At 34.2% G+C, this 551746-nt stretch overlaps 19 protein-coding genes, 3 long non-coding RNA genes, 342 other non-coding genes and 4 pseudogenes across 367 annotated transcripts in view; 353 read left to right on the top strand and 15 right to left on the bottom strand.

Moving 5' to 3' along the window:
• Positions 1 to 3733, top strand: part of LOC120342445 (beta-galactosidase-1-like protein 2) — a 17873-nt gene extending 14140 nt beyond the window's left edge. Inside the window, exons 10-13 of the mRNA XM_039411277.2 lie at positions 33 to 201; positions 805 to 1050; positions 1580 to 1755; positions 2131 to 3733. Of these exons, the coding sequence (XP_039267211.2) occupies positions 33 to 201; positions 805 to 1050; positions 1580 to 1755; positions 2131 to 2550 (1011 nt within the window). The 3' untranslated portion in view covers positions 2551 to 3733. The remainder of the gene's footprint in view (positions 1 to 32; positions 202 to 804; positions 1051 to 1579; positions 1756 to 2130) is intronic.
• An 11944-nt stretch (positions 3734 to 15677) lies between these two features.
• LOC120348243 (uncharacterized) lies at positions 15678 to 19565 on the bottom strand. Its single transcript, XR_005570198.2, has 3 exons — positions 19296 to 19565; positions 16039 to 16256; positions 15678 to 15739 (listed from the first exon to the last, which is right to left on the bottom strand). It is a non-coding gene; the product is annotated as an uncharacterized LOC120348243 (long non-coding RNA).
• Positions 19566 to 19800: 235 nt separating this feature from the next.
• Positions 19801 to 33135, top strand: LOC120348242 (solute carrier family 15 member 1-like). Its single transcript, XM_039418349.2, has 20 exons — positions 19801 to 20091; positions 20816 to 20891; positions 21128 to 21269; positions 21547 to 21639; positions 21945 to 22044; positions 22777 to 22867; positions 22956 to 23036; positions 25220 to 25302; positions 25432 to 25515; positions 25670 to 25807; positions 26691 to 26809; positions 26918 to 26999; positions 28189 to 28344; positions 28669 to 28848; positions 29421 to 29467; positions 30155 to 30262; positions 30703 to 30811; positions 31224 to 31364; positions 31735 to 31842; positions 32134 to 33135. The coding sequence occupies exons 1-20, from the start codon at positions 19957 to 19959 to the stop codon at positions 32386 to 32388; spliced, it is 2328 nt and encodes a 775-aa protein (XP_039274283.2). The 5' UTR covers positions 19801 to 19956; the 3' UTR covers positions 32389 to 33135.
• Positions 33136 to 38950: 5815 nt separating this feature from the next.
• Positions 38951 to 49991, top strand: LOC120348667 (solute carrier family 15 member 2-like). The gene is made up of 17 exons (XM_039418865.2): positions 38951 to 39057; positions 39706 to 39773; positions 40064 to 40148; positions 40493 to 40635; positions 40709 to 40800; positions 40983 to 41082; positions 41911 to 42100; positions 43920 to 44080; positions 44207 to 44341; positions 44695 to 44898; positions 45277 to 45399; positions 45844 to 46017; positions 46801 to 46964; positions 47562 to 47673; positions 48044 to 48160; positions 48410 to 48588; positions 48954 to 49991. Exons 1-17 carry the CDS (start codon positions 38994 to 38996, stop codon positions 49162 to 49164), a joined length of 2322 nt encoding a protein of 773 aa, XP_039274799.2. The 5' UTR covers positions 38951 to 38993; the 3' UTR covers positions 49165 to 49991.
• A 28083-nt stretch (positions 49992 to 78074) lies between these two features.
• Positions 78075 to 85320, bottom strand: LOC120348332 (crystal protein-like). Its single transcript, XM_039418450.2, has 11 exons — positions 85191 to 85320; positions 84823 to 84934; positions 84322 to 84418; positions 83528 to 83738; positions 82986 to 83116; positions 82441 to 82682; positions 82127 to 82205; positions 81303 to 81476; positions 80536 to 80699; positions 80303 to 80458; positions 78075 to 79607 (listed from the first exon to the last, which is right to left on the bottom strand). The coding sequence occupies exons 1-11, from the start codon at positions 85318 to 85320 to the stop codon at positions 79256 to 79258; spliced, it is 1848 nt and encodes a 615-aa protein (XP_039274384.2). The 3' UTR covers positions 78075 to 79255.
• Positions 85321 to 89080: 3760 nt separating this feature from the next.
• LOC120345120 (methyltransferase-like protein 27) lies at positions 89081 to 90225 on the top strand. The gene has a single exon (XM_039414521.2). The coding sequence runs from the start codon at positions 89093 to 89095 to the stop codon at positions 89822 to 89824; it is 732 nt and encodes a 243-aa protein (XP_039270455.2). The 5' UTR covers positions 89081 to 89092; the 3' UTR covers positions 89825 to 90225.
• A 12455-nt stretch (positions 90226 to 102680) lies between these two features.
• On the top strand, positions 102681 to 106910 carry LOC120345099 (neuronal pentraxin-1-like). 3 transcript variants are annotated; one of them, XM_039414495.2, is made up of 4 exons: positions 102681 to 102812; positions 103741 to 103855; positions 104150 to 104191; positions 105723 to 106910. In XM_039414495.2, exons 1-4 carry the CDS (start codon positions 102735 to 102737, stop codon positions 106364 to 106366), a joined length of 879 nt encoding a protein of 292 aa, XP_039270429.2. In that variant the 5' UTR covers positions 102681 to 102734; the 3' UTR covers positions 106367 to 106910. The 3 variants fall into 3 exon arrangements, with proteins under 3 accessions (XP_039270429.2, XP_039270445.2, XP_039270438.2); XM_039414511.2 differs by lacking the exon at positions 102681 to 102812 and adding an exon at positions 103129 to 103266; XM_039414504.2 differs by lacking the exon at positions 102681 to 102812 and adding an exon at positions 103144 to 103276.
• A 2505-nt stretch (positions 106911 to 109415) lies between these two features.
• On the bottom strand, positions 109416 to 120055 carry LOC120348593 (uncharacterized). The gene is made up of 15 exons (XM_039418755.2): positions 119884 to 120055; positions 119459 to 119586; positions 118326 to 118451; positions 117874 to 118003; positions 117245 to 117411; positions 117010 to 117112; positions 116080 to 116218; positions 115152 to 115208; positions 114715 to 114822; positions 113781 to 113923; positions 113223 to 113321; positions 112712 to 112855; positions 112057 to 112169; positions 111402 to 111536; positions 109416 to 111248 (listed from the first exon to the last, which is right to left on the bottom strand). The coding sequence occupies exons 1-15, from the start codon at positions 119960 to 119962 to the stop codon at positions 111111 to 111113; spliced, it is 1809 nt and encodes a 602-aa protein (XP_039274689.2). The 5' UTR covers positions 119963 to 120055; the 3' UTR covers positions 109416 to 111110.
• Positions 120056 to 135746: 15691 nt separating this feature from the next.
• Positions 135747 to 143208, bottom strand: LOC144421436 (uncharacterized). Its single transcript, XM_078111363.1, has 9 exons — positions 142336 to 143208; positions 141406 to 141462; positions 140933 to 141040; positions 139998 to 140140; positions 139438 to 139536; positions 138910 to 139053; positions 137767 to 137879; positions 137133 to 137267; positions 135747 to 136963 (listed from the first exon to the last, which is right to left on the bottom strand). Exons 1-9 carry the CDS (start codon positions 142491 to 142493, stop codon positions 136826 to 136828), a joined length of 1095 nt encoding a protein of 364 aa, XP_077967489.1. The 5' UTR covers positions 142494 to 143208; the 3' UTR covers positions 135747 to 136825.
• A 16-nt stretch (positions 143209 to 143224) lies between these two features.
• On the bottom strand, positions 143225 to 147512 carry LOC144421451 (uncharacterized). The gene is made up of 6 exons (XM_078111364.1): positions 147346 to 147512; positions 146916 to 147046; positions 145788 to 145913; positions 145328 to 145457; positions 143470 to 143636; positions 143225 to 143327 (listed from the first exon to the last, which is right to left on the bottom strand). Exons 1-5 carry the CDS (start codon positions 147422 to 147424, stop codon positions 143491 to 143493), a joined length of 612 nt encoding a protein of 203 aa, XP_077967490.1. The 5' UTR covers positions 147425 to 147512; the 3' UTR covers positions 143225 to 143327; positions 143470 to 143490.
• Positions 147513 to 152477: 4965 nt separating this feature from the next.
• LOC120337257 (uncharacterized) lies at positions 152478 to 161674 on the bottom strand. The gene is made up of 15 exons (XM_078116266.1): positions 161549 to 161674; positions 161130 to 161257; positions 160905 to 161030; positions 160446 to 160575; positions 159136 to 159302; positions 158891 to 158993; positions 158001 to 158139; positions 156995 to 157051; positions 156522 to 156629; positions 155586 to 155728; positions 155028 to 155126; positions 154499 to 154642; positions 153380 to 153492; positions 152759 to 152893; positions 152478 to 152591 (listed from the first exon to the last, which is right to left on the bottom strand). Exons 1-15 carry the CDS (start codon positions 161625 to 161627, stop codon positions 152478 to 152480), a joined length of 1785 nt encoding a protein of 594 aa, XP_077972392.1. The 5' UTR covers positions 161628 to 161674.
• Positions 161675 to 164713: 3039 nt separating this feature from the next.
• On the bottom strand, positions 164714 to 176492 carry LOC120347139 (uncharacterized). Its single transcript, XM_039417006.2, has 15 exons — positions 176342 to 176492; positions 175908 to 176038; positions 174783 to 174908; positions 174321 to 174450; positions 172568 to 172734; positions 172323 to 172425; positions 171428 to 171566; positions 170508 to 170564; positions 170035 to 170142; positions 169100 to 169242; positions 168542 to 168640; positions 167999 to 168142; positions 166881 to 166993; positions 166247 to 166381; positions 164714 to 166077 (listed from the first exon to the last, which is right to left on the bottom strand). The coding sequence occupies exons 1-15, from the start codon at positions 176418 to 176420 to the stop codon at positions 165940 to 165942; spliced, it is 1812 nt and encodes a 603-aa protein (XP_039272940.2). The 5' UTR covers positions 176421 to 176492; the 3' UTR covers positions 164714 to 165939.
• Positions 176493 to 181340: 4848 nt separating this feature from the next.
• On the top strand, positions 181341 to 184655 carry LOC120348318 (cysteine-rich protein 1-like). The gene is made up of 4 exons (XM_039418435.2): positions 181341 to 181498; positions 181941 to 182035; positions 184117 to 184174; positions 184303 to 184655. The coding sequence occupies exons 1-4, from the start codon at positions 181459 to 181461 to the stop codon at positions 184335 to 184337; spliced, it is 228 nt and encodes a 75-aa protein (XP_039274369.1). The 5' UTR covers positions 181341 to 181458; the 3' UTR covers positions 184338 to 184655.
• Positions 184656 to 185783: 1128 nt separating this feature from the next.
• On the top strand, positions 185784 to 185890 carry LOC120325551 (U6 spliceosomal RNA). The gene has a single exon (XR_005567350.2). It is a non-coding gene; the product is annotated as a U6 spliceosomal RNA (small nuclear RNA).
• Positions 185891 to 186223: 333 nt separating this feature from the next.
• On the top strand, positions 186224 to 186330 carry LOC120325549 (U6 spliceosomal RNA). The gene has a single exon (XR_005567348.2). It is a non-coding gene; the product is annotated as a U6 spliceosomal RNA (small nuclear RNA).
• Positions 186331 to 186663: 333 nt separating this feature from the next.
• LOC120325550 (U6 spliceosomal RNA) lies at positions 186664 to 186770 on the top strand. Its single transcript, XR_005567349.2, has one exon. It is a non-coding gene; the product is annotated as a U6 spliceosomal RNA (small nuclear RNA).
• Positions 186771 to 187103: 333 nt separating this feature from the next.
• On the top strand, positions 187104 to 187210 carry LOC120325556 (U6 spliceosomal RNA). The gene has a single exon (XR_005567355.2). It is a non-coding gene; the product is annotated as a U6 spliceosomal RNA (small nuclear RNA).
• Positions 187211 to 187541: 331 nt separating this feature from the next.
• LOC144430376 (U6 spliceosomal RNA) lies at positions 187542 to 187656 on the top strand (annotated as a pseudogene).
• Positions 187657 to 187989: 333 nt separating this feature from the next.
• Positions 187990 to 188096, top strand: LOC144429879 (U6 spliceosomal RNA). Its single transcript, XR_013479137.1, has one exon. It is a non-coding gene; the product is annotated as a U6 spliceosomal RNA (small nuclear RNA).
• Positions 188097 to 188486: 390 nt separating this feature from the next.
• On the top strand, positions 188487 to 188593 carry LOC144429908 (U6 spliceosomal RNA). The gene has a single exon (XR_013479162.1). It is a non-coding gene; the product is annotated as a U6 spliceosomal RNA (small nuclear RNA).
• Positions 188594 to 188926: 333 nt separating this feature from the next.
• On the top strand, positions 188927 to 189033 carry LOC144429595 (U6 spliceosomal RNA). The gene has a single exon (XR_013478892.1). It is a non-coding gene; the product is annotated as a U6 spliceosomal RNA (small nuclear RNA).
• A 333-nt stretch (positions 189034 to 189366) lies between these two features.
• LOC144429823 (U6 spliceosomal RNA) lies at positions 189367 to 189473 on the top strand. Its single transcript, XR_013479093.1, has one exon. It is a non-coding gene; the product is annotated as a U6 spliceosomal RNA (small nuclear RNA).
• A 338-nt stretch (positions 189474 to 189811) lies between these two features.
• LOC144429608 (U6 spliceosomal RNA) lies at positions 189812 to 189918 on the top strand. The gene has a single exon (XR_013478903.1). It is a non-coding gene; the product is annotated as a U6 spliceosomal RNA (small nuclear RNA).
• A 335-nt stretch (positions 189919 to 190253) lies between these two features.
• On the top strand, positions 190254 to 190360 carry LOC144430363 (U6 spliceosomal RNA). Its single transcript, XR_013479492.1, has one exon. It is a non-coding gene; the product is annotated as a U6 spliceosomal RNA (small nuclear RNA).
• A 333-nt stretch (positions 190361 to 190693) lies between these two features.
• On the top strand, positions 190694 to 190800 carry LOC144429957 (U6 spliceosomal RNA). The gene has a single exon (XR_013479201.1). It is a non-coding gene; the product is annotated as a U6 spliceosomal RNA (small nuclear RNA).
• A 329-nt stretch (positions 190801 to 191129) lies between these two features.
• Positions 191130 to 191236, top strand: LOC144430401 (U6 spliceosomal RNA). Its single transcript, XR_013479523.1, has one exon. It is a non-coding gene; the product is annotated as a U6 spliceosomal RNA (small nuclear RNA).
• Positions 191237 to 191571: 335 nt separating this feature from the next.
• On the top strand, positions 191572 to 191678 carry LOC144429765 (U6 spliceosomal RNA). The gene has a single exon (XR_013479065.1). It is a non-coding gene; the product is annotated as a U6 spliceosomal RNA (small nuclear RNA).
• Positions 191679 to 192011: 333 nt separating this feature from the next.
• Positions 192012 to 192118, top strand: LOC144430366 (U6 spliceosomal RNA). The gene has a single exon (XR_013479493.1). It is a non-coding gene; the product is annotated as a U6 spliceosomal RNA (small nuclear RNA).
• A 335-nt stretch (positions 192119 to 192453) lies between these two features.
• LOC144430450 (U6 spliceosomal RNA) lies at positions 192454 to 192560 on the top strand. Its single transcript, XR_013479546.1, has one exon. It is a non-coding gene; the product is annotated as a U6 spliceosomal RNA (small nuclear RNA).
• A 329-nt stretch (positions 192561 to 192889) lies between these two features.
• On the top strand, positions 192890 to 192996 carry LOC144430438 (U6 spliceosomal RNA). Its single transcript, XR_013479541.1, has one exon. It is a non-coding gene; the product is annotated as a U6 spliceosomal RNA (small nuclear RNA).
• Positions 192997 to 193331: 335 nt separating this feature from the next.
• Positions 193332 to 193438, top strand: LOC144429689 (U6 spliceosomal RNA). Its single transcript, XR_013478981.1, has one exon. It is a non-coding gene; the product is annotated as a U6 spliceosomal RNA (small nuclear RNA).
• A 332-nt stretch (positions 193439 to 193770) lies between these two features.
• LOC144429554 (U6 spliceosomal RNA) lies at positions 193771 to 193877 on the top strand. The gene has a single exon (XR_013478844.1). It is a non-coding gene; the product is annotated as a U6 spliceosomal RNA (small nuclear RNA).
• A 335-nt stretch (positions 193878 to 194212) lies between these two features.
• Positions 194213 to 194319, top strand: LOC144430361 (U6 spliceosomal RNA). The gene has a single exon (XR_013479489.1). It is a non-coding gene; the product is annotated as a U6 spliceosomal RNA (small nuclear RNA).
• Positions 194320 to 194650: 331 nt separating this feature from the next.
• Positions 194651 to 194757, top strand: LOC144429626 (U6 spliceosomal RNA). Its single transcript, XR_013478923.1, has one exon. It is a non-coding gene; the product is annotated as a U6 spliceosomal RNA (small nuclear RNA).
• Positions 194758 to 195090: 333 nt separating this feature from the next.
• Positions 195091 to 195197, top strand: LOC144430428 (U6 spliceosomal RNA). Its single transcript, XR_013479537.1, has one exon. It is a non-coding gene; the product is annotated as a U6 spliceosomal RNA (small nuclear RNA).
• Positions 195198 to 195532: 335 nt separating this feature from the next.
• On the top strand, positions 195533 to 195640 carry LOC144429870 (U6 spliceosomal RNA). The gene has a single exon (XR_013479130.1). It is a non-coding gene; the product is annotated as a U6 spliceosomal RNA (small nuclear RNA).
• Positions 195641 to 195973: 333 nt separating this feature from the next.
• LOC144429553 (U6 spliceosomal RNA) lies at positions 195974 to 196080 on the top strand. The gene has a single exon (XR_013478842.1). It is a non-coding gene; the product is annotated as a U6 spliceosomal RNA (small nuclear RNA).
• Positions 196081 to 196415: 335 nt separating this feature from the next.
• Positions 196416 to 196522, top strand: LOC144430424 (U6 spliceosomal RNA). Its single transcript, XR_013479534.1, has one exon. It is a non-coding gene; the product is annotated as a U6 spliceosomal RNA (small nuclear RNA).
• A 333-nt stretch (positions 196523 to 196855) lies between these two features.
• On the top strand, positions 196856 to 196962 carry LOC144430456 (U6 spliceosomal RNA). Its single transcript, XR_013479548.1, has one exon. It is a non-coding gene; the product is annotated as a U6 spliceosomal RNA (small nuclear RNA).
• Positions 196963 to 197297: 335 nt separating this feature from the next.
• LOC144429657 (U6 spliceosomal RNA) lies at positions 197298 to 197404 on the top strand. The gene has a single exon (XR_013478956.1). It is a non-coding gene; the product is annotated as a U6 spliceosomal RNA (small nuclear RNA).
• A 331-nt stretch (positions 197405 to 197735) lies between these two features.
• LOC144429901 (U6 spliceosomal RNA) lies at positions 197736 to 197844 on the top strand. Its single transcript, XR_013479157.1, has one exon. It is a non-coding gene; the product is annotated as a U6 spliceosomal RNA (small nuclear RNA).
• Positions 197845 to 198179: 335 nt separating this feature from the next.
• Positions 198180 to 198286, top strand: LOC144430422 (U6 spliceosomal RNA). Its single transcript, XR_013479531.1, has one exon. It is a non-coding gene; the product is annotated as a U6 spliceosomal RNA (small nuclear RNA).
• Positions 198287 to 198619: 333 nt separating this feature from the next.
• Positions 198620 to 198726, top strand: LOC144430453 (U6 spliceosomal RNA). The gene has a single exon (XR_013479547.1). It is a non-coding gene; the product is annotated as a U6 spliceosomal RNA (small nuclear RNA).
• Positions 198727 to 199061: 335 nt separating this feature from the next.
• On the top strand, positions 199062 to 199168 carry LOC144429865 (U6 spliceosomal RNA). The gene has a single exon (XR_013479123.1). It is a non-coding gene; the product is annotated as a U6 spliceosomal RNA (small nuclear RNA).
• A 332-nt stretch (positions 199169 to 199500) lies between these two features.
• LOC144429963 (U6 spliceosomal RNA) lies at positions 199501 to 199609 on the top strand. The gene has a single exon (XR_013479204.1). It is a non-coding gene; the product is annotated as a U6 spliceosomal RNA (small nuclear RNA).
• A 333-nt stretch (positions 199610 to 199942) lies between these two features.
• On the top strand, positions 199943 to 200049 carry LOC144429929 (U6 spliceosomal RNA). The gene has a single exon (XR_013479180.1). It is a non-coding gene; the product is annotated as a U6 spliceosomal RNA (small nuclear RNA).
• Positions 200050 to 200383: 334 nt separating this feature from the next.
• On the top strand, positions 200384 to 200490 carry LOC144429883 (U6 spliceosomal RNA). The gene has a single exon (XR_013479141.1). It is a non-coding gene; the product is annotated as a U6 spliceosomal RNA (small nuclear RNA).
• A 333-nt stretch (positions 200491 to 200823) lies between these two features.
• On the top strand, positions 200824 to 200930 carry LOC144429548 (U6 spliceosomal RNA). Its single transcript, XR_013478840.1, has one exon. It is a non-coding gene; the product is annotated as a U6 spliceosomal RNA (small nuclear RNA).
• A 335-nt stretch (positions 200931 to 201265) lies between these two features.
• On the top strand, positions 201266 to 201372 carry LOC144430356 (U6 spliceosomal RNA). Its single transcript, XR_013479485.1, has one exon. It is a non-coding gene; the product is annotated as a U6 spliceosomal RNA (small nuclear RNA).
• A 333-nt stretch (positions 201373 to 201705) lies between these two features.
• Positions 201706 to 201812, top strand: LOC144429802 (U6 spliceosomal RNA). The gene has a single exon (XR_013479083.1). It is a non-coding gene; the product is annotated as a U6 spliceosomal RNA (small nuclear RNA).
• Positions 201813 to 202141: 329 nt separating this feature from the next.
• Positions 202142 to 202248, top strand: LOC144430396 (U6 spliceosomal RNA). The gene has a single exon (XR_013479521.1). It is a non-coding gene; the product is annotated as a U6 spliceosomal RNA (small nuclear RNA).
• Positions 202249 to 202583: 335 nt separating this feature from the next.
• On the top strand, positions 202584 to 202690 carry LOC144429687 (U6 spliceosomal RNA). Its single transcript, XR_013478979.1, has one exon. It is a non-coding gene; the product is annotated as a U6 spliceosomal RNA (small nuclear RNA).
• Positions 202691 to 202947: 257 nt separating this feature from the next.
• Positions 202948 to 203054, top strand: LOC144430354 (U6 spliceosomal RNA). The gene has a single exon (XR_013479482.1). It is a non-coding gene; the product is annotated as a U6 spliceosomal RNA (small nuclear RNA).
• Positions 203055 to 203389: 335 nt separating this feature from the next.
• LOC144430427 (U6 spliceosomal RNA) lies at positions 203390 to 203496 on the top strand. The gene has a single exon (XR_013479535.1). It is a non-coding gene; the product is annotated as a U6 spliceosomal RNA (small nuclear RNA).
• Positions 203497 to 203829: 333 nt separating this feature from the next.
• On the top strand, positions 203830 to 203936 carry LOC144429798 (U6 spliceosomal RNA). Its single transcript, XR_013479080.1, has one exon. It is a non-coding gene; the product is annotated as a U6 spliceosomal RNA (small nuclear RNA).
• A 329-nt stretch (positions 203937 to 204265) lies between these two features.
• On the top strand, positions 204266 to 204372 carry LOC144430391 (U6 spliceosomal RNA). Its single transcript, XR_013479520.1, has one exon. It is a non-coding gene; the product is annotated as a U6 spliceosomal RNA (small nuclear RNA).
• A 335-nt stretch (positions 204373 to 204707) lies between these two features.
• LOC144429686 (U6 spliceosomal RNA) lies at positions 204708 to 204814 on the top strand. The gene has a single exon (XR_013478978.1). It is a non-coding gene; the product is annotated as a U6 spliceosomal RNA (small nuclear RNA).
• Positions 204815 to 205071: 257 nt separating this feature from the next.
• Positions 205072 to 205178, top strand: LOC144430350 (U6 spliceosomal RNA). Its single transcript, XR_013479480.1, has one exon. It is a non-coding gene; the product is annotated as a U6 spliceosomal RNA (small nuclear RNA).
• Positions 205179 to 205513: 335 nt separating this feature from the next.
• LOC144430447 (U6 spliceosomal RNA) lies at positions 205514 to 205620 on the top strand. Its single transcript, XR_013479545.1, has one exon. It is a non-coding gene; the product is annotated as a U6 spliceosomal RNA (small nuclear RNA).
• Positions 205621 to 205953: 333 nt separating this feature from the next.
• On the top strand, positions 205954 to 206060 carry LOC144429952 (U6 spliceosomal RNA). Its single transcript, XR_013479196.1, has one exon. It is a non-coding gene; the product is annotated as a U6 spliceosomal RNA (small nuclear RNA).
• Positions 206061 to 206389: 329 nt separating this feature from the next.
• Positions 206390 to 206496, top strand: LOC144430388 (U6 spliceosomal RNA). The gene has a single exon (XR_013479517.1). It is a non-coding gene; the product is annotated as a U6 spliceosomal RNA (small nuclear RNA).
• A 335-nt stretch (positions 206497 to 206831) lies between these two features.
• LOC144429685 (U6 spliceosomal RNA) lies at positions 206832 to 206938 on the top strand. The gene has a single exon (XR_013478977.1). It is a non-coding gene; the product is annotated as a U6 spliceosomal RNA (small nuclear RNA).
• Positions 206939 to 207271: 333 nt separating this feature from the next.
• Positions 207272 to 207378, top strand: LOC144430459 (U6 spliceosomal RNA). Its single transcript, XR_013479549.1, has one exon. It is a non-coding gene; the product is annotated as a U6 spliceosomal RNA (small nuclear RNA).
• Positions 207379 to 207713: 335 nt separating this feature from the next.
• On the top strand, positions 207714 to 207820 carry LOC144430444 (U6 spliceosomal RNA). The gene has a single exon (XR_013479543.1). It is a non-coding gene; the product is annotated as a U6 spliceosomal RNA (small nuclear RNA).
• A 333-nt stretch (positions 207821 to 208153) lies between these two features.
• LOC144429951 (U6 spliceosomal RNA) lies at positions 208154 to 208260 on the top strand. The gene has a single exon (XR_013479195.1). It is a non-coding gene; the product is annotated as a U6 spliceosomal RNA (small nuclear RNA).
• A 329-nt stretch (positions 208261 to 208589) lies between these two features.
• LOC144430434 (U6 spliceosomal RNA) lies at positions 208590 to 208696 on the top strand. The gene has a single exon (XR_013479540.1). It is a non-coding gene; the product is annotated as a U6 spliceosomal RNA (small nuclear RNA).
• Positions 208697 to 209031: 335 nt separating this feature from the next.
• On the top strand, positions 209032 to 209133 carry LOC144430491 (U6 spliceosomal RNA). Its single transcript, XR_013479566.1, has one exon. It is a non-coding gene; the product is annotated as a U6 spliceosomal RNA (small nuclear RNA).
• Positions 209134 to 209467: 334 nt separating this feature from the next.
• Positions 209468 to 209574, top strand: LOC144429673 (U6 spliceosomal RNA). Its single transcript, XR_013478970.1, has one exon. It is a non-coding gene; the product is annotated as a U6 spliceosomal RNA (small nuclear RNA).
• A 335-nt stretch (positions 209575 to 209909) lies between these two features.
• On the top strand, positions 209910 to 210016 carry LOC144430372 (U6 spliceosomal RNA). Its single transcript, XR_013479498.1, has one exon. It is a non-coding gene; the product is annotated as a U6 spliceosomal RNA (small nuclear RNA).
• Positions 210017 to 210349: 333 nt separating this feature from the next.
• Positions 210350 to 210456, top strand: LOC144430504 (U6 spliceosomal RNA). The gene has a single exon (XR_013479577.1). It is a non-coding gene; the product is annotated as a U6 spliceosomal RNA (small nuclear RNA).
• Positions 210457 to 210791: 335 nt separating this feature from the next.
• On the top strand, positions 210792 to 210898 carry LOC144429672 (U6 spliceosomal RNA). Its single transcript, XR_013478968.1, has one exon. It is a non-coding gene; the product is annotated as a U6 spliceosomal RNA (small nuclear RNA).
• Positions 210899 to 211231: 333 nt separating this feature from the next.
• On the top strand, positions 211232 to 211338 carry LOC144429567 (U6 spliceosomal RNA). The gene has a single exon (XR_013478862.1). It is a non-coding gene; the product is annotated as a U6 spliceosomal RNA (small nuclear RNA).
• A 333-nt stretch (positions 211339 to 211671) lies between these two features.
• LOC144430415 (U6 spliceosomal RNA) lies at positions 211672 to 211778 on the top strand. Its single transcript, XR_013479529.1, has one exon. It is a non-coding gene; the product is annotated as a U6 spliceosomal RNA (small nuclear RNA).
• A 335-nt stretch (positions 211779 to 212113) lies between these two features.
• Positions 212114 to 212220, top strand: LOC144429518 (U6 spliceosomal RNA). The gene has a single exon (XR_013478820.1). It is a non-coding gene; the product is annotated as a U6 spliceosomal RNA (small nuclear RNA).
• Positions 212221 to 212553: 333 nt separating this feature from the next.
• Positions 212554 to 212660, top strand: LOC144429851 (U6 spliceosomal RNA). Its single transcript, XR_013479106.1, has one exon. It is a non-coding gene; the product is annotated as a U6 spliceosomal RNA (small nuclear RNA).
• A 335-nt stretch (positions 212661 to 212995) lies between these two features.
• LOC144429544 (U6 spliceosomal RNA) lies at positions 212996 to 213102 on the top strand. Its single transcript, XR_013478838.1, has one exon. It is a non-coding gene; the product is annotated as a U6 spliceosomal RNA (small nuclear RNA).
• Positions 213103 to 213437: 335 nt separating this feature from the next.
• LOC144430374 (U6 spliceosomal RNA) lies at positions 213438 to 213544 on the top strand. The gene has a single exon (XR_013479500.1). It is a non-coding gene; the product is annotated as a U6 spliceosomal RNA (small nuclear RNA).
• A 333-nt stretch (positions 213545 to 213877) lies between these two features.
• On the top strand, positions 213878 to 213984 carry LOC144430506 (U6 spliceosomal RNA). Its single transcript, XR_013479578.1, has one exon. It is a non-coding gene; the product is annotated as a U6 spliceosomal RNA (small nuclear RNA).
• A 335-nt stretch (positions 213985 to 214319) lies between these two features.
• LOC144429655 (U6 spliceosomal RNA) lies at positions 214320 to 214426 on the top strand. Its single transcript, XR_013478954.1, has one exon. It is a non-coding gene; the product is annotated as a U6 spliceosomal RNA (small nuclear RNA).
• Positions 214427 to 214759: 333 nt separating this feature from the next.
• LOC144429624 (U6 spliceosomal RNA) lies at positions 214760 to 214866 on the top strand. Its single transcript, XR_013478921.1, has one exon. It is a non-coding gene; the product is annotated as a U6 spliceosomal RNA (small nuclear RNA).
• Positions 214867 to 215199: 333 nt separating this feature from the next.
• LOC144430407 (U6 spliceosomal RNA) lies at positions 215200 to 215306 on the top strand. The gene has a single exon (XR_013479525.1). It is a non-coding gene; the product is annotated as a U6 spliceosomal RNA (small nuclear RNA).
• Positions 215307 to 215641: 335 nt separating this feature from the next.
• On the top strand, positions 215642 to 215748 carry LOC144429517 (U6 spliceosomal RNA). The gene has a single exon (XR_013478819.1). It is a non-coding gene; the product is annotated as a U6 spliceosomal RNA (small nuclear RNA).
• A 333-nt stretch (positions 215749 to 216081) lies between these two features.
• On the top strand, positions 216082 to 216188 carry LOC144430403 (U6 spliceosomal RNA). Its single transcript, XR_013479524.1, has one exon. It is a non-coding gene; the product is annotated as a U6 spliceosomal RNA (small nuclear RNA).
• Positions 216189 to 216523: 335 nt separating this feature from the next.
• Positions 216524 to 216630, top strand: LOC144430105 (U6 spliceosomal RNA). Its single transcript, XR_013479344.1, has one exon. It is a non-coding gene; the product is annotated as a U6 spliceosomal RNA (small nuclear RNA).
• Positions 216631 to 216963: 333 nt separating this feature from the next.
• LOC144430490 (U6 spliceosomal RNA) lies at positions 216964 to 217069 on the top strand. The gene has a single exon (XR_013479565.1). It is a non-coding gene; the product is annotated as a U6 spliceosomal RNA (small nuclear RNA).
• Positions 217070 to 217402: 333 nt separating this feature from the next.
• Positions 217403 to 217509, top strand: LOC144429805 (U6 spliceosomal RNA). Its single transcript, XR_013479085.1, has one exon. It is a non-coding gene; the product is annotated as a U6 spliceosomal RNA (small nuclear RNA).
• Positions 217510 to 217842: 333 nt separating this feature from the next.
• On the top strand, positions 217843 to 217949 carry LOC144429635 (U6 spliceosomal RNA). The gene has a single exon (XR_013478934.1). It is a non-coding gene; the product is annotated as a U6 spliceosomal RNA (small nuclear RNA).
• A 332-nt stretch (positions 217950 to 218281) lies between these two features.
• On the top strand, positions 218282 to 218388 carry LOC144429582 (U6 spliceosomal RNA). Its single transcript, XR_013478880.1, has one exon. It is a non-coding gene; the product is annotated as a U6 spliceosomal RNA (small nuclear RNA).
• Positions 218389 to 218723: 335 nt separating this feature from the next.
• LOC144430138 (U6 spliceosomal RNA) lies at positions 218724 to 218830 on the top strand. Its single transcript, XR_013479351.1, has one exon. It is a non-coding gene; the product is annotated as a U6 spliceosomal RNA (small nuclear RNA).
• Positions 218831 to 219161: 331 nt separating this feature from the next.
• On the top strand, positions 219162 to 219270 carry LOC144429839 (U6 spliceosomal RNA). The gene has a single exon (XR_013479098.1). It is a non-coding gene; the product is annotated as a U6 spliceosomal RNA (small nuclear RNA).
• Positions 219271 to 219603: 333 nt separating this feature from the next.
• LOC144429835 (U6 spliceosomal RNA) lies at positions 219604 to 219710 on the top strand. Its single transcript, XR_013479096.1, has one exon. It is a non-coding gene; the product is annotated as a U6 spliceosomal RNA (small nuclear RNA).
• Positions 219711 to 220043: 333 nt separating this feature from the next.
• On the top strand, positions 220044 to 220150 carry LOC144429767 (U6 spliceosomal RNA). The gene has a single exon (XR_013479068.1). It is a non-coding gene; the product is annotated as a U6 spliceosomal RNA (small nuclear RNA).
• Positions 220151 to 220483: 333 nt separating this feature from the next.
• LOC144430509 (U6 spliceosomal RNA) lies at positions 220484 to 220590 on the top strand. Its single transcript, XR_013479580.1, has one exon. It is a non-coding gene; the product is annotated as a U6 spliceosomal RNA (small nuclear RNA).
• A 331-nt stretch (positions 220591 to 220921) lies between these two features.
• Positions 220922 to 221030, top strand: LOC144430471 (U6 spliceosomal RNA). Its single transcript, XR_013479553.1, has one exon. It is a non-coding gene; the product is annotated as a U6 spliceosomal RNA (small nuclear RNA).
• Positions 221031 to 221363: 333 nt separating this feature from the next.
• Positions 221364 to 221470, top strand: LOC144430346 (U6 spliceosomal RNA). The gene has a single exon (XR_013479476.1). It is a non-coding gene; the product is annotated as a U6 spliceosomal RNA (small nuclear RNA).
• Positions 221471 to 235218: 13748 nt separating this feature from the next.
• On the top strand, positions 235219 to 235326 carry LOC144429646 (U6 spliceosomal RNA). The gene has a single exon (XR_013478946.1). It is a non-coding gene; the product is annotated as a U6 spliceosomal RNA (small nuclear RNA).
• A 333-nt stretch (positions 235327 to 235659) lies between these two features.
• LOC144430479 (U6 spliceosomal RNA) lies at positions 235660 to 235766 on the top strand. The gene has a single exon (XR_013479556.1). It is a non-coding gene; the product is annotated as a U6 spliceosomal RNA (small nuclear RNA).
• A 333-nt stretch (positions 235767 to 236099) lies between these two features.
• Positions 236100 to 236206, top strand: LOC144430495 (U6 spliceosomal RNA). Its single transcript, XR_013479569.1, has one exon. It is a non-coding gene; the product is annotated as a U6 spliceosomal RNA (small nuclear RNA).
• A 333-nt stretch (positions 236207 to 236539) lies between these two features.
• LOC144430339 (U6 spliceosomal RNA) lies at positions 236540 to 236646 on the top strand. The gene has a single exon (XR_013479468.1). It is a non-coding gene; the product is annotated as a U6 spliceosomal RNA (small nuclear RNA).
• Positions 236647 to 236980: 334 nt separating this feature from the next.
• On the top strand, positions 236981 to 237087 carry LOC144430473 (U6 spliceosomal RNA). Its single transcript, XR_013479554.1, has one exon. It is a non-coding gene; the product is annotated as a U6 spliceosomal RNA (small nuclear RNA).
• A 348-nt stretch (positions 237088 to 237435) lies between these two features.
• LOC144429832 (U6 spliceosomal RNA) lies at positions 237436 to 237534 on the top strand (annotated as a pseudogene).
• A 333-nt stretch (positions 237535 to 237867) lies between these two features.
• LOC144429594 (U6 spliceosomal RNA) lies at positions 237868 to 237974 on the top strand. The gene has a single exon (XR_013478891.1). It is a non-coding gene; the product is annotated as a U6 spliceosomal RNA (small nuclear RNA).
• Positions 237975 to 238307: 333 nt separating this feature from the next.
• Positions 238308 to 238414, top strand: LOC144430050 (U6 spliceosomal RNA). The gene has a single exon (XR_013479301.1). It is a non-coding gene; the product is annotated as a U6 spliceosomal RNA (small nuclear RNA).
• A 334-nt stretch (positions 238415 to 238748) lies between these two features.
• LOC144430440 (U6 spliceosomal RNA) lies at positions 238749 to 238855 on the top strand. Its single transcript, XR_013479542.1, has one exon. It is a non-coding gene; the product is annotated as a U6 spliceosomal RNA (small nuclear RNA).
• A 335-nt stretch (positions 238856 to 239190) lies between these two features.
• On the top strand, positions 239191 to 239297 carry LOC144429740 (U6 spliceosomal RNA). Its single transcript, XR_013479053.1, has one exon. It is a non-coding gene; the product is annotated as a U6 spliceosomal RNA (small nuclear RNA).
• Positions 239298 to 239630: 333 nt separating this feature from the next.
• LOC144429574 (U6 spliceosomal RNA) lies at positions 239631 to 239737 on the top strand. The gene has a single exon (XR_013478872.1). It is a non-coding gene; the product is annotated as a U6 spliceosomal RNA (small nuclear RNA).
• Positions 239738 to 240070: 333 nt separating this feature from the next.
• On the top strand, positions 240071 to 240176 carry LOC144430183 (U6 spliceosomal RNA). Its single transcript, XR_013479358.1, has one exon. It is a non-coding gene; the product is annotated as a U6 spliceosomal RNA (small nuclear RNA).
• Positions 240177 to 240509: 333 nt separating this feature from the next.
• Positions 240510 to 240616, top strand: LOC144429529 (U6 spliceosomal RNA). The gene has a single exon (XR_013478830.1). It is a non-coding gene; the product is annotated as a U6 spliceosomal RNA (small nuclear RNA).
• Positions 240617 to 240949: 333 nt separating this feature from the next.
• LOC144429613 (U6 spliceosomal RNA) lies at positions 240950 to 241056 on the top strand. Its single transcript, XR_013478908.1, has one exon. It is a non-coding gene; the product is annotated as a U6 spliceosomal RNA (small nuclear RNA).
• Positions 241057 to 241404: 348 nt separating this feature from the next.
• LOC144429831 (U6 spliceosomal RNA) lies at positions 241405 to 241503 on the top strand (annotated as a pseudogene).
• Positions 241504 to 241836: 333 nt separating this feature from the next.
• On the top strand, positions 241837 to 241943 carry LOC144429593 (U6 spliceosomal RNA). The gene has a single exon (XR_013478890.1). It is a non-coding gene; the product is annotated as a U6 spliceosomal RNA (small nuclear RNA).
• Positions 241944 to 242276: 333 nt separating this feature from the next.
• Positions 242277 to 242383, top strand: LOC144430039 (U6 spliceosomal RNA). Its single transcript, XR_013479290.1, has one exon. It is a non-coding gene; the product is annotated as a U6 spliceosomal RNA (small nuclear RNA).
• A 334-nt stretch (positions 242384 to 242717) lies between these two features.
• On the top strand, positions 242718 to 242824 carry LOC144430409 (U6 spliceosomal RNA). Its single transcript, XR_013479526.1, has one exon. It is a non-coding gene; the product is annotated as a U6 spliceosomal RNA (small nuclear RNA).
• Positions 242825 to 243159: 335 nt separating this feature from the next.
• LOC144429739 (U6 spliceosomal RNA) lies at positions 243160 to 243266 on the top strand. Its single transcript, XR_013479052.1, has one exon. It is a non-coding gene; the product is annotated as a U6 spliceosomal RNA (small nuclear RNA).
• A 333-nt stretch (positions 243267 to 243599) lies between these two features.
• On the top strand, positions 243600 to 243706 carry LOC144429573 (U6 spliceosomal RNA). The gene has a single exon (XR_013478871.1). It is a non-coding gene; the product is annotated as a U6 spliceosomal RNA (small nuclear RNA).
• A 333-nt stretch (positions 243707 to 244039) lies between these two features.
• On the top strand, positions 244040 to 244145 carry LOC144430172 (U6 spliceosomal RNA). Its single transcript, XR_013479356.1, has one exon. It is a non-coding gene; the product is annotated as a U6 spliceosomal RNA (small nuclear RNA).
• Positions 244146 to 244478: 333 nt separating this feature from the next.
• Positions 244479 to 244585, top strand: LOC144429909 (U6 spliceosomal RNA). Its single transcript, XR_013479163.1, has one exon. It is a non-coding gene; the product is annotated as a U6 spliceosomal RNA (small nuclear RNA).
• Positions 244586 to 244918: 333 nt separating this feature from the next.
• LOC144429796 (U6 spliceosomal RNA) lies at positions 244919 to 245025 on the top strand. Its single transcript, XR_013479079.1, has one exon. It is a non-coding gene; the product is annotated as a U6 spliceosomal RNA (small nuclear RNA).
• A 333-nt stretch (positions 245026 to 245358) lies between these two features.
• Positions 245359 to 245465, top strand: LOC144429516 (U6 spliceosomal RNA). Its single transcript, XR_013478818.1, has one exon. It is a non-coding gene; the product is annotated as a U6 spliceosomal RNA (small nuclear RNA).
• A 333-nt stretch (positions 245466 to 245798) lies between these two features.
• LOC144430629 (U6 spliceosomal RNA) lies at positions 245799 to 245905 on the top strand. Its single transcript, XR_013479633.1, has one exon. It is a non-coding gene; the product is annotated as a U6 spliceosomal RNA (small nuclear RNA).
• Positions 245906 to 246241: 336 nt separating this feature from the next.
• On the top strand, positions 246242 to 246345 carry LOC144429785 (U6 spliceosomal RNA). Its single transcript, XR_013479076.1, has one exon. It is a non-coding gene; the product is annotated as a U6 spliceosomal RNA (small nuclear RNA).
• Positions 246346 to 246679: 334 nt separating this feature from the next.
• LOC144430382 (U6 spliceosomal RNA) lies at positions 246680 to 246786 on the top strand. Its single transcript, XR_013479508.1, has one exon. It is a non-coding gene; the product is annotated as a U6 spliceosomal RNA (small nuclear RNA).
• Positions 246787 to 247121: 335 nt separating this feature from the next.
• LOC144429737 (U6 spliceosomal RNA) lies at positions 247122 to 247228 on the top strand. Its single transcript, XR_013479050.1, has one exon. It is a non-coding gene; the product is annotated as a U6 spliceosomal RNA (small nuclear RNA).
• A 333-nt stretch (positions 247229 to 247561) lies between these two features.
• On the top strand, positions 247562 to 247668 carry LOC144429570 (U6 spliceosomal RNA). Its single transcript, XR_013478868.1, has one exon. It is a non-coding gene; the product is annotated as a U6 spliceosomal RNA (small nuclear RNA).
• A 333-nt stretch (positions 247669 to 248001) lies between these two features.
• On the top strand, positions 248002 to 248107 carry LOC144430150 (U6 spliceosomal RNA). Its single transcript, XR_013479353.1, has one exon. It is a non-coding gene; the product is annotated as a U6 spliceosomal RNA (small nuclear RNA).
• Positions 248108 to 248440: 333 nt separating this feature from the next.
• LOC144430083 (U6 spliceosomal RNA) lies at positions 248441 to 248547 on the top strand. The gene has a single exon (XR_013479334.1). It is a non-coding gene; the product is annotated as a U6 spliceosomal RNA (small nuclear RNA).
• Positions 248548 to 248880: 333 nt separating this feature from the next.
• Positions 248881 to 248987, top strand: LOC144429791 (U6 spliceosomal RNA). Its single transcript, XR_013479078.1, has one exon. It is a non-coding gene; the product is annotated as a U6 spliceosomal RNA (small nuclear RNA).
• A 333-nt stretch (positions 248988 to 249320) lies between these two features.
• LOC144430624 (U6 spliceosomal RNA) lies at positions 249321 to 249427 on the top strand. The gene has a single exon (XR_013479628.1). It is a non-coding gene; the product is annotated as a U6 spliceosomal RNA (small nuclear RNA).
• A 333-nt stretch (positions 249428 to 249760) lies between these two features.
• LOC144430622 (U6 spliceosomal RNA) lies at positions 249761 to 249867 on the top strand. Its single transcript, XR_013479627.1, has one exon. It is a non-coding gene; the product is annotated as a U6 spliceosomal RNA (small nuclear RNA).
• A 336-nt stretch (positions 249868 to 250203) lies between these two features.
• On the top strand, positions 250204 to 250307 carry LOC144429782 (U6 spliceosomal RNA). Its single transcript, XR_013479075.1, has one exon. It is a non-coding gene; the product is annotated as a U6 spliceosomal RNA (small nuclear RNA).
• Positions 250308 to 250639: 332 nt separating this feature from the next.
• LOC144429609 (U6 spliceosomal RNA) lies at positions 250640 to 250748 on the top strand. Its single transcript, XR_013478904.1, has one exon. It is a non-coding gene; the product is annotated as a U6 spliceosomal RNA (small nuclear RNA).
• Positions 250749 to 251081: 333 nt separating this feature from the next.
• On the top strand, positions 251082 to 251189 carry LOC144429763 (U6 spliceosomal RNA). Its single transcript, XR_013479064.1, has one exon. It is a non-coding gene; the product is annotated as a U6 spliceosomal RNA (small nuclear RNA).
• Positions 251190 to 251522: 333 nt separating this feature from the next.
• On the top strand, positions 251523 to 251629 carry LOC144429592 (U6 spliceosomal RNA). The gene has a single exon (XR_013478889.1). It is a non-coding gene; the product is annotated as a U6 spliceosomal RNA (small nuclear RNA).
• Positions 251630 to 251962: 333 nt separating this feature from the next.
• Positions 251963 to 252069, top strand: LOC144430498 (U6 spliceosomal RNA). The gene has a single exon (XR_013479572.1). It is a non-coding gene; the product is annotated as a U6 spliceosomal RNA (small nuclear RNA).
• Positions 252070 to 252402: 333 nt separating this feature from the next.
• LOC144429643 (U6 spliceosomal RNA) lies at positions 252403 to 252509 on the top strand. The gene has a single exon (XR_013478943.1). It is a non-coding gene; the product is annotated as a U6 spliceosomal RNA (small nuclear RNA).
• Positions 252510 to 252842: 333 nt separating this feature from the next.
• LOC144430116 (U6 spliceosomal RNA) lies at positions 252843 to 252949 on the top strand. Its single transcript, XR_013479347.1, has one exon. It is a non-coding gene; the product is annotated as a U6 spliceosomal RNA (small nuclear RNA).
• Positions 252950 to 253282: 333 nt separating this feature from the next.
• Positions 253283 to 253389, top strand: LOC144429788 (U6 spliceosomal RNA). The gene has a single exon (XR_013479077.1). It is a non-coding gene; the product is annotated as a U6 spliceosomal RNA (small nuclear RNA).
• Positions 253390 to 253722: 333 nt separating this feature from the next.
• LOC144429564 (U6 spliceosomal RNA) lies at positions 253723 to 253829 on the top strand. The gene has a single exon (XR_013478852.1). It is a non-coding gene; the product is annotated as a U6 spliceosomal RNA (small nuclear RNA).
• Positions 253830 to 254162: 333 nt separating this feature from the next.
• On the top strand, positions 254163 to 254269 carry LOC144430617 (U6 spliceosomal RNA). The gene has a single exon (XR_013479626.1). It is a non-coding gene; the product is annotated as a U6 spliceosomal RNA (small nuclear RNA).
• Positions 254270 to 254605: 336 nt separating this feature from the next.
• Positions 254606 to 254709, top strand: LOC144429780 (U6 spliceosomal RNA). The gene has a single exon (XR_013479074.1). It is a non-coding gene; the product is annotated as a U6 spliceosomal RNA (small nuclear RNA).
• A 332-nt stretch (positions 254710 to 255041) lies between these two features.
• Positions 255042 to 255150, top strand: LOC144429602 (U6 spliceosomal RNA). The gene has a single exon (XR_013478898.1). It is a non-coding gene; the product is annotated as a U6 spliceosomal RNA (small nuclear RNA).
• A 328-nt stretch (positions 255151 to 255478) lies between these two features.
• On the top strand, positions 255479 to 255578 carry LOC144429683 (U6 spliceosomal RNA; annotated as a pseudogene).
• A 333-nt stretch (positions 255579 to 255911) lies between these two features.
• LOC144430508 (U6 spliceosomal RNA) lies at positions 255912 to 256018 on the top strand. The gene has a single exon (XR_013479579.1). It is a non-coding gene; the product is annotated as a U6 spliceosomal RNA (small nuclear RNA).
• Positions 256019 to 256351: 333 nt separating this feature from the next.
• LOC144429642 (U6 spliceosomal RNA) lies at positions 256352 to 256458 on the top strand. The gene has a single exon (XR_013478941.1). It is a non-coding gene; the product is annotated as a U6 spliceosomal RNA (small nuclear RNA).
• A 333-nt stretch (positions 256459 to 256791) lies between these two features.
• Positions 256792 to 256898, top strand: LOC144429945 (U6 spliceosomal RNA). Its single transcript, XR_013479193.1, has one exon. It is a non-coding gene; the product is annotated as a U6 spliceosomal RNA (small nuclear RNA).
• Positions 256899 to 257231: 333 nt separating this feature from the next.
• On the top strand, positions 257232 to 257338 carry LOC144429629 (U6 spliceosomal RNA). Its single transcript, XR_013478927.1, has one exon. It is a non-coding gene; the product is annotated as a U6 spliceosomal RNA (small nuclear RNA).
• A 333-nt stretch (positions 257339 to 257671) lies between these two features.
• LOC144429899 (U6 spliceosomal RNA) lies at positions 257672 to 257778 on the top strand. Its single transcript, XR_013479150.1, has one exon. It is a non-coding gene; the product is annotated as a U6 spliceosomal RNA (small nuclear RNA).
• Positions 257779 to 258111: 333 nt separating this feature from the next.
• Positions 258112 to 258218, top strand: LOC144429854 (U6 spliceosomal RNA). The gene has a single exon (XR_013479107.1). It is a non-coding gene; the product is annotated as a U6 spliceosomal RNA (small nuclear RNA).
• Positions 258219 to 258550: 332 nt separating this feature from the next.
• Positions 258551 to 258659, top strand: LOC144429612 (U6 spliceosomal RNA). The gene has a single exon (XR_013478907.1). It is a non-coding gene; the product is annotated as a U6 spliceosomal RNA (small nuclear RNA).
• A 333-nt stretch (positions 258660 to 258992) lies between these two features.
• On the top strand, positions 258993 to 259099 carry LOC144429735 (U6 spliceosomal RNA). The gene has a single exon (XR_013479049.1). It is a non-coding gene; the product is annotated as a U6 spliceosomal RNA (small nuclear RNA).
• A 333-nt stretch (positions 259100 to 259432) lies between these two features.
• Positions 259433 to 259539, top strand: LOC144430610 (U6 spliceosomal RNA). The gene has a single exon (XR_013479625.1). It is a non-coding gene; the product is annotated as a U6 spliceosomal RNA (small nuclear RNA).
• A 333-nt stretch (positions 259540 to 259872) lies between these two features.
• LOC144429589 (U6 spliceosomal RNA) lies at positions 259873 to 259979 on the top strand. Its single transcript, XR_013478886.1, has one exon. It is a non-coding gene; the product is annotated as a U6 spliceosomal RNA (small nuclear RNA).
• Positions 259980 to 260312: 333 nt separating this feature from the next.
• Positions 260313 to 260419, top strand: LOC144430497 (U6 spliceosomal RNA). The gene has a single exon (XR_013479571.1). It is a non-coding gene; the product is annotated as a U6 spliceosomal RNA (small nuclear RNA).
• A 333-nt stretch (positions 260420 to 260752) lies between these two features.
• Positions 260753 to 260859, top strand: LOC144429640 (U6 spliceosomal RNA). The gene has a single exon (XR_013478939.1). It is a non-coding gene; the product is annotated as a U6 spliceosomal RNA (small nuclear RNA).
• Positions 260860 to 261192: 333 nt separating this feature from the next.
• LOC144429942 (U6 spliceosomal RNA) lies at positions 261193 to 261299 on the top strand. Its single transcript, XR_013479191.1, has one exon. It is a non-coding gene; the product is annotated as a U6 spliceosomal RNA (small nuclear RNA).
• A 333-nt stretch (positions 261300 to 261632) lies between these two features.
• LOC144429695 (U6 spliceosomal RNA) lies at positions 261633 to 261739 on the top strand. The gene has a single exon (XR_013478995.1). It is a non-coding gene; the product is annotated as a U6 spliceosomal RNA (small nuclear RNA).
• Positions 261740 to 262072: 333 nt separating this feature from the next.
• On the top strand, positions 262073 to 262179 carry LOC144429850 (U6 spliceosomal RNA). The gene has a single exon (XR_013479105.1). It is a non-coding gene; the product is annotated as a U6 spliceosomal RNA (small nuclear RNA).
• A 333-nt stretch (positions 262180 to 262512) lies between these two features.
• LOC144429587 (U6 spliceosomal RNA) lies at positions 262513 to 262619 on the top strand. Its single transcript, XR_013478884.1, has one exon. It is a non-coding gene; the product is annotated as a U6 spliceosomal RNA (small nuclear RNA).
• A 333-nt stretch (positions 262620 to 262952) lies between these two features.
• LOC144429628 (U6 spliceosomal RNA) lies at positions 262953 to 263059 on the top strand. Its single transcript, XR_013478925.1, has one exon. It is a non-coding gene; the product is annotated as a U6 spliceosomal RNA (small nuclear RNA).
• Positions 263060 to 263392: 333 nt separating this feature from the next.
• Positions 263393 to 263499, top strand: LOC144430501 (U6 spliceosomal RNA). The gene has a single exon (XR_013479576.1). It is a non-coding gene; the product is annotated as a U6 spliceosomal RNA (small nuclear RNA).
• A 333-nt stretch (positions 263500 to 263832) lies between these two features.
• LOC144429638 (U6 spliceosomal RNA) lies at positions 263833 to 263939 on the top strand. Its single transcript, XR_013478937.1, has one exon. It is a non-coding gene; the product is annotated as a U6 spliceosomal RNA (small nuclear RNA).
• A 333-nt stretch (positions 263940 to 264272) lies between these two features.
• LOC144429986 (U6 spliceosomal RNA) lies at positions 264273 to 264379 on the top strand. The gene has a single exon (XR_013479233.1). It is a non-coding gene; the product is annotated as a U6 spliceosomal RNA (small nuclear RNA).
• Positions 264380 to 264712: 333 nt separating this feature from the next.
• LOC144430604 (U6 spliceosomal RNA) lies at positions 264713 to 264819 on the top strand. Its single transcript, XR_013479622.1, has one exon. It is a non-coding gene; the product is annotated as a U6 spliceosomal RNA (small nuclear RNA).
• Positions 264820 to 265152: 333 nt separating this feature from the next.
• On the top strand, positions 265153 to 265259 carry LOC144430499 (U6 spliceosomal RNA). The gene has a single exon (XR_013479573.1). It is a non-coding gene; the product is annotated as a U6 spliceosomal RNA (small nuclear RNA).
• A 333-nt stretch (positions 265260 to 265592) lies between these two features.
• Positions 265593 to 265699, top strand: LOC144429759 (U6 spliceosomal RNA). The gene has a single exon (XR_013479063.1). It is a non-coding gene; the product is annotated as a U6 spliceosomal RNA (small nuclear RNA).
• Positions 265700 to 266032: 333 nt separating this feature from the next.
• On the top strand, positions 266033 to 266139 carry LOC144429743 (U6 spliceosomal RNA). The gene has a single exon (XR_013479056.1). It is a non-coding gene; the product is annotated as a U6 spliceosomal RNA (small nuclear RNA).
• Positions 266140 to 266472: 333 nt separating this feature from the next.
• Positions 266473 to 266579, top strand: LOC144430475 (U6 spliceosomal RNA). The gene has a single exon (XR_013479555.1). It is a non-coding gene; the product is annotated as a U6 spliceosomal RNA (small nuclear RNA).
• Positions 266580 to 266901: 322 nt separating this feature from the next.
• Positions 266902 to 267012, top strand: LOC144429867 (U6 spliceosomal RNA). Its single transcript, XR_013479126.1, has one exon. It is a non-coding gene; the product is annotated as a U6 spliceosomal RNA (small nuclear RNA).
• A 333-nt stretch (positions 267013 to 267345) lies between these two features.
• On the top strand, positions 267346 to 267452 carry LOC144430216 (U6 spliceosomal RNA). The gene has a single exon (XR_013479377.1). It is a non-coding gene; the product is annotated as a U6 spliceosomal RNA (small nuclear RNA).
• A 338-nt stretch (positions 267453 to 267790) lies between these two features.
• Positions 267791 to 267897, top strand: LOC144429747 (U6 spliceosomal RNA). The gene has a single exon (XR_013479059.1). It is a non-coding gene; the product is annotated as a U6 spliceosomal RNA (small nuclear RNA).
• Positions 267898 to 268230: 333 nt separating this feature from the next.
• On the top strand, positions 268231 to 268337 carry LOC144429734 (U6 spliceosomal RNA). The gene has a single exon (XR_013479048.1). It is a non-coding gene; the product is annotated as a U6 spliceosomal RNA (small nuclear RNA).
• Positions 268338 to 268670: 333 nt separating this feature from the next.
• On the top strand, positions 268671 to 268777 carry LOC144430386 (U6 spliceosomal RNA). The gene has a single exon (XR_013479514.1). It is a non-coding gene; the product is annotated as a U6 spliceosomal RNA (small nuclear RNA).
• A 334-nt stretch (positions 268778 to 269111) lies between these two features.
• On the top strand, positions 269112 to 269218 carry LOC144429984 (U6 spliceosomal RNA). The gene has a single exon (XR_013479229.1). It is a non-coding gene; the product is annotated as a U6 spliceosomal RNA (small nuclear RNA).
• Positions 269219 to 269551: 333 nt separating this feature from the next.
• On the top strand, positions 269552 to 269658 carry LOC144430596 (U6 spliceosomal RNA). Its single transcript, XR_013479621.1, has one exon. It is a non-coding gene; the product is annotated as a U6 spliceosomal RNA (small nuclear RNA).
• A 333-nt stretch (positions 269659 to 269991) lies between these two features.
• LOC144430489 (U6 spliceosomal RNA) lies at positions 269992 to 270098 on the top strand. Its single transcript, XR_013479564.1, has one exon. It is a non-coding gene; the product is annotated as a U6 spliceosomal RNA (small nuclear RNA).
• Positions 270099 to 270431: 333 nt separating this feature from the next.
• LOC144429627 (U6 spliceosomal RNA) lies at positions 270432 to 270538 on the top strand. Its single transcript, XR_013478924.1, has one exon. It is a non-coding gene; the product is annotated as a U6 spliceosomal RNA (small nuclear RNA).
• A 333-nt stretch (positions 270539 to 270871) lies between these two features.
• LOC144429974 (U6 spliceosomal RNA) lies at positions 270872 to 270978 on the top strand. Its single transcript, XR_013479214.1, has one exon. It is a non-coding gene; the product is annotated as a U6 spliceosomal RNA (small nuclear RNA).
• A 333-nt stretch (positions 270979 to 271311) lies between these two features.
• Positions 271312 to 271418, top strand: LOC144429652 (U6 spliceosomal RNA). Its single transcript, XR_013478953.1, has one exon. It is a non-coding gene; the product is annotated as a U6 spliceosomal RNA (small nuclear RNA).
• A 333-nt stretch (positions 271419 to 271751) lies between these two features.
• LOC144429732 (U6 spliceosomal RNA) lies at positions 271752 to 271858 on the top strand. The gene has a single exon (XR_013479047.1). It is a non-coding gene; the product is annotated as a U6 spliceosomal RNA (small nuclear RNA).
• A 333-nt stretch (positions 271859 to 272191) lies between these two features.
• On the top strand, positions 272192 to 272298 carry LOC144430385 (U6 spliceosomal RNA). Its single transcript, XR_013479511.1, has one exon. It is a non-coding gene; the product is annotated as a U6 spliceosomal RNA (small nuclear RNA).
• A 333-nt stretch (positions 272299 to 272631) lies between these two features.
• LOC144429892 (U6 spliceosomal RNA) lies at positions 272632 to 272738 on the top strand. The gene has a single exon (XR_013479145.1). It is a non-coding gene; the product is annotated as a U6 spliceosomal RNA (small nuclear RNA).
• Positions 272739 to 273071: 333 nt separating this feature from the next.
• LOC144429848 (U6 spliceosomal RNA) lies at positions 273072 to 273178 on the top strand. The gene has a single exon (XR_013479104.1). It is a non-coding gene; the product is annotated as a U6 spliceosomal RNA (small nuclear RNA).
• Positions 273179 to 273511: 333 nt separating this feature from the next.
• On the top strand, positions 273512 to 273618 carry LOC144430205 (U6 spliceosomal RNA). Its single transcript, XR_013479366.1, has one exon. It is a non-coding gene; the product is annotated as a U6 spliceosomal RNA (small nuclear RNA).
• Positions 273619 to 273952: 334 nt separating this feature from the next.
• LOC144429745 (U6 spliceosomal RNA) lies at positions 273953 to 274059 on the top strand. Its single transcript, XR_013479057.1, has one exon. It is a non-coding gene; the product is annotated as a U6 spliceosomal RNA (small nuclear RNA).
• A 333-nt stretch (positions 274060 to 274392) lies between these two features.
• Positions 274393 to 274499, top strand: LOC144429728 (U6 spliceosomal RNA). The gene has a single exon (XR_013479046.1). It is a non-coding gene; the product is annotated as a U6 spliceosomal RNA (small nuclear RNA).
• Positions 274500 to 274832: 333 nt separating this feature from the next.
• Positions 274833 to 274939, top strand: LOC144430383 (U6 spliceosomal RNA). The gene has a single exon (XR_013479510.1). It is a non-coding gene; the product is annotated as a U6 spliceosomal RNA (small nuclear RNA).
• A 333-nt stretch (positions 274940 to 275272) lies between these two features.
• On the top strand, positions 275273 to 275379 carry LOC144429890 (U6 spliceosomal RNA). The gene has a single exon (XR_013479144.1). It is a non-coding gene; the product is annotated as a U6 spliceosomal RNA (small nuclear RNA).
• A 333-nt stretch (positions 275380 to 275712) lies between these two features.
• Positions 275713 to 275819, top strand: LOC144430591 (U6 spliceosomal RNA). Its single transcript, XR_013479620.1, has one exon. It is a non-coding gene; the product is annotated as a U6 spliceosomal RNA (small nuclear RNA).
• A 333-nt stretch (positions 275820 to 276152) lies between these two features.
• LOC144429725 (U6 spliceosomal RNA) lies at positions 276153 to 276259 on the top strand. Its single transcript, XR_013479043.1, has one exon. It is a non-coding gene; the product is annotated as a U6 spliceosomal RNA (small nuclear RNA).
• Positions 276260 to 276592: 333 nt separating this feature from the next.
• On the top strand, positions 276593 to 276699 carry LOC144430380 (U6 spliceosomal RNA). The gene has a single exon (XR_013479507.1). It is a non-coding gene; the product is annotated as a U6 spliceosomal RNA (small nuclear RNA).
• A 333-nt stretch (positions 276700 to 277032) lies between these two features.
• On the top strand, positions 277033 to 277139 carry LOC144429887 (U6 spliceosomal RNA). Its single transcript, XR_013479143.1, has one exon. It is a non-coding gene; the product is annotated as a U6 spliceosomal RNA (small nuclear RNA).
• Positions 277140 to 277472: 333 nt separating this feature from the next.
• On the top strand, positions 277473 to 277579 carry LOC144430587 (U6 spliceosomal RNA). Its single transcript, XR_013479619.1, has one exon. It is a non-coding gene; the product is annotated as a U6 spliceosomal RNA (small nuclear RNA).
• A 333-nt stretch (positions 277580 to 277912) lies between these two features.
• LOC144430486 (U6 spliceosomal RNA) lies at positions 277913 to 278019 on the top strand. Its single transcript, XR_013479560.1, has one exon. It is a non-coding gene; the product is annotated as a U6 spliceosomal RNA (small nuclear RNA).
• A 333-nt stretch (positions 278020 to 278352) lies between these two features.
• LOC144429614 (U6 spliceosomal RNA) lies at positions 278353 to 278459 on the top strand. The gene has a single exon (XR_013478909.1). It is a non-coding gene; the product is annotated as a U6 spliceosomal RNA (small nuclear RNA).
• Positions 278460 to 278792: 333 nt separating this feature from the next.
• LOC144429972 (U6 spliceosomal RNA) lies at positions 278793 to 278899 on the top strand. Its single transcript, XR_013479213.1, has one exon. It is a non-coding gene; the product is annotated as a U6 spliceosomal RNA (small nuclear RNA).
• A 333-nt stretch (positions 278900 to 279232) lies between these two features.
• Positions 279233 to 279339, top strand: LOC144429651 (U6 spliceosomal RNA). Its single transcript, XR_013478950.1, has one exon. It is a non-coding gene; the product is annotated as a U6 spliceosomal RNA (small nuclear RNA).
• Positions 279340 to 279653: 314 nt separating this feature from the next.
• Positions 279654 to 279760, top strand: LOC144430485 (U6 spliceosomal RNA). Its single transcript, XR_013479559.1, has one exon. It is a non-coding gene; the product is annotated as a U6 spliceosomal RNA (small nuclear RNA).
• A 333-nt stretch (positions 279761 to 280093) lies between these two features.
• Positions 280094 to 280200, top strand: LOC144429576 (U6 spliceosomal RNA). Its single transcript, XR_013478875.1, has one exon. It is a non-coding gene; the product is annotated as a U6 spliceosomal RNA (small nuclear RNA).
• A 333-nt stretch (positions 280201 to 280533) lies between these two features.
• On the top strand, positions 280534 to 280640 carry LOC144429650 (U6 spliceosomal RNA). The gene has a single exon (XR_013478949.1). It is a non-coding gene; the product is annotated as a U6 spliceosomal RNA (small nuclear RNA).
• A 333-nt stretch (positions 280641 to 280973) lies between these two features.
• Positions 280974 to 281080, top strand: LOC144429847 (U6 spliceosomal RNA). The gene has a single exon (XR_013479103.1). It is a non-coding gene; the product is annotated as a U6 spliceosomal RNA (small nuclear RNA).
• Positions 281081 to 281413: 333 nt separating this feature from the next.
• Positions 281414 to 281520, top strand: LOC144429904 (U6 spliceosomal RNA). The gene has a single exon (XR_013479160.1). It is a non-coding gene; the product is annotated as a U6 spliceosomal RNA (small nuclear RNA).
• A 333-nt stretch (positions 281521 to 281853) lies between these two features.
• On the top strand, positions 281854 to 281960 carry LOC144430483 (U6 spliceosomal RNA). The gene has a single exon (XR_013479558.1). It is a non-coding gene; the product is annotated as a U6 spliceosomal RNA (small nuclear RNA).
• A 333-nt stretch (positions 281961 to 282293) lies between these two features.
• On the top strand, positions 282294 to 282400 carry LOC144429611 (U6 spliceosomal RNA). Its single transcript, XR_013478906.1, has one exon. It is a non-coding gene; the product is annotated as a U6 spliceosomal RNA (small nuclear RNA).
• A 333-nt stretch (positions 282401 to 282733) lies between these two features.
• LOC144429845 (U6 spliceosomal RNA) lies at positions 282734 to 282840 on the top strand. Its single transcript, XR_013479102.1, has one exon. It is a non-coding gene; the product is annotated as a U6 spliceosomal RNA (small nuclear RNA).
• A 333-nt stretch (positions 282841 to 283173) lies between these two features.
• LOC144429647 (U6 spliceosomal RNA) lies at positions 283174 to 283280 on the top strand. Its single transcript, XR_013478947.1, has one exon. It is a non-coding gene; the product is annotated as a U6 spliceosomal RNA (small nuclear RNA).
• Positions 283281 to 283613: 333 nt separating this feature from the next.
• Positions 283614 to 283720, top strand: LOC144429844 (U6 spliceosomal RNA). The gene has a single exon (XR_013479101.1). It is a non-coding gene; the product is annotated as a U6 spliceosomal RNA (small nuclear RNA).
• A 333-nt stretch (positions 283721 to 284053) lies between these two features.
• LOC144429528 (U6 spliceosomal RNA) lies at positions 284054 to 284160 on the top strand. The gene has a single exon (XR_013478828.1). It is a non-coding gene; the product is annotated as a U6 spliceosomal RNA (small nuclear RNA).
• A 333-nt stretch (positions 284161 to 284493) lies between these two features.
• Positions 284494 to 284600, top strand: LOC144429948 (U6 spliceosomal RNA). Its single transcript, XR_013479194.1, has one exon. It is a non-coding gene; the product is annotated as a U6 spliceosomal RNA (small nuclear RNA).
• A 333-nt stretch (positions 284601 to 284933) lies between these two features.
• Positions 284934 to 285040, top strand: LOC144429526 (U6 spliceosomal RNA). The gene has a single exon (XR_013478826.1). It is a non-coding gene; the product is annotated as a U6 spliceosomal RNA (small nuclear RNA).
• A 333-nt stretch (positions 285041 to 285373) lies between these two features.
• On the top strand, positions 285374 to 285480 carry LOC144430061 (U6 spliceosomal RNA). The gene has a single exon (XR_013479312.1). It is a non-coding gene; the product is annotated as a U6 spliceosomal RNA (small nuclear RNA).
• A 332-nt stretch (positions 285481 to 285812) lies between these two features.
• LOC144429858 (U6 spliceosomal RNA) lies at positions 285813 to 285918 on the top strand. Its single transcript, XR_013479114.1, has one exon. It is a non-coding gene; the product is annotated as a U6 spliceosomal RNA (small nuclear RNA).
• A 333-nt stretch (positions 285919 to 286251) lies between these two features.
• Positions 286252 to 286358, top strand: LOC144430127 (U6 spliceosomal RNA). The gene has a single exon (XR_013479349.1). It is a non-coding gene; the product is annotated as a U6 spliceosomal RNA (small nuclear RNA).
• A 334-nt stretch (positions 286359 to 286692) lies between these two features.
• LOC144429906 (U6 spliceosomal RNA) lies at positions 286693 to 286799 on the top strand. The gene has a single exon (XR_013479161.1). It is a non-coding gene; the product is annotated as a U6 spliceosomal RNA (small nuclear RNA).
• A 334-nt stretch (positions 286800 to 287133) lies between these two features.
• LOC144430419 (U6 spliceosomal RNA) lies at positions 287134 to 287240 on the top strand. Its single transcript, XR_013479530.1, has one exon. It is a non-coding gene; the product is annotated as a U6 spliceosomal RNA (small nuclear RNA).
• A 334-nt stretch (positions 287241 to 287574) lies between these two features.
• LOC144430007 (U6 spliceosomal RNA) lies at positions 287575 to 287681 on the top strand. The gene has a single exon (XR_013479258.1). It is a non-coding gene; the product is annotated as a U6 spliceosomal RNA (small nuclear RNA).
• A 333-nt stretch (positions 287682 to 288014) lies between these two features.
• Positions 288015 to 288121, top strand: LOC144429636 (U6 spliceosomal RNA). The gene has a single exon (XR_013478935.1). It is a non-coding gene; the product is annotated as a U6 spliceosomal RNA (small nuclear RNA).
• Positions 288122 to 288453: 332 nt separating this feature from the next.
• LOC144429663 (U6 spliceosomal RNA) lies at positions 288454 to 288560 on the top strand. The gene has a single exon (XR_013478961.1). It is a non-coding gene; the product is annotated as a U6 spliceosomal RNA (small nuclear RNA).
• A 333-nt stretch (positions 288561 to 288893) lies between these two features.
• On the top strand, positions 288894 to 289000 carry LOC144429996 (U6 spliceosomal RNA). Its single transcript, XR_013479247.1, has one exon. It is a non-coding gene; the product is annotated as a U6 spliceosomal RNA (small nuclear RNA).
• Positions 289001 to 289337: 337 nt separating this feature from the next.
• Positions 289338 to 289444, top strand: LOC144430359 (U6 spliceosomal RNA). Its single transcript, XR_013479486.1, has one exon. It is a non-coding gene; the product is annotated as a U6 spliceosomal RNA (small nuclear RNA).
• Positions 289445 to 289886: 442 nt separating this feature from the next.
• LOC144429825 (U6 spliceosomal RNA) lies at positions 289887 to 289993 on the top strand. The gene has a single exon (XR_013479094.1). It is a non-coding gene; the product is annotated as a U6 spliceosomal RNA (small nuclear RNA).
• Positions 289994 to 290344: 351 nt separating this feature from the next.
• On the top strand, positions 290345 to 290451 carry LOC144430562 (U6 spliceosomal RNA). Its single transcript, XR_013479610.1, has one exon. It is a non-coding gene; the product is annotated as a U6 spliceosomal RNA (small nuclear RNA).
• A 171-nt stretch (positions 290452 to 290622) lies between these two features.
• LOC144430432 (U6 spliceosomal RNA) lies at positions 290623 to 290734 on the top strand. Its single transcript, XR_013479539.1, has one exon. It is a non-coding gene; the product is annotated as a U6 spliceosomal RNA (small nuclear RNA).
• A 333-nt stretch (positions 290735 to 291067) lies between these two features.
• Positions 291068 to 291174, top strand: LOC144430227 (U6 spliceosomal RNA). The gene has a single exon (XR_013479388.1). It is a non-coding gene; the product is annotated as a U6 spliceosomal RNA (small nuclear RNA).
• A 333-nt stretch (positions 291175 to 291507) lies between these two features.
• Positions 291508 to 291614, top strand: LOC144429670 (U6 spliceosomal RNA). Its single transcript, XR_013478967.1, has one exon. It is a non-coding gene; the product is annotated as a U6 spliceosomal RNA (small nuclear RNA).
• Positions 291615 to 291947: 333 nt separating this feature from the next.
• LOC144429722 (U6 spliceosomal RNA) lies at positions 291948 to 292054 on the top strand. The gene has a single exon (XR_013479037.1). It is a non-coding gene; the product is annotated as a U6 spliceosomal RNA (small nuclear RNA).
• A 751-nt stretch (positions 292055 to 292805) lies between these two features.
• Positions 292806 to 292912, top strand: LOC144429661 (U6 spliceosomal RNA). Its single transcript, XR_013478960.1, has one exon. It is a non-coding gene; the product is annotated as a U6 spliceosomal RNA (small nuclear RNA).
• Positions 292913 to 293245: 333 nt separating this feature from the next.
• LOC144429885 (U6 spliceosomal RNA) lies at positions 293246 to 293352 on the top strand. Its single transcript, XR_013479142.1, has one exon. It is a non-coding gene; the product is annotated as a U6 spliceosomal RNA (small nuclear RNA).
• A 333-nt stretch (positions 293353 to 293685) lies between these two features.
• LOC144429720 (U6 spliceosomal RNA) lies at positions 293686 to 293792 on the top strand. The gene has a single exon (XR_013479035.1). It is a non-coding gene; the product is annotated as a U6 spliceosomal RNA (small nuclear RNA).
• Positions 293793 to 294544: 752 nt separating this feature from the next.
• LOC144429601 (U6 spliceosomal RNA) lies at positions 294545 to 294651 on the top strand. The gene has a single exon (XR_013478897.1). It is a non-coding gene; the product is annotated as a U6 spliceosomal RNA (small nuclear RNA).
• A 332-nt stretch (positions 294652 to 294983) lies between these two features.
• LOC144430265 (U6 spliceosomal RNA) lies at positions 294984 to 295090 on the top strand. The gene has a single exon (XR_013479425.1). It is a non-coding gene; the product is annotated as a U6 spliceosomal RNA (small nuclear RNA).
• A 333-nt stretch (positions 295091 to 295423) lies between these two features.
• LOC144429719 (U6 spliceosomal RNA) lies at positions 295424 to 295530 on the top strand. The gene has a single exon (XR_013479033.1). It is a non-coding gene; the product is annotated as a U6 spliceosomal RNA (small nuclear RNA).
• A 350-nt stretch (positions 295531 to 295880) lies between these two features.
• On the top strand, positions 295881 to 295987 carry LOC144429558 (U6 spliceosomal RNA). Its single transcript, XR_013478848.1, has one exon. It is a non-coding gene; the product is annotated as a U6 spliceosomal RNA (small nuclear RNA).
• Positions 295988 to 296320: 333 nt separating this feature from the next.
• Positions 296321 to 296427, top strand: LOC144429717 (U6 spliceosomal RNA). The gene has a single exon (XR_013479031.1). It is a non-coding gene; the product is annotated as a U6 spliceosomal RNA (small nuclear RNA).
• Positions 296428 to 297178: 751 nt separating this feature from the next.
• On the top strand, positions 297179 to 297285 carry LOC144429531 (U6 spliceosomal RNA). The gene has a single exon (XR_013478831.1). It is a non-coding gene; the product is annotated as a U6 spliceosomal RNA (small nuclear RNA).
• A 734-nt stretch (positions 297286 to 298019) lies between these two features.
• LOC144429600 (U6 spliceosomal RNA) lies at positions 298020 to 298126 on the top strand. Its single transcript, XR_013478896.1, has one exon. It is a non-coding gene; the product is annotated as a U6 spliceosomal RNA (small nuclear RNA).
• A 332-nt stretch (positions 298127 to 298458) lies between these two features.
• Positions 298459 to 298565, top strand: LOC144430254 (U6 spliceosomal RNA). Its single transcript, XR_013479414.1, has one exon. It is a non-coding gene; the product is annotated as a U6 spliceosomal RNA (small nuclear RNA).
• Positions 298566 to 298898: 333 nt separating this feature from the next.
• On the top strand, positions 298899 to 299005 carry LOC144429715 (U6 spliceosomal RNA). The gene has a single exon (XR_013479030.1). It is a non-coding gene; the product is annotated as a U6 spliceosomal RNA (small nuclear RNA).
• Positions 299006 to 299356: 351 nt separating this feature from the next.
• Positions 299357 to 299463, top strand: LOC144429556 (U6 spliceosomal RNA). Its single transcript, XR_013478846.1, has one exon. It is a non-coding gene; the product is annotated as a U6 spliceosomal RNA (small nuclear RNA).
• Positions 299464 to 299795: 332 nt separating this feature from the next.
• LOC144429979 (U6 spliceosomal RNA) lies at positions 299796 to 299902 on the top strand. The gene has a single exon (XR_013479217.1). It is a non-coding gene; the product is annotated as a U6 spliceosomal RNA (small nuclear RNA).
• A 333-nt stretch (positions 299903 to 300235) lies between these two features.
• On the top strand, positions 300236 to 300342 carry LOC144429713 (U6 spliceosomal RNA). The gene has a single exon (XR_013479027.1). It is a non-coding gene; the product is annotated as a U6 spliceosomal RNA (small nuclear RNA).
• Positions 300343 to 300693: 351 nt separating this feature from the next.
• On the top strand, positions 300694 to 300800 carry LOC144429838 (U6 spliceosomal RNA). Its single transcript, XR_013479097.1, has one exon. It is a non-coding gene; the product is annotated as a U6 spliceosomal RNA (small nuclear RNA).
• A 333-nt stretch (positions 300801 to 301133) lies between these two features.
• On the top strand, positions 301134 to 301240 carry LOC144429916 (U6 spliceosomal RNA). Its single transcript, XR_013479171.1, has one exon. It is a non-coding gene; the product is annotated as a U6 spliceosomal RNA (small nuclear RNA).
• A 751-nt stretch (positions 301241 to 301991) lies between these two features.
• On the top strand, positions 301992 to 302098 carry LOC144429855 (U6 spliceosomal RNA). Its single transcript, XR_013479108.1, has one exon. It is a non-coding gene; the product is annotated as a U6 spliceosomal RNA (small nuclear RNA).
• A 333-nt stretch (positions 302099 to 302431) lies between these two features.
• LOC144430378 (U6 spliceosomal RNA) lies at positions 302432 to 302537 on the top strand. The gene has a single exon (XR_013479502.1). It is a non-coding gene; the product is annotated as a U6 spliceosomal RNA (small nuclear RNA).
• Positions 302538 to 302870: 333 nt separating this feature from the next.
• LOC144429894 (U6 spliceosomal RNA) lies at positions 302871 to 302976 on the top strand. Its single transcript, XR_013479146.1, has one exon. It is a non-coding gene; the product is annotated as a U6 spliceosomal RNA (small nuclear RNA).
• A 442-nt stretch (positions 302977 to 303418) lies between these two features.
• LOC144429634 (U6 spliceosomal RNA) lies at positions 303419 to 303525 on the top strand. Its single transcript, XR_013478933.1, has one exon. It is a non-coding gene; the product is annotated as a U6 spliceosomal RNA (small nuclear RNA).
• A 326-nt stretch (positions 303526 to 303851) lies between these two features.
• Positions 303852 to 303958, top strand: LOC144430238 (U6 spliceosomal RNA). Its single transcript, XR_013479398.1, has one exon. It is a non-coding gene; the product is annotated as a U6 spliceosomal RNA (small nuclear RNA).
• A 332-nt stretch (positions 303959 to 304290) lies between these two features.
• LOC144429692 (U6 spliceosomal RNA) lies at positions 304291 to 304398 on the top strand. The gene has a single exon (XR_013478985.1). It is a non-coding gene; the product is annotated as a U6 spliceosomal RNA (small nuclear RNA).
• A 333-nt stretch (positions 304399 to 304731) lies between these two features.
• LOC144429863 (U6 spliceosomal RNA) lies at positions 304732 to 304838 on the top strand. The gene has a single exon (XR_013479121.1). It is a non-coding gene; the product is annotated as a U6 spliceosomal RNA (small nuclear RNA).
• A 333-nt stretch (positions 304839 to 305171) lies between these two features.
• On the top strand, positions 305172 to 305278 carry LOC144429749 (U6 spliceosomal RNA). The gene has a single exon (XR_013479060.1). It is a non-coding gene; the product is annotated as a U6 spliceosomal RNA (small nuclear RNA).
• A 334-nt stretch (positions 305279 to 305612) lies between these two features.
• LOC144430309 (U6 spliceosomal RNA) lies at positions 305613 to 305719 on the top strand. The gene has a single exon (XR_013479445.1). It is a non-coding gene; the product is annotated as a U6 spliceosomal RNA (small nuclear RNA).
• Positions 305720 to 306052: 333 nt separating this feature from the next.
• LOC144429710 (U6 spliceosomal RNA) lies at positions 306053 to 306159 on the top strand. Its single transcript, XR_013479023.1, has one exon. It is a non-coding gene; the product is annotated as a U6 spliceosomal RNA (small nuclear RNA).
• Positions 306160 to 306510: 351 nt separating this feature from the next.
• On the top strand, positions 306511 to 306617 carry LOC144430551 (U6 spliceosomal RNA). The gene has a single exon (XR_013479605.1). It is a non-coding gene; the product is annotated as a U6 spliceosomal RNA (small nuclear RNA).
• A 333-nt stretch (positions 306618 to 306950) lies between these two features.
• LOC144429682 (U6 spliceosomal RNA) lies at positions 306951 to 307057 on the top strand. Its single transcript, XR_013478975.1, has one exon. It is a non-coding gene; the product is annotated as a U6 spliceosomal RNA (small nuclear RNA).
• Positions 307058 to 307390: 333 nt separating this feature from the next.
• LOC144429709 (U6 spliceosomal RNA) lies at positions 307391 to 307497 on the top strand. The gene has a single exon (XR_013479022.1). It is a non-coding gene; the product is annotated as a U6 spliceosomal RNA (small nuclear RNA).
• Positions 307498 to 307848: 351 nt separating this feature from the next.
• LOC144430549 (U6 spliceosomal RNA) lies at positions 307849 to 307955 on the top strand. The gene has a single exon (XR_013479603.1). It is a non-coding gene; the product is annotated as a U6 spliceosomal RNA (small nuclear RNA).
• A 329-nt stretch (positions 307956 to 308284) lies between these two features.
• LOC144430500 (U6 spliceosomal RNA) lies at positions 308285 to 308391 on the top strand. Its single transcript, XR_013479574.1, has one exon. It is a non-coding gene; the product is annotated as a U6 spliceosomal RNA (small nuclear RNA).
• Positions 308392 to 308724: 333 nt separating this feature from the next.
• On the top strand, positions 308725 to 308831 carry LOC144430246 (U6 spliceosomal RNA). Its single transcript, XR_013479403.1, has one exon. It is a non-coding gene; the product is annotated as a U6 spliceosomal RNA (small nuclear RNA).
• Positions 308832 to 309164: 333 nt separating this feature from the next.
• On the top strand, positions 309165 to 309271 carry LOC144429988 (U6 spliceosomal RNA). Its single transcript, XR_013479236.1, has one exon. It is a non-coding gene; the product is annotated as a U6 spliceosomal RNA (small nuclear RNA).
• A 333-nt stretch (positions 309272 to 309604) lies between these two features.
• On the top strand, positions 309605 to 309711 carry LOC144429708 (U6 spliceosomal RNA). The gene has a single exon (XR_013479018.1). It is a non-coding gene; the product is annotated as a U6 spliceosomal RNA (small nuclear RNA).
• Positions 309712 to 310062: 351 nt separating this feature from the next.
• On the top strand, positions 310063 to 310169 carry LOC144429569 (U6 spliceosomal RNA). The gene has a single exon (XR_013478865.1). It is a non-coding gene; the product is annotated as a U6 spliceosomal RNA (small nuclear RNA).
• A 329-nt stretch (positions 310170 to 310498) lies between these two features.
• On the top strand, positions 310499 to 310605 carry LOC144430464 (U6 spliceosomal RNA). Its single transcript, XR_013479551.1, has one exon. It is a non-coding gene; the product is annotated as a U6 spliceosomal RNA (small nuclear RNA).
• A 333-nt stretch (positions 310606 to 310938) lies between these two features.
• Positions 310939 to 311045, top strand: LOC144430462 (U6 spliceosomal RNA). Its single transcript, XR_013479550.1, has one exon. It is a non-coding gene; the product is annotated as a U6 spliceosomal RNA (small nuclear RNA).
• Positions 311046 to 311378: 333 nt separating this feature from the next.
• On the top strand, positions 311379 to 311485 carry LOC144429706 (U6 spliceosomal RNA). The gene has a single exon (XR_013479017.1). It is a non-coding gene; the product is annotated as a U6 spliceosomal RNA (small nuclear RNA).
• A 333-nt stretch (positions 311486 to 311818) lies between these two features.
• On the top strand, positions 311819 to 311925 carry LOC144429820 (U6 spliceosomal RNA). The gene has a single exon (XR_013479090.1). It is a non-coding gene; the product is annotated as a U6 spliceosomal RNA (small nuclear RNA).
• Positions 311926 to 312061: 136 nt separating this feature from the next.
• On the top strand, positions 312062 to 312168 carry LOC144429818 (U6 spliceosomal RNA). The gene has a single exon (XR_013479089.1). It is a non-coding gene; the product is annotated as a U6 spliceosomal RNA (small nuclear RNA).
• A 351-nt stretch (positions 312169 to 312519) lies between these two features.
• LOC144430276 (U6 spliceosomal RNA) lies at positions 312520 to 312627 on the top strand. Its single transcript, XR_013479435.1, has one exon. It is a non-coding gene; the product is annotated as a U6 spliceosomal RNA (small nuclear RNA).
• Positions 312628 to 312947: 320 nt separating this feature from the next.
• LOC144430534 (U6 spliceosomal RNA) lies at positions 312948 to 313054 on the top strand. Its single transcript, XR_013479596.1, has one exon. It is a non-coding gene; the product is annotated as a U6 spliceosomal RNA (small nuclear RNA).
• Positions 313055 to 313496: 442 nt separating this feature from the next.
• On the top strand, positions 313497 to 313603 carry LOC144429522 (U6 spliceosomal RNA). Its single transcript, XR_013478822.1, has one exon. It is a non-coding gene; the product is annotated as a U6 spliceosomal RNA (small nuclear RNA).
• Positions 313604 to 313932: 329 nt separating this feature from the next.
• Positions 313933 to 314039, top strand: LOC144430493 (U6 spliceosomal RNA). Its single transcript, XR_013479567.1, has one exon. It is a non-coding gene; the product is annotated as a U6 spliceosomal RNA (small nuclear RNA).
• Positions 314040 to 314372: 333 nt separating this feature from the next.
• Positions 314373 to 314480, top strand: LOC144429690 (U6 spliceosomal RNA). Its single transcript, XR_013478982.1, has one exon. It is a non-coding gene; the product is annotated as a U6 spliceosomal RNA (small nuclear RNA).
• Positions 314481 to 314813: 333 nt separating this feature from the next.
• Positions 314814 to 314921, top strand: LOC144429775 (U6 spliceosomal RNA). The gene has a single exon (XR_013479073.1). It is a non-coding gene; the product is annotated as a U6 spliceosomal RNA (small nuclear RNA).
• A 333-nt stretch (positions 314922 to 315254) lies between these two features.
• On the top strand, positions 315255 to 315361 carry LOC144429912 (U6 spliceosomal RNA). The gene has a single exon (XR_013479164.1). It is a non-coding gene; the product is annotated as a U6 spliceosomal RNA (small nuclear RNA).
• Positions 315362 to 315497: 136 nt separating this feature from the next.
• On the top strand, positions 315498 to 315604 carry LOC144429817 (U6 spliceosomal RNA). The gene has a single exon (XR_013479088.1). It is a non-coding gene; the product is annotated as a U6 spliceosomal RNA (small nuclear RNA).
• A 329-nt stretch (positions 315605 to 315933) lies between these two features.
• On the top strand, positions 315934 to 316040 carry LOC144430494 (U6 spliceosomal RNA). The gene has a single exon (XR_013479568.1). It is a non-coding gene; the product is annotated as a U6 spliceosomal RNA (small nuclear RNA).
• A 333-nt stretch (positions 316041 to 316373) lies between these two features.
• LOC144429843 (U6 spliceosomal RNA) lies at positions 316374 to 316481 on the top strand. The gene has a single exon (XR_013479100.1). It is a non-coding gene; the product is annotated as a U6 spliceosomal RNA (small nuclear RNA).
• Positions 316482 to 316814: 333 nt separating this feature from the next.
• Positions 316815 to 316922, top strand: LOC144429770 (U6 spliceosomal RNA). Its single transcript, XR_013479071.1, has one exon. It is a non-coding gene; the product is annotated as a U6 spliceosomal RNA (small nuclear RNA).
• A 333-nt stretch (positions 316923 to 317255) lies between these two features.
• LOC144429704 (U6 spliceosomal RNA) lies at positions 317256 to 317362 on the top strand. Its single transcript, XR_013479016.1, has one exon. It is a non-coding gene; the product is annotated as a U6 spliceosomal RNA (small nuclear RNA).
• Positions 317363 to 317698: 336 nt separating this feature from the next.
• LOC144429920 (U6 spliceosomal RNA) lies at positions 317699 to 317802 on the top strand. The gene has a single exon (XR_013479173.1). It is a non-coding gene; the product is annotated as a U6 spliceosomal RNA (small nuclear RNA).
• A 351-nt stretch (positions 317803 to 318153) lies between these two features.
• On the top strand, positions 318154 to 318260 carry LOC144430512 (U6 spliceosomal RNA). Its single transcript, XR_013479583.1, has one exon. It is a non-coding gene; the product is annotated as a U6 spliceosomal RNA (small nuclear RNA).
• Positions 318261 to 318593: 333 nt separating this feature from the next.
• Positions 318594 to 318700, top strand: LOC144429914 (U6 spliceosomal RNA). Its single transcript, XR_013479167.1, has one exon. It is a non-coding gene; the product is annotated as a U6 spliceosomal RNA (small nuclear RNA).
• A 351-nt stretch (positions 318701 to 319051) lies between these two features.
• LOC144429542 (U6 spliceosomal RNA) lies at positions 319052 to 319158 on the top strand. The gene has a single exon (XR_013478837.1). It is a non-coding gene; the product is annotated as a U6 spliceosomal RNA (small nuclear RNA).
• A 442-nt stretch (positions 319159 to 319600) lies between these two features.
• Positions 319601 to 319707, top strand: LOC144429520 (U6 spliceosomal RNA). The gene has a single exon (XR_013478821.1). It is a non-coding gene; the product is annotated as a U6 spliceosomal RNA (small nuclear RNA).
• A 329-nt stretch (positions 319708 to 320036) lies between these two features.
• Positions 320037 to 320143, top strand: LOC144430510 (U6 spliceosomal RNA). The gene has a single exon (XR_013479581.1). It is a non-coding gene; the product is annotated as a U6 spliceosomal RNA (small nuclear RNA).
• Positions 320144 to 320476: 333 nt separating this feature from the next.
• Positions 320477 to 320584, top strand: LOC144429876 (U6 spliceosomal RNA). The gene has a single exon (XR_013479136.1). It is a non-coding gene; the product is annotated as a U6 spliceosomal RNA (small nuclear RNA).
• A 336-nt stretch (positions 320585 to 320920) lies between these two features.
• Positions 320921 to 321024, top strand: LOC144429960 (U6 spliceosomal RNA). The gene has a single exon (XR_013479202.1). It is a non-coding gene; the product is annotated as a U6 spliceosomal RNA (small nuclear RNA).
• Positions 321025 to 321357: 333 nt separating this feature from the next.
• LOC144429962 (U6 spliceosomal RNA) lies at positions 321358 to 321464 on the top strand. Its single transcript, XR_013479203.1, has one exon. It is a non-coding gene; the product is annotated as a U6 spliceosomal RNA (small nuclear RNA).
• A 333-nt stretch (positions 321465 to 321797) lies between these two features.
• LOC144429632 (U6 spliceosomal RNA) lies at positions 321798 to 321904 on the top strand. Its single transcript, XR_013478930.1, has one exon. It is a non-coding gene; the product is annotated as a U6 spliceosomal RNA (small nuclear RNA).
• Positions 321905 to 322255: 351 nt separating this feature from the next.
• LOC144429598 (U6 spliceosomal RNA) lies at positions 322256 to 322362 on the top strand. The gene has a single exon (XR_013478894.1). It is a non-coding gene; the product is annotated as a U6 spliceosomal RNA (small nuclear RNA).
• A 333-nt stretch (positions 322363 to 322695) lies between these two features.
• LOC144429856 (U6 spliceosomal RNA) lies at positions 322696 to 322802 on the top strand. Its single transcript, XR_013479109.1, has one exon. It is a non-coding gene; the product is annotated as a U6 spliceosomal RNA (small nuclear RNA).
• Positions 322803 to 323140: 338 nt separating this feature from the next.
• Positions 323141 to 323248, top strand: LOC144429873 (U6 spliceosomal RNA). Its single transcript, XR_013479133.1, has one exon. It is a non-coding gene; the product is annotated as a U6 spliceosomal RNA (small nuclear RNA).
• A 333-nt stretch (positions 323249 to 323581) lies between these two features.
• Positions 323582 to 323688, top strand: LOC144429813 (U6 spliceosomal RNA). Its single transcript, XR_013479087.1, has one exon. It is a non-coding gene; the product is annotated as a U6 spliceosomal RNA (small nuclear RNA).
• A 333-nt stretch (positions 323689 to 324021) lies between these two features.
• On the top strand, positions 324022 to 324128 carry LOC144429702 (U6 spliceosomal RNA). Its single transcript, XR_013479008.1, has one exon. It is a non-coding gene; the product is annotated as a U6 spliceosomal RNA (small nuclear RNA).
• A 351-nt stretch (positions 324129 to 324479) lies between these two features.
• On the top strand, positions 324480 to 324586 carry LOC144429603 (U6 spliceosomal RNA). The gene has a single exon (XR_013478899.1). It is a non-coding gene; the product is annotated as a U6 spliceosomal RNA (small nuclear RNA).
• A 333-nt stretch (positions 324587 to 324919) lies between these two features.
• Positions 324920 to 325026, top strand: LOC144430194 (U6 spliceosomal RNA). The gene has a single exon (XR_013479361.1). It is a non-coding gene; the product is annotated as a U6 spliceosomal RNA (small nuclear RNA).
• A 341-nt stretch (positions 325027 to 325367) lies between these two features.
• On the top strand, positions 325368 to 325471 carry LOC144430343 (U6 spliceosomal RNA). Its single transcript, XR_013479474.1, has one exon. It is a non-coding gene; the product is annotated as a U6 spliceosomal RNA (small nuclear RNA).
• A 333-nt stretch (positions 325472 to 325804) lies between these two features.
• Positions 325805 to 325911, top strand: LOC144429701 (U6 spliceosomal RNA). Its single transcript, XR_013479007.1, has one exon. It is a non-coding gene; the product is annotated as a U6 spliceosomal RNA (small nuclear RNA).
• A 351-nt stretch (positions 325912 to 326262) lies between these two features.
• LOC144429596 (U6 spliceosomal RNA) lies at positions 326263 to 326369 on the top strand. The gene has a single exon (XR_013478893.1). It is a non-coding gene; the product is annotated as a U6 spliceosomal RNA (small nuclear RNA).
• Positions 326370 to 326702: 333 nt separating this feature from the next.
• On the top strand, positions 326703 to 326809 carry LOC144429926 (U6 spliceosomal RNA). Its single transcript, XR_013479178.1, has one exon. It is a non-coding gene; the product is annotated as a U6 spliceosomal RNA (small nuclear RNA).
• Positions 326810 to 327160: 351 nt separating this feature from the next.
• Positions 327161 to 327267, top strand: LOC144430320 (U6 spliceosomal RNA). The gene has a single exon (XR_013479452.1). It is a non-coding gene; the product is annotated as a U6 spliceosomal RNA (small nuclear RNA).
• Positions 327268 to 327601: 334 nt separating this feature from the next.
• On the top strand, positions 327602 to 327708 carry LOC144429625 (U6 spliceosomal RNA). The gene has a single exon (XR_013478922.1). It is a non-coding gene; the product is annotated as a U6 spliceosomal RNA (small nuclear RNA).
• A 351-nt stretch (positions 327709 to 328059) lies between these two features.
• Positions 328060 to 328166, top strand: LOC144429664 (U6 spliceosomal RNA). Its single transcript, XR_013478963.1, has one exon. It is a non-coding gene; the product is annotated as a U6 spliceosomal RNA (small nuclear RNA).
• Positions 328167 to 328516: 350 nt separating this feature from the next.
• On the top strand, positions 328517 to 328622 carry LOC144429681 (U6 spliceosomal RNA). The gene has a single exon (XR_013478974.1). It is a non-coding gene; the product is annotated as a U6 spliceosomal RNA (small nuclear RNA).
• Positions 328623 to 328955: 333 nt separating this feature from the next.
• LOC144430072 (U6 spliceosomal RNA) lies at positions 328956 to 329062 on the top strand. The gene has a single exon (XR_013479323.1). It is a non-coding gene; the product is annotated as a U6 spliceosomal RNA (small nuclear RNA).
• Positions 329063 to 329403: 341 nt separating this feature from the next.
• On the top strand, positions 329404 to 329507 carry LOC144430368 (U6 spliceosomal RNA). Its single transcript, XR_013479494.1, has one exon. It is a non-coding gene; the product is annotated as a U6 spliceosomal RNA (small nuclear RNA).
• Positions 329508 to 329840: 333 nt separating this feature from the next.
• Positions 329841 to 329947, top strand: LOC144429700 (U6 spliceosomal RNA). Its single transcript, XR_013479006.1, has one exon. It is a non-coding gene; the product is annotated as a U6 spliceosomal RNA (small nuclear RNA).
• Positions 329948 to 330298: 351 nt separating this feature from the next.
• On the top strand, positions 330299 to 330405 carry LOC144429585 (U6 spliceosomal RNA). The gene has a single exon (XR_013478882.1). It is a non-coding gene; the product is annotated as a U6 spliceosomal RNA (small nuclear RNA).
• A 333-nt stretch (positions 330406 to 330738) lies between these two features.
• LOC144429921 (U6 spliceosomal RNA) lies at positions 330739 to 330845 on the top strand. The gene has a single exon (XR_013479175.1). It is a non-coding gene; the product is annotated as a U6 spliceosomal RNA (small nuclear RNA).
• Positions 330846 to 331196: 351 nt separating this feature from the next.
• Positions 331197 to 331303, top strand: LOC144430298 (U6 spliceosomal RNA). Its single transcript, XR_013479439.1, has one exon. It is a non-coding gene; the product is annotated as a U6 spliceosomal RNA (small nuclear RNA).
• Positions 331304 to 331637: 334 nt separating this feature from the next.
• On the top strand, positions 331638 to 331744 carry LOC144429981 (U6 spliceosomal RNA). Its single transcript, XR_013479218.1, has one exon. It is a non-coding gene; the product is annotated as a U6 spliceosomal RNA (small nuclear RNA).
• A 337-nt stretch (positions 331745 to 332081) lies between these two features.
• LOC144430337 (U6 spliceosomal RNA) lies at positions 332082 to 332188 on the top strand. The gene has a single exon (XR_013479465.1). It is a non-coding gene; the product is annotated as a U6 spliceosomal RNA (small nuclear RNA).
• Positions 332189 to 332539: 351 nt separating this feature from the next.
• LOC144429622 (U6 spliceosomal RNA) lies at positions 332540 to 332646 on the top strand. Its single transcript, XR_013478919.1, has one exon. It is a non-coding gene; the product is annotated as a U6 spliceosomal RNA (small nuclear RNA).
• Positions 332647 to 332996: 350 nt separating this feature from the next.
• On the top strand, positions 332997 to 333103 carry LOC144429562 (U6 spliceosomal RNA). The gene has a single exon (XR_013478849.1). It is a non-coding gene; the product is annotated as a U6 spliceosomal RNA (small nuclear RNA).
• Positions 333104 to 333436: 333 nt separating this feature from the next.
• LOC144429954 (U6 spliceosomal RNA) lies at positions 333437 to 333543 on the top strand. The gene has a single exon (XR_013479198.1). It is a non-coding gene; the product is annotated as a U6 spliceosomal RNA (small nuclear RNA).
• A 337-nt stretch (positions 333544 to 333880) lies between these two features.
• Positions 333881 to 333987, top strand: LOC144429897 (U6 spliceosomal RNA). Its single transcript, XR_013479149.1, has one exon. It is a non-coding gene; the product is annotated as a U6 spliceosomal RNA (small nuclear RNA).
• Positions 333988 to 334320: 333 nt separating this feature from the next.
• LOC144429903 (U6 spliceosomal RNA) lies at positions 334321 to 334427 on the top strand. The gene has a single exon (XR_013479159.1). It is a non-coding gene; the product is annotated as a U6 spliceosomal RNA (small nuclear RNA).
• Positions 334428 to 334778: 351 nt separating this feature from the next.
• On the top strand, positions 334779 to 334885 carry LOC144429620 (U6 spliceosomal RNA). Its single transcript, XR_013478916.1, has one exon. It is a non-coding gene; the product is annotated as a U6 spliceosomal RNA (small nuclear RNA).
• Positions 334886 to 335235: 350 nt separating this feature from the next.
• On the top strand, positions 335236 to 335342 carry LOC144429584 (U6 spliceosomal RNA). Its single transcript, XR_013478881.1, has one exon. It is a non-coding gene; the product is annotated as a U6 spliceosomal RNA (small nuclear RNA).
• A 333-nt stretch (positions 335343 to 335675) lies between these two features.
• On the top strand, positions 335676 to 335782 carry LOC144429923 (U6 spliceosomal RNA). Its single transcript, XR_013479177.1, has one exon. It is a non-coding gene; the product is annotated as a U6 spliceosomal RNA (small nuclear RNA).
• Positions 335783 to 336119: 337 nt separating this feature from the next.
• LOC144429895 (U6 spliceosomal RNA) lies at positions 336120 to 336226 on the top strand. The gene has a single exon (XR_013479147.1). It is a non-coding gene; the product is annotated as a U6 spliceosomal RNA (small nuclear RNA).
• A 333-nt stretch (positions 336227 to 336559) lies between these two features.
• LOC144430018 (U6 spliceosomal RNA) lies at positions 336560 to 336666 on the top strand. Its single transcript, XR_013479269.1, has one exon. It is a non-coding gene; the product is annotated as a U6 spliceosomal RNA (small nuclear RNA).
• Positions 336667 to 337017: 351 nt separating this feature from the next.
• LOC144429618 (U6 spliceosomal RNA) lies at positions 337018 to 337124 on the top strand. Its single transcript, XR_013478915.1, has one exon. It is a non-coding gene; the product is annotated as a U6 spliceosomal RNA (small nuclear RNA).
• Positions 337125 to 337459: 335 nt separating this feature from the next.
• Positions 337460 to 337566, top strand: LOC144430331 (U6 spliceosomal RNA). The gene has a single exon (XR_013479463.1). It is a non-coding gene; the product is annotated as a U6 spliceosomal RNA (small nuclear RNA).
• Positions 337567 to 337917: 351 nt separating this feature from the next.
• LOC144429617 (U6 spliceosomal RNA) lies at positions 337918 to 338024 on the top strand. Its single transcript, XR_013478911.1, has one exon. It is a non-coding gene; the product is annotated as a U6 spliceosomal RNA (small nuclear RNA).
• Positions 338025 to 338374: 350 nt separating this feature from the next.
• On the top strand, positions 338375 to 338481 carry LOC144429809 (U6 spliceosomal RNA). The gene has a single exon (XR_013479086.1). It is a non-coding gene; the product is annotated as a U6 spliceosomal RNA (small nuclear RNA).
• A 333-nt stretch (positions 338482 to 338814) lies between these two features.
• LOC144429579 (U6 spliceosomal RNA) lies at positions 338815 to 338921 on the top strand. The gene has a single exon (XR_013478878.1). It is a non-coding gene; the product is annotated as a U6 spliceosomal RNA (small nuclear RNA).
• A 337-nt stretch (positions 338922 to 339258) lies between these two features.
• LOC144430161 (U6 spliceosomal RNA) lies at positions 339259 to 339365 on the top strand. The gene has a single exon (XR_013479354.1). It is a non-coding gene; the product is annotated as a U6 spliceosomal RNA (small nuclear RNA).
• Positions 339366 to 339716: 351 nt separating this feature from the next.
• On the top strand, positions 339717 to 339823 carry LOC144429575 (U6 spliceosomal RNA). The gene has a single exon (XR_013478873.1). It is a non-coding gene; the product is annotated as a U6 spliceosomal RNA (small nuclear RNA).
• A 333-nt stretch (positions 339824 to 340156) lies between these two features.
• On the top strand, positions 340157 to 340263 carry LOC144429902 (U6 spliceosomal RNA). The gene has a single exon (XR_013479158.1). It is a non-coding gene; the product is annotated as a U6 spliceosomal RNA (small nuclear RNA).
• Positions 340264 to 340600: 337 nt separating this feature from the next.
• LOC144429977 (U6 spliceosomal RNA) lies at positions 340601 to 340707 on the top strand. Its single transcript, XR_013479215.1, has one exon. It is a non-coding gene; the product is annotated as a U6 spliceosomal RNA (small nuclear RNA).
• A 351-nt stretch (positions 340708 to 341058) lies between these two features.
• LOC144429631 (U6 spliceosomal RNA) lies at positions 341059 to 341165 on the top strand. The gene has a single exon (XR_013478929.1). It is a non-coding gene; the product is annotated as a U6 spliceosomal RNA (small nuclear RNA).
• Positions 341166 to 341469: 304 nt separating this feature from the next.
• LOC144429537 (U6 spliceosomal RNA) lies at positions 341470 to 341576 on the top strand. Its single transcript, XR_013478835.1, has one exon. It is a non-coding gene; the product is annotated as a U6 spliceosomal RNA (small nuclear RNA).
• Positions 341577 to 341913: 337 nt separating this feature from the next.
• Positions 341914 to 342020, top strand: LOC144429934 (U6 spliceosomal RNA). Its single transcript, XR_013479184.1, has one exon. It is a non-coding gene; the product is annotated as a U6 spliceosomal RNA (small nuclear RNA).
• Positions 342021 to 342353: 333 nt separating this feature from the next.
• Positions 342354 to 342460, top strand: LOC144429969 (U6 spliceosomal RNA). The gene has a single exon (XR_013479210.1). It is a non-coding gene; the product is annotated as a U6 spliceosomal RNA (small nuclear RNA).
• A 351-nt stretch (positions 342461 to 342811) lies between these two features.
• LOC144429630 (U6 spliceosomal RNA) lies at positions 342812 to 342918 on the top strand. Its single transcript, XR_013478928.1, has one exon. It is a non-coding gene; the product is annotated as a U6 spliceosomal RNA (small nuclear RNA).
• Positions 342919 to 343222: 304 nt separating this feature from the next.
• LOC144429534 (U6 spliceosomal RNA) lies at positions 343223 to 343329 on the top strand. Its single transcript, XR_013478833.1, has one exon. It is a non-coding gene; the product is annotated as a U6 spliceosomal RNA (small nuclear RNA).
• Positions 343330 to 343666: 337 nt separating this feature from the next.
• LOC144429932 (U6 spliceosomal RNA) lies at positions 343667 to 343773 on the top strand. The gene has a single exon (XR_013479182.1). It is a non-coding gene; the product is annotated as a U6 spliceosomal RNA (small nuclear RNA).
• A 333-nt stretch (positions 343774 to 344106) lies between these two features.
• Positions 344107 to 344213, top strand: LOC144429966 (U6 spliceosomal RNA). The gene has a single exon (XR_013479209.1). It is a non-coding gene; the product is annotated as a U6 spliceosomal RNA (small nuclear RNA).
• A 351-nt stretch (positions 344214 to 344564) lies between these two features.
• On the top strand, positions 344565 to 344671 carry LOC144429538 (U6 spliceosomal RNA). The gene has a single exon (XR_013478836.1). It is a non-coding gene; the product is annotated as a U6 spliceosomal RNA (small nuclear RNA).
• A 434-nt stretch (positions 344672 to 345105) lies between these two features.
• LOC144429881 (U6 spliceosomal RNA) lies at positions 345106 to 345212 on the top strand. Its single transcript, XR_013479138.1, has one exon. It is a non-coding gene; the product is annotated as a U6 spliceosomal RNA (small nuclear RNA).
• Positions 345213 to 345545: 333 nt separating this feature from the next.
• LOC144429804 (U6 spliceosomal RNA) lies at positions 345546 to 345652 on the top strand. The gene has a single exon (XR_013479084.1). It is a non-coding gene; the product is annotated as a U6 spliceosomal RNA (small nuclear RNA).
• A 332-nt stretch (positions 345653 to 345984) lies between these two features.
• Positions 345985 to 346091, top strand: LOC144430341 (U6 spliceosomal RNA). The gene has a single exon (XR_013479470.1). It is a non-coding gene; the product is annotated as a U6 spliceosomal RNA (small nuclear RNA).
• A 334-nt stretch (positions 346092 to 346425) lies between these two features.
• On the top strand, positions 346426 to 346532 carry LOC144430370 (U6 spliceosomal RNA). The gene has a single exon (XR_013479497.1). It is a non-coding gene; the product is annotated as a U6 spliceosomal RNA (small nuclear RNA).
• A 333-nt stretch (positions 346533 to 346865) lies between these two features.
• Positions 346866 to 346972, top strand: LOC144430094 (U6 spliceosomal RNA). The gene has a single exon (XR_013479342.1). It is a non-coding gene; the product is annotated as a U6 spliceosomal RNA (small nuclear RNA).
• A 329-nt stretch (positions 346973 to 347301) lies between these two features.
• LOC144430430 (U6 spliceosomal RNA) lies at positions 347302 to 347408 on the top strand. Its single transcript, XR_013479538.1, has one exon. It is a non-coding gene; the product is annotated as a U6 spliceosomal RNA (small nuclear RNA).
• Positions 347409 to 347741: 333 nt separating this feature from the next.
• LOC144429667 (U6 spliceosomal RNA) lies at positions 347742 to 347848 on the top strand. The gene has a single exon (XR_013478964.1). It is a non-coding gene; the product is annotated as a U6 spliceosomal RNA (small nuclear RNA).
• A 331-nt stretch (positions 347849 to 348179) lies between these two features.
• LOC144430287 (U6 spliceosomal RNA) lies at positions 348180 to 348288 on the top strand. Its single transcript, XR_013479437.1, has one exon. It is a non-coding gene; the product is annotated as a U6 spliceosomal RNA (small nuclear RNA).
• Positions 348289 to 348621: 333 nt separating this feature from the next.
• Positions 348622 to 348728, top strand: LOC144429566 (U6 spliceosomal RNA). Its single transcript, XR_013478856.1, has one exon. It is a non-coding gene; the product is annotated as a U6 spliceosomal RNA (small nuclear RNA).
• Positions 348729 to 349061: 333 nt separating this feature from the next.
• Positions 349062 to 349168, top strand: LOC144429936 (U6 spliceosomal RNA). Its single transcript, XR_013479187.1, has one exon. It is a non-coding gene; the product is annotated as a U6 spliceosomal RNA (small nuclear RNA).
• Positions 349169 to 349501: 333 nt separating this feature from the next.
• LOC144429753 (U6 spliceosomal RNA) lies at positions 349502 to 349608 on the top strand. Its single transcript, XR_013479061.1, has one exon. It is a non-coding gene; the product is annotated as a U6 spliceosomal RNA (small nuclear RNA).
• A 333-nt stretch (positions 349609 to 349941) lies between these two features.
• Positions 349942 to 350048, top strand: LOC144429694 (U6 spliceosomal RNA). The gene has a single exon (XR_013478991.1). It is a non-coding gene; the product is annotated as a U6 spliceosomal RNA (small nuclear RNA).
• Positions 350049 to 350381: 333 nt separating this feature from the next.
• Positions 350382 to 350488, top strand: LOC144429834 (U6 spliceosomal RNA). Its single transcript, XR_013479095.1, has one exon. It is a non-coding gene; the product is annotated as a U6 spliceosomal RNA (small nuclear RNA).
• Positions 350489 to 350823: 335 nt separating this feature from the next.
• Positions 350824 to 350930, top strand: LOC144429637 (U6 spliceosomal RNA). Its single transcript, XR_013478936.1, has one exon. It is a non-coding gene; the product is annotated as a U6 spliceosomal RNA (small nuclear RNA).
• Positions 350931 to 351224: 294 nt separating this feature from the next.
• Positions 351225 to 351331, top strand: LOC144430466 (U6 spliceosomal RNA). The gene has a single exon (XR_013479552.1). It is a non-coding gene; the product is annotated as a U6 spliceosomal RNA (small nuclear RNA).
• A 1301-nt stretch (positions 351332 to 352632) lies between these two features.
• LOC144429861 (U6 spliceosomal RNA) lies at positions 352633 to 352739 on the top strand. The gene has a single exon (XR_013479119.1). It is a non-coding gene; the product is annotated as a U6 spliceosomal RNA (small nuclear RNA).
• A 333-nt stretch (positions 352740 to 353072) lies between these two features.
• LOC144429860 (U6 spliceosomal RNA) lies at positions 353073 to 353179 on the top strand. The gene has a single exon (XR_013479118.1). It is a non-coding gene; the product is annotated as a U6 spliceosomal RNA (small nuclear RNA).
• A 333-nt stretch (positions 353180 to 353512) lies between these two features.
• On the top strand, positions 353513 to 353619 carry LOC144429755 (U6 spliceosomal RNA). Its single transcript, XR_013479062.1, has one exon. It is a non-coding gene; the product is annotated as a U6 spliceosomal RNA (small nuclear RNA).
• Positions 353620 to 353953: 334 nt separating this feature from the next.
• Positions 353954 to 354060, top strand: LOC144429677 (U6 spliceosomal RNA). Its single transcript, XR_013478972.1, has one exon. It is a non-coding gene; the product is annotated as a U6 spliceosomal RNA (small nuclear RNA).
• Positions 354061 to 354353: 293 nt separating this feature from the next.
• On the top strand, positions 354354 to 354460 carry LOC144430387 (U6 spliceosomal RNA). Its single transcript, XR_013479516.1, has one exon. It is a non-coding gene; the product is annotated as a U6 spliceosomal RNA (small nuclear RNA).
• Positions 354461 to 386207: 31747 nt separating this feature from the next.
• Positions 386208 to 407462, bottom strand: LOC120348362 (thrombospondin-type laminin G domain and EAR repeat-containing protein-like). Its single transcript, XM_039418481.2, has 13 exons — positions 407170 to 407462; positions 401880 to 401979; positions 401261 to 401411; positions 400421 to 400617; positions 394634 to 394724; positions 394152 to 394269; positions 393936 to 394076; positions 393407 to 393642; positions 392603 to 392789; positions 391467 to 391708; positions 390838 to 391022; positions 390369 to 390470; positions 386208 to 389781 (listed from the first exon to the last, which is right to left on the bottom strand). Exons 1-13 carry the CDS (start codon positions 407237 to 407239, stop codon positions 389628 to 389630), a joined length of 1974 nt encoding a protein of 657 aa, XP_039274415.2. The 5' UTR covers positions 407240 to 407462; the 3' UTR covers positions 386208 to 389627.
• Positions 407463 to 417465: 10003 nt separating this feature from the next.
• On the bottom strand, positions 417466 to 423771 carry LOC120348473 (uncharacterized). The gene is made up of 9 exons (XM_039418597.2): positions 423639 to 423771; positions 421714 to 421924; positions 421302 to 421409; positions 420275 to 420480; positions 419834 to 419945; positions 419468 to 419639; positions 419267 to 419393; positions 418826 to 418960; positions 417466 to 418207 (listed from the first exon to the last, which is right to left on the bottom strand). The coding sequence occupies exons 1-9, from the start codon at positions 423690 to 423692 to the stop codon at positions 418061 to 418063; spliced, it is 1272 nt and encodes a 423-aa protein (XP_039274531.2). The 5' UTR covers positions 423693 to 423771; the 3' UTR covers positions 417466 to 418060.
• Positions 423772 to 429625: 5854 nt separating this feature from the next.
• On the bottom strand, positions 429626 to 441412 carry LOC120347101 (monocarboxylate transporter 2-like). Its single transcript, XM_039416945.2, has 15 exons — positions 441195 to 441412; positions 437354 to 437423; positions 436596 to 436799; positions 436063 to 436252; positions 435343 to 435479; positions 435043 to 435162; positions 434680 to 434716; positions 434160 to 434234; positions 433708 to 433823; positions 433050 to 433246; positions 432494 to 432651; positions 432208 to 432333; positions 431754 to 431938; positions 431203 to 431251; positions 429626 to 430509 (listed from the first exon to the last, which is right to left on the bottom strand). Exons 1-15 carry the CDS (start codon positions 441230 to 441232, stop codon positions 430319 to 430321), a joined length of 1893 nt encoding a protein of 630 aa, XP_039272879.2. The 5' UTR covers positions 441233 to 441412; the 3' UTR covers positions 429626 to 430318.
• A 667-nt stretch (positions 441413 to 442079) lies between these two features.
• Positions 442080 to 446684, bottom strand: LOC120348324 (uncharacterized). The gene is made up of 2 exons (XM_039418444.2): positions 446559 to 446684; positions 442080 to 443593 (listed from the first exon to the last, which is right to left on the bottom strand). Exons 1-2 carry the CDS (start codon positions 446601 to 446603, stop codon positions 443159 to 443161), a joined length of 480 nt encoding a protein of 159 aa, XP_039274378.2. The 5' UTR covers positions 446604 to 446684; the 3' UTR covers positions 442080 to 443158.
• Positions 446685 to 454447: 7763 nt separating this feature from the next.
• On the bottom strand, positions 454448 to 493983 carry LOC120337426 (adenylate cyclase type 6-like). Of its 2 annotated transcripts, none has more exons than XM_039405193.2 (27): positions 493740 to 493983; positions 480894 to 481040; positions 476817 to 476918; positions 475881 to 476289; positions 474975 to 475132; positions 471152 to 471243; positions 470157 to 470272; positions 469746 to 469908; positions 467493 to 467642; positions 467273 to 467394; positions 466804 to 466915; positions 466358 to 466485; positions 465963 to 466124; positions 465535 to 465679; positions 464903 to 465012; positions 464260 to 464428; positions 463519 to 463616; positions 462878 to 462959; positions 462443 to 462565; positions 461886 to 462050; positions 461282 to 461457; positions 460953 to 461085; positions 460231 to 460337; positions 459386 to 459542; positions 458785 to 458989; positions 457993 to 458117; positions 454448 to 457589 (listed from the first exon to the last, which is right to left on the bottom strand). In XM_039405193.2, exons 1-27 carry the CDS (start codon positions 493810 to 493812, stop codon positions 457449 to 457451), a joined length of 3870 nt encoding a protein of 1289 aa, XP_039261127.2. In that variant the 5' UTR covers positions 493813 to 493983; the 3' UTR covers positions 454448 to 457448. The 2 variants fall into 2 exon arrangements, with proteins under 2 accessions (XP_039261127.2, XP_039261121.2); XM_039405187.2 differs by lacking the exon at positions 493740 to 493983 and adding an exon at positions 489894 to 490923.
• An 11813-nt stretch (positions 493984 to 505796) lies between these two features.
• LOC144421349 (uncharacterized) lies at positions 505797 to 508977 on the bottom strand. The gene is made up of 5 exons (XR_013474997.1): positions 508854 to 508977; positions 508164 to 508257; positions 507180 to 507402; positions 506569 to 506672; positions 505797 to 506089 (listed from the first exon to the last, which is right to left on the bottom strand). It is a non-coding gene; the product is annotated as an uncharacterized LOC144421349 (long non-coding RNA).
• Positions 508978 to 526459: 17482 nt separating this feature from the next.
• Positions 526460 to 543420, top strand: LOC120348627 (serine/threonine-protein kinase BRSK2-like). The gene is made up of 17 exons (XM_039418796.2): positions 526460 to 526722; positions 527140 to 527234; positions 527320 to 527405; positions 527951 to 528091; positions 528902 to 529052; positions 530205 to 530273; positions 532033 to 532179; positions 532589 to 532797; positions 534845 to 534945; positions 535528 to 535696; positions 536217 to 536280; positions 536743 to 536932; positions 537894 to 537939; positions 539090 to 539234; positions 540452 to 540656; positions 541213 to 541296; positions 541962 to 543420. The coding sequence occupies exons 1-17, from the start codon at positions 526650 to 526652 to the stop codon at positions 541979 to 541981; spliced, it is 1995 nt and encodes a 664-aa protein (XP_039274730.2). The 5' UTR covers positions 526460 to 526649; the 3' UTR covers positions 541982 to 543420.
• A 557-nt stretch (positions 543421 to 543977) lies between these two features.
• On the bottom strand, positions 543978 to 547322 carry LOC120348626 (ubiquitin carboxyl-terminal hydrolase 19-like). The gene has a single exon (XM_039418795.2). It carries the CDS (start codon positions 547194 to 547196, stop codon positions 544728 to 544730), a length of 2469 nt encoding a protein of 822 aa, XP_039274729.2. The 5' UTR covers positions 547197 to 547322; the 3' UTR covers positions 543978 to 544727.
• Positions 547323 to 550597: 3275 nt separating this feature from the next.
• Positions 550598 to 551513, bottom strand: LOC144428073 (uncharacterized). Its single transcript, XR_013478045.1, has 3 exons — positions 551368 to 551513; positions 551256 to 551275; positions 550598 to 550913 (listed from the first exon to the last, which is right to left on the bottom strand). It is a non-coding gene; the product is annotated as an uncharacterized LOC144428073 (long non-coding RNA).
• Positions 551514 to 551746: the final 233 nt, after the last annotated feature.

Raw genomic sequence — 551746 nt, 5'->3', positions numbered from 1 at the left:
GTCCTGTCATATACCATTTCCTATTTATTTAGCATGGTGATATAACGTCTGCAGATATAACAAGTTACGATTACAATGCACCTGTGACAGAAGAAGGAAAAGTAACAGATAAATATTATGTTACAAGAAAATTATTACAAAATCTCTCTCCTGATAGAAAATTCATAAATCCTCCTCCAGAACCAGAGCTTGAAGAATATGGTGATTTTTTAGGTTTCTTGATGTAGGCATAGTCAAAGAATTAAAATCAAGTAAAAATGTAAAGGTTTTCGTTTCAATGCCGAACACATTTTGCATTGTTTTCAACTTTTCAGCGAAATTTGATTCAAGCATTGAATTGGTTGATTGACATGTCTTTTGATGGCTCAGATCAGGGGCATAGCCAAGACCAAGAGTTTTCAAAGGGGGGCTTCTGAAATTTCGAATTGGCAAGTTAGACCGCAACATGTGGAGGTCCATAAAATGTGGGTTTCAAGAGTCTTCTTGAGGGTGTAAAAAGCATTTCAGGCTACGAAAAATTGCTATGTTTGACACAGAAAAATGATTTTTTTCACATTTCAAAAGATTTTTATATTCAACCCAACCCCCTGGCTATGACCCTGACTGGGATGAAAAAATTATGGAGAACCAAACTGCAAGCTAGTATTTATTGGATCCATTAATGTCATAAAGATTACCTTTTAAGCTGTTACAGAAAATTAGTAGACGAAAAAGTGGCAAAAACCAAATATTTGATAAATGTTTGAAATTCATTCACTCTAATTTTTACTTACAAACATGCTTAGAAATATTTATATCTTCCAGCTTCTATAAAAATTGACAGCTATGTTACACTTAACAACTTGTTGGAAGCTATGAATAATTGGATGTTCAAATCCAAAAGTCCTATTTCAATGGAGAGTTTTCCGATGAAAGTAGACAGGAAGGAAGGCCAAGCTTATGGATATGCTTTTTATGAATGTACTTTAACCGGAAAATACCAGTTCAAACTGGATATTGCTGGAAATATCAGAGACCGTGCTCTGTTGTTTCTGGATAATGTTTATCAAGGTCAGTAAAATGAATGCAGAGCAATATTTATGTTTGGAGTATGTATGTATTGTTCAATTTGTTAAGACGCAATATTTACGGTTGCTAGTTTCGACTAAGACTTCTGAAAGAGATTTTTCCCAAGCCAAATCGGAGATCTCACCAACTTATTTTGGTACTCCCGTAGTATGTGCAACAAGATGGCGAACACCGGAATGTAGCAAGTGTATCAGGTTAGGGTTTGGCCCTAATTTCAGTTACAAATACTACGGGAGTCACTTGGCTAGTGCCTGAACTGTAATAGAACTAAAATAAGGAAAATTGGAATAAAATTATGGCCTAACCCTAACTTAGTACACATATTATGTTCAGGGGTCCGCCATCTTGTTACACATACTATGTGAGCACCGTTCTTTTTTCTCACATTTTTCGAAGCAATTAGCAGTTATCAAACTTTAATTACACAGAACAACACCATAACCAGATTGATTATGTTTATAAAAACTTCATTATATCGGTGAGAACTATATATCGATATGTTATATTTCAGAAACGATTACTCCTGTGATGGATGATGTAACAATAAGATCAAAAAGTGATACAAAACACACTGTGAGTTTTATGGTGGAAAATCAAGGAAGAGTCAATTGGGTTTCAAGGGATATGCCCGGTATTATGGAAAAACAAAAAAAGGGAATAATTGGTGACATAAAATGTAATGATGAGGTATGAGGATATTGCCTATTGTGAAGGTCCCAACTTTTTTCACAGATTTATTTTATGGTATAAATCTTTGTTTTGGGGCGGTCTGAATCAACTAAATGCAATTTCTTTAAAGAAAAAACTGTACTTGAGAGCTAAGTTGCAATGGATCACTCTTATTTGTGTAGTTATCAACTTTATATTCGATAGATTATTTATGAGTAAATGGTGGTGTACCAGGGTGAATTAAATTGGGTAGGCAATTCTGTCCTGAAAATAGTCCCAATTCTTTCAAAATTAGCAGCCAGTTACGTATTAGTCGATGTTTGCATACATATGTGTTCAGAATTAGGGTATGAAAATGCTTCTCACACATTGAAATTGATTCATTTATTTTAGGTTTTGGAAAACTGGAAAATTTGGCCCCTCGAATTCGATGCACAATTTCTCCGAAAACTTGATCAATTATCACGAGATGGTTCTTTGTTATGGCATAAGATGAATTCCGATTCGAACCAACAACTCACAGTCCCTGCTCTTCTAATGACAACCCTCAAATTGGGAAAACCCACCCCAAAGGACACTTTTCTTGAGCTTGAAGGCTTTGAAAAGGGACTGGTAATTGTAAATGGAATCAATATAGGCCGATACTGGAACTCTGCTGGCCCACAAAAACGGTTATATCTTCCTGGTGTATGGCTGCATGCAGGAGATAATGATATTTTAATTTTTGAAGAGGCAAAGATAGGAAATTCTATATCTTTTCATAAAAGTTGTGGAATGGCACCAAGTCGGCTTAAAAATAAAAAAGCCAAGTAAAATGAATGTGCAATATAGTTAAAACTTATAGTTCACCAATATTCATTGCTTTACAATGCTGCTAATGGTATTTGCATATGTGTAATTATGGTAATTATATTGGTATATTTTTGGTAGTACATGAACAGTATGACAGTGCAATCTCAATTTTTATAAACTCTCCAAGTGACTCCAACTACTAATTGACAACTAAAGTTTTGATTGGAGTGGTACAAATTTTATATCGGAGGTTTTCCAGAACGGATCATATATATAAATTACTTCATATTCATTATTTTAAAATCATTTCGGAATAATTTACAACAGTCCCATTCATTCCAATTTGCTTCTGAGCAATTGAAAGGTAAAACGTATTTTGATTCTGATGGAGTGATGTCTGTGAAAAATTCATGAAATCACTGTTAATCTTAACTTTCCTTTTCTGGATTTATAACTATTGTATATATTTTGACTCACATGCTTTTTGTTGATATTTCGTATCAAATACTATAATTTATAATTTGAGTGAAATATTATTTTAGAATGTACTTAGAATTGTCGATCATTTATTTTAAAAAACCTTTAGGCTTCAAGCCGCAACTCATGATTCTGGCATCCAATTTGGTCTAAACTTTCTAGACTGAACTCGTACTGTATTGCTTTGCTACTTTGTCTCTATATAAAAAATTAACGGTTTAAAACCAAAGCTATAGTACATCCAAATTCTAGCTACCACGTAATGTCAGTTATTTTTTCTTGTAGAATGAATTTCTCATTTTAACTATTTATAAATTTTAAAAATAATTTTTAGTAATTATGCTTATTACTGAGGCAAGCCTGTTTCAAAAAGAGGCTCGTGATGCTCTATAGCTTTGTGCTATCATCACTGCGCATGGGGGGCTTTTTGGTTTTGGCACTTGTTCGAGCATTAATTAATTAACGCAACCACTTTATGCGCTACCTATTATCAATGTTATTTTGGTGGGTTTGAGGTGACTTTGATTAGTGGCACGATTCATTCATGAAGGAATTTTTTTTTTGACTTTAGTCATAGAAAAAGATTTATTAAAAGTCATTCATGGGGGTAGTTTGATTTCTGACTAATTATAAGCGCTGGTCCAAATAAGAGCGAACACGTACTACTTTTTTTAACAATAGCTTTCCATCTAACATCTGTATGCTTCAAACCTTACTTGAAGTTTTGTTTGCTCTCCCGATTCTATAGTCAGTTTTATTTATTTTGCTATTATCAATTATTTCATCTTCAGTTATGCTGATTATGGAGTCGAAATAAAAGGCTAAAGTTAGAAAAGCTGTATTCCTCAACTTAAGATTTGATCTTTTATGCTCCTTGATTTGGCGAAACCATTGCTTGGAACAATTAAAAAGGAACTTGACACTGTTATTTTGTAAGTGGGCTGTGTGATATTGATGACTTAGTTTTAAGTTTGCTTTTCACTAACGAGCCTCATCCTAACATGTGATTATATTAATTCAATGCAGTATGTTACCGGTACTTTTATTTGTTATGATGCAGCATGAAAAAGAATCATTGCCCAAATATATTTGTATTTTTAATTATTTTGCTCCATCATTATAAAATATAAATGAATTATAGACTGATGACTTATATATTTCTCTTTGAAATTAAAACTGGAATATTATAATTATTTATAATCCTTACTTTATTCTGGAATAGTAAAAAAATATGTCCATTCTGGTGTGTCTTTTATGTTCCTGTTGTACTGATAGACAGAATACTGTTATACAAGATAAATTTATACGCAATTGCACAATGTGCCTCTTCTGGAATAAGGTGGCTGCACCCTTTCTTAGTTTGGCATACGATTCTTCTTCCTTAGCGAGTTGGTCCATTTGTTAAACGATGTGCGGCGCGGCGATGTGTCTCATCGTGCTAAGCGTTAGGAATACGCTCGCCACCGCACGCCCCTCTGATTAATCTGTGTGGGTTCGTTCGCAGGTTCGAATCCCATGCAGGGATAGTTGTGTGCGAGAGGATTGCTGGACTCCTCGCCGCCGTAGAGTGGTTCACGTAACCGCTGGTGGGTTACGGCTTCCTCTGCCATCAAGCCCATACTTCCAAAAACAAATAACTAGCAATCCCATACCCGACATGGAATGGTAACCGGATGAGAGGCTGTGGTTCGCCATATGGGTGAGCCGTCTTATCGGCTTTCCTCTCCCCCCCGGGATAAATATGTAAATCCTATACTAACTGAACTAGTCCGGCAGAATCGGGCATTAACATTGTTTTGGGACATAAAGTTTTTTTTATTGTTTAGATATAATGTTGATGACATAAAGGAGTATATAATGTTGAGCAATTTTTTTTAAATGGATTTCAAGTATTCGTATCAAGATGACGCACAACCTGAATCCTAACCTGGTACACATGCAATGTTCAGGTTGTGCGCCATCTTGGACGAATACTTCGGCAGCACCTTTTCGTTAAAAACAATTATTTCATAACTACATGGGTTAGTTTTGAATACATAGTAACATTGCATCTCCTTACAATGTCAGAAATTCATTTTTAGTAGATTAATGGTAGTTTATTTCACTAATATAAGCCAAGATCTATCGACAGCATCTAGCCACTTTCTTTTGCGCTCGTCAAACTACATTTGTGTTGCTGCGGGCATTTCGTTTTCCTGCTTAAAGCTTAGGGACTAAGAAATATTTTATTAGTTGAAATGGATTGGAATATTCGACCTCGTCTTTCACTCCGAACAAGGTCATGCAAAACCATCCACTGGTATCTAACGATGTGTAACGTGTTTTCTTTTGGAAGAACCGGAACCTTTCAGGTGCAGCGTTGACTTTGGCCAAATTAATATATCCTTGTGGAGATAGAAGGTATGCGTATGCGAAACCAATATGTGCACCTGTTATGCCAACATAGATAAGTCAAACATTTTGATCACTAGTACATCACACACATTTTCCTGCGTGCTTCGGTTGTACGTAGTAACGCGCACATTTTTGCGAACATGCATCAAATTCCACTTGTTTATTGAGCTATAGGTTTTTGACGAGCTTTTGTGTAGGATTTGATTCCATAGAATTTGTATGCTGTTTTAAAGAATACTATTTTCAGCTTTTTTAATCATTCAAACCGCGTGTTGGAAGTAAGTTTTGTAATACCGCGTGTTGGTTTTCAAATGGTTTATTTATATCCATTACTTGACATCCTTAAATCGGTGATGCCAGTAAATCTTTAATACAAAAAATCAGTATCATCTGCAATAAAAACAGCAGTACTTACTCAAATGACAGCTGGGGGATGGATACTCATATTATCTGCTCCATCGCGTGCCTCTTACCAGTTTACATGAGTGCCAATTGGTATCTAAGCTCAGCCAGAGACAAAAAGTTTCGGATTGCGGTTGGCGTGACGAATTGTTTTTAAATATATATTCCACAATAAGATTATTTGATGCATATTACTGAAAGTTACGCCTTTTTTGTCTTTTCCCATTGCACTATTCCTTTACTGATATTCAATAATATGACGCTCATCTGACATAGTTTTCAAGTGTGTAGAAAGGTATAATCTTTTCCACGCTGTTCAGATGGGAATGCGCGAATATATCTGAGAATCGCCAATATTGGTTTGCAATGCGATGAAATCCCATCTTGGCCTTTCTGCCTCTCGCAATTGCTGCGTATATTTATCGGAGAATTTCTGTGGCGTGGTTATCAAATGAAGAACACGTGGGAGTATTTTTTCCACTTCTTTACTACTCTCAAACCTTGACATTTTGCCAAACCTTTTTTCCATTCAACCTTTTTTTTGAAACATCCCCAACAACCACAATTAATTCTGTCATTAAACTTCCGAAACAAACAGATAAAATCATCAACAGATGCATATCACCAAATCCTAAGTAGATATTATATTGCTAAATTGATCTTTATTTTACCATTTTTCATGTAATGCTTTTTGGTAAACCTGGTATCTATCGTAAATACAGCACATTTGGCTATGTTGTAGTGTAACTTTTTTGGCCTAACATTTTTGATATTTGTATTCAGAACTAGGCTTGCACGTAATTGACAAAAATCAATTCCGTAATTACGGCAAAATCAATTACGTAATGACCCCGTAATTGCGATATTTTTTCACGCATTTAAACCTATCATAACAACCAATTGAATCCACTTCTTTTCCGAATGGGACATTGAAGTTGGGTTTTCATATTCTTGGCAGTACTACACACCGTCGGCAGACGTTAAAGACAAATATCAAGGAGTGAATTCAAATTAATTTTATTCTGATTTTTATCTTTTGTGTTAGCTTTGGTTTTCCTTTATCACCTTCGCAAATTAACCGTCCCATTTTTATGCGATCAATTTTATTTTATCATTACCGACACTGGTATACGGATATTTATGGAAACGATAGTTTTTTAAAACCACCTTAGTGCTGAATAAAAATTTTACTAAGGACGAGCGTATTCTCTCGTTTGATTATACTTGCGATTTCCTCGCGACGAAGACTTGTTTTTGCAGCGTCTTCTGCATTATCCGACATAACTGCCTTGTTAGCATTTTATATTAATAATTATTGATGTCGACTTATTGACGATATTCCGATTACCATGCTTCATTTTACATTTAATTATTTCGCGGACTGAATGTTTATAACATTATTTGCGATAAATTTAGATCAAATATTATTTATTTGAGTATAATTTAAATATGGAACTTATATGATATGCCTTCTCCGAAAACACAAAGTTATATCGCAAATTAATGCATTTTGTGACATTTATTTTACACTCACGACATTTATTTGCTAACTCAAGTCGGCGATCCTATCGGCCAAGATTGACACAAGTTTGGTCGAGTGCCGGTGGTATTCAAGTCGACGATAAATCAAAATAAGTTGCCGCATTTGGTAAGACAGTTAATCATTTCATATATGGCCGAAATTGTGAAAAACATCATGAGCAAGGCCAAGTCCGGACTGATATATAACGATAAAACCGTTAACAGAACATCAAGATTATGTAATAGATAATAATAATTTTGCTGTTTCTCTGCCGTCTCAATCGCTTTACCGATGCCGAGAAGACGAAGTTGCGTTGGTTCATTACGCAATCTCTCTTTTGTCGTCATATTGCTATTTGATAAGCGCGACATTAATTATCACGGCGAGGTATTGGCGCGAGTGACCAATCGCTCTTTTCGCTTATTTGGTTCCAATTCGTCGCGAAAGCTCTTCGTTAAATTTCACAAGATCGTTGTGTTGAAAGGTTATGGATATTTTCCTGTTTATACCCCAAGTCTGAAATAAAACAGCCAAAAACAGTATGATATTCCATGTTCATATATCAAGTGTTGATATAAACAATAAAGAATGGTTAAGCATTGCTAATCCACACTTTGTGGGGAATTCCCACTATTTAAACGCGTGACTATAAAATAGAATAAAATAGAAACGGAACATATATATTATATACCATAAGTAACGGAAAACTGGAACAAGTAAATCATATATAAAAGTAAAATGGATACAAATGTTTAATAGACCATGTTTGAAAGATTGATCTCCTGCGTTCATTAGTCATTTCACCCGAAGAAGTTGAAACCGGGCGTGTTAGCGTCCATCGGTCTTAACACAATTCTTCCCCCTATCTACGGTTATTATGTACATTGGCCACGGCCATGCTAGATAAGGAGCGAGAGAAGTTGAAACCAGGTGTGTTGTCGCCAATCGGTCTCAACGCAATTCTATCCCTCATCTACGGTTAAGTTACGGGAGAAGTTAAAACCAGGCGTGTTGGCGTCAAACGGCCCTACTCAGTTCTTCCCCCCTAACTACGTTAATAATTTAAATTGGCCATGCCAGAGAAGTTGATAATAGGTTAGTAAATGGCAACGCGTCATGCCTTCCTTCACCTACGTAACAAGAGAAAGAAAAGAAAGAAAAACGGCTGCGAATACCGGAACTCTCTTCTACTTGTTGAGCTTTCATTTTTCGCAATCGACGAAATTGACTACTTTGAAGAAAGCTCGTTTCAATGCAATAATTACGACTTTACGTAATTCGTAACTTCCCTTCCGTAACTCCAAATAATTACGTAATTCCGTAAATCCGTAAATTACGTGCAAGCCTATTCAGAACTCTTGGCCTTGGGGCTCTGTCAAGCAAAGTTACATATAAAATATTGGTTGTAAGTTGCAAAACATGATCATGTTGTTGGAATAACTCGGCATTTTATCACCCGCATATATATCATTCATTGTCGAGAATGATAATGAAATCATAAAATCTAAAACCCGTTTTCGTGAATTTTTTGTTGTAGCTGAATTTGAGGGACAGCATGACAACAGGCAAGAGAAGCACGGTAGCCTCTTATAGTTCATGACAGGGTTTCCCAAAAGGGGACCCCGGCCCCCTTGGAGGCCATTGATCAGTTATCTGGGAGCACAAACAAACAGATGGAAATGCGAATATATAATAACAATGTATTTTTATAGAAGAGAAGAAGCAAAAGTGTTGAAAGTCTTTGGTAGTTTGAAAAGCATTGGCATGGAACCTAAGAATGAACTACATTCTTTCCCAGGGATATATATACTATAAAATGTAGCAATTATCTCATTCTTGTTCTCGTGATAGCATTATCTTTCACTGCATCGTCGTGATCATCCCGCTGCATAACAATACTCGCTAACAAATAATTGACTGTTCTCCACCGAGTGTATATCCACTTGAACCACTGCCGGCTTTATTAGCAGGCTTGTATTGTTAATTGCAACAAGAGCGGGTATTTTGAAATAGTACTCTTTATTTTACGCGTATGTTACAACAGTATTTCCATATATATGGGTCGCGACCCAAAGCTGGGTTCAAAAAATACCTAAAAGTTATTGATTTTTATTTCATAGTAAATTTGGTGCTTCCGTTGTTTGTGCACCAAGATGGCGCACAACCTGAACATAGTATTGTAACAGGTTAGGTTTCAGGTTGTGCGTCATTATGGTGCACAGATTTAATGAAAAACACTAATACAAATATCGGGCCGTAAAAAAAATTGCTCAAGGCTGCAAACTCCACACCCATGTAGAAATGATGGGCAATAAGCCCAAGATGAATAATCACAAATAAAAAAAACTTTATGTCTGAAAACAAGGTTGGACCCAAAAAGGCCCCTTATCTGCCGGACTAAACTGAGAAACTACGGTACCGATTAACTCATTCCGACGTCCGGTACGGTAACTGGACAATTGGGTCTGCATGATCAGATTCGAAGTTTGGCGCAGCGTGATGTGCTTGCCATGGCACTGCTAATGGGTTGGCTCGTTAAAATCCTGGGTACTCTTTTGTGAGAGCTGTGCTAGAATAAGCACGAGACGGTTTATCGTATGTAACTGCTGGTTCCCAGCTTCCCGGTATAAATGTGAAATCCCAACCTTTATAAAATGAAGTTGTATATTCAGTCTTGGCATCTACTAAAGTAAAAATTTCATATGGTTTTATAAGAAAAACAGTCAAAGTAAACTTAGAATCATATAATCGGTGACCGTACATTTGAACCCATGTGTATATCCGCGGGTTCAATCTATATGCGGGTGCTAAAACCTATGGGTTAGGGTGAGTATGGGTCCAAATATCCGTAGACCAAAAAAATTTCCATAGGTGCAATAGTATGCAGGTGCAATTGTCGTGGGTTCAGATGTACGTGGTTCAAATGTACGTGGGTTCAAATGTACACGGTTCACACGGTGTACAAGTTCAGTGAAGTCGCTGTTGCCTACAATTGCCACTGTATTGCCATCGCTCTCTTGGTGGGGCTAGATGTGCGGTTCACATGAAATGTTTGCCACGGACTAGCAGTCGGATTTGCTTTGCAAACTTGTTGCGACTTCTAACGAAAATCTTTTAGACGAGGGCATCTATTTTATTGCTAGATCTGATCTTGTTTGGTGATTTAATGCACACCTGCAGAATTTGATTTATTGTATGGGACGTAACCAGTAGTGGGATTCAGCCGGTTCGCGCCGGTTCTATAGAACCGTCTCACGAAATTTAATGAGATCAGCGAACCGGTTAGCATTACATGACTTTTTGTAACATAACCGCCTGAAAAATATGACATTTATGTGATGGAACCGACTGACAAAAAATTTGAATCCCACCACTGGACGTAACCTATGACGAATTTACCTTGATGTATAACTGTGTGTATTCTGTGGAAATCCTTTTTTCTCACAACGCGAACAAAACCCTGTCAAGCCAATTTAACCCTTTTCTTATGTAGAAATATTTGCATTTCCTATTAATCAGAAGAAATACAGCAGTAAATCATATTTAATATCTAATATTAACCACACTGTTGATTCAAGATGAGTTCTTCGAAGAGGTATGGACATGTGATACTCAGTCGATGAATTTATAATATTTTAACATGCAGTCTTTTGTGATCAAACATAGTGTAATAATAATAAAACTAATATTTGCTCATGTGACAAATTGTCAAGTCACAAGAAAAATGATTTACTTCCCAAGCTGCTGAATCATTTAGGTTTATAAAGCGATTGTCTGAAATTAAATAAAATAGTCCAACTTGTACGATGTACGACGAAGTAGCCTATTTTCAACAAACATATACATAATGATTGAAAAATGCATAATCTCACGAGGGTGCTTCATTTAGATAAGATATAATATGTACACAAATGTTTAAGTCGTGGTTCATACAAACCATCCTCCGGCAGAGTGTAAATGATAATGGCAACATGCAATTTACAGTATACTATTCCTAAATAAAGTTATGGCCAGCAGAACAAAGGATTATTGTTTTAGCTCCACTAAACTAAAACATATTGCTGAATGCAAAAATTAGGGTATCTTTTTTTTACCAATTTTCTGTAAAAAGGCTGGTTTGATTGAAACTATTTTCTTTGATCACATATAGATTACGATTCTGAATAAATCGATGCGCTTTTTTCAGAGCAGAAGCATAATATTTAAATTCATTTTCCATTATTTGTTAGTTGAAGTTGGAGACAATGGGATTCTTGTAAATATTTTCTATTTTGCCCAAACGTCTGTAAGTTTATCGCCACTACGGGATAAACATATTGACAATTCGGAGAACACCTCTTTCAGACTGCTATATTTATTGCACATGCAAACAAACGTTATTTATAAATGTAATGATTGTGTGATTTTTTAGTGTGAAATTACCGTAATTCTTATAAGTTAACAATTATAAATCATGGCCTATTAGTCAGATACTTGAACTACTGTAGACAGGCCATGTTTCAACAAATTCATAGTGGTCGTTTGACAGAATATACACGATGATTACAATGAAATTCTAGTCAAAACTTCATGGACTTTTATTGTGACGAACATAACGATGACTAAGCACTATATACATGTCACAGTTTAAAAAGTAACGCCGTTTCAAGAGTATTTTACAAGAATAAGAACATGTACGAGCATACATGTTGTTGACGCGATGACCTGAGGATCAAAGGTTAAACTAAATTCTGTTTGTGCCGCAGAGCATACCTGATTCATGGGTTAGGCTCATTGAGAATTTTTTAGAATGGATCCCGTTAAATTGTAACGATCAGATGAAGTGATTATTTCTGTTACTCCGTGTATGGTATATCAGATTCAATATTAGCGGGATACCGTCGCAAAACCCCGCGAAAATTAGCGCTATTTTATTTATAAATACGTGTTTGTCGCTTGGTTGATACAAAAAGCATCATTGACCAAGTGTGAAACCATACAAATTCCAATTGCCTGCTGCTAACTGCTACTATTTTCCAGGTTTAAAATCCAAAAGTATCAGTTGTGACATCGGTTTTTATGAGAAATCCAGTCTTATAATAGAACGCCAAATGGGTTTGTATTGTGAAATAATGAAATTGTAAAATGGCATATCTTCAACCTTACCAATATATACTATATATACAGTATTCACTATATATACAGATTAGAAATATACTTAAATAATCACCTTCTCCAATCCTTCACATCCCGTGCCATTATATATCTTACTAATTGGATAGCAAAACCTCGCAGGCTAGCTACTACAGCGAGACACACAGAAGCAAAGCCCCTACTGGTGCAATTATTTCAATCGGTATTCAACCGAATATCAAAAAACAATATTTAATTGAAACAGGTCTATTATGAATAGAGCGTGTTGTCCTATTTGGTTGTGTGACATGACTTCCCCGAAGATCAGGAAACTATTCCAAACAGTCATCAAATCACCAGCCGTTGCCAATTGGGTTGGCTAATAAAATCAAAGCATATAATTGAATAATATTTCGGGGAGCTTCAAAAAAGTTGACTATAGTAGAAGACACACAAATTTGATGAATGCAAAAATATCTACAAAGTTTAGTATTTTTAATTTCGTATCGTGTCATATCGTGGAATTCTAGGATCAGGGACCTTTCCGGCAACTATCTTTACGCATATGTTTTGAGCACAAAACAAGAACAATACACGACCTATGCAGAGAAAGCAGTTTTTTGTCCAAATGGAATAAATAAAAATATGTTTATGAAAGTATGACACATTTATTGCAACAAATAATATTTGCTCAGATCTTATTAATTCTCCGATGAGTTATCCAAAAATAAATATTTCAAATAGCTCATATAGGTATTTCAAAGCAATGATAAATATAACTGGCGCCAACGCGTAATCCTATTTTCTCATCAGAGTGAATTTGTCGAATTTATGAGCAATCATGGTGAATTTGGTCGGATTCCTTCACATAATTCCAGGTATAACCGAATAAAAACATCAATTTATGTCAGATGACAAATGACATCCAGTCAGTTTAGAGTAAGTCGCAATAATTTTGTTGAATTGAGGACAAAACTGAGAACAACTCTAATTGCGTTCTGCTGATCGTCTTTCAGGGCAACACCCTGTCACTTTAAATAATAAATTTGTCAAATGGTTTGTAAATGTCTAAAATTTTTTTTAGGTAATAGATCCAGATTTAAATATGTGGCGGAAATGGCCCAAAAATATATGTGCGTACCTGCTACCTGTACCGTCAGAGCGTGTATTCATTACGACAGGGAAAATTGTAAATTCAAAGCGTTCGTCAATACTTTTCGAAAATGTCGATGTGCTAATATTCCAGGGACAGAATGCACACTTATTGAATGAAATTGAATAGACGCTCTTGCTATAAAATCGTGAAAATTATATTCTGACCGGAAACTGATTCTGACCTTGTCATCGTCAAGTTTTCATAATCAGCAATATTATTACTCCAATTATTTCTTATATTTTCTTAGTGCTTACCAATCGAGTTCGTGATATTCGTTTGGATTAAACGCCACGTGAGATAAATTTGCAATGAACTAATCATCTTTTGAAAAAAATGTACATTATAAATGTGATAATTACCTGAAATGTAGGTTAACGGTCAAAATAAATTGTAACCGTTAACCATCCAAAATCGGCCAATCGCTTAACCACCATTCCCAGCCCTACAAAGCATATATCAACGAGAAAGCATATATCGTATTTTAATAATTCTTTACTTTTGGTACTAAAATTTTCATAATATTTTTATTCAAACTCTTTTCAATATTCACACTTGAACAAAGAGACGCACAGACGTTTATATCAAGAACAAAATAATTTTTGATAAATTGGCATATATAAATGATTTTCATAAAAAACATCAGACTCTTGAAAAAATCTAATTTATATATCACGCGTGCAGGAAATTTATCACAAAAGCCCTTGACGCACTTTCATAGATGTTTTCAAAAACATAATTAGTGTGTTTGTAGTATGCGTTTGATGTTCATGAAGCAATATCGAGGTTGTCACATGATACTGAAAATTAATAGGACTGCCAAGGCCAATATCAACTTTAAATTGATTTTAAAAACTCTGAAATTAAATTCCGTGTTCGGAAAATGAGTCGGAATGTCTCAAATTGTCAGTGGATACGTATAACAAACCTGTATACGTGCTGTGGCTTATAATTATAGACTAGAATATTTTGAAGAAGCCTTCCCATAAAAACGAAAAAAAGGTAGATTGTTGAGTAGAATTTGAATATTATCCCAACTATTTTTATTGGAAAGGAATGCATGTGAATTGAAATACGCATAGACCTATATTTCTTTATAACTGTGGTAGAAAATTAGATGATGTAGATTTAACAAAGATCATTGTAGTTACAGTCATCCAATAAATTAATAATTTGTGAGACATAGATAAGAATGACTCTCTTTATTTGTCGATGAAATAATAAAATTACTGCCCAGACGTGGTCACTGGACTGATAAAGGTAAAACGTGGTTCAATTATTGTTTATGTTGCAAATAATTGAAGATAGTCGTGGCAAACACAGTTTATATAAATATTCTCACTTGCTCACTGCTGTTTATTAATAGCCCTGCAATCACTGGTGCGTAATTGCGTTTTTCATTTGGATTGTAGTCTTCAACATCATATATGTTGGGCTTTTTTATTTTCAGCAGATAAGATGAATAATCAGTATTTGCAGGATTAACAGAATATTTGTAAAAATAATTACTCGCAATAATACGAATTAAACTCATTTAATGCATTTTATGGCTACTAAATTGTTATTTTTCGAATACTTTAATAAATAATAATATTTTTTGGTATATATCAAACTAGATGTTTTATTACTGGAGATTTATGAATAAAGCAAAAATTTTGTTTTGAAATATTTCTGAAAAAATTTTGTTTTCAACATCAAAGCGGGAATAAAGTAATTTTGATAATAAATAATAATTTCGTTTATTATGCATTAATGTCATAGAATTACTGAAATAAAAAAAAAATTGAATTCTCAAATTAGAATTAAAGGAAAAAATATCTTTTGTTTTATGTTCATATTTGCGATAGAGAGAATAAAAGCATATAAATTTGATTTCTTCATTTAGGAGTAAAAAATTGTGATTCACATTATTTATGAATACGATTATGTATAGAAAGAATATAAGCTCTGGATTTATCAGACCTATGATCGAGAATACCTTCTAGGTGTAGCGAATGTGAAATGTTTACTTTGAAGTTTAATGTTACCTCTTTGTGTTATTAGCATGTTCAATGCCATGGAACTTGGAACATGGTTATTCTCGCTTTTTTGGTGATTTGGATCTCAATTGTATAACTTGTATTTGGATCATTCCAATTTGATCGTACAGCCTGCAATATACGAACATTTGGCATCACATAATTGTGTGTTTATGGGACCTCTGAAAGAGTCAGTTGGTGTTACTCCGCTAAAGTACGTTAAATAGTACTGGAGGGGAACATCCAGATATATCGGGCCCATCTTCCTTTATACAGGAAGGCACTTTCAATGAAATATTACTTGAGGGTGCCAATTAGAACTGTGTTTTTGGTTCACACGAGTGACGATTATAATCATTATTTTGTTACTGCATTACTGCAAGCATGGAATAAAAGTGACAGAAAATATGGTAAATTTAATTTTATATTACCACATTCAGTTATTGACTGTTCGATTTTATGTATTCCAGGATTATTATTCGGCTTGTTGGTTAGCCGAGTATACACGGGCTCTTTCTTATATATATATTGGAACGCATAAGTAAGTTTGTTGTCTCGATGAATAAATGTGAAATGCTGTCTTATCCAATCTTGATAAAATAGTCCACGTCAGAAATCCTAGTTGACACGAGTCTTTACCAAACTCAATCTATAAAAAATATAAAGAAAATATTCTGTTCACATTTCACAGAGTTGCGTAGCATTTCTTAATCCATTATTCCTGATTTTTGAGACTTTTTCATACAAACGTGAGGGTTTTCAGAGAAGCAAAAGAATATGGGCAAGAAAGGGAACGAAAGCGAAGGTATAACCATAAATCTACTTTCTCTACATTTTCGTATATTTACTAACAATTCTATTGACTGTGACTGTCCAAGTAAAATTCAAATCAGTCACGAAGAGGTGGAAGACACAATAGTAGTATATATATAATATATCATACATGTGTATAACTGTTAGACGTTTATCATGGAAATTATTTTTGACAATATATATGTTAAACGAATGTAATTCAAAAAACTGTGCATTGTTTTTATAATGTTATTTTTCTGTGTTTACAGATAGTTCAATATCTGAAATGGAGCAAGTCAAAACCACGGTGAGTCAAGATTTATTCATGTATATATTATCGATATATTTTAATTATTAAATTTTATTAAATGTAATTAAAGATTTATTGCCATAACTTTTTTCGGCATTTTGTCGCTTATCGCTTAAATTCATTCATTCAGAACATATTTTGTAATTAATTCCCTTTTCTATAGTATTTGAAACCGGCACAGTAATAGTGGCCCAGTAATATATGCACCTCCACAACTTTAAAATTGGTGTATATTTCTAGTTCTTCCGAAATAAACCTATATAAATGGGTGCCGGAAATTTCTTCTTAATAGATTTCCATATCGCTCCGATTGGTAAATAATTAAGTTTATAAGAGTGGAGAGGAAATATACAATACGGTGGAAAACTGCTGCAGTAACATGATATTTTAGAATGAACTTGAACAAATTTCTGCATGCGATTCTAGATGTCACTCGTGTTTTTCTACTGCCAAGTCTCATATTCCCGGTTTTGAAATTGCAAAAGTGGATAAATATTAACATGAATAAATATTCTTTTAACAGTATCATTTATGAATACTCGGATTCGAGCTTTATACCAAACAAATACCCAGGCTTGTCCGTGGGAATGGGTTGGGACAGAAAAATTGGTTCTACGGACAAGCCTGCTCGCCAGTTGCTGTCGTTATTTAGCTTTCAATGCCTAAGTACAAAGTCCCATAATTCAACAACTATATCTTTTACGATAAAAGCAAATAAAGTACATGATAATGACGATAGTAGTTCCAATAATATCTCACTTAAAGTGCCGATAAAATAGGTGAACGAACAAACAGTTTGTGTCGGGTCGAAAGTCATGACATATCAAAATATGTCGACACGGTTAGATAGAATGCTGGTGGTGTGACCAAGTCCGACCATAATGTGAATACTTCCAACTTAACTTAGTGAATTTCATGAAAGGCCTAGTATAATACTCGATAGGGTTGAGAATGTTGAGTACATCATAAAAACAGTTGTGACATGGTTGGGGTTTGGTTGTTCCGTCCTTGATGGAACACTCCACGAATGTCTGTTTCTCTTGCTCTAGGTAAACAGAGGGTAATTTAACTTTGTGTGATTGTGCGATATTTGATAAACAGTAATGATTAATGCGTATGACAGCAAATTCTACGACCTTCAATTCTCGTCAAACGTCCTCTGTCCCTGTAGCAACTCGAAAAACAATGGTACCATATAAGACACAATTGCTACGAAAATATTGACAAATTATGTGGAGGTACGCGTGATCTCATCATGACGTATGTATTGAAGATATCAAAGAGTCCAAGAATACGGGACAACAGCGTCGACCGATAGTGAACATTGACAAGATTTTAGTGCATGTTACACGAATGTATAGCACATGCTTTATAAATGATGAACTATAACAAATACAACAAAAACGCAAACGAAACCTACTATCTATCATGACCAATTTATTTTAGCTACGCTGGTAGCACCTAACTTGCTGTTCGAAACCTGTCACAATGTTGTTGATTGTTTCTATGAGAGTTACAATTCTTGATAAACCGACATCCTTTCTAGTGATTGCAAATTTCTTCAGATATTTCTGGAATGCCCATTTTTTTTAATACTTTTCCTACGCAAAAGAAATCGATCGCCGACTAGCGCCATATAGGTGGCGCCACTGTGCTATACCATAACATGTATCCCTCAGACAGCATTTTTGCTCCATTTGTAAATTTGAAACGTATATATTATGACCTTATCAGACCATTAGTCACATAGGAATCGTTTTTCGAATCGAAATGAACCTAGTTTACTATTTTGTAATATGTGAAGGAAATAAGTAAATATAAATGAGGGATAACAGGTCATTTTTGACTTATTTCAACGACACATTTTGTAAAAGCTCCTACTTATCCAAGCGACATTTGTAATATTTCTATCCTCTTAATAACAATTTTGTGCTCACGCATGACATTTTCACGTTTTTAAAATCTATGTCATTAAGATTTTATATAGTTCAGGAATTTTTTAAGTAGTGCCGTAGCTATGTTGTTGTATTTCCTACATCTATATATTTTTGTTTTTCTCTTTGTCATATGTTTCATTTGCTTCAACTAACATGTGAGCTATGCATGAAATGAACGCAGAATACGTTAACGCATGCCTTTCGTTTAGCACGAGTTAGCAGAAATTAATCTGTTGAAAACGTGATGGCGCAATTGATTTGTCAAATCCTACCATTTGGGCAGCCCAAGGAGTTCAGAGGGAATTTGAAGAAACATTAAAATAAAAGCATCCAGAGAGATAGAGATAATCTACAATCAGTCATGTAGTTAAAGAGCAAGGCAATTTCATCTCAACAATAGCAAAAGCAAGAACACCACTACCAGCAACAATTTAGATATTCCGTCACATAAATAATTCTCATAAAGTATACAAGCATTAAGACGAGACGTTCACCACTTTCTTTAGGTTCATACGGCCGCGGACCGACAAGTATGCCTCTATCAATGGCAATTTTGTTTCCGACATTTGTGAATGACTCATGCTGCTTATTATTCATTTCATTATTTTTGTTAAACCTCACTTCAATTTCACTATAAACTATACTTTACCTTACGATTGAATCTGGACTAAGTGAATATTTCAGATGAGGCCTTGATTTGGGAATGATTCGAAATAACTTTTAGTCGCCTAAACGTTATTGTCGTTGTATTCACTTCCATCAGTTACCGCTATTATTGAATTTTATTAGCCAACATTATACAGTACAGGTATTTTGTCCTATTGATCACTTGCCATCTTGATAATACATTAACTAACTACGCAAGATTCCAGTTCCTGTCGCTTCGAAGTTAGATTTGCCTTTGTGCTGCGGATTTCAAATGTCTATATGCCGGAGGCGTAAATAAAAATTTCTGCCATAAAGTATAGGAATTTTTACTTCTGTATCGCTGTGAAGTATCTTTAATAAAGTACTAAGGATAAGCGTGGTGCGCACACGCTTTAGCAGTTTCATGACTATCATAAAGGGAAACATCATTTCCGGCAGATGCAGGCTGTCTGAAAGCTGATCTGCATACGGAACGCGAGATGCCTGATTGTGTTGTTTTTAGATCGCTAAATATGACCATATGATATAGGCTGTGTAGACTATAGTGTGGCGTAGTATTTTGTCTCAGACGTAGTATTGCTTCACGATATATACGCCTATTGCTAACGCGAGGCATGTTGACGAGGCTAGCAGATAAATCAGCTGCAGATTGACAGGTCGCAATGCCGACTCGCCGAGGGCTCGTTAAAGCCACAGATAGGACACCTTTAACTATTGGAAGTGACGTTGAAACGGATGAGGACGAAAAAACTCCCAAATCCGAATCTGAGGGATATAGTTGTATACCGTGGTTTGAGGTGCGTAAATTTGAGTAAAATTTGAGGTAAATGCCATGTCCCAATGCCACAGTGCCCGACGGTGTGCAATAAATGTAGTTTAACTTAATACGAGCATAAAGGAAAAGGTATGGAAAGTTCTGACTATACGAAACATATTCGAATATAGTACGAACACGTGGCAGCTGTTGATCACCATGTGTATTCTTTGACTAATATCACGTTTAGTTCATTCAAAATAGATATACTATCATCCTAATATAGTACACCACTCTTTCTATCTCTTCAAATATCCACTTACGGGAGGTCGAGCAGGCAATAGTGATACACTCTGAATCTATGAATACTAACTACCATACATTGAATTGATATTGGATTCACCGCCTTGTTACTTCACAGATCGTGGCCCATAAATGGGCTATTATGACGTATTTTCAAACGACATACGAATAGATAGCGGTAGTTCGATAAAATTCTGTGGAAATATTGTGATATAATTCAAGCATCAAACAATAGTCACCATACTCGTGTGTTTGAGTAGTCAACGTTTGTATAGGCGGGTGTGAACAATGATGAAACTGGTCGAAACGAAGTTAACCTACTTTTAATATGCCTAAGATATTCACCATCGATTTCATTGTTATTCGTCTAGTCAAAAACTACATAGCGTAACTAGCTTGCATCAGTATTCGAATGGACTGGAATATTATGTGGATAATTTGTATGCTATTTTTTTATTTTTCAGAAACCATATCCAAAGCATGTCTTCTTTATTCTGGGAAACGAATTCTGTGAACGATATTCTTACTATGGAATGCGAAGTAAGTGGTTTGTTATTCCCATCTGATTAAATCTGGTTGGGAGCGAATTTTATTTTTCGGAAATATGTTCGTCTTTTATATTTTCTTTTGGATTTTGAGAAAATACGAAATTAAGAAATGTTGTTTAGAAGTTTGTCAATATTCCCTAATTCTACAAATTTCTCCTACTTTTCATTAGCTGCCCCCAAGAAAGTGCTATGAGCATTCGATAAGTTTTTGAATACTGTTATTTTCAGCAATTTTGGTATTATATCTCAAATACTACTTGACAATGGATGATGACACTTCGACTGCTGTCTACCATGCATTCACAGTGCTTGCTTATCTTTTCCCATTATTGGGTGCCTTCATCGCTGACAGTTGGTGGGGAAAATACAAGTAAGCTCTCGACTGCCAAATTTCGTCAAACTTAAAATGTTAAGTAATACGCTTAATACACAACCACGGTGCTTTGATGTTCATTTTCTATCGATACTTATTATAGAACTATATTCCGCAGCTACTGAAACTCTTTAAACCAATTGGCGGTTATGAACAACTAATTGTTTAAATGTTCAACACACAATATCGAATCACACTTTAATTAACCAATACTAATTAATTGGGTGATGGAATTTCTTTGCAAATATTTATTGTTTTTATCTTCTTTTACTAGAACCATTTTATACCTCTCTATCGTGTACGCCATTGGTATGCTTTTGATCACAATGGGGGCGTGTCCTCCAATCGGATTAGACACAATGCATCTGTGAGTATTTTTATCCTTAATTACAGAAAATTTATTGATTAACGTATGTGGAAAGTTTATATATATATATATATACTCACACAAGGCTTCTTCTTTAAAAACAATTTATAGTAATGAGATGGGTAATAAGAAACGAGTCGTACTCCTACTATTAAAAAGACAACTCACCACCGAAAGTTATCCCAAGTGTGTTCTTGCTAGTACATATAATTATACGGAGCAATAGTGAAACAACGGTGAGCGGTGAAAAAACCCTTAAAATGTATGTCTGATTATACGCAAAATTAATAAAAATGTTTTTACAGTGTTTTGTCGATGATTGGATTGTTCGTTATTGCCATTGGAACGGGAGGTATCAAACCGTGCGTTTCCTCATTTGGAGGTGATCAGTTTGATCCAGAACAAGTAAATGCTATTTTATTGAAACCCCCTGTTTTTTTTGTACACGAAGTGGACATATAGATCGTTTTGTTATTATGTTGTTGTGCTTGCTTATCATTCTTTTCTTCTTGTTGTTATGAAGAAAAAACGCTTTTTTCTTTAATTACTTGACCAATTGCCGAATTGAAATTTTCAGGGGTTAAAGAATATTTATTTCGCTAGAGGGCTATTATTTTATTTATTTTAAAAATTTCTATGGGCTCAATTGGATTCTTACTTTTGTATGTGGTGACGTCATCAAAATTAAAAATTGCGCACCTTGAGGCGGTTCCGGCGTCGTGGCTATCGGGTGGTCAGGCGAAGTCGTGAAGACTGCGGTACTGGTAGTCTACTCTGGAAGAGTACATACCCGTACTACTCTATATTTCCCACCGTGTCCATATATATGAGCATTGCTGTTTTGCATTGTGAAATCATGCATTTGTGAAATCCCTTTAACCTCCAACGGATTCAAAATGGCAAATTAAGTCAGGGGAACACGGAATATTTAATTACTAAAAAAATGAAATAGTGAATTGTTCGCATATTTTGCCAAACAAGGCTGTGGTCAAGTCGCCACATTTTTTATTTGGATCCGACCGAAATGATGAAACCCGTGGACTTTTAATGTGTCAAACCGGTGAAAAACTTAGACCCACCTTCGCGACCATGATAATCATGTTTTTACTTTATTCCAGCGTTTTTTATTTATTTTAGGAACAATACAGAAGAAGCTTCTTTTCCCTGTTTTATTTTGCCATTAATGCCGGAAGTTTGGTGTCGACGATTGTTTCCCCAATTATTCGAGGTGACGTTTGTTTTCATTTTCAAAATTAGTTGATTTTGATTTATGCGTAAAATTGTGAAAAATAATCATCACAATTGGTTATGTACAGATGATGTCCACTGTTTTGGCCGAGATGACTGTTATGCTCTTGCGTTTGGAATTCCAGCAGCACTGATGGTTGTAGCTATAAGTGAGTTGTATTTTGTTTAGAAACATTCAGAAAGTTTTCTAATATTTCCAGATAATTTATTTTATGAAGTCACATTTTATTTATCAGGGTATGAGAACCAAAAGAGTTATAAGCCTCTTTCAATCGTTTTTGTGACTTTAATTTCACTATGGTAACAAGATATGATTGCATTTCATAGAATGAGTTGAAGGTTGAAGATTGGCAACGGGAATAAATTCTAGTTTGCTCCTATTTCAGTTTATTCGATTGTGAATCTTATTGCATAAAACGAAATCGCGTGATGTGTCGCCTGCCGCGCTGAGAATGCTGGTGATAAATTTAACATCGGAAATGAAGATCGAAAAATATACAGCTTCTAGACAGAAGTCGCCAGAAAATATCCGACTAATATATAAAGAAAACATTGCACGCATTAGCTATACGTGGTACTGTTTGTTTCTGTCATTACTAATTTATGCATTAATTTCCCCTATTTCTCACTCATTTAAATTCACTTGAGAATCGTTTCAAAGAACCTCCTTATATATATAAAAGGGTTATGTTTAGAATTTTCAGTCAAAGTGTGTTATATAAAAGTCAATTTAGGAAAAATCAATTTAGGAAAAATTACAAAAAGCTGAAAAACGATATCAGAAACTTTGTATCCTTTATTTAAAGACAATTGAATTTAAAAAGGGATCATTTTACTAATATAAGAGTATCTCGGCAATACTTGATCGTGGAAAATTTCATGGTCGTAGATAAGTGTGAAGAGACGAGAAAGGGAACTGAGCGACTAACATTTCAGTTGGTGTAATTAGGATTGATGTCCATAATGTCACCATAATTACACTCTGAATCAATATTCTATAAATAATAAATGAAGCCATTAGTTACAAGAAATTATCTCTGTCAGATATCGATTTCAAATCATGCTACACACAAAACACAAAACAGACATATTTAATGGCAATGATGATAAGATCACAACCCTATTTTTTATGAGTAAAGCAGCGGTTCTCGACTTTTTCATCGTGCGCCCTATTTTCCGCCCTAAAAGACATCTTAGGCCCGCGAATAAAATAATAAAAATTCTGAGTATCATAAAAATGTTTGAGTCTTTTCTGCGTTTTTCAAAGTTTTGTATAATTCCAAAAAAAATTGAATGATAAAATTCTTGAATGTCGAAGTGATCGAATGGGATGTCGTGATATTTGTACCCTACCCTTAACTCACTTTTGTATTCGATTTCAGAGATTGTGTGATCTTAGTATTAACCTAATCCTATTTCAACGGTTAGGGGTATGAATCGGATTCTATGAGAATGCCTTTATAAGATTGAGATCACGTTAAGTGGGTGAAATCACGTACCAAAAGTAGGGCTGGGCATTTCGAATCGAATATTCGAATCGAATCGAATGGTAAATTATTCGAATCGGTTCAGAGCTAAATTTCGAATCGCCGCCATCTTGTTTTTGCCTTTCCGCTGATGGTCGAGGGGAATTCCCCAACTTTATTTTCATTGGAGTCATATTTTTTCAACGAAATTCTAACATATGACTATTTTCTGTATTGAGTTATCGATAAAACGTGTTTGTTATTCTGTGTGAGCGCTCAGTAATCTATCTGGGTGATTTATTCTATGTCTTAGGTAATTCATTTGTTGAGAGGACCAATTACTATAATAAAATCGCTTACAATTATATATTGTCAAGTATTCGAGATTCGATTCGATTCGAAAAATATTATTCGATTCGATTCTGAAATCACAAGGTATTCGAAAATGCCAAGCCCTAACCAAAAGTAGTTTTATGATGCTGAGATCGCGTATATATAAAGTGGCACACAGTAATCATTGCTATTTTGAGTTTAGAGTTATAGTTTTTCCAATCTATTTTCTTCTCTGACGACCTATTTGAACCTATATATCATGTTCTTGCGCTATATATCATGGCAATATCCAATGAATCAGATATTTATGAAAAATAAATTAATTATTATCAATAATTGATACAAATTGTCTCTAACAAAACAGAAGAATTACAACGTGCGTTGTGTGCAAAATAATCAAGTTATTAACTTTAATTTTTTTTATGAGAGCTTCTGTTGAAATGGTGAAATGTTGTTAACTTGTTGTTTTGTGGTATATAAAGGGGTTAAAAGCACTGCATTTCTAAGTACTTTCGTTTGATGATCTTTTCCAGTAACTTTTATCGGTGGAACCTCATTTTACACCATCAAAGAGCCAGAAGGAAACGTTTTTGCGGAAGTGTTCAAAGGAATGGGGGTTCGATTTTTAACATTTTTGACATTATCTTGGCTATCAGAAACAATGAAACTCTAAAAATTAAAATAAAGTCAAAACGTTTGGAAATTCAATCCAATTGAATGGATAATATTGTTTTATATGTAACAGTCTGCGATTAAGCATCGATGGAACACTCCACGAAGCGAAAGAAACAAAGACCACTGGATGGACTACGCTCTTGTTGATACCAGCGTAAGTTGAACTAACAATTCAAGTTTTTTTGTTCTCATCAATGACAATTCTTTTTGCTCATTCCGTACTTTTTTTTATACTTTTTTTGTATCTATTTTTACTGTTATTGTGTTTTTCATCCATTACTCTTCTAATTCACATTTTTGTAATTTAGTACAAGATGGTCAGAGACACCAAGTATGTGCTGCGTGTGCTCATTTTGTACATCCCATTACCTCTGTTCTGGACATTATTTGATCAACAAGGATCGCGATGGACATTGCAAGCCACAAGAATGAACGGATATGTCGGAGTATGTAGAATAAAATTTTTGCGATATCGTGGGCTTTTTACATTGAGACAAGTCGGTACCACCGTAGTATATGTACCATGTTAGAGTTAGGCCATAATTTTATTCCGATTATCCTTATTTTAGTTCTATTACGAGTTCGGGGACTGTCTGTGTTAACCAAGTGAATATACCCTCCGCTCATAAGCTTCCGTTTCTTTACACAACTTGATGTAAAGTAGGCGAACAAAATTAGTTCCTTCCATATTGGTACACACACTTCTGGAGCGCCTCCAAGTCTGTGCGCTAATTTTGCGGATTTCGAAAGCTCGAACTTGCGGTGTAAAGCACGATTTTAACAAAAATAGTTTTGTACACAAAGATAAAATCAAACTAGTTATTTTATTTTTGTCTGTTTTATCGATTATGTATACAAAATCAAGATTCAATTCAATTAAAATCAAGACGCGGAGCTACCGCGTAGTTATCGGTACGGTAAGATCTGAGAGCACCGGATTTACTAAATGAACGGGCAGGCAGACCAGATGGAGGAGGTCAAGCATTACAAAATAAACAAAATCTCTGTTTTCATTAAAGCAAAACAGCAACATTTTGGATGAAATATCGTGTCCCACAAGAATAAGAGTAAATATGATATAAAAAAAAGTAACAGCCTCCTAGCGGCTTCATCCATCTTTGACTATTCAAAATTTGCTTGATTAATGCGTTCAAAAATTGCGAAAATTTGTTTTTCATGACAAAATCCTCAACAACAAAAATTCAAATGATTCGCATGTATACATTTTGGGTCCAGTAACAATGTCAAAAGTAAAGTTGTGCGATCTAGTTGGCATGAATGACATAGCAAGGCAATAGCTATTTTCAACTATTTCACCCCTCGTTACAGGCTATTCAAGTGAAGCCGGATCAAATGCAAGTATTCAACCCACTGCTTATTGTAACTATGATTCCACTGTTCGAAGCGACATTATATCCATGTTTGAGAAAATACAACATTAATTTCAGGTACACAAATGAATTATAAAATATTAAAAAACGAGTTCAAATTTAGACATGACTTGAATACGTAGTTTTAGATATATGATCGATTTTTTGTCTTTTGTGTCATAACAGCCCGCTTCGAAGAATGACATTGGGAATGATATTGGCCGGAATCTCTTTTATTTTGGCAGCAGGAGTTCAAATGGAGATGGACGTAAGTACTTTCCAATCGTTTATTTGCAATGAAGCGCTCAGGGAACATGTGTTTGCGGAAAAACTTTTTCCCTATCTTGAGGTTTTTTAGCCATGCTGACATACACAAGAATAAAACTTCGAGTTGAATGATTAGAATAACCGTATTATGTGGAAGTGATATGGTTAGCCCGGCAATCGAACGAAGACAATGTTCTTTATTAGTCCCTAGTTACCTCAGAATGAAAACATTGTGAGCCTGCCCCGCACTGAGGTCTCCATGGTTACACTTAGACTGTGGTGCTTCATGGACTGTGATGCTTTGAGTCGACTTCATTTTATTGAAATGGCGACTGCTTGGCATATACTAAAACCAAAGCCGCATGCAGCTAATCAGAAATATGTGAGAGCCGCATAATTTTTGAAATTAGGAATATTAGAACTCATTTAGTCATTTTGCATTGTAACTGTTACATTGATATATACTAATCTGGGAGATGCGCATTTGTGTAGTGCGACGCGAAACCGGCGTTTGGGCTATTGACTGCGCCAACATCAGCAATATTTTTTTCGTATTGGTGTTTAGCACGAGCAATATTCCATGATATAACAAAACTAGCTTCAATTGATGCATCGGATTCCTTGTCAAATATTATCATAAATTCCCGCTGTCTTTTTATTAGTTTAAATATGAACGAAGTTCAACTCGTTTCCCGATGCCAACATTGCTGACTTTATTATGACTTAGCAGCCTATGAGAGATTAATCACGAAGGTTTATTTTCTTGAATAATGAAAACGTATTCTTCTTCCCAATGACTTGACAACTCTGTTCTCATCTTTGTATTTTCGCTTCTTACTTGAGGACATATAGCACTGTCTCTGAGACTAACCCCAATCAAGCTACAATTCCGCTAACGCGTCAACATACATCTAACTATTGTGACGTAAGATTTATCGCTTGATTGATTCAAAATTCCACGCCATAACGATTTTCATACTAAAACATACTTTGTTTTAATCATTGGTGTAAACTTCTTCTACCGCTTAATCAATTAAAAAAAAAATGTTATACAGTACTACAGTTTCTTTTAAGTTAAACTTGGATAATAATTAATGCTAGCCAGAAGAGCCGCATGCGGCTCGCGGGCCGCGGTTTACCCACAGTTGCTATACACTGTAAGTATCAAATTTTTATTTATTTATAAACAGAAAACGTTGACAGTAATACCAGAAGCTGGTAACCAAGCCAGTTTCCGTGTCATTAACGGTGGAAACTGCAAAGCTCAAATCTGGACTGATATTTATCCTAATTGGAGTGAGACTGGGAGTGAAGGGGGCGATGGTTTACTACTCAACCCTGGAGCGGTATGTAACATTCAGTTTGTTTTAGTTTTGAAGCTTTGCAAAACGCAATTTTGTGGCAAAATTATAGGTGCAATGTGTTTTTTTGAGTGTATGACAAAGAACAAGTATAATTGCGAATAGAAAATCTTTTTTTAGTTAATAATATGAATAATAGAAATTGAAAATCTATTATTTTGAGTATTTCAATAAAAAGCCATGATTGAGTTGTTTTTGCAATGCAAAATTTTAGATTTATATAAGGTTATTTACTGTTGGAGTTTGCGAAACTGGTAGCAGGTCCAAAAATTTTTTCACCAGTACTGAAACGCCCGTTTATCTATTCAGCAATCAAACACACTAGAGAGATTTGTCAATCCCAGCATGATTGAAACGTTGGAACCATTGGAGGTTAAGTTTCACTGCGTTGGGGAAGCTGGCTTCGGAAGAGCATATGTAACCATTCCTAAACAATCCACTGTGAATTTGGTTATTGATAAAGATGGCGACGGTTGGAGATCCAAAGTGGTGAGTTTTCTGTGTTTACATTTTAACCAATAGTTTTCAGCAGTGACATTTGACCCGTAAAAACATACTTTTGTACCTGGCGCCTTTGCTGCATTTTTGTTGTTTATTTTATTTTTGTTTGTGATACCAGGATCTTGCCTCAATACAAAATTGTCAAGCAATATATATGCACAGGTTCAGATAGTTTATCTTAGCTTTACGAAATTATTTTATTACTGCAGCAACCGTATGATTACTCCAAAGACCAAAGAACAACTGATTTATTTGATTTGTACTCAAATTATGTGAACAAAACTTACAAAAATGTTCAAATGAGTTTGAAAACAGAGAAATAGGCAGGCCTATACCTACAGGGGTAAAAAAACCTGTCATAATAGAATTAATACATACACGGTTGACTGAATTTTCGATTGTCAAAGTCAATGTCATTCTGCGTATCTTATTACCTTTCAATATTATTCGTGTCATCAAATAAATTCAATATTGGTTATTTCTTTCAAGCAATTCCAATCTTAAGATATATCTAAATAATGCCATTTATTAAATTTATCTGTTATTCTAAATTTTAACAGTTCAATGGAATATTCGAAAAATCTGAAAGTGGAGCAGCCATTGTAAGGTAATTAGTAATATTCGAAGCAATATCGTTAAAGACATATTACAGGGGTGGGCAATTTTTTTAGTATAAGAGCCGCATGCATCAAATCAGAAATATGTGAGCGCCGCATAATTTCTAAAATTTAGAATATTAGAACTCATTTAATCATTTTGCATTGTAACTGTTACATTGATATATACTAATTTGGGAGATGCGCATTTGAGTAGAGCGACGCGAAACCGGCGTTTGACTACTGACTATTGACTGCGCCAACATCAGCAATATTTTTTTCGTATTGGTGTTTAGCACGAGCAATATTCCATGATATAACAAAACTAGCTTCAATTGATACATCGGATGCCTTGCCAAATGATATAATAAATTCCCGCTGTCTTTTTATTAATTTAAATATGAAGTTTAATTCGTTTCCTGATGCCAACATTGCTGACTTTATTGTGACTTAGCAGCCTATGAGAGATTAATCACAAAGGTTTATTTTCTTGTCTAATGAAAACGTATTCTTCTTCCCAATGACTTGACAATTCTGTTCTCATCTTCGTATTCATCTTCATCACCGTTGACATATTAGTACATGTTTTGCATTTTATTACAAAATATTGTTATCCTCGCCTGTTTCAAACCAGAGTTTGCAAAATCTTCATTTATTTATTTGTCAAATTATTTATTCCTCCTTAATTTGTATTTCAGAGTCTTCAATGCATTAGATTACAACGCAACAATAACCGGACTTGGAAACCATAATTTACTTGTTACAACTAATAACATCAGTGAAAAAGTGGACATTGATAGAAAGACGTAAGTACACAAGACATCACTGTTGACGTCATCATTAAATCATGATGTCATCAAATTTATGAATGTCGAATAGGATTTCACACTAAGGAAAGGTAACAAACAGTAAGAAAAACTTCATAAAATAATAGCGTGCTTGGATGATTTGAATTGCATTTTCAGTATAAACTTGATCAATATTTAAGAAAATGTCCTAATAAGTGCATGATGAAATTAAATCACGTGGTAACTTTATATATTTATTCTGGAACAATGGCGCAACCAATGATTATTGGATTCAAGCAACAGATCTGAGAAGATTGCAATAAAACTGTTCGTAAATCTACTATATTGACAATAACATCTATAAAAATGTTTTATATATTTCAACTAGCTGATCGATAGAAAACACTAAATAACTTGGATCTTTTTATATTAAAACTATCACTTTATTTTTGCCGCAGCTACACTATGATGGTTTATAAGGACGGTACAAACATCAAAAACAGCTCTTACTACGTCGATACTGGTGGTGATTACACCATACTTGTATGGAATAACGGTACAACTGAGGTAAACAATATTATTGTCGAGATTGTTATATTTGACCACTTTCATTCAGAAACGTATATTTTTCATGATTTAAAATTTCAAAATTGTAAATTAGCATTTTACATCAATATGTATATCGCTTAATGATCTTCAGTATTTTATCCTAGAAAAAGTTGAGTACAAATCGTTCTGGATTGGCTTTAACAGGGAACTTTCTAAACGTAGTAAGAATAAACATATGAAATATCATTGGACTTAAAATTTGATGGTTCACTATACCTTTCCGCACCAACGTTTTTGGCACACTTTCCTAAACTTCATGAGTGGTGATATTCAGAAGAAAAAATATAACTGTGGACAAAATTAGCAACAAGCAATTCATTCAATTATAAATCATTAACGATTTTTTAATTTTTATTTGCTTATATTTAAGAATGAAGTCGTTGCTTCTGTAATGTACACTGATGTCTACCCCAACACCGTCAATTTATTTTGGATGATCCCGCAATACTTTGTCATCACTTTGGGAGAAGTTTTCTTGTCTGTTACAGGTCTTGAATTCTCGTACAGTCAGGTAAATGAATATTCTGCTGTATTGAATTGAATTGAACTATATATTTATTGCGTTGGTTTTTATTGAAAAATAGGGTAATGCAAAACTCAAAAGTTCACCCATTAGACATCTTTGATAAAATGTAACTCTAGTCCGAAGGGAGTCATAACAACCTTTTGTAACATTTGAATTCATGCTCATATGAAATTGTATGAGAATTGTCTCGTTTTTTGCATTTGTTACTGACTTGTTCAATCAATTAATTAATTCATTTCGAGGAGTAATAGTTAATATAAATCGCAATTTTTTAGAAATACAAATTTAATGAAAGCACGTATATACAATATACTTGTATAGTATATACCATATTCGTTAAATTCTATTTTTTTAGGCACCGACAAGCATGAAATCCGTTCTTGCCAGTTTTTGGCTGTTGACAGTATCTCTTGGAAATATTATTGTGCTTATTATCGCTGAAGCTAAATTTGTACCAAACCAGGTAATATGAATCATGAGTGCTAAAAGTCTTCGGAAGGGGACCTTGAGCCATATAAGGTTGGAAACCACTGCTCTATATTTTCACTGAACAATGATTGTCGATTTCTCAAATGTATTCGGGATACGGATTCATTTTTCCCCCAACCTCTTACTTTCCCAACCTGTACGACTTTTTCTCACGTCATCGAGACCCATAGTACATTGCAGCTTCCATACCATGACAAGTACGTGATTCATCGGGTCTGATGTTTTTCTTCTGGTGAATTTTTCTAAACTACATTATTATTTTTAGGCTGATGAATATTTTCTTTTTGCTGGACTGATTGGTGTCGCCGCCATTATTTTTATTATTCTCGCAATTCGATACGAATATGTGGACGAATCTGAATTCTACGAAACTCAGGATGATCCTCTGGATAAAAAAGAAGAATCCACGTTCGCAGAAGACGAATACCATGGAATCAGTGCTGACGCGAAAAAGAAGGCGGCCGAAGTAAATGGGGAACCAAATAAAGGATTTGAGGATGACTACAACACTGCTTTTTAAATATATGGTGGAGCCTGCTAATGGAAAAATCTCGTCCGTTCGTTATTTTGAATTAATGTTTTTTTACCATTTCATCTACCTACCTTACGTGACTTTCTGTGATATTTGATGTTTTTGAAATCACGAGGTCACCATTTATCTCTGGAAGTAGTCTGTAATATGTATGATATCCGTATAACGCCACTCCACAAGTGAAGTTTTGAATCACTGATGTAGCCAAACATGCTTGGTATGACTTGACCATAGATAAATTTTAATCTTTTCTTTTTGTTTCTCCCACAATTTGTTTTAAATCACTGTATGGCTTTAATTTAAACAAGATTCTAATATTATTTCTTCTTCAATCAAGATAAAATAAATATATATTTGTTGTATATGCACCGTGCTATAGTAAAACATAACAATAATTACTTGCGTTTTGGAAATATACTTAGTCCAATTGCCATTTCAGGAATAACAATACGACTCTATGGGGGATTCTTTCTGGGGGTAATTAGCTAATTGGGTTATATAATGATTTCGTAAAAGTGTGAAAACAAGTTTCATCTAGATATAAAAACCGGAATATTCATGGGCTTTTAAAATGCATTTTTTGAATAAGAGTAGACTATAGTGTTATAAATGTTTCGTTTTTTTTCGTTCTTAAACATTTCAAAAAGATTGTTTTTATTAAAAAGCAATAGCTGTTTTGTCAATCTACAATAATTTTGACATTGTTCGACGAATTAAATACATATCGAACTGATATTTTACGGCTGTTATTTTCCCTGTCACAAATTTTCTCAATGGAGTCTTCCTAGCGTATATTATAAACGTTTTTATTACGAATATTGGGCATTCGTTTCCAGAACTAAACAAGTTTCGTTCAAATTTAGAACCAAAATCGTTCTTCCTATGATGAAAAAAATAAACGAATGCGAGTGAAATCAATTATTTAGAGAATTTGTTCCAAGTGATATATCATTGTTCCTAGGCACGCATTCATGAGTATGAAACTTTTACAGCAAAAAAAAAAGAAAAAAAAATAGTGGTAACCAATTCATAATTGAACAGAAGAATATCCTTTAGCAAATATTTATTTCTACCTGGTTTTAAGAAAATCAAGTTCCGTTGGCAGGAAATCAAAACATTTCCGAATAAGAGAAATTTTGTGGAAAATTTCCTAGAGTAGGGTTTTTTGCAACTTCTTTTAACGTGAGGAAAAGTGATCGCTTCTACCGTTTTTACTGCATTTGTTTGTGTGTCGCTTTCGATCATGAAATTTTGTTTTGAATTTTCAATGGCCTTTTTAAAAAATAACCGCGAGGGGATTTACTCCATCAGTAAAACACGTAAGCAACAAATATTACGCTGTTTCATCTCACTTCTAAATGTCAAAATATTTACTCACATTGTTCATGTTGGATGTTTAATATTTGTAATATTCATGATTCTGACTACCGTCGCGTGAGAAACGTGCCGTTTGATCATAGGTTGGAATTCCGCAGGGTCATGCATTATCATATTTTTCGCATGGTTTAAATTTTAACTAAGTTTAACCATACTGCATGCATTATAGTCAATATGGTGAAAACATGCTATTTCAACATCGTATTTGAGGTGATAATGGATAAATCAACGATGAACTAGATATGATCATCGTACATCGGATTACAACTCGTTTTATAATACAAAAATATCTAGTATTCACGTCGTTACTGATCCGAGCGTGGTACTTTTAAATCGTTCCATTTTACCTTGATTCATGATTGGTTAGTATTTGATAATTTCAAAGCTCATCAAATATTGACTCCGGAAAAGAATAGCTAACTGTGTGTTACATGCAATATAAATTCTTATTTGATTTGATCACAAGCGGGGCAAGTCTACGCGAGCTCGGAATGTTTGCTAAGTAGGTTCTAATGACGAACGACCGCCGCTGCTGGGTAATGTAAATATGCACAAGTGAACATTTGCAGAATAGTCAAACTTTGCTAGAATTTCTATCTGTTTTAACAATACAACATCTACTCACATTAAAATACCAAAAAATGGAAGCAATGGAAGAACAAATATATTTTCATAAAAATCACAGATTATAAGTCGTCCATGCGCCGCAATTGGCTACATATATATACCATTACCATATTACCATCTTTAGTGACTTTACTGTTTGCAATATCGTTTTAGTCTAATACATGATATTGACTCCCGCGAATATATTTATGCCTAATTGACTGGCCCCGAAGTACAATTAATATATACTTTGCCATCATTCAAACAGGTGATTTTTGTATAATTATTTCTGTACGAACATACGAGTTTAATGTTTTTCATTAATTTTTCACAGTCCAAGTTTAATTGAGGTTATGGTTCCGCCCAGTAGTGAGATCCAACGGGTTCGTAGTGGTTTGCGTACACGTTCATGTAATGTCGTGATTATCACAGTGTTTGGTTTTTGTTCTGTACGTTAGCCCAGCGCAGAAAATGGGTAACGTGCACCGCAGCTGACGGACTAGTTTTAAAAGTTATATGTCATATTTATGGTAAAGCGTGTCATGTTAACGTATCGTTTGTGGTGACATACACACCTAAAAATTTTAATTTCATAACCGTTTGCGTCCCAAAAGAAATATTGTTGTTATTTCTTATAGAAACATTTGAACAAGCAAAATTATCGCGATCTATTACACATACCAGTAACTAGTCTATACGTATGGAGACTGAGTGCAGAATCTGCAATTGTAGACAGCACAATCGTCCTGGAAAGCATATACATCAGTGATTCTCAACCGCCGCACGTAGAAACGCATGCGGCTCTCAACTATTCCTCCGGCGGATCTCATTACTGTTTAAAATGGAGTCATTTTCAGTGAAAATATTTCATTAAAAATTACTCAATGACTTGAATTGAAAGACTAAGGGTGCAGTAGTTGGATTGATGTTATAGTAGCTGTTAGGTCGTTTTGAATGCAACATTTTATTATGATGTCATAATGTTTTTCCTCCAGAATGTTTCAATGCCTACCTTTCAGAATACTGATTTAAATGTTTCCAGTCATCACAAGCAGGCTAACCTGTACACTGTGCAAAGTTTAGATAGTTTTGAACAAAATATTTATTTGTTAGTTTGTCAAGGCAAAATAAAATGTCTAGCACGCCTTCAAAAAAGCTCGCACTCTTTATATATGTAATCAGGCGTTCCAATGTGATTGGAAAGAGAATTATTTTGAAATATATATCAGTATGAAAATATGAAACTAGCTATTGTTATATATACTGCTGGAGAATGAATCCATCATGATTGCGGCTCACTTTTTTGACTTCGGAATTCAAATTCAAAGCCAATGTCAGGTTCAGCGTTAACTTGATTTTCAGTCTTGTTGATGGTATTATTTTAAAATACATACTTGAATTTTGTTTTGTTGCTATTTTAATTTGCGTTTTTTTTTTTTTATGCGGCTTACAACTTTAAGGTTTAGAATTTGACTCTAACACAAGAAAGGTTGAGAACCACGGATGTACATAGTTTGATGGAGACGGAGTATCAAAACCGAATCAGGAATATGAATATTTTTGTAAAACCTGAATTGCAATCGTTCAAAGAATGATTGCTTTGTTGTTCAAAATGTCAAATTTGGCAAACATTGACATTATATTTTTTGAATAATATTCAAAATAATGTTAAAAGTGAATTACAAATACGGTAAGCCAACTCTATCTACGAAACCAGAATAGATAGATTTATTAAAGTGAAAACAGACTTTAAATTTAGTACTTTGAAATACACAAATGAATAATCAGATTACAATACACAACCCTGAATAACATTACTTGGAGATTCTATGAAATTCATACATCATGAATTCGATGTTTAAGACAACAAAATCTACTATAATTGAAAAAGTTCCAACAATTTTTGTCCAAAACTAGAACAAAGCAAATATCAACTGTTACAAAGGCCGTCGAGATTGTATTCAAATATCATCATCTCGTGTTAAAGATCATCGAAATTAAAACGAATTTCCTAACTTGTTTTTTTGAGTTATCTATTATCAGTTTGTGTACTAAATTTATTATGGACGACACTATTTGCCCAAAACACATTTGTAGTTATCTCACAATTTAAAAAAAACAGAACATTTACACAAATAGAGGTTAATATTAGTTTAACTACGTTTGTTCGGTATATGTTCGTGGAATTGATCCCAATTCAAATGTTTGACGAATGGCAATTTTAAGTGATGTAATAACAAATGAGACATGCGGTTTACGTATATATTAAGAATATAGAATTGATGATTATTTCAAGTTTGGCCATATTTAATGGTAAAACTTGTTATTTCAATTTGCAAAGTACAGTGACCTCGATTTTTTGACGTAAGTTTGTTCCGCCAAACCCACAAAATTCAATGGCCAAATGAAAAGAAACGTAAAATGATTAAAATTCTGCTGTAATGTGTAGATCGGTCATCATCAAAATATGCGTTAAACGGAAAAAATATACGTAAGAGGTAACACCGAGACCTGAAGACATTACCAAAATACGATTTTGAGACATACAAGAGTAAGGGATCAGCTACCATTTTAGTAAATTTGTTACATGCAATGTTTTTTAATTTGCAATTTTTTTAAACTGCACATAAAATTACGACAACAAACTTTTTTTACTTGTGTACACTGCATTTACATTGTTCCTCATAAAAAGAAAAATAGCATAGAAGTTTCATTTGTTCGAAAAGTCCGCGTCGGGAGCATTAGCATGCATTTGATATTTAGATGCCTCAGACGTTTTCGCGGTATTTTGACATCTTCTACGTAGCATCTTCAATTTAAATAGAAATCAATTGTATTTTTTTTTCAACATTTATACAAGGCTTTGCAGAGATACAATATTGAAAAAAAAAGATCTTTTCATATATTTTAACTCTACCCTTTTAATTTTAATTTAAAAATGAACGAAATATTAAATAATTGTCGAAATATACTTTATAGTTATTTAGAGACATCTTGAAATATTCGAGAACTGGATAAAAATTGAAAAGATGTGAGAGGATATCGAATTACGTATGAAATACCAACGGCGGCATCGACAGTGCTCTTATTTGTTATTCGTATATTTTCAGGAACGTTGTTTTAGACATATTATTTGAATATAATATTAAATAATTCTTGAAATAGCAAATCGCAATTACTGGTAAAATTAACAGTAAACTGGGGTTTGAGTTGAATTAATTAATCGAATTTTTTTCTCTAAAAACATTTTCATTTTCGACAAAAATTGTTTCCACTATTAGATTTATTTGAATTTTCCCACTATTATTCTTATTTCTTATCTTTAAATAAAATGATTTTAGTTGCGCGTTCGGCAAATCCCGATCTGTGACAAAAAAAGAAAAGATATTTAATCAGAAATCTATAATTACTTGTCTCTTTGTATTTAAATTATAGCATTTGTCTAAATATTTTGTAGTCAAGTGACTTCTAACACCATTCAACAAAGATTTTTCTCGTATCTTCGGTACTATTGATGAGCAAGGTGTCAAATCTTCTCACCTCTACCACAACATCAAATTTTATTCTAGGATATTGGCGCGTTATGGTTGCCGACGCGACGACCTATTTTTATTTATCTCGGTTTTATTTTGCGTCCAGCGGACATAATTTGCTATCGGTTTTGGTAGAGTTCACATTTGTCTCTACGCGCTAAAAATATGATAGCATTACGACGCAAATTTCTCTAGGATGTGATAGTGGGGTGTTGTGTGTATGACTGTCCAGTCTTTCTCGAATCAATCCAACCCCTCCCGCAATTTGTGGTAGGCATAAGATCAAGGTGGAAATCGACTTTTTCTGTAACTAAAAACCTTGGAAAAAATTTTTTTGTAATAATATTTACTACAGCTGAACTCAATTCCAAAATTATTTTTCTTATTTTTTGTGAATTATTTCCAAAAGATTCATTGAACTTTCTAAAACTCACTCCGCCGTTTAACGAACACCACAAAATATATAACAAGAGTAGCAGCGGTCTGGCATTTGTCAAGTTAAATTACATTCAGGCTTACGTCTCCTGTTTGAAGTCAACTTTATAAGGAATCGATGGCATATTATTTAGTTTCACTTTGGCTAGTCTGTTTTTCATGTCAAAACAAAACATCATTTGTTCTACATTCTGCAAAAGAAAAATAACATAACTCAGAAAAGAAAAAACACTATTCTAGTGTATTTTGATATGTAGCAAGTGCGAACAACTTGAAGGCAGTTACAAGATCAACATTTTTTTTTTCGCGTTTTTGCTGATATTTTTAAATCTAAGTGATCGGGTATAACGTTAGTGTGATGCCTAGTTGGCGAAAAGTAGTTGGCGTATAGTATTGCCATCTTCTCGTAGAAAAGAAATCGTCTGACGACCATGATACATATGCGTTCCACTGACAACTGTATGCTCGTGTTAGAAAAGCAAAACGTTGTATTTGGATTATATTGTGTTTGTATATATAGTGAAGCCTTATTTTTTAAAATAATTTTTCTTCTTGTCATCTCTTTTTTACATATTCAATATTTCTAAATATGAATTAGAACGGCATATATACTACAAAGAGAAATATAGAAAGCTGTACATCATGGGGGATGTAGGCGACCTCAAAGAGGAAGAAATGAAAAAGAAAGACAGTAGAAAGTCGAGTGGTAAGTAAATAAAATTTTGTGAGATTATCAAAATAATCAGACTCCTAAATATTGCATCATTATATGAAAACGATATTATGCATACTACGCAAATGCAATCAATATTTGCACATTATTTTTAGCTTGTTTGAGATCTAATCATGTATGTGTGTATTTTTCGTTATTACCTAAAGTTTTAATGCTTAATATAACCAACACTAACTATATCTCGTCCGTAACAACTGTTGTTCTGCAATATTCATCCTGTAGCATCTTATATCCGAACCATAATCGTTTTTTCTCTCGACGATATATAGAGCAAACAGTACGTAAATCAACGAACTTCGTGGAAATTCAAATACCTATAATCGGGTGTTAAATACGTTGTTCGCTGCCGGACAATTATTATGCCGTCCTCGTAAAACGAGTCTGCACACGCATAATATACGTAAATCAACGGATGATAAACATGTCGTCTACTAGACAAAGATTCTGCTAGCGTCAGTGTTTTGAGTAATAATAGATTCTAATTACCCATTTCAAAGTAGATATTAATTATTTTTTCACTTTCAACTCACAGTGTTTTACATTGATGAAAGATAGATCGTTTGCGTATTAAGCCAAAAGATGGTTTTTCAAAATTTTCAACTTGTTTTCTCTGTTTTACAGCAACAAGCTCGAACTCTGACATTGACGTTTATCATTATGCAGACGAAGAAGAAAAATTATCCTGTGGGGTATCTATATTTATTCCAAATATTCAAAATATAAAATCTTATTTTAAACAAGGATATCGCATGGGAAATGCATTGACGTAAATAATTTTTGATATCAGGTCTCATGTTCATCCCATAAAAGAAGGAGCCCTCACCCTCAAGTGAACTCTTGTATAGGAAGTTTTAACGACTCAATTATAAGCGGTGAAAACTCGTGTTGAAAGATGCAGATTCGAATCACGTGTATGTGCTAACGTGAAATATAAAAAATCCTCTGTTACTGGACCTACATATTTCTTTTTAACATTTAGGAACAGTGGCGTCGTTACCCGAAACATGTTTTATTCATTGTTGGAATGGAATTTTGTGAAAGATTTTCATATTATGGAATGAGATGTAAGTTACACATTTTCGCCTAACTATAATAAACTGGTCAATATAAGAGTTTACTGACTAAAGACAATTATTTTGGACATTTTGTGTTATTAGCATAATATTACCAGGCGTAATAATCATCAATCGTATTCTTTTTTATCTGATTACTTGTTAGCCCGGGCAGTCAGCAGCCCACGTAGGAACAATGCCATCTTTTTGAATCAATTGCCCTCAGAGGGTTAACGTGTGGTTGATAAACCTTAAATTTACACAAATTTCACATAGTTTTATTCCTTTTATAATTGCTAGACAAGATATTATAATTTATATTTTAAAAGCATACATTTTCCCAATTTATTTTCAAGCTGTTTTACTTCTGTACTTGAGAAATTATTTGAAATTTGACGACGATACGGCAACTGCTGTTTATCACGCATTCACGGTACTTGCATACTTTACTCCGGTTATTGGGGCTATCATTGCTGATTCGTACTGGGGAAAGTATAAAGTAAGTGAAATTTTAATTTGATTTTCATTTTCTAATTTCATGTTCACTTATACCAATTTTTCTTTTTTTTCAGACGATTATACTTCTGTCCATTGTCTACATATTTGGTCACATCATTAAAACAATTGGATCCATACCATTCATTCCTTCTGCGACCGCCCATGTGTAAGCAATTTATATAAGAATTTCAATGCATTCAGATATTCACGTTTTTAACCTTATTTTGCTTCGACTGTTCTAATATACACATTCTAAAAAATATTTGTTACATACTTCATAAAAAAAGTATATCTTACATTTATATTATTTTTAATTCAGTTAAAAAAAATTAAATAATTTCACTCTAGTGTACTATCCATGCTTGGATTATTCTTCATTGCATGTGGAACTGGTGGGATAAAACCGTGTGTATCGTCCTTCGGTGGTGACCAATTCAAACCAGAACAGGTGATTGTTAAATTATTCCAGTCTGTGACCATCAGAAAAATTAGATTTGAGACCAATTGCGTTAAGTCAGTTTCTTCCATTGTTTCTTCTATAAACTAAATCGTTGTATTCCAGTTAGATCTCAGTTTTGGAAACAATTTATAGTGTTCGTGAGATATTTGTGTTGTTGTTTTTGAACTGAAAAATATAAATTTTCAATTAAAAAAGAAGTTATAAGGTTTAATTTTGTTGAATTTTACATTTTCAAACATTGTGTAACACAGGGACCCATGTCCTTTGTGTCGTATATTTATCACACATCACAATGAACAATCGTACCTCGTGTCACTACATGTTTGTATTGGTGTTACCAAATGAATTGTGGTTGTAATTCATGAAAATGTTTTAAATTCCTATAAATCGTGAAATGAATGTGCTTATTAATTTGAGTTGGGTTGCGCGAGACTAACTTCCTATCTTTTCTCTATGCCTTTATGCTAGTGGATCCGTATGCGTATACTGTAAGTATATTGTAGCTTGAATAAACATGACTATTCTATCCAATTGATTGTTGTAAACTGCTTATCTGAGGAAGTCTGACTCTGTTCGTACCAAACGTTACAGAAATACATTTGTGTTAGTGTACATCTGGACTCTTTAATTGGATAGAATAGTGCTTATTAATGTTGTGTATTTCATTTCATTTATGACAAAACTTAATAGTAGTTTATACATGCTTTTAGACAATATAAACTTTTTGAATATTGTGTTCATATCTTCACAACATTTAAAAAGTACAATTATTTTTAATGAATCGAAAGTAATCTAAATTTTTTTCTCTCGCTGCAGACCGTCGTGCGAAAACAGTTTTTCTCGCTGTTTTACTTCGCAATCAACGCTGGAAGTTTGATATCGACATTTGTGACTCCTATACTAAGGGCTGATGTTGATTGTTATCCCAATCAGACAGATCCAATATTCGACGAATGCTACGCACTTGCCTTTGGAGTTCCAGCAGCACTCATGTGTGTCGCCCTCAGTAAGTAACACAAATAGATATTAGGGATGGGACGAGTCCGGCATTACAGAGATTCGACGAATCCGAGTAATGGACCTTTTCCCGATCTTTGACCCCTGGAATATTCTTCCTATACTTTACCATTGCAAAACTTTCGGGGCTATTTTTAGAGTGCTTTTGCGAGTTGGCGCCTGTAAAATAGGGTATGTGTTTCAAACCATCATTATGATTCATCGCATACAACAATCTGTTTTTTGAAAGTACCGGTAAAGAATTTTAGCCTAGTCTATCACAGCTATTTCTACACTAATTTTTTATTACGGCAAATTAAATTAAAACTCCTAGGAAGACAAAGTGATCATCGAATTATTTGATTTATATTTAAGTTTCCGAAACACGTCTGAAAACTAACGAATAGAGTTCAAAAACGTGAAAACGAGGTAATGTTTACGACCACGCTTGAAAATCTGTCTGAGGGAGAAAAGTGTCTGAGCGGATGCGAAATGGGAGCACTGTTACGTCACTCTTTGTATCTTGCTGATTGACCAATGTCACCAAGTAAACAAGGAAGTCGATGCTCGGGGAAAGGACCATAGGCCAAGGACTCGAATCGAATCTGCCGAGTCCGTGACGTCATCATGAAAAAATAGAAAACCATGCTACAGCCACGTGCGCTCACAAACATACGTCGTAGTTCGTATTTTTTGCCTAATGGTTCCACAGGTAGCTGTTGAATCATTTCAAAAATAAATTTTTCCTTTTTTTTTGGCGATCATAATACAAACGTAAACGTGTGTCAATGTGAACCTTGATTGTGAACTGCATTCCCAGCCCACCACCTACCGTTAATTCTAGGTTGCTATTGTGAAATTCTTACAAAGCTTTTGACTACAAGGCTTATACATAATTCCATGTACTTCTTACTATGACTCGTGCGCAAATGGTAGATGTGGTACATCTGCTTGCAATTTAGTAGTACATGTAGACATTCTCAATGCTTTCCATTGCTCCCTTTTTTGGGAAAAGATTGCACGTTATAAACTAGATTTAGAAGAGGTATTATAGAATCCCTCATGGTTTGATTCAGAGCATGTTTCAATTACACGCGAATCGAAGACTCGAAAATATTGCGCTAACACATATTTTATTGTTCATGTGTATACCGAAAAGGATATATAGTTTTCGAATGCGACTGGCGGCGACATCATTGTTATAAGCGATTAATATTTTTTAAAATGCGTTTTAATCAGTTAGGGCATGGGTGGGCAAGGTTTTTTGACCAGGGGCCAAAATTTCGCCCATCTAGGCTGGCGGGTCATGTAAATGTGACGTAAAAATTCACATTTTATGCCCAATATTTAAAGTGTTACAAAAACAAGAGTGGAAACCATAAGCCTCGTGCCAAAACTAATTTTTATCACGATCTCAACAAATTCCTTGAGCTATTTTTTTAGCTGAAGCATCTAAATTTGCTTTTAGTTTGATTGTGGCAGCATCAGGATGGTCAGATTGAATAACCCAACGGGCCGTAGTTCGCCCACCCCTGAGTTAGGATATGTACTGAGATTTATAGAGAGAAAAGTACAAACATAGGCGTAAATTAGTAAAAACACGGTGAAAATGACGTGGACTTGAAATCGAATTCGAGTCCAAAAAATGCGTGGATTCGACTCGAATCCGAGTCTGGATCCGAATCTCGGCCCATCCCTAATAGATATATATAATTATAATCACACTCTCAATAGCTTCTTCAATATTCACCTATTGCTATTTTCAGTTTTCGAGCTAATTTATCTCCTAATCCGTTTGCGTTTTTCACTTTGTTTGTTGTTTCTCTCAGTTCTCTTCGTTGCCGGTTCAAAATGGTACACAAAAAATCCACCAGAAGGAAGCGTATTCTGGAGATTTTGTCATTGCATTGGATCAGGTATAAAACACTGGTACAAAACTCCGAAAAAAGAAAGGACCAAGGAACACTGGCTTGATAATGCAAAGGCAGACGTGAGTGAACGCTTCAATACAATTAAATAAGTTTTTACCTCAATCTATATCAAATGGTTACAATGGTTCAGTGGTGTGTGTTTTCATTTAAGATAACAGAGTTAAAACAAAAACCTATAATTTCAGGAGAAAATGATCAGAGACACAAAATACGTTCTTCGAGTTTTCATTCTCTTCATTCCTCTTCCGTTTTTCTGGGCGTTATTCGACCAACAAGGTTCACGTTGGACACTCCAGTGCATTGAATTAGACGGGCATTTGGTAATTGATAAATATATCACAAACATATTCGATGAACACACAAAAAGCATATTATGTCTATAACTTTTGCCAATTTTTCACTGAATTTAGTTTTACTATTTTTAAGTCACCTCTACTTTTTATGTCTTGAAACTTCTAATTTGAATACAAGAATTCTTTTGGTTTTCATCAACATATTTGCATTAAATGACTATGTGCTAATATAATTCTACGTTTTGCCGTAGTATATATTTATGGAAAGTTTCGTTATAAGAGAAGTATGCTACACAAGGATGTATGAAGAACTGTTTCAAGCAGTATTAGTCAGACTTCCATAACTTAATACTTCAACAACACTGCTTTCTCTCCTGCAGGGTAACATACATCTAAAGCCAGATCAAATTGAAACCCTCAACCCAATCTTCATCGTGACGTTGATTCCTTTATTCGAAGTTACTTTGTATCCTTTCCTAAGATATTTAAAACTCGACTTCACTCCTCTGAAGAGAATGACACTCGGATTATTTCTTGCTGGAGTTTCTTTTATTCTTGCCGCTATACTGCAAATTGAAATTGAGGTAACGAGAAACAAAAGTGGTTTAGATATCACGCTTTGTTCATTGATCAGAAATATGATTGATTATCCCAGTTCAATCGAGTAATTTTGTTTGAAGAAAATGCATTTCTATCGTTAAAAGTGGATTTCCATTCCTAATTATTTGTCTTAATATGATTATACGGTTTAGTTTAGACCAATTTCTATTTGAATTGCATTTCAAATTAGAGTCATCATAGAATTTGATCGTATAGGTAAGAATCATTGACTTACGTCATATGTAAGGGCATTAAAGGTATAGAAAACGTAATGGGTTGTCAGTCTTGTAATCCATCCAAATCTACATTTGCACGTTTTTCAAATTTCTTCTTTTTTTTCACGATTATTCTTCATTTTTCAGAAACGAATTACGCCGTTGCCAGGGCGGGGAGAATATGCTATTCGCATATTAAATGAAGCTAATTGCGACCTGCAAATTGGAACAAATGACTCGGAACTTACTTTTAATGTTAATAGTGGCAATGTAAGTTTAATGTTATATCATGAATTCTCCGTTTTCGCCTCTTTGTCACACTATAGATAATATGAGTAGAATTCAATTGAATACCGCATTCATTTATGTTCAAATTAATACAATCTATATTTCTAGTGCCATATAGTATATAAAAGAAATTTTATATTTGAATGGTGCCAATAGTTCTTTTGTTGTAAAGTTTTTCGTGATTTACAATAGAAAAAAAAAGAATTTGCAAAGATCCAAATAAAATGCAATGTGGTCTTATGTTTGGATTTAGGCCAGTGGGGAAAATATACTTCAAATAAGAAATGTCCTTCCTAATTTTGGATCGTGACAAAAAGGAATACACTGCTTGATCAAACTGTCATTCTTTACGAACCGAACAAACATGAGTGTTTTTCTATATTATCTGTCATTCAAATATGCATAACTGACAAATTACTATTGCAGATCAGTGATTCGCAGAATTTCCAATTCATCAATGTAAATCAATTTCCTGAGATAACATTGACGTATGAATCTTGTACGGGAAACGAGAAAACAAAAAATATAAAACCTACTGCAGAAACCGTGTATGATGTATTATTTCGCGGAGATGCAGATGAAGACGATTACGTTACCTCCGTAAGATTCTGTTTTATAATAGATGAGAACACATCCGATGTTATTATGTTAAAGTACCATTGTAACATTGTTCTATCCAGGATTGTTGTCTATACATGGATATCACATTTAGATATTACTGCAAAAACAAAGACTTTTCTACTTTATTCGCTACTACGATACAAAGTAGACTCGTAGTAATATAACATTACATGTTCGAGAAAAGTCGTACTTGTAAACGACTAACACCTCCAGAGAGCTCTAAAGGAATAATCGACGAGTTCTTATTTCATTTTCCAATACTGAATTGCTCTTCATTTATTGGACACAAAATGGAGCTCGGTGCTGTAGTGTCATTCTGCGCAACTACTAGAATATTGGATTTCGAATTTTAAACGCTTAAAAATGGGAGAAGCCGGCGAAAGGCCGATACTTTTATTTTCTACCAGTGAACGATATTTTTCTTCAAATGTTGATGTTAGTTTATGTTTAGTTCGTAGGTACACCTGCACAAGACATTCGTCGCAATTCAATAAACGTTTGGCGGGAATTTTGCTGATATTGTGATAGTTTATTGTCGCCGCCATGTAAATATATTTAAGTGCTCTTGTGTTATGTTATAACATGTGAATTGACCTATATAAAATAAATGGAATATACTTATGTTCAGTTCCACCATATTGTTCATGCATTATGTCATCAATTGAGACAAGTATGTTTACGCCATTTTGCGGAAATGCTAATACGTAAAGGAAAAATGCTTGAAATAAAAAGCTTTTAACAAGGCTACGTTCTTACATATAGGAAGAAATGATAATTGACAAATCTGAAGATGGTGGCGGTAAATTTTCGTTTGTAAATGCCCGGATTGGTCAAAATCTAACGGTTCATATTACTCATGGAGATCCCAAAGTAGTTCACATGGAGGGAGGAGAAAAATCAGAGGAAATTTTAGTGGATATTGGAACGTAAGATATAACATTCTTCTCTTTATTGAACTTTTTTACCAAAGGTTATCCTAACTGAAAAATGACTGTTTTCATTGGGAAATTAAACATCAAGGCATGTTTAGCGCGATATAGTACGAGGAATAAGAAAAACTGAAAGAATATTTATTTATCATTATTATCGAATTGTATCGCTTCTTGGTTGTAAATAGATTGATTTAACCATATACTATTGCTCTTATTGACTAAAGATTTCATGCTAATAGATAATCCTGGTAATTATACAATTGGTATTCTGCCAAATAAGCTCTCCTGCAGCGAAATATTTTTCATGCTACCATTACATGAAACGATAATATGCTGTAAAACTTCGAATGTTTTTAAAAAAAAAAAATAGGAATATAGATGCATATACATTCCTATGTACTATTCGAATGGTCCCTAGGCAAATAGGCATGATTTTTGAGGCAGCTTCATTGAAATTTTATTTTATGCAAACTATAGGGAAATATGCTAGCAGTTTTATTTTGTAATTTGCCATTGCGAACAGCAATCGGCATTCCCTGATCCATGCTCCTGAGTCGATTCAATGTATTCAAAAATCAAGTGATTTTACAGTACGAACTTTGAAGTGCAAGATTCAGATAAAAATAGCCTTTTTAGCGGTTCGATCGATGTCGAAGTTGGAGCTGTTTATACTATTGTGTTAAACGACACTTCTTATTATACGGTAAATATGTGTTTTCCTAATATTGGACACCAATTACAAAATTGTTGTTGTTGTCCTTTTTAGAGTTGTGTTTATTGGTATGAGAAAATTGCTTTCTCTACAACTATTGGATCGTTCGATTTCAACTATTCAATACTTAAAGACGGAGGAAAACGTTAAAAAACTATACTTCAAAGTCATACGAGGCCAACATTACCAATATTCATTTCCATATATTTGAGCATTGGTCTGAATTTCTTATATATCACAATTTACGTATAGACTTATATAAAAATATATAAACATACTGTACGGAATAGCAACTTAAATTGAAGAACTAATAAAGTTTGTTAGCTAACTATGAAGTGATCTCATTTATGTTGTCTTTTAGAGATTAGATTTGAATCCAAGTTCCCTCAGCGTCGCCTGGATATTTCCACAGTTTTTCATCATAACAGTTGGTGAAGTTTTTCTTTCTGTTACTGGACTGGAATTCTCGTATACTCAGGTATGAATCGCATCGTGGGAGTTTAGAAAATCATTGTATACATATTAGTATAGAAAGATTTGAATCTATTCAAAATAAATGATTTCATTAACAGTCCCACAAATCCATAGCACGAGCTCTATATAATTTGCGTTGTAGACTTGTAGCTGAACAAAGCTAAGCTAGCCTTAACGAAATATTGCAATTATAATGACAAGTTAACATTTTTACTGTTCAAGTTTTTCCTACGTCAACATATTTGTATTATAGGCACCACCCAGCATGAAATCTGTGGTAACGAGTATTTGGTTGCTGACTGTATCATTTGGGAACATTATCGTTCTTATTATTACCGGAGTACAAGGAATAGAATCCCAAGTTGGCGAATTTTTACTTTTTGCGGGACTTATTTTTGTAGCCATGATTGTGTTCATTATATTGGCTTATTTGTGAGTATAAATAACTTGACTTCAGTATAACGTTAATAAAACTTTCGTACTGTACCGATCAATTGCAGTCAATGCTTTACTGGAGACGTGAAATTATTTTCGTTGTTGTTCTATCGCATGTGCTTATGTAACGCCACCATCTTACGTACCCTCAGGACGTACCTAATAGATGTGCTTCTTCCTACTTATTTAGGTATGGCCTATGGATAATTCAGTTCCCATCTTTTCACGACACAGGGGAGTTATCAATTTTTTTGGCGCAGCCATTAATTTGAAATATTCTTATTGAATATTCAATACTATAACGCAAAGATAAAACTTGGACACATCAGTTTTATATTAAATTCGAACTTTTATATTCCTAGTTACGTTCCAGTTGATGAAGATGAATTTGAAGAGGAAATGATGGAGGAGCATCGGAGAAAAGCCCGTCTTGAAGCCGGTGATCCACCCGATGAAAAATCACTGGCATCTTTAGATTCGAAGGGAAAAACTGAAAATGTGTACGAGAATATTGCTTTCAGCCCTGGAAATGATGACTTTGCAAATGATAACCACTATGTTACTGAGCTTTAGATAGGATAAATTTAGAGATAAAAGTGTTAACATACTGGGAAAGTGTTAAAATAAAAATAAAACGATGTTTTAAGGTTATTCATTGCCTTTTATAATAACTTAATGATGAGTACATAGAAACAATGACCTTATTTTAAAGCATCGTACTATTCTGAATTATGTGCAACAAATAATTTTTGGGTTTCGATATTCTTCGAAAAATCAATCAATTTAAACTTATAAATAAAAATATCCAAATTATCTTAACAATACATTTAAACGCTTTAGTTGGAATATTCGGAGAAGCCTAAACAGAAAAGTTTTTATACCTATATCATAAAATTCTAGAATAAACACACTTACTCGTTAACTCATTTAGCGGGAATTATTTGCATATGACATATTAACCTAAAAATGTATTATTCAATATAATCTTGACATAAGACAGATAACGGTAGATGTACCAAACACTCTTGAAACAAGTCATTTGATCCCAATATCGTTTTTACATTCAACAAATAATAAACTTAAGAAGAATCACAATCTCGACTAATCGGTCGAGTTTCTGCTTGGTCTTAAAATTCGCCAGTAATTCATGCGGACAAGCGTTTTAGTTATTTTATGAATCGACCCACTGCTGATATATCTTGTTTATCATCGGGGCGGTTTATCATCATCGAATTTCCCACTTAACTGTGTATATTATTCTCAACATTTTCAGCTTCTATATTTAGTTTTAATTCTAATAATTTTTCTAAGTGCATTCTTATCATCTTTTGAATTGAAATTATGTGATATATCAGTGATTTTGAAATACATACTTGAATTAAAACAATTCTTGTAGGCCACGCCAAGACTGTTTTAGCATGTGAGTGGAATTATAAGGCAATCTGGGGAATTGAAACGCAGACCCTTCAGCCACATGTCTTGACAGAAATTTCAGAGCATTGCTACCAATCGTTGCGGTTGTATTAACGACTGCCTTTGAATCCAGCAAACGAAAACATGAAAATAATAGATTATTCACATTTTTATGTATAGAATATTATGTAATTTATCTATGATTCATAAATTAAAATCCATGCGAAATGATTTTTCTTATATAGAACTCAAATTTGCATATATTCAAGATATGCAATTAGAAATAAATGTTTGCGGACATAGTGTTTGACTTGTACAGTATATAGTCCGGCAGATAAGGGGACATTTTTGGCCCAAGTTTGATTTCAGACATAAAGTTTTTTTTATTAGTGATTATTCATCCTGTGGTCATTGCCCATCATTTCTACATGGGTGTGGAGTTTGCTCTGCAGCCTTGAGCAATTTTTTTACGGCTCGATATTTGTATTAGTGTTTTTCGTCAAACCTGTGCATCATAATGACGTCAACCTGAACCATAACCTGTTACAATGATATGTTTAGGTTGTGCGCAATCTTGGTGCACAAACTACGCAAGCACCAAATTTACTAGGAAATAAAATCAATAACTTTTAGGTATTTATTGAGATATTTGTATAGTGTTTTTCGTCAAACATGTGCATCATAATGACGCACAACCTGAACCATAACCTGTTACAGTACTATGTTCAGGTTGTGCGCAATCTTGGTGCACAAACTATGCAAGCACCAAATTTACTAGGAAATAAAATCAATAACTTTTAGATGTTTGTTGAGCCCAGCTTTGGGTCGCGACCCATATACAGTATATGGAAATACTGTCGAAACATACGCGTAAAATAAAGGGTACTATTTCAAAATACCCGTTTTGGTTGAAATTAACAATACAAGTCTGCTAATGCAGTCGCCAGTGGTTCAAGTGGATATACGCCCGGTGGAGAACAATTATTTGTTAGCGAGAATTGTTATGCAGCGGGATGATCACGACGACGCAGTGAAAAATAATGATATCACGGGAACAAGAATGAGAAAATTACTACATTTTATAGTATATCCCTGAGAAAGAATGTAATGCTTTTCAAACTACCAAAGACTTTCAACACTTTTGCTTCTTCTCTTCTATAAAAATACATTGTAATTATATAATATATATTTGCATTTCCATCTGTTTGTTCGTGCTCCCAGATAACCGATCGGCGGCCTCCAAGGATGAAAGAGGCGATCGTGCTTCTCTTGCCTGTTGTCATGCTGTCCCTGGAATTCAGCTACAACAAAAATTTCACGAAAACGGATTTTTAAATTTTATGATTTTATTAATATTCTCAACAATGAATGATATACGGGTGGTAAAATGCCAAGATATTCCAACAACATGATCATGTTTTGCAATTTACAACCAATATTTTGTATGTACCTTTGTTTGACAGAGCCCCAAGATTTCAAACTACAAATATCAAAAATGTGAGGCCAAAATAGTCACACTACAGCATTGTCAAATGTGCTGTATTTACGATAGATAACAGGTTTACCAAAAAGAATTACATGAAAAATGGTAAAATAAAGATCAATTCAGCAATATCGCAATACTTGGTGATATGCATCTGTTGATGATTTTGTGTGTTTGTTTCGGAAGTTTAATAACAGAATTAATTGTGGTTGTTAGGGATGTTTTAAAAAAGGTTGCATGGAAAAAAGTTTTCACAAAATGTCAAGGTTTGATGGTAGTAGAGAAGTAGAAAAAATACTCCCATGTTTTTTTTTTCATTTGATAACCACGCCGCAGAACTTCCCCGATAAGTATACACAGCGATTGCGAGAGGCAGAAATGCCAAGATGGGATTTCATCGCATTGCAAACCAATATTAGCAATTCTTATATATATTCGCGCATTCCCATCTGAACAGCGTGGAAAAGATTATACCCATCTACACACTTTAAGAACTATGTCAGATGAGCGTCATATTATCGAATATCAGTAAAGGAATAGTGCAATGGGAAAAGACATATAAGGCGAAACTTTCAGTAGTATGCAATCAAATAATCTTATTGTTGAATATATATTTAAAAACATTTCGTCACGCCAACTGCAGTCCGAAACTTTTTGTCTCTGGCTGAGCTTAGATACTGATTGACACGCATGTAAACTGGTAAGACTGTAAGAGGCACGCGATGGAGCAGATACTAAGAGTATCCATCCCCCAGCTGTCATTTGAGTGGATACTGCTGTTTTATTGCAGATGTTACTGATCTTTTTGTATTAAAGATTTACTGGCATCACCGATTTAAGGATGTTGGAAACCAACACGCAATATTACAAAACTCACTTTCAACAGGCGGTTTAAGAGAATGAAAAAGCTGAAACTAGTATTCTTTAGAACAGCATACAAATTCTATGGAATTAAATCATACACAAAAGCTCGTCAAGAACCTATAGCTCAATAATCAAGTGGAATTTGATGCATGTGCGCAAAAATGTGCGCGTTACTACGTACAACCGAAGCACGCAGAAAAATGCGTGTGATGTATTAGTATTCAAAACGTTTGACTCAACTATGTTGGCATAACAGGTGCACATCTCGGTTTCGCATACGCATACCTTCTATCTTCACAAGGATACTGTATATTAATTTTGCCAAAGTCAATGCAGCAGTGAAAGGTTGCGGTTCTTCCGAAAGAAAACACGTTACACATCTTTAGATACCAGTGGACGGTTTTACATGGCCTTGTTCGGAGTGAAAGACGAGGTCAAATATTCCAATCCAATTCAACTAATAAAATATTTCCCAAGTCCCTAAGCTTAAACTAGGAAAACGAAATGCGCGCGGCAACGCAAATGTAGTTTGGAGAGCGCAATAGAAAGTGGCTGGATCAGGGGTCACCAACGCGTTGCCCGCGGGCACCAAGTCGCCCGCGAAGACCATATGAGTCGCCCGCCGGTCTGTTCCAAACTAAGCTTAATAACGGCTCTTATAAGTAAGATACATCAATTATATTTTGTCCTGCTATTTTAGTATAAATCACACTTATATGGAACTGAGAATAACACTATATTGATTATTGTAACCATAAACCTTATTTTTATTTGACCTCAGTAATGTGACGGGTAATTAACACTCTTCCAATTATGACATCACACTGAGATCACTTTCCACGAACCCGCGCTTTTTCTTGTCTGTTGGTTAGCGGAGCAGTAATAATACAATTATTGATTCCAAAGAAAAATCCATCATTTTCACGATGAATGGTAGGTGGATATATTTATACCACCATAAAAACAGCCTGCGTGTGTCTCATTAGTTGGGCGATTTTAGCGACGACAAAGCGGAGAGATATTTCACATCTTGTCACGTAATCTTCCGCGCTAACTACCCACTGGTCAGCACAGTACGGACAGAAAAAGCTCGCGATTCAAATCATACAGCAATCCTATTTTACGAGACCATCGTTTGTTTCAACCTATCCTTTCGAATCAACATTTTTGACATAAATTCAGGATAGGAGATTTACATATTTATCCCGGGGGAGAAGATAGCCGATAGGACGGCTTAACCATATGACAAACCACGGCTTCTCGCCGGTTACCATTCGATGTCGGTTATGGAATTAGTTAGTTATTTGTTTCCGGTAGCCTGGACTTGATGGCGAAGGAAGCCTTAACCGACCAGCGGTTACGTGAACCACCCAACGGCGGCGAGGAGTCTAGCAATCCTTTCGCACATAACTATCCCCGCATGGGATTCTAACCTGCGAACCTAACGCTTAACACGATGGGCCATAGCGCCGCGACTCACTCCACCAGGAACAAACATGGAACACGCCTCACTGATGAAAATCTGCAAGACTCGCTCAGAGTTACAGTGTCGGAGTATAATACTATGCAACATTTGATAGTACAACTGTTAAGTCCATTTTATCTTAGACTTGTGAAGAGTGTTTGTAAATAATTCAAGTACATTGTTGTTTCCTATGAAAATCAATTTAACATTCAGTTTTGAAATACAAGTGTTATTGATAGAAATTTATTTACAACGTTGTGATAATCGTTTGATTTCCTGAAGAATCCTAAGGTTTATTAGTGTCTATACTTCACTAAATACACTAAAGCTTAATCGAGCAACTGATTTTTTTTAGAAGTGTACATTGAACTGGTAGCCCGCAGCTTAATCTGTACCCTAAAAGTAGCCCTCGGCTTCGAAAAGGTTGGTGACCCCTGGGCTAGATGCTGTCGATGGATCTTGGCTTGTGAGATAAACTACCATTTATTGTACTAAAATTGAATTTCTGACATTGTAAGGAGATTCAATGTTACTATGTATGCAAAACTAAAGCATGTAGTTATGAAATAATAGTTTTTAACAAAAAGGCGCTCCTGAAGTATTCGTACCAAGATGGCGCACAACCTGAACATTGTATGTTTACCAGGTTGGGGTTCAGTATGTGCGTCATCTTGGACCGAATACTTTAAATCCACTTAAAAAAAATTGCTCAACATTATATACTCCACACCCACCTGGGTATCATTATATATGTCATATACATTATATCTAAACAATAAAAAAAACTTTATGTCCCAAAACAATGTTAAGGCCCTATTCTGCCGGACTAATAGTACTTGAAATCAAATTGGACGAACAATCGTTCCTTAACTTAACAATCAGAAAGATAAAGTTTCACATCATTCCACCCATTTCCGATATCTATGATTTTATTCCGAGCTTCAACGATGTCTTTACAGTAGGGTGGCGGTATGGAGCTCCTGCCCAAATGATTTTCTCTTCTCCATCACAAATCAATACGATCAGATAAGTTTCGTAATCTGTGAACGGAAAACGGCTTTGTAGCTCACGAATTTTTGATGCTGAATTTTTGGTGACTTTAACAGTTTCCTTACTCCTGGCAGCAACTTTGCTTAAGTATTGAATATACTAGTTAACATTCAGTGGGACGAATCCGCCGTCTTCAACGCGCTGCCAGTGACCCATTGGAGCGCGAGAAGAGTCTAATGTATTGTCTACCCTCATATCAAATCCATTTGTCGTCTTCTTAAAATCGCTGAGAATAAGACAGGGTGTCGAAATATCTGCAGCTATTCTTGCGTTCAAAGTTTCATACCAAATACTGCTATTCAACTTCGCCCAGTCAATTTCTTGGACTTGCGCAGGAGCTGAGCATTGTGTACAAAAACCATAACCTAAAAATGTAGCCATTAAAACTACCGCAGTGCTATTCATTGCGTACATCGCTTTGAACCGTTTCTATTAAACATATGAGGAGATACATTGAAGCTTGCATGCCGTTCGTTGTATATATTGATCATAAAGAAAGACGTGATGTTTACGGATGCATTCGTCAGACGATAAACAACAGCTTAGAGTCTTACAGTCATGCACCTATACAACAACGCTGTAGGAAATCTGTCACTCAGCATAGTTAAACCTTAGCCGAGATGTTTGATTTTTCAAGACGCGTAGAATTTTAGCCACGATCTAATGGCAGATTCGTATCCACAGTACAACACGCCCATTTGTATTCTTCTCTGTCAAAGAGTTTCTAGTAAAACACAAGCCTAGAGAAGTGATAGAAAAGTATATATGGATAAAGTTTTATAAACATCATCCATTCAATATATATATGCTGTCCGCGCTCCATTTGTTTAGTTAGAAATTTATCGCATCATCAAAATTACGATGATAAAGTCGGCTTCTAATCTGGTGTATACTTTCTAGTAATAAACTTACTCGTCCAACTGCTGGTTTCGAATTCAGTTGTGCTGGAGCTATAAGTTAGCAGCTGAAATTATCGTAAAAATATACCATAAAGCTCTATATTAGACTCTATTTGAGATCACGAATAGTTGTGTATGGACAGAAGAAGTTATTGAAATGACCGAATTCAGAAAGTTACAAAATCAGTTTTCATTCAGCATTTTTGTCACATACTCTGAAAATATAAAATATTAGCAAGGTGTTTTCATCACTTCTATAATTTATTGAAATTAGAACAACTTACTGATTGAACTCAATATTGACCAGATCAATATGGATAGCGTTTTAATAAACTATATTAATAGAAATAGTTCTGAAATGGTATTATAGTACACCCTCGACCCCATCAAAGCGTCAATCAAGTTGGTGCAAATTAATCTTCATTTTACGACAAGGCACATCCGTTCCATATTGCAGGTCTTCGCTTTATGTAAACTGAATAAAAAACATTCTACCTATACATGATCTAATGATCCAGTGATATTCCTCATCATCCTGATTGGTTGTACTGGGCTGCTAAGAACAACTGATCCTGCCATAATATTGTTACAAACCACGCTGTGATTCCGAGCAAAAGTAAGGAATATGTTGGCACAATGAACAGATATCGGTCAATGAGAGATGAACTAAGCATGAAAATTATATTAAACACGAAAGTAATCTAGACTCAGAAGTTATTTTGGAGCAGCAGTAGCAGCTGAAATACCCATCGAACAGTGTATAGCAGGGGTCGGGAACATTTTTGGTCAAGAGAGACTTAAGTTAAAAGGTACATATTTTCGATTGTATTTCCGTGCGATCCATATAGCATTTCTTCACTTAATCAATCCTGAAATTTTTACTCAAAAGTTACACATACAATGTCAATATACATTCAGGGGCGTGCAACTGTTTAACGCAATGGGCCACAAACTACAAGTATAGTGATACCAGGGGCCAGGCCATCGAACAACTCATAATTTTTTATGAATAATTTATTCAATGGAAGAGCACGTACAATCAATTTATTCATTGGGTAGGTGATTGATGAGATAATCAACTTTTCTTACTGGTAAACATTTGAACTTTGTTAAGCTTTTTCGTATAACAACCTGCAACCATAAAGTAAGATCACGTACCACTGTCAGAACACGGTGGTTTTCATACAATGCACATTATGCTGCAACAATGGGGGTCGTCACAGTACTGTAGACAGAATTAAATCGCAGTGTGATGTAGTCTTATGAACCTTTTCCCGACCTTTGACCCCCGGAAAATTCTTCCTATACTTAACCATTGAAAAATTTTCGCGACTTATTTCAAGAGGTGGGTATATGTTTCAAACCATCATTGTGATTTATCGCATACAATAATCTGTTTTTTAAACATACTGGTAAAGAATTTTAGCCTAATCTATTACAGATAATTCTACACTAAATTTAAGAAGACAAAGTCATCATTAAATTATCTGATTGCTGGAACACAACTGAAAACTAACAAATATAGTTCAAAAACCCAAAAACGAGGTAATGTTTACGACCATATCTGAAAATCTGTCTGAGTGAGAAAAGTGTCTGAGCGGATACGAAAATAGTTAGGGCACTTTTTGCATCTTGCTGTCTGGCCAATGTCACGAATAAACGAGGAAGTCGATGCTCGGGGAAAGGTCCATGGACTTATACTGCAGTCAAAAATGCCAATGATGCCGGTATAATTCAGAAAAAGTTTTTAAATTTATAGGCTACGAAGTATGAAGTCTGTAGCGGGCCACGTAAATAGGTACCGCGGGCCGTGCTGTGGCCCGCGGGCCGTATGTTGCACGCCTCTGATATACATTTAATGTGACTTCTGATGCTGCATGTTGCTGCTGAGGGCTTGAACGGCGTACATACAGCACAAGTTGAATTCCACGATACTCACCACCCTTCTTTCGTTTATGCATATCCGTACTATTTTAAAAACTAGCTTTGATAGTCAGATCCAAATATGACAAGTATTGTAACCACCACGTACAAATGGACGAAAAGCTTTTCTCTATTGCTTCGCGACTCTATCGCTTTGTGATGTCGCAAAATATGTTCCAGAATCCCCTAGTTTTGTCACAATGCCTGTCTGGTAATTCTCTTCGCGTTCTCAAAGTTATTGGCAAATTTGGCTATAATAGAGTTTGAAATCTCGTAGATTCTGGGAGCCGTATGCCGTCACCAAAAGAGCCATATATGGCTCGCGAGCCATGGGTTCCCGACCACTGGTGTATAGTAATGATAAAAAACGTAATCATTTAAAAAATTTCTGCCTATTTCGATTCTTTATTAGCATGTGGTAGAGTAGACTCTGCTACAGCCCATATTCGACCTCTGATACATTTATTGGATAATTCACATCACAATGGAAGGTAAAGGGGGTTTTATAAAAAAGAGTTCAGTTTACTTTAAGCCATATTCATCTTACCATAAAATTAATTTGTTATTGGTATATATGTCTTAAAAAGACGACTGTTTGATGTAACGAAATACTGTATGTTATACAATATATATAAAGGAAACATTAAAAATTCCAAAGTAAGTGTTCTGATTTTTCCATAACAACATCTAGAAAAAAATACGAATAAGATGATCAACAAAAACAACATACTAATATTAACAATAGAGCTATGCTCAAATATTTGGACACGGAGGGCAAAACTGAATGTTTATAAATAATTTCCGAAAATCAGATGCGGTAACTTGCCAGCAGCTGTATCTGGAGGCGAACAACTCGACTAACTGAGGTACTGGTAACGATGCGGGGAATGTCATAGCTTTTCCAGGTCCTGTGACAATGATCCATTCTTCATGATTCAGTTTCAACGTGAATTGAATACCAACTTCTGTATTACTAGATCAGGTACCGCAGTCTACCGTTCGTCATAAAAAAATTCCCACTCTCAAGAACAATATCCGCCGACGATTTGACGTCTTCTGTACGGTACGGTCAAAAACTTCCGACTTTCGCGTAGCACGAGAGAGGACCCACGACCGCTACAAATAATTTTTATTAATTTTGAGAAGTTATCACACAAAATTGAAAAACAAATCACATAGAGCCCATAGAAAGTAAAGAGCCAACTAGCAAAAAACACAATCTTTACCCACGGATATTTCTAAAGCAATTCGTCCAGTAGTTGATGAAAGAAGCGATTTTTACATTCGTACCATTCCAATCATTGAATGTGAAGGACCAGAGTTTACTAGACAGTCAAATTATTGGGACAGGGAAGATACTTTCAAAAAATGTGCTCTTTACGCCCAGTTACATGACTTCAGATTTTAAAAATTAACTTCAACTGTAGCTACGATACATACAAACGTACAAAAACGACGACTCAGGGGGACCTTGGACAAACCACGTTTACAAAATATTCTGAGTATAGTACTTTGCATAATTTTAATTTCATACAATTACCTCACGATGGTGTTTGTCAAATAATTTTAGTCATAGATACAAACCTGAATTTACGAATATCTTTAATTACAATGAATCCCGTAATGTTCCCGGAAATAAATATTACCAGTTAGTTGTAACCGGCACAGCGAAGATTCTTGCACCATGGCCAGAATTAATCACTACTGTTTGCCTCATTGCTTTGAATCGTGCAGGCAGTTTATTGACTTACTGTGTTCTTGTAGTAGCCTATCCGATATTTATGGCTAAGATTCGAAAAAATTTCCAAATGCCAATATTACAATTCTTTGATTTGTTTAACAGATACAGTCGTATGTTCTATTTCCGACAAATCTTTCAACAGTCATAACGAACCTCGATATAAACGAGACATGAAATATTTTTGCATCAACGATTTTCGAGAGAAGGCTCATTCAATCTTCACCAGCTAGTCTTCTACAATAGCACCCAATATGGAAAACTTTGATGCATTATGTGATGATTTTGTGAAGACCTGAAAATTAAGAAAAAACCATGGTTAAGCAAGGGTATACGAGTGTCCATCAAAAATAAAAATAAAATGCGCAATAAGTACTATTTGAAAGGTAACATGTCACAGCAGCATTTATACAAGAGGTATTGCAACAAACTGAAACGAATAATAAACAAACCTAAACAACTTCATTATCATAATACGCTTAAGCAAAACCGAAACAATATAAAGCAAACATGGAGGACAATAAAAGAAATAGTAAACGTTAAAAATGACAAACAGATTACAGAATACTATTACAGAAATTATGTTACAAAATAAAACTATTCCCTCTGACAAATTGCTGATAGCAAATGAGTTCAACACCTATTTCACTAAAATCGGTCCAAAATTAGCCAGTCAATTTAATGATGTCTCGGATTACAAAAAATATTTCCATTTGAAGATCTCGCAAACCATATTTCTTCAGCCTGTTTTACTCTCAGAAATAATATGTGGTATTTTAAGCCTAAAAAAGGGCAAAGCTATTGGTCCTGATAACATTCCATCATGTTTCCTTCAGCACATTGTAGACATAATATCGCAGGTCCTTATGATTTTGTTCACTTCGTCAGCACAGCTGGGTATGTACCCTTCAGTATTCAAAATTGCTCGAGTAACGCCAATTTTAAAATCTGGTGATAATAAAATAATATCTAACTACAGACCGCACAAAAATATTTAAAACAAATTAATGTCTTACAAAACCGAATTGCTAGATCTCTTTGCAATACAGCACCTAGAACTAAGATTAATCAGCTTTATTCGACACTCAACATTCTGAAATTAAAAGTGGCTGGAGTCGCCTCCGATCTCGATATATGCGCTTAAGGCCTAACCACGACCTTGGGCCAAATTTTATTTTCTTTCTCAAAAGTTTCATGTTGCTGCTTGTACATGGAGTATATATTGTGCCTTAGAATTCGTACATGGAGGTTGCTAATGCTGCAGGCGTGGATCTTATGGATGCAAAGACCAACTACTAGTAAATAAGGTGATTTTAGAAAATTGCAAAAATTATCAAAAACACATGAGTACAGCATGGATTAATTACAGAAAAGCGTTTGGCAGTGTACCTAATTCTAATCATGCGGAATTTTTCAGGGAGACTCGTTTTCTCTTCCTGCGGTCTGGCCTTGCCTTGGCCCCGACTAGCACTTTGCTGAAAAAATCAAGTTGTGGGTACGAAATTTTGAAACAAAAAATATCTCATTACTTTATATGGATGACTTGAAGCTGTATTCAAAAAATGATAGCCAAATTGAAATATTATTGAAAACTGTGAAATCATTCAGTGATGACATCAAAATGACATTACCTAATCGTTCGAATTTCTGCTCGTTTCTGAACTACTTCGCCAGTAATCCATGCGGAGAAGCGTTTTAGTTAATATATATGAACTGACTTACTGCTGTTATATCTTGTGAATCATTTAAATTTACCATTTATCTGTTGTATATTATCCTCAACAATTTCAGTTTCTATATTTAGTTTTAATTCTAATAATTTTTCTAAGTGCATTCTTATTATTTTTTGAATTGAAATTATGTGATATATCAGTGATTTTGAAATACGTACTTGAATTAAAATATTTCTTGTAGGCAATGTCAGGACAGTTTCAGCATGTGAGTGGAATTATAAGGCAATGTGGGGGACCGAAACGCAGACTTCAGCATTGCTGTTGTATTGAAACTATTGCTGTTTTATTAACGACTGTCCTTGAACCCAACCAACGAAAATGGAAAAAATATTAGATCATTCACATTTTTATGTTTGGAATAGTATGTAATTTATCGTTGATCCATAAAATGAAATCAATCCAACACGGTTTTTCTTATATAGAACCCAAAATATTCAAGATATGCAATTAGAAATAAATGATGCCGGATATAGTGTTTGACTAATATTTACATCTTGTATATTTAAAATCAAATTGGACGAACAATCATTCTTTTAGCTTAACAGGCTGAAAGATAAAGTTTCACATCATTCCAACCATATCCGATATCTATGATTTTATTCCGAGCTTCAATGATGTCTTTAGCAGTAGGGTGGGGCTGTGGGGATCCTGCCCAAATGATTTTTTCTTCTCCATCACAAATCAATAAGATTAGGTAAGTTTCATAATCTGTGAATGGAAAACGACTTTGTAGTTCACGAATTTTTGATGCTGAATCTTCGATGACTTTAACAGTTTCTTTACTCCTGGCAGCAACTTCGCTTGAGTATTGAATATACTCGTTAACATTCAAGGGGACGAATCCACCGTCTCCAGCGCGCTGCCAGTGAACCATTGGAGCGCGAGAAGAGTCTAATGTATTGTCTATCCTCATATCAAATCCGTTTGTCGTCTTCTTAAAATCGCTGAGAAAAAGGCAGGGTGTTGAAATATCTGCAGCTATTCTTGCGTTCAAAGTTTCATACCAAACACTGCTATTCAACTTTGCCCAGTTAATTTCTTGGAGTTGCGCAGGAGCTGAGCAGTGTGTACAAAAACCATAACCTAAAAATGTAGCCATTAGAACTACCGCAGTGCAATTCATTGCGTACATCGCTTTCAACCGTTTCTATGGAACATATGAAGAGAGGTTTTCGAAGCTTGCATGCTGTTCGTTGTATATATTGATCATGAGGAAAGACGTGATGTTTACGGATGCATTCGTCAGACGATAAACAACAGCTTAGAGTCTTACAATCATGCACCTATACAACGACGCTGTATGAAATCTGTCACTCAGCACAGTTAAACCTTAGTCGATATGTTATATAGATAAATATATGAATGAAGTTTTATAAACATCATCCATGAAATATATATATATATGCTGTCCGCGCGCCATTTCTTTTGTTGGAAATTTATTGCATCATCAAAATTACGATGATGAAGTCGGCTTCTAATCTGGTGTATACTTTCTAGTAATGAACTTACACGTCCAAACTGCTTGTTTCGAATTCAGTTGTGCTGGATCTATAAGATAAGCAGCTGAAAATATTGTAAAAATATACCCTAAAGCTCTATGTTAGACTTTATTTGAGATCACGAATAGTTGTGTATGTACAGAAGAAGTTATTGAAATGACCAAATTGAGAAAGTTACAAAATAGTTTTCATTCAGCATTTTTGTCACATACTCTGAAAATATAAAATATTGGCAAGGTGTTTTCATCACTTCTATAATTTATTGAAATTAGAACAAATTACAGATTGAACTCAATATTAACTAGATCATTATGGATAGCGTTTTAATAAACTATATAAATAGAAATAGTTCTGAAATGGTATTATAGTACACCCTCGACCCCATCAAAGCGTCAATCAAGTTGGTGCAAATTGATCTTCATTTTACGACAAGGCACATCCGTTCCATATTGCAGGTCTTCGCTTTATGTAAACTGAATAAAAAACATTCTACCTATACATGATCTAATGATCCAGTGATATTCCACATTATCCTGATTAGTTGTACGCCAAAATATTGTTACAAACCACGCTGTGATTCCGAGCAAAAGTAAGGGATATGTTGGCACAATGAACAGATATCGGTCAATGAGAGATGAACATGAGCATGAAAATTATATTAAACACGAAAGTAATCTAGACTCAGAAGTTATTTTGGAGCAGCAGTAGCATGAAAATTATATTAAACACGAAAGTAATCTAGACTCAGAAGTTATTTTGGAGCAGCAGTAGCAGCTGGAATACCCATCGAACAGTGTATAGTAATGATAAAAAACGTAATCATTTAAAAATTTCTGCCTATTTCGATTCTTTATTAGCACGTGGTAGAGTAGACTCTGCTACAGCCCATATTCGACCTCCGGTCCATTTATTGGATAATTCACATCACAATGGAAGGTAAAGGCGGTTTTATAAACAAGAGTTCAGTTTACTTTAAGCCATATTCATCTTACCATAAAATTAATTTGTTATAAGGTATATCTGTCTTAAAAAGACGACTGTTTGATGTAACGAAATACTGTATGTTATACAATATATATAAAGGGAACATTAAAAATTCCAAAGTGAGTGTTCTGATTAACATAACAACATCAGGAAACAAGAGAGCTACGCACAAATATATGGACACGTTAGACCAGAGCGAATCAGTCTTTACCGGTACCTTTGACGCTACCGGTACCCTCAAAAAAGTTCTGAATCTCCAGTAGCAAGAATTTTGCAGAATCAAAACGTGCAGCCAGTCATGACACTGACTAAAATCCGTGTTCCCATGGATAAAAAATAATACAGCAAAGTTTTAGACGAAATATCAAATTTCATAGAATTCACGCAAAATTTTGAAATAAATAAAAGTAATAGCCTTCTAGCGAAGAAATTAATCTTTAACCACTGAAAATTTCAAAGCAATTGGTCCAGTATTCGAAGAGAAAAGCGATTTTTTAAAAACGTGTCAAAGAACAAGAACAACAACAACATAATATTGAAACGATCGTTATGGCCACTAAACGTGTCCAAAAATACGAAAAAGATGATCAACAAAAACAACATACTAATACTAACAATAGAACTATGCTCAAATATTTGGACACGGAGGGCAAAACTGAATGTTTATAAATAATTTCCGAAAATCAGATGCGGTAACTTGCCAGCAGCTGTATCTGGAGGCGGACAACTCGACTAACTAAGGTACCGGTAACGATGCGGGGAATGTCATAGCTTTTCCAGGTCTTGGGACAATGATCCATTCTTCATGATTCAGTTTCAACGTGAATTGAATACCAACTTCTGTATTACTAGATCAGGTACCGCAGTCTATCGTTCGTCATAAAAAATTCCCACTCTCAAGAACGATATCCGCCGACGATTTGACGTCTTCTGTACGGTACGGTCAAAAAACTTCCGACTTTTTCGTAGCACGAGAGAGGACCCACGACGGCTACGAATAATTTTTATTAATTTTGAGAAGTTATCACACAAAATTGAAAAACGAATCACATAGAGCCCATAGAAAGTAAATAGCCAACTAGCAAAAAACACAATCTTTAACCACGGAAATTTCTAAAGCAATTCGTCCAGTAGTTGATGAAAGAAGCGATTTTTACATTCGTACCATTCCAATCATTGAATGTGAAGGACCAGAGTTTACTAGACAGTCAAGTATCGGGACAGGGAAGATGCTTTCAAAAAATGTGCTCTTTACGCCCAGTTACATGACTTCAGATTTTAAAAATTAACTTCAACTGTAGCTACGATACATACAAACGTACAAAAACGACGACTCAGGGGGACCTTGGACAAACCACGTTTACAAAATCTTCCGAGTATAGTACTTTGCATAATTTTTTATTTCATACAATTACCTCACGATGGTGTTTATCAAATAATTTTAGCCATAGATACAAACCTGAATTACGAATATCTTCAATTACAATGAATCCCGTAATGTTCCCGGAGATAAATATTGCCAGTTAGTTGTAACTTGTCTCGGAATGAATTTGCCGGCACAGCGAAGATTCTTGCACCATGGCCAAAATTAATCACTACTGTTTGCCTCATTGCTTTAAATCGTGCAGGCAGTTTATTGACTTACTGTGTTCTTGTAGTAGCCTATCCGTTATTTATGGCTAAGATTCGAAAAAATTTCCACATGCCAATATTACAATTTTTTGATTTGTTTAACAGATACAGTCGTATGTTCTATTTTCGACATATCTCTCAACAGTCATAACGAACCTCGATATAAACGAGACATGAAATATTTTTGCATTAACGATTTTCGAGAGGAGGCTCATTCAATCTTCACCAGCTGGTCTTCTACAATAGCACCCAATATGGAAAACTTTGATGCATTATGTGATGCTTTTATCGTCAAAATTAAAAATCTTATTGACAAACATGCCCCTATGAAGATGTTATCTAGAAAAGACCTGAAAATTAAGAAAAAAACATGGTTAAGCAAGGGTATACGAGTGTCCATCCAAAATAAAAAGCGCAATAAGTACTATTTGAAAGGTAACATGTCACAGCAGCATTTATACAAGAGATATTGCAACAAACTGAAACTAATAATAAACAAAGCTAAACAACTTCAAAAATGGAGGACAATCAAAGAAATAGTAAACGTTAAAAATGACAAACAGAATACTATTACAGAAATTATGTTACAAAATAAAACTATTTCCTCTGACAAATTGCTGAAAGCAAATGAGTTCAACACCTATTTCACTAACATCGGTCCAAAATTAGCCAGTCAATTTAATGATGTCTCTGATTACAAAAAATATTTCCATTTGAAGATCTCGCAAACCATATTTCCTCAGCCTGTTTTACTCTCAGAAATAATATGTGGTATTTTAAGCCTAAAAAAGAGCAAAGCTATTGGTCCTGATAACATTCCATCATGTTTCCTTCGGCATATTGTAGACATAATATCGCCGGTCCTTATGATTTTGTTCAATTCGTCAATACAGCTGGGTATGTACCCTTCAGTATTCAAAATTGCTCGAGTAACACCAATTTTAAAACCTGGCGATAATAAAATAATATCTAACTACAGACCGATTTCTATTCTTTCTTGTTTGAACATACTTTTTGAAAAACTTATATATGAGAGAATGGTAAAATTTATCAATAAACATAATATAATAAATAAATCTCAATTTGGATTTAGGGACAACCATTCAACAAACCATGCTATTTTAGACATGATGTCATACATCCATGACAAATTAGAAAATAATGAGATTATTTGTTCCGTTTTCATTGATTTGAAGAAAGCCTTTGATACAGTTGACCACAAAATTTTGCTTCATAAACTATCTAATTATGGATTTCGTGGACCCGCCCAATCACTTTTAAATAGCTACCTAACGAATCGAGTTAAATTTGTAAAAAAATGGCGAAGTAGCATCTAAAACTTTACCAATAGTTTGCGGCGTCCCACAGGGATCATGTTTAGGCCCAATCCTTTTCCTAATATATATTAATGATCTCACCAACTGCTCAAACTTATTAACGAAACTATTCGCTGACGACACCGGTCTTTCCAGTCATAAATCAATTTTAACGTTAGAAAATAATGTAAACTATGAAATGTTGAAGGTACATGATTGGATGGTTTCAAATAAATTGACAATTAATATTGAAAAATCAAAATCATGATAATTACTCCCCAAAAGCATCAGATAACCCATGACTTGTCAATGAAAATTGATGGTACCAAATTAGAAAATGTGGCATCATACAAATACCTAAGAATTTTTATTGATTCTGGTCTTAAATGGGACAAACATATTGAGCATGTGGTGAAAAAAATAACTAGAGCAGTCGGTATCACCTACAAGCTTAAACAATACATGCCTACGTCAACCCTGCGCTCTGTGTATTTTTCAATTTTCTGTTCAGTATGGAATCTCAGCATGGGGTGCTGCTGCACAAAAATATTTAAAACAAATTAATGTCTTACAAAACCGAATTGCTAGATCTATTTGCAATACAGCACTTAGAACTAAGATTAATCAGCTTTATTCGACACTCAACATTCTGAAATTAACAGACTTATTCAATTTTGAAATTGCAAAACTAATGTATCAACACCAAAATAAATCCCTACCTGAAGCATTCGATAAATATTTTACTAAGCAGTGTAACACCCACACACATTACACCCGATCTTCTTCGCGTGGAAATTATTTTGTTCCCAGATATTCTACTGCAAGAACACAAAACTCAATCAAATACGCAGGTATCAAAATATGGAATAATATTCCACATGAAATAAAATCACATGGCTACACAACCTTCAAGAATACATATAAAAAGTATTTACTCAAAAACTACCAGTAGTCTTTATAAACTGCTTCAAGAATACATATAAAGAATATTTAATCAAAATTTACCGGTAGTCTTTATAAACTGCAGTTTTGCTGACAGTTTCATACCGGTACCGTACACCGTGGTGGCCTACTTCTTCTGTGTTCGCTTCACTGCCGTACCGTGATGATATAGCTTCCGAGTGACCTAATATAGTATTACTTTTCTTACTCGCATATCCCCAAACTTTTTTGTCTCTATAAATCAGATTCTGAATGCGCGTGCGGTCGCTCAGCAACCCAAACAATTTTCCAGTTCGTTGATTAATGACCATGGTTAACTATGGAATGACTGACCGCCGTAGCTAACCAACCGAAACTAAAAGTGGCTGGAGTCGCCTCCGATCTCGATATATGCGCTTAAGGCCTAACCACGACCTTGGGCCAAATTTTATTTTCTTTCTCAAAAGTTTCATGTTGCTGGTTGTACATGGAGTATAAATTGTGCCTTAGAATTCGTACATGGAGGTTGCTAATGCTGCAGGCGTGGATCTTATGGATGCAAAGACCAACTACTAGTAAATTGGGTGATTTTAGAAAAATTGCAAAAATTATTAAAAACACATGAGTACAGCATGGATTGATTACAGGAAAAGCGTTTGACAGTGTACCTAATTCTATTCATGCGGAATTTTTCAGGGAGACTCGTTTTCTCCTCCTGCGGTCTGCCTTGCCTTGGCCCCGACTAGCACTTTGCTGAAAAAAATCAAGTTGTGGGTACGAAATTTTGTAACAAAAAACATCTCATTACTTTATATGGATGACTTGAAGCTGTATTCAAAAAATGATAGCCAAATTGAAATATTATTGAAAACTGTGAAATCATTCAGTGATGACATCAAAACGACATTACCTAATCGGTCGAATTTCTGCTTGTTTCTAAACTACTTCGCCAGTAATCCATGCGGAGAAGCGTTTTAGTTTATATATGAACTGACTTACTGCTGTTATATCTTGTGAATCATTTGAATTTACCATTTATCTGTTATATATTATCCTCAACATTTTCAGTTTCTATATTTAGTTTTAATTCTAATAATTTTTCTAAGTGCATTCTTATTATTTTTTGAATTGAAATTATGTGATATATCAGTGATTTTGAAATACGTACTTGAATCAAATTATTTCTTGTATGCAATGTCAGGACAGTTTCAGCATGTGAGTGGAATTATAAGGCAATGTGGGGGACCGAAACGCAGACTTCAGCCACGAGTCCTAGCAGAAATTCAAAAACTTTGCGAAATTCAAAAACCAACGAAAAGGGAAAAAATATTAGATCATTCACATTTTTATGTTTGGAATAGTATGTAATTTATCGTTGATCCGTAAAATGAAATCAATCCAACACGGTTTTTCTTATATAGAACCCAAAATATTCAAGATATGCAATTAGAAATAAATGATCGCGGATATAGTGTTTGACTAATATTTACATCTTGTATACTTAAAATCAAATTGGACGAATAATCATTCTTTTAGCTTAACAGGCTGAAAGATAAAGTTTCACATCATTCCAACCATATCCGATATCTATGATTTTATTCCGAGCTTCAATGATGTCTTTAGCAGTAGTATGACGGTGTGGGGATCCTGCCCAAATGATTTTTTCTTCTCCATCACAAATCAATAAGATTAGGTAAGTTCCATAATCTGTGAATGGAAAACGACTTTGTAGTTCACGAATTTTTGATGCTGAATCTTCGATGACTTTAACAGTTTCTTTACTCCTGGCAGCAACTTCGCTTGAGTATTGAATATACTCGTTAACATTTACGGGGAAGAATCCACCGTCTCCAGCGCGCTGCCAGTGAACCAATGGAGCGCGAGAAGAGTCTAATGTATTGTCTATCCTCATATCAAATCCGTTTGTCGTCTTCTTAAAATCGCTGAGAAAAAGGCAGGGTGTTGAAATATCTGCAGCTATTCTTGCGTTCAAAGTTTCATACCAAACACTGCTATTCAACTTTGCCCAGTTAATTTCTTGGAGTTGCGCAGGAGCTGAGCAGTGTGTACAAAAACCATAACCTAAAAATGTAGCCATTAGAACTACCGCAGTGCAATTCATTGCGTACATCGCTTTCAACCGTTTCTATGAAACATATGAGGAGAGGTTTTCGAAGCTTGCATGCTGTTCGTTGTATATATTGATCATAAAGAAAGACGTGATGTTTACGGATGCATTCGTCAGACGATAAACAACAGCTTAGAGTCTTACAGTCATGCACCTATACAACGACGCTGTATGAAATCTGTCACTCAGCACAGTTAAACCTTAGTCGATATGTTATATAGATAAATATATGAATGAAGTTTTATAAACATCATCCATGAAATATATATATATATGCTGTCCGCGCGCCATTTCTTTTGTTGGAAATTAATCGCATCATCAAAATTACGATGATGAAGTCGGCTTCTAATCTGGTGTATACTTTCTAGTAATGAACTTACACGTCCAAACTGCTTGTTTCGAATTCAGTTGTGCTGGATCTATAAGATAAGCAGCTGAAATTATTGTAAAAATATACCCTAAAGCTCTATGTTAGACTATATTTGAGATCACGAATAGTTGTGTATGTACAGAAGAAGTTATTGAAATGACCAAATCGAGAAAGTTACAAAATTAGTTTCCATTCAACATTTTTGTCACATACTCTGAAAATATAAAATATTAGGAAGGTGTTTTCATCACTTCTATAATTTATTGAAATTAGAACAAATCACTAATTGAACTCAATATTAACTAGATCATTATGGATAGCGTTTTAATAAGCTATATAAATAGAAATAGTTCTGAAATGGTATTATAGTACACCCTCGACCCCATCAAAGCGTCAATCAAGTTGGTGCAAATTGATCTTCATTTTACGACAAGGCACATCCGTTCCATATTGCAGGTCTTCGCTTTATGTAAACCGAATAAATAAAAAATATTCTACCTATACAGGATCTAATGATCCAGTGATATTCCACATCATCCTTATTGGTTGTACTGGGCTGCTAAGAACAACTGATCCTGTCATAATATTGTTACAAACCACGCTGGGATTCCCAGCAAAAGTAAGGGATATGTTGGCACAATGAACAGATATCGGTCAATGAGAGATGAACATGAGCATGAAAATTATATTAAACACGAAAGTAATCTAGACTCAGAAGTTATTTTTGAGCAGCAGTAGCAGCTGAAATACCCATCGAACAGTGTATAGCAGGGGTCGGGAACCTTTTTGGTCAAGAGAGACTTAAAAGGTACATATTTTCGATTGTATTTCCGTGCGATCCATATAGCATTTCTTCACTTAATCAATCCTGAAATTTTTACTCAAAAGTTACACATACAATGTCAATATACATTCAGGGGCGTGCAACTGTTTAGCACAATGGGCCACAAACTACAAGTATAGTGATACCAGGTTCCAGACCATCGAACAACTCATAATTTTTTATGAATAATTTATTCAATGGAAGAGCACGTACAATCAATTTATTCATTGGGTAGGTGATTGGTGAGATAATCAACTTTTCTTACTGGTAGACATTTGAACTTTGTTAAGCTTTTTCGTATAACAACCTGCAACCACAAAGTAAGATCACGTACCACTGTCAGAACACGGTGGTTTTCATACAATGCACATTATGCTGCAACAATGGGGGGTCGTCACAGTACTGTAGACAGAATTAAATCGCAGTGTGATGTAGTCTTATGAACCTTTTCCCGACCTTTGACCCCCGGAAAATTCTTCCTATATTTAACCATTGAAAAATTTTCGCGGCTTATTTTAAGAGGTGGTTATATGTTTCAAACCATCATTGTGATTTATCGCATACAATGATCTGTTTTTTAAACGTACTGGTAAAGAATTTTAGCCTAATCTATTACAGATAATTCTACACTAATTTTAAGAAGACAAAGTCATCATTAAATTATCTGATTGCTGGAACACAACTGAAAACTAACAAATATAGTTCAAAAACCCAAAAACGAGGTAATGTTTACGACCACATCTGAAAATCTGTCTGAGTGAGAAAAGTGTCTGAGCGGATACGAAAATAGTTAGGGCACTTTTTGCATCTTGCTGTCTGGCCAATGTCACGAATAAACGAGGAAGTCGATGCTCGGGGAAAGGTCCATAGACTTATACTGCAGTCAAAAATGCCAATGATGCCGGTATAATTCAGAAAAAGTTTTTAAATTTATAGGCTACGAAGTATGAAGTCTGTAGCGGGCCACGTAAATAGGTACCGCGGGCCGTGCTGTGGCCCGCGGGCCGTATGTTGCACGCCTCTGATATACATTTAATGTGACTTCTGATGCTGCATGTTGCTGCTGAGGGCTTGAACGGCTCACATACAGCACAAGTTGAATTCCACGATACTTCTTTCGTTTAGGCATATTCGTACTATTTTAAAAACTAGCTTTGATAGTCAGATCTAAATATGACAAGTATTGTAACCAGTACGTACAAATGGACGAAAAGCTTTTCTCTATTGCTTCGCGACTCTATCGCTTTGTGATGTCGCAAAATATGTTCCAGAATCCCCTAGTTTTGTCACAATGCCTGTCTGGTAATTCTCTTCGCGTTCTCAAACTTATTGGCAAATTTGGCTATAATAGAGTTTGAAATATCGTAGATTCTGGGAGCCATATGCCGTCACCAAAAGAGCCATATATGGCTCGCGAGCCATGGGTTCCCGACCACTGGTGTATAGTAATGATAAAAAATGTAATCATTTAAAAATTTCTGCCTATTTCGATTTTTTATTAGCATGTGGTAGAGTAGACTCTGCTACAGCCCATATTCGACCTCTGGTACATTTATTGGATAATTCACATCACAATGGAAGGTAAAGAGGGTTTTATAAAAAAGAGTTCAGTTTACTTTAAGCCATATTCATCTTACCATAAAATTAATTTGTTATTGGTATATATGTCTTAAAAAGACGACTGTTTGATGTAACGAAATACTGTATGTTATACAATATATATGAAGGAAACATTAAAAATTCCAAAGTAAGTGTTCTGATTTTTCCATAACAACATCAGGAAAAAAATACGAATAAGATGATCAACAAAAACAACATACTAATATTAACAATAGAGCTATGCTCAAATATTTGGACACGGAGATTTTTACATTCGTACCATTCCAATCATTGAATGTGAAGGACCAGAGTTTACTAGACAGTCAAGTATCGGGACAGGGAAGATGCTTTCAAAAAATGTGCTCTTTACGCCCAGATACATGACTTCAGATTTTAAAAATTAACTTCAACTGTAGCTACGATACATACAAACGTACAAAAACGACGACTCAGGGGGACCTTGGACAAACCACGTTTACAAAATCTTCCGAGTATAGTACTTTGCATAATTTTTTTATTTCATACAATTACCTCACGATGGTGTTTGTCAAATAATTTTAGCCATAGGTACAAACCTGAATTACGAATATCTTCAATTACAATGAATCCCGTAATGTTCCCGGAAATAAATATTGCCAGCTAGTTGTAACTTGTCTCGGAATGAATTTGCCGGCACAGCGAAGATTCTTGCACCATGGCCAAAATTAATCACTACTGTTTGCCTCATTGCTTTAAATCGTGCAGGCAGTTTATTGACTTACTGTGTTCTCGTAGTAGCCTATCCGTTATTTATGGCTAAGATTCGAAAAAATTTCCACATGCCAATATTACAATTTTTTGATTTGTTTAACAGATACAGTCGTATGTTCTATTTTCGACATATCTCTCAACAGTCGTAACGAACCTCGATATAAACGAGACATGAAATATTTTTGCAGTAACGATTTTTGAGAGGAGGCTCATTCAATCTTCACCAGCTGGTCTTCTACAATAGCACCCAATATGGAAAACTTTGATGCATTATGTGATGATTTTATCGTCAAAATTAAAAATCTTATTGACGAACATGCCCCTATGAAGATGTTATCTAGAAAAGACCTGAAAATTAAGAAAAAAACATGGTTAAGCAAGGGTATACGAGTGTCCATCAAAAATAAAAATAAAATGCGCAATAAGTACTATTTGAAAGATAACATGTCACAGAAGCATTTATACAAGAGGTATTGCAACAAACTGAAACTAATAATTAACAAAGCTAAACAACTTCAAAAATGGAGGACAATCAAAGAAATAGTAAACGTTAAAAATGACAAACAGAATACTATTACAGAAATTTTGTTACAAAATAAAACTATTTCCTCTGACAAATTGCTGAAAGCAAATGAGTTCAACACCTATTTCAATAACATCGGTCCAAAATTAGCCAGTCAATTTAATGATGTCTCGGATTACAAAAAATATTTCCATTTGAAGATCTCGCAAACCATATTTCTTCAGCCTGTTTTACTCTCAGAAATAATATGTGGTATTTTAAGCCGAAAAAAGAGCAAAGCTATTGGTCCTGATAACATTCCATCATGTTTCCTTCAGCATATTGTAGACATAATATCGCCGGTCCTTATGATTTTGTTCAATTCGTCAATACAGCTGGGTATGTACCCTTCAGTATTCAAAATTGCTCGCGTATGAAAGAATGGTAAAATTTATCAATAAACATAATATAATAAATAAATCTCAATTTGGATTTAGGGACAACCATTCAACAAACCATGCTATTTTAGACATGATGTCATACATCTATGACAAATTAGAAAATAATGAGATTATTTGTTCTGTTTTCATTGATTTGAAGAAAGCCTTTGATACAGTTGACCACAAAATTTTGCTTCATAAACTATCTAATTATGGATTTCGTGGACCCGCCCAATCACTTTTAAATAGCTACCTAACGAATCGAGTTCAATTTGTAAAAAATGGCGAAGTAGCATCTAAAACTTTACCAATAGTTTGCGGCGTCCCACAGGGATCATGTTTAGGCCCAATCCTTTTCCTAATATATATTAATGATCTCACCAACTGCTCAAACTTATTAACGAAACTATTCGCTGACGACACCGGTCTTTCCAGTCATAAATCAATTTTAACGTTAGAAAATAATGTAAACTATGAAATGTTGAAGGTACATGATTGGATGGTTTCAAATAAATTGACAATTAATATTGAAAAATCAAAATTTATGATAATTACTCCCCAAAAGCATCAGATAAACCATGACTTGTCAATAAAAATTGATGGTACCAAATTAGAAAATGTGTTATCATACAAATACCTAAGAATTTTTATTGATTCTGGTCTTAAATGGGACAAACATATTGAGCATGTGGTGAAAAAAATAACTAGAGCAGTCGGTATCACCTACAAGCTTAAACAATACATGCCTACGTCAACCCTGCGCTCTGTGTATTTTTCAATTTTTCAATCTTCTGTTCAGTATGGAATCTTAGCATGGGGTGCTGCTGCACAAAAATATTTAAAACGAATTAATGTCTTACAAAACCGAATTGCTAGATCTATTTGCAATACAGCACCTATAACTAAGATTAATCAGCTTTATTCGACACTCAACATTCTGAAATTGACAGACTTATTCAATTTTGAAATTGCAAAACTAATGTATCAACACCAAAATAAATCCCTACCTGAAGCATTCGATAAATATTTTACTAAGCAGTGTAACACCCACACACATTACACCCGATCTTCTTCGCGTGGAAATTATTTTGTTCCCAGATATTCTACTGCAAGAACACAAAACTCAATCAAATACACAGGTATTAAAATATGGAATAATATTCCACATGAAATAAAATCACATGGCTACACAACCTTCAAGAATACATATAAAAAGTATTTACTCAAAAACTACCAGTAGTCTTTATAAACTGCTTCAAGAATACATATAAAGAATATTTAATCAAAATTTACCGGTAGTCTTTATAAACTGCAGTTTTGCTGACAGTTTCATACCGGTACCGTACACCGTGGTGGCCTACTTCTTCTGTGTTCGCTTCACTGCCGTACCGTGATGATATAGCTTCCGAGTAACCTAATATAGTATTATTTTTCTTACTCGCATATCCCCAAACTTTTTTGTCTCTATAAATCAGATTCTGAATGCGCGTGCGGTCGCTCAGCAACCCAAACAATTTTCCAGTTCGTTGATGAATGACCATGGTTAACTATGGAATGACTGACCGCCGCAGCTAACCAACCGAAACTAAAAGTGGCTGGAGTCGCCTCCGATCTCGATATATGCGCTTAAGGCCTAACCACGACTTTGGGCCAAATTTTATTTTATTTCTCAAAAGTTTCATGTTGCTGGTTGTACATGGAGTATAAATTGTGCCTTAGAATTCGTACATGGAGGTTGCTAATGCTGCAGGCGTGGATCTTATGGATGCAAAGACCAACTACTAGTAAATTGGGTGATTTTAGAAAATTGCAAAAATTATTAAAAACACATGAGTACAGCGTGGATTGATTACAGGAAAACGTTTGACAGTGTACCTGATTCTATTTATGCGGAATTTTTCTGGGAGACTCGTTTTCCCCTCCTGCGGTCTGCCTTGCCTTGGCCCCGACTAGCACTTTGCTGAAAAAAATCAAGTTGTGGGTACGAAATTTTGTAACAAAAAATATCTCATTTCTTTATATGGATGACTTGAAGCTGTATTCAAAAAATGATAGCCAAATTGAAATATTATTGAAAACTGTGAAATCATTCAGTGATGACATCAAAACGACATTACCTAATCGGTCGAATTTCTGCTTGTTTCTAAACTACTTCGCCAGTAATCCATGCGGAGAAGCGTTTTAGTTAATATATGAACTGACTTATTGCTGTTATATCTTGTGAATCATTTGAATTTACCATTTATCTGTTGTATATTATCCTCAACATTTTCAGTTTCTATATTTAGTTTTAATTCTGATAATTTTTCTAAGTGCATTCTTATTATTTTTTGAATTGAAATTATGTGATATATCAGTGATTTTGAAATACGTACTTGAATTAAAATATTTCTTGTAGGCGATGTCAGGACAGTTTCAGCATGTGAGTGGAATTATAAGGCAATGTGGGGGACCAAAACGCAGACTTCAGCCACGAGTCCTAGCAGAAATTCAAAAACTTTGCGAAATTCAAAAACCAACGAAAATGGAAAAAATATTAGATCATTCACATTTTTATGTTTGGAATAGTATGTAATTTATCGTTGATCCATAAAATGAAATCAATCTAACACGATTTTTCTTATATAGAACCCAAAATATTCAAGATATGCAATTAGAAATAAATGATGGCGGATATAGTGTTTGACTAATATTTACATCTTGTATACTTAAAATCAAATTGGACGAACAATCATTCTTTTAGCTTAACAGGCTGAAAGATAAAGTTTCACATCATTCCAACCATATCCGATATCTATGATTTTATTCCGAGCTTCAATGATGTATTTAGCAGTAGGGTGGCGGTGTGGGGATCCTGCCCAAATGATTTTTTCTTCTCCATCACAAATCAATAAGATTAGGTAAGTTTCATAATCTGTGAATGGAAAGCGACTTTGTAGTTCACGAATTTTTGATGCTGAATCTTCGATGACTTTAACAGTTTCTTTACTCCTGGCAGCAACTTCGCTTGAGTATTGAATATACTCGTTAACATTCAAGGGGACGAATCCACCGTCTCCAGCGCGCTGCCAGTGAACCATTGGAGCGCGAGAAGAGTCTAATGTATTGTCTATCCTCATATCAAATCCGTTTGTCGTCTTCTTAAAATCGCTGAGAAAAAGGCAGGGTGTTGAAATATCTGCAGCTATTCTTGCGTTCAAAGTTTCATACCAAACACTGCTATTCAACTTTGCCCAGTTAATTTCTTGGAGTTGCGCAGGAGCTGAGCAGTGTGTACAAAAACCATAACCTAAAAATGTAGCCATTAGAACTACCGCAGTGCAATTCATTGCGTACATCGCTTTCAACCGTTTCTATGAAACATATGAGGAGAGGTTTTCGAAGCTTGCATGCTGTTCGTTGTATATATTGATCATAAAGAAAGACGTGATGTTTACGGATGCATTCGTCAGACGATAAACAACAGCTTAGAGTCTTACAATCATGCACCTATACAACGACGCTGTATGAAATCTGTCACTCAGCACAGTTAAACCTTAGCCGATATGTTATATAGATAAATATATGAATGAAGTTTTATAAACATCACCCATGAAATATATATATATATGCTGTCCGCGCGCCATTTCTTTTGTTGGAAATTTATCGCATCATCAAAATTACGATGATGAAGTCGGCTTCTAATCTGGTGTATACTTTCTAGTGATGAACTTACACGTCCAAACTGCTTGTTTCGAATTCAGTTGTGCTGGATCTATAAGTTAAGCAGCTGAAATTATTGTAAAAATATACCATAAAGCTCTATGTTAGACTATATTTGAGATCACGAATAGTTGTGTATGTACAGAAGAAGTTATTGAAATGACCAAATTGAGAAAGTTACAAAATTAGTTTTCATTCAACATTTTTGTCACATACTCTGAAAATATAAAATATTAGGAAGGTGTTTTCATCACTTCTATAATTTATTGAAATTAGAACAAATTACTGATTGAACTCAATATTAACTAGATCATTATGGATAGCGTTTTAATAAACTATATAAATAGAAATAGTTCTGAAATGGTATTATAGTACACCCTCGACCCCATCAAAGCGTCAATCAAGTTGGTGCAAATTGATCTTCATTTTACGACAAGGCACATCCGTTCCATATTGCAGGTCTTCGCTTTATGTAAACCGAATAAAAAACATTCTACCTATACATGATCTAATGATCCAGTGATATTCCACATCATCCTTATTGGTTGTACTGGGCTGCTAAGAACAACTGATCCTGTCATAATATTGTTACAAACCACGCTGGGATTCCCAGCAAAAGTAAGGGATATGTTGGCACAATGAACAGATATCGGTCAATGAGAGATGAACATGAGCATGAAAATTATATTAAACACGAAAGTAATCTAGACTCAGAAGTTATTTTTGAGCAGCAGTAGCAGCTGAAATACCCATCGGACAGTATATAGTAATGATAAAAAACGTAATTATTTAAAAATTTCTGCCTATTTCGATTCTTTATTAGCATGTGGTAGAGTAGACTCTGCTACAGCCCATATTCGACCTCCGGTACATTTATTGGATAATTCACATCACAATGGAAAGTTGTTGGAAGGTAAAAAGGGTTTTATAAACAAGAGTTCAGTTTACTTTAAGCCATATTCATCTTACCATAAAATTAATTTGTTATTGGTATATTTGTCTTAAAAAGACGACTGTTTGATGTAACGGGATACTGTATGTTATACAATATATATAAAGGAAACATTAAAAATTCCAAAGTAAGTGTTCTGATTTTTTCATAACAACATCAGGAAAAAATACGAATAAGATGATCAACAAAAACAACATACTTGACCATGCTTTCGTTTTGAATCTGCGGCAAAGGATCACAATTCTTTGTAATTCTTGACAATTTCTAATTTTCGACAATTTTGAGATATTTAATTCTGAATTGAAGTCATATTTTTGTGAAAAAATAAAACATTTCTAATCTGGAATTAGCTATTGTTCAGAATATAATATTTTTACATCAAACCTATATAGTCATAATATCACGGGTATAACAAATATATCCTGTACATTAAATCTTATATATATTTGGTTACTTAGATTCATTCAGGTTACAAAACTCAATCGAAGATACGGAACAAGGACGATCTGGCGGCTGAGAAGATTTTTTCCGACAGTGTCAAACTTTCTCTTGACTGACTTTCTGATACTCCTGGAACATCCATATAAATTCCCTGACTATCCCAAAAGTCACATACATCTTTATTGAAATCGCTAACGTGATATGTGCTATTTTCTTCCATCATCAAATGCAGCCAAGATCCTGCCTTATTTCTATCGTCATGTGCATATGGTAACCATTCGATAAATTCGTTTTTAAAATCCTCAGAAGGTTTCCCAGTTGTGGCAAAATTTCCCCAATAATTGCTAAATTGATCCATTGCACGAATATCCTCGGTATCCGCAACCATTCTGAAGTGTAAAGTCCAATATTAATATTTTTTAAATTGAAGGTTATTTGAAAATATATTCTTTAAAAAGTCGCTAAAAACATGAATTTATATAAAAATTATCCTGACTTTGCCTTAAAAGTCCAAGACTATCTGCCAAGATCGAAATAGCCAGACCAGTATTACAACCTAAGTTATTAGGTGACGGGTATGAGGTTTACCCCAGATATTTTAATTCCAGATTCATATTAAAATCCAGATTTTCAATTCATTCAGTCATGCATGAGTCTGATTAGTGAGTAACCGGCACAGATGGGGTTGTTGATAGTCTTTTAGCTACAAGAAGTGGTACGGTAGCATTCTTGTTATGTGCCATCTCAAAAATATTTCTTGGGACTATGCGAATTATTAAAAAATTGTGAGTCTGCAGAATTTGCGGTTTCAGTCCGACTCCAGAAAGAATAGAAAATTATGGATGCGAGATCGGCCCTTTACGACCGCACTGGCAGGGTATTGTTAACAAAAAATATATATATATTGTTATTATTATATATATATTAGATTGTAGGAAACGAATTAATATGCAAAATATATATTAAATATAGAATGAATATTTGGATTGAGTTTGCTTGGTATTGGTCGAGGAAATAGCAATAAATTTTATTTATTATAAACTCATTCTATCCCTTTTTAAATTTATATTTATTGAAATCTTACCCGGAATGATTAATAGTCCTGTATACGAAATATAAATCAACTGCATGGTTTGAGAGACCACATAACGACCCAAAGTTGTTTTCACAATCTGGTCCGTCCAAAGAATGGTTAAACATATAGAAATATACAACCGATTCGCTAGTGGAAGAAGCATATCTGAAGACAAAAAATTGAGTACTTCATAATATATACTTATATATATATACAAATACATAGTTCTGGGAATAACTCACCTTGCTAGTGCTCTCTGAGGGCACCCAAAAACCAAGTCAGTCATTTCGATTCCTAGTACTTCAAGAAGATTGGTTGGTCCATATGTTTCAATATATTTATTTGAAACAAGTTCACCTGTATTTTCATGTATACCATATCCTTCAAATACTGCGTCATTGAATCCCTAGAAATAAATTTCAATAATATACAATGGTGGGCGCTCCAGAAGTGCGTGTACCAATATGAAGGTAACTAATTTTGTTCGCTCACTTTACATTAAGTTGTGTAAATGGACTTAAACCTATGGGCAGGGGGTATATTCACTTGGCTAACACGAACAGTCCCCGAACTCGTAATATAACTAAAATAAGAAAAAATAAAATTATGGCCTAACCCTAACCTGGTACACATACTACGGGAGTGCCCAATGCTGTGATGCTTCAAAACTTTGATTATTGAAATATAAAATCTGTAGCGCTCAAATATTTTCTTTTCTTAGTATATATTGTAAGCTTTTACATGCTTCTTTAACATATTCAGAGGTTATAGCAAATTTTTTTTTTCCAACTTTTTTTATATGTCGATTTTTACTATACCAAATTAAAAAAAAAAAATTGAAACTGAGGGATCCACATCACGCTCATCGTATTTACTTTACCACTAAAAAAATCAAGGGATAAACCAACCTGAATTATTAGTTTTGAACCTGACACATTATTAGACTGACTAAGTTACTTGGATGAAATAGATTGATTGAGGGATAGGTGGAATAGAGATAGAAAATTACCTTATAGATATTTTCAGTCATAAAAGGCCATAAAAATTGCAGCAGAGCTAGTTCTTGACTGTTCGTTCCTATCATTATAGGTTTGTGTTTCTGCCATCTCCCTTCTTTGAATAATTGAATCGGTTGCTTTGTGAATTCAACACCATCAATGACAGGACGAAAAGGTTCTATAAACTTAGAGGTAATTTAAATTTATAGGACCTGATAAATTATTTTACAGACACATAAAATTTGATGCATATACTTGGGTCAAGCTGGGTCTTTGTTTGAATCTCTGATAATTTCATCCGTTGCTTTAGCAACGACTAGCACATAGTAATAAACTCTGATATAAACTCTAGCTCCAGATCATCAAGTTTTAAGGAGACTGACTCATTATCTCACCAATCATGAAATTTCTAGAAAACTTCTTGTATCTATAGCGCGAATTCCAATTAATTTTCAGTAAATCACACATCACAACTCCCCAATTTAAACAAAAACAAATCACCGAGATATGAATTAAATAATTTCCAATAAATGCAAACATACGCTAACAAATTATTTGAGAGAAATACAATAACTCACATTGCTGGAAAACAGTTAATCCCCTGCTAAAACATCTAGCAATTTTTTTCAGTTAATATTTATTTTGATTTTATTTAATTGATTCTACAATATCTTATCGGGTCTCTACCCCGCTATAACATCCGCTTTAATTTACGATAATAGTTGAAAATGCAATATAAACAAAGAAAATGTATTTTCAACAAGATTAATAATTATTCCATGCATATCATACTAACCAAACGTTTGACTGTAGTAAAAAAAATGCAAGTTCTTACTTGAAAGAAGTTGAGTGATGAAAATTCTTCCGCCATAACCTTCATCATCGCGTTCACCAATTTCTGAGACGATGCTTCCCTGAATGTTTGTCCATAATAGATTACAAGCTCTAATATATATTTTCGCCTTTGTTTGAACGTTATGACCTACAGCCACAAGCTACGAAATAGTTAAACGGGACTCGTTTAAGAGTAGATGCAAATTATGAATGTACTCTTTAAATATTGTGGATCATTAAAGTTTGGTTTAATCCAAAAACCTTTAAGCATATTGTTGATTAACATTCCGAACGTAGTCTGAGAAATGTACTTACTTCAAACAGTCTAACCCATCTTTTGAGGATAAACAGCAATCGGTGCTGAAAAAATCAAATATTCCACATCGAAGATATTCAATAACTTGTTTTGTGATTGCATGAGCTTCTGGGTAGGTTGGATAAAAACATGGGAACGGATTACTTTGAATTATTGCTTGATGAAATAGAGAATCGCTGACGTCGGATAGTAAATGAAGCATGACTGATTGTCCACCAGCGCTTTCTCCGAATATGGTTATCTAATTGGAAGTTAAAAAGAGAATCCAATTATTATTAAAAATACTAGTTGATGGCAATATAAAACAGAATATATACGTATTCCAATAACGAAATTATTTTAGAGTGTGCAGTTTATCAGAAAACTTCAGTTATGACATGTAAAACAAAAATTTGCTGTTTTGGTTACAGATTTTTTAATCTTTTCAAGAATCCATCTAATTACCAAGGATACGTAGGTATACGAAAAAATAAAACAACACAAGCAGCCCATCTCTTTACAAACATGCACAAATAAATATAAATAAGTATCCTCATTCCAATACCTTATTCTTATCTCCGCCAAATTGCTCGATATTGTCCTGAACCCATTGCAAAGCAAGTTGTTGATCTTTAAATCCTTGATTTCCATCCAAAACTTGTTTGCCGTTATTGTATGCCAGAAATCCAAATGGCCCTAAATATCATTGCTTAAATTTAAAGGTCGCGGAAGTAAAAGATATCAACGTTTTGAAGCCTGCAATTTACACTAACACCTTCTGAATTTGTTAGAAGTGAAGAAGAGTTATGAGATGAGATCGATTCACTTATTCAATGCTACTTCCAGGAAGACATGATCAAAAATTGCCTAGCTAGATATTATTAAATGGCTCGGACTATTTGGAATTCCAAGAATGATGATTTTCGATATATATGATTAACTGATGGCAAAGCAAAAATCAGTAAAATTTCAGACTGTTTTGGCACGTTTACAACAAGAATTTTGACAACATTCCAATTTACATGTATGTTGAAATTCTATTGATTAAATTCTTATTTTAGACTTAGATTAGGTGAATCTCATCTAACTTATGATTCTATGCCTCACCCAATCTGTAATTTATTTCTACAACAATCGTGTTTGTCGCTTCACTTAGATATCTTCCTTCGTATACCGGCCATGTTCCCGAACCAAGAATAAATCCTCCTCCATGAATAGAAAACATCACAGGTAGTTTTCTATTAGGTAACCTGTTTCGATCTGACAAATCAACGTGGGACGGAACATGTATGTCCAAGATGAGGCAGTCTTCATCTCGCTAAATGTAGAAACTTTAGTTTATTTACTCACAAACAGAGATAGACTAGGCCCCTGAAAAACCTCAAAAATTTGTTTCATTCCAATCGGTAGTAGCTACCTACCGATAAGTAGTAATTCTTAGTTCAGAACGATATGAGGTTTCGAATAATAATGATATAAACAAAACTTCATGGAAAAAATCTAAATATCTCAAACTAAGAAAACACTATCCTCAAATGGGCGTGTCTCAGAAATGTCGTGTCCCACTTGTCTCACGTGTGACTTGTCGAACACGCGGGACAAGCGGGACACGTAGGACAAGTAGGACACGACATTTTCGAGACACCGCTCGAAAGGCGAAAATATTCAAAATATGTTTATCGAAATCTTAGCGGAAATTTTACTTTGCTATGATAAATTACAAACATTTCAACTTACCAATTTGGGAAGAATGAATGTCAACTATCTGTATATATAGTTAAAACCAACCATGGGAATATAAAATGCATTTTAGACGTCCACCTATACACTCTCTAAGCAGCATTGGTGAAGTATGTGCCGTTGCCGTATAGTTTACACATAATTGAAAAACAAAATCTTACATTTAAGAAAAATCCGATCTGATAACACATCAAAATATCTTGGTGCGTTTTATTACGAATAGCGCTTGGTGTTACAAGCGGTTGAGGCGGTTGAAATCTGAAACAATATACATTTATGTGTAAAATAAGTTTGCATGAGTATTATATATGATGGGTGATTGCTCACGTATAATTTCGACAATTCAATTCAATAAAACTACATTATGAAATTATTATAATTACACGATTGTCCTAATTAAGGAAATCATTCTTGAATACACTTCAAATTTTTTAAAGCATAGATTACTGCGATTTTAAAATCAAACATTATCTGCCTGAAAAGCACATATATATTTAGCTTTGGTAAAGTTTAAAATAACTTAGTTAATTAGTTCAATTAGATCATAATTTTTTAGAGATTATGTAATTGTTACCATGACTATTCCTAGCGGTGCCAGTCATATTACTCCAAAACCTCAGAATTTAACATTAAATATTGGAATAGAATTATATCATTTGTACCTCAATTCTCCGACTGGTGGTTTAGCATATGGGATTCCATAGAATGAGTGGTCGTGCTTTGTTGTTATTCCGTGAATTAAACCAGATGTTGTTTGAACGCGAGGTTGAATGTCTGAACGTAAACAATAACTGGCTACTCACGCCAATAAATACAGAATGGGAAAAACTAAATATTCGATTTCATATATTCAAAGCCGAATTTCGAATCAGATAGAAGTATTGATTTGTTTGATAAAATAATTTAATCAAGATCAATCATTCTCAAACTCAAGATACTGATGTTATGATCCATGTTCAAATCTATATGCCTTGGACACATTTTCTGCGTTCAATATGATGCATTATTTATAGAACATTCATGTATTTACCTGATTCACCAAATACGTTCTCTATTTTTGGTTCTACATCCAAAGGAGCTACCATAAATAATTTCCTCAAAGAATCAAAAATGAAATCTTCCGAAGGTTTCTGACCAAGTTGACAGAATCCATTTCTCATCGTAAATGCGAGAACAGTGAATATTGGGAGATATTGGGAGTGCATTATTCAGCTCAATGCTGCACAAGTCGGCAAATGAACAGCAGTAATCTTAGTTTATTTCTCAGACCTTTTGGTGTCAACCTGATTTAAATATAGTGACATAATTATTATTGCAATACTAAACATCCCATTGCTTATCACTGAACTATATTTTCTAAGGTTTACCGGAAACATTCAGAACGGCATATTGTTATGATGATTGTTATAATGATCATGTTCACTTTCAAATGGTCATTTCAGTTATCATTTTTTATATAAATTGGTAACTTTACTAGACATATCAGGCCTTTCTCCACCTAATTCGGCCCTGAAATTATATACTTGAACGGATAGACGTCTGATTTCTAACTTTCCAAATTAGGCTGGCTTTAGTAGTGGTATGGATGAAATGACTTAACTTGAAACATTAAATAAAACTGGTTATAACTTTTAATTTTCTTATTCCTTGCAAACTTCTACGGTCGTACATGCGAATAAACACAGTTGAAACACTATTGCTTGACCAACAGCCTCTATTTCACAAAATTGTGAAATAAATCCTGTTAATTGGACATTGCCCCTGCAATGATCATCAAATATTCCAATGAAAATGTTTACTATGACAACTATGGGTCGCAGATGCGAACCTAAACAGAACAAATATTTTTTTTATACAGATAGTCAATACAATTGAGTCAACAAAAATACTTTGCAAATCCATGACGACAAATTTTTGTGCAATTAGTTGCACCTGATTTGCTGCTCGTAATATTGGTAAACGATCTCTTGAATTTTCTAAATGTTATGGAATTTTACAATGTCGTTGATTGTTTCTTTCAAAGTAACTATTTCGCATGCTAGGAAAAGATCACGTATATAAGTTAAACTAAATGTGGTGATAAGCACTTCAACCAAAAATTGTGTCTTAGTAATAGTAGAATTACATTAAAGTGTTTTATACTTGTTTTGTTTAAAATGACTGTTTTATTTGTTATTTTTTGTATTAAATATGTTAAAACAAGAAAAGTGGATATCAAAACCTCGTGGTCTATTTTTATCGTCAATATAATCGTCCACAAATCCAGTTGAATGAGAAAGGCGTAAGCGACAAGGCGTTACGTGAACCACCCAGCAAAAGCGAATATCAGCCTACTGCTCTCCCACATTGTCACATCCGTCATGGAATTCGAATCTACACAGGTACCTAGCGTAGATTGCCGTCAGGCCTGGTACATTGTTGGGTATTGTGCCAACACACTGTTTTTTCAGTAAATTCGAGGGGTGATAGATTGTATTTAGCAGGCCTTTGAGCTATGTTTTTTTTGGCCTGTTTGCTCAAAGCGTATCTCTGATATCTCGAATAAGCATGGCTATTGAAAGCTTATGACTTGGTGCAGGTACTAAACTGGCGATAAAGCAATGTGATGAGAGTGGAGTCAAAACAATTTTTTTTTCGTTCTTGAAATTATTATTCACAGTGTGCAGTTGCCAAAATTCGCTACTTTGTCATAGTTTTACATTGATGCAAAGAGTATTTTCAATAAAAAATACAGAAGATTTTTGATTTATAATAATTCCTTGTTTTAAATAGACAGTTTTATTAACAACTTATGCTAGATCAAGTTAGCATAATAGTATTTTTTAGGCCCTTATTGCTAAAGTATTGCAAATGTACTTTTGTTCCCGGCAAGGTAAGGATTATTAGCTTTGCATCTGTCTCGTCACAAAAGTTACGACACATAAAATCTTACTTTTCTATAGAGATTACAATTCGAATTTCACTTCAAGTTATCATCACTTGCGTCATATTTTGTTTAATTTGTGAAACATCGCGAAATTATTTTTGTAGGGTGTAGCTATACTCGCAGACGATATGATGTGGTCGCGTTCTTCGCTTATTATCTAAGACGGTTATTGATTGCAATATGTAGAGTGACTTCATCACAGTATGGACTAGATTTAATAAAATGATATCATCCAAGCATCATCCGCATGCACATAAATATACATACAAATAGGGCTAGGGTGGTTCACGAATAGGTACAGCAATTGCTAATTTACGAAGTCATAATGTCCCGCAGCAATTGTTTGCTCAGAACATTGTTTGCCACGTCAGTGAGGTGAATTTGACATAACACGAGTTGCAAGGATTAGTGTTCTCATGAATTTAATCGACCTTGTCATGAGTATGGTCACTGTGTAGACTTTGTTGATCAGACAATATTTTTAATGGCTTAATTCACAACCGTGAACACGTACCTTTGCTAAGTTATTACAAAGAATTCAGTACAGATTCGATTGTTTCGCTATAGTTTGGAATAAGCTTGGAATGGGTCCAGATAGCTGTCAGACACTCTTCTGAAGGTTGGTGTTATAAGGAATTTCATAGGCCATGGATCTGAGGTCATAAAGGTTTGCCTAATTGTGTGAGTTTTTGCATGAGCGTTTGTTTCATTGATATTTTGGCGTATTCTTTTTTAGGCGTGTTTCCTTTATATATAAAGAGACAGAATATATATTGGTAGTATTAAAATACTTATGTCGGTTATCATACTTTGATTTTTACTTGTAGTATGTTGTCTTTCTTGAAATATTCCACCAGTATCGCAGATACTCATTTTTGTACGTTCCTGGCTGACGTAGTAAACAATTTTAGATTTATCATCTTAGCTTATGGGGCAATTGCTCACATTGCGCTCTATATATACATGGTTTGCTTCTTCGTTTCAAAATGTGCGTATAATTGAACAAAAAAGAATAATAAACGGTAAATGAGGCCAATATAGAACATACTGCTTGTTTGTTTAAGATAACTTTCTGTACACTTCAGTGAGAAGCAAACATAGGTATCATAAACCTGATGATTCCATTTCGCTTGCTGGATTCGGAAAAACTTTCACCATATCGGGCGTTTTTATTTAATTTTATTCAAAGGGCATGATAATATAAGGAGTAATTTCGAGAAAAAAAACTTATTTAACTCCGTAACACTTCTGAATAGAATTAGCATAAAGTTAAAAGTGAGTTTGCTTATCATCGTATTTGCCATAAAGGTGGTATGTACTTTTTGGGTTGGGACTATATCGTAAATATCTTCTGCTGTATTTTTGTCTGATCCTTGCCCTATACTTCTTGCAGGCACTTCCTCGCCGCTTAAGCAAACATTCTTCGTTTCTTTTGCCCGTCAAAGCTTTTATTTATGCATTGCATTTTGACAGTAGGATTCCAATTTGTAACACGTTCTTTTCAAATTATACAGTAATTAGTTACCCATGTAATGTCAATATTATTGTGTTGTTTCGTGAATAATTTTACCGAATACGCAATCTGAAAAGAAAGCAGATGGTGCTATATGCTATTTGCCATGTCTCAATCAGGAAGATCTCTTTGGCCCTAAAAGTCCGAAGATTTGAATGTATGGCAAGATTATTTTGAAGATTTTATACATTATTAAAAATTTACCTGGCCAATGAACACTACTTATTCAATAATAGTCCGTCCGAAATATAACTTAGTACCAGTAAACTTGTCAAGTAAATTTCCGTATCGTTCTGAATAGCATATAAAGCATCTTGCATATAGGCTATGTCTTGTGCATTCGATGAAGATTAACGTTGGTATAATATAATAATATGTATTAATCGACCATCGTATTAGACATGATATGTGTTTCACAAAAAAAAAAATTGTACCCTACGAAACACAATACAGGATCGTATAAAATACTTTTCTCAGAAAGATATACCTAATTATGAATGAGGCAGATAACAAATACCATGCGTTGTTCAAGTGGAAACGTCTACAATACAATTCTCCAACCACCGATTCAGCATTCTCTATGATCGAAGAATATGACAAATGGGCAGAAGATTACGACAAAGATTATGGCGCGATGGGTTACGCTATACCGGCGCAATCCGCTGAGATGCTAATGCGTCATTTGGGAGAAAATTGCAAATCCAGCAAGATAAGAATAATGGACATCGCTTGTGGAACAGGGCAGATCGGAATTGCTCTCCGCAGTAATGGTTTTGTCGGAACTCTTCAAGGAATAGATGGAAGTGATAAGATGATCTCGGTCGCGAAGAAAACGAAATGTTACGACGATCTCAACGTTCAATTCATATATCCTGATAAAGAAATCACTTCAATCGGAGAAGGGAAATATGACGCTGTTTCTTGTTTGGGGGCGTTTAGTTTGTATCACATGGAACCTAAAACCATACGGGTAATGCTGAATTTACTGAAACCAGGAGGTATTTTTATCTGTTCTGTGCGTGACAGCCCGAACAACCAAACCGTATTTGATATGCTAACCACCGAAATGAAAACCCTAGCTAATTCAGGCTTAGTGAAAGAAATCGAAAGAAAGATGACGAGGCACGGTGTCAATTGGGAAATTGATGAAAACTACTACACCGATGTTCGCGATGAGATGCCAGAGCCATCTATTATGATGATATATTGTTTACAAAAATTGTGAAGCTAATTTCCAATAAATACCGAAAATTTAAAAATCAAATATTAGTAATTAAAAATTCCTGACTTTGTTGTACTTTATAAATATTATTGTATTGGAGTTGAACGTCACAATATGAATAAAGACAAGAGAGCAAGGTTCGAGTATATGGGCACGAAAGGCAAAACGAAGAAGTATCAAATCTTTCACAGTATCGGTAGTCTGACCACGAGAGTACTGAGATGTTATCACGAAACCACGACACGGTAAGCAATTTTAAATTTTGATAACGTCATCACACAAAACTTCGAAGTGAAATACGTATCCTCTACAGCACATATCGATATTTTTGAAATAAACTGAAGGTAATAGCCTACTATCGACAATAACAAGCTTTAACTAATTTTGAAGCAATTGGTCCAGTAGTTGAAGACACAAGCGATTTTTTCACAACAACAATATAATAACAAAACAATTCAAAGGTCTACATTAGTGTCAAATAATGGGACAATGCTCAAATTTATGAATACGGAGGTTGAAACTCAAAAAACTGGTAACGCTAGCCTAAGCGGCCGACTGTATTGAAAATATGTCGGTATCGTCCGTCATAATACCACGTGTTGATGCTATACTTGTAAAAATAGAATAAGTTTGGGTGAAAAAAACCACAGAACTAGAAAAACCCCTATTCCAACAATGATGATTCAGGAAATGTATAGAGTGCACTAAAGCGTATGATGGGAAAAAACAGCTCCTAAACGTTCCGTTTGGAAATAAAACAATTCAATCTATTTCCAGCCAATTGCTTAGGGCTGTGTAATTGGATTTAGAGTTTGACATAGTTGTGTTGATATTGTATTTAGAGACGGAGATTTATTCGAAACCTCCACGTAGTCAGAATCGAAGCCAAATAGAAATTTCAATTTTTTGGAGTACGAGTTTTATACTTTTGATGCTATACTATGAAAATTTACAGTTAATTTAGCATTATAAACAGACAAAGAAGGGCATACGCAAAATTAAATAATTTGGTTTTCATGGAGACTTGAATATGAGTCCAAATTTCTTTCTACTTCAAGTCAAGAGCCGAAATAGGTATTGTTTCAAATGACCGGAAGGTTGGATTCGGCTGTGAATTTTCCTCTGCACAACAGCGCTGGTTGCCTATTAGCAGTTTGAACTGGGTATGCTACTCTCTAAATATATGGAATAATATCACGAATTATAATCCATAATAATAAGTCAGAGTCCTAGGATATTGGTCACCAAGGAATAAAAAATTAAATCGGGGTTTGATTTCTGTTGATTAGGACCTAGTTATAATAATACGAGTGAAGAAGATTCAAGCATTGGATAGAATCCCCATGTTGAATCACCGATGAATATAAGGTTATTGGTAACAAGTCTTCGGTATCGTGTTTATCATCATGTTTTTTTTATCGATGGATGATGTTGTGGTATCAATATAATAATTATACGACAGACTGCATTCGTTTGGAATAACAGAGGAAAGAGAAGAAAAGCTGGACTACGTCACTTTGTAGATTTTCAGTCTAGATTAAATTCTCAGCATTCAATTCCATAGCAATCTGGCTGTATCATGAATACACTACCACGTCAAGTATTAGCAGAGTTTGAGCATTTTGCAGATTGGCATGACTCATGAATTGGCATTGTTTTGAAGGTTTAATAAAATTAAACACGTGTGCGTATTTACGCGTTGATTGCATTGGCTACTGATGTACTGCGGTTAGTTTGCGGTTAACTCAATATTAATTAATTGAGCTATTATCGTGGCGAATTAATTCTGTAATTTTTGTCCACAACTTTCCAGGCGTGTCGGATTTCAATCGTGAAGGTACAACTGGCAATGGTAAAACTCGTCTTAAATCTACCCGGAAGATGTCGCTAATCAGGCAATTTTATAAACTTCTTTACAATAAATAATACAGGTTGCAAATACAATTTGGGACCTTTATATCGAAATGGTCAATTCATGGCTATATATGTAAGCAAGATATAGCTTTTCTATAAATTTGTTGAAACTGTCACTAGAAATAATCCAATAAAATATAAATCAAACAACATATATTCATTGTTTGATCCTGCGAAGTCTAATTCAGCTGATACCATTCACTCTTCTAATCACGGAGAATACGATATTCAACATTGTAATCAGACAACAGTGTGTCATCTTCCATGTCTCATTTATTTTCCGTAAAAATAAATGGAAGATTACACTTGAAAAATTCTCCACCTCAACATTGGGCACGAAGCACCATTTACCGTGATATACATATTTTCTCTATATATTTAATTTCTTAAGTTATAATTATTCTTTAAGCCTCGCAAATGTCGTGACGGTTTTGGCAAATTCAACACCCTTCCTAGAAAGCATTATGACATAACAATCGTGTCGAACTGTAAATTTCAAGGTCGAGGTCTTTGATACTTATGTAACAACATTTTGTTTGATTGCTATCTTATATAATTTTCATTCAATTTATCACCTTCACACAAGACCAGATTTTTTTGTCATGTTCAAAGTGCTTCATATAGATCTACATTGCAAGCATTGTTTGAAACAAAGCATGTTTGCTAAGCACTGTGCTGGTACAGGAAATTCTATTTCATTCTTATTGTCTTCTAAAACTTGAATTTTTGAGCTTTCAAAATAAGACGGGCAGAGAATTATTTATTATCGAAGTCGGTACGCACTGTGCCGGTACAGGAAATTTTTTTCGTTGTTATATATCTTCTAAAACTTGGATTTTGGAGCTTTCAAAATAAGACGGGCAAAGAATTCTTTATTATCGAAGTCGGTACAGCACATTTCGCAGACTGAAAAAGCTGAAGGGTTATAAATGCTGAACGTTACTATAATTAAATTAGCATAGAATGTATTGTAACCTAGTATAAACATAGAAAATTCAAATTTTTCTATATAGCAAATTGAAAAAAAAAATATTCATCGATCTGTTAGGACACGGCATAATCATTTGGAAGAATTATATTTGTTATAGCTGATTTATCCGTTTTTACGCGTTTCCTTTGTTTCTCCCATAAGTCTATTTTTATTCTCTATTTCCTATTATGTAAGAATTTTGACTCTTTGCCATACTTGCGACATCACTGTCTATATTTTTCAGTCTGGGTGTCAAACTAGACAGTAACTGATGAAACGCTAATCGACTAATTTGGTAAAGTTTAGAAACCTAAACGCACTATTGCTAATTTGCTAGTCTACTGGGACGAATTTTGTAGTAAAGTACAATTCATTTTGTTAGGATATTTAGCATCATTTAGTTGATTCTCTATTTGCAGATCAAGATAATATCAAAATTTCAGGTGATTAAATCAGTCCTTACAAGTAGTAGTCCTTACAATAAACAGCAAAGTGTGAGAAAAATTAAGTAATGTTTGAATAAAAAGTCCAACACAACGTTTGAAAATTACCAGATGTCATATACCGCGATAATACAACGTACGTTGGCCTAGTTTGATGTATTTTTCCTTTTATTATTTTTAGTAATGGTGTTCTAACTATGTGTTGATAAGGTTATATTGAATAGTTTTATACGCATGACACCTGTTTCCAACCTTTCCTTTCATCTTATAATTTCTATTAATACTAAATAAAAGTGCAGTGGTAAATTTCATTTCGTATATAACCTGTATTGTAGGCTGCAGAGAAGATAAATAATTTTTTTTGTCAAAAATGATACTACATTTCCAAGGCATTTAAAATGCAATTCAATTATAAAAAAAAAATCAACACCATGAGTATAGCATTTTGGGAAGATTTCACTGTTATAGATATTCGTTAATTGTACTCACCCATAGATTATTATTAAGTTGTTTATTTCCACTGTTTTTGTGTGTTCCATATATTTTATTCTAGATAACATTAGTACAATATCTGATTTCAGTACAATAAGTATATTGTAATATTTTAGTACAACTTACTTGATTCTATTAAATTTCCGTGTAGTATGGCTGCCAGCCAATACTTTTCAAAAGAAATTGAAAACTTCGGTGCACAGTCTATGGCAAGGCTATGTTAATTTATCATGCATACGTCATATTTATCGATATCTTATTGGTTTGTCAAAAAGGTTGCATAATCAAGAAAATAACAATTGATTATTTTTAGGTTTTGTCAGCTTGTAATAATTTGTAATGAAGTCTATTCCGACGTTGCTAAACACAATCATACAAAGACAAACAAAAAAATCGCAGATCTTAAATTACAATTATTTTGAAAGGGATTTGATATAAATTTCACAGTTAGCTTAAACAGTATTGAGTCAGAGTTTATAGTAGGGTCTGGAAATACAGATTTTCAATGATAATAATCGAAGTTAAATTTTCCGACCAAAATTCATGGAACATTAGGTTGATTAAACAGTCTTGCCAGACTATAAATGAAGGCTTCTATATGTCGAATTTGATTGCCTCAAAATTCGGAGCTGGAGTCGGAGTCAAAACTTTGTTTACCCGATAATGTGAGTCAGAGCCAAAAGTTTAGTCTTTTCAGTTCGCGCTAATAGTAGTTTTGGAGCTGTGTGTGTTCGCCCTAAAGGATTGAACTTTAACCTGATTGTTATAGATTAAATTGTTCTACCTATGATTTAAGCATTTTAAATTCATCGTTTTATAATGGCCTACATTTGTAATTTAGATCGGATTCCAATCCCCATTTGAACCCGACTCGGCCTGAATATTAGTCGATCAAAAGTCAGTTGAGTTCAAGATGGTTCGAAGATTCGAGAATAAGATAAACCGCTTGGTGGTGGGAGAGATTATGAACCGAATTAATGAGGTCGTTTAAAGGTCTTCTTCTCGAAATTGGTGAAATGTGATCGATTGACGTGCATTTTGTCTTCACAGAAATACCGTCACTGAATTCAAATTTTATATTACTCTTTGGACGGATTTCCGGCAACGATAATTTATTAGATCACGTCAGTGCTATTCGAAACCAAATCGTTGTTGTTACATAAGTGTTAAATTTCACGAACTATCTATTTCTGTGCTCAATTCTTCATCTCTATCTACTGTTGTCTTAGTTAAACTTGAAGTTACACAACACTTTGCACACAAAAAGAACGTTTTGGGGAAAAGACGTGATTTTGTTGCGACTTTTGTTTACATTGTATTATTACATTCTGTATAGTGTAGACCACACCGTAATCTTCAACAAAATTTTACATGACCTGGCATTAGATTTCACAAAAAATGGAAATATACACAAATAGCCATAGACGTGGTATAACAGAATTTTTTTTAAAATTTTTTTAAAATTTAGTAAAAGACGTTTAAAAACGAAATATATGTTTGGTTTTATCATTTTAACGAAAATTATAACTCATCTACCATTTTCATTCATATGACTTTGCGCGGTCTCAAAAATGAAAATATCGTGTACCACTTGTTCCTCTTGTATACCACGAATCAATGGATAAAACTTTGCGTGGCAGATCGACTTGGTGGCCCGGTCGGGAGAACGAGATCTTCCTGATCGAAGAGTCAAGAGTCTGCGCACCGAATGCTACACAAATCTCAGAATATTTCAAAGCAATAGTATGGGGATCACAGAAGCAATAGCATCCAAAAATGTTCTCAGAATAGGCACCTCGGAATCCATCGAATGATTCCTATCTCTGATTTGCAGGGGATGTCTGTATTTGTAATCACGCATACTGTCAAATACCACTTCAGAGGCGTGGTTTTAATGTGTGGGCAGAATTGATACAATCAAACTATTATTGTCTATTAGAATGCAGAAGATAAAGCTTTGGAACGGATGCGCCAGAGGATGTGGGTTTAGATTGTGTCGACTCCAGTAAAAATTTTGTTGGTACTTTTATAGTTTGACAGATTCATAGTTAAATGATTTTTTCATGCTCATGGCACGAATGAGAAATTTATGTTACTTTATGTTATGTTACTTTATTTTTCAATTCCGATTTCAATTTTTTTTTGTATTCTGAAATCCAAGACAAGCTAATAAAACCATCACCAAAACAGGTTACAACGAGATCTAGCACGGGCCAAATATAAATGTAGCTATCTAATCACGTTTTACTTATAATTCATGTTTTAGTACAAAGTATGACTTTGTGATCAATTTCAAATTTTAGAAAAGCTCTTTCAAATTTTAGAAAAATCGACTCGCATTCTAGTATGTTTGAAGCCTTTTTCTGAAGTAATTATTGCAGAAACTTTGACCTAAATTTTTGCAAGAGCAGAAACAATTAACCAGAATTAGGTAAGTTAATCATTTCGTTAATTTGGTTGACGTCACGAAATTTGCACCTGCTAGGGCGCTCGTGTTATGTTGCGTGCGTGAGTATATCTTCAATATACAAGATGACGTCATTCTATTTTAAGAAACGTAAAGCGACGTCGTGGTTTATTACACGACATCCGGTCAATTTTTGGGCATTTAGACTGACCGGTAAGAGGCAGGACTTGAAACGGCCATTCGAATTCGAAGTGTTGGCAGTTTTCATGAATTGTCAAGACAGAATTTCTTTCAATTGTGGACACAGGTGGAATTTTTTATTTTAGTGATATGGCAAATTTGTTTCGCAAATAATCTTGAGTTTAAGGATACAGTTAGGTCATCTTTGCTTATTACGATAAAAATTTGGATTTTGAGGTATTAAATTAAGAAAACATCTTTAGAGATAAAGTGCTATACCATAAATAAAATGGTTGAAAATTCATTTTAATTAATGTGATTATTATCGTTAATATGTTCACGCAATCATATTTGGTTCTTAGAGGATTTTAAATGGCTAATATAGGTTTGTATTGAAATTTGTGTGTTATTTAATTTAACTTTGTCCTTGCTTTGGTTAAGATTGTTTGTCCGAACCGGTTTTTTAGTACGGAAATCAACTTCACCATACGTCATTTTTCTGAAGTAAATAGATTTGCAATGAAAGGTTTCCAGAATTAATAGGGTTGATTTTTGTAAATTTGGGAAAAAGAAAGACAGAGAGATTGGAAAATAATTGGCCTATTTTATCAAAGCGCAATCTTTTTCCCTATTTTAGAGGATCCACTTGTGAAATTTCTGCCTTTTGTTAGGGCTTTGAGAGTGTCCGTCAATCCTTCAATGCCAAAACGATCATAACCTAAAATTATTGCCAGAAAAACGAGAAATTTGTTTTTCTACTCTTATAGCAGATCATGTAAAATTCCTTTTTGTTCTAACTTATAAACTAATTTACAACATTAGTGAACATTTTTCGTGAATTATTGCGCTTTTTCATTTGCATTCTATAATGTAATAGCCGTGATTGTTACACGTTTTTGTAGAAATATGAAGTCCACCCACAAAGATGATGGATTTGTGATATATGATTGATGCGGAAATTTCGATTTGAACCGTTAAATTTTTCATTACTCTAGGTTGTATTCACTAATTTGGCATATGCGAAGTATGGCGGATGACAATTAAGTTATTGATACAAAAATATTTTGAAAAATAAAAAAAGCTGGTACCTTGGTTGAATCGCCAGACCGAACTGCAATCGAAAGTCCTTAATTTAAGCGGAATTACACAATTTTTGATTGAGTTTTAAATATCATGTGAATTAATCATGATTTATCATAAGTATGATAATAACGTTTTCGACAAATTAAAAAAATATGTTCAATTACAAACATTTTTAAGTGATAATGTGCTAATTTGTTTTCACGAACAAATATACACATAGTCAAAATACATTTTTTTCCCCAAATGTAGAATTGAGTTTCACGGATACGTCTCAGCGTTCGTTTATATCATCTAGCTGAATTTTCACATAAACATAATAAGCCTTCACTGAAATATATACATACCATCGCAAAATAAGCCTGATAAAGTATTTAATTATTTCTATAAATTTTAGAACCCGATTTTCATCCAGAAAATTATCTATTTGGCAATAATATGAAAATTTATAAACAAAAAATATGAAAATTAAACTTTTGAAAATTGTAATGTTTGAAACAAGCCATACTAACTTATAAATCATCTGAAGGTGATGCTAGTATTATCATACTTTTACTTCTAATATTGGTGTCTAATGATCGTGAATTCACATCTCTAACATGTCATCCATATTCTCCCAATATAATTTTATTTCACCATAATGAATGGGTACAATGCGTACATCCTATGAGACTTGATGTTTCATAAATAAAAACAAACTTCGATCTTTCGTTAGGCGTTAATTTGAGTTGAAAACGTAACGTGATCTTGGCTTACAGATATGTATTTGACACTCGAAAACGCTACAACTATAAATAAAATGAGTTTTGAAATTGAAAATAATTGTTTTATAGGTTCTTAATTTTGTAGATCGCGTAACCGATAAGGAGCGTTTTCTTTAATAATTGATGTCGATTGTCTCTGCGTTATTTGTGCGCTTGGAAGGTATCAATGAAAATTTCTAATTTTGTTCTCGATGTGTCTTAAAATAGTAACAATCAAGCTATTTTATGGACGATGGTTTCTAATAAACATTCTCTCTACATAGCAATATGTATTTAGGTATTTTTAGGATTTCAATTAAGAAAATGAAATTTTGAGAAAATATTAGATCAAAACAAAACAATGTTTTTACGAATTCCTAATTCAATATTAGAGTAGTCCAATTTATATGTCCCATTAGGACTTCATGTTTTATCCCCAAGAAATACAAAACTTCATAAGTACATAGTTATAATAAGTTGTTGTTCGGCCAACATGAGAGTTGTTGCGTCCAAATCACAACAGCGATAATTCAAACGCGGTCGCACTTTTATTTCATACATTCTTATTTGGCGGACATTTCAAATATTTTAATACAGGTTCAGAATGGGGTTTCCGAAACGAAAAGAGTAGTTCCAACGTAGGAATCACGTGTTGAGCTTTTAGGAATGGTGAAAAAGTGCATAAAAGTGATACTACTAATCACAGTTAATCTAAACAATTATTTCACTGTACGAAATGAATGAACCCCTTTTCTCGAAACTTGCGCTACTGTCGGCGTATTAGGATATGATATTTCAAATCATAAATTGTTAGTCATGCAATTACAGGAATTAATCGAGTGAAACCGTTTAATATAAGACTACATAAGTTTAATGCAGAACAATTTCCAAGCTCAAACTGCTATACGCCATGTTGTTAGTAGATAAATATTACTGCTTCCTTGAAAAAACTTTTCAGAATAGATTTATTGCCGCACCAAATTCGTGTTACCGCCGACAGGTATTTAATCAACAACAAATGAGGGATTCACGTTTTTCGGAGTTTCTGTTTTTATACTGATGATTGGTCAAATTTACATTTACATTCAAATATAGACTTTCAAAAACTTAATTTTCTTACTCTTGTCTTATTAATAATAATTTGTTTTATGTTTGGAGGTGGCCACTATATTTTTAAACCACTAATAAATTTATTGCACGCAATTTTGTAATTTTCTGTCACATTTAAACAAATTGAAATGAAAATTATAAGATAATAAATTCCGCCGTTTTGGTTTTGATTTTGTCAATTTTTGTTATTTAATTTGTAATTTGTCAATTTAATCGTTAAATGAACGTTCAATTTTGTCATATTTTAATTGAAAATATCTGAACATAGACGAATCAAGTTATCAAAGTGGGGTACATAGTAAATTAACGATTGGCCCCTGAAATGTTGAAATTTAGGAGAGCTTGCAAGTCTGTTATGTGATGCCCTCCTTTCTTCTGTAGTAAGACTAAAAAGGTAATTCCCACTCTTGTTTAAGTAATGCTAGTTAAGTTCAAGATTTTGTGGTTCAGTGGGCCATTGACGCGATTTTTGGGCACCGAGTAGTCCTTTGATTTTGTTTCCGGCACAAAAATCTGTTTTGTTTTTTATTATTCGTTTTCTAAATATTCTTTGGGCTCCAAATAACTGTCTTTAGCCCCAAATTTTGAATACCTAAAATTTGCGGAAGCCGTATCGGCGGCTATGGAACGATGAATGCATGCAGATAAACTCTGCATTCTTGGTTTAGCATGTACTAGACATGGTTGCTATGTATACTTTTCTATATTGGTTTGTCGCTACCGTGGAACGAGACATGGCAATTCATCATTTGTAAAGGATGAATAGCAATTTGACTAGGTGAAATAATAAACAATGTTTAATGACTAAATTATTCGGTAGTGTTTACTTTTGGGCGGTTTCGTTATGTAACTTATGCATATTGCTAAATTATTTGAATTTGGGGTTAACCAACATTACATTATTTTTAGGTTTAAATAAATATTTGTCACGAAAGGAAGGTAATAGGAAAATAATTGCAGATTAACACTTTTATCAAAAGGCGGAAAAATATCTAGCAATAAACATTAGAACTTTTTTGAAAAAAAACATAAAAAATTGATATAGTATTTCTTATGGAAAAATTGAAAATTTGATTTTCGTGTACTTATTTGTAAGTATTAGGAAATTTTAACATATATATATAGAAACTTAGTCACTAATGGAGCACGCTTTCAGATGTTTGTAGTAAAATGATCAAACGCGTGCTAGTTTTTTTTTTTAGTTTTTTCTGCTCTAAGCAAATTCACACGCACATGCGTGAAGTTAAGTGAAATTACGTCATAGCAAATTCACACGGCAGCCATTCATTATAAAGATATATCAAAATAAATAAATAAAATAGAGTCGGCGAATGGAAGTAAAATGCTTATTTGAATAAGTTGAAAAGTGGCAATTAATCAAATAAACGTTTATTGAAAAGATAAAATATAAATCAATATATGCGGATAAAATATAAACATTGAAGAAGCTATCTCTATTAAAAATTGTTCTCAATAAGGTCCCGTGAACTCACTCAGAGTGGACAAGACTCATCTCAGAGCGAACGACCACTGAACTCCAAGAGGTAATAAGAACGGTGGGACGGTAACCGTTACAAGATTTCTAATCTTTGTCTGCTAACTAAAGTAACATAAAATTACAGATATTTACGTTTATAATGATGTTTGTGAGCAAAAAATACGCATTTTATAATTTTTAGTCAGATTGTCAGTCCCTACCATATTTTCTATGGATGGTAAATAAATATATTTGGATTATTAGAAAACTACTCTATTTTTTCTTTACTGACGTCTTTTTGAATATTTGTTCACACAATAATTAGTAAGAAAATGTTTTATCTAAAAATATATAGATTTTTAAACACAATCCCAAATTTTGATTGATGAAATTTTGATATTATTGCATATAAAATTTGCTTCATAAAGGTCAAAACTTAAAAAATATCGGACAATGGTAAATATTTATAAGTTTTGTTCTACTTGACAGTTTTAATCGCATGCTATCACATAATTTAAATTCTCAATTATAAGCTCATTATTTTCTAAATTAAATAAATATCCTTCCTTCAATTATATCGTAACGATAATCGTTTTCTTATTAATTTGATCAAGTTAGGTAATTTTCTTTGAAATTGGAAAATTGCCATATTGAAGACAAAAATAAAAATTCTTTTTGATCAGCATAAGAGCGCGAGCACGCATTTATATTAAGGCACTCTAAACAGCTAGATTAAATACGAGACAATTTAAAATAACTTAACCTTTTTATTGGATCGGATAGAATCTCGTTTATCCATTGTTTTATCGAATCGAAATATAATATGATTTGGACAAGAATAATTAATAATATATTGATAACCAAATAGACCATTGCGGTTCATTCTACATGTTTATGCATAAGTGTAGTACAGAATTAGGTAATAGGGTTAATGTAAATAAAATATTTGTTTCAGGTGGTAGTCATATCAATATTTTTATTATCTCAAGTATTTTATATGCCAAAAATTGTTTGTTTACATTATTTTTAAACATAAAATTATATCTGCTTATACCTACAAAAGGTTATGGCTATTTAAGGGTCTTAATTGGTGGTACCATGGTCGTCGTGGTATTGGGCGTCGGCTGTAAAAACAAAGGCGTTTTAATAATGCATTTAGTTGCATGAGAACAGCGCTTTGCGTGGGTGCTTATCTTACGTTTATCTTACGTATAAACGTGCGTTGACGACGCCACGCACGTTACGTTTTTGGCACGAAATCCATTACTACTCATTTCCTAAATGATTTGATTACTTGGAATTGAATCACGTTTGTTTGAACTTTCTTTAAGTTGAGAACGTGAGAGTATTTTTATGTGTAGATTGAGTAATCAAACAATAATTGTTTCTTTTGTCCATTTTTTTCATAGTCTTTTTAATGAATATAGAAATGGGACTTTTTACGAATTTCCTGCTCCCCATCCTCGGGTTTGCCATTCAAATGTATAGTGAAATCTGCTGGTTATGTGCCATCTCATAATGGCTCGCTTCGTGGGAAACGAGAGAGAACAATAACTTGGCAATTGGTCACCATATATGCATCATTTTTCCGAGTGTATACATCAAGAGAATAACTGGGTATTGATTGAATTTGGTATATTTCCTGGCAGGCCAATTCACCCGTTGATACATTGTGTTCGTGCTAAAATATTTGCATTCCATTCACATATCGGCTATCATTGTACAAATGCACAAGATGGCAAATTTAAGTGGCAGGTGTGACCGAAATAGAACAACCGCTGTCCGCAAAAGTGAGACCAATATCCCAATCACACCTCACGACCGCACGGCATCGGCGCGTTGCATAACACACGATCAATTACAATTATAAACGTAGCATGAAATGCGCGATTGCCACAAGAGAGAAATAAAAGGAAAGGTGATTTGTAGAAATTTGTTTTCATGTTTGTCCCAAGGAAAATGTGTTTTGCGCATGCGCGAGAAAGACATAAAAGCGGACGCGCTGTTTCATTTGTTCAACTTTGTTGTTTTCTTGCATACAATTCAGACTATACATATTGCTGTTGTGATAATATTATCTGAGAGAACATTGGCAAAATGTCGAACTTATCAAATGTTATATTACTGATGCTCTTTCTCAACTATGGTGCAGTTATGGTGTCAAGTCAACGAGCGGTGAGTTTGTTTTTTCAATTAGTTATGAAAATTGTATTGTAAATTTTGCAGTATAATGTTATAATGTATATAATACTTTATTTTGGGGGTGGTCATCAATTGTATATGATATGATACTTTGAAGAGAGCGAAACAGAATCAGTTTCGTGTATGAGTATATCGAACGTTTTGTGTCTGTCAAAACGTCTGTCATTGACGTATTGTTATTCTTTCAGATTGCCGTAATAACCTATTGTCAATACCACGATTTTAATTCGTTTTTCTCTAAATCAGAAAATTTCCCGCTCTGCCTAGTTTCATTGCCTGAAAAGGTTATTCCCAGTAACAGGATGTTTTTACTTTCTGTTTGTTTGATCATAACGGGATTTTGAATCTACCAATCAAAATAAGACTACAGATGACTGGTTCTGCTGTGCTCTGCAAATTCTAACTCTTGTAGTTAGTTGGTGAGCAGGTCGTGTAAAGTGCAGATAACAATAGAAACTAGTCTACTTTAGACGATGGTTTCACAAAATTGCGAGATTGTCGTTGTAAACATGTTATAGACACAGAAAAATAGATTTATTAAATTTCTAACGCCCAGGAACGGAAATGGAACGGCAGTTAGGTTACCTTTGGCTTTACTATAGTAAATCGAGATGGCCTAGAATGTGCGCAATGCCTACAATGCTCGTATTTTGGAATGGTGAACAGGGGGCCATGAAGGCTGAAAGCCTTTGGAAGGGGGCAACGAGTCGTAAATGTTGGGACCACTGACCTAGATATAAATAGCAATAGCAGAAAGTGAAAGAATTAAGAATAATTTTCAATTCTTATCCTCAAATAGAATGTCCGACTGCCCAACATATTGTGGCTTTTTATGAAAAAAAAACATCGCCATAAATTTATTTTCAATAAAAAATTGAAAAATTCAATTTTGAAATTTCAGAAACGAAGACCATCACGCAACGAAACAAAAACAATGAACCTGCAGGGAGGTGGTACCATAACAATAAATAATTTTGTTAACTGTTTACCAGATGATGAGAGGCCGGGTAGCAAAGGTAATAATTAAATCTATTAATTGCGTCGGAATTTCATCAGATTACTTTGATCGTGAATCTATTTGCTTTAGTAGATTTGTTACACGTTTTTGGAGCATGTAGTCGATAACCCTTTTCATATTGAATAACCTCATCAGTATTGAATTCAATGAATCTTGTCTAAACAAAGCAATGAAATTTTCACAAACTGTTAAAACTGGAACCAATATAAAATCATAATTCACACATTTTTAAGACTTGGATTAAAAATTTACATTTCTGAATTCGGAAATTTTTATTTATCTTTCATTTTAGGTCTCAACAATGCAGAAGAAAATTTCTTACTCGATGAACCTGGTAAGTATTATTATTAAACCTTTCTTATTAATTTTTTTTTGCCAAATAACTAAACATATTGACAAGTATTTGAGTAAAGGATGCAACCATTACTTACCTCCCTTACCTTATCTCATTTTGATCAGATGGAAACTTTGATAACGGTAAAAAATTTATTTTTATTCTTTTTATTAATGGTTTTCTCGATGTTATTTTTTGCCAAATTTTCAAAACGAGAAAATAAAAACACGAAAATGGCTAAAATTTGTTATTCTGCTTTCACATTTCGAAGTTATGTAACTTGACAATCACCATTATGACGGAAGCTAGTATCAGCCAAATTTTCTGATATACAAAGTTGTTTATTTCCATGTGGCCACTCTTAAATCACCATTAATTTTGTCGTAGTATCTTCTGCAACTTACAAATTATGCCAATAAAATACATTTTATTATACTAATTATCCTACACGCGCCATTCTACGTAGACGTCGATGAATACATTTATCAAACTCAACTAATCGCTTAGTCACTCCACGTTTTACCGGGGAGACACGGAACACTTATGATAATTTCTAATTAGTTCTAAAGCCGGGAAATAGGAAGCTTATTATCAAAATGCTGATGTTGCTTTGATAATTTGTTTGACATTTTTCAGTATTATTATCCCATGCAAATTAACCTCATCATAAATTTTAGGATTTCCTTCCGAAATTTCACCGCTTCTAATTACGCTGTAAGAAAAAATGCAGCAAATTACATGTCTTTAATAGTGCTTCATTTATTCAATTCGTCAGATTTATCAGTGGAATATCTCTGATATTAAATGAGCCGAACAAGCCGAGACACCTTCCATTAATACTTGTTGAATTGTTAGTTTGTTTCAAGTCTCAAAGACGATCAGAATTACTAACCAATAACAATAAACTCGATGATCTGTTATTATATTCAATTATTATAATTAACAATCAAGAGTACATTGGTCATTTTGGTAGAATAGGAATCATGTTAAAAACTTCGATTATTGAAGTATAGAATATGAATACTATAACGAAAAATATGTGAAATTCGCTTTGAAGGGGTCAAATTTTGTTTTAAATATATTGTTTTTATAGCGTTCAGCATCGGAACAGCTAAGAATCTCAAATAAGCGCAAATCAATTTATTCTGATCGTTAGTAGGTGTTGTATTGGATTTTGATTAAAACATGTGAATAATGTGTGTGGTATGTGGGTCTGGCATATCCTACAACACGTTGTAGAAAGTAATCAGCTCAGTCTTCGTTAGATGCAGCAATCTCCGACATAAAATTATTTATTCAAAGCCTAGAAATAGATTTAAAAATTAAAATAATTCGAATATTCAAATGAAGTTTTTAGCATCAATTTTTTTGATTTAAATTTATCTCAGAACCCACCATATTTTATTTACTATATATATAATTCTGCAAAACAGTAGTGTAAAGCACATTACCCACCGACCTGATTGAAGTACACCCTAACCGTGCGCAAAGAACCTACATAGTAACTATTAAGTTGGTCTTTTTATTTTAGAATGCCCGTTAACATCTTACGAATTCCACCAACCTCGCCAAACAACAGATTACATTCGTGTAAAAACTCCAGTTCCCGATATGTATACCGGTACAGTTTGTGCGTGGATAAGTACTGGAGCAGACGGTATGATGCAAGGCACATTGGTCAGTTACGCAACCGCGAAACAGTTTAATAGTTTAATCCTGTTTGGGTACAAGAAGAACGGAACGGCAAAACTAGATGTCTTCATCAACGATGAAGGGTATTTCACCGATCTACCTCTTACAAAAGAACGGCAAATACATTTTTGTGCTGCTTTCAACGTTATAGGCGGATATGTGAAAATTTTCATTGATGGATCTCTCGACAAAACCATTGCTCGATTTCAAAAGAAAGTTGTTATTGAAGGTGGTGGTGTTCTTATTATCGGACAAGAGCAAGACGGCCTTGCTTCGGGTTTCATGCAGGACCAATCATACAAAGGTCAAATTAGCAATTTCATGATGTGGGATAGAGAATTGGAAACACGAGAGATAAGAGTAATGGCGGATGAAGGCTGCGAATGTCCCAGGGACTATTTTGCAGCATTAACACCCGATTCAGTGACACTAGCTGGCGGTGTTTCTGCCAAAGTCATGAAGAAATGTCCGGCTACAAAGTGATTATTTTAAAGTATAAAACACTGACTCTGTGCTTTAGTTTTTGTTGTATGTTTTTCCTATTTCTGTTATTTAAATATGTTTTACTGTGCATGTTGATCGACGCCAAGTTAGGGTAATCACTGCAACCGCAGACAAGCATAGTCGTGGCGAGCATCGGTAAAATTTGAAGCGGCTGAAGTATTACTTCGTTATTTTTCTTTTACGTTTTAATTTACATGTAAAATATAATACATGAAACCTAAAAGCTAACAAACGTTTTGTTATTACCCAATGTGCAATTTGATGCCCGTCTAGCTAAGACTTACTGCTTGATAGGGTTTTGCTTGGAGCTAAAATGAAAAATTATTTGTCACCGATATTCTACACATTTATCATCATTCTTGTTAACGAAAAACCTATTAATTAAAACAAAATAAATATTAAAATTCTATTATAATACTTTTATAATTTTATCGAAGTTTTATTGCAGTGTAATATTTCATTTTGCACGAGTTCCGTAGTTATGTGCGTAGTGTTTTTTTATGTGAGTAAATAAAGATGTATTCTAATGGTATTCTTTTCATCTTGTAAGATTGTTCATATGGCATTAAATAAATAGTATTAGAGATAAGGGGTTAGGGTGTGTACGATAATACTTTTGTAAAACAACTATGACATTAGTGAAAGAGACTTTGATTAGTTTTGAAAAAATGAAAACGTTTCGTTTAAAAATATGGTATACATCTGCTGTCTGTAACAAGAGAGAAATGCTCAAATATATCGTCATGGAGGTCAAAACGAAGTAGTATCAAATCTATTACAGTAACGGGAGTCTTCTTTGAATTTTAAACAACTTTCGTGCTTTTTTATATTTTTTCCCTATGAAGAAATGACAAAGTGAATATAAGTCTGTGATACAACGGATATTATAATCGGTAAAGTAGTCGATCCAAAGTTATGATAAGTGTAAACAGATTAGTATGAAATCAAATTGAAAGCGCCATCCCGGAAATCCTACATTTTTCATTATCAGAAAACACACACACAAAAAAAAAATCCGATCAACGAGAAAAGTAATCACAGTATATACATAAATAAATATGTTAAACTCTGAATTGCGCAGATTGGACTTGAAACGGCTGAAATACTGCTAAAAATATAATGAAATCATCCAAAGTTAGTCGGTTTTACCGTGAATTAACCGGTTTTACCATATGGCATATGCCACCAGTAAACTGGTAATGTAGGCAAATACAAAGAAATACGTTAAAATTTTACTGCAGGAAGCACTGAACTGGTAAATAAAATTAACTTTCTTATACTATCATACGTTTGACATGCTCGGCACTTACAATTACCTGCCCACAGTAAACTTACAGGTACCAATTCAAATTCAGATATTCATTTTCGTCGTGCAAAACCAATATGCGATATGAAATAAGAAATAAATATAATACATGTCAAAAATTACAAAAACGGATATCGGTTTGCTGTAATTGACGAGGACTCAAGAAAGACTCAATGAGTCTTCTAGTCAGCGACACGTTGCAGCCGTATTGAAGCAGCAAATATAGAAACGGAACAAATCAATCAGGATATCTGGACCCGGACTGTCCTAGCTTTCCCAGGCTATACGACGATGATTATCAGGCGTCCAGCCTCAACGTGAATCGATATACCAAATGATTGCTCGATTCGAAACAACTACTGTAGTATCAAATTTTCCATATTACGGGTAATCGACTTTCGTCTTTTATGCGTTTTGGACGACCAAAAGAGAAATCGGTGACATTCGGTCGAAGAAAACCTACAACAATTTTTAATTCTGATAACGTCACGGAACAAAACTTCGAAGTACAAAATAAAACCTATAAACACTCAAAAAAAGTTTTGAACTAAACAAAATAGCCTCCTAGCGACAAATACAATCTCCAACCACTGAAAATTTCAATTGGTCCAGTAATTGAAGAGAAAAGCGATTTCTTAATAACGACAAGAAGACAACAATGACTAACAAGAAAAAACAACAACATAATAACAAAACGATCGATATATCAACGCCACACAGCAAGAGAATACAAATTATAGTCAAATTATATTGACGCAATGAACTTTATAATCCTGTCAAACTCTATAAAATTGTAAGCCATTAGCTCAAATCTAGAAAACGTCGTAGTGGGTCAGATTTGCTAACTATTCATCAATTTCCCTCCATATGTTATAGCATACTAGAAAAAGTGTAACAAGTAAATTTGCAATGGACTGAAATTTTACATTTGTATCGTTTTAAATTTCCATATGTCTTGTTTTGAATTTATGTGCAGAATTGCTACAATGCTATTGATAAATTAATTTTTCTTATAAAGGTCAAAATTGTAATCGTATACTAGAAAGTTCAAAGTCCTCCACTTGACAATTTCCAATACCCGCGCTCACGTATATATATATAATGCATATCTATTTAGGCGTTCTTGACATTGATTAATTGTAACTTGCGTCATATGTTATATAATTGAATTTATTGTGCGCCTTGAGACTTCAGTGAAATGAAACTCAATTCGACGTGACCGCATTTGCATGTGCGCTCTCTCTAAAAAAACGCATTGGATTTCGAGATAAAGTGACCAACGTAGTGTTCATAATGATAGAATAGTTGATAGGGTGGCATTACGTCTGGCAATATCGTTAATAAGTTGATTTTCAAAATAAATAAATCTCATTCCAACTAGCGTGATCACACTTAGCTGAGTAGAAAAATTCCATTCGATTTATTCGAAATATCGACTGTAGTTCCAATTCCAATTTTACCACAAAAACCGTAGCGCTTTGTTAGTTTTAGTTGAAGATTTCGACTGGGATCTCCAACTTTTAGATGACTGAAATTGCTTTTCTGACTCTCAGCTGCTGATCTTGACTCCGAAAAATACCATTTGACGGAGTGGTCCTATTTTAAAAGGCGAAATTCCACCATTTTTTTGATTATTCTTTTAATTGGTAATTAAATTACACTGAAATATACTCAAACAGATAATCGAGGAAGCAGTTGATCTATAAATCAGACTTAAAATACATATACGTATCACAAGTTAGCAAGGTTTGCCTCTTCTGTATTACCTAATTTCTGACAGATGATACGACTGGTTATCTAAACCCTCGTTTAAAGCTTAAAGCCAGGGTTGTGCATAATTTTGTCCCTGTGCCATATAACCAACTTTTAGAGATTTAGCTGGGCTCCACAAAACATTTAGTTTTTTTCCATAAACCAAAGTTGGGAAAGTAGGGGTGGATATAAGACGGCAATCGTTATAAGGATCGCCTTATCTCTAGAGGGCTTATTGGGCTGTCATGATGTTTAGAGCAGCTACACGAAAAGTGCAATGGAATTCAAGTGCAATGATTTATATGAATATATATATAAAGTGTCTATATAATATACACTACGACAAATGTGATGCAGTAATATTTGTATATTCAAATTAATCACTCAAGGGCGACATCTTGAGTTTTATGTTGATATACTCGTTGTTATTTTATTGTCTTGTGGTTTCAAGAATTAACATGATCCTTTCAGATATTAAATAAGTTTCGCTATAATTCTGAATATGATTTATTAAAAAATAAAAAAATTCATAAAGATTAACCATATGCAGGTATAGTTCATATACACACACATAATATATATACATGATACGTGTCTGTGTAAATCTGACAAGGTGTGAATTAGAAAAATATAATAGGAGTAGAGTATGAAGAATTAATGAAAAAATACAAAATAATAAGAATGAAAAGACAGGTGAAGTGACAATTTGCTTTGCCAAGCATAAGTGAAGTATAGACGATAAATGATATACCAGTATAAAATTTCAACCAGTACCAATTCATTTTGCTAATTAATTTATTTTCAGTGGTTTAATATAGTCACCAGAAGTTTAATATTCAACAGTCGATATTTCTGAAAGGAACTTCCGGAAATATTCATAACTTCATTAAAAATGGTCATATAAAATATATATTTCGAAATCAATTCGCCAAAATTTATGCTTGTTAAAATTTGTTGGAATAGTCCTACTGGGCAACATATCATTAACTAGACGCATAAATAATAATTATACATAAATTACACAACACAAGGAAATTATGCTATACATATCATTGGTTTTTAACATATAATACCACCAAGCCAACAACAAATCACAAACAACCAAAGTGTAAGTTATAAACGTTAACGTTCAGCGAAAATTACGAGAAATAACGGGTAATTTGAAAAATGCTCAGTCAAAATTGACAATGAATAAAGAGGCAGATAAACAATCGACACAAGGATCAGTGGTTTTCATAAACGTAACCAGACTCAGAAGGCTATTCTAAGAAGCTTATTCTGTACCTAGGTTCAAAAGCCCATGTCCAACAACTTACTATCAAAATAATAAATTTTGTGAGTGAAACGCCGAACGTGAAAAAATACATTGTGGCTCTACATACACGTCTCTGTTAGTGATTGTCCTCTTCGAATTTATATAGACTTGATGATAAATCTTATTTCGTGCAGTCAATAAGAAATAATTGAAGATTCCCCATTGACTATTTTATATATACAAAATGAAGAAACGATGTAAAAACTAATCCATTTTCAGTAGAATATCAAAAATACAACTTTATCCTGCACCCTGTAACCACACACATCGATTTTATATTTGATTAGACAAAGAAATACTAAAACAAAAAGGGTGTTAGCACATAGTACCGGCGAAGGTGTTACATGAATCTACACAACTGTGTTCTCATAACATTCATCTTCAATATCATCTCTGTATTCAACTGTTTCAACATTTGGAAGTGCAACATACAAAGCCCGTTTCATTCTTCTTGTCTTATTTTTCTTCCACACGATGTTTGTGTTACCCTAAAATAATAATGGTTATAAAAATAGTTTTGTTGCACGATGGCAAAGGATTCGTTTATTAGGAATTATGCAAGTTTATAAGTAAGGCCTTACAAGTCAGTTACGAATCTGCAATTTTTATTTTAATGTGAATTTATATGTTATGGATAATACCTGCTTTTTCATAAAATTTTTTATGTTGATAGCGACGGTATCATTTTCCTTAGCTCTTTCAGTCAACTCTTTCTTCATGTCTTCAGAGCACACAAAAACTATTCCCAAGTCTTTTTTCACACTTTCCCGAAGTCCCTGAGTGGTAATATGCAAAATAATCAATACAGTCTATCTTCTATTACAACTAGTACATCATATAGTCTGGAGTAAGCAAGCAAAGATATTTATTCGAATTTAAAAATGAAACTTACGATATTTAATAATGAATCGTTTGAATAAAATTTTGAATGAACCCCAAATAAAATCAATCATCTCACGCTGGGTGTAATCGAATGGTTATTATTGAATCAGAACGATATCTTTTCTATCAAATACATTTATACGTATGTGAAGCAGAGGGTTGCATACGAAAAACTCATCACTTATGGATGGATACTCGATGCTTATATACACAGATGCAGTCTTTTTGCGCGGCAAATTTTTGCGCTGTTCAGGATATATACCGTATACCCGACTGGCTGCAGTACGGGACAAAGCAGGCATATAATTATATAACGTAGTAGGCCAAAAGTAAGCAAATAAAATTGTATTCACGCCAAAAATATTGGTTAGCAGGAAAAGTTTCGTGACAACGGCACCAGTCCTTTATGCTTACCTCGTATGTTTCGAATATTTTTATATCGTTTTGTTGAATTAATTCTGGGGTCACAATTACCACCATTTTCATACATTTTTCCAGAGTTGATCTGAAGTCGTTTCCAATGGTCACTAAAAAGCGTTAATTTTCGAAATCACGGAAACATAACTAACTCACTATATATATATATATATAATGTGATCTGAAGAAATTGTGGCCTGCACATGTTAGGTAATCGGTTAACTTAGTTTGGCCTCCAAAATCACCAATGTGAATAACTTTTACAACGCGAAAAAAATTTCATGTTAACATTTCTCGATTTCACAGTTTTAGATTTCCATTATATCGCAGTCATATTTGGCGGGATCTAATATACGACGTATTGTATAAGCTAAAATGTTACAAAATCATTGAAGCGTTACAGTATTGGCCAAATCGGTTGAAGCTCATAACTAGAGACGGCTTTGTACAAAATTTCAGAGGTTCCCAAGGAAACCAATGTCACATGACCGTTGCTCAAGTAGCCAATCTTTGCAGGGTTTATAACAGAAATTGGTTGAATTTCCTACCGTAGAAATTATCAAACGAAGGGTCATGTCTGAAGGGCAAAGGTCTGGGTTTACCAAGAAATATCTTTAATGCGAACATCTAGGTGAAATAGTTTTATACTTACTAGATATATCATTATGACTTTTGTTTGGATCATAGTAAGTCCCTTTTGATTTATTCAAACAGTCCATCAGAACATCAAGACCGTTATTGTTATTGTTGTCAAATGCATCAGGCATGTAGACCAAATATGCTGAATACTTGTCAGCTGAATTGAAACAAAGAAAAATAGAATTTATATGAAATATTGGACAGTTGAGCGCAATGGTTTTGTTAATATTGTGAATAATAAGTTTTTCTCTTTATTTAGATAATAATTACTTCGGACCCATATGTATTTGCCGGATACGAGATAGTATTAACTATTCTATGCTTAGCGTTTTTTTCCGTTTTGTTTCTCCACCTGGTTGACAATGTTAACTTGAAATGATCCAATCCTCTGTCAGAAAATTCATGACACTGGCTATCTTGATTTTGCTCCAACCTCTCGTGCCCAATTTCAATAATAATTTTTTTTTTTATTCAAGACCGCTATATTAAATGTCACTGCACGTTTATGTTGATTGATCACATACTTTCCTTTTTCTTTCCAAAGCATTTTTTCCAGAAATAACGTATTTCGGTCGAAAATTGCCAATAAAGAATTCCAAAAATAACTGCGATGACCCCGCAAGCTGAAACGAAAAATGATGTCCTTTGTTAGATCAAATTATGAAATATAATTTTTTAATGATAGTTTGCCGAGTCATTATTATGTTACTTTGTTATTAAGAACTTGTGTTTCTCATCAAGAAGGCGAATCAAATATTAGTTTTTTTTTACCAAGGGCGGTTCCATCTGACTTACTTATTTTAAAAGACGTGACTCCAGCTCCGACTTCCTAATTGACAGATTTATTTTTTATTTAATTCTGCTTTTTACATCAATGTCTAAAAATATTCAATTCCAAATCTATATTCCGACCCCCATGATAATCAAAAATTGAATAGAAATATTTGACTTTGCCTGATTTTTTCAAAGAATGCTGAAAATCCTGATTCTAAAAACTTCCGCTCCTAGAAATTTTTTACTTTGGACATTTGCCTAAATAATAATATCAACAAAATAGTCAAACTTCGACCCCCCCTCCTTACCTCCTAGAATTATCCAAATTATTATCAATATTTTGTGTCTTGATTCCGCATACCGAACAGTAACTCGGAATTTATCTCTTGGGTCAGCCCTAGTAGTTGCCAAGAGACAGGTGTAGACGCCGCTATCTGAAAAATCTGCATTACTGGAAACAAAAAACAATATATTTAGAAATAACTATTTTGTCCTTGTGTTGTTCACTTAAAAAATGACCCAAGTTTTCATTACATCTACGAATACCAACTAGTTTCATTTACATATTACTCTCATAATATGTTGGTAGAATGTGTGGGTTTGCGGGCGTGGGTCTCTGTGGACAATGTGGCAAAATTTGAAATATCAGTGCTGGGGCTACTAATGTCACTAGTGCATTATGACAAGTGCAAGTTTAATGCATTTTCATATTTATCTCCCCATTTAGAATCTTATCCTTTTTTGTTGGTTTGAGTTTAACCTACAAACAAGGTAAAGGGCATGCAAGATATAACATTCCACGATTTGAAAGCAAATCAAGTCACAAGTAGGTTTAAAGAATCTATTTCCAACGTACGGATTAAATAAGCGTTTTGAGGAGAAAAAAATTCGAAATTTCAAGTAACTAGTAAGCATGTTTGGCCGATCCTTTGCCCCAGGAAAATCCATTCTATTTTTCTATTTTGTGTATTATTTTGTGTCTAATTTTTGTATTCCAACCATTAATTTGGTAAAATAATATTAATGTTTTTTTTTCATCTCCGGTTCGACACTGTCTGCCACAAAGAAATTCGACACTATATTATATATGACTATCTTGATATTGAAAAAAAAAAATCGAATGCGGCCATTTGCAGTATTTTTCTTTGGATGTAGCCCTAGCAAAACAAAAAGCTAAATGGGTATAGCGTTGCTTGATTTTGGCAGTTTATTTTGTCAATTCAAACGTATTAGCCAACCCACCTGAATGTATAGGTCGCAGTAAAATTGTCAGCAAGCCTCTTTTTTTGAGCTTCAATTGCCTCAGCTTCTGTTAGCGTTTCACAAGAAGCTTTGTTTATGTGACGTTCCCTGTAAAGGACGTATTTCGCGTATTCGTAAAAGACTCATGAAACAGCAAAAACATTTGCTTTATTTTTTGGAATGTTGTACGGTGAGCCTCTGATTCGATTGTCGAAAAAGTCGTTTTTTACCACATATAGGTTTTTATTTTAACCGCTCATTCGAAGATTTTGTGTTCGGGCAAAAACGGTAATATGAAAAATCTAATAAATAGATATGAGAACTCTTTTCCGTTGTCGATATAAAAAGTCGACGCCAAAAGCATAATTATTTGCCCATGTGCATCGAAAGGGAACTTCCTCCTTAGTCATATAGTACACATATCCGTGAATACTCACGATGAGCAGTTGTCACTCTTTTCATTTACCCTTGAGCGGCATATTTCAGTGTTGTTCCTAGATGGCAAAAATATTGGAACAATTTTAATTAATAAAATATTAGATAATATGGAATGTAAAACGGTTGGATATAAAATTTTGACATATCAGCTACATTAGGCAAGCAATAAAAAATCCAAAGCTGTGTTTTGGCGTCCTTCAGCAATCCTAACCAAGTTATATATTGGAGCCATAGTTATAAAATATTTGTTAAAAAATTTCATTGCAATTTTCGCATCACATTCATTTTAACATAACATAAAGGAATGAATGAAATTCAAGTGGTTTCCAACTTGCGGATGAAGCAGGCACAAGTATAGCCAAGCTTGTCCATGGGACATATTTTTCTGTCCCATCCCATCCCATAGCAATTATGCCTGTCCCATCCCATCCCATGGGATTCCCATTGGAATAAAATTCAATAAAAATTGTTGAATTTAGGTTTAGCGTCTACTAAATAGAAGTACATATACTAAGAAACATGCAAAACAACAAAATTTACGGACTTTGTTAACTTTATATTCATAACTATTATACATGTGTTCATCAGCCTTCCTGAAGTATATTTTTAATGCTGAATATATTTTGCTCTTTATAACTAACAAAAGAGCTATGCTCAAATATATGGACACGAAGTCCATAACGGAATGTTTTACCATCATTTCCCCGAAAATTATAGGATGGGAATCCCATTCCCATGGACAAGCCTGCGTATAGCAGAAGATATCTATGTCGGTAAATTAGATTTTAAAAAGTTAAAATAAAGTTATTTCGAAAGGAAGTTTGCAGATTAATTTGAACTCAATCGTTTATTTAACTGATTCATCGTTAAACTTGAGTTTCTTGACTATTTACAGACTCTTGTCCGACATTATCTAAGATTTTCTACCTCAACCAGAATACAGTGGTTTGATCATTATTTCCTCCAATATTTCCTTTGCAATGAACGTCTAAACTATTTCCAGGCTCTACAAAATGTTCATCTTCTGATGCAACTATTGTAGGATTGTTTACATACTCGAATTTTTCTAATAAAACAAAAACAATTTTTTTTAGAACGCTATTATTATTCTCTAGTTTTTGATTTGCTGAAGTACCAGAGACATTGGTTTTAAATTTAGCAAATTAAAAATAGCTATGTCATATAGACAGCAGTTTTGGCAGTATATTTTTGCAATGCTTCCTTGTTGACATAGAGTTTGTGTTCACTTCAAATTTTTAAATATTACATCTTCAGGTTATTTCAACAAGTGCGTTAGAATGTTGCTTTTTCAGGCAGAGTGCTGTTGTAAGAATGTTGCGCATATAATGAGAAAATAAACGAAAATTAGTTAAAGGGATTTTTGAACCAGAGACCTCTGGGTTTGCATGGTCAACGCAATTAATAACTGGATACGATATCGATATACTGTATCACTGGATATTTTTTTCTATTCTTGACCCAGAAAAACGTTTTCTTTTTTGAGGGCTTTTTATTTTTTATTTTCATCTGGACTAATATCTGATCAGTGCAACTAAGTTGAAACTCCTACAAAAAAAATAATCACACAGTCATTTTATTTGTACCCAAATTTTGGAAATAAAACTAAAAACCTACAAATTGCTGGAAATCCACGAAAACTAGCTCACGTTAACAACCATGCGCCTGAAATATGATCGAGGTAAAAAAGTGTCCAGGCTGCTTCCAATATTTCAATTACCAACCTCGGAGAAATATTAATGAAGAACGACATGTTTATTCAATTGGAGGAAAATGCAAATATCAGCATATATTGTTATGAATTTTTTCATACCGTTAAATATTCAAATATTTTCTTACCTCGTATACAGACTTTATACGAAGTTGACGTCAGCTCATTTCCTCTGTAATCCAGAATACAGTGATATAATCCCGGTGTAGTGTTGTATGACGGTTTTGGAATCTGCAAGAAGAAATCATTCTAGTCCATGCTATTCCAAACTTTCTTGCCAATTTCAACTTTAACTCAGAGTTATTTATTTCATCTAGAAATGTCATGCCTTTCAACATACGTTCATATATTCAAGTATCTCACCTTTAGTGATTTGAAGTTTATTTCATTATAGTTATAGTTCCCATCCTCTTGTTTAAAGTGTTCGTTATTTTCAGAAATTATTTCACAGTCTTTGTACCATGTTGTCGTAAATACACTGTATTGCTCTTCGGACATCTTCATTTTATTGTTTTGACTTACTCTCGCAGCTGAAATGAGCAAACAATGAAGTACACTACAGTACATTAGTTTCTCACAAAAGGAAGACCTTTATTATCTTTCATGAAGTTCTATTTCAATTTGTCTTATATTTCGAAATCGATAATATTCGTGGTCTACCGAGATCCCATTGCTAGTAGCTTTTGCTAGATATGTGGTGCATTTATTTCACTACGGAAAATTACAATATTTATCTGAGTGTAAAGGAGATGATATTGGAAATATTTCTCTATTTTTGCGACAGAGTAACATGCAAACAGAATAGTTTTAAAAGTCGTTAAACATAATTTAACTATATGCAAAAAAGTGAATAATATCGTATTTGGTTACCTCAATTCATCTATTCAGGTCAGTTGATAATAAGCAATATTTATAATTGGAAAAAAGTAATAAAATTTACTGTATGAAAAAAAGTAACAAAGAAAATAAAACAAAAACTGTTTGTAGTATACCATAGCAACTTAAAGTGATCTCTTCTCCTCGGTCTTTGGTACTATCAAGTAATGTACGTGAGCAATTCATTTCCGGAATATTTTCCAATTCGGTTTGAAATTTATATTCAAATGGGTCGCCGTCCCAAAACTGAAAATGATACGGTCAATTGATGGAAAACAATTATCGATGAGTCTGCTAATAACAGCCACGACGCCAGCCAATAATGCACTGAATTAGGATTCATATCTATTGTATTTCTTGTAGTAAATAAACATCAAACTGAACCGTTGTTTTGTTATTAATAATTGCATAAATACTATGAAATAATTATTCATTTATTAATTGTCTTTGTCAATAGTAGCTTGTTTCTATCTCGAACACAAGTAAATAAAATTATTCATCACATTGCGTCAACTAACATAATTCTTTTTTTTAAATTTTTTCGATCTTTCAAAATTTTAATACATACAATTTTAACGGAAATATTAGCATTGTTCCATTTTTCGTCCGCATCACCAAAGTATCCTTCTTTATGTCTGCCACCCCAAATTATGGTTTTGTTGAATTCAACATTACCATTTCTAGTGATGGTGCACTGAAAGAATAATATAAAATATTTATTTCAAATTATCAATGGGCCATATAGCACCTAAACAATTCCTGAGCGGAAAATTGAAAGTGCGATGAACATATGATTTGTAACATTGTGTTTTATAGAGAATGTGGTTTCCGTGGCATGAGTTTGCATTAATTAGGTGAATTGTTTGTTTGTTGGGCAGATTGTCAACGATAAGCAAATAACTTTCAATAATGAATAGATGCTAACTGTCGTCAAAATATTTCTAAAAACAGGTGAGCTTGATGTTTTCGTGTGTAAGTTTGGTCTGAAGTTTTTCACATTCTGCCCATATCACCCAGAAAGTATCTGCTGAATAAATTTTCGTCTTGGCCAGTTGCGTAATGGCGTTAAGATGGTACATAAATACCAGATCAGGCCTGTTTCTGATTAACCTGTCCCTGGTAATTCCGAATCATGGATAAGATTATCATCCCACTCTTGGCGTGCTGGTTAATAGATTTGGAGAGACGTATGAACGTAAATGTTGCTGTTTACGTTTATGCGTTGAAACAATAACTCGGCTAGCTATTGACACGTCACAATCAGACTGGTAACCCCGATGTGATATTGCATAATACCAATGTTTCATATGAAGTTCCCGCGCAAAAATATCACAGACTTCAGTGTTTTGTGATTGTTGATAAACAATGTGTTAATTTCTATTATCGGAAGTATGGGAGAAACTTATAGATGTCCGGAAAACATGACTAAATCTGACAATAAATATCACAATAATGCAGAGTAAATACTCTGGTTCCAACATTATCAATGAGGCCTAACCGCGGAAAATAGTTTGTTGATGAAACTTTATAATGTTTCCGTGTTGGATAGAAACTAAATGATTGGAGTATATTGATCTCATTTTCAATTGTCGAGAATTTCACTATTATTATTTAAAAATTAGAATAATATTTAGTTTCACAACAGAATTAAAATATAACTTGAAATTCGGATAAAAGATAACATTGATGAAAAAGTCGTACTGTAATGTTTTCATTGTCATCGCCTGGGCGATCTGGCGGTGGTGGATCAAATGGAATTGCCGGAACCAAACTTTTGACGGCTTCTTCACATGGAATTCCAACCGGAAAATCTTTCCATAGTCCCACCACTGGAAAATAGTAACGTGGTTGATGCTAACGTTTGAACATTTATATATATTTTAGATTATATGGACTTTTAATGATACGAGCCAGGCTTCAGTGACCCTTCGAGCAAATATCATAAATCTGACGCGGCAAATGAGTAGTGTCGAGAACTAAACCCAAATTTGGCACTGCAGATCAGATATTTTCTGTTAATGACATTGATCAATGCGCAAGCAAGTGTGAACATATGAAACCATCTTTATCTATAAACACATCTCCATACCTCTAAACTAGCAATAAACATACATAATTTCCCTTACCATCTACTTCTTGTGAACCTACAATACATCCACAAATAAGTCCAAACAATATATTCAATGAGGCAGAAGTCATCGCCATTGCACAATCAGAAATTCTTCATCCTAATAATATATGTAGTCTTATATATATACACTTGCTAAAAGATACAGTCAAACTGAACTCAATTATTCAATTCTCTATTTATCCAACGTAGAATAGTTTCGCCTAAATTTATATACAAGATTCTAACAACGAAAGAATGGGTCTCATTACGCCGTACCGATGTTACAATAGCCTCATAAATTCGAAGAATTTACCCAATCGCAAGAATTGCCGTAATTCAAAGGAATGTTGTTTTGGTTCGTCGATCATAGCGGTCAAATTCAATGTTTTTATATTACTACGCTGCATATTACATAATGTAAATAAGAATCAATATTTAGGTAAAGATTATTTCCTAAAATTCTCATAATTTGTAGATTATTGAAGATAATGGATGTCTGAAAGACTCATAACAGGTTAAAATAATGGGTACAAACGCACAAGACGACGCCTATCTGCCCACAAATGTGCATTGGAGTATAACGTTGTATCGCATGTACGTGAAAGCAATGACATTAAACAACACGATGCGCAACTCCGGCATTTTTGTCCGAAGATCGTATTCGATAGCACGCTCCAATGCACATACTTGACGAGACGAAAACGAGCGGATGTGTGCTGTATTCAAGGCGTAGCACGAATGGTGTTCGTGCCTGCTTCGACAGTTGTTGTCGATTTTAATGATATTTCGGAAAGTTAAGGTAAAAAGAAATCGGAAAAAGGTAAGGTAAATACTATTGTGGTATATCACACCCGGGCATCGCACTGTTAAGTACATGTGGGAAAGCCAGCCTTTGTCAAATACTACGAAGTTATTAATTCAGTACGGTACGTAGTTGCCCATTTGCCAAATTACATATTTACTTACCCCTTATGCCTGGTTTCAAAAAGTTCATGCACCTCCAGTTAGATTTTTTTAATCAGTGAGGATATTTACTCATTGTTGATTGCTGCTCATTGTAACATACTATTGCGCATTCACTTATATTTGCGTATTGAATCAAAGTGTTAACAAGTTCACCTAACATTTCACTCATACCGGTCTATCTTGTATAGTCTGATCTCTCAAGTATTTGGAGCCGCGAATGCTTGTAACTTTCTGACTAAACCCTTTTAATAGTTGGTTTATATACCAAATTCAGTAAAATATGAGATATTGGATTTATTAGATTTTCCATTCTAAATCATATAGACTGCTTTATTTATTCTTAACGAAAATTAATAAATCTCCTCTCTTTCTTCAGATGTGAAAGTTGTGGACAAACCTGTCTAAGCATTGTGAGACTCCTGCAGCACAAGAGGCAATAGCAGAAATAGTAAGTATATCAATCAAGAAATTAAGCCGACATAAAGCAAAACTTTCAACTATTCGTCTAATCTTAATTTCCTATTATTTATTCACAGGACAACTATAGCAGAAGGGGAGATATCAGAAGTCTGGCGACATATCAGTGACAGTGTGATTCCAAGAAATATAATTAGAGTACTCCATAAATGTTTGCAATAGAAAAACAACCTATGGAGGCATGCAAAGACATTTGACCCTCCGGTAGAGTTGTGTATGGCCCCCACATCCTGCAGGGCTTGAGGAAAAGAACTAAAAATTCTATAGCGTAAGATTGCATAAGCGGTCTTATCTGTAAAAAGGCACAAAACACGCCAGACATACTTAAAATAGCTTTGGAAAATGAGGATTACGGGTAACGCACTGCACCTGTGTTATATTTGGTTCATCAACTTTTGGTAGTACTATAGAAGAAATTACGGAAGGGGTATAATCATCATTCATGATAAAATACTATCATATATTTTTTGGACAACTTCAATCTAGACCAGGGATCTAAAACTCGCGGCCCCAGAAAACTTCCAGTGCGGCCCTCGAACGCTTAACAATAATTGTAATAGTATTTTGGAAGTTTTTTTTTTTATCTAAATGTAATAGATTTTTCAAACCTTTTAAAGTGAGATTGATTATCCACACAGAAAACAGTTTACTGAAAGTAGTTTTGGAATATTAATTTTTTTTGTCCACATTTTGACCCAATTAAGAATACACATCAAGCTAGCAAAAGAATACTTGAATAAAACACTTGAGTGATTAAATTAAACGCAAAGTACATGAAGAAGGTGGCATTTTCGAAGAAAATGGGAGTTGCAATATTTCTGCTTTCCACAAAATTTTGAAGCACATTGTTTAATTTGTCATATTTCCATCAATACAATGAAAAAACACAATAAGCTCAGAGGTCAATATGACAAATTCGAAGACCAACTTCGAACAGAAAATTTCCATGTGTTTGTATATTAATATAATTATACAACGACTTGGTTACTAAAAATCAGTATCAATAATAATTCAAGCAATCCTATGCCACGCAATGTGGTGCGAAATGTCTTGTCGAAAAAATCTGTCATTTGTTTTTTTACTGATCTATACATAAAATGATAAAAGTAACTTTTTTGCATTACTGGAATTAATTAAACATTCGCAAAGATCCAGATTAACCCATGATCATGTGGCCTCGTTAGTTAGAGTTGGTACTATAAAATCATTTCAGCCTGGCCTTAGTATGCTGGTGACACAAAAAAAAGATGCCAAACGTCAGGACAAATGTAATTATTAAAACGTTGAGTTTATACTGTAGTATTTTTGTTAATTTTAAGTTCATATATTTAGATTAAGTTATTTTTAGTGTATGTATTATTCTTTCCTTATCCAAAGCTTGTTCAAAAATGATTTTGATGGTTGTACATAGAATTTTATGATTTTTTATAATAAATACAGTAACTTGCAAATGTTGCAATAATAGGGGAATGCAAATATTAATATGTAATTGCATTTGAAATTGAAGAAAATAATAAAACTTAATCCAACTGTTTAGTTGCATCACAATATATGTCACAAACTAAAACTATCTTAAAAATATCTTTCAAGTATACATTAACAAAAACTGTTAAAAACTTGCGGCCCTTTTTACAATTTTCAAAATGCAATGCGGCTCTCGAAAACCCATGAGTTTGACACCACTGATCTATTCTAGACGATTCAAGCATTGCTTTGGGAAATAATATCACTTCAATTAAATTGAAATAATCTCGCTATATTAAATACAAAATCGTTGCTATCATAAAGGTAAACTAATTCAGCCACTCGAAATATATTGGCCTTCACAAAGCAATGGAGGCAAAATTGAGAGTTCATGAGCTATGAACATTTGTTCTTTTCTTTGTCTTGAACTTTTCATACTCCACAGCCCCTATTAATTTTTTATAATTTTAATTACCATGTAATGGTCATACATATCTTTAACTTGTATTTTCTGTCATGATGTATTATCTCAATGTGCCAAACTATTAATTAGTGTGCATATTTTGCTTCCAGATGACATAAATGTATTGTCTTGTTTATTACATCAGCTTGGAGTATTGACAAGAAAAGGTGCCAGTAAATTAGGTAAAAATTTTTTTAACTCTTTGTTATAATCAGAATTCACAATCAATAGAAATTATAAACAGCCAACAATCAATGAGATTTATATGCGAAATCCCTCAGAATAAATTTGTCTAAAATCGGAGGAAGGCAAAAAATATAGGTAGTTTCCACTTTCCATCCACACAAGCATTTCAAGAAGACTTGCTCGAGCCAAACTAAATGAGCATCGTCAGGTGATCGGTAAGGCTGCAAGTTGAATTCAGCCGCCCTGCAACCTCCTGCATAGAAGATAATATTAATTAGTGGGCTATGAGCTAAATTCCTAAATTTAAACAAACCTATCTACGATGCATTATGTACCAGCAATGTTACCTACGATTAACTGAATATGTAATATGTCTAATAAATTCACCTACAAAAGCAAGTTCGATAGGTGCAAACTTTGTGTTATGAAATTGTATCACAGCACAGTTTTGTATGACACCCTCTTTAAATGAAATTTCAATGATTAAGCGCAAACATTAAAATTACTAACTTTGTCATTATCTGCAAAATGTTCCACACAAATCTTTCCGCTATCGCGTTTGTAATCTTCTCTGATAAAAAAAACGTCTATGATGTCCAGAATTGCTCTTTACAGCTTGCCCGCCATTCCAGCCTTCCAAGTGAGCAAAACTTCTTAGATATAGAGATTATTTTGTTTCGTTACAGGCGCGAAAATGCAGGTACTACACGTAAAAAAGACGCCGAGTAGCAAAAGCGAGCGGAAAACGGACGCGAAAGGCGACGAGGAGTATGTGCATTGGAGCGTATCATGAAATACAATCTTTCGCCTGTAGTCTTATGGAGTGACGTCAGAGTTGCCTATCATGTTGTTTAATGTCATTGGTGAAAGCATAACAATGAACGCTACATTGTGGTTTGGAGAAATTGAATATCAATTCGTGACGTTCATTTCCTTGGTAAAGACACAAACATTATAAAAAACAGTTGTAGTTTTTTTTTTTACGGATCAGAGTTTTTCCAGTCTCGGATCAGTGCCATAAAGACACGTCATATCCGAGTGATATCGGTATTACGCTTCATAAGCATGCCACTGCGTAAGCAGCGGTCACACAGATAAGACGGCTTCCGTATTCGCTATGCATTGCAATGTCTTCGGCCCCGTGCATCAGTACATCGCACAGCTCAACTTCCGCTATCCCCGGCTTCCGTACAACCTGTGTGGACGTGTAACACGCACACAGACTGACATCTATTGTGAAGCTTACGATTCATCATTTCCGTGAAAATTTGGAGATGGTATTATCGTGGATATGCTCCCTTTTATGGGGGCTGAATTTGAGAGTCATTGTTATATGTTAAAAGCAGAGTTGTTTTTACCCGTAGACCAATTAAGGTGTCGAATATCCATTTAGAATTTCTTTCCAATTCTTTTTCAAACCGAGAAACTGAATGTCCATGTACTTGTGTTCCATCAGAAGCAGGAATTCTAAAAAGGTTATTTTTGCTGCGCCTACAATATTTGGGTCCGTATGGGATATGTACCTGTTTTCTATGTCCAGTTTTAATATCCTGTTGATCATGCTCCTTTTTAAAATGACAAAAAAATTTTTGATCAAAATTTCGTTAGGGCCATTGTAGCTGTTATAGAATATTTGATTATTGGAAATTTTTGTTGACGAGCCAAGTATTTGATCCAGTATTTGTCTGATATCTGCAAAATAATTTGATATGGTTGTACACTGTAAAAAAAGATGTTTTGGATTGTCTATTGGGGCTTTACAGAATTTGCAGTTCAAAATTTTTAGTGTTCCCATTGGGCCAAATCTGAATGTCATCCCTCTCTTTCTATCGCCGAAAAAATAACCGTCTCTAATTATTCTGTATGAAACAATTCTTTCAGCGTTTGTGAAATTGGATCGGATCGTGCTATTAAGAAGATTAACTTCCTCCCAATCTACACTTTCCCGTTGAGGACTTGGGTGTACATTTTTCAGTTTTTGATAGATGACCTTATGTTTGGACGTCTCCCATTCCTTAGGTGCAAAATTTACGGTTTGAAAAATTTCGTAAATGTCTTTCCAATATGGTGGTACGGGCATTGAGTTGGAGTAAAGATTGCCATTAATGTTGTTAATTTTCGAGCCCAATGAGTACAAGGCCTCAAAGTGCCAGAATTGGTCTATCTTCTTCCCGTTCACCAAGATCCTTATTCTCTCCACGCGGCAGGCCTTGACCTTTGTTTTAACCTCAACCATGTTGATTCCCCCTTCACTCCAAGGTAGCTGCAGTTTTTTCCGGTTTATAGGTTCGAGCCATTCCGGGTACCATTAGAACTTGTAGAGGGCGCTGTTTAGTGATTTTATTGTGTCCGGTGGAATATTTTGACTCTGGCATGATACATAACGATTGACATTATTAACGAATTAATAACTATCAACTTTCCGTACCATGTTAGATGACGAGGTTTTATTGAATTTAGAGTCCGAATTAGTTTTACTTTGATTTCTGCCCATAGTTGCTTTGGTGTTTTTTGTCCGAAATATACTCCGAAATAAGTATATTTACATCTTTTTTAATATATTGTCTGTGTGGCGAATTTAGTATCGAAAAGTATGCCGTCTTGGTAATGCATAAAATTTCTGTCTTTTCTTTATTTATTTTTTGTCCAGATGCAAGTTGGAATTTTTGGAGCTCGTAGAAAATTTCGGATATTGATGTTTGATTTGCTACAGCGAAAGTTATATCATCGGCAAACTGGTCTATTTGTGTTCATAGCGGCCTAATTTTATTCCATGGATGTTTGGGTTCTGGAGAATGGATCTTGCAAATGGTTCGCATAGAGCAACATACTCAGGGGACAGCCCTGTTTTATGCTGCTGCAGATGATGATTTCTTTTGTCAGACGACCATTAAAGTCAATGCGACTTTTTATATTAGAGTACATACTTTGGATGGTATTTAACGTCTTGTGACCAAGTCCAATATGTTGCAGGACATTAAATAGGAAACTGTGGTTTCCGAAGGCTTTATCGAAGGCTTTCAAGTTATCAATTAATATGATTATACCGGGGGTGTTTTTTCTTTTGCAATACCGAATTATTGAGTCTATATTATAGTGAATATCATACATGCTTCTATTTGGAAGAGAGCATTTCTGAGTCTGAGTTATGATGCGGTCCATGATGGGTTCAAGACGTTTTGTAATAATTTTAGACACAATTTTATAGTCCATATTTAATGTTGTTATTGGGCGCCAGTTTTTGAGATTGGTTTCATCGTTCTTTTTGTATAACAATTTGACTTTTGCTGTTGAGGATGACTTAGGGAAGAGGCCGAAAAATATTATATTGTTAATTAAATGGGCGTCCATTCCGGGCGATTTGTTGTTCTGGAATGACTTTATGACGTCAAAGATTTCTTCGCTAGTCACAGGCCTTTCCAAGATGGCGTTTTCATCTTCAGATATTTGTGTGCTGCTCATCAATGATAGGTAATGGCCCCGAATTTGTTCGTTTGGATCAAATTTCGTACCCCAAAGATATGTGTAAAAGTCCTCAACCAACGATATAATATCATCTTCATTTGTCGTTATGTTATTGTCCGGGGATATTAGGCTAGTGATAGTGGTTTGTTTTGCTCTTCGTTTGATTTTTGAATAAAATGATCTGGTAGGTTTTTCGTTTTGTTCTTTTTTTTTTTTTTGCGGATCAGAGTTTTTCCAGTCTCGGATCAGTGTCTTGAAGACACGTCATATCGGTATTACGCTTCATAAGCATGCCACTGCGTGAGCAGCGGTCATACACATAAGGCGGCTTCTGTATCCGCTATGTATTGCAAGGCAAAGACTTCGGCCCTGAGCATCAGTACATGCTATGTGCCAAATAGCAGGACGTCTGCCCAGGGCTTCCGTCAATGCCATGCTTAGCACAGCTCAACTTCTGCCACCCCCGGCTTCCGTACACACTGTGAGGCGTGTAACACGTACACAGCATGACATCCACCGAGAAGCTCCCGATTCATCATTTCCGCAGAAAGTTATGGATGGTATCATCTGAATTAATCTCCCATTTATGGGAGGTGGAGGTATGGCGTCATTTATAAAATAGTCAAAGTGGATTCATCAATTTGTAACATATCCATTTAGAATATGTTTCCAGTTTTTTCTGATACCAAATATTTCCAGGTTTTCGAATTTAGTCTCGAGTAGGGTGAGAAATTCTGTCAATTTTTTTAGAGTTTGATCTAGAATATTTTTATCAGTATACCTGTTCGAATACCTGTCTTCTCTGTCCAGTTGAATTTTTCTTTTTATTATATTAATCTTCATGATAGTGAAACCTTTAATGACCAGAAGTTTTTGTGGGCCGTCGTAGCTATTGTCCATGATTTCCTGTCTTGATATTGTAATATTTGTGTTACATAATCCGTTGATTGCTTCCGTGGTTTCTGCGATGTATATTGCTGTTTGGCGGCAGTGGAGGAAAAGATGCTTGGAACTATCTAGTGGCAGTTTGCAGAATTTACAATTCATGATCTTAAGTTCGCCAGATGGTTTGAATCGAATGCCCATTCCTTTCATCTTATCTCCGAATATGTATCCTTCCTGATATATTCGGTAGGATACTATTCTTTCGCTGTTGGTGAAGCTGGATCGGAAGAACCTTTCGCGGAGATGGACTTTATTCCAATTTGGATCGTTTTGTTGTTCGATGTGGTTTATCTTTAATTTGTGGTATAGGTCTCTGTGGCGCGCGGTCTCCCACTCGTCTCGAGAAAGGCCAACTTCCTTGAAGATGTCCAAGATATTGGTCCAATGTTTTGGGGTGATTAAGCTATGGGGCCTAGAATTACTATAGAGGTTTTTGTTGATAACTTTAATTTTGGATCCTAATGAAAATAAAGCCTCCATTTGCCAGAATTGATTTTTGGTGCGGTCATGTACAATTTGTTTCATTTTTTCCACTTTGCAAGCTTTAATTTTTGCGGTTAGGTCAATCATGTTGATCCCCCCCTTATTCCACGCTTTTTGTAAAGTTGATCTCCGTATGGCTTCAATTCGTTCCGGGTACCACAGGAATTTATAGCAAGCGCTCTGAATCCTTTTGACGGTTTTCTGTGGGACGTCTTTACTCGGGCATGGAATATAATTACAGACATTAATATTGAATTTATAATAATCTGTTTAGCATACCAAGTTAATTTACGTAGCTTGATATAATTTAGAGTTCGAATTAATTTGTTAGCAATATCATTCCACATTTTTTCTAGCCCTATTTCTCCGAATTGTATGCCAAGGATTGTGGTGTGTTTCTTTATGTATGTCCGATATGGGGAGTTGAAAATTAGTTGATGCGAAGTTTTTGTAAGGCACAGTATTTCTGTCTTCTCTATGTTTGTTTTTTGGCCAGTTGCTATTTCGAAATGGTTTAATTCTTTGAATATTTCGCTAACTGATTCATAGTCGCGAACTGCAAAGGTTACATCGTCGGCGTATTGGTCCAACTTATGTTCGAAATTTCCTAGTTTTATCCCATGTATATCTCTATTGATCAATATAGATCTGGCGAAGGGCTCAGTATTTAAAGCGTACAGAAGCATGCTCATCGGGCATCCTTGCTTAATTCCCCTTCGAAATGTTATTTCATTCGATAGCTTCCCGTTCACATCCACTTTGCTGCTGATTCCTGTATACATATTTTTTATTAGATTAAAAGCCCTATTTCCAATTCCAATTTGTTGCAAAATTTTAAACAGAAAACCATGGTTGACCCTGTCGAAAGCTTTTAGGTTATCGATTAAAATTATCGTCCCGGGGATATTTTTCATTTTACAGTGTCTTATGATTGCGTCCGTATTGTAGTGCACGTCTTCGATGCTCCTTAGGGGGAGTGAACATTTTTGAGTTTTGCCTATCATCTTATCCAGAATTGGCTCAAGGCGCTTAACCAAGATTCTCGAAATAATTTTATAGTCTGTATTTAAGGTGGTTATTGGTCTCCAATTTTTGAGTAATTTTTCGTCGCCTTTCTTGTATATAAGTTTAACTTTCGCAGTTTTAGCAGAGTTTGGTAGATGGCCGAAATAGAAAATATTGTTAATCAATTGAATAAAATGAGTTTTAATTAAATTCCAAAACGTGATATAAAACTCTTTACTAAGGCCATCGAGCCCTGGCGATTTATTGTTTGGCATGTACTTGATGGCATTATATACCTCTTCTTCCGTAATAGGCCTTTCCAAAGTGGTGTTTTCGTCCTCTGCTATTGTTGTCTGGCTCATTAGCGATATATAGTAGTTTTGGCTTGATTGTTGCGTCTTGCTCTCCTTCCCCCATAGGTCCGAGTAGAAGTTCTCCACAGTTGTTACAATTTCTTCTTGACCAGATACCACCAATTGATTGTCGGTCATTAGTTGGTCAATTGTCGTCTTTTTTGCTCTTTTCCTAATTCTCTCGTAGAAGGTCGATGTCGGCTTTTCGCCTTCTTCTAGATCTTTCATCTTCGCCATCATTAGGTCTCGCGCATTTTCTTGTTCTTGAAAGGTCTTGAGTCGCGATTTTAAGTTGCAAATTTTTATGGCGTTTTCTCGTTTCCCTTCGTCAATAAGTTTGAGGAGAGCTTTACGGACGAGCGCGATATCGTTTCTTTTGTGTCGGGCCAAATTTTTTGAATATGCTATTGATTGTTTTTTTATTCTAAGTTTCACATTATCCCACCATTCTTGTAGGGTGTCGAAATTATCTAGGTCAAAGGTCGCGACTTGGTATGTTTTTTTTATAATGTTTTTAAACGTCTGATCATGGTATAGCGTAGTATTATTTCTCCATGATCCCCTCCCCCATCTAAGTTTTCTCGTCTGTTCGAGCGTTATTGTCGGACATAGAAGATGGTCCGATACGGTGTTGGGTAGGTGGGTTATTGCGGAGATGGCGCTGTCCAAGTTTGTTGAATTATAAATCCGATCTATTCTCCGACCATTCTCATGGAAATAGAAAGTAAAAATTCGCTTCTTTGGGTATCTATTTCTATAAGTATCCCTGAGGTTGTTGCATTGGATAAAGTTTTTGAATAGCTTTTCGGGCGGCCGCATCTTAAAGTTTTTTGTGTTCGTGACGTCATCAGATTCGAGCACCATATTGAAATCGCCAACAACGATCAGTTGGTTGAGATCGCAACATTGTTCCAACACCCCGATTAATTGTTTGTAAAATTCAGTTTTTAGTGATCCGCTTTGTGCGGGCGCATATACATTTATGACTCTTACAATTCGATTATATACCGATATTTCAACACTGTCGCATCGAAGCTCTATGTGCGTGGTGTAAGTTGCCGGTTGTGTCATGTCGACATCCTTTACCATTATCAGTGTTACATGCTTGAAGGTGGTATGGTATACCTCGACCTTATCTAGAGTATTATAGAATATGCTATAACCGCAATCGTTTGCCCATTGCGTTATGTATGTTTTATCCAGCTTGTGAGCCTCTTGTATGCATAACACACTGGGCATCTCTAATTTTATAAAGTTTTCCAATTCATTTAAATGACACTGCACCCCATTTGCATTCATGGAAACAATTTTTAGCTTAGCCATGTTGATTTATGTATGGGACCGAATAGTCAAAGCTACAAGATGTGGTGAAATTGCATATTATCCAGAACTATTATTTTACGATTTCTAGAGGTTGCGCCAGTTGACAAGTTAGATCCGAATTATATGGAAAATGATTCAACTCACGTGCGTTTTCCTTTTTTCTGCTTCTGTTTTTCGGACGTTGACGTCTCTGATGAAGTATCATTTCTATTCCTTTTATAATTGTATTCTACATCTCCAGTATCTGAGTTATTTGAGTTTGGCTGTGCTGTTTCATTCCCCAAGTCTGCTGGTGCTGACATTACTTCTTGTGGATATGCGCTGAAAGTGGATGATGTTGAATCCTGTCTTTCAAAGTTATGCACCATCACCTTCACGAGAGCTCGACCCTTTGGTGGCGGATGAAAAGGCGTATTTCCGATGGTCGACCCATGTTTTAGCCTTGCAGCCTGTCTGGTTTTGACTGGTTTGGGCTGGTCCGTTGGCGAAACCATCGGGATGATTGCGTTATGCAACTCTTCACATAGCGACCAATCAGACAGTTCTCTGAGCTGTTGGCTTGATGTCGAATCCATCTCAGCCGAGGAGAACTCGGATATCTCGATAGGTGCAGGGCGGTTCTCTTCCGTTTGAGTTTTATTCCGTTTTGTTTTGGTCGGCGTAGTTAATTCCGTTGATTGCGTTTCCTGATTAGGTGTAATTTGATCTTTGTTTTGTTTTTTATCTTCCATGGTTTTACGAGGTGACTGTGTAGAGTTGTTTGTTTGCGGTCTTCGTTTTGGTATGGCCCAAGCTTGAATGGGGTTTACAGGGGTCGGATAGTCCATTTTCCTTTGTTGACAATCTTTCCTAATATGACCTGGTTCTTTACAATATCGACATACTGCTTCTTTTTCGCAATTTATAAAAGTATGTCCTGTTTCAAGACATCGTCCACATGTGGGGATGTACATTTCACGGGGGAGATAGGTCTTACATCTAATCCCATTGATGGTTAAAAAGTCGGGTAGACGTTCTTTCTTAAAATCATCGATCAAAAACGACGTAAAGCCGTTATACACATCTGTACCCCTGTGCCAGTTTCTGACTGCATTCCTTACTTTGCCACAACCCAGTTGGTGGATTAATGCGGCAACTTTTGGATATGATGCCTCTTCAGGTATTTCTTTGATGGATATTCTTACTGGAGCTCCGCTAGGCAGAGTAACAGAGATCAGTGCATCATTGGTTGATATTTTCCCATTGGTGGCATTCAGAAACTCTTCTCTGCAGCTTGAGTTTTGGTCTTTTGTGGCAGCAAAGGTTATAATCCAGGTGTCTTTTCGGCTTTCGTATAGTCCCTTTATATATCTGACGTACTCCGTGGTGTTATTCTCATTTCGTAGTATTTCCATTAATGCAGGGAAGTCTAAGTCCAGTTCGGTCTTTAGAAACAGTGATCTTGGTCTTGCGTTCCTTGTCTCTACGGTGGGTTCTTCCCTGGCAGGAGTCGAGGACACAGCTGCTGAATAGCTCATCTTCCTTTATTCTTTCACCTTAAGCGCTAGCTTAGTGCATCGAAGTATACTTCCAAGCACTCTGCGCGCGACGTTTTAACCAGTGTCATCAACTAAAAAAAAAATCTCGGTTGACGCTCTTCAGAGGTACCCACCTCCGACCTCTTGTTCTTGTAGCTCCATGTTGGCCATCATGATATCCAGGATCTTAATGACAGGATCTTAATAGTAGCCATCGCTTATATAGTAGATAGATTTGGGGTAACTAGCGTTTGTGGTGGTTATGGTTATGTGTTCATAATTTCTCAGAGGTCAGTATTACAAATGAAAGGCACTTTATATATTACAATTAAAATAATTTCAAGACTCACACCTCTGCAGTTGTTGCTTTTTCTCTTTACCTGTCTTTTTTCCTTCTAAAGTCACCGGACGACTCTGATGAGCGAGTATCTTCTCGGTTTCTTTTGTTTAATAAGTCCGAGGTTTCACCATTTGAATCAGATAAATCCAGAAAATTGGGTAATGCTCTGTTGTTCTCCAAGTTAGCTGGTGCAGATAGGACCTCCTGTGGCGTGTCGCTGAGTAGTGTAGTTGAAGCATCGTGTGTTTCGAAGTTATGGACCATAACCTTCACAAAAGCCTGACCTTTCGGCGGGGGGTGAAACTGGGTGTTACCTATAGTTGAGGTCTGTTTTAGCCTCGATGACCTTCTGATGTTTTCGGGTCTTTGCGGTGTTACCAGTGGACTTAGAGCGTCTTCACACTCCGACCACTTACTCACTTCACTCTCATTTGAGCCTGAGGTTGAGAACTCTTGAATTTCGTCAATGGTGTCTTCCTGATGGGTTCGTATTATTTCTTCGGTTTGTCTTTCTTTAATGATTGTGTCATTCGGACTTCCTTTTTCGGGCGTATCCGGGTCAAATACAATGGTTTCTGTTTGATGTTCAATTACAGCTTCTTGATGTTCGTTACTCTTCTGGGCTGGTACACTTGCAGCGCGGGCTTCTGATGTTACTGCCTGTGCTTTACGCAACCGCTTTGGTATGGCCCATGTTTTTGTCGCTTCCTGGATGTTTGGGAAGTTTTGTTTCCGTTGAGGACAGACTTTCTGGACATGTCCCGGTTTCTTACAATGTCTACAAACTGGGTCATTTTCACATTGTGTGAATATGTGCCCAGTTTGCAGACACCTTCCGCATGTTGGCGTGTACAGCTCACGCGGTAAAAATGTCTTACATTGAAATCCTTTAATTGAAATGAAGTCCGGAAGTCGTTCTTTTTTAAAATCTTCCATTAAACATGAGGTATATCCATTATATAGGTCAGTCCCTCGATGGTAGTTACGCACAGCGCTCCGTATCTTCCCACATCCAAGATTGTTGATGATCGCAGATGCTCGCGCGAAGGACGTCTCCCACGAGATACCCCGGATGGAGATCCTCACTGGCGCCTTGTTTGGTGGTGACACCTCGATAACGATGTTCTGGCTTGGGATTTTTCCTCCAGTGCTGCGTAAGAAATCCTCCCGATGGCTTCGGTCAGATGCTTCGGCCGCGGCAAACGAGAGAATCCAAACTCCTTTCCTGGATTCGTAGAGCCCTCTGAAATGTTGAACGTAATCCTTGGTTGTAGCGTCGTTTCTTAGCAGCTCCAACAGGTCTCCAAATTCCAGATTTTGGTCCGTCCTCAGAAACAATGAGAGTGGTCTTGCTGTGGTATTCGTTGTCTCGTTGGCGGGTGTTGCGGCAGCTGAATAGGTCGTCATCTTTTCTTTTTAATCCAAATTACTCCGAAGGCTATTGATCCTTTTCTAAGTCTTTCTAATTCTTTTTATATACTTCTGAGCGTCTGAAAGATCTTTCTTGCACTGATGGAGAGGCCCGATATACAATGCAAACGGAAAGGGCCTCTCCCAAACTAACTGAATGGAGTGGGGTTTTTGAGGCCCAACAACTCCAGTAGTCTGCTGTTGAAGGTAAGTGCGCCGAAACCAGCTTACCTTAATCAAAACAGCAATAATATTCATTATATTGAAATAGGAAATCTGCGAGATATGATTTGAAGATTTATAAATAAAACGACCGGTACAAAATCCGAAAACTGTTTCATGTAGTATTACTCCAAATTCCCGAACGGAAATCTCGAATAAATAAATTTGAAATAATAGCATGTTATCTTATCTTTTGCTATTGTATGAACTCTTTATTATTTTGTTAAAACATTAGGCCAGGTTAAATATGGATCACGTGATTAAACCCGCGCCTTATTAAAGTTGGGAATTGGATAATGTTGGATCGGAATCACAAGGCGGTCAAAACTACTAGTCAACTCTCATAGATAATGTATTATTTTACCTTTTTATTAACTATTGCTTTTTACGTTCGATAAAAGCAAACAGTTTATTATTTGTCATAATATATTTTACATTTCAGATTATCTACGTGAATATGAACTGTTGGCTTGTGGTCACAATTGTGTCAAGAACGTTTCCTGTTTCTCATCATTTGAATTGGGATTTGAATGCCCTTTACTACAATAAAATATCAAATATGTCTATTTACATTTGAAAAGTTTAAAGCAAGGTCACGAGGCCACCGTAGTTGCCATAGATGAGTATTATTTGTGGCAGACTTACTGTCGGCATCCCAATTTAGGCTCTTATGTTGGTGATGCATTATAGCAGAGTTTCCCAACTTATTTCATCCCCAAGAAGGAATTTTATTGTTTTTCGTGATGATCAACTTTTACTTTATATTTTCGTATAGTACTACTAACCCCTTTTCTTATGTACTATTATTGTAATACATCCGTTATGATACGTATGCACACATAATAAGCAATTTAAAGTGTACAAAAGCCAAATAAATAGCTCGTTTGAGTATCCCTTGCATACGATCCATTAAACTTGAAACAACAACTGTTTTATGCGAAGCGAGGGGGGTTTCGAAATGAACAAATATACGAATGTATCAGAAAAAAAATCGGAACCACCTTTATTATGTTCACATGAGTTGTTTGTATATGTTGCCAGAACAGTTGGAAATGCGGATGGATATATGACGGCAATCGTCATGAGCTTATTGGGCTGGTGGACAACGCGTCTGATTTTTGAAGCAGCTACACAGCATGTGTACTCACATCCAAGTTAACTTGTTGTTTTTTAGTTTTAAGTTTAAACCTGAGCATTTCCGATATTAAACAAATTTTCCTAGAATTCTGAATATGTGATTCACAGTGTGGATTAGAAAAGTATAATCGAAGTACAGTATGAAAATATACGTAAAAATACGATAAAACAATAGGACTAAAATAACAGTTAAAATGACATTTTGCTTTTCAATGCATAAGTGAAGTTAAGGCGAATAATTAACAGTATGAAAATTTTATAAGTACCAAGTCATTTTGTTAATTTTAAAATAAAGTCACAAGAAGTTCAATAATTAAAAGTCGACTTTTCTGAAAGACGCTTTGAAAAATATGCATAACTTCATAAAAAATGATCATTATAATGTACATATTTTAAGTTTGGCGACAACTAATCAAATTGAAGTTTGATTTTTAAAGCTTCATCGACCTTTTTTGTGAACAATACCATTTTTAAAATAAACTCGGCAAAATTTATGCCTGGTAAAATTTGTTGAAATAGTGATACTGGACAACATCACATCAACTAAAAGCATGAATATTAAATATACATAAATTACACAACACAGGAAACGATGTAATACCCACCAAGACAATAGAAAGACACAAAAAATTAACGTAAACTTGAAGAGAAATAATGGCTAAGATGAAAGGTTCTCAGCCAAAACTGACAATGAAGAAAGAGGCAGATATCCAATCGGTACAAGACTCAGTGGTTTTCATAAACTTAACCAGACTAAGAAGTCCAATCGAAGAAGCAAATTATGTAAATTTTGTTAAAAGCCATGACCAACGCCTCACGATCAGTATAGTAAATTGTGTGAGTACAACGACGAATCTAAAAAATACAGCCTTTCGAAAATAATATGGCTCTACAATCTACATCCATGAATCTGTTAGTGAGTATATAGAACTTATATAGACATGATAATAAATTTGTGGTGCCACTGGAAAATAATTGAAGATTCCTCATTGACTATTTTATACAAAATGAATAAACGACGTAATAACGAATCAATTTTCAATATAATAACAGAAATATAAATTGATCCCCTACCTCAAAGCAACACAAATCGTTTTTATATTTGATTACATACATGGATTCCTAAACAAAGAGGGGGTTTAATCTCAGTTTTGCATTTAGTCTCAGTTTTGTCATGATACCGGTGAAGATGTTACATGGATCTACACAACTGTATTCTCATAGCATTTATCTTCAATATCATCTCTGTATTCAACTGTTTCAACATTTGGAAGTGCAACATACAAAGCCCGTTTCATTCTTCTGGTCTTATTTTTCTTCCACACTATGTTCGTGTTACCCTAAAATAATAATTGTTATAAAAATACTTTTGTTGCACGATGGCAAAGGATTCGTTTATTAGGAATTATGCAAGTTTATTAACGTTTGAAATTTTTCTGAAGGCCTTACAAGTCAGTTACGAATCTGCCATTTCTATTCTAATGTGTATTTATATGTTCTGGATAATACCTGCTTTTTCATAAATTTTTTTATGGTGATGGCGACGGTATCATTTTCCTTAGCTCTTTCAGTCAACTCTTTCTTCATGTCTTTAGAGCACACAAAAACTATTCCCAAGTCTTTTTTCACACTTTCTCGAAGTCCCTGAGTGGTCATATTTAAAATAATCAATACAGTCATCTTCTATTACAACTAGTACATCATATAGTCTGGAGTAAGCAATCAAAGATATTTTTTCGAATTTGAAAATGAAACTTACGATATTCAATGAATCGTTTGAATAAAATTTTGAATAAACCCCAAATAAAACCAATCATCTCATGCTGGGTGTAATGAAATGGTTTTTATTGAATCAAAACGATATCTATTCTATCAAATACATTTCGAAGAAGAGGGTTGAATACGTAAAACTCATCACTTACTCGATGCTTACAAACACGGAGGCTGACCTTTTGTGCGGCAAATTTTTGCGCCCTTCAGGATATATACCTTACCCGAGTGGTTGCGGTAGGGGCAAAGCAGGCATATATATAACGTAGTAGGCAAAAATTAAGCAAACAAAGTTGTATTCACGCCAAAAATAATAGCACGAAAAATTAGCACGAAAAGTTTTTTGACAACGGCACCAGTCCATTATGCTCACCTCGTATGTTTTGAATATTTCAATATCGTTTCGTTGAATTAATTCTGGGGTCACAATTACCACCATTTTCATACATTTTTCCAGAGTTGATCTGAAGTCGTTTCCAATGGTCACTAAAAAGCGTTAATTTTCGAAATCACGGAAACATAACTAACTCACTATATATATATATACTGTACTGTAATGTGATCTGAAGAAATTGTGGCCTGCACATGTTAGGTAATCGGTTAACTTAGTTTGGCCTCCAAAATCACCAATGGGAATAACTTTGAAAACGCGAAAAAATTTCATGTTAACATTTCTCGATTTCACAGTTTCAGATTTCCATTATAGCGCAGTCATATTTGGCGGGATCTAATATACGATGTATTGTATAAGCTAAAATGTTACAAAATCCTTGAAGCGTTAAAGTATTGGCCAAATCGGTTGAAGCTCATAACTAGAGACGGCTTTTTGTAAAATTTCAGAGGTTCGCAAGGAAACCAATGTCACATGACCCTTGCTCCAGTGGCCAAACTTTGCAGGGTTTATAACAGGAATTGGTTGAAACTCCTGGTGTAGAAATTATTACATGAAAGGGTCATGTCTGAAAAGCAAAGGGGTGGGTTTACCAAGAAATATTTTTAATGCCAACATCTAGGTCAGGATGGTCTAAGGTTGTCCGGGGGCCGAAAATCACTGTGCTGTACTGTAATACTCTTTAGGCTGGTTACCGGAAACACCAAGCATGAATTATATTGATGGGCCTAAACATTAATATTCCGTTATCGGGCATAGTCAATAGGCTAATAGAATCCACATTCGATTTTTAGTTTTCTATGATGCCAAAACTGTTAGCATATATTCTCGACCAAATAGTTAGAAAGCCAGGTAACAATTTACTGCAGAGCACGTCGTTCCACATGCTAGTTGCGTCAGCTAGCCATACCGCCGGCCAATGCAGTGATATCAGGGATGTAACAATATGTCAAAAGACTTGTCTACTTGTCTGGTTACTTTTTATTTTTTATGACGAAACAACACCAAATGAGATATTTTGATTACTCTCCGAATGCGACGCGGGTCACAGATAATGAAGCCGCAGATCACATGTGGCCCGTAGGCCTGAACTACGCTGATCTAGATGGAATAGTTTTAACTTACTAGATATATCATTGTGACTTTTGTTTGGATCATAGTAAGTTCCTTTTGATTTATTCAAACACTTCATCAGAACATCAAGACCGTTATTGTTATTGTTATCAAAAGCATCAGGCATGTAGACCAAATATGCCAAATACTTGTCAGCTGAATTGAAACAAAGCAAAATAGAATTTATATGAAAAATTGGAAAATTCGAATTCAACCTACAGTTGAGCGCAATGGTTTTGTTAATACTGTGAATAATAAGTTTTTCCCTTTATTTAATAATTACTTCGGACTCATATGTATCATTTGCCGGATACGAGATAGTATTAACTATTCTATGCTTAGCGTTCTTTCCCGTTTGTTTCTCCACCTGGTTGACAAAGTTATTTTGAAATGATCCGAGCCTCTGTCAGAAAATTCATGACACTGGCTATCTCGATTTTGCTCCAATTTCTCGTGCCCAATTTCAATGATTATTTTTTATTTTTATTTAGGAACGCTATATTAAATGTCACTGCACGTTTATTTTGATTGATAACTTACTTTCCTTTTTCTTTCCAAAGCATTTTTTCCAAAAATAACGTATTTCGGTCGAAAATTGCCGATAAAGAATTCCAAAAATATCTGCAATGACCCCGCAAGCTGAAACGAAAAATGATGTCATTTATTCGATCAAATTTTGAAATATAATTTTTAATGGTAGTTTGCCGAGTCATTTTTGTGTTACTTTGTCTTATTAAGAACTTGCGTTTCTCGTCAAGAAGGCGAATCAACAATTAATTTTTTTTAACCGAGGGCGGTTCCATCTGACTTACTTATTTTAAAAGGCGTGACTCCAGCTCCGACTTCCTAATTGACAGATTTATTTTTATTTAATTCTGCTTTTTACATCAATGTCCGAAAATATTCAATTCCAAATCTAGCTTCCGATCCCCATGATAATCAAAAATTGACTAGAAATATTTGACTTTGCATGATTTTTTCAAAGAATGCTGAAAATCCTGATTCTAAAAACTTCAGCTCCTAGAAGCTTGAATTTTTACATTGAACATTTGCCTAAATAGTAATATCAACAAAATAGTCAAACTTCGACCCCCCCTTACCTCCTAGAATTATCCAAATTATTATCAATGTTTTGTGCCTTGATTCCGCATAGCGAACAGTAACTCGGAATTTATCTCTTGGGTCATCTCCGGTAGTTGCCAAAAGACAGGTGTAGACGCCGCTATCTGAAAAATCTGCATTACTGGAAACAAAAAGCAATAGATTTAGAAATAACTATTTTGTCCTTGTGTTGTCCACCTAAAAATGGCACAAGTTTTCATTACATCTACAAATACCAAATACTTTCATTTACATATTACTCTCATAATATGTTGGTAGAATATGTGGGTTTGCGGGAGTGGGTCGTTCTCTGTGGACAATGCGGCAAAATTTGAAATATTAGTGCTGGGGCTGCTAATGTCACTAGTGCATTATGACAAGTGCAAGTTTAATGCATTTTCATATTTATGCTCTCCATTTAGACTCTTATTCCTTTTTGTTGGTTTAACCTACATATAAGGTAAAGGACGTGTATGATAAAACATTCCACGACTTGAAAGGAAATCAAGTCACAAGTAAGTTTAAAGAATCTATCTTCAACGTACGGATTAAATAAGCATTTTAAGCAAAAAAAAATAATTCGAACTTTCAAGTAATTAATAGGCATGTTTGGCCGATCCTTTGCCTCAGGAAAATTCATTCTATTTTTTTATTTTGTGTATTATTTTGTGTCTATTTTTTGTATTCCAACCATTAATTTGGTAAAATATTATTAATGTTTTTTTCATCTCCGGTTCCATAATGTCTGCCACAATTAATTTCGACACTATATTATATATGACTATCTTGGAATTTAAAAAAAAAATTCCAATGCGACCCTTTGCAGTATTTTTTTATGGATGTAGCCCTGGCAAAATAAAGAGCTAGATGGTTAAATAGCGTTGCTTGATTTTGGCAGTTTATTTTGTCAATTCAAACGCAAAAACCAACCCACCTGAATGTATAGGTCGCAGTAAAATTGTCAGCAAGCCGCCTTTTTTGAGCCTCAATTGCCTCAGCTTCTGTTAGCGTTTCACAAGAAGCTTCGTTTATGTGACGTTCTCTGTAAAGGACGTATTTCGCGTATTTGTAAGATACTCAGAAAACAGCAAAAACATTTGCTTTAATTTTTGTTGTGTTGTACGGTAAGGCTCAGATTCTGAGATTCGATTGCCGAAAAGTCGTTTTTTACCACATATAACAATCTACTGTTTCAAGCCATATGGTTTTTATTTTAACAGCTCATCCGAAGATTTTGTGTTCCGGCAAAAACGTTAACGGTAATGAGAAAAATCGAATAAATAGATATGCGAACTCTTTCCCGTTGTCGATATCACAAGTCGACTCCGAAAGCATAAATATTTGCCATGTGCATCGAAAGGGAACTTCCTCCTTAGTCATATAGTACACATATCCGTGAATACTTACGATGAGCAGTTGTCGCTCTTTTCATTTACCCTTGAGTAGCATATTTCAGTGTTGTTCCTAGATGAAAAAAATATTAGAACAATTTTAATTAATAAAATATTAGGTAATATAGACCTAATAGAATGTAAAACGGTTGAATGTAAAATTTTGACATATCAGCTACAGTAGGCAAGCAATGCAACATGGTAAAAAAAATCCACAGCTGTGTTTTGGCGATCATCAGCAATCTTAACCAAGTTATATATTTGAGCCATAGTTATAAAATATTTATTAAAAAATTTCATTGCAATTTCTGCATCACATTTATGTTAACATAACATAAAGGAATGGATGGAATTCAAGTTGGTGGTTTCCAACCTGCGGATGAAGCAGGCACAAGTATAGCCAAGTTTGTCCATGGAAAATATTTTTCTGTCCTATTCCCATACCACCCCATGGCAACTATGCCCGTCCCATCCCATCCCATTGGATTGCCATTGGAATAAAATTCAATAAAATTTGTTAAATTTAGGTTTAGCGTCTACTAAATAGGACTACATGTACGAAGAAACACGCAAAACAACAAAATTTACGGACTTTGTTACCTTTATATTCATAACTATTATACATGTGTCCATCAACCTTCATGAAGTATATTTTTAATGCTGGATATATTTTGCTCTTTATAATTAACAAAAGAGCTATGCTCAAATATATGAACACGAAGTCCATAACGGAATGTTTAACCATCATTTCCCATGGGATGGGATTGCCAACAGCAAAAGATATATATATCGGTAAACTATATTTTAATAAGTTTAAATTAAGTTATTTCGAAAAGAAGTTTGTATATTAATTTGAACTCAATCGTTTATTTAACTGATTCATCATGAAACTTGAATTTCTTGATTATTTACAGACTCTTGTCCGACATTATCTGAGATTTTCTACCTCAACCAGAATACAATGGTTTGATCATTATTTCCCCCAATATTTCCTTTGCAATGAACGTCTAAACTTTTTCCAGGCTCCACAATATATTCATCTTCTGATGCAACTATAGTAGGATTGTTTGCATACTCGAATTTTTCTAATAAAACAAAAATCATTTTTTCTAGAACGCTATTAATATTCTCTAGTTTTTGATTTGCTGAAGTACCAGAGACATAATGGTTTTAAATTTAGCGAATTAAAAATAGCTATGTCGTGTAGACAGCAGTTTTGGCAGTATATTTTTGCAATGCTTCCTTGTTGACATAGAGAGTGTGTTCATTCAAATTTTTGAATATGCCATCTTCAGGTTATTTCAACAAGTACGTTAGAATGTTGCTTTTTCAGGCAGAGTGCTGTTTTAAGAATGTTCCGCATACAATGAGAAAATAAACAAAAATTAGTTAAAGGGATTTTTAAACCAGAGACCTCTGGGTTTGCATGGTCAACGCAATTAGTACCTGAATACGATATCAATATACTGTATCACTGGATATTTTTTCTATTCTTGACCCAGAAAAATAGTTTTTTTTTTGAGGGCTTTTTATTTTATATTTTCATCTGGACTAATATCTGATCAGTGCAACTGAGTTGAAACTTGAAAAAATAATCACACAGTCATTTTATTTGTACCCAAATTTTGGAAAACTAAAAACCTACAAATTGCTGGAAATTCACGAAAACTTGCGCCTGAAATATCATCAAGGTAAAAAAGTGTCCAGGCTGCTGCCAATATTTCAATTACCAACCTCGGAGATCGTCTTGTTTATTCAATCGGAAGAAAATGCAAATATCAACATACATTGTTATGAAATTTTGCACACTGTTAAATATTCAAATATTTTCTTACCTCGTATACAGACTTTATACGATCTTGACGTCAGCCTATTACCTTTGTAATCCAGAACACAGTGATATAATCCCGGTGTAGTGTTGTATGACGGTTTTGGAATCTATAAGAAGAAATCATTTTAGTCCATGCTATTCCAAACTTTCTTGCCAATTTCAACTTTAACTTCGAGTTATTTTTTTCGATTTATTTCATCTAGAAAAGTCCTGCCTTTTAACATACGTTTATATATTTAAGTATCTTACCTTTAGTGATTTGAATTTTATTTAATTATAGTTATAGTTCCCATCCTCTTGGTTAAAGTGTTCGTTATTTTCAGAAATTATTTCACAGTCCTTGTACCATGTTGTCGTAATTACATTGTATTGCTCTTCAGACATTTTCATTTTATTGTTTTGACTTACTTTCGCAGCTGAAATGAACAAGCAATTACATTAGTTTCTCTCAAAATAAAGATCTTTATTCGCTTTCATAAGTTTTAACTTCAATTTGTCTTATATTTCAAAATCAATATAGGGTTGCCAACTTTGTGTTAAACCATTCCGAAACACCTCAATGTCTAGAGTTTTAAAATTGATGCAACAGAAGTTTGTGAAACATAAAAGAAGTCAGAGCAACAGTGTGCGCTGCACGTCAATAAATATGCGCGTTGTAAATAATTTTATCATAATCAAAGAAACTTGTGAAATATTGACTCTTTGAGGCATAAATGCAAATGCAATGTAAAAAACAGGAAAAATGTACAATTTGTGCCAAGCTTATTTAATTACTTAAACAAAAGACACAAAAAATCACGAGGTCTTCCAGGTATTTAAATTAGTATTTTTCTTGTGATTTTGCCGCTATAAGAACATCTTTGTTAGTTTCAACAAGTGAATTTTGATTTTAATTTCCTGTCACAAGTTTGTTAAAATTTGCAATCCTTACGAAAATATAATAATCAAAGAACTCTTGCTAAGACAGAGAGCTGTCAGCATGGCGTCCTAAAATAGAAGGCTATGCAAGCCTGAAAACTGAATGAATATCCAAAACCTGTCCACAAAAAAGCCTTACACTAGCATTATAAACTAAAAACACAAAATATTGTTACACACCGTAACTTTAACGACTAAATTTTTTTCAACTTTCACTGGATTAAGTGTTTTAAAGCTCTGTCTAACTTACTGTACTAATTTAAAAAATTAACATTCGAACATTGAAAAGGCCCACTTGTGCTAGCTTTTCTAAGTTTGCCCCTCCCCCACCCCACTTTCTCTTTGTGGTCTTAAGGGAAACCTAAACACTTTACCACTTTTTCATATGAAAGATATTAATAAGTACTAAAGATCAATTTGAGTTTATACAAACTAATAAAATTCAATCCTGTCCTCGCCCTTACTTGCCTTTTACCAGCTTACAGCTACAGAAACTTTTCAAAACTACCTGTATTTTTTCAATTGATTTACCAAGTTGAATGATTCTCGAAATTGTTCAGCTTGTTACAGTGTTATGTCATCAAGAGGAACAAGTCCCATCCACGAGTTTCAACTCACTTCTATTTGAATGACCCATACAGATGTAATCGTTTTTATTTGAAAAATGAATATTCGCATGAATTACATCTGTTTTTAGTTTTAAACGAAGCCGACACGCTTACATGGCCTTTTATTTTAGAACGCCTTAGTTGTCAGTAAATTCCAAGACAATCGTAGCCCCAGCCCGGGAAACGGGACGCCACACGTCAATTCCGGGACTGTCCCGGCCATTCCGGGACGGTTGGTAGTCCTAAATCGATACTGTTCGTAGTGCTAGTACATTTTGCTAGGTATGTGGTGCATCTATTTCACTATGGAAAATTACAATATTAAACTGAGTGTAAAGGAGATGATATTGGAAAGATTTCTCTATTTTTTCGAGAGGGTAACAATCAAACAGACCAGTTTTAAAAGCCAATAATAATTTAGTTATATTCAAAAAATTGAATAATATCGTATCCGGTTACCTCAATTGATCTATTCCAGTCAGTTGATAATAAGCAATATTCATAATAGGCAAAAAGTATTAAAATATACTGTATGAACTGAAGTAACAATGAAAGTAAAAAAAAAACTTTATAGTATATACCGTAGCAACTTAAAGTGATCTCTTCTTCTCGGTCTTCGGTACAATCAAGTAATGTACGTGAGCAATTCATTTCTGGAATAGTTTCCAATTCGGTTTGAAAATTATATTCAAATGGGTCGCCGGCCCAAAACTGAAAAAGATATGGTCAATTGATAGATAACAATTGTCGGCGAGTCTGCTAATAACAGCCACAGCGCCAGCCTGTAATGCACGGAATTAGGATTCATATCTCTTATATTTCTTGTAGTAAATAAACACCAAACTGAACCGCTGTTTTGTTATAAATAATTGCATAAATACTATGATATAATTATTCATTTATTAATTGTCTTCGTCTTTGGTAGCTTGTTTCTATCCCGAATACAATTAAATAAAATTAAATTATTCATCAGATTGCGTCAATTAACCCAAATAAAAAAATTTTAAATTTTTTTTGAATTTTCAAAATTTTAATACATACAATTTTAACGGAAATATTAGCATTGTTCCATTTTTCGTCCGCATCACCAAAGTATCCTTCTTCACGTCTGTCACCCCAAATTATGGTTTTGTTGAATTCAACATTACCATTTCTAGTGATGGTGCACTGAAAGAATAATATAAAATATTTATTTCAAATTATCAATGGGCCATATAGCACCTAAGCAATCCCTGAGCGGAAAATTAAAAGTGGCATAAACACATGAGATTGTAACATTAGGCTTTATAGAGAATGTGGTTTCTAATGCATGCGTTTGCATTAAGTTAATTGTTTGTCGGGCAGATTAGTAACGATAAGCATAAAACTTTCAATAATAAATGAATGCTAACTGTCGTCAAATTATTCTTAAAAACAGGTGAGCTTGAAGTTTTCGCGTGCAAGTTTGGTCTGAAGTTTTTCACATTCTGTCAATATTACCCAGAAAGTATCTGCTGAATAAATTTTCGTCATGGCCAGTCGCGTTATGGCGTTAAGATGGTACATAAATACTAGATCAGGCCTCTTTCTGATTAACATGTCTATGGTAATTCCGAATCATAGATAAGATTAGCATTCCACTCTTGGCGTGCTGGTTAATAGATATGAAGTTGCTGTTTACGTTCATGCGTTGAAACAATAACTTGGCTAGCTATTGCCACGTCAGAATCAGACTGGTAACCCCGATGTGATATTGGCATAATACCAATGTTTCATATGAAGTTTCCGCGCAAAAATATCACAGACTTCAGTGTTTTGTGATTGTTGATAAACAATGTGTTTATTTCTGATGTTATCGGAAGTATGGGAGAATATCTTAACAAGCTGAACTTTCCATAGATGTCCGGAAAACAAGACTGATTCTGACAATAATTAGCACAATGCTGCAGAGGAAATACTCTGGTACCAACACTATCAATGAGAACTGCTGAAAATAGTTTATTGATGAAACTTTATATTGTTTCCGTGTTGGATAGAAACTGAATGATTGAAGTCTATTGATCTCATTTTCAATTGACGAGAATTTCACTATTATTAATTTTAAAATTAGAATAATATTTAGTTGAACCAACAGGATTAAAATATAACTTGAAATTCGAATAAAAGATAACATTGATGAAAAATTCGTACTGTAATATTTTCATTGTCATCGCCTGGGCGATCTGTCGGTGGATCTGGATCAAATGGATGCGGCGGATCCAAACTTTTGACGGCTTCTTCACATGGAATTCCAACCGGGAAATCTTTCCATAGTCCCAGCACTGGAAAATAGTAACGTGGTTGATGGTAACGTTTGAATATTTATATATATATATTAGATTATATGTACTTTCAAAATACAGACCAGGCTTCAGTGACCGTTCAAGCAAATATTATAAATCTGTCTTGCCAAATGAGTAGTGTCGAAAACTAAATCTAAATTTGGCACTGCAGACCACATATTTTCTGTTAAGACATTGTTTAATGCGCAAGCAAGCGTGAACATATGAAACCATCTTTATCTATAAAACACATTTCCATACCTCTAAAATTAGCAATAAACATACATAATTTCCCTTACCATCTACTTCTTGTGAACCTACAATACATCCACAAATAAGTCCAAACAATATATTCAATGAGGCAGAAGTCATCGCCATTGCACAATCAGAAATTCTTCTTCCTAATAATATATATGTAGTCTTATATATATACACCTGCTGAAAGATACAGTCAAACTGAATTCAATTATTCAATTCTCTATTTATCCAACGTAGAATAGTTTCGCCTAAATTTATATACAAGATTCTAACAACGAAAAAATGGGTCGAAGAATTTACCCAATCGCAAGAATTGCCGTAATTCAAAAAAATGTTGTTTTGGTTCGTCGATCATAGCGGTCTAATTCAATGTTATTATTTTACCAACGCTGCATATTACATAATGGTAAATAAGAATCAATATTTAGGTAAGGATTATTTCCTAAAATTTTAAAACAAACGCACAAGAAGACGCTTTTCTGCCCACAAATGTTCATTGGAGTATAACGCTGTATCGCATGTACGTGAAAGCAGTATATGCGTGAAATGAAAGCGATTCCATAGTTTGGAGAAATTGAATATCAATTCGTGACGTTCATTTCCTTGGTAAACCAACAAAACATTATAAAAAACAGTTGTAGATACGTTGTTACATTTTCTAGAACTGGCTTGATCTACTGCGTATCAATGCATTCTTATTTGATATGTAAATAAGCCAGGTTTAATTTCGCATCGCTCGCCAGATGCTGAGAATACACAAATGTGAATCATCCTCATTGTACACTACTCCAAAGATGGCGAACACTTTCTTCTTTACTCAGATGACGTTTGCAAGTCGTACATACGTGGGGGCGAGTCATAAAAAGACGCTAAAGAGCAAAATGTACTGCACCATTTTCTGTCGCGTGTGCTTCTGTTTTACTCGTAACGTAATTTTTATTTTGGTGTTTAACAAATTTTAAATTAGATTCGTGATTTATTTCTGAGTTTCAGGAAGGGTTCAAACTGTGAAATTTTCCCATAGTTTCGTCTCAACCTATTTTTTGAATTAAAATATCTCTTGGAAAGGAGGTCAAACTTGAACAGCAGTAACCAAACTTGATTTAAGTCTCAGATTATTTCAACTTCACGCCCTAGCCGATAAAGACGCTCCATTTTCAAAACGACCATTAGAGATTGGTAATCTTGATCGTGTTTCAACTACCCCCAATAATATTTCAACTTGACTACCACATATTTATAGAAAACGGATGAACACACTTATATGAAGCACAATGTGTTTTGTAGACACATATTGCGCCCTGCAATGAGGCACTAAAATTCAAATTGAATTTCTAACTGTTAGGCTGTTATGGTGTTGAAGACAAACGTGTCAAATTGGTTAGAAATGTCCAAAGTATATCCGAAAAAAAAATAATAATAGATCTTCATATTTATTCCAGACTATTTTCATCAATACCACTATTTTCAATTACACACAAACTATAAGTTTAAATATTTTAAAATAAATTATATTTTTACAATAAAATTATAAAAAAAAAAGTTATTACAAATTTAGTCAGTTACGTTTTATTAAAATTGTTTTGACACCTGATGCCATATGAATATTCATTACGTCAAGACCTATTTCCTGTTTAGTGACAATAGGTAGGTCAATAGGGTTTCACTTTTATTTTCAGATGCAATCAGTGATGACGTACCGTTTGCTGCGGTGGTCTAGGCTAGGGCAGCGTTTCTCAAACGTTTTTGCCTCGGAACCCCTATTTCTTTTTATTTCGCCTCACGGAACACCAAGAATTTAGAAGGTAAAATTGATCCCAAAAATGTTGTGTAACGGATTTACTTTGTGAATTAGTGTGCAAAACCGGCTTATCATGACATTTTGAGGCTTCCAGTTCTAAGCCAATTATCCATTAAAAGGGGTAGTTTTCGAAAAAAGATAGTCTATGGTGAAATTAAAAAAATGGCTGTAAACATGACAATTAATTAATTAGGCCGACGGTTAACGATATTGAACGATTGACGAAAACGCCATGATTTCCAGGTTGCTACTCAAGAAAATCTAGCTATTTCTGTAACCTAACTCTGGTAAAGTCTCGTCTCTGAAAAACTATAGTTCCAGTTTCTGGCACTAAACGGTAGAGTAAATAGCTTGCAATTGAATGTAAAACATCGTTGGCTATAGCAAGCCCCTTTCTCCCAACTCCATCCGACATATCTTTTTGTCAAAACATTAAGACATTTCCGCGTAAATATGTTATGAGTCAACCCTGCTGCCCCAAAGTTTTATACGGAAAATCACAAATATTCACCGGATCTTAGATTATTATTATATATATAAAAAAAATTTTGAAATTGCTTGATATCTCGTAACTAAACCTAATACTTCCTGCTCTCAATTTTTATGTTGGTATGCTATTAGTATTGCATATAAAAATAATTGCTAATAGAATTCACCAAATGTCACGTTCGCGTAAAAAAATATTCTTTACACCGACAGTGCATTACCGGACGTGTATCACCCAGTTCCGAAGTATGTTGGACCTTCCGAACTCCACATACCTGAGGCATACAACCACATGACACGTATTTTTACGGGAGCCGTACAACGTAATAAATTTAGAATCTTACCTAACAAATGGATTGTTAGTATTTCGATAATTTTTGTGTTGCCCATACATCTGTCGCATAATATACTATCATGGCGTGTAAAATTATTTTCAAATTCTATTCTTTTCTGAAAAATTTTTTGATTTCGAATACTCAGAAATTCAATTTAATTTGATATGTATTTTTATTCAAAGTCTCATAAGTCACCTGCTTTGTTAATTTGATGTTAGATTTATAATATACTGGTTGTTTATATTGAAATAGGAAATCTGCGAGTTGTGATTTGATGATTTATAAATAAAACGACCGGTACAAAATCCGAAAACTGTTTCATGTAGTATTACTCCAAATTCTCGAACGGAAATCTCGAATAAATAAATTTGAAATAATAGCATGTTATCTTATCTTTTGCTATTGTATGAACTCTTTATTATTTTGTTAAAACATTAGGCCAGGTTAAATATGGATCACGTGAATAAACCCGCGCCTTATCAAAGTTGGAAATATGATAATGTTGGATCGGAATCACAAGGCGGTCAAAACTACTAGTCAACCCTCATAGGTAATGTATTATTTTACCTTTTTATTAACTATTGCTCTTTACGTTCGATAAAAGCAAACAGTTTATTATTTGACATAATATATTTTCCATTTCAGATTATCTATGTGGATATGAACTGTTGGCTTGTGGCCACAATTGTGTCAAGAACGTTTCCTGTTTCTCATCATTTGAATTGGGATTTGAATGCCCTTTACTACAATAAAATGTCAAATATGCCTATTTACATTTGAAAAGTTTAAAGCAAGGTCACGAGGTCACCGTAGTTGCCATAGATGAGTATTATTTGTGGCAGACTTACTGTCGGCATCCCAATTTAGGCTCTTATGTTGGTGATGCATTATAGCAGAGTTTCCCAACTTATTTCATCCCCAAGAAAGAATTTTATTGTTTTTCGTGATGATCAACTTTTACTTTATATTTTCGTATAGTACTACTAACCCCTTTTCTTATGTACTATTATTGTAATACATCCGTTATGATACGTATGCACACATAATAGGCAATTTAAAGTGTACAAAAGCCAAATAAATAGCTCGTTTTAGTATCCCTTGCATACGATCTATTAAACATGAAACAACAACTGTTTTATGCGAAGCGAGGGAGGTTTCGAAATGAACAAATAGACGAATGTATCAGAAAAAAATTCGGAACCACCTTTTTTATGTTCACATGAGATGTTAGTATATGTTGCCAGAACAGTTGGAAATGCGGATGGATATATGACGGCAATCGTCATGAGCTTGTTGGGCTGGGCAGTCATGTGGACAACGCGTCTGATTTTTGAAGCAGCTACACAACATGTGTACTCACATCCAAGTTAACTTGTTGTTTTTTAGTTTTAAGTTTAAACCTGAGCATTTCCGATATTAAACAAGTTTTCCTAGAATTCTGAATATGTGATTCACAGTGTGGATTAGAAAAGTATAATCGAAGTACAGTATGAAAATATACGTAAAAATACGATAAAACAATAGGATTGAAATAACAGTTAAAATGACATTTTGCTTTTCAATGCATAAGTGAAGTTAAGGCGAATAATTAACAGTATGAAAATTTTATAAGTACCAAGTCATTTTGTTAATTTTAAAATAAAGTCACGAGAAGTTCAATAATTAAAAGTCGACTTTTCTGAAAGACACTTTGAAAAATATGCATCACTTCATGAAAAATGATCATTATAATGTACATATTTTGAGTTTGGCGACAACTAATCAAATTGAAGTTTGACTTTTAAAGCTTCATCGACCTTTTTTGTGAACAATCCCATTTTTAAAATAAACTCGCCAAAATTTATGCCTGGTAAAATTTGTTGAAATAGTGATACTGGACAACATCACATCAACTAAAAGCATGAATATTAAATATACATAAATCACACAACACAGGAAACGATGTAATACCCACCAAGACAATAGAAAGACACAAAAAATCAACGTAAACTTGAAGAGAAATAATGGCTAAGATGAAAGGTTCTCAGCCAAAACTGACAATGAAGAAAGAGGCAGATATCCAATCGGTACAAGACTCAGTGGTTTTCATAAACTTAACCAGACTAAGAAGTCCAATCGAAGAAGCAAATTCTGTAAATTTTGTTAAAAGCCATGACCAACGCCTCACGATCAGTATAGTAAATTGTGTGAGTACAACGACGAATCTAAAAAATACAGCCTTTCGAAAATAATAGGGCTCTACAATCTACATCCATGTATCTGTTAGTGAGTATATAGAACTTATATAGACATGATAATAAATTTGTGGTGCCACTGGAAAATAATTGAAGATTCCTCATTGACTATTTTATACAAAATGAAGAAACGACGTAATAACGAATCAATTTTCAATGTAATAACAGAAATATAAATTCATCCCCTACCTCAAAGCAACACAAATCGTTTTTATATTTGATTACATACATGGATTCCTAAACAAAGAGGGGGTTTAATCTCAGTTTTGCATTTAGTCTCAGTTTTGTCATGATACCGGTGAAGATGTTACATGGATCTACACAACTGTGTTCTCATAGCATTTATCTTCAATATCATCTCTGTATTCAACTGTTTCAACATTTGGAAGTGCAACATACAAAGCCCGTTTCATTCTTCTTGTCTTATTTTTCTTCCACACGATGTTATAAAAATACTTTTGTTGCACGATGGCAATGGATTCGTTTATTAGGAATTATGCAAGTTTATTAACGTTTGAAATTTTTCTGAAGGCCTTACAAGTCAGTTACGAATCTGCCATTTCTATTGTAATGTGTATTTATATGTTATGGATAATACCTGCTTTTTCATAAATTTTTTTATGGTGATGGCGACGGTATCATTTTCCTTAGCTCTTTCAGTCAACATTTTCTTCATGTCTTTAGAGCACACAAAAACTATTCCCAAGTCTTTTTTCACACTTTCTCGAAGTCCCTGAGTGGTCATATTTAAATTAAGCAATACAGTCATCTTCTATTACAACTAGTACATCATATAGTCTGGAGTAAGCAATCAAAGATATTTTTTCGAATTTGAAAATGAAACTTACGATATTCAATGAATCGTTTGAATAAAATTTTGAATGAACCCCAAATAAAACCAATCATCTCACGCTGGGTGTAATGAAATGGTTTTTATTGAATCAAAACGATATCTATTCTATCAAATACATTTCGAACAAGAGGGTTGAATACGTAAAACTCATCACTTACTCGATGCTTACAAACACGGAGGCTGACCTTTTGTGCGGCAAATTTTTGCGCCCTTCAGGATATATACCTTACCCGAGTGGTTGCGGTAGGGGCAAAGCAGGCATATATATAATGTAGTAGGCAAAAATTAAGCAAACAAAGTTGTATTCACGCCAAAAATAATAGCACGAAAAGTTTTTTGACAACGGCACCAGTCCATTATGCTCACCTCGTATGTTTTGAATATTTCAATATCGTTTTGTTGAATTAATTCTGGGGTCACAATTACCACCATTTTCATACATTTTTCCAGAGTTGATCTGAAGTCGTTTCCAATGGTCACTAAAAAGTGTTAATTTTCAAAATCACGGAAACATAACTAACTCACTATATATATATACTGTACTGTAATGTGATCTGAAGAAATTGTGGCCTGCACATGTTAGGTAATCGGTTAACTTAGTTTGGCCTCCAAAATCACCAATGAGAATAACTTTGAAAACGCGAAAAAATTTCATGTTAACATTTCTCGATTTCACAGTTTTAGATTTCCATTATAGCGCAGTCATATTTGGCGGGATCTAATATACGATGTGTTGTATAAGCTAAAATGTTACAAAATCCTTGAAGCGTTAAAGTATTGGCCCAATCGGTTGAAGCTCATAACTAGAGACGGCTTTTTACAAAATTTCAGAGGTTCGCAAGGAAACCAATGTCACATGACCCTTGCTCCAGTGGCCAAACTTTGCAGGGTTTATAACAGAAATTGGTTGAAACTCCTGCTGTAGAAATTATTAAATGAAAGGGTCATGTCTGAAAAGCAAAGGGGTGGGTTTACCAAGAAATATCTTTAATGCCAACATCTAGGTCAGGATGGTCTAAGGTTGTCCGGGGGCCAAAAATCACTGTGCTGTACTGTAATACTCTTTAGGCTGGTTACCGGAAACACCAAGCATGAATTATATTGATGGGCCTAAACATTAATATTCCGTTATCGGGCATAGTCAATAGGCTAATAGAATCCACATTCGATTTTTAGTTTTCTATGATGCCAAAACTGTTAGCATATATTCTCGACCAAATAGTTAGAAAGCCAGGTAACAATTTACTGCCGAGCACGTCGTTCAACATGCTATTTGCGTCAGCTAGCCATACCGCCGGCCAATGCAGTGATATCAGGGATGTAACAATAAGACTTTTCTGGTTAATTTTATGACGGAACAACACCAAATGAGATTTTTTGATTACTCTCCGAATGCGACGCGGGTCACAGATAATGAAGCCGCAGATCACATGTTGCCCGTAGGCCTGAACTACCCTGATCTAGATGGAATAGTTTTATACTTACTAAAAATATCATTGTGACTTTTGTTTGGATCATAGTAAGTCCCTTTTGATTCATTCAAATACTTCATCAGAACATCAAGACCGTTATTGTTATGGTTGTCAAATGCATCAGGCATGTAGACCAAATATGCTAAATACTTGTCAGCTGAATTGAAACAAAGCAAAATAGAATTTATATGAAAAATTGGAAAATTCGAATTCAACCTACAGTTGAGCGCAATGGTTTTGTTAATACTGTGAATAATAGGTTTTTCCCTTTATTTAATAATTACTTCGGACTCTTAGCTATCATTTGCCGGATACGAGATAGTATTAACTATTCTATGCTTAGCGTTCTTTCCCGTTTTGTTTCTCCACCTGGTTTACAATGTTAACTTGAAATGATCCAAGCCTCTGTCAGAAAATTCATGACACTGGCTATCTCGATTTTGCTCCAATTTCTCGTGTCCAATTTCAATGATTATTTTTTATTTTTATTTAGGAACGCTATATTAAATGTCACTGCACGTTTATATTGATTGATCACTTACTTTCCTTTTTCTTTCCAAAGCATTTTTTCCAAAAATAACGTATTTCGGTCGAAAATTGCCGATAAAGAATTCCAAAAATAACTGCAATGACCCCGCAAGCTGAAACGAAAAATGATGTCATTTATTCGATCAAATTTTGAAATATAACTTTTAATGGTAGTTTGCCGAGTCATTTTTGTGTTACTTTGTTATTAAGAACTTGCGTTTCTCGTCAAGAAGGCGAATCAACTATTAATTTTTTTTAACCGAGGGCGGTTCCATCTGACTTACTTATTTTAAAAGGCGTGACTCCAGCTCCGACTTCCTAATTGACAGATTTATTTTTATTTAATTCTACTTTTTACATCAATGTCCGAAAATATTCAATTCCAAATCTAGCTTCCGATCCCCATGATAATCAAAAATTGACTAAAAATATTTGACTTTGCATGATTTTTTCAAAGAATGCTGAAAATCCTGATTCTAAAAACTTCAGCTCCTAGAAGCTTGAATTTTTACATTGAACATTTGCCTAAATAGTAATATCAACAAAATAGTCAAACTTCGACCCCCCCTTACCTCCTAGATTTATCCAAATTATTATCAATGTTTTGTGTCTTGATTCCGCATAGCGAACAGTAACTCGGAATTTATCTCTTGGGTCATCCCCGATAGTTGCCAAAAGACAGGTGTAGACGCCGCTATCTGAAAAATCTGCATTACTGGAAACAAAAAGCAATAGATTTAGAAATAACTATTTTGTCCTTGTGTTGTCCACCTAAAAAATGGCCCAAGTTTTCATTACATCTACAAATACCAAATACTTTCATTTACATATTACTCTCATAATATGTTGGTAGAATATGTGGGTTTGCGGACGTGGGTCGTTCTCTGTGGACAATGCGGCAAAATTTGAAATATTAGTGCTGGGGCTGCTAATGTCACTAGTGCATTATGACAAGTGCAAGTTTAATGCATTTTCATATTTATGCTCTCCATTTAGAATCTTATCCTTTTTTGTTGGTTTAACCTACATATAAGGTAAAGGACGTGTATGATAAAACATTCCACGACTTGAAAGGAAATCAAGTCACAAGTAAGTTTGACGAATCTATCTTCAACGTACGGATTAAATAAGCATTTTGAGCAAAAAAAAAATAATTTGAAATTTCAAGTAATTAATAGGCATGTTAGGCCGATCCTTTGCCTCAGGAAAATTCATCCTATTTTTTTATTTTGTGTATTATTTTGTGTCTATTTTTTGTATTCCAACCATTAATTTGGTAAAATATTATTAGGATTTTTTTCATCTCCGGTTCCATAATGTCTGCCACAATTAATTTCGACACTATATTATATATGACTATCTTGGTATTTAAAAAAAAAATTTCAATGCGACCCTTTGCAGTATTTTTTATGGATGTAGCCCTGGCAAAATAAAGAGCTAAATGGTTAAATAGCGTTGCTTGATTTTGGCAGTTTATTTTGTCAATGCAAACGCAAAAACCAACCCACCTGAATGTATAGGTCGCAGTAAAATTGTCAGCAAGCCGCCTTTTTTGAGCCTCAATTGCCTCAGCTTCTGTTAGCGTTTCACAAGAAGCTTCGTTTATGTGACGTTCTCTGTAAAGAACGTATTTCGCGTATTTGTAAGATACTCAGAAAACAGCAAAAACATTTGCTTTTATTTTTGGTGTGTTGTACGGTAAGGCTCAGATTCTGAGATTCGATTGCCGAAAAGTCGTTTTTTACCACATATAACAATCTACTGTTTCAAGCCATATGGTTTTTATTTTAACAGCTCATCAGAAGATTTTGTGTTCCGGCAAAAACGTTAACGGTAATGAGAAAATCGAATAAATAGATATGCGAACTCTTTCCCGTTGTCGATATCACAAGTCGACTCCGAAAGCATAATTATTTGCCCATGTGCATCGAAAGGGAACTTCCTCCTTAGTCATATAGTACACATATCCGTGAATACTTACGATGAGCAGTTGTCGCTCTTTTCATTTACCCTTGAGTGGCATATTTCAGTGTTGTTCCTAGATGAAAAAAATATTGGAACAATTTTAATTAATAAAATATTAGGTAATATAGAATGTAAAACGGTTGAATGTAAAATTTTGACATATCAGCTACAGTAGGCAAGCAATGCAACATGGTAAAAAAATCCACAGCTGTGTTTTGGCGATCTTCAGCAATCCTAACCAAGTTATATATTTTAGCCATAGTTATAAAATATTTATTAAAAACTTTCATTGCAATTTTTGATCACATTCATGTTAACATAACATAAAGGAATGAATGAAATTCAAGTTGGTGGTTTCCAACCTGCGGATGAAGCAGGCACAAGTATAGCCAAGCTTGTCCATGGAAAATATTTTTCTGTCCTATTCCCATACCACCCCATAGCAACTGTGCCCCTCCCATCCCATCCCATTGGATTCCCATTGAAATAAAATTCAATAAAAATTGTTAAATTTAGGTTTAGCCTCTACTAAATAGAACTACATGTACGAAGAAACATGCAAAACAACAAAATTTACGGACTTTGTTACCTTTATATTCATAACTATTATACATGTGTCCATCAACCTTCATGAGGTATATTTGTAATGCTGGATATATTTTGCTCTTTATAACTAACAAAAGAGCTATGCTCAAATATATGAACACGAAGTCCACAACGGAATGTTTAACCATCATTTCCCCGAAAATCATACGGTTTTCTTGTCCCACGTGTCCAATGGGAAATATAAATGTGTGCTGTCTCATCCCGTCCCATGGAAATCCCATGGGACGGGATTGCCAACAGCAAAAGATATATATATATATCGGTAAACTATATTTTGATAAGTTAAAATAAAGTTATTTCGAAAAGAAGTTTGTATATTAATTTGAACTCAATCGTTTATTTAACTGATTCATCATGAAACTTGAGTTTCTTGACTATTTACAGACTCTTGTCCGACATTATCTAAGATTTTCTACCTCAACCAGAATACAGTGGTTTGATCAATATTTCCCCCAATATTTCCTTTGCAATGAACGTCTAAACTTTTTCCAGGCTCCACAATATATTCATCTTCGGATGCAACTATTGTAGGATTGTTTGCATACTCGAATTTTTCTAATAAAACAAAAATTATTTTTTCTAGAACGCTATTATTATTCTCTAGTTTTTGATTTGCTGAAGTACCAGAGACATAATGGTTTTAAATTTAGCGAATTAAAAATAGCTATGTCGTGTAGACAGCAGTTTTGGCAGTATATTTTTGCAATGCTTCCTTGTTGACATGGAGTGTGTGTTTACTTCAAATTTTTGAATATGCCATCTTCAGGTTATTTCAACAAGTACGTTAGAATGCTGCTTTTTCAGGCAGAGTGCTGTTTTAGGAATGTTGCGCATACAATGAGAAAATAAACAAAAGTTAGTTAAAGGGATTTTTAAACCAGAGACCTCTGGGTTTGCATGGTCAACGCAATTAGTACCTGGATACGATATCAATATACTGTATCACTGGATATTTTTTCTATTCTGGACCCAGAAAAATAGTTTTTTTTTTGAGGGCTTTTTATTTTATATTTCCATCTGGACTAATATCTGATCAGTGCAACTGAGTTGAAACTTGAAAAAATAATCACACAGTCATTTTATTTGTACCCAAATTTTGGAAAACTAAAAACCTACAAATTGCTGGAAATCCACCAAAACTTGCGCCTGAAATATCATCAAGGTAAAAAAGTGTCCAGGCTGCTGCCAATATTTCAATTACCAACCTCGGAGATCGTCTTGTTTATTCAATCGAAAGAAAATACAAATATCAACATACATTGTTATGAAATTTTGCACACTGTTAAATATTCAAATATTTTCTTACCTCGTATACAGACTTTATACGATCTTGACGTCAGCTCATTTCCTTTGTAATCCAGAACACAGTGATATAATCCCGGTGTAGTGTTGTATGACGGTTTTGGAATCTATAAGAAGAAATCATTTTAGTCCATGCTATTCCAAACTTTCTTTCCAATTTCAACTTTAACTTCGAGTTATTTATTTCGATTTATTTCATCTAGAAATGTCATGCCTTTTAACATACGTTTATATATTCAAGTATCTCACCTTTAGTGATTTGAATTTTATTTCCTTATAGTTATAGTTCCCATCCTCTTGGTTAAAGTGTTCGTTATTTTCAGAAATTATTTTACAGTCCTTGTACCATGTTGTCGTAATTTCATTGTATTGCTCTTCAGACATTTTCATTTTATTGTTTTGACTTACTTTCGCAGCTGAAATGAACAAGCAATTACATTAGTTTCTCTCAAAATAAAGATCTTTATTCGCTTTCATAAGTTTTAACTTCAATTTGTCTTATATTTCAAAATCAATATAGGGTTGCCAACTTTGTGTTAAACCATTCCGGGACACCTCAATGTCTAGAATTTAAAAATTGATGCAACAGAAGTTTGTGAAACACAAAAGAAGTCAGAGCAACAGTGTGCGCTGCACGTCAATAAATATGCGCGTTGTAAATAATTTTATCATAATCAAAGAAACTTGTGAAATATTGACTCTTTGAGGCATAAATGCAAACGCAATGTAAAAAAAAGGAAAAATGTACAATTTATTAAATTACTTAAACAAAAGACACAAAAAATCATGAGGTCTTCCAGGTATTTAAATTAGTATTTTTCTTGTGATTTTGCCGCTATAAGAACATCTTTACTTTATTAGTTTCCACAAGTAAATTTTGATTTTAATTTCCTGTCACAAGTTTGTTGAAATTTGCAATCCTTACGAAAATATAATAATCAATGAACTCTTGCTAAGACAAAGAGCTGTCAGCATGGCGTCCTAAAATAGAAGGCTATGCAAGCCTGAAAACTTATTGAATATTCAAAATCTGTCCACAAAAAAGCCTTACACTAGCAGTGCATTATAAACTAAAAACACAAAATATTGTTACACACCGTAACTTTAACGACTACATTTTTTTCAACTTTCACTGGATTAAGTGTTTTGAAGCTCTGTCTAACTTACTGTACTAATTTAAAAAATTAACATTCGAACATTGAAAAGGCCCCCTTGTGCTAGCTTTTCTAAGTTTGTACTTAAGTTTTAAGTACATTTTGCTAGGTATGTGGTGCATCTATTTCACTATGGAAAATTACAATATTCAACTGAGTGTTAAGGAGATGATATTGGAAAGATTTCTCTATTTTTTCGAAAGGATAACAATCAAACAGACCAGTTTTAATAGCCAATAACAATTTAGTTATATTCAAAAAATTGAATAATATCGTATCCGGTTACCTCAATTGATCTATTCCAGTCAGTGGATAATAAGCAATATTCATAATAGGCAAAAAGTAATAAAATTTACTGTATGAACAGAAGTAACAATGAAATAAAAAAAAAACTTTATAGTATACCATAGCAACTTAAAGTGATCTCTTCTTCTCGGTCTTTGGTACTATGCAGTAATGTACGTGAGCAATTCATGTCTGGAATAGTTTCCAATTCGGTTTGAAAATTATATTCAAATGGGTCGCCGGCCCAAAACTGAAAAAGATATGGTCAATTGATAGATAACAATTGTCGGCGAGTCTGCTAATAACAGCCACAGCGCCAGCCAATAATGCACGAAATTAGGATTCATATCTCTCTTATTTCTTGTAGTAAATAAACATCAAACTGAACCGCTGTTTCGTTATAATAATTGCATAAATACTATGATATAATTATTCGTTTATTAATTGTCTTCGTCAATGGTAGCTTGTTTCTATCCCGAAGACAATTAAATAAAATTAAATTATTCATCACATTGCGTCAACTAACCCAAATAAAACTTTTTTCAATTTTTTTCGAATTTTCAAAATTTTAATACATACAATTTTAACGGAAATATTAGCATTGTTCCATTTTTTGTCCGCATCACCAAAGTATCCTTCTTTACGTCTGTCACCCCAAGTTATGGTTTTGTTGAATTCAACATTATCATTTCTAGTGATGGTGCACTGAAAGAATAAGATGAATAATTTATTTCATATTATCAATGGTCCTTAAAATATAACTTGAAATTCGGATAAAAGATAATATTGATGAAAAATTCGTACTGTAATGTTTTCATTGTCATCGCCTGGGCGATCTGAGGGTGGTGGCCCAAATGGATGCGGCGGAGCCAAACTTTTGACGGCTTCTTCACATGGAATTCCAACCGGAAAATCTTCCCATAGTCCCACCACTGGAAAATAGTAACGTGGTTGATGCTAACGTTTGAATATTTATATATATTTTAGATTATATAGACTTTTAATAATACAAGCCAGGCTTCAGTGACCGTTCAAGCAAATATTATAAATCTGTCTTGAATAGTGTCGAAAACTAAATCTAAATTTGGCACTGCAGATCAGATATTTTCTGTTAATGACATTGTTTAATGCGCTAGCAAACGTGAACATATGGAACCATCTTTATCTATAAACACATGTCCATACCACTAAAATTAGCAATAAAAATACGTAATTTCCCTTACCATCTACTCCTTGTGAACCTATAATACATCCACAAATAAACCCAAACAATATATTCAATAAAGCAACGGTCATCGCCATTGCACAATCAGAAATTCCTCATTCTACTAATATATTATGTAGTATTATATATACACCTGCTAAAGGATAAAGTCAAAATGAACTTCTGTAAGTATTCAATTCTCTATTTATCCAACGTAGAATAATTTGAATTTATATACAGGATTCTAACAACGAAAAAATGGATCTCGCATTACGCTGCACCGATGTTACAATAGCCTCATAAATTCGAAAAATTATTATTTCATAAAAAGTTTTTTATTTTATTTATTAAAATTCCCATAATTTGTAGCTTATTGAAGATAATGAATGTCTACTCTAAACGGATCATAACTGGTTAAAATAATGGGTACAAACGCACTCGACGCCTATCTGCCCGCATATGTTCAATTGAGTATAACGTTATATTGCATATACGTGGAAGCATACAAATGAACGCTACATTGTGGTTTGGACAATATGAATATCAATTCGTGAAGCTCATTTCCTTGGTAAAGACACAAACGGTATAAAGAACAATTGAAAATACGTTGTTACATTTCTTAAGACTGATTTGAGTTTCTGCGTATCAATGCATTCTCATCGGATGTGTAAATGTTGGATTGTAAAAATTGGATGTTCGAACCGTGAAAATTTTCTCATAATTTCCTCGCAAAGTATCACTTTAAAAAATCTCATTTAAACAAATATAAAATTGACTTGGAAAGGAAGTCTAACTTGAACAGCAGTAACCAAACTTGATGGAAAGCTCGGTTTATTTCAATTTTCACGTCCAAATGGATAAAGGCCTAACGTGATGAACGTTAGGCATTTGCAGCGTTGGTGTAGGACAGAGTTTCTCAAACTTTTTTTGCCCCGGAGAACCTACGCTGGAACACCAAGAAATTAGAAAGTAAAACTGATAACAAAAAAATTGTGTAATGGATTACTTCTTTGTGCATCAATCAGAAAAACCAACCTATCACGACATCTTTTGAGACTTCCCGTTTTAAGCCAACAATCAATCCATTGAAAAGGTTGGTTTCCGAAAAATTTGTCTATGGTAAAATTATAAAGTTTGCTGCAAACTTGAGAACTGGAAAAAAATTAGGCCGACGGTTTACGATATTGAACGGTTGACGAAAACTCGATACTTTCCATGCTGGCTTCTCTGGAAAATCCAGCTATTTCCGTAACATAACTCTGGTTAAGACTCGTCTCTAAAAACTATAGTTCCAGTTGCTAGGCTATAAACAGTAGAGTTAATGGCCTAAAATTGAAATAAAAACATCGCGGGCTATAGTAAGCCTATTTCATCCGACTTCATCCGACAAATCTAAGGCAAATTTTTTTTTATGGATAGCCAGTTAAAGACAAGCATTAAAAAATGACATTTTCGTGAAATATGTTAAGAGTCGACCTTGCCGCCCCGAAGTTTTTATACAGAAAATCACAAATATTCACCGAATCTTATAGTATTATTATTATATATATATACATAAAAAAAATTGAAATTGATTGATATCTCGCAACTAAACCTAATACTTATTGCTCTCAATTTTTTGTTGGTATGCTATTAGTATTGCATATAAAAATAATTACTAATAGAATTCACCAAATGTCACGTTCGCGTAAAAAAATATTCTATACACCGACAGTGCATTACCGGACGTGAATCACCCAGTTCCGAAGTATGTTGGGCCTTCCGAATTCCACATACCTGAGGCATACATACACATGGCACGTATTTTTACGCAAGCCATACAACGGAATAAATTTAGAATTTTACCTAACAAATGGATTGTTAGTATTTCGGTAATTTTTGTGTTGTCACTACATTGGTAGATGTATTATACTATCATAGCGTGTGAAATTATTTTCAAATTGTATTTTATTCTGAATTTTTTTTGATTCCGAATATATACTCTGAAATTAGATTTAATTTGCTATGTATTTTGATATGCCTCCTTATAAGTCACCCGCTTTGTTAATTTGATGTTAGATTTATAATATACTGGTTGTTTATATTGAAGTAGGAAATCTGCGAGATATGATTTGATGATTTATAAATAAAACGACCATACAAAAACCGAAAACTGTTTCATGTAGTATTACTCCAAATTCCCGAACGGAAATCTCAAATAAATAAATTTGAAATAATAACATGTTGTCTTATCTTTTGCTATTGTATGAACTCTTTATTATTTTGTTAAAACATTAGGCCAGGTTAAATATGGATCACGTGAATAAACCCGCGCCTTATCAAAGTTGTAAATTGGATAATGTTGGATCGGAATCACAAGGCGGTCAAAACTACTAGTCAACCCACATAGGTAATGTATTATTTTACCATATATATTTTCCATTTCAGATTATCTATGTGGATATGAACTGTTGGCTTGTGGCCACAATTGTGTCAAGAACGTTTCCTGTTTTTCATCATTTGAATTGGGATTCCAATGCCCTTTACCACAATAAAATGTCAAATATGCCTATTTACATTTGAAAAGTTTAAAGCAAGGTCACGAGGCCACCGTAATTAGGCTCTTATGTTGGTGATGCATTATAGCAGAGTTTCCCAACTTATTTCATCCCCAAGAAGGAATTTTATTGTTCTTGATGATCAACTTTTACTTTATATTTTCGTATAGTACTACTAACCCCTTTTCTTATGTACTATTATTGTAATACATCCGGTATGATACGTATGCACACATAATAAGCAATTTAAAGTGTACAAAAGTCAAATAGCTCATTTGAGTATCCTTTGCATACGATCCATTAAACATGAAACAACAACTGTTTTATGCGAAGCGAGGGAGGTTTCGAAATGAACAAATAGACGAATGTATTAGAAAAAAATTCGGACCCACCTTTATTATGTTCGCATGAGTTGTTAGTATATGTTGCCAGAACAGTTGGAAATGCGGATGGATATATGACGGCAATCGTCATGAGCTTGTTGGGCTGGGCAGTCATGTAGACAACGCGTCTAATTTTTGAAGAAGCTACACAACATGTGTACTCACTTCCAAGTGCAATTATTTATATAAAGAATTTTTGTTATAATATACGTTGGAAGACAAATGTAAGATAATACGTGTATGTTCAAATCAATCACTCAAGGTAGAGATCTTGAGAGTTCTATGTTGATATACTCCTTGTTAACTTGTTGCTTTTTAGTTTTAATTTCAAACCTGACCACTTCCGATATTAAACAAGTTTTTCTAGAATTCTGAATATGTAAATCACAGTGTTGATTAGAAAAGTATAATTAAAGTACAGTATGAAAATATACGTAAAAATACGATAAAATAATAGGAATGAAATGACAGTTAAAATGACATTTTGCTTTACAATGCATAAGTGAAGTTAGGCGATTAATTAACATTATAAAAATTTAATCAGTACCAAGTCATTTTGTTAATTTTAAAATTAAGTCACGAAGAAGTTCAATAATTAAAAGTCGACTTTTCTGAAAGGCACTTTGAAAAATATGCATAACTTCATAAAAAATGATCATTATAATGTACATATTTTAAGTTTGGGGACAACTAATCAAATTGAAGTTTGACTTCTAAAGCTTCATCGACCTTTTTTGTGAACAATCCCATTTTTAAAATAAACTCGCCAAAATTTATGTCTGGTAAAATTTGTTGAAATAGTGATACTGGACAACATCACATCAACTAGAAGCATGAATATTAAATATACATAAATCACACAACACGAGAAACGATGTAATACTCACCAAGACAATAGAAAGACACAAAAAATTAACGTAAACTTGAAAAAAAATAATGGCTAAAATGAAAGATTCTCAGCCAAAACTGACAATGAAGAAAGAGGAAGATATCCAATCGGTACAAGATTCAGTGGTTTTCATAAACTTAACCAGACTAAGAAGTCCAATCGAAGAAGCAAATTCTGTAAATTTTGTTAAAAGCCATGACCAACGCCTCACGATCACGATCAGTATAGTAAATTGTGTGAGTACAACGACGAATCTAAAAAATACAGCCTTTCGAAAATATTATGGCTCTACAATCTACATCCATGTATCTGTTAGTGAGTATATAGAACTTTTATAGACATGATAATAAATTTGTGGTGCCACTGGAAAATAATTGAAGATTCCTCATTGACTGTTTTATACAAAATGAAGAAACGACGTAATAACGAATCAATTTTCAATGTAATAACAGAAATCTAAATTCATCCCCTACCTCAAAGCAACACAAATCGTTTTTATATTTGATTACATACATGGATTCCTAAACAAAGAGGGGGTTTAATCTCAGTTTTGCATTTAGTCTCAGTTTTGTCATGATTCCGGTGAAGATGTCACATGGATCTACACAACTGTGTTCTCATAGCATTTATCTTCAATATCATCTCTGTATTCAACTGTTTCAACATTTGGAAGTGCAACATACAAAGCCCGTTTCATTCTTCTTGTCTTATTTTTCTTCCACACTATGTTCGTGTTACCCTAAAATAATAATTGTTATAAAAATACTTTTGTTGGACGATGGCAAAGGATTCGTTTATTAGGAATTATGCAAGTTTATTAACGTTTGAAATTTTTATGAAGGCCTTACAAGTCAGTTACGAATCTGCCATTTCTATTGTAATGTGTAAATATATGTTATGGATAATACCTGCTTTTTCATAAATTTTTTTATGGTGATGGCGACGGTATCATTTTCCCTAGCTCTTTTAGTCAACTCTTTCTTCATGTCTTTAGAGCACACAAAAACTATTCCCAAGTCTTTTTTCACACTTTCTCGAAGTCCCTGAGTGGTCATATTTAAAATAATCAATACAGTAATCTTCTATTACAACTAGTACATCATATAGTCTGGAGTAAGCAATCAAAGATATTTTTTCGAATTTGAAAATGAAACTTACGATATTCAATGAATCGTTTGAATAAAATTTTGAATGAACCCCAAATAAAACCAATCATCTCACGCTGGGTGTAATGAAATGGTTTTTATTGAATCAAAACGATATCTATTCTATCAAATACATTTCGAACAAGAGGGTTGAATACGTAAAACTCATCACTTACTCGATGCTTACAAACACGGAGGCTGACCTTTTGTGCGGCAAATTTTTGCGCCCTTCAGGATATATACCTTACCCGAGTGGTTGCGGTAGGGGCAAAGCAGGCATATATATAACGTAGTAGGCAAAAATTAAGCAAACAAAGTTGTATTCACGCCAAAAATAATAGCACGAAAAATTAGCACGAAAAGTTTTTTGACAACGGCACCAGTCCATTATGCTCACCTCGTATGTTTTGAATATTTCAATATCGTTTTGTTGAATTAATTCTGGGGTCACAATTACCACCATTTTCATACATTTTTCCAGAGTTGATCTGAAGTCGTTTCCAATGGTCACTAAAAAGTGTTAATTTTCAAAATCACGGAAACATAACTTACTCACTATATATATATACTGTACTGTAATGTGATCTGAAGAAATTGTGGCCTGCACATGTTAGGTAATCGGTTAACTTAGTTTGGCCTCCAAAATCACCAATGGGAATAACTTTGAAAACGCGAAAAAATTTCATGTTAACATTTCTCGATTTCACAGTTTTAGATTTCCATTATAGCGCAGTCATATTTGGCGGGATCTAATATACGATGTGTTGTATAAGCTAAAATGTTACAAAATCCTTGAAGCGGTTAAGTATTGGCCAAATAGTTGAAGCTCATAACTAGAGACGGCTTTTTACAAAATTTCAGAGGTTCGCAAGGAAACCAATGTCACATGACCCTTGCTCCAGTGGCCAAACTTTGCAGGGTTTATAACAGAAATTGGTTGATACTCCTGCTGTAGAAATTATTAAATGAAAGGGTCATGTCTGAAAATCAAAGGGGTGGGTTTACCAAGAAATATCTTTAATGCCAACATCTAGGTCAGGATGGTCTAAGGTTGTCCGGGGGCCAAAAATCACTGTGCTGTACTGTAATACTCTTTAGGCTGGTTACCGGAAACACCAAGCATGAATTATATTGATGGGCCTAAACATTAATATTCCGTTATCGGGCATAGTCAATAGGCTAATAGAATCCACATTCAATTTTTAGTTTTCTATGATGCCAAAACTGTTAGCATATATTCTCGACCAAATAGTTAGAAAGCCAGGTAACAATTTACTGCCGAGCACGTCGTTCAACATGCTAGTTGCGTCAGCTAGCCATACCGCCGGCTAATGCAGTGATATCAGGGATGTAACAATAAGACTTTTCTGGTTAATTTTATCACGAAACAACACCAAATGAGATTTTTTGATTACTCTCCGAATGCGACGCGGGTCACAGATAATGAAGCCGCTGATCAAATGTGGCCCGTAGGCCTGAACTACCCTGATCTAGATGGAATAGTTTTATACTTACTAAAAATATCATTGTGACTTTTGTTTGGATCATAGTAAGTCCCTTTTGATTCATTCAAATACTTCATCAGAACATCAAGACCGTTATTGTTATGGTTGTCAAATGCATCAGGCATGTAGACCAAATATGCTAAATACTTGTCAGCTGAATTGAAACAAAGCAAAATAGAATTTATATGAAAAATTGGAAAATTCGAATTCAACCTACAGTTGAGCGCAATGGTTTTGTTAATACTGTGAATAATAAGTTTTTCCCTTTATTTAATAATTACTTCGGACTTCGGACTTCGGACTCGGAGCTATCATTTGCCGGATACGAGATAGTATTAACTATTCTATGCTTAGCGTTCTTTCCCGTTTTGTTTCTCCACCTGGTTTACAATGTTAACTTGAAATGATCCAAGCCTCTGTCAGAAAATTCATGACACTGGCTATCTCGATTTTGCTCCAATTTCTCGTGTCCAATTTCAATGATTATTTTTTATTTTTATTTAGGAACGCTATATTAGATGTCACTGCACGTTTATATTGATTGATCACTTACTTTCCTTTTTCTTTCCAAAGCATTTTTTCCAAAAATAACGTATTTCGGTCGAAAATTGCCGATAAAGAATTCCAAAAATAACTGCAATGACCCCGCAAGCTGAAACGAAAAATGATGTCATTTATTCGATCAAATTTTGAAATATAACTTTTAATGGTAGTTTGCCGAGTCATTTTTGTGTTACTTTGTTATTAAGAACTTGCGTTTCTCGTCAAGAAGGCGAATCAACTATTAATTTTTTTTAACCGAGGGCGGTTCCATCTGACTTACTTATTTTAAAAGGCGTGACTCCAGCTCCGACTTCCTAATTGACAGATTTATTTTTATTTAATTCTACTTTTTACATCAATGTCCGAAAATATTCAATTCCAAATCTAGCTTCCGATCCCCATGATAATCAAAAATTGACTAGAAATATTTGACTTTGCATGATTTTTTCAAAGAATGCTGAAAATCCTGATTCTAAAAACTTCAGCTCCTAGAAGCTTGATTTTTTACATTGAACATTTGCCTAAATAGTAATATCAACATAATTGTCAAACTTCAACCCCCCCTTACCTCCTAGAATTATCCAAAATATTATCAATGTTTTGTGTCTTGATTCCGCATAGCGAACAGTAACTCGGAATTTATCTCTTGGGTCATCCCCGATAGTTGCCAAAAGACAGGTGTAGACGCCGCTATCTGAAAAATCTGCATTACTGGAAACAAAAAGCAATAGATTTAGAAATAACTATTTTGTCCTTGTGTAGTCCACCTAAAAATGGCCCAAGTTTTCATTACATCTACAAATACCAAATACTTTCATTTACATATTACTCTCATAATATGTTGGTAGAATATGTGGGTTTGCGGGCGTGGGTCGTTCTCTGTGGACAATGCGGCAAAATTTGAAATATTAGTGCTGGGGCTGCTAATGTCACTAGTGCATTATGACAAGTGCAAGTTTAATGCATTTTCATATTTATGCTCTCCATTTAGAATCTTATCCTTTTTTGTTGGTTTAACCTACATATAAGGTAAAGGACGTGTATGATAAAACATTCCACGACTTGAAAGGAAATCAAGTCACAAGTAAGTTTGACGAATCTATCTTCAACGTACGGATTAAATAAGCATTTTGAGCAAAAAAAAAATAATTTGAAATTTCAAGTAATTAATAGGCATGTTTGGCCGATCCTTTGCCTCAGGAAAATTCATCCTATTTTTTTATTTTGTGTATTATTTTGTGTCTATTTTTTGTATTCCAACCATTAATTTGGTAAAATATTATTAAGGTTTTTTTCATCTCCGGTTCCATAATGTCTGCCACAATTAATTTCGACACTATATTATATATGACTATCTTGGTATTTAAAAAAAAAATTCCAATGCGACCCTTTGCAGTATTTTTTATGGATGTAGCCCTGGCAAAATAAAGAGATAGATGGTTAAATAGCGTTGCTTGATTTTGGCAGTTTCTTTTGTCAATTCAAACGCAAAAACCAACCCACCTGAATGTATAGGTCGCAGTAAAATTGTCAGCAAGCCGCCTTTTTTGAGCCTCAATTGCCTCAGCTTCTGTTAGCGTTTCACAAGAAGCTTCGTTTATGTGACGTTCTCTGTAAAGGACGTATTTCGCGTATTTGTAAGATACTCAGAAAACAGCAAAAACATTTGCTTTAATTTTTGTTGTGTTGTACGGTAAGGCTCAGATTCTGAGATTCGATTGCCGAAAAGTCGTTTTTTACCACATATAACAATCTACTGTTTCAAGCCATATGGTTTTTATTTTAACAGCTCATCAGAAGATTTTGTGTTCCGGCAAAAACGTTAACGGTAATGAGAAAATCGAATAAATAGATATGCGAACTCTTTCCCGTTGTCGATATCACAAGTCGACTCCGAAAGCATAATTATTTGCCCATGTTCATCGAAAGGGAACTTCCTCCTTAGTCATATAGTACGCATATCCGTGAATACTTACGATGAGCAGTTGTCGCTCTTTTCATTTACCCTTGAGCGGCATATTTCAGTGTTGTTCCTAGATGAAAAAAATATTGGAACAATTTTAATTAATAAAATATTAGGTAATATAGAATGTAAAACGGTTGAATGTAAAATTTTGACATATCAGCTACAGTAGGCAAGCAATGCAACATGGTAAAAAAATCCACAGCTGTGTTTTGGCGATCTTCAGCAATCCTAACCAAGTTATATATTTGAGCCATAGTTATAAAATATTTATTAAAAAATTTCATTGCAATTTTTGCATCACATTTATGTTAACATAACATAAAGGAATGGATGGAATTCAAGTTGGTGGTTTCCAACCTGCGGATGAAGCAGGCACAAGTATAGCCAAGCTTGTCCATGGAAAATATTTTTCTGTCCTATTCCCATATCACCGCATAGCAACTATGCCCGTCCCATCCCATCCCATTGGATTCCCATTGGAATAAAATGCAATAAAAATTGTTAAATTTAGGTTTAGCATCTACTAAATAGGACTACATGTACAAAGAAACATGCAAAACAACAAAATTTACGGACTTTGTTACCTTTATATTCATAACTATTATACATGTGTCCATCAACCTTCATGAAGTATATTTTTAATGCTGGATATATTTTGCTCTTTATATCTAACAAAAGAGCTATGCTCGAATATATGAACACGAAGTCCATAACGGAATGTTTAACCATCATTTCCCATGGGATGGGATTGCCAACAGCAAAAGATATATATATCGGTAAACTATATTTTAATAAGTTAAAATAAAGTTATTTCGAAAAGAAGTTTGTATATTAATTTGAACTCAATCGTTTATTTAACTGATTCATCATGAAACTTGAGTTTCTTGACTATTTACAGACTCTTGTCCGACATTATCTAAGATTTTCTACCTCAACCAGATTACAGTGGTTTGATCATTATTTCCCCCAATATTTCCTTTGCAATGAACGTCTAAACTTTTTCCAGGCTCCACAATATATTCATCTTCTGATGCAACTATTGTAGGATTGTTTGCATACTCGAATTTTTCTAATAAAACAAAAATCATTTTTTCTAGAACGCTATTATTATTCTCTAGTTTTTGATTTGCTGAAGTACCAGAGACATAATGGTTTTAAATTTAGCGAATTAAAAATAGCTATGTCGTGTAGACAGCAGTTTTGGCAGAATATTTTTGCAATGCTTCCTTGTTGACATAGAGAGTGTGTTCATTCAAATTTTTGAATATGCCATCTTCAGGTTATTTCAACAAGTACGTTAGAATGTTGCTTTTTCAGGCAGAGTGCTGTTTTAAGAATGTTGCGCATACAATGAGAAAATAAACAAAAATTAGTTAAAGGGATTTTTAAACCAGAGACCTCTGGGTTTGCATGGTCAACGCAATTAGTACCTGAATACGATATCAATATACTGTATCACTGGATATTTTTTCTATTCTTGACCCAGAAAAATAGTTTTTTTTTTGAGGGCTTTTTATTTTATATTTTCATCTGGACTAATGTCTGATCAGGGCAACTGAGTTGAAACTCCTACAAAAAAAAATAATCACACAGTCATTTTATTTGTACCCAAATTTTGGAAAACTAAAAACCTACAAATTGCTGGAAATCCACGAAAACTTGCGCCTGAAATATCATCAAGGTAAAAAAGTGTCCACGCTGCTGCCAATATTTCAATTACCAACCTCGGAGATCGTCTTGTTTATTCAATCGGAAGAAAATGCAAATATCAACATACATTGTTATGAAATTTTGCACACCGTTAAATATTCAAATATTTTCTTACCTCGTATACAGACTTTATACGATATTGACGTCAGCTCATTTCCTTTGTAATCCAGAACACAGTGATATAATCCCGGTGTAGTGTTGTATGACGGTTTTGGAATCTATAAGAAGAAATCATTTTAGTCCATGCTATTCCAAACTTTCTTTCCAATTTCAACTTTAACTTCGAGTTATTTATTTCGATTTATTTCATCTAGAAATGTCATGCCTTTTAACATACGTTTATATATTTAATTATCTCACCTTTAGTGATTTGAATTTTATTTCATTATAGTTATAGTTCCCATCCTCTTGGTTAAAGTGTTCGTTATTTTCAGAAATTATTTCACAGTCCTTGTACCATGTTGTCGTAATTACATTGTATTGCTCTTCAGACATTTTCATTTTATTGTTTTGACTTACTTTCGCAGCTGAAATGAACAAGCAATTACATTAGTTTCTCTCAAAATAAAGATCTTCATTCGCTTTCATAAGTTTTAACTTCAATTTGTCTTATATTTCAAAATCAATATAGGGTTGCCAACTTTGTGTTAAACCATTCCGGGACACCTCAATGTCTAGAATTTTAAAATTGATGCAACAGAAGTTTGTGAAACATAAAAGAAGTCAGAGCAACAGTGTGCGCTGCACGTCAATAAATATGCGCGTTGTAAATAATTTTATCATAATCAAAGAAACTTGTGAAATATTGACTCTTTGAGGCATAAATGCAAATGCAATGTAAAAAACAGGAAAAATGTACAATTTGTGCCAAGCTTATTTAATCACTTAAACAAAAGACACAAAAAATAATGAGGTCTTCCAGGTATTTAAATTAGTATTTTTCTTGTGATTTTGCCGCTATAAGAACATCTTTGTTAGTTTCCACAAGTGAATTTTGATTTTAATTTCCTGTCACAAGTTTGTTAAAATTTGCAATCCTTACGAAAATATAATAATCAAAGTACTCTTGCTAAGTCAGAGAGCTGTCAGCATGGCGTCCTAAAATAGAAGGCTATGCAAGCCTGAAAACTAAATGAATATTCAAAACCTGTTCACCAAAAAGCCTTACACTAGCAGTGCATTATAAACTAAAAACACAAAATATTGTTACACACCGTAACTTTAACGACTAAATTTTTTTCAACTTTCACTGGATTAAGTGTTTTAAAGCTCTGTCTAACTTACTGTACTAATTTAAAAAATTAATATTCGAACATTGAAAAGGCCCCCTTGTGCTAGCTTTTCTAAGTTTGCCCCCCCCCCCCCCCACCCCCCTTTCTCTTTGTGGTCTTAAGGGAAATCTAAACATTTTGCCACTTTTTCATATGAAAGATATTAATAAGTACTGAAGATCAATTTGAGTTTATACAAACTAATAAAATCCAATCCTGTCCTCGCCCTTACTTGCCTTTTACCAGCTTACAGCTACAGAAACGTTTCAAAACTACCTTATACAAATTATATTTTGTAATCGTTTTTATTTGAAAAATAAATATTCGCGTGAATTACATCCGTTTCCAGTTTTAAACGAAGTCGACACGCTTACATGGCCTTTTATTTTACAACGCCTTAGTTGTCAGTAAATTCCAGGACAATCGTAGCCCAGCCCGGGAAACGGGACGCCACACGTCAATTCTGGGACTGTCCCGGCCATTCCGGGACGGTTGGTAGTCCTAAATCGATACTGTTCGTAGTGCTAGTACATTTTGCTAGGCATGTGGTGCATCTATTTCACTATGGAAAATTACAATATTCAACTGAGTGTAAAGGAGATGATATTGGAAAGATTTCTCTTTATATTTTCGAGAGGGTAACAATCAAACAGACCAGTTTTAATAGCCAATAATAATTTAGTTATATTCAAAAAATTGAATAATATCGTATCCGGTTACCTCAAGTGATCTATTCCAGTCAGTTGATAATAAGCAATATTCATAATAGGCAAAAAGTATTAAAATATACTGTATGAACAGAAGTAACAATGAAAGTAAAAAAAAAACTTTATAGTATATACCGTAGCAACTTAAAGTGATCTCTTCTTCTCGGTCTTTGGTACTATCAAGTAATGTACGTGAGCAATTCATTTCTGGAATAGTTTCCAATTCGGTTTGAAAAATATATTCAAATGGGTCGCCGGCCCAAAACTGAAAAAGATATGGTCAATTGATAGATAACAATTGTCGGCGAGTCTGCTAATAACAGCCACAGCGCCAGCCAATAATGCACGGAATTAGGATTCATATCTCTTATATTTCTTTGAGTAAATAAACACCAAACTGAACCGCTGTTTTGTTATAAATAATTGCATAAATACTATGATATAATTATTCATTTATTAATTGTCTTCGTCAATGGTAGCTTGTTTCTATCCCGAATACAATTAAATAAAATTAAATTATTCATCAGATTGCGTCAACTAACCAAAATAAAAAAATTTTAAATTTTTTTCTCAAATTTTCAAAATTTTAATACATACAATTTTAACGGAAATATTAGCATTGTTCCATTTTTCGTCCGCATCACCAAAGTATCCTTCTTTACGTCTGTCACCCCAAATTATGGTTTTGTTGAATTCAACATTACCATTTCTAGTGATGGTGCACTGAAAGAATAATATAAAATATTTATTTCAAATTATCAATGGGCCATATAGCACCTAAACAATTCCTGAGCGGAAAATTAAAAGTGGCATAAACACATGAGATTGTAACATTAGGCTTTATAGAGAATGTGGTTTCTAATGCATGCGTTTGCATTAAGTTAATTGTTTGTCGGGCAGATTAGTGACGATAAGCAAAAAACTTTCAATAATAAATAAATGCTAACTGTCGTCAAAATATTCTTAAAAACAGGTGAGCTTGAAGTTTTCGCGTGCAAGTTTGGTCTGAAGTTTTTCACATTCTGTCAATATTACCCAGAAAGTATCTGCTGAATAAATTTTCGTCATGGCCAGTCGCGTTATGGCGTTAAGATGGTACATAAATACTAGATCAGGCCTCTTTCTGATTAACCTGTCTCTGGTAATTCCGAATCATAGATAAGATTAGCATTCCACTCTTGGCGTGCTGGTTAATAGATATGAAGTTGCTATTTACGTTCATGCGTTGAAACAATAACTTGGCTAGCTATTGCCACGTCAGAATCAGACTGGTAACCCCGATGTGATATTGGCATAATACCAACGTTTCATATGAAGTTTCCGCGCAAAAATATCACAGACTTCAGTGTTTTGTGATTGTTGATAAACAATGTGTTTATTTCTGTTATCGGAAGTATGGGAGAATATCTTAACAAGCTGAACTTTCCATAGATGTCCGGAAAACAAGACTGATTCTGACAATAATTAGCACAATACTGCAGAGGAAATACTCTGGTACCAACATTATCAATGAGAACTGCTGAAAATAGTTTGTTGATGAAACTTTATATTGTTTCCGTGTTGGATAGAAACTGAATGATTGGAGTCTATTGATCTCATTTTCAATTGTCGAGAATTTCACTATTATTAATTTTAAAATTAGAATAATATTTAGTTGAACCAACAGGATTAAAATATAACTTGAAATTCGAATAAAAGATAACATTGATGAAAAATTCGTACTGTAATATTTTCATTGTCATCGCCTGGGCGATCTGTCGGTGGATCTGGATCAAATGGATGCCGCGGATCCAAACTTTTGACGGCTTCTTCACATGGAATTCCAACCGGGAAATCTTTCCATAGTCCCACCACTGGAAAATCGTAACGTGGTTGATGGTAACGTTAGAATATATATATATATATATATATTAGATTATATGTACTTTCAAAATACAGACCAGGCTTCAGTGACCGTTCAAGCAAATATTATAAATCTGTCTTGCCAAATGAGTAGTGTCGAAAACTAATTCTAAATTTGGCACTGCAGATCACATATTTTCTGTTAATGACATTGTTTAATGCGCAAGCAAGCGTGAACATATGAAACCATCTTTATCTATAAACACATTTCCATACCTCTAAAATTAGCAATAAACATACATAATTTCCCTTACCATCTACTTCTTGTGAACCTACAATACATCCACAAATAAGTCCAAACAATATATTCAATGAGACAGAAGTCATCGCCATTGCACAATCAGAAATTCTTCTTCCTAATAATATATATGTAGTCTTATATATATACACCTGCTGAAAGATACAGTCAAACTGAATTCAATTATTCAATTCTCTATTTATCCAACGTAGAATAGTTTCGCCTAAATTTATATACAAGATTCTAACAACGAAAAAATGGGTCTTATTACGCCGTACCGATGTTACAATGGCCTCAAAAATTCGAAGAATTTACCCAATCGCAAGAATTGCCGTAATTCAAAGAAATGTGGTTTTGGTTCGTCGATCATAGCGGTCTAATTCAATGTTATTATTTTACCAACGCTGCATATTACATAATGGTAAATAAGAATCAATATTTAGGTAAGGATTATTTCCTAAAATTCTAAAACAAACGCACAAGAAGACGCTTATCTGCCCACAAATGTTCATTGGAGTATAACGCTGTATCGCATGTACGTGAAAGCAGTATACGCGTGAAATGAAAGCGATTCCATAGTTTGGAGAAATTGAATATCAATTCGTTACGTTCATTTCCTTGGTAAACCAACATAACATTATAAAAAACAGTTGTAGATACGTTGTTACATTTTCTAGAACTGGCTTGATCTCCTGCGTATCAATGCATTCTCATTTGATATGTAAATAAGCCAGGTTTAAATTTGCATCGCTCGCCAGATGCTGAGAATACACAAATGTGAATCATCCTCATTGTACACTACTCCAAAGATGGCGAACACTTTCTTCTTTACTCAGATGACGTTTGCAAATCGTACATACGTGGGGGCGAGTCATAAAAACACGCTAAAGCACAAAATGTACCGCACCATTTTCTGTCGCGTGTGCTTCTGTTTTACTCGTAACGTAATTTTTATTTTGGTGTTCAACAAATTTCAATCAGATTCGTGATTTATTTTTGTGTTTTAGGAAGGGTTCAAACTGTGAAATTTTCCCATAGTTTCGTCTCAACCTATTTTTTGAATTAAAATATCTCTTGGAAAGGAGGTCAAACTTGAACAGCAGTAACCAAACTTGATTTAAGTCTCAGATTATTTCAACTTCACGCCCTAGCCGATAAAGACGCCCCATTTCAAAACGACCATTAGAGATTGGTAATCTTGATCGTGTTTCAACTACCCCCAATAATATTTCAACTTGACTACCACATATTTATTGAAAACGGATGAACACACTTATATGAAGCATAATGTGTTTTGTAGACACATATTGCGCCCTGCAATGAGGCACTAAAATTCAAATTGAATTTCTAACTGTTAAGCTGTTATGGTGTTGAAGACAAACGTGTCAAATTGGTTAGAAATGTCCAAAGTATATCCGAAAAAAAATAATAATAGATCTTCATATTTATTCCAGACTATTTTCACCAATACCACTATTTTCAATTACACACAAACTATAATTTTAAATATTTTAAAATAAATTATATTTTTACAATAAAATTATAAAAAAAAATTTATTACAAATTTAGTCAGTTACGTTTTATTAAAATTGTTTTGACACCTCATGCCATATGAATATTCATTACGTCAAGACCTATTTCCTGTTTAGTGACAATAGGTAGGTCAATAGGGTTTCACTTTTATTTACAGATGCAATCAGTGATGACGTACCGTTTGCTGCGGTGGTCTAGGCTAGGGCAGCGTTTCTCAAACGTTTTGCCTCGGAAACCCTATTTCTTTTTATTTCGCCTCACGGAACACCAAGAATTTAGAAGGTAAAATTGATCCCAAAAATGTTGTGTAACGGATTTACTTTGTGAATTAGTGTGCAAAACCGGCTTATCATGACATTTTTGAGGCTTCCAGTTCTAAGCCAATTATCCATTAAAGGGGGTAGTTTTCAAAAAATTTAGTCTATGGTAAAATTAAAAAACTTGCTGTAAACTTGACAATTAAAAAATCAGGCCGACGGTTAACGGTATTGAACGGTTGACGAAAACGACATGATTTCCAGGTTGCTACTATGGAAAATCTAGCTATTTCTGTAACCTAACTCTGGTCTCTGAAGTCTCGTCTCTGAAAAACTATAGTTCCAGTTTCAGGCACTAAACGGTAGAGTAAATAGCTTGAAACTGAAGTGAAAACATCGTTGGCTATAGCAAGCTCCTTTCTCCCAACTTCATCCGACAAATCTAATACGAAATATTTTCGTCAAAATATTCATTTTCGCGAAAATATATTATGAGTCAACCGTGCTGCCCCAAAGTTTAATACTAAAAATAACAAATATTCACCGGATCTTAGATTGTTATATATGTAAAATATTTACATTCGCTTGAGATTTCGTAACTAAACCTAATACTTGCCGCTCTCATTTTATTTATGTTGATATGCTATCAGTATTGCATATAAAAATATTTGCTGATATATTTCAACAAATGTCACGTTCGCGTTAAAACATTCTGTATTGCAGGACGTGAATCACCCAGTTCCCAAGTATGTTGGAGATTTCGAATTCCACATAACTGAGGCATGCAAACACATAGCACGTATTTTTGCGGAAGCCTTACAACGGAACAAATTTGAAATCTGAGTTAACAAATGGATTTTTAGTACTTTGGTTATTTTTGTGTTATTGCCAAATTGATAGATGTAATATACTAACATGGCGTGTATAATTATTTCCAAATTCTATTCTTTTCTGAAATATTTTTGAATACGAATACTCTGAAATTCAATTTAATTTGCTATGTATTTTTATTCAAAGCCTCATAAGTCTCCCGTTTCAAACAAGACTAATTCAAACCTGACTAGTACCTTATATATTAGAAAAGGTCTTAAATCTTTCTCGTTGCCATTGCCTATCAATTTATTGCCCCCTAGGAGAGGGCTTGAATCCGAGATATTTAATCTGCGATGCTTCAATTGGGCAGACGGTCCCGCTAAAAACGGATAATATTGGTATTGGTTTGAAATGAAATATTGTGTTTAAACATTAAAAAATTAATAATCAACTTAAGATTTTATTTAAACTGGACTCTGCTTTATTAGTCTTGTTAATTCGATGTTAGACATATAATCTATTGGTTATTTATATTAGAATAAAAAATCCGCAAGTTTTGATTTGATGATTTACCATTAAAACGGCCGGTACAAAAACCGTTTAATATTACTCCAAATTACTAAACCAAAATTTCGAATAAGTAAATTGAGAATATTAGCATGAGATCTTTGGCTATTGTATAAACTCTTGACTTATTTATGCTTAAATATCAAACCAGGTGAAATATGGATTAATTGGATAAAGCCACCCCAGCCTTGTTACGCGATGTATAAAATATATCATTGGCCTGGCTTTCAAATGATATGGGCGATACAGTACGATTCGAAGAACTTCTCAATGCTGACGAATTTCACTTACATTAGCTATCCTATCAGTAATGTTTATTTTTCCCATGATAAAATTTTTCCCTGCCAGCAGCAAAATCAATTGTTATCCGATTTTAATACAATTTCGGTAAATAACGGTGAAATTTTATGGTGCTTTGAGTTTTATGTTTAATATGACCTTCGACTGTATCATTACTGTATCATTACAGTCGATGGCCAATGAATTGTTAGTGTTACGTGATTTTGCGGTTTCAATTCCTTCAAAAAGGTTTTTATGACGTAGACTGCAAAAAGTTAAAAACAAGAGTCTCAAAAAATTTTTGCCTTTGAATTTGCTTGTCTTATCGAAGTTGTAATTTGAATAATGTTGGATCGAGATTACAAGGCTGTCAAAACTACTTGTCAACCCTTATAGATAATGTTATACTCAGTTTTTTAACTATTGATCTTCACGCTAGATTAAGGTAAACAATTCATTATTTGACATAATAAATTTTCCATTTTAGATCATCTGTGTGGATATGAACTGCTGGCTTGTGGCCACAATTGCGTCAAGAACGCTTCCTGTTTATCATCATTTGATTTGGGATTCTTAGGAAATTTATTTCCAACAAACGAGACAAAAACACAATTAAAGGCTGACATGTTACCAACAACAATTTGAACACACTGGTACATTCGAATGCCCTTCACCACAATAAAATGTCAAATATGTCTATTTACATTTGAAATTGTCTCGCGCTCAAGGTTTGAGGCCTCGCGACCTTGCCCCAGTCAACGCGATATTGGGGTTATTTTCATTCAATAAGTCATGGATTCGGGTGGAGGGCCATCTTATTAATTTGAGAATTAAACATATTCGAGCATCACTGAAACCAACCCAAATCAAATTCGCAAAGAATTTGTGGTTATTTAGTTGATATTCGAAACTTTGATACGAATATATAAATATGGAATCTACTTTGTAAAATAATATATTCCGGTCGCAAATTATTGGATATTTCGTACTCTTTCTGTTTTGAAATCAAATATTTCCTAAAAAAGCAAATCACTTAGTATAATAACATGAAATATAAAATTAACTTTTTTTCCGCCTAATAAATGTTTAAAATAACCAAAATACTTTGATATTGTGGTTCCGATGGCGCACTTGCGTTGATTGTTACTATTTTGCTACCACAGATGATTATCGACACCAACTACTTCCAATGGCAAGGTAAGGCAATGTAAGGCAATGCTTATTTTGGGACATCCGGTTGTTTACATTTCGAAAAAAATTCGAAAAGATATGTTCAAAGCCCACGAAATTTAATTACCACTTGATGGCGCAGTTTCAACAATAAGCAAAATTAAACAACAAGCGAGAGTCAGAACTCGAATAGAATTCAATAAAATATGTGCAAGTAAAAACTCGCTTAAGGCCTTCAGCTACTTCAAATTTAGAAACGATTTGTTCGGCAGGTACAAAAAAAATATTCTTTTGATCCAACAATAGCGACAAAACGATCCTTGCGCAATTAATAGCAGACCGACGCGGCACAATCACATCACTACGTTATGTAATTAAATACGTGGAAAGAAATGGAAGATGCCATTTCTTCTACGGCAGTTATCCTCTCTCTTGTCTGTTTCTAAGTCCCAAGTCGCCATTTGATTCAGGAATCTGTCATTATAACGTCCGCCGAATATCGAAGACAGTGAAAATGGGGAAATGTCCAAGGTGCACAAAGGAGGTTTACCATGGTAATATATTTTTCTTGTTGAGTGTATAATCAGAATGCAAAAATTAGAGGGTTTAATTTTATTCCTTATTAATAAAATTGAGAATTTAGAGTATTTAGTACTAAAATAAAGTTATTTGCTGTTAAATTTTTATTTTGTACTTGTGCGTGAAATACGTCTTCGAGCATCTCAAACAAATACCCGAAATTAGAACAATTCGCTTTTCCCAATATTTTTTGAAAAATTACAAAAATGAATGTGATAAAATAAAATTTTCAGCGAAATATATGATGAAAACTCAAATTTCCAATTTCCAATAGTAATTTTAAGTGAAAGTCGTTTGAGACATTTCAAAAATTTAAACAAAATAAAATAGAATTACGTAGCTTTTTATGCGGTAATAATTGGCCATTAAATAGAAGAAATGAATTATTTTATGATAATTAATCTCTTTTTTAAACAGCGGAGAAGATACCAGCAGCAGGAGCAGACTGGCATAAGGCTTGCCTGAAATGTGAGAAATGCAAAAAGGGGCTTCAACCCGGCTCATTTTCAGCGGTGAGTTCAGGGGTTTTTAATATTGTTACTTATTCGCGTATTAAGTTGAAGCTTTTCTGGAATAAGAAAATTTGTAGTCAAGACATTTTTACGAGTTACATTTTATTACCAATACGAATTGATCTAAATTATTGCGACTTAAAGGCGCTTTCCTAGTATTATAGTTCTCTTTCGTTTAAATGAACCGCCTCTCAACTTCACTATTCACAGACAGATACCACTGTATTGGAGAAGTTTTTCGATCATATACAAGTGTATACATGAAATCCGTAAGCTTGCTTATGTGAAACAAATGATTACAACACAATCTCATATTACATTGACTACATATTTACAATTCAAGCACTCCGGATATATTGCAGATAAATCTCTCATATATGTTTCATGTAATTTATAGTTCATGTCTGTTGAGGCTTCCATGGTGTGGGTTGAAATTGGATAGCTCAGTTGGAAATCAGCAATCAAACATTGTGTTAAAAACAGCATATCAAAAACAAACAAAACGTGATTTGATATAATGTAGAGCGCTGTATTTTTGCATTCTCATTTTGTTTGAATCCATCCATTTCGGTATAGTTTGTAATTGGCTGCAAATTGTTTTCTATTTTTGACAAGTTAATTTAAATTTAGAAAAATGAATTATTCTATTTGCCTTTATGTTGAAACTTGTTATATTCATCACTGAGCCAAATGGCATGCAAGTGCATACGCAAGTGCAAATGATTGACCCGCAACAGCTTTTTCATGTTTTTTAACATTTGGGATTTGAAATCGCATTCGTTTAACGCTTTAGAACCAAGATGCTGCTCCTAAAATACATTAATCCTGTGACCATATTCTAATTTGTGAAATTTTAATATCGCAGTAAAACCTTCCCCATGTGAGGTCGTCATTTGGCACCGTAGGAATTTGCGTATTCTATTTTCGTAAATGACTTGTCATTCACACGCCAGCTGCAATGTAAAATACTGGAACAAGTTAAGAAGGATGTGGCAATGTCTCGATCAGAACCTCCAGAATGTACGCCTAGTAATGTTTTATCACATGGATCTACGTGATTTAATGAAATTCAACCAAAGTAGCTGAAAATATATCAATATTTTGTTCGCCCTTGAAAACAGTATGTACAAACGTGTATGATTGAGATTACTTGCTGTGACATCATAGTACAAATCTTACGCCACAAAGATGAGCCACGCCCAAGACAAGCCCCAAAATAGGCCAATAACAACAGTGTTTAGCTCTTACGCAGCGAAAGTTCGTTCAACAATATTCCCAAAGGATAATGAGCGAGGTGATAACAGATTGCAAAAGTTGTTAAATTCTGATGACTTCATCGCACACACAAACGAATTCCATAGAGACCACAGAAATATTTGAAATAAATGAAAGTAATAGCCTTCTATCGCCAAATACATTCTTGGACCACAGAAAATTTCGAAGCAGTTGATCTAGTAAATAAAAAGAGAAGCGATTTTTCCGTAACATCAACATAAAAAATAATACTAACAACAACATAATATCAAAACGATGTATAGGTCCACTTCGTGTAGAATAATATTTCATACATAAATATAATCATAATGTAATTATGAGGAAATATCATTTATAATTATCATTTCAACAGATGAACAGATTATAAGATTATAATTCGTATGCATGTTGTAGTCGCCCAGACTAGAAACTGTTTAAGTGGATTCAAATTCTCTTGTCTGCGGCTTTGCAACTCCAAATTTGTCCTTAGTCATCAGCACAGCTGCTAGCGGTTACAAAGTTTGATACTGTTATAAAAATACCCACAATACCCACAAATTTGTACAATCTTTATTAATCCATGATCCACCAGGGTGTTGCAATAATGTTTTCAGTGTTCTAGTCGGTGCAATATATAAACATATGTGATTCTTTCTTCTCACAATACCTCGCCCCGTGAGATTGGAAGTTACAATTTTATTACCAACTTGTGAACGAGAAATGGTTCGTAAACTACAAATGCATTATTTATCTGGAAAAAAGGTCCGAGAAGGTATTGATTTCACGACTGCATTCAATTGATAACCCAGAATTTCTTTTTTTTTCAGCATGATGGAATGCCATACTGCAATCAGCCATGTTACAATGCTTTATTTGGACCTGACGGTAACATACAGTATTTCACACTTTGAAATTTAGTTTATCTAACATAAATGCATGCTTGCATATAGTTACTCGTTTAGTGCAAAGTGCCTACCATCTCAATTAAACGTTTCTATATCATTTATTTTTAGGTTGCGGAAGAGGAGGACAAAAGCACAAATATTAGTAATAAATTTGAAGAGATAGACAGGTTGAATGTGTAATAAATTTTTATTGTTATTGTTCCTCTATCAGAGAAAAATTTTGCAAATTGATCGTTTTTCGTTCTCAGTTTATTGTGATATTTTGTTTAAATTTAGGTTCGTGGCTTTCATCTCATATTAGAACTAACTAGTGTTTTCCCACATTAGTAAGCAAAATTCTGAACAACAGTCAACTTTCATTTATACGATCTATTTTTACCGAGTGGATATTATTTTTTTGTACTGTTTGTGAACCATTTTTTCACAACAGATCAGTAGTAGAATAAAACGAAACATATATATTTCGATTTCTGATTACACATATACGTTTGGGTGCTGATTAGAGGTTATCTTGTTATTATTTGCTTAAAAGTTGTGTACCACATTGAAACTATTTGAAAGATGAAAGATATTTAAGTTCAAATCCCGTACTAACAAATTACAAAAATGTGGCCCGCAGCGTCATTGTCTGTGGCCCGCGTCGCCTTTGCTGAAGTATAATCGAAAACTCGCATTTGATGTTGTTTCGTCATATAAATAACAGAAAATCTTTCGACATCTTGTTACATCCTTAATGTCACTGAATTGACTAGTGTCACGGCTAGCTGAAGCAACTAGCGAAGTTGAATTGAGTGTGATTGGGTAGTCTAAATTGTTAACTGGCTTTTTATTTATTTGGTTGGGAATATATTCCAACAGGTATAATAACTAAATATGATAACTAAATATTAATGTTATGGCCTGAGAATATAATTTGTTGCGGTGATGTTTTGCAACCAGCCTAAACAGTTTGCAAAAAAATGCTTCTAATATTTTAGAAAAATTAGTAATTACTCTCCTATACTTAACATTTTGTATAATATGATAATCAATCAATCAGTGGCATTTTGCTATCATGTGAGCAATCAGCATTTTCAAATTTTGAGGAACTTTGCTTTGAGAACCCCATCGAAGTTCGAGAGCTCTTACATTTGCGGGAGCACTTTCTCCGTTAAGAAGAGTTTGAAATCTTTCCTTCAATGTAGATATAGCAACATTTTTGCATGTTTCAGTGATTTTTCTAACCTATTTTGTATGATTTAGCTCGATAAATGACAAACAGTGATCAATCGTTTGCACAATAAAAGTGTTCGTTGTTTACATATTTCTGACGCTATTGTGGCCCGCGGACAATGCAAAAATATTTTTGTGGCCCGCGAAGATGACAGCCTTAGACCTAACTGGTCTAAGTTATAAACTTTCAATCGATGTTAATATCATATATAACGGTTTGTTTCTCATCTTAAACAGACATATCGTATTTAAATTAAATACCTTCAACCAATGGTAATTTCGGAGGAAACATTTTGCTACTACTATCACAGCCACCATAATAGATATTTGACTTCTAATTACTACGTACATACACGACCTCTGGGAGTGTGTGGAGTGTACTACTTTCGAATGTACATATGAAAAAATTGGAGCGATACAGAGAAGATTAGCATGGCCCCTGCGCAAGGATGACACGAACAATCGTGAAGCATTCCTCTGTTTTGTGGGAAATCTCTAATTTCACTCAATTTCAGGAAAAAAGTGGAATATTACTAACAGTTCAATCTCTGTTTAATTACACCAGTGAATTTGACTATTTGTCTAAAAATTAGGAATCGATGAGAGAAAATTCCAAGTGATAAACTTTCAATCGATGGTAATATCATATATAACGGTTTGTTTCTCCTCTTAAACAGACATATCGTATTTAAATTAAATACCTTCAACCAATGGTAATTTCGGAGGAAACATTTTGCTACTACTATTACAGCCACCATAACAGATATTTGACTTCTAATTACTACGTACATACACGACCACTGGGAGTGTGTGGAGTGTTCTACTTTCGAATGTACATATGAAAAAATTGGAGCGATACAGAGAAGATTAGCATGGCCCCTGCGCAAGGATGACACGCACAATCGTGAAGCGTTCCTCTGTTTTGTGGGAAATCTCTAATTTCACTCAATTTCAGGAAAAAAGTGGAATATTACTAACAGTTCAATCTCTGTTTAATTACACCAGTGAATTTGACTATTTGTCTAAAAAGTATGAATTGATGAGAAAAAAGCCCAAATTATAAACTTTCAATCGATGGTAATATCATATATACCGATTTGTTTCTCCTCTTAAACAGACATATCGTATTTAAATTGAATACCTTTAACCAATGGTCATTTCTGAGAAAACATTTTGCTACTACTATTACAGCCACCATAATGGATATTTGACTTCTAATTACTACGTACATATACGACCTCTGGGAGTGTGTGGAGTGTACTACTTTCGAGTGTACATATGAAAAAATTGGAGCGATACAGAGAGGATTAGCATGGCCCATGCGCAAGGATGACACGCACAATCCTGAAGCGTTCCTCTGTTTTGTGGGAAATCTCTAATTTCACTCAATTTCAGGAAAAAAGTGGAATATTACTAACAGTTCAATCTCTGTTCAATTAAACCAGTTAATTTGACTATTTGTCTAAAAAGTATTAATCGATGAGTGAAAATTCCAAGTTATAAACTTTCAATCGATGGTAATATCATATATAACGGTTTGTTTCTCCTCTTAAACAGACATATCGTATTTAAATTAAATACCTTCAACCAAGGGTCATTTCGGAGGAATTATTTTGCAACTACTATTACAGCCACCATAATAGATATTTGACTTCTAATTACTACGTACATATACGACCACTGGGAGTGTGTGTAGTGTACTACTTTCGAGTGTACATGTGAAAAAATTGGAACGATACAGAGAAGATTAGCATGGCCCCTGCGCAAGGATGACACGCACAATCCTGAAGCGTTCCTCTGTTTTGTGGGAAATCTCTAATTTTTTTAAATTTTACGAAAAAAGTTAAATAATCTTAACAGTTCAAACTCTGTTCAATTAAACCAGTTAATTTGACTATTTGTCTAAAAAGTATGAATCGATGAGTGAAAAGTCTAAGTTATAAACTTTCAATCAATGGTAATATCATATATAACGGTTTGTTTCTCCTCTCAAACAGACCTATCATATTTAAATTAAATACCTTCAACCAATGATAATTTCGGAGGAAACATTTTGCTACTACTATTACAGCCACCATAATAGATATTTGACTTCTAATTACTACGTACATATACGACCATTGGGAGTGTGAGGAGTATACTACTTTCGAGTGTACATATGAAAAAATTGGAGCGATACAGATACAGAGAAGATTAGCACGGCCCCTGCGCAAGGATGACACGCACAATCCTGAAGCGTTCCTCTGTTTTGTGGGAAATCTCTAACTTCACTCAATTCCAGGAAAAAAGTGGAATATTACTAACAGTTCAATCTCTGTTCAATTAAACCAGTTAATTTGACTATTTGTCTAAAAAGTATGAATCGATGAGTGAAAATTCCAAGTTATAAACTTTCAATTGATGGTATTATCTTATATAACGGTTTGTTTCTCCTCTTAAACAGACATATCGTATTTAAATTAAATACCTTCAACCAATGGTAATTTCGGAGAAAACATTTTGCTACTACTATTACAGCCACCATAATAGAAATTTGACTTCTAATTACTACGTACATATACGACCACTGGGAGTGTGTGAAGTGTATAACTTTCGAGTGTACATATGAAAAAATTGGAACGATACAGAAAAGATTAGCATGGCCCCTGCGCAAGGGTGACACGCACAATCGTGAAGCGTTCCTCTATTTGGTGGGAAATCTCTAATTTTAATAAATTTTACGAAAAAAGTGGAATATTACTAACAGTTCAATCTCTGTTCAATTAAACCAGTTAATTTGACTATTTGTCTAAAAAGTATGAATCGATGAGTGAAAATTCCAAGTTATAAATTTGACTATTTGTTTAAAAAGTATGAATCGATGAGTAAAAATCCCAAGTTATAAACTTTCAATCGATGGTAATATCATATATACCGGTTTTTGCTTCTCCTCTTAAACAGACATATCGTATTTAAATTAAATACCTTCAACCAATGGTCATTTTGAAGGAAACGTTTTGCTACTACTATTACAGCCACCATAATAGATATTTGACTTTTAATTAGTGCGTACATATACGACCACTGGGAAGGTGTGGAGTGTACTACTTTCGAGTGTACGTATGAAAATAATGGAACGATACAGAAAAGATTAGCATGGCCCCTGCGCAAGGATGACACGCACAATCGTGAAGCGTTCCTCTGTTTTGTGGGAAATCTCTAATTTTAATAAATTTTACGAAAAAAGTTAAATAATCTTAACAGTTCAAACACTGTTCAATTAAACCAGTTAATTTGACTATTTGTCTAAAAAGTATGAATCGATGAGTGAAAAGTCTAAGTTATAAACTTTCAATTAATGGTAATATCATATATAACGGTTTGTTTCTCCTCTTAAACAGACATATCGTATTTAAATTGAATACCTTCAACCAATGGTAATTTCGGAGGAAACATTTTGCTACTACTATTACAGCCACCATAATAGATATTTGACTTCTAATTACTACGTACATACACGACCACTGGGAGTGTGTGTAGTGTACTACTTTCGAGTGTACATATGAAAAAATTGGAACGATACAGAGAAGATTAGCATGACCCCTGCGCAAGGATGACACGCACAATCGTGAAGCGTTCCTCTATTTTTTGGGAAATCTCTAATTTTAATAAATTTTACGAAAAAAGTTAAATAATCTTAACAGTTCAAACTCTGTTCAATTAAACCAGTTAATTTGACTATTTGTCTAAAAAGTATGAATCGATGAGTGAAAAGCCTAAGTTATAAACTTTCAATCAATGGTAATATCATATATAACGGTTTGTTTCTCCTCTTAAACAGACCTATCGTATTTAAATGAAATACCTTCAACCAATGGTCATTTCGGAGGAAACATTTTGCTACTACTATTACAGCCACCATAATAGATCTTTGACTACTAATTACTACGTACATATACGACCACTGGGAGTGTGTGGAGTGTACTATTTTCGAGTGTACGTATGAAAAAATTGGGACGATACAGAAAAGATTAGCATGGCCCCTGCGCAAGGATGACACGCACAATCGTGAAGCGTTCCTCTTTTATTGGGGAAATCTCTAATTTCAATAAATTTTACGAAAAAAGTGAAATATTACTAACAGTTCAAACTCTGTTCAATTAAACCAGTTACTTTGACTTGACTGTTTGTCTAAAAATTATGAATCGATGAGTGAAAAGTCTAAGTTATAAACTTTCAATCAATGGTAATATCATATATAACGGTTTGTTTCTCTTCTTAAATAGACATATCGTATTTAAATTAAATACCTTCAACCAATGGTAATTTCGGATGAAACATTTTGCTACTACTATTACAGCCACCATAATAGATATTTGACTTCTAATTACTATATACATATACGACCACTGGGAGTGTGTGGAGTGTATTACTTTCGAGTGTACATATGAAAAAATTGGAACGATACAGAGAAGATTAGCATGGCCCCTGCGCAAGGATGACACGCACAATCGTGAAGCGTTCCTCTGTTTTGTGGAAAATCTTTAATTTCACTCAATTTCAGGAAAAAAGTGGAATATTACTAACAGTTCAATCTCTGTTTAATTACACCGGTGAATTTGACTATTTGTCTAAAAAGTATGAATCGATGAGTAAAAATCCCAAGTTATAAACTTTCAATCGACGGTAATATCATATATACCGGTTTTTGCTTCTCCTCTTAAACAGACATATCGTATTTAAATTAAATACCTTCAACCAATGGTCATTTCGAAGGAAACGTTTTGCTACTACTATTACAGCCACCATAATAGATATTTGACTTCTAATAACTACGTACATATACGACCACTGGGAGTGTGTTGAGTGTACTACTTTCGAGTGTACGTATGAAGAAAATGGAACGATACACAGAAGATTAGCATGGCCCCTGGGCAAGGATGGCACGCACAATCGTGAAGCGTTCCTCTATTTTGTGGGAAATCTCTAATTTCACTCAATTTCAGGAAAAAAGTGGAATATTACTAACAGTTCAATCTCTGTTTAATTACATCAGTGAATTTGACTATTTGTCTAAAAAGTATGAATTGATGAGAAAAAAGCATAAATTATAAACTTTCCATCGATGGTAATATCATATATACCGATTTGTTTCTCCTCTTAAACAGACATATCGTATTTAAATAAAATACCTTCAACCAATGGTAATTTCGGTGGAAACATTTTGCTACTACTATTACAGCCACCATAATAGATATTTGTCTTCTAATTACTACGCACATATACGACCACTGGGAGTGTGTGGAGTGTACTACTTTTGAGTGTACATAGGAAAAAATTGGAGCAATACTGAGAAGATTAGCATGGCCCCTGCGCAAGGATGACACGCACAATCGTGAAGCCTTCCTCTATTTTGTGGGAAATCTCTAATTTTAATAAATTTTACGAAAAAAGTGGAATATTAGTAACAGTTCAATCACTGTTCAATTACACCAGTTAATTTGACTATTTGTCTAAAAAGTATGAATCGATGAGTGAAAATTCCGAGTTATAAACTTTCAATCGATGGTAATATCATATATAACGGTTTGTTTCTTTAAACAGACATATCGTATTTAAATTAAATACCTTCAACCAATGGTAATTTCGGAGTAAACATTTTGCTACTACTATTACAGCCACCATAATAGATATTTGACTTCTAATTACTACGTACATATACGACCACTGGAAGTGTGTGGAGTGTACTACTTTCGAGTGTACTTATGAAAAAAATGGAACGATACAGGGAAGATTAGCATGGCCCCTGGGCAAGGATGGCACGCACAATCGCGGCGCGTTCCTCTATTTTGTGGGAAATCTCTAATTTCACTCAATTTCAGGAAAAAAGTGGAATATTACTAAGAGTGTTCAATCTCTGTTTAATTACACCAGTGAGTTTGACTATTTGTCCAAAAAGTATGAATTGTTGAATAAAAAGCCCAAATTATAAACTTTCAGTCGATGGTAATATCATATATACCGGTTTGTTTCTCCTCTTAAACAGACATATCGTATTTAAATTAAATACCTTCAACCAATGGTAATTTCGGAGGAAACATTTTGCTACTACTAATACAGCCACCATAATAGATATTTGACTTCTAATTACTACGTACATATACGACCACTGGGAGTGTGTGGAGTGTACTACATTCGAGTGTACGTATGAAAAAATTGGGACGATACAGAAAAGATTAGCATGGCCCCTGCGCAAGGATGACTCGCACAATCGTGAAGCGTTCCTTTTTTTTTGGGGAAATCACTAATTTCAATAAATTTTACGAAAAAAGTGAAATATTACTAACAGTTCAAACTTTGTTCAATTAAACCAGTTAATTTGACTATTTGTCTAAAAAGTATGAATCGATGAGTGAAAAGTCTAAGTTATAAACTTTCAATCAATGGTAATATCATATATAACGGTTTGTTTCTCCTCTTAAACAGACATATCGTATTTAAATTAAATACCTTCAACCAATGGTAATTTCGGATGAAACATTTTGCTACTACTATTACAGCCACCATAATAGATATTTGACTTCTAATTACTACATACATATACGACCACTGGGAGTGTGTGGAGTGTACTAATTTCGAGTGTACGTATGAAGAAAATGGAACGATACACAGAAGATTAGCATGGCCCCTGGGCAAGGATGGCACGCACAATCGTGAAGCGTTCCTCTATTTTGTGGGAAATCTCTAATTTCACTCAATTTCAGGAAAAAAGTGGAATATTACTAACAGTTCAATCTCTGTTTAATTACATCAGTGAATTTGACTATTTGTCTAAAAAGTATGAATTGATGAGAAAAAAGCATAAATTATAAACTTTCAATCGACGGTAATATCATATATACCGGTTTTTGCTTCTCCTCTTAAACAGACATATCGTATTTAAATTAAATACCTTCAACCAATGGTCATTTCGAAGGAAACGTTTTGCTACTACTATTACAGCCACCATAATAGATATTTGACTTCTAATAACTACGTACATATACGACCACTGGGAGTGTGTGGAGTGTACTACTTTCGAGTGTACGTATGAAGAAAATGGAACGATACACAGAAGATTAGCATGGCCCCTGGGCAAGGATGGCACGCACAATCGTGTAGCGTTCCTCTATTTTGTGGGAAATCTCTAATTTCACTCAATTTCAGGAAAAAAGTGGAATATTACTAACAGTTCAATCACTGTTCAATTACACCAGTTAATTTGACTATTTGTCTAAAAAGTATGAATCGATGAGTGAAAATTCCAAGTTATAAACTTTCAATCGATGGTTATATCATATATAACGGTTTGTTTCTTTAAACAGACATATCGTATTTAAATTAAATACCTTCAACCAATGGTAATTTCGGAGTAAACATTTTGCTACTACTATTACAGCCACCATAATAGATATTTGACTTCTAATTACTACGTACATATACGACCACTGGAAGTGTGTGGAGTGTACTACTTTTGAGTGTACTTATGAAAAAAATGGAACGATACAGGGAAGATTAGCATGGCCCCTGGGCAAGGATGGCACGCACAATCGCGGCGCGTTCCTCTATTTTGTGGGAAATCTCTAATTTCACTCAATTTCAGGAAAAAAGTGGAATATTACTAAGAGTGTTCAATCTCTGTTTAATTACACCAGTGAGTTTGACTATTTGTCCAAAAAGTATGAATTGTTGAATAAAAAGCCCAAATTATAAACTTTCAGTCGATGGTAATATTATATATACCGGTTTGTTTCTCCTCTTAAACAGACATATCGTATTTAAATTAAATACCTTCAACCAATGGTAATTTCGGAGGAAACATTTTGCTACTACTAATACAGCCACCATAATAGATATTTGACTTCTAATTACTACGTACATATACGACCACTGGGAGTGTGTGGAGTGTACTACATTCGAGTGTACGTATGAAAAAATTGGGACGATACAGAAAAGATTAGCATGGCCCCTGCGCAAGGATGACACGCACAATCGTGAAGCGTTCCTTTTTTTTGGGGAAATCTCTAATTTCAATAAATTTTACGAAAAAAGTGAAATATTACTAACAGTTCAAACTTTGTTCAATTAAACCAGTTAATTTGACTATTTGTCTGAAAAGTATGAATCGATGAGTGAAAAGTCTAAGTTATAAACTTTCAATCAATGGTAATATCATATATAACGGTTTGTTTCCCCTCTTAAACAGACATATCGTATTTAAATTAAATACCTTCAACCAATGGTAATTTCGGATGAAACATTTTGCTACTACTATTACAGCCACCATAATAGATATTTGACTTCTAATTACTACATACATATACGACCACTGGGAGTGTGTGGAGTGTACTACTTTCGAGTGTACATATGAAAAAATTGGAACGATACAGAGAAGATTAGCATGGCCCCTGCGCAAGGATGACACGCACAATCGTGAAGCGTTCCTCTGTTTTGTGGGAAATCTTTAATTTCACTCAATTTCAGGAAAAAAGTGGAATATTACTAACAGTTCAATCTCTGTTTAATTACACCGGTGAATTTGACTATTTGTCTAAAAATTATGAATCGATGAGTAAAAATCCCAAGTTATAAACTTTCAATCGACGGTAATATCATATATACCGGTTTTTGCTTCTCCTCTTAAACAGACATATCGTATTTAAATTATATACCTTCAACCAAGGGTCATTTCGAAGGAAACGTTTTGCTACTACTATTACAGCCACCATAATAGATATTTGACTTCTAATAACTACGTACATATACGACCACTGGGAGTGTGTGGAGTGTACTACTTTCGAGTGTACGTATGAAGAAAATGGAACGATACACAGAAGATTAGCATGGCCCCTGGGCAAGGATGGCACGCACAATCGTGAAGCGTTCCTCTATTTTGTGGGAAATCTCTAATTTCACTCAATTTCAGGAAAAAAGTGGAATATTACTAACAGTTCAATCTCTGTTTAATTATCAGTGAATTTGACTATTTGTCTAAAAAGTATGAATTGATGCGAAAAAAGCCTAAATTATAAACTTTCCATCGATGGTAATATCATATATACCGATTTGTTTCTCCTCTTAAACAGACATATCGTATTTAAATAAAATACCTTCAACCAATGGTAATTTCGGTGGAAACATTTTGCTACTACTATTACAGCCACCATAATAGATATTTGACTTCTAATTACTACGTACATATACGACTACTGGAAGTGTGTGAAATGTACTACTTTCGAGTGTACATATGAAAAAATTAGAACGATACAGAGAAGATTAGCATGGCCCCTGCGCAAGGATGACACGCACAATCGTGAAGCGTTCCTCGATTTTGTGGGAAATCTCTAATTTTAATAAATTTTACAAAAAAAGTGGAATATTACTAACAGTTCAATCTCTTTTCAATTAAACCAGTTAATTTGACTATTTGTCTAAAAAGTATGAATCGATGAGTGGAAATTCCAAGTTATAAACTTTCAATCGATGGTAATATCATATATAACGGTTTGTTTCCCCTCTTAAACAGACATATCGTATTTAAATTAAATACCTTCAACCAATGGTAATTTCGGAGAAAACATTTTGCTACTACTATTACAGCCACCATAATAGATATTTGACTTCTAATTACTACGTACATATACCACCACTGGAAGTGTGTGGAGTGTACTACTTTCGAGTGTACTTATGAAAAAAATGGAACGATACAGGGAAGATTAGCATGGCCCCTGGGCAAGGATGGCACGCACAATCGCGGCGCGTTCCTCTGTTTTGTGGGAAATCTCTAATTTCACTCAATTTCAGGAAAAAAGTGGAATATTACTAAGAGTGTTCAATCTCTGTTTAATTACACCAGTGAATTCGACTATTTGTCCAAAAAGTATGAATTGTTGAATAAAAATCCCAAATTATAAACTTTCAATCGATGGTAATATCATATATACCGGTTTGTTTCTCCTCTTAAACAGACATATCGTATTTAAATTAAATAACTTCAACCAATGGTAATTTCGGAGGAAACATTTTGCTACTACTAATACAGCCACCATAATAGATATTTGACTTCTAATTACTACGTACATATACGACCACTGGGAGTGTGTGGAGTGTACTCCATTCGAGTGTACATATGAAAAAAATTGGGACAATACAGAAAAGATTAGCATGGCCCCTGCGCAAGGATGACACGCACAATCGTGAAGCGTTCCTCTTTTTTTGGGGAAATCTCTAATTTCAATAAATTTTACGAAAAAAGTGAAATATTACTAACAGTTCAAACTTTGTTCAATTAAACCAGTTAATTTGACTATTTGTCTAAAAAGTATGAATCGATGAGTGAAAAGTCTAAGTTATAAACTTTCTATCAATGGTAATATCATATATAACGGTTTGTTTCTCCTCTTAAACAGACATATCGTATTTAAATTAATTACCTTCAACCAATGGTAATTTCGGATGGAACATTTCGCTACTACTATTACAGCCACAATAATAGATATTTGACTTCTAATTACTACATACATATACGACCACTGGGAGTGTGTGGAGTGTACTACTTTCGAGTGTACATATGAAAAAATTGGAACGATACAGAGAAGATTAGCATGGCCCCTGCGCAAGGATGACACGCACAATCGTGAAGCGTTCCTCTGTTTTGTGGGTAATCTTTAATTTCACTCAATTTCAGGAAAAAAGTGGAATATTACTAACAGTTCAATCTCTGTTTAATTACACCGGTGAATTTGACTATTTGTCTAAAAAGTATGAATCGATGAGTAAAAATCCCAAGTTATAAACTTTCAATCGACGGTAATATCATATATACCGGTTTTTGCTTCTCCTTTTAAACAGACATATCGTATTTAAATTAAATACCTTCAACCAATGGTCATTTCAAAGGAAACGTTTTGCTACTACTATTACAGCCACCATAATAGATATTTGACTTCTAATTACTACGTAAATATACGACCACTGGGAGTGTGTGGAGTGTACTACTTTCGAGTGTACGTATGAAGAAAATGGAACGATACACAGAAGAATAGCATGGCCCCTGGGCAAGGATGGCACGCACAATCGAGAAGCGTTCCTCTATTTTGTGGGAAATCTCTAATTTTAATAAATTTTACAAAAAAAGTGGAATATTACTAACAGTTCAATCGCTTTTCAATTAAACCAGTTAATTTGACTATTTGTCTAAAAAGTATGAATCGATGAGTGAAAATTCCAAGTTATAAACTTTCAATCGATGGTAATATCATATATAACGGTTTGTTTCCCCTCTTAAACAAACATATCGTATTTAAATTAAATACCTTCAACCAATGGTAATTTCGGAGGAAACATTTTGCTACTGCTATTACAGCCACCATAATAGATATTTGACTTCTAATTACTACGTACATATACGACCACTGGAAGTGTGTGGAGTGTACTACTTTCGAGTGTACTTAAGAAAAAAATGGAACGATACAGGGAAGATTAGCATGGCCCCTGGGCAAGGATGGCACGCACAATCGCGGCGCGTTCCTCTATTTTGTGGGAAATCTCTAATTTCACTCAATTTCAGGAAAAAAGTGGAATATTACTAAGAGTGTTCAATCTCTGTTTAATTACACCAGTGAATTCGACTATTTGTCCAAAAAGTATGAATTGTTGAATAAAAAGCCCAAATTATAAACTTACAATCGATGGTAATATCATATATACCGGTTTGTTTCTCCTCTTAAACAGACATATCGTATTTAAATTAAATACCTTCAACCAATGGTAATTTCGGAGGAAACATTTTGCTACTACTAATACAGCCACCATAATAGATATTTGACTTCTAATTACTACATACATATACGACCGCTGGGAGTGTGTGGAGTGTACTACATTCGAGTGTACATATGAAAAAATTGGGACGATACAGAAAAGATTAGCATGGCCCCTGCGCAAGGATGACACGCACAATCGTGAAGCGTTCCTCTTTTTTGGGGGAAATCTCTAATTTCAATAAATTTTACGAAAAAAGTGAAATATTACTAACAGTTCAAACTTTGTTCAATTAAACCAGTTAATTTGACTATTTGTCTAAAAAGTATGAATAGATGAGTGAAAAGTCTAAGTTATAAACTTTCAATCAATGGTAATATCATATATAACGGTTTGTTTCTACTCTTAAACAGACCTATCGTATTTAAATTAAATACCTTCAACCAATGATAATTTCGGAGGAAACATTTTGCTACTACTATTACAGCCACCATAATAGATTATTGACTTCTAATTACTACCTACATATACGACCATTGGGAGTGTGTGGAGTATACTACTTTCGAGTGTACATATGAAAAAATTGGAGCGATACAGAGAAGATTAGAACGGCCCCTGCGCAAGGATGACACGCACAATCGTGAAGCGTTCCTCTGTTTTGTGGGTAATCTTTAATTTCACTCAATTTCAGGAAAAAAGTGGAATATTACTAACAGTTCAATCTCTGTTTAATTACACCGGTGAATTTGACTATTTGTCTAAAAAGTATGAATCGATGAGTAAAAATCCCAAGTTATAAACTTTCAATCGACGGTAATATCATATATACCGGTTTTTGCTTCTCCTTTTAAACAGACATATCGTATTTAAATTAAATACCTTCAACCAATGGTCATTTCAAAGGAAACGTTTTGCTACTACTATTACAGCCACCATAATAGATATTTGACTTCTAATTACTACGTAAATATACGACCACTGGGAGTGTGTGGAGTGTACTACTTTCGAGTGTACGTATGAAGAAAATGGAACGATACACAGAAGAATAGCATGGCCCCTGGGCAAGGATGGCACGCACAATCGAGAAGCGTTCCTCTATTTTGTGGGAAATCTCTAATTTTAATAAATTTTACAAAAAAAGTGGAATATTACTAACAGTTCAATCGCTTTTCAATTAAACCAGTTAATTTGACTATTTGTCTAAAAAGTATGAATCGATGAGTGAAAATTCCAAGTTATAAACTTTCAATCGATGGTAATATCATATATAACGGTTTGTTTCCCCTCTTAAACAGACATATCGTATTTAAATTAAATACCTTCAACCAATGGTAATTTCGGAGGAAACATTTTGCTACTGCTATTACAGCCACCATAATAGATATTTGACTTCTAATTACTACGTACATATACGACCACTGGAAGTGTGTGGAGTGTACTACTTTCGAGTGTACTTAAGAAAAAAATGGAACGATACAGGGAAGATTAGCATGGCCCCTGGGCAAGGATGGCACGCACAATCGCGGCGCGTTCCTCTATTTTGTGGGAAATCTCTAATTTCACTCAATTTCAGGAAAAAAGTGGAATATTACTAAGAGTGTTCAATCTCTGTTTAATTACACCAGTGAATTCGACTATTTGTCCAAAAAGTATGAATTGTTGAATAAAAAGCCCAAATTATAAGCTTACAATCGATGGTAATATCATATATACCGGTTTGTTTCTCCTCTTAAACAGACATATCGTATTTAAATTAAATACCTTCAACCAATGGTAATTTCGGAGGAAACATTTTGCTACTACTAATACAGCCACCATAATAGATATTTGACTTCTAATTACTACATACATATACGACCGCTGGGAGTGTGTGGAGTGTACTACATTCGAGTGTACATATGAAAAAATTGGGACGATACAGAAAAGATTAGCGTGGCCCCTGCGCAAGGATGACACGCACAATCGTGAAGCGTTCCTCTTTTTTGGGGGAAATCTCTAATTTCAATAAATTTTACGAAAAAAGTGAAATATTACTAACAGTTCAAACTTTGTTCAATTAAACCAGTTAATTTGACTATTTGTCTAAAAAGTATGAATAGATGAGTGAAAAGTCTAAGTTATAAACTTTCAATCAATGGTAATATCATATATAACGGTTTGTTTCTACTCTAAAAACAGACCTATCGTATTTAAATTAAATACCTTCAACCAATGATAATTTCGGAGGAAACATTTTGCTACTACTATTACAGCCACCATAATAGATTATTGACTTCTAATTACTACGTACATATACGACCATTGGGAGTGTGTGGAGTATACTACTTTCGAGTGTACATATGAAAAAATTGGAGCGATACAGAGAAGATTAGAACGGCCCCTGCGCAAGGATGACACGCACAATCCTGAAGCGTTCCTCTGTTTTGTGGGAAATCTCTAATTTCACTCAATTTCAGGAAAAAAGTGGAATATTACTAACAGTTCAATCTCTGTTCAATTAAACCAGTTAATTTGACTATTTGTCTAAAAAGTATGAATCGATGAGTGAAAATTCCAAGTTATAAACTTTCAATCGATGGTATTATCTTATATAACGGTTTGTTTCTCCTCTTAATTAGACATATCGTGTTTAAATTAAATACCTTCAACCAATGGTAATTTCGGAGAAAACATTTTGCTACTACTATTACAGCCACCATAGTAGATATTTGACTTCTAATTACTACGTACATATACAACCACTGGGAGTGTGTGAAGTGTACTACTTTCGAGTGTACATATGAAAATAATGGAACGATACAGAGAAGATTAGCATGGCCCCTGGGCAAGGATGGCACGCACAATCATGAAGCGTTCCTCTATTTTGTGGGAAATGTCTAATTTCACTCAATTTCGGGAAAAAAGTGGAATATTACTAACAGTTCAATCCCTGTTTAACTACATCAGTGAATTTGACTATTTGTCTAAAAAGTATGAATTGATGAGAAAAAAAGCCCAAATTATAAACTTTCAATCGATGGTAATATCATATATACCGATATGTTTCTCCTCTTAAACAGACATATCGTATTTAAATGAAATACCTTCAACCAATGGTCATTTCGGAGGAAACATTTTGCTACTACTATTACAGCCACCATAATAGATCTTTGACTACTAATTACTACGTACATATACGACCACTGGGAGTGTGTGGAGTGTACTATTTTCGAGTGTACGTATGAAAAAATTGGGATGATACAGAAAAGATTAGCATGGCCCCTGCGCAAGGATGACACGCACAATCGTGAAGCGTTCCTCTTTTATTGGGGAAATCTCTAATTTCAATAAATTTTACGAAAAAAGTGAAATATTACTAACAGTTCAAACTCTTTTCGATTAAACCAGTTACTTTGACTGTTTGTCTAAAAATTATGAATCGATGAGTGAAAAGTCTAAGTTATAAACTTTCAATCAATGGTAATATCATATATAACGGTTTGTTTCTCTTCTTAAACGGACATATCGTATTTAAATTAAATACCTTCAACCAATGGTAATTTCGGATGAAACATTTTGCTACTACTATTACAGCCACCATAATAGATATTTGACTTCTAATTACTATATACATATACGACCACTGGGAGTGTGTGGAGTGTACTACTTTCGAGTGTACATATGAAAAAATTGGAACGATACAGAGAAGATTAGCATGGCCCCTGCGCAAGGATGACACGCACAATCGTGAAGCGTTCCTCTGTTTTGTGGAAAATCTTTAATTTCACTCAATTTCAGGAAAAAAGTGGAATATTACTAACAGTTCAATCTCTGTTTAATTACACCGGTGAATTTGACTATTTGTCTAAAAAGTATGAATCGATGAGTAAAAATCCCAAGTTATAAACTTTCAATCGACGGTAATATCATATATACCGGTTTTTGCTTCTCCTCTTAAACAGACATATCGTATTTAAATTAAATACCTTCAACCAATGGTCATTTCGAAGGAAACGTTTTGCTACTACTATTACAGCCACCATAATAGATATTTGACTTCTAATAACTACGTACATATACGACCACTGGGAGTGTGTGGAGTGTACTACTTTCGAGTGTACGTATGAAGAAAATGGAACGATACACAGAAGATTAGCATGGCCCCTGGGCAAGGATGGCACGCACAATCGTGAAGCGTTCCTCTATTTTGTGGGAAATCTCTAATTTCACTCAATTTCAGGAAAAAAGTGGAATATTACTAACAGTTCAATCTCTGTTTAATTACATCAGTGAATTTGACTATTTGTCTAAAAAGTATGAATTGATGAGAAAAAAGCATAAATTATAAACTTTCCATCGATGGTAATATCATATATACCGATTTGTTTCTCCTCTTAAACAGACATATCGTATTTAAATAAAATACCTTCAACCAATGGTAATTTCGGTGGAAACATTTTGCTACTACTATTACAGCCACCATAATAGATATTTGACTTCTAATTACTACGCACATATACGACCACTGGGAGTGTGTGGAGTGTACTACTTTTGAGTGTACATAGGAAAAAATTGGAACAATACTGAGAAGATTAGCATGGCCCCTGCGCAAGGATGACACGCACAATCGTGAAGCCTTCCTCTATTTTGTGGGAAATCTCTAATTTTAATAAATTTTACGAAAAAAGTGGAATATTACTAACAGTTCAATCACTGTTCAATTACACCAGTTAATTTGACTATTTGTCTAAAAAGTATGAATCGATGAGTGAAAATTCCAAGTTATAAACTTTCAATCGATGGTAATATCATATATAACGGTTTGTTTCTTTAAACAGACATATCGTATTTAAATTAAATACCTTCAACCAATGGTAATTTCGGAGTAAACATTTTGCTACTACTATTACAGCCACCATAATAGATATTTGACTTCTAATTACTACGTACATATACGACCACTGGAAGTGTGTGGAGTGTACTACTTTCGAGTGTACTTATGAAAAAAATGGAACGATACAGGGAAGATTAGCATGGCCCCTGGGCAAGGATGGCACGCACAATCGCGGCGCGTTCCCCTATTTTGTGGGAAATCTCTAATTTCACTCAATTTCAGGAAAAAAGTGGAATATTACTAAGAGTGTTCAATCTCTGTTTAATTACACCAGTGAGTTTGACTATTTGTCCAAAAAGTATGAATTGTTGAATAAAAAGCCCAAATTATAAACTTTCAGTCGATGGTAATATCATATATACCGGTTTGTTTCTCCTCTTAAACAGACATATCGTATTTAAATTAAATACCTTCAACCAATGGTAATTTCGGAGGAAACATTTTGCTACTACTAATACAGCCACCATAATAGATATTTGACTTCTAATTACTACGTACATATTCGACCACTGGGAGTGTGTGGAGTGTACTACATTCGAGTGTACGTATGAAAAAATTGGGACGATACAGAAAAGATTAGCATGGCCCCTGCGCAAGGATGACACGCACAATCGTGAAGCGTTCCTTTTTTTTGGGGGAAATCTCTAATTTCAATAAATTTTACGAAAAAAGTGAAATATTACTAACAGTTCAAACTTTGTTCAATTAAACCAGTTAATTTGACTATTTGTCTAAAAAGTATGAATCGATGAGTGAAAAGTCTAAGTTATAAACTTTCAATCAATGGTAATTTCGGATGAAACATTTTGCTACTACTATTACAGCCACCATAATAGATATTTGACTTCTAATTACTACATACATATACGACCACTGGGAGTGTGTGGAGTGTACTACTTTCGAGTGTACGTATGAAGAAAATGGAACGATACACAGAAGATTAGCATGGCCCCTGGGCAAGGATGGCACGCACAATCGTGAAGCGTTCCCCTATTTTGTGGGAAATCTCTAATTTCACTCAATTTCAGGAAAAAAGTGAAATATTACTAACAGTTCAATCTCTGTTTAATTACATCAGTGAATTTGACTATTTGTCTAAAAAGTATGAATTGATGAGAAAAAAGCATAAATTATAAACTTTCAATCGACGGTAATATCATATATACCGGTTTTTGCTTCTCCTCTTAAACAGACATATCGTATTTAAATTAAATACCTTCAACCAATGGTCATTTCGAAGGAAACGTTTTGCTACTACTATTACAGCCACCATAATAGATATTTGACTTCTAATAACTACGTACATATACGACCACTGGGAGTGTGTGGAGTGTACTACTTTCGAGTGTACGTATGAAGAAAATAGAACGATACACAGAAGATTAGCATGGCCCCTGGGCAAGGATGGCACGCACAATCGTGAAGCGTTCCTCTATTTTGTGGGAAATCTCTAATTTCACTCAATTTCAGGAAAAAAGTGGAATATTACTAACAGTTCAATCTCTGTTTAATTACATCAGTGAATTTGACTATTTGTCTAAAAAGTATGAATTGATGAGAAAAAAGCATAAATTATAAACTTTCCATCGATGGTAATATCATATATACCGATTTGTTTCTCCTCTTAAACAGACATATCGTATTTAAATAAAATACCTTCAACCAATGGTAATTTCGGTGGAAACATTTTGCTACTACTATTACAGCCACCATAATAGATATTTGACTTCTAATTACTACGCACATATACGACCACTGGGAGTGTGTGGAGTGTACTACTTTTGAGTGTACATAGGAAAAAATTGGAACAATACTGAGAAGATTAGCATGGCCCCTGCGCAAGGATGACACGCACAATCGTGAAGCCTTCCTCTATTTTGTGGGAAATCTCTAATTTTAATAAATTTTACGAAAAAAGTGGAATATTACTAACAGTTCAATCACTGTTCAATTACACCAGTTAATTTGACTATTTGTCTAAAAAGTATGAATCGATGAGTGAAAATTCCAAGTTATAAACTTTCAATCGATGGTAATATCATATATAACGGTTTGTTTCTTTAAACAGACATATCGTATTTAAATTAAATACCTTCAACCAATGGTAATTTCGGAGTAAACATTTTGCTACTACTATTACAGCCACCATAATAGATATTTGACTTCTAATTACTACGTACATATACGACCACTGGAAGTGTGTGGAGTGTACTACTTTCGAGTGTACTTATGAAAAAAATGGAACGATACAGGGAAGATTAGCATGGCCCCTGGGCAAGGATGGCACGCACAATCGCGGCGCGTTCCCCTATTTTGTGGGAAATCTCTAATTTCACTCAATTTCAGGAAAAAAGTGGAATATTACTAAGAGTGTTCAATCTCTGTTTAATTACACCAGTGAGTTTGACTATTTGTCCAAAAAGTATGAATTGTTGAATAAAAAGCCCAAATTATAAACTTTCAGTCGATGGTAATATCATATATACCGGTTTGTTTCTCCTCTTAAACAGACATATCGTATTTAAATTAAATACCTTCAACCAATGGTAATTTCGGAGGAAACATTTTGCTACTACTAATACAGCCACCATAATAGATATTTGACTTCTAATTACTACGTACATATACGACCACTGGGAGTGTGTGGAGTGTACTACATTCGAGTGTACGTATGAAAAAATTGGGACGATACAGAAAAGATTAGCATGGCCCCTGCGCAAGGATGACACGCACAATCGTGAAGCGTTCCTTTTTTTTTGGGGAAATCTCTAATTTCAATAAATTTTACGAAAAAAGTGAAATATTACTAACAGTTCAAACTTTGTTCAATTAAACCAGTTAATTTGACTATTTGTCTAAAAAGTATGAATCGATGAGTGAAAAGTCTAAGTTATAAACTTTCAATCAATGGTAATTTCGGATGAAACATTTTGCTACTACTATTACAGCCACCATAATAGATATTTGACTTCTAATTACTACATACATATACGACCACTGGGAGTGTGTGGAGTGTACTACTTTCGAGTGTACGTATGAAGAAAATGGAACGATACACAGAAGATTAGCATGGCCCCTGGGCAAGGATGGCACGCACAATCGTGAAGCGTTCCCCTATTTTGTGGGAAATCTCTAATTTCACTCAATTTCAGGAAAAAAGTGGAATATTACTAACAGTTCAATCTCTGTTTAATTACATCAGTGAATTTGACTATTTGTCTAAAAAGTATGAATTGATGAGAAAAAAGCATAAATTATAAACTTTCAATCGACGGTAATATCATATATACCGGTTTTTGCTTCTCCTCTTAAACAGACATATCGTATTTAAATTAAATACCTTCAACCAATGCTCATTTCGAAGGAAACGTTTTGCTACTACTATTACAGCCACCATAATAGATATTTGACTTCTAATAACTACGTACATATACGACCACTGGGAGTGTGTGGAGTGTACTACTTTCGAGTGTACGTATGAAGAAAATGGAACGATACACAGAAGATTAGCATGGCCCCTGGGCAAGGATGGCACGCACAATCGTGTAGCGTTCCTCTATTTTGTGGGAAATCTCTAATTTCACTCAATTTCAGGAAAAAAGTGGAATATTACTAACAGTTCAATCTCTGTTTAATTACATCAGTGAATTTGACTATTTGTCTAAAAAGTATGAATTGATGAGAAAAAAGCATAAATTATAAACTTTCAATCGATGGTAATATCATATATACCGATTTGTTTCTCCTCTTAAACAGACATATCGTATTTAAATAAAATACCTTCAACCAATGGTAATTTCGGTGGAAACATTTTGCTACTACTATTACAGCCACCATAATAGATATTTGACTTCTAATTACTACGCACATATACGACCACTGGGAGTGTGTGGAGTGTACTACTTTTGAGTGTACATAGGAAAAAATTGGAGCAATACTGAGAAGATTAGCATGGCCCCTGCGCAAGGATGACACGCACAATCGTGAAGCCTTCCTCTATTTTGTGGGAAATCTCTAATTTTAATAAATTTTACGAAAAAAGTGGAATATTACTAACAGTTCAATCACTGTTCAATTACACCAGTTAATTTGACTATTTGTCTAAAAAGTATGAATCGATGAGTGAAAATTCCAAGTTATAAACTTTCAATCGATGGTAATATCATATATAACGGTTTGTTTCTTTAAACAGACATATCGTATTTAAATTAAATACCTTCAACCAATGGTAATTTCGGAGTAAACATTTTGCTACTACTATTACAGCCACCATAATAGATATTTGACTTCTAATTACTACGTACATATACGACCACTGGAAGTGTGTGGAGTGTACTACTTTCGAGTGTACTTATGAAAAAAATGGAACGATACAGGGAAGATTAGCATGGCCCCTGGGCAAGGATGGCACGCACAATCGCGGCGCGTTCCCCTATTTTGTGGGAAATCTCTAATTTCACTCAATTTCAGGAAAAAAGTGGAATATTACTAAGAGTGTTCAATCTCTGTTTAATTACACCAGTGAGTTTGACTATTTGTCCAAAAAGTATGAATTGTTGAATAAAAAGCCCAAATTATAAACTTTCAGTCGATGGTAATATCATATATACCGGTTTGTTTCTCCTCTTAAACAGACATATCGTATTTAAATTAAATACCTTCAACCAATGGTAATTTCGGAGGAAACATTTTGCTACTACTAATACAGCCACCATAATAGATATTTGACTTCTAATTACTACGTACATATACGACCACTGGGAGTGTGTGGAGTGTACTACATTCGAGTGTACGTATGAAAAAATTGGGACGATACAGAAAAGATTAGCATGGCCCCTGCGCAAGGATGACACGCACAATCGTGAAGCGTTCCTTTTTTTTTGGGGAAATCTCTAATTTCAATAAATTTTACGAAAAAAGTGAAATATTACTAACAGTTCAAACTTTGTTCAATTAAACCAGTTAATTTGACTATTTGTCTAAAAAGTATGAATCGATGAGTGAAAAGTCTAAGTTATAAACTTTCAATCAATGGTAATATCATATATAACGGTTTGTTTCTCCTCTTAAACAGACATATCGTATTTAAATTAAATACCTTCAACCAATGGTAATTTCGGATGAAACATTTTGCTACTACTATTACAGCCACCATAATAGATATTTGACTTCTAATTACTACATACATATACGACCACTGGGAGTGTGTGGAGTGTACTACTTTCGAGTGTACGTATGAAGAAAATGGAACGATACACAGAAGATTAGCATGGCCACTGGGCAAGGATGGCACGCACAATCGTGAAGCGTTCCCCTATTTTGTGGGAAATCTCTAATTTCACTCAATTTCAGGAAAAAAGTGGAATATTACTAACAGTTCAATCTCTGTTTAATTACATCAGTGAATTTGACTATTTGTCTAAAAAGTATGAATTGATGAGAAAAAAGCATAAATTATAAACTTTCAATCGACGGTAATATCATATATACCGGTTTTTGCTTCTCCTCTTAAACAGACATATCGTATTTAAATTAAATACCTTCAACCAATGCTCATTTCGAAGGAAACGTTTTGCTACTACTATTACAGCCACCATAATAGATATTTGACTTCTAATAACTACGTACATATACGACCACTGGGAGTGTGTGGAGTGTACTACTTTCGAGTGTACGTATGAAGAAAATGGAACGATACACAGAAGATTAGCATGGCCCCTGGGCAAGGATGGCACGCACAATCGTGTAGCGTTCCTCTATTTTGTGGGAAATCTCTAATTTCACTCAATTTCAGGAAAAAAGTGGAATATTACTAACAGTTCAATCTCTGTTTAATTACATCAGTGAATTTGACTATTTGTCTAAAAAGTATGAATTGATGAGAAAAAAGCATAAATTATAAACTTTCAATCGATGGTAATATCATATATACCGATTTGTTTCTCCTCTTAAACAGACATATCGTATTTAAATAAAATACCTTCAACCAATGGTAATTTCGGTGGAAACATTTTGCTACTACTATAACAGCCACCATAATAGATATTTGACTTCTAATTACTACGCACATATACGACCACTGGGAGTGTGTGGAGTGTACTACTTTTGAGTGTACATAGGAAAAAATTGGAGCAATACTGAGAAGATTAGCATGGCCCCTGCGCAAGGATGACACGCACAATCGTGAAGCCTTCCTCTATTTTGTGGGAAATCTCTAATTTTAATAAATTTTACGAAAAAAGTGGAATATTACTAACAGTTCAATCACTGTTCAATTACACCAGTTAATTTGACTATTTGTCTAAAAAGTATGAATCGATGAGTGAAAATTCCAAGTTATAAACTTTCAATCGATGGTAATATCATATATAACGGTTTGTTTCTTTAAACAGACATATCGTATTTAAATTAAATACCTTCAACCAATGGTAATTTCGGAGTAAACATTTTGCTACTACTATTACAGCCACCATAATAGATATTTGACTTCTAATTACTACGTACATATACGACCACTGGAAGTGTGTGGAGTGTACTACTTTTGAGTGTACTTATGAAAAAAATGGAACGATACAGGGAAGATTAGCATGGCCCCTGGGCAAGGATGGCACGCACAATCGCGGCGCGTTCCTCTATTTTGTGGGAAATCTCTAATTTCACTCAATTTCAGGAAAAAAGTGGAATATTACTAAGAGTGTTCAATCTCTGTTTAATTACACCAGTGAGTTTGACTATTTGTCCAAAAAGTATGAATTGTTGAATAAAAAGCCCAAATTATAAACTTTCAGTCGATGGTAATATCATATATACCGGTTTGTTTCTCCTCTTAAACAGACATATCGTATTTAAATTAAATACCTTCAACCAATGGTAATTTCGGAGGAAACATTTTGCTACTACTAATACAGCCACCATAATAGATATTTGACTTCTAATTACTACGTACATATACGACCACTGGGAGTGTGTGGAGTGTACTACATTCGAGTGTACGTATGAAAAAATTGGGACGATACAGAAAAGATTAGCATGGCCCCTGCTATGACACGCACAATCGTGAAGCGTTCCTTTTTTTTTTGGGGAAATCTCTAATTTCAATAAATTTTACGAAAAAAGTGAAATATTACTAACAGTTCAAACTTTGTTCAATTAAACCAGTTAATTTGACTATTTGTCTAAAAAGTATGAATCGATGAGTGAAAAGTCTAAGTTATAAACTTTCAATCAATGGTAATATCATATATAACGGTTTGTTTCCCCTCTTAAACAGACATATCGTATTTAAATTAAATACCTTCAACCAATGGTAATTTCGGATGAAACATTTTGCTACTACTATTACAGCCACCATAACAGATATTTGCCTTCTAATTACTACATACATATACGACCACTGGGAGTGTGTGGAGTGTACTACTTTCGAGTGTACATATGAAAAAATTGGAAGGAAACAGAGAAGATTAGCATGGCCCCTGCGCAAGGATGACACGCACAATCGTGAAGCGTTCCTCTGTTTTGTGGGAAATCTTTAATTTCACTCAATTTCAGGAAAAAAGTGGAATATTACTAACAGTTCAATCTCTGTTTAATTACACCGGTGAATTTGACTATTTGTCTAAAAATTATGAATCGATGAGTAAAAATCCCAAGTTATAAACTTTCAATCGACGGTAATATCATATATACCGGTTTTTGCTTCTCCTCTTAAACAGACATATCGTATTTAAATTATATACCTTCAACCAATGGTCATTTCGAAGGAAACGTTTTATTACTACTATTACAGCCACCATAATAGATATTTGACTTCTAATAACTACGTACATATACGACCACTGGGAGTGTGTGGAGTGTACTACTTTCGAGTGTACGTATGAAGAAAATGGAACGATACACAGAAGATTAGCATGGCCCCTGGGCAAGGATGGCACGCACAATCGAGAAGCGTTCCTCTAATTTGTGGGAAATCTCTAATTTTAATAAATTTTACAAAAAAAGTGGAATATTACTAACAGTTCAATCTCTGTTCAATTAAACCAGTTAATTTGACTATTTGTCTAAAAAGTATGAATCGATGAGTGAAAATTCCAAGTTATAAACTTTCAATCGATGGTAATATCATATATAACGGGTTGTTTCCCCTCTTAAACAGACATATCGTATTTAAATTAAATACCTTCAACCAATGGTAATTTCGGAGGAATCATTTTGCTACTACTATTACAGCCACCATAATAGATATTTGACTTCTAATTACTACGTACATATACGACCACTGGAAGTGTGTGGAGTGTACTACTTTCGAGTGTACTTATGAAAAAAATGGAACGATACAGGGAAGATTAGCATGGCCCCTGGTCAAGGATGGCACGCCCAATCGCGGCGCGTTCCTCTATTTGGTGGGAAATCTCTAATTTCACTCAATTTCAGGAAAAAAGTGGAATATTACTAAGAGTGTTCAATCTCTGTTTAATTACACCAGTGAATTCGACTATTTGTCCAAAAAGTATGAATTGTTGAATAAAAAGCCCAAATTATAAACTTACAATCGATGGTAATATCATATATACCGGTTTGTTTCTCCTCTTAAACAGACATATCGTATTTAAATTAAATACCTTCAACCAATGGTAATTTCGGAGGAAACATTTTGCTACTACTAATACAGCCACCATAATAGATATTTGACTTCTAATAACTACGTACATATACGACCGCTGGGAGTGTGTGGAGTGTACTACATTCGAATGTACATATGAAAAAATTGGGACGATACAGAAAAGATTAGCATGGCCCCTGCGCAAGGATGACACGCACAATCGTGAAGCGTTCCTCTTTTTTTGGGGAAATCTCTAATTTCAATAAATTTTACGAAAAAAGTGAAATATTACTAACAGTTCAAACTTTGTTCAATTAAACCAGTTAATTTGACTATTTGTCTAAAAAGTATGAATCGATGAGTGAAAAGTCTAAGTTATAAACTTTCAATCAATGGTAATATCATATATAACGGTTTGTTTCTCCTCTTAAACAGACATATCGTATTTAAATTAAATACCTTCAACCAATGGTAATTTCGGATGAAATATTTTGCTACTACTTTTACAGCCACCATAATAGATATTTGACTTCTAATTACTACGTACATATACGACCACTTGGAGTGTGTGTAGTGTACTACTTTTGAGTGTACATATGAAAAAATTGGAACGATACAGAGAAGATTAGCATGGCCCCTGCGCAAGGATGACACGCACAATCGTGAAGCGTTCCTCTATTTTGTGGGAAATCTCTAATTTTAATAAATTTTACAAAAAAAGTGGAATATTACTAACAGTTCAATCTCTTTTCAATTAAACCAGTTGATTTGACTATTTGTCTAAAAAGTATGAATCGATGAGTGAAAATTCCAAGTTATAAACTTTCAATCGATGGTAATATCATATATAACGGTTTGTTTCCCCTCTTAAACAGACATATCGTATTTAAATTAAATACCTTCAACCAATGGTAATTTCGGAGGAAACATTTTGCTACTACTATTACAGCCACCATAATAGATATTCGACTTCTAATTACTACGTACATATACGACCACTGGAAGTGTGTGGAGTGTACTACTTTCGAGTGTACTTATAAAAAAAATGGAACGATACAGGGAAGATTAGCATGGCCCCTGGGCAAGGATGGCACGCACAATCGCGGCGCGTTCCTCTATTTTGTGGGAAATCTCTAATTTCACTCAATTCCAGGAAAAAAGTGGAATATTACTAAGAGTGTTCAATCTCTGTTTAATTACACCAGTGAATTCGACTATTTGTCCAAAAAGTATGAATTGTTGAATAAAAAGTCCAAATTATAAACTTTCAATCGATGGTAATATCATATATACCGGTTTGTTTCTTCTCTTAAACAGACATATTGTATTTAAATTAAATACCTTCAACCAATGGTAATTTCGGAGGAAACATTTTGCTACTACTAATACAGCCACCATAATAGATATTTGACTTCTAATTACTACGTACATATACGACCACTGGGAGTGTGTGAAGTGTACTACTTTCGAGTGTACATATGAAAAAATTGGAACGATACAGAGAAGATTAGCATGGCCCCTGCGCAAGGATGACACGCACAATCGTGAAGCGTTCCTCTATTTTGTGGGAAATCTCTAATTTTAATAAATTTTACAAAAAAAGTGGAATATTACTAACAGTTCAATCTCTTTTCAATTAAACCAGTTGATTTGACTATTTGTCTAAAAAGTATGAATCGATGAGTGAAAATTCCAAATTATAAACTTTCAATCGATGGTAATATCATATATACCGGTTTGTTTCTTCTCTTAAACAGACATATTGTATTTAAATTAAATACCTTCAACCAATGGTAATTTCGGAGGAAACATTTTGCTACTACTATTACAGCCACCATAATAGATATTTGACTTTTAATTACTACGTACATATACGACCACTCGGAGTGTGTGGAGTGTACTACTTTCGAGTGTACATATGAAAAAAATTGAGCGATACAGAGAAGATTAGCATGTCCCCTGCGCAAGGATGACACGCACAATCGTGAAGCGCTCCTCTTTTTTGTGGGAAATCTCTAATTTCACTCAATTTCAGGAAAAAAGTGGAATATTATTAAGAGTGTTCAATCTCTGTTTAATTACACCAGTGAATTCGACTATTTGTCCAAAAAGTATGAATTGTTGAATAAAAAGCCCAAATTATAAACTTTCAATCAATGGTAATATCATATATAACGGTTTGTTTCCCCTCTTAAACAGACATATCGTATTTAAATTAAATACCTTCAACCAATGGTAATTTCGGATGAAACATTTTGCTACTACTATTACAGCCACCATAATAGATATTTGCCTTCTAATTACTACATAGATATACGACCACTGGGAGTGTGTGGAGTGTACTACTTTCGAGTGTACATATGAAAAAATTGGAACGATACAGAGAAGATTAGCATGGCCCCTGCGCAAGGATGACACGCACAATCGTGAAGCGTTCCTCTGTTTTGTGGGAAATCTTTAATTTCACTCAATTTCAGGAAAAAAGTGGAATATTACTAACAGTTCAATCTCTGTTTAATTACACCGGTTAATTTGACTATTTGTCTAAAAATTATGAATCGATGAGTAAAAATCCCAAGTTATAAACTTTCAATCGACGGTAATATCATATATACCGGTTTTTGCTTCTCCTCTTAAACAGACATATCGTATTTAAATTATATACCTTCAACCAATGGTCATTTCGAAGGAAACGTTTTATTACTACTATTACAGCCACCATAATAGATATTTGACTTCTAATAACTACGTACATATACGACTACTGGGAGTGTGTGGAGTGTACTACTTTCGAGTGTACGTATGAAGAAAGTGGAACGATACACAGAAGATTAGCATGGCCCCTGGGCAAGGATGGCACGCACAATCGAGAAGCGTTCCTCTAATTTGTGGGAAATCTCTAATTTTAATAAATTTTACAAAAAAAGTGGAATATTACTAACAGTTCAATCTCTGTTCAATTAAACCAGTTAATTTGACTATTTGTCTAAAAAGTATGAATCGATGAGTGAAAATTCCAAGTTATAAACTTTCAATCGATGGTAATATCATATATAACGGTTTGTTTCTCCTCTTAAACAGACATATCGTATTTAAATTAAATACCTTCAACCAATGGTAATTTCGGAGGAATCATTTTGCTACTACTATTACAGCCACCATAATAGATATTTGACTTCTAATTACTACGTACATATACGACCACTGGAAGTGTGTGGAGTGTACTACTTTCGAGTGTACTTATGAAAAAAATGGAACGATATAGGGAAGATTAGCATGGCCCCTGTTCAAGGATGGCACGCACAATCGCGGCGCGTTCCTCTATTTGGTGGGAAATCTCTAATTTCACTCAATTTCAGGAAAAAAGTGGAATTTTACTAAGAGTGTTCAATCTCTGTTTAATTACACCAGTGAATTCGACTATTTGTCCAAAAAGTATGAATTGTTGAATAAAAAGCCCAAATTATAAACTTACAATCGATGGTAATATCATATATACCGGTTTGTTTCTCCTCTTAAACAGACATATCGTATTTAAATTAAATACCTTCAACCAATGGTAATTTCGGAGGAAACATTTTGCTACTACTAATACAGCCACCATAATAGATATTTGACTTCTAATTACTACGTACATATACGACCGCTGGGAGTGTGTGGAGTGTACTACATTCGAGTGTACATATGAAAAAATTGGGACGATACAGAAAAGATTAGCATGGCCCCTGCGCAAGGATGACACGCACAATCGTGAAGCGTTCCTCTTTTTTTGGGGAAATCTCTAATTTCAATAAATTTTACGAAAAAAGTGAAATATTACTAACAGTTCAAACTTTGTTCAATTAAACCAGTTAATTTGACTATTTGTCTAAAAAGTATGAATCGATGAGTGAAAAGTCTAAGTTATAAACTTTCAATCAATGGTAATATCATATATAACGGTTTGTTTCTCCTCTTAAACAGACATATCGTATTTAAATTAAATACCTTCAACCAATGGTAATTTCGGATGAAATATTTTGCTACTACTTTTACAGCCACCATAATAGATATTTGACTTCTAATTACTACGTACATATACGACCACTTGGAGTGTGTGTAGTGTACTACTTTTGAGTGTACATATGAAAAAATTGGAACGATACAGAGAAGATTAGCATGGCCCCTGCGCAAGGATGGCACGCACAATCGTGAAGCGTTCCTCTATTTTGTGGGAAATCTCTAATTTTAATAAATTTTACAAAAAAAGTGGAATATTACTAACAGTTCAATCTCTTTTCAATTAAACCAGTTGATTTGACTATTTGTCTAAAAAGTATGAATCGATGAGTGAAAATTCCAAGTTATAAACTTTCAATCGATGGTAATATCATATATAACGGTTTGTTTCCCCTCTTAAACAGACATATCGTATTTAAATTAAATACCTTCAACCAATGGTAATTTCGGAGGAAACATTTTGCTACTACTATTACAGCCACCATAATAGATATTTGACTTCTAATTACTACGTACATATACGACCACTGGAAGTGTGTGGAGTGTACTACTTTCGAGTGTACTTATAAAAAAAATGGAACGATACAGGGAAGATTAGCATGGCCCCTGGGCAAGGATGGCACGCACAATCGCGGCGCGTTCCTCTATTTTGTGGGAAATCTCTAATTTCACTCAATTTCAGGAAAAAAGTGGAATATTACTAAGAGTGTTCAATCTCTGTTTAATTACACCAGTGAATTCGACTCTTTGTCCAAAAAGTATGAATTGTTGAATAAAAAGCCCAAATTATAAACTTTCAATCGATGGTAATATCATATATACCGGTTTGTTTCTTCTCTTAAACAGACATATTGTATTTAAATTAAATACCTTCAACCAATGGTAATTTCGGAGGAAACATTTTGCTACTACTAATACAGCCACCATAATAGATATTTGACTTCTAATTACTACGTACATATACGACCACTGGGAGTGTGTGAAGTGTACTACTTTCGAGTGTACATATGAAAAAATTGGAACGATACAGAGAAGATTAGCATGGCCCCTGCGCAAGGATGACACGCACAATCGTGAAGCGTTCCTCTATTTTGTGGGAAATCTCTAATTTTAATAAATTTTACAAAAAAAGTGGAATATTACTAACAGTTCAATCTCTTTTCAATTAAACCAGTTGATTTGACTATTTGTCTAAAAAGTATGAATCGATGAGTGAAAATTCCAAGTTATAAACTTTCAATCGATGGTAATATCATATATAACGGTTTGTTTCCCCTCTTAAACAGACATATCGTATTTAAATTAAATACCTTCAACCAATGGTAATTTCGGAGGAAACATTTTGCTACTACTATTACAGCCACCATAATAGATATTTGACTTCTAATTACTACGTACATATACGACCACTGGAAGTGTGTGGAGTGTACTACTTTCGAGTGTACTTATAAAAAAAATGGAACGATACAGGGAAGATTAGCATGGCCCCTGGGCAAGGATGGCACGCACAATCGCGGCGCGTTCCTCTATTTTGTGGGAAATCTCTAATTTCACTCAATTTCAGGAAAAAAGTGGAATATTACTAAGAGTGTTCAATCTCTGTTTAATTACACCAGTGAATTCGACTATTTGTCCAAAAAGTATGAATTGTTGAATAAAAAGCCCAAATTATAAACATTCAATCGATGGTAATATCATATATACCGGTTTGTTTCTTCTCTTAAACAGACATATTGTATTTAAATTAAATACCTTCAACCAATGGTAATTTCGGAGGAAACATTTTGCTACTACTAATACAGCCACCATAATAGATATTTGACTTCTAATTACTACGTACATATACGACCACTGGGAGTGTGTGGAGTGTACTACATTCGAGTGTACATATGAAAAAATTGGGACGATACAGAAAAGATTAGCATGGCCCCTGCGCAAAGATGACACGCACGATCATGAAGCGTTCCTCTGTTTTGTGAGAAATCTTTAATTTCACTCAATTTCAGGAAAAAAGTGGAATATTACTAACAGTTCAATCTCTGTTCAATTAAACCAGTTAATTTGACTATTTGTCTAAAAAGTATGAATCGATGAGTGAAAATTCCAAGTTATAAACTTTCAATCGATGATAATATCATATATAACGGTTTGTTTCTCCTCTTAAACAGACATATCGTATTTAAATAAAATACCTTCAACCAATGGTCATTTCGGAGGAAATATTTTGCTACTACTAGTACAGCCACCATAATAGATATTTGACTTCTAATTACTACGTACATATACGACCACTGGGAGTGTGTGGAGTGTACTACTTTCGAGTGTACGTATGAAAAATTTGAGCGATACAGAGAAGATTAACATGTCCCCTGGGCAAGGATGGCACGCACAATCGTGAAGCGTTCCTCTATTTTGTGGGAAATCTCTAATTTCACTCAATTTAAGGAAAAAAGTGGAATATTACTAACAGTTCAATCTCTGTTTAATTACATCAGTGAATTTGACTATTTGTCTAAAAAGTATGAATTGATGAGAAAAAAGCCCAAATTATAAACTTTCAATCCATGGTAATATCATATATACGGATTTGTTTCTCCTCTTAAGCAGACATATCGTATTTAAATAAAATACCTTTAACGAATGGTCATTTCGGAGGAAACATTTTGCTACTACTATTACAGCCACCATAATAGATATTTGACTTCTAATTACTACGTACATATACGACCACTCGGAGTTTGTGGAGTGTACTACTTTCGAGTGTACATATGAAAAAATTTGAGCGATACAGAGAAGATTAGCATGTCCCCTGCGCAAGGATGACACGCACAATCGTGAAGCGTTCCTCTTTCTTGTGGGAAATCTCTAATTTCACTCAATTTCAGGAAAAAAGTGGAATATTACAAACAGTTCAATCTCTGTTCAATTAAACCAGTTAATTTGACTATTTGTCTAAAAAGTATGAATCGATGAGTGAAAATTCCAAGTTATAAACTTCCAATCGATGGTAATATCATATATAACGGTTTGTTTCTCCTCTTAAACAGACATATCGTATTTAAATTAAATACCTTCAACCAATGGTAATTTCGGAGGAAACATTTTGCTACTACTATTACAGCCACCATAATAGATATTTGACTTCTAATTACTACGTACATATACGACCACTGGGAGTGTGTGGAGTGTACTACTTTCGAGTGTACATATGAAAAAATTGGAACGATACAGAGAAGATTAGCATGGCCCCTGCGCAGGGATGACACGCACAATCGTGAAGCGTTCCTCTATTTTGTGGGAAATCTCTAATTTTAATAAATTTTACGAAATAAGTGGAATATTACTAACAGTTCAATCTCTGTTCAATTAAACCAGTTAATTTGACTATTTCTCTAAAAAGTATGAATCGATGAGTGAAAATTCCAAGTATAAAATTTCAATCGATGGTAATATCATATATAACGGTTTGTTTCTCCTCTTAAAAAGACATATCGTATTTAAATTAAATACCTTCAACCAATGGTAATTTCGGAGGAAACATTTGGCTACTACTATTACAGCCACCATAATAGATATTTGACTTCTAATTACTACATACATATACGACCACTGGGAGTGTGTGGAGTGTACTACTTTCGAGTGTACATATGAGAAAATTGGAACGATACAGAGAAGATTAGCATGGCCCCTGCGCAAGGATGACACGCACAATCGTGAAGCGTTCCTCTGTTTTGTGGGAAATCTTTAATTTCACTCAATTTCAGGAAAAAAGTGGAATATTACTAACAGTTCAATCTCTGTTTAATTACACAGGTGAATTTAACTATTTGTCTAAAAAGTATGAATCGATGAGTAAAAATCCCAAGTTATAAACTTTCAATCGACGGTAATATCATATATACCGGTTTTTGCTTCTCCTCCTAAACAGACATATCGTATTTAAATTAAATACCTTCAACCAATGGTCATTTCGAAGGAAACGTTTTGCTACTACTATTACAGCCACCATAATAGATATTTGACTTCTAATTACTACGTACATATACGACCACTGGGAGTGTGTGGAGTGTACTACTTTCGAGTGTACGTATGAAAAAAATGGAACGATACACAGAAGATTAGCATGGCCCCTGGGCAAGGATGACACGCACAATCGTGAAGCGTTTCTCTATTTTGTGGGAAATCTCTAATTTCAATCAATTTCAGGAAAAAAGTGGAATATTACTAACAGTTCAATCTCTGTTTAATTACATCAGTGAATTTGACTATTTGTCTAAAAAGTATGAATTGATGAGAAAAAAGCCCAAATTATAAACTTTCAATCGATGGTAATATCATATATACCGATTTGTTTCTCCTCTTAAACAGACATATCGTATTTAAATAAAATACCTTCAACGAATGGTCATTTCGGAGGAAACATTTTGCTACTACTATTACAGCCACCATAATAGATATTTGACTTCTAATTACTACGTACATATACGACCACTGGGAGTGTGTGGAGTGTACTACTATCGAGTATACATATGAAAAAATTTGAGCGATACAGAGAAGATTAGCATGTCCCCTGCGCAAGGATGACACGCACGATCGTGAAGCGTTCCTCTTTTTTGTGGGAAATCTCTAATTTCACTCAAATTCAGGAAAAAAGTGGAATATTACTAACAGTTCAATCTCTGTTCCATTAAACCAGTTAATTTGACTATTTGTCTAAAAAGTATGAATTGATGAGTGGAAATTCCAAGTTATAAACTTTCAATCGATGGTAATATCATATATAACGGTTTGTTTCTCCTCTTAAACAGACATATCGTATTTAAATAAAATACCTTCAACGAATGGTCATTTCGGAGGAAACATTTTGCTACTACTATTACAGCCACCATAATAGATATTTGACTTCTAATTACTACGTACATATACGACCACTGGGAGTGTGTGGAGTGTAATACTATCGAGTGTACATATGAAAAAATTTGAGCGATACAGAGAAGATTAGCATGTCCCCTGCGCAAGGATGACACGCACAATCGTGAAGCGTTCCTCTTTTTTGTGGGAAATCTCTAATTTCACTCAATTTCAGGAAAAAAGTGGAATATTACTAACAGTTCAATCTCTGTTCAATTAAACCAGTTAATTTGACTATTTGTCTAAAAAGTATGAATCGATGAGTGGAAATTCCAAGTTATAAACTTTCAATCGATGGTAATATCATATATAACGGTTTGTTTCTCCTTTTAAACAGACATATCGTATTTAAATTAAATACCTTAAACCAATGGTCATTTCGGAGGAAATATTTTGCTACTACTATTACAGCCACCATATTAGATATTTGACTTCTAATTACTACGTACATATACGACCACTGGGAGTGTGTGTAGTGTACTACTTTCGAGTGTACATATTAAAAAATTGGAACGATGCAGAGAAGATTAGCATGGCCCCTGCGCAAGGATGACACGCACAATCGTAAAGCGTTTCTCTATTTTGTGGGAAATCTCTAATTTTAATAAATTTTACGAAAAATGTGGAATACTACTAACAGTTTAATCTCTGTTCAATTAAACCAGTTAATTTGACTATTTCTCTAAAAAGTATGAATCGATGAGTGAAAATTCCAAGTTATAAACTTTCAATCGATGGTAATATCATATATAACGGTTTGTTTCTCCTCTTAAACAGACATATCGTATTTAAATTAAATACCTTCAACCAATGGTAATTTCGGAGGAAACATTTTTCTACTACTATCACAGCCACCATAATAGATATTTGACTTCTAATTTCTACGTACATATACGACCACTGGGAGTGTGTGGAGTGTACTACTTTCGAGTGTACTTATGAAAAAAATGGAACGATACATGGAAGATTAGAATGGCCCCTTGGTAAGGATGGCACGCACAATCGTGAAGCGTTCCTCTATTTTGTGGGAAATCTCTAATTTCACTCAATTTCAGGAAAAAAGTGGAATATTACTAAAATTTCAATCTCTGTTTAATTACACCAGTGAATTTGAATATTTGTCTAAAAAGTATGAATCGATGAGTGGTAAGTCTAAGTTATAAACTTTCAATCAATGGTAATATTATATATTACGGTTTGTTTCTTCTCTTAAACAGACATATCGTATTTAAATTAAATACCTTCAACCAATGGTAATTTCGGTGGAAACATTTTGCTACTACTATTACAGCCACCATAATAGATATTTGAATTCTAATTACTGCGTACATATACGACCACTCGGAGTGTGTGGAGTATACTACTTTCCAGTGTACATATGAAAAAAATTGAGCGATACAGAGAAAATTAGCATGTCCCCTGCGCAAAGATGACATGCACGATCATGAAGCGCTCCTCTTTCTTGTGGGAAATCTCTAATTTCACTCAATTTCAGGAAAAAAGTGGAATATTACTAACAGTTCAAACTCTGTTAAATTAAACCAGTTAATTTGAATATTTGTCTAAAAAGTATGAATCGATGAGTGGTAAGTCTAAGTTATAAACTTTCAATCAATGGTAATATTATATATTACGGTTTGTTTCTCCTCTTAAACAGACATATCGTATTTAAATTAAATACCTTCAAGCAATGGTCATTTCGAAGGAAACGTTTTGCTACTACTATTACAGCCACCATAATAGATATTTGACTTCTAATTACTACGTACATATACGACCACTGGGAGTGTGTGGAGTGTACTACTTTCGAGTGTACGTGTGAAAAAAATGGAACGATACACAGAAGATTAGCATGGCCCCTGGGCAAGGATGGCACGCACAATCGTGAAGCGTTCCTCTATTTTGTGGGAAATCTCTAATTTCAATCAATTTCAGGAAAAAAGTGGAATATTACTAACAGTTCAATCTCTGTCTAATAACCCTGCTAAAACGCTTAAAAACAGTGAAAAACGGTCAAAAAACACCAATAATCCTGCTAAAACGCTTAAAAACAGTGAAAACCCGTCAAAAAACACCAATAACCCTGCTAAAACGCTTAAAAACAGTGAAAAACAGTCCAAAAACACCAATATCCCTGCTAAAACCCTTAAAAACAGTGAAAAACGTCAAAAAATACCAATAACCCCGCTAAAACGCTTAAAAACAGTTAAAACCCGTCAAAAAACACCAATAACTCTGCTAAAACGCTTAAAAACAGTGAAAAACCGTCAAAAAACACCAATGACCCTGCTAAAACGCTTAAAAACAGTGAAAAACCGTCAAAAAACACCAATGACCCCGCTAAAACGCTCAAAAACAGTGAAAAACCGTCAAAAAACATCAATATCCCTGCTAAAACGCTTAAAAACAGTGAAAAACCGTCAAAAAACACCAATAACCCTGCTAAAACGCTTAAAAACAGTGAAAAACCGTCAAAAAACACCAATAACCCTGCTAAAACGCTTAAAAACAGTGAAAAACCGCCAAAAAACACCAATAACCCTGCTAAAACGCTTAAAAACTGGGAAAAACCTACAAAAACACCAATAACCCTGCTAAAACGCTTAAAAACAGTGAAAAACCGTCAAAAAACACCAATAACCCTGCTAAAACGCTTAAAAACAGTGAAAAACCGTCAAAAAACACCAATAACCCTGCTAAAACGCTTAAAAACATTGAAAAACGTCAAAAAACACCAATAACCATGCTAAAACGCTTAAAAACAGTGAAAAACCGTCAAAAAACACCAATAACCCTGCTAAAACGCTTAACAACAGTAAAAAACCGTCAAAAAACACCAATAACCCAGCTAAAACGCTTAAAAACAGTGAAAAACCGTCACAAAACACCAATAACCCTGCTAAAACGCTTAAAAACAGTGAAAAACAGTCAAAAAACACCAATATCCCTGCTAAAACGCTTAAAAACAGTGAAAAACCGTCAAAAAACACCAATAACCCTGCTAAAACGCTTAAAAACAGTGAAAAACAGTCAAAAAACACCAATAACCCTGCTAAAACGCTTAAAAACAGTGAAAAACCGTCAAAAAACACCAATAACCCTGCTAAAACGCTTAAAAACAGTGAAAAACCGTCAAAAAACACCAATAACCCTGCTAAAACGCTTAAAAACAGTGAAAAACCGTCAAAAAACACCAATAACCCTGCTAAAACGCTTAAAAACAGTGAAAAACCGTCAAAAAACACCAATAACCCTGCTAAAACGCTTAAAAACAGTGAAAAACCGTCAAAAAACAACAATAACCCTGCTAAAACGCTTAAAAACAGTGAAAAACCGTCAAAAAACACCAATAACCCTGCTAAAACGCTTAAAAACATTGAAAAACCGTCAAAAAACACCAATAACCCTGCTAAAACGCTTAAAAACAGTGAAAACAGTCAAAAAACAACAATAACCCTGCTAAAACGCTTAAAAACAGTGAAAAACCGTCAAAAAACACCAATAATTCTGCTAAAACGCCTAAAAACAGTGAAAAACCGTCAAAAAACACCAATAACCCTGCTAATACGCTTAAAAACAGTGAAAAACCGTCAAAAAACACCAATAACCCTGCTAAAACGCTTGAAAACAGTGAAAAACCGTCAAAATACACCAATAACCCTGCTAAAACGCTTAAAAACAGTAAAAAACCGTCAAAAAACACCAATAACTCTGCTAAAACGCTTAAAAACAGTGAAAAAACCGTCAAAAAACACCAATGACCCTGCTAAAACGCTTAAAAACAGTAAAAAACGTCAAAAAACACCAATAACCCTGCTAAAACGCTTAAAAACAGTAAAAAACCGTCAAAAAACACCAATAACCCTGCTAAAACGCTTAAAAACAGTGAAAAAACCGTCAAAAAACACCAATGACCCTGCTAAAACGCTTAAAAACAGTAAAAAACCGTCAAAAATCACCAATGACCCCGCTAAAACGCTTAAAAACAGTGAAAACCGTCAAAAAACACCAATAACCCTGCTAAAACGCTTAAAAACAGTTAAAAACATTCAAAAAACACCAATATCCCTGCTAAAACGCTTAAAAACAGTGAAAAACCGTCAAAAAACACCAATAACCCTGCTAAAACGCGTAAAAACAGTGAAAAACAGTCAGAAAACACCAATAACCCCGCTAAAACGCTTAAAAACAGTGAAAAACCGACAAAAAACACCAATAACCCTGCTAAAGCGCTTAAAAACAGTGAAAAACCTTCAAAAAACATCAATAACCCTGCTAAAACGCTTCAAAACAGTGAAAAACCGTCAAAAAACACCAATAACCCTGCTAAAACGCTTAAAAACATTGGAAAACCGTCAAAAAACACCAATAACCCTGCTAAAACGCTTAAAAACAGTAAAAAACCCGTCAAAAAACACCAATAACCCTGCTAAAACGCTTAAAAACAGTGAAAAACCGTCAAAAAACACCAATAATATTGCTTAAACGCCTAAAAACAGTGAAAAACCGTCAAAAAACACCAATAACCCTGCTAAAACGCTTAAAAACAGTGAAAAACAGTCAAAAAACACCAATATCCCTGCTAAAACGCATAAAAAACAGTGAAAAACCGTCAAAAAACACCAATAACCCTGCTAAAACGCTTAAATACAGTGAAAAACGTCAAAAAACACCAATAACCCTGCTAAAACGCTTAGAAACAGTAAAAAACCGTCAAAAAACACCAATGACCCTGCTAAAACGCTTAAAAACAGTGAAAAACCGTCAAAAAACACCAATAACCCTGCTAAAACGCTTAAAAACAGTGAAAAACTGTCAAAAAACACCAATGACCCTGCTAAAACGCTTAAAAACATTGAAAAAACGTCAAAAAACACCAATGACCCCGCTAAAACGCTTAAAAACAGTGAAAAACCGTCAAAAAACCCCAATAACCCTGCTAAAACGCTTAAAAACAGTGAAAAACAGTCAAAAAACACCAATATCCCTGCTAAAACGCTTAAAAACAGTGAAAAACCGTCAAAAAACACCAATAACCCTGCTAAAACGCTTAAAAACAGTGAAAAACAGTCAAAAAACACCAATAACCCTGCTAAAACGATTAAAAACAGTGAAAAACCGTCAAAAAACACCAATAACCCTGCTAAAACGCTTAAAAACAGTGAAAAACCGCCCAAAAACACCAATAACCCTGCTAAAACGCTTAAAAACAGTGAAAAACCGTCAAAAAACACCAATAACCCTGCTAAAACGCTTAAAAACAGTGAAAAACCGTCAAAAAACAACAATAACCCTGCTAAAACGCTTGAAAACAGTGAAAAACCGTCAAAAAACACCAATAACCCTGCTAAAACGCTTAAAAACAGTGAAAAACCGTCAAAAAACACCAATAACCCTGCTAATACGCTTAAAAACAGTGAAAAACCGTCAAAAAACACCAATAACCCTGCTAAAACGCTTAAAAACAGTGAAAAACAGTCAAAAAACACTAATTACCCTGCTAAAACGCTCAAAAACAGTGAAAAACCATCAAAAAACACCAAGGACCCTGCTAAAACGCTTAAAAACAGTGAAAAACCGTCAAAAACCACCAATGACCCTGCTAAAACGCTTAAAAACAGTGAAAAACCGTCAAAAAACACCAATGACCCTGCTAAAACGCTTAAAAAAAGTGAAAAACCGTCAAAAAACACCAATAGCCCTGCTAAAACGCTTAAAAACAATGAAAAACCGTCAAAAACACCAATAACACTGCTAAAACGCCTAAAAACAGTGAAAAACAGTCAAAAAACACTAATTACCCTGCTAAAACGCTCAAAAACAGTGAAAAACCGTCAAAAAACACCAAGGACCCTGCTAAAACGCTTAAAAACAGTGAAAAACCGTCAAAAACCACCAATGACCCTGCTAAAACGCTTAAAAACAGTGAAAAACCGTCAAAAAACACCAATGACGCTGCTAAAACGCTTAAAAAAAGTGAAAAACCGTCAAAAAACACCAATAGCCCTGCTAAAACGCTTAAAAACATTGAAAAACCGTCAAAAAACACCAATAACCCTGCTAAAACGCTTAAAAACAGTGAAAAACAGTCAAAAAACAACAATAACCCTGCTAAAACGCTTAAAAACAGTGAAAAACCGTCAAAAAACACCAATAATTCTGCTAAAACGCCTAAAAACAGTGAAAAACCGTCAAAAAACACCAATAACCCTGCTAATACGCTTAAAAACAGTGAAAAACCGTCAAAAAACACCAATAACCCTGCTAAAACGCTTGAAAACAGTGAAAAACCGTCAAAATACACCAATAACCCTGCTAAAACGCTTAAAAACAGTAAAAAACCGTCAAAAAACACCAATAACCCTGCTAAAACGCTTAAAAACAGTGAAAAAACCGTCAAAAAACACCAATGACCCTGCTAAAACGCTTAAAAACAGTAAAAAACGTCAAAAAACACCAATAACCCTGCTAAAACGCTTAAAAACAGTAAAAAACCGTCAAAAAACACCAATAACCCTGCTAAAACGCTTAAAAACAGTGAAAAAACCGTCAAAAAACACCAATGACCCTGCTAAAACGCTTGAAAACAGTAAAAAACCGTCAAAAATCACCAATGACCCCGCTAAAACGCTTAAAAACAGTGAAAACCGTCAAAAAACACCAATAACCCTGCTAAAACGCTTAAAAACAGTTAAAAACAGTCAAAAAACACCAATATCCCTGCTAAAACGCTTAAAAACAGTGAAAAACCGTCAAAAAACACCAATAACCCTGCTAAAACGCGTAAAAACAGTGAAAAACAGTCAGAAAACACCAATAACCCCGCTAAAACGCTTAAAAACAGTGAAAAACCGACAAAAAACACCAATAACCCTGCTAAAGCGCTTAAAAACAGTGAAAAACCTTCAAAAAACATCAATAACCCTGCTAAAACGCTTCAAAACAGTGAAAAACCGTCAAAAAACACCAATAACCCTGCTAAAACGCTTAAAAACATTGGAAAACCGTCAAAAAACACCAATAACCCTGCTAAAACGCTTAAAAACAGTAAAAAACCCGTCAAAAAACACCAATAACCCTGCTAAAACGCTTAAAAACAGTGAAAAACCGTCAAAAAACACCAATAATCTTGCTGAAACGCCTAAAAACAGTGAAAAACCGTCAAAAAACACCAATAACCCTGCTAAAACGCTTAAAAACAGTGAAAAACAGTCAAAAAACACCAATATCCCTGCTAAAACGCATAAAAAACAGTGAAAAACCGTCAAAAAACACCAATAACCCTGCTAAAACGCTTAAATACAGTGAAAAAAGTCAAAAAACACCAATAACCCTGCTAAAACGCTTAGAAACAGTAAAAAACCGTCAAAAAACACCAATGACCCTGCTAAAACGCTTAAAAACAGTGAAAAACCGTCAAAAAACACCAATAACCCTGCTAAAACGCTTAAAAACAGTGAAAAACTGTCAAAAAACACCAATGACCCTGCTAAAACGCTTAAAAACATTGAAAAAACGTCAAAAAACACCAATGACCCCGCTAAAACGCTTAAAAACAGTGAAAAACCGTCAAAAAACCCCAATAACCCTGCTAAAACGCTTAAAAACAGTGAAAAACAGTCAAAAAACACCAATATCCCTGCTAAAACGCTTAAAAACAGTGAAAAACCGTCAAAAAACACCAATAACCCTGCTAAAACGCTTAAAAACAGTGAAAAACAGTCAAAAAACACCAATAACCCTGCTAAAACGATTAAAAACAGTGAAAAACCGTCAAAAAACACCAATAACCCTGCTAAAACGCTTAAAAACAGTGAAAAACCGCCCAAAAACACCAATAACCCTGCTAAAACGCTTAAAAACAGTGAAAAACCGTCAAAAAACACCAATAACCCTGCTAAAACGCTTAAAAACAGTGAAAAACCGTCAAAAAACAACAATAACCCTGCTAAAACGCTTGAAAACAGTGAAAAACCGTCAAAAAACACCAATAACCCTGCTAAAACGCTTAAAAACAGTGAAAAACCGTCAAAAAACACCAATAACCCTGCTAATACGCTTAAAAACAGTGAAAAACCGTCAAAAAACACCAATAACCCTGCTAAAACGCTTAAAAACAGTGAAAAACAGTCAAAAAACACTAATTACCCTGCTAAAACGCTCAAAAACAGTGAAAAACCGTCAAAAAACACCAAGGACCCTGCTAAAACGCTTAAAAACAGTGAAAAACCGTCAAAAACCACCAATGACCCTGCTAAAACGCTTAAAAACAGTGAAAAACCGTCAAAAAACACCAATGACCCTGCTAAAACGCTTAAAAAAAGTGAAAAACCGTCAAAAAACACCAATAGCCCTGCTAAAACGCTTAAAAACAATGAAAAACCGTCAAAAACACCAATAACACTGCTAAAACGCCTAAAAACAGTGAAAAACCGTCAAAAAACACCAATAACCCTGCTAAACGCTTAAAAACAGTGGAAAACCGTCAAAAAACACCAATGACCCTGCTAAAATGCTTAAAAACAGTGAAAAACCGTCAAAAAACACCAATAATCCTGCTAAAACTCTTAAAAACAGTGAAAAACCGTCAAAAAACACCAATAACCCTGCTAAAACGCTTAAAAACAGTGAAAAACCGTCAAAAAACACCAATAACCCTGCTAAAACGCTTAAAAGCAGTGAAAAACCGTCAAAAAACACCAATAACCCTGCTAATACGCTTAAAAACAGTGAAAAACCGTCAAAAAACAACAATAACCCTGCTAAAACGCTTAAAAACAGTGAAAAACCGTCAAAAAACACCAATAACCCTGCTAAAACGCTTAAAAACAGTGAAAAACCGTCAAAAAACACCAATAATCCTGCTAAAACGCTTAAAAACAGTGAAAAACCGTCAAAAAACACCAATAACCCTGCTAAAACGCTTAATAATAGTGAAAAACAGTCAAAAAACACCAATATACCTGCTAAAACGCTTAAAAACAGTGAAAAACCGTCAAAAAACACCAATAACCCTGCTAAAACGCTTAAAAACAGTGAAATCGTCAAAAAATACCAATAACCCTGCTAAAACGCTTAAAAACAGTAACAAACCGTCAAAAAACACCAATAACCCTGCTAAAACGCTTAAAAACAGTGAAAAAACCGTCAAACAACACCAATGACCCTGCTAAAACGCTTAAAAACAGTGAAAAACCGTCAAAAAACACCAATGACCCCGCTAAAACGCTTGAAAACAGTGAAAAACCGTCAAAAAACACCAATAACCCTGCTAAAACGCTTAAAAACAGTGGAAAACAGTCAAAAAACACCAATATCCCTGCTAAAACGCTTAAAAACAGTGAAAAACCGTCGAAAAACACCAATAACCCTGCTAAAACGCTTAAAAACAGTGAAAAACCGTCAAAAAACACCAAGAACCCTGCTAAAACGCTTAAAAACAGTGAAAAACCGTCAAAAAACACCAATAACCCTGCTAAAACGCTTAAAAACAGTGAAACACCTTCAAAAAACACCAATAACCCTGCTAAAACGCTTAAAAAGAGTGGAAAACCGTCAAAAAACACCAATAACCCTGCTAAAACGCTTAAAAACAGTGAAAAACCGTCAAAAACACCAATAACACTGCTAAAACGCTTAAAAACAGTGAAAAACCGTCAAAAACACCAATAACCCTGCTAAACGCTTAAAAACAGTGAAAAACCGTCAAAAAACACCAATAACCCTGCTAAAACGCTTAAAAACAGTGAAAAACCGTCAAAAAACACCAATAATCCTGCTAAAACGCTTAAAAACAGTGAAAAACCGTCAAAAAACACCAATAACCCTGCTAAAACGCTTAAAAACAGTGAAAAACAGTCAAAAAACACCAATATACGTGCTAAAACGCTTAAAAACAGTGAAAAACCGTCAAAAAAAAACCAATAACCCTGCTAAAACGCTTAAAAACAGTGAAAAACGTCAAAAAATACCAATAACCCTGCTAAAACGCTTAAAAACAGTAAAAAACCGTCAAAAAACACCAATAACCCTGCTAAAACGCTTAAAAACAGTGAAAAAACCGTCAAAAAACACCAATGACCCTGCTAAAACGCTTAAAAACAGTGAAAAACCGTCAAAAAACACCAATGACCCCGCTGAAACGCTTAAAAACAGTGAAAAACCGTCAAAAAACACCAATAACCCTGCTAAAACGCTTAAAAACAGTGGAAAACAGTCAAAAAACACCAATAACCCTGCTAAAACGCTTAAAAACAGTGAAAAACCGTCAAAAAACACCAATAACCTGCTAAAACGCTTAAAAACAGTGAAAAACCGTCAAAAAACACCAATAACCCTGCTAAAACGCTTAAAAACAGTGAAAAACCGTCAAAAAACACCAATAACCCTGCTAAAACGCTTAAAAACAGTGAAAAACCTTCAAAAAACACCAATAACCCTGCTAAAACGCTTAAAAAGAGTGGAAAACCGTCAAAAAACACCAATAACCCTGCTAAAACGCTTAGAAAAAGTGAAAAACCGTCAAAAACACCAATAACCCTGCTAAAACGCTTAAAAACAGTGAAAAACAGTCAAAAAACACCAATAACCCTGCTAAAACGCTTAAAAACAGTAAAAAACCGTCAAAAAACACCAATAACCCTGCTAAAATGCTGAAAAACAGTGAAAAACCGTCAAAAAAAACAATAACCCTGCTAAAACGCTTAAAAACAGTGAAAAACAGTCAAAAAACACCAATATCCCTGCTAAAACGCTTAAAAACAGTGAAAAACCGTCCAAAAACACCAATAACCCTGCTAAAACGCTTAAAAACAGTGAAAAACAGTCAAAAAACACCAATAACCCTGCTAAAACGCTTAAAAACAGTGAAAAACCATCAAAAAACACCAATAACCCTGCTAAAACGCTTAAAAACAGTGAAAACCGTCAAAAAACACCAATAACCCTGCTAAAACGTTTAAAAACAGTGAAAAACTGTCAAAAAACACCAATAACCCTGCTAAAACGCTTAAAAACAGTGAAAAACCGTCAAAAAACACCAATAACCCTGCTAAAACGCTTAAAAACAGTGAAAAACCGTCAAAAAACAGCAATAACCCTGCTAAAACGCATAAAAACAGTGAAAAACCGTCAAAAAACACCAATAACCCTGCTAAAACGCTTAAAAACAGTGAAAAACCGTCAAAAAACACCAATAACCCTGCCAAAACGCTTAAAAACAATGAAAAACCGTCAAAAAACAACAATAACCCTGCTAAAACGCTTAAAAACAGTGAAAACCCGTCAAAAAACACCAATAACCCTGCTAAAACGCTTAAAAACAGTGAAAAACCGTCAAAAAACACCAATAACCCTGCTAATACGCTTAAAAACAGTGAAAAACCGTCAAAAAACACCAATAACCCTGCTAAAACGCTTAAAAACAGTGAAAAACCGTCAAGAAACACTAATTACCCTGCTAAAAGGCTTAAAAACAGTGAAAAACCGTCAAAAAACACCAATAACCCTGCTAAAACGCTTAAAAACAGTGAAAAACCGTCAAAAACCACCAATGACCCTGCTAAAACGCTTAAAAACAGTGAAAAAGCGTCAAAAAACACCAATGACCCTGCTAAAACGCTTAAAAACAGTGAAAAACCGTCAAAAAACACCAATAACCCTGCTAAAACGCTTAAAAACAGTGAAAAACCGTCAAAAAACACCAATAACCCTGCTAAAACGCTTTAAAACAGTGAAAAACCGTCAAAAAACACCAACAACCCTGCTAAAACGCTTAAAAACAGTGAAAAACCGTCAAAAAACACCAATAACCCTGCTAAAACGCTTAAAAACAGTGGAAAACAGTCGAAAAACACCAATATCCCTGCTAAAACGCTTAAAAACAGTGAAAAACCGTCAAAAAACACCAATAACCCTGCTAAAACGCTTAAAAACAGTGAAAAACCGTCAAAAAACACCAATAACCCTGCTAAAACGCTTAAAAACAGTGAAAAACCTTCAAAAAACACCAATAACCCTGCTAAAACGCTTAAAAAGAGTGGAAAACCGTCAAAAAACACCAATAACCCTGCTAAAACGCTTAAAAACAGTGAAAAACCGTCAAAACACCAATAACCCTGCTAAAACGCTTAAAAACAGTGAAAAACCGTCAAAAAACATCAATAACCCTGCTAAAACGCTTAAAAACAGTAAAAAACCGTCGAAAAACACCAATAACCCTGCTAAAATGCTTAAAAACAGTGAAAAACCGTCAAAAAAAACAATAACCCTGCTAAAACGCTTAAAAACAGTGAAAAACCGTCAAAAAACACCAATATCCCTGCTAAAACGCTTAAAAACAGTGAAAAACAGTCAAAAAACACCAATATCCCTGCTAAAACGCTTAAAAACAGTGAAAAACCATCAAAAAACACCAATAACCCTGCTAAAACGCTTAAAAACAGTGAAAAACCGTCAAAAAACACCAATAACCCTGCTAAAACGCTTAAAAACAGTGAAAAACTGTCAAAAAACACCAATAACCCTGCTAAAACGCTTAAAAACAGTGAAAAACCGTCAAAAAACACCAATAACCTTGCTAAAACGCTTAAAAACAGTGAAAAACCGCCAAAAAACACCAATAACCCTGCTAAAACGCTTAAAAACAGTGAAAAACCGTCAAAAAACACCAATAACCCTGCTAAAACGCTTAAAAACAGTGAAAAACCGTCAAAAAACAGCAATAACCCTGCTAAAACGCTTAAAAACAGTGAAAAACCGTCAAAAAACACCAATAACCCTGCTAAAACGCTTAAAAACAGTGAAAAACCGTCAAAAAACACCAATAACCCTGCCAAAACGCTTAAAAACAATGAAAAACCGTCAAAAAACAACAATAACCCTGCTAAAACGCTTAAAAACAGTGAAAACCCGTCAAAAAACACCAATAACCCTGCTAAAACGCTTAAAAACAGTGAAAAACCGTCAAAAAACACCAATAACCCTGCTAATACGCTTAAAAACAGTGAAAAACCGTCAAAAAACACCAATAACCCTGCTAAAACGCTTAAAAACAGTGAAAAACCGTCAAGAAACACTAATTACCCTGCTAAAAGGCTTAAAAACAGTGAAAAACCGTCAAAAAACACCAATAACCCTGCTAAAACGCTTAAAAACAGTGAAAAACCGTCAAAAACCACCAATGACCCTGCTAAAACGCTTAAAAACAGTGAAAAAGCGTCAAAAAACACCAATGACCCTGCTAAAACGCTTAAAAACAGTGAAAAACCGTCAAAAAACACCAATAACCCTGCTAAAACGCTTAAAAACAGTGAAAAACCGTCAAAAAACACCAATAACCCTGCTAAAACGCTTTAAAACAGTGAAAAACCGTCAAAAAACACCAATAACCCTGCTAAAACGCTTAAAAACAGTGAAAAACCGTCAAAAAACACCAATAACCCTGCTAAAACGCTTAAAAACAGTGGAAAACAGTCGAAAAACACCAATATCCCTGCTAAAACGCTTAAAAACAGTGAAAAACCGTCAAAAAACACCAATAACCCTGCTAAAACGCTTAAAAACAGTGAAAAACCGTCAAAAAACACCAATAACCCTGCTAAAACGCTTAAAAACAGTGAAAAACCTTCAAAAAACACCAATAACCCTGCTAAAACGCTTAAAAAGAGTGGAAAACCGTCAAAAAACACCAATAACCCTGCTAAAACGCTTAAAAACAGTGAAAAACCGTCAAAACACCAATAACCCTGCTAAAACGCTTAAAAACAGTGAAAAACCGTCAAAAAACATCAATAACCCTGCTAAAACACTTAAAAACAGTAAAAAACCGTCGAAAAACACCAATAACCCTGCTAAAATGCTTAAAAACAGTGAAAAACCGTCAAAAAAAACAATAACCCTGCTAAAACGCTTAAAAACAGTGAAAAACCGTCAAAAAACACCAATATCCCTGCTAAAACGCTTAAAAACAGTGAAAAACAGTCAAAAAACACCAATATCCCTGCTAAAACGCTTAAAAACAGTGAAAAACCATCAAAAAACACCAATAACCCTGCTAAAACGCTTAAAAACAGTGAAAAACCGTCAAAAAACACCAATAACCCTGCTAAAACGCTTAAAAACAGTGAAAAACTGTCAAAAAACACCAATAACCCTGCTAAAACGCTTAAAAACAGTGAAAAACCGCCAAAAAACACCAATAACCTTGCTAAAACGCTTAAAAACAGTGAAAAACCGCCAAAAAACACCAATAACCCTGCTAAAACGCTTAAAAACAGTGAAAAACCGTCAAAAAACACCAATAACCCTGCTAAAACGCTTAAAAACAGTGAAAAACCGTCAAAAAACACCAATAACCCTGCTAAAACGCTTAAAAACAGTGAAAAACCGTCAAAAAACACCAATAACCCTGCTAAAACGCTTAAAAACAGTGAAAACCCGTCAAAAAACACCAATAACCCTGCTAAAACGCTTAAAAACAGTGAAAAACCGTCAAAAAACACCAATAACCCTGCTAATACGCCTAAAAACAGTGAAAAACCGTCAAAAAACACCAATAACCCTGCTAAAACGCTTAAAAACAGTGAAAAACCGTCAAGAAACAATAATTACCCTGCTAAAACGCTTAAAAACAGTGAAAAACCGTCAAAAAACACCAATAACCCTGCTAAAACGCTTAAAAACAGTGAAAAACCGTCAAAAACAACCAATGACCTTGCTAAAACGCTTAAAAACAGTGAAAAAGCGTCAAAAAACACCAATGACCCTGCTAAAACGCTTAAAAACAGTGAAAAACCGTCAAAAAACACCAATAACCCTGCTAAAACGCTTAAAAACAGTGAAAAACCGTCAAAAAACACCAATAACACTGCTAAAACGCTTTAAAACAGTGAAAAACCGTCAAAAAACACCAATAACCCTGCTAAAACGCTTAAAAACAGTGAAAAACCGTCAAAAAACACCAATAACCCTGCTAAAACGCTTAAAAACAGTGAAAAACCGTCAAAAAACACCAATAACCCTGCTAAAACGCTTAAAAACAATGAAAAACCGTCAAAAAACACCAATAACCCTGCTAAAACGCTTAAAAACAGTGAAAAACCGTCAAAAACAACAATAACCCTGCTAAAACGCTTAAAAACAGTGAAAAACCGTCAAAAAACACCAATAACCCTGCTAAAACGCTTAAAAACCGTGAAAAACCGTCGAAAAACACCAATAACCCTGCTAAAACGCTTAAAAACAGTGAAAAACCGTCAAAAAACACCAATAACCCTGCCAATACGCTTAAAAACAGTGAAAAACCGTCAAAAAACACCAATAACCCTGTTAAAACGCTTAAAAACAGTGAAAACCCGTCAAAAAACACCAATAACCCTGCTAAAACGCTTAATTACATCAGTGAATTTGACTATTTGTCTAAAAAGTATGAATTGATGAGAATAAAGCCCAAATTAAAAACTTTCAATCGATGGTAATATCATATATACCGGTTTGTTTCTCCTCTTAAACAGACATATCGTATTTAAATTAAATACCTTTAACCAATGGTCATTTCGGAGGAAATATTTTGCTACTACTATTACAGCCACCATAATAGATATTTGACTTCTAATTACTACGTACATATACGACCACTGGGAGTGTGTGTAGTGTACTACTTTCGAGTGTACATATGACAAAAATTGGAACGATACAGAGAAGATTAGCATGGCCCCTGCGCAAGGATGACACGCACAATCGTGAAGCGTTCCTCTATTTTGTGGGAAATCTCTAATTTTAATAAATTTTACGAAAAAAGTGGAATATTACTAACAGTTCAATCTCTGTTCAATTAAACCAGTTAATTTGACTATTTCTCTAAAAAGTATGAATCGATGAGTGAAAATTCCAAGTTATAAACTTTCAATCGATGGTAATATCATATATAACGGTTTGTTTCTCCTCTTAAACAGACATATCGTATTTAAATTAAATACCTTCAACCAATGGTAATTTCGGGGGAAACATTTTGCTACTACTATTACAGCCACCATAATAGATATTTGACTTCTAATTTCTACGTACATATACGACCACTGGGAGTGTGTTGAGTGTACTACTTTCGAGTGTACTTATGAAAAAAATGGAACGATACATGGAAGATTAGAATGGCCCCTGGGTAAGGATGGCACGCACAATCGTGAAGCGTTCCTCTATTTTGTGGGAAATCTTTAATTTCACTCAATTTCAGGAAAAAAGTGGAATATTACTAACAGTTCAATCTCTGTTCAATTACACCAGTGAATTCGACTATTTGTCCAAAAAGTATGAATTGATGAGTAAAAAGCCCAAATTATAAACTTTCAATCGATGGTAATATCATATATACCGGTTTGTTTCTCCTCTTAAACAGACATATCGTATTTAAATTAAATACCTTCAACCAATGGTCATTTCGGAGGAAACATTTTGCTACTACTATTACAGCCACCATAATAGATATTTAACTTCTAATTACTACGTACATATACGACCACTGAGAGTATGTGAAGTGTACTACTTTCGAGTGTACATATGAAAAAATTGGAACGATACAGAGAAGATTAGCATGGCCCCTGCGCAAGGATGACACGCACAATCGTGAAGCGTTCCTCTATTTTTTGGGAAATCTCTAATTTTAATAAATTTTACGAAAAAAGTGAAATATTATTAACAGTTCAAACTCTGTTCAATTAAACCAGTTAATTTGACTATTTGTCTAAAAAGTATGAATCGATGAGTGAAAAGTCTAAGTTATAAACTATCAATCAATGGTGATATTATATATTACGGTTTGTTTCACCTCTTAAACAGACATATCGTATTTAAATTAAATACCTTCAACCAATGGTAATTTCGGTGGAAACATTTTGCTACTACTATTACAGCCACCATAATAGATATTTGACTTCTAATTACTACGTACATATACGACCACTCGGAGTGTGTGGAGTGTACTACTTTCGAGTGTACATATGAAAAAAATTGAGCGATACAGAGAAGATTAGCATGTCCCCTGCGCAAGGAGGACAAGCACAATCGTGAAGCGCTCCTCCTTTTTTGTGAGAAATCTCTAATTTCACTCAATTTCAGGAAAAAAGTGGAATATTACTAACAGTTCAATCTCTGTTCAATTAAACCAGTTAATTTGACTATTTGTCTAAAAAGTATGAATCGATGAGTGAAAATTCCAAGTTATAAACTTTCAATCGATGGTAATATCATATATAACGGTTTGTTTCTCCTCTTAAACAGACATATCGTATTCAAATTAAATACCTTAAACCAATGGTCATTTCGGGAGAAATATTTTGCTACTACTATTACAGCCACCATAATAGATATTTGACTTCTAATTACTACGTACATATACGACCACTGGGAGTGTGCGTAGTGTACTACTTTCGAGTGTACATATGAAAAAATTGGAACGATACAGAGAAGATTAGCATGGCCCCTGCGCAAGGATGACACGCACAATCGTGAAGCGTTCCTCTATTTTTTGGGAAATCTCTAATTTTAATACATTTTACGAAAAAAGTGAAATATTATTAACAGTTCAAACTCTGTTCTATTAAACCAGTTAATTTGACTATTTGTCTAAAAAGTATGAATCGATGAGTGAAAAGTCTAAGTTATAATCTTTCAATCAATGGTAATATCATATATAACGGTTTGTTTCTCCTCTTAAACAGACATATCTTATTTAAATTAAATACCTTCAACCAATGGTAATTTCGGAGAAAACATTTTGCTACTACTATTACAGCCATCATAATAGATATTTGACTTCTAATTACTACGTACATATACGACCACTGGGAGTGTGTGGAGTGTACTACTTTCGAGTGTACAGTGTACATATGAAAAAATTTGAGCGATACAGAGAAGATTAGCATGGCCCCTGCGCAAGGATGACACGCACAATCGTGAAGCGTTCCTCTGTTTTGTGAGAAATCTCTAATTTCACTCAATTTCAGGAAAAAAGTGGAATATTACTAACAGTTCAATCTCTGTTCAATTAAACCAGTTAATTTGACTATTTGTCTAAAAAGTTTGAATCGATGATTGAAAATTCCAAGTTATAAACTTTCAATCGATGGTAATATCATATATAACGGTTTGTTTCTCCTCTTAAACAGACATATCGTATTTAAATAAAATACCTTCAACCAATGGTCATTTCGGAGGAAATATTTTGCTACTACTAGTACAGCCACCATAATAGATATTTGACTTCTAATTACTACGTACATATACGAACACTGGGAGTGTGTGTAGTGTATTACTTTCGAGTGTACATATGAAAAAATTGGAACGATACAGAGAAGATTAGCATGGCCCCTGCGCAAGGATGACACGCACAATCGTGAAGCGTTCCTCTATTTTGTGGGAAATCTCTAATTTTAATAAATTTGACGAAAAAAGTGGAATAATACTAACAGTTCAATCTCTGTTCAATTAAACCAGTTAATTTGACTATTTCTCTAAAAAGTATGAATCGATGAGTGAAAATTCCAAGTTATAAAATTTCAATCGATGGTAATATCATATATAACGGTTTGTTTCTCCTCTTAAACAGACATATCGTATTTAAATTAAATACCTTCAACCAATGGTAATTTCGGTGGAAACATTTTGCTACTACTATTACAGCCACCATAATAGATATTTGACTACTAATTACTACGTACATATACGACCACTCGGAGTGTGTGGTGTGTACTACCTTCGAGTGTACATATGAAAAAAATTGAGCGATACAGAGAAGATTAACATGTCCCCTGCGCAAGGATGACACGCACAATCGTGAAGCGCTCCTCTTTTTTTGTGAGAAATCTCTAATTTCACTCAATTTCAGGAAAAAAGTGGAATATTACTAACAGTTCAATCTCTGTTCAATTAAACCAGTTAATTTGACTATTTGTCTAAAAAGTATGAATCGATGAGTGAAAAATCCAAGTTATAAACTTTCAATCGATGTTAATATCATATATAACGGTTTGTTTCTCCTCTTAAACAGACATATCGTATTCAAATTAAATACCTTAAACCAATGGTCATTTCGAGAGAAATATTTTGCTACTACTATTACAGCCACCATAATAGATATTTGACTTCTAATTACTACGTACATATACGACCACTGGGAGTGTGTGTAGTGTACTACTTTCGAGTGTACATATGAAAAAATTGGAACGATACAGAGAAGATTAGCATGGCCCCTGCGCAAGGATGACACGCACAATCGTGAAGCGTTCCTCTATTTTTTGGGAAATCTCTCTAACTTTAATAAATTTTACGAAAAAAGTGAAATATTATTAACAGTTCAAACTCTGTTCTATTAAACCAGTTAATTTGAATATTTGTCTAAAAAGTATGAATCGATGAGTGAAAAGTCTAAGTTATAAACTTTCAATCAATGGTAATATCATATATAACGGTTTGTTTCTCCTCTTAAACAGACATATCTTATTTAAACTAAATACCTTCAACCTATGGTAATTTCGGAGAAAACATTTTGCAACTACTATTACAGCCATCATAATAGATATTTGACTTCTAATTACTACGTACATATACGACCACTGGGAGTGTGTGGAGTGTACTACTTTCGAGTGTACATATGAAAAAATTTGAGCGATACAGAGAAGATTAGCATGGCCCCTGCGCAAGGATGACACGCACAATCGTGAAGCGTTCCTCTGTTTTGTGAGAAATCTCTAATTTCACTCAATTTCAGGAAAAAAGTGGAATATTACTAACAGTTCAATCTCTGTTCAATTAAACCAGTTAATTTGACTATTTGTCTAAAAAGTATGAATCGATGAGTGAAAATTCCAAGTTATAAACTTTCAATCGATGGTAATATCTTATATAACGGTTTGTTTCTCCTCTTAAACAGACATATCGTATTTAAATAAAATACCTTCAACCAATGGTCATTACGGAGGAAATATTTTGCTACTACTAGTACAGCCACCATAATAGATATTTGACTTCTAATTACTACGTACATATACGACCACTGGGAGTGTGTGTAGTGTACTACTTTCGAGTGTACTTATGAAAAAATTGGAACGATACAGAGAAGATTAGCATGGCCCCTGCGCAAGGATGACACGCACAATCGTGAAGCGTTCCTCTATTTTGTGGGAAATCTCTAATTTTAATAAATTTGACGAAAAAAGTGGAATAATACTAACAGTTCAATCTCTGTTCAATTAAACCAGTTAACTTGACTATTTGTCTAAAAAGTATGAATCGATGAGTGAAAATTCCAAGTTATAAACTTTCAATCGATGGTAATATCATATATAACGGTTTGTTTCTCCTCTTAAACAGACATATCGTATTTAAATAAAATACCTTCAACCAATGGTCATTTCGGAGGAAATATTTTGCTACTACTAGTACAGCCACCATAATAGATATTTGACTTCTAATTACTACGTACATATACGACCACTGGGAGTGTGCGTAGTGTACTACTTTCGAATGTACATATGAAAAAATTGGAACGATACAGAGAAGATTAGCATGGCCCCTGCGCAGAGTGACACGCACAATCGTGAAGCGTTCCTCTATTTTGTGGGAAATCTCTAATTTTAATAAATTTGACGAAAAAAGTGGAATAATACTAACAGTTCAATCTCTGTTCAATTAAACCAGTTAATTTGACTATTTCTCTAAAAAGTATGAATCGATGAGTGAAAATTCCAAGTTATAAAATTTCAATCGATGGTAATATCATATATAACGGTTTGTTTCTCCTCTTAAACAGACATATCGTATTTAAATAAAATACCTTCAACCAATGGTCATTACGGAGGAAATATTTTGCTACTACTAGTACAGCCACCATAATAGATATTTGACTTCTAATTACTACGTACATATACGACCACTGGGAGTGTGTGTAGTGTACTACTTTCGAGTGTACATATGAAAAAATTGGAACGATACAGAGAAGATTAGCATGGCCCCTGCGCAAGGATGACACGCACAATCGTGAAGCGTTTCTATATTTTGTGGGAAATCTCTTATTTTAATAAATTTTACGAAAAAAGTGGAATATTACTAACAGTTCAATCTCTGTTAAATTAAACCAGTTAATTTGACTATTTGTCTAAAAAGTATGAATCGATGAGTGAAAATTCCAAGTTATAAACTTTCAAGCGATGGTAATATCATATATAACGGTTTGTTTCTCCTCTTAAACAGACATATCGTATTTAAATAAAATACCTTCAACCAATGGTCATTTCGGAGGAAATATTTTGCTACTACTAGTACAGCCACCATAATAGATATTTGACTTCTAATTACTACGTACATATACGACCACTGGGAGTGTGTGTAGTGTACTACTTTCGAGTGTACATATGAAAAGATTGGAACGATACAGAGAAGATTAGCATGGCCCCTGCGCAAGGATGACACGCACAATCGTGAAGCGTTCCTCTATTTTGTGGGAAATCTCTAATTTTAATAAATTTGACGAAAAAAGTGGAATATTACTAACAGTTCAATCTCTGTTCAATTAAACCAGTTAATTTGACTATTTGTCTAAAAAGTATGAATCGATGAGTGAAAAGTCTAAGTTATAATCTTTCAATCAATGGTAATATCATATATAACGGTTTGTTTCTCCTCTTAAACAGACATATCTTATTTAAATTAAATACCTTCAACCAATGGTAATTTCGGAGAAAACATTTTGCTACTACTATTACAGCCATCATAATAGATATTTGACTTCTAATTACTACGTACATATACGACCACTGGGAGTGTGTGGAGTGTACTACTTTCGAGTGTACAGTGTACATATGAAAAAATTTGAGCGATACAGAGAAGATTAGCATGGCCCCTGCGCAAGGATGACACGCACAATCGTGAAGCGTTCCTCTGTTTTGTGAGAAATCTCTAATTTCACTCAATTTCAGGAAAAAAGTGGAATATTACTAACAGTTCAATCTCTGTTCAATTAAACCAGTTAATTTGACTATTTGTCTAAAAAGTTTGAATCGATGATTGAAAATTCCAAGTTATAAACTTTCAATCGATGGTAATATCATATATAACGGTTTGTTTCTCCTCTTAAACAGACATATCGTATTTAAATAAAATACCTTCAACCAATGGTCATTTCGGAGGAAATATTTTGCTACTACTAGTACAGCCACCATAATAGATATTTGACTTCTAATTACTACGTACATATACGAACACTGGGAGTGTGTGTAGTGTATTACTTTCGAGTGTACATATGAAAAAATTGGAACGATACAGAGAAGATTAGCATGGCCCCTGCGCAAGGATGACACGCACAATCGTGAAGCGTTCCTCTATTTTGTGGGAAATCTCTAATTTTAATAAATTTGACGAAAAAAGTGGAATAATACTAACAGTTCAATCTCTGTTCAATTAAACCAGTTAATTTGACTATTTCTCTAAAAAGTATGAATCGATGAGTGAAAATTCCAAGTTATAAAATTTCAATCGATGGTAATATCATATATAACGGTTTGTTTCTCCTCTTAAACAGACATATCGTATTTAAATTAAATACCTTCAACCAATGGTAATTTCGGTGGAAACATTTTGCTACTACTATTACAGCCACCATAATAGATATTTGACTACTAATTACTACGTACATATACGACCACTCGGAGTGTGTGGTGTGTACTACCTTCGAGTGTACATATGAAAAAAATTGAGCGATACAGAGAAGATTAACATGTCCCCTGCGCAAGGATGACACGCACAATCGTGAAGCGCTCCTCTTTTTTTGTGAGAAATCTCTAATTTCACTCAATTTCAGGAAAAAAGTGGAATATTACTAACAGTTCAATCTCTGTTCAATTAAACCAGTTAATTTGACTATTTGTCTAAAAAGTATGAATCGATGAGTGAAAAATCCAAGTTATAAACTTTCAATCGATGTTAATATCATATATAACGGTTTGTTTCTCCTCTTAAACAGACATATCGTATTCAAATTAAATACCTTAAACCAATGGTCATTTCGAGAGAAATATTTTGCTACTACTATTACAGCCACCATAATAGATATTTGACTTCTAATTACTACGTACATATACGACCACTGGGAGTGTGTGTAGTGTACTACTTTCGAGTGTACATATGAAAAAATTGGAACGATACAGAGAAGATTAGCATGGCCCCTGCGCAAGGATGACACGCACAATCGTGAAGCGTTCCTCTATTTTTTGGGAAATCTCTCTAACTTTAATAAATTTTACGAAAAAAGTGAAATATTATTAACAGTTCAAACTCTGTTCTATTAAACCAGTTAATTTGAATATTTGTCTAAAAAGTATGAATCGATGAGTGAAAAGTCTAAGTTATAAACTTTCAATCAATGGTAATATCATATATAACGGTTTGTTTCTCCTCTTAAACAGACATATCTTATTTAAACTAAATACCTTCAACCTATGGTAATTTCGGAGAAAACATTTTGCAACTACTATTACAGCCATCATAATAGATATTTGACTTCTAATTACTACGTACATATACGACCACTGGGAGTGTGTGGAGTGTACTACTTTCGAGTGTACATATGAAAAAATTTGAGCGATACAGAGAAGATTAGCATGGCCCCTGCGCAAGGATGACACGCACAATCGTGAAGCGTTCCTCTGTTTTGTGAGAAATCTCTAATTTCACTCAATTTCAGGAAAAAAGTGGAATATTACTAACAGTTCAATCTCTGTTCAATTAAACCAGTTAATTTGACTATTTGTCTAAAAAGTATGAATCGATGAGTGAAAATTCCAAGTTATAAACTTTCAATCGATGGTAATATCTTATATAACGGTTTGTTTCTCCTCTTAAACAGACATATCGTATTTAAATAAAATACCTTCAACCAATGGTCATTACGGAGGAAATATTTTGCTACTACTAGTACAGCCACCATAATAGATATTTGACTTCTAATTACTACGTACATATACGACCACTGGGAGTGTGTGTAGTGTACTACTTTCGAGTGTACTTATGAAAAAATTGGAACGATACAGAGAAGATTAGCATGGCCCCTGCGCAAGGATGACACGCACAATCGTGAAGCGTTCCTCTATTTTGTGGGAAATCTCTAATTTTAATAAATTTGACGAAAAAAGTGGAATAATACTAACAGTTCAATCTCTGTTCAATTAAACCAGTTAACTTGACTATTTGTCTAAAAAGTATGAATCGATGAGTGAAAATTCCAAGTTATAAACTTTCAATCGATGGTAATATCATATATAACGGTTTGTTTCTCCTCTTAAACAGACATATCGTATTTAAATAAAATACCTTCAACCAATGGTCATTTCGGAGGAAATATTTTGCTACTACTAGTACAGCCACCATAATAGATATTTGACTTCTAATTACTACGTACATATACGACCACTGGGAGTGTGCGTAGTGTACTACTTTCGAATGTACATATGAAAAAATTGGAACGATACAGAGAAGATTAGCATGGCCCCTGCGCAGAGTGACACGCACAATCGTGAAGCGTTCCTCTATTTTGTGGGAAATCTCTAATTTTAATAAATTTGACGAAAAAAGTGGAATAATACTAACAGTTCAATCTCTGTTCAATTAAACCAGTTAATTTGACTATTTCTCTAAAAAGTATGAATCGATGAGTGAAAATTCCAAGTTATAAAATTTCAATCGATGGTAATATCATATATAACGGTTTGTTTCTCCTCTTAAACAGACATATCGTATTTAAATTAAATACCTTCAACCAATGGTAATTTCGGTGGAAACATTTTGCTACTACTATTACAGCCACCATAATAGATATTTGACTTCTAATTACTACGTACATATACGACCACTCGGAGTGTGTGGAGTGTACTACCTTCGTGTGTACATATGAAAAAAATTGAGCGATACAGAGAAGATTAGCATGTCCCCTGCGCAAGGATGACACGCACAATCGTGAAGCGTTCCTCTATTTTGTGGGAAATCTCTAATTTTAATAAATTTTACGAAAAAAGTGAAATATTATTAACAGTTCAAACTCTGATCTATTAAACCAGTTAATTTGACTATTTGTCTAAAAAGTATGAATCGATGAGTGAAAAGTCTAAGTTATAAACTTTCAATCAATGGTAATATCATATATAACGGTTTGTTTCTCCTCTTAAACAGACATATCTTATTTAAATTAAATACCTCCAACCAATGGTAATTTCGGAGAAAACATTTTGCTACTACTATTACAGCCATCATAATAGATATTTGACTTCTAATTACTACGTACATATACGACCACTGGGAGTGTGTGGAGTGTACTACTTTCGAGTGTACATATGAAAAAATTTGAGCGATACAGAGAAGATTAGCATGGCCCCTGCGCAAGGATGACACGCACAATCGTGAAGCGTTCCTCCGTTTTGTGAGAAATCTCTAATTTCACTCAATTTCAGGAAAAAAGTGGAATATTACTAACAGTTCAATCTCTGTTCAATTAAACCAGTTAATTTGACTATTTGTCTAAAAAGTATGAATCGATGAGTGAAAATTCCAAGTTATAAACTTTCAATCGATGGTAATATCATATATAACGGTTTGTTTCTCCTCTTAAACAGACATATCGTATTTAAATAAAATACCTTCAACCAATGGTCATTTCGGAGGAAATATTTTGCTACTACTAGTACAGCCACCATAATAGATATTTGACTTCTAATTACTACGTACATATACGACCACTGGGAGTGTGTGTAGTGTACTACTTTCGAGTGTACATATGAAAAAATTGGAACGATACAGAGAAGATTAGCATGGCCCCTGCGCAAGGATGACACGCACAATCGTGAAGCGTTCCTCTATTTTGTGGGAAATCTCTAATTTTAATAAATTTGACGAAAAAAGTGGAATAATACTAACAGTTTAATCTCTGTTCAATTAAACCAGTTAATTTGACGATTTCTCTAAAAAGTATGAATCGATGAGTGAAAATTCCAAGTTATAAACTTTCAATCGATGGTAATATCATATATAACAGTTTGTTTCTCCTCTTAAACAGACATATCGTATTTAAATTAAATACCTTATACCAATGGTCATTTCGGAGGAAATATTTTGCTACTACTATTACAGCCACCATAATAGATATTTGACTTCTAATTACTACGTACATATACGACCACTGGGAGTGTGTGTAGTGTACTACTTTCGAGTGTACATATGAAAAAATTGGAACGATACAGAGAAGATTAGCATGGCCCCTGCGCAAGGATGACACGCACAATCGTGAAGCGTTCCTCTATTTTGTGGGAAATCTCTAATTTTAATAAATTTTACGAAAAAAGTGGAATATTACTAACAGTTCAATCTCTGTTCAATTAAACCAGTTAATTTGACTATTTCTCTAAAAAGTATGAATCGATGAGTGAAAATTCCAAGTTATAAACTTTCAATCAATGGTAATATCATATATAACGGTTTGTTTCTCCTCTTAAACAGACATATCGTATTTAAATTAAATACCTTCAACCAATGGTAATTTCGGTGGAAACATTTTGCTACTACTATTACAGCCACCATAATAGATATTTGACTTCTAATTACTACGTACATATACGACCACTCGGAGTGTGTGGAGTGTAGTACCTTCGAGTGTACATATGAAAAAAATTGAGCGATACAGAGAAGATTAGCATGTCCCCTGCGCAAGGATGACACGCACAATCGTGAAGCGCTCCTCTTTTTTTGTGAGAAATCTCTAATTTCACTCAATTTCAGGAAAAAAGTGGAATATTACTAACAGTTCAATCTCTGTTCAATTAAACCAGTTAATTTGACTATTTGTCTAAAAAGTATGAATCGATGAGTGAAAAATCCAAGTTATAAACTTTCAATCGATGTTAATATCATATATAACGGTTTGTTTCTCCTCTTAAACAGACATATCGTATTCAAATTAAATACCTTAAACCAATGGTCATTTCGAGAGAAATATTTTGCTACTACTATTACAGCCACCATAATAGATATTTGACTTCTAATTACTACGTACATATACGACCACTGGGAGTGTGTGTAGTGTACTACTTTCGAGTGTACATATGAAAAAATTGGAACGATACAGAGAAGATTAGCATGGCCCCTGCGCAAGGATGACACGCACAATCGTGAAGCGTTCCTCTATTTTTTGGGAAATCTCTCTAACTTTAATAAATTTTACGAAAAAAGTGAAATATTATTAACAGTTCAAACTCTGTTCTATTAAACCAGTTAATTTGAATATTTGTCTAAAAAGTATGAATCGATGAGTGAAAAGTCTAAGTTATAAACTTTCAATCAATGGTAATATCATATATAACGGTTTGTTTCTCCTCTTAAACAGACATATCTTATTTAAACTAAATACCTTCAACCTATGGTAATTTCGGAGAAAACATTTTGCAACTACTATTACAGCCATCATAATAGATATTTGACTTCTAATTACTACGTACATATACGACCACTGGGAGTGTGTGGAGTGTACTACTTTCGAGTGTACATATGAAAAAATTTGAGCGATACAGAGAAGATTAGCATGGCCCCTGCGCAAGGATGACACGCACAATCGTGAAGCGTTCCTCTGTTTTGTGAGAAATCTCTAATTTCACTCAATTTCAGGAAAAAAGTGGAATATTACTAACAGTTCAATCTCTGTTCAATTAAACCAGTTAATTTGACTATTTGTCTAAAAAGTATGAATCGATGAGTGAAAATTCCAAGTTATAAACTTTCAATCGATGGTAATATCTTATATAACGGTTTGTTTCTCCTCTTAAACAGACATATCGTATTTAAATAAAATACCTTCAACCAATGGTCATTACGGAGGAAATATTTTGCTACTACTAGTACAGCCACCATAATAGATATTTGACTTCTAATTACTACGTACATATACGACCACTGGGAGTGTGTGTAGTGTACTACTTTCGAGTGTACTTATGAAAAAATTGGAACGATACAGAGAAGATTAGCATGGCCCCTGCGCAAGGATGACACGCACAATCGTGAAGCGTTCCTCTATTTTGTGGGAAATCTCTAATTTTAATAAATTTGACGAAAAAAGTGGAATAATACTAACAGTTCAATCTCTGTTCAATTAAACCAGTTAACTTGACTATTTGTCTAAAAAGTATGAATCGATGAGTGAAAATTCCAAGTTATAAACTTTCAATCGATGGTAATATCATATATAACGGTTTGTTTCTCCTCTTAAACAGACATATCGTATTTAAATAAAATACCTTCAACCAATGGTCATTTCGGAGGAAATATTTTGCTACTACTAGTACAGCCACCATAATAGATATTTGACTTCTAATTACTACGTACATATACGACCACTGGGAGTGTGCGTAGTGTACTACTTTCGAGTGTACATATGAAAAAATTGGAACGATACAGAGAAGATTAGCATGGCCCCTGCGCAGAGTGACACGCACAATCGTGAAGCGTTCCTCTATTTTGTGGGAAATCTCTAATTTTAATAAATTTGACGAAAAAAGTGGAATAATACTAACAGTTCAATCTCTGTTCAATTAAACCAGTTAATTTGACTATTTCTCTAAAAAGTATGAATCGATGAGTGAAAATTCCAAGTTATAAAATTTCAATCGATGGTAATATCATATATAACGGTTTGTTTCTCCTCTTAAACAGACATATCGTATTTAAATTAAATACCTTCAACCAATGGTAATTTCGGTGGAAACATTTTGCTACTACTATTACAGCCACCATAATAGATATTTGACTTCTAATTACTACGTACATATACGACCACTCGGAGTGTGTGGAGTGTACTACCTTCGTGTGTACATAGGAAAAAAATTGAGCGATACAGAGAAGATTAGCATGTCCCCTGCGCAAGGATGACACGCACAATCGTGAAGCGTTCCTCTATTTTGTGGGAAATCTCTAATTTTAATAAATTTTACGAAAAAAGTGAAATATTATTAACAGTTCAAACTCTGATCTATTAAACCAGTTAATTTGACTATTTGTCTAAAAAGTATGAATCGATGAGTGAAAAGTCTAAGTTATAAACTTTCAATCAATGGTAATATCATATATAACGGTTTGTTTCTCCTCTTAAACAGACATATCTTATTTAAATTAAATACCTCCAACCAATGGTAATTTCGGAGAAAACATTTTGCTACTACTATTACAGCCATCATAATAGATATTTGACTTCTAATTACTACGTACATATACGACCACTGGGAGTGTGTGGAGTGTACTACTTTCGAGTGTACATATGAAAAAATTTGAGCGATACAGAGAAGATTAGCATGGCCCCTGCGCAAGGATGACACGCACAATCGTGAAGCGTTCCTCCGTTTTGTGAGAAATCTCTAATTTCACTCAATTTCAGGAAAAAAGTGGAATATTACTAACAGTTCAATCTCTGTTCAATTAAACCAGTTAATTTGACTATTTGTCTAAAAAGTATGAATCGATGAGTGAAAATTCCAAGTTATAAACTTTCAATCGATGGTAATATCATATATAACGGTTTGTTTCTCCTCTTAAACAGACATATCGTATTTAAATAAAATACCTTCAACCAATGGTCATTTCGGAGGAAATATTTTGCTACTACTAGTACAGCCACCATAATAGATATTTGACTTCTAATTACTACGTACATATACGACCACTGGGAGTGTGTGTAGTGTACTACTTTCGAGTGTACATATGAAAAAATTGGAACGATACAGAGAAGATTAGCATGGCCCCTGCGCAAGGATGACACGCACAATCGTGAAGCGTTCCTCTATTTTGTGGGAAATCTCTAATTTTAATAAATTTGACGAAAAAAGTGGAATAATACTAACAGTTTAATCTCTGTTCAATTAAACCAGTTAATTTGACGATTTCTCTAAAAAGTATGAATCGATGAGTGAAAATTCCAAGTTATAAACTTTCAATCGATGGTAATATCATATATAACAGTTTGTTTCTCCTCTTAAACAGACATATCGTATTTAAATTAAATACCTTATACCAATGGTCATTTCGGAGGAAATATTTTGCTACTACTATTACAGCCACCATAATAGATATTTGACTTCTAATTACTACGTACATATACGACCACTGGGAGTGTGTGTAGTGTACTACTTTCGAGTGTACATATGAAAAAATTGGAACGATACAGAGAAGATTAGCATGGCCCCTGCGCAAGGATGACACGCACAATCGTGAAGCGTTCCTCTATTTTGTGGGAAATCTCTAATTTTAATAAATTTTACGAAAAAAGTGGAATATTACTAACAGTTCAATCTCTGTTCAATTAAACCAGTTAATTTGACTATTTCTCTAAAAAGTATGAATCGATGAGTGAAAATTCCAAGTTATAAACTTTCAATCAATGGTAATATCATATATAACGGTTTGTTTCTCCTCTTAAACAGACATATCGTATTTAAATTAAATACCTTCAACCAATGGTAATTTCGGTGGAAACATTTTGCTACTACTATTACAGCCACCATAATAGATATTTGACTTCTAATTACTACGTACATATACGACCACTCGGAGTGTGTGGAGTGTAGTACCTTCGAGTGTACATATGAAAAAAATTGAGCGATACAGAGAAGATTAGCATGTCCCCTGCGCAAGGATGACACGCACAATCGTGAAGCGCTCCTCTTTTTTTGTGAGAAATCTCTAATTTCACTCAATTTCAGGAAAAAAGTGGAATATTACTAACAGTTCAATCTCTGTTCAATTAAACCAGTTAATTTGACTATTTGTCTAAAAAGTATGAATCGATGAGTGAAAATTCCAAGTTATAAACTTTCAATCGATGGTAATATCATATATAACGGTTTGTTTCTCCTCTTAAACAGACATATCGTATTCAAATTAAATACCTTAAACCAATGGTCATTTCGGGAGAAATATTTTGCTACTACTATTACAGCCACCATAATAGATATTTGACTTCTAATTACTACGTACATATACGACCACTGGGAGTGTGTGTAGTGTACTATTTTCGAGTAAACATATGAAAAAATTGGAACGATACAGAGAAGATTAGCATGGCCCCTGCGCAAGGATGACACGCACAATCGTGAAGCGTTCCTCTATTTTTTGGGAAATCTCTAATTTTAATAAATTTTACGAAAAAAGTGAAATATTATTAACAGTTCAAACTCTGTTCTATTAAACCAGTTAATTTGACTATTTGTCTAAAAAGTATGAATCGATGAGTGAAAAGTCTAAGTTATAAACTTTCAATCAATGGTAATATCATATATAACGGTTTGTTTCTCCTCTTAAACAGACATATCTTATTTAAATTAAATACCTCCAACCAATGGTAATTTCGGAGAAAACATTTTGCTACTACTATTACAGCCATCATAATAGATATTTGACTTCTAATTACTACGTACATATACGACCACTGGGAGTGTGTGGAGTGTACTACTTTTCGAGTGTACATATGAAAAAATTTGAGCGATACAGAGAAGATTAGCATGGCCCCTGCGCAAGGATGACACGCACAATCGTGAAGCGTTCCTCTGTTTTGTGAGAAATCTCTAATTTCACTCAATTTCAGGAAAAAAGTGGAATATTATTAACAGTTCAATCTCTGTTCAATTAAACCAGTTAATTTGACTATTTGTCTAAAAAGTATGAATCGATGAGTGAAAATTCCAAGTTATAAACTTTCAATCGATGGTAATATCATATATAACGGTTTGTTTCTCCTCTTAAACAGACATATCGTATTTAAATTAAATACCTTATACCAATGGTCATTTCGGAGGAAATATTTTGCTACTACTATTACAGCCACCATAATAGATATTTGACTTCTAATTACTACGTACATATACGACCACTGGGAGTGTGTGTAGTGTACTACTTTCGAGTGTACATATGAAAAAATTGGAACGATACAGAGAAGATTAGCATGGCCCCTGCGCAAGGATGAAACGCACAATCGTGAAGCGTTCCTCTATTTTGTGGGAAATCTCTAATTTTAATAAATTTTACGAAAAAAGTGGAATATTACTAACAGTTCAATCTCTGTTCAATTAAACCAGTTAATTTGACTATTTTTCTAAAAAGTATGAATCGATGAGTGAAAATTCCAAGTTATAAACTTTCAATCGATGGTAATATCATATATAACGGTTTGTTTCTCCTCTTAAACAGACATATCGTATTTAAATTAAATACCTTCAACCAATGGTAATTTCGGAGGAAACATTTTGCTACTACTATTACAGCCACCATAATAGATATTTGACTTCTAATTTCTACGTACATATACGACTACTGGGAGTGTGTGGAGTGTACTAATTTTGAGTGTACTTATGAAAAAAATGGAACGATACATGGAAGATTAGAATGGCCCCTGGGTAAGGATGGCACGCACAATCGTGAAGCGTTCCTCTATTTTGTGGGAAATCTCTGATTTCACTCAATTTCAGGAAAAAAGTGGAATATCACGAAAAGTTCAATCTCTGTTTAATTACACCAGTGAATTCGACTATTTGTCCAAAAAGTATGAATTGATGAGTAAAAAGCCCAAATTATAAACTTTCAATCGATGGTAATATCATATATACCGGTTTGTTTCTCCTCCTAAACAGACATATCGTATTTAAATTAAATACCTTCAACCAATGGTCATTTCGGAGGAAACATTTTGCTACTACTATTACAGCCACCATTATAGATATTTAACTTCTAATTACTACGTACATATACGACCAGTGGGAGTATGTGAAGTGTACTACTTTCGAGTGTACATATGAAAAAATTGGAACGATACATAGAAGATTAGCATGGCCCCTGCGCAAGGATGACACGCACAATCGTGAAGCGTTCCTCTATTTTTTGGAAAATCTCTAATTTTATTAAATTTTACGAAAAAAGTGAAATACTATTAACAGTTCAAACTCTGTTCAATTAAACCAGTTAATTTGACTATTTGTCTAAAAAGTATGAATCGATGAGTGAAAAGTCTAAGTTATAAACTTTTAATCAATGGTAATATTATATATTACGGTTTGTTTCTCCTCTTAAACAGACATATCGTATTTAAATTAAATACCTTCAACCAATGGTAATTTCGGTGGAAACATTTTGCTACTACTATTACAGCCACCATAATAGATATTTGACTTCTAATTACTACGTACATATACGACCACTGGGAGTGTGTGGAGTGTACTACCTTCGTGTGTACATATGAAAAAAAATGAGCGATACAGAGAAGATTAGCATGTCCCCTGCGCAAGGATGACACGCACAATCGTGAAGCGTTCCTCTATTTTGTGGGAAATCTCTAATTTTAATAAATTTTACGAAAAAAGTGAAATATTATTAACAGTTCAAACTCTGATCTATTAAACCAGTTAATTTGACTATTTGTCTAAAAAGTATGAATCGATGAGTGAAAAGTCTAAGTTATAAACTTTCAATCAATGGTAATATCATATATAACGGTTTGTTTCTCCTCTTAAACAGACATATCTTATTTAAATTAAATACCTCCAACCAATGGTAATTTCGGAGAAAACATTTTGCTACTACTATTACAGCCATCATAATAGATATTTGACTTCTAATTACTACGTACATATACGACCACTGGGAGTGTGTGGAGTGTACTACTTTCGAGTGTACATATGAAAAAATTTGAGCGATACAGAGAAGATTAGCATGGCCCCTGCGCAAGGATGACACGCACAATCGTGAAGCGTTCCTCCGTTTTGTGAGAAATCTCTAATTTCACTCAATTTCAGGAAAAAAGTGGAATATTACTAACAGTTCAATCTCTGTTCAATTAAACCAGTTAATTTGACTATTTGTCTAAAAAGTATGAATCGATGAGTGAAAATTCCAAGTTATAAACTTTCAATCGATGGTAATATCATATATAACGGTTTGTTTCTCCTCTTAAACAGACATATCGTATTTAAATAAAATACCTTCAACCAATGGTCATTTCGGAGGAAATATTTTGCTACTACTAGTACAGCCACCATAATAGATATTTGACTTCTAATTACTACGTACATATACGACCACTGGGAGTGTGTGTAGTGTACTACTTTCGAGTGTACATATGAAAAAATTGGAACGATACAGAGAAGATTAGCATGGCCCCTGCGCAAGGATGACACGCACAATCGCGAAGCGTTCCTCTATTTTGTGGGAAATCTCTAATTTTAATAAATTTGACGAAAAAAGTGGAATAATACTAACAGTTTAATCTCTGTTCAATTAAACCAGTTAATTTGACGATTTCTCTAAAAAGTATGAATCGATGAGTGAAAATTCCAAGTTATAAACTTTCAATCGATGGTAATATCATATATAACAGTTTGTTTCTCCTCTTAAACAGACATATCGTATTTAAATTAAATACCTTATACCAATGGTCATTTCGGAGGAAATATTTTGCTACTACTATTACAGCCACCATAATAGATATTTGACTTCTAATTACTACGTACATATACGACCACTGGGAGTGTGTGTAGTGTACTACTTTCGAGTGTACATATGAAAAAATTGGAACGATACAGAGAAGATTAGCATGGCCCCTGCGCAAGGATGACACGCACAATCGTGAAGCGTTCCTCTATTTTGTGGGAAATCTCTAATTTTAATAAATTTTACGAAAAAAGTGGAATATTACTAACAGTTCAATCTCTGTTCAATTAAACCAGTTAATTTGACTATTTCTCTAAAAAGTATGAATCGATGAGTGAAAATTCCAAGTTATAAACTTTCAATCGATGGTAATATCATATATAACGGTTTGTTTCTCCTCTTAAACAGACATATCGTATTTAAATTAAATACCTTCAACCAATGGTAATTTCGGTGGAAACATTTTGCTACTACTATTACAGCCACCATAATAGATATTTGACTTCTAATTACTACGTACATATACGACCACTCGGAGTGTGTGGAGTGTAGTACCTTCGAGTGTACATATGAAAAAAATTGAGCGATACAGAGAAGATTAGCATGTCCCCTGCGCAAGGATGACACGCACAATCGTGAAGCGCTCCTCTTTTTTTGTGAGAAATCTCTAATTTCACTCAATTTCAGGAAAAAAGTGGAATATTACTAACAGTTCAATCTCTGTTCAATTAAACCAGTTAATTTGACTATTTGTCTAAAAAGTATGAACCGATGAGTGAAAATTCCAAGTTATAAACTTTCAATCGATGGTAATATCATATATAACGGTTTGTTTCTCCTCTTAAACAGACATATCGTATTCAAATTAAATACCTTAAACCAATGGTCATTTCGGGAGAAATATTTTGCTACTACTATTACAGCCACCATAATAGATATTTGACTTCTAATTACTACGTACATATACGACCACTGGGAGTGTGTGTAGTGTACTATTTTCGAGTAAACATATGGAAAAATTGGAACGATACAGAGAAGATTAGCATGGCCCCTGCGCAAGGATGACACGCACAATCGTGAAGCGTTCCTCTATTTTTTGGGAAATCTCTAATTTTAATAAATTTTACGAAAAAAGTGAAATATTATTAACAGTTCAAACTCTGTTCTATTAAACCAGTTAATTTGACTATTTGTCTAAAAAGTATGAATCGATGAGTGAAAAGTCTAAGTTATAAACTTTCAATCAATGGTAATATCATATATAACGGTTTGTTTCTCCTCTTAAACAGACATATCTTATTTAAATTAAATACCTCCAACCAATGGTAATTTCGGAGAAAACATTTTGCTACTACTATTACAGCCATCATAATAGATATTTGACTTCTAATTACTACGTACATATACGACCACTGGGAGTGTGTGTAGTGTACTACTTTCGAAAAAATTGGAACGATACAGAGAAGATTAGCATGGCCCCTGCGCAAGGATGAAACGCACAATCGTGAAGCGTTCCTCTATTTTGTAGGAAATCTCTAATTTTAATAAATTTTACGAAAAAAGTGGAATATTACTAACAGTTCAATCTCTGTTCAATTAAACCAGTTAATTTGACTATTTTTCTAAAAAGTATGAATCGATGAGTGAAAATTCCAAGTTATAAACTTTCAATCGATGGTAATATCATATATAACGGTTTGTTTCTCCTCTTAAACAGACATATCGTATTTAAATTAAATACCTTCAACCAATGGTAATTTCGGAGGAAACATTTTGCTACTACTATTACAGCCACCATAATAGATATTTGACTTCTAATTTCTACGTACATATACGACTACTGGGAGTGTGTGGAGTGTACTAATTTTGAGCTTACTTATGAAAAAAATGGAACGATACATGGAAGATTAGAATGGCCCCTGGGTAAGGATGGCACGCACAATCGTGAAGCGTTCCTCTATTTTGTGGGAAATCTCTGATTTCACTCAATTTCAGGAAAAAAGTGGAATATCACGAAAAGTTCAATCTCTGTTTAATTACACCAGTGAATTCGACTATTTGTCCAAAAAGTATGAATTGATGAGTAAAAAGCCCAAATTATAAACTTTCAATCGATGGTAATATCATATATACCGGTTTGTTTCTCCTCCTAAACAGACATATCGTATTTAAATTAAATACCTTCAACCAATGGTCATTTCGGAGGAAACATTTTGCTACTACTATTACAGCCACCATTATAGATATTTAACTTCTAATTACTACGTACATATACGACCAGTGGGAGTATGTGAAGTGTACTACTTTCGAGTGTACATATGAAAAAATTGGAACGATACATAGAAGATTAGCATGGCCCCTGCGCAAGGATGACACGCACAATCGTGAAGCGTTCCTCTATTTTTTGGAAAATCTCTAATTTTATTAAATTTTACGAAAAAAGTGAAATATTATTAACAGTTCAAACTATGTTCAATTAAACCAGTTAATTTGACTATTTGTCTAAAAAGTATGAATCGATGAGTGAAAAGTCTAAGTTATAAACTTTTAATCAATGGTAATATTATATATTACGGTTTGTTTCTCCTCTTATACAGACATATCGTATTTAAATTAAATACCTTCAACCAATGGTAATTTCGGTGGAAAGATTTTGCTACTACTATTACAGCCACCATAATAGATATTTGACTTCTAATTACTACGTACATATACGACCACTCGGAGTGTGTGGAGTGTACTACTTTCGAGTGTACATATGAAAAAAATTGAGCGATACAGAGAAGATTAGCATGTCCCCTGCGCAAGGATGACACGCACAATCGTGAAGCGCTCCTCTTTTGTGTGGGAAATCTCTAATTTCACTAAATTTCAGGAAAAAAGTGGAATATTACTAACAGTTCAATCTCTGTTCAATTAAACCAGTTAATTTGACTATTTGTCTAGAAAGTATGAATCGATGAGAGAAAATTCCAAGTTATATACTTTCAATCGATGGTAATATCATATATAACGGTTTGTTTCTCCTCTTAAACAGACATATCGTATTTAAATTAAATACCTTAAACCAATGGTCATTTCGGAGGAAATATTTTGCTACTACTATTACAGCCACCATAATAGATATTTGACTTCTAATTACTACGTACATATACGACCACTGGGAGTGTGTGTAGTGTACTACTTTCGAGTGTACATATGAAAAAATTGGAACGATACAGAGAAGATTAGAATGGCCCCTGCGCAAGGATGACACGCACAATCGTGAAGCGTTCCTCTATTTTGTGGGAAATCTCTAATTTTAATAAATTTGACGAAAAAAGTGGAATAATACTAACAGTTCAATCTCGGTTCAATTAAACCAGTTAATTTGACTATTTCTCTAAAAAGTATGAATCGATGAGTGAAAATTCCAAGTTATAAACTTTCAATCGATGGTAATATCATATATAACGGTTTGTTTCTCCTCTTAAACAGACATATCGTATTTAAATTAAATACCTTATACCAATGGTCATTTCGGAGGAAATATTTTGCTACTACTATTACAGCCACCATAATAGATATTTGACTTCTAATTACTACGTACATATACGACCACTGGGAGTGTGTGTAGTGTACTATTTTCGAGTGTACATATGAAAAAATTGGAACGATACAGAAAATATTAGCATGGCCCCTGCCCAAGGATGACACGCACAATCGTGAAGCGTTCCTCTATTTTGTGGGAAATCTCTAATTTTAATAAATTTTACGAAAAAAGTGGAATATTACTAACAGTTCAATCTCTGTTCAATTAAACCAGTTAATTTGACTATTTCTCTAAAAAGTATGAATCGATGAGTGAAAATTCCAAGTTATAAACTTTCAATCGATGGTAATATCATATATAACGGTTTGTTTCTCCTCTTAAACAGACATATCGTATTTAAATTAAATACCTTCAACCAATGGTAATTTCGGTGGAAACATTTTGCTACTACTATTACAGCCACCATAATAGATATTTGACTTCTAATTACTACGTACATATACGACCACTCGGAGTGTGTGGAGTGTACTACCTTCGAGTGTACATATGAAAAAAATTGAGCGATACAGAGAAGATTAGCATGTCCCCTGCGCAAGGATGACACGCACAATCGTGAAGCGCTCCTCTTTTTTTGTGAGAAATCTCTAATTTCACTCAATTTCAGGAAAAAAGTGGAATATTACTAACAGTTCAATCAATGTTCAATTAAACCAGTTAATTTGACTATTTGTCTAAAAAGTATGAATCGATGAGTGAAAATTCCAAGTTATAAACTTTCAATCGATGGTAATATCATATATAACGGTTTGTTTCTCCTCTTAAACAGACATATCGTATTCAAATTAAATACCTTAAACCAATGGTCATTTCGGGAGAAATATTTTGCTACTACTATTACAGCCACCATAATAGATATTTGACTTCTAATTACTACGTACATATACGACCACTGGGAGTGTGTGTAGTGTACTACTTTCGAGTAAACATATGAAAAAATTGGAACAATACAGAGAAGATTAGCATGGCCCCTGCGCAAGGATGACACGCACAATCGTGAAGCGTTCCTCTATTTTTTGGGAAATCTCTAATTTTAATAAATTTTACGAAAAAAGTGAAATATTATTTACAGTTCAAACTCTGTTCTATTAAACCAGTTAATTTGACTATTTGTCTAAAAAGTATGAATCGATGAGTGAAAAGTCTAAGTTATAAACTTTCAATCAATGGTAATATCATATATAACGGTTTGTTTCTCCTCTTAAACAGACATATCTTATTTAAATTAAATACCTCCAACCAATGGTAATTTCGGAGAAAACATTTTGCTACTACTATTACAGCCATCATAATAGATATTTGACTTCTAATTACTACGTACATATACGACCACTGGGAGTGCGTGGAGTGTACTACTTTCGAGTGTACATATGAAAAAATTTGAGCGATACAGAGAAGATTAGCATGGCCCCTGCGCAAGGATGACACGCACAATCGTGAAGCGTTCCTCTGTTTTGTGAGAAATCTCTAATTTCACTCAATTTCAGGAAAAAAGTGGAATATTACTAACAGTTCAATCTCTGTTCAATTAAACCAGTTAATTTGACTATTTGTCTAAAAAGTATGAATCGATGAGTGAAAATTCCAAGTTATAAACTTTCAATCGATGGTAATATCATATATAACGGTTTGTTTCTCCTCTTAAACAGACATATCGTATTTAAATAAAATACCTTCAACCAATGGTCATTTCGGAGGAAATATTTTGCTACTACTACTACAGCCACCATAATAGATATTTGACTTCTAATTACTACGTACATATACGACCACTGGGAGTGTGTGTAGTGTACTACTTTCGAGTGTACATATGAAAAAATTGGAACGATACAGAGAAGATTAGCATGGCCCCTGCGCAAGGATGACACGCACAATCGTGAAGCGTTCCTCTATTTTGTGGGAAATCTCTAATTTTAATAAATTTGACGAAAAAAGTGGAATAATACTAACAGTTCAATCTCTGTTCAATTAAACCAGTTAATTTGACTATTTCTCTAAAAAGTATGAATCGATGAGTGAAAATTCCAAGTTATAAACTTTCAATCGATGGTAATATCATATATAACGGTTTGTTTCTCCTCTTAAACAGACATATCGTATTTAAATTAAATACCTTATACCAATGGTCATTTCGGAGGAAATATTTTGCTACTACTATTACAGCCACCATAATAGATATTTGACTTCTAATTACTACGTACATATACGACCACTGGGAGTGTGTGTAGTGTACTACTTTCGAGTGTACATATGAAAAAATTGGAACGATACAGAGAAGATTAGCATGGCCCCTGCGCAAGGATGAAACGCACAATCGTGAAGCGTTCCTCTATTTTGTGGGAAATCTCTAATTTTAATAAATTTTACGAAAAAAGTGGAATATTACTAACAGTTCAATCTCTGTTCAATTAAACCAGTTAATTTGACTATTTCTCTAAAAAGTATGAATCGATGAGTGAAAATTCCAAGTTATAAACTTTCAATCGATGGTAATATCATATATAACGGTTTGTTTCTCCTCTTAAACAGACATATCGTATTTAAATTAAATACCTTCAACCAATGGTAATTTCGGAGGAAACATTTTGCTACTACTATTACAGCCACCATAATAGATATTTGACTTCTAATTTCTACGTACATATACGACTACTGGGAGTGTGTGGAGTGTACTAATTTTGAGTGTACTTATGAAAAAAATGGAACGATACATGGAAGATTAGAATGGCCCCTGGGTAAGGATGGCACGCACAATCGTGAAGCGTTCCTCTATTTTGTGGGAAATCTCTAATTTCACTCAATTTCAGGAAAAAAGTGGAATATTACGAAAAGTTCAATCTCTGTTTAATTACACCAGTGAATTCGACTATTTGTCCAAAAAGTATGAATTGATGAGTAAAAAGCCCAAATTATAAACTTTCAATCGATGGTAATATCATATATACCGGTTTGTTTCTCCTCTTAAACAGACATATCGTATTTAAATTAAATACCTTCAACCAATGGTCATTTCGGAGGAAACATTTTGCTACTACTATTACAGCCACCATAATAGATATTTAACTTCTAATTACTACGTACATATACGACAACTGGGAGTATGTGAAGTGTACTACTTTCGAGTGTACATATGAAAAAATTGGAACGATACATAGAAGATTAGCATGGCCCCTGCGCAAGGATGACACGCACAATCGTGAAGCGTTCCTCTATTTTTTGGAAAATCTCTAATTTTATTAAATTTTACGAAAAAAGTGAAATATTATTAACAGTTCAAACTCTGTTCAATTAAACCAGTTAATTTGACTATTTGTCTAAAAAGTATGAATCGATGAGTGAAAAGTCTAAGTTATAAACTTTTAATCAATGGTAATATTATATATTACGGTTTGTTTCTCCTCTTAAACAGACATATCGTATTTAAATTAAATACCTTCAACCAATGGTAATTTCGGTGGAAAGATTTTGCTACTACTATTACAGCCACCATAATAGATATTTGACTTCTAATTACTACGTACATATACGACCACTCGGAGTGTGTGGAGTGTACTACTTTCGAGTGTACATATGAAAAAAATTGAGCGATACAGAGAAGATTAGCATGTCCCCTGCGCAAGGATGACACGCACAATCGTGAAGCGCTCCTCTTTTGTGTGGGAAATCTCTAATTTCACTAAATTTCAGGAAAAAAGTGGAATATTACTAACAGTTCAATCTCTGTTCAATTAAACCAGTTAATTTGAATATTTGTCTAGAAAGTATGAATCGATGAGAGAAAATTCCAAGTTATATACTTTCAATCGATGGTAATATCATATATAACGGTTTGTTTCTCCTCTTAAACCGACATATCGTATTTAAATTAAATACCTTAAACCAATGGTCATTTCGGAGGAAATATTTTGCTACTACTATTACAGCCACCATAATAGATATTTGACTTCTAATTACTACGTACATATACGACCACTGGGAGTGTGTGTAGTGTACTACTTTCGAGTGTACATATGAAAAAATTGGAACGACACAGAGAAGATTAGCCTGGCCCCTGCGCAAGGATGACACGCACAATCGTGAAGTTTTCCTCTATTTTTTGGGAAATCTCTAATTTTAATAAATTTTACGAAAAAATTGAAATATTATTAACAGTTCGAACTCTGTTCTATTAAACCAGTTAATTTGACTATTGGTCTAAAAAGTATGAATCGATGAGTGAAAAGTCTAAGATATAAACTTTCAATCAATGGTAATATCATATATAACGGTTTGTATCTCCTCTTAAACAGACATATCTTATTTAAATTAAATACCTTCAACCAATGGTAATTTCGGAGAAAACATTTTGCTACTACTATTACAGCCAACATAATAGATATTTGACTTCTAATTACTACGTACATATACGACCACTCGGAGTTTGTGGAGTGTACTACTTTCGAGTGTACATATGAAAAAAATTGAGCGATACAGAGAAGATTAGCATGTCCCCTGCGCAAGGATGACACGCACAATCGTGAAGCGCTCCTCTTTTTTGTGGGAAATCTCTAATTTCACTAAATTTCAGGAAAAAAGTGGAATATTACTAACAGTTCAATCTCTGTTCAATTAAACCAGTTAATTTGACTATTTGTCTAAAAAGTATGAATCGATGAGTGAAAATTCCAAGTTATAAACTTTCAATCGATGGTAATATCATATATAACGGTTTGTTTCTCCTCTTAAACAGACATATCGTATTCAAATTAAATACCTTAAACCAATGGTCATTTCGGAGGAAACATTTTGCTACTACTATTACAGCCACCATAAAAGATATTTGACTTCTAATTTCTTCGTACATATAAGACCACTGGGAGTGTGTGTAGTGTACTTCTTTCGAGTGTACATATGAAAAAATTGGAACGATACAGAGAAGATTAGCAAGGCCCCTGCGCAAGGATGACACGCACAATCGTGAAGCGTTCCTCTATTTTGTGGGAAATCTCTAATTTTAATAAATTTGACGAAAAAAGTGGAATAATACTAACAGTTCAATCTCTGTTCAATTAAACCAGTTAATTTGACTATTTCTCTAAAAAGTATGAATCGATGAGTGAAAATTCCAAGTTATAAACTTTCAATCGATGGTAATATCATATATAACGGTTTGTTTCTCCTCTTAAACAGACATATCGTATTTAAATTAAATACCTTATACCAATGGTCATTTCGGAGGAAATATTTTGCTACTACTATTACAGCCACCATAATAGATATTTGACTTCTAATTACTACGTACATATACGACCACTGGGAGTGTGTGTAGTGTACTACTTTCGAGTGTACATATGAAAAAATTGGAACGATACAGAGAAGATTAACATGGCCCCTGCGCAAGGATGACACGCACAATCGTGAAGCGTTCCTCTATTTTGTGGGAAATCTCTAATTTTAATAAATTTTACGAAAAAAGTGGAATATTACTAACAGTTCAATCTCTGTTCAATTAAACCAGTTAATTTGACTATTTCTCTAAAAAGTATGAATCGATGAGTGAAAATTCCAAGTTATAAACTTTCAATCGATGGTAATATCATATATAACGGTTTGTTTCTCCTCTTAAACAGACATATCGTATTTAAATTAAATACCTTCAACCAATGGTAATTTCGGATGAAACATTTTGCTACTACTATTACAGCCACCATAATAGATATTTGACTTCTAATTTCTACGTACATATACGATTACTGGGAGTGTGTGGAGTGTACTGATTTTGAGTGTACTTATAAAAAAAATGGAACGATACATGGAAGATTAGAATGGCCCCTGGGTAAGGATGGCACGCACAATCGTGAAGCGTTCCTCTATTTTGTGGGAAATCTCTAATTTCACTCAATTTCAGGAAAAAAGTGGAATATTACGAAAAGTTCAATCTCTGTTTAATTACACCAGTGAATTCGACTATTTGTCCAAAAAGTATGAATTGATGAGTAAAAAGCCCAAATTATAAACTTCCAATCGATGGTAATATCATATATACCGGTTTGTTTCTCCTCTTAAACAGACATATCGTATTTAAATTAAATACCTTCAACCAATGGTCATTTCGGAGGAAACATTTTGCTACTACTATTACAGCCACCATAATAGATATTTAACTTCTAATTACTACGTACATATACGACCACTGGGAGTATGTGAAGTGTACTACTTTCGAGTGTACATATGAAAAAATTGGAACGATACATAGAAGATTAGCATGGCCCCTGCGCAAGGATGACACGCACAATCGTGAAGCGTTCCTCTATTTTTTGGAAAATCTCTAATTTTATTAAATTTTACGAAAAAAGTGAAATATTATTAACAGTTCAAACTCTGTTCAATTAAACCAGTTAATTTGACTATTTGTCTAAAAAGTATGAATCGATGAGTGAAAAGTCTAAGTTATAAACTTTCAATCAATGGTAATATTATATATTACGGTTTGTTTCTCCTCTTAAACAGACATATCGTATTTAAATTAAATACCTTCAACCAATGGTAATTTCGGTGGAAACATTTTGCTACTACTATTACAGCCACCATAATAGATATTCGACTTCTAATTACTACGTACATATACGACCACTCGGAGTGTGTGGAGTGTACTACTTTCGAGTGTACATATGAAAAAAATTGGGCGATACAGAGAAGATTAGCATGTCCCCTGCGCAAGGATGACACGCACAATCGTGAAGCGCTCCTCTTTTTTGTGGGAAATCTCTAATTTCACTCAATTTCAGGAAAAAAGTGGAATATTACGAACAGTTCAATCTCTGTTCAATTAAACCAGTTAATTTGACTATTTATCTAGAAAGTATGAATCGATGAGAGAAAATTCCAAGTTATAAACTTTCAATCGATGGTAATATCATATATAACGGTTTGTTTCTCCTCTTAAACAGACATATCGTATTTAAATTAAATACCTTATACCAATGGTCATTTCGGAGGAAATATTTTGCTACTACTATTACAGCCACCATAATAGATATTTGACTTCTAATTACTACGTACATATACGACCACTGGGAGTGTGTGTAGTGTACTACTTTCGAGTGTACATATGAAAAAATTGGAACGATACAGAGAAGATTAGCATGGCCCCTGCGCAAGGATGACACGCACAATCGTGAAGCGTTCCTCTATTTTGTGGGAAATCTCTAATTTTAATAAATTTTACGAAAAAAGTGGAATATTACTAACAGTTCAATCTCTGTTCAATTAAACCAGTTAATTTGACTATTTCTCTAAAAAGTATGAATCGATGAGTGAAAATTCCAAGTTATAAACTTTCAATCGATGGTAATATCATATATAACGGTTTGTTTCTCCTCTTATACAGACATATCGTATTTAAATTAAATACCTTCAACCAATGGTAATTTCGGAGGAAACATTTTGCTACTACTATTACAGCCACCATAATAGATATTTGACTTCTAATTTCTACGTACATATACGACTACTGGGAGTGTGTGGAGTGTACTAATTTTGAGTGTACTTATAAAAAAAATGGAACGATACATGGAAGATTAGAATGGCCCCTGGGTAAGGATGGCACGCACAATCGTGAAGCGTTCCTCTATTTTGTGGGAAATCTCTAATTTCACTCAATTTCAGGAAAAAAGTGGAATATTACGAAAAGTTCAATCTCTGTTTAATTACACCAGTGAATTCGACTATTTGTCCAAAAAGTATGAATTGATGAGTAAAAAGCCCAAATTATAAACTTTCAATCGATGGTAATATCATATATACCGGTTTGTTTCTCCTCTTAAACAGACATATCGTATTTAAATTAAATACCTTCAACCAATGGTCATTTCGGACGAAACATTTTGCTACTACTATTACAGCCACCATAATAGATATTTAACTTCTAATTACTACGTACATATACGACCACTGGGAGTATGTGAAGTGTACTACTTTCGAGTGTACATATGAAAAAATTGGAACGATACATAGAAGATTAGCATGGCCCCTGCGCGAGGATGACACGCACAATCGTGAAGCGTTCCTCTATTTTTTGGAAAATCTCTAATTTTATTAAATTTTACGAAAAAAGTGAAATATTATTAACAGTTCAAACTCTGTTCAATTAAACCAGTTAATTTGACTATTTGTCTAAAAAGTATGAATCGATGAGTGAAAAGTCTAAGTTATAAACTTTCAATCAATGGTAATATTATATATTACGGTTTGTTTCTCCTCTTAAACAGACATATCGTATTTAAATTAAATACCTTCAACCAATGGTAATTTCGGTGGAAACATTTTGCTACTACTATTACAGCCACCATAATAGATATTTGACTTCTAATTACTACGTACATATACGACCACTGGGAGTGTGTGTAGTGTACTACTTTCGAGTGTACATATGAAAAAATTGGAACGACACAGAGAAGATTAGCCTGGCCCCTGCGCAAGGATGACACGCACAATCGTGAAGCGTTCCTCTATTTTTTGGGAAATCTCTAATTTTAATGAACTTTACGAAAAAATTGAAATATTATTAACAGTTCAAACTCTGTTCTATTAAACCAGTTAATTTGACTATTTGTCTAAAAAGTATGAATCGATGAGTGAAAATTCCAAGTTATAAACTTTCAATCGATGGTAATATCATATATAACGGTTTGTTTCTCCTCTTAAACAGACATATCGTATTTAAATTATATACCTTCAACCAATGGTCATTTCGGAGGAAACATTTTGCTACTACTATTACAGCCACCATAATAGATATTTGACTTCTAATTTCTACGTACATATACGACCACTGGGAGTGTGTTGAGTGTACTACTTTCGAGTGTACTTATGAAAAAAATGGAACGATACATGGAAGATTAGAATGGCCCCTGGGTAAGGATGGCACGCACAATCGTGAAGCGTTCCTCTATTTTGTGGGAAATCTTTAATTTCACTCAATTTCAGGAAAAAAGTGGAATATTACTAAAAGTTCAATCTCTGTTTAATTACACCAGTGAATTCGACTATTTGTCCAAAAAGTATGAATTGATGAGTAAAAATCCCAAATTATAAACTTTCAATCGATGGTAATATCATATATAACGATTTGTTTCTCCTCTTAAACAGACATATCGTATTTAAATTAAATACCTTCAACCAATGGTCATTTCGGAGGAAACATTTTGCTACTACTATTACTAGATATTTAACTTCTAATTACTACGTACATATACGACCACTGGGAGTATGTGAAGTGTACTACTTTCGAGTGTACATATGAAAAAATTGGAACGATACAGAGAAGATTAGCATGGCCCCTGCGCAAGGATGACACACACACACAATCGTGAAGCGTTCCTCTATTTTTTGGGAAATCTCTAATTTTAATAAATTTTACGAAAAAAGTGAAATATTATTAACAGTTCAAACTCTGTTCAATTAAACCAGTTAATTTGACTATTTGTCTAAAAAGTGTGAATCGATGAGTGAAAAGTCTAAGTTATAAACTATCAATCAATGGTGATATTATATATTACGGTTTGTTTCACCTCTTAAACAGACATATCGTATTTAAATTAAATACCTTCAACCAATGGTAATTTCGGTGGAAACATTTTGCTACTACTATTACAGCCACCATAATAGATATTTGACTTCTAATTACTACGTACATATACGACCACTCGGAGTGTGTGGAGTGTACTACTTTCGAGTGTACATATGAAAAAAATTGAGCGATACAGAGAAGATTAGCATGTCCTCTGCGAAAGGATGACACGCACAATCGTGAAGCGCTCCTCTTTTTTTGTGAGAAATCTCTAATTTCACTCAATTTCAGGAAAAAAGTGGAATATTACTAACAGTTCAATCTCTGTTCAATTAAACCAGTTAAATTGACTATTTGTCTAAAAAGTATGAATCGATGAGTGAAAATTCCAAGTTATAAACTTTCAATCGATGGTAATATCATATATAACGGTTTGTTTCTCCTCTTAAACAGACATATCGTATTCAAATTAAATACCTTGAACCAATGGTCATTTCGGAGGAAATATTTTGCTACTACTAGTACAGCCACCATAATAGATATCTGACTTCTAATTACTTACTACGTACATATACGACCACTGGGAGTGTGTGTAGTGTACTACTTTCGAGTGTACATATGAAAAAATTGGAACGATACAGAAAAGATTAGCATGGCCCCTACGCAAGGATGACACGCACAATCGTGAAGCGTTCCTCTATTTTTTGGGAAATCTCTAATTTTAATAAATTTTACGAAAAAAGTGAAATATTATTAACAGTTCAAACTCTGTTCTATTAAACCAGTTAATTTGACTATTTGTCTAAAAAGTATGAATCGATGAGTGAAAAGTCTAAGTTATAAACTTTCAATCAATGGTAATATCATATATAACGGTTTGTTTCTCCTCTTAAACAGACATATCTTATTTAAATTGAATACCTTCAGCCAATGGTAATTTCGGAGAAAACATTTTGCTACTACTATTACAGCCATCATAATAGATATTTGACTTCTAATTACTACGTACATATACGACCACTGGTAGTGTGTGGAGTGTACTACTTTCGAGTGTACATATGAAAAAATTTGAGCGATACAGAGAAGATTAGCATGGCCCCTGCGCAAGGATGACACGCACAATCGTGAAGCGTTCCTCTGTTTTGTGAGAAATCCCTAATTTCACTCAATTTCAGGAAAAAAGTGGAATATTACTAACAGTTCAATCTCTGTTCTATTAAACCAGTTAATTTGACTATTTGTCTAAAAAGTATGAATCGATGAGTGAAAATTCCAAGTTATAAACTTTCAATCGATGGTAATATCATATATAACGGTTTGTTTCTCCTCTTAAACAGACATATCGTATTTAAATAAAATACCTTCAACCAATGGTCATTTCGGAGGAAATATTTTGCTACTACTAGTACAGCCACCATAATAGATATCTGACTTCTAATTACTACGTACATATACGACCACTGGGAGTGTGTGTAGTGTACTACTTTCGAGTGTACTTATGGAAAAAATGGAACAGTACAGGGAAGATTAGCATGGCCCCAGGGCAAGGATGACACGCACAATCGTGAAGCGTTCCTCTATTTTGTGGGAAATCTCTAATTTCACTCAATTTCAGGAAAAAAGTGGAATATTACTAAGAGTTAAATCTCTGTATAATTACACCAGTGAATTCGAGTATTCGTCCAAAAAGTAGGAATTGATGAGTAAAAAGCCCAAATTATAAACTTTCAATCGATGGTAATATCATAAATACCGGTTTGTTTCTCCTCTTAAACAGACATATCGTATTTAAATTAAATACCTTCAACCAATGGTCATTTCGGAGTAAAACATTTTGCTACTATTATTACAGCCACCATAATAGATATTTGACTTCTAATTACTACGTACATATACGACCACTGGGAGTGTGTGGAGTGTACTACTTTCGAGTGTACATATGAAAAAATTTGAGCGATACAGAGAAGATTAGCATGTCCCCTGCGAAAGGATGACACGCACAGTCGTGAAGCGTTTCTCTATTTTGTGGGAAATCTCTAATTTTAATAAATTTTACGAAAAAAGTGGAATATTACTAACAGTTCAATCTCTGTTCAATTAAACCAGTTAATTTGACTATTTCTCTAAAAAGTATGAATCGATGAGTGAAAATTCCAAGTTATAAACTTTCAATCGATGGTAATATCATATATAACGGTTTGTTTCTCCTCTTAAACAGACATATCGTATTTAAATTAAATACCTTATACCAATGGTCATTTCGGAGGAAATATTTTGCTACTACTATTACAGCCACCAAAATAGATATTTGACTTCTAATTACTACGTACATATACGACCACTGGGAGTGTGTGTAGTGTACTACTTTCGAGTGTACATATGAAAAAATTGGAACGATACAGAGAAGATTAGCATGGCCCCTGCGCAAGGATGACACGCACAATCGTGAAGCGTTCCTCTATTTTGTGGGAAATCTCTAATTTTAATAAATTTTACGAAAAAAGTGGAATATTACTAACAGTTCAATCTCTGTTCAATTAAACCAGTTAATTTGACTATTTCTCTAAAAAGTATGAATCGATGAGTGAAAATTCCAAGTTATAAACTTTCAAGCGATGGTAATATCATATATAACGGTTTGTTTCTCCTCTTAAACAGACATATCGTATTTAAATTAAATACCTTCAACCAATGGTCATTTCGGAGGTAACATTTTGCTACTACTATTACAGCCACCATAATAGATATTTGACTTCTAATTTCTACGTACATATACGACTACTGGGAGTGTGTGGAGTGTACTAATTTCGAGTGTACTTATGAAAAAAATGGAACGATACATGGAAGATTAGAATGGCCCCTGGGTAAGGATGGCACGCACAATCGTGAAGCGTTCCTCTATTTTGTGGGAAATCTCTAATTTCACTCAATTTCAGGAAAAAAGTGGAATATTACTAAAAGTTCAATCTCTGTTTAATTACAGCAGTGAATTCGACTATTTGTCCAAAAAGTATGAATTGATGAGTAAAAAGCCCAAAATATAAACTTTCAATCGATGGTAATATCATATATACCGGTTTGTTTCTCCTCTTAAACAGACATATCGTATTTAAATTAAATACCTTCAACCAATGGTCATTTCGGAGGAAACATTTTGCTACTACTATTACAGCCACCATAATAGATATTTAACTTCTAATTACTACGTACATATACGACCACTTGGAGTATGTGAAGTGTACTACTTTCGAGTGTACATATGAAAAAATTGGAACGATACAGAGAAGATTAGCATGGCCCCTGCGCAAGTATGACACGCACAATCGTGAAGCGTTCCTCTATTTTTTGGAAAATCTCTAATTTTATTAAATTTTACGAAAAAAGTGAAATATTATTAACAGTTCAAACTCTGTTCAATTAAACCAGTTAATTTGACTATTTGTCTGAAAAGTATGAATCGATGAGTGAAAAGTCTAAGTTATAAACTTTCAATCAATTGTAATATTATATATTACGGTTTGTTTCTCTTCTTAAACAGACATATCGTATTTAAATTAAATACCTTCAACCAATGGTAATTTCGGTGGAAACATTTTGCTACTACTATTACAGCCACCATAATAGATATTTGACTTTTAATTACTACGTACATATACGACCACTCGGAGTGTGTGGAGTGTACTACTTTCGAGTGTACATATGAAAAAAATTGAGCGATACAGAGAAGATTAGCATGTCCCCTGCGCAAAGATGACACGCACAATCGTGAAGCGCTCCTCTTTTTTGTGGGAAATCTCTAATTTCACTCAATTTCAGGAAAAAAGTGGAATATTACTAACAGTTCAATCTCTATTCAATTAAACCAGTTAATTTGACTATTTGTCTAGAAAGTATGAATCGATGAGAGAAAATTCCAAGTTATAAACTTTCAATCGATGGTAATATCATACATAACGGTTTGTTTCTCCTCTTAAACAGACATATCGTATTTAAATTAAATACCTTAAACCAATGGTCATTTCGGAGGAAATATTTTGCTACTACTATTACAGCCACCATAATAGATATTTGACTTCTAATTACTACGTACATATACGACCACTGGGAGTTTGTGTAGTGTACTACTTTCGAGTGTACATATGAAAAAATTGGAACGATACAGAGAAGATTAGCCTGGCCCCTGCGCAAGGATGACACGCACAATCGTGAAGCGTTCCTCTATTTTTTGGGAAATCTCTAATTTTAATAAATTTTACGAAAAAAGTGAAATATTATTAACAGTTCAAACTCTGTTCTATTAAACCAGTTAATTTGACTATTTGTCTAAAAAGTATGAATCGATGAGTGAAAAGTCTAAGTTATAAACTTTCAATCAATGGTAATATCATATATAACGGTTTGTTTCTCCTCTTAAACAGACATATCTTATTTAAATTAAATACCTTCAGCCAATGGTAATTTCGGAGAAAACATTTTGCTACTACTATTACAGCCATCATAATAGATATTTGACGTCTAATTACTACGTACATATACGACCACTGGGAGTGTGTGGGGTGTACTACTTTCGAGTGTACATATGAAAAAATTTGAGCGATACAGAGAAGATTAGCATGGCCCCTGCGCAAGGATGACACGCACAATCGTGAAGCGTTCCTCTGTTTTGTGAGAAATCCCTAATTTCACTCAATTTCAGGAAAAAAGTGGAATATTACTAACAGTTCAATCTCTGTTCAATTAAACCAGGTAATTTGACTATTTCTCTAAAAAGTATGAATCGATGAGTGAAAATTCCAAGTTATAAACTTTCAAGCGATGGTAATATCATATATAACGGTTTGTTTCTCCTCTTAAACAGACATATCGTATTTAAATAAAATACCTTCAACCAATGGTCATTTCGGAGGAAATATTTTGCTACTACTAGTACAGCCACCATAATAGATATCTGACTTCTAATTACTACGTACATATACGACCACTGGGAGTGTGTGTAGTGTACTACTTTCGAGTGTACTTATGGAAAAAATGGAACAGTACAGGGAAGATTAGCATGGCCCCAGGGCAAGGATGACACGCACAATCGTGAAGCGTTCCTCTATTTTGTGGGAAATCTCTAATTTCACTCAATTTCAGGAAAAAAGTGGAATATTACTAAGAGTTAAATCTCTGTATAATTACACGAGTGAATTCGAGTATTCGTCCAAAAAGTAGGAATTGAAGAGTAAAAAGCCCAAATTATAAACTTTCAATCGATGGTAATATCATAAATACCGGTTTGTTTCTCCTCTTGAACAGACATATCGTATTTAAATTAAATACCTTCAACCAATGGTCATTTCGGAGGAAACATTTTGCTACTATTATTACAGCCACCATAATAGATATTTGACTTCTAATTACTACGTACATATACGACCACTGGGAGTGTGTGGAGTGTACTACTTTCGAGTGTACATATGAAAAAATTTGAGCGATACAGAGAAGATTAGCATGTCCCCTGCGAAAGGATGACACGCACAGTCGTGAAGCGTTTCTCTTTTTTATGGGAAATCTCTAATTTCACTCAATTTCAGGAAAAAAGTGGAATATTACGAACAGTTCAATCTCTGTTCAATTAAACCAGTTAATTTGACTATTTGTCTAAAAAGTATGAATCGATGAGTGAAAATTCCAAGTTATAAACTTTCAATCAATGGTAATATCATATATAACGGTTTGTTTCTCCTCTTAAACAGACATATCTTATTTAAATTAAATACCTTCAACCAATGGTAATTTCGGAGAAAACATTTTGCTACTACTTATACAGCCAACATAATAGATATTTGACTTCTAATTACTACGTACATATACGACCACTCGGAGTGTGTGGAGTGTACTACTTTCGAGTGTACATATGAAAAAAATTGAGCGATACAGAGAAGATTAGCATGTCCCCTGCGCAAGGATGACACGCACAATCGTGAAGCGCTCCTCTTTTTTGTGGGAAATCTCTAATTTCACTAAATTTCAGGAAAAAAGTGGGATATTACTAACAGTTCAATCTCTGTTCAATTAAACCAGTTAATTTGACTATTTGTCTAAAAAGTATGAATCGATGAGTGAAAAGTCTAAGTTATAAACTATCAATCAATGGTGATATTATATATTACGGTTTGTTTCACCTCTTAAACAGACATATCGTATTTAAATTAAATACCTTCAACCAATGGTAATTTCGGTGGAAACATTTTGCTACTACTGTTACAGCCACCATAATAGATATTTGACTTCTAATTACTACGTACATATACGACCACTCGGAGTGTGTGGAGTGTACTACTTTCGAGTGTACATATGAAAAAAATTGAGCGATACAGAGAAGATTAGCATGTCCTCTGCGAAAGGATGACACGCACAATCGTGAAGCGCTCCTCTTTTTTTGTGAGAAATCTCTAATTTCACTCAATTTCAGGAAAAAAGTGGAATATTACTAACAGTTCAATCTCTGTTCAATTAAACCAGTTAATTTGACTATTTGTCTAAAAAGTATGAATCGATGAGTGAAAATTCCAAGTTAAAAACTTTCAATCGATGGTAATATCATATATAACGGTTTGTTTCTCCTCTTAAACAGACATATCGTATTCAAATTAAATACCTTAAACCAATGGTCATTTCGGAGGAAATATTTTGCTACTACTAGTACAGCCACCATAATAGATATCTGACTTCTAATTACTACGTACATATACGACCACTGGGAGTGTGTGTAGTGTACTACTTTCGAGTGTACATATGAAAAAATTGGAACGATACAGAAAAGATTAGCATGGCCCCTACGCAAGGATGACACGCACAATCGTGAAGCGTTCCTCTATTTTTTGGGAAATCTCTAATTTTAATAAATTTTACGAAAAAAGTGAAATATTATTAACAGTTCAAACTCTGTTCTATTAAACCATTTAATTTGACTATTTGTCTAAAAAGTATGAATCGATGAGTGAAAAGTCTAAGTTATAAACTTTCAATCAATGGTAATATCATATATAACGGTTTGTTTCTCCTCTTAAACAGACATATCTTATTTAAATTAAATACCTTCAGCCAATGGTAATTTCGGAGAAAACATTTTGCTACTACTATTACAGCCATCATAATAGATATTTGACTTCTAATTACTACGTACATATACGACCACTGGGAGTGTGTGGAGTGTACTACTTTCGAGTGTACATATGAAAAAATTTGAGCGATACAGAGAAGATTAGCATGGCCCCTGCGCAAGGATGACACGCACAATCGTGAAGCGTTCCTCTGTTTTGTGAGAAATCCCTAATTTCACTCAATTTCAGGAAAAAAGTGGAATATTACTAACAGTTCAATCTCTGGTCTATTAAACCAGTTAATTTGACTATTTGTCTAAAAAGTATGAATCGATGAGTGAAAATTCCAAGTTATAAACTTTCAATCGATGGTAATATCATATATAACGGTTTGTTTCTCCTCTTAAACAGACATATCGTATTTAAATAAAATACCTTCAACCAATGGTCATTTCGGAGGAAATATTTTGCTACTACTAGTACAGCCACCATAATAGATATCTGACTTCAAATTACTACGTACATATACGACCACTGGGAGTGTGTGTAGTGTACTACTTTCGAGTGTACTTATGGAAAAAATGGAACAGTACAGGGAAGATTAGCATGGCCCCAGGGCAAGGATGACACGCACAATCGTGAAGCGTTCCTCTATTTTGTGGGAAATCTCTAATTTCACTCAATTTCAGGAAAAAAGTGGAATATTACTAAGAGTTAAATCTCTGTATAATTACACCAGTGAATTCGAGTATTCGTCCAAAAAGTAGGAATTGATGAGTAATAAGCCCAAATTATAAACTTTCAATCGATGGTAATATCATAAATACCGGTTTGTTTCTCCTCTTAAACAGACATATCGTATTTAAATTAAATACCTTCAACCAATGGTCATTTCGGAGGAAACATTTGGCTACTATTATTACAGCCACCATAATAGATATTTGACTTCTAATTACTACGTACATATACGACCACTGGGAGTGTGTGGAGTGTACTACTTTCGAGTGTACATATGAAAAAATTTGAGCGATACAGAGAAGATTAGCATGTCCCCTGCGAAAGGATGACACGCACAGTCGTGAAGCGTTTCTCTTTTTTGTGGGAAATCTCTAATTTCACTCAATTTCAGGAAAAAAGTGGAATATTACGAACAGTTCAATCTCTGTTCAATTAAACCAGTTAATTTGACTATTTGTCTAAAGAGTATGAATCGATGAGTGAAAATTCCAAGTTATAAACTTTCAATCGATGGTAATATCATATATAACGGTTTGTTTCTCCTCTTAAACAGACATATCGTATTTAAATTAAATACCTTATACCAATGGTCATTTCGGAGGAAATATTTTGCTACTACTATTACAGCCACCATAATAGATATTTGACTTCTAATTACTACGTACATATACGACCACTGGGAGTGTGTGTAGTGTACTACTTTCGAGTGTACATATGAAAAAATTGGAACGATACAGAGAAGATTAGCATGGCCCCTGCGCAAGGATGACACGCACAATCGTGAAGCGTTCCTCTATTTTGTGGGAAATCTCTAATTTTAATAAATTTTACGAAAAAAGTGGAATATTACTAACAGTTCAATCTCTGTTCAATTAAACCAGTTAATTTGACTATTTCTCTAAAAAGTATGAATCGATGAGTGAAAATTCCAAGTTATAAACTTTCAAGCGATGGTAATATCATATATAACGGTTTGTTTCTCCTCTTAAACAGACATATCGTATTTAAATTAAATACCTTCAACCAATGGTCATTTCGGAGGTAACATTTTGCTACTACTATTACAGCCATCATAATAGATATTTGACTTCTAATTACTACGTATATATACGACCACTGGGAGTGTGTGGAGTGTACTACTTTCGAGTGTACATATGAAAAAATTTGAGCGATACAGAGAAGATTAGCATGGCCCCTGCGCAAGGATGACACGCACAATCGTGAAGCGTTCCTCTGTTTTGTGAGAAATCCCTAATTTCACTCAATTTCAGGAAAAAAGTGGAATATTACTAACAGTTCAATCTCTGTTCTATTAAACCAGTTAATTTGACTATTTGTCTAAAAAGTATGAATCGATGAGTGAAAATTCCAAGTTATAAACTTTCAATCGATGGTAATATCATATATAACGGTTTGTTTCTCCTCTTAAACAGACATATCGTATTTAAATAAAATACCTTCAACCAATGGTCATTTCGGAGGAAATATTTTGCTACTACTAGTACAGCCACCATAATAGATATCTGACTTCAAATTACTACGTACATATACGACCACTGGGAGTGTGTGTAGTGTACTACTTTCGAGTGTACTTATGGAAAAAATGGAACAGTACAGGGAAGATTAGCATGGCCCCAGGGCAAGGATGACACGCACAATCGTGAAGCGTTCCTCTATTTTGTGGGAAATCTCTAATTTCACTCAATTTCAGGAAAAAAGTGGAATATTACTAAGAGTTAAATCTCTGTATAATTACACCAGTGAATTCGAGTATTCGTCCAAAAAGTAGGAATTGATGAGTAATAAGCCCAAATTATAAACTTTCAATCGATGGTAATATCATAAATACCGGTTTGTTTCTCCTCTTAAACAGACATATCGTATTTAAATTAAATACCTTCAACCAATGGTCATTTCGGAGGAAACATTTGGCTACTATTATTACAGCCACCATAATAGATATTTGACTTCTAATTACTACGTACATATACGACCACTGGGAGTGTGTGGAGTGTACTACTTTCGAGTGTACATATGAAAAAATTTGAGCGATACAGAGAAGATTAGCATGTCCCCTGCGAAAGGATGACACGCACAGTCGTGAAGCGTTTCTCTTTTTTGTGGGAAATCTCTAATTTCACTCAATTTCAGGAAAAAAGTGGAATATTACGAACAGTTCAATCTCTGTTCAATTAAACCAGTTAATTTGACTATTTGTCTAAAGAGTATGAATCGATGAGTGAAAATTCCAAGTTATAAACTTTCAATCGATGGTAATATCATATATAACGGTTTGTTTCTCCTCTTAAACAGACATATCGTATTTAAATTAAATACCTTATACCAATGGTCATTTCGGAGGAAATATTTTGCTACTACTATTACAGCCACCATAATAGATATTTGACTTCTAATTACTACGTACATATACGACCACTGGGAGTGTGTGTAGTGTACTACTTTCGAGTGTACATATGAAAAAATTGGAACGATACAGAGAAGATTAGCATGGCCCCTGCGCAAGGATGACACGCACAATCGTGAAGCGTTCCTCTATTTTGTGGGAAATCTCTAATTTTAATAAATTTTACGAAAAAAGTGGAATATTACTAACAGTTCAATCTCTGTTCAATTAAACCAGTTAATTTGACTATTTCTCTAAAAAGTATGAATCGATGAGTGAAAATTCCAAGTTATAAACTTTCAAGCGATGGTAATATCATATATAACGGTTTGTTTCTCCTCTTAAACAGACATATCGTATTTAAATTAAATACCTTCAACCAATGGTCATTTCGGAGGTAACATTTTGCTACTACTATTACAGCCACCATAATAGATATTTGACTTCTAATTTCTACGTACATATACGACTACTGGGAGTGTGTGGAGTGTACTAATTTCGAGTGTACTTATGAAAAAAATGGAACGATACATGGAAGATTAGAATGGCCCCTGGGTAAGGATGGCACGCACAATCGTGAAGCGTTCCTCTATTTTGTGGGAAATCTCTAATTTCACTCAATTTCAGGAAAAAAGTGGAATATTACTAAAAGTTCAATCTCTGTTTAATTACAGCAGTGAATTCGACTATTTGTCCAAAAAGTATGAATTGATGAGTAAAAAGCCCAAAATATAAACTTTCAATCGATGGTAATATCATATATACCGGTTTGTTTCTCCTCTTAAACAGACATATCGTATTTAAATTAAATACCTTCAACCAATGGTCATTTCGGAGGAAACATTTTGCTACTACTATTACAGCCACCATAATAGATATTTAACTTCTAATTACTACGTACATATACGACCACTTGGAGTATGTGAAGTGTACTACTTTCGAGTGTACATATGAAAAAATTGGAACGATACAGAGAAGATTAGCATGGCCCCTGCGCAAGAATGACACGCACAATCGTGAAGCGTTCCTCTATTTTTTGGAAAATCTCTAATTTTATTAAATTTTACGAAAAAAGTGAAATATTATTAACAGTTCAAACTCTGTTCAATTAAACCAGTTAATTTGACTATTTGTCTGAAAAGTATGAATCGATGAGTGAAAAGTCTAAGTTATGAACTTTCAATCAATTGTAATATTATATATTACGGTTTGTTTCTCTTCTTAAACAGACATATCGTATTTAAATTAAATACCTTCAACCAATGGTAATTTCGGTGGAAACATTTTGCTACTACTATTACAGCCACCATAATAGATATTTGACTTTTAATTACTACGTACATATACGACCACTCGGAGTGTGTGGAGTGTACTACTTTCGAGTGTACATATGAAAAAAATTGAGCGATACAGAGAAGATTAGCATGTCCCCTGCGCAAAGATGACACGCACAATCGTGAAGCGCTCCTCTTTTTTGTGGGAAATCTCTAATTTCACTCAATTTCAGGAAAGAAGTGGAATATTACTAACAGTTCAATCTCTATTCAATTAAACCAGTTAATTTGACTATTTGTCTAGAAAGTATGAATCGATGAGAGAAAATTCCAAGTTATAAACTTTCAATCGATGGTAATATCATACATAACGGTTTGTTTCTCCTCTTAAACAGACATATCGTATTTAAATTAAATACCTTAAACCAATGGTCATTTCGGAGGAAATATTTTGCTACTACTATTACAGCCACCATAATAGATATTTGACTTCTAATTACTACGTACATATACGACCACTGGGAGTGTGTGTAATGTACTACTTTCGAGTGTACATATGAAAAAATTGGAACGATACAGAGAAGATTAGCCTGGCCCCTGCGCAAGGATGACACGCACAATCGTGAAGCGTTCCTCTATTTTTTGGGGAAAAACGAAAAAAGTGAAATATTATTAACAGTTCAAACTCTGTTCTATTAAACCAGTTAATTTGACTATTTGTCTAAAAAGTATGAATCGATGAGTGAAAAGTCTAAGTTATAAACTTTCAATCAATGGTAATATCATATATAACGGTTTGTTTCTCCTCTTAAACAGACATATCCTATTTAAATTAAATACCTTCAACCAATGGTAATTTCGGAGAAAACATTTTGCTACTACTATTACAGCCATCATAATAGATATTTGACTTCTAATTACTACGTACATATACGACTACTGGGAGTGTGTGGAGTGTACTAATTTCGAGTGTACTTATGAAAAAAATGGAACGATACATGGAAGATTAGAATGGCCCCTGGGTAAGGATGGCACGCACAATCGTGAAGCGTTCCTCTATTTTGTGGGAAATCTCTAATTTCACTCAATTTCAGGAAAAAAGTGGAATATTACTAAAAGTTCAATCTCTGTTTAATTACAGCAGTGAATTCGACTATTTGTCCAAAAAGTATGAATTGATGAGTAAAAAGCCCAAAATATAAACTTTCAATCGATGGTAATATCATATATACCGGTTTGTTTCTCCTCTTAAACAGACATATCGTATTTAAATTAAATACCTTCAACCAATGGTCATTTCGGAGGAAACATTTTGCTACTACTATTACAGCCACCATAATAGATATTTAACTTCTAATTACTACGTACATATACGACAACTTGGAGTGTGTGAAGTGTACTACTTTCGAGTGTACATATGAAAAAATTGGAACGATACAGAGAAGATTAGCATGGCCCCTGCGCAAGGATGACATGCACAATCGTGAAGCGTTCCTCTATTTTTTGGAAAATCTCTAATTTTATTAAATTTTACGAAAAAAGTGAAATATTATTAACAGTTCAAACTCTGTTCAATTAAACCAGTTAATTTGACTATTTGTCTGAAAAGTATGAATCGATGAGTGAAAAGTCTAAGTTATAAACTTTCAATCAATGGTAATATTATATATTACGGTTTGTTTCTCTTCTTAAACAGACATATCGTATTTAAATTAAATACCTTCAACCAATGGTAATTTCGGTGGAAATATTTTGCTACTACTATTACAGCCACCATAATAGATATTTGACTTCTAATTACTACATACATATACGACCACTGGGAGTGTGTGTAGTGTACTACTTTCGAGTGTACATATGAAAAAATTGGAACGATACAGAGAAGATTAGCCTGGCCCCTGCGCAAGGATGACACGCACAATCGTGAAGCGTTCCTCTATTTTTTGGGAAATCTCTAATTTTAATAAATTTTACGAAAAAATTGGAATATTATTAACAGTTCAAACTCTGTTCTATTAAACCAGTAAATTTGACTATTTGTCTAAAAAGTATGAATCGATGAGTGAAAAGTCTAAGTTATAAACTTTCAATCAATGGTAATATCATATATAACGGTTTGTTTCTCCTCTTAAACAGACATATCTTATTTAAATTGAATACCTTCAACCAATGGTAATTTCGGAGAAAACATTTTGCTACTACTTATACAGCCAACATAATAGATATTTGACTTCTAATTACTACGTACATATACGACCACTCGGAGTGTGTGGAGTGTACTACTTTCGAGTGTACATATGAAAAAAATTGAGCGATACAGAGAAGATTAGCATGTCCCCTGCGCAAGGATGACACGCACAATCGTGAAGCGCTCCTCTTTTTTGTGGGAAATCTCTAATTTCACTAAATTTCAGGAAAAAAGTGGGATATTACTAACAGTTCAATCTCTGTTCAATTAAACCAGTTAATTTGACTATTTGTCTAAAAAGTATGAATCGATGAGTGAAAATTCCAAGTTATAAACTTTCAATCAATGGTAATATCATATATAACGGTTTGTTTCTCCTCTTAAACAGACATAACGTATTTAAATTAAATACCTTCAACCAAAGGTAATTTCGAAGGAAACGTTTTGCTACTACTATTACAGCCACCGTAATAGATATTTGACTTCTAATTACTACGTACACATACGACCACTGGGAGTGTGTGTAGTGTACTACTTTCGAGTGTACAAATGAAAAAATTGGAACGATACAGAGAAGATTAGCATGGCCCTTGCCCAAGGATAACACGCACAATCGTGAAGCGTTCCTCTATTTTTTGGGAAATCTCTAATTTTAATAAATTTTACGAAAAAAGTGAAATATTATTAACAGTTCAAACTCTGTTCTATTAAACCAGTTAATTTGACTATTTGTCTAAAAAGTATGAATCGATAAGTGAAAAGTCTAAGTTATAAACTTTCAATCAATGGTAATATCATATATAACGGTTTGTTTCTCCTCTTAAACAGACATATCTTATTTAAATTAAATACCTTCAACCAATGGTAATTTCGGAGAAAACATTTTGCTACTACTATTACAGCCATCATAATAGATATTTGACTTCTAATTACTACGTACATATACGACTACTGGGAGTGTGTGGAGTGTACTAATTTCGAGTGTACTTATGAAAAAAATGGAACGATACATGGAAGATTAGAATGGCCCCTGGGTAAGGATGGCACGCACAATCGTGAAGCGTTCCTCTATTTTGTGGGAAATCTCTAATTTCACTCAATTTCAGGAAAAAAGTGGAATATTACTAAAAGTTCAATCTCTGTTTAATTACAGCAGTGAATTCGACTATTTGTCCAAAAAGTATGAATTGATGAGTAAAAAGCCCAAAATATAAACTTTCAATCGATGGTAATATCATATATACCGGTTTGTTTCTCCTCTTAAACAGACATATCGTATTTAAATTAAATACCTTCAACCAATGGTCATTTCGGAGGAAACATTTTGCTACTACTATTACAGCCACCATAATAGATATTTAACTTCTAATTACTACGTACATATACGACCACTTGGAGTATGTGAAGTGTACTACTTTCGAGTGTACATATGAAAAAATTGGAACGATACAGAGAAGATTAGCATGGCCCCTGCGCAAGGATGATATGCACAATCGTGAAGCGTTCCTCTATTTTTTGGAAAATCTCTAATTTTATTAAATTTTACGAAAAAAGTGAAATATTATTAACAGTTCAAACTCTGTTCAATTAAACCAGTTAATTTGACTATTTGTCTGAAAAGTATGAATCGATGAGTGAAAAGTCTAAGTTATAAACTTTCAATCAATGGTAATATTATATATTACGGTTTGTTTCTCTTCTTAAACAGACATATCGTATTTAAATTAAATACCTTCAACCAATGGTAATTTCGGTGGAAACATTTTGCTACTACTATTACAGCCACCATAATAGATATTTGACTTTTAATTACTACGTACATATACGACCACTCGGAGTGTGTGGAGTGTACTACTTTCGAGTGTACATATGAAAAAAATTGAGCGATACAGAGAAGATTAGCATGTCCCCTGCGCAAGGATGACACGCACAATCGTGAAGCGCTCCTCTTTTTTGTGGGAAATCTCTAATTTCACTCAATTTCAGGAAAAAAGTGGAATATTACTAACAGTTCAATCTCTGTTCAATTAAACCAGTTAATTTGACTATTTTTCTAGAAAGTATGAATCGATGAGAGAAAATTCCAAGTTATAAACTTTCAATCGATGGTAATATCATACATAACGGTTTGTTTCTCCTCTTAAACAGACATATCGTATTTAAATTAAATACCTTAAACCAATGGTCATTTCGGAGGAAATATTTTGCTACTACTATTACAGCCACCATAATAGATATTTGACTTCTAATTACTACGTACATATACGACCACTGGGAGTGTGTGTAGTGTACTACTTTCGAGTGTACATATGAAAAAATTGGAACGATACAGAGAAGATTAGCCTGGCCCCTGCGCAAGGATGACACGCACAATCGTGAAGCGTTCCTCTATTTTTTGGGAAATCTCTAATTTTAATAAATTTTACGAAAAAATTGAAATATTATTAACAGTTCAAACTCTGTTCTATTAAACCAGTAAATTTGACTATTTGTCTAAAAAGTATGAATCGATGAGTGAAAAGTCTAAGTTATAAACTTTCAATCAATGGTAATATCATATATAACGGTTTGTTTCTCCTCTTAAACAGACATATCTTATTTAAATTAAATACCTTCAACCAATGGTAATTTCGGAGAAAACATTTTGCTACTACTTATACAGCCAACATAATAGATATTTGACTTCTAATTACTACGTACATATACGACCACTCGGAGTGTGTGGAGTGTACTACTTTCGAGTGTACATATGAAAAAAATTGAGCGATACAGAGAAGATTAGCATGTCCCCTGCGCAAGGATGACACGCACAATCGTGAAGCGCTCCTCTTTTTTGTGGGAAATCTCTAATTTCACTAAATTTCAGGAAAAAAGTGGAATATTACTAACAGTTCAATCTCTGTTCAATTAAACCAGTTAATTTGACTATTTCTCCAAAAAGTATGAATCGATGAGTGAAAATTCCAAGTTATAAACTTTCAATCGATGGTAATATCATATATAACGGTTTGTTTCTCCTCTTAAACAGACATATCGTATTTAAATTAAATACCTTAAACCAATGGTCATTTCGGAGGAAATATTTTTCTACTACTATTACAGCCACCATAATAGATATTTGACTTCTAATTACTACGTACATATACGACCACTGGGAGTATGTGAAGTGTACTACTTTCGAGTGTACATATGAAAAAATTGGAACGATACAGAGAAGATTAGCATGGCCCCTGCGCAAGGATGACACGCACAATCGTGAAGCATTCCTCTATTTTTTGGGAAATCTTTAATTTTAATAAATTTTACGAAAAAAGTGAAATATTATTAACAGTTCAAACTCTGTTCAATTAAACCAGTTAATTTGACTATTTGTCTAGAAAGTATGAATCGATGAGTGAAAAGTCTAAGTTATAAACTTTCAATCAATGATAATATTATATATTACGGTTTTTTTCTCCTCTTAAACAGACATATCGTATTTAAATTAAATACCTTCAACCAATGGTAATTTCGGTGGAAACATTTTGCTACTACTATTACAGCCATCATAGTAGATATTTGACTTCTAATTACTACGTATATATACGACCACTGGGAGTGTGTGGAGTGTACTACTTTCGAGTGTACATATAAAAAAATTTGAGCGATACAGACAAGATTAGCATGTCCCCTGCGCAAGGATGACACGCACAATCGTGATGCGTTCCTATTTTTTGTGGGAAATCTCTAATTTCACTCAATTTCAGGAAAAAAGTGGAATATTACTAACAGTTCAATCTCTGTTCAATTAAACCAGGTAATTTGACTATTTCTCTAAAAAGTATGAATCGATGAGTGAAAATTCCAAGTTATAAACTTTCAATCGATGGTAATATCATATATAACGGTTTGTTTCTCCTCTTAAACAGACATATCGTATTTAAATTAAATACCTTCAATCAATGGTCATTTCGGAGGAAATATTTTGCTACTACTATTACAGCCACCATAATAGATATTTGACTTCTAATTACTACGTACATATACGACCACTGGGAGTATGTGAAGTGTACTACTTTCGAGTGTACATATGAAAAAATTGGAACGATACAGAGAAGATTAGCATGGCCCCTGCGCAAGGATGACACGCACAATCGTGAAGCATTCCTCTATTTTTTGGGAAATCTCTAATTTCAATAAATTTTACGAAAAAAGTGAAATATTATTAACAGTTCAAACTCTGTTCAATTAAACCAGTTAATTTGACTATTTGTCTAAAAAGTATGAATCGATGAGTGAAAAGTCTAAGTTATAAACTTTCAATCAATGGTAATATTATATATTACGGTTTTTTTCTCCTCTTAAACAGACATATCCTATTTAAATTAAATACCTTCAACCAATGGTAATTTCGGTGGAAACATTTTGCTACTACTATTACAGCCATCATAGTAGATATTTGACTTCTAATTACTACGTATATATACGACCACTGGGAGTGTGTGGAGTGTACTACTTTCGAGTGTACATATGAAAAAATTTGAGCGATACAGACAAGATTAGCATGTCCCCTGCGCAAGGATGACACGCACAATCGTGAAGCGTTCCTCTATTTTTTGGGAAATCTCTAATTTTAATAAATTTTACGAAAAAAGTGAAATATTATTAACAGTTCAATCTCTGTTCAATTAAACCAGTTAATTTGACTATTTGTCTAAAAAGTATGAATCGATGAGTGAAAAGTCTAAGTTATAAACTTTCAATCAATGGTAATATTACATATTACGGTTTTTTCTCCTTTTAAACAGACATATCGTATTTAAATTAAATACCTTCAACCAATGGTAATTTCGGTGGAAACATTTTGCTACTACTATTACAGCCATCATAGTAGATATTGGACTTCTAATTACTACGTACATATACGACCACTGGGAGTGTGTGGAGTGTACTACTTTCGAGTGTACATATGAAAAATTTGAGCGATACAGAGAAGATTAGCATGTCCCCTGCGCAAGGATGACACGCACAATCGTGAAGCGTTCCTATTTTTTGTAGGAAATCTCTAATTTCACTCAATTTCAGGAAAAAAGTGGAATATTACTAACAGTTCAATCTCTGTTCAATTAAACCAGTTAATTTGACTATTTCTCTAAAAAGTATGAATCGATGAGTGAAAAATCCAAGTTATAAACTTTCAATCGATGGTAATATCATATATAACGGTTTGTTTCTCCTCTTAAACAGACATATCGTATTTAAATTAAATACCTTCAACCAATGGTAATTTCGGAGGAAACATTTTGCTACTACTATTACAGCCACCATAATAGATATTGGACTTCTAATTACTACGTACATATACGACCACTGGGAGTGTGTGGAGTGTACTACTTTCGAGTGTACTTATGAAAAAAATGGAACGATACAGGGAAGATTAGCATGGCCCCTGGGCAAGGATGGCACGCACAATCGTGAAGCGTTCCTCTATTTTGTGGGAAATCTCTAATTTCAATCAATTTCAAGAAAAAAGTGGAATATTACTAAGAGTTCAATCTCTGTTTAATTACACCAGTGTCGAATGACTATTTGTCCAAAAAGTATGAATTGATGAGTAAAAAGCCCAAATTATAAACTTTCAATCGATGGTAATATCATATATACCGGTTTGTTTCTCCTCTTAAACAGACATATCGTATTTAAATTAAATACCTTCAACCAATGGTAATTTCGGTGGAAACATTTTGCTACTACTATTACAGCCATCATAGTAGATATTTGACTTCTAATTACTACGTACATATACGACCACTGGGAGCGTGTGGAGTGTACTACTTTCGAGTGTACATATGAAAAAATTTGAGCGATACAGACAAGATTAGCATGTCCCCTGCGCAAGGATGACACGCACAATCGTGAAGCGTTCCTCTTTTTTTGTGGGAAATCTCTAATTTCACTCAATTTCAGGAAAAGTGTGGAATATTACTAACAGTTCAATCTCTGTTCAATTAAACCAGTTAATTTGACTATTTGTCTGAAAAGTATGAATCGATGAGTGAAAATTCCAAGTTATAAACTTTCAATCGATGGTAATATCATATATAACGGTTTGTTTCTCCTCTTAAACAGACATATCGTATTTAAATTAAATACCTTCAACCAATGGTCATTTCGGAGGATATATTTTGCTACTACTATTACAGCCACCATAATAGATAATTGACTTCTAATTACTACGTACATATACGACCACTGGGAGTGTGTAGAGTGTACTACTTTCCAGTGTACTTATGAAAAGAATGGAACGATACAGGGAAGATTAGCATGGCCCCTGGGCGAGGATGGCACGCACAATCGTGAAGCGTTCCTCTATTTTGTGGGAAATCTCTAATTTCAATCAATTTCAGGAAAAAAGTGGAATATTACTAAGAGTTCAATCTCTGTTTAATTACACCAGTGTCGAATGACTATTTGTCCAAAAAGTATGAGTTGATGAGTAAAAAGCCCAAATTATAAACTTTCAATCGATGGTAATATCATATATACCGGTTTGTTTCTCCTCTTAAACAGACATATCGTATTTAAATTAAATACCTTGAACCAATGGTCATTTCGGAGGAAACATTTTGCTACTACTATTACAGCCACCATAATAGATATTTGACTTCTAATTACTTCGTACATATACGACCACTGGGAGTGTGTGGAGTGTACTACTTTCGAGTGTACTTAAGAAAAAAATGGAACGATACAGGGAAGATTAGCATGGCCCCTGGGCAAGGATGGCACGCACAATCGTGAAGCGTTCCTCTTTTTTGTGGGAAATCTCTAATTGCACTCAATTTCAGGAAAAAAGTGGAATATTACTAACAGTTCAATCTCTGTTCAATTAAACCAGTTAATTTGACTATTTGTCTAAAAAATATGAATCGATGAGTGAAAATTCCACGTTATAAACTTTCAATCGATGGTAATATCATATATAACGGTTTGTTTCTCCTCTTAAACAGACATATCGTATTTAAATTAAATACCTTAAACCAATGGTCATTTCGGAGGAAATATTTTGCTACTACTATTACAGCCACCATAATAGATATTTGACTTCTAATTACTACGTACATATACGACCACTGGGAGTGTGTGTAGTGTACTACTTTCGAGTGTACATATGAAAAAATTGGAACGATACAGAGAAGATTAGCATGGCCCATGCGCAAGGATGACACGCGCAATCGTGAAGCGTTCCTCTATTTTTTGGGAAATCTCTAATTTTAATAAATTTTACGAAAAAAGTGAAATATTATTAACAGTTCAAACTCTGTTCTATTAAACCAGTTAATTTGACTATTTGTCTGAGAAGTATGAATCGATGAGTGAAAAGTCTAGGTATAAACTTTCAATCAATGGTAATATCATATATAACGGTTTGTTTCTCCTCTTAAACAGACATATCGTATTTGAACTAAATACCTTCAACCAATGGTCATTTCGGAGGAAACATTTTGCTACTACTATTACAGCCACCATAATAGATATATGACTTCTAATTACTACGTACATATACGACCACTGGGAGTGTGTGGATTGTACTACTTCCGAGTGTACTTATGAAAAAAATGGAACGATACAGAGAAGATTAGCATGGCCCCTGCGCAAGGATGACACGCACAATCGTGAAGCGTTCCTCTGTTTTGTGGGAAATCTCTAATTTCACTCAATTTCAGGAAAAAAGTGGAATATTACTAAGAGTTCAATCTCTGTTTATTTACACCAGTGTCGAATGACTATTTGTCCAAAAAGTATGAATTGATGAGTAAAACGCCCAAATTATAAACTTTCAATCGATGGTAATATCATATATACCGGTTTATTTCTCCTCTTAAACAGACATATCGTATTTAAATTAAAACCTTCAACCAATGGTCATTTCGGAGGAAACATTTTGCTACTACTATTACAGCCACCATAATAGATATTTGACTTCTAATTACTACGTACATATACGACCACTGGGAGTGTGTGGAGTGTACTACTTTCGAGTGTACTTAAGAAAAAAATGGAACGATACAGGGAAGATTAGCATGGCCCCTGGGCAAGGATGGCACGCACAATCGTGAAGCGTTCCTCTTTTTTGTGGGAAATCTCTAATTTCACTCAATTTCAGGAAAAAAGTGGAATATTACTAACAGTTCAATCTCTGTTTAATTACACCAGTGTCGAATGACTATTTGTCCAAAAAGTATTATGAATTGATGAGTAAAACGCCCAAATTATAAACTTCCAATCGATGGTAATATCATATATACCGGTTTATTTCTCCTCTTAAACAGACATATCGTATTTAAATTAAATACCTTCAACCAATGGTCATTTCGAAGGAAACATTTTGCTACTACTATTACAGCCACCATAATAGATATTTGACTTCCAATTACTACGTACATATACGACCACTGGGAGTGTGTGTAGTGTACTACTTTCGAGTGTACATATGAAAAAATTGGAACGATACAGAGAAGATTAGCATGGCCCCTGCGCAAGGATGACACGCACAATCGTGAAGCGTTCCTCTATTTTTTGGGAAATCTCTAATTTTAATAAATTTTAGGAAAAAAGTGAAATATTATTAACAGTTCAAACTCTGTTCTATTAAACCAGTTAATTTGACTATTTGTCTGAAAAGTATGAATCGATGAGTGAAAAGTCTAAGTTATAAACTTTCCATCAATGGTAATATCATATATAACGGTTTGTTCAATTAAACCAGTTAATTTGACTATTTGTCTAAAAAGTATGAATCGATGAGTGAAAATTCCAAGTTATAAACTTTAAATCGATGGTATTATTTTATATAACGGTTTGTTTCTCCTCTTAAACAGACATATCGTATTTAAATTAAATATCTTCAACCAATGGTAATTTCGGAGGAAACATTTAGCTACTACTATTACAGCCACCATAATAGATATTTGACTTCTAATTACTACGTACATATACGACCACTGGAAGTGTGTGGAGTGTACTACTTTCGAGTGTACATATGAAAATATTTGAGCGATACAGAGAAGATTAGCATGGCCCCTGCGCAAGGATGACACGCATAATCGTGAAGCGTTCCTCTGTTTTGTGGGAAATCTCTAATTTCACTAAATTTCAGGAAAAAAGTGGAATATTACTAACAGTTCAATCTCTGTTCAATTAAACCAGTTAATTTGACTATTTGTCTAAAAAGTATGAATCGATGAGTGAAAATTCCAAGTTATAAACTTTCAATCGATGGTATTATTTTATATAACGGTTTGTTTCTCCTGCTAAGCGTTTTAGCAGGGTTAAACAGACATATCGTATTTAAATTAAATACCTTCAACCAATGGTAATTTCGGAGGAAACATTCAGCTACTACTATTACAGCCACCATAATAGACATTTGACTTCAAATTACTACGTACATATACGATCACTGGGAGTGTGTGAAGTGTACTACTTTCGAGTGTACATATGAAAAAATTGGAACGATACAGAGAAGATTAGCATGGCCCCTGCGCAAGGATGACACGCACAATCGTGAAGCGTTCCTCTATTTTGTGGGAAATCTTTAATTTTAATAAATTTTACGAAAAAAGTGGAATATTACTAACAGTTCAATCTCTGTTCAATTAAACCAGTTAATTTGACTATTTGTCTAAAAAGTATGAATCGATGAGTGAAAATTCCAAGTTATAAACTTTCAATCTATGGTAATATCATATATAACGGTTTGTTTCTTCTCTTATACAGACATATTTTGAGCGATGAGCGATACAGAGAAGATTAGCATGGCCCCTGCGCAAGGATGACACGCACAATCGTGAAGCGTTCCTCTGTTTTGTGGGAAATCTCTAATTTCACTCAATTTCAGGAAAAAAGTGGAATATTACTAAGAGTTCAATCTATGTTCAATTAAACCAGTTAATTCGACTATTTGTCCAAAAAGTATGAATTGATGAGTAAAAAGCCCAAGTTATAAACTTTCAATCGATGGTAATATCATATATAACGGTTTGTTTCTCCTCTTAAACAGACATATCGTATTTAAATTAAATACCTTCAACCAATGGTAATTTCGGAAGAAACATTTTGCTACTACTATTACAGCCACCATAATAGATATTTGACTTCTAATAACTACGTACATATACGACCACTGGGAGTGTGTGGAGTGTACTACTTTCGAGTGTACTTATGGAAAAAATGGAACGATACAGGGAAGATTAGCATGGCCCCTGGGCAAGGATGGCATGCACAATCGTGAAGCGTTCCTCTATTTTGTGGGAAATCTCTAATTTCACTCAATTTCAGGAAAAAAGTGGAATATTACTAAGAGTTCAATCTCTGTTTAATTACACCAGTGAATTCGAATATTTGTCCAAAAAGTATGAATTGATGAGTAAAAAGCCCAAATTATAAACTTTCAATCGATGGTAATATCATATATACCGGTTTGTTTCTCCTCTTGAACAGACATATCGTGTTTAAATTAAATACCTTCAACCAATGGTCATTTCGGAGGAAACATTTTGCTACTACTATTACAGCCACTATAATAGATATTTGACTTCTAGTTACTACGTACATATACGACCACTGGGAGTGTGTGGAGTGTACTACTTTCGAGTGTACATAAGAAAAAATTGGAACGATACAGAGAAGATTAGCATGGCCCCTGCGCAAGGATGACACGCACAATCGTGGAGCGTTCCTCTGTTTTGTGGGAAATCTCTAATTTTAATAAAATTTACGAAAAAATTGAAATATTACTAACAGTTCAAACTCTGTTCAATTAAACCAGTTAATTTGACTATTTGTCTAAAAAGTATGAATCGATGAGTGAAAAGTCTAAGTTATAAACTTTCAATCAATGGTAATATCATATATAACGGTTTGTTTCTCCTCTTAAACAGACATATCGTATTTAAATTAAATACCTTCAACCAATGGTAATTTCGGAGGAAACATTTTGCTACTACTATTACAGCCACCATATTAGATATTTGACTTCCAATTACTACGTACATATACGACTACTGGGAGTGTGTGGAGTGTACTACTTTCGAGTGTACATATGAAAAAATTTGAGCGATACAGAGAAGATTAGCATGGCCCCTGCGCAAGGATGACACGCACAATCGTGAAGCGTTCCTCTGTTTTGTGGGAAATCTCTAATTTCACTCAATTTCAGGAAAAAAGTGGAATATTACTAACAGTTCAATCTCTGTTCAATTAAACCAGTTAATTTGACTATTTGTCTAAAAAGTATGAATCGATGAGTGAAAATTCCAAGTTATAAACTTTCAATCGATGGTATTATTTTATATAACGGTGTGTTTCTCCTCTTAAGCGTTTTAGCAGGGTTAAACAGACATATCGTATTTAAATTAAATACCTTCAACCAATGGTAATTTTGGAGGAAACATTTAGCTACTACTATTACAGCCACCATAATAGATATTTGACTTCAAATTACTACGTACATATACGACCACTGGGAGTGTGCGAAGTGTACTACTTTCGAGTGTACATATGAAAAAATTGGAACGATACAGAGAAGATTAGATTCCTCTATTTTGTGGGAAATCTCGAATTTTAATAAAGTTTACGAAAAAAGGGGAATATTACTAACAGTTCAATCTCTGTTCAATTAAACCAGTTAATTTGAGTATTTGTCTAAAAAGTATGAATCGATGAGTGAAAATTCCAAGTTATAAACTTTCAATCAATGGTATTATTTTATATAACGGTTTGTTTCTCCTCTTAAACAGACATATCGTATTTACATTAAATACCTTCAACCAATGGTAATTTCGGAGGAAACATTTAGCTACTACTATTACAGCCACCATAATAGATATTTGATTTCTAATTACTACGTACATATACGACCACTGGGAGTGTGTGAAGTGTACTACTTTCAAGTGTACATATGAAAAAATTGGAACGATACAGAGAAGATTAGCATGGCCCCTGCGCAAGGATGACACGCACAATCGTGGAGCGTTCCTCTGTTTTGTGGGAAATCTCTAATTTTAATAAAATTTACGAAAAAATTGAAATATTACTAACAGTTCAAACTCTGTTCAATTAAACCAGTTAATTTGACTATTTGTCTAAAAAGTATGAATCGATGAGTGAAAAGTCTAAGTTATAAACTTTCAATCAATGGTAATATCATATATAACGGTTTGTTTCTCCTCTTAAACAGACATATCGTATTTAAATTAAATACCTTCAACCAATGGTAATTTCGGAAGAAACATTTTGCTACTACTATTACAGCCACCATAATAGATATTTGACTTCTAATTACTACGTACATATACGACCACTGGGAGTGTGTGGAGTGTACTACTTTCGAGTGTACATATGAAAAAATTTGAGCGATACAGAGAAGATTAGCATGGCCCCTGCGCAAGGATGACACGCACAATCGTTAAGCGTTCCTCTGTTTTGTGGGAAATCTCTAATTTTAATAAAATTTACGAAAAAATTGAAATATTACTAACAGTTCAAACTCTGTTCAATTAAACCAGTTAATTTGACTATTTGTCTAAAAAGTATGAATCGATGAGTGAAAAGTCTAAGTTATAAACTTTCAATCAATGGTAATATCATATATAACGGTTTGTTTCTCCTCTTAAACAGACATATCGTATTTAAATTAAATACCTTCAACCAATGGTAATTTCGGAGGAAACATTTTGCTACTACTATTACAGCCACCATACTAGATATTTGACTTCTAATTACTACGTACATATACGACCACTGGGAGTGTGTGGAGTGTACTACTTTCGAGTGTACATATGAAAAAATTTGAGCGATACAGAGAAGATTAGCATGGCCCCTGCGCAAGGATGACACGCACAATCGTGAAGCGTTCCTCTGTTTTGTGGGAAATCTCTAATTTCACTCAATTTCAGGAAAAAAGTGGAATATTACTAACAGTTCAATATCTGTTCAATTAAACCAGTTAATTTGACTATTTGTCTAAAAAGTATGAATCGATGAGTGAAAATTCCAAGTTATAAACTTTCAATCGATGGTAAAATTTTATATAACCGTTTGTTTCTCCTCTTAATCGTTTTAGCAGGGTTAAACAGACATATCGTATTTAAATTAAATACCTTCAACCAATGATAATTTTGGAGGAAACATTTAGCTACTACTATTACAGCCACCATAATAGATATTTGACTTCTAATTACTACGTACATATACGACCACTGGGAGTGTGTGAAGTGTACTACTTTCGAGTGTACATATGAAAAAATTGGAACGATACAGAGAAGATTAGATTCCTCTATTTTGTGGGAAATCTCGAATTTTAATAAATTTTACGAAAAAAGTGGAATATTACTAACAGTTCAATCTCTGTTCAATTAAACCAGTTAATTTGAGTATTTGTCTAAAAAGTATGAATCGATGAGTGCAAATTCTAAGTTATAAACTTTCAATCGATGGTATTATTTTATATAACGGTTTGTTTCTCCTCTTAAACAGACATATCGTATTTAAATTAAATACCTTCAACCAAATGGTAATTTCAGAGGAAACATTTAGCTACTACTATTACAGCCACCATAATAGATATTTGACTTCTAATTACTACGTACATATACGACCACTGGGAGTGTGTGAAGTGTACTACTTTCAAGTGTACATATGAAAAAATTGGAACGATACAGAGAAGATTAGCATGGCCCCTGCGCAAGTATGACACGCACAATCGTGAAGCGTTCTCTATTTTTTGGGAAATCTCTAATTTTAATAAATTTTACGAAAAAAGTGAAATATTATTAACAGTTCAAACTCTGTTCTATTAAACCAGTTTATTTGACTATTTGTCTGAAAAGTATAAATCGATGAGTGAAAAGTCTAAGTTATAAACTTTCAATCAATGGTAATATCATATATAACGGTTTGTTTCTCCTCTTAAACAGACATATCGTATTTAAATTAAATACCTTCAACCAATGGTAATTTCTGAGGAAACATTTTGCTACTACTATTACAGCCACCATAATAGATATTTGACTTCTAATTACTACGTACATATACGATCACTGGGAGAGTGTGAAGTGTACTACTTTCGAGTGTACTTATGAAAAAAATGGAACGATACAGGGAAGATTAGCATGGCCCCTGGGCAAGGATGGCACGCACAATCTTGAAGCGTTCCTCTATTTTGTGGGAAATCTCTAATTTCACTCAATTTCAGGAAAAAAGTGGAATATTACTAAGAGTTCAATCTCTGTTTAATTACACCAGTGAATTCGACTATTTGTCCAAAAAGTATGAATCGATGAGTAAAAAGCCCAAATTATAAACTTTCAATCGATGGTAATATCATATATACCGGTTTGTTTCTCCTCTTAAACAGACATATCGTATTTAAATTAAATACCTTCAACCAATGGTCATTTCGGAGAAAATATTCTGCTACTACTATTACAGCAACCATATTAGATATTTGACTTCTAATTACTACGTACATATACGACCACTGGGAGTGTGTGTAGTGTACTACTTTCGAGTGTACATATGAAAAAATTTGAGCGATACAGAGAAGATTAGCATGGCCCCTGCGCAAGGATGACACGCACAATCGTGAAGCGTTCCTCTGTTTTGTGGGAAATCTCTAATTTCACTCAATTTCAAGAAAAAGTGGAATATTACTAACAGTTCAATCTTGGTTCAATTAAACCAGTTAATTAAACTATTTGTCTAAAAAGTATGAATCGATGAGTGAAAATTCTAAGTTATAAAATTTCAATCAATGGTATTATTTTATATAACGGTTTGTTTCTCCTCTTAAGCGTTTTAGCAGGGTTAAACAGAAATATCGTATTTAAATTAAATACCTTCAACCAATGGTAATTTTGGAGGAAACATTTAGCTACTACTATTACAGCCACCATAATAGATATTTGACTTCAAATTACTACGTACATATACGACCAATGGGAGTGTGTGAAGTGTATTACTTTCAAGTGTACATATGAAAAAATTGGAACGATACAGAGAAGATTAGCATGGCCCCTGCGCAAGGATGACACGCACAATCGTGAAGCTTTCCTCTTTTTTTTGGGAAATCTCTAATTTTAATAAAATTTACGAAAAAATTTAAATATTACTAACAGTTCAAACTCTGTTCAATTAAACCAGTTAATTTGACTATTTGTCTAAAAAGTATAAATCGATGAGTGAAAAGTCTAAGTTATAAACTTTCAATCAATGGTAATATCATATATAACGGTTTGTTTCTCCTCTTAAACAGACATATCGTATTTAAATTAAATACCTTCAACCAATGGTAATTTCGGAGGAAACATTTTGCTACTACTATTACAGCCACCATACTAGATATTTGACTTCTAATTACTACGTACATATACGACCACTGGGAGTGTGTGGAGTGTACTACTTTCGAGTGTACATATGAAAAAATTTGAGCGATACAGAGAAGATTAGCATGGCCCCTGCGCAAGGATGACACGCACAATCGTGAAGCGTTCCTCTGTTTTGTGGGAAATCTCTAATTTCACTCAATTTCAGGAAAAAAGTGGAATATTACTAACAGTTCAATCTCTGTTCAATTAAACCAGGTAATTTGACTATTTGTCTAAAAAGTATGAATCGATGAGTGAAAATTCCAAGTTATAAACTTTCAATCGATGGTAAAATTTTATATAACCGTTTGTTTCTCCTCTTAATCGTTTTAGCAGGGTTAAACAGACATATCGTATTTAAATTAAATACCTTCAACCAATGATAATTTTGGAGGAAACATTTAGCTACTACTATTACAGCCACCATAATAGATATTTGACTTCAAATTACAACGTACATATACGACCACTGGGAGTGTGTGAAGTGTACTACTTTCGAGTGTACATATGAAAAAATTGGAACGATACAGAGAAGATTAGATTCCTCTATTTTGTGGGAAATCTCGAATTTTAATAAATTTTACGAAAAAAGTGGAATATTACTAACAGTTCAATCTCTGTTCAATTAAACCAGTTAATTTGAGTATTTGTCTGAAAAGTATGAATCGATGAGTGAAAATTCTAAGTTATAAACTTTCAATCGATGATATTATTTTATATAACGGTTTGTTTCTCCTCTTAAACAGACATATCGTATTTAAATTAAATACCTTCAACCAATGGTAATTTCGGAGAAAACATTTAGCTACTACTATTACAGCCACCATAATAGATATTTGACTTCAAATTACTACGTACATATACGACCACTGGGAGTGTGTGAAGTGTACTACTTTCGAGTGTACATATGAAAAAATTGGAACGATACAGAGAAGATTAGCATGGCCCCTGCGCAAGGATGACACGCACAATCATGAAGCGTTCCTCTATTTTGTGGGAAATCTCTAATTTTAATAAATTTTACGAAAAAAGTGGAATATTACTAACAGTTCAATCTCTGTTCAATTAAACCAGTTAATTTGACTATTTGTCTAAAAAGTATGAATCGATGAGTGAAAATTCCAAGTTATAAACTTTCAATCGATGGTATTATTTTATATAACGGTTTGTTTCTCCTCTTAAACAGACATATCGTATTTAAATTAAATACCTTCAACCAATGGTAATTTCGGAGGAAACATTTAGCTACTACTATTACAGCCACCATAATAGATATTTGACTTCTAATTACTACGTACATATACGACCACTGGGAGTGTGTGAAGTGTACTACTTTCGAGTGTACATATGAAAAAATTGGAACGATACAGAGAAGATTAGATTCCTCTATTTTGTGGGAAATCTCGAATTTTAATAAATTTTACGAAAAAAGTGGAATATTACTAACAGTTCAATCTCTGTTCAATTAAACCAGTTAATTTGAGTATTTGTCTAAAAAGTATGAATCGATGAGTGCAAATTCTAAGTTATAAACTTTCAATCGATGGTATTATTTTATATAACGGTTTGTTTCTCCTCTTAAACAGACATATCGTATTTAAATTAAATACCTTCAACCAAATGGTAATTTCAGAGGAAACATTTAGCTACTACTATTACAGCCACCATAATAGATATTTGACTTCTAATTACTACGTACATATACGACCACTGGGAGTGTGTGAAGTGTACTACTTTCAAGTGTACATATGAAAAAATTGGAACGATACAGAGAAGATTAGCATGGCCCCTGCGCAAGTATGACACGCACAATCGTGAAGCGTTCTCTATTTTTTGGGAAATCTCTAATTTTAATAAATTTTACGAAAAAAGTGAAATATTATTAACAGTTCAAACTCTGTTCTATTAAACCAGTTTATTTGACTATTTGTCTGAAAAGTATAAATCGATGAGTGAAAAGTCTAAGTTATAAACTTTCAATCAATGGTAATATCATATATAACGGTTTGTTTCTCCTCTTAAACAGACATATCGTATTTAAATTAAATACCTTCAACCAATGGTAATTTCTGAGGAAACATTTTGCTACTACTATTACAGCCACCATAATAGATATTTGACTTCTAATTACTACGTACATATACGATCACTGGGAGAGTGTGAAGTGTACTACTTTCGAGTGTACTTATGAAAAAAATGGAACGATACAGGGAAGATTAGCATGGCCCCTGGGCAAGGATGGCACGCACAATCTTGAAGCGTTCCTCTATTTTGTGGGAAATCTCTAATTTCACTCAATTTCAGGAAAAAAGTGGAATATTACTAAGAGTTCAATCTCTGTTTAATTACACCAGTGAATTCGACTATTTGTCCAAAAAGTATGAATCGATGAGTAAAAAGCCCAAATTATAAACTTTCAATCGATGGTAATATCATATATACCGGTTTGTTTCTCCTCTTAAACAGACATATCGTATTTAAATTAAATACCTTCAACCAATGGTCATTTCGGAGAAAATATTCTGCTACTACTATTACAGCAACCATATTAGATATTTGACTTCTAATTACTACGTACATATACGACCACTGGGAGTGTGTGTAGTGTACTACTTTCGAGTGTACATATGAAAAAATTTGAGCGATACAGAGAAGATTAGCATGGCCCCTGCGCAAGGATGACACGCACAATCGTGAAGCGTTCCTCTGTTTTGTGGGAAATCTCTAATTTCACTCAATTTCAAGAAAAAAGTGGAATATTACTAACAGTTCAATCTTGGTTCAATTAAACCAGTTAATTAAACTATTTGTCTAAAAAGTATGAATCGATGAGTGAAAATTCTAAGTTATAAAATTTCAATCAATGGTATTATTTTATATAACGGTTTGTTTCTCCTCTTAAGCGTTTTAGCAGGGTTAAACAGAAATATCGTATTTAAATTAAATACCTTCAACCAATGGTAATTTTGGAGGAAACATTTAGCTACTACTATTACAGCCACCATAATAGATATTTGACTTCAAATTACTACGTACATATACGACCAATGGGAGTGTGTGAAGTGTATTACTTTCAAGTGTACATATGAAAAAATTGGAACGATACAGAGAAGATTAGCATGGCCCCTGCGCAAGGATGACACGCACAATCGTGAAGCTTTCCTCTTTTTTTTGGGAAATCTCTAATTTTAATAAAATTTACGAAAAAATTTAAATATTACTAACAGTTCAAACTCTGTTCAATTAAACCAGTTAATTTGACTATTTGTCTAAAAAGTATGAATCGATGAGTGAAAAGTCTAAGTTATAAACTTTCAATCGATGGTAATATCATTTATAACGGTTTGTTCTCCTCTTAAACAGACATATCGTATTTAAATTAAAAACCTTCAACCAATGGTAATTTCGGAGGAAACATTTTGCTACTACTATTACAGCCACCATAATAGATATTTGACTCCTAATTACTACGTACATATACGACCACTGGGAGTGTGTGGAGTGTACTACTTTCGAGTGTACATATGAAAAAATCTGTGCGATACAGAGAAGATTAGCATGGCCCCTGCGCAAGGATGACACGCACAATCGTGAAGCGTTCCTCTATTTTGTGGGAAATCTCTAATTTCACTCAATTTCAGGAAAAAAGTGGAATATTACTAAGAGTTCAATCTCTGTTTAATTACACCAGTGAATTCGACTATTTGTCCAAAAAGTATGAATCGATGAGTAAAAAGCCCAAATTATAAACTTTCAATCGATGGTAATATCATATATACCGGTTTGTTTCTCCTCTTAAACAGACATATCGTATTTAAATTAAATACCTTCAACCAATGGTCATTTCGGAGAAAATATTCTGCTACTACTATTACAGCAACCATATTAGATATTTGACTTCTAATTACTACGTACATATACGACCACTGGGAGTGTGTGTAGTGTACTACTTTCGAGTGTACATATGAAAAAATTTGAGCGATACAGAGAAGATTAGCATGGCCCCTGCGCAAGGATGACACGCACAATCGTGAAGCGTTCCTCTGTTTTGTGGGAAATCTCTAATTTCACTCAATTTCAAGAAAAAAGTGGAACATTACTAACAGTTCAATCTTGGTTAAATTAAACCAGTTAATTTAACTATTTGTCTAAAAAGTATGAATCGATGAGTGAAAATTCCAAGTTATGAAATTTCAATCAATGGTATTATTTTATATAACGGTTTGTTTCTCCTCTTAAGCGTTTTAGCAGGGTTAAACAGACATATCGTATTTAAATTAAATACCTTCAACCAATGGTAATTTTGGAGGAAACATTTAGCTACTACTATTACAGCCACCATAATATATATTTGACTTCAAATTACTACGTACATATACGACCACTGGGAGTGTGTGAAGTGTACTACTTTCAAGTGTACATATGAAAAAATTGGAACGATACAGAGAAGATTAGCATGGCCCCTGCGCAAGGATGACACGCACAATCGTGAAGCTTTCCTCTTTTTTTGGGGAAATCTCTAATTTTAATAAAATTTAAGAAAAAATTGAAATATTACTAACAGTTCAAACTCTGTTCAATTAAACCAGTTAATTTGACTATTTGTCTAAAAAGTATGAATCGATGAGTGAAAAGTCTAAGTTATAAACTTTCAATCGATGGTAATATCATTTATAACGGTTTGTTTCTCCTCTTAAACAGACATATCGTATTTAAATTAAAAACCTTCAACCAATGGTAATTTCGGAGGAAACATTTTGCTACTACTATTACAGCCACCATAATAGATATTTGACTTCTAATTACTACGTACATATACGACCACTGGGAGTGTGTGGAGTGTACTACTTTCGAGTGTACATATGAAAAAATCTGAGCGATACAGAGAAGATTAGCATGGCCCCTGCGCAAGGATGACACGCACAGTCGTGAAGCGTTCCTCTGTTTTGTGGGAAATCTCTAGTTTCACTCAATTTCAGGAAAAAAAGTGGATTATTACTAACAGTTCAATCTCTGTTCAATTAAACAAGTTAATTTGACTATTTGTCTGAAAATTATGAATCGATGATTGAAAATTCCAAGTTATAAACTTTCAATCGATGGTATTATTTTATATAACGGTTTGTTTCTCATCTTAAGCGTTTTAGCAGGGTTAAACAGACATATCGTATTTAAATTTAAATACCTTCAACAAATGGTAATTTTGGAGGAAACATTTAGCTACTACTATTACAGCCACCATAATAGATATTTGACTTCAAATTACTACGTACATATACGACCACTGGGAGTGTGAAGTGTACTACTTTCGAGTGTACATAAGAAAAAATTGGAACAATACAGAGAAGATTAGATTCCTCTATTTTGTGGGAAATCTCTAATTTTAATAAATTTTACGAAAAAAGTGGAATATTACTAACAGTTCAATCTCTGTTCAATTAAACCAGTTAATTTGAGTATTTGTCAAAAAAGTATGAATCGATGAGTGAAAATTCCAAGTTATAAACTTTCAATCGATGGTATTATTTTATATAACGGTTTGTTTCTCCTCTTAAACAGACATATCGTATTTAAATTAAATACCTCCAACCAATGGTAATTTCGGAGGAAACATTTAGCTACTACTATTACAGCCACCATAATATATATTTGACTTCTAATTACTACGTACATATACAACCACTGGGAGTGTGTGAAGTGTACTACTTTCAAGTGTACATATGAAAAAATTGGAACGATACAGAGAAGATTTGCATGGCCCCTGCGCAAGTATGACACGCACAATCGTGAAGCGTTCATCTATTTTTTGGGAAATCTCTAATTTTAATAAATTTTACGAAAAAAGTGAAATATTATTAACAGTTCAAACTCTGTTCTATTAAACCAGTTTATTTGACTATTTGTCTGAAAAGTATGAATCGATGAGTGAAAAGTCTAAGTTATAAACTTTCAATCAATGGTAATATCATATATAACGGTTTGTTTCTCCTCTTAAACAGACATATCGTATTTAAATTAAATACCTTCAACCAATGGTAATTTTTGAGGAAACATTTTGCTACTACTATTACAGCCACCATAATAGATATTTGACTTCTAATTACTACGTACATATACGACCACTGGGAGTGTGTGGAGTGTACTACTTTCGAGTGTACATATGAAAAAATTTGAGCGACACAGAGAAGATGAGCATGGCCCTGCGCAAGGATGACACGCACAATCGTGAAGCGTACCTCTGTTTTGTGGGAAATCTCTAATTTCACTCAATTTCAGGAAAAAAGTGGAATATTACTAACAGTTCAATCTCTGTTCAATTAAACCAGTTAATTTGACTATTTGTCTAAAAAGTATGAATCGATGAGTGAAAATTCCAAGTTATAAACTTTCAATCGATGGTAATATCATATATAACGGTTTGTTTCTCCTCTTAAACAGACATATCGTATTTAAATTAAATACCTTCAACCAATGGTCATTTCGGAGGAAATATTTTGCTACTACTATTACAGCCACCATAATAGATATTTGACTTCTAATTACTACGTACATATACGACCACTGGGAGTGTGTGAAGTGTACTACTTTCGAGTGTACATATGAAAAAATTGGAACGATACAGAGAAGATGAGCATGGCCCTGCGCAAGGATGACACGCACAATCGTGAAGCGTACCTCTGTTTTGTGGGAAATCTCTAATTTCACTCAATTTCAGGAAAAAAGTGGAATATTACTAACAGTTCAATCTCTGTTCAATTAAACCAGTTAATTTGACTATTTGTCTAAAAAGTATGAATCGATGAGTGATAATTCCAAGTTATAAACTTTCAATCGATGGTAATATCATATATAACGGTTTGTTTCTCCTCTTAAACAGACATATCGTATTTAAATTGAATACCTTCAACCAATGGTAATTTCGGAGGAAACATTTTGCTAGTACTATTACAGCATTATATATACCGGTTTGTTTCTCCTCTTAAACAGACATATCGTATTTAAATTAAATACCTTCAACCAATGGTCATTTCAGAGGAAACATTTTGGCACTTTTATTACAGCCACCATAATAGATATTTGACTTCTAATTACTACGTACATTACGACCACTGGGAGTATGTGAAGTGTACTACTTTCGAGTGTACATATGAAAAAATTGGAACGATACAGCGAAGATTAGCATGGCCCCTGCGCAAGGATGACACGCACAATCGTGAAGCGTTCCTCTATTTTGTGGGAAATCTCTAATTTTAATAAAATTTACGAAAAAAGTGGAATATTACTAACAGTAATCTCTGTTCAATTAAACCAGTTAATTTGACTATTTTCTAAAAAGTATGAATCGTTGAGGGAAAATTCCAAGTTATAAACTTCCAATCGATGGTAATATCATATATAACGGTTTGTTTCTTTAAACAGACATATCGTATTTAAATTAAATACCTTCAACCAATGGTAATTTCGGAGGAAACATTTTGCTACTACTATTACAGCCACCATCATAGATATTTGACTTCTAATTACTACGTACATATACGACCACTGGGAGTGTGCGAAGTGTACTACTTTCGATTGTACTTATGAAAAAAATGAAACAATACAGTGAAGATTAGCATGGCCCCTGGGCAAGGATGGCACGCACAATCGTGAAGCGTTCCTCTATTTTGTGGAAAATATCTAATTTCACTCAATTTCAGGAAAAAAGTAGCATATTACTAAGAGTTCAATCTCTGTTTAATTACACCAGTGAATTTGACTATTTGTCCAAAAAATATGAATTGATGAGTAAAAAGCCCAAATTATAACTTTCAATCGATGGTAATATCATATATACCGGTTTGTTTCTCCTCTTAAACAGACATATCGTATTTAAATTAAATACCTTCAACCAATGGTCATTTCGGAGGAAACATTTTGCTACTACTATTACAGCCACCATAATAGATATTTGACTTCTAATTACTACGTACATATACGACCACTGGGAGTGTGTGGAGTGTACTACTTTCGAGTGTACATATGAAAAAAATTGTAACGATACAGAGAAGATTAGCATGGCCCCTGCGCAAGGATGACACGCACAATCGTGAAGCGCTCCTCTATTTTTTGGGAAATCTCTAATTTTAATAAATTTTACGAAAAAAGTGAAATATTACTAACAGTTCAAACTCTGTTCAATTAAACCAGTTAATTTGACTAATTGTCTAAAAAGTATGAATCGATGAGTGAAAATTCCAAGTTATAAACTTTCAATCGATGGTAATATCATATATAACGGTTTGTTTCTACTCTTAAACAGACATGTCGTATTTAAATTAAATACCTTCAACCAATGGTCATTTCGGAGGAAATATTTTGCTACTACTATTACAGCCACCATATTAGATATTTGACTTCTAATTGCTACGTACATATACGACCACTGGGAGTGTGTGTAGTGTACTACTTTCGAGTGTACATATGAAAAAATTTGAGCGATACAGAGAAGATTAGCATGGCCCCTGTGCAAGGATGACACGCACAATCGTGAAGCGTTCCTCTGTTTTGTGGGAAATCTCTAATTTCACTCAATTTCAGGAAAAAAGTGGAATATTACTAACAGTTTAATCTCTGTTCAATTAAACCAGTTAATTTGACTATTTGTCTAAAAAGTATGAATCGATGAGTGAAAATTCCAAGTTATAAACTTTCAATCGATGGTAATATCATATATAACGGTTTGTTTCTACTCTTAAACAGACATGTCGTATTTAAATTAAATACCTTCAACCAATGGTCATTTCGGAGGAAATATTTTGCTACTACTATTACAGCCACCATAATAGATATTTGACTTCAAATTACTACGTACATATACGACCACTGGGAGTGTGTGAAGTGTACTACTTTCGAGTGTACATATGAAAAAATTGGAACGATTAAGAGAAGATTAGCATGGCCCCTGCGCAAGGATGACACGCACAATCGTGAAGCGTTCCTCTATTTTGTGGGAAATCTCTAATTTTAATAAATTTTACGGCAAAAGTGGAATATTACTAACAGTTCAATCTCTGTTCAATTAAACCAGTTAATTTGACCAACATGTCTAAAAAGTATGAATCGATGAGTGAAAATTCCAAGTTATAAACTTTCAATCGATGGTATTATTTTATATAACGGTTTGTTTCTCCTCTTAAACAGACATATCGTATTTAAATTAAATACCTTCAACCAATGGTAATTTCGGAGGAAACATTTAGCTACTACTATTACAGCCACCATAATAGATATTTGACTTCTACTTACTACGTACATATACGACCAATGGGAGTGTGTGAAGTGTACTACTTTCGAGTGTACATATGAAAAAATTGGAACGATACAGAGAAGATTAGCATGGCCCCTGCGCAAGGATGACACGCACAATCGTGAAGCGTTCCTCTATTTTTTGGGAAATCTTTAATTTTAATAAATTTTACGAAAAAAGTGAAATATTACCAACAGTTCAATCTCTGTTCAATTAAACCAGTTAATTTGACTATTTGTCTAAAAAGTATGAATCGATGAGTGAAAATTCCAAGTTATAAACTTTCAATCGATGGTAATATCAAAAATAACGGTTTGTTTCTACTCTTAAACAGACATGTCGTATTTAAATTAAATACCTTCAACCAATGGTCATTTCGGAGGAAATATTTTGCTACTACTATTACAGCCACCATATTAGATATTTGACTTCTAATTACTACGTACATATGCGACCACTGGGAGTCAGTGTAGTGTACTACTTTCGAGTGTACATATGAAAAAATTTGAGCGATACAGAGAAGATTAGCATGGCCCCTGCGCAAGGATGACACGCACAATCGTGAAGCGTTCCTCTGTTTTGTGGGAAATCTCTAATTTCACTCAATTTCAGGAAAAAAGAGGAATATTACTAACAGTTCAATCTCTGTTCAATTAAACCAGTTAATTTGACTATTTGTCTAAAAAGTATGAATCGATGAGTGAAAATTCCAAGTTATAAACTTTCAATCGATGGTATTATTTTATATAACGGTTTGTTTCTCCTCTTAAGCGTTTTAGCAGGGTTAAACAGACATATCGTATTTATATTAAATACCTTCAACCAATGGTAATTCCGGAGGAAACATTTAGCTACTACTATTACAGCCACCATAATAGATATTTGACTTCAAATTACTACGTACATATACGACCACTGGGAGTGTGTCAAGTGTACTACTTTCGAGTGTACATATGAAAAAATTGGAACGATACAGAGAAGATTAGCATGGCCCCTGCGCAAGGATGACACGCACAATCGTGAAGCGTTCCTCTATTTTGTGGGAAATCTCTAATTTTAATAAATTTTACGAAAAAAGTGGAATATTACTAACAGTTCAATCTCTGTTCAATTAAACCAGTTAATTTGACTATTTGTCTAAAAAGTATGAATCGATGAGTGAAAATTCCAAGTTATAAACTTTCAATCGATGGTATTATTTTATATAACGGTTTGTTTCTCCTCTTAAACAGACATATCGTATTTAAATTAAATACCTTCAACCAATGGTAATTTCGGAGGAAACATTTAGCTACTACTATTACAGCCACCATAATAGATATTTGACTTCTACTTACTACGTACATATACGACCAATGGGAGTGTGTGAAGTGTACTACTTTCGAGTGTACATATGAAAAAATTGGAACGATACTGAGAAGATTAGCATGCCCCCTGCGCAAGGATGACACGCACAATCGTGAAGCGTTCCTCTATTTTTTGGGAAATCTTTAATTTTAATAAATTTTACGAAAAAAGTGAAATATTACCAACAGTTCAATCTCTGTTCAATTAAACCAGTTAATTTGACTATTTGTCTAAAAAGTATGAATCGATGAGTGAAAATTCCAAGTTATAAACTTTCAATCGATGGTAATATCAAAAATAACGATTTGTTTCTACTCTTAAACAGACATGTCGTATTTAAATTAAATACCTTCAACCAATGGTCATTTCGGAGGAAATATTTTGCTACTACTATTACAGCCACCATATTAGATATTTGACTTCTAATTACTACGTACATATACGACCACTGGGAGTCAGTGTAGTGTACTACTTTCGAGTGTACATATGAAAAAATTTGAGCGATACAGAGAAGATTAGCATGGCCCCTGCGCAAGGATGACACGCACAATCGTGAAGCGTTCCTCTGTTTTGTGGGAAATCTCTAATTTCACTCAATTTCAGGAAAAAAGAGGAATATTACTAACAGTTCAATCTCTGTTCAATTAAACCAGTTAATTTGACTATTTGTCTAAAAAGTATGAATCGATGAGTGAAAATTCCAAGTTATAAACTTTCAATCGATGGTATTATTTTATATAACGGTTTGTTTCTCCTCTTAAGCGTTTTAGCAGGGTTAAACAGACATATCGTATTTATATTAAATACCTTCAACCAATGGTAATTCCGGAGGAAACATTTAGCTACTACTATTACAGCCACCATAATAGATATTTGACTTCAAATTACTACGTACATATACGACCACTGGGAGTGTGTCAAGTGTACTACTTTCGAGTGTACATATGAAAAAATTGGAACGATACAGAGAAGATTAGCATGGCCCCTGCGCAAGGATGACACGCACAATCGTGAAGCGTTCCTCTATTTTGTGGGAAATCTCTAATTTTAATAAATTTTACGAAAAAAGTGGAATATTACTAACAGTTCAATCTCTGTTCAATTAAACCAGTTAATTTGACTATTTGTCTAAAAAGTATGAATCGATGAGTGAAAATTCCAAGTTATAAAGTTTCAATCGATGGTAATGTCATATATAACGGTTTGTTTCTTTATACAGACATATCGTATTTAAATTAAATACCTTCAACCAATGGTAATTTCGGAGGAAACATTTTGCTACTACTATTACAGCCACCATCATAGATATTTGACTTCTAATTACTACGTACATATACGACCACTGGGAGTGTGCGGAGTGTACTACTTTCGAGTGTACTTATGAAAAAAATGGAACAATACGTGGAAGATTAGCATGGCCCCTGGGCAAGGATGGCACGCACAATCGTGAAGCGTTACTCTATCTTGTGGGAAATCTCTAATTTCACTCAATTTCAGGAAAAAAGTAGCATATTACTAAGAGTTCAATCTCTGTTTAATTACACCAGTGAATTTGACTATTTGTCCAAAAAGTATGAATTGATGAGTAAAAAGCCCAAATTATAAACTTTCAATCGATGGTAATATCATATATACCGGTTTGTTTCTCCTCTTAAACAGACTTATCGTATTTAAATTAAATACCTTCAACCAATGGTCATTTCGGAGGAAACATTTTGCTACTACTATTACAGCCACCATAATAGATATTTGACTTCTAATTACTACGTACATATACGACCACTGGGAGTGTGTGGAGTGTACTACTTTCGAGTGTTCATATAAAAAAAATTGAGCGATACAGAGAAGATTAGCATGGCCCCTGCGCAAGGATGACACGCACAATCGTGAACCGTTCCTCTGTTTTTTGGGAAATCTCTAATTTTAATAAATTTTACGAAAAAAGTGAAATATTACTAACAGTTCAAACTCTGTTCAATTAAACCCGTTAATTTGACTATTTGTCTAAAAAGTATGAATCGATGAGTGAAAAGTCTAAGTTATAAACTTTCAATCAATGGTAATATCATATATAACGGTTTGTTTCTCCTCTTAAACAGACATATCGTATTTAAATTAAATACCTTCAACCAATGGTAATTTCGGAGGAAATATTTTGCTACTACTATTACAGCCACCATAATAGATATTTGACTTCAAATTACTACGTACATATACGACCACTGGGAGTGTGCGAAGTGTACTACTTTCGAGTGTACATATGAAAAAATTGGAACGATTAAGAGAAGATTAGCATGGCCCCTGCGCAAGGATCACACGCACAATCGTGAAGCGTTCCTCTATTTTGTGGGAAATCTCTAATTTTAATAAATTTTACGGAAAAAGTGGAATATTACCAACAGTTCAATCTCTGTTCAATTAAACCAGTTAATTTGACTATTTGTCTAAAAAGTATGAATCGATGAGTGAAAATTCCAAGTTATAAACTTTCAATCGATGGTAATATCATAAATAACGGTTTATTTCTACTCTTAAACAGACATGTCGTATTTAAATTAAATACCTTCAACCAATGGTAATTTCGGAGGAAATATTTTGCTACTACTATTACAGCCACCATATTAGATATTTGACTTCTAATTACTACGTACATATACGACCACTGGGAGTGTGTGTAGTGTACTACTTTCGAGTGTACATATGAAAAAATTTGAGCGATACAGAGAAGATTAGCATGGCCCCTGCGCAAGGATGACACGCACAATCGTGAAGCGTTCCTCTGTTTTGTGGGAAATCTCTAATTTCACTCAATTTCAGGAAAAAAGAGGAATATTACTAACAGTTCAATCTCTGTTCAATTAAACCAGTTAATTTGACTATTTGTCTAAAAAGTATGAATCGATGAGTGAAAATTCCAAGTTATAAACTTTCAATCGATGGTATTATTTTATATAACGGTTTGTTTCTCCTCTTAAGCGTTTTAGCAGGGTTAAACAGACATATCGTATTTATATTAAATACCTTCAACCAATGGTAATTCCGGAGGAAACATTTAGCTACTACTATTACAGCCACCATAATAGATATTTGACTTCAAATTACTACGTACATATACGACCACTGGGAGTGTGTCAAGTGTACTACTTCCGAGTGTACATATGAAAAAATTGGAACGATACAGAGAAGATTAGCATGGCCCCTGCGCAAGGATGACACGCACAATCGTGAAGCGTTCCTCTATTTTGTGGGAAATCTCTAATTTTAATAAATTTTACGAAAAAAGTGGAATATTACTAACAGTTCAATCTCTGTTCAATTAAACCAGTTAATTTGACTATTTGTCTAAAAAGTATGAATCGATGAGTGAAAATTCCAAGTTATAAAGTTTCAATCGATGGTAATGTCATATATAACGGTTTGTTTCTTTATACAGACATATTGTATTTAAATTAAATACCTTCAACCAATGGTAATTTCGGAGGAAACATTTTGCTACTACTATTACAGCCACCATAATAGATATTTGACTTCTAATTACTACGTAAATATACGACCACTGGGAGTGTGCGGAGTGTACTACTTTCGAGTGTACTTATGAAAAAAATGGAACAATACGTGGAAGATTAGCATGGCCCCTGGGCAAGGATGGCACGCACAATCGTGAAGCGTTACTCAATTTTGTGGGAAATCTCTAATTTCACTCAATTTCAGGAAAAAAGTAGCATATTACTAAGAGTTCAATCTCTGTTTAATTACACCAGTGAATTTGACTATTTGTCCAAAAAGTATGAATTGATGAGTAAAAAGCCCAAATTATAAACTTTCAATCGATGGTAATATCATATATACCGGTTTGTTTCTCCTCTTAAACAGACTTATCGTATTTAAATTAAATACCTTCAACCAATGGTCATTTCGGAGGAAACATTTTGCTACTACTATTACAGCCACCATAATAGATATTTGACTTCTAATTACTACGTACATATACGACCACTGGGAGTGTGTGGAGTGTACTACTTTCGAGTGTACATATGAAAAAAATTGAGCGATACAGAGAAGATTAGTTGGGCCCCTGCGCAAGGATGACACGCACAATCGTGAACCGTTCCTCTGTTTTTTGGGAAATCTCTAATTTTAAGAAATTTTACGAAAAAAGTGAAATATTACTAACAGTTCAAACTCTGTTCAATTAAACCCGTTAATTTGACTATTTGTCTAAAAAGTATGAATCGATGAGTGAAAAGTCTAAGTTATAAACTTTCAATCAATGGTAATATCATATATAACGGTTTGTTTCTCCTCTTAAACAGACATATCGTATTTAAATTAAATACCTTCAACCAATGGTAATTTAGGAGGAAACATTTTGCTACCACTATTACAGCCACCATAATAGATATTTGACTTCTAATTACTACGTACATATACGACCACTGGGAGTGTGTGGAGTGTACTACTTTCGAGTGTACATATGAAAAAATTTGAGCGATACAGAGAAGATTAGCATGGCCCCTGCGCAAGGATGACACGCACAATCGTGAAGCGTTCCTCTGTTTTGTGGGAAATCTCTAATTTCACTCAATATCAGGAAAAAAGTGGAATATTACTAACAGTTCAAACTCTGTTCAATTAAACCAGTTAATTTGACTATTTGTCTAAAAAGTATGAATCGATGAGTGAAAATTCCAAGTTACAAACTTTCAATCGATGGTAATATCATATATAACGGTTTGTTTCTACTCTTAAACAGACATGTCGTATTCAAATTAAATACCTTCAACCAATGGTCATTTCGAAGGAAATATTTTGCTACTACTATTACAGCCACCATATTAGATATTTGACTACTAATTACTACGTACATATACGACCACTGGGAGTGTGTGTAGTGTACTACTCTCGAGTGTACATATGAAAAAATTTGAGCGATACAGAGAAGATTAGCATGGCCCCTGCGCAAGGATGACACGCACAATCGTGAAGCGTTCCTCTGTTTTGTGGGAAATATTATAAATACCTTCAACCAATGGTCATTTCGAAGGAAATATTTTGCTACTACTATTACAGCCACCATATTAGATATTTGACTTCTAATTACTACGTACATATACGACCACTGGGAGTGTGTGTAGTGTACTACTCTCGAGTGTACATATGAAAAAATTTGAGCGATACAGAGAAGATTAGCATGGCCCCTGCGCAAGGATGACACGCACAATCGTGAAGCGTTCCTCTGTTTTGTGGGAAATCTCTAAATTCACTCAATTTCAGGAAAAAAGTGGAATATTACTAACAGTTCAATCTCTGTTCAGTTAAACCAGTTAATTTGACTATTTGTCTAAAAAGTATGAATCGATGAGTGAAAATTCTAAGTTATAAGCTTTCAATCGATGGTATTATTTTATATAACGGTTTGTTTTTCCTCTTAAGCGTTTTAGCAGGGTTAAACAGACATATCGTATTTAAATTAAATACCTTCAAATAATGGTAATTTCGGAGGGAACATTTAGCTACTACTATTACAGCCACCATAATAGATATTTGACTTCTAATTACTACGTACATATACGACCACTGGGAGTGTGTGAAGTGTACTACTTTCGAGTGTACATATGAAAAAATTTGAGCGATACAGAGAAGATTAGCATGGCCCCATGCGCAAGGATGACACGCACAATCGTGAAGCGTTCCTCTGTTTTGTGGAAAGTGGAATATTACTAACAGTTCAATCTCTGTTCAATTAAATCAGGTAATTTGACTATTTGTCTAAAACGTATGAATCGATGAGTGAAAATTCCAAGTTATAAGCTTTCAATCGATGGTATTATTTTATATAACGGTTTGTTTTTCCTCTTAAGCGTTTTAGCAGGGTTAAACAGACATATCGTATTTAAATTAAATACCTTCAACCAATGGTAATTTCGGAGGAAACATTTAGCTACTACTATTACAGCCACCATAATAGATATTTGACTTCAAATTACTACGTACATATACGACCACTGGGAGTGTGTGAAGTGTACTACTTTCGAGTGTACATATGAAAAAATTGGAACGATACAGAGAAGATTAGCATGGCCCCTGCGCAAGGATGACACGCACAATCGTGAAGCGTTCCTCTATTTTGTGGGAAATCTCTAATTTTAATAAATTTTACGAAAAAAGTGGAATATTACTAACAGTTCAATATCTGTTCAATTAAACCAGTTAATTTGACTATTTGTCTAAAAAGTATGAATCGATGAGTGAAAATTCCAAGTTATAAACTTTCAATCGATGTTAATATCATATATGACAGTTTGTTTCTCCTCTTAAACAGACATATCGTATTTAAATTGAATACCTTCAACCAATGGTAATTTTGGAGGAAACATTTTGCTAGTACTATTACAGCATTATATATACCGGTTTGTTTCTCCTCTTAAACAGACATATCGTATTTAAATTAAATACCTTCAATCAATGGTTATTTCGGAGGAAACATTTTGGCACTACTATTACAGCCACCATAATAGATATTTGACTTCTAATTACTACGTACATTACGACCACTAGGAGTATGTGAAGTGTACTACTTTCGAGTGTACATATGAAAAAATTGGAACGATACAGAGAAGATTAGCATGGCCCCTGCGCAAGGATGACACGCACAATCGTGAAGCGTTCCTCTATTTTGTGGGAAATCTCTAATTTTGATAAAATTTACGAAAGAAGTGGAATATTACTAACAGTTCAATCTCTGTTCAATTAAACCAGTTAATTTGACTATTTGTCTAAAAATTATGAATCGATGAGTGAAAATTCCAAGTTATAAACTTCCAATCGATGGTAATATCATATATAACGGTTTGTTCCTTTAAACAGACATATCGTATTTAAATTAAATACCTTCAACCAATGGTAATTTCGGAGGAAACATTTTGCTACTACTATTACAGCCACCATCATAGATATTTGACTTCTAATTACTACGTACATATACGACCACTGGGAGTGTGCGGAGTGTACTACTTTCGAGTGTACTTATGAAAAAAATGGAACAATACGTGGAAGATTAGCATGGCCCCTGGGCAAGGATGGCACGCACAATCGTGAACCGTTACTCTATTTTTTGGGAAATCTCTAATTTCACTCAATTTCAGGAAAAAAGTAGCATATTACTAAGAGTTCAATCTCTGTTTAATTACACCAGTGAATTTGACTATTTGTCCAAAAAGTATGAATTGATGAGTAAAAAGCCCAAATTATAAACTTTCAATCGATGGTAATATCATATACACCGGTTTGTTTCTCCTCTTAAACAGACATATCGTATTTAAATTAAATACCTTCAACCAATGGTCATTTCGGAGGAAACATTTTGCTACTACTATTACAGCCACCATAATAGATATTTGACTTCTAATTACTACGTACATATACGACCACTGGGAGTATGTGGAGTGTACTACTTTCGAGTGTACATATGAAAAAAATTGTAACGATACAGAGAAGATTAGCATGGCCCCTGCGCAAGGATGACACGCACAATCGTGAAGCGTTCCTCTGTTTTTTGGGAAATCTCTAATTTCACTCAATTTCAGGAAAAAAGTAGCATATTACTAAGAGTTCAATCTCTGTTTAATTACACCAGTGAATTTGACTATTTGTCCAAAAAGTATGAATTGATGAGTAAAAAGCCCAAATTATAAACTTTCAATCGATGGTAATATCATATATACCGGTTTGTTTCTCCTCTTAAACAGACATATCGTATTTAAATTAAATACCTTCAACCAATGGTCATTTCGGAGGAAACATTTTGCTACTACTATTACAGCCACCATAATAGATATTTGACTTCTAATTACTACGTACATATACGACCACTGGGAGTATGTGGAGTGTACTACTTTCGAGTGTACATATGAAAAAAATTGTAACGATACAGAGAAGATTAGCATTGCCCCTGCGCAAGGATGACACGCACAATCGTGAAGCGTTCCTCTGTTTTTTGGGAAATCTCTAATTTTAATAAATTTTACGAAAAAAGTGAAATATTACTAACAGTTCAAACTCTGTTCAATTAAACCAGTTAATTTGACTATTTGTCTAAAAAGTATGAATCGATGAGTGAAAATTCCAAGTTACAAACTTTCAATCGATGGTAATATCATATATAACGGTTTGTTTCTACTCTTAAACAGACATGTCGTATTCAAATTAAATACCTTCAACCAATGGTCATTTCGAAGGAAATATTTTGCTACTACTATTACAGCCACCATATTAGATATTTGACTACTAATTACTACGTACATATACGACCACTGGGAGTGTGTGTAGTGTACTACTCTCGAGTGTACATATGAAAAAATTTGAGCGATACAGAGAAGATTAGCATGGCCCCTGCGCAAGGATGACACGCACAATCGTGAAGCGTTCCTCTGTTCTGTGGGAAATATTATAAATACCTTCAACCAATGGTCATTTCGAAGGAAATATTTTGCTACTACTATTACAGCCACCATATTATATATTTGACTTCTAATTACTACGTACATATACGACCACTGGGAGTGTGTGTAGTGTACTACTCTCGAGTGTACATATGAAAAAATTTGAGCGATACAGAGAAGATTAGCATGGCCCCTGCGCAAGGATGACACGCACAATCGTGAAGCGTTCCTCTGTTTTGTGGGAAATCTCTAAATTCACTCAATTTCAGGAAAAAAGTGGAATATTACTAACAGTTCAATCTCTGTTCAGTTAAACCAGTTAATTTGACTATTTGTCTAAAAAGTATGAATCGATGAGTGAAAATTCCAAGTTATAAACTTCCAATCGATGGTAATATCATATATAACGGTTTGTTCCTTTAAACAGACATATCGTATTTAAATTAAATACCTTCAACCAATGGTAATTTCGGAGGAAACATTTTGCTACTACTATTACAGCCACCATCATAGATATTTGACTTCTAATTACTACGTACATATACGACCACTGGGAGTGTGCGGAGTGTACTACTTTCGAGTGTACTTATGAAAAAAATGGAACAATACGTGGAAGATTAGCATGGCCCCTGGGCAAGGATGGCACGCACAATCGTGAACCGTTACTCTATTTTGTGGGAAATCTCTAATTTCACTCAATTTCAGGAAAAAAGTAGCATATTACTAAGAGTTCAATCTCTGTTTAATTACACCAGTGAATTTGACTATTTGTCCAAAAAGTATGAATTGATGAGTAAAAAGCCCAAATTATAAACTTTCAATCGATGGTAATATCATATATACCGGTTTGTTTCTCCTCTTAAACAGACATATCGTATTTAAATTAAATACCTTCAACCAATGGTCATTTCGGAGGAAACATTTTGCTACTACTATTACAGCCACCATAATAGATATTTGACTTCTAATTACTACGTACATATACGACCACTGGGAGTATGTGGAGTGTACTACTTTCGAGTGTACATATGAAAAAAATTGTAACGATACAGAGAAGATTAGCATGGCCCCTGCGCAAGGATGACACGCACAATCGTGAAGCGTTCCTCTGCTTTTTGGGAAATCTCTAATTTCACTCAATTTCAGGAAAAAAGTAGCATATTACTAAGAGTTCAATCTCTGTTTAATTACACCAGTGAATTTGACTATTTGTCCAAAAAGTATGAATTGATGAGTAAAAAGCCCAAATTATAAACTTTCAATCGATGGTAATATCATATATACCGGTTTGTTTCTCCTCTTAAACAGACATATCGTATTTAAATTAAATACCTTCAACCAATGGTCATTTCGGAGGAAACATTTTGCTACTACTATTACAGCCACCATAATAGATATTTGACTTCTAATTACTACGTACATATACGACCACTGGGAGTATGTGGAGTGTACTACTTTCGAGTGTACATATGAAAAAAATTGTAACGATACAGAGAAGATTAGCATTGCCCCTGCGCAAGGATGACACGCACAATCGTGAAGCGTTCCTCTGTTTTTTGGGAAATCTCTAATTTTAATAAATTTTACGAAAAAAGTGAAATATTACTAACAGTTCAAACTCTGTTCAATTAAACCAGTTAATTTGACTATTTGTCTAAAAAGTATGAATCGATGAGTGAAAAGTCTAGGTTATAAACTTTCAATCAATGGTAATATCATATATAACGGTTTGTTTCTCCTCTTAAACAGACATATCGTATTTAAATTAAATACCTTCAACCAATGGTCATTTCGGAGGAAACATTTTGCTACTACTATAACAGCCACCATAATAGATATTTGACTTCTAATTACTACGTACATATACGACCACTGGGAGTGTGTGGAGTGTACTACTTTCGAGTGTACATATGAAAAAATTTGAGCGATACAGAGAAGATTAGCATGGCCCCTGCGCAAGGATGACACGCACAATCGTGAAGCGTTCCTCTGTTTTGTGGGAAATCTCTAATTTCACTCAATTTCAGGAAAAAAGTGGAATATTACTAACAGTTCAAACTCTGTTCAATTAAACCAGTTAATTTGACTATTTGTCTAAAAAGTATGAATCGATGAGTGAAAATTCCAAGTTACAAACTTTCAATCGATGGTAATATCATATATAACGGATTGTTTCTACTCTTAAACAGACATGTCGTATTTAAATTAAATACCTTCAACCAATGGTCATTTCGAAGGAAATATTTTGCTACTTCTATTACAGCCACCATATTAGATATTTGACTTCTAATTACTACGTACATATACGACCACTGGGAGTGTGTGTAGTGTACTACTCTCGAGTGTAAATTTGAAAAAATTTAAGCGATACAGAGAAGATTAGCATGGCCCCTGCGCAAGGATGACACGCACAATCGTGAAGCGTTGCTCTGTTTTGTGGGAAATCTCTAAATTCACTCAATTTCAGGAAAAAAGTGGAATATTACTAACAGTTCAATCTCTGTTCAGTTAAACCAGTTAATTTGACTATTTGTCTAAAAAGTATGAATCGATGAGTGAAAATTCCAAGTTATAAACTTTCAATCGATGGTATTATTTTATATAACGGTTTGTTTCTCCTCTTAAGCGTTTTAGCAGGGTTAAACAGACATATCGTATTTAAATTAAATACCTTCAACCAATGGTAATTTCGGAGAAAACATTTAGCTACTACTGTTACAGCCACCATAATAGATATTTGACTTCAAATTACTACGTACATATACGACCACTGGGAGTGTGTCAAGTGTACTACTTTCGAGTGTACATATGAAAAAATTGGAACGATACAGAGAAGATTAGCATGGCCCCTGCGCAAGGATGACACGCACAATCGTGAAGCGTTCCTCTATTTTGTGGGAAACTTCTAATTTTAATCAATTTTACGAAAAAAGTGGAATATTACTAACAGTTCAATCTCTGTTCAATTAAACCATGTAATTTGACTATTTGTCTAAAAAGTATGAATCGATGAGTGATAATTATAAGTTATAAACTTTCAATCGATGGTATTATTTTATATAACGGTTTGTTTCTCGTCTTAAACAGACATATCGTATTTAAATTAAATACCTTCAACCAATGGTAAATTCGGAGGGAACATTTAGCTACTACTATTACAGCCACCATAATAAATATTTGACTTCTAATTACTACGTACATATACGACCCCTGGGAGTGTGTGAAGTGTACTACTTTCGAGTGTACATATGAAAAAATTTGAGCGATACAGAGAAGATTAGCATGGCCCCCGCGCAAGGATGACACGCACAATCGTGAAGCGTTCCTCTGTTTTGTGGGAAATCTCTAATTTCACTCAATTTCAGGAAAAAAGTGGAATATTACTAACAGTTCAATCTCTGTTCAATTAAACCAGTTAATTTGACTATTGGTCTAAAAAGTATGAATCGATGAGTGAAAATTCCAAGTTATAAACTTTCAATCGATGGTATTATTTTATATAACGGTTTGTTTTTCCTCTTAAGCGTTTTAGCAGGGTTAAACAGACATATCGTATTTAAATTAAATACCTTCAACCAATGGTAATTTCAGAAGAAACATTTAGCTACTACTATTACAGCCACCATAATAGATATTTGACTTCAAATTACTACGTACATATACGACCACTGGGAGTGTGTGAAGTGTACTACTTTCGAGTGTACATATGAAAAAATTGGAACGATACAGAGAAGATTAGCATGGCCCCTGCGCAAGGATGACACGCACAATCGTGAAGCGTTCCTCTGTTTTGTGGGAAATCTCTAATTTTAATAAATTTTACGAAAAAAGTGGAATATTACTAACAGTTCAATCTCTGTTCAATTAAACCAGTTAATTTGACTATTTGTCTAAAAAGTATGAATCGATGAGTGAAAATTCCAAGTTATAAACTTTCAATCGATGTTAATATCATATATAACGGTTTGTTTCTCCTCTTAAACAGACATATCGTATTTAAATTGAATACCTTCAACCAATGGTAATTTCGGAGGAAACATTTTGCTAGTACTATTACAGCATTATATATACCGGTTTGTTTCTCCTCTTAAACAGACATATCGTATTTAAATTAAATACCTTCAACCAATGGTCATTTCGGAGGAAACATTTTGGCACTACTATTACAGCCACCATAATAGATATTTGACTTCTAATTACTACGTACATTACGACCACTGGGAGTATGTGAAGTGTACTACTTTCGAGTGTACATATGAAAAAATTGGAACGATACAGAGAAGATTAGCATGGCCCCTGCGCAAGGATGACACGCACAATCGTGAAGCGTTCCTCTATTTTGTGGGAAATCTCTAATTTTAATACAATTTACGAAAGAAGTGGAATATTACTAACAGTTCAATCTCTGTTCAATTAAACCAGTTAATTTGACTATTTGTCTAAAAAGTATGAATCGATGAGTGAAAATTCCAAGTTATAAACTTCCAATCGATGGTAATATCATATATAACGGTTTGTTTCTTTAAACAGACATATCGTATTTAAATTAAATACCTTCAACCAATGGTAATTTCGGAAGAAACATTTTGCTACTACTATTACAGCCACCATCATAGATATTTGACTTCTAATTACTACGTACATATACGACCACTGGGAGTGAGCGGAGTGTACTACTTTCGAGTGTACTTATGAAAAAAATGGAACAATACGTGGAAGATTAGCCTGGCCCCTGGGCAAGAATGGCACGCACAATCGTGAAGCATCACTCTATTTTGTGGGAAATCTCTAATTTCACTCAATTTCAGGAAAAAAGTAGCATATTACTAAGAGTTCAATCTCTGTTTAATTACACCAGTGAATTTGACTATTTGTCCAAAAAGTATGAATTGATGAGTAAAAAGCCCAAATTATAAACTTTCAATCGATGGTAATATCATATATACCGGTTTGTTTCTCCTCTTAAACAGACATATCGTATTTAAATTAAATACCTTCAACCAATGGTCATTTCGGAGGAAACATTTTGCTACTACTATTACAGCCACCATAATAGATATTTGACTTCTAATTACTACGTACATATACGACCACTGGGATTGTGTGGAGTGTACTACTTTCGAGTGTACATATGAAAAAAATTGTAACGATACAGAGAAGATTAGCATGGCCTCTGCGCAAGGATGACACGCACAATCGTGAAGCGTTCCTCTGTTTTTTGGGAAATCTCTAATTTTAATAAATTTTACAAAAAAAGTGAAATATTACTAACAGTTCAAACTCTGTTCAATTATACCAGTTAATTTGACTATTTGTCTAAAAAGTATGAATCGATGAGTGAAAAGTCTAAGTTATAAACTTTCAATCAATGGTAATATCATATATAACGGTTTGTTTCTCCTCTTAAACAGACATATCGTATTTAAATTAAATACCTTCAACCAATGGTAATTTCGGAGGAAACATTTTGCTACTACTGTTACAGCCAACATAATAGATATTTTACTTCTAATTACTACGTACATATACGACCACTGGGAGTGTGTGGAGTGTACTACTTTCGAGTGTAAATATGAAAAAATTTGAGCGATACAGAGAAGATTAGCATGGCCCCTACGCAAGGATGACACGCACAATCGTGAAACGTTCCTCTGTTTTGTGGGAAATCTCTAATTTCACTCAATTTCAGGAAAAAAGTGGAATATTACTAACAGTTCAAACTCTGTTCAATTAAACCAGTTAATTTGACTATTTGTCTAAAAAGTATGAATCGATGAGTGAAAATTCCAAGTTACAAACTTTCAATCGATGGTAATATCCTATATAACGGTTTGTTTCTACTCTTAAACAGACATGTCGTATTTAAATTGAATACCTTCAACCAATGGTCATTTCGAAGGAAATATTTTGCTACTACTATTACAGCCACCATATTAGCTATTTGACTTCTAATTACTACGTACATATACGACCACTGGGAGTGTGAGTAGTGTACTACTCTCGAGTGTACATATGAAAAAATTTGAGCGATACAAAGAAGATTAGCATGGCCCCTGCGCAAGGATGACACGCACAATCGTGAAGCGTTCCTCTGTTTTGTGGGAAATCTCTAAATTCACTCAATTTCAGGAAAAAAGTGGAATATTACTAACAGTTCAATCTCTGTTCAGTTAAACCAGTTAATTTGACTATTTGTCTAAAAAGTATGAATCGATGAGTGAAAATTCCAAGTTATAAACTTTCAATCGATGGTATTATTTTATATAACGGTTTGTTTCTACTCTTAAACAGACATGTCGTATTTAGATTAAATACCTTCAACCAATGGTCATTTCGGAGGAAATATTTTGCTACTACTATTACAGCCACCATATTAGATATTTGACTTCTAATTACTACGTACATATACGACCACTGGGAGTGTGTGTAGTGTACTACTTTCGAGTGTACATATGAAAAAATTTGAGCGATACAGAGAAGATTAGCATGGCCCCTGCGCAAGGATGACACGCACAATCGTGAAGCGTTCCTCTTTTTTGTGGGAAATCTCTAATTTCACTCAATTTCAGAAAAAAAGTGGAATATTACTAACAGTTCAATCTCTGTTCAATTAAATCAGTTAATTTGACTATTTGTCTAAAAAGTATGAATCGATGAGTGAAAATTCCAAGTTATAAACTTTCAATCGATGGTAATATTTTATATAACGGTTTGTTTTTCCTCTTAAGCGTTTTAGCAGGGTTAAACCGACATATCGTATTTAAATTAAATACCTTCAACCAATGGTAATTTCGAAGGAAACATTTAGCTACTACTATTACAGCCACCATAATAGATAGTTGACTTCAAATTACTACGTACATATACGACCACTGGGAGTGTGTGAAGTGTACTACTTTCGAATGTACATATGAAAAAATTGGAACTATACAGAGAAGATTAGCATGGCCCCTGCGCAAGGATGACACGCACAATCGTGAAGCGTTCTTCTATTTTGTGGGAAATCTCTAATTTTAATAAATTTTACGAAAAAAGTGGAATATTACTAACAGTTCAATCTCCGTTCAATTAAACCAGTTAATTTGACTATTTGTCTAAAAAGTATGAATCGATGAGTGAAAATTCCAAGTTATAAACTTTCAATCGATGGTATTTTTTTATATAACGGTTTGTTTCTCCTCTTAAACAGACATATCGTATTTAAATTAAATACCTTCAACCAATGGTAATTCCGGAGGAAACATTTAGCTACTACTATTACAGCCACCATAATAGATATTTGACTTCTAATTACTACGTACATATACGACCACTGGGAATGTGTGAAGTGTACTACTTTCGAGTGTACATATGAAAAAATTGGAACGATACAGAGAAGATTAGCATGGCCCCTGCGCAAGGATGACACGCACAATCGTGAAGCGTTCCTCAATTTTTTGGGAAATCTCTAATCTTAATAAATTTTTACGAAAAAAGTGAAATATCATTAACAGTTCAAACTCTGTTCTACTAAACCAGTGAATTTGACTATTTGTCTGAAAAGTATGAATCGATGAGTGAAAAGTCTAAGTTATAAACTTTCAATCAATGGTAATATCATATATATATAACCGTTTGTTTCTCCTCTTAAACAGACATATCGTATTTAAATTAAATACCTTCAACCAATGGTAATTTCTGAGGAAACATTTTGCTACTACTATTACAGCCACCATAATAGATATTTGACTTCTAATTACTACGTACATATACGACCACTGGGATTGTGTGGAGTGTACTACTTTCGAGTGTACATATGAAAAAAATTGTAACGATACAGAGAAGATTAGCATGGCCTCTGCGCAAGGATGACACGCACAATCGTGAAGCGTTCCTCTGTTTTTTGGGAAATCTCTAATTTTAATAAATTTTACAAAAAAAGTGAAATATTACTAACAGTTCAAACTCTGTTCAATTATACCAGTTAATTTGACTATTTGTCTAAAAAGTATGAATCGATGAGTGAAAAGTCTAAGTTATAAACTTTCAATCAATGGTAATATCATATATAACGGTTTGTTTCTCCTCTTAAACAGACATATCGTATTTAAATTAAATACCTTCAACCAATGGTAATTTCGGAGGAAACATTTTGCTACTACTGTTACAGCCAACATAATAGATATTTTACTTCTAATTACTACGTACATATACGACCACTGGGAGTGTGTGTAGTGTACTACTCTCGAGTGTACATATGAAAAAATTTGAGCGATACAGAGAAGATTAGCATGGCCCCTGCGCAAGGATGACACGCACAATCGTGAAGCGTTCCTCTGTTTTGTGGGAAATCTCTAAATTCACTCAATTTCAGGAAAAAAGTGGAATATTACTAACAGTTCAATCTCTGTTCAGTTAAACCAGTTAATTTGACTATTTGTCTAAAAAGTATGAATCGATGAGTGAAAATTCCAAGTTATAAACTTTCAATCGATGGTATTATTTTATATAACGGTTTGTTTCTACTCTTAAACAGACATGTCGTATTTAGATTAAATACCTTCAACCAATGGTCATTTCGGAGGAAATATTTTGCTACTACTATTACAGCCACCATATTAGATATTTGACTTCTAATTACTACGTACATATACGACCACTGGGAGTGTGTGTAGTGTACTACTTTCGAGTGTACATATGAAAAAATTTGAGCGATACAGAGAAGATTAGCATGGCCCCTGCGCAAGGATGACACGCACAATCGTGAAGCGTTCCTCTGTTTTGTGGGAAATCTCTAATTTCACTCAATTTCAGAAAAAAAGTGGAATATTACTAACAGTTCAATCTCTGTTCAATTAAACCAGTTAATTTGACTATTTGTCTAAAAAGTATGAATCGATGAGTGAAAATTCCAAGTTATAAACTTTCAATCGATGGTATTATTTTATATAACGGTTTGTTTTTCCTCTTAAGCGTTTTAGCAGGGTTAAACCGACATATCGTATTTAAATTAAATACCTTCAACCAATGGTAATTTCGAAGGAAACATTTAGCTACTACTATTACAGCCACCATAATAGATAGTTGACTTCAAATTACTACGTACATATACGACCACTGGGAGTGTGTGAAGTGTACTACTTTCGAATGTACATATAAAAAAATTGGAACTATACAGAGAAGATTAGCATGGCCCCTGCGCAAGGATGACACGCACAATCGTGAAGCGTTCTTCTATTTTGTGGGAAATCTCTAATTTTAATAAATTTTACGAAAAAAGTGGAATATTACTAACAGTTCAATCTCCGTTCAATTAAACCAGTTAATTTGACTATTTGTCTAAAAAGTATGAATCGATGAGTGAAAATTCCAAGTTATAAACTTTCAATCGATGGTATTATTTTATATAACGGTTTGTTTCTCCTCTTAAACAGACATATCGTATTTAAATTAAATACCTTCAACCAATGGTAATTTCGGAGGAAACATTTAGCTACTACTATTACAGCCACCATAATAGATATTTGACTTCTAATTACTACGTACATATACGACCACTGGGAGTGTGTGAAGTGTACTACTTTCGAGTGTACATATGAAAAAATTGGAACGATACAGAGAAGATTAGCATGGCCCCTGCGCAAGGATGACACGCACAATCGTGAAGCGTTCCTCTATTTTTTGGGAAATCTCTAATCTTAATAAATTTTTACGAAAAAAGTGAAATATTATTAACAGTTCAAACTCTGTTCTACTAAACCAGTGAATTTGACTATTTGTCTGAAAAGTATGAATCGATGAGTGAAAAGTCTAAGTTATAAACTTTCAATCAATGGTAATATCATATATATATAACCGTTTGTTTCTCCTCTTAAACAGACATATCGTATTTAAATTAAATACCTTCAACCAATGGTAATTTCTGAGGAAACATTTTGCTACTACTATTACAGCCACCATAATAGATATTTGACTTCTAATTACTACGTACATATACGACCACTGGGAGTGTGTGGAGTGTACTACTTTCGAGTGTAGATATGAAAAACTTTGAGCGATACAGGGAAGATTAGCATGGCCCCTGCGCAAGGATGACACGCGCAATCGTGTAGCGTTCCTCTGTTTTGTGGGAAATCTCTAATTTCACTCAATTTCAGGAAAAAAGTGGAATATTACTAACAGTTCAATCTCTGTTCAATTAAACCAGTCAAATTGACTATTTGTCTAAAAAGTATGAATCGATGAGTGAAAATTCCAAGTTATAAACTTTCAATCGATGGTAATATCATATATAACGGTTTGTTTCTACTCTTAAACAGACATATCGTATTTAAATTAAATACCTTCAAACAATGGTCATTTCGGAGGAAATATTTTGCTACTACTATTACAGCCACCATATTAGATATTTGACTTCTAATTACTACGTACATATACGACCACTGGGAGTGTGTGTAGTGTACTACTTTCGAGTGTACATATGAAAAAATTTGAGCGATACAGAGAAGATTAGCATGGCCCCTGCGCAAGGATGACACGCACAATCGTGAAGCGTTCCTCTGTTTTGTGGGAAATCTCTAATTTCACTCAATTTCAGGAAAAAAGTGGAATATTACTAACAGTTCAATCTCTGTTCAATTAAACCAGTTAATTTGACTATTTGTCTAAAAAGTATGAATCGATGAGTGAAAATTCCAAGTTATAAACTTTCAATCGATGGTATTATTTTATATAACGGTTTGTTTTTCCTCTTAAGCGTTTTAGCAGGGTTAAACCGACATATCGTATTTAAATTAAATACCTTCAACCAATGGTAATTTCGAAGGAAACATTTAGCTACTACTATTACAGCCACCATAATAGATAGTTGACTTCAAATTACTACGTACATATACGACCACTGGGAGTGTGTGAAGTGTACTACTTTCGAATGTACATATGAAAAAATTGGAACTATACAGAGAAGATTAGCATGGCCCCTGCGCAAGGATGACACGCACAATCGTGAAGCGTTCTTCTATTTTGTGGGAAATCTCTAATTTTAATAAATTTTACGAAAAAAGTGGAATATTACTAACAGTTCAATCTCTGTTCAATTAAACCAGTTAATTTGACTATTTGTCTAAAAAGTATGAATCGATGAGTGAAAATTCCAAGTTATAAACTTTCAATCGATGGTATTATTTTATATAACGGTTTGTTTCTCCTCTTAAACAGACATATCGTATTTAAATTAAATACCTTCAACCAATGGTAATTTCGGAGGAAACATTTAGCTACTACTATTACAGCCACCATAATAGATATTTGACTTCTAATTACTACGTACATATACGACCACTGGGAGTGTGTGAAGTGTACTACTTTCGAGTGTACATATGAAAAAATTTGAGCGATACAGAGAAAATTAGCATGGCCCCTGCGCAAGGATGACACGCACAATCGTGAAGCGTTCCTGTGTTTTGTGGGAAATCTCTAATTTCACTCAATTTCAGGAAAAAAGTGGAATATTACTAACAGTTCAATCTCTGTTCAATTAAACCAGTTAATTTGACTATTTGTCCAAAAAGTATGAATCGATGGGTGAAAATTCCAAGTTATAAACTTTCAATCGATGGTATTATTTTATATAACGGTTTGTTTCTCCTCTTAAGCGTTTTAGCAGGGTTAAACAGACATATCGTATTTATATTAAATACCTTCAACCAATGGTAATTTCGGAGGAAACATTTAGCTACTACTATTACAGCCACCATAATAGATATTTGACTTCAAATTACTACGTACATATACGACCACTGGGAGTGTGTGTAGTGTACTACTTTCGAGTGTACATATGAAAAAATGTGAGCCATACAGAGAAAATTAGCATGGCCCCTGCGCAAGGATGACACGCACATTCGTGAAGCGTTCCTCTGTTTTGTGGGAAATCTCTAATTTCACTCAATTTCAGGAAAAAAAGTGGAATATTACTAACAGATCAATCTCTGTTCAATTAAACCAGTTAATTTGACTATTTGTCTAAAAAGTATGAATCGATGAGTGAAAATTCCAAGTTATAAACTTTCAATCGATGGTATTATTTTATATAACGGTTTGTTTCTCCTCTTAAACAGACATATCGTATTTAAATTAAATACCTTCAACCAATGGTAATTTCGGAGGAAACATTTAGCTACTACTATTACAGCCACCATAATAGATATTTGACTTCTAATTACTACGTACATATACGACCACTGGGAGTGTGTGAAGTGTACTACTTTCGAGTGTACATATGAAAAAATTGGAACGATACAGAGAAGATTAGTATGGCCCCTGCGCAAGGATGACACGCACAATCGTGAAGCGTTCCTCTATTTTTTGGGAAATCTCTAATTTTAATAAATTTTACGAAAAAAGTGAAATATTATTAACAGTTCAAACTCTGTTCTATTAAACCAGTTAATTTGACTATTTGTCTGAAAAGTATGAATCGATGAGTGAAAAGTCTAAGTTATAAACTTTCAATCGATGGTATTATTTTATATAACGGTTTGTTTTTCCTCTTAAGCGTTTTAGCAGGGTTAAACCGACATATCGTATTTAAATTAAATACCTTCAACCAATGGTAATTTCGAAGGAAACATTTAGCTACTACTATTACAGCCACCATAATAGATATTTGACTTCAAATTACTACGTACATATACGACCACTGGGAGTGTGTGAAGTGTACTACTTTCGAGTGTACATATGAAAAAATTGGAACTATACAGAGAAGATTAGCGTGGCCCCTGCGCAAGGATGACACGCACAATCGTGAAGCGTTCCTCTATTTTGTGGGAAATCTCTAATTTTAATAAATTTTACGAAAAAAGTGGAATATTACTAACAGTTCAATCTCTGTTCAATTAAACCAGTTATTTGACTATTTGTCTAAAAAGTATGAATCGATGAGTGAAAATTCCAAGTTATAAACTTTCAATCGATGGTATTATTTTATATAACGGTTTGTTTTTCCTCTTAAGCGTTTTAGCAGGGTTAAACCGACATATCGTATTTAAATTAAATACCTTCAACCAATGGTAATTTCGAAGGAAACATTTAGCTACTACTATTACAGCCACCATAATAGATAGTTGACTTCAAATTACTACGTACATATACGACCACTGGGAGTGTGCGAAGTGTACTACTTTCGAATGTACATATGAAAAATTGGAACTATACAGAGAAGATTAGCATGGCCCCTGCGCAAGGATGACACGCACAATCGTGAAGCGTTCTTCTATTTTGTGGGAAATCTCTAATTTTAATAAATTTTACGAAAAAAGTGGAATATTACTAACAGTTCAATCTCCGTTCAATTAAACCAGTTAATTTGACTATTTGTCTAAAAAGTATGAATCGATGAGTGAAAATTCCAAGTTATAAACTTTCAATCGATGGTATTATTTTATATAACGGTTTGTTTCTCCTCTTAAACAGACATATCGTATTTAAATTAAATACCTTCAACCAATGGTAATTTCGGAGGAAACATTTAGCTACTACTATTACAGCCACCATAATAGATATTTGACTTCTAATTACTACGTACATATACGACCACTGGGAGTGTGTGAAGTGTACTACTTTCGAGTGTACATATGAAAAAATTGGAACGATACAGAGAAGATTAGCATGGCCCCTGCGCAAGGATGACACGCACAATCGTGAAGCGTTCCTCTATTTTTTGGGAAATCTCTAATCTTAATAAATTTTTACCAAAAAAGGGAAATATTATTAACATATCAAACTCTGTTCTACTAAACCAGTGAATTTGACTATTTGTCTGAAAAGTATGAATCGATGAGTGAAAAGTCTAAGTTATAAACTTTCAATCAATGGTAATATCATATATATATAACCGTTTGTTTCTCCTCTTAAACAGACATATCGTATTTAAATTAAATACCTTCAACCAATGGTAATTTCTGAAGAAACATTTTGCTACTACTATTACAGCCACCATAATAGATATTTGACTTCTAATTACTACGTACATATACGACCACTGGGAGTGTGTGGAGTGTACTACTTTCGAGTGTAGATATGAAAAAATTTGAGCGATACAGGGAAGATTAGCATGGCCACTGCGCAAGGATGACACGCACAATCGTGTAGCGTTCCTCTGTTTTGTGGGAAATCTCTAATTTCACTCAATTTCAGGAAAAAAGTGGAATATTACTAACAGTTCAATCTCTGTTCAATTAAACCAGTCAATTTGACTATTTGTCTAAAAAGTATGAATCGATGAGTGAAAATTCCAAGTTATAAACTTTCAATCGATGGTAATATCATATATAACGGTTTGTTTCTACTCTTAAACAGACATATCGTATTTAAATTAAATACCTTCAAACAATGGTCATTTCGGAGGAAATATTTTGCTACTACTATTACAGCCACCATATTAGATATTTGACTTCTAATTACTACGTACATATACGACCACTGGGAGTGTGTGTAGTGTACTACTTTCGAGTGTACATATGAAAAAATTTGAGCGATACAGAGAAGATTAGCATGGCCCCTGCGCAAGGATGACACGCACAATCGTGAAGCGTTCCTCTGTTTTGTGGGAAATCTCTAATTTCACTCAATTTCAGGAAAAAAGTGGAATATTACTAACAGTTCAATCTCTGTTCAATTAAACCAGTTAATTTGACTATTTGTCTAAAAAGTATGAATCGATGAGTGAAAATTCCAAGTTATAAACTTTCAATCGATGGTATTATTCTATATAACGGTTTGTTTCTCCTCTTAAGCGTTTTAGCAGGGTTAAACAGACATATCGTATTTAAATTAAATACCTTCAACCAATGGTAATTTCGGAGGAAACATTTAGCTACTACTATTACAGCCACCATGATAGATATTTGACTTCAAATTACTACGTACATATACGACCACTGGGAGTGTGTGAAGTGTACTACTTTCGAGTGTACATATGAAAAAATTGGAAAGATACAGAGAAGATTAGCATGGCCCCTGCGCAAGGATGACACGCACAATCGTGAAGCGTTCCTCTATTTTGTGGGAAATCTCTAATTTTAATAAATTTTACGAAAAAAGTGGAATATTACTAACGGTTCAATCTCTGTTCAATTAAACCAGTTAATTTGACTATTTGTCTAAAAAGTATGAATCGATGAGTGAAAATTCCAAGTTATAAACTTTCAATCGATGGTATTATTTTATATAACGGTTTGTTTCTCCTCTTAAACAGACATATCGTATTTAAATTAAATACCTTCAACCAATGGTAATTTCGGAGGAAACATTTAGCTACTACTATTACAGCCACCATAATAGATATTTGACTTCTAATTACTACGTACATATACGACCACTGGGAGTGTGTGAAGTGTACTACTTTCGAGTGTACATATGAAAAAATTTGAGCGATACAGAGAAAATTAGCATGGCCCCTGCGCAAGGATGACACGCACAATCGTGAAGCGTTCCTGTGTTTTGTGGGAAATCTCTAATTTCACTCAATTTCAGGAAAAAAGTGGAATATTACTAACAGTTCAATCTCTGTTCAATTAAACCAGTTAATTTGACTATTTGTCTAAAAAGTATGAATCGATGGGTGAAAATTCCAAGTTATAAACTTTCAATCGATGGTATTATTTTATATAACGGTTTGTTTCTCCTCTTAAGCGTTTTAGCAGGGTTAAACAGACATATCGTATTTAAATTAAATACCTTTAACCAATGGTAATTTCGGAGGAAACATTTAGCTACTACTATCACAGCCACCATAATATATATTTGACTTCAAATTACTACGTACATATACGACCACTGGGAGTGTGTGTAGTGTACTACTTTCGAGTGTACATATGAAAAAATGTGAGCCATACAGAGAAAATTAGCATGGCCCCTGCGCAAGGATGACACGCACATTCGTGAAGCGTTCCTCTGTTTTGTGGGAAATCTCTAATTTCACTCAATTTCAGGAAAAAAAGTGGAATATTACTAACAGATCAATCTCTGTTCAATTAAACCAGTTAATTTGACTATTTGTCTAAAAAGTATGAATCGATGAGTGAAAATTCCAAGTTATAAACTTTCAATCGATGGTATTATTTTATATAACGGTTTGTTTCTCCTCTTAAACAGACATATCGTATTTAAATTAAATACCTTCAACCAATGGTAATTTCGGAGGAAACATTTAGCTACTACTATTACAGCCACCATAATAGATATTTGACTTCTAATTACTACGTACATATACGACCACTGGGAGTGTGTGAAGTGTACTACTTTCGAGTGTACATATGAAAAAATTGGAACGATACAGAGAAGATTAGCATGGCCCCTGCGCAAGGATGACACGCACAATCGTGAAGCGTTCCTCTATTTTTTGGGAAATCTCTAATTTTAATAAATTTTACGAAAAAAGTGAAATATTATTAACAGTTCAAACTCTGTTCTATTAAACCAGTTAATTTGACTATTTGTCTGAAAAGTATGAATCGATGAGTGAAAAGTCTAAGTTATAAACTTCCAATCAATGGTAATATCATATATATATATAACCGTTTGTTTCTCCTCTTAAACAGACATATCGTATTTAAATTAAATACCTTCAACCAATGGTAATTTCGGAGGAAACATTTAGATACTACTATTACAGCAACCATAATAGATATTTGACTTCTAATTACTACGTACATATACGACCACTGGGAGTGTGAAGTGTACTACTTTCGAGTGTACATATGAAAAAATGTGAGCCATACAGAGAAAATTAGCATGGCCCCTGCGCAAGGATGACACGCACATTCGTGAAGCGTTCCTCTGTTTTGTGGGAAATCTCTAATTTCACTCAATTTCAGGAAAAAAGTGGAATATTACTAACAGTTCAATCTCTGTTCAATTAAACCAGTTAATTTGACTATTTGTCTAAAAAGTATGAATCGATGGGTGAAAATTCCAAGTTATAAACTTTCAATCGATGGTATTATTTTATATAACGGTTTGTTTTTCCTCTTAAGCGTTTTAGCAGGGTTAAACCGACATATCGTATTTAAATTAAATACCTTCAACCAATGGTAATTTCGAAGGAAACATTTAGCTACTACTATTACAGCCACCATAATAGATATTTGACTTCAAATTACTACGTACATATACGACCACTGGGAGTGTGTGAAGTGTACTACTTTCGAGTGTACATATGAAAACATTGGAACTATACAGAGAAGATTAGCATGGCCCCTGCGCAAGGATGACACGCACAATCGTGAAGCGTTCCTCTATTTTGTGGGAAATCTCTAATTTTAATAAATTTTACGAAAAAAGTGGAATATTACTAACAGTTCAATCTCTGTTCAATTAAATCAGTTATTTGACTATTTGTCTAAAAAGTATGAATCGATGAGTGAAAATTCCAAGTTATAAACTTTCAATCGATGGTATTATTTTATATAACGGTTTGTTTTTCCTCTTAAGCGTTTTAGCAGGGTTAAACCGACATATCGTATTTAAATTAAATACCTTCAACCAATGGTAATTTCTGAGGAAACATTTAGCTACTACTATTACAGCCACCATAATAGATATTTGACTTCAAATTACTACGTACATATACGACCACTGGGAGTGTGTGAAGTGTACTACTTTCGAGTGTACATATGAAAAAATTGGAACTATACAGAGAAGATTAGCATGGCCCCTGCGCAAGGATGACACGCACAATCGTGAAGCGTTCCTCTATTTTGTGGGAAATCTCTAATTTTAATAAATTTTACGAAAAAAGTGGAATATTACTAACAGTTCAATCTCTGTTCAATTAAACCAGTTAATTTGACTATTTGTCTAAAAAGTATGAATCGATGAGTGAAAATTCCAAGTTATAAACTTTCAATCGATGGTATTATTTTATATAACGGTTTGTTTCTCCTCTTAAACAGACATATCGTATATAAATTAAATACCTTCAACCAATGGTAATTTCGGAGGAAACATTTAGCTACTACTATTACAGCCACCATAATAGATATTTGACTTCTAATTACTACGTAAATATACGACCACTGGGAGTGTGTGAAGTGTACTACTTTCGAGTGTACATATGAAAAAATTGGAACGATACAGAGAAGATTAGCATGGCCCCTGCGCAAGGATGACACGCACAATCGTGAAGCGTTCCTCTATTTTTTGGGAAATCTCTAATTTTAATAAATTTTACGAAAAAAGTGAAATATTATTAACAGTTCAAACTCCGTTCTATTAAACCAGTTAATTTGACTATTTGTCTGAAAAGTATGAATCGATGAGTGAAAAGTCTAAGTTATAAACTTCCAATCAATGGTAATATCATATATATATAACCGTTTGTTTCTCCTCTTAAACAGACATATCGTATTTAAATTAAATACCTTCAACCAATGGTAATTTCTGAGGAAACATTTTGCTACTACTATTACAGCCACCATAATAGATATTTGACTTCTAATTACTACGTACATATACGACCACTGGGAGTGTGTGGAGTGTACTACTTTCGAGTGTACATATGAAAAAATTTGAGCGATACAGAGAAGATTAGCATGGCCCCTGCGCAAGGATGACACGCACAATCGTGTAGCGTTCCTCTGTTTTGTGGGAAATCTCTAATTTCACTCAATTTCAGGAAAAAAGTGGAATATTACTAACAGTTCAATCTCTGTTCAATTAAACCAGTTAATTTGACTATTTGTCTAAAAAGTATGAATCGATGAGTGAAAATTCCAAGTTATAAACTTTCAATCGATGGTAATATCATATATAACGGTTTGTTTCTACTCTTAAACAGACATATCGTATTTAAATTAAATACCTTCAACCAATGGTCATTTCGGAGGAAATATTTTGCTACTACTATTACAGCCACCATATTAGATATTTGACTTCTAATTACTACGTACATATACGACCACTGGGAGTGTGTGAAGTGTACTACTTTCGAGTGTACATATGAAAAAATTTGAGCGATACAGAGAAAATTAGCATGGCCCCTGCGCAAGGATGACACGCACAATCGTGAAGCGTTCCTCTGTTTTGTGGGAAATCTCTAATTTCACTCAATTTCAGGAAAAAAGTGGAATATTACTAACAGTTCAATCTCTGTTCAATTAAACCAGTTAATTTGACTATTTGTCTAAAAAGTATGAATCGATGGGTGAAAATTCCAAGTTATAAACTTTCAATCGATGGTATTATTTTATATAACGGTTTGTTTTTCCTCTTAAGCGTTTTAGCAGGGTTAAACCGACATATCGTATTTAAATTAAATACCTTCAACCAATGGTAATTTCGAAGAAAACATTTAGCTACTACTATTACAGCCACCATAATAGATATTTGACTTCAAATTACTACGTACATATACGACCACTGGGAGTGTGTGAAGTGTACTACTTTCGAGTGTACATATGAAAACATTGGAACTATACAGAGAAGATTAGCATGGCCCCTGCGCAAGGATGACACGCACAATCGTGAAGCGTTCCTCTATTTTGTGGGAAATCTCTAATTTTAATAAATTTTACGAAAAAAGTGGAATATTACTAACAGTTCAATCTCTGTTCAATTAAACCAGTTATTTGACTATTTGTCTAAAAAGTATGAATCGATGAGTGAAAATTCCAAGTTATAAACTTTCAATCGATGGTATTATTTTATATAACGGTTTGTTTTTCCTCTTAAGCGTTTTAGCAGGGTTAAACCGACATATCGTATTTAAATTAAATACCTTCAACCAATGGTAATTTCGAAGGAAACATTTTGCTACTACTATTACAGCCACCATAATAGATATTTGACTTCAAATTACTACGTACATATACGACCACTGGGAGTGTGTGAAGTGTACTACTTTCGAGTGTACATATGAAAAAATTGGAACTATACAGAGAAGATTAGCATGGCCCCTGCGCAAGGATGACACGCACAATCGTGAAGCGTTCATCTATTTTGTGGGAAATCTCTAATTTTAATAAATTTTACGAAAAAAGTGGAATATTACTAACAGTTCAATCTCTGTTCAATTAAACCAGTTAATTTGACTATTTGTCTAAAAAGTATGAATCGATGAGTGAAAATTCCAAGTTATAAACTTTCAATCGATGGTATTATTTTATATAACGGTTTGTTTCTCCTCTTAAACAGACATATCGTATTTAAATTAAATACCTTCAACCAATGGTAATTTCGGAGGGAACATTTAGCTACTACTATTACAGCCACCATAATAGATATTTGACTTCTAATTACTACGTAAATATACGACCACTGGGAGTGTGTGAAGTGTACTACTTTCGAGTGTACATATGAAAAAATTGGAACGATACAGAGAAGATTAGCATGGCCCCTGCGCAAGGATGACACGCACAATCGTGAAGCGTTCCTCTATTTTTTGGGAAATCTCTAATTTTAATAAATTTTACGAAAAAAGTGAAATATTATTAACAGTTCAAACTCCGTTCTATTAAACCAGTTAATTTGACTATTTGTCTGAAAAGTATGAATCGATGAGTGAAAAGTCTAAGTTATAAACTTCCAATCAATGGTAATATCATATATATATAACCGTTTGTTTCTCCTCTTAAACAGACATATCGTATTTAAATTAAATACCTTCAACCAATGGTAATTTCTGAGGAAACATTTTGCTACTACTATTACAGCCACCATAATAGATATTTGACTTCTAATTACTACGTACATATACGACCACTGGGAGTGTGTGGAGTGTACTACTTTCGAGTGTACATATGAAAAAATTTGAGCGATACAGAGAAGATTAGCATGGCCCCTGCGCAAGGATGACACGCACAATCGTGTAGCGTTCCTCTGTTTTGTGGGAAATCTCTAATTTCACTCAATTTCAGGAAAAAAGTGGAATATTACTAACAGTTCAATCTCTGTTCAATTAAACCAGTTAATTTGACTATTTGTCTAAAAAGTATGAATCGATGAGTGAAAATTCCAAGTTATAAACTTTCAATCGATGGTAATATCATATATAACGGTTTGTTTCTACTCTTAAACAGACATATCGTATTTAAATTAAATACCTTCAACCAATGGTCATTTCGGAGGAAATATTTTGCTACTACTATTACAGCCACCATATTAGATATTTGACTTCTAATTACTACGTACATATACGACCACTGGGAGTGTGTGAAGTGTACTACTTTCGAGTGTACATATGAAAAAATTTGAGCGATACAGAGAAAATTAGCATGGCCCCTGCGCAAGGATGACGCGCACAATCGTGAAGCGTTCCTCTGTTTTGTGGGAAATCTCTAATTTCACTCAATTTCAGGAAAAAAGTGGAATATTACTAACAGTTCAATCTCTGTTCAATTAAACCATTTAATTTGACTATTTGTCTAAAAAGTATGAATCGATGGGTGAAAATTCCAAGTTATAAACTTTCAATCGATGGTATTATTTTATATAACGGTTTGTTTCTCCTCTTAAGCGTTTTAGCAGGGTTAAACCGACATATCGTATTTAAATTAAATACCTTCAACCAATGGTAATTTCGAAGGAAACATTTAGCTACTACTATTACAGCCACCATAATAGATATTTGACTTCAAATTACTACGTACATATACGACCACTGGGAGTGTGTGAAGTGTACTACTTTCGAGTGTACATATGAAAACATTGGAACTATACAGAGAAGATTAGCATGGCCCCTGCGCAAGGATGACACGCACAATCGTGAAGCGTTCCTCTATTTTGTGGGAAATCTCTAATTTTAATAAATTTTACGAAAAAAGTGAAATATTATTAACAGTTCAAACTCTGTTCTATTAAACCAGTTAATTTGACTATTTGTCTGAAAAGTATGAATCGATGAGTGAAAAGTCTAAGTTATAAACTTCCAATCAATGGTAATATCATATATATATAACCGTTTGTTTCTCCTCTTAAACAGACATATCGTATTTAAATTAAATACCTTCAACCAATGGTAATTTCGGAGGAAACATTTAGATACTACTATTACAGCAACCATAATAGATATTTGACTTCTAATTACTACGTACATATACGACCACTGGGAGTGTGAAGTGTACTACTTTCGAGTGTACATATGAAAAAATGTGAGCCATACAGAGAAAATTAGCATGGCCCCTGCGCAAGGATGACACGCACATTCGTGAAGCGTTCCTCTGTTTTGTGGGAAATCTCTAAGTTCACTCAATTTCAGGAAAAAAGTGGAATATTACTAACAGTTCAATCTCTGTTCAATTAAACCAGTTAATTTGACTATTTGTCTAAAAAGTATGAATCGATGGTTGAAAATTCCAAGTTATAAACTTTCAATCGATGGTATTATTTTATATAACGGTTTGTTTTTCCTCTTAAGCGTTTTAGCAGGGTTAAACCGACATATCGTATTTAAATTAAATACCTTCAACCAATGGTAATTTCGAAGGAAACATTTAGCTACTACTATTACAGCCACCATAATAGATATTTGACTTCAAATTACTACGTACATATACGACCACTGGGAGTGTGTGAAGTGTACTACTTTCGAGTGTACATATGAAAACATTGGAACTATACAGAGAAGATTAGCATGGCCCCTGCGCAAGGATGACACGCACAATCGTGAAGCGTTCCTCTATTTTGTGGGAAATCTCTAATTTTAATAAATTTTACGAAAAAAGTGGAATATTACTAACAGTTCAATCTCTGTTCAATTAAACCAGTTATTTGACTATTTGTCTAAAAAGTATGGATCGATGAGTGAAAATTCCAAGTTATAAACTTTCAATCGATGGTATTATTTTATATAACGGTTTGTTTTTCCTCTTAAGCGTTTTAGCAGGGTTAAACCGACATATCGTATTTAAATTAAATACCTTCAACCAATGGTAATTTCGAAGGAAACATTTAGCTACTACTATTACAGCCACCATAATAGATATTTGACTTCAAATTACTACGTACATATACGACCACTGGGAGTGTGTGAAGTGTACTACTTTCGAGTGTACATATGAAAAAATTGGAACTATACAGAGAAGATTAGCATGGCCCCTGCGCAAGGATGACACGCACAATCGTGAAGCGTTCCTCTTTTTTGTGGGAAATCTCTAATTTTAATAAATTTTACGAAAAAAGTGGAATATTACTAACAGTTCAATCTCTGTTCAATTAAACCAGTTAATTTGACTATTTGTCTAAAAAGTATGAATCGATGAGTGAAAATTCCAAGTTATAAACTTTCAATCGATGGTATTATTTTATATAACGGTTTGTTTCTCCTCTTAAACAGACATATCGTATTTAAATTAAATACCTTCAACCAATGGTAATTTCGGAGGAAACATTTAGCTACTACTATTACAGCCACCATAATAGATATTTGACTTCTAATTACTACGTACATATACGACCACTGGGAGTGTGTGAAGTGTACTACTTTCGAGTGTACATATGAAAAAATTGGAACGATACAGAGAAGATTAGCATGGCCCCTGCGCAAGGATGACACGCACAGTCGTGAAGCGTTCCTCTATTTTTTGGGAAATCTCTAATTTTAATAAATTTTACGAAAAAAGTGAAATATTATTAACAGTTCAAACTCTGTTCTATTAAACCAGTTAATTTGACTATTTGTCTGAAAAGTATGAATCGATGAGTGAAAAGTCTAAGTTATAAACTTCCAATCAATGGTAATATCATATATATATAACCGTTTGTTTCTCCTCTTAAACAGACATATCGTATTTAAATTAAATACCTTCAACCAATGGTAATTTCTGAGGAAACTTTTTGCTACTACTATTACAGCCACCATAATAGATATTTGACTTCTAATTACTACGTACATATACGACCACTGGGAGTGTGTCGAGTGTACTACTTTCGAGTGTACATATGAAAAAATTTGAGCGATACAGAGAAGATTAGCATGGCCCCTGCGCAAGCATGACACGCACAATCGTGTAGCGTTCCTCTGTTTTGTGGGAAATCTCTAATTTCACTCAATTTCAGGAAAAAAGTGGAATATTACTAACAGTTCAATCTCCGTTCAATTAAACCAGTTACTTTGACTATTTGTCTAAAAAGTATGAATCGATGAGTGAAAATTCCAAGGTATAAACTTTCAATCGATGGTATTATTTTATATAACGGTTTGTTTTTCCTCTTAAGCGTTTTAGCAGGGTTAAACCGACATATCGTATTTAAATTAAATACCTTCAACCAATGGTAATTTCGAAGGAAACATTTAGCTACTACTATTACAGCCACCATAATAGATATTTGACTTCAAATTACTACGTACATATACGACCACTGGGAGTGTGTGAAGTGTACTACTTTCGAGTGTACATATGAAAAAATTGGAACTATACAGAGAAGATTAGCATGGCCCCTGCGCAAGGATGACACGCACAATCATGAAGCGTTCCTCTATTTTGTGGGAAATCTCTAATTTTAATAAATTTTACGAAAAAAGTGGAATATTACTAACAGTTCAATCTCTGTTCAATTAAACCAGTTAATTTGACTATTTGTCAAAAAAGTATGAATCGATGAGTGAAAATTCCAAGTTATAAACTTTCAATCGATGGTATTATTTTATATAACGGTTTGTTTCTCCTCTTAAACAGACATATCGTATTTAAATTAAATACCTTCAACCAATGGTAATTTCGGAGGAAACATTTAGCTACTACTATTACAGCCACCATAATAGATATTTGACTTCTAATTACTACGTACATATACGACCACTGGGAGTGTGTGAAGTGTACTACTTTCGAGTGTACATATGAAAAAATTGGAACGATACAGAGAAGATTAGCATGGCCCCTGCGCAAGGATGACACGCACAATCGTGAAGCGTTCCTCTATTTTTTGGGAAATCTCTAATTTTAATAAATTTTACGAAAAAAGTGAAATATTATTAACAGTTCAAACTCTGTTCTATTAAACCAGTTAATTTGACTATTTGTCTGAAAAGTATGAATCGATGAGTGAAAAGTCTAAGTTATAAACTTCCAATCAATGGTAATATCATATATATATAACCGTTTGTTTCTCCTCTTAAACAGACATATCGTATTTAAATTAAATATCTTCAACCAATGGTAATTTTGGAGGAAACATTTAGTTACTACTATTACAGCCACCATAATAGATATTTGACTTCTAATTACTACGTACATATACGACCACTGGGAGTGTGTGAAGTGTACTACTTTCGAGTGTACATATGAAAAAATTTGAGCGATACAGAGAAAATTAGCATGGCCCCTGCGCAAGGATGACACGCACAATCGTGAAGCGTTCCTCTACTTTGTGGGAAATCTCTAATTTCACTCAATTTCAGGAAAAAAGTGGAATATTACTAACAGTTCAATCTCTGTTCAATTAAACCAGTTAATTTGACTATTTGTCTAAAAAGTATGAATCGATGAGTGAAAATTCCAAGTTATAAACTTTCAATCGATGGTATTATTTTATATAACGGTTTGTTTTTCCTCTTAAGCGTTTTAGCAGGGTTAAACCGACATATCGTATTTAAATTAAATACCTTCAACCAATGGTAATTTCGAAGGAAACATTTAGCTACTACTATTACAGCCACCATAATAGAAATTTGACTTCAAATTACTACGTACATATACGACCACTGGGAGTGTGTGAAGTGTACTACTTTCGAGTGTACATATGAAAAAATTGGAACTATACAGAGAAGATTAGCATGGCCCCCGCGCAAGGATGACACGCACAATCGTGAAGTGTTCCTCTATTTTGTGGGAAATCTCTAATTTTAAAAAATTTTACGAAAAAAGTGGAATATTACTAACAGTTCAATCTCTGTTCAATTAAACCAGTTAATTTGACTATTTGTCTAAAAAGTATGAATCGATGAGTGAAAATTCCAAGTTATAAACTTTCAATCGATGGTATTATTTTATATAACGGTTTGTTTCTCGTCTTAAACAGACATATCGTATTTAAATTAAATACCTTCAACCAATGGTAATTTCGGAGGAAACATTTAGCTACCACTATTACAGCCACCATAAATATTCGACCACTGGGAGTATGTGAAGTGTACTACTTTCGAGTGTACATATGAAAAAATTGGAACAATACAGAGAAGATTAGCATGGCCCCTGCGCAAGGATGACACGCACAATCGTGAAGCGTTCCTCTATTTTTTGGGAAATTTCTAATTTTAATAAATTTTACGAAAAACGTGAAATATTTTTAACAGTTCAAACTCTGTTCTATTAAACCAGTTAATTTGACTATTTGTCTGAAAAGTATGAATCGATGAGTGAAAAGTCTAAGTTATAAACTTCCAATCAATGGTAATATCATATATATATACCCGTTTGTTTCTCCTCTTAAACAGACATATCGTATTTAAATTAAATACCTTCAACCAATGGTAATTTCTGAAGAAACATTTTGCTACTACTATTACAGCCACCATAATAGATATTTGACTTCTAATTACTACGTGCATATACGACCACTGGGAGTGTGTGGAGTGTACTACTTTCGAGTGTACATGTGAAAAAATTTGAGCGATACAGAGAAGATTAGCATGGCCCCTGCGCAAGGATGACACGCACAATCGTGTAGCGTTCCTCTGTTTTGTGGGAAATCTCTAATTTCACTCAATTTCAGGAAAAAAGTGGAATATTATTAACAGTTCAATCTCCGTTCAATTAAACCAGTTAATTTGACTATTTGTCTGAAAAGTATGAATCGATGAGAGAAAATTCCAAGTTATAAACTTTCAATCGATGGTAATATCATATATAACGGTTTGTTTCTACTCTTAAACAGACATATCGTATTTAAATTAAATACCTTCAACCAATGGTCATTTCGGAGGAAATATTTTGCTACTACTATTACAGCCACCATATTAGATATTTGACTTCTAATTACTACGTACATATACGATCACTGGGAGTGTGTGTAGTGTACTACTTTCGAGTGTACATATGAAAAAATTTGAGCGATACAGAGAAGATTAGCATGGCTCCTGCGCAAGGATGACACGCACAATCGTGAAGCGTTCCTCTGATTTGTGGGAAATCTCTAATTTCACTCAATTTCAGGAAAAAAGTGGAATATTACTGACAGTTCCATCTCTGTTCAAATAAACCAGTTAATTTGACTATTTGTCTAAAAAGTATGAATCGATGAGTGAAAATTCCAAGTTATAAACTTTCAATCGATGGTATTATTTTATATAACGGTTTGTTTCTCCTCTTAAGCGTTTTAGCAGGGTTAATGAGACATATCGTATTTAAATTAAATACCTTCAACCAATGGTAATTTCGGAGGAAACATTTAGCTACTACTATTACAGCCACCATAATAGATATTTGACTTCAAATTACTACGTACATATACGACCACTGGGAGTGTGTGAAGTGTACTACTTTCGAGTGTACATATGAAAAAATTGGAACTATACAGAGAAGATTAGCATGGCCCCCGCGCAAGGATGACACGCACAATCGTGAAGTGTTCCTCTATTTTGTGGGAAATCTCTAATTTTAAAAAATTTTACGAAAAAAGTGGAATATTACTAACAGTTCAATCTCTGTTCAATTAAACCAGTTAATTTGACTATTTGTCTAAAAAGTATGAATCGATGAGTGAAAATTCCAAGTTATAAACTTTCAATCGATGGTATTATTTTATATAACGGTTTGTTTCTCGTCTTAAACAGACATATCGTATTTAAATTAAATACCTTCAACCAATGGTAATTTCGGAGGAAACATTTAGCTACCACTATTACAGCCACCATAAATATTCGACCACTGGGAGTATGTGAAGTGTACTACTTTCGAGTGTACATATGAAAAAATTGGAACAATACAGAGAAGATTAGCATGGCCCCTGCGCAAGGATGACACGCACAATCGTGAAGCGTTCCTCTATTTTTTGGGAAATTTCTAATTTTAATAAATTTTACGAAAAACGTGAAATATTTTTAACAGTTCAAACTCTGTTCTATTAAACCAGTTAATTTGACTATTTGTCTGAAAAGTATGAATCAATGAGTGAAAAGTCTAAGTTATAAACTTCCAATCAATGGTAATATCATATATATATAACCGTTTGTTTCTCCTCTTAAACAGACATATCGTATTTAAATTAAATACCTTCAACCAATGGTAATTTCTGAAGAAACATTTTGCTACTACTATTACAGCCACCATAATAGATATTTGACTTCTAATTACTACGTGCATATACGACCACTGGGAGTGTGTGGAGTGTACTACTTTCGAGTGTACATGTGAAAAAATTTGAGCGATACAGAGAAGATTAGCATGGCCCCTGCGCAAGGATGACACGCACAATCGTGTAGCGTTCCTCTGTTTTGTGGGAAATCTCTAATTTCACTCAATTTCAGGAAAAAAGTGGAATATTATTAACAGTTCAATCTCTGTTCAATTAAACCAGTTAATTTGACTATTTGTCTGAAAAGTATGAATCGATGAGAGAAAATTCCAAGTTATAAACTTTCAATCGATGGTAATATCATATATAACGGTTTGTTTCTACTCTTAAACAGACATATCGTATTTAAATTAAATACCTTCAACCAATGGTCATTTCGGAGGAAATATTTTGCTACTACTATTACAGCCACCATATTAGATATTTGACTTCTAATTACTACGTACATATACGATCACTGGGAGTGTGTGTAGTGTACTACTTTCGAGTGTACATATGAAAAAATTTGAGCGATACAGAGAAGATTAGCATGGCTCCTGCGCAAGGATGACACGCACAATCGTGAAGCGTTCCTCTGATTTGTGGGAAATCTCTAATTTCACTCAATTTCAGGAAAAAAGTGGAATATTACTGACAGTTCCATCTCTGTTCAAATAAACCAGTTAATTTGACTATTTGTCTAAAAAGTATGAATCGATGAGTGAAAATTCCAAGTTATAAACTTTCAATCGATGGTATTATTTTATATAACGGTTTGTTTCTCCTCTTAAGCGTTTTAGCAGGGTTAATGAGACATATCGTATTTAAATTAAATACCTTCAACCAATGGTAATTTCGGAGGAAACATTTAGCTACTACTATTACAGCCACCATAATAGATATTTGACTTCAAATTACTACGTACATATACGACCACTGAGAGTGTGTGAAGTGTACTACTTTCGAGTGTACATATGAAAAAATTGGAACGATACAGAGAAGATTAGCATGGCCCCTGCGCAAGGATGACACGCACAATCGTGAAGCGTTTCTCTATTTTTTGGGAAATCTCTAATTTAAATGAATTTTACGATAAAAGTGAAATATTATTAACAGTTCAAACTCTGGCACAAAAGGATGACACGCACAATCGTGAAGCGTTCCTCTGTTTTGTGGGAAATCTCTAATTTCACTCAATTTCAGGAAAAAAGTGGAATATTACTAACAGTTCAATCTCTGTTCAATTAAACCAGTTAATTTGACTATTTGTCTAAAAAGTATGAATCGATGGGTGAAAATTCCAAGTTATAAACTTTCAATCGATGGTATTATTTTATATAACGGTTTGTTTCTCCTCTTAAGCGTTTTAGCAGGGTTAAACAGACATATCGTATTTAAATTAAATACCTTCAACCAATGGTAATTTCGGAGGAAACATTTAGCTACCACTATTACAGCCACCATAAATATACGACCACTGGGAGTGTGTGAAGTGTACTACTTTCGAGTGTACATATGAAAAAATTGGAACGATACAGAGAAGATTAGCATGGCCCCTGCGCAAGGATGACACGCACAATCGTGAAGCGTTCCTCTATTTTTTGGGATATCTCTAATTTAAATGAATTTTACGATAAAAGTGAAATATTATTAACAGTTCAAACTCTGTTCTATTAAACCAGTTAATTTGACTATTTGTCTGAAAAGTATGAATCGATGAGTGAAAAGTCTAAGTTATAAACTTTCAATCGATGGTAATATCATATATAACGGTTTGTTTCTCCTCTTAAACAGACATATCGTATTTAAATTAAATACCTTCAACCAATGGTAATTTCTGAGGAAACATTTTGCTACTACTATTACAGCCACCATAATAGATATTTGACTTCTAATTACTACGTACATATACGACCACTGGGAGGGTGTGGATTGTACTACTTTCGAGTGTACATATGAAAAAATTTGAGCGATACAGAGAAGATTAGCATGGCCCCTGCGCAAGGATGACACGCACAATCGTGATGCGTTCCTCTGTTTTGTGGGAAATCTCTAATTTCACTCAATTTCAGGAAAAGAGTGGAATATTACTAACAGTTCAATCTCTGTTCAATTAAACCAGTTAATTTGACTATTTGTTTGAAAGTATGAATTGATGAGTGAAAATTCCAAGTTATAAACTTTCAATCGATGGTAATATCATATATAACGGTTTGTTTCTACTCTTAAACAGACATGTCGTATTAAAATTAAATACCTTCAACCAATGGTCATTTCGGAGGAAATATTTTGCTACTAATATTACAGCCACCATATTAGATATTTGACTTCTAATTACTACGTACATATACGACCACTGGGAGTGTGTGGAGTGTACTACTTTTGAGTGTACATAGGAAAAAATTGGAGCAATACAGAGAAGATTAACATGGCCCCTGCGCAAGGATAACACGCACAATCGTGAAGCGTTCCTCTGTTTTGTGGGAAATCTCTAATTTCACTCAATTTCAGGAAAAAAAGTGGAATATTGCTAACAGTTCAATCTCTGTTCAATTAAACCAGTTAATTTGACTATTTGTCTAAAAAGTATGAATCGATGAGTGAAAATTCCAAGTTATAAACTTTCAATCGATGGTATTAATTAATATAACGGTTTGTTTCTCCTCTTTAACAGACATATCGTATTTAAATTAAATACCTTCAACCAATGGTAATTTCGGAGGAAACATTTAGCTAATACTATTACAGCCACTATAATAGATATTTGACTTCTAATTACTACGTACATATACGACCACTGGGAGTGTGTGGAGTGTACTACTTTCGAGTGTACTTATGAAAAAAATGGAACAATACAGGGAAGATTAGAATGGCCCCTGGGCAAGGATGGCACGCACAATCGTGAAGCGTTCCTCTATTTTGCGGGAAATCTCTAATTTCACTCAATTTCAGGAAAAAAGTGGAATATTACTAAGAGTTCAATCTCTGTTTAATTACACCAGTGAATTCGACTATTTGTCCAAAAAGTATGAATTGATGAGTAAAAAGCCCAAGTTATAACCTTTCAATCGATGGTAATATCATATATACCGGTTTGTTTCTCCTCTTAAACAGACATATCGTATTTAAATTAAATACCTTCAACCAATGGTAATTTCGGAAGAAACATTTTGCTACTACTATTACAGCCACCATATTAGATATTTGACTTCTAATTACTACGCACATATACGACCACTGGGAGTGTGTGGAGTGTACTACTTTTGAGTGTACATAGGAAAAAATTGGAGCAATACAGAGAAGATTAGCGTGGCCCCTGCGCAAGGATGACACGCACAATCGTGAAGCCTTCCTCTATTTTGTGGGAAATCTCTAATTTTAATAAATTTTACGAAAAAAGTGGAATATCACTAACAGTTCAATCACTGTTCAATTAAACCAGTTAATTTGACTATTTGTCTAAAAAGTATGAATCGATGAGTGAAAATTCCAAGTTATAAACTTTCAATCGATGGTAATATCATATATAACGGTTTGTTTCTTTAAACAGACATATCGTATTTAAATTAAATACCTTCAACCAATGGTAATTTCGGAGTAAACATTTTGCTACTACTATTACAGCCACCATAATAGATATTTGACTTCTAATTACTACGTACATATACGACCACTGGGAGTGTGCGGAGTGTACTACTTTCGAGTGTACTTATGAAAAAAATGGAACGATACAGGGAAGATTAGCATGGCACCTGGGCAAGGATGGCACGCACAATCGTGAAGCGTTCCTGTACTTTGTGGGAAATCTCTAATTTCACTCAATTTCAGGAAAAAAGTAGCATATTACTAAGAGTTCAATCTCTGTTTAATTACACCAGTGAATTTGACTATTTGTCCAAAAAGTATGAATTGATGAGTAAAAAGCCCAAATTATAAACTTTCAATCGATGGTAATATCATATATACCGGTTTGTTTCTCCTCTTGAACACACATATCGTATTTAAATTAAATACCTTCAACCAATGGTCATTTCGGAGTAAACATTTTGCTACTACTATTACAGCCACCATAATAGATATTTGACTTCTAATTACTACGTACATATACGACCCCTGGGAGTGTGTGAAGTGTACTACTTTCGAGTGTACATATGAAAAAATTGGAACGATGCAGAGAAGATTAGCATGGCCCCTGGGCAAGGATGACACGCACAATCGTGAAGCGTTCCCCTTTTTTTGGGGAAATCTCTAATTTTAATAAATTTTACGAAAAAAGTGAAATATTACTAACAGTTCAAACTCTGTTCAATTAAACCAGTTAATTTGACTATTTGTCTAAAAAGTATGAATCGATGAGTGAAATGTCTAAGTTATAAACTTTCAATCAATGGTAATATCATATTTAACGGTTTGTTTCTCCTCTTAAACAGACATATCGTATTTAAATTAAATACCTTCAACCAATGGTAATTTCGGAGGAAACATTTTTCTACTACTATTACAGCCACTATAATAGATATTTGACTTCTAATTACTACGTACATATACGACCACTGGGAGTGTGTGGAGTATACTACTTTCGAGTGTACATATGAAAAAATTTGAGCGATACCGAGAATATTAGCATGGCCCCTGCGCAAGGATGACACGCACAATCGTGAAGCGTTCCTCTGTTTTGTGGGAAATCTCTAATTTCACTCAATTTCAGGAAAAAAGTAGAATATTACTAACAGTTCAATCTCTGTTCAATTAAACCAGGTAATTTGACTATTTGTCTAAAAAGTATGAATCGATGAGTGAAAATTCCAAGTTATAAACTTTCAATCGATGGTAATATCATATATAACGGTTTGTTTCTCCTCTTAAACAGACATATCGTATTTAAATTAAATACCCTCAATCAGTGGTAATTTCGAAAGCAACATTTTGCTACTACTATTACAGCCACCATAATAGATATTTGACTTATAATTACTACGTACATATACGACCACTGGGAGTCCGTGGAGTGTACTACTTTCGAGTGTACATATTAAAAAATTGGAACGATACAGAGAAGATTAGCATGGCCCCTGCGCAAGGATGACACGCACAATCGTGAAGCGTTCCCCTATTTTGTGGGAAATCTCTAATTTCACTCAATTTCAAGAAAAAAGCGGAATATTACTAACAGTTCAATCTCTGTTCAATTAAATCAGTTAATTTGACTATTTGTCTAAAAAGTATGAATCGATGAGTGAAAATCCCAAGTTATAAACTTTCAATCGATGGTAAAATCATATATAACGGTTTGTTTCTCCTCTTAAACAGACATATCGTATTTAAATTAAATACCTTCAAGCAGTGGTAATTTCGAAAGAAACATTTTGCTACTACTATTACAGCCACCATAATAGATATTTGACTTATAATTACTACATTCATATACGACCACTGGGGGTGTGTGGAGTGTACTACTTTCGAATGTACATACGAAAAAATTTGAACGATACAGAAAAGATTAGCATGGCCCATGCGCAAGGATGACACGCACAATCGTGAAGCGTTCCTCTATTTTGTGGGAAATCTCTAATTTTAATAAATTTCAGGAAAAAGGTGGAATATTACTAACGGTTCAATCTCTTTTCAATTGGACCAGTTAATTTGACTATTTGTCTAAAAAGTATGAATCGATGAGTGAAAATTCCAAGTTATAAACTTTCAATCGATGGTAATATCATATATAACGGTTTCTTTCTCCTCTTAAACAGACATATGGTATTTAAATTAAATACCTTCAACCAATGGTAATTTCGGAGGAAACATTTTGCTACTACTATTACAGCCACCATACTAGATATTTGACTTCTAATTACTACGTACATATACGACCACTGGGAGTGTGTGGAGTGTACTACTTTCGAGGGTACCTATGAAAAAATTGGAACGATACAGAGAAGATTAGCATGGCCCCTGGGCAAGAATGACACGCGCAATCGTGAAGCGTTCCCCTATTTTGTGGGAAATCTCTAATTTCACTCAATTTCAGGAAAAAAGTGGAATATTACTAACAGTTCAATCTCTGTTTAATTACACCAGTGAATTTGACTATTTTTCTGAAAAGTTTGAAGTGATGAGTAAAAAGCCCAAATTATAAACTTTCAATCGATGTTAATATCATATATACCGGTTTGTTTCTCCTGTTAAACAGACATATCGTATTTAAATTAAATACCTTCAACCAATGGTCATTTCGGAGGAAACATTTCGGTACTATTATTACAGCCACCATAATAGATATTTGACTTCTAATCACTACGTACATATACGACCACTGAGAGTGTGTGGAGTGTACTACTTTCGATTGTACATATGAAAAAATTGAAACGATACCGAGAAGATTAGCATGGCCCCTGCGCAAGGATGACACGCACAATCGTAAAGCGTTCCTCTATTTTGTGGGAAATCTCTAATTTCAATAAATTTCACGAAAAAAGTGAAATATTACTAACAGTTCAGACTCTGTTCAATTAAACCAGTTAATTTGACTATTTGTCTAAAAAGTATGAATCGATGAGTGAAAAGTCCAAGTTATAAACTTTCAATCGATGGTAATATCATATATAACGGTTTGTTTCTCCTCTTAAACGGACATATCGCATTTAAATTAAATACCTTCAACCAATGGTCATTTCGGAGGAAACATTTTGCTACTACTATTACAGCTACCATAATAGATATTTGACTTCTAATTACTACGTGCATATACGACCACTGGGAGTGTGTGGAGTGTACTACTTTCGAGTGTACATAGGAAAAAATTGGAACGATACAGAGAAGATTTGCATGGTCCCTGCGCAAGGATGACACGCACAATCGTGAAGCGTTCCTCTGTTTTGTGGGAAATTTCTAATTTCACTCAATTTCAGGAAAAAAAGCAGAATATTACTAACAGTTCAATCTCTGTTCAATTAAACCAGTTAATTTGACTATTTGTCTACAAAGTATGAATCGATGAGTGAAAATTCCAAGTTATAAACTTTCAATCGTTGGTAATATCATATATAACGGTTTGTTTCTTCTCATTAAACAGACATACCGTATTTAAATTAAATACCTTCAACCAATGGTCATTTCGGATGAAACATTTTGCTACTACTATTACAGCCACCATAATAGATATTTGACTTCTAATTACTACGTACATATACGACCACTGGGTGTGTGTGGAGTGTGCTACTTTCGAGTGTACATATGAAAAAATTGGAACGATACAGAGAAGATTAGCATGGCCCCTGCGCGAGGATGACACGCACAATCGTGAAGCGTTCCTCTATTTTTGAAATATTACTAACAGTTCAAACTCTGTTTAATTACACCAGTGAATTTGACTATTTCTCTAAAAAGTATGAATCGATTAGTGAAAAGTCTAAGTTATAAACTTTCAATCGATGGTAATATCATATATAACGGTTTATTTCTCCTCCTAAACAGACATATCATATTTAAATTAAATACCTTCAACCAATGGTCATTTAGGATGAAACATTCTGCTACTACTATTACAGCGACTATAATAGATATTTGACTTCTAATTACTACGTACATATACGACCACTGGGATTGTGTGGAGTGTACTACTTTCGAGTGTACATATGAAAAAATTGGGACGATACAAAGAAGATTAACATGGCCCCAGCGCGAAGATGACACGCACAATTGTGAAGCGTTCCTCTGTTTTGTGGGAAATCTCTGACATTGTTATTCCCAATACATTATTAATGATGTACTGTTTGTATTCATTAATGACTTGGTAAAAATGTTAAATTTTCCCCCTGATTTGTTACTTTCCTGATAATATTTTTTGTGTTACAACCAACTTTTACCAACTTTGTAGTGTGCGTGTAACAAGTATTTGGTGACATGCATTCGTTTTGTGTAATCATGCCAGTATTACTGCTTGATTCCTATTTTATTGCCTAATTAAAACATTTACAATTTATTTTGCACCAATGCATAATAGTTTTGTAATATACTGTCTTGTCTATCCCATTTGTGAAAATCACAATGAATAGTAACAGTAACTATTGATGTCTTTATAGAATTTATTTTCCGAATTGAGCTGCAGTGCCACTATCACTGGCTACCAAGACCAAGATTGTAGATAATGCATCATTGTCTGATATATCAAAATAGAATGCAAACTGTTTTTCATTCATTCTTTTAAATAGACTCTATTAGATATGGGCATAGGGCGTTTCAGAGTTTTCTGGAGCGCGAAGGACTCCATCAATAAGTCCTAACGAGTGGGTAAACCGACACCCCCTGGGTCCACATGGAAGCTCGGTAAATTATTGAGATAAATATCACAAATTCTTTTTTATGATTCAATATGTTTAGTGACTACTACGTTTATTTTGCAGTGTATTACTCAATACATATTATACCATAAATATTATATCACCTGTTTCACCTATATCATCTTTGTCATGTTGAATCAATCTCTTGTATTTTTGAGGTTTGCAAATTATCAAATTTATTTCTATTTTTGCATTCACAGTGTGCTATGTATTGTCAGAATCGACGGAATAACCTATTTTTTTTCATATTTCGATGTATGGCTATTTTAATTCAAAAGTCCGGTTTGAACAATCACCAAAACTGTATATATATATATATATATAGCTATCGCTTATAAAAATTTTCTTGAATGTCGAAGACTAAGCATAACATTGTACTTTTATTTAAATTCTGCTATTTTGATTCACAATGTTGCTGTCCACCTGTGTACTTGTGAAATGATTGCATCGTAATACCTATTTAAATGTTGTAACGTTTTCAGCTATTTCCCATGAAAGGTTTTTTAACATCTCTTATCCGGTTTCTTTCTCCTCTTAAACAGACATATCGTATTTAAATTAAATACCTTCAACCAATGGTAATTTCGGAGGAAACATTTTGCTACTATTATTACAGCCACCATAATAGATATTTGACTTCTAATCACTACGTACATATACGACCACTGGGAGTGTGTGGAGTGTACTACTTTCGATTGTACATATGAAAAAATTGGAACGATACCGAGAAGATTAGCATGGCCCCTGCGCAAGGATGACACGCACAATCGTAAAGCGTTCCTCTATTTCGTGGGAAATCTCTAATTTCAATAAATTTCACGAAAAAAGTGAAATATTACTAACAGTTCAGACTCTGTTCAATTAAACCAGTTAATTTGACTATTTGTCTAAAAAGTATGAATCGATGAGTGAAAAGTCCAAGTTATAAACTTTTAATCGATGGTAATATCATATATAACGGTTTGTTTCTCCTCTTAAACGGACATATCGTATTTAAATTAAATACCTTCAACCAATGTTAATTTCGGAGGAAACATTTTGCTACTATTATTACAGCCACCATAATAGATATTTGACTTCTAATCACTACGTACATATACGACCACTGGGAGTGTGTGGAGTGTACTACTTTCGATTGTACATATGAAAAAATTGGAACGATACCGAGAAGATTAGCATGGCCCCTGCGCAAGGATGACACGCACAATCGTAAAGCGTTCCTCTATTTCGTGGGAAATCTCTAATTTCAATAAATTTCACGAAAAAAGTGAAATATTACTAACAGTTCAGACTCTGTTCAATTAAACCAGTTAATTTGACTATTTGTCTAAAAAGTATGAATCGATGAGTGAAAAGTCCAAGTTATAAACTTTTAATCGATGGTAATATCATATATAACGGTTTGTTTCTCCTCTTAAACGGACATATCGTATTTAAATTAAATACCTTCAACCAATGGTCATTTCGGAGGAAACATTTTGCTACTACTATTACAGCTACCATAATAGATATTTGACTTCTAATTACTACGTGCATATACGACCACTGGGAGTGTGTGGAGTGTTCTACTTTCGAGTGTACATAGGAAAAAATTGGAACGATACAGAGAAGATTAGCATGGTCCCTGCGCAAGGATGACACGCACAATCGTGAAGCGTTCCTCTGTTTTGTGGGAAATTTCTAATTTCACTCAATTTCAGGAAAAAAGCGGAATATTACTAACAGTTCAATCTCTGTTCAATTAAACCAGTTAATTTGACTATTTGTCTACAAAGTATGAATCGATGAGTGAAAATTCCAAGTTATAAACTTTCAATCGTTGGTAATATCATATATAACGGTTTGTTTCTTCTCATTAAACAGACATACCGTATTTAAATTAAATACCTTCAACCAATGGTCATTTCGGATGAAACATTTTGCTACTACTATTACAGCCACCATAATAGGTATTAGACTTCTAATTACTACGTACATATACGACCACTGGGTGTGTGTGGAGTGTGCTACTTTCGAGTGTACTTATGAAAAAATTGGAACGATACAGAGAAGATTAGCATGGCCCCTGCGCGAGGATGACACGCACAATCGTGAAGCGTTCCTCTATTTTTGAAATATTACTAACAGTTCAAACTCTGTTTAATTACACCAGTGAATTTGACTATTTCTCTAAAAAGTATGAATCGATTAGTGAAAAGTCTAAGTTATAAACTTTCAATCGATGGTAATATCATATATAACGGTTTATTTCGCCTCCCAAACAGACATATCATATTTAAATTAAATACCTTCAACCAATGGTCATTTCGGTGAAACATTCTGCTACTACTATTACAGCGACTATAATAGATATTTGACTTCTAATTACTACGTACATATACGACCACTGGGATTGTGTGGAGTGTACTACTTTCGAGTGTACATATGAAAAAATTGGGACGATACAAAGAAGATTAACATGGCCCCAGCGCAAAGATGACACGCACAATTGTGAAGCGTTCCTCTGTTTTGTCGGAAATCTCTGACATTGTTATTCCCAATACATTATTAATGATGTACTGTTTGTATTCATTAATGACTTGGTAAAAATGTTGAATTTTCCCCCTGATTTGTTACTTTCCTGATAATATTTTTTGTGTTACAACCAACTTTTAACAACTTTGTAGTGTGCGTGTAACAAGTATTTGGTGACATGCATTCGTTTTGTGTAATCATGCCAGTATTACTGCTTGATTCCTATTTTATTGCCTAATTAAAACATTTACAATTTATTTTGCACCAATGCATAATAGTTTTGTAATATACTGTCTTGTCTATCCCATTTGTGAAAATCACAATGAATAGTAACAGTAACTATTGATGTCTTTATAGAATTTATTTTCCGAATTGAGCTGCAGTGCCACTATCACTGGCTACCAAGACCAAGATTGTAGATAATGCATCATTGTCTGATATATCAAAATAGAATGCAAACTGTTTTTCATTCATTCTTTTAAATAGACTCTATTAGATATGGGCATAGGGCGTTTCAGAGTTTTCTGGAGCGCGAAGAACCCGATCAATAAGTCCTAACGAGTGGGTAAACCGACACCCCCTGGGTCCACATGGAAGCTCGGTAAATTATTGAGATAAATATCACAAATTCTTTTTTATGATTCAATATGTTTAGTGACTACTACGTTTATTTTGCAGTGTATTACTCAAAACATATTATACCATAAATATTATATCACCTGTTTCACCTATATCATCTTTGTCATGTTGAATCAATCTCTTGTATTTTTGAGGTTTGCAAATTATCAAATTTATTTCTATTTTTGCATTCACAGTGTGCTATGTATTGTCAGAATCGACGGAATAACCTATTTTTTTTTTCATATTTCGATGTATGGCTATTTTAATTCAAAAGTCCGGTTTGAACATTCACCAAAACTGTATATATATATATATATAGCTATCGCTTATAAAAATTTTCTTGAATGTCGAAGACTAAGCATAACATTGTACTTTTATTTAAATTCTGCTATTTTGATTCACAATGTTGCTGTCCACCTGTGTACTTGTGAAATGATTGCATCGTAATACCTATTTAAATGTTGTAACGTTTTCAGCTATTTCCCATGAAAGGTTTTTTAACATCTCTTTCTTTTAACCAAGAGTTACGAGTATTTGTATTCCTGAAATCGACCCAAGAATCTTTGGCTTCGATGGTGGCAGAGGCGAATTTTTGATTTCTTGCAATTTAGATCGTATAAAATATAAATAGCTCAATATTATCCAGTATCTATCGGATTTTATCGTGATCCCGGCGTCGTTAACGGCAATATCCTTTCGTTTAAGTTCGCGTTATTAATTTATAAACAAAAATAAAAGCATAACAGCTGACATGAAATATTTAAATCGGCGCCGACTCAAAGAAAATAAAGTTTTTTGGTCCTAATTCTCCATCATCTGCGGGTAGAAATTTGGAAATCGGGTTCACTCATTTGATTATGACGATAGTAAACAAAGGTACACAAACATACGGTATCGTTTGTATTTATTCATTTTTATTTGTTATTTCTCTGTTTTTTCTTCTTCCTGTGTGTATTTGTTACGGGTTTTACCATAATTACAATTTATACTAATATTATACCCTAGTTATGTGTGGGCTGGGAACGGATTAAGGCATCTACAGGTAAAAAGCGTACCTACTTACGGAATTTTCTACTTACGAACGGCTCTCGGTAACAAATTAATTTTGTGGGTAGCGTTTCCACTGTAATTTAGCTTTAGTACAAGATCGGGTCTGTCTTTATTAGGTAAGTGAATATACCCCCTGTCCAGTGGTGGGATTCAGCCGGTTCGCACCGGTTCTATAGAACCGTCTCACAGAATGTTATGAGATCAGCAAACCGTTTAGCTCACTAAAAAAAACATGTAACAGAACCGGCCGAAAAACATGACTTTTGTGATGGAACCGGCTGACAAAAAGTTTGAATCCCACCACAGCCCCTGTCCACTGGTTTCAGTCCATTTACACAACTTAGTGTAAAGTAGTCAAACAAAATTAGGTACCTCAATATTGGTACACATACTTCTGGAGCGCCTTGTTAATCGTGATTTCTACAAAAGCTTGGTCGAAGAGAAAGTGTGTAACAATCCGAAACATAACTTTAATCAAAATGATAGATAAAGAAACAATATAAAGCCAATACCCAAGCATGGTTTCGATATAAAAATATTTATCCCCGTGACTGGTTTCAAAAATAAATATAAAGTATGGGCGAAATAGACCTCTTTATCGGTGAGAAAACGCGTGTTTGTTGTAATTTACAATTATCCACAAAATATTTTCAAACGCATTTAAACACAACTGTAAAATTTTTATGCTCTCCTGGTAAACTACTATGCGGATTGACTATTTTTAGCCTTGTAGGAACTGTATTTTTCACTCTGAAATGGGGTGGTGAAACAAACTGTGTTCTTACTCGTGTGTAAACTGATAGTGGAAAGTGCATGTCGTAAAACCGGAAATTCAGAACTACCGGTTTCAGCTTTCTCGGATTTCAATTGCGAACTCTTGGTGCCAAATGGGTGAACAACTGTGCCCTGCTAAAAATATGGAAGTGCATTTATGTAATGGCTAAAATTAAAAGAGCCTATCTTAAATCTCGGAATCCTACCGTCACGATTGAGCGAGATCTCAATTTAAAATTAATCAGGCTAACATGAAATTCACTCCAAACACACTAAAACTGTAAAAATACATAACGTTAGCAACTACTGAATTATCATTATTGAGTATTTCAATGATGAATCAGTGTTAAGCTTGGATACAATCTATCCATCGTCAGATCATTTTGGTAATTTATACCTGTAAGTGTGTATTGTACAGTCATGTGACTAGCGGTGGCTGCCAAGATCACACGTCTACAAGCAATAATGTAAAGTCACATTCAAGAAGAATACTGTATTCGTTAACGCCGGCCGACACAATTTGGTCACTAAATAAAGAATCTAATTTTCCAGAAAGTTGGGGGAAAGGAAAGGAATAACACTCAGAGACGGGTCAGCAATGCGTCATAGCGTCTCGCGGTGAGGTGATGCTCCTCCCGCTGATCATGTTTAAAAAGTAAACTGCTTATTTCAACAACAAAAAAGAAAGTGTATCCTTTATTATAAACAAAAATTTGGAAGTAACACAACAAAAAAGATGTAAATAAATATGAAATATAGTTAAACATAAGAAAAAATTTCAAAGCTCAATGTAGAGAAAAAATACACGCCCAGGAAACTTCGTTTATTCTAAACGGTATTGTTGGAGCTGTCTCTAGTGTCCATTTTACAGACTCTACCCATTATTACACCGGTATAGTGTAACAACGAATGAAGGCCAAAACATTTTAAACCGGTATATATAGGGCTACTTCTTACACACAACCATAATTATTCAACTGTTGTCTAAATATTATTTTGGTCCAAGGCCAAATATCATAATATTATTTGTCTTCAGGCGCTTCAATAAAGAATCTCTTTACAGACTCAGGCCTACTTTGCTGTCGAAGTTATGGGGTCGTGACCACCATAATTGCTACATTTTATATAAAGAGCAAAATGCTTAACCGAACTCACCTTGCGCACATCGCCACGCCGTCGTTTTACTGTCCATCTGTCACGTAGGGCGTAGGCTACAGTGATAAACTGGAAAAATAGTAACAACCTGAACGCAACCAACTCGGGAAATGTATTATATTTACAGCATATCCGCATACGCTTTCTCCGAGTTGTGTTTTTCAAATGGCATATGTTATTTAAAGGCGACGCTGCTCGATCGCCATCTCTGGTTTATCGCGGGTTCTCTCACAATGAAATGCAATATTTTTCTATCTTTTTTAATTATGTTTGTCCAATGTATAAAGTAAACTAATGACTGACTATGTTCATACAGTTCGTCGTTATGTAACTATTGAAATTTATCCATTTTTTACTCAAAAAGATCTTCAAGCGCGATTGTAAACCTCGATCCGCAGCCCTATCTCCTAAACCTTTATATTTTCGACCCCCTACCATAATCTATATTCCTCGAACTTTTTACTCTTGTCCCTCTATCGGCAAACCGCGGTTCGCAAGAGATTTTAATGCAGATTTTCTTGCTAGCATTAAATAAACTGTAGTGTAACAGCTATGTTTTTCTACTAAGTACTCTTCTACTACTTTAATCTACTAAGTAACTAAGAGGTTTAGGAAGTTTCCATCAATGATTTGGCCAGATTATGTTTTAGTATATGGAAATCATTGTTGCGTGGAATTTCAAATTGAAATCAGTCAAGCGACAAAACCAACGTCACAATGGTCGAATGTGTTGGCCTCATGCAGTCATAAGATTCACATATTTATCCCAGGGGATAGGAAAGCCAATATGACGGTTCAATCATATATATGGCGAACCACGGCCTCTCGTCCAGTTACAAGTCAATGCCGGGTATATATAGGGGTCAGTTAGCCAGTTATTTGTTTTCAGATGCTTGTACTAGACCCTCATGGCAAAATTTATGATATCATTTTCAAAGCAATCCGATGCAACAACGGAAGCTAGTTTTGTTATATCATGGAATATTGCTCGTGCTAAACACCCATACTCTGAATGTGATTCTGTGATAAAAATATTGTTGATATTGACGCAGTGTCGGATCCTAACAACACGAAGCGTGTAATGGTCCAAACGCTAATTTCGAGTCTCACTACATAAAATGCGCAATTCCAAAATAGTGCCAATATAACAGATACAATGTGGATGATTTAATGAGCTCTAATATTAATACTTCAAAATTATGCGGCGCTCTCACATTTCTGTCTTTCTGCATGCGGCTATTATACTGAACATTTTTGTCTTCCCCTGCTCTCAACCCACCATTCTCCCCACGTCTTATCTTCCTAAATCTTTCTATCCTCGACCTACATCCTTTATTCTTCACCTCGTTCTACTGCTACTTACCTCTGATCTTTCTTCCCCAGACCCATTGTCCTATCTTCCTTACTTCGACTCATTGTCATATCTACCTCAACTCCCCAGTCTCGTTTCATTGTCCTATCTCCCTCAACCCACTGACCTCTCCCCTGACCGTTCACTACATGCACCAGTGTCATAATTCCCTCGCCTTTCTATCTTCAGCCCACTGCCCTATTTCTCTCAGCTGACCTATGCCTAACCCACTGACTATCTCCATATCCTTTATTTCCTCGACCCACTGGCTACTCTCCAGCAACGTTTCACTACCTATCCCCTCGGCTTCCTATCCTATAACCACTACCTATCTACCTGAAGTTTCCAATTCTTCACCCCTGACTCATCTCTCAGCTCACCTCATCCTCCACCCACCGCCCAATACTATCTCACAGCTAAACTAAACGTTCATCTTCAAACTAAACCTTGAATGCTTGCGATTACGCAAACTCACAGATTTTATTAGGCTTAAGTATGCCAATGAGAAATTTGAAGCGTACGTCGACAAAACAAGCATATACGGTTGTCGGTTTTCGTGATATATTATTATGGGTTAATTTGAATATGAAACAAACGTGTAGCTTCAGTGAGTGTATATGACATTTACACTGTAAATGATGACAAAATAGTTTGAATGGCATTCATTTACACCATTTTCCAGGCTAATAAAACGTAGGCTGCAATACTAAATGCTGCAATCACCATAATTGGTAGCTCAAAAATTTGCTACTCGCTAGGCCACTAATTTTGTCGAGGGCAAAAGTTTGAATAAATCCACTAGTACTTCTAAAAGCGAGAACTCGGGCAGTACCAGCATACCATCTGAGCAAATTACAGTCAATTTTATTCAAATATCTGAAACCTCAAACACTTTGTTGCGATAATACCATCTAACATGCAGCGGAAGTGACGAGAAGAATTCTACAACAAAATGATGGTATAAGTTACCTTCTTTTGACTTTCGAATAAAAAATTATTTATGGAACTATCGTCGACATAATCTGGGTATGAAGTCATTGGGCTGGATTCCAGACATGTCAGTAAAGGAATAAAAAAAAACGAGGTGAAAATATAAAAAAAGAGCGACCCCTCAAGGGATACGCTTATGAAGCGCAATACCATAACGACTCGGACAGTACGTTTTGATTTGATACTGATCCTTAAAAAAGCACGTTTTTGCCGCTAGCTGTGGATAGAACTTTAGATCACCTATAAATTACTTGAATTAATGAAGAGCTCGTTTACGTTTAATTAATTTATATAAAAATTAATTTACTTTTAGATGTTTTGCAGCTCAGTAAAAATGACGCTTTAAATTAGTGCTGGTCAATCTTTTTTCAATGGTACACCCATATGAACCTTTCTCAAAATCTGGTACACCCCACCCATCCTACATTTTTAATACGTAAAAAAACTCATTGTTCAGATGTTATATATATGTTCATGTCGACGCAATAGTTTATTATTCAGTTAATGTGAACGTTGCTCTTGGATTCCATCGGGCAGGGTAATAACCTTGTGTCCAGTGCCACTTTCATTAGAGCAGTGGTTCTCAATCTTTTAATGACGACGTACCATTTTTGTATTTTTTTACTCCGGCCGCGTTGAACCAACAAACCCCCGTTTTTTGTGGGGCCGAGAACAATGTCACAGTAAACGCGGTATAGAATTCTTTTATGGTACTATATGTATTTTAGACTGTCGTGCAATAGTTTCAACATATTAATTATGAGCAGTAACAACGTATTATTTGCATGCAAAATCGCGAGAGAATTTGCGTCTACAGAATTTGCGTCCTTTATTCTTCACCTCCCTCTACTGCTACTTACCTCTGCATTTTCCTCCCCAACCTTTCTACCCACGACCCATTGTCATATCTACCTCAACTACCCAGTCTCGCTTCACTGTCCTATCTACCTCAACCCACTGACCTCTCCCCTGACCATTCACTACATGTACCCGTGTCCTATCTCCCTCGCCTTCCTATCTTCAACCCACTGAACAGCTCACAGCTAAACTAAACGTTCATCGTCAAACTAAACCTTGAATGCTTGCGATTACGCAAACTCACAGGTTTTATTAGGCTTGAGTATGCCAATGAGAAATTTGAAGCGTACGTCGACGAAACAAGCATATAAGGTTGTCGGTATTCGTGATATATTATTATGGGTTAATTTGAATATGAAACAAACGTATAGCTTCAGTGAGTGTAAATGACATGTCGACGCAATAGTTTATTATTCAGTTAATGTGAACGTTGCTCTTGAATTCCATCGGGCAGGGTAATAACCTTGTGTCCAGTGCTACTTTCATTAGAGCAGTGGTTCTCAATCTTTTACTGAAGACGTACCATTTTTGTATTTTTTTACTCCGGCCGCGTTGCACCAACAAACCCCCGTTTTAAGTGGGGCCGAGAACAATGTCACAGTAAACGCGGTATAAAATTCTTTTATGGTACTATATGTATTATAGACTGTCGTGCAATAGTTTCAACATATTAATTATGAGCAGTAACAACGTATTAATTGCATGCAAAATCGCGAGAGAATTTGCGTCTACAGAATTTGCGTCCCTTTATTCTTCACCTCATTCTACTGCTACTTACCTCTGCACTTTCGCCCCCAACCTTTCTACCCCCGACCCATTGTCATATCTACCTCAACTACCCAGTCTCGTTTCACTGTCCTATCTCCCTCAACCCACTGACCTCTCCCCTGACCATTCTCTACATGTACCCGAGTCCTATCTCCCTCGCCTTCCTATCTTCAACCCATTGCCCCATTTATGCCCAACCCACTGACTTTCTCCATAACCTTTCTCTCCTCCACCAACACTCCACTACCTATCCCCTCGCCTTCCTATCCTCTACCCACTACCTATCTACCTGAACCTTCCAATTCCCAACCCCTGACCTATCTCTCAGCTCGCCTATCCTCCACCAACCGCCCAATACTACCTCACAGCTAAACTGAACGTTCATCGTCAAACTAAACCTTGAATGCTTGCGATTAAGCAAACTCACAGGTTTTATTAGGCTTGAGTATGCCAATGAGAAATTTGAAGCGTACGTCGACGAAACAAGCATATAAGGTTGTCGGTATTCGTGATATATTATTATGGGTTAATTTGAATATGAAACAAACGTATAGCTTCAGTGAGTGTAAATGACATTTACACTGTAAATGATGATAAAATAGTTTGAAAGGCATTCATTTACACCATTTTCAAGGCTAAGAAAACGTGGGCTGCAATACTAAATGCTGCAATCACCATAATTGGTAGCTCAAAAATTTGCTACTCGCTAGACCACCGATTTTGCCAAGGGCAAAAGTTCGAAAAAATCCACTAGTACTTCTAAAAGCGAGAACTCGGGCAATACCAGTTTACCATCTGAGCAAATTACAGTCAGTTTTATTTAAATATCTGAAACCTCAAACGCTTCGTTGCGATAATACTATCTAACATGCAGCAGAAGTGACGAGAGGAATTCTACAACAAAATGATGGTATAAGTGATCTTCTTTTGACTTTCGAATAAAAAATTATTTATGGAACTATCGTCGACATAATCTGGGTATGAAGTCATTGGGCTGGATTCCAGACATGTCAGTAAAGGAATAAAAAAAAACGAGGTGAAAATATAAAAAAAGAGCGACCCCTCAAGGGATACGCTTATGAAGCGCAATACCATAACGACTCGGACAGGACGTTTTGATTTGATACTGATCCTTAGAAAAGCACGTTTTTGGCGCTAGCTGTGGATAGAACTTTAGATCACCTATAAATTACTTGAATTAATGAAGAGGTCGTTTACGTTTAATTAATTTATATTAAAATTAATTTACTTTTAGATGTTTTGCAGCTCAGTAAAATGACGCTTTAAATTAGTGCTGGTCAATCTTTTTTCAATGGTACACCCATATAAACCTTTCTCAAAATCTGGTACACCCCACCCATCCTACATTTTTAATACGTAAAAAAAACTCATTGTTCAGATGTTATATATATGTTCATGTCGACGCAATAGTTTATTATTCAGTTAATGTGAACGTTGCTCTTGGAGTCCATCGGGCAGGGTAACAACCTTGTGTCCAGTGCCACTTTCATTAGAGCAGTGGTTCTCAATCTTTTATGACGACGTACCATTTTTGTATTTTTTTACTCCGGCCGCGTTGCACCAACAAACCCCCGTTTTAAGTGGGGCCGAGAACAATGTCACAGTAAACGCGGTATAGAATTCTTTTATGGTACTATATGTATTATAGACTGTCGTGCAATAGTTTCAACATATTAATTATGAGCAGTAACAACGTATTAATTGCATGCAAAATCGCGAGAGAATTTGCGTCTACAGAATTTGCGTCCCTTTATTCTTCACCTCCTTCTACTGCTACTTACCTCTGCACTTTCCTCCCCAACCTTTCTACCCCCGACCCATTGTTATATCTACCTCAACTACCCAGTCTCGTTTCACTGTCCTATCTCCTTCAACCCACTGACCTCTCCCCTGACCACTCTCTACATGTACCCGAGTCCTATCTCCCTCGCCTTCCTATCTTCAACCCATTGCCCTATTTATGCCCAACCCACTGACTATCTCCATAACCTTTCTCTCCTCCACCAACACTCCACTACCTATCTCCCTCGCCTTCCTATCCTCTACCCACTACCTATCTACCTGAACCTTCCAATTCCCAACCCCTGACCTATCTCTCAGCTCGCCTATCCTCCACCAACCGCCCAATACTACCTCACAGCTAAACTAAACGTTCACCGTCAAACTAAACCTTGAATGCTTTGCCTTGAATTGAATGCCTTGAATTTGCGTCCTTTATTCTTCACCTCCTTCTACTGCTACTTACGTCTGCTCTTTTTTCCCCCAACCTTTCTACCCCCGACCCATTGTCCTATCTTACTAACTTCGACTCAATGTCATATCTACCTCAACCCACTGACCTCTCCCCTGACCGTTCACTACATGTACCCGTGTCCTATCTCCCTCGCCTTCCTATCTTCAACCCATTGCCCTATTTCTCTCAGCTGACCTATGCCCAATCCACTGACTATCTCCATAACCTTTCTCTCCTCGACCCACTGCTATCCCCTCGTCTTCCTATCCCCTACCATCTACCTATCTACCTGAACCTTCCAATTCCCAACCCCTGATATATCTTTCAGCTTACCTATCCTCCACCCACCGCCGATTACGCAAACTCACAGGTTTTATTAGGCTTGAGTATGCCAATGAGAAATTTGAAGCGTACGTCGACGAAACAAGCATATAAGGTTGTCGGTATTCGTGATATATTATTATGGGTTAATTTGAATATGAAACAAACGTGTAGCTTCAGTGAGTGTATATGACATTTACACTGTAAATGATGACAAAATAGTTTGAATGGCATTCATTTACACCATTTTCCAGGCTAATAAAACGTAGGCTGCAATACTAAATGCTGCAATCACCATAATTGGTAGCTCAAAAATTTGCTACTCGCTAGGCCACTAATTTTGTCGAGGGCAAAAGTTTGAATAAATCCACTAGTACTTCTAAAAGCGAGAACTCGGGCAATACCAGTATACCATCTGAGGAAATTACAGTCAGTTTTATTTAAATATCTGAAACCTCAAACACTTCGTTGCGATAATACTATCTAACATGCAGCAGAAGTGACGAGAGGAATTCTACAACAAAATGATGGTATAAGTGATCTTCTTTTGACTTTCGAATAAAAAATTATTTATGGAACTATCGTCGACATAATCTGGGTATGAAGTCATTGGGCTGGATTTCAGACATGTCAGTAAAGGAATAAAAAAAAACGAGGTGAAAATATAAAAAAGAGCGACCCTTCAAGGGATACGCTTATGAAGCGCAATACCATAACGACTCGGACAGGACGTTTTGATTTGATACTGATCCTTAGAAAAGCACGTTTTTGGCGCTAGCTTTGGATAGAACTTTAGAATAAATTACTTGAATTAATGAAGAGGTCGTTTACGTTTAATTGATTTGTATCAAAATTAATTTACTTTTAGATGTTTTGCAGCTCAGTAAAAATGACGCTTTAAATTAGTGCTGGTCAATCTTTTTTCAATGGTACACCCATATGAACCTTTCTCAAAATCTGGTACACCCCACCCATCCTACATTTTTAATACGTAAAAAAACTCATTGTTCAGATGTTATATATATGTTCATGTCGACGCAATAGTTTATTATTCAGTTAATGTGAACGTTGCTCTTGGATTCCATCGGGCAGGGTAATAATCTTGTGTCCAGTGCCACTTTCATTGGAGCAGTGGTTCTCAATTCTCTTTTACTGACGACGTAACATTTTTGTATTTTTTTACTCCGACCGCGTTGCACCAACAAACCCCCGTTTTTTGTGGGGCCGAGAACAATGTCACAGTAAACGCGGTATAGAATTCTTTTATGGTACTATATGTATTTTAGACTGTCGTGCAATAGTTTCAACATATTAATTATGAGCAGTAACAACGTATTAATTGCATGCAAAATCGCGAGAGAATTTGCGTCCGAAGAATTTGCGACCTTTATTCTTCACCTCCCTCTACTGCTACTTACCTCTGCACTTTCCTCCCCAACCTTTCTACCAACGACCCATTGTCATATCTACCTCAACTACCCAGTCTCGTTTCACTGACCTCTCCCCTGACCATTCACTACATGTACCCGTGTCCTATCTCCCTCGCCTTCCTATCTTCAACCCACTGAACAGCTCACAGCTAAACTAAACGTTCATCGTCAAACTAAACCTTGAATGCTTGCGATTACGCAAACTCACAGGTTTTATTAGGCTTGAGTATGCCAATGAGAAATTTGAAGCGTACGTCGACGAAACAAGCATATAAGGTTGTCGGTATTCGTGATATATTATTATGGGTTAATTTGAATATGAAACAAACGTATAGCTTCAGTGAGTGTAAATGACATGTCGACGCAATAGTTTATTATTCAGTTAATGTGAACGTTGCTCTTGGATTCCATCGGGCAGGGTAATAACCTTGTGTCCAGTGCTACTTTCATTAGAGCAGTGGTTCTCAATCTTTTACTGAAGACGTACCATTTTTGTATTTTTTTACTCCGGCCGCGTTGCACCAACAAACCCCCGTTTTTTGTGGGGCCGAGAACAATGTCACAGTAAATGCGGTATAGAATTCTTTTATGGTACTATATGTATTTTAGACTGTCGTGCAATAGTTTCAACATAATAATTATGAGCAGTAACAACGTATTAATTGCATGCAAAATCGCGAGAGAATTTGCGTCTACAGAATTTGCGTCCATTTATTCTTCACCTCCTTCTACTGCTACTTACCTCTGCACTTTCCTCTCCAACCTTTCTACCCCCGACCCATTGTCTTATCTACCTCAACTACCCAGTCTCGTTTCACTGTCCTATCTCCCTCAACCCACTGACCTCTCCCCTGACCATTCTCTACATGTACCCGTGTCCTATCTCCCTCGCCTTCCTATCCTCAAGCCATTGCCCTATTTATGCCCAACCCACTGACTATCTCCATAACCTTTCTCTCCTCCACCAACACTCCACTACCTATCCCCTCGCCTTCCTATTCTCTGCCCACTACCTATCTACCTGAACCTTCCAATTCCCAACCCCTGACCTATCTCTCAGCTCGCCTATCCCCCACCCACCGCCCAATACTACCTCACAGCTAAACTAAACGTTCTTTTTTTTTTTTTATCGGATCAGAGTATGTATGGTCTGCCTCGGATCAGTGTTACATATAATAACACGTCATACCCGAGTCGTATCGGTATTAATCCTCGCAATCACATTGCCGCATATGCGGCGGTCAGATGACATCCACTCATCACTTCCGTTGGGTTGTTTGATGGTATTCTCAGGAGTATGCTACCATTTGTGGGTGGCATAGATAAAAAGTTCATTACATTTATTGTTGTTAGGATCTGGTTTTCTCGTTATTTTATTGTTCGTACCCCGCAAGTATTTCTTTCCAATTAGGTTTCAAATTGGATGTGTATACCTTGGGAAATTTTTTGTCAAGTTGGTTGATAAAATCGGACCATTTTCGAGTTGTTTTGGGGATAATTTTGTCCTCGCTCGGATCGACTGTTCTATTTTCTATATCTAACTTGATTTTGAAGTTGATTATTGCTAATTTGAATATTAAAAATAGTTTTATGGTTATGGTCTGAACTGTCTGGTTGGGCATGGTGTAAGAGTTGTAGAAGATATTTTCTTTAGATATTTGTACTGGTATTTTAAGGGTCCTGTTCAGTATGCCCGTGGTTTTGGAAAGGTGTCGTGAAATGTAAGAGCAGTGTAAGAAAATGTGTAGGGTATTGTCTTCACGGCTTCCACAGAATTTGCATTTTAGCAGTTTTCTTTGGCCGTGCGCATCGCTAAACATAGATCTTTTCCGCGCTTTATTCCCAAAGATGTACCCATCAGCCACTATTCTGTACGAACATATCTTCTCTTTGTTTGTTGTTTTATGTTTCAGAGTTCTTTGCTTTACGTGAACGCAAGTCCAATCTATTCCCGTTGGGTATGGAGACTCAGTTTTCAGGTTGTATAGGAGATTTCTGTATATGTCTTTGTGCTTCATGCCAGCCCACTGTTGTTTGGTAAGATGTATTCCCTTTGTTGTATCCAAATATTTTTGCCAGATTTTGGGGACGAAGGGGAGATGTGGGGTAGAATTTGTATATAAGCTTGGGTTGTTTTTTATGATTTTGGATCCTAAAGCATAGACTGCTTCCTGATGCCAAAAAAGGTAAGGTGTATCGATATTGCTTAGTATTTTTATTCGCTCTGCTATACATGCTGAAATTTTAATTTTGATATTGGGCATATTTATGCCGCCTTCTAACCATGGCCGTTGTAGCGTGGTTCTCTTTATCGCCTCCATTCCCTCGGGGAACCATAGGTATTTAGCAACTAGGTGTTGTACCTTGTTGAGATATACTGGCGGTATTTCTACAAATCTCGCGTGAAATATTATTAGTGACATGATCAGGGAATTTATTACTGTTAGTTTTCCAATCCAGGTGAGTTTTCGTGTTTTTAAAAAGTTTAATTTTCTGGTTATTTTGACAAGTGTTTCGTCCCATGTTATTGTTTCCCGCCCTAATCCATAATATATCCCCAAGATTTTTGCTGTATCTTTATGGTGGGTATTATAGTTGGATTTCCGGAGACGTTGTGCTGCGTCAGTTGTGAAACTCAATATCTGGGTTTTATCTATATTAATTTTTTGTCCTGCTGCTTTTTCGTATTTTTGTAATTCAAAGAAGATTTGTTGAATGGAAGTTATATCTCTCACTGCGTAGGTGGCGTCATCGGCAAATTGGTCCAGTTTATGTGTGAATTTTCCAAGTTTGATGCCATGTATGTCGGAATTTCGTTGTACTGATCTAATTAGTGGTTCTGCGTTTAGAATGTATAACAACATGCTCAATGGGCATCCTTGTCGAATTCCCCTATTGATTTTGATTGGGGAGCTCATTTTACCGTTAATATCTATGTAGTTGTAAATTTCTTCGTACATGTTTTTGACGATATTAGTTATTTTGGGGCTGAGGCCGATTTCGTGTAATACTTTAAAAAGGAAGTTATGGTCTATTCTGTCGAACGCTTTCAAGTTGTCGATCATTACTAAATATCCTGGAATTTGCTTGGTTTGACAGTAGCGGACAACCGCTTCTAGGTTGTAATGGGCATCAAATATACTTCGTCCAGGTAAGGTACTCTTTTGCTGTTGGCTTACCAATGTGTTGAGTGGAGATTCTAGTCTTTTGGTTAAAAGCCTTGCAACCAGTTTGTAGTCAAAGTTGAGATTCGAGATCGGTCGCCAATTTTTTAGTAGATTTTTGTTTCCCTTTTTAAATATCAATTTCACTCTGGCATAGTGTGAGCTTTGCGGTAGAGCGCCGAAGCTCAAGATAATATTAATCATATTCGTCAATTTTTCTTTTATCATGTGCCAAAATGTTGTATAGAATTCTTTGCTTAGCCCGTCAGGGCCGGGGGATTTATTATTTTTCATATCTTTTATAATAGAGAATATCTCGTCCTCGTTTGTGGGTTTTTCTATCTCTTCGTTTTGATCTTGGCTGAGTTGTGTGGCGCTCATTTGATTGATATAGTGGTGCTGGTGAGATTCGTCTATTTTACACTTCATGCCCCATAGCTCGTTATAGAAATCCTCTACCGCCTTAGTTACTTCGTTTTCACTTGTAACTATCTTCCCCTTTAAATTTTGGATAGAATCCATCGATGTTTGTTTTGCGCGTGTTTTGATCCTATCATAGAAGTACTTCGTTGGTTCTTCTCCTTCTTCTTGATCTTCTATGCCCGCCAGGATTGTTTTATAATTGGCTTTGTTGTCAATCAAGTTTTTTAGCTGTACCCTAAGTCTTTCCAGTTTTCTTACGTCTGTACTATTCTTGTTGGCCACTGTATTCGCAATGTTTTGTCTTATCAATTGTTCAGTTATATTGTCTTCTTTTGCTTTTTTTATTGAGTATGCTATAGTTTGTTTTTTGGTGTTTAGTTTAAAGTTGTCCCACCAATCTAGTAAAGATTCAAAACTTTCAATGTTTATCAAGGCCCTATTATATGTATTTTTTATAATTTCGAAGTAATCTTTTTCTTTGTATAGCGAGATATTGTTCCGCCACATCCCCCGACCCCATCTTATATTTTTCAAAACTCTGAGTTTAATATATGGGCATAGAGCGTGATCGGCTACGGTGTTCACGGCATGTCCTACGTATGTAATTAAGGGGTCGATTTCGCGGGAGTTATAAATTCTATCAATCCTCTTGGCTTGCTGGTTGGCATTGGATATGAAGGTGTAAATTCTTTTATTCTTATTTCGTTGTCGAAAGGAGTCACTTATCTTGTGCTTTGTTAGGAGAGCGTTGAAAATTTTGGCCGCGGCCGTGTGTTTCTGGTTGGAAGGGTTTAAAACATTTCGGTTGTCTAGGATCACATTAAAATCCCCTAGAACTATCAAGGGGCTTAGGTAATACATGTCCTCCAAGATCTGCACCAATTCTTTGTAAAACTCTGTTTTCGGTGCGCCGCTCTTTGCGGGGGCGTACACATTTACTATTTCTATGCGAAGTCCGTCGATTTCTAGCGCTAGGCTGCAACATCTGTGTTTAACGCGAACGGAGTATTGAACGCCTTCTATCAGGGCGTTCTTTACCATTATTGCGGTGCCTTTCCTGAAGGTTTTGTCTTCGGGATCTAATACGGTAAGCGTGTTAGGGAAAATGTGGTAACCCAGTTTTCCTGCCCACTCTTCTACTATGCTGTTTCTGATTTTATTGACCTCCTGTAGGCATAGAATGTCAGGTTTTTCATATGATACGAATTGGGCTAGTTTCGTTTTATGATGGTTAAGCCCGTTTACGTTTATTGATATGATTTTCATTTCGCTCATTTTAGTAATTTAAATTTAACTCACGTTTTTGACTTCCCTTTGTTTTGTTTCGAGATCCTAGGTACATCCATAATTTATATCCGAGTTATAATCCTTATTTATATCCAAGTTATGTCTGTGTGGTTTGTTTTGTATCAATTATCTTTCCTGGTGTCTTTTGATTGGTGGATTGGTTGCCACAGTCGATTGTTTATGTCTGTGGGCGCTCGGTTGTGGCGGAGGCTTTCTCCTTCTTGGGGTTAGGCGGTGTGCACGAGGATGATGCAGAGCTCAAATTAAGTCTATCTCGTTTATTTGCGCCACTGGCTTGTCCAATTGGATTGTAGTCACTGTTTCCCAAATGAGCGGGGGCTGAGTTATTAATCCACGTATCAGAAAACGAGGAAGAGTCAATGGATTCGTATCCTCTAACCATTCCTTTTACGTACGATTGTCTTGTCATTTCATGTACTATGGGGGTCTGTCCGATTGTTGAAGTTGGTTTTAACTTTCTTCTAGGTGTTCTCGGTATGTCCAACGGTTTCTCTAACTGGGAGTCGTCTCTGCTCAGAGACCAATCTTTTGTTTCGTCGTTTAAGTCATCGTTTTCGCAGTTTGAGGAGGTTTCGTTATCGCTTATTGCTTGTGTGCTCTCCTCTTCGGTTTGTGGTTTGCTGTTTGTGTTTGCCTCTTCTCTTAGCAATGTTGAGGATAGCGGCGAAAGGCACATGCCTGCATTAAGTTGTGGTACGTTGTGACGGTTTGTATTTATCCCTGTTTTGTTGTTAGTATTAGCGGTTCTTTTAGATATGTTCCAAGCGGTTGGTTCTTCCTGATTGTGTCGGTCGATACGTTTTTTGCATTGTTTTACGAGGTGTCCTTCCTCTTTGCAGTATCTACATACCGGTGTATTCTGACATGCGACGAATGTATGGCCCTGTTGTAAACACCTGCCGCATGTCGGAGTGTATAACTCTTGCGGGAGATACGTTTTGCATCTTATTCCATCGAATATGATATAGTCCGGTAGTTTATCCTTGTTAAAGTCTGTGATGAAAAAAGCGGTATAACCGTTATATATTTCCGTGCCTTTGTGCCAGTTTTTCATTGCGTTTTTAATTTTGCCGCATTCTAGGTTGTTTATGATTGCCGCGGCCCTCGCAAACGGTGTTTCATCGGGTATGCCTTTGATTGAAATTCTTGTCGGTGTACCTGCGGGTAGCATGAAGTGGATAGGCCCATACATTGAATTCAACTTGCCACCGGTTGCGCTTAGGAACTCATCCCTGCAACTAGACGTTTCGTTTGATGTAGGTTTAAAGGATATTGTCCAGAGACCTCTTCTCACTTCAAATAATCCTTTTATTTCATTGTAGTACTGGTTGACATCGGGTGTTGTTTTTAAAACTCCAAGCAGTCCTTCAAAATTTATGTTGTCCTCCGTCTCGATCATCAGAGATCGCGGTCTGTTATTACTTGGTGTGGTCATTACTGGGGGTATAGCGGCGACTTTTGCGTAGGCCATAATATCCAAAGGTATTTAGACTATCTTGTAATTCCAACTATAACTTGTTCCTAAGGCTTGATCTTAGCCGAAGAGCCGAAGAAAAAACTAAACTAAAACTAAACTAAACGTTCATCGTCAAACTAAACCTTGAATGATTGCGACAAAGCAAACTCACAGGTTTTATTAGGCTTGAGTATGCCAATGAGAAATTTGAAGCGTACGTCGACGAAACAAGCATATAAGGTTGTCGGTATTCGTGATATATTATTATGGTTTAATTTGAATATGAAACAAACGTATAGCTTCAGTGAGTGTATATGACATTTACACTGTAAATGATGATAAAATAGTTTGAAAGGCATTCATTTACACCATTTTCAAGGCTAAGAAAACGTGGGCTGCAATATCAAATGCTGCAATCACCATAATTGGTAGCTCAAAAATTTGCTACTCGCTAGGCCACCGATTTTGCCAAGGGCAAAAGTTCGAATAAATCCACTAGTACTTCTAAAAGCGAGAACTCGGGCAATACCAGTATACCATCTGAGCAAATTACAGTCAGTTTTATTTAAATATCTGAAACCTCAAACACTTCGTTGCGATAATACTATCTAACATGCAGCAGAAGTGACGAGAGGAATTCTACAACAAAATGATGGTATAAGTGATCTTCTTTTGACTTTCGAATAAAAAATTATTTATGGAACTATCGTCGACATAATCTGGGTATGAAGTCATTGGGCTGGATTCCAGACATGTCAGTAAAGGAATAAAAAAAAACGAGGTGAAAATATAAAAAAAGAGCGACCCCTCAAGGGATACGCTTATGAAGTGCAATACCATAACGACTCGGACAGGACGTTTTGATTTGATACTGATCCTTAGAAAAGCACGTTTTTGGCGCTAGCTGTGGATAGAACTTTAGATCACCTATAAATTACTTGAATTAATGAAGAGGTCGTTTACGTTTAATTAATTTATATCAAAATTAATTTACTTTTAGATGTTTTGCAGCTCAGTAAAAATGACGCTTTAAATTAGTGCTGGCAATCTTTTTTCAATGGTACACCCATATAAACCTTTCTCAAAATCTGGTACACCCCACCCATCCTACATTTTTAATACGTAAAAAAAACTCATTGTTCAGATGTTATATATATGTTCATGTCGACGCAATAGTTTATTATTCAGTTAATGTGAACGTTGCTCTTGGATTCCATCGGGCAGGGTAATAACCTTGTGTCCAGTGCCACTTTCATTAGAGCAGTGGTTCTCAATCTTTTACTGACGACGTACCATTTTTGTATTTTTTTACTCCGGCCGTGTTGCACCAACAAACCCCCGTTTTTGTGGGGCCGAGAACAATGTCACAGTAAACGCGGTATAGAATTCGTTTATGGTACTATATTTATTTTAGACTGTCGTGCAATAGTTTCAACATATTAATTATGAGCAGTAACAACGTATTAATTGCATGCAAAATCGCGAGAGAATTTGCGTCTACAGAATTTGCGTCCTTTATTCTTCACCTCCTTCTACTGCTACTTACGTCTGCTCTTTTTTCCCCAACCTTTCTACCCCCGACCCATTGTCCTATCTTCGGCTCATTGTCCTATCTTCCTCAATTCCCCATTTTCGTTTCATTGTCCTATCTCCCTCAACCCACTGACCTCTCCCCTGACCGTTCACTACATGTGACCGTGTCCTATCTCCCTCGCCTTCCTATCTTCAACCCATTCCCCCATTTCTCTCAGCTGACCTATGCCCAACCCACTGACTAACTCCATACCATTTCTCTCCTCGACCCACTGGCTACTCTCCACCAACGCTTCACCAGATATCCCCTCGTCTTCCTATCCCCTACCCCACTACATATCGACCTACTTGAACCTTCAAACTCCCAACCACTGATCTATCTCTCGGCTCACCTATATTCCACCCACCGACGATTACGCAAACTCACAGGTTTTATTAGGCTTGAGTATGCCAATGAGAAATTTGAAGCGTACGTCGACGAAACAAGCATATAAGGTTGTCGGTATTCGTGATATATTATTATGGGTTAATTTGAATATGAAACAAACGTATAGCTTCAGTGATTGTAAATGACATTTACACTGTGAATGATGACAAAATAGTTTGAAAGGCATTCATTTACACCATTTTCCAGGCTAATAAAACGTAGGCTGCAATATTAAATGCTGCAATCACAATAATTGGTAGCTCAAAAATTTGCTACTCGCTAGGCCACTGATTTTGCTGAGGGCAAGAGTTTGAATAAATCCACTAGTACTTCTAAAAGCGAGTACTCGGGCAATACCAGTATACCATCTGAGCAAAATACAGTCAGTTTTATTTAAATATCTGAAACCTCTAACACTTCGTTGCGATAATACCATCTAACATGCAGCAGAAATGACGAGAAGAATTCTACAACAAAATGATGGTATAAGTGATCTTCTTTTGACTTTCGAATAAAAAATAAGTTATGGAACTATCGTCGACATAATCTGGGTATGAAGTCATTGGGCTGGATTCCAGACATGTCAGTAAAGGAATAAAAAAAACGAGGTGAAAATATAAAAAAAGAGCGACCCCTCAAGGGATACGCTTATGAAGTGCAATACCATAACGACTCGGACAGGACGTTTTGATTTGATACTGATCCTTAGAAAAGCACGTTTTGCCGCTAGCTGTGGATAGAACTTTAGATCACCTATAAATTACTTGAATTAATGAAGAGGTCGTTTACGTTCAATTAATTATCAAAATTAATTTACTTTTAGATGTTTTGCAGCTCAGTAAAAATGACGCTTTAAATTAGTGCTGGTCAATATTTTTTCAATGGTACACCCATATAACCCTTTCTCAAAATCTGGTACACCCCACCCATCCTACATTTTTAATACCTAAAAAAAACTCATTGTTCAGATGTTATATATATGTTCATGTCGACGCAATAGTTTATTATTCAGTTAATGTGAATGTTGCTCTTGGATTCCATCGGGCAGGGTAATAACCTTGTGTCCAGTGCCACTTTCATTAGAGCAGTGGTTCTCAATCTTTTACTGACGACGTACCATTTTTGTATTTTTTACTCCGGCCGCGTTGCACCAACAAACCCCCGTTTTTGTGGGGCCGAGAACCATGTCACAGTAAACGCGGTATAGAATTCTTTTATGGTACTATATTTATTTTAGACTGTCGTGCAATAGTTTCAACATATTAATTATGAGCAGTAACAATGTATTAATTGCATGCAAAATCGCGAGAAAATTTGCGTCTACAGAATTTGCGTCCTTTATTCTTCACCTCCTTATACTGCTACTCACCTCTGCCCTTTCCCCCCCAAACTTTCTACCCCCAACCAATTGTCTTATCTTCGACTCATTGTCAGATCTACCTCAACTACCCAGTCTCGTTTCACTGTCCTATCTCCCTCAACCCACTGACCTCTCCCCTTACCGTTCACTACATGTACCCGTGTCCTATCTTCAACCCACTGCCCTATTTCGCTCAGCTGACCTATGCCAAACCCACTGACTATATCCATAACCTTTCTCTCCTCGACCAACTGGCTACTCTCCACCAACGTTTCACTACCTGTCCTTACGCCTTCCTATCCTCTACCCACTGCCCAATACTACCTGACAGATAAATTAATCGTTCATCGTCAAACTGAAGCTTTAATGATTGCGATTACGCAAACTCACACGTTTTATTAGGCTTGAGTATGCCAATGAAAAATTTGAAGCGTACGTCGACGAAACAAGCATATAAGGTTGTCGGTATTCGTGATATATTATTATGGGTTAATTTCAATATGAAACAAACGTATAGCTTCAGTGAGTGTAAATGTCATTTATACTGTAAATGATGACAAAATAGTTTGAAAGGCATTCATTTACACCATTTTCCAGACTAATAAAACGTAGGCTGCAATACTAAATGAGCAATCACCATAATTGGTAGCTCAAAAATTTGCTACTCGCTAGGCCACTGATTTTGCTGAAGGCAAAAGTTTGAATAAATCCACTAGTACTTCTAAAAGCGAAAACTCGGGCAATAACAACATACCATCTGAGCAAATTACGGTTAGTTTTATTTGAATATCTGGAGCCTCAAACACTTCGTTGCGATAATACCATCTAACGTGCAGAGGAAGTGACAAGAAGAATTCTACAACAAAATGATGGTATAAGTGATCTTCTTTTGACTTTCGAATAAAAAATTATTTATGGAACTATCGTCAACATAATCTGGGTATGGAGTCATTGGGCTGGATTCCAGACATGTCAGTAAAGGATAAAAAAAACGAATTGAAAATATAAAAAAGAGCGACCCCTCAAGGGATACGCTTATGAAGCGCGATACCATAACGACTCGGACATGACGTTTTGATTTGATACTGATCCTTAGAAAAGCACGTTTTTGCCGCTAGCTGTGGATAGAACTTTAGATCCCCTATAAATTACCTGAATTCATGAAGAGGTCGTTTACGTTTAATTAATTTATATCAAAATAAATTTACTTTTAGATGTTTTGCAGCTCAGTAAAAAAGACGCTTCAAAATAGTGCTAGTCAATCTTTTTTCAATGGTACACCCATATAACTCTTTCTCAAAATCTGGTACACCCCACCCATCCTACATTTTTAATACCTAAAAAAACTCATTGTTCAGATGTTATATATATGTTCATGTCGACGCAATAGTTTATTATTCAGTTAATGTGAATGTTGCTCTTGGATTCCATCGGGCAGGGTAATAACCTTGTGTCCAGTACCACTTTCATTAGAGCAGTGGTTCTCAATCTTTTTCTGACGACGTACCATTTTTGTATTTTTTTACTCCGGCCGCGTTGCACCAACAAACCCCCGTTTTTTGTGGGCCGAGAACAATGTCACACTAAACGCGGTATAGAATTCTTTTATGGTACTATATGTATTTTAGACTGTCGTGCAATAGTTTCAACATATTAATTATGAGCAGCAACAACGTATTAATTGCATGCAAAATCGCGATAGAATTTGCGTCCTTTATTCTTCACATCCTTCTACTGCTATTTACCTCTGCCCTTTCCTCCCCAACCTTTCACCAGTCTCGTTTCATTGTTCTATCTCTCTCGACCCACTGACCTCTCCCCTGACCGTTCACTACATGTACCCGTGTCCTATCTCCCTCGCCTTCCTATCTGCAACCCACTGCCCTATTTCTCTCAGCTGACCTATGCCCAACCGACTGACTATATCTATAACTTTCTCTCCTCGACCAACTGGCTACACTCCACCAACGTTTCACTACCTATCCCCTCGCCTTCCTATCCTTTACCCACTACCTATCTACCTGAACCTTCCAATTCCCAACCCCTGACCTATCTGTCAGCTCACCCATCCTCCACCCACCGCCCAACACTACCTCGCAGTTAAAGTAAAAGTTCATCGTCAAACTACACCTTGAATGCATGCGATTACGCAAACTCACAGGTTTTATTAGGCTTGAGTATGCCAATGAAAAATTTGAAGCGTACGTCGACGAAACAAGCATATAATGTTTTCGGTATTCGTGATATATTATTATGGGTTAATTTCAATATGAAACAAACGTGTAGCTTCAGTGAGTTTAATGACATTTACACTGTAAATAATGACAAAATAGTTTGAAAGGCATTCATTTACACCATTTTCTAGGCTAATAAAACTTAAGCTGCAATACTAAATGCTGCAATCACCATAATTGGTAGCTCAAAAATTTGCTACTCGCTAGGCCACTGATTTTGCTGAGGACAAAAGTTTGAATAAATTCACTAGTACTTCTAAAAGCGAGAACTCTGGCAATACCAGCATACCATCTGAGCAAATTACAGTCAGTTTTATTGAAATATCTGAAATCTCAAACACCTTGTTTCGATAATACCATCTAACATGTAGCGGAAGTGACGAGAGGAATTCTACAACACAATGATGATATAAGTGATCTTCTTTTGACTTTCGAATAAAAAATTATTTATGGAGCTATCGTCGACATAATCTGGGTATGAAGTCATTGGGCTGGATTCCAAACATGTCAGTAAAGGAATAAAAAAAAACGAGGTGGAAATTTAAAAAAAAGTGACCCTTCAAGGGATACGCTTATGAAGCGCAATACCATAACGACTCGGACAGGACGTTTTGATTTGATACTGATCCTTAGAAAAGCACGTTTTTGCCGCTAGCTGTGGATAGAACTTTAGATCACCTATAAATTACTTGAATTAATGAAGAGGTCGTCTACGTTTAATTAATTTATATCAAAATTAATTTACTTTTAGATGTTTTGCAGCTCAGTAAATATGACGCTTTAAATTAGTGCTGGTCAATATTTTTTCAATGGTACACTCATATAACCCTTTCTCAAAATCTGGTACACCCCACCCATCCTACATTTTTAATACCTAAAAAAAACTCATTGTTCAGATGTTATATATATGTTCATGTCGACGCAATAGTTTATTATTCAGTTAATGTGAACGTTGCTCTTGGATTCCATCGGGCAGGGTAATAACCTTGTGTCCAGTGCCACTTTCATTAGAGCAGTGGTTCTCAATCTTTTACTGACGACGTACCATTTTTGTATTTTTTCACTCCGGCCGCGTTGCACCAACAAACCCCCGTTTTTTGTTGCGCCGAGAACAATGTCACAGTAAACGCGGTATAGAGTTCTTTTATTGTACTATGTGTATTTTAGACCAGTGATTCCCAAAGTGGGCGGTATCGCCCCCCAGTGGGCGAAAACGATACAGAGGAGGGCGAAAAAGTCTAAGGGGGCGATGGGGGGGCGATTTTGCGAAACCTGTTTTATGTTCGGCGCACTTAATTCTGTACTCTGTGTGCATTCGCAGGCTTGAATCACGTGGGCGATTATCACACGCGAAAGGATTTCTGGTCTCGTCTTCGCAGTAGGGCAAGGTAGTTTGCGTATCCCAGTGGTCGGCAAAATACGGCCGGAATATAATAATCTGGCCCGGGACGATTCACTGAATGGACCTTTCCCCAACCTTTGACCGCGGAAAATTCTTCCCAAACTTTACCATTTTAAAATTTTCGGTACTTATTTTAAGAGTGGTTTCGCGAGTTGTTGCCTGTAAAATGGGGTACTTGTTTCAAACTATCATTCTAATACACACCATTTAACAATCTGTTTTTTAAAAGTACCGATAAAGAATTTTAGCCTAGTCTATCACAGCTATATCTACACTAATTTTTTATTGCTGTATTTAAACTGAAACTCATAGAAAGACAAAGTAATCATTGACTTATTTGATTTATATTCAAATTTCCGAAAAACAACTAAAAACTAACGAATATAATACAAAAACGCGAAAATGAGGTAATGTTCACGACCACGCCTAAAAATCTGTCTGAGTGAGAGTGTCTGAGCGGATGCGAAAGGGGGCATTGTTACGTTTTTTGCATCTTGCTGATTGGCAAATGTCACGAAGTAAACAAGGAAGTCTATGCCCGGGGAAATATCCAAACGGCGGTTTTGACCATGAAATTTTTTTTATTTATAATCTACGCTCGAGGAGTAAATTACATTTTTTTACGTAACAGAATTTATGGTGAGACACGTTTATACTGAATTATACTATATCCTAACAATTTAGTGAACAGTCACTCGTTTAACGAGCCTACAATTTAATTATAATTAGACAAATGGAAACACGCAGATGATGCTGAGTGCAGGGGTTCAATAGCGCAGTAAATATTCGAATATATTGCAAATCAATAAGGAAATAAAATTCATATCCTATTCGAGAGATTGATCACTGCTTAATTTTTGTAAGAATGTATCTTCTTATAGAAAATATTTATCAAAATTTCACAAATCATGCGGAAATATTCATTTCGATGTTTGAAAGTACGTATTTGTGCAAACCGTTATTTTCGAAAATGAACATTACAAAGAACAAGCGAAGAAGTGGGTTTGGTGATGCCCATTTAGAAAATGTTTCAATCTTGGCGTCGTAAAGCTATCCAGCGTGATGCAGCAACAAGACAGTGTCACATTAAATGTCCTTGTAATATTTTTTTAATAAGACGACTGAGTTGAGTTCACGAATTGTCGCAGTTTTTGCGCGCTGTTCCGTTTTTAACTTTCGAAAAATATATGCGACCCGCAAAATACTAGCAACCCTGAATTTTGTCCTGCGAGCGACATAAAATTTGCCGACCCCTGGGCCGTAGCCGATAGTCAGTCACGGCTTCTTCCACAACCGAGTCTATGAATCCAAAAACAAATGGCTGGTTAATTATGGACTGGTGATCGGACTGGAGGCCGTGATAGGATGAGGAATCAGGGATGAATTTTTCCGAAGTTTTTTGGTGCAGGTCATCAGGCAGTACGAATGAATGAGATGTACGAAAATCATTATTATAAGTTTGGGAAAATTAACTTTGGTTTTATTATTTTAATGTGAAATGGGGTGAATTTAGGAAGTGAAATGCTATAAGGCAAGAGTACACGGCGGTTTTTGAGGAGGTAGAACCCTGGATTCTTTCATTTCCGACCTATTATATGGTAAAAAGGGGGTTTTCAGCCGTGCTACTATTGCTATTAAAACAACGAAATCACCTTTCCATCAGTAAACGGGGTAATTTTAGATATAATAAAAAACTCGCTGAAGAACACCAAGCTCATCTATCTCATTAAAAAACACTATAAACTATGATTTGTCTTCTTATTTGGTCTGTAATATATTCGTTTCTGACTTTATATTTTTTTGTAGTACAGGGGGGCGATGAAGTTGTATAAACTACTTTAGGGGGGCGATGGTCAAAAAAGTTCGGGAACCACTGTTTTAGACTGTCGTGCAATAGTTTCTTTTTTTTTTTTTTTCATTTCGACATATTAATTATGAGCAGTAACAACGTATTAATTGCATGCAAAATCGCGAGAGAATTTGCGTCTACAGTCAGAGCTAAGAGGCTTTTATTATTGCCACCACTGCATTGTCGCAAACACCGTGCAAATGTCGTAGCATAATTCCGCTCCGACATGCTTGAATATTTATTCAAAAACTTCTTGGTAAATGATCTTAAGATTATTGAAACTTAAGATTATGCCTATCAGCCAACACATATAACAGATAGCAATAGTATCATCCGCATGATGTATCAAGATATCATTCCCGACGAAGGCTCCTTTCGTTGCCGTTTTCAAAGCATTTTGGACAAGGTAAAATGAAAACGTGAGCTTCTCTCTTCGTTTTAATTTGTGTTGACGACTTTAGACGAAATCGATATTCAAATGTATTTTAAGATTGTCAGTGTACCGAATGCTCGGATAAAAGGATGAGACTCTTACATTCGTTTGTAACGTTTACATAATCAAGTGCATCGTGTGTTCCGACACAAAGCATTCTCAACTGTTATAATGAACTATGATATAATATTAAAATTTTTCATTTCTTCATTTCGTACTGTCATTCTATTTTATACACTTATGCAAACGCTAAGTTTCCATTAATTTCATAAAGTTAGCCTAGCTTTTTACTATATTTCATGTTTTGTTTAGTAGGAAAGCATTGTTTTAAGGTGAAAATATTCGATTTTGGTTTATTATGTTTTCACTGTTTGGGGGATTATTCATCATTTTTCCAACGCTCTTTACATATATATATCTTTAAAAATGTCAGAGTATGTTCTCACAAATTTCGTTTTCGTTGAATATTGAAATTGAATTTATTCGATTTTGACACCCAAACCAAAAAAGGTTGCTTAATCCTGATTTAGGTAGTTTTATATTTTATCCAAGTTTTTTTAAGGCCCGGAAAGTTGTTGTACGCGGAAATCAGGTATATTTTTCGCCAATCGATTCTAGCTAGCTCATGCTCACGTTTACGACGATCAAGATACACTGCCGGTAACGTTACAAAGTAGACCTGTAAGCAGTTTCCTTGAATTATTGTCGTGTGAATCCAAATCTAGTCCAAGCGATTTTTGAATCACGATTTCTGAAACGCGAACGCCTATAAATTGGTTAGGGCGCAATATTATGAATCAACACGATTAATCGCACCCCAAATGGAAGCAAACGTCGTTCATTACCTATCTGACGAACTTTTCAAATAAAACTTGACTAATTTATACAATAAGTTACGTTTTAAGTTTAAATTACTATTCAAATGAGGTAAATTTAATATTATAAATTTGGACTATAAAATTATGTTTTATCCCAATTTTGTCCAACTTTATCACAAAAAAACAAGGCCGATGTAAGAATACTGTTTTATTTTCTAAAATTTACTAGAAGTTAAAGACATACGGCAAGTAAAAAGTATGCTGAATATCTCATAGACACTGAAAGGAATTGCGTATCATTGTAGAATGTTACAACAACAATAACAAAAAAATATCAAAATAATTGTTGCTTTAAAAAAAATGGACAATTGCATTTTATTATTCAGAAAGTCATAAACTTTCACGTACAATTGAGGCAAAAGATGGATCATGCAGATGTGAAAATAGGACGTTCATTACAAAAATGAAATGATATTACAAAAAAGTGATACAAACTGAAATGCTGAAAATATCATTATTTAGTATAGTTTGATCATCACAAAGTCCCAAACCTTCAACTGAAGTAAACAAGTAATAAAAGAATGATCGCAAGCTTCTATCGCAGTAAAAATATAGATATACCATGATTATTGTTGCCAAGATGTCGGTAGATACCAAATACTCAAAGTCAAAACTGTTTGGCGAACATCTAGGTGTGAGGGAATTCTAAAAGCAAATTCAGCGATCAAAAACACTTTTAGTGTTATAATTTTACCGACAACTGGGGACATTTCGAGATAATAATTTAACATAAATTTATGAATTTTACTCGACATGCTTCAAGTTAGCAGATTATTACCATAATATTTAATAGCAGACATTAACATTTTTTTAAATCTATTCCCCGTCTCTCATAGCCTTCCGGTGATAGCTAGTTACGGGTTCTATCTGATGTCAGTTTTGTTTATTTTGAGTGATTGCGTTTGGGAACAAATTGTTATAAAAAATGAAAAATCTAATAAAAAGTTTTGACTCTATTTGTTGAATTTGGGCTTCTTAAACTATTAAAAAAGATCTAATATAAATGATTTTACGACTTTGAAAGTTTAACACTTTTAGTTCTTATCAGTTCTTTTATGCAAACCCAATGCCTGTTTTGATTCTTTATAAAAATATTTCAATACAAAAGCACGGAAATATCACATCAAAAATGACATACAATAACACGACATTGGTCATTTTAATATCGATTGTAGTCTTGGACCAGAAACAGGCATGTATACTATATGATAAGTGAAGTGCGCATTTTAGTACGTTTAGTTTGTTGAATCCGAGTTTAACCAAGTATATGCCGACAATGCCGTCACCAGAATAACGTAATAGTAATTTACATAATTTCCTCGTTATGCTGAAGTATTAACAAAAAATTAATGCTCATATATTTGTACACGAAAGTCCAAAGTCACCGAAAAGAATTTTCATATACCATAAAATGCGTTCCCATAAGTCAAAATAATATTTGGATAAAATATCGAGTTTCATGGAACTCGAAAGATTTTTTTTTTTTTTTAATAAATAAAACATTTTTTTTTATAAAAACTTAATTTGAGTTTCATCGAAACACTTGACTATCAAAGTAATTGGAGTTTACATCAGGTTCCCAGAAATGCCTTGAGTATTATGAACCAAACGACACTAAATCTGCTACACTGTATCATCTATAAGAGCAGATATTTAGCAGATAACCGAGAGCGCCAACTCTTATAGAGGATACTGTATACGCGGTTAGATTTTGGATGTTGAATAAAATTAAGAGGTATACGTAATTTAAATGCAGGCCAATTGGCTTGTACAAATATGACTTAAAAATGCGGATTTTTTTTAGTTAAATATATAAGTCATTACTAAGCATTCGTACATCAGTTTCGACTATTTTGAATAACTGAAATGAAATGGCAGGAAAAATAGAAGGCTCTCTAAATATATTTGTTCATACTCATTTCTAAGCTGTAATTTTAAGTCTAACGATTGTAAACATTTGTACAACATCGACATGAGTAAGTCTGGTAAAAAAAATTGTAAACATACTGCAAAAATAATAATTTGTGCAAGAGAGGTATAAAGTTAATCAATCAACTCTAAAAATATATAAAACTGTATAAAACCCAAGATCCGGCTTGGAATACAAATTACAAAGAATATTGGAATAAAAGCATAGCCGCTGGAATAAATATGCTTCTTTATGCGATGCTGTGTAAGCTTCTAATTCTACATCATTCTGAAATTGAAATTTTAGTGCAATAGTTTCTTTTTTTTTTTTTTTTCATTTCGACATATTAATTATGAGCAGTAACAACGTATTAATTGCATGCAAAATCGCGAGAGAATTTGCGTCTACAGTCAGAGCTAAGAGGCTTTTATTATTGCCACCACTGCATTGTCGCAAACACCGTGCAAATGTCGTAGCATAATTCCGCTCCGACATGCTTGAATATTTATTCAAAAACTTCTTGGTAAATGATCTTAAGATTATTGAAACTTAAGATTATGCCTATCAGCCAACACATATAACAGATAGCAATAGTATCATCCGCATGATGTATCAAGATATCATTCCCGACGAAGGCTCCTTTCGTTGCCGTTTTCAAAGCATTTTGGACAAGGTAAAATGAAAACGTGAGCTTCTCTCTTCGTTTTAATTTGTGTTGACGACTTTAGACGAAATCGATATTCAAATGTATTTTAAGATTGTCAGTGTACCGAATGCTCGGATAAAAGGATGAGACTCTTACATTCGTTTGTAACGTTTACATAATCAAGTGCATCGTGTGTTCCGACACAAAGCATTCTCAACTGTTATAATGAACTATGATATAATATTAAAATTTTTCATTTCTTCATTTCGTACTGTCATTCTATTTTATACACTTATGCAAACGCTAAGTTTCCATTAATTTCATAAAGTTAGCCTAGCTTTTTACTATATTTCATGTTTTGTTTAGTAGGAAAGCATTGTTTTAAGGTGAAAATATTCGATTTTGGTTTATTATGTTTTCACTGTTTGGGGGATTATTCATCATTTTTCCAACGCTCTTTACATATATATATCTTTAAAAATGTCAGAGTATGTTCTCACAAATTTCGTTTTCGTTGAATATTGAAATTGAATTTATTCGATTTTGACACCCAAACCAAAAAAGGTTGCTTAATCCTGATTTAGGTAGTTTTATATTTTATCCAAGTTTTTTTAAGGCCCGGAAAGTTGTTGTACGCGGAAATCAGGTATATTTTTCGCCAATCGATTCTAGCTAGCTCATGCTCACGTTTACGACGATCAAGATACACTGCCGGTAACGTTACAAAGTAGACCTGTAAGCAGTTTCCTTGAATTATTGTCGTGTGAATCCAAATCTAGTCCAAGCGATTTTTGAATCACGATTTCTGAAACGCGAACGCCTATAAATTGGTTAGGGCGCAATATTATGAATCAACACGATTAATCGCACCCCAAATGGAAGCAAACGTCGTTCATTACCTATCTGACGAACTTTTCAAATAAAACTTGACTAATTTATACAATAAGTTACGTTTTAAGTTTAAATTACTATTCAAATGAGGTAAATTTAATATTATAAATTTGGACTATAAAATTATGTTTTATCCCAATTTTGTCCAACTTTATCACAAAAAAACAAGGCCGATGTAAGAATACTGTTTTATTTTCTAAAATTTACTAGAAGTTAAAGACATACGGCAAGTAAAAAGTATGCTGAATATCTCATAGACACTGAAAGGAATTGCGTATCATTGTAGAATGTTACAACAACAATAACAAAAAAATATCAAAATAATTGTTGCTTTAAAAAAAATGGACAATTGCATTTTATTATTCAGAAAGTCATAAACTTTCACGTACAATTGAGGCAAAAGATGGATCATGCAGATGTGAAAATAGGACGTTCATTACAAAAATGAAATGATATTACAAAAAAGTGATACAAACTGAAATGCTGAAAATATCATTATTTAGTATAGTTTGATCATCACAAAGTCCCAAACCTTCAACTGAAGTAAACAAGTAATAAAAGAATGATCGCAAGCTTCTATCGCAGTAAAAATATAGATATACCATGATTATTGTTGCCAAGATGTCGGTAGATACCAAATACTCAAAGTCAAAACTGTTTGGCGAACATCTAGGTGTGAGGGAATTCTAAAAGCAAATTCAGCGATCAAAAACACTTTTAGTGTTATAATTTTACCGACAACTGGGGACATTTCGAGATAATAATTTAACATAAATTTATGAATTTTACTCGACATGCTTCAAGTTAGCAGATTATTACCATAATATTTAATAGCAGACATTAACATTTTTTTAAATCTATTCCCCGTCTCTCATAGCCTTCCGGTGATAGCTAGTTACGGGTTCTATCTGATGTCAGTTTTGTTTATTTTGAGTGATTGCGTTTGGGAACAAATTGTTATAAAAAATGAAAAATCTAATAAAAAGTTTTGACTCTATTTGTTGAATTTGGGCTTCTTAAACTATTAAAAAAGATCTAATATAAATGATTTTACGACTTTGAAAGTTTAACACTTTTAGTTCTTATCAGTTCTTTTATGCAAACCCAATGCCTGTTTTGATTCTTTATAAAAATATTTCAATACAAAAGCACGGAAATATCACATCAAAAATGACATACAATAACACGACATTGGTCATTTTAATATCGATTGTAGTCTTGGACCAGAAACAGGCATGTATACTATATGATAAGTGAAGTGCGCATTTTAGTACGTTTAGTTTGTTGAATCCGAGTTTAACCAAGTATATGCCGACAATGCCGTCACCAGAATAACGTAATAGTAATTTACATAATTTCCTCGTTATGCTGAAGTATTAACAAAAAATTAATGCTCATATATTTGTACACGAAAGTCCAAAGTCACCGAAAAGAATTTTCATATACCATAAAATGCGTTCCCATAAGTCAAAATAATATTTGGATAAAATATCGAGTTTCATGGAACTCGAAAGATTTTTTTTTTTTTTTAATAAATAAAACATTTTTTTTTATAAAAACTTAATTTGAGTTTCATCGAAACACTTGACTATCAAAGTAATTGGAGTTTACATCAGGTTCCCAGAAATGCCTTGAGTATTATGAACCAAACGACACTAAATCTGCTACACTGTATCATCTATAAGAGCAGATATTTAGCAGATAACCGAGAGCGCCAACTCTTATAGAGGATACTGTATACGCGGTTAGATTTTGGATGTTGAATAAAATTAAGAGGTATACGTAATTTAAATGCAGGCCAATTGGCTTGTACAAATATGACTTAAAAATGCGGATTTTTTTTAGTTAAATATATAAGTCATTACTAAGCATTCGTACATCAGTTTCGACTATTTTGAATAACTGAAATGAAATGGCAGGAAAAATAGAAGGCTCTCTAAATATATTTGTTCATACTCATTTCTAAGCTGTAATTTTAAGTCTAACGATTGTAAACATTTGTACAACATCGACATGAGTAAGTCTGGTAAAAAAAATTGTAAACATACTGCAAAAATAATAATTTGTGCAAGAGAGGTATAAAGTTAATCAATCAACTCTAAAAATATATAAAACTGTATAAAACCCAAGATCCGGCTTGGAATACAAATTACAAAGAATATTGGAATAAAAGCATAGCCGCTGGAATAAATATGCTTCTTTATGCGATGCTGTGTAAGCTTCTAATTCTACATCATTCTGAAATTGAAATTTTGTAATTTCTTAGAGGTAAAAGGCTGGGCTAAGATTTGTAATTGTCGCTGGTATTTAAAAATATTGCTTTTAAACTCCTTAGACACGAGAAGGTTTAATCTAATTTCAGCTGCCGACTTTGGGTTAAAGATGACTCCGACTTCGGCTCTCTATCTCAAAAAAATACAGACCATGAAATCTGTAGTGTTTATTGGAATAGTCTCAGTTTTAAAAGTCGGAAATTGAGAATCCGACTCCACCGGATATTAGAAATTTTGACTCCGGTTTCGACTCTCAAGAGCGTGATACAATCCGGATACCCGACTCAAAATTTGAGTCCATACTCCCGTGTAAGAATTATGTAAGTTTGCTTGATTCACTTTTTTTGCACAACATGCTTGTTAGCCGTTTCGTTAACGATTGAGTGCATGGTATATGGATAATGTACGGTATCCTAGGTCCTAGATTTTGGATAAAATAGCACCAATATTTATATCGAAAAACAGTAATTACTAGAAAGTGATCAAAAATTATGAAAATATATTAAAAGTACAAAAATACCACTTTTAAAATGGAACATAATATATGATAAAAGAACTTGAGGTCAACAACTCGGCACATTTTTATATGTGGATAACTACAGATATATAAGTAAATCATTGTATAGAAATTGGAATATAGGCGTTTTCATACAAATATGCCGCAATTTCATTTTACAAAATACATTTCGATTTCAATATCTAGCATGACGGACTAGTTGTTATGGTTTGTTTTGTATGAGTATTTTGCTCACCATCCTACTTAAAATTCAATATGACTGATTCACTTTTGTGTCCCTAACTGGGGAAAAGTTATTGCCCATACAATCAGGACTGGATTCGCCCGTGGCCTTGCGTTTAACAGACTTATGGGTTAGATATCTCGAGTTCAGAACCGTATCCATTCTATTATACGACCAAAACCCACCACTTTTAAGTGTAAAATAATTTTGGTAGACAGTACCAAAATGGAATTTGTCAGACTTCTTGCAAAAGCCCTGTTTGCAGAGCGAGCATAAACCACTTTAAAAATTCTATACCTGTTTTCTTAAAGATCTAACACAGGGGTGTGCGAGATTTTTTGTTGGAGGGCCATATACCCAACAGGGTTGTGGCGCGCGGGCAGCCTGTAGCACATCCATGATTTATCTAAGGCATATCAAAATCTAACCTTATAGTTTATTACAGTTCTGTTAGGGTTTCTGCTTTCGTTGATGCAAAATTTGACTCAATATTGCCAGCTTTCCACTGTACATCTTTAGACTTTTCAGTTAAGAATTAAACTGAATAAAGGTGAAACCTTACGGACAGGAAAGTTACATTTTGACAAGTTATACAAAATATATAATACAATCATGAAAAATCATTTTCTTTTCTGGTTGAGGTATATCGTTCATTGGACACATTATCAATACGTTACGATTTTAAATAATTTAGAAAAAAATAAAAAAGGTTGTGCCATAGCGAGGTATTGTTGTCCGGCAATTGCCACGTGCTCAAAATCCGTTGAAGGGCGGGATGTGAAGTTATGGACAGGTACGAATTTCTCCACTCCTTGCCATCTGTTTTACAAAGAAAAACATGTAAATAAATACTTTATTTTGTGAAAGCCACAGTAATCTCTATTTAGGGAATATTTTCGGACATTATCCATGAAACAGAATTACCAATTTATGCATGAAAAAGTCGAACATGAACTGCTAAAGCCTGATAAAATACAATTATAAATTGGAAGGTTACACTTTAATCAGAAAAACATGATAGCTAGACTAGGACATATTAATATGCACGAGTGCTTTCTCTATATGTGATAGTCGCACAGATAATCAAAATATTGCTTTTCAGTTGATAATTCATGATTTTACTGATATTCCGCAATTATTCCACTGATATTACAACAAAAATTTTATATGTTTTTGATTTGGAAACTATAAATAAAAAGAATGAAATCTAAAATAATTAATAAATTTGACGGTAAGGTTACTGCTATTTCAACCTCAAAATTACTGATATTTCATTGTTATAAATAGGATTTGAGCTCAAGTGGAAAATTTAAAAAATACTGTAACGTCCTCCAGAGTTTTTCGGGTGTGACTTAGGTTATCAAATGGAATTTAATTTTTTATTTAAATAGGAAGCAATTACTTACTTATAAATAACGTTTGATACTGGTTTATTATCCAAAGTTGCAATACTTGATACGATGAGGTAGGAGTTATCACCAACAGTAAAAAATTCCCAATCACGAGCTCTGTAATAATTAATTAATCAATTAATTGCAAATAATTTCGTTATTATTATTCCTGACACTAAAAAAATTCACATATTCACATATATTTAGTCATGCAATTTTAATTGAGAAATGTATATATGTCATAGCATATATGTCACAGTACAACAGAGTGAAGGCCCCAGGTTTTGAGAATTTTAAAGTCAATTATTCGTATTACAAAGGTGTACGGAGTCAAATTTAGAACTCATCGGTGGGTGAGTGAATCATCGAAGTCGTCGTTTCTATGACCAGTGGTTATAGGATAATCTCGTCTGTGTTGTATTATTAGGCTTTTCGGATACCCGTGATTGTTCCTTTTGAATATTTTTCTTAAATATACATTTACCCAAAAGTTATTACGTCTTGAATCTTTTCAAATCGTTGCAAATATATGTTGAGTTCATATATCGGAGAACTTATTCTGTAATTTCGTTCGCCGCTCACTCTTGTATCGAGGTCAAAGGTATTCGCTACAGCGAGATAGAATCTACCATCAATTTCAAAGAATTCCCAGTCGGAGGCTCCCATAGTCTAAAAAGATATACAAACTATGAAAATTATGAGGGGTTATTATACCTATCCAAGGGAAGAGGAAAACCCATAAGACGGTTTAGACATGTGACGATCCCGCCTAGATTGCGTATGGTATAGTTACAAGGTAATTGTTCCATATGTAATAAATTTGGGGGGTAACAAAGTCGTAACCGATCAGCAGTTTAATATAGATAGAAGAAGTCGATTACTTAATATTTTTTTACAGTTTTATCTGAGTTTTATCAGGACCAATATTTCTTCCAAATTTTGCTGTTTTTAATTAGGTGTCTGTATTGAGTGGAATTCTTTTAACATTTGTCAGGAATCTTGTAGACACTGCGATAGCCACATTTGTAATCTCCCTTTGTGTCTATAAATTCCAGCATTGCTATTTTGCTTCAAACAATGAATCAACGTTTAAGAAAATAACAACTAACTCACCTCAATATCCTGAAAAAATTGAAACTTTCCTCTTTGCCAGAAGAAAATACTTGAATTAATGTTCGAAGTTTGTCCATTAAAAGCATTTGCAACCACAATAAAATTGAAGGTTTGCGAGAGTTCGATCCTAAAAAATTCAATATCAACTGCTCCAACTGAAGGTATATTTTGATAAGGTAAAAACATTCGTCCATCGGGATTCCAAATGAATATTTCTGATAAGTTGTAAATATTGTTGGCATCTAAATGTAAGGAAAATATTGTATTAACAGAGCAACACATAAATATAGGAACACAAAGTACCTAGGAGAGTTCCTTAATTCGCAAAACATTTGGTGAAAAACGATAACAATCAGAGAAACTTTCCAATAAATCGTGAGTGCAACTGAAAAAATTTGTCCGTCCAACAACACAAATAACAAAAACTATTCCGTGGTCCAATTATTGTCTAAGATGATTCTGCTCGTAATAGGTACAGAGAGAAGTGAGTATCCGCTAAAGGGATACATTAAAATCTATATGAACTGGTAATATATTTTTCGAGACAAGATTTTAGTCATAGCTCACTTACGATCAGAAAACATTATAGTTATCTTCAAATCAATTTCTCACTTTTTGACAAAATTTACTTAAAATTTAATTCATTTTTTCTAACTGCACGATAAAATTTATTTTTGTTTGGAATGTCCGTCAATACGCGGATAATAACCAATTTTTCGAATTCTTTTATTGTCCTATCGACACGACGCCGCGAACTTTTAAGGTGAGAGTGTAACTTCGCTCAGAGATGTCAGAGTTCAAAGAGTTAATTCGTCGTTCCATAATGTATAAAGATACAATTTTCAACGTGCAATTTTTTGTAAAATAAGAGTAATTTTCAGATATATGGACACTAAGACCAAAAGCCATATATTTAGGTACTAGTTACAAAGAAAACCGATTTTTCACAACACAGCAAAAATAATCCAACGAAACGATCAATATATACATTTGTGGCTTGTGCATATGTAATACTGCAGACCTGCCTAATAGTAATCGATAATGGTTGATGGTTTTCAAACTTGGTTCTCGTTATTATAAAAACATAGAAAGAAAACACTTTATATAGTAACTGAATAGAATCGATATTTACCTACCATCTTCATGATTGGCAACGGCAATGTAATGCTGTCCATCGATTTCGAAAGTTTCCCATCGCCTCGCGGAATAGGTTAAAATTAACTGGTGCCGAACAAATTTTCTTTTTTTCTGTTTCCATCGAAATATTATGCTTTTCACATTATTTTTTCCTCGATATCCGCTGTTTGCCAATGCTAAAAAATGCTGAAATTAGATGGATCTTTAATTTTGAAAACTGAAAATGTATGAATTATTTCTGAAAATTATCAATACACGATGAAAACACGGAAGAATTCGTTGCGGCTATAAACAGCAGAATTCTTCCCCAAATACTACTGTACTGTTGTACTGTATGATCATGTAATGATGCCTCTTTAAAACTTTATTTCATGCATTGAAAATACACACACAAATGTCTGAATTAGTATTCCGCGAGCGTTGCGCTATAAGGGTTGTCGACTATATTTCTTATTTCTATATTGTTTAAAATATCATCTTATTTTTATAATAATTTTATTAGGACACATAATAGAACACTTTTCTAATTACATAAAATGGCATTCATAATAAAAAATTAACATAAGTCAGAAATTGGAGACAGCGAGATTTTAAAAAGTGTGCACTCTAGACATTGGGGCCAAGAAACTTTCCATCCATGCCTTTTGATTTTTGGCTTTTGACCCAGTTTTGACTGACAAAGTATAGACAGAGAATATGCTCTTCCCTCTTTTCATTATTTATCAATATGGACAGAAACGGTATACAGTTATGAAACATTACTATTATGAATAATTGAAATTCATACAAACCAATCACCATACCTCATCTCCTATTGAAAAATATTTCCAATGTTGAGCATTTTTCGTTGAAACTTTTTGAAATATGACATATTTCACACCATCCCATTTGTATATAGCAGATTTGCTGTCTTTCTCTCCACCTCTATTTGCAGTTGCCAGAAAATGCCCTTCGTCAGGAATATCGAAAGCTTCGATATCAATACTACTGTTTGTTGGAATATCTTCATAATCGACTAAATAATCCATTCTCAGAGGACCTGTAATTAAGATTGTTACATCTCACTATGGAATTAAAATCTCGCAAAAGAAGAATATAAAGTCACTATCAAAAATGCTATAATAAAATCGTGTTTGATTGATGTCAAAAATATGAAAGAAAGTCGTTAGCGAAGTTGTTTTTGTTCATTTGGCAAACTTTAGTGCGTAATTTGATGATGACGTAGTCAGGTGGAACATAAGCAAAATTTGTTGGCCGCGCCCACTAGAAATTACTAGAAGTTGCGGTACTAAACTACAAAATATACATTTGAAGCTGATAGAAATTTCTCACTTGACTTTATGTCTGCAAAATCTTCACCGTCGCAAACTTTCAAAGTCGAATCTGAGGTATATAATAGTCTTCCTTTGTGACGTCTTGAACACGTGATGTAGGGTTGTTCTTCTTGAAAAATAACTGGAACCACATGGCTGCCTAGGAAAAATTTATTTAAAAATTTGATCCTAAAAATTTATTTAAAGGAAAGTTATCCAGGAGTTCAAAACTCACCAGATCGAAGATCAGCCTTTAGATTTTGCTGCACAGTCGCAAGAGATGGATTTGGTGAAGGACATATTAGATTTGTTGCATCTGCTCCAGGCAAAAATATAATCTGACGTAACGTACCCTGCAACAGTATAAAGATATCATGAATAATATGAATAAAATAACTCGGAAAATTAATACAAAAGTGCATTTTTTACCCAGATATTCAGCAAATTTGGTTTAGTTGTCGAATTGTCGTTGTAGAACCTTCTAATTTTTAGACAAACATGATTCATATATTTAACATAAAAGCCATGCTAAAATTGGTGGACGCAAAACTCAAATGAATATCGTTATGGTCAGAAAAGCAGTGTGAAGCAGAGAATTTCACACACACATACAGACCCCGCCACGCCTCTTTCCATCGGTACTTTGACAGGAAACAATTATTTTGCTTTCCTGATACTTCATCGATAAAACGTTGTAAAACAATAAAAACACATTACCGTGAACCTATTCCTTTTCTGTCGTCTACTTCCAATGTAAAATCTAGTTTTCCTGATATTCAAATCTGTAGCTATGGGCTGGTCAATTATTCTGTAAATACAAATTTTAATATTTAGATATACTTCCTTCCATAAACCATGTCACGCAGAAAGCGTTCCATGAATACATTCATTATTAAAACTTTGAAATTACAATTTTTCTGAATACACATTGCGTAATGGTACTAACTAACTAACTAGGAAATAAGTTCAATGCGAAAATATTGAACTTGCATTTCCCACTTGGTGGCAGCGGAGTGCCTGTAGTGCCATTCATAAAATACTCCATAAGAGAATATTATAATAACAATAGTGCAAGACGAAATTTTATTAAATTCATCACTTCACAGCTGTTTTCCTGGCCGCCAATCGGAATCAGTGGGGCGTAATGCATCCCCATAAATGTATAATTTCAGTTTTTCTTGTCTCTTTTACTTTTGAGTGAGTGCGAGTGACATTGTTTCGGGAAAATTTTCATAAAAAAATATATATATATATATTCCAAATTTTCTTGTATTTTTCAGTTTTACAAATATATAAAACTAATTATACGGCAATAAAATTCGCGAAGATTTTACTAATTGTAATATGGAATCATTGTAGAGACAAGTTTGAAAAATGGAGATATATTTATGGAATTATAACTGGAATATTTTCCACGGTGAATATTATATACTATTGTTGTATGTTGTTAAAATTACTAAAACTCCTGGGTAGTCGCTGTCTGCTTACTTAAAGACTTAAAACTAGCAACCTGAGTGAACTCTCGATGACTTCTATAACTGAAAGTGTATAGTAAATTTGAGTTTAAATTTTGAGTAACTTGTTTATGAAAACCAGAACCGAATTTGCCGTGAATAGAATTGCTAAAATAGCTTATAAATACTTTGAAAAGATTTATAACTTTGAAATACTGTTTACATTTCCGGATTTTACGAATTTGTGTTCAGTCAGACTCGTATTAACCTCATGTTTGTAACGTCAGATTTAATAAATCTTTCACATTTTTTTTTCCATAAAAGTTATCATCGGATCAATTATAATTTATAGATGAATCGCTAACTTATATTTATTTCACGATTGGCCAAATATAAAATATTTATTGCAAAAATAACGAAGATATAAGTTTCTACGACGGTGGTCTTTTTTGGTTAAATTCAGTACAAAGAAAAAAATCGACTAATCCAAAAATCTCCAATAATCCTTCTGGACGGGCACTTATGGATATAACCAATATATTCTGACCATTTTCAAAAACAAATACTAATTCTTATAGACCATCTGTCAGCATTTTGGTTCAATTGTCGGACATGAACTACATGTTACATTTTAATACCATGATCCAATTGGTAAATAATCTCTGATCAAGGCAAGGACGTATTAATTGTTCTGTTTTGTAAATGAAAAAATATTGAAAATAAATAGGCGATTTCGAAGAAATTTCGAAGGTAGTATTGAGCACATAAAATGCAAAATTGCGGCTGTCGAACTGCGAATGGCGTTAAGAAAATGTTCTGTTTCCATCACGAATAAAGTTTATTTAACTGTTAAAATTGATATAATACTTTATATTGTAATTAAAAAATACAAAGTTCAACCATTTTTTAATTCGTATGATGGGACCCTCATAAAATCTGGAACTTTTTTGAGGCTTTTTATGGGGTAATTTTCAATTTAAACATGGGTGCAGACAAGCAACCACTTTTTTCGAAAGGACCGGATTTTTTTTGGCGCGAAAGTGATTATGACATGCTACACTTGGGTAAAAAGAGCCACATTGGACTTGAACCCGAGATTTCCAACCTTACAATGCCAATATAATAAAATCATATCCCACGAGGGATATTTACATTTCTTTATTTTGAATATCCACGTTTCATCCACGTATTTTCAATGTTACTTCCGCCTCGCTATCTGTTATTTGTTGCTTATTGTTAGCGAGTGGGGTGGGACTTGACAAATAAGAGGGCGTGGTTTAAAAAGTTTGAGAACCACTTGCCTAACCAATGGGTCATAGCATTCACAGACATTCGCCCGAACAAGTCTGTAGATAGAATTTTTTTCAGACAGGAATTACTTGTATACGTGAGAAACTTGGTCGTAATCTTGCCTGTATAGACGAGTCTATTCAGTTTAATATACTCGAGTTAGTGACGCAGTTATGGTCATATATCCCAGTTGTCTTGCTTGGGTGGTATATACAATGAATTCGAAACCCCCGCGATAAGTAACATATCAAACCGAGAGCTGAAAGTTGTCACAATTGGCAGTGGATCAATGTTCATTATAAAAACAAGAGGCTTGGCACGTGACTTTAGGATTGAAATTGAAATTAGAAATAAGGTGCGTGGCAAGGTTTATTGTTTGACCAAAATGAACATTCATTTATGAGAGTGAGACTCATTCTTGAAAAAGCATCGACATTGACGAAGGTGTATAAACCCCAGCGTAAATCGAACAAGATTTTCATTTTCAATTCTGTTGAAAAAAGGGCTTTTTTGTTTGATAAACTAGTTTTGTGAAAATTCTAGGCAAAAATGAATGATTGGCAAAAAATAAACTTATATTATATTTATGAATGTGAATAAAATCGGATTTGTGTTATATTTATGTAAGTCGATTGGTATTATATAAAAAAATGTCATAAAAAAATAAACCAAACGCATGACTTTATTTTTGTTTCATTGTGAAAAAACGTAAATTCTTTACGATCATGTTAGAACGCTATGATATGATCAGTAATGACGAGCATTCCTCTATAGAATGTTTATAATTTCTTGTAAGATCATCTAATTATGACATAAGGTATTTTAAAAGACGTGAAAGTTCGTGAGTCGGTCAAAATGCGCTTTTTGTGTAAAAATAATCTTTGCGCAATCGCATTTTGTTCTTTTTCAAATTCAGCTTATACATAGAGCCTTGCTCTGAGTAACGTGATAAAAACACTTCACGTTTCGTATTTTTATTTTGTGATTACAATCTAAATTATCCTCAAATCTTTCTTGACGATACGTGAATGATGTGTATGATTTAGTATTTTTGATCACCGCTCGTTCTTTCCTATCCAATCCCCCCACTCAGTTGCAAGCCCTAATCAAACCAAATTATTCTTATTTAGCGCGTCGAATTTTTCAAGTTGTCTTAAACACATAATGATAACGCATAAAAATTATATATGAACATATGCGCGGTTGACTTTAACACAGTTTGCATAATACTAAGTTATTCAAAAATGAAATCGAATATAAATTATAGTTTATCCTTGTTGTGCGATTTGTAGAATGCTGTTGGTAACCCGTTGAAAATTATAATCTTCTTTCAAAATCTTTGCAAACTGAAAGCCTCAAACGCGATCAAATCTCGGCGACTTTGAAACCGGATTTTGTGGATATTTTATTGATATCTGGTGAAGCGATGCATTCCTTGAATATTACAATTCTGGACATATTCTAGTGATTTATGTCACACAAGTATCAATCGATATGTTATAGATTTCTCGCAGCTCTTTTATCGCCACTCTTTCCCCTCGGCCCTCATAGTCATTACTTTGAGAAACTTGTACAATAATACCAGGTATCATCAAAATGAAGAATAGCTATGTTCGATTATTCACAACACTCGTACAAAGGTCTTAAGGAAGCAGGTGGTACCTACTTTTTGTGAGGCGTAACGTTGGATAAGGTAGCATAGAGTTTCATTAAACGTCATTTCCTACGAAAATAAAGGTTGCGTGACTATTATTGTGATAACAAATCCGCAGGTGTCATAATATCATGTGGGAAGGATGTAATAAACTTAAATAAACAAAAAGCGTCATCACAAGAAACGTATAACGTGTTAGACGATATCAGCAATACGTTAGCGAACGTTACTCAAAAAGCTTGGGTAATTCGAACCATATTGTCGGTCTGGATTTGGGTATACGTTGACTTGTAAGGTCAATCTCAAGTTTAAAAAAAAACGTGCAACCAACTCGCTTAGATTAGAATGAAAGGTCTGGGCTTATCACAAATCGGAGAATTTTGACACTTCAGGAACATACTGGCTGCGAGGTTTTGAATATTTATTATCGTTGGGTGGAATTCGGTCTTGTGTATTTTCGAGTTTGGGTCGAAACAGCTTAATTTTATCTTGTCGCAACACATTAAATAAGGGCGTATCACGGTCAAATAATATAGTGAAGAAGTGAATTCAATTTTCAACTTTCAATTGAATTTTTGAATCTGGTTTAGTCTGAAAAGTGGAAGTCCGTCCAGACTCTGGTCTAGTTCAAAAACTCGTTAAATTGACCCTTACTGCATTACGTGAAATTTGAGAGTATTATTGTCTTTCATTTTATGGGAATCGGTAACAGACTACCTATGACATGTCATGTTCTGTGTAGACATGTAAAAATCTCATAGCAATAAAAGTAAAATTACTGATATTCCATTGTTAAAACAATGCTTGTAGTTGAAGACCACACGCACCTTTTATTCTAATTTTTGTTTTCCAATTATGTTTTGATTCATAAAAATCCAGGATTTCCTGTCTGAAACAGGACAAAATTGAACTTTTAGTTTCGTCTCGAATTTTTATTTGTTTATTTTTTTGTTTTCATTCAATTTCAAATTTTTGTTCAATTTGGAAAGTTTTCAAATATTTTTAGTGGTAAAATGATCTCATATTTTGGTTTATGTTAAAACAGTTTAAATGTTACATTTTAGTCACTATCAAAATAAAATCAAAACTTTGGACTCCAATATCTTTGTTTTGATACGGAATAGCATCTCTTTTCCTAATCATAATTGTAACCGGCCAAGGATAAATCGAAGAAAAAATAAGCATAGCATAAAACTCGAAGCATACCGAAGTTTTTATTTCGGGCCATGGATAACCCAGGCGCATTGTAAGCACTTCATCCACGGTTCATGCTTGTATGTACAAGAACTAAATCTTCAAATATTTTACAAAATGTCTATTTTTTTTTATTTTACTGTCAAACAAAAGACATTTATTTAGAAAGCTGTAGGTCCGCTGCATGTTTTGTTTCGCTCAATTTATAGCATTCGGAAACACCCATTGTTTAATTTCATCTAGCGGAAGATCTTTTTAGTATACCAAGAGCCACATGAAGGATATAAAGATCACATGAGAATTTCACGGTGAAATGAAATGAATGAAAAGTTCAAAATCGAAAGAAAAATAAAATTCGTGAAAAATTGTTCATTTTTTGTTCAAGATAACAACGACATCGCCAAAAATATCGTCATGAACTTTTTTCGGTAAAAAATAGTCTAGCGTTTCTCAGAAACAATTCCATCAGACTGTCCATTCAAACTACTTCTACAAATATGATTTCGAATGCGGAAAACTCAATCAAGCAATGTTGAAAATGTTTTTGCTCCTCAGCTGAGTCCTAAACTTCTTGATATGAAGTGTTTTACAAATGAGCTCAGGATCTTTCAAAGGTGACGGGATGAGAGTTCTGCAATTTCTAATTGCTAAGTTAGACTGTAATGTATAGCGGATCCGGCTGGAGGCGTGATGATTCTTACTGGCTACGCCCCTGGTATATGTTATAAATTGGGGTTCATTTGGACCAACTACGTACCATTCTTGAGGGGTAGATCCTTATGCATATATTTCAAGTTTGTTACAATTGCTGAGATTTACCACTGACCTCAGCAGACCTTTAATCCGATATAACATATAACTAACCCGAAATGACAATACAGTTAATCCAACGTACTAACTTACAATTCTTACCTTGTATATTCCTCACAATCAAGTGTAAACTTGATTTCTCTCTCTGTGACAGAAATAACGAGGTTATGCCATTCTCCGTCTGTGAGTTGGATGTTTTTAAATTGTACTGTTTGAACACTATGATCAATATCTTGTACAAATTCCAGCAAAAGTGAATTGTTTCGCAACCGTACTGCAAAGAGGATCGTGCTGCGGTCCTAAAATATTTTTTTAGAAATTTATTCTAAAAAGGTTTGCTTACTAAGCATACACCATTCATAAATCATCATAATCTGAACCAATGTGTATGGATCTAAAGTTGATACTGTGATAAAACTACACTTAACCGATTTATTCGGGCGCCCCAGAAGTGGATGTATCAATATGGAGGATTATATGGATAATTTTGTTCGCCTACTTCACATCAAGTTGTATAAAGGGATTAAAACCTATATTCTCAGTTCAACCAGAAAGCTTAAGGAAAATCGGAATAAAATTATGGCCTACTCCCTGGTACATATATCACGGGAGTACCTTATTTGTAGTAAAAATTTAATGAATAAATGAAATCATTCAAAACCTTTTGGTAATACTTTTATTCTGAAATGATAAAACATTGACTACACAAGTATTCAAGATTGGAAAATGTAAAATATTCTAAAACAAAAACCAATGATTTGAATACGCAATTTTGAAACAAATCTCAATTCCACCCAAAAATATCAAATTTTATGAAATAACAGTTATTTTAATAATAATTAAATTAAATAATATTATAGAATTGTTACAAACAGCGTGAACATCCTTCATATTCAATTTTTAAGACATCCCTATATTCTAACAATATAAATTTAGTCCTACCGGGGCAAGCAGGGTGAGCATGTATTCGTATGTATTCCTAGGTACTGGATGTCGGTAGTTAATCTGAATTGAAAATTCTGTAGGCAACGATGGACACCTTTTGAATACTTTTTCACTGTTGACACCGAACGTCACAGAATCTGAGTTGAATCTGAAGAGATATGACATTAGTTCAAACGATCGTAGCAGAAAATTTGAAAACAATGAGATATAAATAAAGAATAAGAGAAATCTTTGTATCAAAAATTAAGCAAATGATTTTTGTATTCAAAAAGATTGTAATTCTGGAAACATTGTTCGCAATTCATTCTATAGTCATTGATAATGAAAGATCTATTGTATGGAAAAAAACACGATTATTCCATAACATGGTGTAAAGGGTGTGTATTTGATTAGGCAAATGTATTGCGTGCAATTTAATTTTGTTCCGATGCTCACAGATATTTTTTTGTCGTTGCAGATAATCGGAACGAATTCATTTCGTAGAATTTGACTAATTTTTTTTTTTACAATTTTTCATATATAAGCATAATTTTCGAATCGTATCTAGTTCAATTTTTTATCAAATTATTTTACATCCTCGGATGAATGGACATTAGTATACTTTTTATTGTTTTACCTGTAACCTTTCACACCGTCTGCTTTCACGACTTCAACACCGATGGGCAAAGATGATTTTTCAGTCAACGCCTCTCCGAGAATATCGACAGGTTTTGCGTCTGAATAACAATAACAATAAAAAAATTTTACTTGATTTTGGATAAAATCAAAGGTATTAGGATTAAAAGTTGCTCATATTAGATATTCCTATTTAAAACGATAATAAATTACAGACTTGTGACACTAATTGCTACAATAATAAATATATGGCAGGAACCTTTGAAGATAATAAAATTTCGCGTGTTATATACCATTCAGTTGTTTTGAGCATTCACACATCATTTAAAAGTTAGAAAAAAGACGAATTCAAATACATCATCTGGGTATATTGTGTCTTTGCAGACGATTTGATCCCTATATCATACGCATAGCTAATTGAATATAATGAGGCGGAAAGATATTTGAGTTTGCTATTATTTGCAATATAATCCTTAAAAGTTAGATCTACTAATTCCTCAAACATTCATAAACGGTCTTTTTGATATTGTAAATTAGCAAGGAAAATTATTCACTCGTTGAGAAATATGAGACACGTAACTGAGAAATATCAAAATATTCTTTTTCACTGAACTTTGTAGATAATATCAATTGCGAACAATGCGTGTAAAATGTGTGATATCGAATACCGCAATTTGACAGCTTTTTCCGATACAACTCTCGTTTCAAAAATGAAGTCAACGAAAACCCTTCAGAAAATGTCCACTACTTATATGTGAACAAGTGTGTTCCTTATAATATTCTATTTGGAAATACAGGCCAAGTTCGTCAGCGCCCTCAGTCTCAAAAGGAGAGTATACTGCAAATAGTTTGATATGTGTGAGAAGAGTAACGTTAACACCAAATGTGTAAAACGCAGGTGGCCAGCTGTACAGTTCAAATTTCTTACAACTCTTGAATGGATTTTTTCACCCTCCCGTGGATGTTTTTTATTCACGAATTTTAGTCTTTCATAATCAAACTAAAAGTTATATTATGTCAAAATCTGCGGGAAAATTGATATAAAATGCCTGTCTATCATCTCATGGCTGCCGGTACACTCCCATTTGTCTACGACTTACCCATCTTCAATGAAAGATTTACAATCAAAGGCGGAAAATTTTGATATTCTTATAGTTGAACTAATGCATTCGCATTTTGAAATAATGTCCAGAACTTATTCTAAAATATTAAAAATTTCTACATTGACGTAGGCTGGTATGCCTATAGGAATTATTGCCGCGTCAGCAATTTACTTTTTGACTGATGTACTGTGTGATTTGCATTGGAATATATTTCAGTCAGGCGAGAGATTGTATTTGTGAGAAGGCGACTGTTTCCGGGTTGACTTCAAGGTTAGTTCACACAAAATTTATTTTTTTATCGCTGATTGAGGCGGTTTAAATCGCTCTTGAACAATAAAAAATGAAAATCAAAGATTGAGCTGGGCATAATTCGGAAACCGTCGTAGTTTACGTCATATGTTGCTTAGCAACGAAAATTATCGTCTACGACGTTGTTATTTTTCGTCAATGTCCAAAAACCTGTCATTGTGGCGTCTTTTTGTCGATTTTTGTCATCAAACGTTCCGAAATTTAACATTTTTGTCGTTAAAATCCACCTTTGATCAGTCGTCTGACGGATATAACGAGCTCAACAAAAACTCGATTTATCTTAGGATTATGCTTGGCCGATACACCATTTTTTGTAAGACATTGCGGGATTTAATTGAAACGACATAGGTAGGTTACTACCGCTTTTATTACATATATCTTTACGCAAATAGTGGGTAAAGTTATGCATATTTACATATCCTGTGCAAGCCCCTTCTAATAACACATACAGATCAAAGGAGTATCGCCGTCGGGTATTTGCACCGACAATAATGATCGTAAATATTAGGAAGTTTCAAAAGCGAACCCCAGTATATCAAACTCTAGATACCGATATTATTTGACGCTCATAATAGTATTTTGTTTGCACTCGGCCACTAAATTAGGTGAAATAAAAACGCAATATACGGTACGGTCTGTACTGAACTGTGCTTTGTTCGAATAAATAGACTTTGAAAAATTATTCTTCAGGAATTGAAAAAAGGCAAGAAAGAAATCTTCAATTTCTGACTGACATTTACAACCAATTCGGCCATTGGATCTACTCAGATTAGCCTAATCACAGGCTAGGATCATTGTCCTCAGTGAATCACTGGATAATATAATTGCAGACGGAGGGAATTATATTTTCGACGCCTGAACTGGGTTCAAATCTGAAAATGTAAAACTCTTGAAGTTCAAATTCAAATACTCAAATCAATTAAATTGTATTAATCGCCTTTAACGGCGTGAAAGCTGTGGCGCCGTACGAATTGCTTGCAATATTGCATGAAGAAAGTTTGCACAATGAGCCGAGAAAAGTTCGAACCTGTACATGGTATAACCCATTCTAATTTAGGAAAAGAGAGTGCTATTGACAGATCAATTCTGAAGTTCCCTAAAGCACTGCGCTGTTATGCAAGCAGCTATTATTTTTAAAAGAGACAGATTCTTTCTAGTTCGCCATTGACTATCTAAATCTATTATAGTCATGAAGTTGCATTTCCAATACCAATTTGAAGATAAAAATTAGCTTTGAAGTATTGCTTGAATTATTGACTTTGCTTTATCGAGTGCAAACAAACACTTTGAATATTCAATAAAAATTTTAAAGTTGTAAGAAATTGTTCAGCATACATGGAATGAAAGAGTTGCGGTGGAGTAGGTATTGCCAACACAATTAGTTTGAGGATCTTAAGTTGCGGCATACTGCTAGCAAATCAGAAACAAGGAAAATTTTCTCAATAGCAGTCCACGTCTATTTGCAGAGTATACTACGTGAAGTTTACCTGCATTTTTAAGTAAATCCATGACCAAAAGTAACGCAAAATTAAACTATAATTACTTTCAAATATAACTTGACACCACTAAAATCATATAGGGAATCAGTCATCCATCAACTGATTAGCAGAATATGATAATTGACTTTTTAGCGAGATCAAAATCTCAAAATTAGTGTGTGGTTTCAACTAGAAGTACAATTTCCCTCAAAATAGAATAATTTTCCATTTGAACAATATGGGATCATCTTTGATTCAATGCTAACTTCCCTAATTAAGTTTCTGGGGATTAACTGGTATGAACAATAATGTTTGGAAACTGTATTCGGGTTACTTTACTTGTTAATTACATCATGGACAAAAATATATAAAATGAACATATAGAAAAACATGATAAATTACCATAGATATTTTTCACAGTATAAGAAAAATTTCTGCCTTATAATAATTGATAAACAATGAATATTTCTGTCAAATTGTCTGTAATGATTGCACATGATAATTATATCAGGAACATAAACTAGAAAATACAAAAATATTGAAACAATGTCTGATAGAATGATCGATAGATAGCGGCTCTCTGACTAATTGATAATAATCGAAGTCGAAACTTCCGATAGAAACGCAGGAAAGAATATGTTGACTCAGTATTATGAAAAGTTCTTTGAAGAAGGATTGTATACGCTAAAGTTTTTGATTTTATCAGATTCAATACCTAGAGTCGGAGCGGATATTTTCCTCAACATAGATTCTGGAGCTTGGGATAGAGTCAAATATATTTTCGATGCGGAACCGGGGTCGCTTTTCAGATGACTCGGGTGCGGGTGTAAATTTCCCGAGCGAGCGCTGGATCGCACCGGTAGATTTGGTTATTATAGTCAAAATGTTGAACATTTCTGGCTGATCGCATATTGACACGACATTAAATCCGATACTAAAGATTATTATACAAAACGTTGTAAACTGTGAGCAGCTTTATCACGTCTTTTTTTTATAGATTTTGGAATATTCAACCCGGTCGATGACACTAAAGGTCAAGGTCTGACCTGGCGCAGCGTGACTCACAACGAACAAAAGTTACGCCGAGAAAATGGAATAATATATTGGTTTACGTTCAGGACAAAACGTTTTTGACTCGAGTTTGCTTTTACTGGCGTAATTTTTCACATAAAAGATCAATCTATGACGAACCGCTTTTCACGTGAAATAAAATTTATTTGCAAAGAGCTTATAAACAAAGCGCGCCTGACATCTGTGTAATACAGGTCGTTTTGGTCTTGGTTACTTTCAGTCCTTTTGTCATATTATTATCATCTGTTTGCAAAAGCCGATACGCATTATTCGAGCTCTCAATTTAGCGTCACATCAAAAGCAAATTTTCCGCACGGCGGGTTATAGCCAAACCGCCAAAAACTAAGGAATTTCTAGCCTGTTAAATTTTCTGGCATGACGCCATCGATCAGTCGCCACGAAGTGAATGGCTAACTTTAAAGTGTTCGACAACATGTTGAGCAGAACATCAATCTAGCAAGACGACAAAAGTGCTAAAAATGAAAGATTCCCATAGCCCCAGCTGAAAAGAATATCTACATACACTAATATCTATATGGCGTCTGCGTAAAGATTACTTCAACTAGTTTAGGTTAAATCGTTTAGGCATTGCATAATATACTTCAAATGCAGGTTACACGCAAGATAACCTGAGTTGAATATGAGTTGTAGATGCTTATCTTTGCCAATTTATGCCGAAGCCTATTCTCCATTCTGACGAGGGCAATTTACAAGCCGTATCATCCTATTATGCGCTTATAACTAAAATAACCTCTCAAGTAGGATGTCAGATTAACATAAACAGAGAATATCTCTACTTGTCGGCATTTGACAAAACGCTAATACGACAAAGTAAACAGAAGCGTGGGCTTTAAAATTCAATTAAGTGAAAGGCGCGCCATTAGCAATGAAGATAAATGATTTTTCAGCTTTATAGCTAAATTTGATACAAGATTAGCAATCCAGCATAAAGTCATAATTTGAAAGTGCCTGCGAATACTGAGGTGTGATTATACAAAACGACCATCAGAAAGTGGAGTATTAACGGGTAACATTTTGGACAAGGAAAAGTATAACTGCAGCTTGTTGGACGTTGACAATTTTTGCAATTTGAAAGTTACGTGAGTTACGTTATTCACTTAGAAGTCTGACATCGTTATGATACGATAACACATTGAATTTGAATCCTCGAGTATAATTAAATAAATTAATGCATTTTTCATTTCTCCGTGTTATAGATTAAGTCATTTTTTCAACACGATCAGGTTTTTATATTTTAAGTTGGAGAAAGCAATTAATATATATTTTATGAGCAAAAGCCATTCAGAAGCATTAAATGGAATACAATTACCTGAACAGATCCGTGGATAAGCTGATGATACCGAGAGAAAAATTGAGAGCATACTAATAAAACATAACATCCCTGCGAAGCGGCGACTGTATCCTTCGAGCCACACTTATCTATTTCTGTTCGTTCTTTTCTACTGTTGTTTGTGTATTAAATCTTTTGACCTTTACCGGTCCCTTTTCTGATCTTTAATCGGCCTCTTCGTACGTAAGGCATGTGTGACGTCGAACAATATAGTTTTCAGTTTATCGAAACATTGATCTTAGACCTCGGTCAATTGGTTCAAAAATTCGTCATCTGAGAGATTTTGATCAATTTAAAAGACTATAAATGATACTGTAATGAAATATACAATCTGTAAAGACAACCTCACGTTAAAGAATAGTATTTTATTTCGAAGAACCACAAAACTGCGTTATTAAAGCAGAAAGTGATTGCAGAAATATATTTGCAGGTAAAATATTGTCCATAGTCAGGTTGGGGCTGAACAAGAGGCTGAATTTTCAATTTCAAAGCATCGTTCGTTGAAATCGCTTCCAAAATCTGGCAACATATATTCTTGGCAATCGGATACCGACTGCCTCTCACATATATTGCTTCGTAGAACTCTAACAATTTAGGCGTTCAACCGCCGGTATTAATCTAGATCAATATGGTTTTTAGACCATATATAAGTTTAAATTTCCGTTTCTGGCCTGCCCCACACAAACCAAATATCAGCTATCGCCTGTCAGTCGGGAATGCGATGGTTGGACAGGTTTCTGAGATATTTTATTTTCCCTCGTAAAACTCTGAATATTAATACCTTTCTGTGAACTTTCCGAGTAAACCAGACCTGAAAGTGATTTCTTGTAATAAGTCCAAATCATATGTGGGCCAATGTACCCTTGATTAAATTGCTCTTAGCCCGAACGTGGGAATAAAAAAGCAACAAAACGCGTACGCCTGAATGCGTAAGGCAGATAAGCGGCGCCACTTTCGTACGCATTATTTGTTTGTATATGTCTGAATGTATCTCGCGTCCCCTTTGACACCGCATTGTTTCTAATATACATACAATATACAACAGCGCTTCGTAAGCCAAAAAAATTAAAACTGTGCCCCAAAAATTCAATGCATACGAAATACATGCGAAAAAGCGTCACTCGTGACGTAATCACAATATGTGCTATTGTTCTTCTCTATTATGTTTTCGAGATAACCATAAACAAATCAACATTGAGGGACCATAAACAGGGGCTTGTTTTCGAAATTACTCTATCTGGGTTTATCAACCGCCTCATTAATCGGGGTCAAATTTCCATGTATGATTGGTTAAGCGCTTACAAACAACGTAACAAAGATGTATTGTTATTATTTATTCAACTAAAAGCAACACTTCCAGACTTCATAGCATCGTAAGAACTAAATTTACTCTTTCTTATATTTTCGTAAGTTTAAAGGGAAATTTTTTTGATTCCCGCCTATTTGAAATAGCCTAAATTACGGCAAATTGAACTTCAAAATGCCCTCTGTCTTGAGTTCTGTCCTGAAAATCTGCCAATGAAACGCCATCTAACTTCAATATTTGCAATGCAATAATAGTACTGATTACTAAAAAATCTTTGCGTTACTTTACTTAAGGGGCACTTCTTATTTTATGTTATTCGAGACACCCCCTTGCTGAAAAGTCAACACAATACACTCAATACAAATAAATACAACAACATTCATAAATACCCTATTCAACCAACTAGTGACGTCAGCGAAGTGACGTCACTTTGTCAGCTGTGTTACGGTAGCAACTGCATTCGTTTCTTCCCCATTTTAAAGGGCTTTCGAAATATTAAATATTAATTTATAATATCCACGGGTATCATGCGACCTTATTCAACTAGCATTGCTTCATCGTTGTTATTTTGTAAAATAAAATAGTTTTACACTATTCGTATTTCACGTAAATGTAATTTTCAGTATCAAACAGCCCTTGATTTCTAAACTTGGATTTCTAGGTAACCGCCAGCTTATTACTCACGTTAGGTAACTCGAGCAGTGTCTTTCCGTCTGTGGGAAGAGAACTATTTGTAGAAGATATGCCGCCTTTTGATCTCTACCGGCATCTGCAAACACTGAAATGGAAATAACGTTCTCGTAATTACGTCTCTTCTCTCTCGCATTTCAAGTCAAAAATTTTTCATATTGTGCGATCATATTTCATTGACCGCGTTGCATAAACGGCTATATACGAATTTTTGACGTAAAATACGTGAATACGTAAAGTAACTTTTGTGTGGCGTACGCTGAAAGGAAGCGGTTGAGCATTGTGGCAAAACGAGTCATGAGATTGGCAGGCCGATTTGCCTTGCAGTTTCAGTACGGAGTAGCCCATGTTTGAATTAGCGTTAAAATTAAAAAGAAAATCATTTTCTAGCATTTCTACACACATATGATTAACGCCGTTGAGTTTTGCCAAAGTTATTTCGGTCTTTCAGCCTATTGTAAGGGAGTTTTTGAGCTTCCAAGTTCAAGTCTACTTCGGCCAAGACCATAGAGGGATATTATATAATATGCAGACGCCATAGAAAGCTTTTGGAACATATTTCTCAGGCCCAACAGTACAATTGAGGAATTGAGATAATCATCATTATTTAGCTCTATAAAAAAGTAATATACAATACCGCACGGTATTGGTCGATTAAAATCTGGTTGGTCGCATAAATGTCAATCTATTTTATTTTCAATAATTTTTTTATTCTCTTTTTATTTGGGGATATATATAATGGTTTGTAATGTTACCACGAATGAGATGATTTTGATTATAATCTGAACATTTTTTATTTATTTTGCTTATGATAAGATATTTGAAACACACAGAAAAGGTTTCAAATATAAAATTGATAGCACCGTGACAAATGTCACAGCAAATAAGAAAACAAATCTTTTAAATATGAAACAGGTGTATATTTTCAGTTTTTCGGTGTAGATTGCTTATAAGAACATTTTAATATCCTCGAAAACTCACAGATTATCAATTTTGCATCATCATGTCACACATTGTTTAATGCTTTACTAAACCAGAAAGAACGACGAAAATTAAAATGATTATGCTCCAAAACGTGGAAGACCTTTTCAGTAATCAATAGAAATAAGCAATAGCCCAATTTATAGGGAAAGCAGAAAGTTACCCCTCCCTGCCTTGGCTTAATAAAAAACAAAATGTCTTTTAGTACATCTATCCTATATAATTCTCTGTTATGACATTCATTCAAGCAGATATTTATGGATTTAATCAAATAACCTAATAAGTCTTTAATTATAGAAACCACGGTAAATATAAGAAATTCTTTACTCTTAAAGTTATCAAAATTTGACGCAATCTCAAAATGTCACAGTTCATTCCTTGCTATTTCTTGTTTGAGTTGTTAAGCGGCCTTTTAAACTTTAAAGGCCGTAAGCCATTGTAATAAAATCTAATTGTTACCTGGCTGTTGTAGGGCATATGGCATGGTCGTTTCAATGTTTGGCGAATAAATTTGTGACCGCTTTGACTGTGTTCAATTATGATCTAGCCACAGATAAACAACCAGTTCTAGACAATACACCCAATAAAAAGTTTTCAGCAGAGATTCTACCTCACACAAAGAAATTAAAGTTCCAGATCGTTTGCTGATTCATCACATAGAATGTGAACCGACGAGGAATTCAATATTACAAGATAAATTTACTGCTAATTTAGGTCTTCATACATACGAGCAACCGAGTGTTACAGCTTTTTTTATATTTGTTCATCATCACTGCATCATGACATGTACCGTCGGTTTCCAACAATGATTATAATAACGAGACAAGATATATATGTATACATTTTATTTGGCGCATATTTGGTTCATTGTGACTACATCGGCTTTGTTGTAAAAAGAATTTTAAGTCGTAGATGATTTATGTTCATAGATACATCCCTAACGACAATAATTTCACGTTTTCCTATGACAATCAAATTTTCTCTTTTCAAACTTTGTATTATACTTTACTTTGATTGGTAAATTTGACGATTTCGTTTTTCAACTATGACCACCAGAAATAATAGGATCTGGTATTGTTTCGAGAAATTTACTTGCGTAGAAACTTTTAAAGACAAAAATTTAGATATTCTTTCAATTTGTTAAAACTGAAAATTCCTTAAAAATCAAAATTTATTGATATTCAGTTAACTGGTAAACCAGCTTTACGATCGAACAGCCAGATAGTGAAACCCGTTTGCTTATTTACTTAGAGACGTTGCGCTCTGGGTGAAATCGGCAATCAACTCGAACATTGTTTTCTTAGCGAACAAATTTAAAAGGCGCAGATGTTATCAAACGATTGTTCTTTACCGAACTGAACACGAAAATTTTCTCCTTTTCGGTGCAAAAATAAATGATATCTTGATACGAGACTGTTTTCAAAGTTATCAAAATGATCGTGGCATTCGTTGGAACGCTATGAAATCATTATATTTTCACAATCTAGAAAAAATATAACTTGATCTAATCTTGACGAAGAAAAATTGTGCGAATTGTTTGCACGTAATGATTGTAAGATGCGATGCATCAACCGCTGTACTGTAAGTACTATTGTCAATAGTTAGAAAATTAACTTGACGTGGGTGATATTGTGAATTTATTGGCAAAATTGTTTCAGAAATGCATTTGATATAGTGCTGTCACCACTTCTACGGATTTCAGCCTTTGCTTTCTATTTGACGATCTTTGTCTTTTTTTCCTCTACCTCCCCCTCACTCCGTGTCCACACCCATCTCTCATTCTACCTCTTTTTATATTTTTGCATCTTTCCGTACGTTTTCTACCACTTTCTTTTCATTTAGTCATCATCTCTCTTATTATTTTCTTCTCATTATATTCATATTTCGCCCTATACCTTTCAGCTTCTATAGTATAGAGTCTATATATACCTTTATTTTGTCTTTCTCTCTTTCTCACCCCACTCATACGCTATTTTTTGCACAGTTTATCTGTCGCTCTACCAGCGCCATCTTCCATAGAGTTTATTATAGCCCTCACACTCTTTCTTCCATCTCTCATTCTCCTACTTCTACCCCTCCATCTTTTACTTCTCTTTTTTGCAGTCAGGTATCCCTTGCTTCTTTCTCTCTTTTGGCATGATATCTATATGATATACCTTTCATTCCCTTCATCCAGATCGTGTACAATTAACGGAAACGAGAGGTCGGGTTAGTTTATATCAAAACAAGAAAATAGTATAACAAACATGCCCGTGTGGTCTGTTTGATCAAAATACGTCACTAGTCGAAAAGATAGCTGCAAAATTTTTCTTGGCAAAGCGAATTGGTTTTACTGAGGTAAATTGTGTTGGTATAAAATTTTACCTAATTTCATTTTTTTTTTCTTATATATTCAAGGTTTGTACTATAAGATAAAGATTGGATTGTAAATGTGTAAATATTATCAAAATTACGATTAGTTTATTCTGGACTCAAGTTCCAGACCCAAAATGTCGACTCTGTGTGTCAATTTAGGGCGCTCCAGAATGGTGGTAACTAATTTTGTTTGCCCATTTTACATCAAGTTGTGTGTATAGGGACTGAAAGTTATGGGCAGGGGGTATATTCGCTTGGCGAACACAGATTGTCCTCGTGAACAGAATGAACTCGTAATAGAACTAAAATAATGAAAATCGGAATAAAATTTTGGCCTAACCCTAACCTGGTACACAAACTACGGGAGTACCCACTTAGAATCTATAATAGGCCGACATATAACTAGGGCTGCCACTGGGAATTTCCGCGACAACGCTATCTGTCCGCAAACACCTTTTTAGATGATTTTATTATTGCTTAGTAAAGCGTATTAAATATTTTCTGTTGTATTTGCGCATCTGTCAAAAATTATTTAGATAATGCAAAACCCAGCATAATTCGAAGATGATGTGCCCCCTTCATTTAAAAGTTCAACCTATCGTGAGAACATTACGTCACGTCTTCCCCATTTTGCTCTTTTACGATAAGATAAAATTCCCAGCTAAACATTAAATTCAGGTTGCACAGTGACAGTGATTGTCACGCTTTCTGGCAGCTCGGTGTCAAGACACTTCTGACGCTCAACAATGTTTTGGCTATATTGAATTGAAATGCCGCCAAAAAGTGCTAGCTGGGATATCGTGTTACGTTAAAATATGCTAAAAAGTCGGTTCTCAGTCCGCGGATCACTAGCCTATACTTGGCCATTTATGCTACCGATTTGGGACTGGGTCAAATCCCCCTTCAGACCCAGCATCGTTAGGCATATTTTCGTTACATGTCATTTGGATTCACTCCAAAAAGGTTGTGGGAAGTATCCATTTGACCAATTTATATTTTTGTGTTATTTTTGTAGGTAGTCGAGCGTGTTTTATATACGTTTCAAATTTTTCTATCATTTCAGCGGTTAATGTGCATCCAATTATGAAAGCTAACTTCTTTCTAAATAGCGTAATTAGAATGCACTTCGCCAAATGTAATGTCAAAAATGTAAGCAAATTGTTCATGAATTGACTGGTAATTGTAGCCACATTGTCTTAATGAGAAAGTTTAGCAGGCGTATATCAGTAACAGACATGCCAAACACGCTGGCTCACTCGTTTGAATGTGTTCAAAAATTTTCGTTGAATTAAATTCGTTGATTACACAAAAATACTTTCACTCAGTTGTTGTTAAATAAATGATATATTTAAGCAGGCTATTTTTTTGGCAAAACTTGGCGAAAAATGGGATATATAGAACAATTTTGGGAAAATTTACAGAACTATAATTTATTTCACTTTTGAAATCAATATCTTTTTTATATGATTGAAGGATACGGTCATTATGGCGTAGCAGATATATTCGATACGGTAAGCCACGCCATTTGTTTGAAGTTTTTCCAATTTATACGCTCGCTTGAACTTTAACCCCTGAATGATTTGTGGTGTTTTGATATCACAGCAGTTATGAAATAATTATGAAAGCTTTCCTAAATAATCTTTGGTGTAGTATAAATAAAATAAAAATGAGGAGATGGGAATAATTTCACGTCACCAGTCGAATTTTTTATTTATGCTCCCGATTTGAAATCTCATAGGAAGAGATCGACAATCAATCAAAATTTTGGCTGTCATTATGATCTTTTGTACAAAATTGGTCGATATTTCAAGGTAATAAAATGCGCAATTATTCTGCTGAGTGTTTAATTTCAATTTTCAAAATTTGACGATTGAACTTCTTGTGTCCACCGTTCATATACTAATACGGTGATTCTTATATACACGTTACCACGCTACGTTACTACTGCTAAGTACTTATACTACCAACAACTTGTAATCGTAATGTTTTTAATATATACTGTACATCTTTTTTCTAACTTTTGTCCATTATTTTGAAATAACAATCCAATTGTTGATTTCGTATTTCCTGTCAAGAATATTTTCTCCATAAAAATGACCACCTTTCAACCACTCATCTTATTGTTTAACATATGTTTTGTAATTTTGTAATAAAATTAATTACAATGTGTATCGAGTAAAATTTGCCAAACATACCGCATATCCTTTGCTGCATCTGCGGCATGCTCTTTAATCTTTAAATTGATTTTTAAAATAGAAGATTTTTGTACTTTTCAAAAGCGATTAGTCTTAAGTTTAAATCGCACGTGGCTTAGAATATATATCTGCTAATTATGTACGGAATATCAATACAACATGCTTCTTGAAGCTAAAAACGAATGATATATTTTGACAGGCAGGATAATCCATGTTTACATAATAAAATACGACTGTAATCGCACTTGTAAGCCAAAAATAACACCATCTTCATTGTTTACCGACTGTTCAATTATTTTAAATAGCTTTATATGCTTTTTGAGCCGATTTCTACGAGCATATCAAATGAGAAATCATAAAATTGTATTTATCATTCAGGATATTATCAGAAAGTTTGCTTCATCTCCACGTCAAAAAACCCTACGCGTGTCCTATTTGGATTATACGAACAGCCTTATTTCTTGCAAGTTTACCCCAATTTAAACCTGGAAATAATAGACGGGACCCGGAATTGTATTTCTTGGACTCGAATAAGGGCTGATTTCAATATAGGCAACAATGGTTTACACTTTAATTCATATTTAATGGCATGAAACTTTTGGCTTGTATAAAAGAAAATAAATATTCCGGGTCGGAAAGTCGAAATTTTTGCCATCCTGTTCCGAATCCAAAATTCAATTCCGGTTTTGTTGTCCAATTTGCTAATATAAGCATGTTTCATTTCAATGTTGTTTTCGAATTTTCAAGCACACTGAAGGTTTTAAGTATACAATGACCGATAGGACAATGCTCAAATATATGGACATGGCGGTCAAATGACTACCCCGATGAAAATAATAATAAAAATATAGTATAAAACGGAGTAGTTGCAATAGCGAATACACAGAATCAGAAAGAATAAAAAGGAAAAATGCTCCAGATACTTCTTCTAACTTTACGTGTTAACATTTTGTAATAAATTGTTAGACAAGTTGTGGACAAAAACGATTTTATTAAAAAATACACTTTGCATTTAATTTAAACATAAAGCTAACTGTAGATGCAAAATGTAGTCATTTTTTTTTAAATTAAATTAATTTTTTTTCTCAAAAAAATATAGTGAAATTGCAAATCTAGTAACGGTTGAAGATCAATAAAAATACATTCCCACGTTTCATTGTTTAATGGTTGAGTGATCCACTTACTAAATTTGTCTAATTTTTTTTCGTTGATGCCCCTATAATCCTTTTCCAACAGCGACACCTGGCGGTTATTTTTCAGAATAAATTTTGAAAGATGATTTCGTTTTTGTGACCGAACGTGACCTGAATGTTTGATATCTTTGATGTCTTGCGCTTGTTTCAAAACTAATTAAAGAAGAAATAAACAGAACTATCATATGGCAACCCTCTTTTTGTCAAGGTTCAAAAGTTTCAAAAGGCTTGGCTGAGAAAATTTATCCACTTGTAGAGTACAATCAACCTACAAGACTTTAATTTGATCGTTTATTTTTTATTACCTAGTGAAACTAAGTGATCTGCAAATTTTTAGATCAAAAATTAGTGAACTGCCTTTAAGACTTTCAATGCTTTCTAAAAAGGCCTAAAACATTTCAAGGTACAGACTAATCTTCAATGATTTGTTTATAAGGAGAAGCATTGAATAATATAAAATTGTCTTTTATTACATTCCATCATATTGTGCTGCTGCATGTACGTTTCCAACACCAAAACATTCAACCGATTTCTAAAATCTTCATTTTCCTCCTGTCGACTTTCTTCTGCTCCTCTTAAAAAACGATTTTCTCCTAAAACTGAAAGTCAACTAAGGAAATAGTACATGCACATTGGAACGTTTGTTTTAAAATATCCGGCGTGAAGCACTTATATCGTTGAAAGCGCCATATACTTTTATACCCCACACACACTCAACCAATCGCTCTTCTGCAGTCAGAAATCTTGAGAACATCAAAATACATTCTTCATGTCCCAAAGAGGTGTAAAGTTATAGGCCTATTATATATATTACCCCAAAACCAGTCAGATGCTTTCTTGTATCAAATACCTGTTACCTGTTACTAATATCTTACCTCTTCACAAAATAAAACTTCACTTCGCTTATTTAGCTATTATACCGAAGTTTGATTTTTTTTCACCCCCGAAAATGCTGTTGATCATTTCATTATACTAGACACTATATTTCTGTCAGCAAAGTTCAGATTCTAAAAACTTTTTACCTTAGAAATATTTTTGAACCAAAATCTTTCTGTGACAGTGGTAACTTGAATTTCTCTTGGCGCGTCTGAAGAAGACTGTACTGTCAGTAAGCAGAGGAGGGGCAGTTTTTGAGTTGCTTCACAGATTGAAATATATTCATATTTCAAATAGTTGCTTAAAACTTCATAAATAGTGTAAAGGATCAGCCGTTGTATAGCGGGGCTGTATACATTTCCAGGTAAAATGCTTTAAAGCCACGATGTAACGTTCAACTCAGTTTTTGCCGGGCTTCATATGAAAAGGGAATCAATTTTTTATATCTTGTGATGAAATCATGCAAAATGAAAGCATCTGGTGTGGCAAACAAGCTCAAAAGTATTGTTACTTAACGAATATGAGTAGTAATAAATTTTCGACCCCTGAGATATAAAATGGGAAGGTGTTGAATTCACTTAGAATATTATTCTGTATGAAATGCAGTCCATATGTATTGAATGTAATAACTAGATCTTCTTATACAAAAACCTACAAAAACCTTTGGCATATATTCACGTCAGCGTAATAGATTATTTTTTATTAATGCTAAGAAATTGTCATGTGCAACGCTCTCATTTGGTAAAAAATTGGAAATTAAAATTGTCATGCATCGAAATTACACTTTTAAATTAAAGTAAATACTTCAAAAAGTACGAATGAAAGTAGTAATCCTTTCTTGGATTCCCGACAAATAAAAATATCACAGTGAAGAAAAAACAAAAATATTCCAGCATATAGGTACGTTAGCATGTTCCGGTCGATGAGCACAAACTTACAGAACTTTACAGATCAATCCGATAGTGGCACGATTGAAAAATTCATTTTTTTAATCTCAACACCAACTACAACATGAACCAGCAACATTTCACAAAAAGATTCATGTGTCCATCCACTTCGTGTTAAAAACTACCATCGATTTATACATAAATAAACTAAAATTGGTAAACTGAATTCTAAGAGGTATGTTCGTGAAAAAGTTTACATGAATATTAATAGTTCCATTCAGTCGATGGTGGTCTACATTCGAATCTTGCAGGTCATGAATTCGAATTTTCCTTTAGAATGCTTTTCTCCGGTGCAGAACTGTCTAGTATAGTCCTTGTTAGAACGCTTTAGGTTTCTAATTTCTTCGATGATTCTTCGTCATTTTCAGTCTTTTCCTGTGGTTCTTCATCAGTATTATTTTGTTGTGATTTTTTACGATGAATTTTAACATGTTTTGATAAGTGATCTGATCTCATGAACTTTTTCTCGCAAATCTAAAGGTGAAAAACTAGATCAGTTATTTGTGAACTCGAGACCAATCTCGGTTTCATAATGTAATGAAACCAGGCAATCAATAGCAAAATAGAACGAATTAAGACTCACAAGTTGAAATAAACAACCCATAAAAACTAAAAATAACAGTTTATGAGAACTCTGCTCAACGCAATCGTTTCAAATATATGGATACGAAAGCCAAAACAAAGTAGTACGGGTATCTATCTATCTAATCATTGACATCAGACTACCGGTACCTCAGTCTTCTCGACTTTACCCGACCAGCAGATATCAAGGATTGCGAACGCAGAACCACCACAAGAGGTCGTCATCGCACACAAAAAAACGGATCCCATAGAGCCCAGAGAAATTTTTAAAATAAATAAAATAGAATAATCTTCTAGCGACAAATATAATATTTAATCACCGAAAATGGAAAGCGATTTTATCATAACAACAACAAGAAAAAAATCATAACAACGACAACAGCAACATAATAACAAAACGATCCATATGTCCACCTCGTGTCCAATAACTCTTCTGTTTGATGTTAGTTAAGATTTAAGGTGGCAGTAACAATTTTTCATTCAATTTCCCAATTTGAAATATATTGTTACCTGACATTGAAATTTCTTCTCGCCTGTGTGCGTTCGAAGATGCCGCTGTAATTCGTCACTCCTTGTAAAACTTTTTCCGCAAAATAACCAATTACAAACAAAAGGTCGTTCGCCAAGATGCCATCTTATGTGCGCCTGAATTGAAATAAAATTGTTTTATATTACATAGCTCATATACACGAGATTTTGAAAAAGAGGGGGCAATGCTGATGAGAAGACAGCGAGTGATGCTCTACTGCAGTACGGAGAAGAAAAACTAACTCAGAGACCTCTGGTTTGAGACCTGATTGCTACAAACTAGAGGCTACCCATGCACAGGATGTAATAACTTGGGTATGAAATAGTTGGGGTAAATGAAGCAAGTTGCTTGCCATGTTAAAGTGACTGTATGGAATCTTGAAAGGAATGAATATTTTAAAAATAGCTCTCTGAATGATTTACCTTCAGATGCGATGTTTTTCCGTAAACTTTTCCACAATTAGGAAAGTGGCAAATGTGTTCTTTCTTTCCATTAGCATTTCTTAATTCTGTCGGTGAAAGACAATTTGGACATCGACATCTGGCGCATCTGAACAAACATATCAAAATATACATAGCGACAATTGAGTCCACTTTTTTATATTTACAAATCAAGCTACGTACCTTCGAGTAATAGATGACGTAGCTGTCAGCCTATCTCCAAGTGCCAACAGTGCTGCGTGGTGCACGGAGGCTCCGGATGGAAACCCCGGTACAAAATTACACTGACTCGGAGTTGAAAACTGATTCGGTTGCGATACCCGATGTGAAAGTAGATGCGGCATGTAGGAAGACCCTGTCAATAACATCGAGGTGTGTTTATAAGAGTCGCCTGCGTAGGAAAGACTAGACTGTGAGGTATATTTTAACTAAACACTTGAATGGCTTGTGAAATATAGGCATATTAGGGTATAGCTCTTAGGCCTTGAGTCCTGTACATTACCCAATAGAGTAGACCATACAAAATCAGGTATATCTTAATCTGAGTACCTTGTGCATGAGGAAGATGTGAGTGAGATGCCAAACGATGTGAGTAGGGTTGATAGCGATGATTTCTCATCCTCCATAATGATAGTTCAGTCGTGTCTATTTGCGGTGGAATCTGAAAGATTGGAGAAATTGTTCAAATATCTAAAAATCCAACGTGGCGGAGAATAGCCTAATAAAGTTTTTCATGATAAAATGCATGAAAATCAAATCTATATATTGACCAAATATGAACCTTATAAATGAATATACAGAATACTTGTGACGTCAAAATAGATAGAGAGAGAGAGAGTGAGTGAAATAGATTTAAAACTTATTTTTCAGGAAACTCGGGACTTTCAAAGACAATACACGATTCTCATATATGCATCATTTAGGAAACTGGTCATTTTCATTATTCAGAAATATTACGTAATAAATGAAATTTCATTCAATGTTACATACCTCATACAGTCTTGGGTTCATGTGGCACGCCGCAGCAGCCCCAGGACCGTTGGTAAACTCAGTCTGAAAATTTCTCGGTGGAGAGCAGGTTGCTAAATTTCGTACTGGTGATGCCGACATAACATTTGGGTTTATGAAATGATTTGATGACAAACCTATCGATGTGGGAAGATGTGGACGAGGAAAACAAGTCCTGCATGAACTCGCTGAAAAAATAAATCAGCGATGAAATTTTATTACTGTTGCTGTTGAAAAGTCTAATACACCGACTGTCTTTTGGTGGCAGTCATTTGGTCATATATATATTTCTTATATATTTCGTTATGCCGTGTGTGACCACGATCGTATAGTAGGAGTCGGGGATTTGTTTCTACTCCTTTTGGAGTCATAGCAATACCCTATATCCGCGAAATTAGAAAAAAAATCAGTCTCTTAAAGTCGGTAGCCTAATAATGAGAACGCTCGCAAACACCGCAAGAGTCTTGCTGCAAACGAACACAAATATATTTCTGTAACGTTTCGTCTGACCAAGGTCAGACTTCTTCAGACAAGCATTTTACAACCACGCCTTTACAACTACGCATTTTACAACTACCACCTGCGCAAAGGCACATAGAGCAGTGTGCAGACTCTTGAATTGAATAGAATAGCCTTTTACACTCTTGCTACAGCAGCCTGGCGTAATACGCATACGGATCCATATGCGCAAAGGCATATAGAGCAAGGAAAGGTAGTTAGTTCCACGAAACCTCAACTGTTAGTTACCAACATTCATGTAGTTAAAATTTATGTTATCTTGGAGTCTAGAGCTGAAGTCGTAGTCAATTCCAGTAACACAAAGACCAAAATGAATAGCTGCCAGCACGTTGGAGAATGAAACATTATATGGTCTTTATTATAATTATCGACATTTCAGTTATTAAACAGAGAAGACTGATTTACCTCACCCCTTCAATTTTATAAACATTGTTAAGAACAGCACTACATCCTTATTAAAGTAAATACAAAAAGAAAAATGTATGTATACCTTCAAGAGCATTACAATTGGCTTCAACATGGCATGGTAACTTTCTTGTTTCGGTTACATCTTTTTCTGGCATATCACGTAATACAGAACCAGACAAACAGAAGTGACCTAGAGTGCAATAATATTATATATATATATATAGACAATAATGGAACCGCATAAGTAAATACACCGCGTTAAGTTGTTGGAAAGAATTATGATTGCAATTTGTATTCTAAAAACAGTAAGATGTTCACAGTTTGGAGATGAAATTAATAAAAAGTTGCTAATTAGGATGTTTGTTTTCTATACCCACTTTAAGTGGATCACCTTACTTTTATCATACTTGAATTGTAAATCACGGTCGAAAACGTTGGCCAAATTATAGTTCTGTGATACCCACAGCTTCAGTATTTTAACCGCCCATATATACCTTGTGAAGCGGCAGCCTCTAAAATATATGCCGAGCTTGTTCCAATATACGACGCCACTTTATTATTTCCAACGTGACGCTGAGTATCTTGTATCCAAGGCTGATAATCTCGTCTTCCTGTCGATACGTGAAGTAATGGAGATGAAGTTGATGCAGAAAAATGTTCTTGCATTTGACGCATAGCTGTGTATTGGTTTGAGGTAGCTGACATCTAAACATACAAGAAGAAGATTTTATATAAAAGAGCAATATTCACATAATGAAAATTATTTTTGACTGCTCTAAATCCATGGTCGATGAGTTATTAAGATGAGAGAATATCGATGAGCCTACTTTCTTTTTCTGGTAAAACAGATTATCCTACTTGTACTAAAATCGTGAGTTGATTTTAAGAATCTACCACATTGATCAGCATCCTCTATTTACTTGGTATTTAAAGTTGTATAAATTGGTTAAATTGAAATTGGTTTTATATTGAATATTGGTATCGTAGATTCACGTGACTGATTGCCTATAATCTAAAGCAGAGGTTTTCAACCTTTTTGGCCGAGCAATTTTCTTTTATTGTCCAAAAGGCATAAACTATAAATATAAATAAAAGCAAACCTATTACTGGCGAAATAAGTGATATTTGAAACGCAGCAAGTTTAATAATAGTGGTAAACCGAATTATTTAAGATATTTGAATATGTTTAAACAATATACCTATATTAATACAGAATTTCAGATTTGACTGTAAACTTGCGGAACCCCTGGACTGTGTTGGCAGAACCCTTATATGTTCCGGGGAACCATGGTTAAAAACGGCCCAGATTCCGGAGTCTTTGTATAACGAAGGCTTGGATAATGAGGCCAGAAAAACATAATTTCTATGTTGATATTAAGTGAAAAAGGTAAAATCACAAAATTGCGTTTTTGAATCAATTTTGAAAAAGAGATTTCGAATTATTGAGCCCTCTTCTTCAAACCTTCACACCACCATAGCATGCTCTGATCGTCCAGTGCATATTGAGTTAATCACATCTGTTTAAACGGGGATATGCGTCCCAAACCAACCAAAAACAGTTTTTGAATTAGTTGAATTTTTTGTACTCAGCAAATACTACGTCATCAATGTCACAATGGCGGCGGCAACATCAAAAACCGAATTGGTGGAGGAAATCACGACCACTGATTGTAGGATAGATATTCGAAGGCGGAGGCCGTGCTAAGAAAATATTTGCTTTCGGCCTATGTCACTTTCAATTCACAAGAGGGAATAGAATAATATAGAAAGCAAACTCATAATTTTGGGGTAAAACAGGTAAAATTATTCACTTATACGAGAAAGCCATATTCACAACAGGCTTGTTTTTTTAAATTTTATTGAATTAAAGACATTCCAATAAAATTAGTTCAAATACAATCAGTAATGATGATTAAAAGTTTATTATTCAACTTTGATTGACAAAAAAAGAATTTTTTTTCATAACAAATTGAAAATATTTTATTTGTTTTAAAACTTCACTGAATTAAACAATTATTATTTTAAGCCAATTTTTGGTCGCCACTGGCCATAAATTTACCAAAAATGTTTCAATATATCTAAATATGATTTACTTAAAAATAGAGTGTTTATATACAGCTTGTCTATATACTATAGCATTGTCTAAAGCGTGGAAAACACCTCGTTATTGAATTTTTAATATTAAAGACGCCAGATCCCTTTTATCAGCTCAGCTAATTAAATTCGCTGATAGTTAATAATTTCATGCAAGAAAACAAAACGACACGTAACAGTAAGTATCACTTTCAAGACAATAGAGAATTGTCGTTGCGCCATTTTGAATTCTTAATCCAACATGTTGTTGAATTGGAAAGTGTTTTATAATTGTTGAGTATAAATTTTAAATTTATTAAATTGGATAATAAATTAAAAAATTTACCTGTATATCTGGCATGATTCTATGTTGACATGGTAACAGAGGAGGGTTCAACATATTAATTGTTATTGCTAATAAATTTTATACAGAAATGAGAACAAATAGTTCACAGTGACTAACAATATTGTTTTAGTCTGTAAAAATAAAAATAAATTGAACAAATGTTTTATACACTTATTAGCAAACTAAAAATGTGAAGTATACTCTGATAACCAAAAAATAACAAAATCCATGACATCTCTCATCATTTTGCGCAAGTATTTGTTCCATATGAGCGACATAATTTTTTTGTACTTCTAAAATTATTTTTATTCATTTCTCTGCCAATTAAAAATAAAAATATTGATAGCATTATAATTGAGTTACCAAAACGGGAGATCTGTCCAGATTTTTAAAAAAATACAAGAACAAAAACAACAAAATAACGAAACGTTCCGTAGGTACATTTCGTGTCATATAGGGAATTGCAATTATTTCTAAGTTACCTAACAATTATATTTTTCTAATTCATAAAGATGATTTTTTATGCACAAATTTTTCCCCTTTTTATTAGTTTTTTGTCAAGATACCTAAATCTTCCTTGATATACTTCCTTCCTTGATATTCCTGATATATTTCCTATTTTTTTAAAACAATATTTTAATTTAGACATGGGTAAAAGTAATAAATATGAAACCAATGTCATACAAAAAGTAAGAAATTTGGTGGCTAATATAAACAAACAAATTTCCGGTTGTGCCTCTAGCCGTATAGTAGAGAATGCTTAGTGAAATCCTTGTTCAAAAAAGTGAGCAACAACTTCGATGAATGGATCCGGTTGGATTAAAAACCTCTGATCTAATATGAAATCATGAATCTTCGACCTTCAAATTTTAACTATACCTCGACATGCAACTTCCAATTTTGCTGTATCAGAATAAACCATTTCTATTTCACTATATCTATACAATTCGTCCGCCATTTTAGATCTGACCCCGTAATTTCAGATTTGTGGATGGGGACAGTCGGTTCGATTATACATATATATATAGAGAGAGAGATGACTTCTTTTTTCTCTCGTTTTTCCACGGCTAGGTATTTTAATCAAGTAATCCATGCCTCTGCTTTTTCGTCATTATTCTTACACCTTTTATTTTTTTAAATAAATAATGTAAACACTTTAATCAAATTAACCAAAGTCTCATAGTAAATAAACTATATATTCTTATATATATATATATACCTTTTTCGATATAGATTTTGCTTATCCTTGCCACAAATTTGAATGAAAGAAAATATTAGTTATTCTTGTAAGATACTTTAATGTATACCTATATTTTAGTATCAAATAATTTCTCCTAACCGTGAAAGAATATAGTTCGATAAATTCATTAGACTGTCTGAAATAATATACAATTTAGTTCTATAAATTTATCAACTTTTCCTGCGTTGCTCTGTTGAATGCTCATGAACTTTGAAATTTAAAAGTATGTTTGTTTTGATATTATTTAAAATCATCTACAGTTGTTCCAACTGATGTTTTATATTTTATATGGATTTCAGAAACAAAAATTTCATAAGTTACATTTCATACTTCTTCGATCAGTGCTTGATAAAGTATAACCCATGACTATCTTGGAACAACTCTCGACAATGATGTAAGATATAAGACGTATTGTAACAAATCGGGTCTCCCATTGTTCGCCTTTTTGAACCACCGACACGGCATCTCTAACATGAATAGAATAATGTGTCGCTTACACGAGAATCATTTCACGGTTAAGATATTATGTTTAAGAATGGCGAGTGCGACTCATGTAAGCTTTGATGAATTATCTAAACTAAATTTTGAGAACCTAATATTCTTGAGATTTATCATTTGTTGATAATTATTTGGCCCTTTCTGACTGCTGAACACGGGATGGAATGGTCAACAGAGTCCGACTAACGTAGCACGAATTTACATGGATGGTTTTGCTTTTCCTAATGATAAAAACCCACTAGTTAATTCAAGTCATACTCAGATTAGGTACTCACTTGGAACTACGACTCAATGATGATAAAATTTCTACTCATACCAAATAAGGGTACTCATATAAAATTCTTCAATTCACCCCCAAAACCCAACCCGAATACACTTGAATGTCACGTTCCTCAACAATAAAAGTTGTTCATATTTCACTCATACTCAGAGTAGGTATTCTCCTGAAATTATTTAATGAGTACATGAAACGGAGGATATTTTACAGAAAATTGTGTTCGTCTTCTACAATAAAAAATTGCACCTTGATTCCCCTTATACTTAGAGAGTATGAATCCACTTGAAAGTATTTAATGAGTCCAATAAATATTTTAAAAGAATGCCTTTGCTTTGTTCAACGATGAAAAATGATAAAATTAAATTTTCAATAAATATTTCAAGCAAAACTATAACTATTCGTAAGTTATATATATTGAGACCTGTGTAATCTATGTACTGGATTTCCCAATTTGAATGTACAATTTTTATGCAACAATTAACACACGCTATTGCTGATAATGAACACTATTCGATTAGTTTTTATAATTTCGATCATTGTTCAGCGCTTCAGATAAATTAGTTCTGGGGTTGGAGCAGGAAAGAGACCACTATGATATAACGTTCAGGGTCTGTATTGAAAAAGTTCAAAAGACCTAATAATCATCATCACATCACATCACATCACATCACATCACAGGGTAGAAGTTTTGTGTGTGAGACCCGGTTCATTTCGAACTCGAAAGGCGAGTTAAATTTGGCTCATATATAACCCAATACCCCACTCAAATAATCCAATCAAATTTCTTCATAAAATACTAAAAACCTAGTTTGAAAAATCAGCAGGCTTTCAACCATTATGGAATGGGCAAATATGTCTGTCCACATGGAACCTTACTCACAAAACGCATTAGTGAAAGTACATACTGGTTACTATTGAATGTTAGATTTAGCACAAAAGGCGGGACAAAATAAAGAAAGTGTGTATGTACATTTCTTTGATCATTGCTAGCGATGCGAACAAAATTTCTTGATCTTAACAATCGATTAGGTCCTGTGATCTCAAGCGCTTTCTCTGATCTAACTGACTGTCCTTTTGTCTGTCCAGTAACCAAATACTCTTGATCGGGAAGTCTATCCGTTATAAATTCTCAGTTAGATAGAACGTTTTTTGTATATTTTACGATTGGATATTTAGTTTTTGTGCGTTTTTTTACATACTATGATAAGCTAAAATTATTATTTCAATACGTCCGATCTAGGTATAACTTTACATATGTAGGAAAACTTGATAGGTATGATTCTAGCAATAATGCTCCAATGCTCGAAATAAAATTCATTTTTTTGATGAACTTATATTTCAAATACAATGAAAGAATCATAAAATTTGGTCTTTTTCATTTTTCACGAATACTTTACCCCGTTATGTTGTGTGTTTATCTTAAAACACGTCCTACTCTCCACCGTTACCAAAACCTCCTTTGAACTTTATGTGATGTTTGTTCAAGAAAGACTATTTAATAGTTGTTCTTCATACAAAAGCGCACTTTCCCAAAGTATACATGCGGAGATTACGCCTACCCGTGTATCTGGGCACCAAAACCCGCCTGGACCCGCCCTGATTTTGACGTTAATTTAGATAACGTTCATACTAACCCTTTTAAAAATGTAGTAAATTGACTTATTTTTTAGTGATGTTGTATATTTTTAAAATAAATTGTTATTCACATTATAAATCATTTTGCACGTTTTTACGCAGATTAATAATTCAATTTTATTGAGTTTTTTTTAAGCGATATACAAAGCTAGAGGAAAATTCTCAAGTGAAATAACATATGTGACTGAGGGACAAATGTCTGAGCATTGTTCCCATGACTTAAAATAAAGTATTTTCGGTAAAAATTTCCATATGGATTCCAGCCGATCTCTTATTGTAAAGTATGGAAAATTTGCAATACATTATACCAGTGATTGCGAAAAAAATTGATTTTCTACAACAACAAATCAAAGCATTTTAACAAGATAAACAACAACAATGAAGATATACGAATAACACATACACAATCGAATAAAATACCAACGAATATGTAAATGACATAATTTGTAATGAATAATTTTATCAGGATGATTTCCATAATACAATCTGAAATTATCAATGTGATTTGACAGTTTTAGGAAAACAACATTAATTCTAATTTTGCTAGCATTGTTATCATTGACTCTAATTTCATAGTCCATAATAAAATTTTATTTCTGTAGGCGGTAATATTGCCGTGTAAAAACACTTTTTTCTTAATTAAAATGAGAAGTCATGTATTTGTGCCATGTACTGTTCGTCCTTTTCGCCATTTTGTGAATCGAGAGTAAAAATTCCTCCAGCCTTTCACAATAAAGTAAACATGGTTTCTTTTGGAACCGTTATGTATTTTCCTCGCCGTAAACAGTGGGAACGGGCCCTGTAAACAGGTCCATGGAACTGCCTACACGACGCGAAAAAGCAAGAAGATACGGGAGGCGGGGCGCAAAAATAAACGACAAAAACTTTGCCCGGGGAACATCTGCGATGGGACGCCACTAACAATATGGGAATTTGATTTGACTTCCCATACAAAAAATCCTTTGTTTTAAAACAACGCAGCAAAGATATAACTATGCGCCATACATCGACCTCAATATTAATAAACTTCGCATTTGTATTTTAAACCTGGCCTCTTAGATGACATGAAATTTTTATCCACTGAATCTATTATATACGATTCGTCTTAATTGGCTTTCCGAGATCAGGTATGGATCGTCATCAAAGTCAAATTGCATGGGCAAAATAAAATTTTTAAACCGTCAAAATTATCATTTCCGCAGCATAGATAGTAACTCTATCACTCAGAATCGCAGAATTGCAACAAAAACTTGGATTTTAAAGTGGCGCGGGCTTGTAAAGTCGACTTAGCCGCTAAGTGATCCAATTTAGATATCTTCACTGAACTCTGGCAAATCACTTGATCGCTAAAGAAGTAAGCGGTTGAAAACCCGCATTTAGACGCCTGGGGTCACCCACAATGTTGAAATTTTCTCTTGCATTAGCAAAAACTCTTTGCTATCTCTGAGTGTACAACTTAACAAGTGGCATGAGTTGATTTTAGCCGAATAAACAAAAATGAAATTGGAGAGGTTTTTCCATTACCTATTTTTTTATAAAGTTTAATTGTATTCCATGTTGTCCTATGTAATACATTAACATAAATTCAAAACATGTTGAAAAACTGGAAAGTGGAATGTTGCAGCAACAAATAAAAATGATTTCAGAATTTTGAAGCGAGTAACAAAGTACAGTAAAAATTGTAGATAAGGGTATTCAATTTTACTTTTGTTGTCGATTCAAACAAATGATAATTTTATCCGTTGGGCAAATCAAAATGGGCGCTTCCGGCTTGTTTTTAGTTAATATTGATGTTCTATAGATGAGAAGTTACGGGGCAACAAACCTATAACAAAATCATAAAGAAATCTTTTAATTAGCTTTATGTAAGATATAAACATCGTCAAATTCCATAGCTATGGGAACTAAGCTTACAAAATGAGAAAGATATGTGGGCAGTTCAGAAACTGATATATTTCCAAATCAAAAATTTCTATTAATTTGGTGTCGAATTAGAGGCGCGTAGTGTCTATACTTTCCACATATGAGATTTCTCGATTGTCTGCGACTATTTTATGGCTAATACCAATATCTAAGCAATGAAAGAAAATCGAGTTATGAAAACATGGGGTTGCCGAACCACGACTTTTTGTTATTTCTGACGTTAAATTACCTTTTAAGAAGTTTTGTCGTGAAGCTTTGATGTCATTGTGAAACCTCTACATAGGAATTGTGTAAACTATCTTTTGATATCACTGATATTGTTAAAGATCAAAGGATTTTATTTCATTTGCCGACCTACCTTACCCCTCCCAGTCTATTTCTATATACACTGTTTTCCGATTTTACGAACACTCGTAGATCAAGTATGATTTATTTATCCGCAGTGCAATCTTTCATCAATTCAACCTTGGTTAGACTCTTATCTTATTTCAGTCGTACCTCACGGACGCAAATTTCCGACATCAAGCAAAAAATTAATTCGGTTGTTGACATTATAGATTGAGAAAATCGTTCATAAAAAATTATTCTAAAACTTTGACGCGAAAAGTGCAAACTGCAAGAAAGTACATTTGTTACTACGTATGCCACATTAACATGAAAACTTTTACATAAATCTAATATTATATTAATACAAAACAAAAAACAAAAACAGGTTCGCTGATATCAGACTACTTCAAGAACGGGTTCCCATTAAATGCCGCTACTGAGATGTAAAAAATAAAACGTTGAGTGGGAGGTGTAATTAATATAAATCCATTTTTTTTCATAAGTCTTTTTGTAAATTTATAAGACAAATAAAAATTACAGATTATGAAGAAATCATTCCTAAATTATAAGCGTACTATTTCATAATAAGCAACACAATATTATCTCTTACGGTCATGAAAAAAACTTTGAGTTTATAATGAATTTGATTAATGAGCGAAACCTATAGTAGCAATCTGAATAATATGTCAGTATAAGCCACCAATTTAGCATAGGTAGAAATAGGAATTGTTTACGTTATTTTGTTGTTTTTATCCGCTAGAAAAATTGGAATCAACTACTCTAATATATCGAATGTCTTTTACACTGGCGACGAATAAATGGAGGAATCATGATTTGTCCGTCTGATTTCGATCTTTCATGTTTCTTCTTTACAACCGCAGTGTTAGAATGTTTTCCGATTTGACGGTATGGTATCGGGTAGGCAGTGTATCCAAAGAGAGACATTCGTCTGACTGGTTCTTGACTCCTTTCTGCATAATATAGGATCGAACTATTAAAGATTTAGTTTGATATTTTATAAAATTCGTTTTCACGAGCTCACTCAGATGAAAAAAGTTTCACATAGAAAATCACGAGGGAGTTAGAGGCGGGCCAATCCCAAATCGTACTGAATTTCATGAAAACCTTTTGATATAAAAGTTTGTTGTCAAAAGGATGAGACCAGTGGTTCAAAACCTTTTCTCAAGCGACCCAAATTTTTGAATAAATTTTGAAAAATCTCACGACCCAAGGACATGCTCAAATACTAAACGGCATGTAGTAATTTTATATAAATAATCGTTTTTACCTAACATTCATTTTCCTAGAAATTACCCCAAAATGGGAAGGCTGCGCTTGATCGCCGTCAGCAAGTTTTCAAAATGGTGGTATGGATTTACTTAGAAAAAGGAATGCTGCCAAGTTTTCACGAAATCAATTTCCCAAATATACAAGTACTATTGAGCAACACTTCAATACAAAATATGGAATAAACAATAAAATTTACTAGAAAATAAAATTAGTAACTTTTGTTGAAAAAACAAGCGACGAAGGAAATTTTACAGGCGATTCAGTCTTGGGTCGCGACCCTCAGCTTGCGAAACACTGAACTAGACTAAAAAATTTACATATTTCTTCGTCAGTAATAAAATTACAAAAAAACTCATTACGACAGCCTAACTCACCGTATGGTGACCCATTGTCTGTTGTTGACGATATGCCTGCACCAGGATTCTAAAAAAAATATTGATAAGAAAAATAATTCCATGAAAATTTAGCAATTCTCTTTCTTAAAGAAAAAATATATAGTGATTTTAATTCATTTAAATTGTTAAATTGTTCAAATAATTTTATTAAATGGTTGATGACTGAATTTTCATTTGATTATTCTTATGGGCTAATAAAAATTTACTCGGAGCGTGACAATGCCCCCATGTTGGTGGTTGATGTTTGGTTAATACAAGAACTAAAAACTTCTTATTTTGAGGTACTGAATATACACTCCTGATTTTTATAAATGTCATTAACGAACAAAAGTTATCAAGGTAATATATTTGGTACTCCCGTAGTATGTGTACCAGATTAGGGTTAGGACATAATTTTATTCCGATTTTTACTTGTTTTAGTTTTATTACGAGTTCGAGTTCGAGTCTCTGAATAATACTCAATGCAAGCATACGCTCAATGTAATGGAATGCATCAATAATCGGTATAAAATGAGTTAAATTGAAAGTACCTTGGATCGCCCAGAAATTGTGTTGACTTCCAAGGATACATTTACGCCATCAGCTTTACTTTGTTCTTCAGAATCCGTTATAGGCAAACAAATGATAACTATGATCACTGCAAAACCAACCGCAGATGCCAGTCCAGTCAAATAGAAAGCCGATGAGTAAGTTTCCGTTCGATCGGCCAGCCAACCTAAGAGTAACGTTACAAAAAATAGAATCCATGCATTTTGAGGTTCATGGCTGTATGTAAACATCAATGGAAATTGACAAGGATCAATCAGCGAAATTCAGAGGTACTCTCAATTTCGAAAATCTCGAGGCATTTACTTTTGTAATGCAAATCGCAGAACATTAACAATGCGGTAATGAACAAACTTTTTTACCGTCGTTTTATGATAAGCTCCAAATGCGGGGAGAAAAGAGCCATACGGCGCATGATACATAACCCTCCATACTAACCTGCAGTAGGCGGTGTTAAGAGAACTGACACACTGGTTATTAGTAAAAAGAGTCCAATGCCTTTTGAAAGACATTCAGTTCCTACAATCCCCGCTAAAATTGAGAATGCCAGAGCCAGAATTATTCCTAAAACAGAATCATCGTTTTATGTTCCAGAAAATGACTATAAGAACAAATAAATGTAGAAGGTGAACGTGGATAACAAAGAAAAAAGAGTGGAAACATACGGGAACTGAGGACATGTCTTGAAGAGTATTTTAAAACACTAGTGAATTAAAACGCTCACCTGTACCGAAACCTTGGCCCACTGCATATACAATCAATCCGTTGTATGTCGTCACAACATGACAAAAGAAGCAGTTGACCGAATGAAAGGCAAATGCTGCAGCATCAACATATAATATATTCACATTTGGAAACGCGCTGACCCAACCAGCAAATAAACTAGATAGAAATATAACATATATAGCAATAAATGACGTCCACAAATCAATGGTTACATTTTATATTAACTGAAACCATTTGTAAAATTAAAATTATTGTATAGTTCTATATTTTCATAAACTATCATATTTTATCATGCTATGTAATTCATTCTCGCAAAACGCATTCTCGCAATATTGCAATAAGGGTGACACCCAACGGTCTAGTTAACGTTTCCAGTATAATTATGTGGGTGCCATATATGCGATATATAGATACATTTTTGGTCCTCTTTAAAAACGCAATGGTTTTTCACATAATGGATGCTTATGTAGGGTCTCCTCCGGAATGCAAGAGGGGTAAACCTCCCACAAAATTAGAAAAATGTATTCAAGTTACAGCATCATAATATAACAAACCTGCTTGCTATCGAGACTGCTGATGAAATCGAAACTAAAACAGACGAATCCCACAGATTAAATCCAAGAGAAACTGCGTGAGGAACGAGAAATAGTGGCGCTGTAAAAGCCCCAGCACCAATGCATACACCGTTAAAACAGAAGGCAATAAATCGAACATTCTTCAAAAGTCGTAAGATGCTAGACTCGCTTGATATCTGTTGATGTATAAGCAATATATATTTTTCATAAACAATTACAAAGTTTTGTTCGGATTTCTAATTTCTTCATTTTATTAATTTTGTGGGGCTGCTATGAAAAAGCACATATACACGTTTCAATTAATACAGTAATTTAGGTTATGGAAGTTGATTGACAGTTCTCTATCAATTTGCATATTTGTTATTTCCAAGGAAAAGCTCTATGTCGCCAACTAGCGATTATGTCAAATGGCGACCAAGCTATATATTATTATCTTTAAAATTAGCAGTTGCCGAAGGTCGATATTTGATGAATATAAGATTCTTGACTTGCAAAATGTAAATCTAAACACCACGATTTACACAATGAAGGCTTACAAAACGCCTAGAATGCTGTTATGGAATTTGTGGTAATAACATGTCTTTGTTCGCATAGAAAATGCCCCATAATAGTACTTCACGTTATACAAAAATGTTACCTCGTCCGATACATCCTGTGAACACGACTCAGGCAAATAGACTATTTCGTCATCATCATCGCAAGGTACGAAAGACGGATTCATCATACAGCTGTCGTCTATTGAAGTTTCTTCTTCTAAATAAAAAGGCTACGTTACGGCTCATATGATCAAGATTGACGAAACGCTATAAAAGCTCTATAGCACTCCAAATCCGAGTTATTCAAAAACCCTGTTCCTCTATATCGATTATAGATCCCGTTTTTGGATCGGAGAAATTCCGATTTCGATTTCAAATAAAAAATGACTGCGAAAGGGAAAATTATGATTTTCCACTTCGATTCCGGAGAGTTTTAAAATATGGGAATCTGAATCTTCCAAGTTATGTAACATGATCATCATCAAAAATTAGATTTTAAGCTTTTTTTGAAAAAAATATGGCACCACCTATGCACCAAATAAAACATATATACCTGCTATAGTCCGAAGCCTATTTTTTTCTCGACTTGTAGAACATTCTTCTTCTTGTTGCTCTTTTTTAGGTTTGTCTAAAAAATAAATCATGAAACTTAAATTAATAGTTTGCTACAAAACACTACACTTATCTATGGAAAAGCTACTTCACGACTAGAACCTTGTGACGCAAAATAAATTATAAAAAACTATCAAGATAACAACACTTAACTTTCACACATTTATTCTAGATTTTGCAATATGTCTGAAATTTCTCAGTTTTGGGGTTTTATGCCAAACGAAATGTGAAAAAAAAATCATGAAAAAAATAAAATTAGAAAGCAATTTATTATAATGGAACTTTTAATGCACCATTATTACAGACAGGTGTATGATAAGAAACCCTTTATACAGACTTTAAGTCGCCATTGGTCTCTCATAACACATACAAATTTGAACACACGTGTACAAATAAAATTACCGGTATTTCACAGTAAAAAAAATATTTCAACCTCTGTAAATAGATTCTAGTATTCATACCTTTGATATTACTTTTCGTTACACATGTTTCCTTTGTCTGAAACAAAAAAAAATCATAAAATCGGTTAACTATCGCCAAGGGTCGAAAGTCTCAAGTTGATTCAGTAATTGAAACTCGCATTGATAGAGATCACAGTGTGGTAATTCCTTTGCCTGTCAATTATGACATAACAATTCGGTTTTGAAGCTTGATCAATAAATATGATTTTTAAGACATAGAATTTAGATCTTAAACCGAAATGAAGGTGTGATATTTTATTATCTATCCGGCGAAAATGACCGGATTCGGCTATTTAAAATAGTCAAAAACCGACTCATGCATTATAGATCTCTCTTTTTTATATATAAACTAAAAATAAATACCTCATCTGGAATGCACTTATCTTCTGGACGCAACATGACCATTCCTGCTGCACATATATGTAATGTTAAGCCAGAAATCATCAAAAACGCTCCTCTCCAACCATACATGTTGTTCAAAATCTAAGTATAAAGATTAGAAGAAATTTTTAAACACAAACATATATATGGACACAATAAATACGCTTTGCTAAACTAAGCAATTGCTAAACATCAAAGTTACAAATTTTGCCAACGATATCGCCGATGAATAAATTAATCAAATTCTGCAGCAAGTTGACTTAGGAGTTTGTATATATTTACCTCAAATAAGGGCGCCAGCACGAATCCCATCATGGGCCCTCCTACGGCAGATAGGCAATAGGCAAATGATGAGTTTCTTCGAAAATATTGTCCTACAGCGGTATTTGCAGATACAAAAGCACAGCCAAAACCAATACCTAAATTTAATTAGATACTTTTATCAGCTAGTTTCGATAATAAATTCTGTTTTATTTTTTCCATGCTAGTCGCTATGGCTATATTTTAATATTATTTATATTCGGCCATTGTGATTTTATTTCAGTTTTTCATGCACCTGTATACAGACAACAGCAACGGTAGTGGGTATAGACTCCTCCTTTCAACGCAGTAGTTTTAAACTTTGTAATAACCGCGGCACGATTTGTAGGTCAGTATTCCACATTGTGGACAATGTGTAAACGTTGTGTAGAATAGATCACAGAAAGTCAGAAAGTAATAAACCGGCCCTGAAAGTAATCTTATTTATATTGCTTTTGTATAATCATTATTTTTATATTGTACGTTTGTATTTTTATCAGTAATATTTTTTCCGCTTCTGTAGTTAATATACACATACATATTTATGCATGCATTATACCCTACTGAAACAAGAAGTAGAGTGCCAGTTTTATCACTAGCTAAAGATTCATTTAGTATTTAATAGCAAACGGCAAACAGCAAACAAAATTAATATTAAGTACAAATCATAACAGTGCATTCTTTCCTTGAATATTCTGATACCTGTTATGACGCCATTCCCGATATAAATGAAGGCGATATGTTTAGAAAAACTGGTAATAACAAATCCTATCGAGGCAAGTAGTCCTCCAATCATTACCACTATCCGACAGCCATATTTTTCACACAATATGCTGCTTACTGGTCCAGAAATATGCAAAACTGCCAAGTTCAAAGAAAGCATCCAAGAAATCTGTAAAATGTACAAAATGTGACAATTTTTGCCCATTCGCGTCAGTATTAATAAATTATATCATCTAATCTAAATCAATCGCCTACATGTGAAATATAGTGTGAAATATGGTGAACAGTCAAGTATGTTATTGACAACTCTACAAGTGCCAAATCTACAGTGTTTAGTTCGGCTTAATATTACTAGAAGGTATTGTCATGATTAAGATTACTGTTTCTGGTTCACCTCGTGAACAATTGCATAAAAAATATAGAAATAAATGGGAATTAAATTCATTCTCGCGTTTTTTCAAATAGAAAAGATGTCTAACAATGCAAATGAAATTTAGTAAATTTATACACACCTGACTACTGGTAGCATGGAACGCGGTCTGCATCTCAAGAAAATAAACTGGCAACGCTCTCATTGTTCCAAAACACAATCCTTCCACCATGAAACAAGCAAACACGACAACCCATCCTCTTGCTCCGTACTCGGAATGGGTGAAAGACAATTTTTTGAACGGCTCGTTCCTTTCTAATGTCGGAGAATGTTCGCTAGAAGTTTGCTATTAAATTTGGAGAGATGCGTGGTTTCAAAAACGATCGTCCGTGAACACAAAAAAAAGTAAGAACGACAAAGTGATAAAGACGATAGAAATGTATCTGCCCTTCCTGTTGTTTACCCAAAATTTTATAATTGTGAATAATTGCGAGGTCAAAAGGGGGTTTATCGCTGAAATTGTCAATTTTGCATCTGGTGGATATTATTGCCCTAGTGTCAATATATCGGTGCATCGTTCTCTTATATTATGTGTTAATATAAACCTAAGAGCAGATCGAAAATCTGAAGGCTTGGACACGCCTATCTTGGAGCCTCAACTTGTGGTTCCACTTTGGTATGCGTTTAATCCCATGAAGATATTCTCATAGAATTCAGTTCCTAACCCTAACCCTGTCATCGTTGAGTTGACTATACCATTGAAACACTCACTAACTTAAAAACATTGAACAGATCTTTGTAATTTTTTTCTTATGATTACAAATTTGGGAAATTGTAATAGTAGCAACCATAACTTACTACATGCTTTCAACTCACAAACACATGAATAAAATCACTTACAAATTTTACATCACTTGATGATACTGTTGGAATGTACTTATCATAACGTTCCCCACGTCCGCCTCCCGTCCTATAATAATATAATGATCATTTTTATAATTAACATTAATTAGTACATAAAAATGTGAGGATTTAGGGACTACTAATTTTAATCAAAAATTCGATCACAAGCAGGGCACCTCCCCATAGTGGCGTACCTATAATTTTGTGGAGGGGGTTACTGAAAAATTGTTACGTCATAATATGATGTGATATTTTGCATTGCAAACAACGAGAGTAAAATTCATAGTGATGCGACGCGAAGTTTCGTGAAATTTATGATGTCATAATGGAGCCCTTTATATCATCGTAAAATGTTCTATGACGTCATAAATTATTTTAAAAGTTACCATAAAATAAAAAAAAGTTTAGTCACAGGCAAGATACAAACGCTATTTACGCAGGTGTATTGGATAATAATAAGTTGAATTTAAAACAATTCAAGACATAGCCAAAAATTCGACCAGCACGCATATCTTATTGTTGTACACATATCCTGATAACGCAACTTGGGCCGTCGAGCGGAAGGCGACGAAGTGTCGAGAAGCTTTGGCAGTGTGCTACATACAAATCACGAAACATTCCAAAACAATACGCTGATGTTGTAACGTCGTCATACCAAGGTCTAATAAGGTCATTACTTATTTCTCAAGTCTTAGTGCCAGTTGAGTTGCCACCATTTGAGTTTTCGTTGTTCATTCGACTTTTTCCTCTCTCGAGATTTAAGGCTGATGTTACTGTGCTTTTCGAAGCTTTCCTTGAAAACGATTCCCAGCTGTCCGGTATGACTTTCTCTGTCGTGATGCCCTTCACCTCATCTTTAATTAAACATTTACTAATATTTGGACTGACCCACTTTCTGCATCTTCAGCTCAACCACGATTCTCAGATATTTTTGTACTTGTCGATATGTATCTTTTGTCGTTGTCTTCTAAGTCCGTCAGGCCTGTTTTGTTTTAATTGCTTAGCTTCACTGCCTCTGCCATATTTATATTTTGTGAGTCTGGGCTCAGTCTATACTTTTCCTACTCTACTGGTTTCCTTCATTGTAATCTCACTTCCCCATATTAACTGTGGGCCATATTGCCGTCATACTGACACTTGGCTAGGGCTGGGCATTTTCGAATACCTGATGATTTCAGAATCGAATCGAATAATTTTTTCGAATCGAATCGAATCTCGAATACTTGGAAGGTATGATAATGTATGTAACTTTCTTATCATTTTAGGTCCTCCAGACACATAAATTACTGAAAACATAAAATACATCACTGACAATAAAAAAAAAAAGTTTTCATCAATACCTCAATGCAGAAAAGAGTCATATGTCAGAATTGTGTTGGAAAAATATGTTTTCAATGAAAAAAAATTGAGAAATTTACCTCGACCATTGGCGAAAAGAGTAAAACAAGATGGCGGCGATTCGAAAATTTGCTCTTAACCGATTCGAATAATTTACTATTCGATTCGATTCGAATATTCGATTCGAAATGCCCAGCCCTACACTTGGCCTCTTACAAATTTACTCTGTTTTGCCGCTCCCTCGGACCTTATGACATACAAGATAAGGCTAAAAAGAAACGGGACTGACGTCACAGATTGCGCAACACGATTAACCATCGGTAATCAACACTTTTGCAGTGTGGCGTAATATGTGTTCTTTGTTTAACAGCTGTTTTGACATAATATCGCAATTATTTTTGCTTTTCAGGATCCATAAGTGAATGTGATAAATTTCTTGTTGAAAAAAAATGCTGTGCGAGGTCTGATTGAGTTTTTTGGCGATATGGGGTTCAATTAAAGAATGACGACTGAGCAAAGAATTATTATTAAATTTTGTGTCAAACTTGGAAAAACGGCGACTGAGACGTTGCAGATGTTGCGTGATGTTTATGGAGATTCTTCCATGTCTAGAACAAGAGTTTTTGAATGGCACAAGCGATTTGTGGAAGGCAGAGAGGATGTGGAGGCAGGGAGGAGGTCAGGGAGGCCTTGCACTTCCACTACGGATACCAACATCGAATAGGTTTGGCAGTTGGTTCGCAGTGACCGTCGCTTAACAATTTGCGTCATTGCTAACGAAATTGGGATAGACAAAGAAACGGTCCGCACCATTTTGGTTGACACTTTGGGAATGCGGAAGGTGTGTGCCAAAATGATGCCAAAGGCTCTTGAGTTGACTGAGGAGCAGAAAGCTCAACGATTGAATGCATGCCGAGTTGACATGAATTTTTCCAAGTTTGACACAAAATTTAATGTTAATTCTTTGCCCAATCGTCATTCTGCAATTGAACCCCCTATCGCCAAAAAACTCAATCAGACCTCGCACAGCATTTTTTTTTTTCAACAAGAAATTTATCACATTCACTTATGGATCCTGAAAAGCAAAAATAATTGCGATATTGTGTCAAAACAGCTGTTAAACAAAGAACACATATTACGCCACACTGCAAAAGTGTTGATTACCGATGGTTAATCGTGTTGCGCAATCTGTGACGTCAGTCCCGTTTCATTTTAGCCGCACCTCGTATACTCTGTTTCCTCGCTTACTCTCTTAGTTTTTCAATTACACTCTTCGTTTGTGTACCTTCTTTCCCTGTTGTGACGTGAGAGCAACGAGGTGAATATATATTAATATAAAAATCGGTATATTTTAGTCGATACCGCTAAATTACGGAATCGGCAGAATGACCTATATTGAACCGCTTATTGAATCAAGTATTCAAGATAGGTGAATATTTAATAGTTTTACTGCCTAGTTTTTAGTCAACGATTGGTGGGCACCCATCGGTGGGACTAGTTCCTGGGACTGCATCCCCAGAAGCCACCGCATCAACCTTGCCTTGGTAATGACATAGTATAAACATTAATAAGCTATAAGAGAATAAATTAATAAAATAGGTTTTAAGAGTTGACAATGGCAGGGTCTAGGAAAAAAATTATTATGTAATTCAGTCCTCTCGCTCAAACCCTCTGACGTTTTGAATTCAAAGGTTTCGTTAAGAATCTCACTTTCTTTTGTTTAACGTTATACTGATAAATAGAAATATCATTCAGTTCCTTTCAAATATAAAGGCCTACGATAAGAACAACTATGAGTAGTAAAAATAAATACAATTCTTCGATTCGTGTTGTTTGGATAAACTAACATATTATAATTTTACTGTTTGGCTCAAGATATAAGGACACTGTTGGGGTACAAACTGCTTAATTAATTCAAAATGTATTTTTTTCTTAAATAAAATTAGCAAAGTCATTTATTCAATTGTCTCTGATTCTTTAACCTTTTCATTAGGAACTATTCTGAACAAGACTAATTTACCTGATTAAAAAATAGAATAAATTTCAATTTCAAAAACTTTCAAATTGATAAAATTCTGAAACACGCATTTAAATTAAAAACTGAATGATAGTTGGATTAAATATCGAGGCTCTATCGTGGATTGAAGGCCCAGGGTTTAGCATGCGCAGCCCGCAGGTGAATCCGGAACTACTCACAAGCAATTATAATTTAATAATATCGTTAATATGATCTAGTGAATTCATAACTATTGCTCTTTGTGTCATAAGTATCATATGAGTACACTATGTTAGTGACTTGATTGAGTAAATCTTGATCAGCTTCAGTCAATTACACATTGGAATCAGGTATCCATGGCGACTAAAAATATCAATAATTAACAAATAAACAAGCAAATTTACTGACCTGTTTCTGTTCGATAGGCTAACAACTCCTACGGATTGAACCATGTTCCCCAACACTCACCCGTATGGCTATATGTAATATAAAACACATACTCACGTGAAGTCGTATCTTTTGCGTCGTGCGCGTATTTTCATGTTGGATGGGAGAAGAGTTTCTGGAGTAGTATAACGCTACGTTGATTAGTGTTTAATACAACGAACAGTCCGATCTTGTTCATTTATTTGTATATTTATGGACTTCTTTTTTTAGGCATCGTTAAGATAAAAAAAAATCCCACCAAAAAGGTGACGGCTCAATATTTTACCATCATTTTTATCATGGAATACGCATTGTTTTACATGTTCGTTGTACAATACAAATTCGATCCTCGCGTCCTGTCATGCACAGACGCGAAAAAATTCGTCTGCCACTGACAACTGCCATTTACATTTGTTTGTTACTAATCGATGAATTTGATGAAGCTTGTAATGCAATTAAGCTGGCGGAATCTGAATACAATGATTCGTGGCACCAATGTAACCATAACTCAACCGTCGCTCGTACAAGTCTCAAATACGACGTACAACATTGGTTCCTAACCTGGGGGCCTACAATACTAAACAAAAAAAATTAAGTATTACCGTTTGCATATTTTTCGTTAAAAGTTTTCCCTACTTCCATTACCTGATATATAGGTTTATTTTACAAGGTGTTCTCATCTTTATGGAGCATTGTTCGATCATAATGAGATTTGAAATCAACCAATCAAAATAACAATATAAATACCTCCGTGCTGCGCGAATTGTAACCTTCGTGGCCGGTTGGCGTGCCATCTGACCTGTGGATAACGGTCGAACCTGTATACCTATAACTAAAATTTCACAAAACTACGCGATAGCTGTTGTAAATGTATTTATTGTAGGCGCAAAAAGAGTTATTCAAATCATACTATTCCAAAGAAACGGAAATGGGACGACAATTACGTTGCCTTTGGCTTTGCCAAAGTGAGTCTAGATGGCCTAGCCCTAGAATGTGCGCAATGCTCGTATTTTTGGAATGATAAACACGGTGCCATGAGTGATAAAAGCCTCCAGAAGGGAACCACAAGCCATAAACGCTCGGGAACCACTGATCTACAAGGTTGTAAGCCGAACAGTTGATGAAATAGGTATGAACAACCCTTAAAAGTCGTCAATTTTGTGCAGAATATATTAAAAATAATCGGATATGATTCAAAGGCATTTCGTTATAGTGTTATTACTAGAGATGTATCGGCCATTTTTCGGACTACTGTTATCTTGTCTGTCCTGTAACCTTAAGATGATGATAACATGGTATCTGTATCGGTTTTCAGAAATATTGGTATCGACGTCTTTTCGATACATTGAACAAAAAAATTCAAGTTTCAATTGGGTCCAGTTTATATTTTTGATTTCGTGTCGGACTCAAAATCCAAAAACATAGATCTATGAAAATGGATGGCCAAGCGCCACGATTTCTTCAAATCTTCGTAAAAGAAAGACCACAGGCCCTCATTTACTTACATTAAAATTCACTTTCTAATATAAGTTAAGACAAAACTAAAAACAGAAATGACACAGATGTGTGTAACATTTGATATTGTTTTTTTGTTTTGTTATTATTACCAATGTATTTGGTTATATATTTCAAGTAACACACAAATGAATATATGCAACATAGCGAAGTCATGAAAATCAGAAGCAGAGTATTGAATCATAAAGTTTCACAAAATAAAAACTGTAACAACTTATAAAGGTAATACTGTTATGAGTAATAGATATGAACCACTTAGCCTCGACGGCATAATATACTATAGTATAGAGTCTAAGACTGACTGTAGCCGAAAACCCGGAAATTCATTTAAAGATAACTGTGTTGATTGTCGGAGACATTGATTGAACTATTTCGGATCTGTATTAAAGCAGTGTTATTTATCTGGATTTGAAATTATAGACTTCGTTAACTTAAGTCAAACTTGAACAGAGGTGGGATTTAGTAAGTTAGCTTTAACATTATATTGCAGGTCTTAGCCTACATGCAGTAGTTCTCTCGATTTCGACTTATAGCCACCCTTGGTCCAGCTCCAAGTAGTCGTCGTACACCGAAATCTCTTTTTGAATCTTAATGACGTTACATCCGTTTGAAGTTAGCCATGCTTTCAATTCATCGCATTTGCCTTTTGCGTGTGCTTTGTCACCATCATACAACCTTAACGTGACGATTCGGTAAATCCCACCATCATTGGCCTTTTCGCGCAAAGCCGATTTTGACATCCTCGCATTTTTCTTCCACTGATCGGCGTTCAGAATCTTGGAGTGCAAATTCTCTCCCTCCTCTCTATTCGCCAGGTGAAGTTTATAATGAAACTCCCAATACTCTCCTTTCGACTTCGACGGCACAAAATCATCTGGGGCGTACGACAATGGCTGCTCAATTTTCTCTCGAATCGGCGTGAAGTTATTTTCTCTCGCTGCCTTGGAGAACTCGCTGGCCGCCTGCAATAAACATACATATAGATATGAAACGCTGAACTGAATTCTTTTGGCACTCCCAAGCATAGGTGTATCATTTATATTTTGGAACCTTCGACAAGAAAATAACTTCATAATGACGGAATTGCATTAGTGGTGCAGTTACGACAGCGAAAACACTACAAAAAAGAATGGACAGTACCTTAAAGAATTTTCAATATCTTTTTAACTGGGATAAATAAAAATAGGGGACAGGCCAGTGTTTAGGGCATTTTGCCGAAATAGAAAGTATTTCGTGTATTTTCTCTACAGTTTGATCTGCCTACTGATGCGCTATCGTATTTGCCAACATTAAGTGGTCGTGGAAAACTTGCTAGATTTGCATCTATAAGGTTCAATTTGGGAACTACTTAATTATACTAATCACAGTTCTGAATGGGAAGTTGAAGGTGATCAAGGAACATGTCCCTTTTATCAAGTCGATCATGAAGAAACTCGCAATTTAGCACAAAACTTCTCCCAGACTCAATCATACTAACGTGGGTTCATTTGTGCTATAATTCGATTAAACTACATTTTTGACTACAGCTAGGCAAGACCTGTAACAAAATACTATCCAACTCCAATTTGAAGGATCCTATCCAAATCTTACAGCTAAGCAAGGCAGGGTGCACTTGATTAAAAATTTGAAGTTTCGTGATTTTAAAAATGTTTTAAAATTGCTATTTAAAACGATTTATCTAGTTTCGAATCAAAGAATTATAAAATAATTTATGGGTTGATTTTGGCCCTGCTATTCGAAATTTGTTTAATTCAAAGTTCGTTTTTGCTACAATCGATTTACTCCTTGTTCGAAGAAGGCCCTAGCAATTAACCATCGGTACTATGGAGACACAATGGTTCAAAAATTTTTTTTATTTTTGTCTGGCGTTGCTTACACAATATTTTTACTTCACTCTGGATCGGGTCAGATGGTGGATATGGAGCCTAATGCGGGATTTTGATATACTGTATATGTTTTTCTTATTGCATTACGTTTTTTACGATTTAAATAGTGCCCAGTGTGTTTGTGAGATAAAGCTATTATTGCAATCCAGTGATGCCTCATTTTGTTCACAACTATAGAACTGAATATATTAATCTTAGTTATTGAGAATTGAAGTTTCGTATTTTTCTCTTAAACTTTCGTTTTTACTGTATTCAAGATTGCTGCATGAAGCCATATTTTATCATTAAAGAGATTTTGCAAGCTTAAGCTATTTTTAAAGCAATCTTAAAAAGCGCAATAATTTGCCAACAAATTTAGATCATTTATGTTTTGGGTAAAATGCTTTATAATTAACTCAAGTAGGCAGGCGATTTATTTTAGAAACATTTTTAAAACTGTATCGCTTTAGTCGATACAATATGCACAACAAACACACAACCTTCTCAAAATTCGGATATTTAGTATTAGATAGAACTGATATTGTTCCAGAAAATATGAAGCAGATGATATGTGATGATTTGCTTTCAAATTATTAGTAGATAAAGTAGAAGCGTATTTACAGAAGGTCACCCATTCAATATATATAATGTTTCAAATTTCTCTTGAAAACCCCCGTCCCGATTTTTAGGCTACTCTCGCGTTTGCTAAAAATAAGAAAATTGCGTCACTTCGCTGGTTCAGGTTTTCCAGTCTCATTGCGTGGATAAATAATTCAGTAATTTTAAGCGAGCTTGTGCTTAACGACCAGCGTTCGTTCACGATTCCTTTTTTACTAATTTTCTATAGTTTGTAAAGAGTGGTAAAATTATAAGACCATGCTATACTTTAAAAACATTTTATAAATGAACCTCATTCTGCAATACATTGGTGCCGCATATTTAACACGAGATTTCATATCAAACACTTTCGGTTAGAAGCACTTGAAAATAAACCATAATCTTAAGTTATTTTTCGTATTCAACGTTTGCTCAGTCGGAAAAGTACAACTCATTTTAATATTGTCCAGTGACATAATTACTAGATAAATATTTATATAACAAATGTATGCATGTTTCATAGCCTCAAAAATGTGAAAGTATATTGGCCTAAGAAGATATAGTTGTGCGACTCGTACCCTTAACAGGAGTAACAGTTTAGGACTACTGCGCATTGGACCTTTCAGCTAGAATCGACTTCCTTGTTTACTTCGTGACATTGGCCAATTAACAGGATGCAAAAGTGACGTAACAATGCTCCCTTTTCGCATCCGCTCAGACATTTTTCTCACTCAGACAGATTTCAAGCGTGGTCGTAAACATTACTATATTCGTTAGTTTTCAGTTGTGTTTCGGAAACTTAAATATAAATCAGATAATTCAATGGTCTTCCTAGGGACCTAGGAGGTCTAATTTAATTGTAGTGATAAAAAAAATTAGTGTAGAAATATCTGCGATAAACTAGGCTAAAATTCTTTACCGGTACTTTTAAAAAACAGATTGTTGTATGCGATGAATCATAATGATGGTTTGAAACACAAACCCCATTTTACAAGCGCCAACTCGCAAAAGCACTCTTAAAATAGCCCCGACAATTTTGCAATGGTAAAGTATAGGAAGAATTTTTCAGGGGTGAAAGGTCCATAGTTGGACAGCGAATAGAAAATAGACAAATAAAAGCTTAGTACAATACACAAGAAAGAGAGGTACGACACAACGAGAATATGTATGAAAGTAAGTTTGAGCGCCAATAATTCCAAATTCTAACGATGGCGACATAGGGTTTTGCATTGAGTCTACAATGCCCTCATTTGACACAACAATCCGCTTAATACACACAGCGGGTATGAGAAGAATCATAGAGTAAAATGCAAGTGCCCAGCTTGAAATAATACTGCGATGAAATAAACACCAAATCGACCAAAAACAAATCATAATTTGATGTTTCTAAAACCATTATAAATATTTATCCCAGTCCAGGAAGATGATTGATAGGATATAAAAATAGAAAATAGTAGTTATTTACTTTGAGTGCATCGTTGAAGTCTCCTGTCACCCATTTACTACACATTAACTGCTCATAATGTTTAGCAGTTTTCGGCAATTCAATTAAAATGGGGTGCGCTTTTTGCTTCCGACAAAGTCTGGCAAATGTCGCCTCGTCTGCGTTTTCTACGGTAACATGTATTTCGAACATGGCGGCTTGGGATCTGTAATCTGTATAGATAGTTGTGTCAGAGAAACCTTTTATACTTCCCGGCAGACTTATTCTCGAAGTTTCAACTGTCGAGCGGCTTATGTAACGTGGCGTACGCTGACACTCGGTACAGTTCCTAAAACGTCATTGGTTAATTTAATATGTAAGAGGCAATAGACCTTATTCATTAAAAACCCATCCTACGCGCAAAAAGAAAAGTGATGTAAAATTTTTTTTTTTAACATTAGCTCTTATGGGGAATGTGATCACCAGAGCAGAAATTTGCATTTTATGTCATTTTCTAGATATCTTTCATTGTATACGTGAGCAGTTTTGAGGATAGAATATTTTTTACATCTTTTTTGTTATTTTTATTATGATAAACATGGTCAAGATTTTTAATAATCGTTCATTGAAATTTTAATAAGCGCGGTGTTTCCGATGACGTCATTCTCACTAGATCATGAGATTCTGCCAACGCGCCGTGCTCTGTGGGATATGTGCTCCAACTGCTTATGGTAACAGAATACTGGAATACCGGTACCGGGATCACAACTGGCGTTCAACGAAAGACCTATTTTGGTTTTAATTGGATGTTCTGGTACATTTCTGGTACACCTTTCAAAATCCAATGGCCTAACTCAGTTCATATGTTGACGGTACCTACCATGTACGGTACCTATCCCAAAATTGGTGATGTTCAGGGCTGGATTTAGATCATGAGAGGCCCCTTCATATTTTTGAGTTTAGAATTTCTCTCTAAACAACACCACATTTAATTGCTTAAAATTTAAAAATATGAAAGCATTAAACTTTTCATTCTCTCCATTCATGGGTGTGGCTTTCTATTTCTTTGATCAAACAACCGCTACAGCCATACTTTAACATAAAAACTTCCAGCAGAATGCGCATAATAATTTCCCTTATTATGACGCAAACGACGCAATAATGGCTGTTTACAATGTGGTTGAAACTAGTTGTGTACAGAATTTTCTACTCTGAAAAGCTTGATATATATATATACTTTTTGTAGGGTTTAAACCTGTCAAGTTTTCAAAAGAATTACAAACTTTGAAACCGAATTTCGAGGGTCTAGGTTTCAGCCTGCCTAGCCTATTGGTAAATCCAGCCCTGGTTATGGTCTCTACAGCAAATTGGCCCTAATCACTCAGCAGATTGAAATAAATGGTTTTCAGCATTTATTAGCAAAGATAGATATTTTAATTAAACATATAGTTCAACTTAAAGCGTGTATAATGATATTATAAAAATAAGTCCCATTATTACTGCATTGTGAGAAGGCTTTCCACACTATCAAGTCTATAAGGTTTTAGCGTCTTCCAATGTCTCAGATGGAAACTGAGTCTTCATTTCGCATATTCTTTTCATTAATGCCATTAGCATTTGAAGCTTGACTGATGTGCCTTGACTGATGTGCCTTGACTGTGTCCAATGTACCTTTTCCATTGTTGTTTAATGTAATATCCTAAACGTGACTTCAAATTTTTTTCTCACTTCAATCATCACATGTTTGAATACCCGAGCTGACTTCTACTGATTTGTTATTAATTTATATTTTTTTTTATAAATTAGCTATCGTACTTGCTAAGTGTCCACTAAGCGAAAATCTACAAAAAAAAGCAGTGTTTAATAATAGACTACATTTTTAACCGAATCCAAAAATATTCCGTAACTTAGTCAACCCTTCCTCCGAGGAGTTTTTTAAAACATCTTAATTAACTGTTAATCTTGATAGCAAACATGGGGGGGGGGTGGCTGACTGTGATGGTCGTATCGCTCCCCAGTCTATACCGAATAACTGTGTGTTTTGTATATGATTTTTATTGATTCAATGCTTGTATTCCGGTTGACAAAATAAATCTCCCTCTCGTATTCAGTCATGTTTTTAACCTAGTTACGAGACCGGTATTGTACCATTATAGGTTGGAGATATTCATCTTTTTTGTATACCGGTACCGTACAACTTTTCCTGCCTATTGGCAGGATGGCCAACATTTTTGTTCGTAGGCCTATTTCAGTATTTACTAAATAATTTAGTTTTCACCTCTTGCAGCCTTGGTACGGTACCGGTAGTTTAAATAACACGTCAGCATGCCTTCAGTAAATGATTGCTAGCTGTACAGGTATAAATGCGTAAAACCAGTAAACAAACGTGATAGGAATGGTACGGGTTATAGAGTGTCAATGTTAAACGCGTCCAGTACCGGACGGCCAGCGCATATCCCACAGAGCACGGCGCGTTGGCAGAATCTCATGGTCTAGTGAGAATGACGTCATCGGAAACACCGCGCTCATTAAAATTTTATTGAACAATTATCAAAAATCTTGACTATGTTTATCATGATAAGAATATCAAGAAAGATGTAAAAAATGTTCTATCCTCAAAACTGCTCACGTATACAATGAAAGATATCTAGAAAATTACAAAAAATGCAAATTTCTGCTCTGGTGATCACATTTCCCATAAGAGCTAATGCTAATTTTTTTTACATCACTTTTATTTTTTGCGCGTAGGATGGGTTTTTAATGAATAAGGTCTATTCGCCATAGTGGCGCAATACTGCGACTCAATTCGAGAGAAATAGAGAGAAAGTCGCATCGTTCGACGGAAATTGTAAGTACAACTGTGGTCGATCGACGACAAACTCGACCTGCGGAGATGCCGTATAAATATTTGTGGTTCGCTTTGCAGGCAAGCAATATATTTCAGGTTTATTTAGACGCTGTGTATTGCCAAATCAGATAGAGGCGACACAGTCTTTAGAAAAATCTCAATCAATTTATATCTAATTTTATTTTATTTTTTTTAATTTGATCCCTCGATTTGAGTTTGAAATGTGACATTGAATATGAATCTAATCTTTGTAATCATAGACATGATAGCTGGACGATACAGTAAATTCAGTGTTTTCATTTTTTGTGTGATCTACACACATTTTTTAAAATAACAGTGTGCCTCAATTGTTTTAACCCTTGAATGTTTTCCCCTATTTATGTTTTTTGACAAATTATATCATATTCATCATCATCTCCCGATTATTCAAAACTCTACGCTGTCGTTAAACTTCTAAAAGGCTCAAGATTCTTAATGTGTCCATTGTTTTTTTTCTGTATTTTGACTCGTTTTAAATCTAGGTTAGGGTTACCATATTTGAAGAAGCAAAATTCCGGACAGTGCATGAGTATTTTCGGCGCTCCCGAGGTATGTGCACCAAGATGGCGCACAACCTATACTATGTTCAGGTTGTGTGCCATCTTGGTGCACATACTTCCGGAGCTCCATATTTTCATGAGACCATATATATGCGCTACCGAAATTCTAAGGCTGCAAACGCTGTACGATACTCATTCCAACGCGCCAGGCGGGCACTCTCTAAATATAGCTCTAAATCAGGGGTCGGCAAACTGCGGCCCGCGGGCCGAATGCGACCGGCGAGCTAATTTATTGCGGCCCTCGATAGACCCGACATTTAATACATATAACAAAAATTGATCCTCAATTTATTATTGTCCACACACAGATTTATGTGATAACAAGTGCTGCTGTACGACGCTTGTTTTGTAACGAGTATCGTCAGTTCTATGCCGTTCGAGTTAATTTTGATATTAAAATTGTCTTGGAAACGGAGGGAAGTTCGCGACGATTCCAAAGTGCTTGGATGCAAATATATTTTTCTTTCTCGCGCATTCCAAAACCAGCTTCATATGTCCGGTCAGCATCGCAAATATTCAAGGTATTCAATGTTAAACTCGTTACGAAACGTCTCATCGAAAATTCGACCCCGATACCCGAGACTAAGCCACAGCTCATTTGTGCGACAGTGCAAAACGTGTAATCTGCACGTTCGGAAGCTCATATTGCTGTCAGCAGCTTAATCTAAAATGCATTACACTTACAATAAATTTTATACTAGTCATTTGGACGACGTACCGCGGGCAAGTTGCCATAAAAACATCATCCTTCACATTGATAATAGCTAAATAAAAACAATGTATTGTTAGATAAGATATTGAAAAAACGCCACATACACATCTCATTGTGGCGGGCTTTTAACACAGCAATAGAAGGTGCGAATGCGCCATACTTGGAAGTTTAATGTAATGATTGTTCGAAAGCAGAATTATTGCGGCCCGCGCGCTACCGGAAATGTGTATATTTGGCCCGCAAGTACATAAAGTTTGCCGACCACTGCTCTAAATGAATCTCAAGTTCAGAGTGGAAAATAATATTGAGAATTAGGTTGTGCCAAAAAGTAAGCCCAGTGATTACAGCTTAAAACAAATTACATACACGCTTGTAAGTCAAGTCACTGCAAATTTACTCTTTTGACCATGCATATTTTTCTGGAGATCTAATTCTCTTCAATAGGCCATTTACAGTTGTCTCCTGTAAATGCCACACATTTTTTCAAAAGCATCATTTTTTCTAAGGTGTCTTTTACATAAGTGGAAATTGTGTCGGCAGTCTTGTTTGCCTTGTTTGTAAACTCATCAATTTTGATTGCAAGCCACCTTTCCTCCAGTCAAAACATTGAATAATTGTAGTAATTTCAGTTCATTGTGATTGCTGCCATCTGTTGCAACGCCAAAGTACGCGATATCGTTTTCTTCACAAAACTTTTCAGAACAGCATCAATAGAATATTGCGCAAGTACGCTAGTAACAACTTTTTCTGTCTTTGTGCGGTCACTACTAAACTTCTTCGCTACATTAGAATCAGGGAAAATATTTTCAAGTAAAACAGATGTACAGTCCATGGATACATCTGATTACATCATAATTCCACACAACCTCGTAGTATTAGCAGTGTGCACGGTACGATTGCAGATGCAGTAAAATTCCGGACATTAGAGCATTTTTTTAAATTCTTTCCGGACGCAAAATTTAACCCTAAATTCCGGACATATCCGGAATTTTCCGGACGGTATGGCAACCCTAATCTAGGTGTCGCAGACTCATGACGACCAGTTCTGGTCCTTCGCGACTACCTGTCAATTGCAATTTGCCTGATGTATGATAATTCTGTTTAAATTATTTATGATTTCTTCGATAACGAAATAAAGTTATTGTCTATTGTCCTCTTCCCACATGACTCTCACACCCAATCCAAAAACAAAAAGAATTCAGATTGCACCGGAACACTAATAATATACCATTACCACCATGTTCGCCTAACCTATACAGTAACCAATGGATAAACTTTGTTGTTATTGCCGCTACATTTTGATACAAATATTGAAGGGATTATATATTCAATTCAGTATCTGATTTAGTAGACTATCGAGCGCGGCATGGGATCAAATCTTAATTGTCCGGTCATAACAACACATATTGTTTTGATCGATTCATTTTCTTCCAATTCAAAGAAACCGATTTACCACTATTACGAATATGTTGACGCGAATTACAATCAAATTTTATAGGAATGTCCCTAACAGTCATGGTAGCAACAATTTTAGCCTATTTCTTATATTGTGGGTCAGATATATTCTGAAATTCCTCATTGGTGCTTTGCCACATCCGCGGTTAAAATGTTTGCCACAGTAATCTGTATATAAAATGTATGTATATAAAAAAATGATAGATGGGGCCCTGTTTCTCTGTTTGTAATCCACAATGTGCGAAGCCTTTCTCCAGGTTCATCTACACACTACGGATGCAGATCTATCATTTTAATGACAGCATGGGAATATAAAGTTGGGAGAAGCGTTTAGATCTAGGAGAAAATCGAATTCAAATCCGGAACATTGAAAAGCGAGCCTAACACATTCACACCCTTTACATTCTGACTGCACCGACTTCGGATTGCGACCACCGGTTTAAAAAACAATTTAAATCTTGAACACGAAAACTTTGACGTTTCCTACTCCAGTACTAATTCCTATTCCTAAACCAAGATTATGACGAACTATAATAATTTGGCTATTTCAGCATTATTCCAAAAGGTGAAGAATGGTTTTCTAAATAATCATCGAATCGCACATTTTATTTTTATATGTTCTATAACACGCAATGAAAATACTTCCTTAAATAATATAAAATTAACTTCCTTTTGTCTCAGAATGATGTAATAGGGTGAAAATGTTGGAGATGTTGTGATAACAAATTTCGACACCAAGCGTGATAAAATACTCATTTTTGGCACATTTAGAAGGTTTTTCCACTTAAAACAGATCATTCTCGCTCGATCTAAAATTACATCGCAGAGAAAACGAAGAGCCCTTGATTGGTTAAGACGGTCGTTTATCTGGTAAGAGTAACAAATAAAGAGAAAGATTTCGGCCGCGCACGTGCGGATAGTAGATTCTGGAGGTATGCCGTCTGTCCATATGGAAATTTCAATGTAATTCAGATAATTTATATAATTTTGTTTTATATCTCTGATTCTAGCTGTTTCGAAGAGATTTTAGAATAATCTTAGGTGTCATACAAAATTAGAAGGCAAGTCCAATGCAGTAGCGAAATTTAGCTAATTAGTCAACAGCAACAACTCGTTTTAACATTTTATCGGCCCTGGAATCTACCTGAACCAGATCTATGTATAAATCCGGTTTGGACATTTGATTACTGGTTAGCATCAATTTTGATTCAAACTCTGACCTCTGACCGTTTGAGTTTCAACTGCCACGTAGCCTATCAATCCACACAAAAATGAATATGGAAAAAAATTTTCATATTTAAAGTAATCAAGAGTCCCCAACCTTATCAAGAAGAAAAACGGCTTACTCAAGGTTTTCGGGTTAGGTTGAGTTGGGCATTGGAATCAATAAATAATCAATTTATAGCCAATATACGTTTGAATTGTAATGGCAGATGGGAGCGGCCAGGTCCTTAGCTTGATCCCTATCACCCTCTCTCTCTGCGGTTGCCTTATCCTCACCCCCAACAACAAACAGAGTGAAACCGGACATCACCAGCACACATTTGGTATATCATTGCCAACTTGATTGTCTGATCAAAACAAGTTTTGTTTCGGGGCTGCGATTTGAGTGACGCATTTGCACCAGATTTACAACTATTAATATTATTTTTGCCAGCGAAATTCAATCAACTTGATATGAATGTACCTACAAATTCACCGTCAACCAGTGCGCCTATGTTTAATTTTTTGTCGCATACTGCTGGGACTAAAGCTAAGCGCCCCGGCCAACGCCTTTCGCTATAATTTGCTTTAAAACATTCTCAAAGAGTCAACCTAGCAATTTCAAACCGAAAGAAAGAATCGCCATTCTTTGACGCTGGAACCCAAAACGCGCAAAAAATCGTCATAAACCACTAGAAAGCTTGCCAGACTCATTGTAATTGATGGAGCCATAAGATAATTCAGTGGCTTCAGCTTTTAAACATTTACTTACTTTCACATCTATAATTTTCTAATGCTTCAAACAAATAATAAAATCTATACTTTCAGCTTATAATTTTGCTCTTAAACAAAATTTTTGGTAATACTTGTATATTAAAGTTATGGTTTAAAAATCTTAAACCTTGCAATAAATCATTGTTTTGAGTTCTGCTTCCACAAACTTGCATTAGGGCTGATGTTTCGTAGTATTGGCCATACAAAAACCTTAATGGCCACAAAGCTGAAGCTCAATTCCGAGATAAGAAATACCGCTCCGGAGACATTTTGATTTAAAATAATCTCCTCAACACTGGACTAAACCTATTCAAATTTCGTAAACAGATAAACCTGATAGATTCAAGAATTTTATTTATAATATATTTTCAAGGGAAGAAAACATAAGAAAGAAAAACATTAAGGGCGGAAGAACAGTTTTCACTCCATCAACCTTAGCATAAGGAATCAACTGTGCAGTACAATTTGAAATTCACAGCCGACATAGAATGTGTATATTCTCTCAATAGAGAGATATTTGTGGCCCAATGTAAATAGCGAAAGTGCATTATTTTCCAAATGAAACAATATAGAGGGATTTGTCAGAAATTTCCATACTTCGCAAACATACACAGTAATTTAATTCCTCCAAATACAAGGTTTTAAGCATCTTGGATTTCAAATGTTACCCAAAACAACTTTAGATTTCAAATTGAAGCATATATGAAACTGCTTATCTGTAAAATTTATTTTCAAATAAATTTCAGTTATTTCAAAAATCTGAACTTTATTTAAAAAACATGGCTAAAAAAACAGCCAAATTGATTCTTTATTTTTACACAAGGGAGGCAATTCGAGATGTAAAGTTTTTGACGACATACAAAGATATTCTTCATTCTTGTTTTTTTGATATTTTCACAGTTCAACATTCATTCGGGAGTAGTAATCATACACGAAAAAAACACAGTATTCCACCCCACTAACTTTTTGATGAAAAAATAATTCAATTCAGAATTTTGACAACAGTGATATATAATCATCATGAAATCTTGCTTTAAAATTATGATTCATAACTTTTTGTCAATCGGCCCAGAGTTTGAATTGGGAGCAATTATTAGAATGGCTCGAAGTGGGAAGTAAGAATCAAATGAGAATTCAAACACGGCTCTGAAATACAACAGAAAAATTTAATTTTTGAATCTCTCATATTTTACCAATAATATATGTAGATGTTACACGCCAGTGGAAGACGCAGTTGGTTGCATTTGTGTCGAAATTATATAAAGGAAGACGACTTGGTAAATAAAAATCCTCTGCATATCTTTCTGTTAAGCATGGCACTTGGATAAATCACACATATGGGACATCCTCAAACATGTTTGATTGAAGATGAGTTGGAAGCTCGAATGGTAGGACTTTAGTTTATTCAACTAACAATTTATATATTTAAACAGAGGTAGAGGATTGTTGAATATCTTTAAAATCTTAAAACCAATAGCAGGGATTGCAAACATAAAGCACAAGACTAATAATAATTCAACGAAAGCTGTACCAGTCATTTCAATTTTGTACCATAACATCAAATTATTTAAGATTGACACATTGTCATAAGAAAATAGAAAACAAAATAGCAAAGGTTGTTGTTACGCCAATGTATACATCTAAAATTGATATTAATTAACAATTCGGTTAAATTCCCAAAACCCCTATTTATTACCACCACCTCCCCAAAGACGTAACATATTTGGCAGGCTTTTTGACGAACTGACCATTTTAACAACATGGAAGCAAGCTTACAGGTAATTATAGATGGCGGCTGGTTTGGACCATACACATAAAGAGCTTTAGGAAAAATTCTACTGTCATTATTATCTTATACGTTAGTACGTTTTCACTTCAACTCAAATAAGGATCTTCATAAGACATATACTGTGAAAGATACTTAATATGAACATGAATCAGTTAGCATAGCATGGTAGGGGCAGTGTTACACCAGGCATCTCTAATAAGAAAGTCAATCAATTTCCAGGAAAATGAAGCATATATTACCAAAGTATAACATGACTTGACCAGTTTACTGACCCTAATTTATGCTGAATATTTTTCGTCATAGAAAGCTGTACTATTGGTGCTGCATGTTTTGAATAGGTAATTTTTTGAAAATTATCCCACATATTATTTCAGCACAAAAATTAAAGAATACACACATTTCCACCATGGAACCGAGAATGTAATTATAGTTACCCTATTTATAAATATCAAATAACATACATACCTCTGGCAATCTTAGGAGAACAATTTAACTATCACCCTTGTTTGGACGAGTATAATCCTATGCTAGCACCCCAACCCCTAGTATTAAGATAGAAAACAAGACAGTGGCGACATTTCAAGCTAAAAATGGACATTTACAAGCGAAATACAAATATAATCACAATCAATCAGACATGAAATTGAACAATAAAGCAATTACATTTAATCAAAAGACAAAAATTTATTTCTTTTTCATCGAACGAGCATGGTCAAGTGTTAACAATCTAGCATGGAACATAAGCTTGAAATAAATAGATGAATTTGAATTTTACCACCGTGAAATCTTGAAAAATATTATTTGAAAGTTTTGCAAGGCACCCGGGCTCAAACCCCATCACTCACGACTAGAGCCACTCCTCACAATTACTAAACATACTCAAGTCGAATGCTGTAACTCAGTTGAGTCTTACTTAGATCAAAGCACATTCCAAATATGCTATTAAAAAAAAAATTTTCAAATTCAGATGTTTTTGTTTGGGGAATCCTTGTTAATGTCAACTTTGTTAGTCAACAGAAAATTGACAACACATTATTTTATTAATAAATAACTAAATTCATTTGAAATATTCACAAAAGCGAAACCTGTTACATGAAAGAAAACTGGAGTAATAAACTATTTGGTTAGGTATATACCTAGTCATGAGATAACTCAACTTCAACTGAAAAAATAAAATAGTGAATCGAAAATTTGGAAGAAATAAAATCTTGATATACAAGATGTCTAAAACAATGAAAGGAAGATGCAAAGATAGGATTTCTATTCAATATATATAGAACAATTATAGATAATTTGATAATTCATATATAGATAGTTATATTTATAATAGAATTACTTAAAATGGAAACTCTCTCTTAATTATAAGTACAAGAGCGGGTTTCACAGTGCAAATTTGAGAAACAAAAAAATTGGTGAACAAATGAAAAAAAAAATGTGGAAAAAAGAGAAATATCAACAAAAATAGAAAAAAGAATATGTAAAATGAAGCAGTGGGAAAATAATAAAATATTTCGAACAAAAAAATCCCCTTCCCAGTAGATTTAATAAGTTATCAGCTCCTTGGCTCGGCTTGTGGTCGCGGACCTAAAAGAAAATAAGTCATCATTTCACCTTTTCCTTTCACTTTAATTTTACCCCTGAGTTCTAAATCGAATCCCTTTTTCTTCAACAAACCGGCCATTTCTTCGGAAACCTGAGAAATAAATAATCATTATTTAATTAATTAATTGAAATTAAAAGTATGATGTTGTGATATCCCATGTTATGTTTCTATTATTATTGGAGTTGAAGACATTTTAAACTCCACCGTATCTTGAATTCTTCCAGTTAGGATTTCAGATGACATATGTTTTTAGAAATGAGCAGAATATTCGACAGAAACTCCAAAATCACCAAGCTGACTTAAACATTCTCAACATACAATTGTAGGAAATCGTGTACACGCAGAACTTTAAAATTTAGTCTGTTCAGAGTGCAAAGTTGAGCCTGATTTCTCCCCTGGGGTCAGTCAAATATTTTTTTTTCATTCTAGAGTAATGAGTCCTTTTTAATAAGTTTGTAGTTGTGAATCTTTTATTGATAGAGGAAAACAATACCTGAATTTTCCCTGGAACTCCTGTACTATCCATTCTACTAGCAACGTTCACTGTATTTCCCCAAATATCATATTGAGGTTTACGAGCTCCGATCACCCCTGCTACCACAGGCCCAATGTTCAAACCTAAATATAAACAAAAAACAATTTTTCGAAATGATCGTGAAAAATACCACATTACCTCTAAAGATAATTCTAACGAAGTCTTCACAAGTAGAATCAGTATGGGACCCCGAATGGCCTAAACCTAATAATGAACTATATTGAATACTTTCTGAAATATACAATTTTCAAATATGGGATATCAATTTTTAGGTTGTCTTTTTAGTTTTTACCATTTAAAATCTCTTAATCATTTGACTTTGCATTAAATTTACACCTTGTATTCTAAATAGAATTGTGTTCAATAGATGAATAGAAACAAAGTATATAAGTTACATATGAAAAATTTCAATAATTTGCAGACGTTGAGAAAAAACGCTTTTTCTCCGCAACTAATGGACTGATTGATTACAAATTGTCAGTACTCAAAAGGGAAAATAGATGAATATTAATTTATTTTCAAATTCCCTAAGTCCTAATCCAAAGGGATCTGAATATTTCACCCAAAATTTTCAGTTTTATTTTTTATGGAAACACTTTTCGTCACTCGATATTTTCAGCAAACTCAGCTGAGGTATTACCTATTGGTATCAATGTTCCACCATTTCTATATATTTCAGCATTTCCTTCCTGATTTTACAGTAATAATAAAGATCGGCTTAAATCTTATTATGAAAAATATACACATTACCTATTCTCAATGTGAAATTGTTAAATGAATGTTCGTTCACATAATCGAGTTGATCTTGAAGTCTCATAGCATATGTGCAAAGTGCGGATATGTGGGTCGAATCTTTGGCATCGTAAGTTTTAGCGTTCAAACCAGATGCCGCCATATATGTGCTGCCAGTCGTCTTAATTTTTTCAAGCTGATGAAATTCGTCTTCTCCTATTATCTGTAGCACACAAAAAATAGGAAAATAGAGTAAAATGATTTTTATATTTACTTTAAATAATAATCATGTCTACAACATAAAAAAAACAATTGCTTTTCCCACAAGTACCAGTCCAAGTCGGATAAAAATATGAAAATCGGTTAACGATTCCAGATGCCTAAGTAATCACCCTTGATGATAAGTACAGCAATCCTCTTGCAGATACTTTTCTCAAAAAGTATTAAAAACTAAAGTTCTGTGATGATGAAAATCCCTGACTATTGCAAAATACCCTAGAATTTTGACTATTTATGACAGCGATTTTTCATTCAAAATATAGCCTACAAACAGACAATGATAGTCGAAGTTACAGATACATACGATTAAAAAATTTTACGACTAAAATAATTAACTCACACTGTCAAAATCTGCAATTATTTCATTGAGTAATCTCAGGCATTCAACACCTTCATTGTTTGCTTCAAGTTCGATGTAAAAGTCTGAGAAATTAGTGATAGTTGCAAACATCACAGCCACGCATTCACAAGACTGACAATACAGTTCTTCATTTGATCTGAAAAAAAATCAGAATCTTAGCAAAGTTATTATTAAATTGAATTGATCAAAGTCATATCCACGCCTAAGATCCGTATACAGAACTTCAAAATTACCTGGGTTCGGTCTTTCCAGAAATTATATTGCGCTATCCACGTACATCCTCGGCCGGCTAGCTATTATACGCTAATTAAGACAGTGCTATTCACATTGTTTATTATGGTGTTACAGTTCTTATCATATATACTCAGATGAAAATATGAGTAAATGATAAAATAACCATCAAAACTATAAAAGTCATTTAATGTGGTCCCAATCAAATACTCGAAAGGTCCAAATTCGGACAACGGTCAGCCAAATATGTGGCCCTGGCCTAGTGGATGAAGTGTTAGGCTTAACTTAACTAAGATGGTATCAAGTTAAAATCTTGAGTCCAAATCTCATGATTACCCCTTCGAACCGTAAAAATTACGATTCTTACAAAAATAAAGTAGCACTTTACATACCAGTGGCTTTGGTGCAGAGACTTATTCAGAGCGCAAGCGTACAAATACATATGATGAAATTTTCGGTGTTCGGTTTTCCTATGTCAAGTTTACAAACTTTTTTATATTCTTTTCCAATTGGGAATATTAGCTTATTTCAACATACATGGTTGAAAGACATTAAACTACCTGTAGTCTTAATCATAAACTCAATTTTCTTACCTTTCTTTTTCCAAGAAATACTGTGCAACGTCCATTGGTAATATGTTATGAAGTAATTTATGATTGTACGCTTGAAAACGTCTTGTATCTTCTCTCTCTTCAGCAGCCTGGATTAAAATAATAGCATTTATTATTCAACTTAGTAACAAAAACAGACACAAAAGTGAACAAGATGTTTACAAAACTGCTCGACATCACAAAGTAGCTCACATAACCACTGTACAGTTATGAGCCACTTCGCCACCAAAGTCCAAGCATATGGAACAATTAAATGTGGTTAACAAGCCTATACCAGATCAAGATTACAGGGCCACAACCAATGAAAAGCAAGAATTATTGGCTTTCTTCCCCCCCAGAATAAACATGAAAATCCTATCCAATAAAAAGGATTGCTCAAATTTAATAAATTTCACTATTAGGCTGATAATGATAATGCAGGAAACAAAGTCAACTCAAACTTATAAAAGTTTAATATTCTAAATACAGTCAAGAATGAAGCGTTTTCCACATTATTCTTCTGAACGAGGATTTATACACAAACCCTTCTATAAGTAGCTATAAGTAGTATAAATGTTAGCTTAGCTGTTGCAAATTTTTTTCATTCAGAGTTTTTCATATTGGGTTTTGGGCCGGAGGCGTCATTGTGGGTTCAGGTTAAAATCTCATGCCGACCATTCCAGATTGACATAATACATAAAAAAATACAACAATGCCGATCAGACCTGACGGTTCCAGAGAAAATCCATACGAGCTGTAGATTCAACTTGTTGACCATGAAGAAAAAGTGAAACGAAAAATAAAAATAAAATAGCTGGCGTCGCGTATTGAAGAGGTACAGCCCAAACTTCAGAACCTCTGTAAGAAATATGCAATGAATAAATAGATTGTCAAAAAAAATAGAAAGAATGTCTTGCTGCCTTCAATTATGAACAGCATTTATATTGACACCGGATGTAAATCCCCGACCACAACAGCACCCAAATATGTTTCATAATAATTGCTTGACAACTATCCATCTCAGTGTACCTACGAGAATCGAATAAATACTTACTCTATCGTAGAATGTAACAATATATCTGCGTTTTCATACATTGTCGGATAGACAAATTCCACTAACAATGTGTAAAGAAGAACTTGCATCAACATCGTAATCAACTTCAATAGACAAGGAAGACTCAAAAACACAGCACAAGTCAACATGGACAGAAGAACACAATACGTGAAATACTGAAAAAGAAAAACCATAGTTAATTAGTCAGTTAATCATAAACTGACTTTAATCAAAGTTATATCTAATGCAGTGTATGTAAATGGAAAAAAGGCTAAATACAGCATTATAAAGGGTACTCCCGTAGTATGTGTACCAGGTTAGGGTATGATTTTATTATGATTTTCCCTATTTTAGTTCTATTACGAGTTCGGGGACTGTCTGTGTTAGTCAAGTGAATATATTCCCTGCCCCTAGGCTTCCGTCACTTTACGCAACTTGATGTAAAGTAGGCGAACAAAATTAGTTACCTCCATATTGGCATACATACTTCTGGAGCCCCTCATAAAGACATATTCAATCAAAATTTTTGAAATCGAATTACCAGGGTAGAAAAAAAAAACTATAAGTCTACTTTGTATTCAATTATTCGCAATATTGTACTAACCTGTGGAAAAAATGTTACAATAGCACTTTCTCCACAAACATTGACTTGGTTATCAAGTATTGTGATATTAAGAGTATTTGTAACATTATGTGCTGTAAGATAATTCGAACTTGTATTCATCAATTCTGCAGTGCATTCTAGCAAATCTGGTGAAGACAGGAAAAGCTAGAAAATTGTAAAAATAAGAAACTTTGAAAAAAAAAAATTCATTCAACAAAGGCACATAGCTAACTTTCGAACATGTTCACATAGGATAGGATAATACCACTGTCAGGTAGCAGGTGCGGGAATTGTTAACCAGTTATTTGTTCCTAGACGCATGGACTTGGAGGAAGCTGTAACCGACCAGCGATTATGCGAACCACCCTACAACGGCGAGGAATACCACAATCCTCTCATACATATTCATCTTTCAAGGAATTCAAACCTACCTACAAACGATCCAACATCTCCAATTTAAGTTAGTTCAGCCAAAAGGCAATCCTGACACAGACAGCTAGCTCATCACCAAGTGAAGAAGTTATTGTTATGAATAGTTTGAATTAAATGATGCTTACCATATTCCCGAATGCCATTATAGTTGTTAGAAAAACGATAAACAAAGCAATAGCCGATGGAAGACGTGGGTGAGGTTTACAAGTGGACAATGTAGATGCCAGAATAACCTTTTCTGATTTTTTCTAAATAGTAAAAATTTCAATTTCAAAAATTTTAAAAGAAATATATCAAAAACGTTGCGATTCAATTTTATATCAAGTAATTTTGTAATTGTGTTTAAAGGAACTGCTTAAAGTTTTGTGTAAATTCCTACATTAATTCTACATTACAATTATTTATAGTCTCAGAGCTCAATTTCTTTCGGCAATTTTCCTCAAAAATTGTAATATTTTTTTATTGACTCGAGCCTAATAGAGTGTAATTCAAACTAAATAGGATTTGTTTGATCGTTTAAATCGAGAAAAAAGTCGAAAAATTTTTTTAAAAAAATCTACCTTGAAGCAAAGGTTTGCGATTGCGAATAGTCCAAGTATAAGAAATGTAGCTCCTATATATATTGATAACATTGCCGGTGTACTGAAAAGAAAAAAATAATGATTGGTATCGATCCCCATTTGGTTTCAAAGGTTTCTAACATTTTTTGCATGATTTTGGTGGTTATTGCACCTTTTAGCGTGTTTTTAGGTGGATTTAGACTGTTTTTGCACATTTGAACAAGTTTTTGGTGCAAAAACTACCAGAAACCACCATAAAACACGCTAAAACATGCAAAAACCAGCAAAAAAACAAGCTAAAATGTGAAAAAAAACGTCTGAAACCACCAAAAACACACTAAATGTACAAAAGCCATCAAAAAAACACCCTGAAACGTGAGAAAAAACTATTAAAACACGCCAAAACCATGCCAAACAACAAGTACACGCTAAAATGTGCGTTAAAATCGCAGTTTCGTTTTCTATTTCAGTGAATCATAGATTTCTTTTTTAAAATATGACATAGTATAATTACGAAAAATCAGATTAAATCACAGAGAAAAATTCTACAAAACCAAAAACCAAAAAATCCCCAGTTCAGAATGAAAAAAAATAATATAAAAAAGACTTGATAAGTGAATTTATATTGCTTCATTACTTACAAAGGTATCATGATGGCCTGTATTATTATAATATGTATATAAATAATGAGTCCAAATGTAGCGTAGAGAGGAAATTGCTGGTCGTGGTTATGAAGATACTGAAAAACAAAACAAAAATTCAAAATATTGTGATGGTATGCAATTCAAGAGTCCTTCCTGCTGCACACTAACACAAATGGATTTTTGTATCGTTTTGTCTGATCAAAATCAGACTTCCTCAGACATGTACTTTACAACAAATTGGCAGGGCTCTTGAATTGCATAGTATGGTCATGTTTATTCCTGCTACAGCATCCTTGCATTATACGGATACAAATCCACTAGCGCAAAGGCATTGAGGAAGGATTGAGAGATAGTCTCGCATAACCTCTACTGATAGTTATATTATAGTAGTGTTATATTTTATGCAACAATATCTGATATATATTTTAGGATTGCCATCCCATTTTAATTGATATAGTGTAAATTAAAATGATTTAATCTTTGAAATCGCATAAAAAGCTATTTTGGTCACATATTCAATAATTCTTGAGAATTGTGGAAGCGATGCCCTAGATTTTAAATCGTTGAGTTAACTACGTCGAACCAAGTTCAAAATCTTGGGATCGAATCCTATGCCCACCACCTCACTTAGGGTGTAATAAATTGGATAGGTAAGATTACAGATTGTCTGAAATATAGTAGCTCTCAACATATCAGAGGGCCATACTTGGTAAAATGAAATTGAAGCGTTGAACTAACCTCTTTTTCTTGATCTTTGTCTTTGAATGTAAGAAAGAATGTACTCATATGACCGGATCTCAGAATATCGAGAGATTGATCGTCGATTGCACGATTCAAGAAATCATTAACATCTTCTTCCGCTCGTCCGTATGTTTGTTCGTCAGATATATTTGGCGTTAATACTCGTCTGAAATAAAATTATTTTATTTTTTTTTAATTTAATTTCCCTTAATTTTTTGTTTCAGTTATGAAATCTGCTGGAAGAAAGTTGGAAGCTGCTGCGTTTACATAAACATCACACAAGACATTCAAAATTCCTAGGAACAGAGTCAAAATTCAGTGATTTTTTGGTATTGGGAGTCAAAGCTGTTGTTGTCATTTTAGACTCAGACACACTAAAAGTGATTAATCGGAATCAAAATTGTCAACAGGAACCAAAACAACATCAAGCCAAAATTTCAATTAAGTTTAACAAATGTCAAAATTTTTTTTCGCTCGAAATGTGAACAAGATGGCGTCAAATTTTGTTAATTTGATGTTGGTAGTATAAGCCTAAATTACAATCCCAATTAGGTTTTTAATGGCTTGAATTCTGGAATAAAATGAAGTTGAATGAATTTCATATCACTGGGTTTTACTATCAAATGTATAACGGACGTACCCTTGTCTTTCATCGAATCCCATCATTTTCATTTCCTTGCTGACATATTTCTTCCATTTAGCTGGATTTCTACTCGATCCCGACATTGAAGTTGTCTCAGGTATCGTGCTCTGTGATCCAGAAAATATAAATTAGGACAAGTATCAATTTTGCGAATGATACCATTTAGTTTGAAATCACTTTATTATAGTTTATGTACTAATACCACTTTTGCTCAAGACAGGGCAGAGTAAGGAGCTAATAGTTTGAAAAAACAATCCAGTTCGGCATTGCTTACCCAATTTAGTATTAATATACGCCGGGTGGGCATGAGATTTGAAGCTGAGATTTGAATCTGCAATGCCAACATATTCAAATAAAATGCTTTACCCTCTGCCGCCACTACAATGCGGTCACCTATATTTTTACAGTTAACCTTGAATATCACATATTGAATTTTATAATGTGATTCGCAGAGTGGTCGCAATGCTCAGATATATGGTAGTCAAATGAGTAACAACATTACAGTATTAGCTTAAACGACATACACATAATTCTGTTATGTGATTGGATTCAAATGGCTCGAAGTAAAATCACAAATCAAGTCCAATACCGTGGCAATTTACGATCAAATTTAGGACATAAAAACTCACTTTTGGTTTTTCTTTTAGTCCAACAATCAAGTATGTAGTAATATCTTTTTCTTTTAAATATTTATTCCTATCTTGTCCATTGCCTGGTTCAACTTCATAATCATCTTTCAAATATTTATATGTAGCCTCAGTGATGTGGATACGTCTGTAAAAAATTCAACTTGACTAAATTTGCCCTTTTTTAGCTAATACTGGTAATGGGAACGAGGTAGAATTTTCCCGTAAATGTGTATCAGAATAAAACAGTCAAAAAGGCCTTGCAAATATTACCTAGTTTTAAGAGTTAATTTCCATACTCTACCGAGAACGATACTTCTATAATTAGCCTATGGCAATAAAAATGTATAATGGAGATGTAGTATTGGAACAGCTTTCAACTCCCTGGGACATATTCGATACCTTTTATTTGAAAAGACAATCATACATACCCAGCACATCCACCCGCTTCCATTTGGTTAGCGAGAGTTACATCGTTACTCCATACATCAAATTGCCATTTTTTAAGTCCCAGTACTCCACAGTGAACACGTCCAGTATGAATACCCACTCTCATATCTAAACCTGGAATACCAGTGACATCTCGTACCAGCCTATGAAAAAAAAATATTCGTTTATATTAAGGGGAATCGAGCCATTTAAAAACAACTCTGACTCCAGATTGAGGAAAATTTTGAGTAAAAAAAAAATTGCACTCAACTCTCGAGCCATTTGACCCTCATATGAATCTCTCTAATCAGTCTGGCATCCCCCAGCCTATCGCACCCTTCCACAAAGATTAGTATTGACATAAATATGTACAGAAGCTATAATAAAAAAAACTCACGATATGGTGTCTATCATATCAAGACCCATTTGAACACAGCATTGTGCATGGTCTGCCCGTGGATCAGGAAGTCCAGAAACACAGTAATAGCAATCACCTAAAATCTTGATTCTCAAACAGTGATTATCCTGGAAAAGTTGAAATAACAATTGGTAGAATTTAAAATTACTAAGGAAATATTCAAGTGCAAATATAGATTGTTGCTGTTGTTGAGAAGAAATTGCTTTTCTCCTAAACTAAAAGACCATAAGTACACTCAGAGTCCAAAAACCCCACCCACTCGAGAAATAAAATTTAGTTTGATAATATGAATCGGGAAATTATTTTTTTGTGTGGCCCAGCTAGATGTCTGAAGTTGGTTACATGGTCCACTGTAAAAAATGTTGCACACTCCTGGTCTACTCTATGCGATCTGTTTATGTGGCAAATGAAAGATCAAAGCAAACCTTGGCAAGTTTATCGAAGCGAGCGAATAATTCATGCAAAGTCCGAACAAGATCGTGTGCTCGGCATTGTGAAGCAAGTTTCGTAAATCCTTCTATGTCGGCAAAGAGTATACTGTAATAAAATCGAAATGGTTAAGCATAGAAATACAATGATGTCTGGAATACAGGAACATACCCATCATGGGGGGAGGTTGCGGGTCGAAACCCCTCTTATTCGAAAATAAAAAAAGCACTTTTTCGTATCATACATAGCAATTTTTCATAGCTAGAAATGCTTTTCAAACCCTCAAAAGTCTTGAGAACCCACATCTTCAAAATCATATCAACACACAAAATAGACGGAAATTGAAATATCGAGACAATGGATTGTGATAACATTCTGATAGCTGATTATAAAATCCTTTGCCATAATTGTAGTAATGAAATTATGTGTTTATTTTTAAACAGTTATAAAGAAATCCTTTCTCACCTGACGTTATTGTGTTTTTGTATATAAATTTTATGAAATTGTTGATTTTGTCTTTCATATTCAATTTCGGCTTTCATTTCCATGGCAACGTGGCGAGGAAGTACAGAAAGGAGTAGTCGCTCCTACAATTGAATTGAAATCAACAAAGATACTATTTTTGGATGTTTTTCAAAAAAAGGTTAGACTTTATGTATTAATTCAAAGTAAATGGCATAAAAACCTGTTGGTGATTTTCTTTTTGCGTTTTGATCCTAGCTTCGATACAATCTCTCGTTTCAGCGAACGCTTTTCGTTGTGCGACTTCCGCAGAAAATCTTGTGCATACCCCGGCGATATTTGTGCCAATGAAAATAACAAGATCTGCGAACACCTGCATAGAAAAAAAAATTTTTTACAAAAAAGTTTTGCTGAATTGTTGATGTTTTGGTCAAAAAAATCCCTCTCCTCCACAACTAATGAACTGATCGATTAAGGATTTTTTTGCACTTAAATATGAAAAGGGCAAAAAAGTTTTCTATTTATTTTGACATATACGAAATTAAGGTACATTCTTGTCCATATATTTGAGCATTGCTGTCTTCTTTGCTTTTTTAAAAACTATAAAAACTATGATCTGGTAGAGGTACATAGATGTACTGCATTTACGATGAAATAACAGGAACCCATCGACTGAGGTGAACTCGATTTTAGGAATAATTGGATAGGCTGGATTTTAGATTGAGTTAATACATTCGGGGGATATCTCAGATATCCAGAAAAAAATAAAATAAGATGGATTAACCATATTAAAAAAGTTGATAGATGAATCAAACTTGTTTCGCTCAAATTATTAACCTTTTTCATTCTAATTTATGTCTTTATAATGTACTGGATGTTCTAACTAAATCATAGATGGCTAGAAGACATATCAACATTGAGTTTGGGATCTATATTTTGTAATAATGTATAGGATTTACGCATATCTCTGCAAACTTTAAGAAAATTGGTTGAAAGAATAGATAACCATTATCGAATAGTTTGTTTTCTGAACGTTTTTTAATATCTCACAGTCACACCTATTCGACCACTGATATCTGACGTTATTATAATGTAACGTTATAAACTTAAAGTTTAAATAAAATAGAAAATGGTTTTCATACTACTTGGGTGATTACAGAGGGCTATTAAGATTCAGTTGGAAGAAAATGTTATTTCAAGTATAAATTTGCCTTAAATTTACGTAAAATGAATTGATACTGGTATTTTTCATTAAGAATAAATTGAATTAGGTTTCAGTCGAATATCATCCCGTAGGGAGTTGGATTATTAAAACTACCCAACCAATAATATCGCTTTCGATCCAAAATGCAAATAATTTCTTATGATACCTTATTAATAGGTCCAATAAATAATAAAATCGCAGATAACAGTATTATATTTTTTTCTCAAAAAAGAGAAAATTGATAGTCTAATAATGATCTCAATAGGTCCAATAAATAATAAAATCGCAGACAACAGTATTATCTTTTTTTTTTTCAAAAAAGGAATAATTGATAGTCCAAAAATGATTTAAAAGTGTAACTATTTTTCTCTTGATTTTTCTTTCAAAACATTCATTGTTATATATGCGCATAATATTAAAACAATACTGTTAATTTGAATATCACAGAGTGTTCATAAGTCTTCTTACATTTCCAATCTACCATGTTTGTTTCATTTTAATCAGAGATTATTTATGTAGGGGCCAACAAACTGTATGGTGTTGATAATTTCCCTTTACAATTTAAAAATTTTTGAGACATTTTTGTCTATGGCTATTCATATAAATTAGCGAGTTACAAAGACTTATTTCGATATTATGATGAATGAAGCTGAGTTTCCATTATGGGGTTTTATTTGCTAGTTTATTCAGACAGAAATAGTGGTCAGAATTATCCATTTCCAGTATTTTTTAAATATTCTAAATAGTTTGTATCAGCCCGAAGTACACCCGAGGCCCTATCATCATGGTTATTTTCAAGGACAACTACTTCCTTGTTTAGTTCCGTAATCATGACCAATCATCAATGGGTCATCAATCAACGTGTCTATATTTTTGAAAGCGTTACTGTCGTTTCAGAATCCAATTATTTTCAAACCTGAAGTCAAATTTCCTCTAATTAAGGTTTTCAGCTCGAAATGACGAAACGTGAAAATAACTGATTTGAGAGAATGAAGATAACATATCTTTTGTACTCTCAAAGCAAGTTATCGAAATATTTTTGATAAATATTGCTGCAAATAATAATTATGTATCAGCTTAATTAAAGAGCAACTAGTTCTTAATATTTTCAAATAGTAATTTCTTCAAAATATCAACATTCAGACTTTTGTCTCGAATCCATCCAAATAAGTTAACAAGTTTTACCTGCAATATTTGACATCTAGTATGATTTTGTAGCATAAGTCGAGGTTAAATCAAAAGAAAGAATATTCAATTTGTTTGTATAAATACCTCCTGTGTATAGGCAGTTTTGTCTGCATTCGCAAGATAAGACAATAGAAGGTGGATGACGCTAAGGGACACTCCTGCAGTTGAAACAGCCAGTAGCGGAAGAGGCATAAAAGTGTAAAGGGTGTACGTTACAAGAATCGTTAACCAAATAGCGTAGCCCGTCCTGTAAACAAACAGTTAAAGTGGTTATTTCTCTAAAATGAAATGACAAGTCAAACTAAAATATGTATCTACCAAGCATAATACAAAAATAAAATATCAATTTATTTACTAGCCATGTTCGGGCCATGCTACTAGATTAATAAGTCTATTAAAGCTATAAATAAGACAGAAAATTGCATGCAATAAAGCAAACAGATATATTTTTCTAGTCGAGAATATAGGAGACAAATTATAATGAAGGAAACTTACGTGTAGATCTCAACTTTTACGATGGTATAAATATCCACAGCTAGAATCATTGTTAAAATAATGTAGCACAGGTAGAGCAGTGTATATTGAGAAAAAACGTTAAATAAAAATACGACCTGCAAACAAAATAAAGCAAAATTTGAATTCCCTCGAAAATGGAGTATCTATCTATCAAATGTCATAAAAGTATTAAAATTTGTTGAAAAATGGATTTACGATCATAGATATTTTTAAAAGAAAACCACATATGGAATGCCTCAGAAATTTAAAGGTTTGTTATTATACAATAGGAGTGAATTGGAAACAAATTGTTATTTTGGAAAACTGATTGAAACAATCGAGGCACACAATATCTTGCTGGTAGCCATTTGTGTCGGAGATTAAAATCTAGGATTTTAAAGCCGATAAATTCAATAAAGTGGATCGGCTTAAAGCCAACTCAGATTGATTCTATTCTATTCCTTCCAATACTGTATAGCTTCATCGATACCAAAAGGGTAATTTGTCCAAACATTTGTAAGAAGTAAAAAAGATACAGTAATGTCTTCCAAAATGCAAGCACATAAAAGCCATTAGTATGAGTATTTCTAACAGATGTTTAAACTTTAGGTTGTGATGAAATTTTAGGAGTCGACCAAAGATCGTTATGTTATAAATACAATAAAATTAAATTTCACACACAATTATTGGAATGTTTCACAATAAATAACGCATCAAAGTTCAAACACAAGATAATTACATAATTATTTCTGTTTTCAAGAATATTATATACAATATATATTTCAAGAGGGAAAAGTCAACAATTTCCGATCCCGTTATGATTTTATATCAAAAAGCACAAAAGCTGTGCAAATTTAAAATAGAAACCTCGGAATGTTGAACCCGTCAAATTTAAATTCAAATTGGACTTCAGGACGTTGAACCCGTCAAATTTAAATTAAAATTCAACCTATCAAACAGTTTTGTTAAAAAATAGTATGCATTTTTTCAGATACCTGTAACACGAGACAAGCGAATATAAAACATCCATAAACAATTCCATTTGAGACATCTCTGTATTCTGATTCTGAACCAATGTAATGAAAACCTGTTGAAAATCAAAATATAGAAATTTAGAACAATCATCCAAAAATAAAGTCCTATCAAAATTACAAATTCGTTATGAAGTCAGTTCACTGTATATCCTTACCAGGTTTGTTTTTTCTTATTAATCAGTGTTGTTTAATTATATTTTACTTTGCCCGGTGGTGTGAAGCATTGTGCTAAGCGTTAGGTATACGCTCGCCACCACCCTCCGTGGGTTCGCAGGTCGATTTCTGTGGTTATTTCCACAGGAAATATATGTGAGAGCATTGCTGGACTCTTCGCCACCGCAAGGTGGTTCACATAACCATTGGTTGAGGGTTTGCTGTCTTATCGTCTTTCCTCTCCCCGGGAATAAATAGGTAAATTTTATCCTACTTCATTTAATACATCTTTATATGCCTACCAATAATTGCGCAAGCACATCAAAGTTACTTAACCTAATTTAACACTCTGTAGTCTGTACATTTATATTACCAGTATCTATAAATTCCTAATACAGTATTATAGTATTTAAATCTGAATAAGACCGGAATCATTAATAACTGAAGATGCATCATAAAAATTTAATATAATAGCCCATCATTATTATATATTGCATATTTCATTCAACCGCGTTTTCATAGTTTTTTTAATTTAATGTAATTTTAATATATACAGAAGTTAATGAGCTTAAATGTCACGCCTTCAAAATGTATTTGAAATTCGCTACATAGGATAAATTTAATCAAGGTAAATGTAGAAATTGGGTAGAGAATTAATTCCCGTAATTCAGAAAGAAAAATAGACAAAAATTGTAGAATGGATATAAAATTAAGATTTCAGCAAAAACAAATTTTGTCTTTTTTTCAAGAAAATGACAAATATATGGGTTTTGAATTTGAACTTTTGATATTGCATATCGATATTGTTTCAAAAATGTTTTATAGTTAATTCTATTTCAAGTTGACAATGATTATTTTTCCAAAAAAGAGTAAAATTTAGAATACTGATAGTGTACGAATTACTTTTTAAAAAATCATATCATTATCCAAAATAACATATTTCAACTGTCTATAATTTCAGGCGACGATTAAATTTAGCTATGTCCTTGAAAATATCATAAAAAAATGCAGAATTTCCTTCAATGTAGGATATTTTTGATTTACAGTATTATATTCATGATATCAGTGTGTCAATAGTAAATATACACATTTCATTTTAAAATTTCTCTCCCGAAAATAATATTTGGTAAATTTCAAAAATAATCAATTTAATTTTAAGCTGCCAATTTCCTTTCAACCTCATATTTTTCTCGACTTAATCCTATTGAAATTTGTTCTAAAAATAGGTGACATGGTCTGTCAGGCTGTTACTAAATATATTTCATGTTTTATGGTTTTCATTCAAATTCGTGGAAATCTTTCATTTCTAAGTCTCGGTTATTTAAATCAAAATATAAAGGATTATATTTATAACCTAGTTCAATCATATGAAAAAAAAGCCAGGAATAAAAAAAAGTGTAACCTAACAAGTGTTTATTAAAATTAACTTAAAAAAATATTCCACTTTTTTTTCAAATTTGAAATAAATACAAAAGGATTATTTCTAAAAACAAAAAAGCTTTTGAGATTTCAGATAACTGACAATTTTTTCCGAAATTTGCTACTCGCGGCGGAATTTTTTATTATGACTCAATTTTGAATATTCGATATTGAAATATTAAGAATACAAGAAATCCATTACATTCAACTATCAGATATCGACATTCTTAGAAATTGGATATTAAATTCGAAAAAATTCTCATATTTAATGAGTAATAACCATTATATGATCAAAAAGCCAAAAGTAAAACTGCATATATTATCCATAACGAAAGAGAGGCATCAGCTCAGCGTACCATAATAAAGAATAAATTTGCCTTCATTTGACCTGAGCTGAGCAGACATAGGTCCCATTGGAGCCGAATTTCTTGGGAATGATAATATTGTTTAAAATATCCACACTGGCGCGAAACCCTCCAGAAGCCGCCATGAAAAAAAAATAAAAACCTCTCCAGGTTTCCCATTACCACATTGTATGATTAAACTGTTGCCAATATAGCTATTTAATTAATAATGCATGATAAAATGAAAATTTTACAGTATAAGAGATAAGAGCTTCTTTGGCTCATCACACCAAATTTACTAAGTACGTTTTGACATAATAACTCATCAACAAGGAAGAGTATGTTTTGACATAAATTTGCGCTCGTGTATCTTGTTCTTGTCCCATTACCTGTTTCGATGATCTCACTAGAGACCTCGAGTGTGTTTTGACATATTGTTGCACAACATCCAAAATTTATTTACACTCTTCCGATTAGAAAATGTTCTTGTTTATACCTACATCTGGCATGGGCTTTCTATAACATGTTGTGATACACACTAAACATTAATAGATATGTTGTAAAGTTAGGAAAAGTTTCTTACTTCATAAATTATAAATAATTTGAAAAGATTTTTTGGCAAATTTTGCTCTGTAAAATTGGCATAAATTTTGGCAATATCGCAGAATAATTCAATAGAAATTTTATTTCAGTTGTTTTAGGAATTTGACAGGCCTGGATAAAAATAGAGTATAAAGATATATATTTGTGTTAGCAATGAGGTCTTGGATGACTTGATATATGAAGTAATTTAATTAAAAATACCATTTCGGGTACAGTAGACAGATTAATCAAATAATTATAAAATGAATAAGTATTCATAAAAGCCATTATGCCCACCTAAGTTTTCAATAATATAAGCTTAAAAATAATATGCTGTTACCAAACCGGGACAAAATTTGACGCTCCTGAAGTATGAGTACCAAGATGGCGTACACCGGAATGTAGTATGTGTATCAGGTTAGGGTTAGGCCATAATTGTAGGTACAAATACTACGTGCCCACTTGGCCAGTCCCCGAACTCGTAATAAAACTAAAATAAAGAAAAACGGAATAAAATTATGGCCTAACCCTAACCTGGTACACATACTATGTTCCGGTGTCCGCCATCTTGGTACACATACTTCAGGAGTAGGCTACCCAAAATTCAAATAGGTAATTTGAGATCACCTCGATTCTGAAATTCCACAATGATAGATAAGCCTATATCTATTGCTGTTTTTATTATTATATCTATCTGATACTGTTTGACTGATAACATTGTACAATGGAGAATATCTTGAAATCAAAAAATTAATACTCCGGAATGTTTTGAAATACTTATATAATTTTTTTCATAATCAAAGCTTAATTCTATTCAGGTAATAGGTACGAATTTAATCACAGCTGTGAGTTTTTTTTCAAAAATATAATGAATTTAAACCAAATTTCATTTGTAATAAGGCAAGTCAAAGCCAAGTATTGTGGCTTCAAGTTCTGTTAAAGATGGGTACAGTCGCCTTTCTTTTTTTCTACTCAATTAAGCAATTAAGCAAGTCAATGTCAAAGTCATTCTGCAAAGTTCATGACAATGATCAAGTCACCTTTCATGGCTTTATTCAAGTTGAGTCATTTCACCTAACTGAGTAACGGCTAGTCATTTCAAAAATTTACCAACTTCGCCCTAATTCAAGTTGAGTCTCTGGAATCAATGAAAGCCCATTTTATGATTTTTAAACAACGTTTCAACGACTTCTGCTCTGAACTAGGCTCTGTGCAAACCATCCACTGATATGTGAGGAGCTCGTATTAGTTAAGTTAAATATCAGTTAATAAAAAGGAAAACTCACCAATGAGAAAAACACATAAGGCAATAATGAGCCACAATAAAATTGTGAGACTTTTCATATTAAGTCTGAAAAAATATCTTTGATATAGTTTTTCAACTGACGCAGATTCAAATTGCATGCCGCTGAAAAATTTCTTGATGGGTCCTGACGTCAAAAACCTGTAAAAAGGTAATTGATAAAAAATAACAAAAATTGGGTGTCAGATTAGATTATTAATAAATCCCTAAGAGTTTTTAAGGAAAAATTATATCTGTTATAAATTTCAAATAACATTCGAATTTCAAAATCTTGAAAATGTTACAAAAATTAGTAACAACAAGAGAGCGATCCTCGAATATCTGGACAGAGTTGAAATGTCGTATATAAGTGCTGCTATGAACTACCATAATTTAAACAGCAAAATTTTTGCATAAAATATCAGAAAATTTCAAATAGAAAATAATGTGGCTTCTTCCATCTTTTGAAAATCTGAAATTGTTCGGTCCCCTAGTTGCAGAGAAAGGGGAATTTTACACCACATTAACAACCCCAATAATAAATATATCACCCCAATAGCAAAACGATCCATATTGTCTATACATCATTTTTAAAGAAAAATTGAATTTTGAAATCATAATAAATTTTTCGGATAAATACTAGTACCTCCAAAAACGCATTGTTTAAAAAACACTTCACTATATGCACAGCTTAACTCGATGTGAGTTTATGAGTTCATCGATAATTTCCAAAACGCATGCATATCAAGAATAGATCAATTTTAGGAACAATTTTCGAATTAGCAAGTCTGCTATAAATGTTTTGAAATATTCAAATCAATTATCCAGATGGTATCTGAAATAAGAGCACTAATCTTGATCTGGCAAAATCTATATAAATATGGTATGTTAATCAGTAAAATCATCTTGCCTGTGGCACATAAAGCATTTTCCTTTGACATTATCATCTTTATGCATTGAAAGATTATTTTCGTCTGATTGAGCATGAGTTTGATGATTTGCTGCTGCATTTGCCACTGTATTATTGTGTATTGTCGTCGTTGAACCGTCACCGTTCCGTTCCGTAATGCTGAATTCGTATTTTCCGGAAGATCGATAAGGGGAAGACGATTTGATGTGTGGCACAGGCTTGGAAGTGTGGTTTTTATTATTGCGGCTAGTCCTAACCAAATCAATTCCTCTTGTAGGCACTTGCGGCATCTGGCTTATATTGTTCTGCCTTCTAAACTTGTCTTTTTGTTTGCAAACTACAGGACTATTCTGTGCGGATGCGGACATGTATTGGTTAATAGCGCTAACATCTTTTGTCCTTCGGTTCACTGGTAAAACAAAAAGATTTCAGCATGAAATACAAAAAAAATTTGATAGAACGAGTTTGACTCAGGGATAAAATGGAAAATTATATATGCTTTATATGTGGACCATGTTTTATACAGTGAAGAATTGTGATACAATAATTTGATTAGATGATTCAATTTGAAAAAGGATAAATCATCCCTCGGCAAGTAATCATCATAATGATGACAATTTTATAGTTCTTATCAATTTAAACACAAGATGTGTGCAAATGTATAAATTACAAAGACAGCAGGTGTTTGTGTAGGCTACTTAGTTTAATTTAAAAATTATTTTCATGTTGATAATGTTGACATGAATGGGCCAAAGATAGATAGGATATCTATATACGACCCGATCATGGACAGTAAAATATCAAATTTTAAAATGCAATTATTCATAGTTCAGCTGAGTTTCGTTATTAAATGTAAGATTACATACAAATCATTCCTGGAAGAAAATATAAATTTGGTTAATCTCATTGCAAACGAAAAAATAAAGATTCCTTTACCATAAGGGCTGCTTGACAAAGACGAAGCAGACTTGGCTCTAAATATTTTGAAGATGTTCCTCTTATTGGATGTCTCTGGCGATCTTGGTGATTGAGCATCCACTGAAATAACAGTATATAAAAGTTATAACATAGAAATACTCACTGTACAAACAGTCACTGATGTGTCAAAATCTACTATATATTACATACTGAAATCTTTTCCATTTTGTATTTTGAACATTATTGTTGGTGTATGTATGAGTTGCAGACTTGCAGTATATGTTTCAATAGAGAGGATGTTACGTTATTAGACATTCCAGAATGTAAACGTATGTGTGTTGTTGTGATTACTTGATAACCTGCTGGTGATATATGGGAATTCTGAAACTAGAAATTTAATTTCAGGTCGAGTATTTGCCAATAATAAGGATACGTAAGGTAATATGACACTTTCAGTGATGACATAATTATGAACTAAATAATCTGAGAATGAAAATTTCAATTGTCTATTTTCAGTCCATGATAAATGGGTATTGTTTATATGACAAATAAGAAATAACCACGGCTTTGAATAAGATAAATACAGCGACATTTTGTATTTTAAGATACACCACTAATTTTAAAATAGCTATCTCATCTGAATTTAGCTGTTGAGCGCAGGGTTGTAAAGTCGGAGAAAATTCACAATCTCTCGAATCTAGTATACAATTCAAGAGTCACACACAGAGCGCCGCGGGAAATGCAATAGGTGTGAATTCAGCTTTCGCTTAGCCCCACAGTAATAAACGCACCAGGCAAAATGGCGAAAGATTTAACACAGCGACAAGAGCAAAAAAAACATTATGTATTATTATCCATGTGAGTGCCTTTTTAAACATAAACTGTCGAATCAGGATTTTATGCTTGATGAAGAAAAATCTTAGTGTTGACAAGGGCCACACTGAATGGCTTGGGGTTTTGGCCCGCGGGCCACCTGTTGCACACTCCTAGACTAGACCCATTGCTATACTTGCATGGATGGTCTTCTTTATATTTATCCCAAGAAGAGTGAAGTCAATTAAACCTTATGATGGTAAACTCTGGCGTCTAGTCACAATCAAATGATTGATGACCCTTGTTATTGACCACTTGTAGAAAGAAAATCAGATATTTCCCCAAAGTGTCTCACTCATTTCTTATAAGCGAATATTCCAGCAAAAAAAATATAATTTATTTCAACTTGAAGCCGAAAAAAAAGAGCTATTTTTCATATTTTTAAAACCAACTTCAGGTGCAACACATCATTCTTTATTATTAATATGCCTTTGAATGACATTTATTAAATTTCTATTTTTAACCAAAATTAAAACCATTTCAATACAGGATTTCTGTTCTCATAAAATCTACTTATATAGGCCAGAGTATTTTATAAGCTCCAAAGGAGCATAAAATTTAATAAGGTGATATTAAAACGTCGCTAATATACATTTAGTACAGACAAAGCCCCTTGCGTCCTGTGCTTTTCACATAATAACTAGTTTATTAACACTAATAAAAAATAGAAGGTCAAACGAGTGTAGAATGACTAAAAATTACGAAAAATATTTTATATTGTACAAACATTGAAGTAATTAAAGTTTACTACAAATTACAAAATTTATGAGTGGGTTTACTTACTTACGTTTGAGTGAGTTGATTAAAATTTGATACGACATGGGAATGTGCATAGAAATTAATTCACAGAACAGATATGAAATTAATATCGTTCAAAAATGTTGATTTTTTAGGAATTCCACTATCGATTTCTCTAATACAAATATTTATTTGTCGACGTTTTTACATGTGTTTTTCTCTGAACAAGGCTTTGCACAAGTTAGTATATATTGAAAGGCTTTGTTCGTTACAGCATATTCTGAAACGAAAAACTAGTAAACTATTTCCAAATTCTGCATTGACTGGTAACCGGACTGGAGGCTCATGTTCGCCAGATGATTATCGTGATTATCGTCTTTCCTCTCCATGGTATAACCATGGAAATCCAATCCCATTCGTTAAAAGCGAACATCAATTTGAATTCAAGACAGACAAGGTAGAAAATTTAGAAGAAAAAAAATCTTTTTGAGTAACAAGAGTATCATCTTTGTACAAGAGATATAATAAACTATGATAAATTTATGTCATTCCCTACAGCTTACTTACAAACATAATATTCAAGGAAGTACTGGTTCTTGTGATTTTGAATTAGGTAAACATATTCGAATAGAGTCTTCCGTCTTGTAGTCTGCATTGATAACATTATGCAAACAGTTGGTTGTTTAATTTAATAAGTTCTTATATGAGACGTAATTTATTTAAAGTAGGAAGCTGATTTCAAAAGGAAGACTGGATATATTTGAGGAATGATTAATAAACGGTGGAATTATAAAGTATAACCAATTTTATCCTTCCGTTTAGCAATTTACTCACAATAATCTAATCTGATAGCAAACAATCCAGGATACTATCTGTTTTATTACTATAAACCCACTGAACTCTTTTTGACCTTAAAATTTAAAAAAGGAAAAAAAAATTGAATGGAATTTTATTATCATTTTCAATAAAGTAAAAGGGTTTATGAATTTGTTGCTACATGATTTTTGATCGATTGAGAAAGCAATAGAAAACCAGTCAAAAAAAGGGGATTTCATACATAGATGTCAGATAAAAATATATTAAAGACTTTGAAATATAAATAATTTTTACCTATTTTATAACAGTATAGTAATTTTCTCCAAATTTTAATTTCCTGCACAAAGCCCCGGCGCCGGTGTATAATTTTCAGCTTATCAGTAACATTAACCAATAATAGCGGTAGGAATTATAATTTTAAGTGATTAGTCTACTGTGTTTATTATATTTATAACTTCACAATTATTGGGATTAGAATTCATATTAGTACAGTGAGGAAGTTAACACTAACAATTCGCTTTTTTATTAAAATATCTTGCATAAAAAATTGAAGTGGAAAGAGCATCTAGATTCATTAACGCAATCACACACAAAAAGTTTAATACAAAAAAAATTATGCCGTTTCTGCAATAAAATGGCAGCATTGGAGAAGAAAACTGATCGAATAGACAACAAAATCATAGCTTTTTGGACAAATGGCACTTATCGGATTGTTTTACATAATAGATGCAGTTATTCTAAAAAATCTTTTCCCTCAACTTGAAATTTTGAGTAATTAAAAGCGATGGCTATTACCTCATTACTATTTTTTTAAACAATTTCAGTCAAATGGAGCCCTGGCATTCCAGCCAAAATTTTTCCATTTTTGCACATAATGTACCACACCGTGGTATTCCATATCCACTAACATAATACAATTTGAAATGTAATTGATTTTTACATATTAACAGCCATATATCAAATACTGTAATACGATCAATTTTAATTGAAGGTTTTTTACTGTTGATTTTTTAATTTTATAACAAGCATCTTCCCAGAATTAGGCCTACCCTGTATAAAAAATGAGTCAATATTACAAAACCATCACAAATTATCAAATACACACCGAAAATTATTTTTTTATCAACTGTATATATTATTTTGATTCTCCATGATATATTTGTGATAGTGGTCATGTGGCAAAACGTACAAACAAACTATTTTGAAAATTGAAAGGCATTTTTTTTGTGGTGTTTGGCAAAAAAGAATCAAAATGAACCTTGACAATATGATAGTGAAATTGAACAGATAAAATCTGCAACTGACCATAAATATATGAAGTTGACAGTTACATAACATCAAAATTTTTTTAACAGAATGCTTCGTCAATTGCGTAATTCAGGTTATTTTGTTGAGATTCAGATTTCGACAATGGTGGAAAAACAAAAAAATTGTTGATAAGGAGCAATCAAATGTTACTTTACCTGATAGGCTATATTAAAATACTTTAATTTTGAGGCATTAAAACTTGAATTTTTTGAAATTTTACTTTTTTTTCAATCTTTTAACAAAATAATCAATTATCTTTTAACTCTGGACAAGAAGCTCAACTGAAAGTCATAAAATCTTACCTTCAGTATTTGATAATTTTACAAAACAAAAATTATACTTAAAAAAAACCTCTGGTACCTGATTTAGACTCTGTCGTTATGACTTTGGCAGATGTACAGCTTATGGAAGAACCATCTCCATTTGAATTGACATTGTTCCTATTCTTTCCATGTTTCAATAAATCTTTTGACTGATTTTTTGAGTTCCGTGATTTTTCTAGTAAACCTAGAAGTGAATAAATCATAAATGCAAGTTACTTTTCTGTCGGTATCAAAAAGTAATTTTGTAAGAGAGATAATCTGCTTTACGGAAACAAAGTATTAGTGATTGAAACAAATTTATTCAATTTAATGGAAAAATATATACCAGTATAAGGTATACAAAAATATTATGCTCCTCCCTATTTCTCATCCAATTTCAATAAGATGAATTAAGTCTAGAAACCTTGCATTGTATGCTAAGATAGTGAATCTTACAATGTTCGTTCTCTAAAAGTCTGGCATGTTAATAAATAGAACGAGCATATGATGTTTATAAAAACTCAATCTGAATAAAATTTGGAATAGCAGTAGTTGAAACAACGGTTTTTGCAGAAATTCAAATTTAGTGATAGAAACATATTCAAAATTAAATTTCATGTCATTATTTGAAAATAAATAAAAAATGCAGAAAAAAGTTCTGAAAACAAAGACAATTAAAAAAGTTATAATCACTGAACAGGACAGAAGGAAACAAATAAACCATGCGACATGCTGAAATAGCAAACAGCAATTACAACAAAATAAAACGAAATGACAAGGAAATGGAAATGGATTCATACAAAAGATTCGTCCCACCAAACTAGAAAGTTGATTAATCGAAGTTACTAAAGTAACACTGACAACGAGAACAAATTGACAAATAGAAGCAAAATTTATGAAATTTATGTAGGCATTAAACAATATCTGAACATAAATAATTGTCAAATCCTTAAATGGCCCTCTCAAAGGATGTCTATTACAAATCGATTATATCAATAAAGTGAATCTTAATTTAAAAATAATTCCATTTAAAAATGTGCCATTTTGAGTATTTGTCTCATGGTCAGAGACACTCTCTGAGTGACAATGGAGAAAGGGAAAAATTACAAAAAACGAAATAAAGAAAACATCCCAACTATTTATGTATATACATTATAATCATAGAAGCAAAGACAGAATACATATTCTGCATTTCTACATTGTCCGATTATTTATGAATTTACAATTGCTTCTGCCAATTTCCATGTTGAACATGAATCAATTAAGAATATAATATATTCAATATCGTATATTCGAAATTTTTATTTCAGAATGTATTCGGAATTGTAATTATTCGAATCTCTCGAATGTCTATTAGCCATTCCACCTACCAGAATGTACTGTTCGCAAAAAATGACCAGTTTTATTTTGAAATTTATTGACTAAAGTATCTATATTTCTGAATTATCCGTTTGCTTGAGGATTTTTGTTATTTCATACATGGGTCTTGTCTTGTCTTGCATGTCTGCCTTCAAAAAATCTTTAAAAATTGAGGAGTTACATGTACAAAATGTCAAATCTGATTGGTGGTGATTAATTAAAGCCTTGTTTATTATTCTCTTTACAATTCATTCCGTGGAATCGGGTATCACCACATAACTTATATCAATTACACAGACTCAAAAGTTATAGTAACAACACATTGATACGTGATATGGGCAAATACCTTACCGATATAAATATATTACAAAAAACAGAAAGTTTGAGATAACTTTACGGCTTCTGACGACATATGAATTAAAGCATGCCATATTGGTAATAGTACAGACTACAGAGTGTCTCAAAATAAACTAAACCCATTAATTCGATTACCAATTTTGTGGGTTTCATTTATTTTGGGACACCCTATATTTCATTATTTTGGTCCATGAAATTCGGTACAGATGTCTAATAAGAAATGTCAACAATATAAACAGAATTAAAACAGAGATGTGATAAGAATAAGTATGAAAATTCAGAAAATCGAAATTATTGTTATATTTTTGTATTTTCATAAAGCAAAATTTTGAATGTTTTCCCATACCCAAAAGTTTTTCTCAATATTGTACTTTTGATTCATTCTTATTTTGAGTTAAAGTTATACATGAGACAGGTACAAAATAATATGAATTATGTTTATCATTTTGTCTGACAGTCGATACAGCCTTCCCAGTCTTCAAAATAACTTTTTGTTAGCTTATATAACATCGCACAGTTTACTCGAGTCTTTTCTAGTTTCCAAGAAATAGCTATTTTTTGGCAGACAACCCTATACCACAGTGAATAATTATAGTGTAAATATTTAGCAAGTCAATGGTGATTCTGAACTTGACTTGCAACCTTAAAATAATTATACTCCAATCCGAGAACCATAACAATATCTTAATGTTGATTTGTACCAATTTCTGTTCACGGTTTTCGTCCTTCAAACATATCGACTTTATTGATCGCCCAAATGCAAGCATAATTTTGAGGATTCAATAAAATTGTCAAGCGGCCACGCTTGGCCGTACATAAAAATCGACTGAACGGATTATCAAATATGGCTCAAGATTGGCTATTTATACAATACAAAAATGTAAGCACAAATGTGTGTTTAAATTGCTAGGCTTTATTCTGTGGGAGAAAAACTCTGCTCGATACGAAATGTAAACAATGTCATTTCTAGCCTTGTAATAGTACAAAACGTAAATTTGCTATTCATGGATTTAAACAAAAAGTGGAAACGTTAGAATTAGCGTAACCTACGCTTGTGAATTGAGGTCGGTCGTGAGACCGTAAAAACAAACTACGTCATATCAGGCAACACGACGTAGCTTTAGGTACACGTCAATCAAATCAAAAGAAAAATGATGAAAAAACACGAATGACGATTATTATGTAAAAAAAACGATTTTATCAGCTATAAACTTGGAAAACAAATAAATCTAAATTATCTATTGTCGTTCATAACAGAAAAAACAGCTCGGAATGGAAAAACAAAATTATGTTCGTCTGAAATTGTTTTTATACGATAACTTGTACGACCGCACTTGCACGTAACGCTCGCTAATAGAACAGCTATGTCAAATTATACCGACTCGATTATTCGATTTGTATGAAATTCCATTTATTTGGATTCGCCGCTATATTTTTCTGATCATGGTTTACGGGGTGTTCAAACTAGAATAGTGGGTAAAGCGACATGCTCATCCCATCACCCAGAGTGTAAAAAATTGAACCGACAATGTCGAGCCGGAAAGATTTCAGGTCATCCAAAAATAGTATATCATTATTTGGAAAAAACAACAATTTTGGTTTTTGAAAATCTTAAATTAGATCTTTTACAAACATCATATTTTCTAACTCTGTTCCAACTATATTGTATTGGCTTTCACAGTGTCAATTTTGATGATATACTGATAGCAATCAAATAAAAATATTTATTGAAAAAGGGAAAATGTATTTATATCCTGTGAGAACAGTCTAATAAAGATAATCCTATATGGTCCGTGCAGGCCGTGCTTACCAACACCACCTTAAATTAAATTTGTTTCAAGTGGCTCTCGGCATTTCAGTCGTCTCCGGTAACTTCGCCTAAAGATAAGCCTACTTTATTTCTAAGTGAGGTCGCGTCGCGACATAGCTTTGAACAAGTGTTAATAATGCAAAATCCATGCCCGATACGAGACGGTCCCTCTATTATGCGAAACAACAATATTTGGTGGGCGAATACAACGCGCTTCCAATAAAAACTATAATCATTCGATTTCATTTGATAACGAACAACGCCCAATTCGTCGGATGAACAAAATTGTTTTCTAAATATGTCCATCAAATTTGCATTTTATTTCTCCGAGTAAAAATAAATATTATCAATATATTATTACTATCGGGATTTTCGGGAGGGCTGTTCGGAATAAACAAGATTGTCAATTTCAAATTCCGAAAGAGAAACGAAAAATCCGTTCACGAAAATGCAAACATTCGTCTACCTTGCCTCTTGAAGAAGGCCCTATTAATGAGCTCAAAAAGACTTCATAAATCGGAACAATATAGTAGTAGATAATTCCGTTCTGCTATCATTTTGAATTTTAAATGAACCTATTAAAAATCATGATTAAGAAATTAGGGCGTCAATAAATATCTTTACTACCGGTATTTAAAAAAATCAATGCGAATTTAAATTGTACAGACACTTCATGGACAGTGTACGCACGGTATACCAAGTTTCAAAATAATTATTAGCATGGCAAAATTGCAGCATTAATATCAGAAAACAAATTTTACTTGAAATTGAGCAAAAAAATGTTTATACGCCACTATCTCAGACTCGATAAAACAAAACGATCACACCCAATATTTTCTGCGGCGAATAGTATGGACCTTTCTTATCTTATTATAGAACATCCGAACAAACCGTTCTAAAACGCAATCATGCCACGACCTCGCTCATACGACATGGAGTGTTCCAACCAAATATACCTAAAAATGGGTAAACATATCCCGCAAACTCATAAAGCGTTATGGCGATTGTATTCCATTACAGAAAGAACCGACTACAGAGGTGAGAAAATGTTTCAATAATTGTCGATATTTACAATAAGGGGAAATTATTTTACCGATATTATCAGCCGTCTTTATCTTTATCCGTCGTTACCATCACCACGCCATCCCGTAAAAAAATTTGAAGTTTTTTACATATCTAAAAAAGGTAACAATTTTAGTCAATTTTCTACATATTATTTTGCCATGTCATATCATATTTGGCCGTAATGAAATCGGCACAGATTTTTTTCGGTAACCAGTAACGCTGTGTCGATTTAGCCGCGTAATACAGATGGTATCTTTGACACGAAGTCAATTTAATTTTGTCGTCGTCAATCGTTCGTAAAGGCGATTCGCTTTGATGATTACAGGATTAAATGCATTCGATAAATTTTTTTATTCATTCTACCTGAGGATATGTTACATTATTATCGGTTGTATTCTCTATTCATATGGCCGCGCTTGATACAAATGTAACAAAAAATTCATTTTTTGGGCCAGGACAATTTGCGAAATCATGTTTTCAGTAATGAATAGTGTAAAGCTAAATCAAATGCTAAATATTATGGGCTGTGCCTGAATTGAACGAAAAGGTAACCGTCGTAACCGGGTCTTAGAAATTGTAAAAAAAAAATTGTACTCGACAACTAACACCTGCATGACCATCACGTTTGGCTTTGTTTATTACTTTTCACAACTATGAAGGCGGGTATAATTTGAAAATTATTTAATAGCGAGTTTATTTTTAGCCTACCTTGACGCATAAGATTTGTGGGACCGTCTTCAGTATCGTAGGTAAAATCAATATAAAACATTTGCAGGCATAAGTGTACGATATATTAAATATATCATAAAAACTTCAGCCCGTGTGCCAGCTAATTAAGTATCATATTAAAACATAAAATAATTCTCGTAAAATATAATTGGCTTCGTCGTATTCCCACGTCAAGGACAGCAAAACAAAATGTCATTTACTCGCAGGTTAATTTATTGATATATATATCGAACCTATATATCGACTTCCGCAAGTAGGTCTAGGTTAAAAGTACACGGTTGGATTAAACGGAATTCGCATGAAAAAAAACTAGATCTGGGACGTTAAATACAATTATCAACGTATTTTTGTCTTGAAATTAAACTGATTCGAATAATCTAAAATAATATATACTGCCCCAAAATAATGATTAAAGTTGAATTCCAGGGACAATAATTACTATATTTTTTTTGGCGCTCCCGAAGTATGTGCACCAAGATGGCGCACAACCTGAACCCTAACCTGGTACACATACTATGCTCAGGTTGTGCGCCATCTTGGTGCACATACCTCTGGAGGTCCCATTTTTTCGAATATAATTTGATTTATTTTAAGGTAAAGTCGAAATATTATAATTAATCGAAATATTTTAGCAGTAATTGAAATTCTGAGAATTAGAAATTAACAGCAAATACGATTCTAGGTATTCATATAAGAAACACTATACTATGGCAGCGTGAACTTCAAAAATAGGTTTTCGTGACTAATGGATAGGAAGGGCATGGACAGTCAGTCAATTGAAAAGTCTTCGGACGCTTTTGGGAGTTTGTCGTTCATCGAGTCAAACATGGGTTATTCGCGTTACAAAATACACCTACACCCGAAACCTTGTGTTGATTTTTGTAACAGTATTTTCGAATAGGTTTTTAAAGATGGAATAAAATCATAATTTATGACAGGCATTAATTCAAATTGAGCAGGGAAATTGACTTCCATTTTAACTGCTGTTATGGTGTCGATTAAAAAATTCGTTCAACCACATTTTTATAGATTGAAAATTAAAGTCCAAATTCCAATAACCGGTACCACCCCAATGCTCTCAATAGCGCCAATTAAATTAATTTTGAATAAACAGAACACGTCATAGAAATAGAAAAACCGCACCAATTTACATCTGCACACCGTCGGGAACGTGGCTAAGTATTGAACAGTGAACACGGGCCTTGTCGGGAGAAGTTGTGCAATATTCCATTAAACAGCAAAATGTTGGATGAAATATCAAGCTTTATGAGACTCTGCGGGAATATAAGAAAATTATAGTTTTCTACTTCGATTCCAGCAGCTTTAAATACCGAAAAGCTTCGCCCATTAGTTTCTGAGAAGTGAATTGTTTCCTGGCAACAAATGTCACCCCACAATACAACAATTTATAGCAAAACGAGCACATATTTCGGCCATTTTCATCATACTATGCACATACCCCACAGCGAATACAAGCTTAATATAAACAGGTGGAGGGTTGATTGAGAAAGCTTCACTCACATTCATCGTCCACCGAAGGCGTGGTTTCAAAATTCCTCTTGAACACACCCCCGAACAACGTCACTGGTCAAACAAATATGGATAGTTTTGCGTTCAACTTTTGTATCAATTCGACGAGATTCTATCCATTAAGAATAGAAGTAACGCTTTCACAAATCGGCTGATAAGAGATCGATTTTACTATTTTAATCGAAAATGGAAGATTTGAATTTGTTGGCAAGTTATAGTCTGGCAAAAAAAAAATTGTGACTCGCCGAAATTTGTGACTCGCCGAATTATTCCAGTAAGCTAAAAATAGCGGGTGTTAAAACAAGAGTGAGTAATGAATTGCGAAAGCACGGGACTGCCTTATGCATGTGCGAGCAGAAGAGTCGTGCAATTTATCAAATTTGTTAGGCGGCTGATAAGCCTTCAGATCGGTGAAGCGAAAACGAAATAAGAATATAATAGATTGAATAAACAACCATCTTTGGCAGTCTGGCAGGATTTCAGAATAGAAAGCTTGAATTTTAATCCAAAATAAACGATGACGATGATATACTTAGATTAAATGAAATCAACCTTTTGAAAAATTTGCCATTTATGTCAAATTTGGGAGAGTAAATTTCTGTACACAGTATGATTTTGATGCAAAATAGATGAATTAAGATTATTTTTAAATCAAAATAAATTGTAAACAAATTATTCAAATACTGAAATACCTCAGCATCTGCATATTTAAAATAATATTTTACAGTAGTTATGTTATTTTCATACTTGTGGGCATGCACATTCATCCAACCGCTTGTCAAAAATTAAACTTTTATATTCAAAATAAATCATAATCAAGAAAAAAAGATGGTGGGCGTTTTGCAAGCGTTCTAGAGATATTGCATAAAAAAGTGTAGGAAAATGACTGTGTTTACAGAGAAACAGGAAAAAAAACAGTTCGTAACCTTGACTATGAAGATCGGTCACAATATTATACATAGAAAATAAAAAATAGATATATAGTATGGGTATTCTGTACTATCAATCTCTACTACGTGCCAATTTACACAACTGATAAATTTGTCGAGAAAATCCGTTGTAGCAAGAATCCAATGAAATATTCCAGGTCAGTTCACTTGAAAGATTTAACGATTCTCCCTTGGGACAAAAATTGAAATTTCACAGATTTTTTTTAAATTTCTTTCAACTGCATGAGTAATGTGCAATCTGGTGTCAAAATATTTTAATGTATTTGAATAAATATAATAATTTCACATTGGGGGATTGGGAGTGTCAATCAAATCTATTTTATCTGCAAACGCTCTAACCACTGGGACATTGGTGCCCACAAAATCGAAAATAGCAAACGGTAAATTAGTGCTAATTCTGGAGGAACCCTGCAATAACTCAATTTAATTATTTAAAACCTACCGGTAATAGTTTGTTTCAAATCATGTACAATGATAGTGAGCTGACAATGCTTATTGTTTTGGTTCTATGATTAATAAACAGTGTACAACGCGGAGCATAGTCCATTTGGAATTGTATATCAGAGTGATGGACTATGATTAAAAATATTTTGAATAATAAAAAAAAACACCAACTACCAAACTAGGAGAAGAGTAATCATGCAAACAGACTGCATAAGAAATAAGACGCATCAGCATAAATAGAAGTCATTTTTATGAAGAAAAAATATGAAACAGCCAAAATAATACAATTAAATGAGTGTGTGTAATATATACAAATAAAAACGTGACAAATAAAAATTGTGGGAATTACTACTAACGACTGTTTCATCAACTAAACATTATAATCACGATAAATGAAGAATTCACTGATTACTATGCTTTTTTCTTTATATAACTGGGCTGTTCATATACACAGTTATTGAATAGATCCTAGGTTGAAACGAAACTCAAATTTTCTAATCTATGTGCATACCTCGAAGGCACATCATATATAAAAATATACTTTCACTGAAATATAACTTGAACAGACCAACACAAATAAATCTACGACACCCCAAGCACAGACATACAGCTACAAGAAATAAGAATGAAGTGGTCGGGATCAGAATGCAACAACAGATATACATGGCACATCAAGCCATGGTCATCCAAATAATACAACAACAATCATGCAAAATTCATATTGCACCGATATTGTATCAAAAAAATTGTAAACAGAGGACAAGTTTTCCACAAAAGATAAAACAGACCACGGCCATCCACTTTACGATTTTACCTGACGCTACACAGTGCTGTTGGTGAGAGTTTTTACCCTTTCCGTCGCCTGCTGTATCACTTTCCAATCGGACTGATCCATCGATAGGCAATTTGTTGTTTTTCACCAAGTTGGACATTTGATATAAACTAATAAAACTGGCTAGAACATAGATATACATTTTGCAAAATATATTCAAAATTTCTTAAAAAAATCTCAAAAAACCCCAAAACATTAGTTCTTTATTGAAACTAGAATCCCAGAATCAAAATCTACATTAACGCAGCACTAATATCTTGACAGAAAATAGTTTGATACTTTACTTGCTGTACAGTACAATGCTCCAATTTCAGCACATGGAAAATTATTGGTGAATATGAAAAATTGAAAACCATAAATAAAATTAAATTTTGTGGCTCGTAGTATATAACAGATTCTACTTCTACACATTCAATTTTTTTTTTCGTTTAAAATCATTTTCAAATTCTAGATTGATTTTTAATTTAACAAAATTACGATAAACCTGAAAAATCCCACTGCCAAAAATACATCAATGACTCAACTTAACCAAACACAAATTATCCAGCTCCTTATCTCGTAACAATAATTTCAAGTTTCCTAAATCTTAATTTCAAATTCTGTGAGAAGTTGATATTCCATCAGCACGAGATCACAAAAAAACTTATTTGTATTTTATTAAGGTTCTAATATCTTCAGTTCATGTCAGATCACAATCTTGTCATAAAGCTGAGGTAAGATATTTCCGTCAAGTTTTAATCAACCCAACTTCACCAACAACATTTCAAATAAAAATTGGAATTTTTATGCTTTGATCAAAATGTTCTGATAAATAGTGACCGCACAGTAAATAATAACGAGTTTATTACATACTGATTCTCCAGAGAATTTTGACGACTGGACCAATGTAAACATAGAGATATGATCACATGAATAATCAATTGTTTTATTCGCCGCAAAGTATCAGTTGTTCGGAAAAAGTTTATTTCCTGCATTGTCAACTTTATTTATAACTATTCGATGTTACCTTCGGACAGCTATTAATTCTATCAACAAACATTTTTTTTGGATCACTAAAAATAACTACGGTATACATTACGATACGAAGACATTTCTATCTAAAATTTTATCTTAAGTCTTCAAACTTCATTACTGGAAATTCCTGTGTACATGTGTTGGTGATCTACATAGAAAATTATTTGAGCTGCGCTACATCACAGATGAAAATTCTACATTCTCAAGTATTTATATAAAAAAGTGAAATGTAAGCCTTTCAACTCTTTCAGGAAATACAATTAAACAAATAAAACCTGGTATTAAATACTCACTTCCTCATTAAATCCAAATAAATCAATTTTACAGATCGTCAATATCTAAAGCATAGAACAACCATCTTCCAAGGGACAGACTCTAATTCTTCCTGTACTAATAAATGTCAGCTATCCAACAGAAACGAAATTTAAATAATAAATGTATTCTGTTATGCGTGACCTACCTTATCTATATTTTTAGCAGTTATCTGTAATTCATGGTCCTTAGAGCGGCAAATAAGGACAGTTAAAGCAATTATGAAGCTTTCGTCTTCCCGGTTGGGCTATCATCATCACATTTGTGAATAAATAAGAAGAGGATAAAAGGGTAGCGCATAAGGTCTATTTATGAATGTGTTTATTTTCATAACGACATGAAAACAGATCATTCATTTTAATGATATACGTACACGCCAGGTTGAGACGAATAAATAATAATGTCGGTTTGTTATCGAAGAAAAACAAAGATAGAAAATCTATATTGATCTCTATTATGTTTGTCAGTTAAGAAATTGATTTTTTTCAAGGTTTGTTTAAACAAGTATGAGTGTGATGTGTGATACCAATACTATTCTCGGCCATGCATGATTTGATGAAAATAACAGTTAATCAATAAGATAGATAATCCAGGTGGGTGATTGCCAACACTATTAGCTAAGCTTTTATAATACAATATTGATTGGAAATATCATCTATTATTCGTCACTCTTCCTTGTGGGGTATGCATTATGTTGGGAATCGTCCCAGGGCCATGATTACAATAAACAAATACTCTCCTAACCTTTTAGCCTAATATTGAAAAACATCAAAAATAACAAGTTCTCATAATTTCAAATTTTCATAATTGTATTGACTTTTCCCAAAGCAGGAAAACTATTTCAAGAAAAGTTGGCGTATATATTTTAACAGTTCTTGGTGAAGCATATCGCTGTTTATTTATCCACATTTATATTATTTTATTCAAGACTTCTTATCAAAGGTACCAAATATTGGAAGCAAGCGAGCAAAGTTGGACAGACTTTTCTGTTTCAATATGATATCTTGGAACAAACCTGAATATGATCAACTTATCCTTGGCAATAAACGTGAGAGTACGTGTCCTTTTGATGATACAAGAGTTAACAAAGTGGTATTGAATATTAATTTATTACAAAATGAATCCATACCCATTTCAATAATATGACGACACATCAGCACAAACAGTAATGTTCTGTGAGTGTGTTCCTTAAACTGCTTGTAATATAACAATATGTCAAATTATTCAATTATATAATATGTAATCATTGGCAAACATTGAAACATCATCTTAGCTTGCTGAACAGTGACAAAATACATCATATATAATATGGTAACGAATTATTTTATTATTATAGATGCTCTTTCCAATCAAGATTGGCAAGAATCTGGTGAAGCATTTTAAAAACCTCAAAAAGAAAAGGTAGAAAACTCAAATATATCTTGATCTAGTGACAGCTATATCATAGAAGAGCAACTTTAGTCACAGCAAACTACTTAGTAATTATATGCAACCTTACCACTTAAATACAACCAATTAAAAATGATACAGATCAATAAATAAGAAATTCTAGCCACTTCATATTCCTATACTATAGGTAAATATTATTGATATAAATACGAGACTTTCGTAATTTGACCTTTCCTATATAATGGCTTAACGTCATCAATAGCATTATAAGATGCATTCGATAACAAAACATGAACAATCCACAACACAATGTTTTGAACCAATACATATCAATCCTACTATATTCGCAATGCTAATATTTATCATGATCCATTTTTTAAAATTTGCATAAACAAGAACCTGAGTATAATGTTTCATTCTTTGTACAACTTGTTGAAATTTGATTATATCGAAATCAGGATATGTGAATATATTTCAATTGATATTTCAATGTAATCTCTTCGAAATACGTCATTACCATTATTTAAATTGCGCACAAAAGTATTCAATTGATCGTGTTAATGTGAGTTAAGTTTTATTTAGGAAAACTTATAAATAATAATCTATTTAATTCAAGAGTCTTGCTGCACACTTACACAAATATATTTCTGTAACGTTTCGCCAAGGTAACCCCAACTGTTAGTTATTTATAATAACTTCTTTTAAATTGTCCTCAATCAGCGATTCCCTGATGCACCAGCTACTGCATCACACAAAAATTATGAGCGTGTGGGAAAAGATCTATTTCCGAAAAATCATAAAAATTGGTAAAATTAGCAATCGAGAGAGATAAGTATGACTGGTGATATCGGACCTATATCCTTGTTAAAACCAGCTAACTTATAGCATTGATTAAATGTGCATAAGTTGTAAACATTACCTTATCGTAGTTTAATGTTAATAAATTTAAATTTCATTTCCATTACAAAGTGACATGCATTACAGAGAGTAAATGCATTATGACTCATGAGCTTTTGAAAAGTTTGCAAACCATGTTATAAATTATTTGGATATAATATATACCAATGTAACAGTTTAGTTTGTTAGATGTTTGTTTTCAATAACAGAACTTACAAGTAGTTTGTTCAGGATAATCTCCACATTTATACTTGTTACTTTTCAAAGTCTCCTTCTCTTCCATCTTCATAATGAAAAATTTTTCAAAGGCTGCAATCTGCAAGGATACTGAACCAATTCTAAAATTTGTTTTCAAGAATGCTACACGGGAATACTTTCAGTTGAGAATGGAATAAAGTCCAATTAACAAAGTCATGGTTTAATATTTTTAGATTATTATTTTTATGCATTATCTATGCTAATAACTGTAAAATGAAGGTAACCATGATTAATAAGAATTGATATTCAATTGTACAATAAAAATAGCACTGCCGCTTTTAAAGGATTAGAACAATAAGAGCTTCATCATGAGAAATTCAATGTTACTTGGCTGCCTTGTTGAACATTTTGTTATTGTAGTTACCGGTGTGTAATACCTTGCAATAATTCGGCTCTCCGCGTTTCAGTGATCACTTATGGCTTGGCCCAGATGTCAGTCAATCCTGAGCATGTGTAACGTTACATTGGGCAAATTCTTATGAAAGAAGTGCCCCTGCTTTACGAGACAGTCTGGGCCCCCAGATCAACACAAATTGGCAAACCGGCACTGCACAATAAACTACAGAACTAAGAGGAAGTGCAATCTAAAAATATTACCACTGGATTCCTTGAGAAAAAAAAATCCGATTTACTGAAGGATAAAATGTTTTACCATAGCATTCTGAGGTTTTTAGCAGAAAGCCGCAATTTTGCTCATGTGACGGACGACGCAAATCGCGATTGATTCAAATTATTATCGAGACAAGCATGGCGCAATCTGACGCATCTGACGTTGTGTCAGCGGCCCTCATTCCAGAGACAAATAAGAGTGTTTGCTTCATTGAACCAATTGTCGAACTGGATACTGGGATAGGATAAGATTTACCAGTATATATTTATCTTACGGGAGAGGAAAACTAATAAGACGGCTTAATCAGATGGCCGCCTTGTCCAGTTGTCAGCCCATCTAGGCTATGGGATTAGGACTCCCATATTTTCTACAGGGGTTGTGACTCCTCTACGGCCCATGGGTCGGGGCCACAGCCCATCCAATTGGGCCACATGGGCAGTGGCCCATCAAGCTATGGGCCGCGGCCCCATCAGGAAAAATACAATTATCTTACCAAAATTTTCAATTTTTACAAAATTGCCAATATTTGATTCGAAAAAAAAAATCGCGGTATGCCACCAAATTTTTTTCTCACGATAAGCATGTATATCAAAATAAAGCAAAATACAAAGCTACAGAAAAGGATACTCCTTTAGTATGTGTACCAGGTTAGAGTTAGGACAAAATTCTGTTCAGATTTTTCACATTATAGTTCTATTACTGTATTATGCGTTCGGGGACTGTCTGTGTTAGCACAACTTGATGGGCCGCGGTCCATAGCCTGATGAGCCGAGGCCCAATTCGATGGGCCGTGGCCCCGGCCCATGGGCCGAAAAGGAGTCACCACATCCACTCCATATTTTTCCCCGGGGAGAAGGAAAACCGGAAAGGATTAACATATTATTGAATAAGTTATAAATTATATAGGGCTACGATTTTTCAATAACACTTTTGCAAGCTGAAGCTTTTTGCTTCAATTATAATATCAGAATATATGAATATAAGTTAACAATTAGATAAAAAAATAAAGAAAAAACTGAATATTTTGATATTGCAGTACATTCTGACATTACTGCATTAACACCTAACTCAATCATTTATTATTAGTTCAGTGATTACTCCAGTCGGCCAGTTATTTATAAGCAAAATTGCTTGATTATTTAATAAAATTACCAAATCAGGTGAGTTAAAGTAGAAACAGCTGATTTCTTCATTCTGCCATTTGTCAGTTCGTGAATACAGGAATATCTAAATGCTGAAATGCATCAATCAGATTTTTTCGTATTGAATGTAGTCTATGTATTTTGAACACATACCGGTACCGGTACGGTACTGGTAGACCACTGACATCTGGACATAGACTAGTTTCAGAAAACATTGCCTAGGAAGATATAAGTTTACAGGAAGACACTGCTTGACTCAGTGACTGCAGACCAGCAGACAGAAATATGCTGAACATGAACTAACGCCCCAATTCTGTATTATGGTGCGCTACAGATACCGGTAGGCTACGTAAGTTTACTGGTAACTTCTGATATTAGACGCCTGCTACTACCAGTAAATACCGTACCATACTGGCAGATTGGGATTCAGGGATTGTTAACCACACCACCGTTGCTAATTCACAGATTTGCCGCAAACTACACAACAAACTAAGAAAGTGTTTACGCGAAGTCGAACCTCTCACCACCCAAATAATTCTGATTAGAAACTTGACTCCTTGCAACACTAGTATCTTTGGTCATTTAGAAATGGCTTCCGCAGTGCCAAGCCAAGTGGCCCGGACCGATTGACTACATTCATCGACAGTTTCCTATTGTCCATAGAAAATTTATGTTCAACTTTTAGTCGATTGACTTACACGGTTTCCTCCGGGATTACATATGACGATAAGATATGCTTAATATTTTCTCTATGAACCAAGTCGTGGGCTTTAGTAATCAATCAATCAAGTTTATTTTTTTCCAACCAATAAAAAATAAATAAACAGCACAAGCACAAATTACAAAAAAATAGTACACAGTTTTACTGGTGAAGGGAAGTCGCGGGTACCAAAAATGGTTATCGAGCAGCGACACCCGAAATACCACTGTTAATATTGGATGAACAATAAATAAGGTGAACACTAAACACAATAAATAAGGTGAACACTAAAAACAAGGATAGGATAGGATTTACATACTTATCCCGGGGGAGAGGAAAGCCGATAAGACGGCTTATCCATATGGCGAACCACGGCCTCTGGTCCGGTTACCATTCCAAGTCGGGTATGGGATTAGTTTTACTGTATTGTTTGTTTCCGGAAGCATGGACTTGGTGGTGGAGGAAGCCGTAACCGACCAGCGGTTACGTGAACCACCCAACGACGGCGAGGAGTCCAGCAATCCTCTCGCACATAACCATCCCTGCATGGGATTCGAACCTGCGAACCCACGCAGAGTAATTAGAGGTGCGATGGCGAGCGTATTCCTAACGCTTAGCCCGTTGAGCCACACCGCCGCGCCCGCCACAAATACGTTAAGCCAGCGGTTCCCAAACTATGGGTCGCGACCCACTGGTGGGTCGCAAGAGAAAACTCAGTGGGTCGTGAAAAGATGTAGAAAGCTTTGATCAATTATACTGGTTATTAGGATCGGTGGCAAAGCAAATTTAAAAGCAAATTTCAAAATAAACTGCAACTTTTCAATTTTTTACGTCTAAAACTATCTGAAATTGAAACAAGAGAGCTACGCCCAAATATATGAACACGCCTGTTTGCAGTACAGTACGGTGTACCCAACGACTAACATAAATGGAAAATACCTTAAATTTGTTCGAAATAAAATTTAACTAACAAACCAAGTGAGCGCCATTATGTAATTATCTTTATATAGTTATTAAAAGTGCGTTTTCCCCAACTGTTCTGTTTTAACAGAAACGATCAGTAGTCCATGGAGAAAAGATTGAAACATAATTTACAATGAGATTGCAGAATCTCTTGCAAGAATAATGTCTCGCATGTCAATCATTTAAATGGTCTGTGTTTAGTTGTGATTTAGACTGAGACTTTGCTCCAAAAATTTATAATGTAATTAGATATCAGACAAGAGCGCTACGCCCAAATATATGGACACGTCTGTTCGCAGTACAGTACGGTTTACCGTACCGTCAGATCACAGTCTACAAATATATTCACACCAAGCGAAGCAGTACGGTAGGACACAAAATGGCGTCGGATGCCGCAGAACGTTAAATGACGTCATAGCAAACAAAAACAATTCTCACAGAGCTAACAGAAAAATATTTAAAATGAATAGCCTTCTGGGGAAATATTTTATCTTCAACCACTGAAGATTTCAAAACAATTGGTCCAGTATTCGAAGAGAAAAGCGGTTTTTAATATTTCCACTAGGTGTGTTATTCTGTGTCAAATAACAACAAGAACAACATAATATTGAAACGATCGTTATGTCCACTACGTGTCCAATAAATGTCAAGTTTATTATGGAAAATAGCAAGAAACAATCTCATCTTTCTCACTAGCTTCACTGAAAATTCAATTTGAGAAATTAAATTTGTTTCCTCTATCAATGTTTTATTAATTTATTAAAGTTAAATGGGTCGTCATAAGCTGCGGTAAAAAATAGTAGGTCCCAACTCTAAAAAGTTTGGGAACCACTGCGTTAAGCTATTGTTTACAGGGTGGGCAATTCTTTTTATAATTTGAATGTTAGTTGCACTAGTTGCAGAATTTGTTGTCATATGAGGGAAATTGTTATCAAAGTTATTTGAGATTTGGGCAAAAATTATAGAGCATGGACATAGCAGCAATACAATAATAATATGACTTGAATACGTAAGGAAATAAACCTAGTCGTCTTTTTTCATATATCCATAGTCATCTAGTAGATGAATTTTTCTTGGTGCCGGTAGTTGCTTTACTTTCATCCTTCAATTATTCTTCCAACTGTTTAAATTTCTGTTGAGCGGCTTTTTCTGAACCCATTTTGATATGCCCCGAGTATCTGTTCCATTTCAAGCCGTTTTCTTTAAAGAAGCATCTTCTTATAAACCATTGCGGCAAATATTATCCTATTGTCCTTGTTCACTTCGTTGCAGTGATATAACAGCAGATTATTAAAATTGCGCGTTTATATTGAATGAGACAGGATGAAATAACTCGTAGCCTAGTTCAAGAATGTACACCAGGGGGTTGAGGGTAAGAATCGCAACCCCTTATTCAGTGACGTGCCAAACTTTTCTGTTGCCCGGGACGGGTTTTTGATAATAATGCCCCTTATCCCTAACTTCAAAAATAATTCGCGGAATGAACATATTATAGATGTTGTTATACATGAGAATAAATAAAATAAAGGTCAAGCAAGATAGAAACATTTGTTTCATCAGATAAATCATCAAACTAAGCAATAAACCCACATGTATAAGATCGAACTCATTCATTAACAAAAAGCAAAACACCTATTTTTATGTCCAATCCTTACTTTGCCGTCAAAAAATGTCTGAACAACAGTCTCTTCCACCTCGCTCGATTTTCTGGCATGGTTGTAAACATTAGTTTTTGCGTGCCATTTGTTAGTTTTTGGTTGTAATTCGGAAATGTGGCACGCCGCTTCATTATCTGTGGCCCGCGTCGCATTTGCGGGAGGGTAAACAAAAAAATCGCATTTGGTGTTGTTTCGCCTTAAAAATAACCAGAAAAATCTTTTGACATATTGTTACATCACTAATGTCACTGAAATGACTAGTATTATGGCTAGATGAGGCAACTAGTGAAGTTGAAGAATGTGCTTGGCAGTCTAAATTCAGTACGGATCAGATAACTCAATGATTATTTAATTGCAGTAATCAAAAATTAGTCTAGCTTCCACTCTGGGTCACAAAACTATTTAAACTTGCCATAAATAATAGGCATCGCGTCGTGTAGCCTATTGTGCTATGAACTGCAACTTTATAAACCCCTAATTATTACGTATGGTTGTTTGCATACTTATTAGCCTACTACGTATTCAATTGCATTGTTTCGTGGCAATGCGAGGTTAGCAGCAGCTGTATGGAACAGCTTTTAAATCAATTTTTTTCTGTATCTTTTGCATTTTTTATTGTAATCCCTCTTTCATCGCCGTGAAAATACGCCAAAATGTTGCATTCTGGCCGCTGCCAAAGGTGCCAGAATTATAATTTCAAAAGTGTAAGAAAATCTTCTTGCTTTCACTTTCATCGAGTAACTATAACGCCAAGTTAGTACCTGTACCAAAGTCGTACAATTTTAACAGGAATGTTTATCAAAGATATCAGGGAGATGCGTTGAGTAAATAAGGCAAAAAAAAAGTATAAAGGATAGCGACAACATACGTGGGTTCGGACCAGGCCGGATTTAGACGACGATTTAAGATGAATAATAGTTCAAAATTAATTGTCAATGCCTCCGAGGATTGACGTACGACGTTTGACGCATTAAACCTCAGTTTGATCTAAATACATAGAATATAATACTTATTAGGCGAAATAAGTCAATTATTTACTGTTTCATAGTGCAAGGAAATTACTACTGTCAATAGTAGTCTTAAATCGATATTTAATTACAAAGTATTTTTCTCAAAATTAAATGCTCACCAAATGCTTGGGTCGTGAGAAATTAGAAGAATATTTCCAGGGTCGCGCCAAAAAGTAACTGCGGACCCCTGGACTAGGCTAAACTTTTCTAGCGGTACGATTTTCTATTATTACTATTTTCTACCGGTAGCCTACTATTAAATAACATGGTTGAATATTTTGAATCAAAATGATTAAAACTCATAAACGTTATTTTTTATAAACGTTTTAAACGGTTGTCCCTTCAGATTCTGAATCTTATAAACCTGTTTAAGGCGCTAACTCCTAAACCACCCCTAAAATGAGAACCAAAAATGTTGCAATTGTAAAATATAGGAAAATGTGCGCAAACTCTACAGCTCGGTTCTGCTGCCTCAACAACGTGCTGCTAGAGCGGTTGTCCCTTTCGCTTGAAACGCTTTTTAGAACATCAAGACTCTAAAAATCTACGTTTTCCGGCTGATACGGTATAACTTGACAATTAGAATTTTCACTACTCGTGCTGTCTCTACAAACTAAGTAAAATACTGGGCATGTTCGAGGTAGTCTGTTACAGAATTATATATTGACTCAAAGCTTTTGATTTTGCTGACCATCATAATTTGCTTTTCAAACTCAACCATATCGGTCTTGACTACCAATTACGACCAGTAATTCGCTTCGTTATCTGTTTCAATGCGTGTTTTTTTTACTCGTTGGTAGCATGTTGCTTTTTCTTCAACTCGGCCTTTCGTCATTTTACCTCCCCTGTTTTCGTCTTTTTTTCAACTTGTGGCTTCGGTTTTTTCTATCTTATTTGGCAATTTTCGCCCTGCTTTCTGTTTCGGCTCTGCCGCCTGCCTTTATTTGTCTTTTTCTTTAACTTGTTTTAGAGATGGCTTATTCGCCAGGTCCTCCGATGGGAATGTTGCTGAAAACTGAAGAATATTCGTGTGTGAATATGATATTTTTATTGGAGTACCACATATCGATAAAACTGACAAACCTAAAGTTGGCATATAGCTGAATTTGATTGAGAAAGAGTGCAGAAGAAGAATCTTTTACACATGAGCCAGCTGAAGGTGACTCTCCTGCTGAGCATCGTGATGATCCAGAATGCCTGAAAAAAAATTGATTTTGTGAAGTGGATATTTCATTTTGTAGCATTGCAGATTGATAACAAATTGTAAATGAGATGCAAACATTCCAATTGGCATTGCTATAATGTGTATAATTACCGTTGTATTTTCATGCGTGAATATTGTTGCTGTTTCTTTAAAGAAAAGGGGATGTAAGATGATATTTATAACGCCATCATGACGTCAACTCTCATAGTGTTTTTTTCATTCTTGTTAGGCTTACCATACGTCCCGCTTTAGGCGAATTCCCGCTTTTTAGCGTCTTGTCCCGCCGTACCGACAAGTCAGCCAAAAGTCACGCTTTGGCGTTCAGACATCCAGCATAATACACGAACATGTTCTCGTTACTGTTGTTTCTGTGTAGCGCAGCGCTAGCCTACTTCTGAAAGTGAATGCGTTTGTTTCGTTGTTTTCCGCTAACATTGTTAGCAAACGTATCGCATGTAAAAGCAATACTAATTGTAATTAGTCTAAATTCGAATAATTATTCGTTAAACTCAATTTCTTTCTATTTTTCGAACTGAACCCGATATTTAGACAGAGAATATGCGCATGCACTCTCGATGACAACACGGTCAATGAAGACAACCAGGATAGCTTTAAATATAGGCCTATGTAGTAAAATCGGAAAATGTAAAGTTACAAAATCACAGTTAAAGAAGGGGTCATTGTCTTTGGAGGCGTCCCGCTTTGAAGTCACAAAAATATGGTAACCATAATTATTGGATACTTGCCTGATTTCGACAATTAAAGTTTGATTTATACCAAAAAATAATACAGGGAAAGCCAAATAAATTTCAACCGTTGGTCCTAAATCGGCGTGTCCCATATTCCCGTACGGTTTAACGTTATGTATAGCGGAATACCCCCTCCCTACGTAAAGTCAACGATATCTGTATTGCCAGCCAAATAATTGTCCATATATTGTAAAATTGCACAATCGGATTGAATTAACCCAAGTAACAGATAATGAAATTTTCTTATGATCTCGATACAAGTAACGGAAATAAGACCAAACTATATAGATAGATATATACGTCAAAAGCAATAATACGAAACACACAACTCTTGAGCAAAGGTGGGACAAAATATAAATTCATCTATATTTACAGTAATTGTGAGGCGTTGCAGCATCCTAATTTTTAAACTGTCTGGTTCCAGGAGTTTTCGGTTCTGAGTTATATATATATAGTTATAAATATTTGTCAATTCTGGGTTATTTAACTAATCAATACGGCATGATTGCCCTCGCCTTCAATATTCATCAATGACGAGCATTGCTGGATCTTCGCTGTTTTCTGCTTCCAAAGCACATTTGTTTTTCAACGTCATAATTGGTGAATGGAATTCGTTGTCGGCCGGAACATTTGATATCATTTGCAGCTGTTTTGGGATGAGCCGCGGTGTTCGAGATTTCGCATAACCTGACTATCCTAAGAAAAATAATTCTAAGGTATATATATCAAGTTTTAAAACATTTTGCAATAATTTTATTGAAATTTTGTATTCTGTATACTGTTGAATCTAATTAAATTAAAATTCTAATTTTGCTGACTCATTCTTACCTGTCTCGGTGCAAGTTATCAAAATGTAGAAATTTTCATAATCCGTTAGAAAAACAGTTATAGCATGGGAAAACACTTCCGCTTCTAAAAAAGAACGTAACAAATCGAAATTTTGACGATTGCATTAACATCATTTTCAGCGATACGGTCAAAAAATCTTAATTATAGAACAAATATCTGGTATTTTAGGACAGTTTATATATAATGTGTGAGAAACGTTCGAATGACTATAGACTGCAGTTCGGGAGCAATTTAATGTTAATGTTAAACAGAAAATTAAAAAAGACATGATACAAAATTAAAAATATTGTCGAATAATTTTACTTTTAGCCTTTTCATTACTGACTTTATTGCTTCTTGTACGGGTGGCATCAGGTCAATAAAGCTTGCTTCATTAACGGGCTTGATTTTTAGTATTTGCGATATTTTATGATCCATCGGTTTCGTTTCTCCCTCCTAAACAACGTTAGATTCAATGTGCTTAAATAATTTTCATTGTAATTGCTTATACAATACTGATCGATAATATTAGATATAATCAGGATTCTGGGCTATAATTTTTCTATACATTTTACTCCTGTCAAATAATTTGACAACCCTTACAAAATTATTATTATGGTGTGGCAAAGTGTTATTTTCCATGTTTTTTATTTCATTTATATTTTGCTTTTTACTAAGTAGCCTAATATATCTTATGTTTCCTTTTTCTAAATTTATTTTGTCTGTGTGATTGTATGTATGTGTGTGTGAGTTTTATTTATCTTAATACTTGGTGATTGAACAAGTGTCACAGACAGGTTTTTGCAACTGTGGTTGTTGGATCATGATACCCAAGATTCCGGATTGGTTATTTATTGATACAACATGAAAGCATCCGACTTCGAGCCCAGCGGTCGGAGAAGAGATATATTTTTTCTCGCACGTGTAATAGGTGGTCGGAGTTGTATAATACAAATTCGGATGTTACCACAATACTCATCTCAGAACCGACAAAACAGCATTGAATAAGGCGTAAGCATATAAACAAGAAACTATTGTAAGAAATGTTTGCATGCATTTTATGGAACCTTGAGTCCTTCACTTTAAGCACCTTAAGTTGGTCGCGCTTTGTGAGTTTACATTGCCCATTTTACTGTGACGTAATAGTCACTCATTCCCCCGCGCTTTACGGCCTTCTAGAACTTTCCTTGCCACGAGTAGACGCTTGTTGCACTTTGCTTATTAGGGAGGATTCTGCGCGACTGCAGAAATTATAGCTTATAGGTTTTACTATTTTCTGGTTATATTACTAAATGATTATCAGGTAGGAATTCTAGAATTGAAATGATTATGTTTATCCATATATTATTCGCTATTTGATTAAGATCTTAAATTAGCTTATAGTCTAACTTAAATAGTAAACATCACTGACGATTTACAATCTACATCAGCGATATGTCGAACTCCAAAACTGACATGGCTGCTTTCAACTACATCGAAAAGCCGAAGCCGAAACCTCGTCTAAGCAGGAGCCTACCAGACCCTGGCCTCTCCCCAATAGGTCCTGTTTCATATCAACAAGAGGGACCTAATTTTCAACAAAATCTACAGGAAGCAATCCAGAGACAAATAGAAAGCCAACTACCATCTCTAATCACCAAGTACCTTGCTGAGAACTTCAATACAGCAAATCTTACTTCGGAATACATACCCCTAAGCCCAGGCCTTAAAGAATGTATGGAAGACCAAATCCAATCTTTAAAGGAAATAAAAGAGGACATTGCCTTAATCAAGGAAACCCAGAATTTTCAGTCGGATATGTTCGATAAATTATCCGCAAAGCAGAAATTTATGGAAGGAAAAATTATAAACTGTGACAAAAGAATAAGAGAATAAGAAGATATAGTTTATGATCTTGAGGAAGATCTGTATTATGCCACAGAAAGAATGGAGGAACAGGAAAGGCGCTCTCGACTCGACAATCTAGAGTTTCATGGTCTTGCCCCAACTGTGAATGAGGACACAGATAAACTAATAATGGAAATAGGAAAACTGATTCATGTAGATATCAAACCATCTGATATCTCAGTTACACATCGCAGTCCCACTCACAACTCTAATATCCAATAGCCAATAATCGCCAAGTTCACTAACAGAAAAATCCGAAGCAAAATTCTTAAAAATCGCAACCTCATAAGAACTGCTACCAACAAATCACCTTTAACCAATTTATCAAAAGCTTTTATTGTGGAAAACTTAACAGAAAAAAATAAAAACCTGTTCTATCAAGCTAAGATCCTGAAAAAATGATGTGGGTACGCCTTTCTTTGGACTTCCAATGGGCGAGTGTTGGTGAAAAAAAACAAGGATACCAATACCCTGTCAATATCAGATGAAGAAGATCTGCAAAAAATCAGATAAGTTGATTAATTGTAATTCCCACTGTAATTTTCTATCTATTGTTATTTTAAATCTAACTCTATTGTTGCTATTAGGCCCCACTTTTAATGTAAGCCCTTTATTAACAAGTTTCTGTGTATACTTTTTATTCACTTATTCAATACGATTCAATGTCTACTGTCCATGATGTACCTATATATTGTTCCAAAATGAACTGGGAATCTAACAATTTACATCATCATGTTAGTACAACTCACTGTCGATACCTCGAGTTAAACGAGATCAGTGAGGTCTCATCTAGGTTTCTACCATCTGACCTTATTTTGGTACACTTCAACATCAGATCTCTACCAAAATATATTGACCGCTTAGTCGAATTGACATCAAATTTTCACTATCTCCCACATATTATTGCGCTAAGCGAGACAAGAATTAAAGCTGGGGGAATGGCCGAAAATGTCAACATCCCAGGATATAACTTTATGTATGTTCCTACTCCTACCCAAGCTGGTGGGGTAGGTTTTTATCTTAAAAGCAACTTAGATTACCAGGTGATCCAAGAATTTGATTTAGGATTTCCAAATTGTGAGGACTTGTGGGTAGAGATCAAACTTAACTCGAACAACCAGAGATTTATAGTTGGTGTCATTTACAAACACCCCAAATGTAATATACCCTCATTTTCTGGAGCAATGGCTCTTGTTTTGTAATATTAGGTGACTTCAACATCAACCTACTTGACACCCATGACAACCCCACTGCTAAATATTTGGACATGCTTATGTCCTATTTCGTATTGCCTGTGATTACAAAACCAACTAGAGTCACATCATCCACCCACACCCTCATAGATCATATCTATACAAATAACATAGGTAATGTCTCTTCATCATTTATTTTGCTTAGTGATATTACTGACCATTTTCCTGTGATTTGTACAATCTCTGGTTTAAATGTTTCTTCCAAGACAAAAACTCGGATGAAGCGAGATTTGACAAAATTTTGTAGCGACTCTTTCAGATCTGAGGTCGAGTCGATGTGTAACAACTACATTGATACCGCTCTCTGTAAAGAAAATTTTAATTTATCTTTCGATTCTTTCCTTGGCCAATTGAAATGGTTAATCAACAAACATGCCCCACTTCGACTTGCATCACGTCGAGAAAATAAATTGTACTTGAAGCCTTGGATAACTAGGGGGATTCGCAAGTCCATCAAACACAAAAATCAAATGTTCAAAAAAAAATTTTTAAAAGGAAATTTACTTGAGCGTCTTTACTTTAAAAAATATAAAAATATCTTAAATCATTTGCAGAGAAAATCGAAACAATTGTATTACAATAAAATCCTCAAAAACAACCGAGGTGATGTAAAACACACTTGGAAGACTATAAATGAAATTATCAAAATCAATTCCAGAGATGATACCCCCATCTCAGAATTGAAACTCGATAATGGTACTACAGTGAGAGACCCTGTCATGGTGGCTAGCGAATTCAATAAATTTTTCTCAACAGTGGGGAAGAAGCTTGCAGATAAACTACCTCATAGCTCAAAATCATTCGCGTACTTCTTGGGTGCTCCTCTGCAAAGCTCTTTCTTTCTTGAAGTAACTACTCCTGCAGAGGTCCTCCAAATGATATTGAATCTAAAAAAAGGAAAAGCAATTGGGCCTGATGGTATTCCATCACATTTCCTAAAAATAGTTGCTGATATCCTATCACCAGTGCTCAGTCATTTTTTCAATTTTTCATTCAAATTGGGTATTTTCCCTTCCTCTTTAAAAGTTGCTAGAGTGAAACCAATTTTCAAAAGTGGTAAGCATAATGATCCTTCAAATTACCGACCAATCTCCATCCTCTCCTCTATTGCCATTATCTTAGAAAAACTATTACATAGCAGATTGATCAATTTTTGTACAAAATTCAACCTGATCAATAATTGTCAATTTGGATTTCAAACCAATAATTCCACCAGTCATGCTATTTTAGATCTAACATCATTTATTTATGATAAAATTGACAAAGGCGAATTTGTCTGCTGTATTTTTCTCGATTTAAAAAAAGCCTTTGACACTGTCAACCATAGTATTCTTTCCCAAAAACTGAGACACTATGGCTTTCGGGGTGCTACAGGCAAACTATTAAGCAATTACCTTTCTGGTCGATTCCAATATGTGGAGGTGGATTCTCAGCAGTCTCCGATGTTGCCCATTCATCACGGAATTCCTCAAGGTAGTGTGTTAGGTCCTCTTGGTTTCTTAATTTACATAAATGATCTGTCTAACTGCTCCAATTTCTTGAGCAAATTGTTTGCTGATGATGCTTGCCTGCTCTACAGTGCAAAAGATCCGAGTATTCTCCAAGACAAGGTGAACACTGAAATGAATAAAGTATATGATTGGATGACTTCCAATAAACTTACTGTGAATATACAAAAATCCAAAGTCATGTTATTCGGCCACAAATCTCTAGCCAGACATGCGAACATCTCAATCAAAATTACAGGTCTCCCTCTTGAAATTGTTCACTCTTATAAATACCCTGGCCTCACTATTGACAATCAATTAAAATGGAACTTTCATACCAATGAATTGCATAAGAAATTGTCAAGATCAGTCGGGATCCTAGGGAAGTTAAGGCATTATGTAAACGACTCGACTCTGCGAACAGTATATTTGGCTCTTTTTCAATGTCATATCCAATATGCCTTAGCTGCATAGGGTTCCGCTACCAAAACAAACTTGAATAAATTAGAGATTTTACAAAATAGGGCTGTTAGAATTCTCTGTAGGGCATCTATTCGTTCTAACCTGAATATCCTATACCACAAGACCAGGGTTCTAAAATTGTCCGACATCTATAAACTAGAGATTTCTAAACTTATGCACCAATTTAACAACAACCAATTGCCCCCAGCTTTTGCTGACTATTTCGTCATGCTTAGTAACGTGCATGAGCATAATACACGCTCATCGACTAAATCCAATTTATTTGTCCCTCGATTTTCATCAAGCAAATGCCAAAACTCCTTGAAATACAGGGGAGTTGTAATTTGGAATAGCATAGGTCAAAGCCTTCGTCATTCATCTTATGACACCTTTAAATTTAAATACAAAAAATTCATGCTTTCCCTTTACCATTCTGCTGCCTTTTCATCCGATTAAAGTGGATCCAGAACTTTCTTCGCCATTGCCAGCTCCACTGTCGACTTGATCCAGTGATCCAGAGTACCTGAAATATATAATTTTGGAATTTATCGTGTAATCAAACAAATATTTTTACCTATGTATGTTACATGGTCCCAGCCTTACAAAAAGTATTTACTGTATTTATAATTTCACCCAATATATCAAAGGGCGAGCTTTTGCTAAAATATTGACCTAAATCAAAAATTTTAAGTATCATTCTCTTATTAAATGACAATTGTCCTGCTATATGCATTTACAATCAGTCATGCTTCCAATGCAAAGCTCATATTGTCTTTTCTCACCATGACCTCTTTATTACCTATTTACTACTATGAATTGTTTCTTTTTACATATTTGATTCATCTCTGATTGACCCACTGTGTGAATGAGAGGATATCATGTAAGAAGAAACCATGCATAGTTCATGCACTGTGATGTCATGTAATATAGTCAGTTATATATTGGTAATATTTGAGCCTGATCTAAGTTACTAAGATCTTGGTCTCTGGCACCCTTAATAACATCATTTTAATGTTAAACCATATTCGATTGTAAATTTTTTTTTATTTTTTATCTTTGTACATTTGGCATCGTTATGTCATAAACTGACTGACATTAGATTTTTAACAATCTACCTACCTTTGCTTTTTCCATGTTCTGTATGAAGTGGTTAGTTCCACATGAAATTTAATCCTACCTTGATCTTGTAGAATACCATTAATTCATTGATCATGTGTCTTCCAGTTACACACTGAAGTTCAAAATTTTCTTACCATAAAAGGTTAAACTATTTATGACTACCGGTACTACCGTTGCATGCATACCATACTACTGGTAGGCTTCCTGTTCGTGAAACTTCATTTTTACCATTGATACCTAAACAACTGTAGCCCTGCCTGCACCATACAATGTTCTACGTACGACCACAGTCACTTCACAATGGTACCATTGTTACTTTACCTAAAAGCAGCTATCGTCATGGCTACTTAGATAATTGGTGCACGGAGTCGTTTCTTGTTTTGTTGTTGTTGAAACGCGAGATTACTGGGCATACCTGGTTGGAATGCCTTGACGTATTTATATTTATTTTCAAATTAACGTATATATGATACTGTATATACACAGTTCGACTTTTTTTTGTTATTATTTCCTTGTTAGACTTGCTTATGGGTGCCGCTGCTCGATAACCAAATTTGGTTTCTCGCGGCTCCCCTCACCCTGAAATGCCTTTTTTTTTATTTATTGCAATTTGTATATCAAGTGTGCATTTAGTATGGTGAGAAAATAAACTACTGATTACTGATTACTGATTGTCCGATAGGTTGTGAGGATTGCTGTATTTTTTGTTGTATCGAATACGTCTGTCACTTATTGTTTTTTATTTGTATTATAGCATACTTATGGCTGTTCTTTGAGTCCTTGTCAAAAACAGTCAATTTATCACTAACACTAACGCCGACACTAACCCTAACACTGTTATCACTGCCGTCAACATTAGATGTGTTTAAACAAGATAATAAAGTTTCTTTCAACACAAGTCTACGGAATTGTTGGTGTACAGGTTGCAGTGTGTGTTGGTCAGTTGGTGCATAGATTGAAGACAATATTTGGGGACCCAAGGGACAGGACGCGTCTCCAGTTACCCTGTATCTTTGAGTCGCAGTGGGACACATTAGGTACCGTACCCTACGCGTACTTATCCCACAACTATAAAGGTACACAATATACCCACGAACACTATGGTCCGTGACACAAGTACCACTCATTTCGACAATACCATTCAATCCAACATCTTCACGTTCTAAATCTTACTCAAGGTTTTGTTCTCTTTTCTGAATCTATGATCATTTTTATTTTGTTTTTATCAATTTTTTATCGTCTTTTACGCTGATTAGGCAGTAAAAATAAACTTATACGTATTAGTTTGTCAGATCGTCATTTGGACGACGCACTGCGTGTCAACGAAGTTGGCACTTATTTTAACGCTTTGGCCTTGAGACACAGAAACAACATCATCCTTCACATTGATAATAAGTAAACAAGAGAGCTATGCTCAAATATATGGACACATAGCGCCACCCAATGGCAATCATTTTGATGACGTCATAGCGAAAAAATAGTAATAGCCTTCTGGAGAAAAATTTTATCTTTAAACACTGAAAATTTCAAAGCAATTGGTCCAGTATTCGAAGAGAAAAGCGATTTTTTTAAAATGATAGAGACAAATAATACCAATAACAACATAATATTGAAACGATTGTGATGTCCACTAAACATGTCCAATAACAACAACGTTGACTATAGTGTAAAAATATATTGAAAAAGGCCAAATACACGTCTCGTTGTGGAAGGCTATTAACACAGCAATAGAAGGTGCATGTGCGCTGTAATTTTAATGTGGCGATTGTTCACAGGCGGAAATTAATGCGGCTCGCACGCTACCGCAAATGTGTATATTTGGCCCGCAAGTACATGAAGTTTGCCGACCACTGCTATAGTTCAAGAAAAGCAGTTGAAGTGGGGAGATGGATACCACACAATCTTATGGCTTTTTAATATAACCTCAAATATTCATCTGCCTCCAAATATATCAGTTGGTTAATTTTCTATGCAATATTAAACTGCACTCGCCACAAAAACCAGTCGTTTCGGGACTAAATTTTCCGTTATTAGATCCTTGGGTGTCGTTGCTCTATAACCAGCTTTGGTTCTCTGCTGCTCTCCTCCTCAGTAGAGTTACGTGATTATCTTTTTTCTTCGTTTTTTGTGTAAAATTAATTTCTTTACTGTTTGGAATCAATAAACTTGACTTGTTTTTAACGGAGTATCAGAATAAAATACCACTGAAATGATACTATGAACAATCAATGAAGGAATACCAACAAGAAGCCTATATAGATGATATAAAGATGAGAAAGGCATCAGGGAAACATAACAGAATCGAAGGATAATGAATCAGGAATATGAAGTAGAGCAGGGGTCGGCAAACTTTTGTCGTTCGCGGGCCAAAATTAAAAGTTGCAAGTCATTGACGGGCCGCACAAATTTTTTTAGTAAGTTAAAAACCGAGGAAATGGCCAATGAATATCATTTTTTCCACACAGATTTCAGTTAAATTTTAAGCAGCGCGCGAAGACTGATCATTTGAATATTTTCTGCGTCATTAAACTATTTGCACTCAGCATCAACTTTTTTACGTTCTGTTGCCATTTGTCTAATTATATACTTGTTAGATTATAATATAATTTAGTGACTCAAAACAAATTCTGTTACGTAAAGAATGTAATCGTCAATACAGTTGTTTTGTTAATATAATTCAGTGAAGCGTCGCGGGCCAGATTATATTGTAGTTTGCCAACCCTGAAGTAGAGTATCAAATTGAAACTCAACTGTCGGCAGATATTACAAAAGCTATTACCGCTACTGCAAATTCTACCTAAATATTGAATCATAATTCAAACAATCTCTTTGGTAGGCCTACTATATATGCATAAACAGTTTGTGATGAAACATGAAATGACCATGCCAATTTGCAACGTTTTTAAACATTCGTTTAATGGCATATTATTGTTTTTGTTTTGTTCTGTGTGCAAACCATTTTGAGAATATTACATGCAAATACTTCAGCAATGAAAGAATAAAGTATCGGAGACAGTGGACAACCTTGCCTTAAACCTCCTTCAACTATAAATTCCTTGCTAATCTAACAATTGGTTATAATTTTCGACTTCGTATTTGTGTAAATTAATTTTATAAGAGATATCCAAAATGGCCCGAAATTGAATTTTTTCAAAACTTTAAACAAAAATTCCATATCTTCTACACTACCATAGGCCTTCTCCTAGTCTATTGAGAACAATGGACCTTTACCCGGCCTTTGACCGCCGAGAAATCTTTCCATACTTTATCTTAGTGAACCTTAATTGCCTTAGTGAACAAACAATTGCGTTAGCACACTTGTTAAACAAACAATATAAGGTCAAAGCAGAGAGCGTTGTAAACATTCCCCCACTACTGTTATCAGTTATATATATTTAGAATATAAATAGAAAAATATTTTAGAAATTAGATTTTATATTAGGTTTTATTAACCATGGAATATCCCAAGAAATGTGAAGTTGACAGAGAGTGTCGAGCATTTAACAAAGATTGGATACCGAAGTATTTTTTGTAGTAATCCGGCCCGCCCAAGGCTTTATTTTCCCACATTTGGCCCGCCGACTAGAGAAGTTGCCCACCCCTGGCCTAGTCTATCACAGCTATTTCTACACTAATTTTTTATTACTGCAATTAAATTGAAACTCCTAGGAAGACAGAGTGATCATTGATTTATCTGATTTATATTTAAGTTTCCGAAACACAACTGAAAACTAACGAATAGAGTTAAAAAACGCGAAAACGAGGTAATGTTTAACATTCCTGGCTCAATCTAAAATACGCGAATTTATGTACAAAAAGGCCTATGGGGAGAAATAAAATAAGCTTTTGGAAAGTTATTCATCGCGCTGACATTCACTTTATATTCTCTGGCGATATATTTTTATTGCGAAAAATGAAAATTTGAAGGTATGCTGCCATGGTTAAGTTATCAAATGAGTTTTCACACAGACGCAGGAAAAATGTTCCTAAAAAGTGGTAGCATTTTTGGTTTAAAATATACAATCCGATGTGGGTATGAAATTACGCAAAACATTGTGAGCACTCAAATTTGATGTTTGAAATTATTTTTATTTCATTTTTTATGTTTGCGAGCATGCTAAAACAAGCAGCAAGCATTAAAATTCCAAAGTTGCGGACTTTGTAAAGCTATCAGATTGATTTTATATGATATCGGTGATATCACAAAAAAACAAGAGAGCTGTGCTCAAATATATGGACACGTCACAAGGTGTCGCTATTTTTTATCCTGACACATAAAAAACGAATCTCTTGAAATCCACAGAAATTTTTGAAATAAGTAAAAGTAATAGCCTTCTGGCAAAAAAAATCAATCTGTAACCACTGAAAATTCCAAAGCAATTGGCCCTGTATTCGAAGAGAAAAGCGATTTCATCATGACCAAAGAAAAGACTAACAAGAACAACAAGATAATATTGAAACGATCGTTATGTACACTGACGTGTCCAAAAAGTTTTGCTAAAGCAAGCAGCGAGCATTAAAATCACGAAGTTGCGGTTTTTGTAAAGCTATCAGAGTAGTAAATATTTACAGTTTAATATGATATCGGTGATATCACAAAAAAAATTAAAAAAAAATTCACTAAAACAAGCAGCAAACCCTAAAATTACAAAGTTGCGGTCTTTGTAAAGCTATCAGATTGATTTTATATGATATCGGTGATATCACGACAAAATTTATCAGCGATAATCTAGATTCTAGAATACCAGGTTTTTCCCGCTGCAAACAATGCTCAATATAGGTTTGGCGCGGCGGTGTGGCTCATCGTGCTAAGCGTTAGGATTACGCTCGCCACCTCACCTCTGATTACACTGCGTGGATTCGCAGGTGCGAATCCCGTGGAGATAATCATGTACGAATTGAGGATTGCTGGACTCTTCGTTGACGTAAGGTAGTTCACTTAACCGCTGGCCGGTTTCGGCTTTCTCCACCATCAAGTCCATGCTTCCTAAAACAAATAACTAACTGATCCCATACCCGGCATGGATTGGTAACCGGACGAGAGGCCGCGGTTCGCCATATGGTTAAGCCGTCTTATTGGCTCTCCTCTCCCCCAAGATAAATATGTTAATCCTATCCTACCACGCTTGAAAATCTGTCTGAGTGAAAAAAGTGTTTGAGCGAATGCGAAATAGGAGCTTGTTACGTCATTTTTTGCATCTTGCTGATTGGCCAATATTACGAAGTAAACAAGGAAGTCGATGCTCGGTGATATGCTCTGCATTTAATTGTTTTTTGGCGTAAAGTTTTTTGTAAAATAATCTCTGCTCTCCCTGTAGTCTATATCATTAACATTTGTAAAGATTGTACCATCATCTGTCTACAATTCTTTAAAAGGTACAATTTGCCTATATGTTTCTCTAAATTGAAAAAGTAAGAACTAGATTTTTCACCTTGCGTCACTAGTGCGCCAATATGCGAAAGCTATTGATACGGCGATTCGGTTCTATAGTGGTGGTAGCATAAAAGTCATATTGGGGATGGCAGAATAGGGATGGCAAAATACGGTCGAAAGGTGGCAGATTAGGGATGGCAAAATAGGGTCGAAAAGTCATATTGGGGATGGCGAAATGCGGTCGAAGCGTGGCAGATTAGGGATGGCCAAATGCGGTCGAATGGTGGCAGATTAGGGATGGCAAAATGCGGTCGAAGCGTAGTGGCAGATTAGGGATGGCAAAATGCGGTCGAATTGTGGTGGCAGATTAGAGATGGCGACGTTTGAGAAAGTGAAGGGCATGGTGTCAGTGTTACCGTACCGTATACCGGTACCGTACGAACATTTTAAGGTTCTTAAGTTTAGCATGTAGCCTGAATGTATCTGCATATGCCAGAGTTACCATACTTGGACTTTTAATTACTATGGTAACGGTAGACTACCGTATCATCGGACTACCGGTATGCCTTCGCGGTAGAATTATTGTGTGGCAAGATGTAGGCACGAACACGGTATGTCAAATTGGGACTGGTACCAGTAACATTGCAGCATTGTATGGAGCAAGCGATAAACTAAAAAGTGAAACTGCTAAAGACATTTGACTGTTTGAGTGAACTCCGCAGACCTAAGCAAAATGTTAATATGCATTCTAACTATTTGATATATTTAATTGCTGAATTGTCTAACTTCAAATTAGCAGTGGTGTGGCTCATCGTGCTAAGCCTGTAAGCGGAATAAGCTTGGCATCGCACCTCTTATTACTTACACTATGTCAGTCTGTGTAGGTTCGCAGGTTTAAATGTGGAGATCGTTAGGAATACGCTCGTCACCCCATGGTTATGTGCGAGAGGATTACTGGACTCCTCGTCGCAGTTGGGTGGTTCACATAACCGCTGGTCGGTTACAGCTTCCTCCACCATCTGGTCCATTATCTCTCTCCTGGGATTGATATATGTAGATCCTATCGTTAATCCGAGCGAGACACATATCATGTTAATTAACTGTAGTAAAAGCCCCGAACTTCCAATTCCATTATAAAATTTTATCGTAAATGACATTACAGCATTAAGTCTATAATGACTACTTGAAACTCTGTCAAGTATTTTGATATAATTTCAGATATGAAGATTAAGGTTATCTATTCTTTAGGGATATTGCTGCAATGACTGAAGTGAGTCTATTTGTGCCAGAAAGGGGATCAAGAACTTTATAGTTTGCACTTTCAACAAGAGAGCGATGCTCAAATATATGGACACGCAGCCTGAGCGAAGCAGTAGTCCAGCTTACCTTTGACGGTTCGCTAAACACTAGAAGCACCAATGTTTGCTGACTTCGTGACTCGCTCGCACGATGAACCGCCACATGGTGGCAATTTTTGATGAGGTCATAGCACAAAAGAAATGAATTCCATGCAGCTCTCAGAAATATTGGAAACATATGAAAGTAATAGCCTTCAGGCTAATCAATCTTAAACCATTGAAAATTTCAAAGCAATTCGTCCAGTAATCAACAAGAAAAGCGGTTTTTCAATATGTGTCAAAGAACAACAACATAATAACAAAACGATCCATATGTCCACTACATGCCCACAAATGAATTGTGACATGGGACTTACTCCAAAACTATCTCTGTACTTCAAAACTGTGTTTTGAAGTTGATGACCGGCTCACATACTCTACTGTGTATTGGTTCAATCTGCAAATATTCTGAAACTTGAGAATGTTTATGAATTTGAAGTGCTGAAACTTACGTTTCAGTTCAGATTTGGTATCATTGCTGATCATTGCTTCGGACAATTCATTAAAAAGAGATAATAATCGTTCAGCTGATAATAGTTCCTATTTTGTTATAGTTAACTTTACCCTGGTACAAAAATGTATTGAAGATACTTTCTAACACAATAGCTTCGTGTAGTAGTTCACAAGTTCTTGGAATATGATTATGTTCAAATTTCATAAAGGAACCATTCTAATCTAGTAATATTTAATATTTATTCAGCATTTTAGCTTATAAGGCAAATGTTAAATGAGAAATTAGACCTAAACTTGTTATTTGTAAAGGGCATATAAAACATTAAACTTTAGTGTATGTTTGCTAATCCATATGTTAGTAAGAGTTGTTTATTTGCCATAATTGATTCTATTAAAATAATTTTCCTATTTTTGTTAATGTAACTTGGATCAATCATAAAAATCACTCTCATTGTTAATCTTGTTTTATAGTTTATTTATTGCTACTGTTTTTTATGCAAACTGTATTCCAATTGTTGCATCCAAGGTTATCCATCCAGCTAATCTAAACATTTTTATGACAGATCAACTTTTTCATAGATTTCACCTAATAGCACATAGTCAGCCCTATAGTTATCATTTTATTTACACAAACATTTGAAAGAGTGCATTCTCCTGGTCTGATCTTTTACTTCCACAAATATTTTATCATTTCGACTTGCTACTAGTATGCAATCTCACTTACTTTTGTGATTTCCATTTTCGTGTCTTGAAGACATTCTCATAAAATTCAGTTCCTAACCCTACCTAAAATCCCTGAGATCACACAATCGCTGAGATTGAATACCTTTATATGTTTAATAGGTGCTCCCTGTGTGCATCCCGTCCCAGCATGTGCACCAAGATGGCACACAGCCTGAACATATTATGTGTACCAGATTAGGGTTATCAGGTTGTACGCCATCTCAGTGCACATACTACGGAAGCGTCGTTTAATAACCTAATAGCTCTATTTGTGCTACTGTTCAAATTAATGTCACTGACTTCAACTTGTGTACACAAATTCCAAATATTTATTTTTTTCTTCTAATAACGTGCAACATACTAAATTGTATTTGTTTGAGATTACATTTTTCCAAGATATAGAAATATGTTTTAATTTGCTTTCAGTATTTTTTGCCAATTATTAAACACTATTTATGGGGACTGTAGCATTTGTGTACACGATATTATATTCTTTGTCTAGTCCTTGTTTGTTTTGAAGTCAATCAATAAGATCTGATTTTCATTCATGAATCATAACCACTTTGTACTAATGCATTGTCTGCAATCCTAAAATAACAATTTCTCTGCTACTACTCCATACTGTGTTATTTTGTTCTTGTTATAAGATAAACTTGTTATTTATGTGGGTGGGTGCATATGCTGTTATATATATTCTATAATGAAGTTCCTGATTACTTTCTGTAGCAATAGTTTTCAGTGTGTAATCTTGAAATCTTGCAGTGAAAATATGTCTTCCCCCAGATAATGTCCTAGCATTTACTAAGTCCTTTGGTTAAGTTCATGTTTTAATATGCCAAACTATGCATGGAAACACATGTAATTGTGTGACAACATTTCGAATCAATATGATATACTGGTGTGGTGTTATATGCTTTCATTAATATAAGATATTGTAAATTAATTTCTCAATAATGTAATAATTTTTTATTGGTTGGATATCCCAATTTTTGTGTTCACATTTTGAACCTTACTGTAAATGACGCAGGATTTCCCATTTTGCATTTATACCCGATGTCTTTATAGCATCATGTCATCTCAAATTATGTGCTTCATGTTATCTCAAATGTCATCTCTTTATTTCCGTTTACAACTTCTTTCTTGCGCGCATGTATGAATAAACATGCATGGTTCACTAACATTTGCATGTTTTCTCATGAATGTCCTGCCTGTAATTTTCTTAAAAGCTTCTTAAATATACTCTCACTCTCATGTCAGTGCGCTTTCGTTTCTATAATATAAAGCTTTCAAAATCATATCATATTACATGAGCCAACTTTAATGTTGCTCAATTTTGAAATGATTGATGATGATGATTTTTTTAAACCTACTTAGTGACAACAACTAGACCATTATAGTTACTTTTGATGCCTTATACCTTACTTTGAGTCATTCACCATTTACATATCTCAAGTAACCAAGGCCATTACCTCAAATTTGAAAATACCATAAAACCTACGATCTCTGGTCGTTCTTAGAGCATCGATTCACGGGCCTTTCAAACTCTCTGGTCATTTAGTTCAGGGACATTTTATTCATCCCTACATATATACCGTTCAATATGTTTTAATGTTAGTCTAGTCTTGGAAAGTTTTGAGATTGTTTTTATCGTGGAAAACTGAATAAAATTAAATAAAGAGGGTTGTGATTAGAGTGGTAGTGACTTCAACATGGCAGAAAGCCAATCTAAAATGCAATTCTCATACAGTGAAATCCCGTTTCAAAGCTCTTTTGAAACCACGGGAATATTTACCGTAACGTTGGAACATATTTCGGTAATTAGTATTACACAAATTACATAAAATCGAGTACAAGATATTACCTTAGTCTTTCAACTTCAAAGATTATGAGTCTCATGGAAAAATTGAGGCAGCGGGTTTCTCTTCAATTAAATACCTACGAGTGGCCAATACCGAATAGTTCACTGTTTCAAATACATTTGAAGTTCAAAAAACGCTTATCTATAATTAGGGCTGGGGAAAATATTCGAATAGCGAATCGAATATTAAATTATTCGAATGGCATTTTACTATTCGAATATCGGGTACCACGTGATCTGCGTCGCTTCCCTTGGACACGGAACGTCTGTGAACCGATCGTGAATTGCGCGAGAATTCACCTACAAGCTCGCTTGCTAACAGACAAATTTGAAAAATCGTTTTTGCGTTGTGGTGTTATTTGTTTTCTTTGCGTTTCGATCGTTCATTTCAATTCCCTATGTTGCACAAAGAGGTACCGACACCGTTCCCCAAATTTAGAAACGTTAAATCAGATGAGGTATTCAAAATAAATATTCCAGATTTTAAACTCCGTATGATTGGCGGCACGTGATTAGCCGTTTCATGAATGAACCAAACATAAATTTGTTTAACGAAAATTAAAAGTTGAATTAACTTTTGCGTGGAACCATATATACATAGTATAACACGAACAAGCTATGACCAGAAAAGAAATGGCAGGACATAGTTCTTTTAATGTACTTTCAAATAACTCTTTAGTGATCCCTTTCATTCTTGACCAAATAATGTTTCGAAAGTGTAAACATTTCACTCGGGCATGCATGGCGGGTGGAGTGAAGAAATCGTGAACATGAGTATGGCGTAAAATCAATCGTGAATTTCGATGTAACAACGCGCACTGTCTCGTTTACGAATTGTTGTATCGTCGGAAATGATTACATTCGTTTTATTTTTGAGCATTTTTGCACTAATAAATAGGGCGTGACATTGTCAAAATTGTCAAGAGAAGTAAAAGTGAATTCGCAAATTCCGTAAATAAAATTGTGAATTACTCGGTAACGATATTAGCTATAATGACCGCGGTTTGTTGAAAGAAAACGTCGGAACTTGGAAGAGTTAGTTATAAAATAGCGCCTGGCCGTCTATTAGGCACAAAAGTACAAAAGCGCAATTTTTTCAGCATTAGGTCGCATATGCAAATTATTATTCAGGAAGCGCTGTTTATTACCGTCATCTCGTCATATGGCCACGCAGAAATGCCTTTATTGCCGAATTATTTAGTCACTATTTTAAATCAACATTCGGGATTGACGCAATCGCAGCTCTGCGAGGTTTATCTGTAAAGTAACATAACCACCATAGAAAAGCATAGCAAAGTTAATTACGGTATTGTCTTAATAAATATCTGCATCCCGGTATCGATTATAATATCACCGTTCGCTTAATATTGTGACGGTAAATTTACAAAAGTTGATAAGTAATATATATGAAAGCTAACGCAAATGATAAAAATTAGAATAATATTAATTTGGGTTTTTACATCAATCCTTAATGGTTTTAACAGCTGTTGCCGACGTGAACGCACGGGTAAACCCGAAATATAAACGTCGATGTCCGCCGACGCGAAAGAATTAATACTTGCAAATAACAGAAAGGGTCACGGTGACAAAAACAATCATGATTATGACGAAATTAACCAGTAAAAAACGCTTTGTAGCCGATTTTCAATGTCTTTATTAATTTTCAAAGGGAGTATCGACCGACGTTGTAGACCTCCTGTTGTGTATAAAAAATATTCGTTATTCGACTATTCGTTGAAATATTCGAACTATTCGATTCAAAAAAAAATATTCGATTTTGCCCACCCCTATCTATGATATGCGAAGGAATTTGCATGCAATAAACAAAGGAATAACTGGCTATATTGCCAGGCATTTCATATTCACAGATTACTGCGATATATATTTTAGAATAGTAACGCTTTTATTCTTTTATAAGTCGACGTAATCATGAGTTAGTTACGTTAACAGATTTAAATTAATATGGCAAGGCATTTGAAATAGTGGTATCGGTCATGGATTTGAATATTTGGCGCAACACAAAATCATCCTGGTAAAAAGTTCATACTTTCAAATACCAACCATTATTCAAATTATTTGCCAAAAAGCGGGATAAAGTATAAATTATTTTTCCGACTTGGGACAATTTTTCCAAGAGTCTGAAAATACGAATCAAAAATTAATTATATTCAGGCGCTTTACCACACATTTTAAGCCCACAAATTGCCGTTGTATTTTGGAGTAATAATACTTTTATTATTTCGTGAATACGAAAAAACGAATCAGCAATTAATTATATTCGGGCACTTTACCACACATTTTAAGCCCACAAATTGCCGTTGTATTTTGGAGTAATAATACTTTTATTATTTTGTGAATACGAAAATACGAATCAGCAATTAATTATATTCGGGCACTTTACCACACATTTTAAGCCCACAAATTGCCGTTGTAATTTGGAGTAATAATGTTTTTATTATTTTGTGAATACGAATCAGAAAGTAATTATATTCGGGCACCTTGCCACACATTATCCCGTAGTATTTATACCTAAAATTATGGTCTAACCCTAACCCAGTACACATATTACATTCCGAGCTCCGCCATCTTGGTTCGCATACTTCGGGAGCCCCCTTTCAAATATCATTATCAAAATTATTTGCCATAAAGCGGGAAAAAGTATTAATTATTTCCTCTAATAAATCGACTTGTTTTCCGACTTGCGACAATTTATTGGGTATCATAAAAATTACGACATTGAATAATCTTCAATTTCTTGACGTAATGGAAATGAATGTGTAAAATCGTTTAAAGATTCCCGCAAAAACGAAAAACCGTGTTTACGATGAAAAGAGACTATATATTATTCGAAAATCAGCCGAAAATGTATTCGAATATTTGATTCGTTTTGGACAACCCTGTCTACGAACCACAGTCTTCTTTTCTACAATACAACAATAATTTTCGTCCCAATTCTTTAAAAAGGTTCGCCATTCCTGCTAGACTAACCCATCAAATTGCGTGTTCCCTGACTACTACATGAAACATTAGCGTTTTCTGACCATCAAATGTTTGAGATTGTTTTGTAAAGTTTAAAAACAATTAGGTTGAAAATTTTCAGTTGCAGATTAGTAGTAATTTGACTCCAGTGTAGATGTCGAATATTCAGGGAAGTATTTCACTGGCTTTATTTCGCTAAATGTCCGTACAATTATAGAGACCCTGCTCAGCGCAGAATGTTTTCAAAACATTTCGCCTATAAGTTTTTGAAAGTATAATTTCATTTAATTTCAATTGAAAATCTAGAAAGGCTTTTTGTATCTTATACTCACCAGAACAAATATTACAATCATTAGATATGAATATTGAACGTATTACTAGCTCAAAATTAATCCCTCATCAAACGCATTTGAACGTGAAATAACGGTGCACGAAACTACGCCAGTTATAAGCACCATTAAATATTAAACAATGCGGATATATATAGCACCAAGGTCAAACCCACCCTATTCCAAACAGCACGAAAAATTCGTAGCAAATGCGTCTTTCCTTGGAATTCAATTGCAACAAAGAACAAGACTTGCGTTACACGTAACACATTAATTTATAAGTTGCTCCTTCGCTATCCAGTAAGACATGGGTTGGATTCTGTACCAAGTAATGGTAATTATGTTCCTCAAGAAGTAAAGCATGCAAGAAGATTCCTAAAAAGTCAAACTAGTCTTCGACATTTTCTTTCTCAAAAACGATAAAATGAATGACTTTGGTGGTTCCCAACATTTTGTGTTGAAATCTTCTATTAGTTGGTTTTTGAACTGTTTATACCAAAATCCCTATGTTTAATTACCTTGCCTTTTGTAGTATCTTTTCCAGTGTTATACAAAAGTCGCATTTTCATTTTTACGCAGTTCAAATAGTTTGTCGCGTTTTCATGAATAATATTATACAAAAGTGAGTAATACTACAATGTATATTCCTATTCAAAGACTCTCCTCTAGATAGGAATTCACCCAATATCATAAAAATCATTTTATAGCATAATATATCGAACACATCTTTACATCAAAAGGTTATATTCAAATTATAAAACCAATTAACTTCGAAAGAAATTTTGAGAATTGAAATTAACGAAACACGGAGAATGAACTCTTCATGCAGTGTGATCGTGAATTATGCCAAAAATATTTTAAAGCAAAACAGGATTCTTCTACATATATACTTGAGCAATTTGAAATATTTGTAATTGAAAAGAATTGTTTAATAACAGTATTTGGAATAGAAATATCGCAGGCTTCGGGGTGGCGTAAAAAATTGTAGCGACTATAATACCAGGGAAAAATTGAAATTTCCATGACGAAAGAGATAAAACATATGACCTCATAAATGATGGCACGATCCAGAATGCTATGCCAGCCAATGCAGACCTCTTGAAATAGGCGCAACAAGCTGGCGCACAACCTCAGGTTAGGGTTCAGGTTGTGCGACATCTTGGTGCGCATACTTCAGGAGTACCCAAAACTTGATGAGAGAAACGTAATAATATATCAAACATTAAAAGATTGTATTAAAATTATTAATCAGAAAAATATAAAAAAAATGTTCAAGACTTGATGAGAAAAATGTAATAATATATAAAACATTAAAATTAATCATAAAATAAAGACACGATGAAAAATCGGAAAACGCCTTTTAAATGAATTTTAAAATGTGAAACACTGATCAGATTAATTCCTTAAATTTGACAATGTTCGTTTCCAAATCTGACACGCATTTCGCCATCCTTAACATGACACCCGTCAACCCACTGCCCTATTTTGCCCTCCCTAATCTGACACGCATCGACCATATTTGATCATCTCTAACCTGACAGGAATCGACCCTATTTCGCCACCCCCAATTTGACACGCTTCGTCCGCATTTCGCCATCCCTAATCTGCCACGCTTCGGCCGTATTTTGCCATCCCTAACCTGCCACGCTTCGACCGTATTTCGCCATCCCTAATCTGCCACCACGCTTCGACCGCATTTTGCCATCCCTAATCTGCCACCACGCTTCGACCGCATTTTGCCATCCCTAATCTGCCACGCTTCGACCGCATTTCGCCATCCCTAATCTGCCACCACGCTTCGACCGCATTTTGCCATCCCTAATCTGCCACGCTTCGACCGCATTTCGCCATCCTTAATCTGCCACGCTTCGACCCCATTTCGCCATCCCATTTTGACACTCATCGACTGTGTTTTGCCAGCCCGAATTTGACAGGTACTAATCCATTTCATCAGCCCCAAATCTAAACACTTTGGCCATATTTCTTTGTAATTTTGAGTCAATTGGTAATTGTTATCTGTATACTCAACAGCGCATTATGACAGTCGATTTGGCAAAAACTGACACCCATCGACCGCATTTTGCCATCCCTAATCTGCCACCACGCTTCGACCGCATTTTGCCATCCCTAATCTGCCACCATTCGACCGTATTTCGCCATCCCTAATCTGCCACGCTTCGACCGCATTTTGCCATCCCCAATTTGGCTTTTCGTCCCTATTTCGCCATCCCTAATCTGCCACCTTTCGACCGTATTTCGCCATCCCTATTTTGCCATCCCCAATATGACTTTTATGCTACCAACCCTCCTCATTCGGTTTGCATGATTGTGGCGGAGTTGGTGGATGGCAAAGTGGCTATCTTGTTATAGTCACGTTGGTGGATGGCAAGTGAAATGCTTCGAATTTGTGATAGTTTTGCAATTTGAGATCAAGTGATAGTCGGGTAAAGTTATATTTTAGGATAGGATTTACATATTTATCCAGTGGACGAGGAAATCCGATAAGACGGCTCAATCATACAGATCATATGGCGAACCACGGCCTCCCGTCCAGTTTATGGGTCTAGTATAGTTTAGGGGTCTCATGTAGTTTCGTACCTAACGTACTTCTAGTAAGCGTAGCATAACAATTTCTTCACATGTCAATCCTGACCCCACCATTCAAAAATTACTAGAGCCCTTCAAACTATGCGAACTGTCATCCAAGACGCGCAGACGAGATCCCGAAATCGAACAGCCATTTCTCTCGTTTTCTCGTCGCAACGATCCCGATAGGAGAGAGATCACTGACGTTAGTCAGTTCTTTATCGGTCGGCTCCGATGCTATTTCGGGCGATCGTACGAGTATTTGGCAAGCTCTATGACGTGATTGTGACGTCACGTAATTTTTGGATGGCGTAGTCAGGTGAGGATTAGGGGTCTGGTATAGTTTAGTACCGTACCACACGTACTTGTAATTGACCTGGCTCAACAATTTTTGCATATGTCAATCCTAACCCCCGCCTAACTACCTCACCGAAAAATTACGTCATTTCGACGTCACAGTGGCGTAATAAGGCCCACCAAAGTATGCGGATGGTCGTCCAAAACGCGCAGACGATCACCCTAAATCGAGCAAGGTATTTCTCTCGTTAGCTCGCCACAACGATCACGATAGGAGAAAGATCGCCGTCGTTAGCGAGTTCGGTATCGGCGGCGCATATGCTATTTTGGGCGATGTTAATTATACTTTGGCAAGCCCTATGACGCGATGGTGACGCCGTAGTGACGTAATTTTTTGATAGCATAGTCAGGTAGGGGTTAGGAACAACATACTGACATATGCAAAATTCATTATGCTACGCCCACTGGAAGTACTTGTGGTACTAAACTATACTAGACCCAGGATTAGCATGTTAAAAAATTGTTATGCTACGCCTACTAGAAGTACGTTAGGTACGAAACTACACGAGACCCTAGTTTAGTACCACAGGTACTTCCAGTGGGCGTAGCATAACGAATTTTGCATATGTTATTTCTAACCCCCACCTGACTATGCCATCCAAAAATTGCGTCACTACGATGTCGCCATCACGTCAAAGGGCTTGCCAAAGTATAATTACGATTCCCGAAATGACATCTGCGCCTCCGATAACGAAGTCGCTTAAGCTGGCGATCTCTCGCCTATCGTGATCGTTGTGACGAGAAAACGAGAGAGATAGCTTGCTCGATTTCGGGTGCTCATCTACGCGTTTTGGACGACCATTCGCATACTTTGGTGGTCATTATTACGCCACTGTGACGTCGAAATGACGTAATTTTTGGATGACGTAGTCAGGTGAGGGTTGGGATTGACATATGCAAAAATTGTTGAGCCAGGCCAACTAGAAGTGCATGTTGTACTAAACTACACCAGACCTGTCACCTGTAATAAACTGGGGTCTGGTATAGTTTATCACCACATGCATTTCAAGTTGGCCTGGCTCAACAATTTTTGCAAATGTCAATCCTAACCCCCACCTGCAGACTATTTCTATGACTATTTCACAAAAAAATCACGTCACAGTGGCTTAATAGAGCCCTTCAAAGTATACGGATGGCCGTCCGAGAGCAACCTATTGCTCTTGTCACAAGGATTCTGATATGAGAGAGATCGCTGTCGTTAGTTCGTTAACGGTGGCGAGATGCTTATTCGGGCGATTGTTGCTATATTTTGGCAAGCTCTATGACGTGATTGTGACGTCGTAGTGACATATATTTTGGATGACATAGTCAGGTGGGAGTTAGGAATAACATATGCAAAATTCGATATGTTACGCCCACCAACAGTACTTGTGGTACCGGGACCCCATTTATGTGTCAGTAAACAGTTTGTTCATTACGCAGTTGAATGGAAAAGAATAGGAATAAGATTATTTTTCAAGGCCACAGCTGGTGTTGGATTAATTGAGGCTACATTCTGACATTTGTAAATAGGTATTGGTTAATAGCCTATTATAATTTTGATAAAATTTTTGTTTTCATAGTGTTAATAAATATGCGTATTCTTCGCACCGCAATCAAGAAGATCCATATTTTGTCATTACGTCCGTAATTCATGCCATGCCTACGTTTCAAAGATGATAAATTATGCATTTGAGTTATCAATAATAGTCTATTTATCTTGAACGGCAAATGTTAAGACATAATTAAGATTTAAGAAGAATGTCTGTTTCATTGCCTGGCCAATATGTGGGACCGTATAGATTGGAAAAAACTTTGGGGAAAGGCCAAACAGGTACAATAAACTATTTTATATTCAATGATTTGTAATGTATGATCAACTGATAAATTGTGGCAAATTAAAATATATTTTCTATTCTCGCGTTCCTAAGCATTGGTAACATGTACCACTGATTACACTAAATAAGGAGCTTGAATCTCATACTTCTAAATTTTGGGAGTTGGGTCGAAATTTAACAAATTTTTCATCGTTCGTTTCATTAAATTTCATGACTTGGAGTTGAAAGTGGAATATTGACTTAATGTCAAGCAAGAGTTCAAATCGGCCCTTTGAATGTTTTTTAGAAAAAAGAAACTCTGTTTGGTCCACATATTTGTGTGATTGGAATGCAGGCTATAGTTCAAGCAATTATTTGAAATTTATACAAATACTATGGTAGGCCTAAAACAGTGATGCATTATTTTCGTAAAGGTCTTGTAAAGCTGGGAGTGCATTGTGTCTCTGGAAAAAAAGTTGCTGTAAAGATTGTGAACAGAGAAAAACTGAGTGAAAGTGTCATCAATAAGGTACATTCTATTATAAATTTGAGTGAATAAACTTTACTTCTCAATGCTTTAAGTTGGTAGCTAATAAATACAATGTTACTTTCAGGTGGAAAGGGAAATAGCAATCATGAAGTTGATTGAGCATCCTCACATATTGGGATTACACGATGTTTATGAAAATAGAAAATATTTGTAAGCTATTGTTCATTACAGGATTGTTTATTATCCTACATAGAATTTAAATTGGGTGTAACTGCCTAATAACTATAGCATTATGTCTGCCATTTCACCCACTGCATAATATTTTGGCAAGTATTTTCAAACCACCAAGATTGTCGTCTTACTAAACATAGTAGCCATTTATGTATCAACAACTGGGCTGCTTGTTTGGATTGTTGGTGTGAAAACCAGGTCTGGGAAGCTGGTTTTATATCACAATGGCTTCAGCTTCGGAGCCACTGTACATTCAAACTCCAACATCGGACCTTTTACCTGACATGGGCTCCGACTCTAAAGTCATTGAAGACTTTTGGTATGACCATTATCATGATGAATCAGCCTGAATGCAGTTACACAACAGTATGACTCAAACTTTTAATTATGCAAAATCAGCTCTGGAGACATATTCTAATATTTCAAACTATTCAGAAATTTTTGTAGTTCTCATCATCAGAATGTCTGCCTATTAATAAATCATGAAAGACGACATTCAAATACAACTGTTTTTGAAATTTCAGATATCTTATTCTTGAGCTTGTTTCCGGTGGAGAATTGTTTGATTATTTGGTGCAAAAAGGAAGGTTAATACCAAGAGAGGCTCGTAGATTCTTTCGTCAAATTGTTTCCGCTGTAGATTATTGCCACAATCATAATGTATGGTAAGTTTATAGCTGATATATATTTTCTCAACCAATATTTATATTTTTGCAGAATTTTGCACTATATATACAGCTCTGTAATTACGATATGCTGTTTTCTAATGTGTTCCTACTCTACATCTTATTAATATATTTAATAGATTTAGGCAAATATTAATGTTTTATTCTATACCAACACTCATCAATATGATAGCCTATATTCTTTTGCTGGTTTTCCAACAAGAAAATATCGAAAAAGGGGGCTCGTCAGTTTTCATGAATCTGCATTCCGACGCTGTTAATCTGGAATATCTCTACTGTGATTATTAGTTGTCATGAATTGTACATATGGGTCGTTTTGTTATTATGTTGTTTTTGTTCTTATTCTTGTTGTTGAAATTCTTTCTATTGTTATGGAAAAATCACTTTTCCCATTAACTACTGGACCAGTTGCTTTAAAATTTTCAGTGGTTAAAGAATATATTTTTTGTTTGAAGGCTGTTACTTTTATTCACTTCAAAAATTTCGGTGGGCCCTATGGTATAACACGTAAAAACAAGGCGCTTTTGGTGCATGCCGCACAAAAGAATAGGCACTGAAGGTGATGCCTAACTGACGAACAGAGAAAAAAATGTAACCCAATTTTTCTCCCTTGGCACCCAGCATTTATCGTGCTAAAAATTGGCCTCAGCCTATTTGGCAATTCGGCTTATTAGCCATAAAATACGCAAATGATGTTAGTCTGGTTCTTTACTATCAAACCGGAATATTGCAGGCCTAACATTATTTTCATTATTATACCCTGATTATATCATATCCTTTACATTGCAGTCACAGAGATCTGAAGCCTGAAAATCTTTTACTGGATGAAAAAAATAATATCAAAGTAGCAGATTTTGGAATGGCATCTTTACAACCTGAAGGATATTTATTGGAAACTAGTTGCGGATCTCCTCATTATGCTTGTCCTGAAGTTATAAGGGTAAGATGTGAAGTGATTTTCCTCTAATACATATGAATGTCATCTGCAATGATTTTGCACACACAATGTGCATATGGGTGGATTGTTTTCTAAAGTGCTGTTCTTGAAGAAACATTTGAAAAAAAAAATGGTTTTCTGCAAAACAAATGAGCCAATCTTTTTCAAATTTCCAGTATTTGTAGATAATTAATAAAGCTGCTAAAAGGTAGGTAGTATAGTGATACCCCGGTAGTCAAACACCAATTCGATAGTTGACCAAAAATTCTAGTCAAAAATGCTGCGGTACTGCGAATTAAAAGGACTAGGCTCTTATCGCAAAAAAAGTTTCGGTAGTCAACATGAATCCTGAACGAATTATGTTTGACTACTGAGGTATGGGATCGATATTCCACCCAAAATATTGCTATTTCTATGAATATTGCGCTTCCACTTGGCGTTATGTCAGACCAGTTTGACATCTTTCTGACAAAGCTGATGGTCACTGCCCATCTGCAGCCTTATCGGTACCGATGTGAACTGCTATGTTGGTAACACTTGATTTTCTATTTTGTTTTCAAAGCTTTTGAAGGATTAGATACCGGTAATAAGTTTGAGTTTAAGCATAGAAGGTACGAATGTTAGTCATTGGATCTTCATGTCCTTGTAGTTTAGTATTGCTCTTTTGTTTAGAAAAATCACACTGATATGTATGGTCTCAGATTCTCATTGTGGTATTTATAGATCTCTTATCAAGTTATTATATGATGGAACGGTTGAAAACTTTGAGGATAGTTTTTACTGTAATTGTTAATTTTTTTTGTTCGCCTGAATTCTGATAAGTGAAGCCTTGTTTAGTGTTCGTTTGCAACTAACAATATTTACCTCCTAATCTAAGTCATACTGAGTCATTAGAAGTGCTGGTCAGAATCGAAAATCTTTAATAACAAAATAAATTCTTCTCGAAGCTTCATCTGCAACTGCTGCAGATGGTCATGCAACACAACTTCAATGTCACAGATTTATCTTGTAATAGGTTTCTGGTTTTTAGAACTTTTCGAGGTAGGGTATATCCTGCAGTTTTTACAAACATAGCATAGTTGTAAAATAATAAATTAATGATATTAATTTATTTTTCTGTTTTGTTAATACGAATTTCCAAATTATATATTTTAGGGTGAAAGATATGATGGTCGTACAGCTGATGTTTGGAGTTGCGGTGTCATACTTTTTGCTTTACTTGTGGTAAGATGGATATGTTTGTACTTTTCTAAAAGATTTTGATGATTATTTTTGCTATAAATCCTATCTACGGAATTTTTTTTAGTTTTTTTAGTTTCAATTGACAATGTTCAAGGGGGTATGCATTTGTTGGCAAATTTTTTATCCCAATTAGTGAGAATTGTTAAAATTTTCTCTACCTTAGTGTTAGAATAATATTTTATTGCAATTATAATCTAGGAGAGAGAAATGAAAATTTTTACGACTAATAAAAACATCTCAAGTGTTAGGGGATTCTTTGAAGTTGATTCGTTCTTCTATGTTTATGAGTTAGTCAATACCATATTGTTGGAAATTTTGATTCCTGTGTATGCCGAACACATTTAAATAACATTTTTTATTGTTAGGCTCTGCAATCAGAGGGCTTTTAACACAAAAGGAAAAAACTGAAATGAATTATTTTTTTTTACTTCAAACTTGAACTTGTTGTTAAAATACTTTTATTAATATCGCTTCAAACTTTGATAAACAATCCAGAACCAGCTACAACCTACTATGACTCAATAGAGCAGCTTACAATCTGGCTTTGCACATGGGAAACCAACTAATCACTAATCAATACCCTTGGGTAATTTCCTATTCTGGTATAGATTTCTGATAGCCATTGCCAATATGTTGGAGGTTCACAGTAGAACTTATTGATCTTTGTAGTTATTAACACTCTGGTATGTTTATTTGTATTAAAGATATTATTTCATTGTTTGCATATCATGCATATTGATTACCGGTAAGTTCATATAAAAAATATCATTTAAGAACATATTTTAAAATCAAATTTTCTTACTTAAATTTACTTTATTTAATGAATAAGCTATCTCAAGTTCAATACAGAGTACGAAGTTTTTCTACTGCAACTGAAAACCTATGTTTAATCAGCCAAAACTTAATCAGATTATTTACCAGGGCTTTCATAGGCTACATACAGCTCTTGTATTTAAGATCTATCCTTATTCTTATTATAAACAACACCCACGTCTTCCAAAATAAATACCTACTGTTATTTCCTTATTTTTGACCTGTGTCCCTTTCTGTTTTATCTTCATCTATGAAATGAAATCAACCTAAATGTTCACCAATTTTTGAAGTGAATATTAATAGATATGACAAAAAATTTACAAAATTTATGCAATCACTGAATGCTGATTAAGATTTGCATTTCCTCAAAAAATCGGAAAAATATTTGTTACAATAAATGTGCCACACATACGAGTTTTTGATGCAGAGTAAAGTCTAATTTTAGACAAATACTCATCAATTTGTCCACTTGAAGTGGCGAAATTTGGTCATAGTGATTATATCATAAATTATCCAAAATATTTTTTCTTCAAAACATAACAATATAATAAAATTACCAGGTTGACCATGCTCGATTCTATGTATTTTAGGCAAGTTGTCTTTAAATCTTGACCTGTTTTTATTATCAAGCGGTGCTTTAGTATCAAGTCCCGTTCATAACTTACATTTTGTATTTGATAAGCTACATATGAATTTCGTACAGTATAGTATTCACTGTTTCCCCTTTCCATATTGTTGCTCTATTCACCTCCTGCTATGTTTTCACCAGAAATTAATTTAAAATCAGACATGCAAAACAATGACCATTTTCTACATTCATATATTGGAAAAATTTCTTTTTAATAAATAGTAGGAATGAAACTCCTTTCAGCTCCAGCAAAAATTATCACAATATCAGTTTCTATAAAATAAATGCAACTTTTGACAGGGAGCCTTACCATTTGATGATGATAACCTTCGTCAGTTACTAGAAAAAGTCAAACGTGGAGTGTATCATATCCCACATTTTGTTCCACCTGATGCCCAAAATTTATTACGAGGAATGATAGATGTAAAACCAGGAAAACGACTATCCGTAAGTGTTATATTTTTTTCAATTTCTGTTCTCCAAAGTTGTACTATTATTCAATTCGGGAAATTTATCTCGTTCAACATCAGTAAAAGTTATACAACATATTTTTATGTAAAATTATGTATGGTTCACATATAAACATTGGTCTGGTGGCAGGAATTATGTATGGTCCATCCCAGCGTTACAGCGCAGATAATTTTTAATTTAACAACTTTATATTGATTTTCCATACTTCAATGCTTGTGATAATGATTACTAATGACTCATGCCTTAATTAGTATGCAGCATTGACCGATTCTATATTTTCTGCTACTATTTCACCTAAGCTGACCAACCACTTTACTCAAAGCAAGGTCACATTGACAGTTTTTCCTATTTTTCAGAATAATTCAACCAAACTTTATTCTTACAGCTTCAACAAGTTTTACAACACCAGTGGATGAGGCCGGGTAGTAATTCCGTTGAAGGTGTGACCCAAGTACCCCAGCCACCTCCTTCAATCATCGATTGTGCCCCGGTCCCTGATGAGGAAACTGTTGACCCTGATGTTCTGTCATCAATGACTTCATTAGGATGCTTCTGTGACAAGAAAAAGCTTGTTTCAAATTTATTGAAAGAGGAGTAAGTAGAACGCTTTTTTTTATTTGTCAATCGGGGCATAATTATATGTGGGATACACTCAGACATGGGGTTTAGTGAAGTAAACGCTGTAACTGCTTGGATAGCGGCTAACAAAAAGGTGAAGTGAAATGAATGCCGAAACTGCTCAAATAACGCCAAACAAAATGTGATGTGAAATTTTAATGTATGACGCAGAAAGAAATTCTTGAAAAGCGTGTTCAGTACAAATCAAACTTAATCAATTTTCAACTAATCAGGTATGTCCCATGCCGTTTAGGGCATTGTGTTCACACAAGACTTCTATTTATAAAAAGAATGAAAATTTGGTTTGTAGTTTCACATCACATTTTTGTTTGGCGTTGTTAGCACTTACCGCATTCATTTTCACACCACATTTGTGTTTGGGGGTATTTAAGCAGTTACAGCGTTTGCTTCACAAGACCCCAGACATGTCCAAAACAAATCGTATATTCGAAATGATTCGAGCATCATGACTAAAAAGCCCCGACTTTATTTAATATTTGATTTATGAAAACTATTATAAATAATGAAGAACTAATTTTAACATATTCTTTGTTAAACATAGTTATTAAGAATATATTTGATATTTTTGAATCTGAAATATTATTTTATTTTGTATTCTGGATAAATGTGTTTTGTTTATCCCCGGGCCATACATCCCTTGTTATTGTATTCTATTTTTATACCATACTTAGCCTGTGCGATTTAATTTTGATCTCACTTCATCACTGGGATATGCTAGTGATTTTACTACTTTGTTTTGAATAGGAGTTACCGAAAACCGAATGATTTACTGGCGCATTCTGAAATATCATTTAAATATGAAATATTGAATTTTGAAGAAATTGAACTGTTTTTATGTGGAAAAATAGATTGTTGAATGCTTTGAATCAGAATGATGGGTTGAAACAAATACCCCATTTACAGGCGCCTCGCTAAACCACTCTTAAAATAAGCACCAAACATTTTGCAATGGTGAAGTATAGGTCAAAGGTTGGGGAAACGTCCATTGGCTTGAGATTTAACCCAAACAAGTTTTTTTGCTCTGTGAATATGTTTTCAAATATTTTTGGGTTTTTTTAACCCAAATTTAATCCTCAATTAAACTAAGGCGAAGGTAACATTGTTTTGTAAAAAAATATATAGACACCAGTCAACGCTTCACATTTTCATGTCACTGGTAAAATGTCCTGTTATTCAGAACTTCCAGTTTCATGTCAGTCATGTGTGGCCCAAGCTAAATTTTTTCAAAGCTGTTTCATGGTCATGATTATTTAATGAAGTTAGAAGGCCATTGAATATGCGATAAGGTAAATTGCAAAACACCTGCCGTTAGAAGCCAATTTAATTATCAATAGTTTTTGGACTTGTGGTATAATACGGAACACCATAGGTATAATGAATTACCTAGCTTAACGGTTATGTCAAACCTGACTAACATATGATTTGTAATTAAAGTAGGTGAGTTATATTAAACAAAGTTTATATGTAATTTGAATGAACTGTGAAAAGGACGGTAAGGGAGTGTTGTAATGTTAAATATTGAACATTTGAGATAAAGAAAATTCTTTATTTTAAAAACAAAAAGGCTTAATATGGCACAAAGGTCTAATCACTGACCGAAATATAGGTATCCTAATCGATTAATACTAAAATCAATTTATATATCTGATCATTCAAAAGTTTCAAATCAAAATTGCGAATGAACTCCCACCGCCACAGCAATTCACATCAACGACCTTCTAGTCGCTTCAGCCAACTTTAAGCTCTTAAAAATTTTGAAACGATTATTTCATTAGTTTTGGAAAATTCCATCGACAACAAAAATTCAACAGAAATATCCTTATATGAATTTCATGTTCAATAATTTATTGTATCGTGCCAGTTTTTTAAAAACAAATGTTAACAGTTTCCAGTAGTGATTTTTACATGTTAAAAATAATGTGTATCACATATGATCCTAATAATAGGTAGTGGGATACAAAATTTAATTCTGTGTTGATTAATATGTTCAACTTTTTTCTAGGCAAAATACGGAAAAAGTTGTTTATTATATGTTATTGAGAAGAAAGAAGAGACATCCTAGTTTTGATGATGATGCAGATTCTCTTCCTTGCAAACATCCAGGTTTGAAGGCATTTTAATCAATCCATCGTCCTTCAATTGTAAAACAGACTTAAGTTAATGTTGTTCAGGAAAATGTGAAGAAAATAGTTTCAATCATGATATCCTGAAAATTAGCCTAAATTTAGCTTACCGATGTTCTGTTTTCAGCAAAACCTCAATTTTAAATTCTGAATTGTCTTCTTTAAACCTATCTGAGCAAATTTCTGACATTATTTTTAATTCACAAACATTGTTATTTGCATCGGTACAGCATGGAGTAGTAGTATGTCCTATACATTTTATAATGCCTATTTGTAAATATGAAATTGTTACAATATGACTGTTTTCCAAGCTGAAGGCATGTGTAAAAAAAAAGTACTGGCATTCATTCGAAATTAGACAAACATGGCCGTGCCAAGCTATGCTATGAAAACATGTCACAACAGAAAATCGCTCAATTTGCAATATAAAGCACAAGGGAATATAAAAAAGATATTCAGTTACCGTGTATCGGTTTCATAATCTTTTATTTGGAATATTTAATTTTAATTAGATTGTTATTTTTATTATTTCTGTGACACACTCCTGTTCGTTAATTAACAGATGCACCAAGAAAACGTGTTGATTCGACCACATCACTTAACAGTGCCAACAGCGATGACTGGTGCAGTGCACCAACAGTTGAACGAAAACTTTCAACAGAAAGCCTCTGCCTTACAGAGCAATCATCACCTTTGTTAAGCAGGAGAAAGACTGCTGAAACACATCAAAGGTATGCCAGAAGAAGGATTACTTAAATTTTAATCGATATTGAGTGTGGAAAACTAATTTTATTCTGTTATGTATGGCTTTTGCTATCGATTTTAAAAGTATTGATTCAAATTTTCATGATAATTGTTAGGTTTATGTTTAGGTTTATATTATTTATATAGCAAAAGATGTCTAAAAAACTTGAATGATATTGCTTAATCGGGCACACACATAAATTCGGATGTAGAATCTATCAGTCAGCTTAGCCGTAGTTAATTCATATCTATGTGATTTGATGTAGTCGAATTCTAATTCTCAATACCCTTTCATATCTCGGAAAATTGTACACAGTTGAATTTTAAAATATTTCCTCTCAGATACCACATTTGTTCCTTACTTAGTGAAATAGTGATTTATGCCAAATTTAATGCAGTAAAATTTGTATTTTATATCGTTTCGCTGCATTATGACACAATTCTCAATCTGAATAAATCTGAAGATGTTTTGGCTTTAAACTAACATTTTTGTGTGTCTACCCACAGGTCACGGAGTCTGACTGGCGAAACAACTTCACGAAGAATGTGTAATGTTGCGGAATTGACTGCAGTAAGAGATTAAGATGTAGATTAAATATGTTTGTGACTGTGAGTGTTTCCGGAGGTTAGAAGGGGACTTCGAATCAGAGAAAATCCAATTTTAATAATAAAAACATGGCCATATGAAAATCTTCTTCAATAAACTTTTGAAAACGTTTGTTTGTTTGAGTTCTTGCAAGGTATTTAGACATTTTTATGACTATTGCCAGTCTGCAATTTCAACTCCCAATTGTTCGAAAATATGGCTCTATGAAAACTTGCCAAACTCTCGACTCGTTGCCCCTGGTTTGGAGTTATTATACTGCTCTGGTTAAATTTGTCCATTCTTAGACATAAAGCAGGGGCAGGCAGACTCATCTGTATTGCCTCGATCGCCATATATTTGATAACATTGGAGGAGGATTTCATTTTTTGTTTTTTTATGAAAAAAGAATCTATTACTATAAAATTGAAACCCAATCTTCTCTTTTAGACTGAAAAGAATAAATGCAATGGTGCACAACAACAGGCTCCACAACACACTAACACTACGACAGTATTAACACAAGTGCAAAGAAATAATGCGACACCTCCTACCTCTCCTAACCCATGGAAACAAAGACTATCAAGTTTGAAAAATACATTCATGGGATCCCCTAGATTTCATCGACGAAAAATGCAACGTGAGTATCATATTTACTACGATACTTATAAGACTCCAGGAGTAAATAATTAAAATGGGCGCTCCAGAAGTGTATGTGCCAATATGGAGGTAACTAATTTTGTTCGCCTACTTTACATCAAGTTGTGTAAGGGGACTGAAGCCTATGGGCAGCGGGTATATTCATTTGGCTAACACGGACAGTCCCCAAACTCGTAATAGAACTAAAATGAGGATAAATCGGAATAAAATTATGGCCTAACCCTAACCTGGTACACGCACTACGGGAATAACCAAAAAGGATACTCATGGTTATCAAAAATGAATTAAATAGTCAGTCATCAGCTGCCAGTTTCCAGTTTCACTATTGTACTTGTACTCAGAGATGGTTCAGGTTCAGCAACTATTTTTAAGTATTGTTTTTACTGAACTGCTTATTCAAACCATAATTTAATGTGATATGATTTAGGATTTACATATTTATCCCGGGAGAGAGGAAAATCGATAAAACGGCTTAATCATATGTCAAACCACGGCCTCTCGTCTGGTTTCCAGTTCATGTCGGGTATGGGATTAGTTAGCCAATTATTTCTTTTCAGATGCATGGACTTGATGTTAGAGAAAGCCGTAAGCCGAATCTTCTGTCAGTTACCATTCCAGACCCACAATGAAAATAGTTTAGAATTCCAGATGCATGAACGTAGATGGTACAGAGGGTCCCGATGATCCAGTACTTATTGTACTACAAGAAGCATCCCCAGATTTGCTTTCACATTTCATTCCTCTGCAGAATTCGTCTTCGTTAGTCCAGTGTTCGAACCAACCATCAGTGCCCATAATAGAACATTTAAAATAAAATTAGTCTCATGTTTTTTTTGTATATGCAGACATGCTCTACCAAAATTTCACAAAGATTTCAGATAATTTTTCTTTCTATATGTCTGTACTATTTTTTCGAATTGGATTGATTCATATTTTTTCAGCACCATCAACTGAAGATGTTACAAATGGTTCAGATTCGTCTTCTGAGTGAGTGTCTTTATGATTGTAATTAATGATAAGAATCTTGTTAATTCATTTGAATATAAGAGAATTAAATGGAATCTGCTTTCTAATTTGATATTCAATTTAAATGAGTAGGTTTATACGAGGCCATATGTATTTGGTCTATTACCCTTCGGAGAATAATGGAGAATAATGTTTACAGGAATGAATGATTTCACCTCTAACCCTTTATATTTGTCGTTGTATATTCATTCAAAATTTCACTGAGCATGGACTAGAGTCATTCTAGTGAATTGTTGACAAATAAGAAATTGTATTTAAAAAATTTGACATAAAAAATGATCATTCTTGAAGAAGTGAAGGGTTTAACCCTTTCCATGCGATTTTTATTTTTTATTAAATAATCGTATTTGCTACGCTGATTTTATGCATTTGTACCCCCACAACTAATCGATCGACTAAAGAAAAACTAATGATCTTCTGTTGCCCACTGATGGCTCGTTGTAAAGCTTATTTAAAGATCTTGCGATTGGCGATTAAAAAAAAAGGTTTTTTAAAAGTGGTGGTCTGAGTCACAAACCGGATAGAAAAAAAGGCATTTTTTTTTCTTGGGAGTTGAAACTTCAAACCGTCATAAAAAATAGAAATATTTGCTAAATCCGTTACTGTTACCGCTTTGTGGTTGGCAAACAATAGCATAATATTGCTGTAGCAATTTCGTGATCTAACTTAAAATACTTTGGTGATGGAAGTGGGAAGATGGAAGGGATAATATGTCTTTATATGTCATAAATTTCAAAAACACTCCCTCGTTCCGCCGCAAATAAAATTCCCTTCGTAAACGAAAGCGAGGTTTACTGTCGCTTATGTTAATCTCGGAGAAGACTTCTTATCAATAAACTAAAACCCGGAAAAACTAGACCAACAGTTTGTGACCGATTGCTAAATAAAACAGTGGAGTACATCAACGTACCTGCCGCAATCTAGCGAGTTTGGTCGTTGGTACGTATACGTGCCCACCGCACGGAAAGGGTTAAGGTGGGATCGCAATTTGCAATGAAATTTTTATTTGCTGATTCACAAAAATTACTTTAAAAAACTTTTCGTCTACTTGGAATTATAACGAAGATCTGAAAATGTTCTTTTTGTCATTCATTTTATTTTATCATTTTAGACTGTCAAAACGCTCCTGGTTTGGAAGTTTTGTAAGCAGCCGGTTTTCTTCAACAGAACATTGCGATGAAATACCATTCGCCATCGTATTCAAGGATCGTACATTAAATAGCGTGAAAGGAGAGTTAGTCCATGCATTTTTATCTGTGAGTTGTTGTTTTATATAATCTCAATGTCATAATCTTTTTTCACAAATTTTTTTCATGGAAAAGACATATCTCTTCAAATATATGTTTGAATTTTGACAGAACAATAGCTTCACCTCCATCGTTATGTCCATGTTAAAAATTTAATTCAGATATGATTTTTCTGTATTTTCATGAGGATCATTGTGATATGTCAAATTTTACTTTGCAAAATATAGCAAAAATGTTTTTTCAAAGTTCACTTTATTATATGGTCTCTTCTTGATATCTTCAAGAAAAATCTTCATTGCTGCTTTACTCTCATATTGGTTTCAGTCTTGATGTTCAATACAAATGAAATGTTTTAATTAATTAAGTTGTCTTATATCACAAATTGATTTTGGATTAAGTGTGAATAATCAACAAAATAATCTATTTTAGCGATTGCAATTAGATAGTCAAACCAAAATATGATTTATACTGGAAACCAGTATTTAAAAACATATACTATTTTGTGTGGTTTGACACAGGAGTGTCTATCATCTTTCTAAATTTTTCGGAGCCTCCGTGGTATGTGCTCCAAGATGGCGCACAACCTGAACATAGTGTATGTGTACCAGGCTGGGGTTCAGGTTGTGCGCCATCTTTGTGCACATATTACGGGAGCGCCAATTTTTCTCCACAGCTAATGGATCACTCAAATTTACTACTAAGAGGCTATTACTTTCATATATCTTTTTTCGATACTCCTGTAGTATGTGTACCAGGTTAGCGTTAGGCCATAGTTTTATTCCGATTTTCCTTATTTTAGTTTAGGGACTGTCTGTGTTATCCAATGGAATAAACCCCCTGACCATAGGCTTCCGTCCTTTTACAAAACTTGATGTAAAGTAGGCCAACAAAATTAGTTACCTTCATATTGATACACATCCTTCTGAATCGGTCTTTTTCCCAATTTCCTACGAGTCAAATGCGATCCTGTGTTTCACAAAAAATTTGCTTCTCTATTTTATTTAGTTTTTGTTCAGTATTTCGCCTTTTATCTCTCGTCCACCAATCTTTTCAGCGAACCCAATGCCCTTAGGCCTTACGTACCGGCACCTTGTATGTCTTATCATTGCTCTCTTGTATTATTTTCCTATTTGTATAAACTTAACCAGTAAATAAAGCCTAATACATTCAATTTTCCTTTTTTGTGCATTGCTGTTAATTGACATTTTTTGGTTTCTTTGTTTCAGATGTCAAGCCTTACTCATTCGATGGTCGCTCCTACACGATTTCGCTGTGAATATCGTTCTTCAAGTTCCGGTTCATCATCTATGTTTCATACTCGATCAATCAAGTTTCAGGTGGATATAATTCGTCATCCTCCAAATGGTGAACAAGAAAAAAGTAGCGTTCAGTCCATGGGAACTTATTTAATAACGTTCACTTTGTTATCAGGTAAGGATAATTTATGGATTCAATTTTTTTGAAGCCCATAATTACAGATTGTAGTTGAATTATAGTCTGCCCTGATCATTAAGTTTGTTTATAGGGTTGGCTCAGATATGATTGGGAAACATAATCCACCATTTCTATGGTGAACCCAAAAACAGTAGCTTGGTCATTTGTACCAAGTTCTAGAGATACCATAACTTTTATGCAAAGCATCTCAGATTACTGAAACTTTTGTGTACAATCATACACAAACAGAAGTTGAAGTGTTATGTAAATTTTCTTAAGTTTCCTAGAAGTAATTATCAAATTATTTAGGTCTTTTTTTTTGGGGGGGGGGTGCTTTTTTATACCGGTACTTACTTAGTCTGCTTCACAAAAATATTGAATGAATTGAATATTGATATTGTTTACTCAATAAATTCTGATTTTACTGAATCATATATTTGAATAAAAAAGGGAATATTGAATACCCCGCTTATTTAGATTTAAATAGCTCTGAGGTATTTTTATTTTCGAGTGAGATATGTCAGGCATCTAAAATTTTTATTATTTTGAATAGGACCTTCAAGAAGATTCAGACGAGTATTAGAACTATTGCAAATGCAGATGACTGCTACTGCCGCCTATCATAGAAGCAAACCTGGTAAATATAATAATAATATTAATATAATAGTATGGCAGCCTGTTTGAAGTTGCTTAAAAGAGTCAGTTTGGTTGAAGAAATAGCCCCGTGAAATTTGTGATGAGTGAATAAATCTATTTATCGTATTTTCATACATGGTATAAAGTCATTTTTACTCTTGTTGTTGGAGCAACATCTGTTGCTCAGCTCTTTCCTTTTTCAATTATTTCCCTATTTGCCCCTTGTTTCTTTGGCAATTTCAGAAATTACTAAGACTTGTGATTCTGAGGTTTATTCACTGAATTTGTCCTCACTGAATGTAAAAAAGTTATGATCAATACCAGAAACAGTTTATAATTCAAATTTACTGTTGGTAATCACTATAAGGCTGCATATAAAAAGACCCTACAAATCGTAACACGTACTACGAGTAGAAGCTGTTGAAATTAAGTTAGAATAATGTCATTTCGTTTGAGTGCGATCAGAGTTATGCGGGTATAAGCCGACCCCTTAGTTTGGCAGCTTTTTTTAGTTTCAAACTCAGCTTATATGCGTATATTGTTCGGAAGATTCCAATTTACCCGGTTTGACATATACTGGAACAATTTCTGTATTGGCCTTTGCTTGTAACTGATGATGCTAGTCTGCTTATCCCATCTATCTAATCATAATGCTTCTTTTAACAGGCGATGCAGCATTTGTTTGATGAACTACTGTAAAAATTGCTATTGAAAAGAAATTTCCAGTTTGTTCTTTTGAACTGGGCCTTAGTCCGAGAGGTCTATGCCTCCCTCCCTCACTATATTGACAAAACTGATGGATGTTTTGTGTCACTAGCATTTATCAGCTCTCTACTAGTCTTCAAGAATGCCCTCTTCAAGATTACATGCAATTTGATCCAAGTACCCTAACCACTGCGCTGCTTTTTTGTGTCGTTTGGGATATATTTTTTCGATATTGCATGCTCGTCACTGTGTCTGTAATTATTTCATCACATATATTATGTTTATTTATTTTTATCTGCTGTATTACGTTTGCACGACTACACAACAACGCTTGGTGAACTATAAACTGCCTATTTTACATTTGGTAATGTGCAATTTTTGTTCTTTATTATTCTTCAATTTATTGGATGACTGATTACTGTGTGTAGTGTTTCTGTTAATAAGTTTTAATTTGCAGTGCCATGACCGATTTGGTATATTTTGTAAATTGTACACATTGGGACCTCACGTTTTTTATGTTTTCTTTGCAATCGTAGTTCTATGGATTCCGTAATAAAATGTTAATTTATCACACAAATACTGCAGTTATGATTAGGAGTGTTTCATGAAATGTTATTTTCTTTCTGTGAAACCGCACTGAATTTGGTAAATGGAGATTTTTCATGTATGATACAATAGATTGGATTTTCAAATTGTTAGTCTCTGAGATAAAATATGAACTAGTTTCATTTATCTTTGATGGCAAATTAATCAGCATTGTTCATTAGAAATTTTTATGTTGTGCTCAACTGACTAGTTTCTGAAAAAATAATGCTGTATATTGTACAAAAATAAAATATCGAAATAATATTTTTTCAAATATGAATATTGTCAATAAAAATAGAACCCAAGATTGCAGTAGTATATTAATAAAAATGTATTCAAATTTCCACAAGAATATCAATCAAAATGAATCATTTAATACGGAATTAAATTTATCTGATTGTCATTTTTTATATGCAGTATTATTTTTCCAACTGTGATCATACATTGAGGTACTAAAATGTTGCAATGCTCTTTTCTTGGTATTTCATTGTTTTTTTCGAATTTGCACACACTTTTTTTCATTTTACTGCACCAATATATTGCTATTAAAACTTTTGCCTCATTCACTCAAGATGTTATGTGTAACAATCTTGCACCAATGACTGTCAAATTTGTATGATTTTTTTTACCTGTTTGGAGAATATCCATACTTAAGTTGATGATAATTGCTTGCTGGTGTTGGTTCAAATGTTTTTTTTTAGGATTGATCACCAGGTAGATATCTGATTTGTGCAAATTCTCGCTGGTGCTGAATAATTTTTCAATCTCTAATCGTGCAAACTTTCATGTTGTTTTAATTGTATTTATGTGAATTATTTATTGTATAAGAATGGTACGAGCATGTCTTTCTTATTGCTGGGGATAGCAGGTATTCATCCAAGTTAGTTACTGTTTGTCAGTGAAATCTCTCTGATATGAACTTTAGAGATTCATGCAATCTTTCTAAGCATCAGACTTTAAACCAGTAGGTTGAGCTAGCAATAGAATTCTACCCATGAAAAACTGTCTGTCCATTACAGTAAAGTTTGCCCATGGCGCATGAATATTCATAGTTGCAGGTTGCCAGGAAACTTGTGTTCTGAGGGGACTGCTAGTAGGCAAAAGATATTTATTCTCTCTCGAGATTGGAGTGACGTAATAAGCAACTCTGAAAACAAGTAATTTCAGCTTACTCTGCAGTGGAGAACTGCACATCTGAAATCCAATCTAAATTTATTGGCTTATAGTACACAAAATTAAGTCTACGCCGATTAGGTAAGTGAAAGCTTGCTGCCAACTGCAATTATACTCAATATCTTGAGAAGACAAAATTTTTTGCCAACCCAGAGAGACTCCACACCCCTGATAGTCCAGGGTTCCAATCCACAAGAAAAAAAACTCCAGTACACCAAGCACAAGATGTAAAATACTTATTATACATGTAACTGTGTACAGACAGGATAGTCGAGAACAATAGAAAGCAGATTCTTGTCATATATGTTTACAACTAAAAGCTCAAAACTACATTAAAATTTCAGCATTTTGTCCAAACCTAAACTTCTAATTCTTATGGCCGCCATTATGAACAAATTGAGCAATGCTAATGCTAGCCAATTGCTATCACCTATAACATTTGGGATTTATATACAGAGGAGCAATATCACATTGGTCGAAAAAATGCACTCAAAAATTAAACCAGGCACGCAATAAAAAAAGAAATGAATGGATACTGACATGGCACACAGAGGAAAAATTTCATTCAGTGGAAATAATCTTAATTCTTTCAGAGAATTTTAAACATCTTAACATATAATGTACATCTTGTGGACTTTTCATCCATAACCCTAGGCATTTAAAGTGACGAAGACTAGCTACTTTGTGAATTCTGCAATCTTGTTGTGATTTTCAAAACAAATCAATATAAAAACATTTCATCTTATGCATGAGATGATGAGAATAAATAAATAAAATTATGGATAAATGGTTATTTAATGGGAGCAACATGACGTTGATAGTTCTTGATATTTGCATGGAGCATGAAAATAACATCTCGAGAACATTTCTACTAGTGATTATTAATATATGGTTTCAAACAACAACGCAAGTGCAATAATGCATTATAATGGGGGTGGAAGTATCATCTAACATAACAAATGGTGTAAATTAATCCATAGCATCCATATCGGTATATGGCAGAGGTGCTTCCTGTTTTGTTGTATCGACTTTAGCTGAGACATTCATTTCAATGCTTTTTTCTTCGTGTGGACACCGATCAGATTTTCCATCATTACTTGTTAATTTGTTATCTGTACTAAGTGTTGACTGTGACGCTTTCTGATTGATGGGTGAATTTTTTTCATCTGGTTGTTTGGCTATCTTTGATTGTCTTGGAACTTTCACATTTCTGTCTTTAATTTCAGAGCACTGTTTAGTGCATTTTATTTCATTAGAATGATGGGGCATGTTCAGTTGTGTAAATTGATCATCAGACAAACAATCCCCACTTAAAACAGATTGTTTTTTACGTCTGTGATAGAACATTACATAAGATGAACTTGTGACAACTTCTTTTTCTGACCTGACTGTGGTCACATGTGTATCATCACATAGACGCCATCCAAGATCAGTGTCTCCGCCATTTTCATCCGCTAATTGAACAAAAGAAGTGTAATGTCCGCCAAACAAGCCACCGTGGTGATTGACAACTCCGAACAAATCATATACAGGTGGCTCTGTCTGCTGTTTTATACAAAATGGACTCATATCTAAACCTTTAACAGGAAATGTGACAAGTTTATCAATTTTATCACGCCAAAGTCTGTTCCTGAAAGAGAATCGTTTGAGCTGTATAACAAGAACATCAGGCAGCTGCCAAAGTGATAATTCTTTTGTCGCTTCTCTGTGTTTCTTGCATCTCGGACAATACCATGCTTCTTCTCTGGCTAACACTTCGGGCTCTGTGAATAATTGTATACAATCTTGTAAGGTTGTATTATTATGCCTGCCAGATTTCATGCCTGAATGTAAAGGCTTTTCTGCAACATTAACACCAATTTTCCACTCAATCACAAAGTGTGTGACATCAGTTAGATCGATTTTTTCGCCAGCTTTATTTTCGAGCAATGTCATATTTGTTAGCTTTTCATCATGGCAAATGTATAGATTAAACATGCTCTCGTGTTTCATATAAGCAGGTAGGGAGTCTCCAACATATGCACACGCTATTGCTGCTTTTTCACTTTCTTTCAAATTTCTTTTTAATCCATCAAACTTTGATATACCTTCCATTCTTTCATCATTGAGGATTTTCACTGAATGCCTTGCATTTGAATATGCAATATCACAAATTTTGTGGTAATTAGCCATTGATGACTGTATGTTCAAAAACAATGGACAACCAATAAATCTTATCTGATTACATTTTAGCTTATGCTGAGGCCAGTCAGATCTCTGACAATCTTGACCACAATATCCGACTGATTTACACTTCAAACATCGCTTGATTTTGAAGCCCAATTCGTCTTCACATTTTCCGCACTTTGCGCAATTATCAACCATCTTTGGAGTCTCCTTCTTTTGCATAAGAATGATTTCATGGCTTGGTTCTTCAGATTGTGAAATCTCACACACGATAAGCGATTCTGGTGATGTCAAATAGGGCAAAAGTGAACTTGGTGGAATAGTTCTGACTATTTTTCCAGATTCTGTTAAAAACACTCTTAAGTTTTGAGAATTTATGCCATAAGTCTTTACGATGTGATTTAAAACATCTGACGCAAGGCCGCCTTCTTCAGATATTTTGACATCAATGAATAAAGGTTTTGTGTCATCAAGCAATGGGAAGAATATAACGGGAACACTTTTTGTTGGTTTAGGTAAAGGAACAGATAGAAAAAGAAACGGATCAAAAGTTATTGATTCTTTTTCGCAAACAGGACATAACAATCTTGATTTATACAAGCCATGAAACTTATCTATTACAAACGAATCATTACGAGACTTATACAATTTCCAAGAAATTCTCGCAACCTCCTCATCTGGATAACCATCATAATCACCCACTTCAAATATTGGTTTATTTCGAACTCTGTTCAAATCCTCATGTAAAGCATCAAGAAAGAATGACATGAACTCTTGCGCATCCTGTTGCATAATTCCCAAAAACTGAGGAGCTTTTTTTGCTACAATATTCCGCAACCTTGCTGGATCATAAGTATCATTACCAGACCACAAGTTTTTCAATGTTGTATAAAAGGCTTTTGCTAGTCGACCACCAGTGCCGAGTGGATTTTCTTCATTGAGATCTTGAAGAAAATTGTGGCTTAGAAAATAATCTCGAAGATCCCGAATGTTTGCGAGAGCTTGAAGCACACAATTCATAAAACATGTGTTTCCGAGATTATTTAGTCCTGTAAATCCTACATTTTGTTGAAAACCGGATCCTTGGGGTGACATTATGTTACTTGCACAGGATGGTATCTGCTCATCCTCGCATGTGAGATGGTCGATGCTTTCTTCCTCGACAGGTCTTTCTGATACTGAATTCCATCCGTTGGTAGTCCCCTTTTTAGCAATTCTAGCTCCTCCAGGAAGTGAGTTCCGAGAGCCATTTACGGCGAAATATTCTTTCATAATCAAGCCGCTCAAGTACGGCCGGCTTCTCCGACTGCTGGACTGTAGCACTGGGATTCGATCAGACGACAAATGCGAGACGATCGGAACAACAGACAAAAGCTGGACAAGTCCGGGACGTTTGGGAGAAACTGTTGAACAAAAAATTTTGTCCCACGCGGTAAAAATATTTGATGATAATGCCGAAGGGTGGATTCGATGATCAGTTAACCATGATTCGATCACGTTTTTTGGATGAATTTGTATTCAGCATATCAGATATCAGAATTGCCAAGCTCATTCATAAACACGGTCGAACTAACAAAAAAAAAAAACATCCATGACAAAGCTACAGGTCTGCAAATATGTTATTCACGTTTAGGGCAAATTTTATTCTGGTTTGAAAAATGAATGGACCTTTCCCAGAGCATCGACTGCCTTGTTTACTTCGTGACATTGGCTAATCAGCAAGATGCAAAAAGTGACGTAACAATGCTCCCTTTTTGCATCCGCTCAGACACTTGTCTCACCCAGACAGATTTTCAAGCGTGGTCGTAAACACTACCTCGTTTGCGCATTTTTGAACTCTATTTGTTAGTTTTCAGTTGTGTTTCGGAAATCTAAATGTAAATCAAATAACTCAATGATTACTCTGTCTTCCTGGGAGTTTTAATTTAATTGCAGTAATAAAAATTAGTGTAGAAATAGCTGTGATAGACCAGGCTAAAATTCTTTACTGGTATTTTTGAAAAACAGATTGTTGTATGCGATGTATCCTAATGATGGTTTGAAACACATACCCCATTTTACAGGCGCCAACTCGCAAAAGCACTTTTAAAATATCCCCAAAAATTTTCCAATGGTAAAGTATGAAAAGAATTTTTCGGGGGTCAAAGGTCGGGGAAAGGTCCATAACTCTTGATATCATCACGTTTAAACGTCCAGCTAGTGTTCCACACTTTATATTTCTCGCGTTTCATGCTAACAACGAGAACTTTTTGAAATATACAGTAACTGTTTTTAAGGACTGATTCTTAGTAACACTTAGTAACACTATAAGTAAATGTGCTGTTTGGTGAAGTGGCTGAGTTTTGCAGTATCGACTGTAGATAACTCTAAGTCTAAACACAAGATATTCGAGGTGAAAATATTAGAAAGACCTTGCTTATCACAGGTCGACCATATCAATTATTATATAATTCTAAAAACGCGTATAAATACTCAATCTTATAATTCTCAGATGATGTTCTAGTCTGACGTCTCGTATGAATGAACTTATGATGCATATTATTATGCCATTGTTGAAATATTTTCAAAACGAACTTGGAATTCCATATGAGACAATATCAGTTTCTGGTAAATTGTGAATTAGGCGACGGAGCGCGCTTGATATGAAATCTGTAATTTCTGCAACAAATTTAATTCTCATTAACTTCAGTAAATTTAGGCGTGGCTGGCCGTTGGTATCAGCATAGTTATATCAGCGTAAAGACATTTAGGTGAAGTCCTGTTATGCAAATGTCATCATTAAATTTCCAAGTAGGCTACATGGGTCCTCGATGACCTTCGCACTGATCAGTATTAGTAAACTTATATTTTTATCATACTCACTTATATTTGAGTCGCATTGAAGTCCTAATTATGGGTTTCGCTCTAAAGCGTAAATAATAATTTGGAAAAGTGAATTTACAATTGGGAAGTTGGTAATAAGTAGCCAAACAAACTTTGTTCATCTTTTGCTTATTTCTTCAGTCGATAGAACGTCTCAAACCAAATACTGTAGCTAACTTTCTCCAAGTACAGATAATTACTTGCTGAAATCCTAATCCGACAATGGTCGCCTACGAAAGTTTTTTAAGGAGGACGTGGTATAGGCTACGATGGTTTGAACTATCGGTAACGAGAACAATTACAGTATCATATCTGATTTTCAAAATTTGAACTTATTAAGACTCTATAACCAGCATGGTACCAGAATAGCATCCGGATAATAAACATATTTCACTTGTCCAAGAATGAATTTACAGTGATAAGTCATGTAACCAATTTAAAGCTCTACCACCAGCATGGAATTCCTGAAGTATTTGGATAGGTATACAATATAAATTGCGAAGTTTATGCATAGGTATTTAAATGGCCTCAAGCGCCCAGCCTTGTAGCACTATTTCATCCCATTACAAAAAGTGCAATATTACTGCACCAGGTCTTCATTAAACACGCTATTTTATTCCGCAAGTGTACACTGAGGTGGACAAAACATATTTTTATATAGTAGTATATATATATAGGTGTACAGGTTTGGGGCAATGTTTCAATTGAAAAAAGTTATGTGCTTGTTTTCAAAAAAATAAAAACGTTTTTTTACATAAATACTCAAAGTTGTTCTAATATCTCAATATGTCTTGAGTTTAATATTTTAAAATAAATGTGCCGGACACTGTATTATAAATTTCGTTGAATCTGTGAAAACCCGATTGCCTCATAATTTTTTCTCCTTGTAGTCGAACCCGTTACTTATCCAATGAATATTTAATCCCAAAAACTATTATAAATAATTGTAATAACTGAATATACACTCTTGATAATTGTCTCGATTCTATGGACATGTCCTGATTCAAAACTTCACGTGACTTATTAACATCACAACTTGCATTATTAACTTTAAAATATTAAATTGACTCGAACATTCCGGTATATATTTAATCCATGTTTCATCGCTGATACCATATCTGATTGATTTCTTAAATACAGTAGGCTATGGGCCAGGAGCTTCGGCGACCTAACCGATCTTGTATATTGACCCTCACAAAAAGTGATCAACCAATTATTGTTGAATTATATTATTTTGGTGGCTTCGAATGCATCATAGTGTTGATATTGTTTGTGGTAATAAAAACTTTCTCTCTCTCTTTCTTGAGTCTTTCAATAAATTACCTTCTTATTGCGAAACCGTAACCTGTCAAATCTTCGCTTGTAATATTTTATCTAATTTTGCAAAATACTCTGGCAATGCATGAAGTGAAGTTATATTGTTTTCATGTCGCATGGATGATCCCCAACGCTCCATAAAATAAACAAACGAGCTATGCTCAAATAATATATAGACACGTAGCGTCACCTAATGGCAGTAATTTTGATGACGTCATAGCAAAAAAAAAGTAATATCCTTCTGAAGAAAATTTTATCTTCAACCACTGAAAATTTCAAAGCAATTGGTCCAGTAATCTAAGAGAAAAACGACTTTTTAAAAAATTGTCAAAGAATAAGAACAACAACAACATAACACGCAACACACAACATTGAAACGATCGTTATGTCCATTTCGAGTCCAAAAAGGCTAAGCAGAATCCTTCTCAATAATCAATTTTGCCCTGCCCAGTCGTCTACTCCAGAGCCTTTCAACTAGTTACTAGGTCTTTCAACGCGAAAGAATCAGATTTTTTTGTGTATAGGCTAGATATATTTGAGTGAAAAATCAAACTTCTATAATGAAATATAGTCATGGCAACTGTATTTATACGCTTGTCTAAATATTTTCTTAAGAATCGACCTTAGTTTATCAGACAACCAATTCATTGTATACCACGTCGTAAAAGTGATTCCTAACTTTTTCAGTATCCTTGTTCATATAATCTTCCAGTTTGTATCTCTTTTCATTGTTAACGTGATCATAGTAGGTATTCGTTACATCCACATAATCGTATGCGGGCCCATGAATTCCCTTTTCATCGTTGTAACCTGAAAGCAGAAACATTGTTACAGCATTATTACTGTATTTCACTTTTAACCATTTGGACAAATGAGCACAGTATTGTTCAACAGTTTAGCGTAAAGCAGCATAAATCACTTCTCCTAAACTGACAAATTATCACTATGTGAATAAATTGTAATTACAATCTCAATTTTAATTAAGAACACGAGCGCATATTTTGAACTATGAACCGATATAAAAGCTACAATTGTTTCTTTTCGAGGCAGTGTAAAGTTTGCTATCTTTGATCAAAAAGTTTACGTACAATTTACAAAAATAGGAGCCAACGATTAAGCTAAATTAAATAAATAAAAATAAGTGTGGCTCACGTCTTCTGTATATCTTTCCACTGAAACGAGAATCAATAACAGTTATTATGCCAACATCTTAAGTACAGTAATTAGGTTTTCCATACATTTCAAAACTTAAAACGAGACTTACCGAATACTAAGAGATAGCATAGTTACGATGACAACCTTTATGATCATTATCATTTCTTGCTGCTGTCGGTGCTGTATGCCCTCAACGCGATAAAACTGATGTAGCAAATGTCCAATTCTATTCTGTCATGTCATTTTCTCAGTTGGTAAAACTGCGAAAAAATAAATTCAAAAAATAATGGCTCTATGTATTATACGCTTCCGGAACACATTATCATCGCCGAAATAACGGATGTTATAGGACGACGCAGTTAGATACATGAAAGTCATTATTCATGATGAAACTATCCGTGAAGTGACTGTTTATCAATATGTTTTAACAATATTTTATATTATATTTGGAACTATTGAAAAATTTTGATTCTATATATATGCAAATA

This window comes from Styela clava, chromosome 1 (genome assembly GCF_964204865.1).
Source record: "Styela clava chromosome 1, kaStyClav1.hap1.2, whole genome shotgun sequence".
Classification (NCBI taxonomy): Eukaryota; Metazoa; Chordata; class Ascidiacea; order Stolidobranchia; family Styelidae; genus Styela; species Styela clava.
The sequence above is the reverse complement of the archived record's forward strand: the minus strand, read 5'-3'. Positions and strand labels throughout refer to the sequence as shown.

Coding starts and splice junctions, on each gene's coding strand:
- LOC120337257 (XM_078116266.1), bottom strand. CDS start 161,627: ATGGCGATGACCGTTGCTTTATTGAATATATTGTTTGGGTTTATTTGT. Junction 161,031..161,129: donor ATGACAATGAAAACATTACA/GTACGAATTTTT, acceptor TTATTCTTTCAG/TGCACCATCACTAGAAATGA. Junction 159,303..160,445: donor GATCACTTTAAGTTGCTATG/GTATACTATAAA, acceptor TGTTCATTTCAG/CTGCGAAAGTAAGTCAAAAC.
- LOC120348318 (XM_039418435.2), top strand. CDS start 181,459: ATGGGGAAATGTCCAAGGTGCACAAAGGAGGTTTACCATG. Junction 182,036..184,116: donor AACCCGGCTCATTTTCAGCG/GTGAGTTCAGGG, acceptor TTTTTTTTTCAG/CATGATGGAATGCCATACTG. Junction 184,175..184,302: donor TGCTTTATTTGGACCTGACG/GTAACATACAGT, acceptor ATTTATTTTTAG/GTTGCGGAAGAGGAGGACAA.
- LOC144421451 (XM_078111364.1), bottom strand. CDS start 147,424: ATGGCGATGACTTCTGCCTCATTGAATATATTGTTTGGACTTATTTGT. Junction 145,914..146,915: donor ATGACAATGAAAATATTACA/GTACGAATTTTT, acceptor TTATTCTTTCAG/TGCACCATCACTAGAAATGG. Junction 145,458..145,787: donor CTAATATTTCCGTTAAAATT/GTATGTATTAAA, acceptor TATCTTTTTCAG/TTTTGGGCCGGCGACCCATT.
- LOC120348332 (XM_039418450.2), bottom strand. CDS start 85,320: ATGAGAAATGGATTCTGTCAACTTGGTCAGAAACCTTCGGAAGATTTC. Junction 84,419..84,822: donor CCACCAGTCGGAGAATTGAG/GTACAAATGATA, acceptor ATATTGTTTCAG/ATTTCAACCGCCTCAACCGC. Junction 83,117..83,527: donor AGAAATAAATTACAGATTGG/GTGAGGCATAGA, acceptor AATGATATTTAG/GGCCATTTGGATTTCTGGCA.
- LOC120348362 (XM_039418481.2), bottom strand. CDS start 407,239: ATGTTATGTTTTATTAGTATGCTCTCAATTTTTCTCTCGGTATCATCA. Junction 394,725..400,420: donor GATTGTGAGGAATATACAAG/GTAAGAATTGTA, acceptor TTGTATTTACAG/AATAATTGACCAGCCCATAG. Junction 393,643..393,935: donor TTTTGCAGACATAAAGTCAA/GTGAGAAATTTC, acceptor TCTTAATTACAG/GTCCTCTGAGAATGGATTAT.
- LOC120348667 (XM_039418865.2), top strand. CDS start 38,994: ATGGGGGATGTAGGCGACCTCAAAGAGGAAGAAATGAAAAAGAAAGAC. Junction 44,081..44,206: donor TTGATAATGCAAAGGCAGAC/GTGAGTGAACGC, acceptor CTATAATTTCAG/GAGAAAATGATCAGAGACAC. Junction 48,161..48,409: donor TGGAATTCTCGTATACTCAG/GTATGAATCGCA, acceptor TTTGTATTATAG/GCACCACCCAGCATGAAATC.
- LOC120348324 (XM_039418444.2), bottom strand. CDS start 446,603: ATGTGTAGTAAATGGGTGACAGGAGACTTCAACGATGCACTCAAA. Junction 443,594..446,558: donor ACTTCAACGATGCACTCAAA/GTAAATAACTAC, acceptor TGTTTATTGCAG/GCGGCCAGCGAGTTCTCCAA.
- LOC120347101 (XM_039416945.2), bottom strand. CDS start 441,232: ATGAAAATACGCGCACGACGCAAAAGATACGACTTCAC. Junction 437,424..441,194: donor CGCAAAAGATACGACTTCAC/GTGAGTATGTGT, acceptor ATATTATTATAG/GACGGGAGGCGGACGTGGGG. Junction 430,510..431,202: donor AGACAATGGGTCACCATACG/GTGAGTTAGGCT, acceptor TATATTATGCAG/AAAGGAGTCAAGAACCAGTC.
- LOC120348242 (XM_039418349.2), top strand. CDS start 19,957: ATGCCGACTCGCCGAGGGCTCGTTAAAGCCACAGATAGGACACCTTTA. Junction 25,303..25,431: donor AAGTGTTCAAAGGAATGGGG/GTTCGATTTTTA, acceptor TATATGTAACAG/TCTGCGATTAAGCATCGATG. Junction 25,808..26,690: donor GAATGAACGGATATGTCGGA/GTATGTAGAATA, acceptor CCCTCGTTACAG/GCTATTCAAGTGAAGCCGGA.
- LOC120348593 (XM_039418755.2), bottom strand. CDS start 119,962: ATGGCGATGACTTCTGCCTCATTGAATATATTGTTTGGACTTATTTGT. Junction 113,322..113,780: donor AATTTGGATAATTCTAGGAG/GTAAGGAGGGGG, acceptor TTTTCGTTTCAG/CTTGCGGGGTCATCGCAGTT. Junction 112,856..113,222: donor CTTTGGAAAGAAAAAGGAAA/GTATGTGATCAA, acceptor GTTTCAATTCAG/CTGACAAGTATTCAGCATAT.
- LOC120345120 (XM_039414521.2), top strand. CDS start 89,093: ATGAATGAGGCAGATAACAAATACCATGCGTTGTTCAAGTGGAAACGT.
- LOC120345099 (XM_039414495.2), top strand. CDS start 102,735: ATGTCGAACTTATCAAATGTTATATTACTGATGCTCTTTCTCAACTAT. Junction 102,813..103,740: donor TGGTGTCAAGTCAACGAGCG/GTGAGTTTGTTT, acceptor TTGAAATTTCAG/AAACGAAGACCATCACGCAA. Junction 103,856..104,149: donor TGAGAGGCCGGGTAGCAAAG/GTAATAATTAAA, acceptor CTTTCATTTTAG/GTCTCAACAATGCAGAAGAA.
- LOC144421436 (XM_078111363.1), bottom strand. CDS start 142,493: ATGATTTTTGTTTTATTAGAAAAATTCGAGTATGCAAACAATCCTACT. Junction 141,463..142,335: donor ACCATTGTATTCTGGTTGAG/GTAGAAAATCTC, acceptor TTTTTCATCTAG/GAACAACACTGAAATATGCT. Junction 137,268..137,766: donor AAATATTCAAAACATACGAG/GTGAGCATAATG, acceptor ATGACCACTCAG/GGACTTCGAGAAAGTGTGAA.
- LOC120348626 (XM_039418795.2), bottom strand. CDS start 547,196: ATGAAAGAATATTTCGCCGTAAATGGCTCTCGGAACTCACTTCCTGGA.
- LOC120348473 (XM_039418597.2), bottom strand. CDS start 423,692: ATGTTGAACCCTCCTCTGTTACCATGTCAACATAGAATCATGCCAGAT. Junction 421,925..423,638: donor GAATCATGCCAGATATACAG/GTAAATTTTTTA, acceptor TTGTATGTTTAG/ATGTCAGCTACCTCAAACCA. Junction 420,481..421,301: donor CAATTGTAATGCTCTTGAAG/GTATACATACAT, acceptor TTATTTTTTCAG/CGAGTTCATGCAGGACTTGT.
- LOC120337426 (XM_039405187.2), bottom strand. CDS start 490,053: ATGTATATCTATGTTCTAGCCAGTTTTATTAGTTTATATCAAATGTCC. Junction 469,909..470,156: donor GTAAAAGTTGAGATCTACAC/GTAAGTTTCCTT, acceptor GTTTGTTTACAG/GACGGGCTACGCTATTTGGT. Junction 459,543..460,230: donor TATTTCTTGGAAAAAGAAAG/GTAAGAAAATTG, acceptor ATTTTTTTTCAG/ATCAAATGAAGAACTGTATT.
- LOC120348627 (XM_039418796.2), top strand. CDS start 526,650: ATGTCTGTTTCATTGCCTGGCCAATATGTGGGACCGTATAGATTGGAA. Junction 532,798..534,844: donor TCAAATTTATTGAAAGAGGA/GTAAGTAGAACG, acceptor ACTTTTTTCTAG/GCAAAATACGGAAAAAGTTG. Junction 541,297..541,961: donor CTATCATAGAAGCAAACCTG/GTAAATATAATA, acceptor TTCTTTTAACAG/GCGATGCAGCATTTGTTTGA.
- LOC120347139 (XM_039417006.2), bottom strand. CDS start 176,420: ATGGCGATGACTTCTGTCTCATTGAATATATTGTTTGGACTTATTTGT. Junction 168,641..169,099: donor ATTTTGGATAATTCTAGGAG/GTAAGGGGGGGT, acceptor TTTTCGTTTCAG/CTTGCGGGGTCATTGCAGTT. Junction 166,994..167,998: donor AAGTCACAATGATATTTTTA/GTAAGTATAAAA, acceptor AACACTTTTTAG/TGACCATTGGAAACGACTTC.